Consider the following 576716-nt stretch of genomic DNA (forward strand, 5'->3'; position numbering starts at 1 on the left):
ATGCTTTTGGCCTTGAACTTGGCCAATAGCAATGTTTTAGGAGGTTGGATTCTCTGGAGGGATAGAGATTTCTTCTATTTAAGCAAGAGATGTTCAGAGCATTGCATTTTAAACTATTAATGTGAACTATGGTATCATCTGTAATTAGAAGATGAGGAAGTCACAGACAATTAGTGTTTTGTTATAAAGTTGTGGTGAAGTATGATGAACACTCCTGGTGTGAGATGCGGTGTGCAGTGGGGGAACTGGAGGGAGACGGCCCTGGCATGCTGGCTGCTGGTTGTCAACTTGGCACTACTGTCCTCCTCTTCTAAGGCCTCCTCTGAATCACAGAGAAGCCAAGGACTATATCCCAGAGTCCCCGTGTAGTTGTGGGCAACAGTTTTCTGAGGTGTAGAGGGTTGGAGGGATTTGGAGTCTGAGCAAGGAAGAAATATGACCACAAGGCAGCAGCAGCATGCACAAGCTCTGTTTGGGCAACATGTTGATAGGTTTGCAATCCAGTTCACCTGGCTCCAAAGCCCACACACTTAACCACTAGATGACATGGTCTCACTGGATTCCAGGCAGATGGGCTTAAAGTCAGATAGCTATTATGGGAGGAGAAATCAGCCTATTCACTGCAGGATCTTAATCGGGGATAACTGTGTGTGTGTGTGTGTGTGTGTGTGTGCAGTTCTGCTGATAAAGGGTTGAGAGCAGAAGGAGAAAGGAGAAGGCAAAGGGGTGCTTGGAGAACGAGCTAGATGGGTCTTGGCCAAACTAGGATTTGAGGAGACGCTGTTACCCTGCCTGGGGCAACAACAAGCTAGAGGAAGAGAAAATGAGCTCCTTCACAGAGGACTAGACTTGAAGCTCATGGGCTATCCAGGTGCGGTTGCCTTGGAACCAGTTAGATATTTGGCTTCCTAGTTCAGGAGAGAGGTCTGGGCTTGCCATTTAGATTTGAGAGTCATCAGCAGAGGTGGTGGTTGGTGTGAGGGGAGGCAGCTTAGGATGGAGGAGTCAGAAAACTGAACTAAGAAGCTTGACTGAAGTCGAAGAGGTCTAAGTAGCATCAGCAGGGAGGCGGCTATGAAGAGAAGGGAGGTGAGCACTCCATGAAGGAGGGATGGATTGCCTGGGTCAAATATTCCAGAAAGCTCAAGCTTTTTGACTGTATCTCTATCTTGAACCTTTTCCCTGAACTCCAGGCTCACACATCCAGGTGTACAACAGCATCTCAGCTTTACCTGTCCGCAAGCAAGCTTGTGGTCTTCCCTCCTGTTGTCTTCTGCATCTCAGTAATCCTTCCAGTTCTTCAGGCCTTAAACCCTGAAGTCACCTTGGCCTGTTCTCTTCCATTTCTAGATCCAATCCATCATCAAATATTGTGAGCTCGGTGTTTATATATCCAGAATCTGACCACTTCTTGCCACCCCCATAGCTACCAGCTTGGTCCAAGCACGTTCATCTCTCCCTGGGTTATTGCACCAGCCTCCTGACTCATCTCCCCGCTCCCACCCTTGCCTCCTATTGCTGTGTCCCAACATGGCAGACAGATGGTTATTGAAAAAATGTAAATCTAAACACGTGGGGCTTCTCTGGCTCAAACTCTTCACTGGTCATCAATTTCATTCAGAGGAAGACCCTTAGTGCTACGGGGACAGCCAAGGGCTACAGGCTTGGTGAGGTGGGCCAGTCTCTTTGTGTCTTGGCTGCTTAGGGACTTGTTTAAAATCTCAGTATTTGTGCCATTGCCCTTCCCCACCTAGGCCTTTGCAAAAAATAATTTAACAATCTCAAGTACAGGTCACCCGACCAAGAGGAGATTTATTGCTTTCAACCGAGAAGACACTTATTTCAGCAGGAACTTGATAAGTGTCAGAGGAGACAAGTCCCAGCTTGTAGTGTCTTCTGTGGACAGTCGGGGTGTCCCTTTCTATGTCTGTGCACTCATCAGAGGCCGTCCTGTAGCTCCCGAGTGCCACCAAGAGATAGCACTTCCCTCAGAGGCTGGTGCCTAAGAGAAGGTGTCCCAAGGGTCCCCAAGTTGGACCTGTGAAGCTGGGTGACCTCAGCAGCTTCTTTGTTGGGGTTGGTTTGGTCATTTCTGCAGGACAGTAAGCTGTCACTCAAAAGGACCCCTGGTCAGTTGTTCACTGGGTGCTTCAGGCGTGTAACACCACTGTCCCTCCAGTTGCTAAGGATCTCTGTCCTCTGGGGATGGCAGAGGTGGCTACTGGTAGGACTTCAGGTGTTAGGGAAGGACTGAGGTTGGCTGCCGCCATTTGGAATAACCACGGGTTTCACAAATGGGTGTGGGAGGGAAGGAGGGAAGACAATAAGAGATGTTTTCTAAGGAACAGCATTTCCCTATTTTTCTTCTATTGCTGAAATGCTCTCTTGGATTGGGAACCAGGACCACTTTCCCGGTTATACAGGAAGCATGAGTGGGCCATAGCGGTCCTTTGGAGTGGCAGATGCCCCGTGTGTGTGTGTGTGTGTGTGTGTGTGTGTGTTGGGGGATGCAGTGATGCTAATCCTTTGAAACAGGCCTTGCAGAACTCCTCAGTGTGCGCTGGGGCCCTTGAGGGGTATAGTGAGAGTTTAGAATGGATTGCTTTACCAGGTTCTTTCTAAAAATCCTCTGTGCAAAAAGAGACAAATCCTTAATGCAACAGCTTGTGGATTTTCAGTTCTTTGGACAATAACGGGAATATGGGATATATTGTAATGAGTTGAAAATTTTATCATCCTTATAGCTGGGATCAGCATTCTCCCCTTGAAGGGAACTGACTGTGTTCGGGAAAATACCTTCTTAGGTACCTTGCAGTTGAAGGTGAGATATTGGCTGGAGCTGAAGTGAATGAATTAAAAATGACTTATCAGGCCTGGCTCCTGGCCTCCTCTCTGACCTCATCTCACATCACACTCACTCTCCCTAACTCCACTCTAGTTACAGGCCACGTACGGCTCCACCACAGGGCCTTAGAAGCTGCTGTTTGCCCTGTCTAGAGGGCTCTTCAATCTGATGTCTGCTGCTTCACTTCCTTTAAGTTTTGGCTTAAATGTCACTTTATCTGGAGATCTTCCCAGCCAACCTCAAGAAAATAACACAGCCCTAGTAGCCAGGAAGTAGCCATGGAGAAGAGTAGGTGCTCAGTGATTGTTTGTTGAATGAGTGAAGAAAAGCTTAAGCTCCTTGGCATGAAAAAATAAGAGGATTTAATTTCGCTCTTGAAAGGAAGGGGGAGAGAGGAGTGAGGGGGGCAGAGAAGGGAGAGGGTGGAACAAGCAGGATGATGAAGTAAGGTTGGGGATGATGGGAAATGAACTTGGAGGGATGGTTGAATGACACTTTAAGAAGAGAGACACCTCGGGGGCTGCCCGGTGGCGCAGCGGTTAAGTTCGCGCGTTCCACTCCGGCAGCCCAAGGTTCACTGCTTTGGATCCCGGGTGCGGACATGGCACCGCTTGGCAAGCCATGCTGTGACAGCCGTCCCACATATAAAGTAGAGGAGGATGGGCACGGATGTTAGCTCAGGGCCAGTCTTCCTCAGCAAAAAGAGGAGGATAGGCAGCAGATGTTAGCTCAGGGCTAATCTTGCTCAAAAAAAAAAAAAAAAAAAAAAGAAGAAGAGAGACACCTACCACTTAATTTGAAGGTATTTTTTTACTTCACTGTTAACCACTCCTCCAGCTCCTCTCCCTGAATTTTCAGTAAAGCCTACTGTATGCAGGAATGCTTTGTGCAAGTTGTGTGTATGTGTGGGTGTGGGAGTATGAGTGTGTGTGTATATGAATTGAGAAGGGACTGAATTTTGTGTTGGGTCCCAGCAGAGTGGAGCAGAGATGGGATGGGAAGAAGCGGAAACTGGAAGCAGCGTTATGATGAGGGACCCGGGGGTTGGCAGGCATCATGGGGCTTCCAAGGGGATTCGAGCCAATCTCGCTGAGGCATATGGGACAGGGAGGACCAAGTGACCTCCTGGTTAAAGAGGGGTCTTGTCGAGAGTGAGTGAAGGAATAGAGGTCACAGTGCCCATATGGAGTCAAAAGGGGATACGATAAGGAATCAGTTTCTCTGCGTCTGGCTCAAATCCTACATCTGGTTGCTGAATCTTGGCCAAATGGTTCCTCCAATTTGGCCTTCAGTTTTCTCATATGTAAAATCAAGACTTTGGGCCACACATGATCTTTAAGCTCTTTTCAGCTTTAACGCTATATTTTTAGGTAGAGTTAAAAAAATTTTTTTTTATTAATTTTTATGAGCTTTGGTTTCCTGGAAACATCTCACCCTGAGAGTTGTTATAAAGATCAGTTGAAATCATATCTGGAAATGGACTTTTCAAAGTGTAAAGCACTCTGACAACGTTAGTTCTCATTACCATTATCATTACAATAATGTCAAGATAAGGGAAGTATATTGTGAAAAGATGATGTTTGAAATGATCGCTTGCAAATGGAAACTGATTGCGTTTGAGTCACGCTGTCTGTTTTATAAAAGGTAAAGACAGGTGCACAGAGCTGACTCAGTGTTTGAATGCTCACCCAAAGAATGGCCATATTGTCTTCTCAGGGCGGGGGGCGGGGGACAGGACAATGGCTGGAAGTGTGTGGCTGATACACAATTAATAATTCAAACAGGCACAGAGTGTTATTCTGCAGGGCACCTTGCCCCCTGGTAACTCATCAATAAAATATTGGGTTCAGTTGTTTGGATCCGACAGCTATCCCGAGAGCAACATTCTCACTTGGAAATGCTGGTTGGCACAGGAGCCAGAGTGTCAGAAAAGCCCGGGGTCTGGAATAGAAATGTCAGGGAAGGAAATGAGTTTCCAACACCCCTTCTTGAACTGTGTCCAAACGGGCAGCCTTGAAATCTGGGTCAGCAGTGTCATTGTAGCCCAGGGAAAATTCTACCCATAGGGGGAGCTCCATGCACAGAATCTAGCCAGCCTCCATCCGGGGAGCGGTCCAGACCCCCTGACTCGGGGTTGAACCTCCAAGGGCCAGTGAAGTCTTGCCCAGCCCTTTAAGTAGACCAACGTGCTTTACTTTTGCTTCATTATCATTTTTTCATTATTAAAGGAACACACACAAATTAAAGAAAATTTTGCAAATATAGATAAGTAAACAAGATTTAAAGACAAAGAAAATTGCAAATGTCCACTATTTCGATAAAATCGCTGTGTTTAATAATAACAACAAGCAACGTTGGAGCGCAGCAGAGGGCCAGCTGCTCAGTGATCGGACGCTGTTGCCTTCATCTTCCAGCGGCCTTGAGAGGTGTTGTGGGTTGACAATCTTGTGTCTACACTCCAAATTCCAGAATGCTCTAAAAGCTGAAGTTTGTTTTATATCTAATTTGGGGGTAAACTATGACCCCAGATGTGCCCTATTTATAGAGTTGAGTTGTGCTACTTTCGTGTGAATATTCATATATTGTTACAACATTATTAACGAGTTTAATTATTGAGCACTGCTTCAGACTCCTTTGGGGATGTTCCCCCGTATATGGTATTCTTAACATATTTCTCAAATCGGAAAACTTCAGAATTCCACACCACCATGGCTTCTTTTATTATCCCCATGTGGCCGGTGAAGAATCTGAGGTGCACAGTGTATGCCACTTGCCCAACATCAAACAGCAGATAAGGGGTAGAGACAGCATTCAAACTGCCTTGAGAAGCTGCCCTCTTAACTCTCAGCCCAAGGTTTCCAAACCTTTTCCATATCACAACACACAAGGAATGATGACAGTTGTTTGACCCCACTGGGGGAAGAGGGTGAGGCTGATTGGGACCAGGGCCGGCGGTCCCAGGCTGTCCCGTGGCTGCTGTTCCAGAGTTCTTAGGTTGTACAGCCATTTACACAGCCTGCAGCCTGCTGGAGGGGGTTCTGCTCAGACTTTCAACTTTCATTTAGTAAATACTATTCACCCATCCCAGGGCTAGGCAGTGGTGCTGAAGGCAGGACTCTCCAACCAGACCACCTGGGTTTGAATCCCAGAGCCACTCTTTGCTGTAAGTAAGACCTTACCAGGGCGAGCTGCTCAAGCTCTCTGTGCCTCAGTTCCCTTATCTGTAAAATGGAGATGAAGACATAGTCCTAACTTCCAATTGGGAGCGGCTACACTCACATGGTCCCTGAGGAAGGAAGGAAGCAGTAGAGGTGGTGTGGGGGGTTTCTGAACTCGAGATGTTTCTCCTGACTTGATGGGATGGCAGATTGGGAGGCAGCAACTCCTCAAACTCAGCTTGTGGACGAACGCTGTAGACACCCTTGCCTATTCTCTAAGAGGGGTGGTGCTTGTCCCATGAGAAATCGTGCGTTAACTACACCCAAGCTGATAAACCAGGGGGTGACCTGGATCAGCACCTGGAAGATGTCAACATTAAGTCAAGAGTACCGAGCCCTTGAGAAAACATTTCTATCAGGCCTAAACATCTGTAGACTAAGCCAGCCCCTTCTTTTCGTATTTCACAGCCCCTCTTCTGTGTTTCTATATAAACTGCTGGAGTTTATATTTGACATTTCTAAGATCAAATGTAAAATCTCACAAGCAGAGTTCAGAGGGGAAAAGATGAGGTTGGAACCCCTGGCTGTAATATTCTGCCAGGTTTGTTTCTGAGTTAGACCCAATTCCTAAAAATCACTTGATAATTGAAGTTCTTTGAATAAATGACCTGAAAAGACCAAAGAGTAGGTAAACAGAAAACATTTCTCTAGTTTCAGGAAGACTCGTGTCCTTCCCTGGCCCCTCCCATCTTGCAGGCCAGAGAAAAAGGGTGCATCTTAGCTCATCAATTACAGGTTAGTTTCTATCTCTTGCCCTTTTATCTTTCTTATGGAAAGACTGCAGCCCACTGGTGCCACGAAATGGGCTGGCCTAGAGAGCAGAGACTCAGTGCTTTGGGGCTTGGTGTATTGGAGCAGAGGCCAGACGCCCACTTGGTGGGGTTCTTGGTGATCCAATGGAGATTCTTGGCACCATCTTGCCCCCTTGCTCCTCTGTGTGATGGATCCTGAATGAAGCAACACCTTCCAGACTCAGGATGGGGTGACCATCACTTTCATCCATCCTACCTCGAGGCTGGACATCACTGAGTCAGAGATGGGTTCTGGGTGAAGCTTCTCAGTGGCAGTCTTACCTTCGCCCCAAAACTGGCAGCATCCACAGACCCAGGTTAGGCCCGATACCTCTTATCTTAATTTTGCCCAGTTATCCTGCCTTGGACCACATTCCACTTCTAGTCCAGGGACTTTGTCTTGAGTCCTAGCTCAGAGTTTAGGGACAATGTCTGTCCCTGGTAGCCTGTCTCCTTGTGCCTGGATCCAGCTCACCATGACTTCTCTGCTTACTGGAGTCTCTGCTGAATACTGCCTGTAGATTCCAGATGGGCCCTCGCTCTGGATTAAACCACAGCTTGGTGGCCCACATCAAGTCTCTCTGTCTTTTTGATACCGTGCTTTCACAGCCTGACTGTCTTACTGAGGCCAGCCTTTTCGTCGTGATGTTTGCTGAGTTCTCGACCCACCTGAACTCAGCTTGCCACCTCTGTCCTGGGGTTCCAAGTCTCAGCATGCACTGAGCTTTACCTTGTTTGGAGGTCCTCAGCAGGTTGGACTAGATAAACCCTGAGGCTTTCTCTGAGTCTGTGAAGATGCTAATACCCTCTGGCGTTGGTAGAGGGTTTTACGGTTTACAGAAGCTTTCACGTGATACCCTCTTCGCATTTATTGGGACTTCAGGTATATCTCTGATGTCTGCATAGTTTCCGAGAGCAAAAGGCATTCCAAACATGGCTCAAAGTTCAAGGTCCACCCAAACCTCAATTCCCTCTCTGTGCTTTGTGTTTCTCTGGAGACCATAGTTTCTCTTCTACCCCCGGGGTCTCACGTGAGGTACCTCAGGTAGGTATTTCCTTGAGAGTGTATTTACTGTAGATTCACTACCTGGAGCTAAACTTATTTTATTTATTTCTTTATTTAATTTTTGGTGGGGAAGATTGGCCCTGAGCTAACATCTGTGCCAATCTTCCTCCATTTTGTATGTGGGATGCCGCCACAGCATAGCTTGATGAGCAGTGTGTAGGTCTGTACCCGGGATCCGAACCCATGAACCCCAGGCCACTGAAGTGGAGCATGTGAACTTAACTACTATGCCACCAGGCCATCCCCTAAACTTCTTTTAAATGAGTTGCTGTTAAGAGTCAAGAATTTAGAGAATGATTGGAGTTTCATACTTCTCCTTCCATTTCTTATACCTTGCGTGTTCCTCCAACACGGAACTTACCAGAATAGCTTAGTGTCTGCAGACATGGGTTGTGGGCTTAGATAGATGTCGATTCTACAGAAGAGGCAATAGTTCCTATTACATTTCTTTCCCTCTTAGTAGTGGACACAGGAAGAATCTATTCCCTAATTTCCCCTGCAGTGAGGTGGGGCCAGGGACTGAGTTCGGGCTGATGATGGAACAACAATGCATGTGACTTCCAGGCCTGGGGCCCAAGACCTCAGTGATCCTCCTTCCTGTCCCTCTCTTCTCTTCAGCTGGATGGATATGGAAGACCATGCAGAGGGCTCCAAGTCCTAAGTGGAAGGAGGCTAAGTCTCAAAATCATTGCCTGGAAGGCCCGCTGCCACACATCCAATACTACGTGAATGGGAGAGAAATCTCTTACTGTGTTTTTAGCCACCAAGAGTGAGTTGTTTGTTATAGCAGTCAGCTTTTATTGACCAGTGCAGTTCTGATCCTAGTTCCACAACTAACTGTACGATCTTGGGAAAATCCTTTAATTTTCTGAACTTTCTCCTCTGCATGAAACTCCCCTGGTAGTCTTTTTGGTCATGAGAGAAGAGCCTAGAATGCAGTCTTCCCAGGACACCTTGTACCTGCCTATAACAGCTTACCCACCCAGTGACTTTCTAACTGTTCCTCCATCAGATCAAGTGGGCTTGATCCCCCTCCAGGGCTTTTGCACCTGCCGTTCCTTCTGGTTGAGCCACTTTTCTCCCAGGTCCTCTGGGTTGCCTCTTCCTCATCATTTAAGGCTAATCTTTGACACTATGTCCTCAAAGAAGCCTTCCCTGATGACTCCAGTTAGATCAGCATCCTTGACCTCCAATCCCTTATCGCAAGTGTCCTACTTAATTTTCTTTAATGCATCTACCCCTGTCTGAAAGTAGATTGTTTATGTCTTGGTTTATAGGAATATTATCTATTATCCCCACCCCGAAGGTTGGCTCTGTGAGGGGAAGACTTTTGCCAGGATTACTCTGGAGCCTAGGAAAGCCCCGGCACATTGCAGGTGCTCCACACACACTGGTTGAATGAATGTACAAGGATTGTGAGTATTACATGAGGCCATTATGTAAAGAGTTTGATGTTGGGCCTGGCATATGGCAAGCGCTCAGTAAATGTCAGTTGTTATTGATTATTCCATTGTATTGAGTCTCTGTTTACGTGTCCCTCTTTCACACTCAGTTGTGAGCCTCTCAAGGGCAGGGACTAGGTCTTATTTATCTTTGCTTCCCAATGAACCTTGTACCTAAGAGATGATCAATAAATGTTTGTGACCGAAGAGAAACTCAAATCGTGTCTAAATCTCGTCTTCAATCTAGTGCATCCAAAGACCAATGAAACCAACCTTGTTCTAAAAAAAATTAAACCTTTTTATTAGTATATTTATTTTATATATAAAAGAAATACAAAAAAAGAAACACAAAGAAAATGCTTTTATGGCAAATCGGACTTGTCGGTGCCTTCGGCTTGGGTTCCAGGCTCTGGCCCACTGGGTGTCAACAAAGTCCGCCGGTTGTAATGGCCCTTGATGATGCCCGTGTTGTTGTTCTCGTTGAGTAGCTGCTTCTGCCTTTGCCTGTTGAGGGACTGGACGAGGCCCAGGACGACCGCGGCCAAGGAGTACTGCCCGGGCATTCTTCTCGGGGGCAAGATGAACGGGTTGGGCTGGACTCTTCCCAGGAGAAAGTACGTTTTGATCTTTCCCTCCTGTTCGCTGATACCTTTCACGTAGATCTCCCCTCGGTAGTCAAAGGCAAAGCCCTGGTCCTTCAGGATGAGATAGGTCTCCTCTGGGACTTGGATCCTGCCGCTGACCCCCGTGCTGTCCATTCGACTTGCCAGGTTCACGGTTTTGCCCCAAATGTCATACTGAGGTTTCTTAGCGCCAATTACACCAGCTACCACTGAGCCGTGGCTGATGCCTGTGAGTGAAACCAAAGGAGCAAGAGATGAGAGAAGAGGGACTCACTGAGGCGGCTGCCCCCCTGCCTGGGATAGTGATCATGAAGGGGGTGATCTCTGTGGATAAGTTGCAGGGTCCAGATCCAGCTTCTGTCACTTATTAGATGTGTGACCTGGGTCAGTAACTTAACCTATGCAGACCTTACTTTTCCCATCTGTGAAGCGGAAATAATAAAAGAAGCATGAAATGAGAATGTAAGTAAAGCCTTTGGCATGGTACCTGTGAGTGCTTGAGAGAAAATTATTCTTCTTCTCACATGGATGCTGACTTAGCCCATGGGATGGACAGAGCAGTGGATCAGGAGTCAGGGCCCTGGGATCCTCTCCTGCCTCTGCTGTTATGGTGCTCTGCGAGCTTGGCAAGACTTTTTCCTTCTCTGTTTTAGTCCAGGTCTTGAGCATCATTCCCTCGGTCCATGGTGGCTGCCTCCTAACGGGCCTCCCTGTCTCCCCATTTCTCCTTCTGCAGACCATCCTCCAGGCTGCTGCTGGAGCAGGAGGGCCTTTCTGAAACGCACATCTGGTCAACCCACTTCAACACCTGCCACAGCTCCTTTTGCCTATGGGATACAGCCCATCCTGCCTAGAATCACCATCGAGGGCTCCTCCGATCGGGCTCTCGCCTAACTTACCGGCCTCATTCATCACCACATTCTCCCTTACCTCTGAGCTGGGTCCATACTGACCTGCCAGAGTTCCCCTAACCTGTCAGTCATTTCCCACCTTTATGCCTTCCTCCCTGCCTTTCTCCCTGCTTGGTCTGTTATTTCCTCCCAATGCCACAGTTTATTTGGCAAATGCTTTTTAAGATAGTTTTAATGCCTCTTCCTTTAGGAAGCATAGACGTCTCTTCTAGGAATGACAGCATTTCACTAAACATGATAGTGGGCCTGGATGTCTCCTAATAGACTAAGAACTTCTCATTCATTCTACAAACATTGACTAAACACTGGCTGTGCAGCAGGCACTGTTCCAGGCAGTGGGGATACGAGGGGAAAGGAAACAGACAGAGCTCCGGCCCTCATGGGGCTTACCTTCTACTGTGGAGAGATAGAAAATACTAGAAAATGCAATATAATATCAGTGAATAATAAGGCTATAAAGGAAAATCAATCAGGTTAAAGGGAGAGAGAAATATGGGAGGGGAGCATTCTGGAGTAGGGCGGTGAGGAAGGGCCTTTCGGAGCAGAGATCTGAAAAAAGTGATGATATGAGCCACGCAGATACCTGGGTTAGATCATTCTAGGGAGAGAGCAGAGCAAGACACACACACACACACACAGACACACACACACACACACACACATACATATCCGAGATATAATTGACTGTGAAATTTGAGAAACGGACCTTGCAGAAAGCATGCAGTCACTTCAAGCTGCAGAACACGTTTATCGCCATTATGCCATTTGCGTCTCACGTTACTACAGTAAGGTGGGCAGGGAGGTACTGACAATGCCCGTTTACGCATAAGGAAAGTGACATTCAGAGGCTTAAATGACAAAGGCATGGAGTGGTTACAGCAGACTCAAAACCCAAATGAGATGCCCAGTGCAGCTGGGAAAATAATTTTCTAACCTCTGAACTGTGCCAGCCGTATAATATATCACACCAAGCATTGGTCCTGACCTCAGTGACGTTTCCTGAATTTACAGCAAATACCCCTTTGTTCAGGGTGAAGCTTCTCCCTTTTACTCCTGGTTCAGTCTGTGGTCAATGATTTCAGAAAGGCCACGTAGCGTCCACGAAGATGTGGGGACAAGCCCTGAGCATGCATCGCATCCATAGATCACAAACACAACATATCACCTCTTTTATTCCGGTGAACAAAGGCTACGGCACTCCTTAGATCTGACAAGTCAGAAATTGGTATTGCTCGACCCCTTTTTCTTGAAAGCTGCTAAGGGAGAACTAAATAAAGGAAAATGACATGCCCTCCAGAGGAGATCTAAAGTACAAGGACTGCAGCAGAAGTTGTCCTGTCCTGCCCTGGCAGCCGGAGGTCATTGGTCTCGGTCAGAAAAGCCTGGACCCGCTGCCAGCTAGTTACACCCTTCTCCGGGCCTGAGATTTCCCATCTATAAAATGGGAATGAGGGCTGGGCAGGGGCTTCAGCACTGTGCTTTAGGAGGCCCTCAAGGCTCAGCAGAGATGCTGAAGAAATGGGCAAGTTATGCAAATTGTAAAGGATTAGACCATTATTATTCACATTGCTGTGACTGCTGGTGTGTTGTTGCTCGCACAACGGTGTCTCTAAGCTCAAAGGAAGGGCGAGCGGTGTGGCCCAGTGAAGAGCCACTAGGCGCTCCGCCTGTCCCCGCTCAACACAGGATCTGACATCCTCAGGAGTCGAATCCTGCTTTTGCTTTAAGGCGTTTTCCAGAAGAACCGGAGAGCAATACATGGAGGGCCAGCATGGGTGACACAGAAGTCAGAAAGAAATTGATTAGCCGGCTACCTCTCTAAGCAGGGCCTTGCGTGGGCCCGATGCTGGAGAAGTAGGTTGGAAGAGAGGTAGCTATGTATTTGCTTTGTATTTTCATGCACAGGCCAGTATCCTTGCATTGCTTCCAGCCTCTTGAGTGAGAGGAAGCCAGAGAGGCCTGAGCTGACCCTGTTCCTGTCCTTGGCAAGGTCACACTAAGCCTGCTGCATTTTGCAGGAAAAAGCTTCCCTGGCTTGATGCCCTGGGCCTGGGAGGGCCTGACGGAGCAAGGCCAGCCAGCTCTGCGGGCCCCCACTTGCCACACTTCCAGCTACTACTCACCAATCCGGAGTTCAAAGTTGTTGAAGGAATGCTTGTTGATCTCCTGTATGCTTTCGGTCAGGGCGAGGGAGAAGTCAGCCAGAGCACACAGATGGCCCCACTTGTCTTCACAGTGCTGGAGTGAAGGTGAGAGCAGAATTGAGTCCACGTCGCCAACAGGAGCATTTCCGCAGCAGAAGTGGCTCTATGTCCTAACCCCGCCCACACGTCCCGCAGACAGAAATAACCAGCTGTGTGAGCCTCTGCACACTCAAGTCATGAGTGTCTCAGAAACAAGGGACAACAGGAGATTTGCTTAAATGAGTATAATATGTGTGGCTCATCCTCTTCCTTTCCCCAAACCTACACCTGTCTATTCAGGTTGATACATCACGAATTCTTGAGTGTGCTCACTGGTATGTGTGTGTGTTTGTGTGTGCGCTCCTATTCATATGTTCAGTGTTTCCAATCGAGGAACCATGTCTGCTTCCTTTGAAGTACCCAGAGTATCTGTTTAAGGGATGTTTCACATAGACAGTTGCTCACAAAACTCCCAAGGGAAGTGCAGAGTAAGCCTCTGTTCCTCTCTGAACCGCAGTTTCCTCATCTATAAAATGGAAGTAAGCATACTTGCCCTGCCTACCTCACTGGGATTGAATAAGACTGTGCATGTGAAAGAACTCTGTGCCCCTAGAGAGCAGAAGTTTGCAAACAGTTTCAGTGAAAGGCCAGAGAGCAAATATTTTAGACTTTGTGGGCCATATGACCTTGTCATGAGTACTCAACAGTGCCATTTTAGCTTGAAAGGAGCCACAGACAAAATATAAATGAATGAGTATGGCTGTGTGCCAATAAAATTTTATTTACAAAAACAGGTGGTGGGCCAGATTTGGCCTGCAGGTTGTCTTTGTGGGCCCCTGTTGTAGAGTGCCATGCACATGTAGCCAATTCCTAGTATGGGTTTCTTCCCAGGTAGTTACTCTTGGAATATTCTTGGCGTTTTAACTGGAAAGAAAGTGAAGGAAGGATGAGAAGAAGGATGAGGATTCCTTCTCTCCAGGAACTTAGACTCATCTCCATGTGGCATTAACTGAAGGCCTAGTAGGTACAAGGCTTTGAGTGGGGAACATGACGTTATCTTAGGTAATTCATCCAGTAACTCTGGAAGGTAGATGCTAGTGTTCCCACTTAACACTAGTGCCTGGCATAGAGTCAACACCCCAAAGAGCAGGAGCTGTTGCTATTATTACATACTACTTTTGGAGGAGAAAACAAAAGCAAGACTAAGAAAACAAGTGAGTATCAGGCGTTTAGCGACATCCGCAGCTAAATCATAATCAGAGTGTTTCTGGACCATGATTTTGTTCATCAAGTGAACAGGGAGCTTCAGAATGAAGCCTAGAGGTTTCCCAATCATAAGGAAGGATTGTTTCATCCAGTAGACTCTACTTACCTTGGGGGCAAATGTGCATCCCACAACTAGAATATCCTGTTCATCAGATTACCTCCCTCCCGGTCCCCAAGCTGCCTGGTGATGCTGGCCTCACCTTCTTCAGCTCCATGACAATAGTAAGGCCCCTGCCTTGGGTTGTGGCTGAGTCCAAAGAGTTCCTTTACCTGTTTTTCAGGTGACAAGCCTGACACAGCCATGTAGGTGCTGCCAATGGTCTTAATTTTTTCAATGTCTTGAAACCGGTCTTCGCCGAGCAGCTGAAACAGATCCAGGCAGTGGTGTTAGTCTTGGTGTTTATTCTTCCAGCAGGCTGGGGGGCCCCAAAACAGGCCCCTGGCTCACACTGAGGATCTCCCTCTGACTGGTTTAGCATTCTTGAGGTAGCTACTTTTCTTATCTCCCTTCCCTGTTTTATCTTCTCTCCTTAGCACTTACCCCAATTGTGCTTGTTTATTGTCATCTTTCCCACTGGAAGGTAAATTTCCTGTCGGCAGGCATTTTTGCCTGTTGTGTTTACTACTCAACACCTAGACAGAGCCTAGCACACAGTAGGGATGAATGAATGATTGAATGGAAGAATGGGTACCATCCTTGACATTTCCTTCAACCTTTCCTGCGGTTTGGATTTTAATGCTAAGAAAGAGAAACCTTTGTCTAAACTGTGGGAAGCAGAACAGTGTTCTCCCCAGTCCTCCCCAAAAGATGCCCGTGTCCTAATCCTTGGGACCTGTGAATATGTTACCTTACATAGCAAAAAGGACTCTGCAGGTTAAGTTAATGATCTTGAGATGGGGATATTTCCTGGATTATCTGGGTGGGCTCAATGTAATCACAATGGTCCTTCTAAGTAAAAGAAGGAGGCAGGAGACAAAGAAGGAGATGTGGTGACAGAAGCAGAGGTCACAGTGATGCGATTGCTGACTTTAAAGGCAGAGGAAGGGGCCACAAGCCAAGGAATGCAGGTGGCTACTAGAAGCTGGAAAAAGCAAAGAAACGGATTCTCCCTAGACCCTCCAGAAGGAACACAGCCCTGCTGACACATTGATTTAGCCTGGTGAGATCCATTTTGGACTTCTGACCTCCAAACTCTAAGATAATAAATTTCTGTTTATCAAGATATAAATATCTGTTTTCAAGCTACTAAATTTGTTATGGCAGCAGTAAGAGGCTAATACAGCAGTGACTCATGGAGCTTCTACAATGTCTGATGAACAAGGCACGTGAGTTCCCAGCATCCTGAAGCTAACAGCCCAGGTAGGGGGGTCAGATGTTAAATAAATAACCACAGAAAACACACTCTAGTTCAATTTCAGTAAAGTTTATGATGGAAACATACACGATGTGGGAATGAAGAGAATGGACCATTTTGATAAAATCTGGAGGATGTGGGAAATCTTCCCTGAGCCAGTGATTTCTAACTTCAGTTCTAGAGTGAGGAGAGGTTTTCTAGCAGTGGGTGTATGAGCTTTGTGTGTTGGGAAGCTGGCGGCATGGAAAGATTCGGAGGCGCATCCACATAGAGGGGACAGCAGGAATGAAGCCCCCAGGTTGGGGAGGATGTATGCCAGGTTCAAAGAATTAAGAAGAGGCCTGCTGTTATTTTTCCATCTTAACAAAGTCTTTGTAGACACCACTTTTCTTTCCACTTATCTCCTTCCTTTTGCTATAAAACTTCTCAAAGAGTTGTCTCTACTCACTGCCTCCGATTTCTTCTTCCCCATTCTTTTCTAAACCCACTGCAGACCAGTTTCCCCCCAGCCCCCTATGCCGTTGAGATCACTCTCGTCCAGAATGACCTCCCCATTCCTATCCACTGGCCAGTCCTCAGGCCTCACCTTACTTGGCCCATTGGCAGCATTTGACGCAGTTGACTGCGCCCAGTTGATTGTGACATCTTTTCCCCACTTGTTTCTGCTTACTTATGGCTTTACCTCCACTTCACCGACAACTCTTCACCAGCCTCCTTTGCTAGTTTCTTTTTATCTTCCTTATCTCACAATGTAGGTGGCCCCAGGGCTCAGGATCCACCTAAACTCACTCTCTTACATCTCATCATGGCTCATAGCTTTCAACGTAATCTCTTTGCTGAAGACTCTGCAATGTGTGTGTCCTCCCTTGACCTTCAGACTCGCTATACAATCGCTAAGCAACATCCCCATTACAGGTCTGATAGGCATCCCCAATCTGCCATTCCCAAAGCTACGTCCTTGGTCCTCTCTACCCACTGCTGGCTTGTTTAATGGTGTCTCCATCTTCCCAGTTGTTCTAGATAAAAACCTCATGACCCACATCTAATCTGTCAGAAGATGCTTAGTTCCACTTCAAAGGTATCCAGATTCTGACTCTGTCTCACTCCCCCCACTGCACAGGTCACACCTCCATGAAGCCAGCCCTGAGTGGAGGCACTAGGTTCCAAACTTAAACCTCTCTGGCTCCCGAGTCTAAATTTTAGACTTTTATTTGCCTATGTTGGCAGGTTTTGGGTGTAACTTCTGTTTCTCCAACTCTCTGCCTCCCTTTAAGATTGTACTCTCCTCGGGGGCTCATGCCATCCCGGCGCTGGGCAGACAGATGGGCCAGACCAAGAGGACGAGGTGGATTTTCTATACAACTTGCTACAGGCATCCTCTCAAAATTAATCAGGAGCTAACAGAACTTGGAAAATTCCAGCTGGAGAGAAACTCTTCTGGGAAACACAGGTAGGTGCGTTTGTGATTTGCTGTTTGTGTGTGTATGAGTGTGTGTTTAGACTGATTTGCGGCCGAGGTAGCCATTGTTCATTATTTTTGTGTCTTGAGCTGCCCTGGATGAGATTCCACAAGCTGCACCCAGTGCAGAAAGGGGCTGGAGCTGTCTGCACGTCCTCAGCCTGGGAGCGTGTCTGACATTTGCCCTCAGACACCAGTAAGCAGGTTTGGTCTCTTAGCAGCCCTTGGCTGTTAGTGTTTTAGCTCAGAGATCTTGGCATGCCTTCCGTTGCCTGCCTCCCTCCCTCTGCCTCCTTACGCTGCATTTTCCCAGCTTCCCGCAGGTTGGGAAGAACTCTTCCTTCCTCTCTCTTCCTTGGAACAATTTGGCCCAGGGCCGATTTCAGGCCCAGGCAGAGCTGCCTCTTCTTCAGAAGTCGATTTGGAGGCAGCAAGAAGCTTCGTTATTTCATTTAATATCCATGCAGCGAGTTTATCTACTACATAGCGAAAACCGTCTGAGGCATAACGTGCTTCCTAGTCAGCCCCCTTATTAACTCACTGGTCTGCATGGAGCACTGAGATGTGAGCTGACTCCTCAGCCTTCGCCTGGGCAGAGGCTGTGGGGCAAGGAGCTCCAGCATGGGGTTATTGCAAACCCCATCTTGGAGCCTGTGCTCCGTGCAATGTTCAGCCTTCCTCTGAGCCAAGAATGAATTTCACGTGCTCTCAGGTTCCCATGGTAATTATTACCAGCAAAAAGAGCAGCATGGCTACTAACGTGAGCTCCAGAGCATCCGGCTGGAGCTTAGCCAAGGCAGAATCCAGAGGGTCTCTCTTGACCCAAAGAAAGAAGGCATGTCTGGGTGACCCATGGACCCGAGTGGGAAAGCTGACAGTGCTTGGGGTTGGCAAGCCAGGGAATGTTCTTTTCTCCCTGTTGACTACAGCCTCTTCCTCCTTCTTCCTGCTCTGCCCCTTCTCTTCTACTTCCTCTCTTTCCTTCCTCCTTCCCCTCTCTCTCATCTTTCACCTCCTCTCCATCTCCTCCTCCTCCTTCTGGTCTAAAATCCATCCTCTTGGACCAAATCTCTCCCACCTCTCTGACTTCCCTCTGTAAACACCCATCTACACCACTAGGGGTGCTGTCTGTTTTCAGAAGACGGGGGTGTCTACAATATGGGGCACTGAGATGCAAATTTAGTTCCGATTTATTTATTGCAATTAAAAAACATGTTAGTGCGCACTTCTGGGAGAAGGAATGCTCTAGAGTTTAAAATAAAGCAAAGCCTTGTATCTCAACCTTCAGGCAGATTATTTTTAATAGTTATTTTTATCTGAAACTACGTTTGGATTGCACTAAACCATCTTCACCTTACCATTTGCCAGCTTATTATTTGCCCCCAGCAATTAATTAATTAATTGATTATATAATTCCTTTAGTAAATACTTAGTAAGCATAGTGCTAGGCCCTGGGGATGTAACAGGATATGTAAGAGTATAACTTCTATCTTCATGAGCTTTTGGCCTAGCACAGAGAGCAGGAATGAAGGTACCATTACCACAGAATCACCCTCCACTCCCCACAGCGCAAGGCCCTCTGTACGAGGCCACTTACCACCGACTCTGTGTGTAGAAGTGACTCATAGTCACCCTGTCTCTCCCTGGACTGTGAAGCCATGGCAGGCAGCAAGTGATTGTCTTATTGATCTTGACCTTCACCCCCATCCCTAGGACAACTGAAACGGCCATCACTGAGTTTACGACCTCAAAACCAGCACCATGAAATGCCAGCTAAGTGACAAACAGGGCAACACCATGATTAAAAACCAAACAGTATGTCAGACCTGGGTTCAAATCTTGGCGGTGCCACTTAGTGGTGGCAAAGCCTGGGCACTCTTGGTGTCTCTGAGCCTCAGATTTGCTTATTTATAAAACGAAGGCTAATAATTCCTATCTTGTGGGTTTGGTGTGAGGGATAAATAGCAACTAAATGTTATGTATTGAAAATGCTTTACATTTGTCGCAACTGTGCTAAACACTTCTATTAATAAGATGGGTCTCTGGCCCTGAACCGAGTGCCAGTAGGGGAGGCAGATCTGCGCACTGAAGAGCTTCACGCTCTGTGGTCGAAGGTTTTTTCGAGTATGAGTTATTCATCAAAAAAGGACAACATTTACCTGGGTAGAGGGGGATTAGAAGAGGCTTCACAAGTAGAGATGATGTTTGAACTGACTGTTAAATAAGTATTAGGTTTTCCGCTGGCTGTGGAGTCAAGGGAGAGAGGATGAGGTACGGTGAGGATGGCATAATTTCTGGGCAGAAGGAGCAGCATGTGAAATAGCCAGGTAGGCATGATGGCTTGTAAGTAGCAGGATGGTGCTGGACAGCGGGTCAGGTGGCATGCAGTGGGAGGGAAGTCTGCAGAGGGTACAGGGACAGTAAGTGCAAAGCCTCTGGTGACCTTATGAGGAGTTGGCAAAAGGGAGCCACCACTGGGTTTTAGGTTTCAAAAGGATGTGACCAACTCTTCCTGCTTTTGGTGGCTGCTGAGGGTGAGATGCAGGAGGGAGAGCAGCTGGGAGGTGACTGCAGTCTTCCAGGTGAGACATAATACAGCCTAAAGCAAGACAATGGCAGCGCAGATGGGGACAAAGGGGCAGATCGGAGAGCCATTAAGAAGGAATCCGCAGGACCCAGTAGCCAGATGGAACATGGGGATTGAGGGAGAGGACGTTGTTCAGCGCGATGTAGTAAATGCTATTGGTGTCCCACCTAGATCTCCTTTATGGGGCCGTCCTCAGGAATGCCATGAGGGCCAGCTGCTGACGATGCATTGCTGTACTCTTTTTGGAGAACGGCCCTGGGCCAACTGGAGCCCCCCCGCCTTGCTGGAAATGCCTGGGAGGTCATGCACCTCCAGCGGGGAAGCCCACAGCCAAAGGCTGACTAATACAGATGTACAGAAACCTGGCCCCCTTGCCTCAATGTGAGACCACTCCATGGGACCAATCTCCTGAGCTCCCCAGGGGGAAACAGGCTGAGGCTAGACTTCAGCTGAACCCACGTCTTGGTTTGGCTTCTTCCCTAGCATTTCCTTAATTAATCACTTACTTCTCAGCTCAGGCTTAGGCAAGTGATGGACACTGGTGTCCTACTTCAAGGTGGGCAATGAGGAAGAGAAGGCCCACTCCTGCCAAGTCTATTCATGTAAGTGAAGTCCAGCATGAGTATTTTTTCTCCCACATTATGTGTTCTTTAGACTCATGGAGCCTGGAAGAAGAAAGTACTATCTGGAGTATGTTTATACTCGTGTTTAGGTCGCTGACCATATGCTAATTGATGGCTTTATCTTTGGCACTTTGCGCAGATGGAGAAATGTCCCCATCAGTGGCCAGTCTCTGTGATGCCAGTGCCTGAGGAGCAGCGGCCTCTGGTCAAGTCCTGCTTTTGCCGTTTGTTAGTCGTGTGACATTGGGTTAAATTACCTAGCCTCTCTGAGGCTGATGTTCTTGATCCCCTAAATGGAGGAACAAAAGCATTTATTTCATGGGATAATTGTGGTAATTAAATTAGAGAATACATGTTTGTATTTATAATGCAGTCTCAAATTCTGTAAGCGCAAAAAATGGTCATTGCTATAATAACAACATAATGCTGTGACAACAATGATGCCCATTTATGATCACAAATTCCTAAGGCTTCGATTTACCTCATCAAAGTCAGCAATGATCTCATTCAGGAGGCGCAGGCATTCCACTCCTTGGTTATTCATTTCGGTCTGAGAGTAAAAGTCTGCAAACCCTGGGATGGAGGCGAACATCACCCCAACGGCATCATAGGATTGAGAATACAGCTCCTGGGTGGAAAGTCACGGAGAGACAGCCAGAAACAGTTATCAGAGGTGAGGTCCTGCAATGATGCTACCTGTGTGTACATGCATCTGCAGACATGCCCAGATGCCCACAGAGGACAGAGAATGGGGGCTCAGACACGTCAACACTGTAACCACAGCACCATCACCGTGTGGACTGGGACCGTTGAAAATTCACGGCCTCCAGCCTCAGCTGGGCCCAGAGTTCTGACTGTCCGCCATTTTGTCCTTGGTCAGCTTCCTATTCTGTTCTCCTGAGTGGCTAGTCCAAACCCTCACCACTCTCCTTAACTTCACCCTTCACTTGATTCCTCTCAGTAGATGATCTTGTCTCCTACCTCCTTGAGAAGACTGGGGCTCCTGGCAGTGACCCACCTCTGTTCCAATACTCATACACTTATCTGCGTTTTTACTTATTTTTATCTCTTTTGCTTCAACTCCAGATGATTCATTTTTCCTTCTGCTGAAGGTCAACACTTCTACCTCATCTCTTGACCTCCTTCGAACTTTTCCAGCAATTTCTTCCCATTGTGCTCCTTTTCTTGGTTGCTTTCTCCTCTCCTCCCCCTCCTCCACCCCCACCCCCTTCCCTAAGTGTCTCCATTGAGAAAAAGTACAACATGTCCTGGATCCTGAAGATGCTTGTGACTTACCAACCAGTCTCTCTTCATCTTCCTCCAAACTTCTTAAACTAGCTTTCTCCACTGCCTGTTCCCACTCTTTCAACGCTCATTCATACCTCAGGCTGAGATGAAGTGGCTCGGGAATAGGTCAGACTGCCAGCTAAAGTGGAAAAATCCCTACTCAAACATCAGTTCCTATCTTCCTGGACACCTCTGCAGATGGAGGTAGTGAGCACTCCCGAGACCATGAGTCTCCTGACCTTCTATGCTTCACCACATTTGTCTTCCCTGTGCCTGGTCTCTTCAAGGATCCCTTTTTTGGCTTATCTTTCACCTTAAATGTTGGCGATTGCCAAGGTTCTGTCCTTGACCCACCGCATCGTTCAAAATTCATATACTTACCTGGGTCATTTCTTTTGCTGTCAGCCTTTCACCAACACTCGTATGTGACAGTCTCTAAATTCCTGTCTCCACATCAGTTCTCCTTGGCCTTTACACTTCTGTGTCTCATGCTGGGTTGCCCTCATACTCCTCAAATTATAAATGCTGCACCTCAGTGCATCTTCTCTGCATCTAAGCCTGTACCTACTCCTTCACTCTCTGACTCAGTTGGTGGCACCAGTGTTGCCAGGTCATCAAAGTTAGAGACCCTCAGAGTCATCCTTGACTCTTTCTTCCCCATCAAGTCCAGATTCAATAAGCTTCCAGGTCCTGCTGGGTTTCCTTTTGTCTCCAACCCTCCTGCCATTGTGACTTATCAGGCCTTTCTCATTTTCCTGCTTGGCCACTAATGAGGACCTCCTCTTGGTTCCCTGACTCCAGTCTTGTTCCATCCAAAGGCACATTCCACATGGCAGCCGCAGCGAAAATTTTTTTTAAGGTTCCTTATCAATTCAGTTCATTTTTTTTTCTCTCCATAGCCCCAGTGCATAGGTATATATCCTAGCTGTAAGTCCATCTAGTTCTTCTATGTGAGCCACTGCCACAGCATGGCAACTGACAGACGGGTAGTGTGGTTCCATGACTGGGAAATGAACCCTGGGCCGCCAAAGTGGTGAGAGCGCCAAACTTTAACCACTAGGCCATCAGGACTGGCTCCAGAGTGAACTTTTAAAGACACAATATGACCATGCCTCTCTCATTCTTGAAACCCTCCAGTGGCCCCCCATTGCCCTCAGAGTAAAGCTCAAACATAGGAGCAAGACATATATTCCTCTATTTATGCCCTTGTCTCCACATATCTCTTCAGCCTCATTGCCTGCAATTCCCTGTGTTGGACCTTGTGTTCCAGAAACACCAAAGCATTCATACTTCTCTGTACACATTGTAGTGGATGCTGTCTGTAGGTGTCCTGCCGGCGTGAATTCTCTCACCCAAGATCCAGCTGCATGGAGTTTTCCTCTGGCCACTAGAGCGCACTCTGCCCATGTGAGCAGCAGGCTGAAAGCTCTGGGAAATTAATGCCCTTGAGGGCTGCTCTTAACCAATGACTGGTGGGAATTGGTGTATAATCCCCAGCTCCTTCATCTCTTGGGCCAGATAACTTCGAAGTATGCTTTCTACACCATTACCCTGAATTCCCAGTGGGATTAAGGTCCAGTGGCCCAGAGAGGTAACTAGTCTAATAAGGCATCATTTATTGGGTACCTTCCTTTCTCTGCCTTCTTCCTACTCTCCTGCCTACCCATGTTTCCTGGGACCACCTCCAAGCAAATTACTTGCACTCGAATCCTTGTCTCAAGGTCTGCTTCTGGAAGAAGCCAAGCAAAGACACACACAGTCTTCTGTTTCAAACTTGAATGCTTTTGTTCTTACTGTCTGTCCCTTGATGGGTCATACCCTTTCTTCCCTGCACGCAGCCTCCCCAACTAGGCTAACTCCTGTCTTCTGCCTTCACTAACCTGTTGGATACCATGTCTTCCATAAGCCCCCCTAGACTCACAGAGGTTAGGAGGCTGAGCTCAGTGCTGTGGCAGCACCCTGAGCAACCCTCTACTATGGCCCTGGCAGCCTGCATTATTGCCTTCGTGTCCATCTCTTCCTTTACATGTGGACTCTGGGATGGCAGGGACCCCATGCCATTCATCTTAGTGCATTCCAATCATCATCCAATTAGTATTTTCTGGAAGCCTGCAATATAATGCTGCCCTATACAGGGTCCAGTACAAGATGAATGCTCAAAACTATCTGTTGAGTTAATGACTTCTTGGCCTTCGTAGGAAACATTAAAGCTTACAAAGCAGTTTCGTATGAACTCAATGATTTAATCCTTGTGATAATCCTGTGACGCAGATACCATTATTATCCCCACTTTACAGATAAGGAAAATGAGACAGGCAGGAGTTAAATCATTGTTTGGGATCACACAGCTAATAGCAGAGGAGCCAGAGTTTGAGGACCCCCAGGGTCTTCCCCAGTCCGCACACCTGAATGTGCTTCCTCGGCCTTTCACGCTCTTGGTCTGAGTAAGATGGCGTCCCTGATTCATGATCAGTCAGTCTTGAGCTTTAAGTGTGGATGAATCTGAATGGATGCTTTCACTAGTCCTTGTCCAAAAGAGCACAGGCAGCTGGTGACTTGCTGGGTTGTGTTGGGTTGGTGGCAGTGGGGGGACAGATTGTAGCCGGGGACCAGAGCAAGGGCACGTGGCTTTCTAAGGCAGGACGTTCACCTTGGCCTTGAACAAAGGAGTGATACCACAGGAGGAGCCTGACTCTCTGCTTTAGGGGTCAAAGACCTACACAAACAAACCAACAGAACCACCTCCTCTAAACGGCTGTGGTTTGGAGAAGCAAATGTCGGTGTCCTCTATTACCTATTGCGTTAGTCTGCTCAGGCTGCCGTTACCGAGTGCCATAGACTGGGCGACTTAAACAACAGAAATCTATTTGCTCACAAGTCTGGAAGCTACAAGTCCAAGATCAAGGCGTCTGCAGGGTTGGTGTCTTCTGAGGCTGCTCTCCATGGCTTGGTCATCTTCTCCCTGTGTCTTCACACAGTTTTTCCTCTGTGTGTGTCTGTGTCCTAACTTCTTCCCATAAAGACACCAGTCATAGTGGCTGAGGGCCCACCCTAAGCCCTCATTTGGACTTAATCACCTCTTTAAAGATCCTACATCCAAATGCAGCCACATTCAGAGGTACTGAAGATTAGCACCTCAATGTATGAATTGTGGGGACACAATTCAGCCCGTGACACCTATATTTCTATTTTCCACTTAAAATAGAGAAGAAAGAGAAAACCCTGCCACAGACCTCTGAAACCCATTCTATAAATACTCAGTCGTCCCTCCCACTTCAGCTTACGCCTGGTGATATCAATGCCTCTGTGATATAAAATGGCTGGTCACCAGGGGTTTCTTATCAATCATTTGTCTGCTTGAGAGTTCTAATGAATCCCACCTCCTCCCACACTATTCTTAGGTTTAGTTCTCAGCCTTTGCTGACAATTGGAATATTCTGATTGCTTAAATAATAAAGATAATGCTACTAATGTCAGCTACATCTGTCAGGCATGTACTATGTGGCAGGCATGACATAGAACACTGCACACGCATCATCTCATTTAATGCTCACAACAGCCCCACGAGGTAGATACAGATGAGACGGGTTTTGTCTATGGGGAAATTCAGGCATGTGGAGGTTAAGTAATTTTCCCAAGACCTGCAGTTGCTAAGAGGTAGAGCTGGGATTCATACCAGGCAGTCAGACGCTAGAGCCCGTGCTACTGCTGCTAAGAATAATAATAATCGCACTAACCATAACCACAACAATAACAACAATGATAAACAGAATGAGGCCTAGGAATAAATGTCTTTGGAACTGCAAACTGGTTCTGGTACGTCCATCTGAACAGACGGTGGATTTGATGTTGGGGGTGCCCACGGTGCATAAACAAAGAGCTGTGACTTGAGTTCAGATGTCGACTCTGTTGCACCCCCTTGGAGGGTGAAGGGGTGAATGGGATGGGCAGAGATTCACCCTTCCTCCCTGCCAGATGCTATCTGAGGCAGAGACTGGCCAGGAGAAACTGAACCCTGGGCATTGAACTTTCGTGCACACCATGTGGCCTTTGGGTACTGAACCTGCCATGCACCAGGCTCCATCAGGTGCTTCACGTTTTCTTACCCAATTTGGTTCTCACATCAACTCAGTAAGGGCAGAATTATTTCCTCATTAATTGGATGAGGAGATGGACTCAGAGAGGTTGGGTAAGCTGCCCTGGGTCACACAGCTAGTTAGTGGCAGAGATGTAATCTGTGCTGTGCTGACTGTCCAACACCTGAGACAGCTGCCCTCCTTCGTGTCCTTTCAGCAGGTTTCATAAAGCCAGGATGAGTGAGCAGGTTTCCTGGACTCAGCAACAGACTGCTGACCCTGGTGACCCAGCCCAGCTGGCCTTATCTGCAAGAAAGTCGCTGCCCAGGGTGGTGGGCCCCATTACTAAGCCAAAAGTCCAGTGGAATAGCAGAAGCTGCTAGAACTTTCGTGTGGATGACACAGCCAGAAAAGACCTGGACAGGATGTTCCAGGGGACAAGGCTCTGTCCACTGCCCTGTGTTTGGATGGTTTGGGTCATCGCTTGTTACTGCTCCCTTGTCTCTCCCACTCACGCCCTCATGGCAAGGTGGAGGAGAAAACACAAAATTTGGGTTTGAGTTTATCAATACAGGCATACCTTGGAGACATTGCGGGTTTGGTTCCAGGTTACTACAATAAAGCAAATGTGACAATAAAGCAAGTCACATGAATTTTTGAGTCCCAGAGCATATAAAAGTTCTGTTTACATTATACTGTAGTCTATTAAGGGTGCAACAGCATCATGTCTAAAAAATCAATGTACATACCTTAATTAAAAATACCTTATTGTTAAAAATTCTAACCATCATCTGAGACTTCAGAGAGTCACAATCTTTGCTAGTGGAGGGTCCTGTAAAAAATGCAGTATCTGCGAAGCACCATAAAGAGAAGTGCAATAAAACGAGGTACGCCTGTACCTGGGGTTCAGTGGGAGCTCACTACTCACTGGATTTGTGACCTTGGGAAAATTCCTTTACTTCTCTGAGCCTCAGTTTCTTCATCTATGAAATGGGGATAATCATTATTACTTCCTATTGCTCTCATTCACGAGCATGGCTATGGCCCCGTGAAAGCTGGGGCCCAGACTCACAGATCAGATTTTCAGAGGTTTGTTATCACAGTTCAGATTTGTAGCAAGAGAAGCTAAAAATACCTCTTACAGTGACAGCATGAAAGTGGGGGTTCTTGCAGCCACAGCAGTCCTGCCTCTGCCACCCTGTCACATGTGATGCTACTGTTTTTCTCTATCTCTTTCCTACACACACACACCAAATTTTTCCACACATGCATCCATATTTACATCCATATCCCAGTTCTTCCAAATACCTACACAGTGTAAGCCTTGCCACACAGACATCACACACACACACACACGCACACACACATACACACACACACAACCTGGTCTTGCCAAAATTCCAGGGGCAGCATGATAAGGGTTGTGTGGCACAGAGGGAAGAAATCTGAGGGACCAGATTTGAGTGGCAGCTTTGCTTAAATAGAGCAAGGCCTGTTGTGGACCTCTCTGAGCCCCGGTTTCTTCATCAATAATGTGGGGTTGACAGAACTCTCCCCTGAAGACTGTGAATAGAAGGAAAAGATCATTTCCATCAATTGCCTACCCCAGTAGCTGGCACACAGTAGGTGTTCAGTAAATGGTGTTTCATCATAATGTGAAAATTCTCTAGGCAATGTAAAGACTTTCTGTGTTTAAGCCTAGTCGAGTGTGAACTGTTTAAATATTTATAAAACCCCAAATAAGCATGACAAGACATTTTATTGAAAATGTCTTCTACATCTGATTAAGTCTGAACCTGCTGTTTATTTTGCTCAGTGGGAGTTGGGCTTGGATCACAGTTGATTGCCTGGAGTCTTGGCATCTCTGGTCGGTCTCCTTCCTTTCAGAATGAAGTCAGTATGTTCTTGTTCTCACTGGTCCCAAATACCTCGTTGTCTCAGTATCCTGATCAAAAAGCAGCTTTCCTTTCATTTCTCTCGGGGTTTTCCCTCTGAGGGCTCCAGTGTTCCAGCCTTTCCTTCTGGTGGTCATGGTTGATGCACATAGATACTCTCTCTGCTTTCCTTGCTTCATCAAGAAGCTCTTGCAACAAAGAACCCGACCTTAGGGAGCCTTGAGGAAACCAAGTCTCAGCCCCATTCCAGAGAACCCCGTCTGTTGAGGAGGGTGGGTTGGTGCCTTGATCTCCATCCAAGAGAGCCTCAAGGGCCTGAGAACATCAAAAGCTGATTATCCAAGCACAGATTACTCATCCTCTTGGCTTTTCTTCCATTGGCCTTTCTATAGTGGCCTGGATGGGAAATGGACCCCATAGGTCTCTCTCAGTTCTATCCTAAGGCAAGGGTCACAAACCCAAATGTCTTTAGGGGACCAAAAGGTAACATAGTGACAAGATATAATGGATACATTGGAGATCCCATTCTATGCCTAAAGGCATCAAATCCACAAATTAAAACAAATAAGCAAACCAACCAACCAACCAACCAACCAACCAACCAACCAACCAACCATGATCCCAGTCCACTGGCTCCCTGGTCAGATTTGTCTCAGAGTCAGCCAGTTTGTGACCTTTGTTCCAAGGGATTTTCATCTCCTGTTCAGCTCAGTTTGAAAATCAGTGCCGGAAGGGTTGTCTTAGTGCAGCCTCCCAGACAACTTATGTTGCCTCTGTAGCATCCTTGTCAAGGGCTCCCCTCTCCTTAATGAATGCTTCAGCGAGGGGCCTCACCATTCCAATTCTTCCAGAAACCTTTAAGGAACATGGCCACAGGGCAGGCACACCAGGCCCCGAGGATCAGTGGTGACCAAGGTTGGTGTGGTCCCTGCCTTTGCGTTGTTTACAGTATTGTGGGGAGAAGGCAGTCTGATGGCTCCACCCTCACAAGGCTCCTCCTAATACAGAGCCCACGTTTGTCCCCTGTGGACTGTCCATGGCCCTAGGTGTGCCCTCTGGAGTCTCACAGAGTAAGGCCAGTCCTTCCCACGTGACGGCCCCTCAGGCATTTAAAGGCACCCTCCAGTTCCTTCCTGAGTTCCCTCTTTCTAGGTGATTAGAGGGTGAGTCAAAGGGTTTGATTTTTTTCATTTCTCACCTCCCACATCCACTCCATTATCAAGTCCTATTGACTCCACTTCCAAAAGGTCCATGGAATTCATCCACTGCTCTCCATCTCCACTGGCACCATCCTAGGCCTCCTCGCCAGGGCCTTACCTGGGCTATTTTCCGGTCTCCTAAGCAGCTTCTGGTCTTGTGACTCTTCTCTCCACTCTCTACCAGCAGCCAATCAGATTAGGTTATGGTTAAAACTTTCCAAAGACTCTTATTGCACTTAAAAGGGTGACCCAAACCTTACCATAGCCCATATGACCCGACGGCCAGGCCCTGGCCAGGGTTTTCCTCCACGTCGCTCACCACTCTACCCGTTATCCTTGGAGTGGATTGAATAGTGTCCCCTAAAATTCACATTTGCCTGGAACCTCAGAATGTGCCCTTATTTGGAAATAGGGTCTTTGCAGATGTAATTAAGATGAGGTCACAGCAGATTAGAATGGGCCCTAAATCTAAGAAGAGAAGAGGACACATGTCCTTATAAGGAGAGAGAAGGCCACATGAAGATGGAGGCAGAGGCCAGAGTGATGTGGCCGCAAGCCAAGGAGTGCCTGGGGCCACTAGAAGCTGGAAGAGGCAAGAAGGGCTTCTCCTCTGGGGCCTCTGGAGGGAGCACGGCTGTGTCTACACCTTGACTTCAGACTTGTGGCCTCCAGAACTGGGAAAGAATACATTCTGATGCTTTAAACAACCTAATTCATAGTACTTGGTTACAGGAGCCTTGGAGAATTAACACAGTCCTATATGCTTGTTTTCTTCCTATTCTGTGGGCACCGCGAGCTCCTTCTCCCTGGGGCCTCTGCTTACGCTGCTCCTCTCTTTCCTGAACACTCCCACCTCCTGCCCGCTCTCTTGGCATGACTCGGTCTTTCTGATAGTTCAGTCACAGCTCAGATGTGGCCGTCTCTGAGCTGTTCCCCTGCCCACACCTGCCAGTCAGCAGTCACTGACTAGCAGGTGATCTGTGCATGCGCACTGGAGCACCGATCACATAAAGTGTCCTCACATGTTTCTGTATGATAGTCATTTGTCTGCTCCCATTAGAATGTAAACTGAGTGATGGCAAGTCCTCATCTGTTTAGTTCACATGAGTGTCCCAGGACCTCATATGGTGCTAGTGTGACGCCTACTGCACAGTCTGCAACAACACAATAAGTATTGTTGGATGTTTGTTGTGACTCAGATCCCTGAGACGTTTAGCTTGCTTTGCTCAGACAAAGCTGCCCTTTCACAGCCAAAAGCTAAGGCATGTGCTTGGCCAGACACCACCCTTCCAGCCAGCCGTACACCACTCGGCATCCCCTCAGGGCTGACTCCACGTCACCACATCGGCGTTTGCTGGGACACAGTGGTGTCTTCCTGACCTGGCCCATGCCTGCTTTTGCAGCCAGGTCCCCATCACCCCCAGCTTCTTCGCTGCGCCCTGGACACACGGTGCTGCCAGCTTGCACCAACTGTCCTCTGGCCTCTGCACTTCAGCACAGCTGTTCCCTCTGCTTGGAATGCTTCTCCTCACCTTGTCTGCCAAGTACCTGGCACATGGTAGGTGCTCGATAATATTTTACTGAAGGTGGCTGAATAAATAGTTACCTCCTCATTCATCAGACCTGGTGCAATTGAGGACTCCTCCAGGAAGCCTTCTCTGATCTTTTTACGTCCTATCCTATGGAGGAGTTGATCTATTTCCTCCTAGATTCTCCATCTCATCTGTGAAATGGGATAAAATATCAGCCTTTCTGGATTGCTGTGCGAATTAAATCAGTGAATACATGTAAAGCGCCTGGACCAGAGGGGGCATTTGCTGAAATGGAAGTGCCTTCTCCTTCTTGAAGATGGCAGTTCCCCTGCCATGAAAATCAACTTTGGGGACAAGAGATGTGATGAGCTGATAGTTTCCAAGGGTTCCCACTGACTTCGTCAATACTGAGTGGAGGCTCTCAGAGCATGATTGGGTCGATTTCCAATATGCTTCCATCTGTGGCTCACTTCTTAATGGGCACGTTGTGTTTATGGACCCACCAGGTACTTCCAGCGGCCCATCAGTTGTCCACGCCTGTTCCCAGATACCACAGGGGCTAACAAATACTATGCAGTACTGAGGAGCACCGGAACCATCTCTTCTAACAATGCATTCAGTCCAATAACCAGGCAGCCCCAGTGGCTGAGTGGTACCGCCTCAGACTCTGCCCTCCTCCTCGCATGCCCTTCATTCAGGCTTCTCCGCACTCAGGGCTGCCCCCACGGGGTTCCCTTGTGTAATCGATCTGAGCCTCCAACTAATAACTTTGTGACTTTGGACAAATTACTGAACCTGTCTGAGTCTCAGTGAATTGATTTGTAAAATGAGGAAAAATGCTATACGTTAGCAGGATTAGCTGACACAATAAATTCACAGCCATGGAACAGCCGGGCCAAAGATGTTAGCTTCCTTTCCCGTTCCCCTCCCTCGATCAGAGCCCCTCCATCCCCACCCACATCTGAAGGTAAAGTTTTCTAGGCACATGACTGTCTTCTCATTCACTGCTGTGTGCAGGACAGTGCCTGAGATGTAAGAGGGGCCCGGTCACTGGGTCTCTTTGAGGTGCTCACTGCTAAGCAAAGATCAGAGAATGAAGAAAGAAAACTGGCAGCTGGACTAACTTCACGGAGTGACCCTTCAGGGATAATATAACAAGAAAAACAGTTTTAAGTAAAAGGGCATTTTTGAGCACCAACTACATGCTAGGCAATGTGTTGAGAAGCTATGCGTTAGCGCATATATATGTATACATACACATGTACCTATGTACATATACATAGATATTTTCATTATATTCTTATTGTTATTTTAAATTGTGGTAAATACACATAAAATATAATTTACCATCTTAGCCATTTTCAAGTGTGTAGTTCAGTGACACTAATTGCATTCACATTGTTGTGCAACCATCACAATCACCCATCTCCAGAACTCTTTGTCTGGCAAAACTGAAACTGTACCCATTAAGCACTGACTCCATTTTTCCCCTTCCCCCATCCCCTGGCAACCACTGTTTTACTTTCTGTCTCTACGGATCTGATACTCTAGGTACAACACAAGGGTGGAACCATATTGTATCTATCTCTTTGTGATTGGCTTATTTCACTTAGCATAAAGCATTCATGATTCATCCATGTTGTAGCATGTGTCAGAATTTCCTTTCGTTTTAATGCTGAATAATATCCCATTACATGTATATATCACATTTTGTTTATCCATTTGTCTGTCGATGGACACTTGGCTTGCTTCCATCTTTTGACTATTATAATTCACGCTGCTGTGAACAGGGGCGTACTAATATCTCTTCAAGACTCTACTTTAAATTCTTTTGGGTATATACCCAGAAGTGGAAATGTGTGTGTGTGTGTATACATACACATATGTGTACATACATACACATATATGCATAATATATGGAGAATGAAGAATGAATGAAGAATATATATACATATATAATTTTTTTAAATATGTGCACACACACAAATATAAAACTTTCAAATTCCAATTCAGTCCTCCAGTGCAGATCTTATGATGTCCATCTTATAGATGAGGTCCCTGAGGCCACGGAGGCCATGTGTAGATTCCACAGTGCTAGGTGGTTTGGGCGACCTGTACCCTGTGGTCAGCATGGTCTCCATGCTCCTGTGCTCACAGGAGGAAGTGGAATTCTCCCAGAGCTTGGGATCAATGTGCCCAACTGTACCCCACCCAGTGCCACCCCTTCTCGCCAGCCAGACAAGCCTGGGCTCACCTCATTGTCTCGGTCTTTCTCCAGGAAATGGCGGGCCACGTGACTGGGTAAGATGTTCCGGAGCATGTTCTCATTGTGTTCCCTCAGCTCCTTCATCTCATTGATCTCCTCTTTGGCCTGTACTCGCCAAAGGAAGTCCAGGCGGGCTGTGTACTCCAGCTGCAGTTCACGTGAGAGGAAGAGAAGACACAGGTAAACCCTCAGGGTTGGGCTTCAGGCACACACGTGTGGGACGCAGGGAAGGCTCCTCAGGACCCTTCACAAAAGAAACAGAGCCTCAGCTGGGCATTTTGGGAGGCGTTTTGCCTGACACCAAGAGATGAGAGGATGATTAGATTTCACAGGGTTTCCTAGCCTTCCCAGCGTTATGGCCCCTGTGATTTTGTAATTGTTTGTGTGAATATCTGATAATGCCTGTGTCTTCTACTAGATTGTGCGTGCCATGAGGTCAGGTGTCCTTTCAGCTGCTCAACATTACATCCTTACCATGTAGCACCACGCCTGGCACAGGCAGATGTTCAATCAATATTCGTTGATTCAACAAGTAAGTTACAACAATGAGGCCAGCTAACTCTAGATGGTGCTTATCATGCATCAGGTATGATTCTAACCAATACACATCTATTCACACCTTTCATTCACACAACAACCCTAGTAGGAAGGTATTATTATCAATCCTTATTTTGCAGATAAGAAAATTAAAGCAAACATGGTTAAATAACTTGACCAAAGTCACACATTAGTTAATGAGGAGGCCAGGATTTGAGCTTCACTCCAGAGTCCAACTCTAGTGTCTGAGCTCTTAATCACTACACAATAAGGAAGGAATGAATGAGCAAATGATGGAAGGATCATGGATCTAGTTGTGAGGCGAATGTGACTTAGAGTCCTGGCCCCACATTCAAACACTGTATCTTGGATAGTGACTGCATCTCAGTTCCCTCATCTCTAAAATTGGGATGAACACCAATGACCATGCAAGACTGGAATAGGAATTATTCAGAAAGTTATAGATAAGCATGTAGCTCACAGGAGGTACTCAGGCCACATTAGTTCCCTCTTGTCCTAGTTTCCTTTGCATTGAAAAATGGACAGCTTCCTTTCTAAAGAATCTCAGAAACCATATTTACCATAGCTTTGGGAATGCCATTAATTCAAAGTCTTTAACTACTGAAATGGAAAATATGCTGCACTGTTAAATACATGGTTAGATGCCCTGAATTCAAGGGCTTAAAAAAATTCAGCTAGTTTCTTTTCTTTGTCTTGTGTGACAGTCTCAGTGGATGGCAAAAGTAAAAAAGACAGAGGCATAAAGTTATTCATTCAGCAGAATTTGTAATAACAAAAGCTAGAAATAACCAAAGTGTTCACTTTGTTGGTTGAATAAACTATTGTATACAGCTATAAAAAGAAATGAAGCCTATTTCTCTATATTCTGACGGACTGGTCTCCAGGGTCAAGAAAAGTGTGTGGTACACCACCACTGATCTAAGAAAAGGAGATAGCCACTTCTCTCTCTCCATATATATATAAGTATTTATATTTATTTTAAAAATTGAAGAATAAGCCGTAAAAAATAATTACTGATCAGATGAGGAAGGGAGGGAGTAGGGTGGAGGAATAAGAATAGAATTTAGACAAAAAAAAAATTATATCTTGTTTTATAAACTTGACTTTAGAATCATGGAAACATTTTACTTAATTATAAAACTAAATAGTTTTTTTAAAAACTCTTCAAAAACAAACAAATAAACAAATGAACCTACATGTGCAATCACACGGAGAGAAACTATTCCAAATGTCTTTAACACAACAATCTGATGACTCATCTGTAGAGGGAAATACTTTGAAGATAAAAAGACCTCAGAAAGAATCTTAAAACTGTTTACAACAATCATATTGTAGGTGGTAGTGTTTGTATTATTCTTCTTAGACTATCGGACGTGAATTGTAAGATAAAGCAAATGAGTAATTGTGTTGGTGTCACTGAGAACTGGAATTTATGGAAAGGAAAAAGGAGACGCAGATAGAAGATTGATGAGGTTAAGTCAACAGCCTATGGTCTCTACTATGAAATGGAAGTATCACTTTGAACTCATAGCTTTGCCTACTGAAATCGAGGCCTAGAAACAATGAAAATCTAGTAGCAATGAGCACTCCCAGGGTCCAGATTGTGGCTTCAAAACATCAATTCCTACAAAAACGACCTCACACTCTTTGCAGAAATGGCTGAAGTTTAGGGCAGAAAATGTACAAGCTTGGAGACTACTCGGGTTGTGTCAAAAGGACCCAGAGGCCAATGTGAGTAGGCGCTCACTTGTCAAAGATGTAATAAGTTCAGCTTTAATAAGAGTAATAATTGCAAAGGGTTGAAACACAGGAAATATGTTAGAATGCATAAGTTCATAATGACATAAAAAACAAGACCTCAGGGCCAGCGCGGTGGTGCAGCGGTTAAGTTAGCATGTTCTGCTTCAGTGGCCCGGGGTTTGCCGATTCAGATCCTGGGTGTGGACATGGCACCACTTGGCAAGCCATGCTGTGGTAGGCGTCCCACATATAAAGTAGAGGAAGATGGGCACTGGTGTTAGATCAGGGCCAGTCTTCCTGAGCAAAAAGAGGAGGATTGGCAGCAGCTGTTAGCTCAGGGCTAATCTTCCTCAAAAATAACCAAAATAAAGAAGACCTCATTGGTCTCCTCTGGGTGATGCTTGGGAACAAACTTACTGGGAAACTTATAGGGAACAAATTTATAGGGAAAGAATCAGGCACTTATCCTGCCTTTGCTTTATGAGCTGTAGTTGGAGGTAACAAATAGTTGGCAAGGAGAAAATTCTCTTTAAAAACAGATTCTAGCGAATAAATTATGGACTATTGATAGGAGTGGGAATGACTTGCTATAAAATGAATGAATATAGGTTATTATTATCAATAGCTGCTAACATCGAAAAAAAAGAGAGACAAGCAGAAGTTATGGGACTCTTAATAACATATTTTTGCAGGAAAAAACTGAACCTGAATCTTATGAAGTTTCTAGACACAACTATCAAGGCAGGAAAAACACAGCACAGAGGGACATGTTAAATACCCCTAGAAGATGCAATTGACAAACTCTAGACTGAGAAACATTGTCGAAGTCCGAGAATTCTCACAAAATATTGCAAGAAAAAAACAAGATGGAGGGTGGTCCTATAGATTAAAAAACACTAAGGGACACATCAACCAGTGGCAATATGTGGACTTTATTTGGATCTTATTTGAAACAAACTTGAAAATTATAGTTATAAACTAAGAATTAAAACACTGCGTGGAGGGTTGACAATGTTAAAGAATTACCATTTTCTTTTTTAAGGCGTGTTAATAGTATTGTGATTAGGTTAAAATTCTCTATCTTTTAGATACACATTGAAGTATTTACAGATGAAATGATAGGACATCTGGAATTTGCTTCAAAATAATGAGGAAGGAGCAATGAGCGAAATGCATAGGGCCATAGATGAAAAAAGACACAATATAAGTTGATGATTGTGGAAGCTGTAAGATCATTATACTATTTTGTATACATTTGTATATGTTTGAAATTTTCCATAAGAAAAAAAAAAAATAAGTGGAGGCAGCAGGTCATACAAAAGAATACTAGTCCTGACTGTTTTACCAAGTTGCTGTGTGACCTTGGAAAAGTTGTTCGACTTCTTGTATTTTGGTTCTTCTCCTAAAAAATAAAGATAATCGCCCCATCATGTCTAATTCAAGAGACATGGATTATTATATGGATCTATTATATGGACCAAATCACATGATGCATGTAAAAGAATTCCAAAATGCCTAAAACACAGATTTACAAGGTACGACTGCAATTTAAGGCATCTATGGATAAAGTCAGAAGAAAGTTGTGCTTAATTTTTTCCTTCCGGATTCAAGAGTATCAAGTTTTTATTTGTCCAGTTGCAGGACAGTCTCTTCTTATCCACAACTATTTCCAAATTAAATGTTTTGTCTTCCCCCTTACAAGGGCGTGCTTAGTTGAAGCAAGAGGGAACTTTTTATTTCTTTTCTGTTGAAATACTCTCATCTAATTGAATTCAAGTGAGAAACATGGGGAGGGAAATCTGGAATATGGAGTTGATTTAAACAAGGATTTTCCAGCCCCAATGCAGGAGCACACTTCACATCTGGGCCAGGTGACTGCAGGTTGCTGCGTCGAAGCCAAGTCCATGAAGAGACGCTCTAGTCCACGTACACCCTTGTCTCTCGACAAAGCCAGTCTCACGAAGGCAGGCATCCATCACATATTATTTAATCTCCACGGAAGGCAAGTAGTCCTCTTCAGTTTACTAAAGATCTAGCGTACTTACTATGTGCGTGGTGCTGGATATACAAGGGTGCATGAAACTCAGTCTCTTCCTTTGATTTACTCACAGCCAAGTGGTGACAGAAGAGCACAAAAAGGAAAGAGATCATGTCAACAGTGTGGCTGGAGCAGACATGGAGAAAGCAAAGCATATAGAAGGCACGGGCACTGAGTTTTTAACAGTGAAAAATCTTCAGAATTTGCTCAAGAAATGTCAATTGATTTGGAAGTGCACTCTCTTTCTTGATTTTTACCAAACCATTAGAGAATTGGCTATCTGAGAAGAGTGCCAAGGGAACTAACCCATATTGTTCATATGTTTTGTGCCAGGCTGTAGCTCATAATGATGGCTAACCCTGGCTGAAATCTTGCCTTGGACCAGGCACTGTTCTAGGCACTTCATATGTATTGAAGAGCATTTAATCACACAGCAACTCAACAAGGGAGGTATTTTATTATGCCCATTTCACAGGTGAGGAAATGGAGGCAGAGTAAGGCGAAGTCAAGTGCCCAAGGCCTCACAAGTAGGGGCTGGCTTTGAACTCAGGGCATTTTGACTCTGAGCTGTGACTCAATTCCTACACTATATTCAGCCATTCTTACTCAGCTGGTCTGCAACTTGACAGATAACAGGTTTCCAGTTTACAGGTAAAGGAAAGGCAGCTCTGGGAGTTTGAGTGTCTCAAGTTCACTCATTCTCTCAATGACATTGCTGGGACTCAAATTCAAGACTATTTGGTTCCAAGGCTTGGGTCTTCTGAGCCACACAATCCTATTGCCTGTCTTTATCAGACTCGGAAATAAGCGAGAGGCAACATGACCTCATTGATCTCTGTCCCCGTGCGCAGGTGTGGCTTCCACTGCTATAAATGGAGCCGAATCTTCAAGGATGCAAGTGAATCATGCCCGAGGGGGGAGGCACCTGACCCCGCCCTCCCTGTCCACCATTCAGAATGTTCACCTGCCTCAGAGAAGGAGGAATTGTTTGGCATATCGCTTTCACATATGTGCAAGATGAAATTTCCCAATTATTCAGTTACATAACTGCCTCCGTCACCCTGGAGATGTGTAATTACACATGCTCCCACTGGGATGCTGTTGCGTACCAGGCATCAGTGGGCATTATTCAGCCTTTAGTAAAAATAGAGGGCCTCTGAGTCACAGAGGGAGACAAGTGGAAGCAGGTAGCAAAGCTAAGAGTGGACAGACTTCATCCCGATGAACAGTATCTGTCGGATCCTGACAGATGCTATGAATGGATGACACGGCAGTGATGCAATCCTGCATAAACCTCCTCTAACATGGAGAGGTAGCGACTCATGGTGGAAGGAGGAAGTACCCAGAAATTATGGCATTTGTAAGTCCTGTTTCTGTCTGGTTTTCCTTATTGGCTTTGTGACCTCAACTAACTTGGGTCTCTGCTCCTGCCTTGGGACCAGATGGATAATAACACTTTCCCTGTTTGTTTCAGAGGCTTGTTTTCAAAATAAAATATTAATAGCTCACAATTTTTGAGCTCTTATTCTACGTGGAAACCACTGGGATAAGTATATTATAATTGTATTTTCATAGAATACTATCACAACCCTATAGAACCTGTTATTATCATACCCATTTTACAGGGGAGAAAACTAAGACTCAGAAAGCTGTGTAAGTCACTGAAGGTCACATATCTACTAAGTGGCAGAGTTGGGGTTTGAATATTTTCTACCCTACTCTAAAGCCTATACCTGTAACTGATACAGTTATAGAATGTGATTATGTAATTTCAAAGCCTTTTGAAAGTTAAAAAGAAAAAAGAAAAAAATCAGATGTCACCTAAGCACCCAGACCCTCGTTATGCACTTACATACTCTTCCTTTATGTATATTCATAACGTGATTAGGTTATCCGCTTTCCCAGGGCAGACGGAGAAGAGAATAAATTGAGTCAGAATGTCAGAAGGGTTTTGAGGAAGAGGGCACTGACAGGGCACAGAGTCATTTCTTAAGGTGACGGAGGAGGCAGAAGCATCCTTCTTAATTTGGAATTAGGACCCTCACTCTGAACTTGCTCTCTTTTAGCCATCTCTGAGGATTTCTCGCTTGTCAGTTTCAACCTGTGTGATGGAGCGTGTGTGTGTTTTTCTGCAGGATTGCCTTGTCTGATTCTGTCTCTATAGCCCTCAAATGGGCTGTCATTTGCATGTCAGACTAAGGAGTTCTCTGTAACGAGAAGCTATCAAGACGTGGAAGACATGAACCCGGCTCTCACAGAGAACCAGACAGACCTAAAGAGAGGAATTCTGGAAATGGCTAGACTCTGACATTTGGCTTATTGTTTCACCACAAATTCAGCTGAAATTTTAAAACAAGTCAAAGTCACAATGCAGGATTGAGTGGGCATGTAGCTGGGCGATTGTGCTGGTATGTAGACAACTTCTTCTGTCTTTGTCCAGAGTAGAGAAGTGGAAAGCTTGGGTTTTGGAGACAGCACTGGGTTTGAATTCTAGGTCTCTCACTCGCTAGCTGAGTAACATGACTTTCTTCATCTGTAAAATGGGATGGATAAGAGCCACCATTCTGGGGTTGTTGTGAGGATTAAATGAGAGAGTAGAGGTGAAGTACCAGACACATAGTAGGAGCTTGGTACTTAGGAGCTCTTTCCCCCTTTTCTTCCTTGCTGAGTTTTTAAATTACTCTTTTTTTCTCCCTTGACTACATCTTACCACCCCCTTTATTACAAATAACTTAAATATGTGTCTCTGGGTTCCTGGAGTTTTGGGCTGCTTCATCCTGATTTCTCAGGGTTTGTTACCTCCCCGTTTCCATGGTGATTTCTCAGTGATATGTTTCTATTTCTGCTCTAGCCGAAAGTCTTCCTGTTTCGTTTTTCTCCTTTTCTGCTTACTTTTTTTGAAGTGCACGCAGGGTAAAGAAAGATGGACCAGGCTCCAGGGCAGGGCGGTGAAGCTGGCAGGGCCTGGCTCTCCCAGGGAATGGCAATCTCCCCAAGTGATGGACATTGTCGCATTAGCAGTCTGAGTCCACATGGAGAAGTCCTACTGATGACAGCAGGCGACACCTCTTGGGTGAAGCGTGATATGATGCTCCCAGGCAGAATAATTTCTTGCCTCTCTGACTCTTGACGTCCTTGGATGGTCTGATCCACACATAGCATGACCCCCATTGCATTATTTAGGGTCTGCTCTCCTCCAGGAGACTGGAAAACTTTGGGGCCAGGGATGGGGTTTTGGACATTGCTACCCACAGTGCCCACCCCAGATCCTGGCAGAGTAGAGGCTCCTAAGGAAGTGGCATCAATACAGTAGGCACTTTATCTACTTATGAGAACTCAACAATGAAGCACTTCCTCTGCTTACATAAGGCAGCGCGCAAAATGCTGTGCACAAGAATCTCAAATGATTTTTCTAAACAGCCCTATTTAGGGATTACTGTCTTATTTTAGAGATGAAGAAACTGAAGCTCAGAGAGATAAGTAATTTTCCCAAGGTCACAAACTGCTGAGAGGCAGTGGCAGGATTAGAACCCGGCCTCAGCCCATCCTCGAATTTGATCGTTTACCCACTACAGCACCCAACTTCTACAGTGATGACTTTATCCAGGCAATAGAATCGGGAGGGATCCCAGTTTGCCTCAGTTGGAAATTGCAAGCTCTTCTTTTTTTTTTTTTTTATAACAATGTTCTCTTTGAAAGAGAAATACCTAAAGGGTGTTAAAACCACCTTGCTTTCCAAACCCTCTTCTCCCGCTTAGTTTTTTTCAGGAGGTCTTTATTAGGAATTGAGTCATTAAGAATCATAACTTGCTGCAAGCAGGTAACAGTCATTGGCTGCAAAGAAGAGCAGAGACTGTGGGATAGTTTTATCGTAACAGGAAATGCCAGATAACCAAGGGTAGTTACAGTAAAATGTTGGATTACCTGCTGTCCGTGGTAGAACACAGCAAGGAGGAACATGGCCATCAGCAGCAGCGACGCCTCCTTGGTCCCCAGGAAATCTCTGTTGGAAGAAGACAAAGCGTCTCTATGGATGTCGTGACTTGCTTTCTATCACCTGTGCTATTCCCTCAGGTTTCTCCACCTCAGGCGATGCCCCTTATCCATGCACCAGGTGCTTGAGCCCCAAACAAAAACAAAACTAGAAGTCAGTCGTCACCACCCCAATATCCAAACCCTGTTAGCTTTTCCATCAAAATATGTCCCCAGTCCATCCACTTCTCTCCGTCTCTACCTCCGCAACTGAGTACTACCACCATGATTTCCAATAGCTTGTCCACGTTACCCTCTACCATCTGTTTACTCCACGGTCATCAGAATTTTTTTTTTTTATCACATCACTCCCTTCTTTTATTGTCTCTCGACCACAAGCACAAATATACTCAGACTCACTCAGGAGTGACTTAATCCTGATGTGGCTTAAGGACACAACGGGGCCATCACAGATGAGATGCAGTGCGTAGAGGAAGGAGTAGAGTGAGCATTAATATGGCTGCACCCGGGCAATCTCCAGCTTTCCCTTTTTGTTTCTTGATGGAGACCAGTAAGAGTAGCATGGGGCTTCAGGAAACAGGGGCATTAACCCAGCTGCCAAGACCAGCTTCTCATCTAGCTTTATGCTAAAAGACCCTCCCAGCTAATACAGGGCCAGGCCCAATCCAGCTCTCCAGGCAGAACAGGGATTTTGGGATGGAAATGTACTTTCTTTTGGGGAGGTGCTATGTATAGGGGAACCCAGGGGAGCAAGGCCTCTGTGGGCAGGAACAAGATTCAGGTTTGTGAATTCCTAGTCCCATCTGCTTTCCCTTGGAGATAAGATGCTAATAATAGGTAATACTCATTACTGTGTTTCTTTTCTATAGGCCCAGCCAAGCACATAATGATGGAGCAGCTACTGTGTACCAGGCACGTGCTGGGATGCAGAAATGAAGAGAGCACATTGTCTTTGCCCTCAAAACAATCCAGTAAAGGAAAGAATCAAATAGACAGATAATTTCATAACGCAACACGCTCCTTGATAAGGATACATCCTTGTTGCCATGGGAATACATGGGAAGAGAAAGGAACCAGGCTGGATGTTCACTGAGGACTCAAGAGCTGAGTGTTAAAAGGTGATAAGTCCTCAGGAGGAAAAGATGGGGTCGGCTGTATAGGGACAGGACAAACATCTTGCTTAGCTCGCTGGCTTAAAAGCTAGTGGCACATGAGCTTGCTTCTAGTGGTGGTGTTTTAAACAAATCCCTCGTCCACACCGTTTAGTTTGAATGGGAGATGCCCTAGGTTTAACTCCTCCTGGATATACCCGAACTCCTACTCTGATATTCTGTTCTTTGTGATATAGAGCACTTTTCTTAAGCCCAGCAATTTATCACTTAAAACACGCTTTCAAGAGCTAACATAAATACTTCTTGAGTCATCTTGAAAGCAGTGGTTGACCAAAAGTAGAGAGATGACTAGATCAAACTCAGAAGAAAAGTAACATTATTATGAAGGGTCTTTGAGGCTTTAGAACGTATTTCAGATGGAAAAAATGTGACCTGAGTGAAGACTGAAAAATTTGCATAGTAAGCCAGCTGGGCCAGGGAACATCCAAAGAAAACTGGGATTCGAATTTAAAAGGATTTTTTTTTGTACTTCCACGATTTTTTGAAGAACTTCCAAAGAGAGTCAAATGGCAGAAATCTATACAAAATTATAATACTTTGCTTGATATTGGGTGGCAGAGACTTAAAACCAAGGACATTTTGAACTAGTTTATTTGTACTAATAAAATCACTGAATTAATACTACCATCTTTGTATGCTAAGAAAAGGGCATAATTGAGTGAAAACACATGTAGAATAATGTAATTCTCAGGGCTATAACAATCTTTAGAGATCATGTTATCTGATGTGTCAGAACAATTAATATTTAATTGGAGTGTTACTCGTTACAAAAGTATTTATGCTAATTGTAGTGAATTTGGAATCTAATAAGAAAATATAAATTGTCCTTAAGTCTACCACCCAGAGAAAACAATACTTTGTTTAATACTTTGGAGCCAACTGAATGTCATTTCTTTTTCCTCCATGCAAAAATATGTTTACAGATTTAGGATCGTGTGGTTCATACTGTTTTATAACCTACTTTTTCACTTAGTATATACTATGAAAATAATTTCAAGTAATTAAATACTTTACACGTGAGTTGGCTGGGTCCATTCTATTCCGTATGGTGTATGTCATACATTATATAAAGTCCCCTGCAAGACTTTTATTTTACAGGTAGAAGACTGAAGCCCAGGGAGAAGTCACTTGCCCAAAGTCACACAGCTGATTTCTGTGAGAGCCAGGATGAGAATTCACATCACAGACAACAAGTCCAGAGCTTTAGCCATTGTGCATCTGATGCCAAATTTTTAATTTAGCTATTAGTTCCAATTTCCCCCCATGAAACCCAAAATAAACCAGCCACCTTGAATTTCTCTCTTACAGTTTTGCCATGCTAATGAGTACGTTTGCTAAGTGCTGATTTTATGCCGTCCCTTTAATAACACTTTACATACTTTGCCTGATTTAATTGTAATATCAATAATTAAGATACTATTATCCCTATTTTAGTAAAGAAGAAACTGAGGTTCAGATGTTAAATGACTTTCTCTGGTTCACAGATCTAGTGAATGGTAAAGGCCGGTTATCAGTCCAGATCTCAGGAGCTACCATGCCCTCTGATCTGCACTTACTTGCGATTGTCTGCCCCTAAGTCCTTGAAGATGGAAATAATGTCTTATTCATCTGTGAATCTGCAGGGCCTAGAAAAGCCTGTAGAAAAGGTATGACACTTAAGTTCGAAAGGAAATCGTGCTTACAGGATGGAGTACACACAGTTTAAGGGCAATGGTGGGCAAAAATCTTAGAGGTTGTTCATAGATGACACTTAGCTTACCGTGAATCGGTGTTGTAATGTGATTCCAAATGAGCTGTTTCTTTCAGTCACTCATTCACTTAACGTTTCATTCAACAAATGTTTAACTGGACACCTGCTGCCAGATACTCTACTACGTTCCAGAAATATGAACATGAGTAATGGTCCTTGCCCTCAAAAGCTCTTATTCTAATGGAATAGGAAGACATGGAAATTAATGATTGCAATGCAGAGAGAGAAGTGCAATGATAAAAAATTATGTGTATGGATTAGCAAATGAGGAATGATTAAAGAGGGCTTCACTGACGAGGTTGTCCTTGAGTTGGACCTTGAGAATGATGAGTTGGAAACAGTCAGGGAGATGGACATACCAGGCAGAAAGAAGTAAGTAAAGAACCTCACTTGGTAAACAGTACATGGTTTCCCATGGCTAGAATACAGCCTATCAATGGTGACCTGTAGAGTTGTAGGAGATAAGATTGGGAGAGTCCGCAGAGGCCAGACCAGGAAGATCTTTGAAGTCCTTGATAAACAGGTTGAACTTTTAGCTTCTCAGAGGCAATAGGGAGCCCCTTAAGTGTTTTAAGAAGGATAATGAGTTGACCAGATGGCTTTGATGGCTTTGAGAAGGACAAATTGAGAGTGGACGCTGGGAGATCAGTTAGGTGACAGCAGAGTAGAGATTACTTCTAGAATAGCAGAATTTATGGTGTGGAGGGGGTATGTCCAATAACAATTGTTAGCACTAACCAAATGCTTATTCGATGTGAGGCTCCGTGCCAGGTTTCCATCATCACATTTGATCTCTCATATTCCTACAACATAAGAACTATTATTACCCACTTTACAGATGACAAAAATGGTGCTTCGAGAGGTTAAGCCACTTTTAATTAATTACCTTAAGACCACAAAGCTGGTTGATGACAGAGCTGGGATTTGACCTGAAGTGGTTTAACTTCTAAACTTGTGCTCACAGGTGTTATGATGTGGTGCTTCCTTACAGGGGATGCTGAGCAAGATGAATCTCTAGGGACTATTTTGGGCTCAGTGTCATCCACTGAGATGGGGTTGTTATGGAGAGGACCTCATGAACAGATTGGGAGACGCCAGTCTAGAGTATCTGGTACCATCTCGATGGAGATGCAGGCAGGTTGCCCCATGCAAGGTTCTCTATACTTTCTATTACACAGGTACCTGACCCCCAGGAATAACCAGCAGAAATGTCCCTGAACCATGTGAGTTCCTAAAGTGTTGACTAAATCTTCAACAGCATGAGCAACCTGTGCCTGCCAACCAGATAAACAGTGACTATTGACCTGTTGATTTATAATCAACTGAGCAGCTGAGAGGGAAGGCTGAAAGAGCTCTTCCATTCCTTGTTAATTTAGTTCCGTTGATAGCAAAGTGTGAGTCAATACAAGACCAACCAATAACTGACCTTGAGTAAGGAAAAAGCTGAGAAAAGCACCTGAATGTCAGCAGCAATGAGTTTGGGACTATGTTTACTTTCACAATCTTGCTTAACAGTTCAACCACCAGCTTTTACTTAAGACCTCAAAATGGAGTTCAGAACTAAACCTCTTCCTAAGAAGGAAGGAGGGGATAGGAATGAACAGATACTCATCACCTACTATGTGCCATGTACAGCAGAGCCTCACACAGGCCCCGGAAAGAGTAAGATTATTCCACTTTAGTGATGAGCAAACTGAGGTCCAGAGATGGGAAGTGATTTTCTAATGCAACAGAGCCTGGATTTGCAGCCAAAGTCCTGGCTTGTTCTATTAACGTGGTGTTCCCCTTTGAATGAATAGATTTTAGATGGTTTAATTTTTATTTTTACCACAAACATGGCCTGTTTTGTTCATACATCTCTTTCCCCTCTTTTGTGCTAGTTTCTGCGTGGCCGTGGGACATCTGTTGTCACTAACCATCCACTGAATTGAAACTGTTTTGACTTTCTAAGAACCCTGGGCATATAGTGAGAGATTCTTCAGTCTGATTTAACAGAGGTGTGTGTAGTATTTACAAAGATGGACTTTGGAGCCAGAAAGACCTGAATTCGAATCCAGATGTGCTATTTATTAGCATGTGCACAGGGGTATTTGTTTAACCTCTCTGCGCCTGTGTTCTTCAGGTTGTTGCCATGAGGACTGAACAGGGAAATGTACCTAATGTGTATGATGCAATGCATAACAGACACAAATTAGCATCCAGAACTGACAAGGAACCTTTGCAAATCCAGTAAGAACAAGGCAAACGACCTAATAGAAAACCAGGCAAAGGATATGACCTGACAGTTCATCTGAAAACAAACCCAAATGGTCCATAAACAAACAAAAAGATGCCCAAACTTACTTGTGATCTGGGAACTACTAATGCAAACAAGGAAATAAAATTCACCCCCCAGTAGATTCAATAAGAATTTAAAAAGTCTAACAACGGCATAGGTGAGAATGAGGAGCAAGAAGACCACTGCTGTCAGGGAAATTGTTTTAACTGCACTGGAGAGCAATCTGGCAATATTTTAGAAAGTGGAAAATGCAGATACCCTACAACCCAGCAAGTGTGCTCTTAGATATAAACCCCAGGAGACAATCCCATTGATGGTCACTGGAGTGTTTTTTAAATGGCGAAAATAACAGCCTGAATGTCTATTAATAGGTCAAAGAGTAGATATATTTTGGTATGTTCATATTGTATAATATGTACATACAATAGCTAAAATGAATGATATCCACAGATATCAATGTAGATAGATCTAAAAAAGACAATATTGCATGACAACAAACCAATATTATAATTTATAGGTCTAGACATAGTTAAATATATATTAAAAAATGGATGGAAAGAATATAAATTAAGTGCATTAGAAGTTGTCTCTTGGGAGAAAGAGAGGAGAACAATCTTGGGGAAGGGAACTCCAACAATATCTGAAATGCTTTTTTGTTTTATAAATGTAGAAGTAAATATGACTAATTGTTAGCATTGCTTATTTCTAGGGATTGGTTCATAAATGTTCATATTATTAGCATCAGCTGTATTTTCCCAGGCTTCTTAGATTATCTTGGTCTCATCTTTCTCTCAGACTGTTGGCCACTTATTCTGGCTCAGTGAGACCTGTGTGCTTCCTACACCGGAGGCCAATCAGCCACAGGTTCAGTGTCTGGCTCTTTCCACCACTTCCAGCTCAGATGAAGCACCATATTGCAGGCGTGGAGTCTGGTTTCCCCACGGGCTGCAGAAGAGGCCAAATGATATCATCAAGAAGTCCATCCAGAGTCAACCGTGACTAAGGGAGACGGGAGAGGGAAGGAGCCAGCAGACAAATTCCTCTCCCTTCCTCTGTTCTGAGACACCTTTGCCCACCTTATGGCCCATCCAGAGGCATTTCCATTGAGTGGATCTTCCAAGGTACCAGCTCAATCTCTTCCCCACTCACGTGGCCAGCATAACATGGCATCAGTTTACATTTTCCCTTCCTTTCACTGCCCTGGAGTTGCATGAGCCCTTCAGCCTTGCCTCAGGCTCTGTTCTCTAAGAAATCTAGGCTTCAGACATTATTTTTTTGTATTTTTCTGTATTTCAAAAATAATAAAATTCAAGGATATAGTAAGTTCTCAAAGCACAGTGGTTGCTATTATTAATATCGTTACAGCCAAATTGTAAGGAGACCCTACAAGTCTTGGAGCTGTTAAAGGAATTATGCGTTATTAGGTTTGGAGGTGACCTGGGCTATTATTTAGTTACTATTTAGTCCAAACTTTAATTAGTTAGTTAAGGTGTCATTAACATAAATGATAAAACTGAAAACTAGGGATTTCACCTAGACTTGTAAACAAGAGAGTACCTGAGTTGAGAACTCTAAGTCAGTATCCAGTTAGTCTCCAAGTTTCAATAACTCTACATCCCTCACTCCCTGTGGAAAGTCGAGCACTTTCGAACATGCCACAGTGGGCACTTACTCTCCACTGTGGTTCAGGTTGTCGTAGCGCAGAAAGAGACCTGCATAGATGGTCTCGGTCAGCAGGGCGTAGATGGCGATCATGATCAGCAGCACGGCCAGCTTCAGGACAGAGTTCAGTCGGAGGAAAACCGCACAGGTCACCATGGCCAGCACCCCAGTGAAGACAAAGTACTGGAAACAGAGAATGGAGGTGGTCAGATTCAACAGGAATGTGGGAGGGTCATTCTCCTCGTCATGGACGTGGATAGGTCTCCTTATACAGATGCTTGCTGTGCATCTCCACTTGGTGGTCTCAGGCCATCCTCAAATTCAACAGATCCCCAAATGAACTCATCCTTGCCTTACCACCTCCCAAACCTCTGTTCCTTATTTTGGGGGGAGTGACTGACACCATTCTTCAAGTCAGAAACCTTGGTCTCATCCTTGTTGCCTTCCTCCTCCCCACATTCCACAGCCAGGTCCTCCTAAGCTGGAGATTCTACTTCCTTAACAGCTCTCCCATCCTTCCAGCTTTCTCTTTCCACCTTGTTTCTGTTTTAGTTCTCATCTACAGTTTCGGAATAGTTTTCTGGCAGCTCTGCCTGCTTTCAGCCCCCAATCTCCACCGAACAAACACTATCATTCTCTACCCAGTATTTGTAAAACACAGATCTGATCATGTTACTCCTTAACTTGAAGTCTTTTCATTGCTCTCCATTCCTTCAAATTATGTTCTCCTTTCTGAATAGAAAGCTCACAAGGCCATCATATATCAGGTTTCTTTCACTTTCCAAACCCTAACATGTTCCAAGCCTCACTCTCTACTTGCTGACTCCCATCACTGAGTCCCGTGTCTCTAAGCTTTGCACCCCCAGTGTCTGGTTGCTCACATCTCATCCATGTGACTAAGCCTTACTCCTGTGATGAATGTTAGCTCAGGTGTCCTCTCTTCTGAGAAGCCTTTGTGCATATCTCCAGGCTTCTGGATATTGCCTCATTCCTCCATTGCACCATTCACAGCCCAGCGTAATATCTATCACCCTGTATCAGAAGTAGCTATTCTAAAATCCAGTTTGGAAGCACTCAAAGGCTGGAATATTGGAGTGGACCCTGTGTGTCACTCCACCCAGCCAGATTTCAGCCTTCTGTAGGAAGCTTCTTAGCCTATTTCCCTTACAGAAGTATCCCAATATATCATTCTGGATGGTAAGTTTGGATTCTGACTATGTGGTGGGAAAAAAGAATAAAACTTACATTATTAAAGGCCCTTTCGGTGGCAGTACGTTGATGCTTATATACTTTTTCTCTTGTAATTTTCAAAATAAGGAATCATAATTCTCATTTTACAGATGAAGAAACTGAGGCTCATAGGTTTTAAGTAAATTGTTCAAGTTCTTGCAACTAGAAAACAGCCCCTAGGACACCTGGATACAGCCTGTCTGTGTAAATGTGACTCTAGTGGGCATACTGTGCTTGATAATTTCTAAAATCCATTCTAGCCTTGTCATGCATGACTCTTTGTAACAACCAGTTGTTTTCACTGTCTTATTACATGAAGAGACAATTTCTGTGTGGGAAGAAGAGATCAGTAAGAAATTCTAGAAATCCCTGACAAACTACTGAAGACATGTTTATTGACTTCTTAAGCCAAACTGAGCCATTAATGTAACTTTCAACAAATAGCAATATCAACAAATGTGGATAGCACCTTGACTGAGTTCCCACTGAGGGTGAAGCCCTCATGTCTTTATGGTGCACCGGGTAGACACAGAAATGAGTAAAGCCCTGCCTCTGCCCCTAATGACCTCAGTGTCTAGGCATCCTTTACTTCTGTCTCTTCCTTTCCTAATAAATCCAACTATGTCCTTGTCTCAAATGGATGATAAGCTTTCTTCAACTCTCCTTTAAGATCTCCCCTTGGCAAGATTTTTAGATAATTCATCTTGATGCCTTGATGTCATCATTTTAACAAATAGAGGAAAGATCTGAGAGGTCTTGTTTCATTGCTATCTGCATCACAATGAACTGCTGTGCATGGTTTTGTCAATGCAAATTGTGAATCACGTGTTAGATCAAAAGCTGTCAAAATGATTGTGCTTTTGAGCAAAAACTTATGAGGGCACAAGAGCTAAACTTAAAAAGTGTACAAAGGGTTTATTGAGTGCCTACTGAAACAAGGCATGGTGCTAGGGCGTTGGAATTGAACGGGGAAAAAGAGATGGCTCAGACCTAAAGGAGGCTGTGGTCTAAAACGTGAGGCAGACATGGAAACTCCAACAGGAATACACTGTGGAAAGTGCTCTGCCAGCAATTGGACCAAATGTGATGGGAGTACAGAGGCAGAAGGAACACAAATTTGGAGAAGGATTTACAGGAGAGGTGAGTTTGAACTGGACCTGAAGGATGGGTAGGATTTGACACAACAGAAAATGGAAAGGAAAGAACATTCTGGGAGAGAGAATGGCATGGACTCAAAGGTATAAAGGAACAAATCTCTTGGAGAATGAATTCCTTGAGTATATTAGAGAATCATCTAATTAATCATGAGGAGAACTAGCAACATAGGCAGCAGATAAGTTTCACTGTGCTGCCCTCCTCCTTTCTCTACCAAGACTTCTGAAAGTATAATAGCTAAATACAGTCATACATTTGCACAATGGATTGATGGTCTTTCTTTTTGTTGCCTCAACCAATTGTGTTAGTATGCTCTTGCCATCTCCGCCACCATCCTCCATTCCATTGAAATGAGTCACCCACTCACTGCCTTGCAAGGTTTAGGTAAATCTCTACTTTCACGTATAAAGTTGGACCTTACGGTGATTCTATAACCATGGGACATCAAAGGAAGGACGCCCCTGGACAAATAACGTCAGGAGCTTCTCTTCTGCCTCTTCTGTACCTTAAATGAATAGTAGGGAGGGGACCAAGAAATGGAGAAGAACAGGAAGCTACAGGAATATTATGCCTTTGTGAAAGCTTTGTGAAAATCTCTCTCTTTTCGCTGGGTCTGGACCCACCAACTGCATGTTTCCTATAACTTGGGAGGATGCTGGACCCAACACAATTACTAAATTTCTAACAATTGACAAATAGTGTCTGTGTTCCTTTAAGTCACTCCAGGATTTTAGCAGGCCCTCAGCTCCTAGAGTGTCCTCTGAATGGATTCTAAGTATAAGGGCTTCCTCAGTGTGGTAGGGCAGAGATAGGAGGCAAAGCTACATAGCAAAGACTCTCATATGTCCTGCTGAGAAGTCTGCACTCTACAGTCCACAAGGAGCCATGGTGGGTTCATAATGGATTCATTTTACTCATCTAATTACAAACAAATTGTGCTGTGGGAAAGTACAGGATAGATTGTAATTAATGAAGGAAAGTTGAAGACCTAAAGACAAGACTGGGGACCTAACCAACAGACAGCAAGAGATAAGGGGTTGGACAACCTTGTCTAGTTTTATGTGGAGGTGAGGAAGACAGTGGAGTCAGAAACGGCACTAAGATTTCCAGCATGGATTAATCTATTAACTAAGAAAAAAAACTACAGAAAAAGGATAGAGGAAAAGGAATGAATTCAGTTTTAGGCTTTTCAAGTTTCAGGCATTGAAGGAGTGATTCACTAAGGGCATCTGCTGAACAACTACAGACACCAGGCTGAGATTCAGAAGATGCATGGGGTCCAAAGGCACACATTTAACATTGTTCAGCTGAACTGACAGCTTTAGAAGAGACCACTCAAGCAGAACATGAAAGATAAAGACAGGAGATACAGAGACTAAAGTTTAGGGACTAGCATGTTTGAGGGGCTGTGGAGGAAGAGAAACGAGAACATTGCTTAGGGATGGTTGGGTGTCTGAGGGCGAGAATTAGGACACGGTAGTGAACAAATAGATAGCTCTGAAAATAAAAATCTCCAGAGACAAATATTTTCAGAGGAGTCTTTAAAAAGCAACACAGAAAATGTTTTCAGAATAGTTTAAGACTGGAAAGCAGGACATAAAATTTTATATACACTATAATGAGAACGATGCAAAGTGTGTACACAGACATGACATGGCTTTCAAGTGAATTATTTCCTTCTGCAATGCCCTTTAATCCAATTGTAACATGCAATATTAAATGAGACAATGAGTTGAATGCACTGATTTGGAATGACTCCGTGTATTCCCAAGACCTCTGTATCCCATACAGTAATGGGGTTCTCTGCTTCTTCCTAGATCTTTTGATGATGAAAAATAATAATGCCAGGATGTGTATGAGACACGTTAGATACTGGGCAAAGTTTCCAGCAATCTTTGGTAAAGGAAACAGACAAGCTGTGCCTTCTAAGGGAAAAAGAGACCCAATAACGACACATCAGTTTTGACCAGGAAAAATAGAAATGCTGCAATGGGCATGAGCACTTTGGTAGCCAAGTTAGGAAAAAGAGGCCAGAGACATTTCAGTAGCCAGGCTGAAATGTGGTTGGGAGAAGATGGACAGATACGGAAGATGTGGAGATGTGAGGAAGCCCAGGTCTGTACGTTAGAAGAACTCTAGGTGAGACGGGGGGATCAAATGGGGTGAGGATGCCCATGCCTCAGGGGTCAGTTGGTGGAAGGCAGAAGCAATAATAATAACTAAATATTTCTTGAGCACATATTCTGTGCAAGGTACTTTATGAATGACTTTATGTGCTTCCTCTTATTTCATTCTTACAAAAATTCAAAGACAGGTACTATTCTTATGCTCATTTTACAGAAGAGGGAAGTATATATAACACTTCTCTGCTTCTGAATACCCAAGGTTTTCTTCTCTCAGATAATATATTGACTTAGGAAATTACAAATAAAACAATTTCTTCTAAGTCTGTACCGAAAAATATTGGAGTCCCACGTCATGACAAAGTGTTATGGGGAGGGATATCTGACTCTGTTTGCATAAAATAAGCATTTTACAAACGAAACCATGCATTTGTTATTCTACAATTGTTGATTCAGGACCCACTAGGAACCAAGAATTTTCTAGGTTGGAAGGCACCATACTGATGTCAGGACATTGTTGTAATGTATCATAAATGGCCTCAGCAACATGCACACATTCTCCTCTTAGAAGAGGAAGAGGAGGAAGCATTTTACACAAGGATAACTTGGAGAAGGGCTTGGGCATCTACCCACACACGTCATGCAGACTGGACTGTCTGCGTCCATTTGGTTGCTGACAAAATCCCATGGCGTTATGAACTCAGAACAAGGAGAAAAGAGAGCAGACACATGATTTTCAGAAGTCACTGTTGTTCAAAGAAAGAATCCAAACTTCCTGATTCACACAAAACCTAATTCTTAGCAATGAGACGCGCATACGGCAGTGTGGTGTACACACAGGCCAAGGACAGAGGCTGCTCTCCTTCTTCCTGAGCCTTGACTCCCCACCTGGTCCACGAATAAGGGTGTCATGAACCTGGGCTCGCCATAGGTGCTGGGTAAAGGTAACCAGCCTACTTTTCAAGCTTTTCACTGTTAGGTAGGGGAAAGGGGCCTTTTTTTTATGTGTTTGGTGCTCTGGGACAATCTTACTGTGCTTTGGCTTAGTCTAAGATTGGGCTTTGTTTTCATATTAGAGGAAAAAGGGTGAATGCTCCCTAGTTCATTATAGTTACTAGTTTAGATCTGTCAAAACTGAATTTAAATTCCACATGTAGAAGTGATGTTTATATCTAGCTTGTTTTGGGGGTGGATGGACTATTTTAGATGTTTCCTAGAAGCAACTGTATCCTCAGTTAATACTTTAACCTCATAATAATTCCCAGGAAGACACATCTATGTTAGCAGGGTCCCCAAATGACGACTATCACAGTAAAACTATGAAGCAAAGCCTAATCAGTGAGCATACAAATAGCTCTTTCTTATGGAAAGGCATCACTACACAATATTTTTAAAAATATAAGAATGATGCTTATCTTGATGGTGCTTATTCGTCAATACAACACAGTCACCTTGGGGAACTATCTGCTTATCTTTTTTTTTTTTTTTAAAGATTTTATTTTTTTCCTTTTTCTCCCCAAAGCCCCCCAGTACATAGTTGTATATTCTTAGTTGTGGGTCCTTCCAGCCATGGCATGCGGGACGCCGCCCCAGCATGGCCCAATGAGCGGTGCCATGTCTGTGCCCAGGACTCGAACCGGCAAAACCCCAGGAACACGAACCTAACCACTCGGCCACGGGGCCAGCCCCTATCTGCTTATCTTGATCATTCTTTTTCAACGACTGAGCTCACATCTTTGTAGATCATCATGAGAGATCGTTTTTGAAAAACAGTCTCTCTGTATTTGATTCCTAAACAGTGATGTCCAACCAGAACACACATCTTTGGTGACTTCCAGAAATTAAATTTGTTCCCAGAGGATAGACACGTGGATTGTTTCCAATTTTTGGCTATTACATATAAAGCTGGTATGAACATTCATTCTTTTCTAATATAGAAATATACATTTTAAAATATATTCTAATATAAAAATTTTGCATTTTTTCAAACAAGAAGTTTATTAAACAACAAGATGCTTGACTAGAAAGGAAAACTATGCAGGATTCATTTCTTTTAGAGTAATTTATCCCACTTCAAGATAGATTGCCCTACATGTTTATTTCATTATCTGCTTGGACTTACTTTTGTTTTTGTAACACAAAAAAGTAAATGTTTTGAGCTTAAAAAAAAAGAAGAAGAAGAAAAGCCTTTTTAGACTTTCAGTCTTACTTTTAAAATTTTTTAGGAAGAACCAGAGCGGCATATCGTCTAGGGGTAATTACTGTATCACTGACGCAAGATCCTTCTGACTACCTAATGCCCCATGGATTAGGATGTTTTCCATTCTGGCTGGTGAGAAAAACACTCTTTGCAGCCCCGTGTGAGCACCAGGCACTAATCCTTCCAGACAGTTCTTTCCCAGCATCAGTTTCCTCACAGAGACAGAAGCCTCTGCAGCCCTGTGGGTTTCTGGCTTCTCTCTGTTAGTGCGTCTTGCAAACTATGGCCGCCTTAGTCTCCCCAGGTTCTCAGCTCTGTCTTCTCAAATCAGGGAGTCCTCTAGGTTCCACCGGGCTTCCCCCAACCCCAGCCACATTCTGAAGACTCTCTCACAGCAACCATAGAGCTCAGGCAATCCTAGGGGCCACTGCATTTGCTTCCTTTTCAGAGATCACTGTCCTTCATTGATGCCCAATGTCTTGAAAATGACTGTTTCACATATTTGTTTGTTTGTTTTTAGTTATTTCAGGCGGGCAGGTAAATCTTGGCTCTGCTACTCCAGTGGAAACAAACCTTTTTTCTTTGGCTCTCAGGGGCCCTTTAAAACTATAGCAAGCCCTGATAATATAGTTAACTATTTACTCAAATGTGCCAGAGCATATAATAAAGGGGCTTGATTCTAAAAGGAAAGTCTTCTCACTGAGCCTCCGGAGAACCATGTTCGGGTGTTTGAGATACTGATCCTGGGAGTTGGTGCATGTGATTTGCATTCATTTTACCAACCTACGTCTCCTCCCTCCCTAGACCACTTCTCAATTCATAGTTAGAATGTGGCTTTCTTCACTGTCATTTCCTGTCTCTTCACTCTTTTTTAGTAATTGGCCAGCTCCAATTCAGAACCAAATTATACTTTACACCGTCTATTACAACAGCCTCTTAGGTTTATATCACATCAGCCAGTTTCACAGCATCCTTTTGGACTGAGCATCGTTTCTCATGGGGTGAGGGAGAGAGGTCAGGTACACAGATGAGGAAAACACGGCTCAGAGAGATGAAGTGATTTGCTTGGGGACACTTGTGAGTGATGGGGGGCTGTGCAGATTAAGCCTTTTAGGTCTAAATGTCTGACTCCTTCTAGTTTAGTAGACAAATCCTTAGGTAGAGAAGCATAGCCGTTTGCATCAGGATGGCGAATGGTGGGTCAAATCAGGTTGTTGTAGTAGCTGGTGCTAGAAAGCGTCCAGATCCTCATCCTCTTAGGCCAGTGGGATTCCTGCATCTGGGGGATCTCAGGAGTTGCCAAACTATAAAGGGCCATATAGTAAACACTTTGGGCTTAATGGGCCACACCCTCTCTGTTGTAGCTACTCATCTCTGCTGTTGTGCTCTAAAAGCAGCCATAGACAATTTGTAATAAATGGGTGTGGTTGTGCCCCAAGAAAACTGTATTTACAAAACAGGTGGCAGGTGGAATTTGGCTTGTGGCCACAATTTGCCAGCCCCTTGGCAAGACGACCCTTTGGTTGTGGGAGGAAAATATTAAAACTCTGGTTCATTTACGTTATCTCAGTTTTTAATATTTCTATTTTTGAGTATGTTTCATAATGTACATGACACATTACCACAGTGGTACAGGTATGTAACTTATAGATAACCATATATTGACAGTGCAGGCTCAAACCTTTTTACTGGAAATAATAAACAAATCATGGCTGACATTTAATGAGCAGATACTTTGTGCCAGGTGTCACTCTAAACACTTTACATGGATTAATTCACTTAATCCTCACAACCACCCATGAAGAAGGTATGACTTTGACCCCTATTTTACAGATAAGAAAACTGAGGCAGAGAGATGAAGCTAGGTGATCAAAAAGCTTACCCACCACTTTCTTAGGATTGGCAAGTCCAGGAGTAGTCCTGAGTTTGGGAGCTCAGGGTTGGGGTCAAGGGCATATAGTTTTGATTTAGAGTGACATGGGGGTCTAGATGAATAGTTTGTGAAGACTACCTTCATGTCAGATGACATGTTAGAAACTCAAAATTTCTAACTCATCTAGGCAGGCACCAGGAGAACATGATATTCCTTAACTCCACAATAACCCTGTGAAGAAGGTATTATTTTCCCATGTTACAGATGAGGAAGCTGAGGTTCAGAGAAAGTAAGAACTGATCCAAGATTCCATCGCTAGAAGTGAAGAGACTCAGTTAGGGATGAAATCCAGCTTTGGTCTAGCGCTAAATACCTGATTTTTGGCCAACTTATGCCCCTTGGGACACTCCTCATGCCCTCCAAGCCATGAAGTTCCCAGGGTGCTTCAGGTTGTTGCTAAGACTCTGCACAGAGTCTCAGAGTCTACGAAACCAGAGCTCCCTTGGTCCTTGGTGAGTGGGAGGAAGTCTCAGAGCATGTGGTCTGCCCCATGCAGGCCCCAAATGAGGGCTAGTCCCGTCCAGCCCTGGACTTCCTTAAGAAGAGCCTATTCCTCCCTAGGGGCTGAGCCTGGCTTCAGAAGTGTGGGCTCAAGAATAAGCCAGATATGGTTTGAATTGCAGTACCAAATCTTCACAACTGAATTAAGATGAGAAGGACAGAAAGAAGGAAGGACGAAGAGAAGTGACGAAGAATGGAAGTCAGGCAGAATGGCACTGAGCAAGTCACTTTCTGAGCCTTAGCTTCATTATCTATAAAATGGAGATGGTCACAGCTTCTACCCTGGACATCTTGAGGATTTAATGATGTTATGCATATCAAGTAGATGCTCTATACCTGAGGTGGAGGGTGAGGCTTTCTCTCCATTTCAGAACATTTCTCAGACCAATTCTGGGGCCCAGACGAGACAACAGAGAGCCTTTCTTCCACCCAAATGTTGGAGGGGGTCTTGGAGAACAAGAGTCTAACGAGAGTCCTCAGGGTATGGGGTTGGCTGGGGTCCGCTGGAACACCACAGCTGTCCTCCCTCTTGACCCAGAACTTCTGTCTCGGTATGCAACGGTCTGGGCCGTGGCTAGTCAAGCCTAAGATTCAACTTTCCCCAGCATCTTAGGCTGACCCTCAAGGCCCAGGGCCAGACCAGTGGCTCTGTGGCCAAGAGAGGGTCAGAGTTAGGGTCAGACTTACATTATGATGGTGGGTGTCCTGTTGGGACAGCCCTGAATCCTGTGGTGCTCTGCACACTTTCTATACCACTTTGATTTAAGTTTAGTTGTGGTTTTCTGCATTTGTGACTCACCAGCTTCCTTCCTTCTCTCTCCCCTTCCTTCCTTCCTTCCTTCTTTCCATCCTTCCTTTATCAATGTAGCAAACACTGCTTGAGCGATGAGTCTGCTCTCTGCCCTATACTGGAGACAATGGCACATTCTGCTATAGAATTTGTGTGTGTGTGTGTGAGAAAGATTTGCCCTGAGCTAACATCCATTGCCAATCCTCCTCTCTCTGTTTTTTTTTTCCTTGAGGAAGATTAGCCCTGAGCTAACATCTGTGCCATTCTTCCTCCACTTTGTCTGTGAGATGCCTCCACAGCATGGCTGATGAGTGGAGTAGGTCTGCACCTGGGATCCAACCCTGCAAACCCCGGGCTGCCAAAGCGGAGCACATGGAACTTGAACCACTTGGCCACAGGGCCAGCCCCTCTGCTACAGAATTTTAAGATGAGTTAAGGGAAATGTGTAGGGAAGGGGGAGACAAAGGGAAAGAAGAAAAGAGATAGAGGAAAAAATGAAGAAGGAAGAAAAAGAGAGAGAAGAAGAAGGGAGAGAGAAACAGGGAAAGTATAGAAATGGAAAGGGAGGTAGAGAAACGAGCAGGACAGAGCAGGGAAGCGCAGAAGACGCAAGGAGAGAAGGAAAGACAGCACAGGAGAAGAAGAAGAGAGGAAGGAGGAAGAGGAAGAGGAAGGAGAAGGAAGAGAGGCCTGGAGCGTTCTCTAAGGCCCTTCAGCCAGTCCTGCTTATGTGGAGCTGGTGGAAATGTCTGGGCCCAAGTCTCACCAAAGGGAGCTCGTGAATAAATACCTCTGGGTAGGAGCAGATATCTGTAAACACAGCTGAGGAATTGAAAGTCAGGTTCTTCAAGGGTATCGACTTGTCAAAATCACACCACAGCTGCGAATTAAAAAAAAAAGAACAACAACAAAAAACAAAAAAACACAGGAACAAGAAAGTCAGTGTGAGTGCTGGAGATGGGGTAGTGAGCTATCACTGCTGGGCTTCCGCGGAAGCCCGGGGCAGCCCAGGCCCTCGACAGGGCTTGACTTCAGGATGGAAGTGCCAGCTGGGGTCTCCTCTTTTATTTTAAAGAAAGCACTGGCTCAGAAAAAGCATTTGCAAGCCAGGCAGGAAACCAGGGTAAGACTGCTCTGTTGGCCCCATCACGACGGGTCACTCATATGTGCTTTTGGGGCTCAGAAGAGAGGGCCAGATGGCAGGAGAAAAGGTCTGGGGTGCGCTCACAGCCTGTCTCCACATCAATAGCTGGGGGGATTCAAGGAATCTGAGGGCGCACACATTTTCCAGAAAGACTCTTAGCGTTGGACTGGTGGGCATTTCCGAGGCCAGAAATTGCTGCAGGAGATTTTGTGGCGCTCAGAAAAGAATAGTTACCGTTGCCTGAATGCCTCCTCTGTGCCAGACACTTTGTACAAAAAGGCCTCACAACCACCTTGTGATGTAGCTACTATTTTTATCCCCATTTTACAACTGAAAAATATGAAACTCTGAGAAGTAAAGTAACTTGTCTGGGGTCACTGAGCTGGTGAGTGGTAGAGCTGAGATTTGAATGCAGGTCTATCTGACTCCAAAGCCTCTGAACTTCCTACTGCATCACTGTGGCACAGCTGGCCCCAGAGGGAACCTTGATCTAGAGTCATGGGGTTTATTTACAAATCCTGCACCCTAGAAACATCTGATTCTTCAAGACTTGAGGTCCTGGCTACAACTTCACAGGCCGTGATCAACGATTCTATGTACTTCCATTTTCAATTGCCATAATCTATAAAATATTCACTAGATGAGGAACTTAAATTATATTATGATTTCTCTTTTCTTTATCCCATAGAGTCCCTTATTACAAGGCCAACCACAGAGCTTGAGCACTTTGAGCAGCGTAGACTCTTAAGTCATTATCGGGCCAATTTAGACGATGGATTTCAGGCAGTATAAGCCTCCAGAGCACATGCTGACCATTGTGGGAGTCCACAATTTAGCTTCCTGAGCAACTGGAGACCCTCCCTCAGGCCCAAAGGGCACAATGATGGTTTCAGACACCAGATGATGCCTCAACTAGCCTCTCTCAATGTGCCAAGTTCAAAACCTGGAATGAGATAAATCCACCCCTAAAATCTAGATCCTTAAGTCATGGATAACACAGACTATTTTTATATAAACAGAAAATGCCTATCGCTACAATGTTACCATTCTAGAAAGAAAAAGAAATCATTAAAACATGGATCACCAAATTAAAAACAATGATAAATATGGCAGTTGGAGTGTCATCTGAGTTCGATGTGTCACATCCAATATGAACTCTTAGAAAGTCATAGGCAAGATGCTCAACCTTCCTGAGATGCAGTTTCCTCATCCATTACATGGGAACAGTAATACCTACCTGTAGCACACAGTAGGTGCTCAATAAATGACAGCTATTTATTGCCATGTTCCCCACTCCCACTCCCAGAGATACGACGTAGCATATGAGAATGAGCATGAGTCATGGAGTCAGACAGACCTTATTAGCAAGTTATTTCATGTCTCTGAGCCTCAGTTTCCTCAGCCATAAAGTGGGGATAATGAGACTTACCTCACGGGGTTTATGTGAGGATTCAATATGAAAAACACGAACAGCTCCTCATTCAGTGCATGGCACATAGCAGGTAGATACTTAGTCGTAACTCTTATCTGCGATTATAATTGATTGGCCACTGACGGTACAGAAACTTAAGGGCATTTAGAGCTCCATTGGAGCAAATAACCTCCCCCATTGGGAAAAAGAAAATTTGCCACCAGTAAAATGCACAGTTCTGACCGTAGCCACATCTTTGTTCTCTGTCCCTCAGCTAGGGGCTGGACCAGGCACATGAAGATAACTGGTACCAAGGAAGGCAATGCAAGAAGCTGCAGGCTCCATAAACTCTTAATTGCTGACTTCACACTAGATACTGGAGGGTTGGTGGGTTTGGAATGCTTACAATATTTAGGATGGCTCCCAGGAAATTAATCAAGATGGATGCAAAGATGATGACATTCCGGGCCAAATAAGTCTCGTTAATCCAACAGCAAGTTTTCCGGAGGACGAGGGGCAAACACTTATAGTCCTCTGCTGTGGTGATGAGGACCAGAGCTGAGTGCAGCATAATCAGGATGGAAAACTGGATGGTCATTGGCATCACCCTGCAGGGAAACAAAGAACGTAGTGTCACATGGCATCAATCCCATGATCCCCACTAGCTGAGCAATGTTGGTAATCGTGTCCATGACCACCCTTCCCCACCTCCTGTAGCCAATAATTCCTCTAAAGCTTACTTGCTCAAGAAAAGGGCTATTAGCAGGAGACTTTTTTTTAAATTACATTCATTGCTAGAATACTCTTTCTATTGGGAAACTTTGCAATGAACATCAAATATTGGGCTTGATTTATTGCTCCTGTACAATTTTTTCACTTCTTTTATCATTCCTCTTTCTCCTTAGGCAACTGCTGCCAAGGCAACACACCACTGGAATTTATCTCAATATTCTGGCTGTGGGAGGCACCCATATGCCCTTCCCCTTCAAGGAGGGTTTTATGAAGCACTTTCCCTCTGGGTCTACTCTGATGCCAAGAACTGAAATTGGCACCTGTTCCATGCTGCTCAGTTCGGTTAGTGACTACCAAGGTTTGCATGGAGTATACGATATGCCATTTGGGACGTAGGTAAGGAGAATTCATCCTTGCCCACGGCTTCAACATCACTCCCAAGTATACATCTAGAGCTTCAAGCTCTCACTAAAGCTCTTGTGCTGGTAGCTCATGTATATAGGGCACTTCTGCTGGGTGCCAGGCTGCTTCTGGCAACTCAGTGCTCTAAAACCCCATCTCCGACTCCTTCCGCTCCTTATCAATCAACCTATCACCAGGCGTGTTGCTTCTCCTTGGGAATTCATCCCTTGCTCTCTGTTCTCTGTCCAGCTATTCATGTCCTACATGGGCATCCCTAATTTCTCTACCTCTGCTTCAGCTAGTGAATCGCTTTATGTTAAAAGGTACCTTAATGGAAGTGGTCGGAGATTTTATATCTGCTCCTTCCTCTATACAGTGAAGTTCATTCATTTAACATCTTCCATCTGCTGGTGCTCAATGAATATGCATTTAGTGAATGATGTTGGACTCACTTTCTTCTCCTAACACTACCTCTTACTCTCTTGCTGTCTAAATTTTCTTATTTATTATTAATAACACTAGTGCAAGTAATGTATTGAGCTCTGACTATGTGCTAGGTACAATTCTAGGTACTTTATATATAATATCTTATTTCCATTCCTCAGAACAAACCTAAGAGGTCTTTAGATCTCTCTTTTTTCACATGAAGATTTAAGGCTCAGAGAGATGCAACTTCCCAGGGGTCAGTGAGTTGGTAAGTGATAGAGTTAGGATTTAAAGTCCACTCTGATACTCTAATCACTTCAGTGAGTAATCTCTCCCATGTCTGTCTCCCATGTCTTTTTGCTTCCGTGGTTTCATCATGCTATTTATTCATTCAACAAGCTTTCAAAGTGGTAGGCATCAGGAGTTGACAGGACCAAAGACACATCTTCCCCATCTTCTAGGAGAGCATAATCTAGAGGGGGCGTAGGACATACAAATGATGAACTATTATATGATATGCTATGACCTATAAAGAGTTATGAAGAACCATCAGTTAGAAAATCGGAAAGGGAATCAAGAGAGGCTTCACAAAAGTGGTGACATTTGGGTTAGGTCTTGATGGTTGAAGAAAAGGCTTTTAGGGAGGGAAGACTGGGGAGCACGAGCAAAGCATCAGAAGAATGAGAGTGACCAGTGTGTTTAGAGTTTTCCAATGACCCAGGTGGTGAGGCTGTGGGACTGGAGAGCAAGGGGTCTGATGAATGCTGAGCTACAGAGCTCTGGCTGTGTGCAATGTGCAGATGTTTAAGACGTTTAATCAGGGAAGGGTGGGTCAGATCTGTGTATCTGAAAGACAAGCGTGGTGGGAGGTAGAAGATGGAGTGAAGTGGAGAGAAAGTGTTTCAAAGATTTAAATAGTTGAGGCCTGAGTTAACAAGGGAGGGAAATAGGGTAACTACTGATAATTGGGAAGTTCAGGGAAAGATGTGGTGGCATCTTAATAAATGCTTTGCACGTGTGTGTACTAGCATTAGCACAAGGGCTATTATGGCAGTGGAATATTAAATTTTATTTCATTCTTCCTGACAGCCAGGAAGGGAAGAGAAACTTGATGAAACACGTAATCTTTGTTTGGTTAGCAAGTATACCAAATTTCCCCTGAGTCTAAATTCTAAATTCCTGTTAATCTTTGAGCATCTATACTAGTGACATTGTATGACATAGAGGATGATGATTTTATAATTTAACAACCAAAATAAAAGGATTCTTTATGTGGCTGTTTCTTGTGTCAAATGCATAGCATTTTTTTTCATTAAAAATAAGATTTGGTTGGAGGAGATGGGTATAGGCTCATAATTACACAGTTTCAGTGCCCTAACTTTTGACACAGAAACAGCAAACTAAAGTATATGCTGATCATGGATTCTAAGCCCTCAGTGGCCACAATGTTTCAGAAATCCAGGTGTGGGGGCCGTCCTGGTGGCGCAGCGGTTAAGTGCACACGTTCCACTTTGGCGGCACGGGGTTCACTGGTTCGGATCCTGGGTGCAGACATGGCACCGCTTGGCAAAGCCATGCTGTGGTAGGCGTCCCACATATAAAGTAGAGGAAGATGGGCACGGATGTTAGCTCAGGGCCAGTCTTCCTCAGCAAAAAGAGGAGGATTGGCAGCAGTTAGCTCAGGGCTAATCTTCCTCAAAAAAAAGAAAAGAAAAGAAAAGAAAAGAAATCCAGGTGTGATTAGGCTGCAGGACTTATTTTATTGTGAAATGGGTGTAGGGGGCATTTGGGAGAGGGAAGTCATTAAGGACGACACTCAGGTTTTTACCATCTTAATTGGGTCAATGCAGGAAGAGAAGCTAGTAAGCAGGGGATGACGACAATGAATTTGATTTTGGGCAAGTTGAGTTTTTGGTGCTTGTGGATCATCCAGCTGGAGACATCTAGACATATAGGCAGTTAGAGGGCCAGTTGTGGAACTTTGGGTCTGGAGTGAAGAGGTGGCCGTGAAGATCTGAGAATGGAGGAACTTGCCCAAGGAGGAGAGTAAGTTAGAGGACCAAAGATGAAGCCATGGGAGAAGCTAATGGGCTGGAAGAAGAGAAGGCAGAGAAGAAAATTTAGGAAATGTGGTTAAATAAGCAGGAGAGCGGGGTGCATGGTGTCATGACAGCCAGGGCATAAGACATTTACAAGGAGGGAGTACCCCAGACTGTCAAACTCCCTCTGCATGTTCTAGCATCATGAAGATTGGAAAGTGACTCCTCCAACAGTCCAGCTGTCATTGTTGGAGGGTTTGCTTTTTTTTTTTTAATACTTGCACAGTTTTGATTTGGATCACCTTGACAAGAAATCTCTGCAGGAGTTCTAGATAAGCACAGAAGGTCTGTGCAGCAGTGGGTTCCCAGAGGGCTTCAGGCAGATGGGAAACTTCCTCCCAAACAGGCTGGCAAAACACTCCCTGAGAACACACCATTATTCCCGGGCACCCAGGGGAGGCAAAAGAAGGAGATGCAGGTGGATCGCTTTGTCAGGTGGTCTCAGGAGAGCAGGAGTCAGTTCCGAGGCTGATGCGTCTCAATGTGAGGCAGACATTGAGAATACCAATGTCTTGTTTCAAAGCATGAGGCAGAAGCAAGAGGCAAAGGCGACTTTGAAAGCTGCTCAGCAGGAGCCTCGAACTCTTCTGTGGCCACCGCTGCCATCCCGAGTGTCTTGGGACCTCCTCATGGCATACAGGGCCTTGAAAGGCTGCCCTTGGCTCTCTCTGCTGCCTCTTCTCTCTCTCTCTCTCACCTCTCCACACCCCGTGGGCAATACTCAAGCACAGGCCCTAAATGCTAGGCTACTTCAAGCCGTGCACTTTCTCACAGACTGTTGGTGCTCCCCACTCTCCGGGGGAAACATCTTATTCATCCTTCAAGGCTCAGCTTTTCTCTGGATTCTTCCATGACACCTGGTACAGGGCTGAGCACATAGAAAGTGCTCAATAAATGCTTACTGACTTATGCTTCTCATGGGGAAAGAAGACCCTGTTTCTCCTCTCACCAGCCTTCAAAGGGAAGAGGGTTCCCACCCACACTTCCAGCCTCTCTGTCTACTCGCTTGCTGTATCCTCCTTGAGGAGAAGGAAGGGCCAACCCAACTGCTCAGAGGCTACTGGGTCATTCGGTGGACCTCATTCTTCTTGGAGGGCAGGGTCACCATTTATGCAAAGTTCAGACGCTTGTCCTCTCTTCCTCCTACATCCACTGGGATGGTTGGGAAACCAGAACCTTGACCCTCGCTGTGGGAAGAGGCTTGACCATCTCTTCTCTTTGGCTCTGCCATCTCTTCCTTTAAGCAAAGAAGCTCAGGTCACCCCAGAAAGTCCCAACAGACACCTTCCCAGGTCTGCTTCCCTCATTCCTTTGGCACTGGGGTGGGGTGGGTGCCTTGTATTGGTCTTTCCCAGCATCAGAGCATTAAGACCCCACACTGGAGTTGAAAGATAGAGTGGAGGAGGCGGGCAGAGATCCAAGGGGAGCAGGATGGACACCGTGCAGTCTCTTGACTTCAGCCACATTCTGCTTTCATCATAGTTTTGCATAGGCAAAGCAAGTATTTGCTTGGGAATTTATAAAATGGATGCTTTGCTGCCCGTTTAACTATTGTGCTTTTGCGTCTACTTTTGGTGGAGTGTCAGGGTATGCTGGAGGGCTGTGTGGGAGGATTTGCACACAGAACCCAACTAAGCCCCTAACATGGCTTTAAGTGATCAACTTCCCTCTGGGTCTGCTGAAACAAAGGAAAGGGAGGTGCTCTGGACTGAATGTTTGTGTCCTCCAAAATTCGTATGTTGAATCCTAACCCCCAATGTGATGGTATTTAGAGGTGGGGCCTGTGGGAGGTAATTAAGTCATGAGGGTGGAGCCCTCATGAATGAGGCTAGTGCTTTTATGAAAGAGACCCGATGAGGCCTGCACAGTGGTGCAGCGGTTAAGTCACACGTCCGCTTTCCGCTTTCACGGCCTGGGGTTCGTCGGTTCGGATCCTGGGTGCGGACATGGCACCACTTGGCACGCCATGCTGTGGTAGGCATCCCACATATAAAGTAGAGGAAGATGGGCACGGATGTTAGCTCAGGGCCAGTCTTCCTCAGCAAAAAGAGGAGGATTGGCAGCAGTTAGCTCAGGGCTAATCTTCCTCAAAAAACAAACAAACAAACAAACAAACAAACAAACAAAAACAAGAGAGACCTGAGGGAGCTCCCTCATCCTCTCTGCCATGTGAAAACACAGTAAGAAGACGGTCGTGCATGAACCAGAAAGAGAGATCTTGCCAGAGACTGGATCTGCCAGTGCCTTGATCTTGGACTTCCAGCCTCCAGAACTGTGAGAAGTAAATTCTGTTGTTTATAAGCCACCCAGTCTATGGTATTTTTTTATAGCAGCCTGAACGGACTAAGACAGGAGGTGAAAGGCAGGCATGTGGTCCAGCAGCAAGAATAAAGTCCGTGTTTGAACCTGTAGCCCTGAAATATAACCAGTAACACAGCCTTGAGCCAGGTAACAAAAGCTTCTGAGCATCATTTTTTAATCTGCAAAACTGGGCTTTTTAAGCCCACCTCTTAAAGGTGGCTCTGAGGTTAAAGTAAGAAAGCATAGCACATAATGAGAACTCAAAGAAATGTTAGTTCTCTTTCTCAGTGAAATTCAGGAAACCAAAGGCATTTTAAAGATCTATGGAAGAGTACTAATAACGAGACAGGCTTTCTAAGCAAGGTGCTGGCACTGCGTAGAAAATCCCTCTGGAAACCTCTGCAGCAGCCCCTCAGTGTTCGTTTATTTCTGCACACATAAACATTCTAACATCGGATTGCATTTTTTATCTAATTATAGAGCTGCTCAGGCGTCCAGGCGTTCGGAATTGCTTTTGCATTGTTGGTGTACATAAGAGGCAAGGAAACCTTTCATTTCTGAAATCGAGTCTGAAAAAGAATGACAAAGGATCTGCAAACAGCTCCATCCAAATCATTTCTAGACATTAAATTCTAATTACTCTCTGCAGTGTGCCTTTAAAACAGGGTCTGGGGTGGTGTTATGATTTGATGTTTGTTGGGGAGGCAGGGGTCAGTGAACAGCCCAGAGCAGCAGCTTGTGGTGCAATAGGAAACAGAAACTCAGATCGTAACGGAAGATGACATTCCTACTACGCTTTAGAATCTGCGAAGAACCAGAGTCCAACAGTGCATTTGACCCTGGTAGCAATCTTGAAAGGGAGAGATTCTTAGCTGCTTCAACAGATGAAAATCCCATGGCTCAGAAGGGGGAAGGGAACCAGAATTAATCAAAATGGGTATGGCTCATTTAATTCTTACAGCAACCCTAGGAAGTTGGCATTGTTATTCCCATTTTACAGATGAGAAAACTGAGGCTTCAGAAAAGTCAAGTACATACACAATGCACAGAACATAATAAGATCCAGTCCCTCTTCCTTCCCTCCTTCCTTCCTTTTCTATCCTCCCTCTCTTGCTTGCTTCCTCTCTCTTTTTCCCCTTCCCTCCGTCTCTGTCTCTGTGTCTGTCTCTCGTCACCATGCATGCAGACTTAGATGCATTGTTCTATCATAACAAAAGGTACTTTCTGGCCTTTCCTCAGTTTACCCTTCTGAGAGAGGAGCATCTGCGTGCACGTGGAAATTGAGGGGAAGAGCCAGGCCAGCACTGTCTGCCTTTGCCAGGGCCCATTGATTTTTGCTTTGGGGGCTGGGAATTAGCTGTGGTCCTATGAGCCGAGATGGCCTCATCTGCTCAAAAGTCCATGACAGAAGAAACGTGGGTGAAAGGCACCTACCATCTGTTTAGTCACAAAGCATCAGTCAGAAGCAAAATGAGTTGGAGAGGGAACCAGCACATGAAAGAAAGCTCGTGCTGCATCTGGGGCAAATGGGCCGCTCAGTTCCCACGACGTGTGGACTGTCTGGTCAGGGCTCAGCTTTGAAGTTTTCTTCATTGTCAGGTTTTTCTCTGCACAGAGCAAATGAGCTTGGGGTGCTGGCTGGTGTTTCAGTTACTGGCTTCAGCTTGCACCCCAGAGTCAGAGACTCTATTTAGCCAGCTGCTGGGCAAGGGGCCAGGTCTTTTCCCCTCGAACCCAGGAAATGGGCATCAAGGCTGGCTCACCTCCCCTGGTCCTACCACCTGTGAGGGGAACCTGCCCAGGCCAGCTGGAAAGTGCTGTGCTCTCTTCCTATGGGGCAAAGTGACCCCCTCTTCTGTCCCAGTGTCAAATCCAGACCCTCAGGTCCATCCTAGGCTCCTCCTTCTCTCATCCACCACATCCAGTCAGTCCCGGCAACTGTCAACTCAGATTAAATATCTAGCAAATTCTTCTTCTCTGGTCCACTCCATTGCCACTGTCTTGTCCCTATAATTTCTCGCCTGGCATTTTGCAATTGCTTCCTAATTGGTCTTCCCAATTCCAGACCTCACCCCCTCCTATCCTTTGTCCAGTGTTATCCTTCCAAACACAAATCTGATCACATCAATTCTTCAATTAAATTGCTTTCAATAAAGTCTCCTCTGCCCACCAGTCACAATTCCTCAACCAGGCTTACAAACCCCTTACCTCCAGGAGACTCCATTTCCAGTCCTTCCCTCTCCCCTCCTTCTCAGTCCTCTCCTATGACCTGGAGAGCTCCTTCAGGAGACGGCTGAGACATCAGTGTCACCTCTTCTAGGAAGCCTGCCTCGATCCCTCTGCCTCACCTCACTCCTACACATCCTATCCCACCTTACACTTTCCCTGTCATAAGAGCCATCACACCATGTTATAGTTGTTCAGCTAAATGCCGTTGCCCCCACTGGACTGTAAGCTTTGTGATGGCAGGGACCATAACTGTATACCTCCAGTGTCCAGCACAGACAGGCACATAGTAGGTGCTCAAAGGATATTTGTGGGGAATTTCAACATCTGTGCTCCAGGAGTCCAGAGGGAGCAGGCACCAGCCATGGCCACACCCTTCTTGGCTCCCATGTCCCCACTGGCAGGAGTGAAGAGGAGAGTCCAGGAAGTTTGGGTAAATTTGGCAAGACCTTGCCAACACCTTCAGATTACCACTCTGAGACGACCCCTTTTCCCAGGACCCTAGTCCCCACATGGCTCTTGGGTAGTCGGGAGACCCATTCTCCTATGGCACTCTCTAGTACCCTGTCCTGATGTATTCATTGCCATAGCATCTATGAATCTACATGCATAGCATACACATGTCTACATATGTATCTACACACACTACATATAAGTAGCTACATGTATAGCATATACATCTAGACACATACATTTATTTTAATTATTTCTTTGTCCCTTCTGTTAGATTATAAGGCCCAGGAGGGCAGGAGTTTTTTGGGTTTTTTAAAATATTTTTTGTTCAATGATGTATTCCCAGCATCTAGAACAGGTCTGGTTCATAATAGGCATTCAATGGCTATTGATGCATGGATTTCCTAGCCTACATCCAACAGAGGTACGTAGGCCTTCCTTCTTTCTCTCTCTGTGTCATTGAAAACTTTTTAAAAATTGTTAAATGAAGCGTAAATACAGAAAACTACACAAAGGTATAGCTTAATTAGCTGTTATAAAGTGTCTTCCTTTGTAACGACCACTCAGTTCCTGAAATAGAACTTTGCAGGGCATCATTCCTAAAGCCCACCCAGGTCACTTGTCCCAGTCACGATCCTCTCTCCCACCCTCAATTACTTACTTTCCATTTCTTTATAGTTTTATCATCCATTTTCAGAAACTATAGTTTAGTCTTGTTCGTTTTTTGTTAAATTTGATTTGTCTTTAAAAAACAATCTTCAGATTCTCTTTTTGTCTCTTTATTTTCCATACAATTTATTTGCTGAAGAATATGTGCCCTTTGACCTGTAGTATTTCCACTTTTTGGATTTCACTTTTGCGTGCTCATTCAATGTCTTCTGTCCTCTGTGATTCCTGCAAGTTGGGAACTGGATTCAAAGACCTGGGCAGACTTAGGTTTGAGGCTTTGGGTAAGACTGTAGACCTGTTGTGTTCGTCCATCAGGAGATTTGGTTGTCTTTCCTTTTTGTGCTGATAGCATCCTTTGATGCTCAATGCCTAGACCCATTAATTCACTGAGAGATGGAAAATGGTGATATTTTAATTCTATAATCTTTAATATTTATTAGCTTGAGTAATTTTATGATGTTTCTACTCACCTACTAGCTGGTAATCTTGTGGTATAATTCACGCAGGAAAGATGGAGAAAAGATTTATTTCTTTCCCTTTTTCACTAGTTCCCAAGATAATCAATCGGTACTCTATCATCCACCAATCAGTTCTCTATCCAACCCACCAAAGGTTGCCAACCCTTAAAAATGTTATTACAAAGTCATAAAGTCAAAAACATTTGCTGGATTTTTTGGGACATTTTAATAATCATCCCTACTGAAGCTCAAATCATTCCATCTTTGGACAGTGGGAGCTTCTTCAATGTGGCTTCTGAGTCCTTTGGACATGATGAATAAGCTTGATGACATCCTTGCTTTTTCGTGGGACAAGATGTTCCAGGCTTATCTTGTGTATTTCCTGTTCCAGCCCTAGAATCGCACATTATCTCCAAAAATTTATTTTAATAAAAACCTTAATATGTTACTTCAAGACCACAATCTGGCCCCTAGTTATGCTCATATGTACTGGGTCGGACATTCTTTCTAGAACTTTCCATATTTGTATCTCCAATACAGAATACCATCTTCCATTTAGTTGTCACGTCTCCTTAGGCTCTTCTTGCTCTGCAAGTTTCTCCGACTTTCTCTGTTTTAAACGACCTTGACAGTTTTGAGGAGTACTGCTCAGGTGTTTTGTAGAATGTCCTTCAGTTGGGATGTGTCTGATGTTTTTCTCACAATTAGGTTATGGATTTGGGGAGGAAGACCACAGAGTTCACTAGCCATTCTCATTACATCCTACCGACGTGACTTATCTCTGTTGGTGTTACCCTTTATCAGTTGGCTGAGGTAGAGTCTGTCAGGTTTCTCTGTTGTTCCTCCCATCCATACTATACTCTTTAGCAAGAAGTCACTTTCAGCGTAGCCACATTTAAGGAGAGGGGAGTTAAGTTCCACCTCATTGAGGACAGAGTACCTACATTATTTGGAATTTTTACACATGGGAAATTTCTCTATTATTCACCATTTATTTATTCATTTAATCACTTATTTACATCAGTAAGAACCCATAGATATTTATTTTATATTTGGGGTTATAACCAAATACTATTTTATTTATTTTCTTGCTCAATTTGTCCCAGCTTTGGCTCTTGGGAGCTCTTTCAGCCAGCTCCTGTGTCCCTTTGACATATGCCTATCATCTTGTGTGTGCGTGTGATTGGATACTTCCTTATTTCCTGGCCCTACGTGCTGTTCCAGGCTCATCTTGTTTATTTCCTGCCTCAGTCTTAGAATCAGCCAGTTCTCCGGGGAGCCCTGGTTCCTCTTACTGGATTTCGGTATTAGAAACCAAGATCAGGTTTGTGCTCGTTGCTGGATGTGCTCATCACTACTGAGGTGTCACTGCTTCTGGGCCTTCTCTGCCAACAGAGCAGGGAAATATGTGCGTGTGTTCAAGTCTGTGCATATAAACATGTCTATAAATATTCCTATATCTAACTATCCGTATCTATGTTAAACTAAACAAGTTCCTACCGCTGTCTCCAATTCTGATCCATTACCACTCTAGCCTTCTCTCATTGCTTAACTTCCACCTTTACTCCAACCGTGAGAAACTGGACTCCCACCATGTGCCATCCATCCACTTAATTGTTCAATTACAGTATAAATACATAGTGGTTTCATTGTTAGCACACACCTCCATGAGAAACACCTTCATCAACTAGAGGACAGTGCTTATGAGCAGTTCTTTTTGTCTTTATCCAACAGACCCGCTTCATTTCCAAAGCTACTTAGGAAACCACCTTTTCTCCCCATCCCCTTCAGTGAGGTTGTTTGGCACTTTTAATACAGTTAGATTCTTTTATCACAGTCTGATTCCATCAAGGGATCCTTTGAACTCTAAATAACTCTAAATAATTTTTAAAAATTTGTACTCATTAAGATTCATTCTTTGTGCTGTAAGGTTCTGCAGGTTTTGACAAATGCATAGAGTCACGTACATACCATTACAGTATCATACTGAATAGTTTCGCCACCCTAAAAAATCTCTTGGGCTTCATCTATTTCACACTCCTCCTCCTAGCTCCCCACATCTCTGGCATCTGCTGAGCTGTTTGTCATCTCTGTAGTTGTGTCCTTTTCAGAATGTCATATAAATGGAATTATACAGCAGTTAAGATTCATCCCTGTCTTTGCATGACTTGATAACTCACTCTTTTTTATAGCTGAATAGCATTTCATTGTATGAATGGGCCACCATTTTTTCTTTTTTCAACTCATCTATTTTGAAGGGCATATTGGTTGCTTCCAGTTTTTGATGATTATCAATAAAGCTGCTATAAACATTCAGGTGCAGGATTTTGTGTGGACATCAGGTTTCAAATTAGTTGGGCAACTACCTAGGAGTGTGATTGCTGGATTGTAGGGTAAGGCTATGTTTAGCTTTGTAAGAAACTACTGAACCGTATTTGAAAGTGGCTGAACCATTTTGCATTCCCACCAATAGTGAATAAGAGTTTCTGTCGCTCTGCATCCTCTCTAGCAAATGGTATTGCCAGTTTTTGCGTGTTTTTTAAAGAAAATGTTAGTCATTGTAATAGTATGTAGTGGTATGTCATTGTTATTTTAATTTTCATTTTCCTAATGGAAAATTATATTGAGTATCTTTTCATATGCTTATTTAATGTCTCTAATTCTTCTTTGGTGAGGTGTCTGTTCAGATCTTTTGCCCATTTTTAAAGTTGGGTTTTCTTTCTTACTGAGTTTTAAGAGTTCTTTGCATATTTTGGATACTAGTCTTTTATTAGACATATATTTTACAGACATTTTCTTCTAGTCTGTAGCTTGTGTTTTCGTTCTCTTAACAGTGTCTTTCACAGAGCAGGAATTTTGATTTTAATGAAGTCCAACTGATCAGTTTTTTCTTTCATGGATCGTGATTTTGGTGTTATATCTAAAAACTCAAAACCAAACCCAAGATCACAAATTTCTCCTGTGTTTTCTTTTAGAAGTTTTATAGTTTTGCATTTAGGTATGTGAACAATTTTGAGTTATTTTTGTGAAACGTGTAAAGTTTGTGTGTAGGTTCTTTTTTTTTTGCACAAAGCCATCCAAGTTTTCCAGCACCGCTGATTGAAAAGAACATCATTTCTCCATCGAATTGCTTTTGCTCCTCTGTCATAAATCACTTGATTATATTTGTGTGGTTCTATTTCTGGGTTTGCTCTTCTGTTGAACTCTGTGTCTTTTCTTTCTTCAACATCACACTGTCTTGATTATTGTAGCTTTATAATAAGTCTTAAAATTGGGTAGTGTGAATATTCTAGCTTTGTTGTTCTTCTTTTTTGGTATTTTATTGGTTATGCTATATCCTTTGTTTTCTCATATAAACTTTAGCATCAGTTTGTTGATGTTTATGAAATAGCTTGTTGGGATTTTGACTGACACTGTCTTGAATCTATAGATCAGGTTGGGAAGAACTGACATCTTAAGAACATCAAGTCTAACCCATGAACATAGAATGCCTCCTTGTTTATTTACATCTTTTTGATTTATTTCATCAATGTTTTGTAGTTTTCTGCATACAGATATTGTTCATATTTTGTTAGATTTATACCTAAATATTTAGTTTTTGGTGCTATTTTAAATAATATTGTTTTTTAATTTCAAATGCCACTTTTTAGTTGCTGGTATATAGGAAGACTGATTTTTGTGTATTGACCTTGTATTCTGTCAGCTTGCTATAATTGCTCAGTAGTTCAGGAGTTTTTGGTAGATCCTTCGGGGTTTTCTGCATAGAAAGTCATGTTATTTGCAGATAAACATAGTTTTATTTCTTCGTTTCCAATCTTTATACCTTTCATTGCTTTTTGTTGTCTTATTTCACTAGCTAAGACTTCCAATATGATATTAAACAGTAGTAGTGAGATAGTGCATTCTTGTCTGGTTTCTGATATTAGGGAGAAAGTTTTTCACCACCAAGGATGGTATTAGCTGCAGGTTCTTTGTCTATTGCATTAACAGAGTTAAGGAAGTTGCCTACTATTCCTAGTTCTCACAGAGTTTTCCTTAAGTGGGCGCTGGATTTTGTCAAATACCTTTTCTGTGTCAATTGACATGATCATATAATTTTTCTTCTTTAGCTTGTTGATATGGTAGATTACATTTTTTGGTTTTAGACTGTTGAATAAACCTTGCTTACTTGGAATAAATTCTATTTGGTCATAGTGAATAATTCTTTTTATACATTATTGGATTTTATTTGATAATATTTTCTTGAGGATTTTGGTGTCTATGTTCATGAGAGATATTGGTCTGTGGTTTTCCTTTATTTCAAGTATTTACTGGATTTTGGCACTAGGGTATTAGGATAATGCTGCCTTCATAAAATCAGTTAGGAACTGTTCCCTCTGCTTCTAATTTCTGGAAGAGGTTGTGGAGTATTATTTTTTATTTAAATGTTTGGTAGAATTCACTGGTGAAACCATCTAGGTCTGGTGTTTTGGTTTTTTGGTAAGTTTTTAAATTATTGATGCCATTTCTTTAACAGATATAGGGCTATTGGTGTTAACTTTCTTCAGTGTGGTGTTGGATAGTTTGTGTCTTTCAACAAATTGGTCTATTTCGTCTCAGTTATCAAATTTGTGGACGTGGAGTTGTGTGTAGTATTCTTTTATTATCATTTTATTGTTTGTCAGAGAACGTCTTTATTTCCCCTTCAATTTTGAAGGATATAGAATTCTAGGTTAGTGTGTTTTTCTTTCCACACTTTGAATATTTCACTCCAATCTCTTCTTACCTGCATGGTTTTTGATAAGAAGTACAGTGTATTTCTTATCGTTCTTCCTCTATAGGTAAGTAAGGCACAGTTCTCCTCCCTCTGGCTTCTTTCAAGATTTTCTTTTTGTCTTTGGCTTCCTGCAGTTTGAATATGATATTCTGAAGCGTGCTATTTATTTATTTATTTATTTGTGTTTATCCTGCTTGGTGTTCTCTGATTTTCCTGGTTCTGTGGTTTGGTGACTGTTACTCATTTTGGAAAATTTTCAGCCATTATCATCAAAAATTTCCTCTTCCCAGTTCTGCTTTCATCCCTTCTGGTATTCCAATTATGCGTATGTTATACATTTTAAAATTGGCCCAGGGGCTGGCCCCAAGGCCCAGTGGTTAAGTTTGCGCACTTCGCTTTGGCGGCCCAGGGTTTCGCTGGTTTGGATCCTGGGCGCAGACATGGCACCGCTCATCAGGCCATGTTGAGACGGCGTCCCACATGCCACAACTAGAAGGACCCACAACTAAAAGTATACAGCTATCTACTGGGGGGGGATTTGGGGAGGGAAAAAAAAAAAAGATTTGCAAGTTGTTAGCTCAGGTGCCAATCTTTTAAGAAAAAAAAAATTGGCCCAGAATTCTTAGATGCTTTGACCTGTTTTTTTTTCCCCCCATTTATTTTTGTCTTTATCTTTCAGTTTGGGAAGTTTCTATTGACCTATATTCAAGCGCTCTGATTCTTTTGTTGGCCTTGCTGAGTCTATCAATGAACTCATCGAAGGCCTTCATTATTTCTTTTACAGTGTTTTTGATTTCTAGCATCTCCTTTGGATCCGTTCTTGGAGTCTCCGTGTCTCTATTTATATTGCTCATCTCTGCTTGCGTGGTGCCTACTTTTTCCATTCGAACTCTTCATATATTAAAGATAGTAATTTTAAATTCCCTTTCCGATCCTTTCAGCCATAATCCATGATTCACATCCTGGATTCTCGGTGCGGTGGGCAGGTGTGGGGGAAGGGGCTCTGTGAATCCTTTTAATCTTCTTTTTGATTTAAAAAATATTCTTCCTGTCCACCTCCTGCTTCTCTTCAGGCATTAGTTGCCGTGTTTATGTGCTCTATGTTCCCTCTTGTTAAGTCCTCGTTTCTGAAATGTGTCTTTTTAAAATTTTTATTTCCTTCCTGAGCTCTCTTGACAAGTCTAAGTTTTCTGATCCTGATTGAGGTTATTTCATGTCTTGAACCACATTAAGTGCTTCAGTTCCTTTTGAAACAGTAGGTTAAAGTTTTGATATATGTTGTAGACATGCCTTTTTTCAGTGCTTTCATTGGCTGTCAGGATATGAGTCTGCTTCTGATTCTCTTTTTTCTTATAATAGCTTAGTATGGGATTGCCACCCATACATTTTATTGATAACTTTTGTGTAAAATTAACTTTGCTGAACTTTTGGAAAGAGGTGTGGTTTGGGGTAGTTTATTTTTTTGACTTCACAGAGCTCTTTCTTCACTTGTTCTTATGTAGTGTTCAAAAACATCATGGCTAGAGTCCCTTCCCACTTTTACATACACTCTCCCTTTTCTTCTTCTCTATAGTCCTGATGGTGAGTAAATTCTGATTCCATTCGCACAGCTCCTTCCAGAGCCCTACCCCAGGAGGGAGACTTGGCTGACCCATTTCCAGAGTTCACTGGGTCTTGATAGTGTTCATAGTGTCATAGTCGCAGCTCTTCAGGCCTGACTGTAGACTTTTGTGCTCATCTGATGCTGGATTAGGCAAACCCACTCTCAGTTGCTTTTTCGGTTTGGCACATGGCACTTCCCAGTGAGTATCTGTGGTCTATATTGGAGTTCTTTTGTTCCAAGATGTAACAGATGCCTACTTGCTTCTTTCTGATCCTTCCCACACAGATGCCAATATGACACCAATCTTGGGGCTATTGAGAGATTGTCACTATCCACTGCCGTTTTGGATTTGATGGGGCTACCACATCATCTGCTTTTGTCGTAAATATAGTCCATGAGGTTTTTGGTCTTGCTGTCTAGTTGGTCAGATATGTGGGAATTCTGAGAGATTCAGAAATGCGTCACTTCTGCCACCATGTTCCCGGAATCCCCTTTCTCCTTCTAATACCCCTGATAATCTAGAAAAGCTCAAGCCCTTCCCTGAGTGTTAGTTAATTTGAACATCCTTCCTTCTCAGAATCATGCTATAACCTTCTTCGAATATCTTCAGGGCCTCTTTCTTGCCCCGAGTATCAATTCCAGATTCCTTCATGTAGCTTTGTGAACTCTGAACTTCTGCTAACTCTCTCCTTTTCAGCCATGGCTCCTACCACATCCTTGCACAAATCCTTTACTCTAGGCTGTCCCATTTACTCACTATTCTACAAACACAAGTTTTTTTACACCTCTGTGTTTTTGCCAGTGCTGTTTTATAAACTGCGCATAATCTTCCACTCTTTCTCCCTCACCCTACTCAGCTCAAAGTACCACCTTTTCTGCAAACTTTCCCTTGAACCACGCAGTCAGAATGAATCACTGATTTGAGTACAAAGCAGTTAAGTAGTTAAAAGCACTGACTCTTTCTTTAGGTTCAATTTCCAGCTCAGCCATTATAAAGACATGTGACCTTGGAGAAATCCTCATCTACAAAATGTTAATTAAAAAGATGCCTCAGTTATTGGCTATTTCTGAGGCTTTATTGAGACAATCTGTGAAAAGGATTTGGCACTTTCTTGGCATGTAATGAGTGCTCAGTAACTGGGAACCGTTATTAATGTCCCTCTGCCACTAAATTATATTAGAGAATGTGGACCTTCTCTTGAAAAGTTGTACGATTCTCAGCATCCAGCATGTTGCTGTGCCTCTATTAGACATTTAGCGAATATTCGTGGTGTCACTTTTAACCATGAGAGCGGAAAATTCATGGTAAGTTTAGGGAGAAGGGAATTTTCCCTGGAAAAGAGGCAGGGGCTATCTTACAGTGCAGGGAGGGGAGAAAGCGTGGCCACTGGAATAATCCGGAAGTAGGTTCAAATAATGGCTCTGGCACCTGTAACCCGCACAATTTAAGTTTGTGTCTAACAGTGTGTTAAAGCCCAGACTCTGGATCGAGACTTCCTGGATTTGAATCCAGGCTGTAACATTTTTTAACTGTGAGATGTTGGGCAACTTATTTCAATACTCTGAGCCTCAGTTTTCTCTTCTTTAAAATGAGGATAATAACAGTACCTACCTCATAGGGTTGCCATGAGGATTTCATGAGTTACAGTGTGTAAAGATTCGTAACAGTGACTGGTCACATAGAGGTGTTTGCAGCATTATTATTACTATTTTTTTGGTGAAGAAGATAGGCCCTGAGCTAACATCTGTTGCCAATCTTCCTCTTTTTGCTTGAGGAAGGCTTTCCCTGAGCTACCATCTGTGCCAATCTTCCTCTATTTTGTATGTGGGATGCTGCCACAGCATGGCCTGATGAGTGTTGTATAGGTCCACACCCACAATCTGAACCTGGGAACCCCGGGCCACCAAGGCAAAGCATGAGGCTTAACTGCCATGCCACTGGGCAGCCCCTGCACTATTATTAAAGTGCCAATTTCACTGACCTCGGAAGCTATGATGCTGTATCTATGAACGACAAAGAGGAAATTAACAAAGGAACAAGTAAATGGTGATAGAGGCTCTTACGCTTACTTTCTGCATTCATAGGTGCAATGTTAAATGGGAGAGAGGCCTACTTTGATTTTGGTTGCTGTTTTTATTAAGATCGGGAAAAAGAGTCTTGCCTTGGCAGGGGAATGAGATTATTATGCAGAGTAAGACAACCACAATAGACACCGACACTATCAAACATTTTGGTATGGATCCTGGATCCCATTATTTTTAATTCTGATCCCTTGAAAAGGTCACCTAACTGGCTCCAGGGGAGGGACCCTTACCTCACAGAGGCATTCCACCCGAGAACTCAGTCCTTTCATATTTACCTTGAAGAAGGAAGCAAACTTTGTATTGCCGTGATAAATAGAAGAACGATGAACGCACAGACCAAGTTTGACTTGAATACTTCATCTCTCATTTGAGAATACTGTAATTAAACAAAAAGAAGGAGAACGAATTACTTTGCAGCAGAGTTTGCCTTTCAGAAGAGTGTACTTTTGCCAGTGTTTCAAGTCGTGGGGGAAACAGCAAGGAAAGACAAGGCATTTAAATATTTTCTAAAAACTAAGAGAAATCCATATCTTAATAAACCCTTTCACAGAGCTTTATCTCCATCCCTCCCGCCAATCTTCCAGTGAGAGCCCAGGATTAAATACAATTCCCCTCCTAGTAAAAGAGAGTGAGAGGGGGACTTCACATGAGCTTGTCCACTTCTTCTCCCTCTGAACTAACATCGTTTTAACAAAACAGAGGAGCGCCCAGCCATATATGTAGCAAATCAAATTCACGTTGACTTCCTTCATGAGTAAACTTAAGTCATTTAAGGATCTTGCTCTATTTCTTGTTAGGTTTGGGGACACAGAGCAATGTTTCACCAGAGAGTCTTTCAGCCTCTTTTTTCATAAAAACTATTGAAAAATAAATTCATAGAATCGTAGAACAGAAAGCAGCCTATGAGAGCTTCAGCAGATGCTACCCTTTCCCTTCACACAAGAGGAACCAAGACTGATCAGCCAATATGCTTGATGCCCATCTGGTGTCTGCTGGAGGTGGCCCTGGGGAATGGCGGTAACTTTATTTTGATTATCCAGAGCACTCAGCGATTTCATCGTCCAGCCTCAAAAGCTTCTGGAAAGTCAGCACTGAATGTGTGCTTGCCTTTGGACTGCCTAGTTTCCTGAACCTCTTGGAGTCACCATACTGAGGAATAATCCAATTCCCTCAGAAGGAGGAAAGGATTTTTAAAACTGAAAAAGGCCTTAAAATTAGGCTAAACCAAGCCCCTCATTTTATCTTAATTCCAGAAAGCCCTAGGAACTTGTGGGAGATCACACAGCATGCAGATCAGAGGGGGAACAGAAAGCTAAGCCTGGCTTTGTGACTTTGTAATCCCTGATTTGAATTTCATAGAGTTACTTTGCAAAGGAAGCCCATAAATAGAGCTCTCACGACATCTCAGGTTCTATATGTCCCCAATACCAAGAGGTTTGGTCAGGTCAATGAAACAACAAAATCAGTCCAAGTTGCTGTTGGTATGTCACAATCGACAGTTAACGGTGATTTTTATTCTCTTGTCTACCTCTTGGTGTGGTTTGGGTTTTCGACTGAACTTACTGCTCTGGGTCATGGCTAAGATTTGGGGAATGACAACGATCTTTGGCTCCACGGGGGAAGCACAATGCTGCTCAGAGACTGCACATTCATTGCTGCTGCAGGGCCATGCTTTTTCTACTCCCAAGTATTGAGGCCTCTGTCCACCTGCTAACAACCTGCTCGGTATCTGGAGGGGAACCTGGAACTTGTCCTTGAAGAATCACTATAAGCCATCTTCTTTCCTGATAAAACTGCAGAAAATCCATGTTACTAATAGTTACAAAGAGTGCTGCCTAAGAACGGGGCAAAATCATAGCGACACGCAAATACCAGCTTGAAAATAAATGAGTTCACCACAAACCAGTTAATTTAAAGAAAGAGAAAAGTCTGAATTCCTTTTAACAACCAACAGTACAAGATCTATTCTTCGTTGGCTGACTAATTTCAAACCAGCTTGGTTATATAGATTTGATAATGAGATTTTTAAAACAACACTAACAAATTTTATCATACTTAGTCCCTCTCTTCATCTTCATCATTATCATTATCTTCCTCTTCATCATCAACTCATCATCGCTGTCATCATCACAGCATCTTGGAGCTGTAATGGACCATTACGTTCAGGAATCCTTGCCATAACATCCCTGATAATTACTCAAATGCTGGCTGAATATTGCCAGATGACTTTCTCTGCTTTGTTGGAGGAAGTGGGTTTCTTTTCTCTGAACCGGGGCACGGCATCCTACAGTTTCAAACACCCTTAACTTGAACACTCCCAGTGCCTGAGAGCTCAGTCCTTTGCAAAGGGTTCCTTTCCATTTGGGGCCCATTCTCACTGTGAAAATGTCCTTTCCTATAGATCCCAAGCCTGAGTCTCTGACTCCTTTCCTGAATGTTTCTTACTGATGACTTAAAAAAATCAGCATTTGTCCAGACTGTAGCTGTGTGTATTTTTAGGTTTTTCATTTTCTGTGGATGGCAAGCTGGGTGGAGACAAAGTAAAAGGATCTAGTTTGCTTCCAGATCTTCTACTCTGTCAGTGTTTCACTGTGAGCAAAGCCAATTTCTTTGAACTTCACTTTTCTTATCTGTCCAATGGGGGAATTAAGACAATTCATAGGTTTTACCATGGTATTCTATTTATTCATGCTAAATTTAATAACAAATTCCATTGTTATCATGTTTGAACTCCAGTGCCTAACGCAGTCACATAAAAGAAGAGCCTTATAATATTTGTGAAGTTGACGTAAGTCAAATATAAAATACTGGGCTTCAGAATGCAGTGCCTTGTTGCTTTGGAAATGCAGAGGAGAGCAGAACCGTGGAAGGAAAATCCCTCATTGGCTCAGGATGATAGGGTTCTGAGATTGAGTGGTGATTCATTTCCCTTCCTCTTGCCTGGTGGAGGTCTGAGCACTGCGGTCCACAGCTATATGAAGTTACACGGATGCTCCCCCGCCATAGTACAGACTCCTTATCTTGCCTCTGTTCTGTCCTCGCTTGGCTCCACTTATCCTTTTACATCTTAGTGGTGATCACGGACTCATCGAGAGCTAGACCACCTGGATTTGAATCCAGCTCCAATGCTTACTAGCTGTGTAACCTTGGACAAACTTACTAAACTTCCTACACCACAGTTTTCTCATCTAGAAAATGGGGATAATAATAAGAACTATCTCATAAGGGTTGCTGGGAGGAAGAAAGGAGTTAATATATGCTAAGTGCTTAGAGCACTTGGCAACCTTAGTTAAGTGTTCCCTATAATCAAGGAATTATACTTATTTTACTGCTCTACTTGTTACCTTTTTGAAGCCTGCTTTCCAATCACAGTCTTGCCTTACAGAATGCTGTCTTTCATTCCTCTGTACAAAATTGTACCTTTACTTAGTAGGGACCCCTAAAGTGTTGCTCGTTGACTGGTCCATCAGGTTCGAAAGGATTCTTTTAAAGGGAATTATGATTTTGTACGTGGTCTTTTGTCTTAGCAAAAGACCCTGCCCTTATTCCTTCCCTTGCTTCCTAAGAGATCCTCCACCAATGTGTGGAATTCTCCACAGACCTTTAGGATAGGTGGCTTTGGAAATGACCACACCCTTATAATTCACTGAGTCCTTGGTCTGCAAGATAACTTGGCAATCACAAAAATATTTCTTTCAGATGAGGAGCTTGAGACTCATGTGTGGGAAGGGTCAGTTAGGTGGTTGGTGGAAGAGTTCAGACAATGAGCCACATCTCTTGGCTCCTAGTGGAGTGTTCGATTCATTAGACCACTCTCTGGAGTGGAAATGCCTGAAGGCAGTAACTGAGCCAACTGTATATGGGATTAATACCAGTTAAATGGGCCTGCGACTTGGAACAAGTTACAGATGCTTCCTTTGAGAGCTTAGATTAGAATTTGGATGATTAGTTTCAATCTGCAGGGCTTTGGTTGACTCAGGAAATGGTCAAAATCTAGTGAAATAAATTTGAATAATAATAACTAATGCCTAGTGAAAGGCAGACACTGTGCTACATGCTTTACCTGGATGATCTCATTTAGTTACCACAACAATATTTTGAGGAAAATCCTATTTATCATATCCCCATTTTTCAGATAATGAAACTGAGGACTAGAATACTTGGGTAACTCAACCAGGCCTTCACTTCAGATTGTAAGTAGGGAATCCACAGAGTTTGATCCCACAGTGCAAGGTCTCATGGGCTTCACTATCTGCTGCTAACATGCTGTTTTCAAGGTAAGGTCACCTTCTTCATAGGATGCATGATAGCATGTCTTGGTGTATTTCAGTGATGTGGTTTACGATACAAAGAAAGGGAATGTGTTTGAAAGTTGAGTCTATGTAAATCTTGGTTAGAATGAAACTGAAGCAGGATCTGGGCAAAGGATGGACCTTAGAAACACCCTATGAATTAGTTTCATAAGCTGGCACTGCTGCACTTCCATGATTGATGAATGGGTCCTCAGCACAAAGTGATGCGAGGAAAAGAACTCTTTTTGCAAGGCCTGGATGGGTAGACCAATAACAGTGGAGAAAATAAAAGACACAATGGATTTTACCTAAATGTAACAGAATAAGAGGGACTACAATCTTCAAATGATTAAACAGTTGTTTTAAAAATGAAAATTTCCTACTTGACTTGATCAGGTGGAGACTTGGGGTCCCTTCCAAGGAGGTGGGGTATGGAGAATTTATGTTCCATTTTGTTCATGTCTGGGGATCTTGACCCTGCATTGTCTTGAAAGGTATCTTAGAAATGAAATAAGAGCCATGAGGATCTATTGGGTTCCTAGGTCTGTCACAAGGAAGCCTGGAACCCAAGTATGATTACACCAGGAAAAGCCCATTCTGGATTCTTCATCCACAAAGGTGGGATCAGGAAAGCTAGCTTGCAGAGATGGACAGAGCTTCTAATCTTCTATGTTTCTGTACCTGAGACAGACCTGGAAAATCTTCCTCAGTGTGTGGGAGGGAAATTACCCTGATCTCTTAGATTCTCCACTTTGACTATGAGATACAACGTGCTGACTAAATTATTATGTCTCCACAAGATGTAGAGGATGCTTCTAACCAAAGCAATGATCTAGTTAATAGTCCAAACTACAACCATACTCTGTCTTTTTATCCAAGTGTGTATATGAGATTACAAAATTTCATAGTTGGAGTGGATTGTATTTGTCACCTTGGTCCAACCCTCACTAATGATGATTTCACTCAGTAAAATCTCTCAGAATTGAGCCATTAACTCCTGCCTGAACATTTCCAGTGATGGGGAAAATCAACCCCTCACTTGAGAGCCCATTCCATTTTTGGATAAATCTAATTTGAAGAAAGATAATTTTCTAGCACATCTCTCATTAATATACATTAATATGTTTGTTAAATTAAAGGAGAATCTCAATCAGGACAACCTGCTCATTTTCCATGAGCGAATGAAGAAATTTAACTTCTGTTCTATTGTTAAATCCCTGCGTTATGTAGCATGACAGTGGCTGGAGCATCCTTAAATTGCATCATGTGGGTAAAAGGCATAAGTGCAATAAAAGAGCAAGGAGTAATTTTCAATAATTTCATATTTTGAAATAGACTATCTTCCCTAGCTTGGTGCCTAGTGTCTAACCAAATCATTATCGGTGTGTCTGAGGAGTGTCTCACTGGCATACTTCTTCCCAGGTAAACTGACCTTTGAATAAAGGTGGGTTTCCTCATCTTTAGTAAACTCACAAGGAATCATGCTAACATGTATCTAAGATGGACAGCTTTAGAAGAGTGAGGCTGGGAAGACACCATCCCAGAGGTGACAGAAGACCCTTAACGATAACATATTATCATTAATGATTTATGATAATAATAATATGTTATGTCTTCCTTGATAGTGGGGTTGACTGCCATACGAGAATTCCAAGCAACTTTACAAAACTTCCAACCCACCATTCTTCCAGCTCACCCTCCCCCAAAGGTCCCATCCTTGGGAGGAAAGACTATTCCTTTCTTGACTGACCCAGTCCCCCAAGCCCTGGTGAGGCCATGGGAGTGATAACTATTCCTGTGTTCCTTGCGTAAAAACCCCCGGTTACAGATGATGGTGATGTTCACAAAGGAAACATTACGATTTCATCAAGGACCGGGCTGATGACCTTTGGGTTGAAATCATCATAATTCTACCATTCTACACTACACTACTACAGGTGAAATTGGTGCTTCTGACTGGAAAATACTGGCTTTGTGGGAATGGAGCTAGCTAATTAGTCTGATAAAAAGATACAAGTGGAATGGGCCTGGATATCACTTGATTATCTAAAGGGTGGTAGAAATAGTAGTAATTTTACAAGGCGATATTAAGAATGTAAAGGAGGCTCACAAAGAAACTGTTTGAATAAGGGGTGGCTTTTTCCGTCAGCCTCTTTGAAATTTGTCCTTCCTACCTGCAGGAGGCGGCCTAAACACTCTTACTATTTGGGGCCTTCATAGAATGCTAGAAACTCAAGGGCAGCCTGAGCCTGCAACGGAATAATTCCTTTAAAAATAAGATCATGAAAATGACCAGGAAGCGTCTGATTCAGAAAAATGAGAGAGAATGCCTGAGACCATTGGGTTCCTGTTCCGTGTTCCTACCTCTCTCAATCTAAAGAAGAAATGGAATGGTTCAAGAAATTCTGAATGTTTCCCATCAAAAAAAAAAAGCATTTTTTCTTATTACCTAATTCCAGAGTCTAACATCTTAATCCATCAGAAAATTCATTTGTTGCCTAGCCTTCTTTGTTTTGCCAAAATTCCCCCTTAATTATCTTATTCCACTCATTATAATTCCAACCGGAGCTGATGGGAAGAATAAAGGAACGTTTCAAAGTTTGTGATGCATTTTCCCTGAACTATCTCTTAAGCCTCCACTTAACTTTGATTTTCTTCCTAAAGGATAGAGAAAACGGGGAGAAATTCTGAACATAGATAAGAACCAATTGTACTCAGCCAAAGGCTTATGGAAAGGTTCCTTTGTGTGACAAATCCTTGTTTTTATGTGGCTGCTGATGGAAAAAAAAAGAAAAACATTAAATGAATGTTTTGAAAATACTCAGCATAGACTTGGTTCATAGCAAGCAGTGCCTATGATAGTTATTGTTATTATTATATTAAAAATGGGAATCTGATCACTGACTTGTGTGTAAAAACGGGGGTTCACTTGCAGTTTCGTTTAAAACACCTTTGGCTTTTTCAGGAGGCTGTCTCTGGTTTCACCAGCTCTTTCAAACCACCTAGTCACATAACTAACTCCCTGCCTGTTTAAACCAACCAGCTTTCTTTTGGGGAACAGCTCAGGGGCAATTCAAAGGCTCAACAGTCCTATTCCCAGTGCTCTAAGAGAGAAGGTATCCTATGTGTTTGCCTATTCACTTATTAGGCTTTTACACGTTCATGGATGGCTGGGGTGATGGAGTTGCCCTTGTCTTAGTCTATCTTTAGCAAGGGTAGATTGCTTGTGTGTGTGCGTGTGTACATGTACCTGTTCTGTACCTGTTCGTGTGTGTGTGTGTGTGTGGGGGGGGGTGAATAGAGGATGAAGGAAATTTTAATTGTTTTAATTTTTTTTTGTCTTCAAGGTATCCGTCACATGCATAGTTATATAATCCGTTCCTCACACCACACCAGCCCTACCCGTTACATATTCCAAACTGTATGGAAGGTAGGCATTATGAAAACGATGGGATTTTGTGAGATGTGGTGGCAACAGTCTGAGTTTTGGAAAAGAGTGAGTTGGATTTGAATTCCAGCTCTGCTGCCTTCTACACGTGTGAACCTTGGGAAAGTCACTCAGACTCTCCAAGCCTGCCTCATGTATCAACCAGTAGAACTAATATCTACACAAAAGGACTGTTGTGAAAATTAAATTGAATGAGGAAACAAATATAAAATGTTCATGACAGGGCCTGATAAGGTAGTAAGTGACCAACAAATGTCAGTTTCCTTGTCACATTGCTGCCTCAGCTGCAAATTAATTGCAGCCCCTGAAGCACCTAGTATTAGCTGCATTTCATCTGCACAACCACCTTGTGAGGCGGCCACTCTCATGCCCATTTACTAGGATGGGAAGTTCAGTGACTTGCCCAGGATCACAAGCTGAAGTGTAGTCCCCCAGGGAGTGGAGGCCATGTCTTTTTGTGTTCCTACAGTGCCTCAGTATAAGCCTGGAGGAGTAACAGAGAGCAGAGCGAATGCTCTGAGCTGGGCCAGATGGACTTCCCAGGAGTCACAAGAAGTGTGGAGAGAAGGACAATTCTTGTAGGAGCATAAAGAGACCCATGCGTGAAATGATATCAAATTCCTGGCTGGCTTGTTCTCACGGGAGGAAAGGCACAGCCTTTAAGGATGATCAAATACCAGATGCCCTTAAAGAGAGAGCTGATCTTTCTCATCTTATTTGGAAGAAGGCGACAATAGAGAATTTGGAATAATCAAATCATTTTGAGAAAAAGACAACCGAATAACTCTGACATATTGGAACACACCCCACGGGGCCACTGCTTGTGCTCCAGTGACCTGGAGGCACTGATGGGAAGGCCTCTCTCAATGGGCTATAGGTATGTACTTGGTTAGTCCACACTTTTGTGTGCCTTGTAATTATGTATTTATGGTACCTTGGGTATAAGACATATTAAGATTGTCTCCTTTTACTATTTTTGATGAAGTAGTTCTTTATAGAAGCTCTAGAAGTATGAGATTTATTTTAAGTGAGGGTTTAGCCTCACCTGAATTTGGATTGGCATAGGATTAGTCAGAAGGAAAGGGAAAATGATTAAAAAATTTATTTATTCAAATACTTGTTCAACATCTATCCAATTTATCCAAACATCTATTATATAAGTATTGTGACATCTAATTTTCACAAGAACCCAACGAGGGGGCAGCTGTTATGATCATCACCATTTCAGTGAGATCAAACACCTTGTCTTGTGTCACCCAGCCAGGAGGTGGCAGGAATTGAGTTCAGGTCACATCTACTCAGTAAACAAGTCTATAGTCTTTCCTCTGTCTTTGAACAAAGACCAAACACTGGTGAGATAATGAGACTTCTGCTTGTGTGAAAGTGTCCATCTGAATGGCAGAAAGCCATCACTTGTCAGTATCCATTAATGATCTGTAGACTAATCAACTCAGACATCACCTCCAGGCCTGTCTGAGGCCATATTGACCTTGAATGTGGACCTGGGACCTCCTGATGTGACGTGATCTCTGCAGATGTGAGGTAAGCGTCTAGCTCAAGTCCTAAAGTGCAGCTAAGGACAAAGAAATGTGGCCAACAGCTCAGGACGACAGAATCCCCAGAACAGCTTCTCAAAATGTAGGTCCTTCTGCAAAAACAGAATCTTGGGGGCAGAGTGATGGGCAGGTACCTTTATTTTTACCAAGATTCTTGGGTGATCCTTAAGTTTGAAAACTGCTAGCCTAGGACAAAGAGGCTTTTTATTACTTAAATGTGTCACAATGACAAAAGGAGGCCTTTTCTCAAAGAAAAAAGTTTCAGAATTTAGCAGAAAGATATTGCCATGGAAAGAAGGAAGGAAATCTAATCATCATTGATATGATTTGATTTTAATACTTACCCCACTGAAATGCCTATAGTGAAAGTATAAATTTCCAAAATTTTGAAGTATATATTAAACATATCCGAATTTTTATTCAAGATGAGGAGGCTGTTTTACTCTGAGATGGTGACTGCTTTTGGAACACTAAGCTTAATGAAGTCACTTCAAATAAGTGTTCCTATGTTATTTAGGTCTCTCAAGGCGCTAAAGGATTTGGGTTGGCATCTCTGGCCCGGAAACATCCATAAATAACTGTAATTAATTGCCTTCCCCATCCTAAGCTTCATTCAGAGCCTTATCCTAGAAGAGAAGTGAGAAATATCTCCTTCTTGTAAGTGTCCTAGGGTTAAATTCTTCACTATATAAAGAATCCTCACAAATCAACAGGACAGAAGTGAGTACCACAATAAAAGACAGCAATTAAGACACACATGCAAATTGCATAATTAAGACAAATGTATAGATTGTGCAATTAAGACAAATGTGCAAATCACAAAAGGAGAAATATAAATACCAAAACATAAAAAATATACAATAAGACATTCAACCTCAACAATAATTTTTAAAAATTAAAACGACAGGAAGATGCTGCTTGTTTTTTATCAAGTTGGCAAGTTTCAAAAAGTATAGGCACAATATTCGAGGGCAATTTCAGCATGTACACCAAGTATTTTTAAATGTGCATTCTCTTGTAATCATCTTTAGGATTTTATCCTAAGGAACTAATTAAGCATGGATGTATGATTTAACTTTGACAACGGTCATGGCAATGCAGTTTATAATTTTTTCTTTTTTGAGGAAGATTAGCCCTCAGTTAACTACTGTCAGTTCTCCTCTTTTTGCTGAGGAAGCCTGGCCCTAAGCTAACATCCGTGCCCATCTTCCTCCACTTTATATGTGGGATGCCTACCACAGCATGGTGTGCCAAGTGGTACCATGTCTGCAGCCGGGATCCGAACTGGCGAACCCCGGGCCGCCGGGAAGCGGAACGTGTGAACTTAACCACTGTGCCACCAGGCCGGCCCCTGCAGTTTATAATTTGCAATAGTGAAAAACTAAGAAAAAAGTAAAAAATGATTAAAACATGCAACGGAATAATATGTAGTTACAAAAATTATTTTGTAACATTTAATAATGTGGAAAAAGGCTCAAGGAAAGAATGCTTAACACTATGTTACAAAGCTATATACCAAACAGTCCCATTTTAATAAAAAATTGCATAGGTAAGTATATAGAATCACACTCATGTAAGACTAGCACGACAGATGCCAAAATGTTAACAGCGTTATCCTGGGTTGTAAGATCACAAGAGATGTCATTTTCTTCTTTTTGCCTTCTCTGCTCAGTATAAACTTCCATTAGTGAAAATGCACACCTTTTTTTTTAAATAAGAAAAAAGTCATATATAAGAAAAGAAAAACAAATCCAATACGATGGACAGTATTTGATACACGTCATGTTTTCTACATCTCTTTATCATGATTATAATTTTTATTTGCCCCTGAGATCTGTAAGCTCCCTTAGGAAATATTTTAGCTCGAGGCTAAAGAAGGGTAGAGAATTCTTCTGTGAAATTTGGGAGGCACTGGAGGGGACCTCTGATGACTGGATTAGGCTCCTCTGCCCCATCCAGGGGTCTGTTCAGAAAGTCCACCTGGGCTTGCTGGGAAGCGAAGATGCTAAGTACCACTAATTCTAATCTGACTGAGTCCCAAGCCTTGGGTCACGTGATTTGTCACCCACAGGGGTGATTTTTGCAAGTGAAAAGAAGTGCTCCTAATAATTACATTTAGAAAATAGATGTAAACCAGGACTGTTTCAGGCAAACCAGGGTATATGGTCACCATGGTCACAGGGAACTGACAGACTCATGGCATCAACTGCTGAAAGATATTAGGAGCTCTCCAACTCTCTCATTTCACAGAGGAGGAAACAGAGGCACAGAGAAGGGGAAAATGTGCTGCCCAATCTTGGCTAAGCCACACGAGTCACGAGCATGCTCTTCCGAAGCTTAACTAAAAAAATTCCACTGTGTGCGTGCATGTGTGTGTGACCCACCATGAAATTGCATGGCAGAACTTTATGATCTTCTTTCCTGAAACTCCACTGCTAAGTGAGATTAAAACTGACCCATGTCTTTTGGCGCTTAGAGCTCTAAATAAATCTCCTGAGACCAGAAGGCAAGGCAGTCTCCTCCAATATTCTCCCTAACCTGAGCCTTCCTTCCCTCAGCAAGTGTTCATGGAACACCAGGAAGGAAATACAAGTCCTATTTCACATAACAGTGTTGGTAGATATGCCAATTTTTATAAGCAAATGTGACCAGGAAGTGTCTGAATGACATTTCAAAGGAGCTTTCGTATTCTTTAATTCACTAATAAAGGTGGAGTGGTGAACGGGTTCCCTTATTCCTATATCTTTATGTCTTTCAAACAGAATGACGCCTTTCCTTTCCTACGAAATTTCCAAGGGTAAGATCATTGTTTCCATTTCCATTTTTCCTTTCAGAAAACATGATTTTAGGGTCCAAACTTGCACCTAAGAAGCAGAGGAGGGCAGTGGGAAGAGCAAAGCCTTTGGAGTCACAAATACTGTGTATATTTCAACAATTCTAAGGTGCACAATTTCCCCCTGCGTTTTAGCATCCCTTTAATCATCACACTGGTGAGCAAAAGGCTTAGAAACGTTTGTTCTTCCGGGGAGGTTGCGATTGCTTCTGCTGGTCGCCAGGGGGCAATATCAACCCGGGACCACTTTAAATTAAATTCTCTGCCTGACTTTAGTGTTTTTTTAAAGACCACATTCAGAGCGTGAACTCAGGCGGCAAATCTATGCAGATTCCATTTTGGAGTTTAACTTTCTGGAGAGCTCTTTTTTCTATCTAACCGATACCAGCATACAGGCACGTGGGTTCCCTCACTCTCCTCGTCTGCTCGGTGGGTTTTTTCCTGTTCATTCTTACTCTGAGGGCGTGAACCCAGCTTACTGGGAAGGAGCGTTTCCTCTTAGACTCTCCACACTGGGTGATTTTTCTTAGTGCTGCATAGAAAATGGAGCATCTCACAGTGGATGGTACCTTACAGTCAGCGAAATATAGCAGCTAGATTTTGAGATCCACGACCTCTACTTAACCTCTAGGGGCTCAGTTTTCTCTTTCGTAAGCAGGATAGTAATGTTTCTCTGAGGATAAATTGATATACATCAACACAAGCACAGAGTGGATGCACACTGGAATCCTTGGATTGGAAGGCCTTGTTATTATTTTGGTAAGGTTCTAGGACCCTTTCCTACTTAATCTCTCTCCTAAATCCCTTCCCCGTGCCTCCCACTCCTTCCAAAGTTCAAAGAGGAGAGGATGAAGGTAGCACAGGATTGTCTTCTTCATATAAGGGCCTGAGAGTGAGCCTGGGGGGCTCCCGGGAGAGGCAGCGTCGTCAAGAGACACGGCATTGGCTTTGGGGTCACAGTGGGCTCAGATCGTAGTCCCTCTACTGACAGTTTGAGTTTGGGCAGACTATGTAATCATTTCTCTGCGTCTCTATTTCATCAAGTACAAAACGAGGCTCATAAAAACTTCTGCCTCATACCATCGTTCTTAGTCAATTTGTGCCAAAAGCTTAGAATAGTGCCTGGTATTTGGTAAATACCCAATAATTATTACTTATTATATATTCTCTGCTCAGCAGTAACACAGCCCCTAGAGAGCAGCTTGGAGCAAGAGTCTGTGAGGAATGTCTCTGTGACACCAGAGGAGTGAACGTTTTCTGATGCAGGGTGTCCTCACCCTGGGGAACCCATGCAATGCAGAGCACACACGCTAGATGGTGCAAGGCTGGACCGTCCACATGTCCATTCAGGATGCTGCCCTTCGCTTCTCTAAGAACCTCCCCTGGTCACCGAAATCAACTACGGGCACACTATGCCTCATTCCTCCCCTGCATTCATTCCTGCTTCATCACCAGGTGCCTGCAGATGAGATGCAGACACTATTAAATAAAACACATTAGAAAATCTAGTCCTCAGGGGTCAGGTTATTAGCAAAGCAAATACATCTTTAGCAAGAATGAATAAAAGGGTTTTGTATAGCTCTGGATACAGGTATTTACAAAGGCTAATTCACAAGATTCTTTGCAGGACCACCCTGCTTTTCCTAGCTCCTTCAGTGTAGCAACCAAGAAAGAAAATGCATTTAATTTGGACCTTAAGCCCTTAATTACGTTGTGAATAAGAAAAGTCCACCGGCTATTTTTAGGGGCAGTGTTGATGGAGGCAAAATGTTTCTTCTCCTTTTGTTTTGTTAGTACATTGACACAATACATTTCAAACTGTGAGCCTCAGGTGAAGATATTAATTTTGGAGTTTGCAACCTTTAGGTAGTTATCAAAGAGACTCATTGGGAACGGTGCATGTGCACAGAAGTGTGAATTCTCCAAAGCAGTATTGCCCTGGCAGCTGAGCAAACTCACAAAAAATTGCTCATTGGAGCTTTGCAGAGTATTGGAGCAAACTCCTGAAATTTGCTTGCAAATTCCCTGCTGTTCCTGCCTGAGGTTCCTGCAGACGCCAAGTGCCTCCTGTGCTCAGTCAAGGAAGCACTGTCAGCTTCCATCAGCGCCAAGGAGCAGCCCCTTTAAGTAGGGACAGCACCCACCTCCCCACAGCACCTTACAATTTAGAGCTGTGGTGGGAGAGGGGCATGGGAAAAAATCATCATCAATATGCCGATGCCATTTTTGAACGCTTAACCTAATCAAGGCGTGGCCTGGAGCCTTTCTTAATGACCTATAAGAGAGGCATGTTTATTAGCCTCATTGTACAGAGAGGACCTCACGTTCACAGAATACTTCACTTACAGAAGGTCATCTAGCAACGGAGTGGCAGACATGGAATTCAGACCCAAGTCTGAATCCACAACTCATCTTCTTTCTACTGTGCCTGCATCAGAGGGGCTCTGAGCCAGCAGAAAACTGGGGAAATGGGAGAACAGGTGTCTACAATATAAGAAAGAGTGTTTATCACTAATGCTTACATCAAGTTATTGGGCGCCCTCACGTTTTATGTTAGAAGGGTTGCAATTGATGCGAATTCACCTAAAAGCAAAGGCAAGTGCTAATGTCACCTGAGTTTATAATCGCAAAGTGGAAGGAATGCTTTTGTTCTTTTTGTCATCTTTTCCTTAAAGAGCAAAGCTGAGGCTCTCTTTTCTAACTGGCATCTCCTTTCATGGCCTTGAGTCTACTCATGATTTTCAAAGAGGAAAAGAAAAGACAGAACCAAACCAAACCAACAAACAACAAACACACCAACCAAAAACCACGGCCCCTGGGCTCTCTCTCTAGTCCCGTGAACGTTGACGACGATTTACTTCCGAAAAAGAGCCACTCTGGAGACCCAGCTCTACCTTGTGCTCCAGGCTGGAGTCTTTAAACATCAGTGAGAATGGCTTGATATGCTCTCTTCTCAATTTATCGCCACTCCGCAAGTCGATGGTATGTTCTATTCTCTTGTTAATTTCCTCAGGCCCAGACTGGACATGCAAAGCTTGTGCAAGATGGTTTGGAAGTAGATTTATTGAATTTCTTGTTAGGGCAGCCAGAGTCTAGGGGGAAAGCACATGCAAACACAATAAACCTGCTAGTCCCCTTTGGATTACAAAGAAATGCAATGTTTTTAGATCAGGTTGCATTGCAAACAGTAATAGCATTCCATGCAGTTGTATTCAGTGAAACCTACAGAAGTTGATAAGTTAGCATTTGGTTCAGAGAAACACAACCTGGCAAAATATCACATCAAGAGGGACGCTTCCCTTTCCTCTATGTAGGTGCACTGAATTCCTTTGGTTCAGGTATTTGGAGAGTTGTCAGCTTGGAAATGTTAGTCAAGACCCTTTCTCTAACCAGGCACATCCCTGGTATGAGAGAAAGAGAACTGATACAAATAACAGAAAGTAAAATATATCTGAAGAGTCCACAAAAATGATCATCTCCAACCATCTAGAGTCCACGTGTTCACGTGGTCTTTCCTTTAATGGTGGTGGAGAGACTTGGGGACCCATGGCAGACCCATGGCTTGCATTTTTTTCTAGCATTCCTCATGAACAGGCAGCCAAATGTGCCAGGATCTGCTCCTTCAACTTAATAAAGATGGTTAGATTTTCACACTTCACAAATATGTTTTTCCCCATAGACCATTATATATCTATATTTTTATATAGATATATCTGTTTAATTTCCTTTAGGCAAAAAATGCAAGCAGTTGCAGCCTCTCACCATTTCACAGGGTTAAACAGCAGGAGGTGGGGAGAGGCACAACCACCCGGGTTGGTCATTGGGTGTGGCCACATGGATGCAGAACTAGCATTGGCTTATGAAGACACACCAGGTTTGGCAGGGATGCCTCTGTTTCCTGGAGATTCAGCTGCAGGTGACAAGATCACCTGGCTGGATCTAGCCAAGTGCAACGCTCGCTCATAGCTCCACTTGAAGACAACTTCTTTGCAAAAGAGTGAGAGTTGGAGCTCAAGGGATACAGGACATCCCCTCCCCCAAGAGATTTCCTTAGGGGGGGATATAGGATGCTGTGAATCTGTAGGCTGGGCAAGTGAAAACTCCCTGCCTCTGTACGCACTCACCGCCTCTGCTTTTCTCTGCCAGCCTCCCAGCTCGGCCATGCTTAGACCACAGGTGAGCCTGAGATAAGATGATGGAGTCATCAAATGGCAGCCTGTGAGAGCTGACAGAGCACCTGGAGGCCCTCCTGCCCGAACCTTTCCTATATCCATGAGCCTCAGAGAGACGTGCTCAGGAGCCATCAGCTCATCCATAGCTGGGTCAGATCCCTTGACTCCAGAGCCGGAGTCAGGGGTTTTGACCTGATGGAGACTTGTAGCCCACTCCATAAGGATTCTTCTCATGGTACTGTTGGATTCTTCATTTTAACCTTCATGGAGATATTCAAGGTCTCTAAAGAATTCTACATTAGGGCTTCATCACTGGTAGAATTTACTGATACTCTTTTCTCCAGTCCCAGGATAAAGGCTGGAGTTGCATTTACCAACATAAGGAAGTAAAGTATATGCTTTTAGGGCACTGAAGCAGTTAATTTCAGCTCTGAGTACCAAGGAGGCTACCACAGAGAAAAAGATAGATGTTAGGGGGAGGTGCGGCAGGACCAGAGGGCTGGAGCGGAGAGAAGAAAGCAGGGACCAATGTTTCAGAAAATTGAACAGCAGGATCCATGCAGGTCCAGAGGGCTCGAGACCCTGGGATTAAATGCTATTAACAGCATCTCAGAAGGCAAAGCAGACTGGACTGTCAGCCACGCTGTGGATCTCCCATTGGCTCCTTGGGTGGAAATTCTTTCCACACAGTTTGGAAAATGACAAAATTTAGTTTTCTGTCTTGGAGAGGAGGTGGAAAAGCTGGAGATGACATGAGCTAAATATCTATGTACATTCATAGTTAGACATTTCTACCTCTCTTTGTAATTTTTATTTTCTTAAAATTTTCCTTCTTTGAACTAATTTGAGCCTATCCGCTCTACCAGTCCCTTACAACTTCAGTGGCTCTTGGACCTTCGGATTTCATAGAGAAGGGGAGTTTCAAAATATATTTTTGGGACCTATTTATATAAATTACAGCAGCAGCAGCAGCAATTACCCCAAGTACAGCTCTCTAATATGTCCATCATTTTATAAAAGAAAGGACATTTTTCTTCCAGCGAGAATGATATAATCTTAGAACAAGAGACAGTCCTTTACGTTGAATGCATTTAACTTAAGGAATAACTCATTTAATGAGCTTTGTCCTCATTTTTCTCATTTTGATGGACACTGGTGAAACGTCATCAGGGACCGACATTAGTCTGAAGGGGACCTTTGAGAAACTAGGAATAGATGTTGCTTCCTGGTTGCCTGCAACATTGACCACTTTTGTAAGGCAGAGACCAATAAAATCTCCTCCTTTCAGAGTTCCCCTACCCCTCATAAAATTCTATTGGCCATCTGTGTGGCTGCTTCAAATGAGAAGAATTTGGAAGTGCCTGTCATTCTTTCATCATTGCCACCAGGTTGTTGTTAAGAGCTGGGAAGGGGTCCTTGCATCCAAATGTCAATGATGCTGAGGTGGAGAATTCTTTTCTCATCCAAGGAATTGTTTTTATTCCTTGCAATTATATCTCTAGTATTTTATGCAGGCAGTCAATGCTCAGTGATCCCTTTTCTGATCATTTGCTTTGTCAATCGCATATAGCAATTGTATCTGCTGTTTGACCAGCAGTCTCGTGGTACCCTACACCTTTAGGACATATATGCTCTATGGAAGACCAACATCAACGCAAGAAATCAAGTAAGTTGGGATTAGGAAGGGAACATCAGCTTTCATTTAACCCGCAATGCACTGCTCAGCGTGAATGACTTTGGGGGCAGCTATAATTTGAGATTATCTGTGATGCCTCTCCTCCTCCACCAGTGTGGCCACTGAAATTTGATCACACGTTCACCTTCAGTGGGATAATGCTGCCGACACCAAAAATTCATGTGCTGATACCTTTACAGTGATTCATTTGTAAGTAGTATTGGGGAAATGCATAGCATGTCTGATTTGCCTATTTTGAATCATGCTGGAATAAGTGATTTTTAATAAAATATGGCTCTCTGTTTTTAAACTAACAAGACCAATGTGAACGAGATTGGGATCCTGTTAAAAAATAGCATAAGCTTTCAAATATGAGTCCAACCTTAAATTGACCTCCAAATTTTGAGGCTCTTCTTTCATATAAACAACTTAAGCAATTGGCTAAAGAATAGGAAAAATAAATGGATGAAATGGAAGGAAATGGGAAATGCCATGAGAATAATGAAATGTAATACATATATATATATAATTGAATACATATATTTGAATATATGTTTCCATGTGTAATTGAAATATATATTATATTTATATACAATAATAAATGTATATATTTATTTATTCCAGCAGGTGTTTTCAGAATTAGGGAGGTCAGATTGGAGTAGCAATGTCAGGAAACATCAAAGTTTGCGGGTGAGCTGGCCTCTCTTGTCTGAGTCTCTTTACAAAAAGAATTACAGCCCTGAGATTTTCCTCACTGAGACCCATGCCCTCCGTAGGCATTTCAGAAATTACTTCTTCACTCAAATGTACTTAAGACAGATCATAGTCCAGATGAGAACCAGAGGCCATTCTGAACCCTAGTTTCTGAACATAGAGTCTTGCCTGAGAGTCTTGGGGTTTTGGTAAAAATTACCATCAGAGGTTCTGGGTATCCTTTCATAAACTGCATTTGAATGGAGGGGGGCAAGCCATGAGTCCCCTTAAGCTCATCATTTGGTTTATGGTGAGAAGACTTTTCTTCGGGAATCGTCTTTTGTCAATGTACACACTGAAAACAAGCTTTTTCTGCAGGCTCTATTACTTCATGGATGGCCATAACCCTTGGTATTCTTTAATGAGTTTGTGTCAGCAAATAAATTCTTCCCCAAGAGATTTCAGGCTGAATGTGTACTCTCTAGAAACATCCAGTTTTGTTGAGTCAAAAACACATTAGGTTTTGTGGATCGCATATTCCAGTCTCAAAACACCCTGTACAGCATCCCTATGGACATACTAAATCAGCTTACATAGTTTCAGCACTGGAGTATGGGGAAGTCACCACTCTATTTCATCATTACATCCTCCTAATTAACTAGTCCCCAAAAAATGTGTCCCAAAGAACACAAGAATGAAGGGATGCATCTTTGCAGAATGGTTCTGTGGACCAATCAGTTTAGGAAATGTGAATCCATTATTAGCTTACTATCATCTTTCGTGACTACTCCCCTTGAGAAAAGGAACTTTGTCTCTTTTGTTAATTTCTTTGTCCCCAGTGCCTAAGCCAATGCCTGGCACTAAGTGGCCGCTCCATATATGTTTGCTGAATGAAAAAATTCTTATATTATCTCATCGGAGTCTCATAGTACACATTACTGAAATAAAGACATTGATAAGTTCTGCAGAAATGAGACTTGGACTCTGCATTTTCCAAACTTCTGTAACCACAAAACCCTCTTTTGCTTGAATCACCTCTACATGTTCCATGGAATGCCATTTGAGAAACAGTGCTCTAAAGTTCTTCCCTGCTTTTGTTCGCAACTTCTGCCCAGTGGACCTGTTTCTGATCTCTGAATAAGATCTCTTTATCTCCCTCCATATGGCCACCTTCAAGTGTTTGGAGTTTTCTTCCTCAGACTAACAGCTTTGATTTCCCCAATGGCTCCACAGGTGACATGGTGTCCACATATGGCACAAGGCTTTCTAGTTTGTCCATGTCCTGAGCATACTACTGCACAGAATCAGACCAAATGCAAATGGCCTCTGACCCCATGCTGGGGCCTAGACACCTGCCACAATATCACCTATTAAACAATTACTCAGTCCATTATATCTCATGCACTGGAACATGTAGCATCTAGTTTCCCTTCCTATTGCTACTTTATAAACTAATTCAGACGTCACCTCCTCCAGGAAGCCTATTCTAAGCCTGCACTTATCCTTAACATAGCAGTTACTGTGATGTATTGTAATTGCCTAATAGTGTGTTTGTCTGTTCCTCTAGGCTCTGATCTCCTTAAGAGTCAGGTGCTATGTTTCATCCATAACTCATCTCTAGCATCTGGCACATTTGGTAGGTTCTTAATAAGTATGTGTGGCAGGAATGAATGAATGGATGGGTGAAAGGTTCTTTAGAGCATTCTTTCCAATCTCTTCTTACTAAAAGCCCCTTTATTTTTTCCTTTTCTCTCCCAAATGGAGTCCCAAATGGACTCCAAATTTGAAAAGATTATGTTTCCCAAACTGTGCTTATTAAATAAAAGTAGTTTATTTTCCTACTATTCAATCAAATGCCTATTTTTTGATCAGCAGGAGATAAAAGGCCTTACTATGATAGTTGAATAAAATTCCAGCCAAGAGCAAGAGCCTTGAAAGGCAGGCTTATGATGCTCATCAATATGATATTTTATCCAGGTTTCTGGAAGCCAGAGAAGGCTTCTCTCATTACTACCTCCCAGTACTGGCCAGTAAGCCACCAGAGATCACAGATGGAAAAGCGCTAACCTGAAGACCTTTCTGGAACCAATGCCTAGGCTACTGTCAGCTGGAGAATCTCCCATGAGCCAGCTTGAAGCAGAAAGTTGAAGTCATCAGTGAAAGGGCTTCACCGTTTGGCTCTTCTGGGAGATGGACGTGGCAGGTTTGAGATCAGCTGTAGGTGGTTGTGATCAGGGTCTCACAGTGAGGACCAGCTCATTGCTGATTTGGGAAAGACCTGGAGAGGATGCCAAGTCTAGCAGGCTTGGGGCCTCTTTATGGGGCCTTAGCCTCTTGTGTTGAGACATCCTATCCTTTACAAAGACTCAGCTGGTTTCCAGTCTCAGGCTGGAGTCTGCACTCAGAAGCAGGTAAGGCCAAAGGCTTCCTCAGCCAACTCCTGGACCACCCTTCCATTGCCTTTATGGCAACATTTTCCGGGTGCCTAACTTGGAGGCCTCTGTGGCTCCATTTCAAAATGGCCACCTGTAGGGTGTGGGTTGTGGAAAAGGCAGAGATTTTATTCTTCAGTTTCTATTCCACTTCCTGTGTCCTTTCATTACAAGCAGATGTGAGAAGAAATTGCCAGGAACAAGCACTAAGCCTGAATGAGAGCACCCGGTGTACACATTAGAGTTACTTTTTCTCTACTATTTGTTAAAACTACCATCCAACCCCTAGAAGAGAAGACTCCTACTCGTTTTTTTAAATAGTTATTTTGTGTGCTTTTTAAGAAAGCTCACGTCATAGGAAAGCTTTGAGCTGATCTAGTCTACCACGGTTTGCATCAGGGACTCAGGGAGAATATTTACTGTGCCTGAAAGAGACACAACTATTTTGTTCTCAAATCTAGGGCTGGGGGAGTAGAGATTTTCTTGGATGTAAGATGTCATGCTTTTCTGTAAGAAGGCTCTAAGTGGCATTTGGGTAAACAATGATTGGGGACCCTTAGGAAAATATCCACGTGGGGCTTCCCAGAGCCTGCCATGTAACAACTTGTCCTTCTTAGAGGAATGGAGGTGCTAGCAAATTGGACACTTCTCCCTCAGCAAGATATGTTAGTCAAGATTGTCGTGACTTTTCTTGTCTACACTTGAGAGAAAATGAAATATCACATTCAAATTCCATGTGTGATGGTTTCTTAGTTAGAATTCCTACTTAGTTTCTCTCTCTTTTTTTTTTCCTTTGGATATTTATGTCACCATAATCTGTTTTCCAAGCAAAGCAAAAGAAGGTGTAATGAGATCTTCCTGTGGAAGGAGGGCTATGGGCTACTGCTCCGGGAAGAGGTTTAAGTAATTTTCATAATAAGCTCATAGATCCTGCTCCAAGAAATGCAATAACCAGGGTCAGAGTGTCCACTCTGTTTGCTGAAATAACAGTCCAGACCTTTCCAGCCAGCCTGCTTCAGGACGCCAGCAGCCCTCGGTAGCCTGGTTCCCAATCCTCAATCATGAGCAAATAATGCCAGTCTGTGGCCCAGGCTATTAGGAAAATCATTGCTTCCCACCTTTAGGCAGAACTGGAAGTTTGAAAATATTGTGTGAATGTTACATTTGATAGGGCATAAAGGATGAGTGAATTCCTTTGATTGGCCTTTGTCACTTTGTGTCCCGAAATTTCAATCCATTTATGATTAAGAGAATAAAACAATGACAGGGGAGATACCCCTCGTTCTGGCAGATTCCACAATAAGAATTTACTAGTTTGCTACTCTTTTGAACCCCGCAACCTTATTCTTGACCTTTTGACTAATATTGATAAGTGGGATCAGTAAGACAGTTTATTTATTTTGGGATTTAGGACCCAGACATGGCAGGCTCTCTTCCCAGAGTCATTTGCCTGACATTAAATGCCTTGCTGCTGGCTTCGGTTCATCCTACTGGCTTGTGGTTTGGGACACACAGTGGTTTTGGTTATCTATGGATGAGGTGTGGGCAACCAGTCAGCGTGGCTGAACTTCCAGGCCAATCAGAATTCCAGGTGACTAGGCAGAACTCTCAGGAAAGGAGACTCAGAGCCCACAGAGGCAATTCCAGATTTCATCCCCAAGCCCTGGTCCAAAGACCTCAGAGCCAGGTTACCCCAGGACAAGTGGTGTCTGACACTGGTTCTATCTGCCTGAGAAGCTTGCCTGGCTCTGTTTGACTGATCCTCTATTAGCGAATTGAGGATTCCTCACTCTGATATTATCCTTTGAGTTCCTCAGAAAGATGCTAATCTCAGTTCGGGGGAATGTGATTGTGCCTGAGTCATGACACACTTGCACCATTTTTAATCAAAAAGAGTTGTTAAACTTTTGCAGAATTGGCTGAAACAGAAGTTGGCACATCTTTAGATGTGGCCACTTTGAAGCCACATGACTTGAGACAAGCTGCCAACTGTTAGCTTTTAAAATATCACATCCCTAGTAATGTGTGGAACAGATATGCAAACCCCAGCACTGACTTCATCTCAGGGTTCGGGGTGGAGTGAGCGACAGGGATGGGCTGAGCCCAGGGAGGGAGGCAGGATTCCTGTTTTGGACGTGACTCATGAGTTGGGGAGAGAGAAGCTGAAACATTAATGGTTTGTTTAAGGGACCACAGTATAGGTGTGAATCAAAGTACTTGTAGCCCTGAAATGACTGGGTGAAAATGTCATAGGCTGTGGCTGGAGAGGTGACCACTATCTCATTGACCGAATGACCTTGGGTTGACAGCCTCGATCATTTCAGTTCAGGAAATGAATAAACAAACATATACCAGGACATAAGCTGCTCAGATTTTCTGTGAACCTCAAAGACGTAGATATTTCAGAAAGGTCAATGCCATGGGTAAAATGAAACACACATGTGTCTGCATGTTTATATGTGCATGTGTTTTCTTGGAAATTTGGAGAAAATTGAAATAAAACAATTAGTTAAACTTTTATCTTTTTAAAGACTTTTTGTAGTAATTATTTTCATTTAGGAATATGAAATAAATATGATACTGTGAGTTGCTGACAAATTGCTCACGTTTGGTGTTTTAAGTCTCTAGATCTGAGTTTTTTACAGATTCCTATTGTACAATTTACCAATTCAATTTAGTTATTGATGCTTTCCTTAATTTGGTTCCAACGGAGCTACAAACTACCGCCCTTCAAGAATCCAACCTTTCTTACTTTTCACTGGTTATGGCAGGACGAACCTGGGAAAAGATGACACTACTCAGGTTAGAGTCAAACTGTTATGTCTTGGGGACTTTGTGGCTTCTATTTCCTCATACCCTAACTTTTCTACTGCACACTTTTCTTTTTTGAGGAAGATTAGCCCTGAGCTAATATCCACCGCCAATCCTCTTCTTTTTGCTGAGGAAGATTGGCCCTGAGCTAACATCCATGCCCATCTTCCTCTATTTTATATGTGGGACACTTGCCACAGCATGGCTTGATAAGTGGTGCGTAGGTCCAGGCCCAGGATCCGAACCAGTGAACCCTAGGCAGATGAAGCAGAGTGTGTCAACTTAACGGCTACGTCACCGGGCTGGCACCTCTACTGCACACTTTTCTATTGGAAATGTCTAAATAATTTAGGTTTTCTGGGCCATGATTATCCCTGATGTTTGTTTCTGAGTTTATCACTTAAGAGTAGTCCTGTTCAAGCTCAAGTATCCCCAAGACATGGAATCCTGAGTGGGTGCTACCACATATGATGTATACAAAGCCCTTATCGTCTCATGGTGTGAAGAGATCTTTTACGGGACTAAAGGTGACATAAAAGTGAGAGAATGGGAAAGACACAACAGAGTCTAATGGTTTATAACTTGGAATTCACAGTAGTTTGAGGATCCTTGCAATGTGAGAGGACCTTTCAAAAAGTTCCATCAATATCCAAGGAATTACCACTGTAGTTCCTTTTTAACCCTTGGTGAAGCAAAAGGAAGTAATACACAAACAGCCAAGATGAGGCTGTTTAGGCCAACAAAAATGTCAAGCGTCTTTGCTCTAGGCTGGAATTAAATCACGTTAGGGTGATAACTCTCATTTCCTTGTGCAGAGGGGTAGCAATGATGGATCACGACATATGTGACAAATCACTTTAAAAAATGGGAATACAAATTCATTCACACCAAATGCAATTTTATTTGGAAAGAAAAACCTTCATACACATGAATTGCCCTGGGTCAAAACAATAAAAGGCATCCTCGATAGAGAAAAGATGGGAAAATTCTGAAGGAGCTCAATAAAGAAATTTTACAATGAAGAATCTTAGCAAAATTTGCACCAAGATTAATCAAACTTAAATCACAATTCTAGTTTTTCAAATTGAGGAAATAAAGAAGTCAGAAAAAAATCTAGATTTTTGCTTTCTCTTCCTACCTATCTTCACATATTTAAAATACCATACATTAGTTGGTTCCAGTTCCTCAGGCCACAATTTTATGGCTTCCCCAAACAACTAGTCAATCCCTGGTGAAAGGAGAGTTCAACTAGTTTGTTTAGAAAAGTTTCAGCCAGTTGTTGGCTGTGGAGTAACCACAGGCTGCATCTTACACACTTGCCAACTTAAATGCGCATTTCCAGATCTGCAGTTTCTATATGAGCCACAAACTCACCTCTCTGCCTCTATCTCTTCCACCTTATTCTACCCCTGGAACTTCAGAGAAAGAAAGAATGATTAGTCAAAATTAATGGATCAAGTTGCCTGTTTAATCCACTCAGCATTCCCTGGAAGGCTTCCCATCCACTTGCCTTTCTGAAGAGAGTGAAAAACCAGACCCCCCTAATGATTTGTCCTGGCTGACCTCAGTGGCTATCTTCTGAGTCAGGGCTAAGGACAGCCCGGGGCGGGGGGGGGGGGGGGGGGGGGGGGTTCGTTGTAAGAAAAGCCTTCTTACCAGAAGAGTACAGACTGACTTCAGGGAAATGTCCAAAGGCCTCCATGTTCTCTACTCCTGCAGATGTCCCATCCAATGAACATCAAAGCTTAATCTGATGTTAAAATGGTTAAAAATAAATTACCTACTGAGAAAAATTTGCCTGTGATTTCCTGCATACTGAGACTGAAGATGGACAATGAGATACTCGGCAGCTTATCACAGAGCAGTAAGTTCTGAAAGCACACTTTCCTCTTTAAGACCAACATCCAGTATTTCAGGCCTTTTTAGGGGTAGGAATTTCAGGTCAGAGTTCTCTGTGGGGAAAGAGAAGCCTGTGCTTTGTTCTTGAGCAGCAGAATCCCAGGCCTAGATGGTGGCCTTGCTGTTCCCCTCCTTGTGGGGTCTTAGTGCCTCATTCTTGGTGAACCTCTGCTTGGCTGTGGATCTCAGCTTAACAGTCACTTCCTTGGGAAGGTCTTCTCTGATTATCTTGGACCAACCTCTACTACACTGTCCTGCTTTACTGACAGCAACGTTCATACTGGGCCAGTTGACCTTTTAGTAATACCACTGGGCTGTGAGCTCCTGGACAGCTTGAACCTTCTTCATCTCTCTATCCCCAGGACCCAGCACAGTGCCTGGCAAATTGTAGTTGCTCAACAAGTAGTTGAATAACAAATGACTGAATGAATGAGGGAACAAATGAACATCTTGGGGGGACTGACTGGCCCAAGTTGAACGATAGAAGGAAAATGAATTTGAATTGAGAGAGTTCTTTTTCTTGTGGGCATTTGAATGCATGAAAAGGGGGCCTGCCACGTAGTTTGCATACTGCCTTTTAGGGGCAGAAACAGAAGGAAAGAAAACAAACCCTAGGGATCAATATTACTCAACTGGAAACTTAGTAGTCATGTTGAAAACAGGATCCCGAAAAAAAGCAAGGTATTTGTAATGATGTTGGCTGTTAATATCCATGTAATCAAAACTCAGTTATCCAGAATGCTGAGGGAAAGGGTAAATTTCATTCCCTAGTTAGGTGAGATTTTACCTCAAACACTATTTTTTGCTTTAACTCTTGTTTCTGAGTTTGATATTGATGTTTTAAGACAGTTCACTAGGATAGCTGTAAACAGCGGGAGCTCCCATTGATTCCTGGCTAATTATTTGTTCTCTGGGCTTTGGGTGGTAGGATCTGGAAGTGTAGGTAACTCACCAGTGTAGCCACATACTCCCAACCTGCTGAGAGTCTGAGGTGGAGAAATTGAATGGGGCCGTGTCAGAACCGAAAAGAAGTGTCAGGATTGTCCCGTACAGTCCAGCCATTGAACACATGAGAACACTGAGGCGTGGAGGGGAGAAGCGGTTGCCCAAGGCCTTGCAGTAGTAAGTGGAGAAATCAGGGCTATCATTCAGTTCCCTTGAGTTTCCTTTCAGGCCCTTTCCACTATCAAATGTGCAAATTTTGGGTCCTGCAGAGATTTGCCCCAGGATCACAAGACTCCCAGGCTACAGGACTAACCAGTCTACAGTGAGGAGGCTGGGACCCTCAACATCAGGTCAACAACATGAGGGTTTTGATCAGCAAGGTGATCAGATGAGGATTCTGTCTCTTCTTCCAATGGATACAGACAAGAAGATCTACGAAAAGGCCTAGTTGGGATTGATGAAGATACAGGAACCTAAATATATTCTTGTATCCTGCTTTCCAGCCCAGCCAGCCCCACTCCCTCCACGTTTGCTCTTCTTCTGGTGTCAACATTCTCCAGTCCAAGTGGGGCTACATCAAATCGTTGTTTTATCACTCAGTAGATGCGAGAGACTCTCCAGCTTAGACTTTTCCATGCCAACAATTATCACAAGGACACTCAGAGAGTCAGATGCTACCTGGGATGATAGGCTAGCTGGAGGAAAATCTGGTCATTTCCTGGAGCTTTCACAGAAAATTTCTAAATATCCCTGGTGAGCAAGTGACCCAACTTCAGAGGGTGAATACACACACACACACGTACACATACACACCTTTTTATGACTGACTGACCTGGAAGCAAGGTAAAAATCCAGCATATACCTTAAGGCCACAAAGGGAAGGCCTGATGGAAAGTATGTGGTTTTTAGAGTCAGAAATAACTGAGTTCTAATTCCAGCTCTGTTATTTACTGGATACATGACCTTCAGGGATTAATCAATCTTTACGAATCACAATTTTCTCATTTGTAAAGCAGGCACATCACACTTACCCTGTAAGGCTGATGTGAGAATTAAATGGAAAGAATGTGAGCAATGCTCCCAACATGGTACCTGGCCCCAACTCTCTACCTCTATTAGCATTAGTGGCTTATGGATATTTATATTCCTGGCAATGAAACATATTTGCTTTCCATTCATTGTGTGGAATATAGAAATTCCATCTACGTTTTTCAATCCTCATGGTACACATATTGACTTCTTGATAACAGTAATGACCAAAGTCAGTCTATTGTGTAAAAACAATTAATATATACAATGGAAGTCCCATATGTGACTATCTCTAGGTCATTCTTTAAAAGGCCCAGAGGAGGAGTAGAAAAATGCCTGGATTCTGGTGCTATGATGAATGTGAAAGGCTTAGATGGGTTGATAGTGAGAATTTTACAATATCTGAGGGACAGACCCCAGGCTCCAAAAAGGAGCTTGGCTTCTAAAAGAGTGGCTCCACCTCTCTTGGCATATCGCTTATCATAAAAATCAAGTTAAAATGATGAATATCCTTACACAATACATTTTATAGTGACATCAAAGCTTCACCCTTTGGTATCCTCCTGTAAACGCTAAGTCTAAGATGCAGTCTGTCTGCTAAGTCCCTTCTTGCCCCCTCCAATCCGTTCTCTGCAAGGTAGCCAAAGTGATCTCTTAAAAATCTAAAGCAGATCATGTCACTGACCTGCTTAGAACCTTTCTATCACTTCTCTTAGAATGAAACCTCAAATCAATCAGGCTTGCGGGATCAAGCTCCCGTCTCCTCTGGCTTCATCTGCACCCACTTCTCCCTGCTCACTATGCTATAGCCACTTGGGCCTTTTTGCTCTTCTTTAACACACCAACCTTTGTCCCACCCCAGGATCTTTACACTAGCTGTCTCCTCTGTCTACAGTGCTCTTCTCCTGGTTATTTGCATGTAGGGTCCTTTCAGTACTCAAAATGAATCTTCAGCGGCCCCTCACAACCCAATATGCAGTAATTTTATCTGCCCCTAGTCATATATCTGTATTTCCTTCATAGCACTTACGTGTTTTGGTTAATTGTCTGACTTCCCCATTCCTTTAAAATGTAAACTCCTGGAGAACAGGGACCAAGTCTCTCTTCTTGTTACTACACCCCATCTTCTAGAATACTGAGGGCCTGTTAAATAATTTAATCCACAAGAGCTCAAGAGCACAATTAGATTTTAGTTATAGCCTGCAACTAGAAGGGAAAAATAGGATCTTTAATATAAGGACCCTTTTCTTAAGTCTTCATTTTCATCCTAAATCTTGTCTTTATTCTGAAAGATTCAATGACCATGTTGAATACTCATCCAACGCCCTAGCCTTGACATTTCTGCACATCCTCCCCCACGTCAAAATTTTCACTTTTGGTCTACTTCACCTACCTACTTTTACTTTGGTAACCTTAAATTTCAATAGTCCACCTGCGATCGTAAACTTTCTGCTTTCTAGTTTTCTTACTTTTGTTCCACTCAGAAGCTCCGAGCATAGGAAGCCTCACTGGTAACTGAGCCAGGGTTCAGGACGCCAAGACGTCAAATCAATGGGCAGAACCCCTTGCATGTGTCAGGAGTCAGGGAGGCAAAGGATGAGCGCTTAGGGTGCCCAAGAGCAACTGGGGCGCTAGAACCCAGACTGGGTCAAACCAGCAATTTGAACCCAAATGGACACAAATATAATGGCAGGGAAGATGCACGACACCAAAACTAAAGGAGTATCTGCTGGCACAGACAGGGACTGGAAAATTCACATAAGGGGCCAGAAATAACTCTTAGTGATTCCTCTTGCTCCTCCAAATCATTGACAGACTCCTGAGATAGATAGGGAGGAGAGGACAGGGGTGGAGTTGGGGTTCTTCTTGGAAACCCAGAGCTCTCTCTTATCAACTGTGACAATCTGGCATCTGACTTCACCACCTTCTCAAACCTGTCTCTTGCCAATGATGTTCTTCAATTCAATTCCAATAGGCAATTTTTCAGCTTCATGTTGCTGGGCCTCTTGGCTATGTTAGACTTTGCTGATCTTTCTCCAATGTTCTGCTCTCTAGGCTTCCATGACACCACATTCCCTAATTCTCTCCTGCCCACTTTGCTTCCTCTCTGTTTCTATCATGGGATCCTTGTTCTCTTGCACCTCCATCTGGTGATCCTCAAGGTCTGTCCTGTGCCTTCTTCTTGTTTTATTTTCCATAGTCCCTACAGTGACTGCTTTCACTCTCGTGGTTCAATTAGCACTCAAATTCTGATGACTGCCAGATTCACCTCCCTTGCACACGTCTTTTATGCCTGAGCTTCAAGAGTGTGTGTTCGACAGCCTTCTGCATCTCTCTCCCTGGATCTTGCCCAGGCACCCTAAGCTTAACTTGCCCCAAACTGAATTCCTAGTCTTTCCCACTCAATCTCCTCCTTTCCAGTGTTGCTTGTGGGCAATTTTGCCATCCATCCAGTCACCCAAGCAAAAAACCCAAAAGTCAAACTTAACCGGTTCCTCTCCCTTACCACCCACATCTATCATTTCATTCATTCATTTTAAGCAAGCCCTATTATTTACCAGGTATTGTCCTAATTGTGGGCTAAACCGTGGTAAGTAAAACAGATATAATTCCTATCTTTACGAAGCATATAAACTACTGGCTGACTTTACCTCTAAAGTGTTTCTTTCCTCTGTTCTGCTCTTTTATTACTAGCGGTGGTCAGCTAGTCATGTAAGGTTGCTCAACTAATCTTTATTGAGGGAATGAATACATGAGAATGTAAATATCTGAATATCTGTGGTCTATATATATAGCACAGATTTTGGCACAGCATTCAGATGTCATTAAAAATATTTCTAAGCACATATTATGAATCAATAGAAGCCAAAAACATCTGGCCAATTTAGCTGGAAAACCCCCAGTGAAGCATGAGTATGTTCTGTCTGTGTTATGCAAACACTCAGATGGTCTGGGCTTTCTGTGGAACTGACTGGGTGTTTTGGCAGAGTGCAGGTTTTTCCAGACCAGCCCAGATCCTTCCAGGTACACATTATGTCTCTGAATTGCACATATGGCTCACTAACTTCTAGAGTTAAGCATAAGTGCAAACTCTGAGTGCTTGTGACCATTTTAATTGACTCAGTCATTTCCAAAATGTTATTAGTGCCACCTATTTATGAATACCAAGGCACATTCACTGGCTCTGAAATCTGAAGACATCAAAACGAATTGAGATCATTCATGGTGAAGATGACACAGATGGGTTGTATCCAGGCAAAACTCAGGCATCGTGAGAAATATACGGTATGGTTAAACACCGAGAATAATTATCTTTAACTAATAGTGACATCTTTTATAATAATTATTTGATGACATTAGCAGATATCTTTAGATAATCAGGAAAGAAATATTTCAACTATTCCTATACAGCTTTACCAGATCAATCAATCATGGAATAAAACCAAGCATCCCCACTTCTCTCTTATTGGTTCTCAATTATTAGTAGCAAGGTTAGGTACAACTGAGGCTAGAACAATTAGGTCCTATCCCAATTTCCACAACCAGCTTAAATGGAAAGAATTATTCTAAAGCAAAGAACAAAAATAAAAAGAAAACCAAAAAAACCAAGAGAGAGAACTTTATGCAGAGTTATTGAGGTATTTAGGGTGAGGTATGCATCTCCTTTTCTCTAAATAACCAGCATTCAGGCTCAAGCTAACAATAGGCAAAGGAAGCGGAGAAGGTACTGTCAGCTGGGCATGCACCCACTCCAGAAAGTATGTAAGACTGTTATTTTATATAATAGCAAATTGTATCATGCACACCAGATCAGGGATGGAAAGAAGTAGGCACTGAAATCAGTGATGACTTGTGTGGGCATAATAATTTGGGGGAAAATGAAACACTCCCAAAAGAATAGTGAAGACCTAACGATGGAGTCTTGCAAGGCATGCGGGCTGGGTTCAACGTGCATCTTTTCCCGGTGGAATCGGGTCCACGCATTGTTCCATAGCTCCTTCACACAGAACTGGAAGGAATCTGAGGTTGACCTGGCCTCAGAGTGCCCCGTCAATCTTTCCAGTGCAGAAGAATCTCAGCATTTTTAACCTTTTCCATTTTAAATGTCTTTAAGCAGACAGATTTTTCTTACCTACACGTTAATGAGAAAAGTCCAGGTCCATGGATTAAAACAATTAACCCACATGTGTCTTTACATGTCTCCCGACACTATTGGTTTGGTTCATTTGCTTCATAGTACTCTCAGCTGTTGTTCAGCTCAGGAGCATTTCAGAAACTGTCTACAAGTCTTATATATTGGCATTTTTTTTTGCTTCTTCAAAGAAGTATGGTGGAGTCACACCATTTAACTTAAGTGAATTCAACTATATGTGCTTGGCCCAAATGGTTAAAGGGAAAATCCATATTGGAGCAGGTGGTTTTGCCTACGCTCTGAGTGACCATTCTGGGCAGGGGAGCATCTCTGAATCCACTTTAGTTCTCTCCCTTGATCAGCCTCAGTTCTATAGTGCCTCTTGGAATCTGAGCATCTCATTGGGTGTAGTGTGATTCTGGTACTTGAAGAAACAATTTTTAAAAATAAGGTGACTTACACCTTATGTATTGACTTTGTTGCCCTATTTCACATATAAGATGCAAATCCACACCATATAAGAGTGGGGTCCTGTGGGTGGCTTTGAAATTGCACACTACTCCCGAATGTCCTTACCCTCACCCTGGGTATCACTTCGTGCTGCTTTTATATCCCCAAATCAACAGTGCCCTCCTGATTTTAAATTTCAGAGGGCAACTCAGAACTAGCCTGCCAGCTAACTAAAAAACGGCATTCTCATGGATGTGGTCTACTTCTATTGTTAGTTTAATAACATCAGGTTTATATTTTCCAGCATGAGTAATATCTTCTGGTAAAATTACAATTCCGCTTCACATGACATTTATTTTTAGCGAGGTCAAAAAAAAGGGCGGGGAGAGGGCGTTGAGAACCTCTGGTACTTCTGACATTTCCTGAAATTGCACACATAGGTTAATTCTGTCCTGAGGAGACATGTTTGATCACTTGCAATTATGGTGCTCAGCAGAGAAAAGGTTAAAGATGAATCGGTTTTCCCTGAGGCATCAGGGTTGGAGGTGCACTGGAGCATGCATTCGCGGCTAACCAGAAGAAGGAAGCCAGGACTTACGTTCTGTTTCCCCACTATGTTATCGAAGGGCAGTTCGGGGCTCCAAGATCCTTCCGTGAACGTCGCCCCACTGTTTCTCCTGTCTGAGGAGCTCACAGACTCCTTGACAATGTCTTCGGGCAAGGACAGCAGACTCTCTTCAGGCTGCTTAATTAAATAGGTCTCTATATTATGCTTCCTCAAGAATTCGTTCCTCTCTTTCCCGTGACCCTCTTCCACGTTATAGTCACCGTTGAGACAGTCCAGCGTGGCTTTGGAAATGTGAATCCTCCTGTGTGCACAAAGCATAGATTATCATGCATTCCTGACGTAGCCAGCAAAGGCCATTGCTGTGTTTTGTCCTGTGCAAAGCCAACATCAGGGCCGCACGTGGGTACACCTAGGACATGTTCTCAAGGACAATATTTATCCCTTTGAAAAAGCAGAAAGAATAAAAGAAAACAGAAGTACAAGCATAAATCAATGAACAGGGTATCACTGACTTCACCCCAAGGGACACTGCAGCCTCTGAGAAAATACAGCCCTACTGAGCCACACTTACGCACTTTTTTTGTTTTTTCTTATTACCGTCAGCCTGATTCCAGCAACCTTTAAGAATCAGTGATTTTTCAGTGGTGTTGACTGTATTGAAAAAACAAGTTCCTTAAATGTTTCTGAAACAAATGGCAAATCTTTTCCAAAGCACCATGCAACAAAAGTTCTCTTAGTGTCTTGAATTCCTATCATTTCAATTGCTATATATTTGTTCCTTGTTTCTTCAACTTGTCTGTAATCTTCTTAGAACAACAGCAGGTCTTCTAAGTCCACAGGGCTACAGGGAGGGTCCTTTGGAGAAACCACTGTAAAATGCAATTTCCCCTGAAATGTGTATAATGCAAGAAGCAGAGAACAGAGCTGTGGACATGTGCAGGCTGGCAGTTGGCTGGGCTCGCTCACAAGGTAAGTGACTCATTTCCACACAATCATCAGCCACTGTAGCCCATGATTCAAAATTTTTTTTTTTTTTGTAGCAAAACAACAGATGAAATCAAAAGCCTTAAGGATCAGACTTGAACCATTGAACCATGGAAATTGCACATGATAAATTATCCTGCGGAAGAGGTTTTCTGTGCTCATAACTGTCTAATACAATCAGACTACTTATTGTGCTGCATCGTGGTCTGCATAGACTAGTGTGGTAGTTACGAGCATGAACTCTGACCAGATTGCCTGGATTGAAACTCTAGCTCTATCACTTGCTAGCTGACAGATCATTGGCAAGTCCATTTTCTCATTCCCGTAAAAATGGGAAAAATAATAGTACTCATCTCTTAGGGATGTTGTGAACATTATAAGAGTCGATTAGTATAAATAAGTCAAAATAGCACATGGTACATACTATAAAAGCAAATGCTTAAATTATTCTTATTTTCAAGGTTCAATAAACTTTTCCAGGCCACTAGTACCTTTGGTGATTGTATACCTACTGGTCCTTGCCAGCAAAATTTGGAGAGCTGAGTTTTCAAGGAAGGGGCAGGTCAATAAGTCTTAACCCTGGCTACCCTTGAGACTTGCTTTGAGAATTTAAAATAGATTCTGCTTTACATGAACTGGCACGGGGTCTGGGCACCAGTATTAAATGTTCGTCTGCTGGTTCCAATGTGAAGTCAAGTCTGAAAACCAATGCTGTGCAAGGCTGGGTCCTGAACACTTGAGTGTCATCCCATCATCCTCATTTCCTATGTGAATTTCACTAGACTTTTGGGACCAATATTAGTATGATGTTTTTAATTTCTTATCTCCTCCCAAATAATTGCTTATTTGATCTATAACTCTGAATATGCACATGGGAAACCCACTGTCACAACGTGAGCAAATGACGAAGGTTGAGCAACAAGAGGGCTTTGTTTTGGCTTACCCCGGGATTCCTCCAGATTCAAGTTTGTTTGCAATGTCCACATCCCAAGACCAGACATCAAACTGCCACTTCCGTAGTCCCAAAACGCCACATAGCACTGAGCCTGAGTGAATTCCGATCCTCATGTCAACATCATGCTTTGTCCTTGACCGTACATACCTGTTGACATAGGTGAATGGAGAGACATGTGCATAAGGCCTGAGTGGGCACCCTTGGCCCTGGTAGCAACCCTGGTCTTGGCCACTCCATAATTTCAACTTCTGCCCATTCAACTGCCACCTCTTGCATGAAGCCTTCTTGGATTACCTGATGACTGGAGGGATTCTCTTCCTCCTCTGAAGTCCCTTAGCCTTCTACCTGAACTTTCAAGGGTCCTTATCACCTTGCTCTGCAAACCCACTCATCCTATCCTCTCTCTCAGGGAATGGCATCAGTGTCTTTCTCTACCCACCAGTTCATAAACCTGGGATAGATTATAGATTCTGCACTTCATCTCACATTCCATTTCTAACCTAAATATTTTAATTTTTATGATGTTTCCTTACCTCCATTCCTCCCACCAACATTCTGGTTCAGGCCACCATCATGCTTTGGTCTTGGGTCCAGGCCTCAGCCTGACCTCCTTTCGGCCCACGTTCTACACAGCTATCACAAACACCAATATGACCTTGTCACTCCATCATTCCCTTGCTTAAAACTCTTTCCTGGCCTCTTAACTCCTTGCAGCAGTGGTCTCCAGGGTAAAGTGCTCACATTGCAGCACTGAGCTGGGTCATCCATTGGGATGCAGGAAGAGAATGTTAGAACTTCCATTCATAGCTTTTGTTTATTATCTTTACCAAAATTTGACATATGGTTGACCTCAGCGATCTTTCAGTGTCCATGTCCAACGGTCCTCTGACTGTAAGCAGGGAGGAGGCATCTTGAGAAAAGAGGAGGAATTCCACCATTGAGGGTTTCCTCTAAGCACACACATCCCTTCTTCACTTTCAGAGTATTTCAAACAACTTTAGTCTATGACTGAAATAATGTCATTTATGTAGAGAGAAATTCAAATGGCAGAATACAATACTTAAATATAGAATCACTAGAAAAATCTTCATTGACTCATAGAAATTCAATGGTTATTGACTTCAAAATGCCTAAAAGAGTTGTCAGACTTAAAGATGATTTATCACTTATCTTTGACAAAAAGGCAAGTGCTCCAAAATAGTTCACTTTTTTGTGATAATGGGCTGCCATTAATATTCCCTCTATCAAATATTTGGAAAAAGACAAACTTTTTAAATTTGTTTATCCAAGCTAAAGATGATGGTTTAAGAAGAAATGAGAGAGTAACAGCTTTTTACAAAAAATTCATTGTCTGAAGAGAGAAGTTTGAAAATGGGAGTTTGAAATGATTTTACCTCTTTGGGAACCTGGTTGTCAAACATAAATTACATCATCTATCAAAATTCTTAGAGCTGTACATTTACTAAGTTGTTTAAAAATCTTCCAAATGAAGAGTTCTGGTGGGGTGTGAACCCATTTGTTAAAAGTACAAAAAAATCTATTGCCCTCTACTGAGCTTGTAAAGATAACTCATAGACATCAGAGAAGAAGAAAATTTACGACAAGAGTTACACAGGACTTTGGAATAAATGACTTAGAAAACACAGTCAAGAGGGCAAGGCTCCCCAGAATCTGCCTGTCTTGATCAGATACATATTCAGTTAGCTCTGATAGCCATTAGAGTCAGGTATAGAAATAAACTGAATTTGGAACCTGACTTTAGCAATACTCTATCACTAACTATCAAGATTTTTTAAAAAAGAATCAGTTATGTTCAAACCCACTGTTTTTGCTAAAAAATGGTAAAAGCGGAAAGATTTTTGTACTGTCATTAAATTAAAAATATTTAAAAGCATTATTTATTTCATCATTATTCTTTAAAATCCACATTTCATGTAGGTTTTATAGCATATGTTTTTAAATGTATGAATATAATTGATAGACTAGAAAATGAATACAATTTATAAATTATAATAATTATTGAAATCTGTTTTGATAAAGATGGGGGATCAAAGCATTCAGAAACCACTGGCCTATGTAATAAAATGGAAAATTCCTAGTCTGGCACTCAAAGTCCTTCATGATCTGTCCTGTGCCTCATTGTGTCTTATTTTTCATGCAGACGTTAGACTCCAGGCATCCAAACTACAGGTCACTGCCTGAACCCTGTGCTCCTTCTCCCACTGTGGGCCCATGATGCTCCATCAGTCTGGAACGTCCATTCCCTCATTCAGTTGAAGTCTGGATTATGTGCCCTTCCCTGTGTTCCAATTTCATCCCACGCAGACAATAATGGGGTGTTGTATTGTAATCATCTGTCTCCTCTATTGGACTCTTAACTAATTGAGGGTAGGGACTTTGCAGGTTCATTGTCATATGTCTCTCTTAACCCTATACTGCGTCTGGAACTTGGCCAATGCTCAGTAAGTGTTTATTGAATGGAAGGATGGATGGATGGATGAATGGGTGGGTGTCCGTACTCACTATTCATGTTCCCACTTATCTAAGCTCTTTGATAAAGAGTATAAGCTCCTTGAAAGCAATATTCCTGTCTGAACAATCCTTGCATCTCTCACAGCCTGGAGCATCATGCCTCACATATAGTTGGGTTTAAAAACATGACTCCCCTTTTTTTGAAAAAATAAATGAATGAATGATTCCATGTACAAAACTGGATCTTTGTATTCTCTGTTCCGAAAATGTTGTAAGATAATACAAAGTTATTTAAACAAGAAAGTAAAGTTGAGGTGGGTTGAGAATGTAGAAACAATGAAACAAATTAGATATTAGGAAGACAGTCACAGACATAAGAAAGAATGCTGGTAGCTAAAGGGTGAGATAATTCTTGTTTCTAGTGATGATTCTAGCTTCTGGGCCATTATTTTAATGTTAACTTTTAAGTTAAAAACTACATAGTACCCTTCATCCACTGATGATGAAACCACTAGAGTCCATTTGAAAAAATTTAACAAAGCAAGAGGAGAAACAGCATCCAGCACTTGAGAGGAACATTTCAGTTTCTGATGCACTTTCCCAGTGAGTTTCTGTGAGGCAGGTTATTGAGAGAGGTCATCTGTGCTGTCCACCCACTATGTCTTGTACTGCGATATTTCAGCACATGGTAGGACAGCACTTTCTTATATATTTCATGTTATTTTTGGCCAATAAAATGTGAGCGGAAGTGATATGGGTCATTTCTGGGAAGAACCTTTTAGAGCCTGACCAACCACACTCCTCTTTTTTTCCCTCCCTTCTGTGTCTACCATTAATCAAGGATGCTGGGTGATGGAGCCTTCTTAATCAGGGTTATTGAATAAGGATGAGGTATAGTGGTACCCTGCCACTCTTCAATTCTCCCAGAATGGACAGGAGATGTGAGTGTAAAATAAATCTTTGCTGTTTTGGGGGGATGTTTGCTACTTCAGCATAACCAGGATTATACTGACTATACAATCATCTGTCCCAATCCACATTCTTCTCATTACATGAGCATCACTATAGTGTAGGGGTTAATATGGAACCTAGCACCCTACTACCTGAGTTTACATTTTGCTCTGCCACTTACAAGCTGCGTGACTTCAGGCAAGTTACTTAACTTCTATCTATAAAATGGGAGTAATAATATCAGTGTCAGGATTAAGTGAATAAACACGTGTAGAGAATTGAGAATAGCGGCCAGTGCATACTGAGTACTACTTGGCTGCTAATCATATACGAAGGAGCTGCAGCCAGGAAAGCAAAAGGATTTTCTTTTGGCTACATAGCTGGTAAGCAGGATTCTAGGACTGAACTTGGGCTGTTGTGTTTTTAAACCTCACGTTCTTTGCAACACAGCTACTGTACGTGGCTTGTGATCCTGGGCAAATAGCTTAATCTGACCCTGAGTTTCAACAGCTATGAAATAAAGCTCTAGCTGATTGCTTCACTTACAGAGCCTTTGTGAGTCCCAAAGGAGATAATGGATGTTAAAGTGCCTTGCCAACTAATTGTGAGGGACTGCTAACAGCACACCGTGCTAACGCCATTAGGTAATTAACATCATACAGGGAATGCACTGGAACATCTTAATGAAAAGACATTTAGGCTTTTTATTTTCTTCTATAAACAAAAATCATAATAAGAAGACAAAATATCTTTATTGTACTATTTTTTTCTTTCTTTTTGTTATGTCTAGGATTTGAGTCAAAAATAGGAATGAAAATATGTAAAAGTCACGGATAATTTACAGACATTGGTCCTCTTTGGAAAGGCTACCCATTGGTTGTGTAGAACCACAAACACAACCTGTGTTTCAAGATCAGTTCTTGAGGGGAGGACCTCTGAGCATCCATGAAGCTAAAATGAAGGGAATTCTACACTGAGTTAGAAGTCCTGCTCAATTCTTCCAAAGCAGAGCCCCAGGGATGCTTTGCTGGGCTTCATCAGCCACGAACAAAAAGAAAATGACTATATCACCTGCATTATAAACATTTTCTCTTTCTTCTCCACCGACTCTGAGCTTCTTGAGGGCAAGGGTACCATCTTTCATTTCCACATGCCCAGCACTTAATACAGTGATTAGCACACAGGTATAGTCAGTGTGCAAAAGCATTTACCGAATTAATGGACAAAGCTCAAAGGCTTTCTTGCTTTATAGCCCTATGTTGTCCCAAGATGCTTCCAACAGTCCCAGAGGAACCACAGAGGTAGGTGCCTTTGGACCTTGCCAGTTGGAGAGCGGGGCAACCCTAAACCTCTTCCTCCTTCAAACAAAGCAGCTTTGCTCTCATCTGTTTTTCATGGTAGGTTTCCATCAAAAATTTCTTTTAAATAAAGAATCCACTTAATTATTATTATCTTCTGCAGCTCTATATCAAGCTAGGGACCAATAATGCAACAATTAGCCAGCAAAAGATTGAAGGTGTTATTTCTTTTAATTGAAGTATTAAAGAGGAGTGCTTGGTAGATGGTACAAGATGAGGAACTCTAGAATTTTTCTTCCAATTTAAATACTTTAAATGGTTCTTTCCTAGGCAATTAATCAATCTATAGAAGGCAGTGGAGGAATGACAGGAAGCATAATCTAGTAGCTGTCATTGATCTGTAGATTAGACTTTCTACTGCTGAATAAATGGATAGATAAAGAGATAAAATTCAGCAGAGTAGCAGTTTGGTACTGTGGGATGAAAGACTTCCAACTCCTTAGCTTTGGGCAGAGACTGAAGTTCCAATGCTGGATCCACCACTTGCTGGCTGTTGGGAGCTGGAGCAAATGACGTATATTCCCCTTTCCCCTCTGTAAAATGGGTTCCATATCAGCTTCTCAATGCAAATCACTCTTAACACTACCAAGCGGCACAGAGTCTGCGTTAAAGCAGGCTGGATGTGAAGCTGGGTTTCTCCACTTACAGGCTGTAGGCCTCGGGCTAGTTGCATTAGTCTACGATTCCAGTTTTCTCAGGTGCAGTGGGAAAGAAAACTAGCCCTTTGCAGAGTTGTTAGGATGGTTTACAAAATCATGTATATAAAACACTTAACTTGGTGCAATTTGAACACTCAAAATAGTAGCTACTACTAATTTTTGTTAGTAATAACAACTTATAATTACATGATAATTACACAAGTTAAATCAGAACTCCCCCCCCCCAAAATTATGAATTGATCACTTTACCTTTTCCTGCTAAAACTATGCCTGCATTAGCTCTATTCATATCAAAATAGCTTCAACCAACCCATGTAATATACCACCTGGGGAGTCCTAGGCATAAATTGGTTCAAAAAGAATGAATGTAGCAAGAACTGAGTGATTGGTCCTTGACTACCTGGAAGAAACAGTGTCCTTGAACATTCTAGAAGAAAGGAAAAGCAAGGACAGCGTTAGTTATGGAAGTCAACTATGGTCATCATGTAGGTGTGCTGTGCAGGTGTCAGATCTTATCTTTCCAAGAACCCTGTGTATCATCACTAGCACTAATTTACAAATGAGGAAACTGAGTCCCAAGAAGTCCCTGTCTTTAGGTCACACAGCTACAGGTAGAACGGCGGAATTTCACCCCAGGTGTGTGAGCCTAAATCCAGTGGTCCACTTCGACTACTTTACACAGCTTCTTTTTCAGGCGTCACATGGACACCGGGGTCTGATCTGGTTTGGCCCAATAGGTGGATGACACAGTCTCTACCACTTAATTCAAAAGTCAGCAGACTTAGAGTGCTGCTTTGTAGATTCCAGACTTCAGTGAGGCTACCTCAGGAGTCACTCACTGGAGGGGTGGAGGCTGCCAGCACTGTTGCCATGGAGCCTGACGTGGCCTTCAACCATGATCCATTCTACAGTGTCTACTGGACTCTAGCATTAGATTGTCTTAAAACACTGGGCCCATCTCCTGCTTAAGAAGTTTGAAAGCTACCATATCTTATCCTAGCATGGAAGCTGCAATTTCACGAAGTGCTTCACTTTGATGCCCACAGTGATTCTGAGAGGTAGATAGCCATAAGCATTACGAATTTCCATTTCCCAGATGAGGCAGCTGAGGCTCCAAGAGAATGAACACACATCTATTACATTTTCTGTGTCCGGTCTTTTATCTTCATGATCTCATTTCACTTTCCTAACCACCCTGTATGCTATATATACAGCTCATTTATTCATTCACTCAGCAATTGTCTCTTGAAGACCTCTGCAGATATAAGCAGTGAACTAAACAGATAAATCAGAAAAATCAGTTCCTGGGGGCTGGCCCCATGGCCAAGTGGTTAAGTTCGCGCACTCCACTTAGGTGGCCCAGGGTTTGGATCCTGGGCACGGACATGGCACTGCTCACTAGGCCATGTTGAGGCAGCATCCCACATGCCACAACTAGAAGGACCCACAACTAAAATATACAACTAGGTACTGGGGGTATTTGGGGAGAAAAAAGCAGGAAAAAAAAAGAAGATGATTGGCAACAGTTGTTAGCTAGGTGCCAATCTTTAAAAAATAAAAAAAAAAGGAAAAAGAAAATCAGTTCCTGTATTCATGGAGCTTACATTAGGATGGCTTACCCGCATTTTACAGCCAAGGTAGCTGAAGTGGGGAGGGGTTAAGTCGCTCACTCAAGGTCAGTAAGTAATGGGCCCCAAGGGGCACTCATGGATGCCAGACTCCAAACTGAGTGATCTTTGGCTACTTTGCTGCTGCTTGCACTCCCCTCAGCATTAAACTCCAGCTTTTGGGGGTGGAAAGGTAATAGGAAGACCTAATGTAGCATTCCTTTTCAAAAACAGTGTGGACCTAATGAGAGAAAGTGAGAGAAATGATCCAGCCCCTCATTTTCCATCACAGAGCTTTATGTCCTTCTCTCTTTCTGTAAAAATAGGTTTTTAAAAAATTGAAGTTGCCTTAAATAATGTGTGTGTGTGTGTGTACTCTATAAATGCAATCTTATTTAAACTCACAAGCATTTTCTTCTGCCGTTGACTATTAATGCAAACCATCATTCTCAATCATCATCCATTTTCCTATTTGGTAGTATGCCAAAATTTATCTATTTCCCTGTTTTTGGATGTTCACGGAGTCAAATGAACATGGGTCAGGGTCTTTGCTCTGTCACTTACAAGCTGTGTGTCATTGGTCAAAAGTTATTATCCTATCAGAGCTTCAGCCTCCTCCTCTGAAAATTGGGAAAAGTCAACAGTAGTTTCCTCACAGGGTTTTTGACAGTATTGGGTGAGATAAGTAGAAAGATTATTTAGTATAGTGTCTTGTATATGGTGAACATTTCATCAATATTAGCTGTATCAACTATTATTACTAGATATATTCAATCTTTACCATTATCAACAATTTTGCAAGAAAAAAAACTCCTTGTCCATCGACTGATGACTACTCTAATTGCTGCATCTTTAAGAGCAGTGTGTGGCCTTAAGGATGCTGAAGTTAATGACATTTCAGAACAAGGTGAGAAAGGAGGTTTTGGGGGAGAGAAACAGTGAGAGAGACAGAAAGAAAGAAAGGAAGCAAGGGAAGTAGAGAGGGAGAGAAAGAAGGAGAGAAAGAAAGAGCAAAAAGGAAGAACGAGAGAGAGAGAGAGAAGAGAGGAAGAGATGCCAAGAGGCATGCAGGGGGCTTGGGCATTCTAGCCTCAAGTGAGGGAGGCAAAATAACTCCTGTTTTTCATGCCTGGTCCTGCCACGTTGCTTGGCAGAGCCCCCCTGCCACAAGGATTAAGACCTTTGCTCTAATTAACCGTTGGGGACAAGCCAGGTCCTGCTTGGCATTCTGGTGTCATTCTATGACTTTGTAGCAACTGCACTGAAAAGACCAGGCTCTGCAATTTTCATTAAGATTCATCAAGGAAGAATTTTGTAGACCATTAATAAAAATATTGCCTATAACAGAGCCCACCATCAATGCTGGTGTCTTCTAGCTCTCGAGCCTCCCCAAAAGAGACCCAGGGCATGTGAAGAGGAGCCACCTGGAGCCACTTTTCAATCTATTTAATGGTACCATTATCTAAGCCTATTTTAATTAATTTAATTTTATGAATAGACATGCATGAGATGGTGCTAAATGCTTCATTAGAAATAAAGTTACATTCAATCATTTTTCTTGCCATACATCTAGCTAATATCATGTTTCTAAAATCAAGTATTCTTGATGAAATGAACTTACTATGAGGCTTGATTAAGGCTCATTATCTTGTTATTCTCAGATGTTTACTGACTTTTCTCCTGTCTCAATATCGGTCCTGCTAACTTATTAGGGACATATGTGAGATCTCCTAAGCAATACGTTGATCCTTTGGGTATTAAGAGTAGGTTTCAGGTATCAGAAGCAATTGCAGAAATCTGAGGATGGGATGCGGGATACCATAGGGGTTAAGGCCAATAGCTTTGGAGTCAGATGGTTCCAAGAGGGGTGCTCTTCTTCTGCCAGACTAGTTGCGTGATTTTGTACAATTGCCCAAACTCTGTAAGCTCCAGTTTCCTCGTTGGTAAAGTAGGAGCCTACTTCCAGAGCTTCAACAGGTCAGGATGTGCCCACACCGCTGTATGGGTTGTTTTTGGCTGACATCTGTTCTCACTGGCTGCCCCGGGCTATTCTGATTAGTTGCTGCTACAATCATACTAGTTGTTCATTATTTTGCCCACCACCCCTGCCTGCCTCCAAGGATTGTACGACGACTTAAAGAGATAATGTATGTAAAACACTATTTCAGTGCTTGGCATATAGAAAGTGTTCAATGAACCCAGCCATTGTCATTATTTTACTCAAATAGAACAGAAGCCATAAGGAAAGGAATAGGTTTCCGTAACTTAACTGAGCCAAATTTTCAAGTGTCAAAACTCAGCCCTAACTGCAACATTTACAAAAATATTTCTATGGTCATAATATGCCCGCTGTCTATTTGGATTTTCAAAAGGACACGCTGAGGTTGGATTTTATGATCCTCATTTCACAGAAGAGGCCATGCAGGCTCCGAGAAGTTAATCACCCTCGTCCAGAGCCGTACACCCAACAACGGGAAGAAGCAGGGACCAGATTCGGTGAGTTGACTACAGCTCAAGGGCTCCCTTTGTTCACTCAGCACGTTCCCCATTAGTCACCTTATGGTACGATAGTCTCTCTTTCAGGGAACATCGCCATGATCACAGCCAGCAACAAACTCTATCTTTGATAATGTGGAGTCCTGTCCACAGTTCTTGGAGCATTGTCAACTGATAACTAAGTTTATGGTACCCATATAAGTGTTTGGTTTGATTTAAATTTCTATGTCACACATTGTCTCTCGGGGGACTCTCAGGGTCTCAGCTTTGGGGTGTTATCACTCTTTCCTTTCTATTTCATAGCTGCTGCTCTGTTTCAAGTCCTGACTTCTCTCCCCTGGATTGTTACAAAAATATTTCCCAACCTTGTGCCTCTGCTTCCTCTCATGCAGAGTCAACTGGAGAGAGCGTTACCCATCTCCACAGTTACCTGCCTCATGGCCACATCAGAACATGACACTTTCCTACGATAAGTGTCAGTGACTTCCCATCGCCTGAGGGATGAAGCCCCAGGATGTCTTACAAGGTCACCAACTATCCCTGCACTAAAACTCCAGCGTCTGAATTTAGAATAGTAGTGATCATCAAGGCCTGCTTCAGGGCTTAACACACACATACATAGACTTGCACAAATATACACACGCACACACATATATACATACACACGTATACAAACACACATTTATGCATATACATCCACACATCTACACACACACCACACATATACACACATACACATGAACACAATATATACACACCTACACACATTATGTACACACTCGTACACATGCAGCATCTGTCATTCTTAACACCTAGGATGGCACACTTTTCATGCCTTTGTTTCTAGGGAAAAAACATTGATTCTTGGTCAAAAGGACCACCCTGTAGATACCCCAGGAAAAGACAATAGACAGGAAAAATTGTTTCCCTTATGCTGTATTTCTGCTGATGCTTGATAATCGCTCACTTGTGAAACCTGCTGAGGTTCTAACTAGCAGCAGTCCCAGCCTTTTCCTCATTTCGGCACCCTGCCTCCACCGTCTGGGCTGCAGGAGAACCTCCATCACATATTTGGACTGATCGGTGAACAGGAACCATGGTCATTTTGAGTGTTGGTTTGCCATCTGTGGAAGAATTATAAATCTCACCCAAACAAGGAAACTTGGAGCTGCTGGGACCCAGAGAGCCAAGATCCAGATGCCGTCTCACCGTCAGCATCAGAGCACCAGGCTCTCACTGCCTTTCTGCACTCTGGGGACTGCTGTTGGGATTCCAACTCTGAGGAAGTGCCAGAAGGAGGGACGAGGAGAGACCCTGACAAGCTGGGAACAATACCTCAAACAGGCATCCATCTCTGATGACAAATATACAGGACCGCCATCTGGTCTGGGGACACCAGTCAACAAATGGTTTATTGATATTGACATTATGTTACAACACGTGCAACATAATGCTATGAATTGTTCTGGACTTTACGGCTTCTGTGGAGTTTTCTGGTTGGAACAAGAGCCTTTGAGGCTGAATGAAAAACTGGATCTCGTGTTAGCCATAGTTGGTTAAGAGGATTAATTTTTTGATAGGACTGTGTAACTGGGATTTTCTTCCACACACATTCAGGTGCAAATATTGTCTGCCAGTCATTCCTCAGGGTGCAATACTTGACGGTAAAAGTGAAAACTCTAGAAGTGGGAGCCAACGGCAACCGATGCTCGCGTAATTCCAGAGCTCTTGTTTATCCCTCTGCATCACACTGTGCTGTTAACTAGAACAATTAATGCTGGACCTCAAGTCACCTACATTATAATCAAGGAGTTGTTCGAGTATTAATAGACTCTGACTCATGCAGTTGAAAAAAATATCCTACTGAATTGTCTTATTTTAAAGGAGTAAAAGCAGCCCTTAATAAACTAATGAAAGACAGCCCTTGAGTCATTTCAGCCTATCCAAATCTCAGTTCTCACTCTCCCTCCAGAACTTCAGAAAGGGGACCTTCAATTGGCTCAGATGGTCAGGATGGATAAGGTCCTCTCCTGAGAGACAAATGATGGTGCTGTAAGGATCTTAAAGCATTTTGATAATCAATGTTCATTTCTTCTGCAATGCCATCTCGGCAGCACATCTTTTGCACAAGCTTAAGATACAAACTCCTATGGAATATCTGTGGTTGAATGGATAAAGAAGATGTGAGATAATGGGATTTTATTCAGCCTTTAAAAAGAAGGGAATACTGCCATTTGTGACATGGATGAAACTGGAGGGCATTATGCTAGGTGAAATAAGCCAGGCAGAGAAAGACTAATGCCCTATGGTATGACTTATATGTGGAATCAAAAAAAGAAGTCATACTCATAGAAACAGAGAGTAGGAAGGTGGTTGCAAGGGATAGAGGGGTGGGGAAATGGGGAGATGTTGGTCAAAGGGCACAAACTTTTAGTTATAAGATGAATAAGTTCTGAAGATCTAAGTAAGGTACAGCATGATGACTATAGTTAATAATACTGTATTGTGTACTTGAAAGTTACTAAGAGAGTAGATCTTAAGTGTTCTCTCAAAAAAAAAAAAAATAACTATTTGAAGTAATGGATACATTAACTAACTTGATTGTGGTAATCACTTCACAATGTTTATACATTTCAAATCATCACGTTGAACACTTTGAATATATATGATGTTATTTGCCAATTATATCTCGATAAAAGAATTAAAGTTAGAAAATAAATGTTAAAAAATGGCTATGGGAAGTTTTCCTACTTAAACTTGATTTTTACATGGTTGATAAATCACAGATTTTCAGAACTGGCAGAGACTTCAGAGCTGGTCTGGTCCAAATGTCTCATTTCATAGACAACAACTACAAATGATCTTCCTAATGGACACCCACGGGCAAGAGAAGGACTCCTGGGTGACCCGTTCTTCACAGTATTTCCAGGGCTTAGCACAGTGCCTGAAATATGGGAGAGCTCGACAAATTATTTGTTGACTGATCTACTGATTGACTGACAGACTAATGTTCACACAGCTGTTGACATGAGTTGTAGAGCTGGTATAAGATACCAGGTCCTCTGGGTGTCGATCCTATTGCCACCCTTGACACCAGTCAAGATGTTATCACAATTTCTCCTGGTTTGCAGGACAAAACTCAAGTGTCCAAATTAACAGCTAAGGAGCTTCAGCAGCCTTTTCTATCTACTGAAGGCTGACCAAGAGGGACCTCTGGATTGGAACTCTTGGGCTCCTCTCTCCCCAGTCCTTAGAGGAAGGAACTTCTGCATCTCTGTAAAAGAGGGGGCAGCAGCAGTGGGGACATTTACAGTCTCTTTTCCCCCTGCCTACTTGGTCTTAGGGGTGGTGAAGGGTTAGATTCTCATCCTATGCCTCATAGCAAAGCATCACGCCACCTTGATTGGGCCCAGGTCATGGGCTGGTTCCAAAGGTGGGACCCTGAGGGTCTGCCAAGGTACCAGGAGTGAGGTATCAGGCTCAGTATTGAAATGAGCAGTTTCACATCAACTGAGTGTGATCATTTTTAGGGAAAGGGCTTCTGTGTCCTCTTCTTAATTAGGGGTCTACACCACCTTTCCTGATGTCAACAGACATCTGCCTGAAACTAGAATGAAGTCAGGGATCTGTCAGCAAGTAGAAAGAGTCCAGCACACTGTGTTGGCCATGAGGCAGGAACTAGAAAGGGAGGCTCCAATTGCTTAGATCCTTCCTGCCCTTTCCAGGCTTGGTCTTGAGAACTAGCAGGGGAGCTGAGCCTGCAGTGCAGGGTGTGTCTGAAGGTGGCAAGTTCAGGGGTTGTTGTCCTTGCTGATCTTTAATCCACACTGACACGCTCAAGGATCACACACACGCCTGCTAGACCATACAACCTAGGTTCAAGTTCACAGGGAGCGTCTCCTGGTCTGTTTCTGGCAAGACTCTTCTTCCCATAAAAGATGAAGGCATGAGCCATGTATCCTCTCTTTACTGTCTTTGCTGTGGTTGTGGGAGGATGCAATGCTTGGAAGCTCTGCAACCATTTTGGAACCCTGAGGGGAGCTCTGACAACACTGAGTTTCTGTTCCAAAGCCATAAAGATTCTAGTTTCAAAGTCCTTGACCTCAATAAATCCTCCCACCTTGATTAAGCCTCTATTTGTCAGATACACTGACCAAAGCCAAAAGCACTTGTCACACACCCATGAAGCCAACCCTGGTTGTGGCCCTTAATGATTTCCTGTTGGCCTTAGGATAAAGTGCAACCCCCTAACATGGCTGAGAAGGTCCTGCAGGCCATGGCCGCTCCCAGCCTATGGTCTATCTGTCACCACCCTTTTCATCCCAGGCTCTACCAGCTGCCACTGCAGCACATCCCGAGTTCTGCACACGTCCATCCTGTCTTCCAAGCTCTCCACCCACCTCAAGGATCTGGCTAATGTCTACTCACCTTTCAGGAAACAGCTTAGATAGCTCTACTCTGGAGAACACTCCCCAGCACCACGGATTGAATTAGCTCTTCCTCCGCTACTGACCCAAGCATCCCAGATTTGGTTCTTCACAGAGCTTTGGTACCATACTGAAATTGTCGATGCATCCATCTCTCCCCCTGCACTGTAACCTCCCTGGAGGCGGACACTACACTCCCCTCGTTCCTTGCTGTATCCCCACAAGGACATTTGTAATACAAATTTGTTACACAGATAATTAAAAGTGAGGTACAACTAGAACATGATGAAGCTGGCAGGTGCATCAGTTCTTACAGGAGAATTAATGGGCAAGCAGTTTTTTGTGAAATAAGTCAAAGGGCTTCACCTTTCAACATACATATGATTTACTGCAAAGGATAGACGGGTGGTTTGTCTTTCCCATCATGCCTATTGAAGGCCGGGTGTTATGGAGGAGATCCCAAATTACCTGATGGTTTTGATCATGCTGAGGCCCATTTCCACGCAGCAGTGGGCGTGGTCCTGGCGGGGCTCAGGAAGTCCGGAAACACAGTAGTAGCAGTCTCCCAGGATTTTGATGCGAAGGCAGTGATGCTCCTGGAAGGAACAGGGCAGGAGAAGAAAGGATGGAGTCAATGGACAGGTAATTGCTTCAGAAAGGCTTAGGAACAAGGGGAGTGGGGCCAAGTGGTCTGCACCTTGGGGTCAGGAGCACCTACCTTCGAAATGCGCTTCTATTCTCTCCCTAGGAAATTAGTGGGGTACCTTAAACAGGGGTTTGAATGGCTCAGAGGTGGAGCAGAGTCATAGAAAAACACTGGATTTTGAGCACAACAGATACATTTCCCGGGTCTGTCATGCACTAGCTTTCTGATCTGAATCCCCATCATGTGAACAGGCCTGGCGAAGAGTAGGCATTCAACACACAGGTTCAGTGTTCCCCTATGAATCCTGCCCTCAACAATGTCTTTCTTCTCAGGACGTGTCCCTGAATTAACAGTTTTTAACAGCCTTTAGCTCAACAATAAGCACTTAAAAGAACAAATCACTTAGGGACATCAACTATTTCAACTTTATTTTAAGGCCCTTCCCAACTAGGGTATTGGCACCTCAAAAGGAGGGGCTATGTCTTACACAAACTTTTATTCATTTATTAATTCATGGACTTGTTCACTGACAGAAAAACACATCAATTGGGCATCTATCATAAGGCAAGCATTATCCCTGACACAAGGATGATTAATAATAACCCCTATGATACACCATATATTAAACAGAGTAACCCTCACAACAACCTTATGAGGTGGGTACAGTTTTTATCCTCATTTCATAGGTGAGAAGTAGGGCACAGTTGCTTGTTTGGTGGACTTAGAATCATGAGGACACAATTCTTACAAAGTTTCAAAGAGCAACAAGCACCAAGAAAATGGTGCATACTTTTGTATTGGACGGGAAGAGGCTAGATGTTGCAGGTTTTAGACGACAGAAAACTTGAGGCAGTAGAGCATAGGGGCTAAGGGCACTGGCCAAGGAGTCACACTGCACAGGATGAAACATCTTCTTTTTTTTTGTTTTGAGGAAGATTAGCCCTGAGCTAACATCTGCTGCCAATCCTCCTCTTTTTGCTGAGGAAGACTGGCCCTGAGCTAACATTCGTGCCCATCTTCCTTTACTTTATATGTGGGACGCCTACCACAGCATGGCTTGCCAAGCAGTGCCATGTCCACACCTGGGATCTGAACTGGTGAACCCCGGGCCACCAAAGCAGAATGTGCACACTTAACCGCTGAGCCACCCGGTCGGCTCCAGGATCAAACATCTTTACTGAGTGTCTTTAGCTAAGTTACTTAACCTCTGAGCCTCAGTTGCCTCATCTGTAAGATTGGGATAAAAACAGGATCTCATTGTGTGATTGTGAGGATGAAATAAAATGATGCATGTGAAGGCTTGGTACAGGGTCCAGCAGATGGAGCACCGAATCAGTGTTGCCTGTCTCTGTGATAACGAGTTGGACTCCCATCTAAGATCTTTTGCATCTCTATCTGTGATCATGTGCAGAGGACTTTCTCTTCTGGTTTTCTTGGATAAGTGGGTGGTACTGAATGACCTCTGAGGAGCCTTCTAGATCTGAAGCCCTAGGAGCCTATGGGTCTATGACTTTGTGGGTCAGGGGCTCTCCTCGGGAGGGTCCAGGGGCGGGAGAAGGGGAGCTGCAGATGGAAAGGGGCCCACTGAGATTCCAGCAACGCAGTAAATGCCCTTGTATTGCCAAGCTGTAAAAAACTGTCCTGCTTTCCTAATCTCATCAAAAGTTGGGCCATTATATTTGGGTAAAAAGTGATTGAAATCACTTTCCCAATGAAAAATAAATAGACAGGGAAAAGAGAATCAGAGCTGGCTGTGGTGCTTCCAAGGCTGGATCAGATCTCCAGCGCCTTGCCAGTGTTCCCAAAGGGGCACAGATGCAATCTTCAGAACCTCACAGCATGCATAGCTGTCCAAGGGTCATTTTTAGGAGTTTCAGGTTCCTGTCTGTTGGCTGCTTCAGTGCAGCTAATTTTGTAAGAGAGCTGCTGATGAGATCTGATCAATAAGGAGAGCTCAAGATCTCCAGCTGTTTATTCTCAGACCTCTAGAGTGTCATGGCCAAAATGAAACTTAGAGAGGACTTGGCTCACTGGTCTGGCAGTTTCCAGATTTGTGGAGTCCACAGGACAGCCATTAAAAAAACCCCAGAGAGCCTGAGAAACTGCTATAGGGTTCATTTTTGTATTATGCCAAGGAAATACGAAAAATCCATCAACAAACAAAAATAACAACCCAGCCACCATCGACTAGCCCCATCACGTTATAACACAAAGGGCATTCTTAACACCAAAAAGCAAAAAGACGTATTCCTAGAATAAAGGAAAGTTCTTTGAACTAATAAAATTAGCATTATTAAAACTCACTACATTGCTGATATATGTATATATTTTCATCTCACGACCAAAGTTAAAACTTTCCAATATTTGCTTGTGAAGGAGCATTAGGAACCACTGATGGAACCCCTTATTCTTATTTTGCAGGGAGGCTGGGAGGCAGGGGTTGGTAATTTCCATCAGCCACACTGCATCCGCACATGGTCCTTCTCTCAGGGCAGAGCCTGCTGTGAGTGACTCAGGCTGATGGCAGTCTGGTGCATCAGGGAGACCTGCCCCCCAGTTGGCAACGGGAGGGAGAAGGGAAAGGGGGAGAGTGGAAAATGCCTTGGTCTAAGAACCCTACAGCTCCATTCTGGTCAAATTTACCAGCTGTTTGATCCTGGATAAGTCACTCAAGCCACTGATATACGGGTTTCAATTCTCCGTATGTGACACGTATCAAAATAACCCATCCTGTCCTTAACACATAGCAAAGTAAGCATGGCCATCAATTAGCAATGACAATGACAACCTGGAAAGAGCCGTCTCTTGCTTCTTTCCTCCTTTGAGTTTCACAACAACAGTGAGCACAGCAGGGTAGGTAGGATTTACATCTGTTTTTAAACATGGAAATTTTGGGATGAGAAATAGGAGAAATATAAAAAATTTCCTGTACCACAGATGAGCTGGCTAAAAGTAATGATCTGAATCATGTGTGATATTCACCAACCCCTAATCAGTGATTTTTTCCGTGAAAGCAGAGATGAAAGCATTTTGGAAAAATTTAAGTAGGGAAAGGAAGTAATATTTATTAAGCACATGTGCCAGGCGATGTGGCAGATGCATTACATTTGTCTTGCTTAGTCCTCAAGACCACATTCGGAGTCCTGTCTCATTTCACAGACAGCTTAAGGAAGTGAATTCCACGCAGCAAGTTAGCAGGCAGAAGTGGAATTCACATCCACATCTGTCTGACTCTGGAACTCCAAGCTCTTTCTCTACAAAACTGCAGAAATTATGGCAAAGTCCAGAATGGGAGATCTCCTGACAAAGATACATTTTGGAAGGAGCTTGTGTAAAATGGTTTATTACCCTTCTGGAGCAGACATACAACATTGTGGTGAAGATGTTCATGTCCACCATCCATTTTTCTTGCAAAAAAAAAAGTGAAATTGTCAGCCTCTTTGAAAAACTGTGGGCCCAAAATAAATGGTATGTATATCTACATATATAATATGTATCATATATGAGAAATATAAATATATATGAAATATAAAGAAATATAAATATATGTGTCTATGAAAGATGTCTTATCTGTCGAGTTCTGTCAGTTTCCAGACACATTTTTTATCAATTCTTGTGAGCTGTCAGATGACTTGACAGTAATATCCGAGCAACCTCTTTTTACCAGAAACTGCTTTGAAAAGTTCTTATTAAGAAAGCACGTTGTTTTGAAAAAAAAAATATATAGAAAAAGGAGAAGAAAGCAGAGTGAGGGCCTTCATGCAAATTTTGAATGGTCTGAGTTGGTCTTAACATGATACTTTTCCTGCCATCTTGATGGCCTTGCTGCTATGAAAATCCAGAGAATTTATGAAACCATAGATGTAGATCGTAGATAAAAATTAGGAGATATATGCATCAAGCAATCAAACATGGTTCTTCAGTTGGGGAGGGGCAGGATTATAGGGATGTATACTTCCTGTATTCTTTACATCTTTGATGTTTGAATTTTACAGAAAGAACAACTATTGCTCTAGTAATCAGGAAAAAAATCAATAAAATATGAGAGAGACTCTCAGAATGAAAATATTAGTGCCATTAATGTCCTTTAAAAAGGGTTATAATAGAAATCATGACAATTTTTTTTTAAGGAAGATTAGCCCTGAGCTAACATCTGCTAACAATCCTCCTCTTTTTGCTGAGGAAGACTGGCCCTGAGCTAACATCCGTGCCCATCTTCCTCTACTTTATATGTAGGACGCCTACCACAGCATGGCGTGCCAAGCAGTGCCTAGGTCCATGCCTGGGATCCAAACCAGCGAACATCGGGCCACCACGCAGAATGTGCAAACTTAACTGCTGTGCCACCAGGCTGGCCCCAAAATCATGACAATTTTTATATTGGCTTACCTAATTGTAATTACACAAGTAACACATGAGTATATTGTCCTAGCAAAAATGAAACTGTAGATAAGTCCCCTCGGACAGCCCTCCCTAGAGACACACTATACCCCGGAAATCTGGTCTCCCTTCCCTCCTCATGGCTGCTGTGCATTCACATATACACTTATATGTTTACATATACTTACTATTTTTCATGCTCTTTAGCCATAAATCTATTATACTATGTCTGTAGGTCTGAGACATGCTTTTTTCATGCAACAACATGTCTTGAAATTCTTTCTATGTCAATATACGAATAGCTCTCATTCTTTTTAATCTGTTGATTAGCTTTCCATCGTGTTGGATTTGTTCTTTACAACAATAATTTAGGTGGCTTACAGTTTTGTCAGCAATTTAGAAAAAGGTTTAAGATGTATTGACGTCAATTGCATAACAGTAAATATGTTGTTTTACAATTTTAAAGCCTCATAATAGTTATTTCTTCTTTCCTAATTTGGATGGGGGAGGGGTAGATAGGGACTACTTTATTTAAAAAAAAGATCAAAGACCGAAAGTTACTAAAAGTTGGCTAAGGGCACTATGAAGGGTCAATAACACTCAGCTCTGAGCAGCCTGAACCACAGGGCACTGTGGAATTCTATCACACTAACAGGAACTCTAACAGAAGGCTTTGAAGTTTTCCTGCATTTTAATAATGCAGTGAATAACCGGGTAAGCGCATGCCATTGACACGGGAAGTGAGTTCTCTCCAATGTGCAACATAATGAAACTCTAAAGCAAAGCATCATGGCAAGGCAGGCAGAGATCATCAGAAAGCCACAGAATTTTGATGCTAAAAGATGATACAAGGGGCCAGTCCAACTCCCTTTTACACAGAAGCAGAGTCTGTGACTCGATTAAGTGGCTTGGCTAGGGTGGGGAACAAAAAACACTGAAAGTAAGTTTCCTCATTCCAAGATGAGTAGAATTGTTTTCACTGGCAGAGTTTCTCAAAATTTTCCAGAGAGGTCCCCTAGAGTGGTAAATACTCATGCACTCAGGGTCGGGGTGGGGTGGGGTAGGAAAGCAGGGTAGACCAGGAATTACTGAGTGCTAATGGGTACTGAGTACTTAGTCTGAGTCAGCTTCTGTGTTAAGAGATATTTCACATGTTTTATTTCATTTATCCTTCAATACAATTCACATAGGAAACTGAGACTCAACAGAATGAATTTACACAAGTACATTCAAGTCCAGCCCATACTCGAAATCCCATGCATCTAACCCTTCAAGCTGTCCTGCATGGGCAGCAACACATCTCTGACATCTTGTATTCGATCCCTTAAAATGCCTGTGGCATTGCTTAGTGCTCAAGAGCAAGCACCTGCCTCAGTTGGCCTGAGTCACAGATGCACAACCTAGCGGTGGTTCTGAGCAGGTTACTTTACTCCTCTGAGCCTCCGTCCCTCATTCCATAAAATGGAAACAACAAAGAACCCTGCTTGGTAGGTTTGTTGTGAGAAGTAAATTAGGTCACTGTAAGTCAGGGAAAACACCAGCACAGCGCGTAACACACACCAGGCAGTTTATGAATGTCTACTATTCTTATCAAAATTATAATAATTTTACTCCATCTATCTGTGCTTAATTTGATATTCATTTTTTTCTTTAAAATCTTTCAATAAGACTCATACCCCAGAAGATGGACTATAGCTTCTTGCACCCACTGGGATCGATGGCCCATGTACCCCCATCTTGCTCCTCTCCCCAACCATGTATACCATAACCAGGGTGAAAACCCTGGGATACAGGACAAAGTCCACATTCCTTAAAATGTCACCCCATGGCCCCCAAGATTTGTTTCTGTTTTCCTTTCAAGCTCATTTCTCGCTACAGTCTCCATGCCCTTCATGCTCTAGCAATCTTGACTGCTTAGAGCTCCCCAAACGAGCAGCACATTTTCACACTTCCCTGCTTTTGCACCATAGCTCAACTTAAAAGATGCTTCGTTGTCTAATCTGATACCGGGAAGGCGCCTGCTCTTCCTCAAGACCCAGCTTGCATACAGCCTCTTCTCCAGGTGCCGCCAGATCACCACCACCACCCCAAGCACTGACTGCTCCTTCCTTTGTCCACCAGGACTTCTGTGCCTATTATTGCTGGCACCACATTGTCTTGCAACTATTACGGATTTGTCTTTCTCCCTTACCGGACTCTGAGCTTCCCAAGGGCAGGGATTGGTTTTGTCTTGCCAGAGTCTTGCATACAACCTGGCACATAGTATGTACTCGATAAATGTTGGTTGAACAACGTGGATTAAATTTTACTTAGCGACCTTTTCCCCGGATCAGTGGGGATTACTGTGACAATAGAACTTGACCGTGATCACACCTGTCAGTTCTCATTACAGGACCATCTTTGTTCATCTTAGCATCTTTGAGTAGAAGTATTCAGAACATAATATGAAGTAGAACAACCATGTGTAACTGGCACCAACATTGGTGCAACAATAAAAAGAGACAGTATACATTCTTCCCTGCCTCCAAACTCCAAATTCACAACAGCCTGTGAAGTTGACACTAAGATACACTCTTTACAAAGTAGGAAAGTAAGTCACGGCTATTTGAACCCAGAGACCCCTCTAAGATGCAGTGTGACAATGATATTCCTCTTTAACTTGAGCGGCTATAGGACTAGGAATCTGTTTTGATAACAAATGGCCATCTCCTTTGACCTGTTCTCCTTTTTCAGCTCTGATCAAGTCAGCTGAAAAATAAAGGTAGCATCTTGTTGGCTAAAAACAAAGCTCTTAAGTTAGGTCAAACAAAATGGTAGTGGGACGGTCTAGTAGATTACTGATTCTTGCGAATAGGCTAATTCATTCCAGATGGCTGGGGTTGGCTGGGAAACTACAGGCAGCCATCACTGCATGAACCAACACTGAGGCTACAGCTGGATGGCACCTGGCCACACGCAGGGGGAAATAATGATGGGGGAGTAGAAAGCAGATAAAAAGGACTTCAGTTTAATTGTCACTCAACCAGCTGTCTCTCAATTGGGAAAATTAATCTGACAAATCTCCCATCCGAGACCTGTAAATAACTAACACTGGTCCCCAAAATGTTCGAGGGTCAGAGATCCATGCCCAGGGACAGGATGCAGAATGATAATGACATTGGTGATGAAGCCTGCGTCCTTCTCTTTCCTAATTCCACATGCAGTCCCTCACTCCCTCGAAAGACTAGGAGGGAATTAAATTCAACTTACATGGGCTAGTCGATCAAATCTGGCAAAGAGCTCGTTGAGCATCCTGACCAGCTCCTGAGCGGACAAGGTCGTGGAGAGGTTGGTAAATCCTTTAACATCTGCAAAAAGAATACTAGACAACAGGAAAGGGATGGGGTGGGGAGAAAGAACATTAATATTTTAATCCCATCCTGCGAGACACATCAACACCGTCCAAATAAATCCACCGTGGTCTGAGATTTTAACTTTCCCTGCCATGGGAGTCATGAGGAATGTCTCAGTGTTTACCAAACATCTCAGCAGAGAGAGTGTACCCGGGAGTTCCAGAAGGAGAAGGGGACAACGGAAAGCCCTTCCTCCTGTGCAGGGCTGTGGAGTGAGGGCAACACAAACAACCCAAAAGGGAGTTTGTCACTAGGAACAGATTAATTTGTTGTGGAAGGCAAAATGAAGCATTATGGATTATCTCTATTTTCACAATGAAAAGCAATGCAGACGCAGTGAACACAGAGGAAAACAGACATGGGGAAAAAGAACACAAAACCTCATTATCTCCAGCTCAGTGGCCGGTACTCTACCCAAAATTGCAGGCAAATAGATTGAGGCACTTTTCAAAAGTTATGAGAATAGGTAGAAAAGCTGGGAAACCTCAGGTAGAATAGTTAATTACCTAAAAATCTCACATTTCCTAAATATTTCAGTTAGCTGAGGTCTTATTCCACGCCTATGTCTTGGCATAAGGGAAGAGGCAGTCCCCAAAAGCCTTTTAGAAGCCAGGCACTCTATGAACACTGTCTTAGTTAATCCACCCAGTTGGCCCCTGAGGCTCAGGGACGCAAGGACACTCGCCCAACATTCCACTGGTAGCATGCAGTAGAGTTGAGATTGTCCACCCAGATGAACTGTGCTGTGGGGCACTGCTCCACCCCACCTTACCATACCATCTCAGGGGCCTCTGCAAGAGCAAGGGCACCTCTGAAAGGAAGGATGGAACCCCAAAAAGGCTACCATATTTTTTTGATTTTCATCTTTTATCATCTCTGAAACTGATAGCATCTTAGCAGTGTGTCCGACTTTTTGGTTATTCCTCTTAGTGTTGTATAAAATAAAAGTGAGTCTTACAATCGGTATAACTTAGTTTTATTGAAATAGATTATTTGGCCAGAAGACATTGCAGAATGTGTGTTGGCTTACATGGGTCACCCCTGGTCTTCAGCGGTACTTAAATTGGCCTCTGTTATAAACTGCTTTAAGAATCTGATATAGGTTCTGAATTCTTTCACTTAAAAAATGCACAAGTATTCAAAATTTTGCACCTTATTTCAAGGAATTTCTACCTTCCCCAAAGCCCATTCATGGACTCATTAGGAAACTTTTGACTTCAGTTTAAAAATTATTGCTTTAATTAATTAATGTATTAGTTCTTTCAGCAAATATTTATGTATCTACTATGTGCCTAGCTACGCACGGTGCTAGGCTGTTGGACTGAATGATAAAGAAGGTGCAGTGCCTGTCCTCAAGATGCTCATCCTCTGGGGAATGGAATTGGGCAGAAAAGGAGAGAGACAGAAACTACACAGGAGATGACTGCTGTGATGGAAGGATATACAAGGTGATGACCAGTCATAAGGGGATCAGGAGTTTCCTAGCAAAGCAAAGTCTCAGGTGAGTCTTGAAGGACCTATGGGGTTGGATGGGTAAAGTGAGTAGAAGGATGGGTATTCTGAGCAGAGGAATCAGTACATACTAGGGTCTAGTGGAAGAGTGGCAAATGTACCAAGGTTCTGCAAGAATTCAAGGGCAGGTAGTCAAAGGGTAGCATTGAGCAAGGGGATCGGGAAGACAAGAGAAGAGAGAGAGAGAGAGATGAGGTCAGAAGTGTGGCCAGGGGAACAAAAAAGAAGGGGTCGGTAAGCCAGGTTGATGAATATAGACTCTTTCCTGAAAGATATGGGAAGTTGGTGAAGAGTTTTAAGCATAGGCATGATGTCTTTAGATTTTTAATGCATAAAGCTTCCTCTGGCAAAGTCACTACTACATGCATAGGATTTGAGTCTAGACAGATCAGGGTTCAAATCCCAGCTCACCACTTAAGAATACTATGACCTTGGGCAACTTCCTGAACTTCTCCAAGCCTTTGTTGTGTAAACTGGAGATAACTGTAGTAACAGCCTCACTGGTGGGTAGTGAGTCTTTAGCAAAGTGCCTAGCATATTAATAAGAGTTCCATAAGTGTGTTAACTCTTGTCATTATTATTTTACAAAAATGTTCTATAATTGAGTGGTTGCATTTGAGAGAGAGGGGGAGGGAAAGAGGGAGAAAGAAACATAGAAAGAGAGAGAGAGAGAGAGGAGAGAAGCTAACTGAGGTGGAAGAGAATATGACCACATGATTATTTGTTTCTTGCAGCTAAAAGCATTCCTAACAGTTGACACAGGCCAGAAACAATAGTATCAGGAACACTTACAGAGTATTTACTGTGGACTTGATACTGTTCTAAGAGTTCTGCATGTATTAACTCATTTATTCCTCATAACAATCTACAAGGTAGGAAATATTATCTCTATTTTACCGATAGGAAACTGAGGCCTGAGTAACTTTCCCACAGTCATGAAAAGCTAGGATACGCACCAGGCAACCTGGCTCTGGAATCTATACTTGTTATCACTAGTGTGCTACCTTTGAAGTAAGGACAGTGATCACCATGGCAGGCAGAGAGTGGAAGGGTCCATAGATCATCTAGTCCAATCCACTCACCTTACAGATCCATTCACCCAAAACTATTACTATCTACTTGTCTATGTTAAGAATGGTTCATTCATTTATTTATTCAATAGCTAATTAACTGAATGCTTACTATGTGCCAGGCACTAGAGATTCAGTGGTGAGGAGACAGTATGTCACAGCCCTAGGGGCATGCAGCCTATTGAAAGAAGAAACAGATTCCCTGAGATCAAAGGTCATAAGAGCTCAAGATGTGCTCAGTGCTCCAATCTCACCACATTTCTGTGGTCTTCTGACCACACGGGACTTTATGCAACCGTGTGTGTACATGATGTCCCTGCTCCCCGGCATAGCTTTCTTTCCTGTTGCTACCTGTTACAATCCTATGTGTCCTTGAAGACCCCACGCATTTGCTGAGACTCTACTTTTATGGGGACTTCCCCAACCACAGCCTACACTGGCCTCCTGCCCGGCCTGTGCTCCCCGCTGTCAGGGCACTTACTACTCAATACACAATCACACGAGACTAAGTGTGCTCCATCTACTAGCTAAAGAACAGGAAGAAAGTCACCTCTCTGTCCCAATGGCCCAGCACACGGTGGGCCTCATGTCACGTTTCCTGAGCTGAATCAACAGAAATCTTCAGAATTCAGTCCTCCTTCCTCAGACGGTGGTCAGGGCCACCACGTGCATGACCTGGAAGCTGGTTAGAAACGCAGAATCTCAGGCCCCACCCCAGACACTCTAGATTAGAATCTGATTCAACAAGAGCCCCAGGTGATTCTTGTGCACGTTCAAGATGGAGACGCACTGGTTTAAGTCATAGTGATGCAGTCAGGGTTTGCGGAATAAAAGAGCAGAAGCAGAAACCAGGATCCTGGTTCTGACTCTGTTGCTCATTCGGCTATCCCCAGCTGCTGGGCTTGAGGTTGGGTCTTTTGATTCTAGGTATAAACTTGTAACCTTCCAAGATTACAAGTTTAACAAGATTACAAGTGTAACTGGAGAGGCCATATTAATTTCCAACTCTAACTGGGTTATATGAGTTGTTTATTTGGCTAAAAATAAGTGATGTTACCTAACAGTCACTCTGCAAACAGAGTCCTCAAGGAGGTTTTAGCAGAGTTCACTGGAGTCGTAGAACCTGGGCCCTGTGTAGACTCTTCTTCCTAACTTGTGTTCTTGGGAAACTTATTGAACCTCTCTGAGCTTGCATCTTCTTGATGATAAAGAAGAGATCATTAAAGCTACTTGCAGGGTTACTGTAAGCAGATAATTTATAAATCACAGCATAGTCCTCGATAAATGGAGGGTATATTACTCCTTGTGGACACTTTCGGGAATCAGAGAATGTTTAATGGATGGCCACATAGACAAGACTGAAAGCCAACAAGCTCTCTAGTCTCATTCAGTTGCATCTTGCTTGTATGTGAAACTCTAGTCCACAGGGCGAATGTGGATTTCAAATGTGGACAGGGCCAGCTGGAAATAAACAGCCAATCGAGGAAGCGGGTGGACTGAGCAATGCCAGCAAATGTGCCAATGCACATGGCATGGAGCTGAGCAAGAGGAAAGAGGGAAGGGAGCTCTGGTAGAGAAGCTAACTGTCCACCAAATCCATGCCTTCCTGTCCCTAGCAGAGTCTGCTGAGCCAGGGTCTCTGGGCCCCTCTGTATCTAGGTGGGACCATAGGATCAGGCGTCATCAATGGACTCTGAGCAGATGAGAGACACACATCATTTCTGGGCTGAGATGGTAAAGAAGCCGCTGTGCATTTAATACCCTTTCCCCTCCAAGAGCTGAATGCCAAGAACTTTGAGGCCCAAGGAGTGGTACCGCCATAAAATGCAGGGGCCTTTGTCCCTGAATCACCCACTGACCAGGAATATTAGCAGCAGGCAGTTGTGTGAATAAATTATATCGAGTTTAAATCATTACAGTTGGGAGGTTATTTGTTAGAGCAGACAGCATAACTGTAACCCAAGCAAGAAGTGTCTTCAATATAGAGGAGAAAATAGGAAAGAGGAATAGAATTGGGCAGATGGACTTGGAAGCCCAAATGGCTTCCCGTAAAAAGGTGAGTGGCCAGGTGGATCTCTAATTCAGTGAATCTGGTGGAGTCTCAGATGTTTATAGCTGAAATCAACTTGAGAGTCCAAATGTTTTGTCCATTTCAAACAGCTCAGCGTTTGAATCAGGAAACCAAGACTCAGAAAAATGAAATGCGGCCAAAGTCTTGCAGGGGGTGTGGCTCATAGAAAATGTTCTGGGACGAGAACTCTGATCCGCTGGCTCCCAGCCTACCAGGAAACACTAACGCCCCCGAGGATGGAGCCTCTCACCACACCCTCTACTGCCAGGAGGCGATGAACTGTGTGAAATATAATTAAGAGTTAGGCATTTAGAGCAGATTGTTTTTAGGGTAGGGGCACAAAACAACAGAAAAGCAAGAGAGAAGGAAGAATGAACCAGGGGGGTAGCCATGAAGAGGGCGACAGGATTGGAAACGATTTCAAAAATGCTCCCTATACTGCAGTGGGTGTGCTACGGGGGCCAGAGAAGCTGGCGAAGCAGCCGGCCTGGCTTTGCTCTCAGACACGGGCTAAGGATCATCCTCCTCTGCTTTTTTCATCTCTGTTCTTATTTTAGCACCCAGCATCCCTGCAGTGGGCTGCAGAGGCCCCCGCCCCTCGTTGAGCTCATCTTTCTTGTAACAGCGGGAGCTGTGGGCATCTCGCCACAGCCACCTCTGTGAACAGCTGGGGAGAGGCCCCGGTGCAGCAGTGGGTGTCTCTGTAGATTCTTCTCCCATTAGAAACAGCTCTTTCGCTGCAAGCTGAGGATGCTGAGAAAGGCAGGGGGGCAAACGCAATTTTAATTTAGTGTGGTGTGAACATCTGGAAAAGGGTTTGGACCCTAAGAACTTGGTGTAATGATCTAAAATAAATGGGCAGGTGGAGAGGAGCAGAAGTGACTTTAGTTATTCCCCACTAAGGGAAGCACTGAAAATTGATTAGTGCAGAAAGAAAGCCAAACCTGTTGTTTATTGAATTTAAGGTTCCCAAGTATGTTGGTGAGGGTGGGCAGGCTTGTTTATTTTTTCCCTTTTTCTCTTTATTATCGGTAGTTTTTTCCTCTCTTTCTCCATGGTGACAGGCACTTTCACAATATATCATATATACATTTTCTTGTTTTTATAATATATAATACATATGCAAATAGACATATATATGTATATATATATTCACACATGCAATACATATTTATCAATGGTCTGCCTTCACTTGTCCCTGATCCCTCTGCCCAGGATTCCTGTCTTTGTCTTTTCCACCTGCTTGACTCAATTTAAATAAAGCAAATAAGAATCATCTCTTCTAGGAAGGTTTCTCTACCCCTTCCTCCCGCTACCCAGGTTTTCCTCTTTTTACTATCTCTTAGCACTCTTTGCTTACTTTAATAATAGAACACTGTACTATAATTATAGGTACTGCCCTCCACCTGTTGTTCTAGAATTGGTACTGATGAGATCAATTCCTGGATCTGGCGTGTACCTTTCGTGGAGTTGCTGCCTGACAAATGGCTGCTTTGCAAACTCAAGCATCTAACGTGGTGTAGCTCAATTCTTGGACAAGACCCCGAGAATGATGTATACTGATATACCTGCTAAAAAAGACTGTGTCAGAATCACACTCTCTGCTGGACTTGATTTCAAATGAGCATGCTGGCAAGCCAGGTGCAGAACACCCAGGGATGCTTGTAAGAGGGAAAGTTGCTCTTCCCTCCCATCAAAGTTATGGAGAAAGGAACTAGGAGGGTTTATTGGTCTTTCTAGAGCTGTTCAATGTATAGGCTTTTCCCCTACGTCTGGGAAATTTCCATTCTATGATATTTTGTGGGAGGGAGATACAGTTCTACTGTACAAGCTGAAAATGTCAGATATTTGCTTTATAGTCACTTCTGGAGAGTGACTGCACTCAGCCAGTCAGACACATCTGCCCCAGGCTTTAACTTGAAGTGTGAAGAGGCTGGGGGAGGCGGGGGAAGGGGGAGAGCAAAGGCAGCCACACCTGGATCCTGGGGGCTGCAGAGGAAGTGAAGAGGAATTGCAGAGGTTGCAGCTGTGTTGGGGATATGGTTGTTATCACAAGCAATGGATTCTTCAGAAGCAGCATCCTCACTAGCCTAGTGTTCTACTGTGATTTTGGCTATGCTTCTGGCTCATTCCAACCCATTTCTAAGCCTGCCTCTCCATCCTTCCCCAATGACTCTGTGAGGCACAACATAGCCTTTCAATGCATTTCTTTATAATCGGCCAGGGTTGGGTTTTTTTTCACTTGTAATTAGGAACATATCTGAAACAATCTACAATGTGCCTAATGCCCTACTACATGCTTACCCCTGTCCTATGCTTTGTATATATCTTCACTCACTGCAAGGCAGCCATTAAAATGCCCATTTTACAGAACAGGATTTTGAGATTCAGGTACGTAAATTGCCCAAAATGACACTCAAGAAAGAGGCACAATTGGATGCTAAAGTTGATCTGCCTCACTAAGGAGCCCACCCTCTGATATTCAGTACACATCATATTGTCTAGTGCAATGCTGGGCATGCAGAGGGCACTGTTGGATGGATGGATGGATAAGTGGATGGATGGATGGATGGATGGATAGATGAGTAGATGGATGGATGAGTGGATAGATGGATGGATGAGTGGGTGGATGGATGAGTGGATGGATGGGTGGATAGATGACTGGATGAGTGGATGAATGCATGGATGAGTGGAGGAGTGGATGGATGGCTGGATGGATGAATGGGTGGGTGGATGGATGAGTGGATGAATGGGGGGGTGGATGGGTAAGTGGATGAATGGATGAATGGATGGATGGATGGATGGATGGGTGGATGGGTGGGCAGATGGATGAGTAGATGGGTGGGTAGATGAATGGGTAGATGGATGGCCAAAAATATGTTTGCAAAGGGAAAAGAAGCTGTAGTCCTTTTTTGTATTGTTTTAAAGACACTTATGAGGAATCTAAAGAGGAGACATATGTGATCAACCCTGAGGCCTCCAGATCGCATTCTGGAAGTATTTTCCCAATCATAGTGTAAAAGGCTTTTGCTTTTCCCACTCAAAATGTACAGGCAGGCAAGCCTACTGCAAGGGAGCCAGGCAGTAAGTCAACTAGCAAATATAATTGCACTTCTCTGACATTCTTCTTGAGCCTCAACTTAGAAATGTAGAACTCTCTAATGAATAATCACTAGTTAATGAATTAATCAACCACATGAGGAAAGGTGCTGACATTCAGGCAGACAGAAGTCAGGGCAGTGAGATGAGAGCAGCTGAGTGCACACGGATCATGTGGAGAACCGGGGTGGGGATGTTGTGGTTTTCACCTGACGTTCTCGTAGCGATGGATGTAGATCCGATGGAACTGGTGCTGCAGGTGCTCGTCTTCCACATTGGTCATGTCGTTGATCATTTCCAGGACGACAAACCGGGGGAGCACAGATAGCACCAGCCGCTCCTGGAACAAAGCAATGAAGAGAGACAGTCTTGTTAGGCTGCCCACTGAGACTCAGTTGGGTGTGTGGGCAGTGTAGAAGTCATGGGATTCATGGCTGAACTTCTTGACGAATTGCTAATTTCATACCATTCTATGGACATGACAAATACATACTGAGTGCCTGTTATTTTCCAGACACCCTCCTGGGTGTTGGGTACACAGTGGTGAACCAAATAGATGGGGGTCCTACTATTATGCTTGAGCTTACTTTCTAAAAGGGCATACAGACATGAAATATTACACATTTGCAAAATGTGACAAGCGCCATGCAAGAGCAGGTCATAATCAGAGGGTATGATGGTTGATGACCTGATTCTAATCAGCGATTAGGAATGACCTTTCTGAGGAACTATATTTAAACTGATACCTGAAAGTCTGGAATAAGCCAACCCCGTGTAGTGCAAGAAGAGAACTCTGGGAAGAGGAAGCAGCAAGTGCAAATATCCTGAGGCAAAAAAGAGCACTGGTGTGGCTGGAGGGTGGAGAAAGAGGGTGTGGTGACAAGCGATGAGGTTGGAGATGTAGATAGATTTTGCAAGCCTGCATGAGATGTCAGCATTTAATTCCAGTTTCAACTGGAAGCCACTATGGGGTACTAAGTAGAAGGGCGACACAAACTGATTTCCATTTTAAAAGACGCCCCTGGCAAATGAATTGTGGGGAGGAGGCCAAGAGTAGAGGCAGAGAGACCAGTTGGGGAAGCTCCTGCAGTGGTCCAGGTGAGACGTGATGGTGGGATAAGGATCCATGGGATTGGCAATCAACTGAGATGCTAGGAGAGAAAGAGGGTATGACCATGGTGATGGCTGGGTTTTGAGTTTAGTTGATGGGGAGGGTGTGCTCCATTTATTGAAACAGGGGACTTGTGAGAGAAACCAGTAACCAGAAACCAGGAGGCATGAACTCTTTATCAAGAGGAGAGGAAACGAGACACATGCAGCCTGAAAGTAGGGACTTAACAGCTGACGGAAGAATATTCTTCCATTGTCATCAACGCGGTAGATAAAAACAAAATAACTGGTTAACTAGCAAGTGAACTAAATCCTAGAAAAACCTTCTGTTGTGGAAACTAGGCAAGAATCTGGCTTCTTTGCTATATAATTATCTATAGTGCGGAATTGAGTTTGAGGCAGGTGGATTCTAATCATCATAGTTTCCCGTATCCTCACGGTTATTTACGGATCTTAAACATTTTCACCTTCTATTCTTTCCTTTATTCCTTGCACAACCCTGAAAATAAGCAGGTGCAAATAATTATCTTTATTTAATGAACAGACTGAGTCTAAGAGGGATTAAATTACTTGCACGACCTGAATGGTTACCAAGTGGCCAGGATGCAATCCTTTACCACCTAAAATTCCTTGAGGGGATTCTTGGTGAGATGGGAAAAGCCCTGGGTTTTGAGTGAGACAGGAGTTGGGATGCCGTCTCCATCACGCAACAGCAGTGTTTCATTAGGAGAGCTACAGCATCTCTCGGTGCCTGAGCTCCCTAATTTGGCAAAGAGCAATAATATCGTCTACTTCACAGGGTTGCTGTGAGAAGTCAATAAAATAAAATATGTGAAGTGTTAATCCCCTCCCCCTCCTCTCTCTTCTACTCAACCCTGTGCTCATGCAAAGGGCTTTATTAATGAAGCACCCAATGAGCTTCCTATGAGGAGGCTTTCTCCTCTCTGGAAAGCTGTCTCATCGTGGGACTGAGAGGCTTGCTTGTTGCAAATGCTCCCATCATGTCCACGTCCACTTCGTGTTCATTTGTGCTATTTGTCAACTTCCCAGTTACTTGTGGCCCTGTTCATGCAATTGCTGCTGGATGGGAGCAGGTGCTAATCACAGTTTCGAGGGGTACGCTGAGCCTGAAAATAGTAGGTGCTAATGGAATATTTCCTAAACAAATGTGTGAGCAGGGAGAAGGCAGACTGTGTCCAGCTCATGGCTGCATCCCCTGCGGCAGCCAGCTCAGTTCCTGGGACAGGATGATTATTTGTTAAATAGATTCTTTAAGTGGCAATGTACATTCAACCTTCAAGTACAACATCAAGGCTTTTATGGGCGACTTTTTAAACACAATTTTAATAGCAAAATTCTCCAGCGCCCAAGCTTGCCAGCCTGCAGCCCGTCGTGCTCCTGGCAACTGCCCCAGCTCCTGCCTTTGGAAAGCATTTTCTGTGAGACGATGGGAGTTTGCCCAGAGTCTGCTTATAAAAGGCCATTTTCAAGACTTTTGTTTCCTTCAGATGTGTTCACTGCTTAAGAAACATCATTCAAATCCCCTGAAAACACAATCTGAAAGAAAATGGGCAAGTTTGCCCCTTAATCCAATTCCCAGCTCCTGCTGAGGCACAATGTATGATTCTCCAGCTTTGGAGGTCAGAAGGACAAGAATCTCTCCTGGAGCCAGACTGTGGCCTTTGTGCTCACATTCTGCATATCTTTTTCGCCCTGGGTTTTTTCCATTTGCATGAGAAGAGGCCTGGGTTGATTCAAAGTGCATCCATGACTCCTGCTGGATTTCCCTCTCATCTCACACAGTGTGCTCTTCACATAATGTGCTCTATTCATGTCATCGAAATGGCTTCCTGGGCATCAACGGCTAAGGTATACCCTGAGGGGAAGTCAAGGTGAAAACAGTCAGGGATTCGGGATCTTTATTTTATGCAAATGTTTGTAGTGGGGAATACAAAGAGAGCAGGGCAGCTCCCTGACACAGGTGGCAGCCCTTCTGGGCCTACAGGCAGCCCAGCCGTGCTTCTGAATGGCTTCAGGAAGAACTCGTGGCTCTCAGGTTCCTGCAAACTGAGGGTCCTCTCATTAACCTCCCTCTCCTGCAGACAAAGCGGTGTTAACTGCAGCGAAGGTCCAGGCAGAGAGACTCATGCTGGGCTTACGGATAAGATCTTATTTTCAGTGATCACTCACTATGAAGTATGCCAAAAGTTTGGCATCTAGTATCTAATTGAAACCTCACATTAATCATAGGAAGTAGTAAGTTACTATTTTCACCCCATTTTATGCATGAGGGTACTAAGATTCAAAGAGTTTAGGTGAAACTGGGCTGCCAAAAATGATGTACTTGGTAAGTGCACAGTCAAGACTCAAGCCCATGTTGTGTTTTTCTCTGGAAGTTGGATCATAATTCATCCATTTATTCATTTATTTACCATGTCAAGGAATAGTGCTATGTGACAGGTGCACGGCTGGACATGGAGAATCAGCAGAAAACAAAAGCAGACCTGTACGTGCCTTTGTAGAGCGAATGTGCTAGAGGAAATAAACGGACCACGGTGGAGATTTGGGGGAGCTGGTGGCTGCTTTAGCTGGATCATCAATGAAGGACTCCTCAAGGTGACTTAAGCCGGGATCTGAAGGGCAGAAGGAACCAGTCCTGTGGAAAGCTAGAGAAGGTGCTGCAGTCACAGGGGAAGAGCAAGCACTGAGGCTATGGTATACGGCCTCTCACATGGAACTCATTCATTCATTCACTCACCCAACAGCTTTTTACTGAGATTCTACTATAGGCAAGTATGTTAGACGCTATGAATGCAGGGGTGAATAAGGCAGATGTGATCCTGGATTTCATGGGGGCTTACAGGCTTAGTCTCAGAGACGACAGGCAAAAGAAGTGATAGTCAGGGTATCAGAGGTCCAGCAAAGGTGGCTGGCAGGAGCTTGACAAGCGCTAGTAAGTCAGGAGCAGACTCTAGCTAGAAATGTGGGCAGGCAACCCAGGGACTCAGGGCAGGCTGCTCTATAAGAAGCAGATGAGGTCCTGGGAGGCTTGCTAGAGGTGGCAAGAAAAAGAAGGAGAAGCTGGGCTTCCACGTAATTTACCACCAAGACTCAGAGCAAGACAGAGACCAAGTGGACAGAACTTGGATCTGGAGAGACGAAACATTGGGTGTTTCATCTCAGGAATAAGGTGTGCTCTCAACTCTAGTACAGGGGCTCCCCACCCCAACTCAGTAACTCAGATGAGTTATGCATTCCCTTGATCATGCTAACCTGTGCCTGAGATGCCTTCTCTAACTGGTCTGCTGAAGCGATACCACCTCCGTGAAGCTCCCCCTGAATCCTACTACGCCGTGTAGACCTGCCTCCTTCTGCCCCGATTGGAACTTGCACCGACCTCTGAACCAGCACGTGGACCAACTCAGTACAGTAGAAGCTCTTCTGGCTGACTTCCACTTAATCAACTCTCTGGCCTGCCTCATTGGATTAACCCACGCTTTCCACTCCCTCCCTCACACCCATCAGCTGAAGGTGCCCAGCTGGTAGGGAGCCGTCTAAATGCCCACAGTGTCTACTCCCTCTACAGCTGCATGCTGACCAGGAGTAACTGGGCTTGTTTCCAAATTAAATACAAATTTTAAATAAGTAGGAACGAGAGATGCTATTTGTATGAAAATGGAATCGAACACTTTGGAAAGAATTACTAAGACTGAAGAAGGAAAGCATTGCTACCAAATTAGATGTTGCCAAAAGACTTGTAAAAATTTGTGGGAAAAATAATGAAGATCCAGAAGTCACTCTGGTAATTTTGCACAGACTTTTAAATTCTTGCTCCACATGAAGGAACTAGAAGTCTTGGCTGATGCACTATGAGCTATGATTTCTGTAAGAAACAAGAGACCTACACCAAAAGAAATGTCTTGGACTTTTTCCAAAAGACCAGAGAATGAATTTATTATTTAATGTTTAAGCCAAAAATGAAATATTTAAGTATAATTTTTTATATTTCCTGATTTTAATCTACTTTTTCAATTAATCAAGTAACCATTCATCCTCATTTTTTTCAGCTAAAGGGATTTTGCAAAATTTTTCAATTGTTTGGGGGTCTGTCACCGTCCCTAAACTGTGAAGTATTTAAGTGCCAAGAGAATGTTTTCTCCACCTCCAGAACCCAACACAGGCTTAGTAAGGAAGCAGGGGGAGTCAGATTATCTGGATTCCTTTGGTGACAAAGAGACAGATACCCACCTTGAGATAGCTTAAGCAAATTCAGGCTTTGTCATCAGTATAGTGGGTGTCTCACGGAATCTATGGACTTTGGAAACAAAAGGACCCAGTGACCCATAATGACTCTTTCACCTAAACCTGGATTTCTGATTCTCCTGCAGGTTGACTTCATCCTCTCTTAGCCACCGAGAGCTCTGCATCCTTACAGCTTGTATCTTTGGCCATTGTGAGAAGATTCTTGCTCAGTTCAAGACTCAACATGTTTGCCTAAGGATTCTGCCTAAGGTGCATGGTCAGGAGTGCAGAGTCATGATAAAGAGCTTGGTCATTACTCGGGTGATTAATAAGCGAGGATGAAGGAAGTTCCAGAAAAATGCGGGACGTGGTGGCAAAAAAACGAATGTGCACAATGCAGTGGCCAATGCATGTTTGTGGAAGGAACAGATAAATAAAAATAAATACGTGTGCCTGAACTAGGGTCTGGCTCTGACAGGAGGGTCGGAGAGCAGGGAATCTGAAGGGAAGGTAAATGATGGGCGGGCAGAGTGGTGTGGCAGTCATACACACGGCCATGGAGCGAGGCCTGGGTTTGAACCCTGACTCTGCCCCTCCTTGACTCTTTGACTTAACCTCCCTCCGGTACCACAGCTTCCCCCTCTGTAAACAGAGATGATAACGACAGCAGCTACTTCACAGGGTTGCTGTGGGGTTAAATGAGATCATATTCGTGAAAGAATTAGATAGCGTCTAGCACACCGTAACCGCAGCCCAAATGCTTGTTAAATTCACCGGCAAGCATGCCCTATTTTAAGCCTTGTTTTAGGACTCTAATTGTAACTTGGTGCTGAAGCTGAAAGCTTTTAGTGGAAGGGAACTTACACAGGAATATGGGGAAAACGAACCGATAGAATATGTGAAAAAGGAACTGTGGTGCGCCGTGAAAAGCCTCTAGTCACACTTTTAATAATTAAAACATTTTTGAAAAACTTTGTTATCAAAATCTTCACTCTGGCATTTGAGTTTATGTCTTAAAGGGCTTTTATGGAATTATCACGCAGAACTGTTACCATTTCTGAAAGCTAAGTGTGAGCACAGCCATGCGGAAACTGTTTAATTGGCTCCTAAAGGCCTGTTCTGTAGGTGCACTTCAGGCTCATTCAGCCAGAGAGTGAACGTCTGCATAACATCCATGTCTACCTGAGGGTGGTCTAAGACCCCAGGAGCTTCGGTTCTGCTTGGAAATGCAGACTAAAGGGTTTTGGAGTCAGGCAAGCTTGAGTTGAATCCTGGCTGAACTCCACAACTGACTTGTACTGAGACGGTGAAAACTTACATGACTGACCCCTTTGAGCCTCAGTTTCTTCATCCACAAAATGGGAATAGTCATACCTGCCTCCTAGGATTGTTGTTTACACTCAATGACAAAGCCCCTTTTACAGATCTGGTACACAGTAGGTGCTTATTCAACAGCAGTAGCCATCAGATGTGTTTTAATTCATTCCAGTGGCCAACTCATAGCCCATGGCCTACATTACTCCATAGTCTATAGTCCATGATGTGGAGTGCAATTTAAAGGACGAATCACAAAATTCAGGTTTCAGGGGGGCTTTTTTCTTCTTTTCGTGTTTTCAGGCAGTCCAGATTTTCTCAGATCCCTTCATTTAGTAGTTCCCAGATACATAAAATTGGAAACCCTGAGACAAAGCTCTTTCCTTGTTCTTTCATTTGCCCCATCATTGCTGAATGCCCTCTGTGCCAGGAGACCCCAGTGCACAAGGCCAGCCAAGGCCACACCTTCCTAGACCATGGCTCAGATCCTATAACTTACCTGTGTGACTTTAGACAGGTCATTAACCCCTCCAAGCCTCATTTTCCTCATTTGCAAAATGAGAACAGTGGCTCCCTTATGGGATTATTGTCAGGGCTCAGTGAGACATTTTTTTTTTGTTTTTTTGAGGAAGATTAGCCCTGAGCTAACATCTGCTGCCAATCCTCCTCTTTTTGCTGAGGAAGACTGGCCCTGAGCTAACATCCGTGCCCATCTTCCTCTACTTTATACGTGGGACGCCTACCACAGCATGGCTTGCCAAGTGGTGCCATGTTCGCACCTGGGATCCGAACCGGCAGCCCAGCCTGCCGAAGTGGAACGTGCGCACTTAACTGCTGCACCACCGGCCGCCCTGAGACATATTTTTTTAACTTGCTGAGCAGGAGTGCTATCCCATGGGAGTAGGGGGCAGAGGACGGATGAAGTGGGGGGTGATCCATACCAGGTATAGGCAATAAGGGGTCCTTTGTCTATAGAGAATTTAAAACAATAATAAAAGGACTAAAAGTTGTTCTTCTTTTTATGATCACCATTCATTGGCAGTTTTAAGCAATGTTGGTGATAAAATATACCTTTCCACTCCCCAAGTAACTGCTTCTACACAACCTGGCATATAGTACACCCCTCCCCTCTGTTATTAGCGCTTCAAATGGTCCATGATATGGCAATGCATGCATCTGCCATCAGCCTTACCCTAGCCAAGGCTCAGCACACCCATGGGGACCTTTACTTGAGGACCCAGTCTCATGTATCAACAACTCTAACATTATGAAATAAAAAGGAAGCCACTTTTTTCGGTAATAAAGTGATAAACCAAAGCAATATGACACTCAAGCAAGATGCTGAGCTTTCCTGAAAGGCATTTAGTCAAATGTGAGGAATAAAGATCACATTTGCTGAGCCCAGAAAACATTAGGCATGAAATCTGCTGCTAAGCATTAGCCCCTCTTGAAAAAGCTTTCTTTTAAGCACTTCTTATGGCTTGAGGATTTCAAAATCTTTTTAGAGAGGGCTAAAAGGGTCTTTCACACAAAGTTTGCTACTTTTCTCAGACACAGAAAACACTACTAAGTATTGTGCCATTTTCAATAGAAAGACATTGATAAATAGGTCAGAAATCACGACTGGAGGAATTGAATTTGAATCTTTTTTTGGCATGCCTTCTTAATTGTCTGATCTTGAGTGAGCTACTTAGCATCTCTGAATCTGCATTTTCTTAGGTGTGAAATGCAGGCACTAAATCTTGCCCTGCCTACTTCATAGAGAGGCTTTATTGAAGGTGAAACACTCCAGGTGGATAGTATGGTGTCTTCAAAAGACAGGAGTTTGCCAGACAGAATCAGGGAAGAACATTCAGGCACGGGCAAAGAATGCAGAGAATGGAGAGCAGAAGGCAAGCCTGGAGATGAGGCTACCATGGTTGAAGGTTCTCTGTGAAGGGAGATCAGTCAGAACTGAGACTTGAGAATTCCACTGGAAACAGTCTGGAATGGACCTTGATTGCTAGGACAAGGAGTTTGGTCTTTAGCCCATAGGGAAACAGAGAGCCAGTAAGTGATTTTTAAAGTGAGGGATCAGGAAGGAAGGGGGTTGACAAGGACTATAAGGCTGGGGGACAGACAGAAAGTAGGTGACTAGTGAGATTGTTGTCAACTCTCCAGCAAGGTAAGTAGATCTGAATGTGGGCCAGCGCAGTGGGCAGAGAGAAGGATCAGATTAGAGAGACAAGTGGAAGGTGCTGTTATTGTATATGGGCTGGAAAATTTTCCAAAAATTTTTGAAATACGACAAGGGATGAAACAATATAAAACAGATGAAAAATGCATAGATACATATGTAGGGGAGGAAGACATTTCCTCTACCCTCTCTGGGTTCTTCTGGCTGGAGAATGAGTTAAATTCACATGAGACAGAATAGCAGGAGAAAATTAAACAAAGCTTTATAACGTGTATACATGGGAGAGGCTCAGGCAAGCTGAGCAACTCGCCAAAATGGCTGAAGCCCCCACCTTAAATATCATATCCAGCTAAAGACAAAGGAGGATGTTAGGGGTGGGGGGAGTCAGTTACAGGAGGTTACAAGACAAGCACAATAAACAAATGCAGATTTAAGCCCTTGCCTTCCCCACTGATTAAAAGTTTCTAGAGATAAGGTCATCACCCCTTCTTCCTGGAAGAGAGGGAGATATCTTTACAGATGGAGATTTCCTTTACAATGTAAATGTCTCTTACAAAGGGTAAGTAAATTCTACTTTTCAGTTGCTTTCCTGTCTGCAAAGTAACCAGCCCCAAATAATCATCATGCCAAAGAGACGTATCTTGGGGTGGTCAATTCCAGGCCCCACACATATATAACTATCTATCTATCTATCTATCTATCTCCACCTCCATTTCCATCTCTGTCTGGGTGTATTCCTTCTACTTATCCTATGTACCATTCAAAGCTCCTTTGCCACAAGGAGCTTTCCCTGAGAAGTCCAGATCCCACAGCTCTCTACTTTCTCTCAATTCCTTGAGTGAGGCCATACTACTAACTTAGTACTCTGATTCTGTATTATTTTCTCCTTACTGGTAATCATAGACTTCTAGGACTTGAACTAGAGGCTTTTAAGTCCAAATTTTTAGAAGTTCATAAATAAGAGCATGAAGACCTAATATGGTTTTTAGTATTGCTGTGATCATTGTAACTCTCATCGTATTAACTGCACTTGCAGCATCAACGATTGTGCTGTGTGCAGGCCTGTATCACGTTGACCAGAACTATCCAACTGTGTGCCTGGCCACAGCCATGTGCTGCAAACTGGTGACAGGTGTGAGGAGACTCAGGGCTGTCAGAGCCCCCAGGAAAGTCACCTCTGGCCATGACCAGCATCTTCAGGTAGCCCTACTGTAAATATTAACATTTCTCCTGCGAGAATGATGTGAACAGACATAGAAACCACTACTTCTTATGCATCATCTCCAACCCTCACAACAGGGAGCAGGTGAGGAAGTCAAGGCTCAGAGAGGTTTAGGGACTTGCCCAAGGTCACACAACAAGTGAGAGACAGGGCCAGGGTTTTAATAGGGTCATTCTCTCCTGGAAGCTATGTTTTAGCTAAGGGTGTTCAAGCTTGTGGGAGGCAGGACTGAGGCCCGCCCTTAGATCTCTTGATCCAGTGTCTTTCCCTTTAATTTTTGTATCCTAACATCTTCTTGTGGATTTGTTTTATGTTCTTCATTAAATTAACATGATAGGACCCTTTCTGCAGGGACAGTGACATCTTTGTGAGGTGTTAAGTAATCTCCAGCTCAGTGAGGCACACCCTTTTGATCCAATCTTCCTAAAACCTCCCAGCCTTCCAGGACCAGCTCAGACGCCTTCTTTCTGGAAGACACTGCCTTGGTTCCACCATCGGGAGTTCACCAACTTGGGTGTGAAGCCCTTGGGGGGTTTAAACAGGGAAGTATTTCTTCTTTTTCAGATTGCTCTCACTTCTGGTTGGAGAATGAATTGTAGGAAAGCAAGAATGGAAACAGGTGACCAGTTAGGATATTGTGATTATTCAGTAAGGGATGACCATAGCTTGGAGAGTGGTGGTGATGAAGACAGGCTGGGTGGATTTTAAATCTATTTAAGATTTGGTGTGACAGGTTGGACGTGAGGGATGAAGGAAAGAAAGACAGTCTAGATAACTTATGTGAAAGGCTTGGTATATAGAAAAGATTCAATAACAATTATCTATTGAAGTTATTATTAATATGCTCCTTAAAAGCAAAGTCTAGTGAATCTTACACATCTTTAGGCTTAGCACAAGTCTAGTATACAGTAGGAGCCCAATAAATGCTTACTGAATATCTCTTGCTTATTACTGTGCTGCCAGGTGGGCCATTGCCATGTTAATTATTGCATGTTAGTAATAAACAGCTGGTTACAGAGTTAGCTATGTTCTTTGTATTTGATACTCTCGTTTGGATTGTTTAGAAGTGAAAACACTTCTCCCAGTTAGGAAAGTGCTGCTGAGAGGGCACCTCTAACAGGGTCACATGTGGATTAAATAGAGACCGGACATGATATTAACACACATCCTCAGAGACCCCATGTAATCTATATATTACCAAAGAATTTCTAGCTCCGCCTTTTTTCATTCCAATCTCTCTATGATCATAATTCTGAAATGGGATTCCTTTTAAGATTATTCATCCATTTACTCAAGTAATCATTCATCAAATATTTTTTCAAGCTTGTCCTCAAAATGTTATAATTTACTGAAGAAAAGGTTGCTGTCCTTCCTGAGCTTCAGGCAAGTGAAGAAAGATCTCAGGATCATAAATGCAGTGATGGACGGAAGGTCAGGGGCAGGGTAAGTCCAATTAGGACATCTAGACCTGGTCAGGGAAGGCTTCCTGGAAGAGGTGGTACTTGAGCTGAGTTTTGCTTTCAAGTAAAGGAAATCCTATGAGTGAAGCCATGGAGATATAACAGAGATGATCTACTCACAGAGCTTTAAATGGTTGGAAGTGGAGAGCTGGGCAAGGGCCAGGTCACAAAGGTGCTTGTGTACTAAGCTGAGGAATAGCAGCTTCATCTTAAAGGTATGGGGAGCCACCGAAGGAGCTCTTCCTTATTTGCATTGAAGTTTAATTTACGTAGAGGAAAACGTACATATCGTAGATGTACAGTTCCATGAATTTTCACAAACTGAACACACTCTAACATACAGAACCCAGAACTAGAAGCAGAACATGACAGCACCCCAAAAGCCTCTTGTGTCCCCATCCGGTCACTACTCCTTCAAGGAACAGGGAATACATGATTTCACTAATAAAGCAAATGCCTAAGAAAGAAGAGCAATTATATTGAAAAAACATAATTTTGTCCACTACCACTACCACCAACTCTTACTGATCATTACTATGTATCAAGATCTGTACATGAACCATCTCCTTTAGTCCTCACAACAACTCATGAGGTAGATACATTTATTATCATTGTTTCACATGTGGAAACAGAGCCACAGAGAGGTTAGATAGTCGTGCCAAGGGCACAGAATGAGTAAGTGGCAGCACCCGGATGCAAACTCAAGCGTTTAGATCCATTACTGGGTGAGTTCTATGCATTAGTCTCTGTGCCACGGAGCCTGATTTGGGGTTCATCCTTTTCTTGGGTGCAATGGATTACCTGGAGCTGACACTGATGGCACAGTTGTTTCCACAACTTTGTGTAATCCATTGCTGAATATCACCTACTACTCACTCATGCATCTGATAAACTGTTATTAAGCAAACACGTACTGAAGAATGAATGGGTGGCAGACATCGTACTCTGCACCGGGCAGAGCCGGGGATACGCTTTGCTTCTGCCTTCCCTGTGATTGCAGTCTCATTGACTGAGAGACCAAAACCGACTTCCCTTACTGCTTCTCTCACTCTGCATCCAGGAATGGCTCACTTGTGGGCTCTCACGTTCCTTGGCTTTTCAGCGGCCACTGAAACTGCCCATCTACTGCTCTTCCTGGCAACTCTTTCTGTTTCCGGTCTTTACACCCTACTCTTCTGGTTTTGTTGTTGTTGGGCTGGTTTTGGTTTTTAAATTGTTTTTTTCACTTTTTTAGCACCTTTGCTATTCTTCCTCCTCAGTTCACCCCTTTAAATGTTGGGGAACTCCAGAGTTTAGGACTGCAGCTTCTTCCTTCCCTTGTTTACACTGCCTGCCGAGATTAACCTATCTAGGTAAATGGCTTTATATTTACCATATGCTTGTTGATCCACTCTAGAGATTATATTTCAACCTTAACCGCTCTGCTGGACCCTAAGCTCATCTATCCAACTGCCTACTTGACAACTCCACTTGGATGAATAATAGTAATCTAGATTAACAAGACCCAGGTACCTGCTTTGGCATCATTTCCCATCACTAACCCCATTGGACACCATCCTCTAGGCACATGAATCCTTCTCCGTGAACAGGGCAAGCTTGTTCCCACCGTACGGCCTTTGCGTTGGGTCTTCCTTTTGCCTGGAGCTGTCCTTCCCCCAGTTCCTTTCTTCGTGTGCCTCTTTCAATCAGGCCTCGGTTCATCAATGCCCCAATGTGGAGTAGCACTCCAGATTCTCTTTGCCACCTCATCAGTTTTCATAATCATAGCATCCATCACTATGAACTTTTTCATGCTTATTCATTACTTCATTTCCTTATTTTTTTATCTCCTCTCATCTCGCCATAAGTCCATGAAAGCAGGTATCTCATCTTTCATACCCAGTGGCAACCTTAGTATCTTAAATCAGTGCCTGGCACATAGTAGATGCTCCACTAATACCAGCTCAATTACTCTATGAATGACTCATATTGCATCTTTAAGAGATACTCAAGCTGAGGGATGGTGGAAGGATCATAGGAAGGTGAGAAGGAAGCAGATAGATGGGCTTAGAAAAGATTGAGAAGGGCCGGCCCGGTGGCACAGCAGTTAAGTTCGCACGTTCCAGCTCTGCGGCCCGGGGTTCACCGGTTCGGATCCTGGGTGTGGACGTGGCACTGCTTGGTAAGCCATGCTGTGGTAGGCGTCCCACATATAAAGTGGAGGAAGATAGGGCCAGTCTTCCTCAGTGAAAAGAGGAGGATTGGCAGCAGTTAGCGCACGGCTAATCTTTCTCAAAAAAATAAAAAAATAAATAAAAAGAAAAGATTGAGAAGATACAGTCTACAGTGAGAGACTGTCAAACCTGGGTACCCTCATGGCGTACTCTCAAGAGTCTGGGGTACCTGAGAGTAAACATTCAAGAATAGTTGATCTATATGCTAACTGTGTATTAAACGGCATATTCCATTAGAAATCCCTTTCTTCAACATTTCAGGAAAACCGAGATTTCAGTGCATATAGGTCAATACAGATAATTATGTGTCCACAGTTTCTTATTGTGTCTCATCATGTGTTTTGCTAAACTTTTGTGTTCCATTTGTCACAGAGCTAGAATCAATTTGCAACACACACACAAGCACGCACGCTAAAAGATCCAAACAGACTTTGATTCAGTTGCTTTGTCAGGACTTGCAAGGTAATAATTACGAAACCAGAAATAAGGCAACATTAAAAATAACATTAAAAAGGCCCAAAACATCTATTTTGGAATGGCTTCCTGAGCCTGAAAATGACATTTCTTAAATTATCAATGGAACCAAAATACTTTGATGTTCTCTTAAGGATCAGTTCATGTTTATAAACCTGTTTTGTAGTCATAGGGTGAAAATGCTATATTAATTTAAAATGAAAAATGTTTCTCTGGTGGGCATTTAGGAAACAAGAGGAATGAGGCCCAACATGCTTCCTACCCTGGTCTTCATGCTGATTGTGAAGTGGGAGAGATTTTGCTCTGAAGTAAGACAGATTAGGTTTGAACCCATTTTCTTGCTTGAGCATCAATTTCTTTTCTCTTTTCTTTTTCTGAGGAAGATTAGGCCTTGAGCTAACATCTGCTGCCAATCCTCCTCTTTTTTGCTGAGGAAGACTGGCCCTGAGCTAACATCCATGCCCATCTTCCTCTACTTTATATGTGAGCTGCCTGCCACATCATGGCGTGCCAAGAGGTGCGTAGGTCTGCACCTGGGATCTGAATCGGTGAACCCGGGGCTGCTGAAGCGGAACGTGCAAACTTAACCACTATGCCACCGGGTCAGCCCCCTGAGCATCAATTTCTTTTTCTGTAAAATGGGAATGACAACCAGCCTTCCATGGTGTTGTGAGGGTCTCAAGTGAAAACGACAACTAGAGTCGCTGACATATAGTGGGGGCTTAATAAATGCTAATTGCATTTCTCTCTCCTTCTCTTCCCCTCATTTCTGTCTTTCTACACTTTAAACTCCTAAAATGAACCAGAAAAGAAGGTTTATATTAGATAATGTAAATAAGTAAATAATAGTAAAAATAATAGTAAATAATAATAGTAAATAACAAAAAATTGTTACTTTATTTCTTAATTATTATTTACTAAAAGCAGCAAATAATAAAAAATAATAGTAAGGTAATAGTAAATAAACAAATACATAATATAAGATTAGAGCATCCACTTTCATCATGTGCCTTTTTTGATAAGCCACAGCTGTCTATAATAATAGCATTTTACCACTTCCTGTGAGCCTGTAGGTGAGAAAAAGATGAGAAGGGTGGTTTTTCCAGTATCCTGTACAGCTTCCAGGAAGGGAATCATGGGCAACCCAAACCTACTAAATGTGACAGATTGTGTGCAAATAAGTGCACAATAATTCCCCTGGGGTAGTACCTTCCCACCTTATTCTTGGCTTGGTTAAGTCACTTGCTTTTGGCCAACGGAGCAACAGCAAGTGTAGCAGAAGCAGAGGTTTCAAATGCGCTTGTACATTGGGGCTTACATTATCTCTTGCAATGCTTGCAACCCTGAGACCACCATGTGAATGTGCTTGCAGGATGAGAGGCCATGTGGTAGAGAATGGAATGCCCTGGTCCACAGTCTGCCAAATTGCCCGATGTGTGAGAAAGGCTGTCCCACACCATCCAGAAGCCGTCAGTCTTACGAGCTGACTGGAGACAAGTGAGAGAGTCCAGCAGAGACAGGTGAGCTGATCAGACCAACCTGCAGAACTGTGAGCCCAATAAATGGTGGTTGTTTGAAGTCACTACATTTTGGGGTCATTATAAAGCAAAAGGTAACTGATACTCCAAATTAACAGATTCGGAAAGACAAGGTGGTTGATTGGGATATATGACTAGGAAAGCGGACTGACATTTACTGAGCACTTATCGTGTGTGACAGTTGTCACACAGTTTATTTTATTTGATCCTCAAAGCTAAAGAATGGAGCAAAGAAGCCTATTTAATAGTTAAGAAAAATAAATCCAGAGAGATATTACACATTGTCTGAGGACATACCACAAAGTGGGTATTATTATTTTATAGATGAGTATATTTGCTCAAAAGGGAAGAAATTTCCTCAAGAGATCTAACAAGGGTAAGTGGCAGAAGCAGATTTGGAAGCTCAGTGAGTTTGGCACGACAGCCAGTGCTCTTCTGAATACTCTTGCTGGTGCACGTACGCCACATGCTCCCAAAGCTGGCCCTCTGTCTGTAAATAGAGCCAGGACCTGTCCATGCAAGCGCCATCCACTTTTCTAGCTCATCGTCCTTTGATGGCTTTTCCACCTCCCCTGTCTCCTGTGCTTCATAGTCAAGAGCAGTGGCTGTGGTCTTGGAGGAAGAACGGATGCCCGCTCCTGGGATGCTTCCTCGTGGGGTCCTGGATCCTAAAGAATCAGAATTACTCAAAGTCAAAGACTCCAGCCAGAGGGACCAGACAGTGCTGCGACTCAGCTGGAATGGCACAAAAGGAGTGTGGCGGGCACCGTGGACTGCCACTCAGCACCCTTTCCCACCACGTCTGGAGCAGTATTTTAGAAACTGGAACTTGTGACAGACTTGTGGGCCTGAAATCAAATTCAGTGACTCATCTACAGCACTGAAAAATGAGCTAAATAAAAACAGAAAGTATCAGAATCCAATGACTACAAAGATAAGTATAGCTTCAGAGATATTTTCTTTGTTTTATGTATGCGCTTTTGTGTACTAGATCATCAAGTAAAATGAACTTACTGAGAGTTAGACTTGAAAAAGGAAAAAGGCCACGAGCATCCCTTTCTGAATAAAAGAGGCTGGAAACCGATGACTGCGTTTCCCCAAGTCCTGCCACTCTGGATGTGATTTGGGTTTTGCCAATCAGACGCGCTCCCGCAGGATTTAGACTGTGGAGGTTGATGGAGGCTGCTTTTCAGCGACTTCTGCTTTTCGTTGCTGGCAATCACAGTTACGGTAATATTGTGTTTTTAAGTAGCAACCTTTCGGTTTCTAGTCACAAGTTGTGTGGCTGCCTAGAAGATGGCCGTTGCCCGGGTTTTGCCTGGGTGGATCCAGAAGGCGGCACAGTTCTGGAGCTGACCGCTGTCATGGTGGCGGTTTCCTGACCCCTGCCCTTCACAGGGAATAAGAAGCTGGTCCACAAGGTCAGAAGAGGAACACTGATGTCCCAAGGAGGATTTAACCCACCTCCAAGGCCTATGGACAAGACAAGCCCCCTTGTGTGATGGTGGCTGGATGAGGGGAGCAGGAAGGCATTTTATAATTTCATCGACACTCAGAAATCCTTTCTGAAATTCATCAGGCCCTCAGAAATTATGCACACCCTGGAGGTCCTCCTGACAACGTATTTGCAAATGTCACACTACACATCTATTGACTATTCCATCACACACCAAAAGAACATGCATATTTGGCTCTATTTGACTATTCAGTTCAATTCCCTTCAATAAACAGCAGTTGTGCCTGCAGCGTGCCAGGCTCTGAGCACGTTCCTGAGTGCTGAGTGAGACTCTGGCCCTGAGGAACACAGCCTGCGCGGAATGCACATACAGGAACATCCCAATGGCTCAGCTCAATGAGGTCTGTCGCAGAAGCAAGAGCCCAGCACTCTGGGGATACCAGGAGTGACATGGGGGTGTGGACGGGGTCCTGGTGGTACCTGTCCCTCAGTCATGCCACAAGCATTTATTTCAAATAGTCTTCCAACGATTCAATGAGGTAGATTTGATTATTCCAATTTAACAGATAAGAAAGCTGAGGCAAATCAAGTTACATCCTTTGCTCAAGTTTGTACAGCTAATAAACACGGTGCAAAGGTGGGATTCAAAACCAGGTCTGTCTGACTCCACTGTCTACGTAGCAATTAAGCTGCCTGTAAACACAGTAGAGATTTTCTCGGAAATACATTTTCCAGTGAAATTCTAACATTGCAAAAATCAGAAGTCACAGATAGACTTGCCTCTGGGCAATTTTCAGCTGCATTGCCCTCAATTCTGATAAATTCCTTTCATACCACAGTAACTTCAAATCTGTTATACTCATATGCTAGTGTTGGTGATGAGAAAGAGCAGCAATGTTATAAAAGCTATCAACTATTGCTTCGATATGCTAAAAAGGCATACATCTTTTGAACAACTGCAAATCCTGGTATGGAAAAAACCTCCGCATTGTAAAACTTGGGGTGGGGTGCCCCCTAGAATAGTTGGACAGATGTGGCAGGAATTTTCAGACTGGCATCCATGTCTGAGGACAGGTAACCACTTGGGTATTTACAAGATGAAGGCTTCAGCCTGAAGGGGTGGTGGGAGAGAGAACGTTCTGTCCACTCCAAGGAGGCAGGGACAGAGGCCAGACCAGATTTTGTAGGTTCTGACACTTAAATAAGTTGGAGGGATTGTCTTCAAGAAATACATCGCAAATCCTCGCTGCAAACTTGCTAGGGCCCCTCTGAGGGCTTCGGAAGTGCCTTGTAAGCGAGGGGCCCTGAAGCTTAAACTTTGTTAGCTTCGCCATATGCCTGCTTCTGAGCAGGCAAACTCTTTCATTATTGTGAATGTCGGAAGATACCAACGCTTTGGAGCTCCACCCAACCTGTGGCTGCATGTGGACAGACAAAACAAATTATTGCCTATTCCCAGTATTAATATGCAACTGTTTCCATAGATACCTGATTACAACTATGCCACAAGATGTGTTTCAGAAGGTGTTTGAACACTGTCTCTGACACAGTGAATTCTTAGTTTCTAATTCAATTGTTATTATTCCGGTGTCTTTTTTTAATTAATTCACAAATGCCTTTAGGCACTCCTCCACTGAAATTTTAAAAACACTGAATTTATGCTTTATCTTGATATGGAGCAGAGCTTTTCACATTTATTCAAGAACATCATATTTTAATACCAATTGGAGTAGCTCTAATTTGGAGGCTGAAAGACTGATTAAAATTCAAATAAGGAGCCCGTTGCTTGCAGCATTATGTATATCCTCCTCAAATACAGCATTTTAAAAAATAATAGCTTAACATCTGCAGTGTGCTTATGGTTAAAAATTACCTTCGTGTCTACTAGCCCATTTAATGGTCAAAAGAATCCTGGGAGGTGGGAGTCAGTAAAATGATTTTGCAGGTGAAGAAACTGAGGCTCAGAGAAGTAATCTGTTCAAGGCCAACCTATGTATTGAAAGCAGGACACCAAGCTACACATCCTGATTTTACTGCCTCTCAGCGAAGCATGACTGTCAAGGCCAGAGCTCCAAAGAAGAAACTGAGTCAGAGGCTTGAGGGCATGACGGAGGCAGGGTGGCTGGTGGCCCGGTAGCTGCTACATTTCCACAAATTGCCTGGAGAAATTGCTCAGATCAGATGCGGGCATGTGGTCTCCACAACCTCCTCCAACCCTGTAAAACCAACCAGCTAATGAGCTGGATCATCAGTTTTTACTCTGGTGTTTAATTACCAGCTTATGTCAATTTTCCGCTTGTGAGAAAAACAATTATCAAACACCTCTCATTTACATTTGAAAAGCAGAAAGTGCCATGATCAGTAGACTTACCTGGAAAATACATGCAACACTCATTCATGCATTACTTCTCCCTTTCATTCTTTCAATTGACAAACACAATCTACCTCTTACAACATAAGGTGTAATCCAATTGCCTTTGATTTTACCATCTTTTCACACTCCAAACATCTCAATTTGTTTCTCCCTGTACTTATTTAAAATCAATTCAGTCTCCGGTAGTCTGAGGATTTTGTTTTTTATGGGATGTATTAGTTCATGATTAAAGCAAATGCTTAACAAAGAATAGAAATTATATTGACAACCCCACTACCAACAACAGATCTCACTGGGCACTTACTAAGCGTCAGGCTCTGCGCGTGAATCATTTCATTTGGTCCTCACCACAGCTCATGAGGTAGATATGTTTATTACTGATATTTCACAGACGTGGAAACTGAAGCAGAGAGAGGTTACATAGTTGTCCCAAGGGCACAGAGCAAATAAGTGGCAGCACCTGGATGGGAGTCCAGGCATCTGGATCCTTACTGAGTGAGTTCTAGGCACTAGCTCTGTGCTCTGGAGACTGATTTGGGGTTCCTCCTTCCCTGGATGCAATGGATCACCTGGGGCTGAGTCTCATGGCACAATCTATTCACATCTTTGCATAATCTATTGTGGAACATCATCCACGACTCGCTCATGCGTCTTATAAATTGCTATTTAGCAAACAAACATATATTGAGGAATGAGTTAGTGCCAGGCATCATGCTCTGCAGTGGGCAGAGCGGGGAATAAGCTTCGCTTCTGCCTTTCCCATGCACGCAGCCTAGTTGACTGAGAGGCTGGAGCTGACTGCAATAAAATATTAACAGCATTACGAAAGAAGTCGGCACAGGGCACCACCTGTCTCTTACGTGTTCCAAAGACATTTCAGGATAATAGATGTGAAAAAGGGAATGCTTTGAGCTGCTGGAGAGTTAGGAGGTATAAAGATGAAATATTTACATCCCAGTGATTAACAGACACAAGAGGTGGCTCCCATAGGGCTGAAACGCAGACTCTTGGCCAATGGGAAGGAAGAAAGAGGAGTTGATGGAATAGACAGTTCAAGAGGAGCACTCCCTGTGGGATATGAAAACCTCTGCAAAATCCACATCCAACTGACTAAGGAGGGAAGGGAAATGATTCTTCAGTAGTTGTCAATAATACTGTCATATTTGGGGAAGGGATCTCATGGGAAATTCCCCTTAATCCAATCATTATTTTATTCATTGGAAATAATGTTGAATGTCTAATATCAGGTTAGATATTATGTGGGAAAAACATGAGTCCTCAATTGATCAAGAAATTTACAATCATGTGGAGAGATATGAGACATGTTTCATAGAGCTATAAGATAAGGTGGAAAGTGCCAAGCTTACCAAACTCCAGTCTATTCTGAAAAATTCTATCTAAAATATCTCATTTAATTTTTATTTCTGGCACCTAACTTGGGGTTTGGTCTACATTCCATAACGTACTAACATGATTGGATAGCAATATTACATTTGCTACTATTATGAAAGCTCTGAAGAGGGCTCTGAGAAAAAGTCAATTAATGTGGAATTTTGATTAGATAATGATGAGTTAGCTGAGATCTAAATAATGAAGGAAAATCAACCAAGTGTACTGGATAACCCCTGGATCAAGCTGTGCCTGAAGCCTGTTAGGAATGGAACTCAGGCAAGTCTAAAGCTGGACTGGAGGAGGAGTGCACACCTTAGCATATGACCTTCTGGGGTTGTTATCAATTTCTTGCAATTAATGGGCAGGCAGGTACAAAGCTGGAAGCTTTAGAATAGTTGTGAGGAGTCAAGAGGGCATTAAAAACCCCATGTGAGAAAAGCAAAGGGAACTTCTCGAAAACCCTACACCACCCTTGGTCTGGCCAGGCTCCATCATCGGCAGTAGGAGCCTTCTTGGAGGTTTCATTGGATGCTGGCACTTCCCTGGACCACTGGATCTCTTTCTCTGAGTAGCCTCCCTGTATCTTATTTCTACTTAAGAGAACTCATCTGATTTCTCCACATCTCTCTGCGTAGTCCCATCAATCAAATCATGGTCCTGTTGTGACAACTGTGCACCTACCCCTACACATTCAGTAACATGAGGCAAGATGTTATCTTTATTGCCAAGACCAATACGAGTTGGGTTTCCCATCATTTGAGACTACAAGAGGTCTCCAGTGAGGAAGAGAGGGCCAGGGTCCTCCCGAGGGAGGGGCAGATTGTGAGCAGCATGGTATGTCCAGGAGACTTCATTAATCCACACAGCATAATAGTTAGTATATGGGCTGTGGAGCCAGACTGTCTAGGTCTGAGTACCAGCTCCGCAACTTACTAGCTATTACGTAACCTCTCTGTTTATGGGTTTCCTCACCTATAAAATGGAGGTAAAAATACCACCCACCTTGTGGGGTTACTCTGAGGATTAAATAAAGTAATATAGGTAAAAGGCATAGTATCTAGCACATAGTAAGTGCTTTATAAGGACTAGTCTTTGCTAATTCTATCCAGGTAAAGTTTAAGGTGGAGAGAGAGAGAGGTAAGAAATGGATCGTGTTGCATTGTAAAGGCAATGGGGAGTTGTGTTAGGTTCCTAGGAGTACTATAACAAATTACCACAAAATTCAGTGACTGAAAAGAACAGACATTTACTCTCTCACAGGTCTGGACGTCAGGAGACTGAGATTAAGGCATAGGCACTTTGGTTCCTTCTGGGTGCCCTCAGGGAGAAACCTTCTCATGCCACTCTCCCAGCTCCTGGTGGCTGCGGGCAGTCCTGGGGGTTCCTCAGCTGGCAGATGCATCACTCCAGGCTCTGCCTCCATCTTCACACGGCCCTTGCCCTGGGTGTTTCTCCTTTCTGCCTCTACGTTTCTGTGTGTTCTCTCGTCTTCTCGCAAGGACACGAGTCACAATGAATCCAGTATGAATTCATTTTAACTTGATTACATGTGCAAGGACTTTCCTTCCAAATAAGGTCACATTCTGAGGTTCGAGTGGGCATGAATTTTGAGGGGACACTATTCAACCTCATACAGAAGTCATGGAGGTGACCTGAGCAGGTTTCCGTTTTAGAAGGATCGCTCTGGTTGTGGTGTGAGGAACAAAATGCAAGGAGTTAGGGGCTGTTGCAGTGATCCAGGAAAGAAAAGGAGCAGAGAGTAGGGGTAGAAAGGTGGAGAAAAATATGAGAGATGGGCGGAAAGGAGAACCAACTGCTCATGATTATGACTGGATCTCAGAGAGGAAGGAGAAGAGGAGCTAGCGTGGGCTTGGAGAGCTGATGGCCGGTGATACTAGTCACTAAGAAAGGAAATACTGGAGAGACAAAAGTTTTGGAGAAGGAAAGATCTATGCTTGTTGAGTGAATGGAGGTTGAAACGGTGATTATTTCACCCTATGCCAAATTTCTTCTTGTCTTGAAAGCATAGTTCTCAGTCTATCTCAACTTCGTAGACTCTGACTGCAAATCAAGAGGAGTTTCATTATTTTAAAAGATCAATTTGGACTTTGATTTTCATAGGTAACTGACAACATGACGTTGCATTCCAGTAGACCTCAACTGAGTCAATAACTTATCCCACTGATGGAGGCTCCCAATATGCTAAATATTCATGGCTAGCTGGCCCTGTCTAGTCCACATCCTATGTCTGCCTCATCAGTTATGTTGTATCTTTACCAAGAAGTAGTATTGTTTGTTTCCAGATTTATTTATGTCAGTTGCATTTGCTATTGCTATAACCAAATTTAATTGAGTATGGTATAAACAACAAAAGATGAACGTGAAAAGAAAGCAAGCTTCTGTTTCTGTGAAAAGTTGAATGCTTTGGAAATACTTGGTTTCCTTCTAAAAAAATTGCTTTCAAATTAGGTGTGGGCAAGACATTTGCAAAAGATTAGTGATAAATAGAAATTGCAAGCAATAGCATATATTGGAGTATATGAGGAAGCCATTTGGTGTAAACCTAATTTGGCCTTTGTTTTTCCAAAAGGGCCTGACTGTGGCCATTGAGCACGCATTGTATATCTGCTTTAAACATTTCCTACGGCAAGAACAAATGCCCTTAAGATAAAGGTGCAACTTCCCCCGACATTGGCATTTCTTTAGGGATAAGCATCTTTCCTTAGGCTAGGAACTGATTGCTGTGCTCACCTTTGACCACCCAGCTCTCCTGTGACCACCCAGCTCGAGACAACAGACCTGCCATCCTGCTGTGTCCACCGAGACAGCAACCTACCTGCTGTGTCCATCAATCACTGTGCTGACAAAGCAGTCTCATGACTATTGTAAAAGGGACATTTCAGTCATATGTGAAACATCCTCTTTGGGGGTATATAACCACTCTGTACACCCCACTTCGTTGGTGCCCTTTCTTCCTTCAGGAAGAAAGGCCCCAGCCCATGGTCCTCACATTTTAGCTCAGAATAAATTCACCCCAAATTTTCATTTATAGATTGGTTATGGATTGTTTTTGTCGACATTAGAAACAAAGAAACAGAAAATTCTAGAATGGTTCTGTACTCGGATTGCTCTAAAAGTATTTTTAAATTATTTGTTCTCTTTTATGTTCGATCCATTTTGAGTGGGCTTATGCAAAATAGAAGATATAGAATTCTCATCAATGGACCCATAGTCAAATCCAGGTGAAATAAGCTATTTTAGGCATGGATCATTTTTTTAAAATACGTATTTTATTTCCCTCCTGCTTTAATCTACTATGGCTTTTGGAATGTTCCTTTAACGATATCTAGGCAATGAAGCATGCCTTCCCTTCAGTATTTCATAGTTGGGTTGTGGTTAGGTTTCCAGTTCAAATTTCTTAGTCAAAATCCCCTGGACAGATTTATGACATAAAAGGGCCCCACGTGGCTCTTGGGCTGCTCCTCAGCTCCTCCAGGCTGGATCAAAGGTGTTGAGGGCAGTGATGGTGATTGATTTCTTCTGTCTGAACTGCCTCTGGAAATGTTAATTGTATGCAAATGAGTGCAGGGTGCTGGCCTCTCTTGGAATCAGGGGGAGTATTTAAAATTAGCACTGCCCAGGGATGCCAAATATGAATAAGAACACAAATAGCAAGAAGAAAAGTTGTACTAATTAGAATGAGAGTACGTTCTGCTGCAAAACTCAGGGTGTGGTCCAGGCAGTCCAATAGTTCACGGACCAACTATGATGCCCAGCTCTCATCTATACTGCTTGATTTCCTCACAACAACCTTGGGATACAGGGATTATCATTTTTGACAGACGAAGGATCCAAAGTGCAGAGAGTTTAAGTGGTGTACCCAAGATCACCCAGATATGGAGTTAGTACTAGCCATCAAATCCAGGTTGTTCTTCAAAGCTCCCACTCCTTCTGCCACGCCAAACGGTGCACGTAATGTGAAGGGAAGATTGCAAAGAAGCAGACAGCAAGATGGAATGCAAGGGTAGGTGGTCTACCCTTTGAGTGAAGTCAGCTGCTACAGGAAGGTGAAAGGCCATTAATCTTGGGCCTGTGCTCACTTCTCCAAAATCTAACCAGCAACTAGAGGGAGTCGTGGTGCTAACTGTGATACTAGGCACAGTGTGAAAAACCTGTGTTAACTAAGAATTTCTAAGTGCCAAGGAAAAAGAAATAGCTCATGACTGCAAACAGTAGAAGCAGCTTCCTAAAGAGGGGACATTTGAGCATCAGTTTGGGGCGTTGGTGAGATTTTCACAGAAATAGCCCTAACATTTGTAGAGTTCTTTACAGTTGAAGTAACACTTTTTCAGACATTATGTTATTTGCCTCTCAGAACACCTCCGTGGGTTAGGGCAGGAATTATAATTTCTAATTGAGAAATGAGGAAACTCATGCACAAGGTGATCTGACAACTTGTGGCAAACTGAAATGGAACACACCTTTGGGCAGCACTGTCCAGTAGAAACATGTGAGCCACACATGGGATTAAAAAATTCCTAGTGCACCCTAAAAAAGTAAAAAGAAACGGCCGAAATTCATGTCAATAGTATATTCTATTTAACCAGACATAACCATGTGTAATCAACATGGAACCAAAACATAAAAAGTTATTAATGAGATAATTTGCAATCCTTTTTTTTTCTGGGTATGGTCTTCAAAATCTGGTGTGTATTTTAGACTCAGAGCATATCTCAATTTAGACCAGGCACATTTCAGGTGCTCAATATTCACATGTGGCTAGTGGCTACCATATTGGACAGAGCAGAGTTTTTTGACTCCTAGTCTTTCTGCTCTACTAAATTGCCTCACAGACACAGATGGAGAGAGATGGGAGTTGGGCATCTCATGCAAAGGGAGCAATAGGAGCAAGTAATTCAGGGTCCTGGCAGGAGACAATTGGTACTTCAAGAGGGGTAAAGGAAGAGAATCTAATGAAGAGTTAAGGAACCCAACAATGGATGGGAAAGCACCCCAGGGCCAGGAAGAGTGGAGTTGCAAACACTCCTGGAACCTGGCAAATCCTGTAGCTATAAGAGAGTGCTGGCTCATAGGAGCTGTCACCTTTGGTAGAAAAATGCAGCACCTGTCATCCCATAGCCCAGCAGGATAGATGATGAGGAGATAAATCCATTGACCTCTTTGCCCTCCCATCTTCTAGTCTACATCCAGTGCCTCCCATTGGTCAAACCCAACCAGAAGTTAGAGGGTATTGAGCCTGTTGATGCGTCCATAAAGATAAGTCTCCTGGGGTACAAAGAAAGGCAGAGAAGGTTAGAGTTTGGATCTAGAGGGCAAGCAGGGAACAACTAGCAAAAAATCAAAGGCATAGAAGTGTGGGGCATGTCTGTTGGAGTACAAGAATGGAGGTAACAAGTGATGATTGAAAAGTTGGGCTGGAGCCAAGTAGTGGATGGGCTGTAATACTGGCCAAATGAGATTTGTTTGTGTTTTACAGGCAATAGCAATGGATGGGGGGCTGTATTGTGAGGTCTTATATCAAACTTGGGTACTAAGAAGATGATTCTGATAGACATTACACTCTATGCTGGGGTTCTGAGATGTGACTTAGCTACATGCCTCACCTCTCAAATGACCAAGTTGAGAAGTAGATATGGGAAGCAGAGAAGAATCAAGACAGACACTTTATTACCAGCAAAGGGATGGGGCCTGTGGCTGCAAAATGAGTGAACATGGGGTTCCCATGCCTTCTTTTTGTGTCAGCTACAGCTCTCCACCTAGAGTACAGCAGCTGGGCCACTGTGGGGCTCACTGCATCAGTGGCCTCCCCATGGGGAGGAGAGAAGCCTGCATGGGTGGACTCCCTGTAGGGAGGAGAGGATCCACATTCTTATCCCACAAAAAGGCTTTGGCAATGAATACATTACATAGGAATCCTACTTTCTGTAAGATGGAGAGAGGCAAGAATAGACGGGAGAAAACAGTGGCTCATGCTCCATACATTCCCATGAGGTCCGATATGTCTCTAGAGGCTCCTATTTCATAGATCATAAAGAAAATGGGAAAAAGAAAAATACAGTTTCTTTTTCAAGAAGAATTTTATGGTGGAGTGACTCTGGCTGGCTAGACCAGTTCACACTACTTAGAAACCGGTTAGTGCCAGTTAGAAATCTTTTTCGTGGGAGAATTTAAACAGTATTAGAAAAGGAAATACAGGGACAGTTAGTACACATATGGTGGAGACGGCATTAACAGGAATTGGCACCTCAGTCGATTGGATGGATCAGGTACAAGGATGAGTCATATAGAGAGGAAGTACATTTTTAGAGGATGAGAGGATCATGAACAAGCTGAGCCAGTGATATCTGTGGGACATGCAGATGAAGCTGTCTGGCAGGATGTTGATGATGGACATCTGAAGCTCAGCAAAGAACATGGCGTTAGAACGCTGCCATAGGAAAGATCCAGAAGTGATGGTTGAAGTCACAATAAATCACCAAAAGACAGACAAGAGATAAAAATGGCTATTTAAATTTAAATTAATCAAAACTAAAAAATCAATTCCTTAGTCACACTAGCCATATTTCCTGTGCTGTTCAACTGTCACACGTGGTTAGTGGTTTTTGGATAGCACAGATACAGAATATTTCCATCATCATAGGAAACTCAATGTGACAACACAATTGTGGAGCATTATATATTCAGGGAGGATGGTGATTAGAATAATATTTTACTTTTTCTCCCAAATGCTTGAAAGAAAAGAAAGTGAAATATGAAAAGAAATGAAATGGAGCTATGAAAAAAATGGAACATAGAGGCAGAGATACTTACAGGATGATCAAGAAAATGCCTTTAATTAAAATTTATTTTTAAAATTTTGCTTAGGTAGAACCCTACCTAGGCTGAAGTCATTGACATAAAAGAATAATGGAAGGTAAAGTTGCACTGGTGAATTGAGGAAGTTAAAGCTGTTACCTGTCAAGGAGATAGTAGATTCCTGGTGTTGGAGAATAAAGATCCCGAAATCATTTCACAAGATGAGAATATTTACCAAATCTATTTATTCACAAATATTTTTGAATGAAACAATATTTGAAAACACAATTACAACATTCATTATAGGTTGACTGTCTCTGCTTTTCTTCCCGGGTTGGGTTTCTACCCTTCCAGCTCCACAGCTGTTGTGAAGAACACCAATGAAACATAGATTGAATCTTCACAGAGTCTATGGCATCGAAGCAAAAATAAAGCAAGAGCATAGCAGAATGTAGAAAGAGATTAATTCCATAAAGAAATACACAAATGAAACACTCATGGTGGTCACAGCAGGGGGAACAGAGAGGGTCTTTGTGCAGGAGGTGACCTTTGAGCTGAGCTTTGAAGAGTGGATAAAGTTTAGGGATGAAAGGAATGTTATACCGGGCAGCGAAAAAGCATAAAACAAAGACATGAGTGTATAAGGTAATAAGAATGTTTAGAAATGGATAATATTCCAGTATAAACTAGAGAACAGTTAACATGAAATATATTAATAACAGATAAGGATGACCATCATGGATTGTATGTGGGTGGTCTTGAATGTAAGAGATGGAGAATAGCAGAAAAATGGCTTGATGGTAGAAAGCTCAAGAGGTTTTTGGAGGATAAAGAGAAGAGTCATCAAGTTGCAGCAGAAAAAACAAATATTCTGAGACTCTGCCACTTTCAGGTCAACCTTGATTCTTCCTTGAATGAATGAATGACAAGGCTCTGCCTTACGTAATACTTAAGAGCTATCTGTAGCTTTAAAAACGATTCCCGAGATGCTATAGGGCACTGACATAAATCAAATCAACCAACTCAGAACTCAGTAGGAAAACCAACTTTGACACCCAATCTATTGTCCGAACTACTAACTTACAGCAATACTGTCTAACAAAGATGTTTAAGTTAAACGGAATTGCTTTAATACCGCTAAAACATCTGCTGCATTTAATAATAATCTTCCTGCTGCCGCAACATATGGCATCATCAGAAACGAAATCCCAGTGTCCCCAGAGCTTCTGAGACACCTCGAAATGCCATGATTACCATAAGTAGGTTTAGGCAATTTGCAAAGCTGAAAGAAAAACAATTAATTCATTTTAATATTCAAAATAAATATGGGCCATGTGGATCATTTGGGAAGAGAAGTGGGATTACAAAAACCACCATAATTAGAATTTAACTCCCCAAAGAGAGATGTTCTAAGATGTGGCTTCCAGATGGAAAATTCCCCTAGCAGGTCTGCATAAGACACGCACTCAGCCTGCCCCAATCCCTCCTGAACTGGATAAGAGTCCTCCTCCCACCAAGTTTTTAATGGAGGTCACAAGGAGCACAAGTCTTGCCACTTTTACGCAAGAGAATTATTACAGCATGACCCTCATGTAGGTAGACGTGAAGCCAAGAGCCAAAGTTTGAATTCAATATAACTCAGTTACATAAACATTAATCAGAAGAGCTCATATTCCAGCCATTGTGCTAGAAAAACCCCCGAGAATCAGATGAATTAGACAGAGTAGCTGCTTTTAATAGTCCTTACTGGCCATGGAAAGAGAGCAATGCAGACTAGTAAATGTCATAAATTCTGACAGGTTCTATAAGAGAGTTAACTTTAAGGCATGCTGGAAGCACAAGAAAAGCATTTCAGCTCCACCTGGGAGGCGAAAGCAAGCCTCATGGAGGAAGGGATGCTGGAGTAGAATTTTCAGAGTAGAGACATCAAGAAGGAGCTTTCCAGGTTGAAAGAACCACATGGCATAGGGTGGTGAAACAGGAGTTCAGGAAGCTGACAGCCATTTGGTGTGATGTGAGTGATAAGGGGTGGAGAAAAATCCAGAGAGAGGACAGGGGCTAGATCCTGGAGGGCCTGTTGGGCCATGTGGGGGGTTCTGGATGCTACGTTGGAGGGAATAGCGCCACTGAAGGCTTTTCCTGCTGAAGAGTGACATCAATGTTATTATCATCATGGCGTCCTCTCTAATATGACTTGAGAACATCCTTGGCCTTGGGCTAAGAACTGTTCACCCTTAATCCTCACCACAATTCTTGGAGGAAGGTAGAATCATTATATTCATATTACACCCACAAAATCAGGGTCTCTAGAGGGGAGTAATTTGCCTAAGTTCCCACAGCTAGGAAGTGCAGGAAGTAGGAGGGGAATCCAGATTTTTCCAGACATTGAAGATTTTGCTTTTAACCCCTACAACCAACGTACCGGTTCTGAACCAGACCAGGCTTTTGGGATGGAGAACAGATTGGAGAAAGAGAAGTTGGGGACCAAGAGAACAAATAGGAGATGGTTGGAATGATCTATGCTATTCGAATTGGTGATAAAATTGTTAAAAGAAAAAAAAAAAAAACAGGGGCAGGCCCTATGGTATAGTGGTTGAATTCAGCAAACTCCACTTTGGCAGCCTGGGTTCACAGGTTTAGATCCTGGGTGTGAACCCACACCACTAGTCAGCCATGCTGTGCTGACAACCACATATAAGGTGGAGGAAGATGGGCACAGATGTTAGCTCAGAGTTAATCTTCCTCAGCAAAAAAAAAAAAAAAAAAAGGGCAAAGTCCTCGCCTCCCTGAAGGAAAGGGCCAATATATGCTCAGCTTCTTGAAGCCAATTATCTAAATTAAAAATGTTAATATTTGGGCCCATTCAGTAGTTTCTGCCTGGCATTGTGCCAGTTACCATGGGAAGGAAAGGAGATGTTGTAAGGTAGACAGCCATCTTCAAGGAGCTTTGTTAAAAAACTAGTTTAGAAGACATGCAGGGTTTTGACATTTTCTAGTCTCTCCCGCCTGCTTGCTTTTAACTTAAGAACCAAGCATGCAACCTCAATTTATCCAAGGAAAAGCATGTTTTCCAGGACCTCCAGCATCTCATCATGCTAGGGGACCCCCAAGTAAGCAGCAGCATAGCTGAAGTGCCACTCATTCTCTATCTGCAGCTTGGCAATTTTTCTTTGGAAAAAAGCTTAGTTACCACTATTGACTATTAAGAATCTCAGCCATTTCATAACCAAACATTCCATGCTGGCTTTCAGGCACTGCTAGGTGGGCTGTGTAGAAGAATGAGCCTTGGGTCACCCTGAAGGGGCTCACAGTTTACCCTAACAAACAGGCATGTAATGATTGACATCCAGCATGGCATGCCGTGATAGAGACCTGCAATGGACTTTCTTCACTGAACAATGCCTGGTCCATACTTAAACTTCAATAAATATAAATAAGTGTTTTTCATAGAATTGAAAAGTGCAGTGGTATGCCATCGAAGAAAGTACATAACTTTGCTGGGGGCTATCAACCTTGTTGTCTTTCATATGTATCTTATTGTCAGTCTCTTTGCTAATTCTTTATTTATTGGAAGAGAGGGAAGAAAGTTCTATGCATCCACCAGGTCCAAGCCAGAGTAGAGACTGAGTCTTATTTGTCTCTGCGACTCCACCATGAGTAGAAAGATGAATAATAACTGAGTTATCATGGGAGGGCTCATAATTGCTCCAAGAAACCATGTTCTCCCTTCCTTCAGCATGGTTGCATGTGTCGTCTGATCTTTAGGGGTACTCTTGACTGAGCTAAATTCTATTCACGTGTCAACTCAGGCATCAGTTCTTTGAGGAAGGCTTCTATCAGCCTCCAGTTTAGGTTTGACGCAAATACTATTACCTTAGATGTCTGTGAGGTTGTCCATCTCTTTCCGTATCTGGTAAACTCTGTAAGACCAGGAACCTATTGCTAATCGTCATTAGACTCCCAACGTCCAGTAAAGCTCATGGCACATACTAGACCCTCAATAAATAAATTAATTCATGGTTGAACAAATTAAGTCATTTACATGTTTCCTTTGTATTCCACCGTGAAATAAAGCCAATGCTTGAAAAAAATCCCACAAAACTTGAACATTTCTGTAGAGTAAGACTTCTTGGTTCTGTAATTATAATTGCAAAAATAAAATGCCATTTGTCTTTGGCATAACTTCCCAAGGAAAAAGGATCTGCAGTCACTTAGGCACGTACAGTGTTTCCTTCACATGGTATAGAATTTCTAACAGTTATGGTATTATAACCTGCTCTGATAAGATGCAAATGGGGATGGATTTACGTGTGTTAATGACACACGATATTTTAAAAGATATGGAGCCTAATGCTGAGTTCTGATGGTTGTACACCTGAGGAGAACCACTATCCTGATTTCCCTCCATGGGAGTAACTTTCATTCGGGGTTTAAACCAAGACAAGCCAATCTATAATATGTTCTCCAATGAGTCCTCCTGGGAGGGACCTGTGTTGGCTGATTCACATAAATCATTATGCACAACCATGCTAATAGAAACTCTTCAATGAGCTGCAAGAATACTACATACTATATTTCTAACCATTCTTTCTTCCGGAAGGGTATTATTATCCCCATGCTACAGATGAAGAAACTAAGACTCAGAGCTTGCTCAAACCCACTAAGAGAGTAAGTAACTACGGAAAGATTTCAAATCCTCGGCCATCTCGTTTGAAAGCCTCTGCCTTCTCTGCCCATCTATCACTGAGGAAGTCCTCAGGGATAACGGAAACCTGAAGCAGAGATCAAATGTCAATGGAAAGTAACTTTAGCATTGAATGACACAGAGCCGGCTATCTTAGATACAACCACTGGGGCAAGGCAGGTGGTCAATATACCAGAAATACTTTATCATAACTGTGAACACAGGACTATAACAAACCGACAGAGTATTTTACTTAATCCTCAGAACAAAAAATCTTCCACCAAAAGATAATGTTTTCTTGTATTTCATCCATGAAAGTAATGAGGCTGACTTATAATTTTGTACTGCTTTATATACATTATCTTATTTGAAGCAAACACAATGCTAAAAAGAGATGTATTTCCCCATGTATGAATGAGGAACTGAGGATTGAGAGTTAAAGCGCTGAGGTGACCCAACTAGGAGGTAAGACAGCTGTGGTATGAACTCCAGTGAACTCCTCACTACATTTGAGTTGTCACCTGTTCTCACCTCTGAATCTTATTATTTTATTCCTCCTTCCAGCAACTTAAAAAAAAAAAAATTAGAGAGGATGGAGAAAGGTCCCTCCACCCTGTTAGATTCTTACATCACAGTGACTTCAAGACACTCAACTTGAAGGTGGGAAAAGAAGTAAGTCTTATGGGCAGGAAAAGGCAATCATTTTCAGTGTCGCTAATATTTCACAAACGTTAAATAAAAGACAGCTTCCCACACAGCTCACCCACAATTGCAGTTCTGGTTGTGACAGGGCATCAAAAGCAGTTGAATAAATTATTAATATGGCAGCATTCTCTGAAGTGGCATAGATCCCATGGAAAGACTGACGTGTCCGTCTGGCAACTGCTCTGCTTTGCAGAGGAACACGATATATCGTCCTGCGAGATACTTATGTTTACTGTACAAGGTGATTTCTTTCTTAAAGTTGTTTTTCTAAATTATTTTATAGGGATATTCAGGGCAGCTAAAATAAATCTATTATGAGGTTCCATAGTCATTTTAGACCTTAACTTAGAAATCTCCTAAATCTGAATCCCGCGAATTCCATGTGGGATCTGGAAATTCAGTAGTTTCCTCTGTGCCCCTGGGACTAACATATGGCACTGGGGGTTGAGTTTTGGCAAGTTGCCCCCTACCCATCTGCCTTATCCGTTATCACACAGACCTGGCTTTGCTCACTTTAAAGATCTATGTTTTGCTGATGATTTGATGAAATTAAAATGAGGAAAATACTGTTTTTTTGCAGCTACTTTCTTTATAATTTCTCAAATCATTATTGCATAAATCATGCATGTATCCAGAGACAAAACTTAAAAAAAAAAGAGCCTAGTATGGTAAAACTAATATATCTACTGAGCATAGAATTCTCAAGAGTATATAAACATTTTGAACATGAAATGTGTTGATTCTATAATCAATTTGCAACACATGCCTGTGATTCCTCTTTGAAAATTGCTTTCAAAGCAAAAGATGCATGAACGTTTAATATAGGAATCGTTTTAACAGCAGCAAATCTTTATTCTTTGAAAGCTAATTTTATTTTGAGGAAACATACAATTTGAGGCCAAAGCTATTTTTCAAATCCTTATAACATTCACCCAATCAGGATGTCTAAGAACTCCTCTATTTTAACCTCTTTGAACTGGAACTCACCGCCCCATCCCCGACCACACTTGCCTTCGTTCGTACTGCAGCCCTATCCGGGAATTTGTATCATGTCCTTTAAACTGATTGTGTTCAATCATCTCTTCTAATAGGATGAGCAATTAGGAACTACACATGTGCAAGATTCTTTTCTGGGCTTACTATAATTTGAATTGTTACATAACGAAAAATTTCACTGGAATTAACAATTTACAGTTTCAAAAAAGGAGAGCCAAAGATGAGAACGTTAATGGTTTGTAGGAATCATGGCCTTATTCACTAACATAGATGTCAGTGAAAGGTGTCAGAAAATCATTTTGTGACTAGAATCATTTTATTCTTTTCAGGGAACAATTAATTGAGTGTGGAGAATAAGACCAACCCACTTTGACCTGTAAGTCCAACATTACTATTTTAGACTCTGGAATCCCATAACACAAACTTTGAGAGAACGCTTGCAAGTCAGGATGTGTTTGGGGAGAAAAAAGGCTCCATGTTATTCAGAGACTGGCTAGGTGACAACCGGGACACACGGCGTTTCCAATCGGTACCTGTCTTTGGTTTTCCGTTTCCAGGCGCAGCCTGGCCTCCACACACCTCCGTGTCTCCAGGAAGGCTTGGCGCTGGGCCCGGTCTGACAGGTAACTGATAAAGATTCCAGCTGTGTTCATACACATGAATAACACTGCCTGGGCCACAACCTAAAACAGAATTGCAAACATAGCCTGATCAGGTGGTTAAAACAAGAGCTGTTTGGAGGCAAAGAGAAAAAAAAAAAATTCTAAGGTAAATCTGAAGGTGGTCATCCAAATGTTGAGTAGCAGGTTAATAGGACTGTGCCCGTCATTCAGATTGTGGGTCCAACACCATCCCCTCAGAGAGGCCCCCCTTGCCCACTCTATCCAATCTAAAGCTTCTCGCTCCTCCTGTTTGGATTTGAACCTGGATTGCAAACCCGAAGGAAAATAGGGGGGCTCTTCTCTCTTCCTCACTCTACCTCACTTGCCCGCTTCACTGGCTGAAATTTTTGGCCTTTTAAAGGACTGGAGAATCAGTTGAGAAGAAGGCAAAGAGACTAATAAGAAACAGGAAAGGTACTAGTTGAATGGTACTATTATATTTTGACTTTAGTGTTCTCAGGTCTCCTTGGGCAGCACCCAAGTCCTGCTGTGTCTAACTCAAGGAAAAGCTATCACCTCTGTTTACTGCTTTTCATCTCCTCTGCTGTTACCCAGCTCCTAGGCAGCAAACTCTCCTGACTGACTCTTAAATTAGGCTTGTACTTTCACATTTGTCCCCTCCCAAACCTTCTCCAGTGAAGAAAAGAAGGCAGATTCTCGACGGAGTCAACATTTGAAAGAAAGGAACAGCAGAGAGTGAAATTTCTAATTTTTAGAGCTTTAGCCTGAGTGCAGGTCATAGTGGGTATAGTGTGGGGTAACGAAAACTCCAAAAGAAAACCCAGGAGCCCTGAAGAGGCAAAGATCAGAGTTCAGGACAACCATAGCTGCTGGAAAGTAACAGGAGAAGCCCCAGAGAAGAGGACTAGTGAGGGGGAACCTTAAATTCTTGTATAAACTCTTCCCTGAGCCACACATGCACGGGGCAGACAGCAGAGGCTTGAGCTAATGAACAAAAAACTGAACTGAGATTTGAACTGCGTCCCAAAAGACAAAGATTGTCATTTGATTGCCACCAAGTTAGTCATTTGCTAAAACAAAACAAAAATCACCATTTCCAGAGGAACATAGGAGAATCCAGGGTCTTAACTACACAGCATTCATAATGTCCTGAACACAGTACAAAATTATGTGACATAGGAATAAACATGAAAATGTGACCAATTCTCAAGAGAAAAGATCATCAACAGAGACTTATTCTGATCTGAAGTGCATGTTGGAATTAGCAGACGAAATAACAGTGGCTCTTACAACTTTGCTCAGTGATATAAAGGGAAATATGCTAATATGAATGAAAATATCGGAAATCTCAGCAGAGAAATGGAAACCACGCCCATGAAGCGAAAATTCTAGAACACAAACAAAAATCCTAGAAAAAACACAATGTCTGAAATTAAGATATTCCCTGGATGATATCAACAGCGGAATGTTGATGACAGAAGAAAGAGTCAATAAACTTGAAAATGCATCAACAGACTAAAGATAAGCTTGAAAGCAATCAGAGAAAAACGTTCTATACACAAGACATACTCTCTAGTTATTATAATGATTTTCAGGTAAGATAAAAAGGAATACATTCCTAACATATACTGATATAAAAATATTGAAAGTCAAAACAAAATGAAGTTGATTTTGATGTATAAATACTATATTAAAGAGAATTTAAGGAAAAAGCATTACTAGAGATAAATAGGGTCACTATAGAATGATACAAGATTTAATTCACCAGAAAGTACATAAAAATTATGAACTTGGACACATTTACCAGCATGGCCTCAAAACAAACAATGCAAAGTATCACTATGGAATTATTTACAAATCTACCATCATAGCGGTATATTTTAACACAATTTTCAGCAGTTAATAGATCAAGCAGATTAAAAAAGTCAGCAAAACTAGAGACAATTTGAATAGCTAATACATTTAACAACTTTGAAATGGAACATGATATCCAACATTTAGATGATACAATTTCTTTTTGGCACATTTTGAATATCCGTAAAACATGATTTGATGACAGGATCTAAAGCTAGTCTCAGAAAATTTCATGGAACTAGTATCATGTAACCATAGTCAACAACTACAATGAAATCAAGGTACAAAGCAATATAAAAAGATAACTGAAAAGCAACATGTGTTTGGGAATTAAAATATTTCTAGATAACTCATGGAACTAAGAATACACTATAATGGAAAAAATATGTAGCTGAAGAATAATAAAAATACTGCTGAACAAAACTTAATAGTCCTCACAGAAGAATATATAGTCATAAATGCTCCATTAAAAAAAAAGAAAATAGGTTGAAAAATGAATATACTAGCCATTCAAATTAAGGATTTAGCAAAAAACCCCCACAAAACCTAAAAAACAGGTTAAATCTATGGTATGCAGAAGAAAAAAATAAAATAGGAGCAAAAATTAATGAAATAAAAAAGAAATATATAATAAAGAGAATCAACAAAGTCAAAAGTTTGTTTTCTGAAGAGACCAATAAAATAGTAACATACTACAAGCTTAATAAAGGAAAAAGAGAAGTGGGACAAACAAGCAATATTAAGAATAGGAAATGGGACAGTTAAAAATATTGTGGAAATTGACAGATAATAAGAATATATCACGAAGTTTAACTCTAATGAAAACCTCAGATGGAATTGATGTATTTCTCAAAATACAACTTTACCGAAACTGATTCAAGAAGAAAGAGGAGAAATTAAAGAAATCGAATCATAATTGCAAATCCTTCCACAAGGAAAGCAACGGGCCCAGATGGCTTCTTTGGATCATTCTATAAAAAATTGTGGAAGAAATAATTTAAATCTTTCATAATCTCTTCTAGAAAATAGAAAAATAGAGAATAGTCTTCAATTCAGTTAATATAACCTTGATGCCAAACCCAAGATAGTTGGTATATGAAGGTAAATAACAGGTGAATCTCACTCATGAATATGGAGGGGAATTCCTACACAGAATGTCAGCAAATTGAAAGCATTAATGCACAGAAAAGATCATTCAACTTGACTACATTGACTTTATCCAAGGAATCCAAGGATGGTTTAACACCAAACCAACTAATGTAATTCACCATATTTACTGCTATTAACAACATACAATCATCCCATTGAGACGAAACTTCATGATGAAATTCAATATCCTTTCATTAAAAAAAAAAACCCTGAGATTAGAAGTAAACTTTCTAAGTCACTATGTGGGATATCTATGGAAACAAACAAAAAAATACCTAAAGCAAACATCCTACTCAATGGTAAAAGGTTAAAAGCATTTGTTTAAAGCTGAGATGCCAGTTATCTCCAGATGCAGTCAACATCGTTCTCAAGTTCTAGCTATTTCAATAAAACAAAAACAAAGTAAAAGTGATAAAGTTTGGAAAAAAAGAAATATATTTTCATTGTTTGCAGATGATTATCCATGTGGGAAATCCACAAGACTCTACAGAAAAATTACTAAGATTAATAAGAATTTACCAGAGATGCTGGATTTAAATCAAAATAAAATGTCAATTGCATTTCTACCCAACCATAACAAACAGATAGAAATGAATTTAAGGGAGAAAATGATGGAATTTCATTTAAAATAATCAAATAAGACCTACATAGATGGAGCATTATATACCATGCAATGGATAGGAAAGAATTGTTAAAGATCTCAGATCTCAGTAAGTATTTTTACCCTCAGTGGAATTCTAGATGATTCTAAAATTTATATGGAAGGGCAAAGGGTCAAGATATTCTTAAAGAAGAACAAAATGGAGAGACTCGCGGTACCAGGCATTGAGACTTGTCATAACCCTGCAGTAATCAGGACATCATGGCATTTATATGGGGATACACAAATTGACCAGTGGATGGGAATAGAAAGCGCAGAAACATAAATGCACAAACTTGACAACTGGGCATCACAGGTCTAAGGAGAAAAGAGAGATTTTTTTAACAAGGGGTGTTGGGACAATTTGTTGTCCATTTGGAAAATAAGATAAAAGTAAATCTCAGCCTACACAGAAATACATTACATAGAAACACATTACAGGTGGATTCAAGTCTTAAACATGAAAGGCAAAAATATAAAATTTTAGAAGGCAATATAGGAGAATATTTTTATTACCTTGATAGATTTTTAAAAATAAAACACAAGGAATAAAAACTATGAAGAATAGATTAATACATTTGATTAAGTTAAAATTAAGGATTTCTATTCATTAAAAGACAATATAAGTAAAACTGGAAACTATTCACAAAATAAGAAAAGATATTTGCAACACTTATAACCAGCAAAGAATTAATTTTCAGCTCATATGAAGAACTTGCATAAATCTGTAAGAAAAATGCAATCTTATAGAAAACAAGGGCAAAAGATAAACAGATATTTCAAAGACAAGAAAATACTAATATGAAATTAAGTACAACATTTTTGGAACTGTAAGTTAAATTTCACATCTACCAGGCTGGCTCTGAAAAAAAAAATAGTGGAGCATCATCAAATTGGCAAGGATGCTGGTGGGAATGTGAATTATTGTAGCTACTTGGACTTTATATATTAATGTTTAATTTGCACATCCCTGGAACTTCACTTTACCACTCCACATCCAGAGCCATCTTAGCATGTGTGGCCCAAGAGATATGCCCCCAAATCATCAGAACAGCATTTTCCATAAGGGTTTGAAATTGGAAATAATCTGAATGTCCACCATTAGTTGAATGGATAAATATTTTAGGATGTATTAAAACAATTAAATATGACTCAGCAGTGAAAATAAAAGAACCATTACTGTATGCATCAAAATGAATAATAGAAAATAATAGTGTAAAAAAGTATGATTCCAATGACATAAAGTTTAAAAACTAACCAATACATTGTTTATAGACATGTGAAATAGCGTATAATGTCATTTTTTACCCATCAAATTGGCAATGATCAAAAATTTGACAACATATTACTCTGGCTAGGTTGTGGGGTAAACAGTCATTTTCATACCTAGTTTGTTGAATATATGAATTTGGCAGTATCTATCAAGATGAGAATGTTCATACTCATCAGTTGAGTAACCCCACTTTTATGGAGTAGTGTGTCCTGTAAATGTGACAATCCAGGTACAAAGATCAAAGGATATCATAGCATTGTTTGCACATAATTGGAACAAACCTAAATGGCCATAAACAGAGGATTGGCTAAATTATAAAGCCATACAATTAAATAGTATGTAGATAAAAATAACTAATATGGAACATTCCAGTATATACTGTTAAGTGGGAAAATAAAGGGCTAACATTTGCTATCATTTTTACATACATGGACTCTTTCAGTAAGGTACTGGATAATTCTAGAGACAGAAACTGAAGCCTGAGTTTATAATATCTAGCTTTTATATTTCGTATGTGTGCATGTGGTATCTACTCCAGTACACAGATTTTTAAATAGACAGATTGATAGATTCATTGTTAAAAAAGAGAAAAACGCACACTCCTCATGATGACAATAAAGCCAGTTTGCTTGTCTTCATGTTCATTTCCTACCATTTCTCCCCTTATTCATTTTGTTCTAACTAATCTGGTTTACTTTCTTTTCCTCCAATAGGCTTGTCACACCTCTGGGTCATTGCTAATGCTGTTCCCTCTGCCTGGGACATGCTTCCCCATATTTCTTGCCTTGCTGATTCCTATTATCTTTCTATTTTTGGCCTTATTATAGTTTTCTCAGTGAGATGCTCCCTGATCACTGTATCAAATTAGGATTTCCCCGGTATTCTTTATTCCTGCATGCCGTGCACTTATCACAAATTGTAATGATATATGTATTTGTTTACTGGGTTGTCTGATGCCTGCCTTGCACAACGGATTACCACTTCCGATAATACAGAGATGGTATCTGTTTTAGCCATTGATTGACACCTAGTGCCTAGCATAGTGGAGACAAGTGCTCAGCACAGTGCCTGTTAACTGCTCAGCAACTAATAAATGCTAGATATTTACTGAGTGAATAAATGAATGGATAAATAGCTTTCCTAGGTACCTCTAATCATCATTTTTACAAGACGTGATGGAACAATGATCTTACTCCCAATGGCAATGATGATGTGAAACACCAAAGGATCTCCTTGACAACAATAATAAAAAATGTGTGAGAGCTGGAAAACATCTGAAGCACACAACTTTAAAGGAAGCATTTCTGGTAAAGGGATGCTAACTATTGTCAACTACGTAAATACTACCCAAATTGCTTTACAGCTTTAATATTATTGCAGTCAAAAGCCCAACTGGAATTTTCGATGATTCAAAAGCGTATTTGAAAGAACACATGAGTTAGAACAACCAAGGAAATTTTTACAAAAAGGATTAGAGGGGGCCCTGTCCAGCCAGAAGGTAATATGTCAATTTAATACATAATTAAAATTCTGTGGCAGTAGAGAAAACCTCAGCTGAAATATTAATGGAGTAAAAGTGACTATATCATCCAGAAATTGACAATGGAAAACATAACGGGTTGTATCATGATACATATAGTTCAACAATTCAGTGAAAAGAACAATTGTCAGTGAAAGGATAATTGGTCAACTATTGGGGAAAAATGGTTGATAGTAACCTCATACAAATGCCAATATTAAAGAGTAAAACATGGAAAATGAGACTGCAAAAAAGGGGAAAGAAAATAGAAGGGAATATTGCTCCAATCTAAGCAGAAAAGTATGAACAAAGTCTCAAGTTAAAGATTTTTTTTTTTAATGAAAACAATTGGATACGCTGCTGATGTGTAGGTACTTTACTGCAACATTTCTGGAAAGCAAATTGGGGATATGTTGCAAAATTTTCCTCACTTCTTTTGACCCAGTGACCCAACTTATAGTTTTCTATCTAAAGGAAATAATCAGATACAGGACGAGAAATTTCTGCTCAGGGATGTTCATTGCAGCTTTATTTACAAAAAGAAAACAATAAATGGAGGGGCCAGCCCTGTGGCCAAGTGGTTAAATTTCTGCACACTCCATTTAGGTGGCCCGGGTTCGCAGGTTCGGATCCCGGGCGTGGACCTACTCCACTCATCAGCCATGCTGTGGAGACATCCCACTACAAAGTAGAGGAAGACTGGCACAGTTGTTAGCTCAGGGCTAATCTTCCTCAAGCGAAAAAAAAAAAAGAGGAGGATTGGCAACGGATGTTAGCTCAGGGCAAATCTTCCTCACAAAAAATAAAAGTAAAGATAGAATAAAATAAATAAATGGAAGTTGCATATTTTTTAAAATTTTTTTTTTAAGATTTTATTTTTTCCTTTTTCTCCCCAAAGCCCCCCAGTACATAGTTGTATATTCTTCGTTGTGGGTCCTTCTAGTTGTGGCATGTAGGACGCGGTTTGATGAGCAGTGCCATGTCCGCGCCCAGGATTTGAACCAACGAAACACTGGGCTGCCTGCAGCGGAGCGCGCGAACTTAACCACTTGGCCACGGGGCCAGCCCCGGAAGTTGTATATTTTTAATGGTGGGGGATGGCTGAATAAATTGTACTGTGCATATACAAGGGAATATTAAATTGCATGACAAATATTTAATGACATGAGCAAATCTGTATGATACGTTAAGTAAAATGTAATATTTAAAACTGTATTGAAACACAAACCTATAAATTCAGTGATCTTAATGCTTAATATAAAAGGAAATATATATGTGTATACATATATAAAATGAAATATATATATATATGCACATGTATATGTGAATGCATGTGTGTGTGTGTGTCTGTGTGTTGAAATAGAAGGAATATGTTACTCAGATAAACTCACTTGTGAAGTTCTAACAAGGCAGTAAAAAAACAAATAAGGAGTCAAGATCTAGACGATGAATACCCAAACAGGTGAGCCTCGCATTTAGGGCTTCTTTCTTCCTGTGGGCATCTGCAGATTGCATAGGAGGCAGCTAAGAGTTTGAGAAGCAGAGTAGAGTTGTCAGGACTCCTGGAGCCAGGGGAACGAAAGCTGAGGACCAGCAACGGTGGAGATGCTGGAGGAGAACAGAGTCCAGAAGCAACCGCTCATACTCAGACTAGATCCTTGGTCAGTAAATGACTTCACAAATATCTTTACTGCTGCATCTTAGTATCCAATAAGTATCTAAAAATGCCTACATTGTTCAATGAGTTATTGCTTTTTTGGGAACTAAATTTTATGAAGGAAATACTATTCCACTGTGGTAGCTGCAGATCTGTGGTTCCAAGAAGGGGGCGGTATATATTGCTATGACCGTCTCGGACTGGTTGTGTTATGTAAGCCCTCCAACCTAGAGCTCCATCTAGATTCTTGTAAGCCCGTCTATAAGCCACCTCTGCCCCAGGGCCGACACGCTGAGCGTGAGATGTTGTTGATCAAGTCTTTATTTTGCTACCCTTATATATCTGTAAACTGCCATGGATAAGATTTCCTAACCCCTCACGCCTATGAATTAATTTATCTATTCAAAATTATTTATGGAGCAAGTTGTGTGTGTCAGGGACAGTTTTATGAACTGGCAGGAGGCAAGCTAGAGCGCTCTTAGAAAAATCCCATTGAAAAGAGATCGTGGCTTAGACCAGGGTGGCAATTGTGCAGATGAGGAGATCAGGCCAGACCCTGAATATATTTCAAAGGAAGAGACAAGATTTGAGATGGATTTTGTGTGGACTATGAAAAAGAGAGAGGAGACAAGAGTGACCTCCAGAAAATTAATCACTGTGACTGAGTGACTCCAGAAAATTAATCACTCGCAAGAATCACCCAGGGAATTAAAAAGATGCAGATACCCTTGGCCCGACTCAGACCTACTGAAGAAAGATATCCCGGGATGTGGCCCTGGGAATCTTAATTTTTAGAAACTTCCCAAGGTGATCTGCGGCAGTGGGTCCATCAGCTGCCATAAGAAAATCACTGCTTCATGCAAATGGCCTGAAGCTCACAGAACATCACATTTTGACATCCTTTTTATAGGTCCATCAGCCTTACTAAATTCTGAGGTCCCAGAGGGCAGAGATCGAGTCCATTGAATCTCATGTCTTCACACAGGGCCTGGCATCCCAGTGCTCAACAAACACTCGTCAAACCTAACTAACCTGACACAGTCACATGAGTGAACTCCAATTACCCACCTCTTTGGTCCAGTTTGGTCATCACTGGGAAGAGGGAAGTTGTCACTGTGATATGGGAAGCCGGCCGCAAATTCATCCAGAATAGGATGAGTCCCTCCTCCACTTCCTCCTCCTCCTTCCCCAGGTCTGGGGGTTGGGAGTGTTCTCTATGCGGGCTGGCCTGCCTCCTTTCTCCCTGGGGCGGGGCCACAGTGTGGGCACTGCTGTTTGAGCCCAGGGAGTTCAGAGCTGGAAGAACTCAGAGTCCCCTCCCCCATTTGATAGAGGCCTTGCAGTTTTGTCATTGCAGAAAGATCCACAGTTGTTCATTGCCAAGTGGCCAGACTCGAGGGGGGGGGATCAGCTCTCTGAGGACCTCCCTCCTCTCCCCTTCCATCCACACTCAAAGTGTGTCCCTCAGAACGTGCACTACATTCTCTCTGCAGCTCGCTTTGCACAGGGCACATCACCACAGTCTGCAGCCGCAGCCGCTGAAGGCTAGAAAAGGCCTGCCTGACTAGCAACAGGGGGAAGACTCTCCTTCCATTTATTTCTGGGTCTCCAGAAGCATCCAAGTGCTATTGTGTTCGTGGAAAGACCAGCTCTGGGAAAGCGATTATTTGATCTGTCCCTGGAGATAGTTTCATTTTTAAAATTTAGAAAGGAAATAATGGGGGCCGGCCCAGTGGTATAGTGGTTAAGTATACATGGTCTGCTTCAGCGGCTGAGGGTTCGCTGGTTTGGATCCCAGGTGAGGACATGGCACCGCTTGGCAAGCCATGCTGTGGCAGGCGTCCCACATATAAAGTAGAGGAAGATGGGCACAGATGTTAGCTCAGGGCTGGTCTTCCTCAGCAAAAAAAAAAAAAAAAAAAAAAAAAAAAGAAAATGAAAAAAGAAAGGAAATAATGGAAAGAGGTGTTGTACTTCAATAATGATTGATTTGCATTTGGATAATTTCCAATATTTTAATGGAAACCAGGAATTTGAAAAGTAATACCACTAAGCTTCATTTATATAAAATGTTGAAAACTAATTTTTTAAGGATTTGCATCCTCATTTGTCTTTAGGACCAATGTTTCATCATAAATTTTGGAGGATGCACAAACTAAAATTGGGAGATCAAATAACAGCAAGCATAACTCACATTTTTGAGTTCATGTTAAGTGCAGGGTATCGTACTAAGTGATTTTCATACATGTTCTTCTATGCTCTCACTGGAGAAGGAGCTATAATTATGTCCATATGAGAAAGCTGAAGGGCAGAGAGGTTAAGTAACTTGCCTAAGATCAAAGAGTCCTCACAGTGGTAGGGCAGGGTTTTGAATGCAGGAAGTCTGACTTTGCAGGATCCAAGCAAAAGCTGACCAGCGCCTGAAGGAGACCTTCAGTATTCAGAGGAAATGGAGCCCAGTTAGGGACAGGGTTATAATTTAGTCAATAAACACTGGCCAATGCATGAGGCAGGCTGAATGTTTTGCCAGCACGTAATGAGTGTATGCAAAAGATGTAAGTAAAGGCCTCATATCTGCAGGTGAATGAACAGGGCTGCAGAGGGTCTGGCATCATGCTCTGATAGAAAGCTAGCATTAACTGAACACTTAGTTCATACCAGGCATAGTTCTAAGCGCCTGGCATGTATTCATGGATTTAGTCCTCACAATAGCCCAGTGAGCTGGGTACTACTAAGACGGGCACCGTATAGATGAGGGGGCTGCAGCTCGCAGTCTAACCTTTTGCTCCAGGTGACAAATGGAGCCGGTGGTGGAGTCCGGGGTTGAACCCTGGTCATTGGAGCCAGAGCCTGAATGTAGAAAAACTGTGCTCCAACCTCCCTCCTGAGCCCTCTGCTGGACTAGCACAGTGAGGTTCGCTCAAGCAACCAGTGCAGATTCGGCACATGCACGACAGCCAGTGGGATCTGGCCATTTATATGGCTCAGTTCTGGAGCTCGGTACAGGGGAAGGAGCCTTGTGGTAGCTGTGTGTGCTGCCCAGCAGGCTTGTTCTAGTACAATCCAGAAGAAAGGGCTGACTTTGAAGTGGTTCCAGGCAATAAAAGAGAGTCACCTAAGGCAGGGAAAAGGCCTTTGAATGCATCCTAAAAATAGTTACTTAAATAATTCAGATATTCATGGAGCATTTGACTGAACCAGGCCCCGTGCTAGCCAGGGGCCTGCCTTCTTATCTCCTCTCCTCACAAAGATGTTCTCGGGCACATCATACTACCTCTGTCTAAAAATGTTAAAGCCAGAGCCCTGAGAGTCATTGCTCAAAGCCGAACAGCCGGGGAAATTCTGGAACCATAATTAACACCAGAGCCTGTGCTCTTGGCAAGCTGTGGCGTGTTTTCACAAGTCATTCTTACACTTGGAGAAAAGTGCTCGTGTTTAGGCCTCTCTGCTTTTGGCCTGAGGCCTGTCCTCTTGGGGTCCACACTTGAGCATCAGTGGCTGCACACTGGGCAGAGGAAGGGGCCACAGAAGGACAGGAGCGTGAACAAAGGGGAGAATGAGGAAAATAAAATAGGGAGGTTGTGATAGTGGCCACAACCCCCAGGGCATCTCCAGGCTCTGCAGGGGTCGGGGGGAGGGGTCCTGCCAAAGTGTGTGGGGCAGCCACTCACCAAAGGCCTTTGCACCTCCCTGGTGCTGGAGCTTCTGTGAACACAGCCTGGGTTTGCATCCTTCAAACTAGGCGGATGACCTTAGGCAAGTCACTTTTTGTCCTTTGAGCACGAACTTTCTCATCTGAACAACAGGAATAAACCTTTGCCTCATAGAAGTAATGTACGTATACATATATCTATATATTTATATAGTATATATGTGTATATATATATATATGAATGTGCCAGCAAGTAACAGATATCCAATAAATGTTATCTATGCATTTAAATATGACGCCATCTTTTTTTCCAAGTTCTAGACTATGGCATAATATATATATATTTTTTTAATTTCTGAATAAATGATGTATTATGGATTTTCTTCCTCCAGGCTAGGAAGTATCCCAGAGGACCATGAAGTATTAAAATCCTTTGTATCTATGTTACTTTACAGAGAATGTCTATGTCCGTTATTTACTATGCAGGGAAGATAGTGGACATCACAGCTGGCCTCCATCCCACCTCCACCATCCACCCCAGGGTGACCTAGGCAAGTCAACCCTCTCACTAAGGGGGCGGGTACTAAATAGTGTGGTTGGCTGTCCTAGGGCGAGCTTAGCAGTCTAGCCCAGTGGTTAGGATCTGGGCTCCCAATAATGCCATTTACTTGTTATGTGAACTTGGCCCAGTTAATTAATTTTTCTGACCCTTGAATTTCCTCACCTGTTAAACAGAAATACTTTCTTTAAAATCTTGTTGGGTAATTGACGAAAGCAATTAGCAAAAGGCCTGTAACACAATCATTGCTCACTGTGTATTGAGCGTGGTTGTGGTGACGGTCATTATTATCGCTTTTGCTGTCTCTTTTGTCACAAGAGTGACTCTCTGAGGGTCTGAGCAGGTAAGCAACGTGGTCAGGGTTGTGTTTTAAAAAGATCACTGCGATAGAGCATGAGGACTAGTTATCACCCAGGTTCAACTCACTCTTCAAGGATTCAGTGAAGAATGGGATGAAAGCGGGATTAAGAGGATCCACAGGACTCGTGGAGCCAACTGGAGGGACAGGAAGTACCGCCAACATCCTCCGCCAGAGTCGTGGGCTCTCCCCACAGCTGCTGGCCCTGTGACCACGCTTCCTGCCTGCCCTTTATAAATAGTACACGCTGAACTGGAAAGAGAAATTATAAATAGTACGAAATGAAGTTTAAAAGAATAACAGAGCAAGAAAGTCACACACTTAAGGGAACATTTAAGAAAAAGGTAAAAAAAGAGGCATCTGAATTTAGCTGGCCTACAATAAAAAGTAAAACCGAATGACGAAAAACCTCCATAAAAACCCAAGTTCAATGACTGATATCCTGAGAACTTACAAAGTAATGAGGGGAAAATGCAGGCTTTTCAGAAGATAACATAAAGAGTGAATTCTGAAAAACAGAATGAAAAGAATGAAAGGAGGGACATAAGATCTTTAAAAAATGGATTTAAAGACCTATGACATAAAGGAGGAAGAAAAAATGTTAAAGGCTAAAAATAGGAAGGATTGGAGGTGAGAAAAAGAAAAGAAGTGATTAAACCCTTTAAAAATAGACATGGCGAAAAGCGATGAAGGTTTTTTTTTTTTAAATATGAGAAACATAACAGGTGGTAGCCCAAATTTTAAAGATCAACTATGCTAATGCAAACCAGTTTAACATATTAACATATCTGTAATGTCTATTCCACTTTATTTGGAAGGATGGGCAAAACAAGTGGCCATAATTGGTCCAAGAATGCTTTCCAGCTGGAGGTAACTGGACCACTTAGAATTTCCTGCCAACCAACCTCTGTGCCAGGGGGCTTGAGGATAACTTCTGCTGCACACCCCGATTGTGGACTGGACACTACACTTCAGCCTTTGCATGTGCTACTGTGTGGACAATCCAACAGTAACCCTGCTTGGTCTTATTAGTTCCATGTCACAGAAAGGAAAAGTGAGACTCAGAGAAGTTAAGTACTTACCTAAGGTCACACAGCTCTAAGTGGTAGTAGGGTGACCAACAGGCCTAGTTTGCCTGGGACGCAGAACTTTGTTGTAAAACCTGGACAGTCCTGGGAAAACCAGGAGCAGGTTTCGGCCACGCTCTCCCCCCGGAGTCCACAGACTATAGGCCAGACGAATCAGCCCAGGGCCTGTTTTTGTCGAGCTGGTAAGCTAAGAATGGTTTTGCATTTTTTTTAAAGAATTGTGGAAGAAGGAGGAGAAGAGGAGGTGGAGAAAGAGAAGGAGGAGGAGAAGGAAGAATTAACCACATGGTTGGCAAAGCCTAAAATATTTTCTTATTGACTCTCTGGCTCTTTGCAGAAAAAGCTTGCTGTCCTCTGCTGCCCCCATTATTCTGGGGTAAATGCAGAGAAAGAAAGTGGGTCCTTTTGGTCTTCCTGGTTGCCTTGGGGGACCAGTATGTGTGCGAGTGTATGTATGTGTGTGAGTGTGAGTAGGGTGGGAGGTGAAGGGGGCAGGGGAAGGGAATATAGGTCACATGTGATATCAGCTCACAAACCTGCTAAGGATTGAAAACTGGTGAAAAACGGGGAATTCACCAGAACACATGATTTCTGGTTCCTAGCGCAGTGTTCTTTCTCATGAAGCAGGAGGAAGCAGGAAGATGGGGGTGTCCCGGGAGCCGGGTGAAGACAGCATTAGAGAGAGAGTCGTCCACTGGGTCCAGGGCTGCTCAGAGGTCAGCTGGACAAGGACGGAGAACTGACCATCATGTTCAGCAACGTCGCGGTCACACAAACCTTATAAAGAGCCACTTTAGCAGAGTGGCTGGATCTAAGTCCTCCAAAGCCTATTTGGAAAGGGTTTATGGGAGAATGGGAGAAAAGGAAGTAGAGATGGAGATCCTACACATGGAGCCTAGATTTTGAGGAGTTTTGTTATAAGTGGTCACTAAGAAATGGGTAATTGCTGGGATGGAGTAGGTGATCAAAGATAATTTAAAAAAAATCTTTTTCTTTTAAATTTAATTTAAGATGGTAAAAATCACAGTATATTGTAGTGGTTTTACACCCATGGGAATGTTCTAGTAAAGAAGGAAAATTCTCTGATGGAAGCAGGGGGGAAAGTTGCAGGGGTGAAGTCCTTAAGCAGGTGGGAGAGGAAGATCCAGTTTAGTGGACCAGTGGAGGACCGAGGCTTAGATCAATAAAGAGAAGGCAAAACAGGTAGGTACAGGGCAGAGCTTTTGGAGCAAGTCTCGTCCTTATAGCATAGAGACAGGCTGTCAGTGACTTGGCTCCTGACAACCTCTCAGGTTCATCTTTCATTGTTCTGTCCCTTGCAGTGTCACACGTGTCCCCAACCTCCACCTCCCATGCCCTTTGGTTGAAACCATACCATTCTCCTGGACTGCTCTCTCTAAAGCATCCTTGCTGTCTGTCTGGTAATCATCTACTCAACTCATGGAGGTCAAGACTCAGCCTGGTCCCCTCCCCATGTAGAAACAACCACTCCTTTTTTTCGCTGCTTTCTTGGACTGTACCCCATGTAGCTATCTATCACTGCCCTTATATGTTGGTGATGGGTCTCGTCCATTGTCAACTCTATCCCCAGGGCTTCCTACAGAACCTGCATAAATTATCCTGCTTCTCATTCATCCATAGAGTCAGAAAATATTTACTGAGTGTCTCCTATAGGTCTGGCAGCATGCTAGGGTTCTGTGGAGGTGGACAGAACAAACACAAGTCCTGCCCTCATGGAACTTACAGACTGATAACACTGCAGGCCTTTGGATGTATCTGTTGAATGAATCAATGATCTAGGCCAGCGAGAGACTAAAGGGATGTGTGAGAGACTTAGGGGAGGCCTCAGCTAACGCAGACTCTCATTGACACTCAAGGGAGGAAGAAAAGTGTATGTTCTTGGCTGTTCCCTCTCAAGTGGCCGGGAAGGTTCTGTGGTTTAGGATTTTAGAGTTTGGGAGTCAGAATTTAACACTCAACCTCTGGGTCTTCCTGGTTTTTCATAGAAGTGCCTATCCATTGCCTATTCTATATGTGCCAGGGGCTATCGCTGCTCCAGGGATAAAGAACAAGTGTCTTCCTCCAGAAGCTCATATTCTTGTGAACTCACTATTTCTTCATATGCAAAAGAAAAAGGAAACCCTATGACCTGGGGTTATCACAGGGAGAATATAAAACAATACATGCAAGTCACTATTAAAATGATTGGAACTTAGCAGTCAGTAAGTGTTGATTCTTAATGGGGGATCCTAAAGATTAAAGGAGGCAACCACTGCATAAAAAGCACTAGCATTTGCCTGATGCATAGTAAATACCCCAAAATGGTGGCCCCTAGTACTGATGTCCTCACATGGGCTGCCTGCAGAATAAGGCAGTGGGCAGACACTATGGAAGAGCATTTGAGATTTGACTCTCTCTCTGTGTCTGTCTGTCTGTCTCTCTCCCTGTGCATGTGTGTGTGTGTGTGTCTCCTAACTCTTATTTCTCCCCTCTGTGCTCTCTGGCTTCTAGTCACACAGGGTAACTTGGAGTTATCTGGACCAATTTGCTGGTTATTCTCCTTTTGCCCCTAAAGAGCTGCCTTTCTGTGGCCACTCTGTGCTCTGAAACATTGATATCTCTGGACCGCATCAGGTCTCCTTGTCCTCAGCTTTCACTTGGGTTCTGGCACGGCTAGTTCAAGCAGGAGACAGGAAGATTGGGAGAGAGAGATCGGGGTGATCATTTGCCCTGTTGTGGTTTGGGCAATGACTGTGTTCCTCTACAGTGAAACAGTTCTCCCACTTTCTGCTAACATCACCCCTCTCCTTGTCCCTTCAGGCCCCTAGGGGTGGAAACTGCCTCCTCTGTGCTTCACCAAGCCCTCTGCTTCCCTTAACCTTGCCCCAACCTTTACTTGAGCTCAGTTCACTTACCCTTTGAGTATTTATCTGTTTCTTGCTGGGACCCTTAATGATACATGAATCAGCCCTCTTACATCTCCAGGCCTTTGCACATTTGGCTCTCTTTTCTTAAAATGTCTCCCTGCCCCCACTTCCAACACCCCCTCCCCCACACAGAGCTGCAGCTACTTCCCAGTGTATTTTTCAAGATTCAGCGGAAGCATCTTTTCCTGGGGACTCCTCCCTGACCATCCCCTGTCTCTCAGGCAGTCCCCCATTCCTGTTCCCTGGCAGCAGACTCGGTCTGTACACTGCCTCGTAACTCCTGTCAGTTGCTGGGTCTTGCCTGTGTGATCCTTGAGGGCAGTGGCTACTGTTGACCATTGCTGTACCCCGGACCTAACACATAGCTGTCATTCAGTAAGTGTTTGTTGACAGGACACTCTCACAGTTGTCTGTAGGGCCAGCTGGGAGATCTGGCAGGAGAGTCACTGAAGAGGCTGGGGTGACCTTTGTGTGCCTGCAGCTGTAAGAAAGGGGATCCCTCAAGGGAGAATCAGACGCCCTTATCAAGAAACTGATTTCATGGGCAGTGGGGCTGTTTCAAATTTATTTACTCTGGCAAGGGTGAGAGTTTCCTCCACAACCTGCTTTTATTAATAAAAGACCTGCTACCTAAAAGCATCTAAGTAAATATGGAAGGATTCCAGACCTCAGTTTTTTCATCTGCCTATGAAACATGAAGTCTTGGAACATTCGTGTGTTCACATTGTTACAAGTCCTCGTGGCTTAGTGAACAGACTTCCTGGGCCATTGAAAATGGCGGCCAACATTGAAAAAGGGAAGGAGCCTCAGAAAACACAAAAAACAACAATTGGTTCTTTTGCCAATCCTGTGTAGACCTCCATGAGAAATGTCAGAACTGATGTTTTCCAAAAGACCTGCGATAATTTCCCTGGAAAGGCATGGGTGAGTGCCAAGGGCAGACGGCAACCTCTCTCTGGAGGTGTTTTGTTCAAATAGAAGATTTCAGTTTCCTGATGACACTGATTTTAAAACCATTCATCACTCTCCTTTACAACATGGATATAAGATTTCCTGGTTATTAGACCAAAGTAGAAAGGAAAAAGGTATCATATCCAATACTGATAATAGCTAAAATGAAGAGAAGCCATATTAGGCAGATGGTAGGCACAAGATAATGAGTGAGTGCACAAACAGTAGAAAACATAGGAAATATTTCATGCGGAAGTATTATCTTTATTGAATTGATTGTCTGACTAAACTCTTTCAGAAAATAACAAGTATTACTGAATTAATTTGTCATGAATATTAATGACTCCAGGAGGAAATCAGAGGCCTGTCTACACTGTGTCAGGATCACAGCCATGGTTTTTCTCATCCAAAACCTGCAAGTACACCATCTCCCAGCCTCTCAACAGCATTACTGAGGTGAAGAAGGCAGGTGCTACCCTTAGAGCAGCAATTCTAAAATGGGGGAGATTTTGCCCATGACGGGACGTCTGGCAATGTCTGGAGACAGTTTTGGTTGTCACATCTGGAGGGAGGAACTTCTGGCATTTAATGATGGAGGCTAGTGATGCTGCTAAACATCCCACACCACTCAGGACAGGCTCCCTCCCTCAACAAAGAATTACCCTGCTCCAAACATCAGCAGTGCCGAGGTTGAGAAACCCTCTCCTAGAATTTAGCAGTCACCAGCACTTAGTATATGCTCAGTAAATTATTGCTAGATAAATGACAGGTGTGCAGCTTCATTTACAAAAGTTGCTTTGATTGCAGAATATGGCAATTCTCTTTCAAGTATCTCCAAATTTCTACCCCTGTTATATGGATTTCTTTTCTCTGTGTAAATGACTTTGAGGCTATCCATTGACCTTTACGCTAGGGGTTCAAAGATAGTCAGGACTGATGATATCCCTGCCCTCAAAGGGCTTGGTCTGGTGGGGAGGAGATGTACAATTACCACCAGTGTGGTGAATGGTAGAACAGAGACACACCGAGAGGCATCGATGTTTATCATGCAAACAGTGAACATTGAGAGCATCTTCTGTGTCACAGGCTCTGTTCCAAACATTGTTCCTGTATCAACTCATTTAATTTGCAGGATCAGCCAATGAAGTGGGTGCTATTATTATTATTAAGGTGACCACATAACTTATTATTTAAGTAGAACAGTTTTGACAGTGAAAGGGGCCACTCAATAATTCTACTAGGACCAGAGGCATGTACCTCAACTGTCTCGGGAAAACAAGGATGCATGGTTACTCTGATCCCCACTTTATAGGCGAAGAAACTGAGGCAAAGACAGGTTAAATACCCTGTGCCAGCTCACCCCTCTTTAAGTGGAAAAGCCAGGCTTGGAATCCAGCCTGTCAGGCTTCAGAGCCTACTGTTTTAAGCACTAACAACACAATGCTGTAAAGATAGTGCATTACAGTAGAGCCTAACAGAGGGTAGGGGGTCCAGGAGGCTCCCCGGAGGAGATATTCAAACTGAAGCTTGAGTAATGAGTAGGAGTTAGACAAGTAAAGAATAGAGAAAGGATTTTGAAGGATCAGTAAGAGGAAAGGCATGGTGGCAAGAAAAAGCAGCGAACATCTAGGGAGCTGAAAAATGCCCAGCATTGCTGGAAAGTAGGGTGATAAGGTTGGAGTGACCAGATATGGGAGTGGAAGAAAGGAAAGGACCAGGAAAGTAAGGCATTTACTCGTGCTAAGTAGTTCACATGACAGTGTCTTTATCTTCTTAAATCCTGGCCCCAATACTGAAAAGTAGGAAATTCACCATTTTATAAGAATAGAAAAACAGGGTCTTTGCTCCCCTAACTTGCCTCTAAATCATATATTCGACAGTGGAGTTGGGAGTATGTCTGATTCCAGAATTCATTCAGCATCACTGTATCCAATCCTTAGCTACAAATATTTGGACCTCTTTATTTTAGGACTCACAAACACTTCCTTGAACATTCCAGCTAGAGATGGCATCACCAAAGAATTCTTATTAGCATTAATGTTAATGAAGTTTGTTTTAAGAGGAAATGCTTCTTCTAGGGGATTTGGCACATCTGTCAACTCAATTGTCACTTAAAAAACCAAGAGCTGAGACCAGAGAAGCTTTATCAAATGTGCATAGGGTATTGGAGGAAGGAATGACCCTGAGTTCTACAGGGTGTCAAATTATAATACAGGGGAGTTGTCTCATATGTGCATTTAGTTTACATATATTTTAATTACAAGTTGGGGGCGAGAAAGAGGAAGAGAGAAAGAAAGGAGAAGGGGAAGAGAAGAGCAGAGGAGAAAAGAGGAAAGGAGAGGAGAGGAGAGAAGAAGAGAAGACAAGAGATGAGAAGAGAAAAGAGAAGAGAAGGGAATGCAGGCAAGGGAAGAGAAAGAGAAAGAAAGCCCTCTAAATGGTTTGAGCGATGCTGTCTGCCCATGAGCACTCCAGACCTGGAGCGAGAAGATAAGGATCTACAGTCTGTTTCAGGCCTGTGGCCTCCAGGAGTGTACTCGCCTTACTAGACTGGGTGTCCCACTAGGTTTACTTACATCTATTTCATAGATCATGGTCCCTAAACACTAGCTGATGGCTAAATCTGGAGCTCGACCGTGCTGGGGGAAAACCTGGCTGTGTTGGATCATTGAGAGATGATACACGTATTTATTGACTTTTTTTGGGCATTTAAGGGGTTTTTTTAAAGCATGATTTTTGACTCAGTTGTTAGCTTTAAAATCGAAGCGTAAGTCGCGATTGCAGCATAGGGTAGATTTCACCCAAGTAGCAACAGAAGATGGAGAAGTGAACCCAAGAAGCTGATGTTGGAAAAGCCACAATCTTGATGCACACAACCCCTGGCAGTGCAGTTAGCAATGGCAGGTGCAGAATAAATGTTTCCTAAATGAAAAAATGAATTCAAAACCCGTGAGTCGCCAGCGGCCAGCAAAGAATCAGGTGTACTTTCTGAGAAGGCTCCTCACATGGACACAGCAGCATTTTGCAACACTGCCTTGGAAATAAAAGTCTATAAATATTCACAGGCAGGCAAATTAGATATGTTTGGAAGAGCAAAGTGGACACTGATTCAATTCTCTTCCCTCTTTATTTAGGGCCTGTCAGGCATTGCATCTAAAGTGCTTTATGGATGGGGCTAGAAGGAGACAGAGGGCCTGCTGGGACCTGTGAGACTCAAGTGAATTGTTCCCCTGTTGGATGAAATCTTCCAGTTAGGTCACTGGCAGGTCACTGGTGAAACTGTCACCTTCACCACGTTCTCTGTTCCTGACGCACAGGGTATAGAAGAGCGAGGGATCTGTTATAGCTACCCTTAAGAGTGCTTCTTCTTCCAGGGTTAGCTTTAAAAATCTAAAAATGGAGGTGACAGTCTGAGCTTGGGGTAGTTTTGCTACAGCTTTGGGGACAGATGTGTGTAGGAGAGTCTTGCTTGAAGAGAATACTATAGGTTCCTCCAGTAGAGTCATGGCGGACCAAGGGTCCTCTTTTATGGCAGAAGGAGTGTGGGAATAGGAAGAAGACTGAAGGATCCAGTGGTTGCCTCACTTACCCCACTCTCAGAAGCTGATGCGATGATAGAAAGAGGGAGTACCCTGGTGCCATCTTGCAGTCAATACCTTCCAAAGACGGAGTGCCACCCTCCAGGATGCAGTCGACACTAACTCAAAGGCTACTGTATGGTTCTATGCCCTGGTAGGTAGAATGCAAGAGTCCGGGAAACAAAGCATAGAAGTGAGAGTGGGCCTTCTTTCCATCACTTCTGGTGACCCACTTGGGATGCCTGTGATTACAGAGCCTGAGACCCTGGTTCTGTAGCTTTAGAGTTCCAGCTTTCCACAGGCTGAATACTTCTACCAGGTAACACAGCAAGAGTCCTGTTGCACTATAAAGAATGGCATGTTGGGTTCCTCATGCCAAATAACCAGCAGACAAGAAGAGTCACCATCCAGGCAAGGGTTATACCCTGGTCTGAGAAAGGCATGGGGACCAGAGGCTCAGATCCCCGAGGGACTAGAATCTGGATCATGCCATCTTGTAAACCACCAAGACCAGAAGAGGTGTTAGCTGAGGGTGAGAGGAAACTAGAACAAAGAGAAGAGGAGGAGGACGATGTATATCGTTTGGGGCCCCAGACAAGCTGCAGCAGGGACTATAATTTATCCCATTATCTTTCCTCTTCTAAACTTTCCCAAAGAAGAGAGGCCCACTAAGATTACAGAGAATGGCTCTCAGAACCGGTGTGAAGAAGTAGATCGAGTGGCACAAGGGGTGGACTGTGCTGGATCCTGTGATGAGCACTATGTGTCCCTCAGGAATGAAGGATGTATTCTCCTAGGACTGCTGCTGACAGACAGCCCTTGATGTCATCTTTCTCTGGCATCACCTCAGCTGAAAAGGGCCTTCTCACCCAAGGTCACGCCCCAAGACTGATCGACATGGAGGTATAAATTCTCTAACTCCAACTCAGATACCTCAGAAAGATCATCCTAGCTTCAGAATTCCCTATGGGATTGACTGAGGTCTCGGCAGAAACTGCATCACAGCTCAACTTGTCCCTTTGCCTATTTCTGCTTCAGTCTTTTCCCTCTCATGGGTGCTGATCCCAACAGCAGCCTCTACTAAACTTCCTACACACAAATCTCCCTCTCAGAGTCTCCTTCTTAGAGGATGGAACCTCTAACAACCAGAAAGCATTCATTATCCTTACTAATATAGTCAGCCTCCTGCAATATTTGTTGAATGAATGAATTTGTTGAGTGAATGATTTAATTAGTGAATTTAATTTAGTTTGTACCATCCAGACCATTAGGTGGATGATGATGATGATTGTCTCATAGGTAGCTTCCTCCTTTCCTCATTCATTTTATAAATATTTATCAAGCCCCAAGCAGGATCTACACACTGTTTCAGATTCCAGTGGCAAGTAAGACAACTGAGGTCCTTCCCTAGGGGGCATCCCATAGGGACCTTAATTTAGATCAAGAAGTTCATGGAAAATATCTCTGGGGATGAAATATTTAAATGAAATCTGCAGAATGAGGAGGAGTTGGCTAAGAAAAGAGGCAGGCAACAATTATCCCAGACAGAGGCAAATCAGAGAGAGTGGCCCTACAGTGTGTGGGGTCTGGGAAGGGGCAAGAGGAGAGGGCCCCTTGTTTAAGCTCTCATCTTGTTTCAGCCTGATGTTCTTGGGGTGAGCCACTTCTAGACCATAGTGATAACTACGTACAGAATTTCACATAAAATGGTTTTTCCACCCTTATCTCTCTACCCTGAGACTCTCTCCCCTCGGTGATTTTAACAATTCAGAACTACCTTTTCCTTCCCGGCCTCCTCCACCATCTCCTCCTCCTTCTCGCTACATAAGCAGATGGCGGTGTCAAGGAGGTGGTGGCAGCAGTTCCTAAGGAAGTTTTTGGTGTGAGTATGAAGGATGTGTCGAGTAATGTGATGGTTACTATGGCAATTTTATTGGGTAATTGGGTCTGAAGAAACATTTTGATTCATCATTAGTTACTGAGTTAAAAATAGCACCTTACCAAGAGCTTGTTTTCTCTTAAAATGCATCTGTTGTTCAGAGTTGATAAAGTACAGTAGGTACCAAAAATTGGAGCATTTTCCCAAGTCACCTAAGTCTTGATCCCGACTCCTCCACAGAAGACCATATCATCTTCTGCTTTACTTTACCAAAAAAAAAGTGTGTTTATTGTTACAAAAGAATATTGCGTTGACCTAAGAGAGAGCAAAAAAACAGTTCGTCAGGTCTAAATTGAGTAGCCCAATTCATAAAGAAGTTGACTTTATATGGAACTTTATAAAGTTTCTCAACTGTACTATTTTACAGGGTGTCAGGAGTGGGGGGAGTCTCCCAGGGTCCTTTGCTCTGAGGAGTATAGACAATAGAGTGTTTTAAAAATGACTATCTAGAGACAAGCATCGGTCAACATCTGTGGTAGGGAATAACATTACCAAACAAATCAATGAGTTTAGTCTACCCTTGCTTTTTCAAGTTTACTCATTTAATGTTTGAATCAAATAAAATATTCTTCCAAAATTTAAGTCCTTGATGGTTATGAGCAAGTGCAATGTGTTTTGGTCTACAATGCTGAGTTACACACCTCGTGACACATTAGGTAGTAAAAATATAATGGAAGCCAGGAACACAAAATGTCTCCAGCCCACGGCAATTCACACATAACACCATCGTGTTCACAATTTTTTTTCATAAAGATGCTTATTCTAGATTTGAATCCTAATTCTGCCACTGAACACAGCTAAACCTATTTCACCAATTTAAAAAAGTGGGACAATTAAGCTTCCAGTATTGCCACAGGATAAAAGAGGTCATGTATGGAAAAGCCTCCCACGGTGCCTGCTAACCTAGTGGGGCCAAAATCTGCTTCTGGGATGTGAATCCGAGCTCTGCTTTTTGCTAGTTATGGGAAGATGGGGCATTTACTTAATCTCTCTGAGGCTCGGGCTTCTTATATGTTAAATGGGGATAATAACTACCTACTTCATAAGTGGCTGCGATTGAGAGAGATAGTTCTGTAGAGCCCCAGGCATACGATGGGCGTTCAAATACACGCTAGCTGTTACTATCAATAGTAACTTCTTTCCCTGTCTCATCTAGACTGTATGTTCCTTTAATGAGGGATTCTGTGGCATATTTAATTCTTTTGGACTCCATAGCTATTGTGACAACGTCATTTCTTTTGCATACTGGGACACTTTTGAGAGTGAAAGGAGACAGACAGAAATCTGGAGTGTCCTGGGCACACTAGGATGTGTGGGCATCCTACCTGTGGCACGTGGGGTTAGGCATAGGCCAATTACATGAATCTCCCAACTATATCCCTGGGCTATTGCTTAATGAGAAGCGGTCACTTTAACTCAGCTTGTGCAGGCACCGCTCTAGGCTCTGGGGATATGTCAGTCAACAAAACAGACTAAATCCTTCCCGTACTCTGTGGGGGCTCAGACAATAAACAAAGAAATACAAAATTATAGCATTTCCTGTGCATCCGTGAACAGCGCTACGGAGAAGAATAAAGCTGACTGAGAGCAGGAAGCAATGAGAGGAGAAGGCAGCTCCTACTTTATATGGAGTCAGGCAAGGTCTCTCTGACTAGGTTATATCTGAGCAGAGACGCAAAAATGGTGGGCAAACTATGTTGGTATCCGCAAGAATAACGTGGAGCAAATATTCCATTATCAACAAACATTCCTAGCAATTGCCTTGATAAATGTCAAAGGTAAAAATAAAGGATGAGAGATAAGATACAAACTACTCAATTTTACAGAGACTTTAAAAACTCATTTCAGATGCGTCTACTGTCTTCCCTATAATTTTGGCTATTTGATCTTCAAACAATTCATGACATATAGCTTGAACCAGCTGCTACCATTATGAAAATAATAGTTAAATTTATTGTTTCTCTTGAAGATCTTGTGTTTTACAAAAAATATTTTATTCCTTACAATAACAGGTCAGTATGGGGGTGATGACACCCACTTTCTACGTGAAAAACATAAGGCTCAGAGAGGAAAAAAAGCTTGTCTGTGCGCATGGCGAGGTACTGGGGCCGGGCCTGAAATGCAGATCCAAGTCTGCTGATTTCAGATGTCGGGCCTCTTTCCTGAAGACTCTGCTTTTAATCCTAACACCCAGATAAGAAGCCTGCATTCGTCTGAGAACGAGAACAAACATCAAGGCACAGTCATCGATGGAAATCATCCATTCCTTCATTCATCATTCAACAAATATTTCCTGAGTGCCTGCTCTACGCCAGGCACTGTTCTCCACCCCGGGGATACATTAGTGAAAAATGGACGCAATTTTCTAACTGTGTGTCTGCATCGCTGGCAAAGGCAAATAATATAACTAAGTAAACTGTTTGCAGGGGTAGAAGGTAACAAGTGATTTTTACAAAGCAGAGCAATGGAAAGTGGAGGGGAACAAGGGACGTGGGGTGGGGCAGGGTGCCTGTGGGAGGGACGTTGCAAATCTAACTAAGAAGGTCGGGGCAGACACTCTCCCTGAGAAGATAGCTTTCCTGCCAAAACTCGCAGGAGGAGAGCGAGTGATCATGCGGTTCTCTGGGTACAGGACATTCCAGACAGAGGGAATGGCCAGCGGTAAGGCCAGGAGGGGTCTGCGCAAAGAATTTCTAGGAGAAAGTGAGCTGGAGCAGACCAAGCAAGGCACAGAATAGGAGGAGAGAGCAGAAGAAGGGGGAAGAGCAGGGGCGTCTCTTGTGGACCACTTGAGGGACACCGGCTTGACCCAGCATGAAATGCGTAGTTAGGTTAGGTTTGGAGAAGGGGAGGGGCTGACTGGCTGATATTTTCAGCTCAGGAGTTATCCCCGGAAAAGGCCATTGGCCCATCTGCTAGAGCCGACTGAATGTAAAATGGCATGTAGGCTGCCTCCTGAACTACCCCTAAAGTTTCTTTAGCTCTAAGAGTCGCTCTTCCACCGCCATCCAGGATATTGCAGAAAGGACTTCTGCTTTGATCAGAAGGGACCTTTGGTGGCCTTGAGCATCCCCTCAAACTTGGAATGGCCATGATTCTGAAGGCAAAGCAGGCAGAAATCTGAGCTAGATGACGGGAGGCACCCAGAAAGGGATTTCTTGCTCCCACCTGGAGTCCTTCGGTGGACAATTGCCTCAGCTTTTTAATTTAAGAACAGGAACAATGTTTGCATAACTGCTCTTTACAGTATGGGATAGAAACGCTGTGAAGCCAGGAAGCAGCAGGTGCTGGGTGTTCTAGAAAAGCCGCCTCCTCTCCTGGAGTCTTGGAGTCTGTGGGGGCAGCCGCCAGCAGTCGCCGCTCTCAGTCCCACGAGGGGCAGGTGCTGGACAAATTAGCCATCACAGCCTGTCAACAGTTACTTTCCTTTGCCCCTCAGAGTTTCAGAAATGGTGACAGAGAAGTGTGCCATGTTAGAGACAAAAAGTCCCACTAGGAGATGAGCAGCCCAGGATTACAGCCTCCCCGGTGTTTGGATGTTAAGAAACCTTTAGGCTCGGGGCTGGCCCTGTGGCCGAGTGGTTAAGTTTGCGCTCTCTGCTGCAGGCAGCCCAGTGTTTCGTTGGTTCGAATCCTGGGCGTGGACATGGCACTGCTCATCAAACCACACTGAGGCAGCATCCCACATACCACAACTAGAAGGACCCACAACGAAGAATATACAACTATGTACCGGGGGGCTTTGGGGAGAAAAAGGAAAAAATAAAAAATCTTTAAAAAAAAAAAAAAAAGAAAAGAAACCTTTAGGCTCAAGCTTCTTCGTCTGGTAAGAGCAGCACGGCTAGTAATTTCCCCCCATCACTAAGTTATTATACCATCTGGTACTTTAAATATCATAAAACTCAAAAACATAAATTGCATTACAAGTGCCAAGTATATTTTTTTGGTATGACTGCTCCGAGTGGATCATTTGAGGTTAGTGTTGGTTCAAGAGAAAGAAGTGGGCTTTGAAATACATGTTCTCCCTCAATATTTAATCAAAATAGTAATTCAGCAGAATCCCAATACTGTCTCCTTTACCTATTATTATTTCTTAAAGGTCAAAGAGAACACTCAAAGAAAGAGGCGGTTCTTTCACATTTTCCTTTCAGTAAAATACACCATCTTGGAGAAATGATGTTTGTATTAAACACATTCTTTCAGTTTTGAGTTAACTGATTTGGAAATATTAGTTAAAAATATCAAAGTCATCTTTTGGCCTGAGCCTGCTGCCAACTTTTTCACTTTGGCTCTACTCTCCCCAATCGCTTTGTTCATTCATTCAATAATTACTTATGGAGCACCAGTTATGTGCTAGGCATAGTTCTAAGGGCAGGAGAGAGGGCAGTAACTTAGAGAAACAAAGTCTCTGTCCTCACGAAGCTCCCACTGCAAGCTGTGTGATCACAGGTAACACTTCTGGGCTAGGCACTGATCTAAGACTTTACCTTCTTCATCTTTGTTAGAGCGCACACCTCCCTTATGAGATCCATACTATAACTACACCCATTTTAGAGATAAGGGAACTGAGGCTCATGGAGGTTAAGTAACTTGCCAGGTCCTAAGCTAATGAGCAGTGGCATAAAGATCCAAACCCAAGACTCTGGCTCCAGAGCATCTGTTCTCATTCATCTTGCCCAAACATCACCTTCTGTTTGAGAGGAAATCTGGAATGTACATTTCCTGAAGATTAGATATAGTGAAGGGCATGAGCGTGGCCATCTCATCTTCTAGCAGTAGAGGTCTAACCTTATAATCATGCCATTTTGTTGGTATCTCTAACTCTTACCCTTGAATTCCCAGTTCACCTGCCACCTCCATGGTGAAGTCTTTCTTGGTGTCCCTAGCCAGAATTAATGACACTTCTCTCTGGCTCAAAATACTACGGAAATGTCAGGGACTCTTGTGGGGATGATTGAAAAGGAGGAAAAAGAAGATGATGGTGGTGAGGAAAATGATGGTAATGTTTATATTAATGAAAATGATTATCCAAGGTGTCTCAGGTAGTACTGGCCTTTTGCAACACACAAGTATTGCAGTTGCCTATATCATGTCAACAACAAAAATTATTTTCTACAAGTGGGGTTGTCACATAAAGCAAAGAGTTACTTGGGATGGAGTGAGTTCCCTGTCGCTGGAGTATTCAAGCAGAATTAGGATAAAAATTGATAAGAAATTTATAAATTAAACATATTAACCTATATCTTATTTTCATATATTATTCATTACTTTTCCCAAACCAATTCCCAAAATTGAGAAGACAAAAGAATGACAGTATGACTAAAAAATCCTCCTCAGTAATCTATGTATCTATCTACCTACCTATCTATGTATCTATCCAATCCAATGTTAGTGCCAACTTCCTCTTCATAAGGCCAAGAGGTCCTGTTTCTTTATTCAATAACTCAGCCTTATGGAGACCCAACATAAGAAATAAACAATAAGATAACAGTAATTATGTTTAATAAAATTGTTGTTTGCCTTTTAATGATACCATCTGTTTAAAGCCTGAGGAAGCCATGAGTATTTTTACCAGAACATAGACTATTAAAGAAAAACACCACCCTGGCATGATGATTTTGTGTAGGATCGCTGGAGTTACGATCTGGCAGAGTCATTAGGTCATCTTCTCTTGGTACAATTCCTGTTCAGCTGCTGGTGCTGAAAATACCTTATATGCAATTTTTAGCCTTACCCAGGATTTGAACCAGAAGGCCAGAAGTCTGGTCGAACCACTGACCTGAAGCCTGGTCCAACCCAGGGTTATCTCCCCTTCTCGGATTATGGAAAAGTCTGTCATCAGACATCCTCTAGAGAAGCGAGAACTACCAACTGGCCCTGAACACCAGTCCTGGGTATTCCCCTTCATTCATTCATTCGTTCTTAAATAAATATTTATCAAACATAGGATGCTGAGAATATTCTGGTGAGCAAGGAAACCTAACCCATTCCCTTTTTTCATCACACTTACTATCTGGTAGGAAAGACCAACGTGGAACAAATACTCTGACAACACACACACACACACACACATAGTTAAACGTGTTTTCTAAGTAAAGTATGGGGGAATTTGAAAATGCGATTAAGTTGTGACCTAAGAGAGAACAGAGGAAGCTTCCCTGAGAAAGGTTCCTTGAGCTGAGAATAAGGGAAGAGCATCTCAGGCAAAAGAGGATCTGAAACTCAGACAGTTCAGAGGCAGAAAAAGGCCTGGGTCTTTTGAGGAACTGGATGAAGATCCTTGTGACTTGAGGAATAAGAGGAGGGTAAAGAATGGCACTATCTGAGGGACACAGAGGCCAGATCTAAAGGTGAGTGCCAGGAGGGTGTTCCACCTTTGTCTTAAGAGCAGTGGGAGGCTGCTGACATTTACTGAAGGATTCTAAGCCAGCATCGTAAGAGAAGCTCTACCCTGGTGACACTGTGGACAGTAGACTGGAAAGGGTTAAAGTGGATGCAGGGAAGGTGCTGAGATTCAGCTGGGAGCAGTGTCTCCTGCACTAAAGTGGAAGGAGCAGAGGTGAAAGTGGATAGACTTGGGCATATTTGCAAGGCGAACTTGTCAGAAACTTGCAACCGATTGGCCATGGGGACTGAGAGAGGGAGAAGAGACAGGGATGCCTTTGGGCTTTCTGGGTTGGACCACTGCAAGGATGGAAGAGAGATGTCTGGATTCACTGAGATGGAGAGCCAAGAAGAGGACATTTTTAGTGGAAGTGTTGGATGTAAGCATCTAACATTCCTTTCTGAGATTTAGGAGGTTTCTCAGACTTCTCTCCTTTTTCTTGTTTTCTTTTTTTTTTTTTTTTTGAAGAAGAAGATTAGCCCTCAGCTAACATCCGTGGCCATCATCCTCTGCTTTATATGTGGGACACCTGCCACAGCATGGCTTGGCAAGCAGTGCATATGTCCACACCCGGGATTCGAACCGGTGAACCCCGGGCTGCCGAAGAGGAATGTGCGAACTTAACCGCTGCACCACCAGGCGGGACCTGACTTCTCTCTTTTTTAGAGTCTGGTTGTTCTATATCTAACCAACTATTTATAGTGTCATCACAGAGTCATAAGCTTCACATTAGAAGGGATCTTAAAATTCATTTAGTTCAACCCCTTCCCCTTTGCCTCAAATCCCCGACAATGGGCATCTGGCTTCTGCTGAGTACCTCCAGGGATGACTTTTAATTTCACAAGGCCTGGTGCAATTTCAAAGAGTTATAAATAGGAAAGCATCCGTTTCTTCCCTTGGGAAATAGTCCCACAAGTCTTCTTCAGCCATAATTATTGCCTGGCATTTATTCTAGTGCTATAAATTATATATCAGATGACACAACATCTGATCTGGGTCTTTCTGTTCCCCAAGTCTCAAGTATGGAGCAAAAAAAAATTTCACAAAATGAAAATGGCTCTGTCTTAGATGATCAGATCACCAAGTACAAGATAGAAGAGTTGCAATGTTATTTCAAAGACTAGATAATGTTAGTTTTTTGGGCGATATACTGTGACTATATTTTGCGTCCAGTATTGATTAGAAATTGCATTTGGATGTTGGTAACGGAGAACTAAGATAACAGTTGATTAAATAAATTTGGAGTCTATTTTATGTCACATAGAAAAAAAATCTAGGGATGAGCAGTCGAGGGCTGGTTTGGGGACCTCATAATATTATCAGTGTCCTAGGATTCTTATTTCTTTGTGACCTACCATCCTATCATGTGACTTCCATCCTCAAGGCTCATGGTCTGAGATGGCTGGTAGAGGTACCATTACATCTGATTACTAGGCAGAAAGATGGTAAAAGGGGGTGGGGTGTTCAAAAACAGGCAGAGCTCTCAGACGAATCAGGCATCTTTTCAAAACTTTCCAAAACCTGCCAGTAATGAATCCCACTTATATCTTATTGGCTACCCCAGCTACAAAGAAGGTGCACATGTACACACACACACACACATACACACACACACACACACTATATATATATATATAAAATATATATGTTGGCACATTACCTTCCAAGGTAAAATTTTCATTCTATATGCAAGAAAGAAAAGACAATGCGTATTGGTAGCCAACTAGTCTGTGTGCAGAAACCTGCCCCAGGCAGACAGGCATGTCCTCAAATAGCTTATCATTTTAAAGCGTATGAAACAATTTAGGGTAACTCAGAATCCTGCGGGCCACTAGGTCTAGATTACTCTCAAGTATAAAAACAGGAAAGAAAGACTTATTTTTGCTCAGAGGGATCTGGGTAAAAATAAGACCTTGGTCTGCACATTTTAATAAATTATGTAACGATTCTTTTCCTCTTCCTTCTAACGTGTCCTCTAAACTGGTCTTGAGGAAAGATGGGAGACTGTGAAGTCATTGGACCTTTAAACTTTTCTAAATCTCAGTTTCTTCCCTTCTCTTAGTTCTACTTTGGGTCTGCACAGCATGCACAGAAGGCCGGGGAAAGGAGCATCTTGTTCCTCAAATCCTTATAGCATCAAGATATGAAACCCAGTGCAGCTCTCTGTAGAGCCCTTACAGAAGGCTGCCCGGGTATCGACAGATAAGCTTTTCTCTCCTGCCTTCTTGCTCTGTAATTTAAATGACTCGAGGATAGGAAACATGTCTTATTTGACTTTGCATTCCTCAAGTTCAGCATATTGTAGACAGTTGATAAATGAAAGGAACATGCATTATTAAATGTGAATATGTATAAATATGCATTATTAAATGTGAATATATATTTACTTAAATGGCGGCCCGCCACATGCAGGGTGGTGGTTGTGGGAAGAACTCATGTGCGTTTGTAGGCAAGCAGACCTGAGTTCAAACCCTGGCCATGTACAATCTGGATGACTGCAGCCAGATTAACCTCTGATCCTCAATTTCTTCATTTTGAAATGGAGGTTATAACTCTCCTGTGCAGGCACTCCATTAGGAGTGGATAGGATGTGTGTAAACTGTGTAACACTGGCACCAACAAGGCATTGCCAAATGTGAGTGTACTGCTACTTGGTTCTCCCTTTAGGAACATCTAAGTTAAGCTCTCAAAGCCCAAAGACCCGGATGGGGTCTTTTACAGGAGTGGTTCTCAAACGGGGTTCAGTGGAAGCTTGGCGGCACCCTGGTGGATGCAGGAGTAGAAGAATTGTCAGTGCAGCACGGGGAGATGTCGAGAGTGTCTCCCTCCACCCTTCCAGCACTGCAGGACCACTTTCACTCCTTTTATATTTTAGTGCTTAGTCTAGTTTGAAAAAGGAGTTGCTGCCATTCTAAAATCTTCTTTGCTTATCTTATTTGTTGGAGGGAACTTGATATTTATGCTACAATGACTTTCCCTACTAATTTTCTTGACAATGGATTAGTTTTGCCATCATCAATGGTTGTTTAATATTGAGATAGGTTCACAGTTTGAATTATATCCATGTTCACAAGATTGGCCTAAAAAATTAAAGTTTATTAACTAGATTTTAAAATGCTCTTTTCAGCCTTTTTCATACCCAAATTGCCTCCAACCAACGTCTCTTTTGCCCAATATCAAATGAAAATTTGTTTCAACCTTCCATAAAATTAGGAAGGGCTTTATATAAGGAAAGACTTCAATGTGGCGATCTATAAGAAGAGAAATCAGCATTAGGTGCTAACTGGTTTCTCTTCCTTACAAGAATGTTCTAAATACATGGCAAAGGAGTGGTTCCTAATGTGGTTTTGTACATGAAAGGGACACTGAATAATGCGCAGCTTGAAATTTAGTAGACATCCTCGCCTCCCGAGGCGCAGTTTTTGCTTCTAGCGTGCAATGATTGCTATTGCCAGAAATGGTGGGGCCCTCCCATTTCACCCACCATTCGGACCATCAACCTGAGGAATGCTGTCCCGTGTTGGCAGAGTTGCACCCCAACCGTAGAGCAAGGCAGACTGCTACCGTGTGACCACATCAGACTCATCTGTGTTCCAGAAATAACAATACTGCTACCCAGGGCTTGTTGACTGTCGTTTATCCTTTCAAAACTCTTCCATATTCATAACTCGTTTCATATTTATGAACGCTGACGTCTGGACAGCAGGTATCTCATTTTCACCTTGTGACGGATGAAGTGACTAACGTACAGCAGGATTACGTGAGTTCCTCAAGGCCACGGTGTCTGTTTCCCTGGGGCCGCTGACAAAGAAGAGGGACCATAGAAGCCAGACTCCCAGTTGGGGATGTTCGGGCTGCATAAATGCCCAGTTCAATCACTTTAGACATAAAATGGCTTGTTGGTCGCAGCTGACACGCACATTCCGAAAAAGCCAGATAGGCAATTCTGGCAAGCACCAGAAAGTCACTAATCAAATATTGAAAAGAAACAACTGTCTGTCAATTAAGTATCTCAGTCACTATTCCCTTTGAAACAAATCGAATGACTACAATGACACACAATTTTACAACTCGTGGTGTCAATGTAATTAAACCACTAGGAGGAATTAAATATTAAACACCTTATAATAAGTCATTCTCTCAGTATTTGCTGAATCATTACTCATATATCTTTTTTTTAATATTTTTTAATTTTTTTCCTTTTTCTCCCCAAAGCCCCCCAGTACATAGTTGTATATTCTTCATTGTGGGTCCTTCTAGTTGTGGCATGTGGGACGCCGCCTCAGCGTGGTTTGATGAGCAGTGCCATGTCCACGCCCAGGATTTGAACCAACGAAACACCGGGCCGCCTGCAGCGGAGAGCGTGAACTTAACCTCTCGCCCACGGGGCCAGCCCCTACTCATATTTCTCTTCCTAAGAAAATGAGAGGTCACAGACCTCAGCAAGCCATGTTTTCCATAAGAATTGTCATCATTTGATCTTAGGAGCGAAATTAACCAGGAAAGCATACAATCCCCCATTCACATTCATTCTAACTTACGGGAATAAAAATTTTAGAGCTGTGAGGAACCTCAAAAAATCATTTCACAGTGATAGAATTTTAGAGCGGTGAGGAATTCATTTAGAGACCAAGACAGGTTGAGTGATGTGTGCAAAGTTGCGCTGCACTGGATGTGAAATCTGAGGTCAGTCTTTTGATGGCTATTAGGGTGCGATTTTCAATACAATGTGCTGGCCCCCTGGCTCCAAAGACCAATAACATCACCATAAAGTTAACATCAACATAAGCACTGCTACCATTTGGAATACTAATTTCATTTTTCTTCTTCTTTATTTCTTTTAACTCATTGCCTCTGAAACTAGCAGAGTTAATTGAGATTAAGTGGCCTTAAACAACCATCAAATCGAGGGGCTGCTTTGAAATGAGACAGATCTAGTCTAGAATCCCTTATGAGCCGCATGACCAAAGGGAGGTGATGTAATGCTCTGAGCTCAGCGTCGTCAGCTATAAAAAGGGAAGCAGCAATACCGATGCTAAGATGATTGTTTAGGCATATACTCAACAAGCCTGCCTTGTGATGTGCCAGTGTCTATTCCAGAGATATACAAAACGACAGAGCCTGTCCTCAAGGAGCGCCTGCTTTAGGAATAGAAGCAAATAAGGGCGCCATCATTCTGATAGTACCTGCCAACCCCTATTCCTCCTTCAGGTCTCCATTAAGAATAATTTCCTCATCTTAGTTCAAGTTGGCTTCTTCCTTTTAAACAGAAACCAGGGCCAGGACCAGAGGGAGGCAAGCTAGGTGCCTAGGGTGCACTGTTTCAGGAAGCACCGCCTCTCAGGGTCCTACGAGGGCAGAGTGGGCACCTGAGAGTGGACGCCTCTTTAAACTTTGCGCCCTGGATGCCTCACTAGCCTCAACCTTGTCACAGCCTGGCACAAAACCATGTCATTTGGCTTAAAAGCACTTAACACAGTTTGAAGTTATTCAAGTAGTTAGGTCATTATTTGATTGATGGCTATCTCTTGCTCTAGATTATAATCCCTTTAATAACAGCATCCTGGAAGTTTTTGCTCACCACAGTATCCCTACTGTGCACCCCTCAAACAGTGGTATTCCATAAATATTTATTGTCTGGAGAACTAAATGAAAGAATGAATTAAAGAATGATGGAGGGATGAAAAAGGAATTACCAGAGCCCCGAGGACAGGGACCTAAACCCACCTGATGGAGTAAGCATTGCAGAGAAGGTGGGGTCTGTGCTGAATTCTAAAGCCTTGCTCCTTGACTTATGGTCTGCAAACTGGCACATCCATCACCTGGGCACCTGTTAGAAATGCAGAATCTTGGGTCCCTGTGAAATCCAAAGGTTTTCCCAAGACCTGGACGTGCTTCTTACATACATTAAAGTTTTCCAGCATTGGGTTTAGCCAAGTGAAACCTGGGAAAGAACAACTCAGAGCTCAAGACTTCAGAAAAAGGATGATAGTTCTGGAAATTAAGTTATAATGAAAAAATAGAGAGTATTGAGTGATTCTATGTACCAGACTGGATCTAAATATTCCATGAGTATTATTTCATCTCTTCAACAACATTCTGGGCTGATATTACTATTCTTATTTTACAGCTGAAGAAATTGTCGTAGAAACACAACCTTGACTCAGGTACAATCCGTGCCTTTACGGAGCTCACAGCCCAGCTGGCCAGACAGACATGGAGACCAACAGCAGTGCAACCTGAGGCAAGAAGGATGGGCAGGTAAAGGGTAATGCAGTCAGAAGAGAAGGAACATCTAACTTGGTCTGGGGTGTTGGGGAACCATTCATAATCCTGTATTCTTTTTCCAGTACTCAGAAAATCCTTTCAAGTATGAAGATACTTGTGTCTGAAGAAGCCAAAGCCATTTGGCTAAAGTCACTGGGGAAAATTCTCGTCAAAAATAGGACAAGAACTTGTGGTTTCCATGTTTTTAAGGATATGCACTTACATAGTTTTAAAATATCTCTAATTGTCCATTGGCACAGTTTATAGTTCCTCTCTGACTAAAATGGCCTGGGCAGGGCCCCAAGAGCTGCATATCATGTCGTCATGCGCTTGGTAAAAGACAAAGGCTGTATCTCTCTCATAGATAGAGAATGGGCAGCTCGATTCATCAGACACTGTCTGGGGCCATGAACCCATTCTCAAATGAGCTGCCCACCACCAATAGGGTTAGGGTTAGGGTTAGGGTTAGGGTCAAGTAATGGGGGAAGTTTGACTTTTAATTTGGAAGAAAACAACTTTGCTCTTATTGATTCTGATTTTGTTTCTTGAACAAACCGACAGTAGAAAAATTAAGTGGGATAATGATTCACAAAACTGAAAACAGCAGACATACTCCTAACCTTTTTGGACTTTATGAAGGCTATTTTAGTTAACTGTATTGGGTTCCTGTATCTAAAATCAGCTTTATCTTGTTTTTAGGCAGTCTACAGATAAACGGGTCCAGTTAGGATATATACTGGACTTTATGTGATGGGTTTTAAGCTGTGGGAAATGGCAGACTAAATAATTATTCAATTATGATGCTCAGCAAAGTCAAGCAGTTTTGTTCAATGTCCTCTTCTTAGGAGGGAGGCAGCCCAGTTCAGATGGCCAGGAGTCAGGCAGGAAGGTGGGAGTACTCTTGCCCATAGCTGCACCTATGTGAAGCCAGAGGTTGAATATCCACTGGAGACTCGAAGGGGGCACCACTGTGGTGGCCAAAGAAGCAATTTTGGGGTATACCACAAAGGAAAGAAAGCCTTAGCAATGTGTTGGTGCCGGGATTCAGAACCACAGTGCTGAAGAAACAAAAAGGGAGCCAATGAGAAGGTGACACTGCATTGGTAATTGGACTTTATGTTGTGTGGATGGGTCCCATCCATTTAATATTTTCAGGAATGGACAAACACCTATGGAAATTTAGGCCCATAATTAGGTTTTCCTTTTCCTTTCTTTCTTTCTTTCTTTCTTTCTTTCTTTCTTTCTTTCTTTCTTTCTTTCTTTCAGACTTAAATGATCTGGTCAATTACTTTAACTTTTCTTCATATTATCTACTATAACTTCTTTAACACGTCTCTGGCAAAAACTCAGCTTGGGGCTTTCTGCCCAAAGCACTCCATGGGATAACTTTTGGTGTGCTTTTACTGATTTCTCTTCACCTCACTGGTTTCTCGTTCCCTGTTGATGACTGTGTGATTGTGCGTGTGTACGGAACGTGGTCACGAGAGAGGAGGTGGCAGTGTAATATGCATTCATTCCATTCATTTAAAGGTATGGTATGCAGAACCACCCATGTGCCAGGTGCCATGCTAGGTGCTAGGGACACAAAGATAAGTGGGACACAGTCCTTGACCTCAAGGGGCTTGCGGCCTGGTGGGCATATGGGAATGTTATGACATTGCTTTGATAGAGGAAAACATTGCTCTGACAAGAGGAAATACCTCCAACATGAGGCAGATGCTTCCCCAAGCCACGTCTTCTGGTCACCAGGCTTGGAATGAATTCAGTCTGTAATAAGGTGATGCTTAAGTAACTGACCTTTTAGCCTTTCCCCAGGGCCCCTTTACACTCTTCACTAGGAAGGAAGATCCATACCCATCTACAATTTCTTCCAGAGTCTGACCTTTCCTTTCATGCAACTCCTAAAAGAAATCCACTGCAGCTTTGATTTTTCCTGCCTTCTAGATCTGCAGTAAAAACAGTCTAAGTATCAGTTCCTTTAGAGCAACAACCTTGACTGCTTAGTACACAGCTGTGTCCCAGAACCTAGAACCCAACAGGCAGTCAACAAACATTTGTTCAACAATTTACCTACTTGGTCTCATTCTCCTGGTCTTCCTAAGGCAATCCTAATTCTTTTCAGAGGCAGTAAAATCTAATCTATTTTCGCCATCCTCTCTTGCTGATGGAGTGGCCATGTATCAGAACTCTGGCCCCCAAAATATAAGCAGACAGCATTGGGCAGGGATCCTAGAGCTCCTAAGAGGGCAGCCAACTCAGTTGGCAAATGCCCTTCGGCCAACTTGGCCTCTTGTCCTACGATCTTTGCCCTCTCCTTCCTGCCGGCAAAGCAGGCATGATGGCTTGGAGATGTAACTAATGGCTTTCAACTGACCTTGAGGAAAAGACATCCCTGTATGGAATCTCCTTTAGGCCATCCCTGATGGACTGCTGTACAGTTTTCTCTTGAAGAATCCCCATGACAGGGAGCTCTTCACTTTAAAAAGCAGCCCCCTCGGGCAGGTCTGTTTATTACAACACTTCAGCTTTAGGTGAACCAAAATCTCTCATGCCATAGCCACCATTCACTGGTCTTTATTCTGTCCCAGAAGAAACACATAAAATAACTGGCCTCTCTTCAACATGACAGCACCCCAAACACTTGAGGATGCCCACCGGCTCTTCTCTACATCCCTTCAATCCCCAGATTTCCTTTTTTTGGTCCTGTTCCGTTAAATTTTTTCTGCTGCATTTCCTCTTTCCATGTTCTGAGTTAAAGAAATACACATATTTTGATTACGCATTCCCTAATCTTAGTCCTCTCCATTTTATAAGCAATCATGTGTATTCAGCATGTAATCACAAAAGAAGAAAAGATTCTGAAATAGTTTACTCCAGGCAACGAGCAAACCAGCTGACACAGGACAAGGATGTTTTGTTTACAAAAGGATTCAACAAAATATTTCTTGTTTTATGGAAAAATTGTATATTGGTATACACTTTATATGGAGACGACAATTTTAACAACTTACTCATTAAAAAATATTAATGTGATTTAATTTTATATCTATCTCACGTCTTCACCATGAATAATTTTACTGTTTCCTGAGTTAGGAAAATTTCGTGCTTCAAAGATATTTTGCAATCAGTAACACCTGAGTTTAGGCATATAAATCAGGACATGGGGTGGAAGGAGTGAAAAAACTCCAGTAACTAATGAACATGCAAGGTATCGCACATATAAAATACATGATCCAGCTAAATGAAATTCAAATATCCTATCACAGACATGCCAGATCATTCCAACAGAGATATCAAAGAGACCAGGAATTGCAGGTTTATCTGACAACACAATGAGTTATAATCCCAGTTCTTTGCTTGAGACAGTGGTCATATCGTTGCATTCACTGGTAGAATGGCTTTTATTCCTACCAGGATGGGGCCCAGCCTCCCTCGGAATGTCTGGCACCTCAGTGGTTAATTAATCTACTCTGCCTTTTTCCTTTACGCCACAGGGCTGACTGTGAAAAATCTTGCAGTGAGAAAAGCTGGGTTCCTAAGTACTGCTTAAGTGACCAGACTTCTTAAAATAGTCCTTCATAAACAAAACTCACATGATATAATTTGAGTGTGTAAATCCAATTACATTTCCTGGGGAAGCACAGGGCAGATTATACTGGCTTCCACTGCTCTGTTGTGGCTGGCTGGGTAAAGTAGTGTTCGTCTACTCAAGCCTCAATGCTGGGGAAGAAATTATTTACAGAACTCATTCTCTTGCTAACTGAGGTTCAGACCTATGTATCACAGAAATTTGCCACCCTTCAGTCTCTGTTACCTTGAATTCCAGCCCAGAGAAAACAAACCCATGTTCAAAAGCAATACACCAAATGAACGGATAGAGTGTTCAGCTGCATATTCTGGACCTGTTGGTCTCTCAGAGAATCAATATTGTGCCCATTTGTTGGTGAGAGGAAAGGTTTGAGATGAATGTCACAAGTGTCTCCTATGTTCTGAAAATAAACACATGCAGGATCAACTCAAATAGAGACACTGTGAAATGAATAAATTAGCATCCTAAGAAATATTTAGACAGCAGTGAAATGTCACATCAGCATGATTGTAGTAGTGTCCTTTGATTACAAGTTGCCAGCAGCACTGAATTTGGGACGCACTTTTTTTTAATCTTTCCTTTTTATGCTTGGTTTCACTTATTTTTGATGAGTTCTTAAAATTCCATCAATCATCAAGGTGTAAATATGACTAATGCATCTGTCTTACTTAGGATGACACTGCAGCAGCTGCTCCAGAATCCTCTCAGTCTTCCCAATCCTAATCGAATTCTGCTGTGACCCACTGATGCCAGTCAGGTGACGTTACCGGATACGAAGGAAAACAAATTCATAATTCAGTCTTGCAAAGTACACACCACACAATCATTTTACAACTCTCTCTGAATACACAGACGCGAAACCTATTTGCAACTCCAGGGCAAAGGCGTCCACAGACCAGAGCTGCAGGAATTTAATTGGTCATTTCAGAAGTCATTAAAAACCTACTCTCCATCACACACACACAGAAAAGGAAAGGAAATAAGGAAAAGACAGAACCAAAAGGGAGAGTTTCTGGGTAATTTTCACAAGGAAGAGAGAATAATATTTCCATTTCCTGGTATTCTCGAGAGGAAGTTCTTGGGAATGCTGACGCTCAAATCTGTTTTTGAAAGCCATTTTTTCAGACATGCTGAGATGTTGCAGTTAGTTTTTTTTAAGCCTAGATGAATTTGCGAAACAAAACTATGCAGAAATGGAGGTATTTGGGGTTAACAAATGCACACCATAACTAGGGAGGTGCATTAAATAGGACCCAGTTACACTCATTTAATGAATATTTGTGTTTTTTGAAAATGAGTCAGCTACTGAAATGGGATCCTCTAAATTACCTGCCATTTGCTGTGCATTGAGTAGTCATAAGATTCCCTTTATTTGATTTGAGTTAGCCGACTTAGACAAAGAACATATAATATACACTTAGGTTTAAATTTTACGACTGGGAGGAGAGAGGTTGGTAGTTCCGTTATACTCACTTTATCCTGGCTGTGAAGTGAGATCTTCACTGAAACGATCAGAAATGCATTTTCAAGTACATGGCGAAGCCTGCTTCTCTCCTGACCCCCACCTGCTCATATCATAAACCACTATCTCACCGAGTACAAACAATGCATTTCCAAACAATGCATTTCCCCCCCAAAGGGTTTTTTAAAGGCCAAATGTTAAGCTACAAGTCCCTCGTTATTAGTCAAGTTTAATGACCATGATTTAATTAGCATTTTTCTAGCTCTAGTCTCCACTGTTTGATGGGATGTGTGTAAGATAGGAAAAAAATGCTGCCCGAGAAATTCAGCTCTGACAGCGTGACCTTGACCACCAACGAACCTGGATGTACATTGCTGGCTGCCTTTGCTCCTAGAGCTATCTTGGAGAAATCACCTCTGCTCTGACACTTCTGCTTATCTACCTCACCAACAGGTACAGAAGACTAATTGGCCACAAGCTTTAATATTTTAGAATCCCCAAGAGGAAAGCACAATGCAGCAATCTTTCTGGTTAAATATTGCTACCTCTCAGTTTTCCAATAACTTAATGATTTTCACCATCTTATCATTAATGAGCCGAAGCAGGAGAACAAGATGAGTTTCAAATGTTAGGTAGCTCATATAATTGTCACCAGCAATTAAAATAGAGTAAAATGTTAACTACCGCAACAGTACTTAGAATTTATCTACCCCGTGAAAGAACCTAGGAAATAGAACCTTATCATTAATATTTTATTGATATAGACAGTGTCATTTTGGAATGAATTTTCAGATGGGTAAATTGAACTGGCAGGAGAAACAATGGTTTAAGATGTGGAAAAAAATCTGTCTTAGAATCTGGACAAGGGCATTCATATTACTGGTTTGAATCAAATACATGAAGCTGATTAAACTTGAAATGGGTGGTCCCAAGGGAGGGAAAGGAGCAGGCCTAGTGTTACCTATAGCTGAGCTTTGTCTGGGTGAAAATAAAACTGAGCTTTGATCCTTCTGAAGTTCCCTCAGTATTTCCAATGCCACTTTAGACCTAGAAAACATATGGGTGACGACATCTGCCCCGGACGATAATCTCTTTGTTTGGGTGGGAAATCCACATGACTTTAGCATAACTGTTCACTGAGTGGAGAAAACATAGACCATCTCTTTGCTGATGGCAAGAACCTCCTGGGTGGCCCTTTGTAGGCTCCATGTTGTATCCACAGTGGAAAGCACGTGATGATCTAAATGAACACAGGACTCTGTTTCTTCATGTAGGACATCTGCGGAGATTTGCAGCTTGGTTGTAACCCTGTCAAGCCACAGATATAATTTCCTTCGGGAGGGAATGAGGAGAAGCAGATTCTCATAGCTTGGATACAGGGAAGGCAATCACTGGCTCATTTGTTACTTTTGAAAATGGCCTCTTCAGTGAAGGGAAACAGCTGCCATAGTGTGTTGACTGTACACTTATTCTAGCTTCCTGCTCCTTGAAAACACTCAGTTAAATGTGAGCCGTCCTCTTAATGGGAACCAAGATTAACGTAGAGAAAGACGATATCCCTGTGCTTATGGCCTTCAGTTGACAAATTTGTATCCAACTGAGCAAGACGATGAGCTAGCTACAGGGAGTCTATTCCCAGCAATTCAGCCATTTTTCTCTCGTTAAATGTTAATTCACATGCTATATAGGATATTACTCTCTTGAGTAGTGAAATAGGTACTCCTCGCTCTTGAGCCATTTCAAAGGTTTATGTGTTGAGAAGGAAAACTCCTAAAAAGTTTCCGAAGAATGTCTGGCATTGGAGCAAGGATTGGAACCCTGCTCTCACCTCTTGTGAGGCTCATCAGCTTTGGGATGTCCCTTTAAAACTTCTAAGAATCTGGCCTTTGTTCTCTAAAATGACAGGGAAGGGTGATATGATCTCTTTGTCCTCAGTGCGTGTGATAACTCATATAAAGGCACCTAGTTACATGTAAGATATTGTATACATGTAAAGGATTACTATTGTGCTTTGATTTTCCCAAAAGTGTTTGTGTGTAAAAGACTCCCTTACATACATTTGACTTGTGTGTGTGAGTGTGTGTGTGTGTGTGTAGAAAGCTTTCACCAACGCAATGTCAGGGGACTTGGATATTTTATAATATTGCCTATGTGATGAATAGTCTTGTGCATTCAGTGACTGTTGAATGCCTACTACGTGCCTGGCATTCTTCTGTGTGCTGAGGATAAAGCAGTAAACATCGCAGACAACGTCTCTGCTCTCATGCGGTGTTTACCTTCTTGTGAGGGTGTGGGGGTGGGGAAAGAAACACAGTAAATATAAACAAAGCAGATAATTTCAGACAGTGTATGTGCTCTGGAGAAAATAAGACACGTCATGTACTACAGAGCGGCCTTTGAACTGAGTCTGGAATAATAAGAATGCGTCAGCCATGTGAAGACGGGAAAAATTGTTCTAGGCAGGAGGTGTAAAGCCTAAGAAGTGGCAAAGAGCATGGGGTATGTGAAAGACAGGAAAATGGATAGTGTATTTGGAGCCTGAGGAGGAGAAGGAAATAGAATTAGAGAGAGACGCAGCAACCAGCTCTAGAGGATCAAGTAAGCCATGGCAAGGAGCTAGGATTTTATTCTAGTTGCTATGTGATGTTGTTAACAGATTTTAAGCATGCCTTATATGTATATTACCAAACAGGGAAAACTAAATAGTACCTATTCAAAAATCACAGATTTTTTAAAAAGTAATTGATTATACTTTATCCATCTGCAGTATCTAGGAAAGACGCTTGAACCTCTAGAGGGCGCCAAAGGAAAAGTTTTGTAGTCAAAGCCATAAGGGTTCTTTCAGCACCCAAAGTGAGGGGAGAGCGCTCTGGCGGTTGTTCAGCCTGGTCAAAGGTGACTCAACTTATGAAAGTAGTTCATCAACAATTGCGACTCAAACAGAAAGTTGAATGAGCTTGGTTTGCATGTACCCGGATCTTGGTTTTCACTGAAGGACTGTTTATGATGGGGTGGGAGTAGAAAGACATTTGGGGGTTATTTTTAATCTTCTCCCATCTGGTAGTATTTGAGTAGAGTATAAAACAAATAGGGAGCCAAAATTTACTTTCTGGATTCATTTGGCAAGAAAAGTGTCTCTATACTTAGAACTTTGAACATATTCATCATTTGTCACTTAGGATGTGTTATTCTAAATACTATTCCAAACGTACTGGATGGAGTCTTTCAGTAATGTGTACCAAGAAAGGCTACTTCATGAAAAGCAGTGGGTTATAATAAATGGAATTTTCTGCAAATGTTCAGATGGCTACAATATATTGTGAAAACAACTCATAGTGAAAAAAGAGAAGGGAAAAGGAGGAGGAGAAGGAAAAAGGAGAGGACGAAAAGGGGAAAAGGGAAGAGGAGCAAGAGGGTGAAGAAGAGATCTGCTGATGTCTAGCTACATGGTAAAGAAAATGCAAAAAAGAACGAGACAGCTTGGAAGAAAGTGAGAGAGTCAGACGATATGGGGGTTCAGATCCACGTGTAAAAAGGATTGAGAAACACTATGAAAATATAATTTTATATAATCCCAAATTGAGACTTTATCACATGTGGGTATTACAAGTTCATGGCGATTTTGAGAAAACATTCATTATTGTCTTTAACCAAGAAAAGCTCAGCTGGTCAGCTCTTACTCACAGAGGCTCTCCTCTCCTCATTTCATGCCTGATGATCACAGCCATGTACTTTCTATGCTCTTTGCTCTACCCAGGGAGACTTCAAAGAGCACTGTAAAAGCAGCCAACCAGATAAGTAACCTGCGCAAATGGATATAGAGCCATCAGAGGAGAGAGCATCCCAAATAGACTAGAAGCTCAGAGGGTCAGTGATGGATAAAGCATTCTGACAGTGCTGGCGCTCTAAAGATCATGAGCAATTTTCGTAGGTGTTGTTCCAGTTTATTCTAAGAACCATGTATTCAAACCTGACCACAGGGAAGAGGAGTTTTTAAGCTGGCCATAGGGCAAAAGTGGCACAGAGGCTGAGGCTGGAACAAGAACACGCAAAGCCGGCCCTGTCCAAGAACCTCTCCTCAGTCTTTACGAAAACACTTCAGCTGACATATTTCCCTCACTTGTATCGAGAAGCCCCCAAAGTGACTCTCCTGTTACCTACCAGACATTTGGCAAAGAAAGTGCCAGACCATTCATTATCTTTTGGTTCTAATGAATTTAAACAATAGAGTCACTGTCTACCTTCTCATTCACAGACAATGGGAACTTTGTTCACATGAACACATCCATATTTAATGGGGAAAGATAGAAAAAAAGGGGAGAGAGGAGAAAAGGACCTAAACAGTCAGGTTCCACCCATGTATTTCAAACCATCTACATCAAAATACCTTTTTTCAATTAAGCAAAACTTGCATTCTTTGCCAATGACACTGGCTCCCCTCCAGCCCCAATTCCTGAGGTTGATTTATTCAAAGCACTGGGGCTGGATCCTATGATAAGAGAAGATATTATCTTAGATCCCCAAGGCAATGAAGACCTCCCAAATTAAACATGTGTCACAGGGCTGTCTGAAGGATTGGAGGAGATAACATGCCGGGTACCCAGCACTGATGATCAGTACGTGTTTAGCAAATGTTGATTTCTTTGAGAATTGAGGATTTGTGGCACAAGATACCCAGAAACCCAACTCTGAATCCCAGAGTCCCTTACGACATTCTGCTGTGACTCTTATGAGTAAAGCTGTTAAGGAATGGGTCACCTTCTAAATCGGGGTGCTTCTCCTCCGCTTTTGTCTCCTGTTCTGGAGACTGCAGACCCTGGGGGATGTGTGAGGAGCAGAAAGACTGCTTCTTAGCTGATGTCAGAGAGCAAATACTCACAGAATCAGAGTAGACGGGTAGAGTTGGTAGAAACTTTAGAGGTCATTTAGTTCCAATTCCTCTAAGAAGAGAGAAATAACATCCGCTAACACTCAGGACCTCCTGGACGCAAGGCAGTATGCCAGGCTGGGGGAGGGGACTCAAAGCGAGCGAGGCAATCTTGCCTCTGAAAGCTATTTCTGAATAACCCGGGGGAGTCAGGGGGAAGAGCGAGGCAGGCAGCAGTTACCTGGTTGATGGAAATGACCGCCAGCCGGGGGATGACCACTTGGAGGATGACCTGCAGCAGCGAGGTGCCCAGGCCGGCCAGGATGGCCCAGGTGAGGGGCAGTGGCAGCATGCTGTAGGTGGCGAAGAGTGTAAAGAGCACGTAGCCGATGCCATCACCCAGGAGCCCGTAGCCCAGGCCTGCTGCCAGGATCTGGGTGGTCATGGCCACCCAGGTGACCACGCCGCTGTATTGCAGGTACGTGTGCGAGGTGGTGTCCTTCCTGACCACCACCAGGGCGCAAATCACGACCTCGATGCCAGTGAAGAAACCCAGCAGGATACCCTTGAGCGGGTCCATGGGGGCTGAGGCCAGGCTCAAGTGGAGAACCAAGAGGGTGAGTTTGGTGAGCACGTCCAGCACGTTCATCACCACCTCAGATTTGCGTCTCTGGCCCAGGAAATAGCGCTGGTAGAGGCGCTCCAGATCCCGGGACTTGAAGGAGTTGCGCAGGGTAGGAAAAATGACCCCTCGGTAGCTATAGCCCCCACTGAGGAAGAAATCCGAGTTGCTCGGGGCGCAGTCGAGGTGCAGGAAGCCCAGGTCGCCCCCGCCCCCGCTGCCGCTGCCGCTCCCGCTCCCGCTGCGTTCCGGGAAGACTTTGGTGCCGCCGCTGCTGTGCGCTCTCTCCCCGGGGCCCAGCGAGTAGAGGGGCAGCGCGGAGTCGCTGGACAGCTGCGACGCATGGTGATTGGGGCCGCCGCCTGTAGGGTCCGAGGCTTTGCCGGAGCCTCCGCTTCCGCCGCCGCCGCCGCTGCCCCGGTGCCCGTGAATGAAGCGCTGCTCGGTGATGTGCCTCACCGCCGTCTGCCACAGCAGCCGCTGCGGCCGAGAGGCGCTCCCGCCGTCGCCGGCCGGGGGCGTCGGGTGGATGGTGTAGAGTTCCTCGCTGCCGCTAAGGCAGCGCACATCGGAGAGCTCCATGGCGCCGGGCCGCAGGGAGGGAGGCGCAGAACCGCAGGGAGGCAGCGAGGCAGCTGGGCAGGAGGTTCCAAAAGACCCAAAGGCGGCCCGGTAGGAGCTTGGAGGCGAGCCCTTCTATCTCCGGCCGCGGGGTTGCAGGAGCCCTTGGCAGGAGGCCCCCGCACGTCAGGTCATAGTGCTCCCCGGCGCAAAGGGCGACTGGAAGATCGCCGCAGACCCCTGCGTCCTTGCGCGCCTCTCTCCCGCCAACCAGCGTAGCTTGGGTGCCAGGCAGCGGAGGCTATTTGTCCGCAGAAGCCGCGGCGCTCCGAGCCACGCAGCCCCCTTCCCAGGCTCGGGCTTCTTGGCTGGTTCTCGGTTCAGCGTCTTGGCGCAGCCTTTGCTCTCCAAGAGGCGCCCAGGCGCCTGGGCGCCGTGCTTCTGCTGCGCGCCGGGCGGGTCCTGGCTGCGGCACTGGGCTCGGGACGCCCACGACTCGGCGGCTGCAGGGGGGCTGGCCGAGGGTGACCGGCGGCGGCGAAGGGTGCGAAGTTAGCAGCTATGGCTATAACAGAGCCTTTCGGAGAACTCCATTGCCCCGGGATGGGGAGCCGGGGCGGAGCTGGGGGCGGGGGCAATGAAGTGGGGGGGGGGGGGGGAAGAGGGGGACCGCGAGGTGAGGTGGCAGGGTGCCCCGCGGGAGGATTGGAGAGCTGGTAGCCTCGGCGCTAACAAGTCACCAGCCAGTTAATTTGGAGGAGGAGGTGCGCTGAGGCTTCCTCCTCGGCTCACTTCTGGCTGTCTCCACTTCCTGAGCGAGGACGGACAGACACGCATCCCTCGGGGAAGCGGGAGGGCCTCAGGGTCCCAGTTGCGGCTATAAGACGAGGTCAACTCTTCCAGCTGTGCTTCCGAGGGGTCGCAGCACACAGTTCTCGCTCCCTTCACCTCGCTCTTTAGAGTCCCTTTGGCCTGGAGCTGGGAGGAGCGGGAGGCAGGGACAGGAAAAAGTGGGGAGGGTTCCTAAGCCAACAGCTGGGAGAACGAAGAGAAGTCACCGGTGCGGATCCCTGAGGCTAAGACCTGAAGCCTGTGAGGGCGGCGGGTGTAGGGTTTGGGTGAGAAGGGAGGCCCGAGACCGCAGGAAAGTCGACTGAGAGGTCTCCGGATCCAGGGAAGTGCCGTGTGCCACCCTGGCGCTCTGAAGCGCGCCGCGGGCACCAGGCGACAGAGAGGAATTTGGAGACCTGTCAGATCGGTCAGACACCCGCGGCGACTTAAGCCCGCCCTCACGCCAAGCCACGCCCCCGGAACGGGAGCTGGGGTGGGTATGGCGGGGACCTGGCACCCAGATCCGGCCAGGGAGCCCCAGGTCTTGAAGGCGGCAGAATGCGCAGCCCCGCGTGGGAGAGGACGATTAGGGGCGGGGGCGGGCGCCCCCGGCCTGCCCGGCGCGAAGCTCCAGCGCTCCAGCTGGCCGCGCGGGCCGGTTCCTCCGCTGTTCTTTTTTAGGAACTGGCTCTGGTCCTCGGCAGGTGCGGAGCCAGGATTCGTAGGCCGCTTTGCCCACGGGCTCCAAGAGCTCAGCGCGACGACATAGAGGGTCTCCTTTCCGCCCTTCCCACCGGGGCGTCTTTTGGCAAAGCCAACTTTGGGGCTAAAAGCAAAATCCCCCAAGAAACCGCAATTGTAGGGGCAGGCAGCTGCCTGCGGGAGTCTCTTTACAACGCCAATCCGAAGGGATGGAGGGCGCGAGGCATTAAATCGGAGCGCCCCCTGAGTGCGTCGCACACCAAGTTTCTCGGTGTTTACAGAAGGAGTCGAGGAGGAGGACGTGGGGAAGGCATTTCCAGCCTCCCGCTCGAGCTCGGGTTTCCCGCCCGCCAGGATCCGCCAAACGGAGGTGGACAAAGCCCCCGGCGGCGCTCGGTGCCGACCGAGGCACAGCGCGGTGGGTGCATAGCGTCCGCGCTCACGCCGGGCCAAGCGGGTGCCCCGGGTGCCGGGTCCGCAAGGCGAGCGCGGCCGCCACAGTTTGGAGCCCGGGTGCAGGTGGCGGAGCCGCGGTGGCTGCCACCTCCGCCACCGCGACTGCGGCTGTAGCCGGTGGAGCCCCGGCCCCGAGCACAGTCAGCTGATGGCCAATGACGTCAGGCCCTGGGCGCTTTCGCGGCTCCCGGTGGCGTCCCAGGAAAGCCGGAAGGACCACCGAGCCGCCCCCTCTGCCCCTCTGGAGCGAGCGATTTCCCCTTCTCTCCAATAGAGCAACTCCCCTCCCTCTGCCTGCCCTGAGCAAAAATAGCTTTCAGTACCCCCTCCCGAGCCACATACACCATCTCCAGGGTTATTTGTGTCCGCTGTGTCCCAGAAACACGGCATTTAATTCTTTCCCTTTTAATTCTTTCTTTTCCACACACACACACACACACGCACGGGTTTCACTTTACACCCAGAACTGGTCAGCTGTTTTGCGCAGAGAATCCCAGAAGAAGGAAAAAGCTCTAACATTTTTCCAGATCCCTTAACAGTAGATTTCTGAGATGTGATACTCATCCTGGAAAAGAGTCCTTTAATCCCAGTCCTTTAGGGTTGTATCCTGCCATCCTTCAAGAAAGGGAACAAAATTAAATGCTCAGTTTTCAACAGAAAGAAGGTCGAGTTTATTTTTATCCCAGTTTGTAGATGAACCAATTTGTTAACTGTAAAGATCTCCCAGGGCAGCAGGCCTATCCCGTGGAGCTGAAAGTTAAGAGCAAAGCACCCCTCAGTCCCCCCAAATTCAGTTTTGCAGTTATCCAGACCTTAATGAAATAGCCCAAGGAATTACATCCCTGAGAAAGAAATGCTGCTACTTCTCCCTTCCTGAGTTCCTTGGACTCATCTGTCTCGCCAGCTCTCTTGAAACTTCCGGGTGGGTAAATAAGTATCTTGACTTGAGGGAGCCCAGAGAGGGGCAGAGCGCTGGGTGGGGGAGGGAGATGGGCTCCTGCATACCCCAAGTCAGGATGTGTGGGGAGCCGTGTCCTCTCCCTGTGGGCATAGCCCCAAGTCATCTGTGCTAATGACCATATTAGTAAACTTGGCAGTGAAAGCCACCTCTTTATTTTCTCAATTCTTTCTCCTTGGGAGCCTGAGAACTGAGCCTGAATAAATGAGGGGTTGAATGCAGATGGAACTTTCCTATGAAAATCTTCCTCCTGGACATATCCCAGGATGATTTATTCAGCAGCAAAAGGAGGCGTGCCAAAGAGGGGGAGATTGGACCCAATCAGATAAAATGACTCAGGCTGATGAATGAGCATAGCATGCTACAGAAAGAAACTCAAAGAATTCCATGAACTTAGAGGTTGAAACTAATGCTTCAAGAGAGAAAATATTGCATCTGGTCAACTGAGCCCTCTGAACTTTCCTTTGCTGAAGAGATGTTAGGACAGGTTGTTTTAAAATAAGAGCATGGATGATACAATTAGATTTAAATATTACTCTTTTTGTTGGGATGACACAGTGCTATTCAGCCCCCAAAACATTCTGTTTTTGAATGACAGCGTTGGCTCAGCGCAAATATTGAGAGGCTTTTTGGAATAGGCAAACCATCAGATGATTATCACTTGAAACAGGAAAAGTCAACACACTGCTTTGAGGCTATGGGAGCTCTCATCATGCTTTCCTTTATTCCACATGTTTATTATGGCTAGATCTCCACTATGTTCCAGGGACAGTATTCTGACAACTCAATGTCTTTTTGGACTCAGTCTTCTCTTGGAATTTCCCCCATTTCCCCTCCCCATTTCCCTCCCTCAAAACACTACTCACCTCATCCTTCAAAGCCTGAGCAGCGTTGTTTCTGCACGAAGCCTTTCCTGATATACCCAGTGGGAATTAATGGCATTCTTCTCTGTTATCCAACAGTCCGTTCTGGTACTTCTAGTATGGCTCTTAGTACAGGAACTGGCTATACCCCATTTGCATACCCATTTGTCTCTCACCTCTCCTCGGGAACCAGTGAGCTCCTTAAAAGGGAGAACTGATTTTTCTTGGGCCCATATCCCCCAGTTTCTAACAACTATAGGGGACATAGAGACAAGATTAGCAACAATTTATCGAGGACTTCTCCTTTAAGATCTTTACAAATATCTGGTTTAAATATCCTAGCAATTCTCTGATTTTTCTCTACTTCTTATTATTCCTGTTTTCCTTACTAGGATACTGAGGCTCCACATGGCTAAGCAACTTGCCCAGGATCTCATGGTTAATAAATAGCAAAATGCCAGCAGTTAAATTTGGATCATATAAATCTAGCATCCACAAGCTTAATAAAAATGCTGTCACAGGCAGTCAACAAATGGTGACCTAATTTAAATAGGGATGATAGAAATGAAAATGTTAAATATATTTTCTCTTTTGAAATCCAGATTAAATAAGAGACTTTTCTGAGGTATTTAGACTAAGAATCTGAGAGGAAGACTCCAAATGGCAGGTGAAGTTAGCAGAACTAATTCTTGTCTGGATAGAGGGTCTGTTAGTTTTCCCTCGGTTCGAGTCATATACACTATTTCTAGTTTGTGAAAAAGCAGATTTTCACATATTGGATTTAACCAAAATAATTGATTTGGCCCACTCTGGTTCATTTGGATGGTGGCAGTAGTGGGGAAACATCCTCTTGCCCTGTTGGAAATTAACATGTTTGTTTTGTGGATGTTACGTACCATTGGACACATTTACAGTAGATATGTTTTTAAAAGAGGAAATTTGTTTCCCTCCAATGCATCTTTGACTTCCTAGGGTTAACTATAATAACATATGAATTTAAATTTTATAAAAGTTGTGCCCTTTGAAAAATGCTCATAGAAACCCTGACACTCGCCGTAGACATATAAAATATTCACATGTAAAAGAAAAGATGGACTCAGTTCAGGAAGGGGACCTGAAACCAGAGAGATCCTGTTTCCAAAGGGAAGGAGGGTGTTTGTGACAAGGCAGCTTCCAAAGCTGGAAATCCTTAAAGGAAAAGTACATGATATATGCTAAGAGGTTCATCTTAAATGTTCTCACCACACACACAGATAAAGAAAAAACAAAGAAAATGGTAACTCTATACGGTGATGGTTACGTTAATTACTTGATTGTGGTGATTACCTCACATCCTATGTGTATCGAAACATCAAATTGCCCCTAACCTGTGCACCTTAAGTATATACAGTTTTTACTTTCAATTGTACCTCAATAAAGCTAGGGGTAAAAAGGACATGCTCGCCACGCCTGGAAGCCCTGCTCTTAGGAAATATCAAAGGCATTAACTGCTTTGACAGAACTCCAGGGAAAGTCAATGCCTAAAGTAAGTAGGGCTCATCAATGAAAACAGTTAATGAATTAGAAACTTTGCCCTTACGTTTCATCTGGAATCCAGGGCAATGTACAATAGAAAAAACAAAATGTCTGTTTTACTCCTACCTTATATTTTGGTTGCCTTGTAAAATGCAAGAGGGAATAAATAAAACTTTGTATACATTTTGGCCCTTCACAGGAGCTAGTTTAAATTAGATTCTGGCCCCTGGAAGAAGAGAGGGAGAAAACAATTCTGAGACAATGTATTTCTATGCAGAATCACCAGTTAGGCAAGTGGGAGAAAGAAATCTTCAAGGGAGATAGACTTAATTTTTTCTTCTTCTTAAAAGATGATTCCTTTACCGCTGGTTTAACTAGAGTATGAGCTTATTATGACATCACCTACTAAGCCTTATCACACACACACACAAAGCTCATCGGAGAAATGATTAAGAAGCTAACTAAAAGAGGTAGTAAAGAAAGAAAAATGAGGGTTTCCAACTAGTTCATCTATGTAACCAAACCTTCTTTTGGCCACGGTTTAAGATTGCTTTTTAATTTGATGCACATATGAAATCTTGGGGCAAAATGATCAGACTCAGTGGGGGAAAAAAAGAAGACCATTTTTCTCTATTCTCTCTTTTTTTTTTTTTTTTTAAAGTCTACCCAATTGCTGTTTCAATACCATAAAACTTCTTATTTTTTAAAATATTTCAGCCTACTACTGTTTCCTCCATGGAGATCTTTCAGATCTATGTGAATATTTAGGCTAAAAATTTGTAGATAAAATTATAATGTAAATGTATTTGTGTGCATTTATATAGTTTCATATATGAATCTCAGTCCATTAATTGAGTGTGAAAGAAACGTATTTCTTTGCCTTTCAAAAATCAAAGTATTTCTGTTTTTGCCCAGATGGTAAGATATTTAACTCACTCCTTCCAGGGGCTTTTGTCCTTACCCTCCTAATCGCAGGAAGATAGTGTAATTCCAGGCTCTAATGCAGTGCCCCAGTGTGAAGGAGAGAAGGAAGGCGTGCAACCATGCATATGCATGCTCTCTGGTCATTGGCTATCCATTCACAAAGGTCGCCACTCCAAGTCCACCATGCCAGGTCACCACTGAGGCAGGCAGTCTTTGCTCCTATTCACACGGTCCCTATGGGACCAGCAGCATTCTGCATTGCTTCCTTTCAGCACATGGACAGGAGGGTCTCCATAGGTCTGCCTATGGTCCCATGTGCTTGACAAGACACATTGCCCTTCCTCTTTAGGGTGCTGCCCCTCTCCAGGGCACTACAGGGAAGCCATTATTTAGGACACAATAACTCTTTCTCGCTCTGTGTTTCTGTCTGTCTCTCCATCTCTGTCTCTCTCTGTCTCTCCATCTCTCTCTCTTTCTCTCCTTCTGCGCCAACATGGGAGTGTCTCCTTTAGTCTTGTGAGAACCCTGCTTTATTTTTCCTCTAAGCCCATCTGATTCTTCCTGTGCCCTCCCATTCCTCTTTGTACTTTGTGACTCCTTACACCTCTAAAACCTTTAAGTTCTCTTTGGGGATTATGTCTTGTAAAAACAAAAGATGGAAAGATTACTTTTGCTTTTGGTTCCGCCTTTCTCAAAATGATTTATAGAAAGCTTGAACGAAGGAAAGGAAAAAGGGAGTACGCAAAAGCCAATCCCATTAAAATCTCAAAATACGGCCAACATATACAAAACGTAGGAGATGCCCACTCTTCCCAAGCAGTGTTTTTTGCACTATGGGTTCCAACCACATCGTGGGTTGTGAAATCAACTGGGTGGGTCACAATTAGCATTTAAAGAATAAATTAATAAAAGAGAGTAAAACAGAATCCTAAGGATAATTACATTTTGCTTCTCTATGCAAAGGCATTCTTTAACATCTGAATTCTTCCTCTCTGAAGAAAATTTGGTAAAATTTCAGAAAAATACCATGTCAAACTCCTGATACTACATTTTCTGAAATTCACAAATCATAAGGTCCAATTTAACATATTTCTTACCATCTAACTTGATATTTGAACTCTCATTATCCAATCAAGAATCAATTAGATCTAGATAGCATGAGCTACACACACACACACACACACACACACACACACACAATGTACCGGGCACAATTTAAAGTGGGTTCCTTAATGTGATTGCAGTAAAAATAAAAACTGCTTGGAAGTGAGTAGTCTGTTTCTGAGTTCTGGCTATGCAAAGTGTTGGCTCTGTGACCTTGATCAAGTTACTTAACACTTTTGAACTTTCATAATATGGGGGAAAATAACAACTTTGCCAGCTTTTGAGAAGAATAAAGGTAATTCATAGAAAGCACCTGGTATGGTGGATCACACATAGCAAATGCCCCATCTACTCGATAAACAAGTCCTGTTAACTACTGACGAAATTGATCCCAACTTTCTTCTATGTCCTCCACCCCCACTGCTGTTTTCTTATTTCTGGCTCCCGTCCTCTCTCACCTTGATGATTTCAATAGACTGAGCATGTCTCTCTAGCTGTAGCCTGCCTCCTTTCTCCAGCTGCTGTGATCCTTCTAAATTAAGAATGTGATCGTGTCACTCTTTTTTTATTATGAGAATAAAACCCCATAAAATAAAATTCATTCTCTTAGCAGTTTACAAGTTCACCGTACAATATTGTCAACCATATGCACATTGTTGTGCAACGTATCCCCTGAACCCCCTCCCCATCCTACGTGACTGCAGCTCTGTATCTACCAAAGAACCACTTCCCATCTCCTCATCCCCCAAGCCAGTCATGTCACTCTCTTGCTTAAAACATTGCAGTGACTCTGCTTTGCCCTCATGTGCCTTAAAGTTGCAGACAAATATCTCCAGGACTGGCTATTGCTTCTCTCTGCAGCCCCTCTCTTACTGCTGTCCATCCTGCTCTCAGTCTTTTAGCCACACTCAACTTCTTTCCATTTCCCAAATGCATTTTTCTTCCTCTTCTCTCTGAATCTAGGGATTTGCCATTCCCTTAGCCTGGAGGCTCTTCCTACCCATCCTTCTGCTCTTAGCGTGAATGTCACTTTCTCCAAGGAGCTTTCCCTGGCCTTCTATGTCTGCGTTAGATGCTTCTTTAAGTTAGAGATGCATTTGACCACAATAATAGGAAAATCCAAATAAGAGTAGTTCAAAGAAATAGAAGTTAGTTTTTCTTACACAACAAGAAGTGTGGATGTAGGAATTTTCTGGTTTGATTCAGGAAGTCTATTGTGTCAGAGGCTTTGTGCTCGTGACTCTAGAATTCCTTTGGCCTTTTGTCATGGTCACAAGATACTTACAGCATCTTTAAGCATCCATCCTCTTATACCACATAGAAAGGTAAAAGCTGAGATAGGAGCACAGCTCAGAGTTTCTCCTGAGTACCTCCTTCTTATCAGAAGTAAAAAAAAAAGTCTTTCCAGAATCCCCTAGAAGACTTCCACATATATCTCCTTGACCAGATCTGTATCCCATGGTTATCCCTAAGTCAGGACCTGGGGCCATCTTCCTAGTAATCGAGGGATCTGATACAAAGAAGCATGTGAGGGATAGATCTTGGATAGGCAATAGAGATGGTCTCATAGCCCCAACGAGCTCTTTGCTTAGCAAACTATACATCTCCACCTCAGCCCTATCCAATCACCTCCTCTTCGCCCATCTATGGCAACTATGTTCCAAGATGATTACTGGGTACTACCTCAGTAACCCTCCACCTCCTGGTGTTCAGACCCTTGCATAGTTCCCTCCAACGTTGTATTAGAATTAGTCTAATTCTAACATGTGACCAATAGAGTATAGCCAAAATGGTGGTATGTCACTTCTAAGGCTGTTAAAGTCATCATGGATTCTGTGTTGCCTTCTCTTGGACTGTCCACTCTTGGGAGAGCCAGGCACCATGTTATGAGGACACTCAGGCAGCTCTGTAGAGAAGCCCATGTGGTGATGAGCTAAGGCCTCCCATCAACAGCCAGAAAGGAACTGATGCCTCTTTCCAGCAGCCATTTGAGTGCACCATCTTGGAAGTGAATTTTCCTGCCCTGACCAAGTCTTCAGATGGTGCAGCTCCAGCTGAGAGCTTGACTACAACCTCACGAGGGACCTTGAGGCAGAATCACCCAGTTCAGTTGCTCTGGAATTTGTGACCCACATAAACTGTGAGATAATAAATGTTTATTGTTTTAAGCCCTTGAGTTTTGGGGTTATTTGTTATGCAGCAATAGAAAATTGATACACTGTCTGACTGGCCCAGTAAACTGTTAGTCTCTTAAAAACAAAGTCATAAAAACAACAACAACAAGAATCTTCAGTTGCACACTAGTCATAATAGCAGAAAAGTAGTTCTTGATTTTTAATTCATAAGATACAGGAAGGAGAAGTCTTGTGTGGTCCTAGTGATAATTTTTATTTAATGAAGTCATGAGTGATTTGGGGTAGCGAGCACCATGTAAATGAGATAATATCACTCCTTTGTTTAAAATTGTTCACTAGCTTCCTGTTGTACTTGGGAATATTTCACACTTCTTACAATTAATTTATTAATTAATTCACTGGTGGACAAATGGATGTATACTGTGGAGATACCAGAAGATGTTTGTCCCAGGCTTTGAGAAACAAATGGGCACCAAAGCTCAATTATTAGCTAAGAAGAAAAGGTCCTTCACCCGCACCTGGTGTTCCCTCTGTCTAAGGGGCTATTCTGGATCATTGCGTGCCTCCCTCATTCTGGTCTCACTCAGAAGGCATCTCCCCAGAGGAGTGATCCTTGCTCATCCCACTTAAGTTACCTGCTCCCAGAATTTTCCGACCAAAAACATTTGTTTACTCCTGTATAGGACATCTTACCATCTGAAATCATTGTATTTGGTTGGCTGTTTGCTTGTTTTCTGCTATCTTTGGCTAGATGTAAGCTCTTTGAGGGCGAGGACCGTTCTGGCTTATTTGCCACCCTCTCCCCAGTGCTAGGCAGACAGGAGAAGCTTAGCCACAGCCTTTGAATGAGTAAGTCAATAATGACTCAGGTTTTTTTTTTGAGGGAGATTAGCCCTGAGCTAACATCTGCCGCCAATCCTCCTCTTTTTGCTGAGGAAGACTGGCCCTGAGCTAGCATCTGTGCCCATCTTCGTCTACTTTATATGTGGGACGCCTGCCACAGCATGGCTTGCCAAGCAGTGCGTAGGTCTGCACCTGGCATCCAAATCAGCAAACCCTGGGCCGCCAAAGTGGCATGTGCGAACTTAACCGCTGTACCACGGGGCCAGCCCTGAGAATGAGCCAGTTTTGTTAACTCGCTGGCTAGTGATTCTGACATAGGCAAACCATAGAAGCAGAGTTAACCAGACTAGGAAAAAATCTATACTTTTCATGAGCTGGAACAGGACGAACCTCAAAATAGGGACAAGAGAGCGTATAGCACTGGGAATGTTTCACTGAGTTCATATTAGGACAGTTCCTCATCAAGTGATCGTTCCCAAGGAAAATGAGCCCAGCTGTTTACAGCACTTACTAGCTATCAGGCTTTGTGTTACTTTGTAAGAACCTCAGGAAGGTGATTCGAATGCATTGGCACGGATCCAGAATAACTCCCCAACTCAGATTTGGATTGTAGAAGAGTTAGGACTCTAAATTCTTTCCATAGGCCAGGAAGATATTGATTAGAAATATTTTTAGCTACTAGTTACAGTATGCCTGTATCAGTCTGCTTGGACCGCCATAACAAAATCCCGCAGACTGGGTGGCTTAATAATGGACGTCTATTTCTCACAGTTCCATAGCCTGGGGATTCCAAGATCAAGGTGCTTGTAGATGGCTGCCATCTTGCTGTGTGATCTCTCTCTCTCTCTCTTCTTATTTTTGTAAAGCCACTAATTCCATCGTGAGGGCCCCTCCCTCATGACCTCATCTAACCCTAGCAACCTCCTAAACGCCCCACCACCAAATACTAACACACTGGGGATTAAGGCTTTAATATGTGAATTTGGGGGACACACAATTCAATCCATAGCAATACTTGAACAACTGGATTAAGAAGATAGTGGTTTCTTTTTCTTGAAGTTGGTGGTTGCAAGGCTTGAGTAAGAATCTCAAAGATGTTTGTGTGGAAATTCTCCTGAACCTCATGGCTATAACATGGCTACTATAGGTCCATTCATCACATCTGCATTCAAAACTGGAAGAAAAGGATGAAGGCAGAGCTATGCCTGCCAGCCTCCTCCATCTATCCTTTTTTTGTAAGAAAAGCAAGAACTTTCCCCCAAACTGCTATTCTTTAGCAGACTCTACTTAGATGTCATTGGCCAGGAGGGACAACATGACCATGTAAACTGCAAGGGAGGGCGGGGAAGTGAGAAACAGGATTGATATGACTGGTTCATCCCTCCAGACTCCACCATAGTGATAAGAGAAAACTTCTTGCTGCCATGGTTCAGGCAGAGAGAAACTGATTCTCAGATAACAGCTGAAGTAGATTGCAAAAAATAAACAAAAAAATCCAAACAAACGAGCAAACAAAAAACTCTTGAGATTTACTTGTAGTTTAGTCAAGATTGTATGTCACTGAGAACTGATTTAAAGTTCTCAAGTATTTAAACTTTCCAAGTATCACAGTTAGTCACTTCTGTTTCTCTGCAGTGACAATACAAGATATGAAACATAAGATATGGAGCAGGAGAGGCTCGTCCTTGCTTCTCTCCCGGCCTCCCCAATCTCCTGTTTCATTGTGTATTCCTCACCAGCCAGGTTGATGAGAGAAAGACGGTCTTATTGCAATAACAAGCAACACACACCTTCATCCAATTTGCCACTTCAAGTGCTATTCTTGTCTTTTGCAAATTTGCCAGCTTTGCCAGACATCCAGCGATAGCTCATGGCTCCTGTGCTTGTGATGACTTCAGATGGTAAAGGGAGAGGAGAGAAAAACAGAAAGCCTGGAAAAAGAGGAAAGGAGGGAGGATAGAAAGAAAGGAGGAAAGAAAGAAAAGAGGAAGGAAGAAAGGAAGGGAAGGAGGGAGGAAAGGTGGCAAAGGTTTTGAAAACAACCATATAGAAGAGGAAGAGGAAGGAAGATTGAGAAGGGCAAGAGGGAGAGAAGGAAGGAGGGTAACCTGCACATCCTCAGTGTGAACCCGGCGCTTCCACATACTTTATTGTATTGAACCTGCACAATGATCTGCGAGGTAGACACCGTTACCCCTGCAGTACAGGTGAGGAAACCGAGGCCTCATCAAGCTCACAGAGCTGTTCGTGTGGATGATTCAGGAATGGGACCCATTATCAGCGGAGGCTTTAAGGTTCATGTGCTTGCCACTAAGTCACAGGAAAAAGACACCAGGAGCTATGATGGAAAACGAGTGGGGACTCGGAGAAGTCAGGCAAAGCCAGGAAAGAACAGGGAGCGTTAAGACTAGTAGCTGAGTTACAATCAAAGCGGACATCTGGTGCTCTTTCGTCTTCGTTAAAGCTCTGGTTACTCTTTAACGACTGTGCACACTATTAATCAGATTAATTAATTAGACTTGAGTGTACTCCTTACAAACCCCAGAGGGTTGCCAATAAATAGTGTCTAGACATTGTGGCTATGGAACATGGAAGGAGGTCATCACAAATAAAGCTTCATTCTTTGGCTTCAGTTCCTGGTGAGGCTGATGGCTCCCAGGCAGGATTTGCTTATGAGTTCTCCATGTACCCAGAACCCAGGACCCCACCCAGCTATCTGAGATGGCTTGGACTGGAGTGGTGGCTCCGGGCAGGGATCCCAACAAAGGAGGCCCATTTGTCCTGGGCCCCCAAATTGACAAAGGACCACAAATCTACCCTTTGACATTATATCTCCACGAGGTTGTCTACAAAATCTTCTGTTGACATCATCTGGTAAGATCTAGAAAGTGCCTGAATAAAAGCTGGAAGAATGAGGGTGAGAAGATTGGAAGAACATCCAGAGTACAATAGTGAACACTATTTTAAGAGATGAAATGATGCACTGCTCTAAGGCTCTTGATGGTACGGAAGATGATATTTTCTGGAAAATATGAGTATTGATGACTTTGAGTGGGAAAGTTATTGAGAAAAGTACCACTTTGAAAGTTTCAGGAATATATTTCCTAGTTTATGTCACTTGTATTTTCTTTTTACATACAGCCAAGTGTGGTATCTGTTAAAATCTATATTTAGCTATGTTTCAAAATGCTCTTTCAATAAGTATAAAATTGAAGTTCTAAGTGGTAAAAAGCATTGCTTTATAGCTTAATTAGCAGCATTTTTTTTTCTTAGTGATGCATAAAATAATGGAATGTCTTACAATTAATGGTGTCTTACGTTCTAAGAAATACAGTATGTTGGGGAGAGAATTAAGCCACTGACTTACAGCAGGAAGGGATCTTGGAGACACACTCTTACATTTTACAGGTGAGGTAACTGAGGTGCAGAGAGCTTCAAGGGGTTTCCCACCTGGACCGGGATCCACGTCTACTCATTACAGGGCTGGTAATCCATCTGAGTGGGTGGAACACCGTCCAGAAGTTGGATCTGGCTTCAAATCCTGACTTCCTTTTGGCAGCTCTGTGACCTTGGCTGCATAACTTAACTTCCCTGCTCTTCAACGTTCTTATCTGCAAACTGGGAATAATAATACAATAATATATATCCCAAAAGATATCTAAGAGGTGCAAATGAGACACTGTGAAGTCCTTGTCACAGGTAGGCGTTCATTCCGTAACAGGTCAGAGTGCTATTATGGAGCTACCAGCAATTTCTTGTCCAACTTCATTTTGGGGGGAAAGCTAATCTCTCTCTCCCTTCCCCCATCCCCTTCTTCCTCCCTTCCTCTCTCTCTCTCTCTTTCTCCCTCCCTTCCCTTCTTTTTCCTTCTTTTCTTCCTTTCTTCCTTCCCTCAACCCTTCCTCTCTCCCTCTCCCATTTCCTTCCTCTCTGCCTCTATCCCTCTGTTTCTTTCTCTCTCTTTTGTTAAGAAAAAATATTTGAGAAGTACTCCTCTGTCCACAAAGATAAATCAAATGCTTACCTATTCTGGAGTGGGGCATTCAGGAGGATCACGTGGTCCTCTGCAATAATGCCAGGTTAAATCTTTGCGGGATGGTTCTGGTCTGGCTTTGGAAGGAAATTATTTTCTCTGGGAAAAAAGGAGTTTGAAGACCAAGATTTGATGAAGGGAAGTTTGATCCAAGGAACACTGCCACAGAGTTGAGACAGAAGGGGCCATGGATTCAAGAGGTGCCAGGACTCACCCATTCGTCCATTCAACAAGTCATGAGCTTCTGCTCTGTGTCAGCCTGTGGGGTAGGATTTAGTTTCAAAGCTTTCTTTTAACTCTCTTGTATTATAAGATTTTCAGCGGAGTTTTTTAACCCTCACAGTTTTAATGGTTCTTTGGAGAAATTAAGGAAGAGGTATATGTCTATATTTGGGGAGAAAGATAACAACTGGAGAAAAAGCTAGTTACAGGATGGCAGGAAGTGACTTGTAGGGAGTGCCACCCCCACTGGAGCTGACTAAGGTGACAAAGAATTCCAGCATGGGTTGGAGGGTAGTCACGCAAGTCTTCCCAGAGCAGGTGACACCTGGAAAGATCAAACAGATTCAGCCAAGTGGACAAGGTGGTGATGGGCTTCCAGGCAGAGGTGACAACGTAATCAAGGTCACAGTGGGACCGAGCTGCCCAGTGAACAGAACCTGAGCTTCAGTGGGTGGCAGAGGTCAAGGCTGAGGAGGTGAGACAGAATGCAGAGTCCAATTCAGGAAGAACATTGACGCCATGATAACACGCCTGTATATTAACATCTGATCACTTATCCTACGGTGTGTTCTGCACACCATCTGGGGTGCTTGTTAAAAAGGCAAGATCCAGAGTGTCACTCTAGACCTACAGAATCTGAATCTGTGGGGCCTGGGGCAGGAAGGTGTAACTTTTACTAAGCTTTAGATCAGGAGTTGGCAAAGCTTTTCTGTAAAGGCCAAGACAGTAAATATTCTAGGTTTTGCAGGCCCTATGGTCTCTGTCACACCTACACAACTCTGCAGTTGTAGCATGAAATAAGCTGTAGAAAGTATGTAAATTGTCGATGAATGGATGTGGCTATGTCTCAATAAAACTTCATTTCCAAAACCCACTGGCTGTAGTTACTGACCTCAGCTTTAGAGGAATTTTATGCACTCTAAAATTTAAGGACTGAAGAACATTGCTGTGGGCTGGTTATTTTTCTTCTCTCCTTTATCCCCTCTACTGTAATAACTGTCTTTTTACACCCTAAGTTTCTCATAGCTCCTCATATCCTTCTGTCTTAGTCAGTTTGGTCTCCTTTAACAAAACACCACAGACTCGGTGGTTTAAACAACACATTTGTTTCTCACAGCTCTGGAGGTTGGGAAGTCCAAGATCAGGGTGCTGGCATGGATGGATCCTGGCTTGCAAATGACCACTTTCTTGCTATGTCCTCACGTGGCAGTGAGAGAGGTTATGTCTCTCTCTGCTCTTCTTAGAAGAGTGCTAATCCCATTTATAACAGCTCCACTCTCATGATCTAATCACATCCCAATGGTTTCCCCTACAAATACCGTCATACTGGGGATTAGGGCTTCAGCATATGAATATTACGGGACACAAACATTTAGTCCATGCCACCTTCCCATACAGATATCCATGAATTTTATTAGCTATGGTTCTTTTGGTTTCAAACTACAGAAAAAGTCTCTGGATAGTTTAAGCCAATCAAAGTGGGATTTCATGGTTGGAAACTGAGGGAGTCACTGAGTCAAAGGAAAAGATGAACAGTGATACTTGGAAAGGATAAAAACCAAGGCATCTTTGAGGACTTCAGCAGCAGGAGTCACTGATCTTCTCTCCACATTGTAGTCATTGACATAACTCAGTTCCAAGGCCCCACAGTCTCTGGAAACTTCCTTTCAGGTTTCTCATTCCAAGAAGAGAGAAATGATTGGCTGACAGCCTAATCAGGTGCTTCTACTTCAAGAGTACCATCTTGGTCACGTAGGCACGATCCCGTAGAACCCCATGTGGCTACTGGGATATGGCCAGTGGCTCACGTGAATTCGTGTTTACTGCATACGTTGAGCGTTTGTTGAGTATCTACTGTATGCTAAGGAACACTGAGATCAATGCAACATGGTTCCTGTGTTCAATGGTTTATAGTAGTATTGGGGAGTTCCTTTTTACATTTTACTATCTTTTAATAAACCCATTCCCATTTAATGCACTCACTCATTTTGACTCTTGTCGCTATCGTCCTCTTTTACTGATGTATAGTTTTAGAATTAAGACCTCCAGCTCTGGAATTTGACTTGGGTTCAACTTGGCTTCATTGTGGCCCTGGGCACATTACTTAACTTCTCTTCTCTGTGCTTCAGCTTCCTTATCTGCAAAATAGGAAAATAATACTAGTTAATAGATGGTGTGTGTGTAAGAGTAAGAATTAAGATAATGCAAGCACGTAGACGCCCAGTGCATGTAAGCTGTTGCTGCTATTGTTATTATGGCCCTGATGCTATTGATTGCTAGACTTGCAAAACCAAGTTTCAGAAAAACAAAGTGGCTTGCCCAATATCACTAACTATCTTCTGGTGGGATTAGATTTTATGTTAGGTGGAGGTGAAGAAACTCCTACATATAAGTGACGCTGAATCCTAACTCTAAGGCAATATAATTGGCCAGAGAACAGAACACCAGGCAAACCACTCCATCCTCAACACCTGGTGGTTGGCACTGACGACTACAAGACTTTAAGCTCTGACCACATTTCAGAAATAGTTGTTGAATGTTGTGTGTGTGCCCCTGTGTACACGTGTGTTGCATGTGTGCATGTGTGTATGAGTGTGTGAGTGCATGAGCAGGCCTTTTTTCCCCATCCCAGTTAGCTCTTGAAATATATTTGAAGGAGCTGTTCTCACAGAAATTCTAGTCAAATTGGAAACTGAGCACTTTATGAGAAATCAGAAAACAGCCTTTGAGAATCCTCTTGCTAAATCCTTTCAGACGTGCAAGGTAGGAGAGTCCCCTTCTCTCTGGGGTGATGCCTGAGGAATCAGGTGTCAAGAAGGAGACTCAGTCTTCTTGAGTCCTGGGAACTGTAATGAGCAGATGCCTTTGCCACCCTGGGTTGAACATGTCACATGAGTGAGGCAGAATTCTTATTTGTGTTAAGCCACGGAGATTTGGGGGTGTTTGTTATTATGGAATAACCTGGCCTATCTTGACTAACACTGGAAATTTGAACTTTTCAGTGGGAGCCGGTTATGTCCAGATTTTCAGCATCGAGGAGACCCCAGCTGACATGGGGATTACCCAGTAAACACTCATTGAGCACCTATTTGTTCCAGGTTATGTAGGAATCTGGTGTGCAAATACGGTGTTGTTTCTCTTCTCAAGGAGTTTGCAGTAGAGAGGGTGAGACAAACCAGTAAATTAGTGACTACAGGTCAGTGGTGCTTAGTGTGTTGTTGGACTATGAAGGAGGGACAAGAAGTATTTCTTGAACCAAGTCTTGATAAGCAAGTAAAAGTGAGTTAAGACAAGAAGGAGGTGGCGGGTATTTCAAATAGGGGGAACAGCTATGCGAGGCATAGACAAATGGAAAATGCTGGCACATTTAGGGAACTTCGAGGATGCATTGTATTTGGGTCAAGGGTGGATGAGGGGAAATAGGCTGGAGTGAAGCTAGAGAGGTAGCTAGACCCAAGGTGGAGACCACCTGCGCTGCTATGTTAGGGAGTTTGAATATCATTTGGCATACCATGGTGCTTGTTCTGAAAGGCCTCGCTCTTTGTAATCCTCACAGCAATCTTGTGAGCCAAACATTTTCACCTCTAATATATATAGGTATAAACTAGGGTTCAAAGAGGGCAACTGAGATTTTCTTTGATCTTTCACTCTCAGAATCTTTTATTTATTTATTTATTTAATTGACACATAATTGACCAATAACATTGTGTATGTTTAAGGTGTACAATGTGTTGATTTGATACGTTTGTATGTTGCAATATGATTACCACCCGGGTGTTGCTAACACCTCCATCACGTCACGTAATTATCATTCCTTTTTTGTGGTGAGAAAATTAAGATCTAGTCTCTTAGCAACTTTGAAGTGTATAATACAGTACTGTTGACTATAATCACCATGCTGTGCATGACAAACTTGTAGTTAGAAGAGGAATAAGTTCTGGAGATCAAATAAGATGTTTTGATTCCACACAACTAGGAAGCAACCAGTTGAGACTTGAGTTGTGTTCTCTGAACTCTTCAACTTCTCATCTCGCTTTCTCCTTTGCCAAGGACACTATGGCCTCAATGACCTAAATTTCTCTTTCAACTCTCCAAGTTCTTTCAGGCGTTAGGGTTTTTGTGCTTGTCCTGCCTCTGGCTGGTCTCTGGTTCCCTAGATCTTTCATTGACTGTGTTTATTTTGCCATATAATCTCCCGTAAAATGTTGTCTATTGAGAACCACCTTATCTGAAGGGCCTCCTCATCACAATTTTCCCCATTCCCCTTGCTGCCAATTGTATTATATCTTTTCTTCCTAACACTTATTACTATCTGAAAGTTTTCTTTCTCACATACTTACATGTTTTTCCCTGTCTTTTCCCTTCAGAATATAAGCTCCTTGAAAACTGGACTGTTGTTTATTTTCCCTACCACCACATCCCTTGTGCTGAGCGTAGGTAGATGACTCATGGTAGATGCCTAAACAGTGTACCTGGAAGGAATGAATGGCCCAGTGAATGACTGTTTCAAGGGCACAGCCTTGGAAGAAAGCACTGTGCACTATGCAGAGGGTTTACGGTGAAGCTGCCATGAACCAAGAAAAAGATTTTCTGGTGATTTTACCCATAATGGGAGCTCCCCAATTGCTATATGTCCCCCAGATTTAGTGTTGAGAAGCTCAAGCAAAGAAGCTCTTTCTCAAAAACAAAAGCAAAACAAGTGAACAACAAAAAGTGTCCCAAATAAATCAAGGAGGTTATGTGTTTAGCAAGAATCCTTTGAATTCATCAGACATCTACTGAGCACTGAATATGTTTCAAACATCCCTGAGCATGCAAAGATAAACAACGTCCCTGCTCACGATACTTAAAACTGGCATCTTTTTATGCCATTATTTTATTTTCTTGACTTCCAATGATAATCTGAATGATATTTTATATCTAGGAAAACACATGGTTTCTGAGTAAAATAGTCCTAATTGATTAAGCAATGTGAGGAAATAAACCAAAGATAAAATTCTAGATTTTGGAGTTACGTGGCCTCATGAATAATTTCCGCTCTTTTCTTTGGTTTATAGATGGAAAACTGAATCACAAATTTTAAGTGACGTGTCTAAGGCCACGTGTAAGGTAATTGAGGGATTTAGTTCTTCTGATCCTATTTTAAAGTTTTTCCTGTGCCGAAAATTAAGAATTAAACAAAAAGGAAATAGAGGAAGTTTATTCCCTTCAAAGAAATATGTAATTACTTTTAAGAGACATGACTGATGGGGTTTGTAATGAATCATGATTTCCACTCCATGATTGCTCAACCAAACAAAAACCACCAGTTGAATGATGTTGAACTCTATTACCTGACAAGAGCTGTGGAATATGAATGAGCTTTATTTCTGCTAATCCATTTCTGAGATGTTACTTGGACGCAATTGCACTTTTAGTCATTATTTTCAACCTACGTATATAATGCTCTGTTGACTCACATCCACCTTTAGATTTAAAAGCTCCGTTTTGTCCTCATTAATGAAAATGACCACATTGCTGAGATGGGCTCAGAAGGTAGAGTTGCATCCCTCTGAATAACAGATAAGATCACTTATGGCGGCATCAGAGCCTGTTCATTTGAGTCCAGTTATCATCCATTCAGGAATGCTAGCACATCTGATGCACTGATACTCGATTTACAAGTCTGTCATATAAAACTCTTGCCCTCCTCATGCCATGGTGGAAGAGGTTCCTTTAACTAGAGTTTTCCAGAACATGGTTTGAATAGAGTGGATTACTGGGGCACCTTTGTCACACTGATCGCTACGGGTGCCAGAATCCCGTGATCATTGGCTTAAAAGACTCATGGAGCTTTTGGGTGAAGAGTAAACGTTGAAGACTGAAGTCAAGTGGGGCCCTGCAGGCGGTGACTGGAATAAGCAGCGTCTGGTTCTTGTGTTCTCCTGTTAAATGTGAAGCTTGGCCAGAGGATCCTTTGCCACAGAGCACTTTTCTGCCCTTTGTGGACCAGATGTCTGTAGAGTAGAAGGAAAAGTTCATGTTCCAGTTGCCCTAGAAACAGAGCCTGCAGCCCAGGTGGTAGGAGGGGTGGAAAAACCGAGAGGCAGCTTCTGCAAGGTCTGGAAGCCTCGACTCTGGGGGCCAGCCCCAACTCTCTGTTTTCACAATTTGGGATACTACTGTTCAATTTGCTGTTGATGTGTTCTTTTAGTGATAGCTCTTTTATGCTCTTTTAGTCTAAACTAGCTGTAGGGGATAGTAGCCTTAACAGTGCATGTATTTCTCAAATGAGAGCGTCTGCATTGTTGTGAAATACTCTATATGAAAATGTTTGATTGCATCTGAAATTCATTCACATTATCGCGAGAAATTTCCTCGATATTTTCATCAGTGAAAGAAGGCAAAGATCTCTTGGAGTCTGTCAATTTAATTACAGCTGTTGCAAATTTTGAGTCATTATAAAATGGTTTTACATTTTATTATCACCTGCTCGTACAAAGACAGTTTTTAGTTGTGGCGACTATTAGAACTTTGAAGAGAATTTCATTAAAAAGTATCAATCGGAAACTGTGTGTGACCCATTGAAGCATAAAACCCACTATAAAATAAAAGTTATCATCAAGAAGCAAGTTCAAGTTGCCTCTTAGAATTTTGATGGGATTTTATTTGGATGTTTCACACAGGTTTAATATTTAATATCCTCCACAATACTTTGTATTTTATCTTTTCTTATCATAATTATATTTTATAACAAAATTTAATGAATTTTTCTCTACTGCCAGCATTACTGCACTAAATAATAACGTTGTATTTCCTATTGAAGTGAAAATAGCCTACACTACACTGCATTGCACTGCATTCAATGGTCATTTACCATTTTGAATTGTGGTAATAATAATGATCCTTGTTAAAAGTGATTTACAGTTTATTTGAAAAGAAAACTCTCACAGGCTTACACAACAACCTGATGAATAAGGCAGATTGTTTTCTGTCTTTGTAAAGATGAAGACAGGAAGCAATGAGATTAAGAGTCTATTCATCCAAACTCTGAATGGCCCATCCCTTTTGCCTCCGGTCCTGTGCTTGGCAGACTCAGGCCAAGTTCCTCAAGAAGAGATGACTCCATCCAAACCAGAAAATTGAGATGATGTTGGTCATTATTAATATGCTTACAATTTATTTATTTGTTTATTTGGTGAGGAAGATTGGCCCTGAGACAACATCTGTTGCCAATCTCCCTCCTTTACATTCGTGCCCATCTTCCTCTATTTTATATGTGGGATGCCACCACAGCATGGCTTGATAAGCACTGTGTAGGTCCGTGCCTGAGATCCAAACCCATGAACCCCAGGCCACAGGGGAAGAACACACAAACTTAACCCCTATGCCACTGGGCTGGGCCTATATTTATTTTTTAAAAATTCACAGTCTCAGAAATCCATGCAAGCATTCATCTTAATATGTTACTAAACATTACAGGAGAGGGAATGAAAGAATAGTCCTTCCATTTGCAGATGGTGCTTCGCTCTTGTACTGTAGAACACCTGGTTGATAGGAGAAAGTGCTTCACTAGGTCTCAGAAAAGGGTATAAAACGGCACATGATCTGGGAATGTGTGAGGTGATGTACCCAGAAAAAAAAAATTCAAGCCATGCCTAACCCAGTTTTCAGGACACATGAGGCTAGGTGTAAAACTAGGCTTGTTAAAACATTCAGCTACAATACTTCTCTCGCTCTGTCTCATCTTTCGTTGTAAGATCTCTTGTCATATTCAACCATCTCTCAAAATCTTTCTGTGTTTTCTTTCAATTCCACTGTCATTTTCTCAGTCCAAGCTGGAATAGCTCCTTAATTGGTCTCCCTTCATCTTTCTTCTCTTTTGCTGACTCTCTTCTTCTCCACTGTCAGTATGACCTTTTGGCAATACTAATCTGGTTAACAATTTGACACATAGCAAATCTTCTAATCCCTCTGTTAGCTTCCTATTGCTTTTATGGCTAAAATTGCTTGATCTTTTCAGTCATTGGTCATTTCCTGACTTTGGCTCCCATCGTTCCTATAGAAGCAAAGCCCGACTATTGCCTCCATCACTATGTCCTACTGCTGCCTCCTCTGGGGACAAGAGCCAGGCATCAGCATGGCCTTCAATGAGCCCTCAGTGGTGAGGACCATGGTAACAACAGAGCCTGGGTCTAACCCCACCAGACCCAAGAGCATTCAACTTCTCAATAGGCTGGCGGGAGGAGTCAGGTAACATAGCCCTGCACTGTGGTGGAGTTGATGCCCCACGGGGCTAACCTGGGCCCGTGAGAGAGGAGGCAGGAAGGAGCTGGCAGATAAGTTGCTTGCCCTTCTTCTTTCTGGGGCAGTGAAACATGGCAGCCCCATTCAGCTTTTCCAGGGGCATCGTCCATGACCATCAACCCTCTCCCTTGGACCAATTTAGCAATGCCCGCCTTGTATTTGTTTTCCCTGTTTCTCTCTCTCGTGTGCCTAGGATTACGCTCCCATTAAATGTTCGCAGTTAAGATTTGCTTCATACTGTTTTCTAGGAAACCCAGGCTTAGACAATTTCCCTTATTGTTTTAAATATCATTTTCTTTCCTAGGGACCCCAATCTAAGCAATCAGAAAATATTGGACCGCATTCATGCATTTATTAGCTAAATATTTATTGAGGTCATGCTAGGGGACAGGCTTTGTTTTGGGTCTCTTAGGTATAGATGTGTAGAGAAAGTTGTTCCTGAGCTTCAGAGGTCACTTTTAAGGTGGGAGAAGCAATGCAGTTATGTAAACAAGCTATCAGGAGATTGTTGTAAGTGTTCAACAAGGAAATAACCATCAACTTCGCCTAGCACTGTCTGGAGGGGTTTCTCAGAGGATGCTGACATATGAGGTGAGTTTGAAAGGATGAGGAGGGATTTTTCCAGCAGACAAGATGGGTCAGAGAGGGAGAAAGGTGAGAGAAGGCTTTCCAGGCAAAGGGAGGAAGAGGCACAGATCTGCAGAGGTGTGGAAGGTCATGGGACATCTGGGGAGACTGCCAAGAGTTTATTTGGATGGAATGAAACTGGAGAGGACTTTGGCCTCAGAGCTGCAAAGGAACATTGACTTTACGTGGTGGTCTGGCAACCATATTTCTGAGGAACACAGTGGAGAAGGTCCAGTGAATCATCAGAATAAAATGAAGAAGATAACTGAGGGACCTGGTATCAACTAATTGTTTATTCCCTGATTCGTTTTGTAGATGGATTTCAGGCAATCTGAGCCACCTAAGTTCAGAGATATGAAGAACGAGAGTGATATAATCACAAAACATGGCATTTTTCGATGAGGCAGGACATTTAGAGAGGCTGCTTGTCCTTAGAAACTGAGAGTTAAGTGGCAAATCTAGCAGAGTGGATACTTGAAGCAGATCTATTTCTGATAACTCCTTCCTTTATGGGGTGGAATTATTTTCAGTAATAACCATGAAATGGGATGAATCACTTTCCTGTGTGAGCTAAAGTTTGTGCTTGCAAATAAAAATGTTACACCTTGCATTTTACATTCTGTTTCAGTGTTTAGAATTTTAAATAGAAATAAACACTCCAAGTGGTCACATTGAATGACAGAATTGAAGCAACCCTAACTCTTTTCTTCTTCTTTGCCATCACTGTGCCATAACTGTTCATTTCTCACCTGTTGGCTAAATATAGGACTATGTACTATCACAGGGACTGGGGAGATGAACTATGCTTGCACCTGAAGCGAGCTCTAATGATTCCAAATCGTTTTAAGCTTCCTCTCAAAATTGCTGTGTGTAGCTGGGTGTGCCTGTGTCAGGGGAGTTCTTGGAATCAACTTCCATTCTGTTAATGGACAATAAACGTGTCAATTTGAAGCTTATCTACACATAAGTAAAACTCAACAGTAATAACAGCAATTATTTTGATCTTGGAACAGCAAATATTTTGAGGGAATGTGTATTTTCTCACTGACATTGTTCAGAATTGCCAGTGAATGGTGAAAATAAAAGCAGACTGATATTTAGCTAGGCATATTATTATTTTAAAATTCTTTAAGACAATGCACTTCCCAGGTGTCTCTGCCCAGGGCAGGCTGTTCCACCCTCCTGCTCTGGGTGCCCCTCGAACTTCTGGAGCTAAAGGAACTGGTCCCAGTCCTGGTTCCTTCATTCCTAGCTTGTGTGATTTTTGGAAAGTTCGTGAACCTTCCAATGCCTCAGTTTCCCCACCTGAAACATGCAGATATGTTAGGAACCACCTCAAAGAACTGTTATGAAGTTGCATGAGTTAGTATGTAAAGTGCTTAGAGGAGTGTCTGGAGCACAGGAAGCTCTTAACCTACGTTCACTTTCGGCTCATCTAGCTCCAGAGATAAAGTGAGACCCTGGCTGGAAAAAGGAGCAAAATACATGAGTCTACACAGGACTGAAACCCAAGTCTGCCAGATTTTAACTCAATTCTCTGATTCCTAACTACTGGTTAATATGATTAAAATGAACGGCTGAGCAACAAGACCCAAAGACTTAGAACTTCAAAATATGAGAAGAGTTGTTTTGGGGAAATTGGTGTATGCAGTTGTCACATCCTAGTTTTCCAATGCTGGACAAGGTATAACCTCTCTGTCTCAGTTTGGCACGAGGTATAATTATAAGGAAAATGAGATGATGTATCTATAGCAGCCACATGCTGTGTGCACCTGCTTGCTGATCAAAAATCTATGCTTTTCTTGCTATTGTTGTTATACGAATGCTAATAAAAATACAAAGTGAGCCACAAACGCACTCAACATGTGTAACTTTAAATTTACAGTAAGCATATTTCAAAAAGTAAAAAGAAAGAGTTAAAATCAATTTTGATAATTTAATAATGTATTTTATTTAACCCAATATAGCCAAATATTATTATTTCAACATCTGATCAATATAAAAATTAGTAACAGGGTTTTTACATTTCTTTTTTCTTACTTAGTCTTTGGACTCCAGTGCATATGGTACCCTAGAGCATATCTCAATTTGAGCTAGTTACATTTCAAATGCTTAATAGGTACACATGACTAACGGCTACTATATTAAACGGCACAGGTATAAATAGTTACACTAAAAGCAGCATAGATCGAGGATATAAAGAGCTATCAAAAGTTTTTGATGATGCCATTTGCCATATTTATATTTTGGGTAGGCAAGAGCAGTCAGGGATGTCTGAGGGGTATCTTGAACCTTGAAGTATTTCGTATACTATAAAGATATGTGTGTGTGTATGTAATATTCCAAGGATGTAACAAAGAGTTTCGTAAATGTCCACTTAGAGTTTAATGCAAGGGAGCAAAATCAGAAACATACTTTCTCCTAATGAGTAATTAAGCTTACATTGGTCGTATTTTGAGACATATATCTACTGAGGCTGATTGCACTGCCCTTTCTATCTTGCCTACCAGGAAGCTCATAGCTAAGTTGAGCATTCTACTAATGGCTATCTCCAGCCAAAGTTTTTTCTACTTGCCCCACTCTTGGCTCTTTTTTTGTCCTAAATAATTTTGCTTATTTTTTCATTGTTATTTATTTATTATTATATACTGAAAATAATTTGAAGAGAATAAATACTATATAAAGGAAAGAATGAATACAGCATCCTAAAAAGCATCCCTTGGCACCTGCTTCAGAAATGCTATTGGGTTGAATGAATTACAACCATAGGTGAGTTTAGTACTCTTATAGGACTAATTAAGCTTCAAACTCTAGATTCAGAGACTGTCAGAGCCTGGAAGGCCCGAGAGATTATTTAGCCTGACTCTCTCGAGTCCCAGAGAAGTTAAACAACCTTCTTAAAGGCTTCAAGATGGTTAACAGCACAGTTGGCCTTTAGACTGGACTTCTTCCCAGCATATGAACTTCCTCTACGTGCATTTCAATAAGATTCTGATAAGCTATTCTTCAAAGAATCAGTTCGTCTTGGTGAGTGAGCAGAGGCATTTTGACAGGGGCAATTTAACTCTTGACATTTGCTGGTGTGTTGGACATGAGGTAATGCTACAGATCTATCTATTATTTGCTGAGGGCAACGTGTGCTGGACCTAACTGATCTAGCCTGTGAGGGAGTTGAGGCTCTCCATCCTTGATAATGGAACCATAATTCATGTAAGAGGACACTCCACTGGGAGTTTGGCTTATGGATATGCATTTTCATCAACTATACTTGATAGTCACACAACATGGTAATTGCTGAAATTATTTAGCAGAATTTGGCATTGGTTTAGGATAAAAAGCAGATATTCTCATATACTTACCTCAAGCCTTTTGGAGAGTAGTTTGCTAATGTATATCGAAAGCCTTAAAAATATACATGTTCGTTGGACCAAAAATATAGCTTCTAGGCATTTATACTAAGTCAACTTAGAGCCTCTGTGTACACATTTCCATTACACAAAGCACATTCTTGTCACATTTCTGATTATTCTCAGGACTTGAGGAATAAGGTAGAGCCAATTATGCCCATTTTATAGATTACAAAACCAACTGTGGAGCAAGTTCAGGTGACTAGTTTGTAGTCACACAGCCAATACACAGCAGAACTTGTACTGAAACTCAAATCTGTCCCCAAACTTAGTACTTTGAACACTAAGGAGAGCGTTCTACAGTTTCTTCCATTTCTAATATATTATATGGTAGAATTTTCAGATAAGATATAGGACATCCAGTTAAATTTGAATATCATATCAATAATGAATGATTTTTAGTTTAACTATGTTACCAAACATTGTGAATGTCCATTGTAATATTTGGTCCACACTTATACTAAAATTCTAATGGTTTATCTGACATTCAAATTGAACTGAGTGTCTTGTATTTTTATTTGCCAAATCTGACAGCCTATTCTGTGGGTGTCAGGTCCCAGGCCTGAAGGTCATTAAAAGAATGACGAGGATTGTGCAAAGTATAAAGCCATTCAGCCACAGTCTTTTTTTTTTCTTTTTTAAGATTTTTAGAAATTTTTCTTTTTCTCCCCAAAGCCCCCCTGGTACATAGTTGTGTATTTTTAGTCGTGGGCCCTTCTAGTTGTGGCATGTGAGACGCCACCTCACTGTGGCCTGATGAGCGGTGCCATGTCCGCACCCAGAATTCGAACCAGCGAAACCTGTGCCGCCAAAGCGGAGCGCGTGAACTTAACCACTTGGCCACAGGACCAGCCCCCAGCCTCAGTCTTGAAGCAACAGAAGACAACACAAGTTGTCTAAGGTTGGAGAGACTGCAAGTGTGGATCACTCACCAAAGACAGAATCTTCAGCCAGACAGACAGAGTAACTATTAATATCCTATTTTGTGTAGTCACGCAAAATAAATTCCAATCTCTCCAGGAGGGGAGATTTAAATTTTTTAAAAGGTAGGCATCGGGCCAAATGAGGATATAAGAGAATCTATTTTTTTAATATGAAATATTCTGAGGGAAAAACAGAGTTAAACACTCGATGAAGAGAAAACATGTTTATGGTGGTGAGGAGGCATGAACGACCCTAATAGATCACAGTGTATTCATCTATTGGACATATAATGGAAAGGGAGAGGTGGAGGATAAAGGGCAAGTTGAATGTGGATCAATCACTATAGTAATTTTTATAGAAATAAACACAATGCAGATAGATAGAGTCTGGTCAGGTTTCCTCAAAACATATTTGATGTATATTCAGGAGGTTTATTGGGAGGACACAGTGAGGAAGTAAGGGAAGCTGAACTGAGCAGAGGGCAAAGCTAAATTGCAAAGCAGTTAGCAGAGAGAACTCAGCCAAAAGCATAAGGGGCTCCGGGACCACTGTGACGCTTCGGGGTTGTCCCAATTTGAAGCTTGCTATGCTCAGATTCACCTGATTTGCATGTTAAATTTAACCCATCTGAGACAAGCTTCTCTAGGACCCTGGATGATGTCTTTTCTTGGGGAAACTTATGAGGAAATGTTTACAGGATGACCTACAACCCCTACTTTCGCAGCTGATCTTCGGGCTGTAACTGAATCACACAATTTTCCTTGTCCATTTAGTTTCTTTTCACTTATAGTTGGCACCTATGCTGGTCTAGATGTCTCACCTGATCAGTGACAAGACCTTCATCTCTGTGGAGTCTGAGCCCTTGGTCACCATGCTCTTTTCAGATTGTGGCTTTAGTACTTGGCCACTTACTGTCAAGACTGGACAGGGAAGTATCAAGTGATGCTCTGTGGACCACTTGGGTATCAAACTCAGTCTTTCCTGTGCTTGGTGTATAACAGCAGGGGGTCTGTCACAGATAATCAGGGTCAATTACTCCTGCCAGGATAGTGAGTCCATCCTTGTATGCTGGTGTCTCGGCAAAAGAAGTCTGAAGTGACCAGATGGCAGTCATAACCTAAAGTTCAGTGAGATGTTTACAGTGTCTGCTGGTATGGAATGTGGTTGTGAGGCATGACTTGGACAAAGAAAGTGACTAATCTGTAGAGTGGGCTCCCACGTGTATGACCAGCTCTCAACTGTAGTGATCCAGGAAGCAGGTACACTTCAACTCCATCTGAGCCAGCGTAGAGATGTTTGGAGGGAAGCACATGATGACATCTGTACATTTCTTACTCTTCTATTTTGGATCAAGAACTTGTCCAGCAACTTAACAATATGAAAGTTGGTTTCAATCTTTGAGAATGAGTGACATGAATAGATAAGAGACTCAGGACTTCAGCCAAAGAAGCTAAGATTCAGGGCAGTTTCCAACTCTAGCATAGGAATGGAAATACAATCAGGAAGCCATGGTAGATATGAACTGGGTGAGAGTGGTGGGCAGTTTGGAGAAAGGCATAGCATGAGAAGATCCCCAATGCTGCAGTGGAATGGACTGAACGTTCGTGTCCCCCCCCGAAAATTCATACGTCAAAATTCTAACCCTCAGTGTGATGGTCTTACGATATGGAGTCTTTCGTAGGTAATTAGGTCATGAGGGTGGACCCCTCATGAACGGGATTGGTACCCTTATAAAAGAGACACCAAAGAGCTGCCTCACTCTTTTCCACCATGTGAGAATGCAACAAGAAGGCAGCCATCTGCAACCCAGAAGAGGGTTCTCATCAGAACCTGACCATGCTGGCATCCTGATCTTGAACTTCCAACCTCTAAAAGCATGAGAAATAAATGTCTGTGGTTCACATACCATGGTCCTAGTCTGTGGTACTGTGTTATAGCAGCCTGAACTAAGACATCCAGGAAGAGCAAAGCCTGTGAAGTCAAACGGGTGAGCTGTGCCATCACCCAACACTCTGGCTTTCTCAGAAACTCAATTTCGTCTGTCAAAAGGGCTGTAGTTATATCTCATATGTCATCATGCTTGTTTACCCGACAATGAGGTTTAGAGATAGTGCAGGTAAAATATATATCCTAGCATCTGGGCCGTTCCTGCCTAATAATACCTGTCCACTGTCCATTTCACTTGAGTTAGGCGGGCAGCCTTTGGGACAAGCACTTTAGAATAAACAAAGACTATCCAGGAAGTTAGAGGAGACAAGAAAAAGAGCAAAGGGAGAACAAGACCTCCCTCAGTTCTCAGTTTTATTTGATCTTTAAATATGTTTGACATAAAAATGGCAGATTAAAAGAGGCTGGATCTCAGACCACAGTTAGGAAACATGCAGATTGCAGTGAAATCATGAGCAATTTGTAACGGAGCTGCTGCTGATGCGATGATGCTTGGGGAGCAAACATGAGGCCTATTAGTGAAAGCATGACCGTGAAGCAAAGAAGAGCATTGGACTTTACTGAAATTCAAGTTCAATGTGATATAATAGTTTGCTTTTTATGTCTATTCATTTAAAATGAGGAAAGTTTGGAATCAGCTATCAACATTTATCCTTCGAACCAAAACAATCAATTTTTAGAATAAAAGACCAAAGAACCAACCTGCTATTTCAGCTCACTTAATTTTTATAACAAACCTAATGAGAAAAGAGTAGTTCCCTTCTTTTCAAAGGGGGAAAAAACTGAGACTTAGGTGGGAGAAGTACAATTTCCAACATGACATGGCCAGGGTGGAGCAGAACTGGAATTTGCTCTTCCAAAGGCAGTGTTATTTCCACTTTTGGACTCCTTTATTCTATGCCCATGCGTTCCCTCTGTGATGATTCATTTTTATAAAGTACTTAAGAAATGAATATTTTCACAGCAATTCTTGGAATATTTCTAATGTTTACTTGGGCAAAACCATTAATGTGCGTGCAATAATGCGAACTGAAAAACCAACCCACAAGGTCACAGATTGAATGACAATCTGCCAGTCAACAACTATGGGTTGAGTGTCCACCATGTTGAACTTGTGTTCCATGGAAAACTTTTAGGTCCCCATGTCATGTTTTAAGAGCTGTCACTCTTAAATAGGAAAGCTGACAAGTTCTATTTCCCACATAAGCTCCTCTTAAACTGTTTCCCAAATTACTCTCACAATTCTTTTTGTGAATGATTCCTAATTTAAATTAGGTGCTCATTTTCATTGGCAATTCCATTGTGCAGTCACCACTATTCCTCAACATTTCTGTATTATGCTCATTCTTATTCCAGCCTTCTTAATTTTTCCCTATTATTTACTCTTCTGATGATTCTTAAGAGTGGCACCAAATACATTCAAGCAAAAATAAATATACACAGCTGTTGGGAGAAGCCTCTGGTGATAGCCTCTTGCCTTCTTTACCTCTGAAATTTACAATTTTAAAAATGTTTCCTATGTGTCAGGAGCTGGTAAAACAAGGATGAACCTCAGGTTTCTGCCTTCCAGAGGCTCATAGTCTAAATACCGCGGTGGTCAAGACGTACAGCAAACATCCACAATGTAATGTGACAAGTGCTGTAGTCAAAGTGAGCTCCAAATATTGATGGAACACTCAGTGCTGAATTGATTCTGCCAGGGAGAGTCAGGAAATACATTCCTGAGAAAGTGATATTGGATCAGAGTCTTGAAGGTGAGGTCAGACTTTTCATTATAGAGAAGTTGAGGGAGGAGAACTCTCCAGGGCATCCTGTGCTTGGGGATTTCCAGGCAACTTGGGCTTGGTCAGAGTAGCTGGTACCCGTGTCCCCTGGGGAGAAGCAGAAGATGGTATTGCGAGCTGTAGAATACAGGGCCAGTCTAGAGAGCTAGTCTGGAATCCCATATTCAAGGGGCATCATATAAGATGAACCTTAAGGTGGATGGACCATAGGATGTGAGGTTTGGCAGTGGCAGATGATGAGGCTGGGAGATAAGTTCAAGGTCATGGAGGGCCTTATATGACATGCCCAAGAGTTTGTCTTTCCTCCCTTATGCAATGGGACAGCCTAGTGGCTCTTTTCAGGGAATAGATCCATTCGATTGATTGTGGAGGATAAATTGGAGAAAAGAAGTCAACAGGAAAAAAAAACAGTTAAGCAGCTGTTTTAGTAATCTAGGGGAAAGATGATGAGTGTCTGAACACGGGCTGTGACGAAAGAAAGAAGCCAGGGTCCCTGCTTTCTCAGGGCTTGCTGTCTATTTTGTGGGGATGCAAAACATTATGGTCAAATCAGTAACAATAACTTAAATTTGCACAATGCTCTAAAACAGAAAACAGCTGTAACATCATACCAAATATTTATTGAGAGCGTACACTATGGCAGGTACCTTGGGCGAATTTGACTTTGTCCTCCCAACAGACTTGCGAAGGGGATAGGGCACCTATGATTCTTATTCTGCAGAGGAAGAACCAGTCCCGAGAATCTAATGAATACTCAGTTCCATGCTGCCAGGGAGGGGCAGAGTCTGTGCTTGAGCTGGACTTTCACACTTCTTCTAGGGTGGCTTGCTTTTTCCAGAATACGGGGGTTAACTCTACACATGGCAAATATGTTAAATGTGTGATGTATAAGCAGCACATACTGAATGATTTCAGAGGCAGGAGAAAGAAGCACAGGGAAGAGCCATGAGGGATGTGTTTTTGGTGAAGGTGGCCCTTGGCCTGAGCCTTGAAAGCTGCAGGCTGAGGCCGGACTCCAAGAAGCAATGGAGCGAGGGCAGGGCATGCCCCAGGGGTAAGGAAGCATAGGTATTCATTTCCCCCTATAATTCCTGGGAGGATATAACTCTGATTTGAACTAATTAGTCAAATATTTATTTCACCCTCGCTCTTTTAGGAGCTACCCTAGGGGCAGGAGATGCTCACATGCATGAGGCCACAGTCTGTCTTTGAGAAGGAGGCCATCTGTTAGAGTTGACAGGGTGTGGGCTCAGGAGCCACTGCACCTGGGTTTGAATTCTGACACCAACACTTAGGAACTGGGTGGCTCAGGGAGTGTCACTGAACCTCCCTGATCCTCAGCTTCCCCATTTGTACAGCTGAGTTAGTAGTATGCAAATTGCGGGGTTGCTATGAAGATCACGGTTAGTATATTAATGTGCTTTGTACTGTTCAAAGTACAGAGCATGCGCTAAATGGATGGTAGTTATTATTATTATTATTATTAGTATTTGGGATTTCTCAGTCTAGTAAGGGAGTGTGGAGCAGAATGACAAAGTGTGAACCAACCTCCAGAGATCAGGCGGTGGAAAAACAAGAGTCTTGATTGCATGGGGAGTCTGCGGAAGCATCTCGAAGCACACAACGGTGGTCGGCGTGGATCTTGGCAGTCACCTCACACAACCCACCCTCCACTTTACACCTGAGGACATGAGTCACTTTTCACATTCATTAATGTTCTGGTCCTTCCAACTGTTGACAAGAGAAAATATCGCTGTCTAGTAGAAAAAAACCATACAGACCTAGGCGTTGGGAAGTCAAATGTCAGATAACTGTCGAAAGGAGGCAGAGAAAAGGGCAATTTGGGATGCATCAGCCAGATTTCTCAGAGATTACGGAGGACTGACTTATGGCAAGGTCGGACAACCTAAAGGGAGAGAAATACTAGCTCTTATGTAACCTGTGAGATGACTTCAGGGGAGGGGACAAAAGGAGCAAATGGGATTCTGGGGCAGCCTGATCCAGACTCCAGGTTCCTCTTGGCTCTGTGTTTTCTCTGCAGATGTCCCTCTGAGGATGTGGCCCCCTCTAGGAAGACAAACTGAACTAGTGCACCACTTTGTGACCAGATGCTCCGCATGCCATGGAAGAAATGGATGGCCTGCCCCCGAAATCATACACAGAGCACTGTGGGCCGAAAAACCAGTTTAAAAAGGTGTTTTCTTCTCTGGGTTCTTTTTTAAAAGGACTCCAAGATTTAGGGCAAAGGAAGTTCCTGAGGAGGCCACAGATATCCATTTCACGTTGTCATCTAAGATCCTGCTTCTCAGGTATAGAATGGGCTTCTCTACCTTTGTTCACACTCCCTGATTATACTCTGTGCTTGTGGAGGCCCCAGTGGGGACCACACAGGGCACACAAATGGCTAGAAGTTCAAAATCAAAATGATTTTATCTGCCTTGAGCCTGACCGTTGCACAGTGGATCCTGTGTGTTCTTGGGAAGTGAGCCCACCCTGGCTGTTGCAAAGGGGTTGGAGGCAGAGCATTTGTTTCATGAAATTGGGGACAATGTAAAGTTAGAAAGCTCTGGATGGAGTGGGTGCTTCACTGTGTCATGGCCATGGATCCAACCCGGTTCCTGGAGTCCCCACGGCCACGTGTGACAGCTCTCTCACTCTGTAACTGGTGATTAAACATTCTTGTCCTTTTCAAAGGAAACATTACTTTATTGCTAGAGTGAGAAATAGACTTTCGTTTTCTGAAGTCTCTGAGATTTTGGAGGTTTTCTCATGGCAGCACCATCCAGATGCTGCCCTGGAACACGGGAGGCTGTACTCCAACGCCAAAGTCCTCTTCCGGGATGCCTTACGGTAGCTCCCGGTGATATCAGACACATTTTGACCCTTGCTGCTCCTTTCTAAGATGCAGCTTTCTCTGTTTGGATGCCCTGTCCCAGGATGGAGATTGTTGTGAACCTGCAAAAACACAAGTGCAGTCATTATGGTTCTTTGCTTTTTCCAATATACTGTTTCCATTGTTTAAAGTATTCTTTAGCACAGTTTATGACCATCAGTGGCTCTCATTCCCTCCTTTGGGATGATAGAAGGACCTTAGAATTCTTTAACTCTTCCAATGATCTATCTTTAATCTTAGATGTTTCTTTTGAGGCTACTAGTTTCCCCTAGTTTTTATATTCCTAAATTGATCAAAATCATTGTTTTCTACTTAATTTATACTGTTTAGGTTTATCCACAAGTTTATCCTTACTTATTTATTTTGTTTTATTTTTTTTTAAACTGACTTCTGGTCACTCTTTTTTTTCGGTGAGGAAGATTGGCCTTGAGCTAACATCTGTTGCCAATCTTCCTCTTCTTTTCCCTTCTCAAGGCCCCAGTACGTAGCTGTGTATCCTAGTTATAAGTCCTTCTAGTTCTTCGACGTGGAACGCTGCCACAGCATGGCTGGATGAACGGTATGTAGGTCCACATCCAGGATCCCAACCAGCGAACCCCGGGCCACCAAAGTGGAGCGTGCGCACTTAAACCACTATGCTACCGGCTAGCCCTGTATCCTTTTTTAAATTCATCCTTCTCCTTTGCTGCCTGTATCTTCCTTCTGGGCTTAGGTTCCTTTTCAAGAATTGCATCCTTTAGTATTTTTTCAGTGGGGGAGTCTCTTAGGGGTCACCTCTCACAAATTTTGTCTTATAACTTCTTTATTACATTCTCGTTCTTGAAAGAATGTTTAAGTGGGTGTAGAATTCTAGGCTGACAGTTATTTCCCCTCAAAATGATGATGATAAAATTTTATTGTTATTGGTTTCTAATGTTGTTGTTAGAGATGCTATTGCTGGTCTGACATATATTCTTTCTTAGCTAATCTCTTTTGTTTTCCATGATGCTTCCAAGACCTCCTCTTTATCTTTAGTTTCCTGTATTTTTCACTAAGATGCCTAGATTTGGATTTGCTTTTGTTTATCCTATACATAATACCTTGTTGTTCTTAATATGAATATTTATGCTTTTCTGCAGTTCTGGAAAATTCTCAGACATTAACCTATCTTGCCTCTCTCCATTTTACCTGTTCTCCCCTTGTGGAAATACCAATAGATACATGGTGGCACCTCAAAATCTATCCTGCTCCCATATCTTTTGTTCTCTCGGCTGCAATATGGGTATTTTCCTCAGACATGTTTTATTACCCGCTGCTCTCTAAAGAATTAGTTGTATTTAATTTGCTCTTTAACTCGTCCATTGAGTTTTCAACTTCAATGACTGTTTTATCGTTTATGGAAGTTTTATGGGTCTGTTCTTTCTTTCACAGTATTCTTTTCTTATTTTTCCAATTTCTTCTTTTATGTCTACAATCATTCAACACATTTATTTTATAGTCTCAATTTTATGTTTCTGTTATTTGAAATGTTTGGCCTTCTAAACCAATTTATTTTGTCTTCTGTCATTGCTCATAGTTTGTTTGCCTGTTAAATGGAGATGAAGTTTAGCAAAGGGTTAAGAATCCACTCTGAGGCCAGAATACCTGGGTTTGAATATCAACTTTGCTGTTTGTTGGCTCGGTGATCTTGAACCAGCTACATAAACTCTTTATGCCTGACTTTCTTGAAATGTAAAATGAGAGTATTAATAGAACCTATCTTATTGAGATACTGTGTATTAATGTCATATTTAAAATAGTTAGAAAGAGATTGGCACATAAGACTTGCTTGAAAACATTGGCTCTATTATCATTACTATCATCGTCATCTATCTGGTTTGTGAACTCATCTTCGGTGGGGCTTTGACTTTCTGAACAAATCCTGGTGTGTTAAGGCATTCTGACATGATGGTTTTCCATTTATTTCTCTCAGGAAGATCTCAAGAAGATCTTCCGTCTGGATTCATGTTATATTTTAACTTATATGGCTTTGTGTCGGCGAAGCACAGGGCAAAATAAATTGAACCCCCAAACCTGAAGGTCTGCAGGCTCATATTAGGATTTGAGGAGGCCCAATAAATAGTCACAGTAAATCAGAATGGGAAATATAATAGAAAGGCTTATCATCCAGTCACAAACACAGCAAGCCCCTATAAAACTTACAGTATGCACAAACCAAGGGAAATGCATACTTTCTGTGGCTTGGCAGATCGCAAAAGGTAAAGGAGAGAGGAAAATGCTGAAGTAAAACATGCCCAACTTATTTCATGAACTGCTAGTTAGATAAGACACTCTTCCTCTCCTGGAAAGTGAGGGATCAGGAAAGGACCATAGAGTGACACTAAAAGATGCCCCTCCACGTGGAAACATGAAGCCAAGGGAGAGAAGTTTCCTCTACACTATCGTGTACCCAACCTGGCAACAGTCCATCAAAAACTCAAGCGGATTCCAGGACAGTTTGTGGTGTGTGTTGTATTGTGCAGTGAGTGGCTGTCTAGGCTAATGATTTTTACAAGTCCACATTTTATATAGAATGTAGTCTTTCAAAGGACTCTGCTTTGCGGGGGTCTCAGTTTCAACTCTTCACCTTTTGCAGCGAAAGCCCTGGAATCTAAAACTGGATGTCAAACCCCAGTTGAAGGTTTCTTAGTTCAGCAACCCCACTTCTTTACTTGCTTGAAAGCTCAGCTACACATTTAATGGAATATTAGTGTTATTTTCACTAGTGTTTTAAGGCATTTTGAAGCAGGGTCGTTTAGATAATCTATGCTTTGGATATTTTTGGTTTTCATAACAGGGGTAGGGAATGCTACTGGCACCTCCTGGGTAGACCCCAGACATGTTGCTAAGCATCCTATGATATACAGAACAACCATTTACAATAAAGAATTGGGGCTTGCCCCATGGCCGAGTGGTTGAGTTCACGTGCTTGGCTTCAGTGGCCCAGGGTTTTACTGGTTAGGATTCTGGGCATGGACATGGCACCACTCGTCAGGCCATGCTGAGGTGGTGTCCCACATAGAACAGCCAGAAGGACCTACAACTAGAATATACAACTATATACTGGGGGGCTTTGGAGAGAAGAAGAAGAGGAAGAAGAAAAGAAGATTGGCAACAGATGTTAGCTCAGGTGCCAATCTTTAAAAAAAAAAAGGAATTATCTGGTCTCAAATGTCAACAGTGCAAAGGTCGAGAAACTTGCAGGCTAAATAAAGTATGCAAGCTTTCATTACTTTTAACTTTATATGCATTTTATTTTACATGTCCTTGTATTTTGGTAAATGGTACATATCCGTATTGTTTAAAACTAATCTGTCACTCTCTGTTCTTTAGTGAGTGAGTTTAGTTAGCTTATATTTATTGCAGTTATTATTATAATTGGACCTACATCTACCATCTTAACTTATTGTTGTACTCTGCTACTTTAATCCTATATTACCTTCAAAGACTTGATATCTGTATCAGGGGCCATAAATTCTTCTTCACATCTTTGTGGATAATGGAAAGGATTGAATGGTGAGAAGGTATTAATTGCAAATTAAATATTTTGGGGGAGGAGAACCCTCCCTTTGGCCCTATTTATAAAATGAGGTGTTTAGATTAGACAATTTTCAAGTTCTAATTATGAATTAGATACTGAAATTTTTTGTGGCAGAGACATTCCAGCTGCTCACTGAATGTTGACATGCCTCCTCCCTCACGCACACAAACTTTTACACATTCTTGCAGATAAACAGGACCATATGGCTCCCTTTGGTCAATGGAATATAAGAGTCACTTCTGAACTGAAACATTTAAGATCGAATATTTGATCCTCCATCTCTTTTTCTTCCATGAATAACAACCGAGGTTTGTTTTAAGATGATAGAGACTTCATCAGTCTGAGTCTGTAGTGACTCTATTGATCAGAGACCCTATGTAACAACTCATGTCAATGAAAATAAACTATTTTTGATTCAAGCTGCTGAGATTTTGGAATTTGTTTGTTATTGCAGCACAGTCTATGTTATACCTTCTCAGTGTGACAGCTAGGTGACAGGAGGTTTGACCCAGTATTTGTAAGAGAATAGAATGGTAGATACAGACAGAGGATGGTAAAATTATTCTCCACCTACTTTGTGTTCCTATATCATTTAATTCTTACCTCCATATAACTGTGTTCGGTTGAATTGTAGTGTACATTTTAATATCGTGCTCATCTCCACTGGACTGTGAGATTTGTACTCAGGGTTTTATGACAGGATGATGCCTTGTCCATCCTAATATCCACACACCTAATAGATGCTAAGCATAGAGTAGGTTCATGAATGTTGAGCAAAATAGTGAACATGTAAATATACGAAAGCAACTGACACAGGACCCTACACACAACTGGATGTTCAGCAAGTGCTTGGTTGAATGAATGAATTAATATCAGAACATGTAGAAGAATGAATGAGGCCATTGTACACCATGAAAGAGGGATGGAAGATACAAAAGTCATAAATGAGACCCTAAGACTGGAAATGGGAGGGGCTCCCAGACAATTTCTATGTACTTAATGACATTTGTGATGCATCCAATAGTGTTAAATTTGCTTGGATATAGTAAGAAAGGCATCAGAAAACCACCTGCAACTCATGGTAGTATTGCCCTTGGCGGTGGTTGGGGAGGGGTAAGAGTTGCCAGACTCATGGAGTGGGGATGCTTAACTTGCTGAGGGTCCAGGGCAAGTGGAAGCATATGCTAGGAAAGAAGCTGTTACAAAACTCTTTCTAAGTCTAGAGCTTAAGGAAAGCTGTCCAACTCAGATGGGGAAGACTAGGGTAGGGAAGGAGGATAATGATTCCGGAGCCTGAACTCACCTGATCAGGTGTCCCAGCTCTGGCTCATTGTCTGGGAGCTGGCTGTGCTTCAGGACCTAGGGTAGCAGAGGACTGAGTTTGGTTGCTGCTTTTGGGCTCAACTTTGAGGCAGCCTTTGTGTGGCAACCAGGAGCACTCCCCATGTGGCTGCAGGTATCCCATTTCCCCAGCTTCCCAAGTGAGTCAAGGATGTCACTGGTTTCTATGCATCTGCTCTGAGATTGCTGCTAGAAATGACTCCCTCCAACAGTTGAATCATTTTTATGTTGGACTTGCTTGGTTGTAGGATGGAGTCGGGTAGTTGGTGTGCTCAAGTCTTGCACTCTGGGGGCAGATAGGGGCATTTTATTTGACTCCTGAACTGGGAAGGATGTGGGCTAGGGAAATGCACTCTGGCTACAATAAAACAGGACCTCACATTTATTGGACCTTTCCTAGATGCTTAGGTGCTCTGCTAAGGATTTTTTTTTCATAAAAGCAAGACTCCTGAATTTAAATCCAGGCATGGAACTTTGTGAAAATTATTTAACTTTTTCAGGTCTCAGCTTCCCCATCTTGGAAATGGGGATAACAATTCTACTGCCTCATAGAGCTGCGGTTCGTTTAATGAATTAATGCAAATAAATGGCTTAGGACAACACGAAATGGTTAGTCCTCAGTCAATGGTATTGATTTTTATTGCTGCCATTTAATCCTCACCACAGTTCAGTGGGTATCGTCGTTATTCTCACTTTCCCCATTCAGAAACTGAGGCTAAGTTCATGAAGCTGGCAAGTGATGCAGCTAGGATAGCAATCTACATCTGACTCTGGACTACACCTGGACTCTGAGCCAATACTTAGTTAAACAGTATCCCCTTCAAACTCATGGAACCCCAGTGGAGTCAACCAAAATGTCCAAGACGAATAAAGAAAATGTGATCTATACATACAATGGAATACATTACAGCCTTAAAAAAAGAAGAAAATTCTGCAATATGCAACAACATGGATTAACCTTGAGGACATCACGCTAAGTGAAATAAAGTCAGCCACAGAAAGACAAATACTGCATGATTCCATTTATAAGAGGTATTTAAAATAGTCAAATTCATAGAATTAAAGAGCAGAACTCTGGTTGTCAGGGACTGGAGGGGGAGGAAATGGGTAGTTACTAATCAATGGGTGTAAAATTTCAGTTGAGCAGGATGAATGAGCTCTAGAGATCTGCTGTGAAACATTGCACCAACAGTCAACAATAATGTATTGCACACTTAAAATTTTATTAAGAGGGTAGACCTTACATTAAGTGTTCTTACTACAATAAAATAAAATTTAAAAATTTCTTGGACTGGAATGGGACCTTATTTGGAAATAAGTTCTCTGCAGATGTTATAGCTAACTTAAGATGAGATCATACTGGATTAAGGTGGACTCTAAATTCAGTATGACTTGTATGTCTTTATAAGAAGAACAGAGACACAGAGAGAAACACTGGGAGAAGGCCGTGTAAAGATGGATGCAGATATTGGAGTGATGCATTGAAAAACCAGAGAATGCCAAAGATTATTGGCAACCACAAGAAGCTAGGAAGGATTCTTCCCCAGAGTCTTCAGAGGGAGTGCAACCTTAGTTCTGGACTTTTGGCCTCCAGAACTGGGAGAAATTAAATGTCTATTGTCTTAAGTCACTCCGCTTGTGTACCTGTGCTACTGCTGCCCGAGGAAACTGACACAGCCTCTACACTCCCTGCTTGACTGCTTACTGTGGGCCAACCCCACCATTGGGTGGGGCTTCTGTTTTGGGGGACAGAGGGTGTGGAATTCTCTGTGAAGCCTTTCCTGTGCCTGACTGGCAAGGTTATTTTTAATTTTAGCTTGTGAAGCCCATAATGAGGGATTTTCTCACTTTTCAGTAGGAGTCAGACTTTACACCCCAGCAGGCAGGTTCTTAAAATGGAAGAATTGTAGAAAGGGCTTGTGAAGATGTCTAGAAAGTAAAAGAAGCCTTTATCCCAATGGTTATGGGCTCCAGACAAAATCCATCATCATCGTCATCATCATCATCGTCATTATCATCAAAATAATTCCAAACATTATTATGCCAAGCACTGTGCTCAGCACACTAAGAGAATTATAACATTTAATCCTCATTATACATTCTAAAGTAGACACTATTACCCCTGTTTTATGGATAAGAACACTGCAGCTCGGAGTATAAGTAGTGCATTCCACTAGGATGAAGTGCACCTGTGCCATGGCTCTCATCTCATGCCCTCAAATGTCAGCACTGATGGACGGGAGCTTCAAGGGAAGCTTCTGTGAAAGAAAAATGGCTGGAAAGGCAAAACCTCATCTGCATCTAATAGTCTCCATGACATCAGCGAGGATGAAAAGCATTCCATCCACCTGCGTTTTGCACACTTCAAGTGGCTGGAACTCAGTAAACTCAAATTGCTGTTTTCAGCTTGAAAAGCTACAAAAGAAAAGTGAAGAAAAAGAGAAGACAAGATTTTGAGGTGAGTTTGGAATTGGAGGCCAGTAACACTATTTGTATATTCCTCTAAGAATATAATTTATTAGTTTGGCACACTCTGCTCTGGCAGCCCAGGTTAGTTCCGAGGGGCAGAACCACATCACTTGTCTGTCAGTAGCCATGCTGTGGTGGCGGCTCACATAGAATTTGAAGAATTTACTGTAATACACAAGTTTGTACTGTAGCTTTGGGGGAGAAATGGAGAAAAAAGGAGGAAGATTAGCAATAGATGTTAGCTTAGGGTGAATCTTCCCGTTTGAAAAAAATTGTTGAAACAATGTCAGAGAGTGTTGCTGTGGCTCAATGTAGGCAAAATTTTTCATAGATTGAGAATTAACAAAGCACAAAACTTTAAGACTAGGGGAAAAATTACAGTTTCGTGAGTACCTTCTAAATGCCCAACCCTACTTTATGTATGTTTTCACATTGATTCTTTCTACAACTTGCAAGGCAGTCATCAAATGCCCCTATTTTATAGATGTGAAAAATGGATAAGGAAATCTGACTTAAAATGGAGTCTGGAAGCCGTGAAGGGAGAGCTCTCATGCAGGTACCATGCATCTCAATTTGCACAAACCAGCAGGAAGAGGGAAGATTTCCATGTGCCTCAGTAACACAAAACTGTTGGCCATTTGCAGCCAATGAGAAACTGCCACAACCCTGAACTCTCACTTTCTTTCAACAAACTTTTGTTCCAAACAATCCTCTCCAATTTTCTCTTAAAAATTAATCAAAGCTCACTGTCTCTTTGTCTCCCCAGATGTGCTTAAGGTTCACCATAGTTTGCTTGTCCTGACTTGTAATTCCTCTGCTTTCCCCAAATAAACTCAACTTTGTTTTTCTAATTTGTCAACTATTTTGTTTAAGGTTGACACATAATAAAAGTGGAGCTTGGAGATACTACGTGTCCTGTCTGAGGTCCCAAAATGCTCATCTCTCTGACTCTGAAGGGTACTTATCATTAATGTTCCAAAATGTTCCAGAAACTATTTTAAAGATTTAACAAAGATTGACTCATTGAATCCTCACAGCAACCCTGTTATTATCTTCATTTTAAAATGGAGGCTTTCAGATGGGTTAAGTCATTGTCCCAGGCCACTATGGGGCAGAATCAGCATTTGAACCCAGGTGGCCTGGTTCCTGGTCTCTGTCGACCTCTTCTGCTCTCAAACAAGCAGCAGGCAGTGAAAGCAGTAGTACAGCAATTATAGCAGTGATAGTAATAAAAAATAATGTGTGACTAGGTTAAGAAACTCTAGTCAGAATTTCTCTTAGATGTCTGTGAAGAGCTTGAGAGTATGGGGATGGGGAGAGAGAGATAAATGAATTAGATCAGGAGGAGTGAGATGAGGAGCAGAGGTGGGAGAGGGAGAGAGGGTCTGGGAGGAGGGAGAGAGGATCTGGGAGGAGGCAGGAGTTTGTGGGCTCTATTACAGCTCAACAATGTTGGGTAGAATTTGAGAAAGGGTCTGAGCAGACTTAGCATGGGGCAGAAGCAGCTGGAGGAAGCTGGAGCCCAAGGTGCAGAGTTGGTCAGGAGAATGTAATCATCTAGGCATTAGAACATCTTTGAGAGAGGCTCAGAGTTGGAGAGGCCATGGCATTGGGCTCAGGGCAGCTAAAGGCAATTTCACCAGGTTTTCAAGGTGCAGAAAAGTCCATTGGCTCACTTCCTGTGTTGGAAATTTTATTCAGATCCAAATCAACCAATACATCTAGTATTTTTGATATAGTTTTTCATTAACTTTGTTTTCTCTGTGATAATATTATTTCCTTGACCGTGCGCTGCTTTCTTTTAGCCAAGGATTTGGGGGTTCGTTTTCTTGAATCCTGGCTTTATTATAAGTAGAGGTACGCATCTAACAACATCACATCTTTTAATGTAGTTCTCCTTTTTACTACACTTAGAAAATTACGTTGATTTTATTTTGATTTTTAAAATTATGTTTATGAATAGGTTATATTATAAATGAACTTTATTGCAGAATAGTAAAAGTCATTATATTTATTTATAATAAGATGGAAGTGGAGAATCTGATAAGGCTGAGAACTACTCTACTAGACATATTTCTATCCTCCATGTTCCCATGGCTGTGACTGACATACAGCAGGAGCTCAGTAAGTGTTGGGGACTGGATGAATGGGTAGACAACTTACCTGCCTTCAACATTAGTGTAAGGAGTTCGGTGGGCACTGCTGTGTGGTTTTTGAATGATATCTTTTTAAGTAGAGATGATAAGCTCTACACCGTGGACTTCTGAGATTCAGGACAATTTATATGAGTCTAGTCCCTGAGAATAAGGCAAATTCTACACTGAGAGCATTCCTCTTGCAGCTGGCCTTTTTTGGGAGATGAAACCGTTTCTTGTTGGCTCAGCACAAATTTCCTAAGAAAAGGATTGCAGCTTGATATTAATGAGCTCAAGAATGGAGCACTGAAAAAAAAGAAAAAAGGAAACAAGCAAAGAGTTCCCAGTATTCTTCGGAATATGTTGTTCTCAGGAACCATTGATACGCCCGATTCTTGGAGTTCTTGCCTGTGTGTTTCTTTAGTTTCTTCTTCTGTTCTGCTCTGAAAATGGTTTCTCTTCCTATGTTATCCATCAGTCCTTGCCAACCAGCCCACGTTCCTCTTTTGCTGTGACAGTTCTTTCCTGTTGTGTCCCTGAGCTTGTGTGTCTCCCAAAGGTTTGCACTAGCTGGAAGATGGGCAATAAATGCTTGCAGGTAAGTCATTGACCTGGAAAGAATCTTAGGACCCCAAACATTTCATTTTATTGAAGAAGAACTAGAGAGCGTCACAGAGGTGTGATGACTGCCATCACGTTGTGCAGCTGGTTAGTGGCAATGCTGGGCCAGAAATTCTTGACTCAAGGTCCTTAGTTAATATATAAAACTTTGTGCTTGAGAGGGAGTTGGATACAAAATAAAATATACTTTTAAACTAAATTATAAGGATGTGGCTTCTTTGATTAATAAAATTTTAGAATATATATTATACATACACACATAATGCATATGTAATTATATAATTTTATTTGAGATAATATATGCCATTGGAATGCACTATTGTAATATAGAGGGAATTTGCAAAAATTATACATATTTAAGTATGAAAAAGGAAAAGTAAAAATGAAAAGAATGGAAAGAAGGAAAGGAGAACTCAACGTGCTGAATAATTTACATACCGACAGCAAGTTTCTTTGAATGGAACATACAAATGTATGTAAATTGGCCTGCCTATTTAAGAAAAAGATATGCAAATATATGTCCATGGAAATCTGCTACCCTTCATGTTGAAGCAGAATAACAAGATGCTTATTTTCACTCAAATTATTTTTCTTCTTTCCAGAATGTCCCCTCAGGAAACTGTAGGGCAAATTCTTGCATATCTAGCATTTTAGATATCCATGCATCCATCTTATATGTACTCCAAGCCAGGCATTACAGGATGGTGGAGTTACAAAGGTGAATAAGCCACAGAAGGTACTAGTCTCCAGGGAGCTCAAAGTCTAACAGAGGACAGAACATGTACATGGGTTCTCACGATGCAGCGTTGGGATACGTGTGCACTTGCTGGAATGCAACCACTCAATGTGCAAATGCACTCATTGAGATACATGTCATTAAACTCACTTGTAATAAAATGCAAGTGGTGGGTCTGATAGGGTTGGGAGCTACTCTATTGATACATCTCATGTCCCTGATACTCTCCTGACTGTCAGGGCCCGACTTTGTCAACTCTCCCACTTTGTCTTTGAGTTCCCTTCTCTTATTGCCTCTAGTCCTTCTTTTCTAAGTCCCCATCTTGGGCTCAACACCTTCAAGTGTCTCCTGATTGTCTTCAATCCTAGCCAAGTTGTTAAGAGGGAGGCAAGCTCTGTGCAGCCCTTTCTAGATGCATTCCTCTATGATTCTACATTAAACAACACAAACTGGGTCACAGGGATAAAACGAAAATGACAAATGGAGGATAAAAAGGGAAATGATTTCTCTTGAAGGATTGGCTTTCAAAAAGCATGGGCATAGGAAGGGCAGACTAAATTTGAAATCTCATTTAGTCCATCCGGTGATCAGGGGTAGGTCACAACCACTTTGGAACAAACCAGAGGGAATACTACCTACATGAAGCGTTGTGAGGAGGAATGAAATGAAACCAATAAGTAAATTCATATTTCCATCCCAGAATCTTCCCTCAAACTCCAGGCTCGTATAAATAACTGACTCTTGACATCTCTACCTGTACCTCTAAGATTAATCTCAAAACATGTCCTCAACTGAATTTCTGATCTTCTCCCCGATCTGTTCCACATGCGTCACTACCTGTATCAGTTGATGACCACTCCATTCTTCTCGCTGCTCAGGTCAAAAACTCTGGAGTCACCTTTGAGTCCTTTCTTTCTTTCACACCTCACATTTTGTATATGAGAAAACCTTGCTGTATCTACCTTTGAAATACAATCAGAATCTAACAGTTCTTACTGACTCCCCTGCTACCATCATAGCCCCAACCACCAGAGTGTCTGACTTCAGTTATTGCAATAGCCTAAAGACAATGTGATTCTTGAAAATCTTAAGTCAGATCATGTCAATTCTCAAAATACTACAATGGCTCTCCATTTTCAATCAGAGTAGAAGCCAAAAGCTTTACAATGATCTACGAGGCCCTTCGTGAAATGGCCCTCATTGCCTCTCTGACCTTATCCCTCTACCCTCTCCCTTGCCCTTGCTCTCTCTGATCTAGCCACACTGGCTCTTGAATATCCCAGACATATTGCCACTGGGGCGACTTCGCACTACCTGTTCCCTCTGTCTGGCAACCTCTTTTCCATGTAGTCTCATGGCTCATTCTTCCTCCTTTTTCAAGTCTCTGCTCAGATGTCACCTTCTCAATAAGACCTAATGTGACCATAGAATTTACTACCACAATTCCCTCCCAGTGCTCTCTGCCCCCTCACCCTGCTTTATTTGTGCTTTTTAGGTAAGAAACACCTGCCTCTTTCTAACAAGCTAGAAAGTGTACTGACTTATTATGTTTATTGTTAGCTGTGTATGCCCCTCCCCTCCATAACTGAAGCTCCTCTGAGGGCAGGGATCTTTATCTGTTTTGCACATTCATGTGCCTAAATCTGTGTCCAGAAGCATTGTAGGAGCTTCACAAATATTTGGCAACTGAGAGCAAGTGCTCAGTTGTAGTTAGTTTTCTCTTCTCTGTCTCGACTTCAAATGAAAAGCGACATCCAGTTATAAGATAAATAAGCACTGGGATGTAATGTACAACTTGATGACTATAGTTGACGCTGCTGTATGATACACAGGAAAGTTAAGAGAGTAGATACTAGGAGTTCTCACCACAAGGAGAAACTTTTTTTCTTTTCTTTCTATTGTATCTATGAGATGATGGATGTAACTAAACCAGTTTGAGGTAATCATTTCACAACATGTAAATTAAATCATCATGCAGTACACCTTAAACTTAGACAGTGATGTATGTCAATTATTTATCAATAAAACTGGCAGAAAAATGAAAACTACAGAATGTTTGTTAGGGCCAAAAAAGGAAATGGCCACCAGCCATCTTTCCTGCCTGCTCTTGCTGTGACAGGACCCCATTCAGTCTGGGAGATTTATCAATGCTCCTAAGGTGGCAGTTTCCACCTGGAGAGGCAGTCATTGTTTTTGGTGTGGGTTCATCTCCCTTTGGGACAAATGCCATGTTTCCTTCTCCTCCTCATGCCGGATGCCACGTCCCACTGCATCTCATGAACAGAGGTATTGTGCTCCTCACCAGGAAAATGCTGATCCTCTTCTGTTTCCTCTTTTCAGTGGCAGACGCTGTGTCATTCAGCCCCCGGGTTTCACAGTTTTTCTTTGTTGAAGGGGTTTTTCTTTGCATATGTGTGAGAAAAGTTTCTTCCTTCCTGGTCACATCCATTGTGGCTTCTCAGTCTATTCTGGGCTGTCTCTTCCATGCCTTACTCCTCGTGACAGTAGGTCTTGGAAAGGACTGAATAGATGATGGATTATTAATAACATCACATTGCCCAAATTACGTACGTCATCTTGCAGTTTACAAAGCACCTTCTTAGTTGTTGACTTAGTCATTCTCACAAAATGATTGGTCCTGCTTGTGAAGGTTGAAGGTAAATGGCATTTAGAATGAGACAGCCCTGCATTCAAATCAGAGCTTGTCCAGTTGTGACTTGTGTGATCTTGGATGCCCCTTCTGGCCTCTCTGAGCCTGATTTTGATCAAGGATAATCACAGAGGGATCATAAATTGTATCATACAAACCTAGAGGCTTTGAACTTGGAAGTGAGCACTTTTAACAATTGTGTGAGGATACAAACACCTGCTGCCTCTGTTCTGCACCTGTCAGATACATGATCGCCCTTGTTAATGCTAATACTTCTATCACTTAGAATACTAATGCTAATACTAATACAATAACAATTACCATTGATAATAATAATCCTAATGATGAATACTTATATCACCAAGTGATTGTGAAGATTAACAAATAGATGCTAAAAGTACTTACCTACTGTTAAATGTTATGTAAATATTCATTGTTTAATCAAAACCTGGGCAGAGAGACCAGGTAGATCACTCCTGAATAGATAGCACCTGAGAATAGAGGCGCTGGTGGTTTGTTTCAGAGTTACATAGCTGGTAATGGCGGAGCAGAATGTCTGACTCTTGGTTTAAAATGGATGCTTCTGTTTCCCCTTTTTTGCCACATTCAAAGGCATGCTCTGTTATCCACCTGGAGGTTAGCCATGCCTGTTTGCTCAGTGATGAGCTCCATAAGGCAGGGCCTGTGTCTTGTTCAGCCTTTGAGAGCACCTGGCACTGTGCACATGTTCAATGGATGTAACAATGACTGATGAACACATTGTTGGGGAGCAAATTTCTAAAGGGATGGTATGCACGACAGGTACTTTCTTTTCCCCGGGAAAGCAGGTAGAAGGAAAGACTCAGAATGTGGATAGAATCAGGGTGAGACATTCTGCATAAGCTTAAAGTGTCAGAAGCCCAGAATAGTGGCCTTAACTTTATCTAGTCTTTTTATACTTGCATTGCCAGCTTTTAGCACAGTGCTTGAACTTAGCAGCTTTGACAAATGCTGTTGAATGAATCAATGCCCGCAATTGCAGTGTATTTGAAATGAAGAGGAACATGGGGTTTTACCAGATAACAATCAAGTGGTTATTAACTTTTGGCCAAGAGAACCAAACACCTGGAAAAGTCATGGGCAGATGGTAGCAGACGACACCAGCTTTGGATGTGCTCCCTCATGTGCTGTGGATCTCAGGTTTGACAGATGGTCTCATGCACTGCTGATCTCCCCCAGCAGGAGATACTGGTTGCTTGTCATTTTGCACTGGGTTGACCTGAACCTTCTCAAAAGTATAACACAGCCCTCTCCAAATCATGCACTAACGGCTGGGTATACCAGGGTTCTAAGTCATGTGCATTCCACTAAACTATCTTGCCTTCAGCTGTTCATCTATTCTAATTTAGCTTTCCATACAATTTCAATTAAAGAGACCTCTAGAAAGTATTGTCCACTGAACATACAGAATTATTCCCTGAGCAAAGTGACTTACTCGTATAAAGTAAGACTAGACCATCATTTCCCAAGTTAATATCCCACAGAACACTAATCCAGCAAGATGTTCTGTGACAAAGGGTCCCATGCACAATAGCACGAGAACACGTGATATACTCCTTTTCCCCAATGAAGGACTCTCAATTCACCTTACAGACTCTGAAAGTCCTTCCACAAAGAAATGTGTTTAACTCTGTGAAACATAGCATTCTCTGCGTTTATTTTATTCCCAAACCCCTCTTTCCCACCTAGTAACATCTTGTAGTTCCAGTGTCTAGTATGACACACACGGGGAAATGCTGGGCTGGGAAAATTCCCAATGTTCTTTTCAACTCTGAAATTCCACTGATGTATTTCAAGAGAACAGCCAGTGCCCTATCCGGAGAACCGTGAGTAAGAGCTGTTGCTTCCTAACTGATATTTGGGGGATTATTATTATTATTATTATTTTTTACAACTGAGCTTAGGGTGCTGGCATGGATTATTTAGAAAATGTGAACCACTCTCATCAAGAGCAGTGGGCTCTGAGAAGCTGTCTGAGTCATCACTCGTGTCATTGATGTGAGGCCTGTGTCTGCTCATCCTGAGGGAGATGTTCACGAAGAGGAATTCTATCAGAGGGGAGGCCCTAGAGACATGAGGTTCCCCCCTCCAGGTGACTCAGCAGAGGAGATTGGGGAGCTATTTAGTACTTTTCAGTGGCTGGTTTGGGGTGGGAGGAAAGATTGTTTGTCGTCTTGCCTGCAAGCCTCTGAGATCCTCAGACAGTAACAATTGGCACCTTTTAGGAAAGAGATTTTAAATAACTCAGAGCAGGCAGTCTGTGTTCTAGGGGGATGTGTCTTCTCTCTGTATTTCTCCCTTTGTTAGGTCATCCTAATCAGCCTTATTATTATTTTTTTAAATTACCCCTGTCAGGTATTCCTGTGGGGGTTTCTGGGTGACACAGACCAGGAAAAGCTGAAGACAACTCCAGTTCTGGATCTTCCACTAGGCAATACTGTCCCTTAACTTGCAGCTCCTTAAACAGTGTGCCAGGGACACAGATCCCAGCCAGACTTGTGTACCAGGGTCTCGTCTTCACCACAAGTGGGCCTCCGTTGAGAGGACTCTGAGATTGCATTCAAAGCTATTTTGTGGAAAGAAGATGGTGGAGAGAATCTGACCACAGTGAAAGCACAGGACACAGGCACACCTGGTTCCCACCTGGGCCCTGTAACCTACCGATTGGGGCTTTGAGCAAGGTTCGAGGCCTTTGGAGATTCAGCTAAGGTCTTGCTTTCATGGAATATATATTTCTCAAGGGGCGAGGTGGACAATGAACAAGCGAACAAGCAAATGAATACGAGAATTTCAAATAGTTACAAATATTGCGAAGAACGAAATATAAAGAAGTAGGAGAAAATAAGTAGGGCCGGAGTGGGTGGCTAAGGGGTGATCAGAGAAGGCCTCTTGAAGAGGTGGCATTTGAATGAAAAGCTGAATGACAGGGAGGCGATCCCATGGAAAGATGCAGGGCAGTGCCCTCCAGGCAGAGGGAACCATAACCACAGCCCTCACTTGGACATGAGCGTGGCAGGTTCAAGAACAGAATGCCCAGTGTGGCTAGAATTTATGGAGTACGTGAGTGGTAGGATTTTTGTTGTTGTTCTATGCACAGTCTGTAGCCATTGAGAATTTTAAGCAAAGTTATCATACAATGTGATTTATCCTTTAAAACACTAGCTCAGGCTGCTTGGAGATAGATGTCAGGGGGAGGCGGGGAGAAGAGCAGAAGCAGTGAGACAAGGTTGATAGAGTCGTCCAGGCTGGAGAAGGGTGTCCTAGACTTGTGATCGTAAAGATATTAGAACCCTATATTGGCTATGTAGTGTTTGCCACACACGGTGTCAATAAATGCTTTGTTGTTGATGCTGTCCAGTCAATTTTGACTCCCACCGCCCTTGTGGACAGCAGAGCAAAACCCTGCCTGGTCTTTGTGCACCATCCTCGCATCTTTCGATGCTGTACCAGACAATTCTTTGCTACTATTTACATGGTTTCCATGGCCAGCTTTTTCAGAAGTGGGTGGCCAGGTCCTTCTTCCTAGTCTGTCTTAGTCTGGAAGCTCCATTGAAATGTGTACACCATGGGTGACCCTGTTGGTATTTGAAATACCGGTGACATAGCTTTCAGCATCACAGCAACACACAGCCGCCACAGTGTGACAACGACAGACGGGTAGTGAGGTTCCATGACTGGGAAATGAACCTGGGCCACAGCAGTGAGAGTGCCAAGTCCTAATCACCAGTACACCAGGGCTGGCCAATACATACTATCTAGCTATTATTAAAATTATTATGTGATAGCTCTTTACTTCCGTGTCCCACAGAGTCCCAAGTTGCTTTCACACCCCTTGGGTTAAAAAGGGGTACAATGTTGCCATACTTCTGGAAGGCAACTCTTTCCTAGGTCCAGGGGGCTGCCAGCAACCAGCCAAAGGGGTCAGAGATGTTATCAGAGGGAAGGATGGGTCACTGGAAACCCCAGTGGTCTACCTGGTCACTCATCACACCCACAGGCTTAGCCTAGGAGAAAAGCAGTGCTCGAAAGAACACTCAGGAACTATCAGGCCTGGAGAAACTATGTGGGACATGTTCTCTTACAGGCTGTTATTGTCCCTGTTGGGGATGTGTATAATTGCCTATAAATAAACACCTTCCAGGGCTGCTCCCATACAATAAATCACTTTAATCCCCACTAAATCTTTCATCCTTTTGCATTTTTAATAAAAGCTTCTATTTTTAAAACCCTTCTTTTATCTAGCTCAAAATCACATGGGCAGAACTACCTTCAGCTGTGTTTCCCTCTTGATTTATCTGCAATTGATGGGGTCTAAGGCTCCCCTCAGTAATAGACTGTGTTCTCCCACCATCTCCTTTACTGTCCATCCATGGTAAACGTGTACCTTTACTTGTGTCCTTTTCCATCTCTTTCTCTCTTTATCAACCTACAGGAAAAGATGAGGAAAAAAGAATAGATTATTCTAACCGATGGGACATTGGTCGTTGCTTGTTTCCTCCAAGAACATTTTAGCAACGAGTCAACCACCAGAAGACATTTCCTGCAGGGATAGTGGATGGGTCCCAAATATGTGTAGTTATTTGAATATTTCTATTGAAATATCAGAAGTCTATTTTCTTGTAGTCTTTATCACATGCATTCTCTCTCCATGTTTTCCTGCAGTTCTGATTAGGAGCTACGACGTGCCAAGTATTATACTATTTAATCCACACAGGATTTGAAGTGGGTTTATTTATTGTTTTGTTACTATGTTTACACAAGATAGAGAAGTAGGGAGGTGTAATGGAAAGAACAACGGATTTGAAGACAGGAAACCTCAACTTCAGTTTTGGTTCTGTTTCCACAAACTGCATGACCTTGGGGCAACTCATGTTAATTTTCTGGGTTTCATTTTTTCTTGTTTGAGATGCCAAGTTTGCTCTCTAACTCTCCACCTGATGCTGACGTTGTAGGACACGAGGCTTTAACAGCTGACTTATTCGAAGGCTGATAATAAATAGCCTGAACTTCTATGCTCCATTGAAAACGCGTACCTGTGGAATTCTGCCTTTCATTTTATTAAAAAAAACCCAATTCACAGCTTTTTAGAGAGAAACAAACAGAAGGTCACTTAACCTTCTGTCCAAACCAACTAGATCAGGCAACTGGATTAGATAATTTGGGAAAGGCCAGAGAGAAAATTATAGGCGTTTATGGATTACCTCAGAGAAAGGGATCCAAAATAGAGGGCTGGCCACTCTTTGGAGAGGGGAATGGATGAGAGCAGGAGTTAGTAAGTGTCTACCTCCCTCCAGGGAAACCAAGATTTTCCCAACCCAACTCAGTGGGGGCAGCAGGGACGAGGAGAGAGCAGAAGCTGGCGTCCTAGAGGCATTCTGAAAGATGAGCTAATATGGCTGAATACCAGCTCTAGAATCCTGACTTCCCTCACTATGGTCCTGAACCGACCCCCACTGACATTCTGTGATCCCCACTGACTAAAGGGGCACAGGGAGATGTGGGCCATGGTAATCAAAACACAGAGACACCCTTTGGACTTGTTGACGGGGTATGTCTGGCAACCTGGCCATTGCCAGCCTGTTCCTCGTATTTGCCATCATCTTTAATCCTCTCCACAGCTCTGTGGAGTAGGCACCTCTAGACTACTTTGACTTATGAAAGGGTGCTCAGAGTGGCTTGGATTTTGCCCAGCTTCACCTGGCCGGGACTTGGTTTGAACCCGTGTCTTCCCAAATCCAAGTCTGCATTCTTTCCATGAACTGTGCAGCATCTGGTGTTGGAAGTCCTCTCCCCTTATGACGCTTCCATGCCTTTCACCTGGAAATGATTTTCCTTCTTTATCAGGATCCCAAGGATCCTTCTAGAAGCCCCCAATGAGCATTTGTGTCTTTATTGAGAATATAAAGATCTACAGGCCTTAATTCTAGTCAGATGAAGAGGGAGAATTTAGTAGTAATAAAAAAAGGAGAAAACATGGAAAAATGTCTTAATGTTTCTGCCTGTGGTCCAGTTGGATTTCTGAGGCTTCAAAACTACAATTGTCTCCCTTTTGCTTCTAGAATAAAATACAAATCCCTCCCTAGGCCCTACAAGGCCCTGCATCATCTGGCTTCTGGCAAAGTCTGTATCATCAATATTGACTCTTCTTGGCCTTACCAGTCCTTCCCCAGCCACATAACCATTGTTCTGTGCCTCAGATGGGATGTGCTTGCTTCCACATCAGGGCTTTTACACTGGCTCTCTCCTCCACCTGGGACTCTCTCTCTCCACCCTCCATCTTCTTACTACCCTCCCCTTGCCCAAAATCTTAACGTGGTAGCGACCACTCCTTCATTTATGTGTTGTGGAAATTAATAAAAGAAATCTTAACTAAATTGGAGTCAGGAAGACCTGTAGGGGGAGTGCTCAAACATAGTCGATTACATGAAACAGGAAGAGACATACACTTGCTTCTTCGACAGGAAGTAAAACCAGTTTATTACGGAAGGAAGATTTCCCTCCCAACCTGGCAGCAGCCCTGTCAATGAGAAACAATGCAGCTCAGCCAATGAGAAGCTGTTGCTGCCCTGACCACTTACTTTCCCCCAATGAACTTTCTTAGAACAGCCCCTCCCTGCTCCTTTTTCTCTATAAAAGCAAGCTCCCCTCATTTGTTTTCTGCATTTGTCTATGGTTCACCATGGCACGCACATCCTGAATTACAATTCTTTTGGCTATTCCCAAATGAACTCATTCTGAGGGTAAAATAATAGGCAAATTTGCTTATTAAGTTGACAGTGTCAACTCACTGTCATCACCAACTTGAACACCTCAAAGAAAGTAGTCACTCTTAATCTTAACACACCCAGTTGGGTTTTTTTTCTTTCAAAACACTTATTGGCAACTGAAATTATCTTCCTATCTTATTTATTTCTCATGCCATTCATGGAAAAAAACATGGTAGATATCATCACTTCTTTTTACAAGTGAGAATATTTCAGGTTCAGAGAACTTATGTGATTTGCCTAATGTCAAGATGAGCCTCAAACCAAGTCCAGTACATCCACAGTTCTTTCTGTTACACTGTACTGCCTGCCCTGGGGAAATTATACTCTTTGGGTGCTTTCGTAAGTTATCTTCTATTCCTGTTATGATTGTATATTTTTGCCTTGCTCTCCACATCATAAATTTCTTAGAGGTAGTTACCTAGGGTAGATACGTCATTTGTTGCATCTTCAAATATTTCAATATAGAGACATGAAGTCATTGCTGAGTGTGTGAGGGAACCAGTAAGTGTCTCTATGGTTAAATATCCTATTCACACCTCTATTCGCATCCCCTTGGATATTGTGACAGGCAGGGATTATTCACCTCTGCATCTCTGGGACCTACTACAAAGTTAGTCACAGAGTAAATGTTCAGCAGGTGTTTATGGGATGAAGATATAGTGCCCAAAGTGTTGTCTTTATTATAAGAGACATTTCCCAAATTACATCTAAAATCATTTCCAGTCTAGAAAAGCTTTTAAACCCAAGACATATGCCAGTAGGTTCTCCCAAATTTAAGGCTGAGATGATGCCCCATAGGGAAAATTTTAACTGGTGCTGCCTTTGGGCTGAAAGCTGCCTGCTTCTTGGCAGTAATTATGGGTGAACGTTGCCTCTGCATTTTCGTTTCATGGCAGGATGGTCCCATGGACAGAGAGGTGTATGCCTCCAGACAAGATAAAAAGAGGCCCCAAAAGTCCCTCTGCAGGGTAAGGTGAAAATGTATGCAGTGTTATGGTCACACTGAGGAGTTGTAACACTAGATGGTAATCAAACATAAGGGAGAAGGTGACCAATTCATGCCAGGTAATTTTGGGGAACATTCCAGAATTGAAGAGGATTTATGCAAAACCTCTTTCTTCCTTTGAGCGACCAGGGATGGCTCGAATGGCAAAGCGTCTACTTAGCCGAATACATGGGAGAGTTTTGCTGATTTCCAGAGAGGTGTATAAAGACGCATATGGAGGATTCTATTGTAGCAGAATGCTGGAGGACGCACGGATTGAGAATGAGAAGAGGGGACATGTGGGTCAACGATTTTTAAGGGCAGATTTTAAAATGTGGTGTCTGATTCCAGAAGCTTTCATTGTGCTTTGCTAAACTGGAATTGAAGAAGCAGAGGGAAGCTTAACATAAGTAATGTGCCTGTGCAATTGGGGAAAGCTTACGGGTCGGCTTCCACATGGCTAAGAAATTTCGCTGGGTCTAATTCCTAATTTGAAGTGTTCCCAGCTAAAATGTGCCAAAGATAAAAGATAATGAGAAACAATAATCTTCACAGGCTCCCCTTGCCACATGTACTATGTATTCCTTTTTTGACTTAGAGGAGTTGAGAGACCACAGAGTTTGGGAGTATAGAATTTATTTAGATATATTTTAAATCTCTTAGTGTGAATCAAAGAATGTCGGAGCTGGGAAGAAACTTACAACTTACAGAGCACTCCCACTTTTATTTTTTATGGAGACAGGAAGTAGAGCCCGGATCTGGGCTGAGCAATGCTGTAGCCTGAATTGAGATATGCTAAAAATGTAAAATACAAACCAGATTTCAAACAATTAGTAAGAAAAAATTTCTCATTAATAATTATTAATTGATAGTTAAGTAATAGGACTTGGGATATAGTAAGTTAAATAGAATATATTTAAAATTAATTTGACCTCTGTCTTTTTATTTTTTAAATGTTGTTACTAAAAATTTTAAGTTCCATGTGTGGCTTGCATTATATTTCAGACAGGGCTGGCTCAGAAGAAAAAAGCAACTTGCCTGGAGCCATGGAACCAATGGAAGCTGAGACTGGAAACCAGGTATTCTGACTCAGGCTCTCCCCTGCCTCTCCTCCTCCTTCCTCCCCTCCCTTTTCTTGGTCCTCCTCATACAGTTGGTCCGTAACAAATTCTTACCGTGGGGTTATGCAGGGTCTCGCCTGATTCTCCATTCACGTGTTCTTCCCCTCAGCTCTCCTCTACCCTGGCCTCAAAAGTGTTCACAGCAGCCACTTTTATAAGATGGAGTGACCCTGTCCCTGGGAGAAACAGCAAAATCTACCTGTAGTTCAGGGCACACTTGGGACACGCAGCAGCTTAATAACTTGGGGTTCCTTCAACCTGCATTTTAAAAGTATTTGTTCAATATTTATTTAGTGAGATTAAAGATAAACCACAACTGTATTATTGACATTATTTTAAACTTGCTTTTTGTTCTTTATGATATAAAAGTCAACAGGAAAGAAAATTATGTCCTATTTGAAATGACACTTTATTCTATAGTTTTCTAAAGATCATAATTAAACTTTTAACTGATTTAGCATTCCAAGGAAAATGAAATACAACAAACAAATGTTCTGAAATCAAATGGGGAAGAAAGTTTACATTATAAAGTCCTTTCAAAACAGTAAGAAATCTAAGACACAGCACTTCAAAAGGTATTAAAATAATTTTATTAATTTCAAATATGTGGAATTACCTCAATACTTAAAAAAACTTTATTGCAATATAATTCACATATCATACAATCCACTCAAAGTGTTCAATTGTTTTTAGCATATTCACAGATATGTGCAACCATCACTACAGTCAATTTGGTAACATTTTCGTCACCTCAAAAAGAGATTCCATACCCTTAGCTCTCCTCTCCCTGCTCCCTATGCCTCCCACAGCCCTAAGCAACTTCCTGACTGTGAGTTTCTCTATTTTGGACTTTTGTATGAATAGAATCAGTGTGGTATTTCCCAGTTTTCGTATTACTCAAGACTGGATATTGGTCACTCATTGCTAGTGACAGAAGTTACATACAAATGGATTCTACTGCAATAGCAGTACCCCATGCATTAGCAGCTCTCGGTATTTCAGCTATAATAGCTCCAAGTAACTGTCATCTGGCTAGTGACAGCGTTGGTGTTGCTGTCTTCAGTTGCACAATTTAATTGTCAGTGCCATGCTGCAAAATTTCTAAGCAGAGATAAAGAAGAACGCATCACTAAGAAGCATTCTTTTATTTCCACTCTAGAACACTATTTTATGGGCGAAAGTGGAACAAATCTAATTTTCTCCAATTCTATACGTTCTGGATGAGCACTTGAGTTAACTGGCATCTGTTCTGATGTATTTCAGTCCTGTTTTAGTGCCCTTGGAGATTAATGCTCCACTGACTGCCTCCTACTTCCAGCTCTGTTTGTGCTTAGCTTTTTCTTTCTATTAACTTGACTATCCTCCTGTTGAACTTTATACTCCCGCAAAACCCAATTTCTTGTTATTTCTCAAGATACCTTTCTCTTTTATGCCTCATGGCAGTGAAAGTCATTAAGAAGTTTTAATCAATAGGATGACATACTCAGATTTGAATGTTTGAATGATCACTCTAGCCACTAATGGAGGATCATTTGGAAGAGCATAAGACCAGTCTGACACTGGGAGATAAATTCAGTGGGCCAGTGCATTAACCCATGAGATAAGAGATGGTGGCCTGAGCAAAGATAGCAGCAGTAGAGTGGAGAGTGGATATTTAAGAGTAGAAATTGATAGTTGTTGGTGATTGAACACATGAAAGAGATTAAAGCATCAACGGTGATATCCAGGTGATGGTATAAGACATCTTCCTTCACTAAGACAGAAGATACAGGAGGAGAAACACATCTAGAGTAGAAAATGGTTCATTTGTTTAGTCTGAGTTTAACGGGCTTGAGCTGCATCTAAGAGAGATTGAGTTGGCCATTGTATATATATGTCATAACTTGGTCAGATACAGGCTTGTCAATATTTAGTGTATTGATGGTTGCAATCACCCAGTGTATTTATGGTTCCAATTGTCAAGCATATTAATGGTTCACATATGTGGGAAACATATATGGGACAGAGGTGTAAGAGTTGAGCAGAATAAGAGGAAATCATGAAAGAGGCAGAGATGAGTTAGCCAGAAACTTGGAGAAATCACTGGAAGGATGTGGTGTCGTTCGTGAAAATTAAGGTAAGGAGTGAAAGTGCCCATTGACTTTATGGCAAGGAGGTCGTTGGTGACCTTGGTTAGGGCAGTGTAAGTGAAGTGTGGGCTAGATGTTAGATTTCAGTGGATTGAGGAATTTCAGTGAGGTGAGAAAGTGATGACAGCAAATTTAAGTAAGTTGGCTATATAGGTTGGTAGCTTAAGGATGATATGGAGTAAAATGAAATTATTTGTGACTTGAAAAACTGCCCATAGCATCATATACTGGCCTCTGTCATTGAACTTATCACATTGTATTTGAGTCTATATCTGCGGTATTTGACCTTGAACTTCTTAAAGACAGGGACTCTATTTTGTCCATCTTAGAATCCCCAGTCCCCTTACACACCATGAGTGGACAATATTTCGTTGTTGTTGTTAAAGGCTGCTTAATAATAGAATGAGTAAAAGGGTAATGTCTAGCAGTATTCTTATGCCAGGATATACTGTTTGGTTCTTGGCACTGCACTTAAAAGGAGAAGCTATCAAATGTCAAAGATTGCCCAAGATTTTCAATCCTGGGATCTGATGTCTCTCTAGCAGGAGCAACATGTTTTCATTTCAGTATGCTCAGTGCCCAGCACAATGCCCAATACATAGTAGGTACTCTATAAAGGCTTCTCACTTTGAATAACAGTGAGGGGACTGAATGGATGATGGATGGAGAGTATATGCTTAGCCTGAGTTAGACCTGGTGAAGAGAAGATTCAGGGGATCACAATCACTTTCCTCAAATATTGGAGGACCTGTCACGTACAGTAAAGATTAGACGTCTTTTCTATGACCCCAAGGAATAGGAGTAGAATAAAGGGAGGAAGTCAGCAAAATATGAGTCAGCAAATGAATTTAGTTATTATTGCTCATGTCTGGGTATTCTGTTGATGGACCACCAATGTTCAGACGCATAATTCAAAAATGAGTATATGTTGAGTCCATAAAACTTATTTTTCTTGACTTCATTTCAACAAAATAATTCCTTATGCTTTTATAATAAAAAATTTTCATGTTAATCGTATTCTATTGACAAAAATGCTCTATAAGATTAAAATATAAAATAGAGTTCTATTCAAAGGATGCAAAATTAGAATATATTTCCATAAACTGTAAGCTAAAATGCAAACTAAACTAAAAACCATGATTTATTTCACTGGCCTTGCATTTCTGAATATTTCTTTTCCCATTGTTTTTGAGTGTCACATACAATGCTGTATTGACCATGCACATTGATATTTCTTCATGAACTTAATGATTTCTTTTGAGATCAAAATACATTTGGGGAGGTTCATGTATATTACCATATCACCTCCCCCAAAACATGTACCTTCTCATCAATATTCTGTAAGAGTGGCCACCCACCCCCCCGCCATTGCTGTGATGATTGTCTTTAAAAACAAGCCTAAAGTGGTTACCGTCTTAAAGAGGAAGCACTCCCTGAGTAAGTTAGAGCCATGTTAATCCTAAGTAGTGTGAGACTTAGGAGAAACGCTTTGATTTTTCCCATAACTTCATCTGATCTCTATTGAACTTGGAAAAGAACGCCACCACTCCCGTTCTTATTCCCACAGTCAAAACTTCCTGTCAAGACTCATCCCCTCCTCATTGAGTGAGTGAGGCTTGATCTCCACCATCAAGTGATGATAGCATGCTGTCTTGGCTAAAATGATTTTGTTCCCTCATTCTGAGCTTCCTGGAACCCACACCCATTTGGACACTGCAATAAACGTTTGATCAGTTTAAAAGAAAAGGTAAAATAATCCCTAAATGTATAAACTATGCCAGCAAATTCTCAGAACTGGCTTCAGTGTGCCTATTTTTAAAAATCAGGTTTTGTACCCAGTTCTTTGATGTTATTTTCCAAATTCTTTTTGCTCTGATCAAAATCAATGTTGAGAGAGGTCCTTGGCAGATCTCTAGGATGCTTCCAGGAGGCCTTTGCCTGGTAATATATAGAGAGGAAGGCGAAAGAAAAGTGTGCTTAGGATCTGAGGGTTGGAAGGAAACTGAATGTCACCTGGTCCAATCTCTCTTCCAATCTTGCACCTGAGGACAAAAGTCTATGTTCTATTCCCTCTGACAAAGTTCAGCAATAATACTTGTATTTATCCCATGCAGTTCCAAGCATACATTATCATATTACATATCATATACGAGATAACATACATTATCTCATGTGTTCTCACATAATGACGTGAAAAATTGGGCCTATTATCATTCCCATGTTACAAATGAGGAAAAGGAGACAGGGAGATTAATTATCTTGCTGACTGACATCCATGCAGCCACTAAGTGGCAGAGCCCAGATGCAAATTCAAGGAGCTTGATTCCAGAGCCCACATCCCTTACACTTCGCCATTTGCCCCAGTGGTGGAAAGTAGCGGTGCTTTGAGTCAGCTAGGTGGACTCAAGTTTGATCCCAGTTCAGGGTCTCCCTCCTCGATCTGCTCTCCTTGCTGTGCTATGTTCTAGGATTTACTGATGGACAGTGTGGAGCAGAGAGGAGAGGATGTGCTCTCGCTGCGTCCCAGTCTTGACTCTTCTACTTACTCACCATGCTGCTTTGGGCAGATTTCTCTACCTCTCTGAAGCCTCATTTTCCTTATCTGTGCAGTGGGGATCACAATAATCGCAGCATTACTTTGTTGTGAATTTGCAGGGAGGACGTAGAAAAGTGCCTAAGAAATAGATGGCCAGCAAGTTTTATTCTTCTTCTTGTTTTTTTTTGTCGTAAGAGACAGTACCTCAAATATCCCAGGGCTCAGTTTGGTCCAATTTTCTCTTTGCTAAACACTCTTAACTCCATTACCTTTAATAATGATGATAATAAATGCCTATCATTTATGTCAGCTTTACATAAATCATCCTTGTCCGTTACCACATATAGTTCTCACTGCAATTCTGTGACAGTAGCAGTGATGTTATTGTCATCTCCAATTTGTGGAGGAGAGAATGGAGGCTCAGGAAGATCAGGGGACCTGTCTAAAGTTGTAGCAACTCCACATGATTGAATTCACGTCTTGAAAACAGGTCATCGGACACCAGCAGAAGAACTCATTCCACCAGAGCTTTCTTCCTTCCACTTCTCACATGACGTGTTTTCCACATTTTCCCTTACTGTGCTGAATTCTTTATTCTGGGTTCCAGTTGTTATCAATAACTTCTTGAAGGTGGCTAGAACTGAGTGCAGCATTTCGGATGTGGCTTGCCCAGTACCGCACACTTTAGTCTGTTCACTCCATGATGCCTGGAAGAATGGGTTTTAGTCTAAGCTCTTCTTGGATGTGTTGCGTGACATTGGTCAAATTGCTTTCTCTCTTGCGTCCTTGCTTTCCTCATTTGAAAAAGAGAAGATTTCACAATGCCTTCTACATTGTTGACTTTCAATAAATCTTGCTTTAATGAATGAAATGAGTGAATAAATTAATGAATAAATTAGATGGCTTCTTAACTCCTTATACCTCTAAACTTTAAAAGCAGATATTCAATAATTATTACAGCCCCATCTATATGATTACTTAATCTCTTTAGAAACACTCTAAATGGAACTGATTCTGTTTAGAGGCAAATCTCCTTCTTCCTTTGCTTCATGTTTTCATGTATAAAGTGCTCCATCATGCTCACCTTTTGGCCTCTTTCTTCATCTCCACCCTCGGGGAAAAAAGAGCGATTTAATGGATTGCCGAATTACTCAGTTCGTAGTCCACCCTAGTTCTTTTGGACGTATTTCTGCCTGTCAAGAGGAAGTATCTGGGGTTCCAGCCTGGTGGCATAGTGGTTAAGTTCACGTGCTCCATTTCTGTGGCCTGGGGTTTGCGGGTTTGTATCTCAAATGTGGACCTACACGCTGCTCATCAGGCCATGACATGGTGACGTCTCCCATACAAAATAGGGGAAGATTGACACAGATGTTAGCTCAGGGCCAATCTTCCTCACTAAAAAAAAAGAAAGAAAAAGAAAAAAAAAGAGGGAGCATTTGGTCCACTCTCTCCATACTGCACCAATTTGAGTGGGGCAGGCTTCACAGGCCAAAGAGGGAAAACAGTATTTTGGGATAAGTTCCGTTTGGAGTGTTAGCAAGCCCTTCCACTATGCTTGAAAGCCATGTCAGTAAATATAACTTTCCCAGTAGTAAAGCTGACATCTTGATCTCTGTCTTTCCAATTCTGGGTCCACATCTCATTTGGCTCCATAAGTAGAAAAGAGTAAAGTGTTACTCAATGACTAAAAAAATCTTGCCATTTGGTGATCTTAAAGCACAGATAAGAAATGATATTTAGGGGCAAAATAAAAGGTGTTGAGATAGAGGATTTGTCGGCCAGAGGTATAGCTTTGGGCCCAAAGCTCTGGATCATGGTGCCCATGTGGGATTTTGTCTAGTTCGCGTTGACTTGTGTTGTACTATGTGGTGGTTTTGGTTTTATAGTCGTGCAATTGACCTTCTGGGAGCTTTTTCCACCAATGAGTGGCTATTGTTATATGAGCAAGGATGGACTTTAGAATATGCTGGCCACTTAGATCTTCATGTTGGGCTGCTGTAACTTGACCTGGAGACACACAGGTAGGACTTGCACTAGCATTTCAGGTGAGGCTAAAGCAGATAGTAGAACCTTTTGGTTGTGATGAATGGCACATAATTTCTGCTTTTCCTGGCGTCCTTGCCTAAGAGTCAAGTCTGTAAGCGGCCACTTTAAACTGCGAAGGCAGTTATGTTCTACGTGTACTGCAGGACCCTAATGTGTAACACTTTTACTTTAAAATGTTATTGCCAGGCCTGGGTCAGCAGCATTAAACTTTCTGCCCCAAGATCTCTCTGTTGCACCAAGGAACAAAGGAGGAACTCGGAGGTCCTAGTCTCTCATGGACCTGGGCTTGTCTATGGGTTCTTGAGAGTTACTCTCTACTGTGTGGTCTCAAGTTGGCACAGGATTTGTTCATTTTGAGGTTCTGTCTATGCTTTAGTTTCTCAAGACTGACACTGTGGCTTCACTCACAGAATGGTGTAGATTTTATCAGTAAACAGGTAAAATAAAAGGAGATCCTCATTGTAAAGGAGAATAAGCTATTCTCTTGGAGGGCATTATTAAAAATCCAGAGGTTAGGAGGGCAATTAAAAGGACTGCATGTGCTTGGACTATTTTGCTAGGCATCATTTTATTTAGGAAACCAAGGAGGAAATAGAATTTCTTGACTAGTATGCTATAGTCTCGCTATCTCGACAAGAATAATGGAGGAATGAAAATCAAGCACAGGAAGATGGTGTTAAAGCAGAACGATATCTCCTTAGGAAGAATGTTGACATCTTAGAGGAACAATCAGGCAGATATGGAAGGGAAATGAGAAGTTAGGGCTATGATAAGCAGATATAAAAGGTAAAAGTAGCTGCGTCTAGGGTAATAGCTCTAAAAGAGGGCATTAGAAAAGGAGGCATTTTAGTTGTTATTAGATTAGAAAATGTGACAGGCGTACAAAGAAATATAACAGAGGAAAGAGGCAAGATCTCAGAAAGCAGACTGGAATGAAGGGGCCAGGAGGCTGGGAATGACTGAGAGCGACCATACAAAGGATTCACACCAGGAAACATCCCCTGAAGACAAGGAGAGACATGTAGGTGATTCAGAAAATTTGGACAGACAAGAGATGAATAGAATATACTCAAAAGAACTTCTGGATAGGGGCTGGCCCCGTGGCCGAGTGGTTAAGTTCGTGCGCTCCGCTGCAGGCGGCCCAGTGTTTCGTTGGTTCGAATCCTGGGCGCGGACATGGCACTGCTCATCAGACCACGCTGGGGCGGCGTCCCACGTGCCACGACTAGAAGGACCCACAACGAAGAACACACAACTATGTACAGGGGGGCTTTGGGGAGAAAAAGGAAAAAATAAAATCTTTAAAAAAAAAAAAAAAAGAACTTCTGGATAACTTTCATGGTGACATAGATATTACAGGTGGGCTTACAACTATTGTCTAAGCCATTAGGAAACATGGTTGGGGGGCCAGTCCTGGTGGCCTGGTGGTTAAGTTTGGCACGCTCCACTTTGGTGGTCCAGGTTTGCTTCTCGAGCGCGGCCCTACACCACTTGTCTGTCAGTGACCATGCTGTGATGGCAGCTCATATACAAAATAGAGGAAGATTGGCTACACATGTTAGGTCAGGGTGACTCTTCCTCAGCAAAGAGAGGAAGATTGGCAACAGATGTTAGCTCAGGGCAAAGCTTCCTCAGAAAAAAAAGCAACAACAAAAAACCCCCAAACAAACAAAAAACAAAACAAACCAAACTAACAGAAAAGAAAACATGCTTGGTATATTTCTGGATTTAGGATTCTAAGGATTCTAAAGGTAACTTTCTACATTTAAGTGATTAGATTAATCGCATGATAATATAGATAAGCTTCTTTATGATTAACTCAATGTTAACTGATGAGTAACGTGAATTATATCTCCAGAGTCCCTTTTGCCATGTAATGCAACATAATCACCAGTGTGATATCATATTCATAGTCCCAGGGATTAAGGTGGGATATCTTGGGGACTATTTTTGGATTCTACTTACCATGGTACATATTAAAGGGAATCTAGGCAGAATAATGATAGATTAAGTTCAGCCTGGGCTAGATAGAGTCTGATGGGAGACGATCTCCTGGGTGGGATGATTCAGCTCAGGAAATGATCGTGGACAAGATTTGTTGTGTTAGAGGCTTTTGGCAGACCCAGAAAGTATTAATTTCAAATCTCTCATTGTGGGAAACCATATGAGATAAAATTTAAAGGATGGTGTTGGATAAATAAATATCTTGGCCAGAAAGCAGAGAAAAAAATTCAAAGGAAAGAAGGAAGGGATTCAATTCCAGCAAATGGTAGAACTCCTCCATTTGTTAGAGAAGGAAAGGTCAAGCTGCAAAGCAGTTTAAATAGTTAGAAGCTCAATTGAGCATTCCTGTGAGACTTAGCAGAACAACAAAGAGAAAAGAAACACTGGAGGCATAATTTACAACAGCATAAAAGGATGTAGCAGAAAGAAACGCTACTGAAGACCAGGATCATTTAAAGTAAGCAAAGACAATGTCTTGAGGGGCTCATGGCAGAGGTAGTGGTCCTTACTAGGTCCTTGGAACTAGCATTTCTGAAGCATCAACAGCAACCTTGGTTCTGGAATATGCTGAGGGTGATTATGTAACTGAAACAAATGTTTGGGTGAGGAGAAATCTGGGAGGCAGATTTCTTAAGACCTAAGGAATTCCGTAGCAAGAAGCAACAACTACCATCTAAGAAATGAAAATGCTTGCTCACAAAGATAATGTAGAGGTTGTGATGTCGACGTCATCTGGGGTACCAAGAACATTGAGTTCAGCATGATCGAGGGTATTAAGAGCATCTTAAGGGATTTGAATTTAGAGGGGCTTCCACCAGTGGCTATTTCTATACTTTGGTGGAAGGCAGGAGTTTCATAAATGCGGCCCTTTGCAAAGGGAGATAGTGTAGATTGGTGGAATTTTTGCCACACCCTAGATATGGAAAATATGCCATTAACATTTGATGCAAGATTTCTCCTAAATGAATTTCAGCTCAAGGTTATAGACTGGGCCGCTTAAATAGACTGACCCACATCCTAGTGACCCCGCTGCTCATACTTCTGAGTCTCTGCTATCCTCTGTGGCAATTAAGTACTGGGATAAAATTTTACCCGGATTAAGTGATTTAAGGACTGGAGATTTATGATTTCTAAATTTTGAAGGTGTGTTGTAAGTCCCAAAATAATATGTTCAGAATTCTTTGAATTCTTTAAAAGGAGGAGCTCATGAGAGATTCGGGATTCAAATTTTACAGGTTTTGTATTTGATAGAAATACACTCATTACAGTAAGAGAGCCCAGGTTGTAGAAGCTAAGGGATCCTTACCTTCCCCCAGGATCCTCCTAGGAGAGATGGTGAAGAATAAGAAGTTGAGAGGTAATTCAATTTATTTGGGTTTTACTTAAAAATTTTTGGACTATGAACTTTATCTTAAAATGTCAAATACTTTGTTTTAGGAATTAATTCCTTTGGACTTCAACATGCAAGGGCATTTGCTCTTTGAACATTGATTTCTTACTGTAGAAATGGAGACTCATTTAGGTTATTTGATCTCATTGTAGAACCTCTGATAAGCTCGCATAGACAATGTGACTGGACAAGATTTGATAAAATAGGGTATAAAGTTTCAGTTTTAGGTACAGCTGGGCCTCGGTGTTAATTTAACTAATATCTATCTGTTTGACACGTTTTGGGGCTGTCTGACCCACACTGGAGGAAGAATATTGACAGCTTATCAGTAGGATACTCTTAGGTATGATGGTTAGTATTGAAGGAGTGCCTTCCTGAAGACGGAAGCAAGAATTACTTGAGAGATTGCTCATCTTCCCTCACAAAGGGTTGGCTATCCCCTGGGAGATCCTGGGTTGGTGATTATGCTCCATGAGTTAAGATTTTAAAAAATCTCGAAATGTTAGAGAGGGGAGCCTTGTTCCTCCTGGCTTCCCATTTTCTACGAAAGGACCCCCATTAGAATAATATCCTGGTCTCTTGCCCCACCTCTTAACACTCCTCATCTCCACCCCAACCAGAAGAAGGCCAACCTATCTGACTGGTGAGTTTGGGTAAAGGAACTTGGCCTGAATAGTTTATTTTACTCTGACTTTCCTTTTGGGATCTACCTGTCTCTAAAGGCTTCTGACCTTCTCTTTCTGTCAAGTAGTTACCTTAATAGAGCAGATACCACTTCCGGCGAGGAAAGCCTGCAATTTTAGGAGCTAAATTCATTTCAGAGGAATGCTACTAAGCCTATTTGACTACTCATCATCAACTGTAGCTTTAATCCATGAAGCAGCTAACATGGCTATCTTCTGGTCTCACGTGCTTTTAAGTTCAATGCATCAACTGAAACCCAAGGAGTATAAAAGCACTAAGCGAGGAATAGAGCTAGGTGATAAATCTAGCCCTGCCACGGACATGCTGAGGGATGCGGGAAAGATCACATCTATTCCTTGAGCCTGAGTTGTCTCAGATGTACAGTGAGGAGGTAGGACAAGGTAGGAGAAGATAGTCTCTAAGGTTCCTTCTAGCTTTGATATACTGTTGTGTTAATGGGAGAAAACGGAGGGGAGGGAGTTCACATTGACAGTCTAAGTTGCATCCTGATCAATTGCCTTTGAACATCATAGTTATTATCCATGTGTTATTGATGGATTTGGGGAATTGGGTTCCCAAATAATGGTTCCATATATGGGGCTCACTAGTCACCGCTATTAGGATCAACCTAGCTCTAATTGGCGACGTTAAAAATAGAACCGAGCCTTTTTTGGTCTCCCTGCCCTCTCATGCTTGGATACTTCTGATAATTAAGACTGTGATAACGTAGACTTTTTTATTTTCAGAGCAGGAATGAAAATACTGCCAAAGACTCCAAGTGAGTTTTGTTTGAATTTGGCTGGATTTAAGAAGTATGTCTGCAAGTTTAAATTATCTCTTTCTCTTAAGCATTATTTTAGGGCTGATCCTCTTGCCTCCAATCTTCACGATTTTGTGTTTTTCTCTCTGGCTCTCTGTTTCAGCCACACTCTCTCTTAGAGTTGCTCCTTGTCTCTCACTTTAGTCCCATTTATATTTCCAATTGCTGTAGCACCTGGGGACCTTGACAATCAGCTTTTTATTTTAGCATGAAGCAGAGCGATAGAAGCAGATGAAAGTTCAGTGCTAAATAAATCTTGGGACTCTGTATGTGGTTTTGAAATATTTTGGAAAGTTGGAAGTTAGGGAAAAAAGCCAGAATTTTGAGGATTTTCTTTGCATGCAATTTTTCTATGGAATGCACTCCCTCTACCTAGACATAGAACTTCAGTGTTTTTTCTTTTTTTTTTTGAGGAAGATTAGACCTGAGCTAACAACTATCGCCAATCCTCCTCTTTTTGCTGAGGAAGACTGGCCCTGAGCTAACATCTGTGCCCATCTTCCTCTATTTTATATGTGGAATCCCTGCCTTAGCATGGCTTGATAAGTGGTGTGTATGTCTGTGCCCCTCGACCTGAACTGGTGAACCCCTGGCTGCCAAAGCTGAGCATGCAAACTTAACCACCACACCACCTGGCAGGCCCCAAACCTCAGGTTCTTTGCATATTCTCTTCCCTCCCTTTGGAACCTCCTCCTTTACTTACCCCCCTTCCCCTCCCCTCTCTCCACTGAACACTCTTCCTGCCTTCTTTGCCTGTCTAAAGCCCATCCTTCATCAAGTTCCAGCCAAAGCATCACTTCTTCAGGAGGCTCTCCTGGACGTCTCAGTCTGGTCTGCTTCCACAGCTCCCTATGATGCTACACTCGCCATCACGCGTTTCACGTCTGTTCACCACTCTGGATTGTAAGGCCTCTAGAGGCTGGAACTGTGCCTGTCCTGTTCACCGCTATATCCCGAGTTCTAACACGGTACTCAGGACAAAGTAGAGGATGGACTCTTACTTTATAACTTAGTGAACAAACTCATGAAGGAAGGTGTTTGTTGAAGACACATTCCCTGTTCTGGATGTTTCTTTCCATATGAAGGAAGGAAGAGACACCATTTTTTACTCCTACTCATGGGAGGAAGGGCGGCCTGGGAAAGAAAGGACGTGCATAGGCAGCTCAGCCTCCCTCCTGGGAGCCCCCTGTCCACAACACACACGTGAATTACTGCTCTGCTCCTTCTCTGCTCTGCATTTCAGAAGGTACGCCAGATACAGGGAGACCCGTGACTGGGATTCAGAAGTAGGAAGCCCTTTCTTGCCATCCGCTTTAACTACTTCCTCAATTTGGTCTTTTTCAGTAATAAGGCTGCTTTTTATCTCTGTCTATCTTACTCTTTGTCTATGTTTTAACTGGTTCAGAACATGAGCTGAAAGGAGAAGTGGTTGTTTATTAGACCTCTCTAATTCCAACAGAAGACGTGAGATTTTTGTTTCCTAAAAAGAGCATGGAGTTTTAAAAAGTTAGAAGCAGGGCTGTAGTTAATGTGGGACCATTGAAAAATATTGTGCAAGGAACTGCCATGATCAATTTCAGCAAGGTGGCAAACATTTGTTGAGAGTCTGCTTAGTTCAAAGGCCTGCTCTTGACACAGTGGGGGACACAGAGATGAATAAGAGCTATTCCAGGCCTGTTGAGAGCTCACAGTCTATCAGCAAAGACAGACACATACATAAATAACTCTAATTCAAAAGAAGACTGTGATAAGTGCTATCATAGGGGAGTAAACAACAAACTATAGAGTTTAGGGGAGGCAGAAACTAACTTAAAATGAAGATATTAGGAGCCCTCGTAGGAGAAAGAGGAATTGGACCTGGGCTTTGAAGAAATGTGTTTAACCTAGGGTCTAGACTGGGGACGGGGGTGGGGCGCGTGGATCAGAGGGACCCTTGGATCCTAATCCCTGGTACAGATCAAGGGAAGGCTTTGGAATGTGGTCAGTAAGGGGTCATACCCAGATTAAAGGTGCTAGAGCGAGATGTATTCTCTAGAAAAGCTTGATCTGTTAAAGATAAGCAGGTTGCATGTGGTGAGTTGGTGGGCAAACTGCAATAACCTGGGTTGAAGAGGTTTTTGCCTTTCAAAGTTCTCTGAGGCTGTTCCATAATCACGTCTCACTTTCTCATCCTTCTACCTAGTGTAGGGTAGAGTATTTTAATGGTAGCCCCAGATATCTTCCAGAGGCTAGATTTTTCTCTGAATAATTGATCTAAGTGGGAAGTAGTCCACCTACAAGCAGATGTTTTTTGTGTGCTCCGTTGTATTGAGATGGGGAAGGTGTATTTCCCTGGTTCACCATCATCCGGGACCCCTCTCACAGGTACCAAGGTATAAGAGAGAGACCAAGCATGGTATCTATAAGTGATCAGAATCAGCCCCAACCCACAAGATTCAGGCCTCCAGCACACACTTTGTCCTGAATTGCCTAACTTATCTTATCCATCATTTTTTACCTACCCAGGATCTAGTCTCTTCTCCTTCTAACAGTGCCCTGATTTTTCTGGTGGTAATTTCTTCTCTCTGGCCACAGTGATTAATTCAGGGCCTAAGCCATTTCATTGAGAACCAGTCTTGAAACTTGGTGCAACTATTGTGAAAGAGGCACTCGTCTCTGGGGTTGCTAAGCTGGTAGGATGAATGCTCACACAAGGAAAAAACCTGCCTAGGAAAACACAGTGGATAGCAGACCCAAGCTATGGAGAAAGATGTCAAAAGACATTATCTGTACACTTATATTCAACCAAACATGAAGCCAAATATATCCACGGATTTTTAAGTGACGTGAACTAATTCTTTCCTTTAATGGCTCGGGTTGGTTTGAGTTAAGCCTCCACCAATTGTAACTGAAAGAGTACCAATTAACTCACCCAGATGGTGAACCACATCTGAAATGTCTCTTTCATGTCCTTTCATCTTATTATGTACTACTCTTTCTTCATTTTATGATCTCACTTTTGCTTTTAGATTTGATGCCAGGATGTCCCTAATAGGCTACTTTCTGGACTTCCTTTCCAGACAGACAGCAACCCTGGGTGCTACCTTACTCTAGGTCCTAAGAACAAGAATGAGGGCTGGAAGAGAAGTTGTGTTGGCCCTCAGGCTTCTGAGTATAGAGTCAAGGTACCACTGACAACCAGCATCCGGGCTCTAAGTGGAATCATAACAAACCGACAGACCTGCAGAAGCATCAGACTCAAGGCCTTAAGTAGCCCAGGCACTGGGATACGAGCCAGAGAGAGAAAGGCAATTAATCCAGGATAAGGAGTCTGAGGATGGAGCCTGAGGGGTGGGGTCTGTTTAGTGAACATAAAATAAAGTGACTCAGTGGAACATTTTTGGGGGATTTCTCAGGGATTAGCCTGGAGCAGTAACTAGGAGTCAGTTTGTGTCGGGCTTTGAAAGCCAGACTGAGGAGTTCAGAATTTAGAGTAAAAGAAGTGGAACTTCATGACTACAATTCTGGAGGCAATGTGCATGGGACCAGTAACAAGGAAAGCCATTAGAAGGCTCCCATTCTGATACAAGATGACTTTGGCTTCAAGCCTGGGTGACTGGGAGAGGGTTGGCGTCATACCTGAGGATAAGGGGCTCCACGCGGGAAGCTGGTTTTGCGGGGCAAAGGAAGGAGATTTTGAGTTTGATTTTAGATGTGTGGAATTTCATGTGCCAGTGGGTGAGGATAATGTGGAACACATCGACTTGAAGATCCAGAGAGAGAACTGAGCTAACAATTTAGAGTTACAGTCATTCTCTTGAAAAGACAAAGCGAGGCCACGAGTGCGACTGACTTTTCTTAGGGAAAATTGCCAAGAAAATCTGCCTCTTGGTTTTTTTCTCTGCTTTATGGAAGGAGACTGGTAATCCATCTAGTAGACAGCACATAAACTTCAAAAATATATGGTGATTTAGGAGGAAACAGAGGAGCCTAGAATAGGATCTAATTGGCTGCCCAGAATGATTCCCTTTTGGGAAGGTATTCAGAGCTTTGTTCCAGCTCATTGTGACAGGAAGCTGCTCTCCTCCAAAAGACCACACACAAACTTGGGCTTTAGAAACAATTGGGAAAAATAATAAAAAAGGCAACTACCACACAGAAAACATCATTCATGTTTTTATCTTTTATTTGCAACTTCGTGGCAGAAAGCCTTACTGCAAGAAATCATGGCTGACAGATTATATCGGGTTTGTAAGGAATGCGTGGATCACTTACTGATGTCAAGCAAAGAAATGTTGTTGTAACGAGGCAGAAAAAATGACTGCCAGCGATTATTTATCACTAACCTTTCCCTCTGCTTTGTCCCTGTATTCCATTGGTTATTAATCCCTGACTATATTTCCTCTCTGACGTCTCTTAGAGTAGTTTATCAACCCATATTTATTATGAACCTACTATGTGCCAAACTATACCAGGCAACTGAGAGAGAGAGAACAAGAAATGGTTTCTACCTTCAAGTTGCCCAGAGGTAAATAAGAGAACAGAGAAAACACAACTCGCTTGCTGGGGTCTACAGTAAACCAATGTTCTGCTAAAGGTAATGATGGAGAGACACTTTCAATCTCGGTTGACAGAAAAGATTTCTCCCAGGAAGTGATATTTCACATGTGATTTGTGATATGACATAATATAGGAGTAGGAATTTTCCAGTCAAAGAAACTTGAGAGAAGGGCTTTCTGGGAAGAAGAATACCATTGAACCATATTATCTTGTTAACCCAGTCAGCCTACCAAAACTTATTAAAGTCCTAGACATGGTATGAGGCATTAGGGTTACAGAATAAATGAAATGTACACAAAACAGCGAGTGTTATTTTTAGAATCTATTTTCTATGCCCCGAGATATTGGTATTACACATTTCTCTTTGTCTCTCTTGGATCTCGGTTTCTTTTGACACTTTAAAAAAATATGGATTATTCTAGGTTCTACAATGCTAAAACTGAGCCCTTTTAAACACGAGCAGACTATATCACAATGAAGTCATTGTTTTGTAGGGTGCTTTATTCATATATTTGAAAGCTCAATGTTTTCTGTCTAGGGAATTAATGGTCTCTTTTTCCCAGGCAGCTGGGACAAGCTGAGATGGTTGTTGTAACTTTGGATACCCAGAGCAATTAGACGTCCTCCTGCTCAGCTGCCTGAAGAGATGTTCTGATTTCAGTGCTGTCACATATAATCCTGGGTTGGTCGAGATGAATGGGTGTTTGAAATGACAACATGAGCCCTCTGCCCCATGTGGAGGATGTAAAAATAGACCCATTGCTGCAGGGAGTGCAACGAAAGTCACCTTTTTGTTTCTTAGCGTTTCACTTTTCTTTTTCTAACTCCCTTCCTCCCACTCTGTGAGCCTTCAATATAGGCAAATAAAGTCATGTCTGGGAAACAGACATGTTCTGTGCTGTCTGGGGGCATGTACCATCATTGCTGTGGCTCAGTTCATCATCTTCAGGCCAAGCGAGTCTGGGCAAGGAGTCGTCAGGAGGAAGCGCAGAATTCATCTCGTCAATCTCTTGCTTCTACAATGGTTGGACTGAATTTTAGAGTAGATTGATTAGATATTGTGGCATTGTGTGGACACAAGTCCCATGTGACTCTGCAGCCATCTGGGGGAAGGTAAGCACCTCTGGTCCTTCAGTTGTGAATCTCATGGTATCTTCCTAGCACAGCGATGGGTACAGATGTGTCTTCTGAACCTGATCACCCTCTTGTTGGTTTCTTTTTTCTCCCATTCCAAGAGGCTTCATTTCTCTAAACCCAACCTCTAATCAGTTTTCAGGCTCTATTGATTCTTTATCCCCTCTCTCCTGTCCAACCCTGGTTTCTCCTTCCCACTCCCTCTACCACACTCAGTCATTTGATACCTCATATCAAGATCATGATGCTCTCACACAATCTATACTTCCCTTGGCCTCCATGGTTTCCTGTCAACAGGGTTTGTATCTTTTCCTATTAAAAATAGTCCATGGCTCCCCATAAAGGCCTAATCTTCAGGAGGGGGTTTAGAACTTTTCACATTCTTTCCTCTCACTGCTCTGCCTCCCTCTATCAACCCAGAGCTTTTGATTCCACACGCGATAATTGTTTCTTCTATACCGAGGAGGGACTGCCCTCTTTGTCCAAAACCATTTGCCTGGTTGCCTCTGTCCTGTCTTTATGGTGCCCTTGAAACCAGCCCCAAGGAACTACCAGACTGAGTGCCCTTGGTATTAAGAAGATATTTACTCCTCATCAATCTGGCAAAGTCTAGCCGGCTTCATGTGTCACATATCATAGTCCTAAGCCTTCTAATACGACATTGATGCCACTGGCATTTCCCTGGATCCAGATGCAGTTTCCTGACACTTAGAGGAACAAATTAGCTTGAAACTGGAAAGGGCGACAGAAGTTTCAGTGACAACTACTTTGAGAGGCAAGAGAAAGTTAACTCTATTTGGAATCAGGACTCTATGCCAGGAGCAAATCACACCTACAACCCACTTTCCACCTCCGAGGACTCCTGATTCAAATGGTTATTCAGAAGGAACCCGGCTTCAATAAAAAGCAAGAGCAATTGTTAAGAGGAAAATAAATGGGGAAAGATTTCATGAAAAGATACCATGGCATCTAAAAGATCCTTGCCTAATTACTTATTGAGCAATAATTATTTGTGAGATGCCTGATATATATTATCTAATTAAATGTTGACCCTATGGAGTACATAATTTTGTGTCCTTATGTAGATAAGGAAACTAAGGCTCAGAACATAACCACATCCATTCAGATTATGAATAAAGACACTGGGATTAAAAAAGATTTATGTAATTCCCATATTAGTATTATTCCAATGGTACCTCTCAGACCACCAATGACAGTCCTATCCCATCATTTATTCAAAAACTATAACAAATAGTTATTGAACACGTCTAATGTCACCAGACTATGTGTTAGGAGTTGACCATTCAATGGTGAAAAAGACATGTTTTTAGGCATCAAGAATGTTAAGGTTATCACAATGTAATAGGAGGCACAAAGGGATAGGCAGGCAATTAGAACACAGAATGGAAATTATTATGACAAGAGAAACACAGAGCATGTCACCTACAAGTGATGCTTTTGGGAAGAAATGGTGTTGAAGGTGATACTTGAAGGATGAGTAAAAATAAGTGAAACAGGGGCTGGCCCCGTGGCCGAGTGGTTAAGTTCGCGCGCTCCGCTGCAGGCGGCCCAGTGTTTCGTTGGTTCGAATCCTGGGCGCGGACATGGCACTGCTCATCAGACCACGCTGAGGCAGCGTCCCACATGCCACAACTAGAAGGACCCACAACGAAGAATATACAACTATGTACCGGGGGGCTTTGGGGAGAAAAAGGAAAAAATAAAAAAAATAAAATCTTTAAAAAAAAAAAAAATAAGTGAAACAAAGGACAAGTAAAGAAGATCCTAAGGAGAAAAAACATGTGCAAAAGCACGTATCCAAGAGAGTGCATCCAAATGGAGCACAAGGAATTGACTGTAGTTGGAGTGGGGGAAGCAAGGAAGAAGTGAGACAGTGTTTGGGGGTAGGGCAGTGATGGAGGCTGAGGTTATGCTCTGGAAGCCATGTTGAGGAGTTTGTCCCTTATCCTGAGGGTCGTGGAGAGATTTCAAAGGCTTTGATATCAGGAAATGACATGATTAGAAAGATGACTCTGAAATTAAAAGGAGGCCAGGTTGAAATGTACAGACCAGTAAGAAGACTGTGCTAGGCAACCAGAAAAATGTTAATACAATCTGGAGTTGAGTGGTTGTCCTGGAGGGAAGTGGAAAGATCTGAAAGTTTTAGGAGGTAGATTTGATGACTGTTGACTCAGAGTCACCTGAGAGAGTAGCCAGGGAGGTTGCAGCCTTTCTCCTCTTGTGAAGCTTCTGGACCAGATCTCTAGATCTTGGAGGCAGGAAGTGAGGAGACTGTATTCCATGAGACCCTCAGAACTAATTCCAACCTGCCCCATTTTCCTGTGTACCTCAGCACTTGTGGAAGTCCAAGCCTTTCTTTTCAACCATTACACCTTGAACTCTTCTCCCCTTGTTAGTTGGTATAATATTTTATTTTCCCCCATTCCTTCCCACCGCAGTTCTCCGAACCATTCCATTGCACCTGTTCATGATCATTACATTCTTTATCTTTGTCTTGAAATAGCCATGAAAAAGCCATTTCCCACTTCCTTAATTTTCCTGAAAACTTGTTGGTAACAGTCTTTCTTTCTACCTTAAGTCTTATCATCTTTTCAACTTCAATCTCCATCTAAACCTCAGGCCTTTTAGTTCTATGCTTTCCTTATCTTGAGGGACATTTTTGATCTCTTCATCCCAGTCACTAAGTTTTAATGGTCTTATGCTTGCTTTTGTCATTTTTGGACAGTGTATTTTACAAATTACACGTTCAAGTGTTCCAATTTCCAACCAACCAGAACTTTGCTCTCCCAAATCTCTCCATCAAACCACCCCACTGAAACCTTGTCTTTAACCCCATCCTCTCCAAACCTCTAACTACGAACCATCTCCTCTGAACTGCCCTTCTTTTCCACCTCAGATTTTTATGGTCTACTATTTTATTTAGTCACCCCTGTGCAAGAGCCTCCCCTTTCTTACCACCCCTCCTCCCACTACCCCGTTTCTCATTATACCTACCCAGAAAAATACTCCAGATGACCCCATCCATCTATCTTCTCCATGTGTGCACTCATGATGAGCATGACTGGAGTAAATCACACTGCCCAAATTTTAGTGCCGTTAGGAATTTATGACCACTGATGACATAACACATAACACTTGCCAACATTCTTACTGAGTTTCTTTAGTAAGTGCACTATTCCCCTTCCTGAGGACTAGTTTCCTAACTTCTATACTTTCCTTAATTCTAAACTCTGCACTCACCTCCTTCTACAGGGTGTCACTTGATATTTCATTGAGTAAATAAGAGACACCAAAGGAGCGTACCCTCATTCCAACCATCGTATCTACATCTGTCTGTACTTATTTCCTACTTCCTTCCTGCTTAAATGGAGGATGTGTTTCTCCTCTCACCAAATGCCAATTCCCTTCTATGTGCAATCCCCTTCTGTGTGTGTGTGTGTGTGTGTGTGTGTGTGTGTGTGTAAAATCTCCAGCTTAAGCCTATTTTATGACAAGCAGACTAACATACTCAAATGCCCACTTAATATATTCGCTTGGATGTCTCAGGCATTTCAAACCCAATAAATGCAAACCTGAAATCTTCCGCTCTCTAAATGTGCTTGTCTCCAGTCTTCCCCATCGCGATAAACAGTTCCAGTATTCTCTGAGTTGTTTGCCCTAGAAACCTGGAAGTCATTCCTTTTCTTACCCCCATTTCCTATTTATTAACTGATTCTGTTGCTTCTACTTTCAAGGATGATATTTAATCCATTGATTTCTTTCCGCTTCTGCTACAATCAACCTAATCGAAGTGCCAATGTTCTCTGGATCTGGACTACTATAAAGCTTGTTAACACAGTCTATATATTTAATAAAACCTCAACTCCTTCCTTGGTCTAAATGCCCTGCATTATTTGGCCTTTACACATCCAGTTAACCTCAAATTCAACCATCCAGTCATTTCTTCTCTGAGTGTCAACCACGCTGCTTTATTTTGGTTTCTTAGTCAAACTAGGCTCTACTCTACCTCAGGCCATTTGCGCTTGCTATTTTCTCTGTCAGAAATTTCTCCACTCTTCGCCTGGGCTATTCTGTTCATCTTCTATTTGTCAGCTAAAATATCACTTCCTTAGTGACTTCCTAGTCTACTAATCAAAATAGATCTCCCTTATTGTTCTTTCTTTTGAATTTTTTTTCTTGATAGGACATAGCTGCCTTCCTTTTCTTAAAAAATTTTTTTGAGGGGGTTTGGGAATTTAGTAATTGTTTACCGTTTATTCCTCACTAGAATTCAATTTCTGCATCGTCAGGGATCATGGCTGTTTTCCTTACCATCTCCCCTGGCATCTAGCACTGTTCCTGAAGCACAGTGTGTGTTGAATAGATATTTGTTGAACAGATGGATTTGAAGTTGAAGTTGGAAGCATCTAGAAGGATGCTTAAGTTTCTTACTCAGACAACTAGGAGGAATGAATGTTTCCTCTACCAGGTGGGAGATCACAGATCACAGGATGATGGGGAGATGAATGTGGTGGGAGGGAGTCTGATAGTTGCGTTTTGGACATTATCTGTGTGAAGGACCTGTGGATCCTCAGGTGTAAATGTCAAGGAGGTGGTTAATATTTATTGCCCTAGAACTTGGGATAGACATCTGGACTCGAGGCAAAGATGTGAGAGTCTGCCATATGAATGGTAATTGAAGCTCTAGTTAATTCCACCTAGAACTTTTCGTTCCAGTGCCAGTTAATATGCTGCCATCCTTCGCTCACACTAGCTTTTTGACTATAGCCCCGTGGTCCTTGAGTTAAGAGAGCTGCCCTCCAGTAGAGAGCACCACTTGTCTGCATTATAGAAGGACTGTTTGGAACATATCAAATGGCTCCTGGACAGGATCTTGGTTAAAAACAATAATGAAAATCCCTCACCAAGATTTGGGTTAAATGGCTATAAAAGAGAGTGGCTGCTTTAGGGGAACTAGTATTTACTGAGCCCCTACTGTGTACCAGGCTCTTGAACTACTTTATTTCATTTAGTCTTTGCAGATGTAGGGTTTTTACATCTGTTTACCGACTGTAGCGTGACCTTCTTCTGTCCAGGAAGATCATAAAATTCCTTTTGAAGGTTTAAATGCAACAACATAGAACCAAGTACCTCATACTCAGTATGTTCTCAAGAAAAACTAGCTCACCGCCTTCTACACTGCAGCCCTTTCAACAAGCAGGGGTTTTAAGATTACAGTTGCCCATAGGCCTTGTCCTGCAGGGATTTCCCAGCAGATGAACTTGGGCTTCCTATGGAAAAGTACAAGAACAGTAGAAAGGTGTAGGTGCACGTATGTGTGTATCCCTGTAACAGACAGGCACGTGGGCTGCACTTCACCTATCTAGTGAGAACGTGAGCCCAGCTTTCAGAAATAAACACCCATGGATGCAACGTGACTGGCATCAAATGGATACTGTCCATTCAATACGCTATAGTGTGTGCTATAATAGAAGTATCTGCAGGGAGAATTCATCTCTGAGAGCTGAGCTGGATGCTAATAGAATCAGCACAAATACGAGGAAACTTGGGGTAGAGACATAAGCAAAATTTCTCATGCACACTTTAGTGTAGAACACTGCACACACGCCCACACACCCTATGTAATAGGTATGTACCCATCTGCCAATCGACCTGTCTCACACCGGCCCTCCGAGTACATTACGTGTTCCTCCACATCCCGCTGGGAGAAGGGTTTGGTTTGTAGGTTGCTGCTGCATTTTTCAACTTTACTAGTACTTGCCGTAAGACTCTTCTTTCAAATATTTGCATTCAGAAGTTAAAAATAAATCCAGTGGGAACACATGTTGTTTTTAATTTTCTGAGATCCCTTAGGCAGTGGTTGGAGTTGGGGGTGGGGGGAAGGCAACAGCCCTTTATTTTGCTTTCTAAGCTTGACTTCTACTTACCTGCTTCAGAGAAACTGCAAAACATTTGGGGATGCTTCCCTTAATGTTTGGTCTCCCCCTGGCTCTTTCCTCTGTCTGACCAGAATGGCAAAAGTATAGAATGTTAGAAGTTCAGAACTTGAGGGGAACTTGGAGATGTTCTTGTATAATTGCTTATTTTAAAGAAAAGGAAGCCAGAGTCCAGAAAGGGAAAGTGACCTTCCCAAGGTCACATCACTATCAAGTGGCAGAGCCTGAAATGATCCAGGTCTCTTATTCCCATTGAGGATTGTTTAGGGAATGCAATGAATGCCTTTACTTATGCTGCTGCCCTGCTTGGTGTGAAACCCAAGAGTCTCATACCTCGACCCCCTCTCCCCGACCCCCAGGGATCATAGGAATCCTCAAACCAGCTCAGCCACAGGAGGATCCGTGAGGTCCCGGGCTTTACTGATCCTGCCTGACCAAGCCACTTGCCCTCTTTCTGCCTTCACTTCTTTGAAACAAAAGATAGTAGTGTTTTCCTGCCTTCCATTCTTTATAGAGACAACCTGTGGACAGAACTTCGTGGAAGGAAGGCTTTTATAGTGCTAGAGTTTAGTTCACAACTGGGTGATCCTGACATGCTTGTTAATGAATGTACGTAACTGATAACGGGGGCGTATATAACCTGAAGTAGTCCTGACCCAATCTTCCACTGCTCTTCCGGGCACACTAGCTTTCTTCTTGTTTCTTAAACACACCAAGCACACTCTAGACTCCAGGCCTTTGCAGTTGCTACTGCTTTTTGCTGGGATCCCCTCCTCCCTGGAATCTGCAGGGTTTGCTCCATCAATTCCTTCAAGTTTCTGCCCAAATGTCAGCTTGTCAGTGAGTCTTTCTGTGGGGAATCTATTCTAAATAGCCACCCCTCCCCGAGAACTCCCTATTTATAGTCCTCTGCTTATTGTTATATTGGCACTTATTACAGCATATTATACTTGTTTTTTTGGGATATTGTCTGTCTTCCCCTCAAAGGCTGTAGTCTCCATAAGGGCATAGGTTTTCCTCTGTCCTAGTCTTTGTTACATTAGTAGTACCTACAAAAGTGCCTAGAACCTACGACACTCGATAAATAGTTATTCAGTGTGTGAATGAATGAACACCATGTTTCTTCTATTAGACTGTGCTGTCTTTCAGTGTCCTCAGTTCCTCTGGTCTCAGGGATCCTTCTCTGCTAAGAAGGCTCCTGCTTGGTCAGTATTCATATCTGCTGACACCACTTAATATTTTATGGGATTCCCTTATCAGGTTGCTCAAATGGTGGGAATGAGAACCTACCTTGTCTCTCATTTACTTCTCACTTGGGATTCAAAAGAAGATTGAATTGGATGTCAGGAAGCCTGAGTTTCAGCACCATACAGCTCTCCAATCATGTGAATCCCTCTACTCTTTGGGCCTTGATTTATTTACCTGGAAACTGTGCCCTCTGGCTTTAACTACTCTTAGATGGAGGAACATTAGCATCAGGAGGGCTTCACATCCGGGTACAAGGCCCTGTCTTGGGGAAGTTGGAGCTCTAACAAAGAGGAGCAGCAGAGGGTCTCAGGCACAGGAAATAAAGTGGGGGTCCCAGTTATTCAGCGTCAGACATGGGGTGAGGACTTGGTTAAGAGAATAGAAGGTGAGGCCCAGGGACTGAATCACAAGGTCAGAGTAAGGCCAAGGATAGTTTGAGTTCCCTTATTAGCTCTTAAATTCTCCAAAGTGAGAGGATCAATAAAGGAGGCAGGGACAGTGTCAAGGTACTGAGAGCCCTAGGTTAGTGCATGGTGGCATGGGGGTAATGGAAGGGTATGGCCCTTCATTTAGTCATTCGGGCTGTTGGGCTGAGGACTTCCTCTAACCTCGTGGGCCCCATGAGGAAGCATTTTCCTGAACATTTCTAGACAACTGCCCACTCTTTGCTCATCCAACAGGGAGGAGGGAAGAGTAATCTGAATGGTGGGCTTGGATGAAGACCTGGGCACAAATGAGCCAGCCCCTTCATCCTGCTTTCTTATAAGGATCATGCTGTAACTTCAACCTGGGGAGGCCTGTGGCTTTCTGCTTCTGCCTGTGAAAGAGTAAATAAACCTGCCTAATCTTGGGGTTCAGCCTTAGCGGGCCCAGTTATCCAAATATATAAGCTGAATTCTCCAATATCAGCTTCTTGTCAACAATCAAGATAATGTTTTGGCCTCCGTGAGCCTTATTCTTTTGTCTTACATTTCATTTGGCTTAGAACTTGGGTGGGAACGAGGAATGCTGTTTACTGGATCCCTTCAACTCCCATATCATCAATGTACTAGTCAGTCAACAACACCTACTGAATACCTACTATGCACCTGGCACTGTGGCAGTAGGGAAAGTGGGTAGAAAACTATTTGTGGAACACGTGCTAGTGTAGCAGATATATTCTAGATACATTACACATCTTCTTACTTAAACCACACAGTGGATGCAGGATTATTATTTCCATTACAGATGAGAAACTGGCTCAAAAATGTAAAACAACAACAAAAACTTGTCCCTGGTAAGCATAGGTAGTATATGCTGGAGCCAGAATATATACTTTGCTATGTCTAATGCCAAAAGTTATATCACTTGTGGTTTCTGCTCTCCAACTCACAGCCTACCAGTGGGAACCGTTAAATGGGTCCCAAATTACAACATCTTCCAGATTGTGGCCCCTGTTAGTTAGGGACAAGCTGCAATGGAGAAAAAGGAAGGACTGTACTCAGAGTGAGGGCCGTAGGGTTATAAAAGACTTTCCTGCAGGGTGATAATTGAATTGATCTTTGCAATTTCAGTATGAATCAGGTAACCCTGGATTGTTATTGTTATCACTTACTATCTGCTTGATGTTAAGCAAGTTATGTAACCACTCTGAGTTTCAGTTCCCTCATTTGTAACATAGAGATAGTAACTGTAGCCCCACGGGTTTGTAGGGTGGATTAACTGATGTAACATTTATAAAGCTACCAGCACACTCCTTGGCCCGGGGTAAATGTTCTTCAACATTGGCGTTCTCCTTATTCACCCTCTGAATCTCAGCACTCAAGTAAGGAGCATTGCGTGGTCAAGAAATTAGTCTTTGCTGGAGGGAAGCGACTCTGTTGGACATGTTTCTGGGCACAAGGTGCTTTGAAAATGATTTTCACAGGTGACTTCCAGAAATTTAGACTTGATATAATTTCACAATGGGACCACTAAGGTCTGAAATCAAAAAGTCTGAACGTCTGCTTTATCTGATGCTCACACTCCTTCTAAAGGGGAGATGGAATCCAGATGTTCAAGAAACTTTTATTGCTTATGTTGCAGTTTATATAACTCTGATGAGACTGTTATGGTCCAAATGTCCCTATGCTTACCCCAGGAAAGCAGAAGGTAATTATCATTTCTGTGAGTACTTGGAGCGCTTTGAAACATTTTTCATCACCAAAATATAAAAGGGAGGTAATTTTCATTTTATTTGTTTAGTTCTTGATTGTTTCTTCCTCTCTTTTTATGGGATCAAAAAAGAGAGTGTTGCATACCACATTTGGTTTGGGATTAAAACTAAACCGTGTCCTCAAATCGTCTTACAAAGACTGTGGTTGCACCGTTTCCTGGACGGGTTGGTACAGTGGTCAGGTCTTGCAAAAAAAAAAAAAAGTAAGTTTAATGTAAAAATTGACTAGTGAGATCTTTTTTTTTTCTTTTTCTCTTACTTCTGAGCAGACGAGAATTCAAAGAATAAAATACAGCAATCTGGAGAAGTCCAACGTGGATTTTAAGTCTCCCTCTCTGCTCACATCCCCAAGTTCATGGAGGGCAGGAATCTAAGCATTGTTGGAACTGCTTAGGTGCCAAGAACTATGCTCTCGCTTTTGGCATGGACGACTCTTCGATCTCGCCTATGGTGAGAAGAATGAGCGGCCTATATCTGGAGCACCTGGTTGTGTGTTAAAATGAACCGTGGTCCAACGCCAGGCGGACTCTGCATCAGCAGCACTGGCGATGCAGCCTGGGAATGCCCTCCCCCCTTTAAAATAAGCTCCTCCACTTATTATTCACACGAAAGTTTGGAAAACACTGGCGCAAAATCTGTGCTAAAGCATAGAAGAGAAGACAACTGTTGGTTTGCTCAACAACTGGACTAGAAATTAATTTGGCTCAGCTTGGAAAAGAACCCCCGCCCCCAAGTTAGCAAAAATAAAAAGTAAAGACATGTTTTGTAAAAAGCCTGTTCATCTTGAAATCTCCCTCCTTTGTCTGCTGCTTTTCATCTGTGTGTTGTCCTCTCTCTTTCGGGATTACAAAATGTTCCAAATGGTTGTGGTGATTTTGAGCACGTTCCCTGAGGATCGTATCTCTCCCCAGCTCTAAGGAGAATAGGTCAGAAGTAAGTTCCGGATGCAGGGGCTTACCATGCAAGGACACAGCTCTCTGTAACTCCGGCCTTGGCCCCTTTTCTATAGAACACCTTCTTCCCACCCAGCTTGTTTTAGACATATTTACCCACAAAACCTTCTTCCATGCTCCCAGCTGGAAATAATCTCTCCCTCTCCTGGGCTGTCAAGCTCTTTATCAAGCACGCTTCATTATTCCTGTCTGCCTTGCAATGACTTAAATCAAATGAAATGTCATTTGTGTAATGCTCTCCAAAGCATTTTCACATGCACGACCTCGTTAATCTTCATGATGTACCCTCGTTGGCCATGGAACTCTCCTTGGTTTAAGAAAATGTGCTGAGGCCCCAGAGGTTAAGTGACTTCCCCAAGATTAGTCAACTTGTTAGGGCTACAGGCAGATCATCTTTCCATTATGCTGTTTCTCATATAAGTTGTAGAGTTTTATGCCTCCTTCAACGAACTACAAATTTTTTTTAAGTTAAGCATCTATATGTGCCAGAAACGTACCAGATACTATAGGAAATAAGGGAGTCAGCAAAGCTTCTTCTGTTAAGAAATTTACAGTCTTAGTAGAAAGTAAATCAGGTTCACAAATAACTTTCACTCATGCTATGTTTTGGGTGTTTGGGTCCCCTGCTTAATTCATATGTTGAAATCCTAATGCCCAGTGTGATGGTGTTAGAAGGTGGGACCTTTCAGAAGGGGTTAAATCACAGAGGCCAGATCAATGCCCTTATAAAAGAGGTTCAAGAGAGCTCCCTTTTCCTTTCCACCATGCAAGGATACAATGAGAAGTCTGCAACTTGGAAGAGAGCCCCTGTCTGACTGTCCTGGCACCCTGATCTTGGACTTCCAGCCTCCAGAACCGTGAGAAATACATTTCTATTGTTTATGAGCCAATGTTTCGTTATAGCAGTCCAAACAGCTAAAACAGCCCTATCTTGCAGTTATGTATTCTTTTTTCCCTCACATATTTTTAAGCATCCACATGTTAGATACTACACCAAGAATTTCACATACTTTAAAAAAAGTCATAGTGCAGCAAAGTAACAGTCATCAATAATCTAAGCGCCAAAGAGAGATTGACCCTGGGTGTGCCAGAGAGTCTGTGTGACCTTGGAGTTAAGAGCTTGTTCTCTGGAGACAGACTTCCTGGGTTTGTTTCTTGTCTCTACCGCTTAATACCTCTGTGACCTTGGGCAAGAACTTACATGTGTTACTCCTTGAAGACTAAATGAGTGTGTAAAGAACTTAAAACAGATCCTGACACAGACAAGTGCTCAATAAATGTTACTAATAATAATACTAAAGTAATTGGGAGGCGTGCCCTGTGGCATAGCGTTAAGTTCTTGTGCTCCGCTTTGGCAGCCCGGGGTTCGGATCCTGGGTGTGGACCTAGGCACCGCCGTCAAGCCATGCTGTGGCAGGCATCCCACATATAAAGTAGAGACAGATAGGCATGGATGTTAGCTCAGGGCCAATTTTCCAGAGCAAAAAGAGGAGGATTGGTGGCTGATGTCAGCTCAGAGCTAATCTTCCTCAAAACAAAACAACAACAACAACAACAATAATAATAAAATAATTGGATGTTACAATTATTATTTAAGTTGAAGTCTTTAGCCAAATTTGGGGAGGTATTAGCCATTATCTCTTAAAAGGGTTTTATTCACCACACTCTTTCTCTTTTCCTTCTGGAGATCTGATGACATAGTTGTCAGGATTTTTGGTATTGTTTCACCAGTCCTAAGGCTCTATTTCTTTTTCAATCATTTTCCATCTTTGTTGTTCAAACTAGATGATTTTTATTGGTCTACCATCAAGTTCATTGACTTTTTCCTCTGTCATCTTCATTCCGCTCCTGAGCCCATCTAGTGAATAGTGTTATTTTAGTAAATGTATATTTAGTTCTAAATTTTCCATTTGGTCCTTTGTTATAACTTCTATTTATTTGATGAGATGTTCTTTCTTTTATTTCTACAGTGTTTACCCTTATTTTTCAAAGCATGGTTAAAGTAACAGCTTTAAAATCTTGTCTAGTAATTCTGACATCTGTGTCATCTCAGGGTCAACATCTCTTGATTCTCCTTTTTACATGAAAAGCACTGAAGTTTCTGCATTCTTCATGTTTATAATTTTGGATTATATCTTGGACATTTTGAATATTATAAGGGTCTGAGTCTTATTTAAATCCTATAGAAAGTATTTTTTGTTTGTTTTAGAAAGCAACTGACCCAGTTTAAGGTTGCAAGCTCCTGCCAGTCTTGGCTCTGGGCTGTGGTTCCAATGTAGGTTCAGTTTTCAAAGCCTTTGAAGGACCATTTAGATCTGTCCCATGTGTGCACCATCCAGGGGCCAGTGTAGAACCTGAGTGGGGATTTATCCCATAGTTCAGTTCTCAACACCTTACGTGTATACTTTAGAGCCAGGGTCCATGAATATACAGCTTGGAGATAAGCCCAAGAGTGCATACACAACTTTATGGGACCACTTTCTTTCCTTTTTGTGGTTTCCCTGACACATTCTGGCTCCCAGCATCTACCCCACACACTTCACTTCACCCCACCCCCACCTTGGTTTTCTGTCTAGGAAACTAGGATTTTAGGTTCTCTGCTCTGCCATGTGCTTCCTGAGACTGAGTCTGATCTGCATCAGAGGCCAAATAGTGAGGGGATAGAAAGTGATAAAAAGCAACAGGTGTCCCTCCCTCGCATTCTCTTGGTACTACAGTTCCCTGGTCAGTGAGATTTCTCCTCCGTTGGCAGTGTAGGTGGCTGCCTGGCACTGCTGCCATTTCCACCATTACTACCACGGGATTGCTTGGAGATTGGGGTGGGAGAGAAGGAAAACCAAAATGAAATCCAAAACAGGGGATTTCTACCATACTCTCTGACCCACTCCTTTCCTGCTCCTCGGACCAGAAGGTTTAAAAAAAAAAAAATCTTTTTATGGGTTAAATTACGTTCTTCTGCATTCATATACTAAAGTCTTAATATTACCCTCACAACTCAGAATGTGACTTTATTTGGAAAGACGATCATTGCAGATGTAATTAGTTCAGTTAAGATGAGGTCATACTGGAGTAGGGTTGTACCCTAATCCAATGTAATTGGTATCCTTTTATAAGGGAAATTTGGACATAGGTGCATGTAAAGGGAAGACAATATGAAAAGACAAAGAGAACAGAGAGCCACCTACAAACTAAAGAGAGAGATTTGAAAGAGATCCTTTCCTCACAACCCTCATAAGGAAGCAACTCTGCGGACACCTTGATTTTGGACTTCCAGCCTCTGGAACTGTGAGAAAATCAATTTCTGTTTTTTTAAGGTACCCAGTGTGGTACTTTGTTATGGCAGCCCTAGCTAACCAAGACAGAACTCTCTTGGCCCTCACCTAGTGTACACTTATCAGTTTTAGGCTGTCTTTGAGTCCAGGCTGAGAATTATTTGAGGAGGAAAAAGAGGAAAGTCCTCACGAGTTTGGTGTTATTTCCAGTTCTGGTCTCTTTCCCCAATCTGCCTGCTACCATTTATCTTTTATGTTCGTCAGGTAGCTACTCTGTGCCTTCTGTCCAGGGTTTTTCATTGCATTTAGTAGGAGAGACAGAGTGGAGTGTGCTTACTCAGTCTTGACTAGAACTAAAACTGTTTTGGGATGTGTTGCTTCTCTCTCCTTGCTTAGATTTTATAGGGCTGATTTAAGGAAAAGGATCTTAGGTTCTTCCATCACCTTGTCAAGAAATGAAAACAGGAAGCTCTCAATCTCCTTTCCTTCTGAGACTAATTTCCTCCAGGCTCAGATTAGAGATGTTAACATCTTTTTGGTTGCAATTTAAATTTCTAAGTTCATTCTGCTCATTATCTCTCAAGGCTGAGGCCTTTTGGACTTCAGGGCAATAAAAATGAATTATCTCTCTTCACCTTTAACAATAAAGAAATGGGCACCCGGTGGCAAGGCATTCTTAGGAAGTCTGTTCCTGATTCATCCATGTTTTATTCACTTCAATTTTATAGACATTTATTGATCTTACATATTTTTAAAAATTTTATAAATGGCACTAAAAGAATGAATCAGACATGGTTTACTCCCTCGAAGAATTCAGGCAAACTACCTCTCAGAGACTTGATACCCTCCATTTACAGAATAGGAAAATTATACTTACCATACAGATGTTGTGTGGATATTTTGAAAAGAAAAGAAAAGAAAAGAAAAAAGCATTTTGTAAACATAAAGTGTCATGCCAATGAAAGGTAATAATATTTTATTTGCCCTAAATGCGCCCTCTTTCCAGCTTTAAAGACGAGCCAAAATAGGATTCTGGGTTTTGCTGAATAAAGCTGTGTTTACTCCCTCCAAATCCCTTCATATTTTGTTCCCACCTCTTCTCAACCTAATATTTCAAGGCAAAACAATCCTGATATTTTTAGTCTGGAACCCTACAGCAGCTTCTGCTGGCCCTTGCCCTTTTTGGAAACATTCCAACCGTCATTAAGTCTTTCTGAAAGAACAAGTACCAGAACTGCACACAGTATTCTGCCAACAGACACCCTGGGTCTTGTAAAATGGGAGAATACGGTATATTCAGATTTAAGAGAAAAATGTTAGGTATAAAAGTACATGGCTCCTTGAGTTGATCTATAACTTGCCTTGGCTCTTGAAAGTACCCTCAGTCTCTAATATCTTTACTCTCCCTTCTTCTCTACCTGTTGAAATAGGACTCATTTATTTAACAAGTAAATTTTGAGCCCGTACTCTGTGACTATGGCAATAAACAAGATAGAAAAGGCTCATGTTTTCAAGGGGTTTGCATTCTATTGGGAGAGAGTGGAAAGAAGGTGGAAGGAAGGAAGGAAGGATGGAAGGAAGGAAGGAAGGAGATATCAGATAATGATAAATGTTGGAAAGAGAATTACAATAGTGTGAGATAGTAGAGAATAATGGGGTATCAGGAGAAGCGTCTCTGAGACTCATGAAGGTCAAGAGCAAGAGCATCCCAAGCAGAGAAAATAGCTATTTCTTTTTTTTTCATTTTTTATTGCAGCAGCCTTGGTTTATAACACTATATAAATTTCAGGTGTACGTCGTAATATATTTCAAATTCTGTGTAGATTACATCATGTTCACCACCCAAAGACTAATTACCATCCATCACCACACACATGTGCCTAATCAGCCCTTTCACCCTCCTCCCTCCCCCCTTCCCTTCTGGTAACCACTAATCCAATCTCTGTTGCTATGTGTTTGTTTGTTGTTGTTTTTACCTTCTACTTCTGAGTGAGATCATAGGGTATTTGACTTTCTCCCTCTGACTTATTTCACTTAGCATAATACCCTCAAGGTCCATGCATGTTGTTGCAAAATGGCTGGATTTCATTGTTTCTTATGGCTGAGAAGTATTCCATTGTGTATAAATACCACATCTTCTTTATCCGATCGTCCCTTGATGGGCACCTATGTTGCTTCCAAGTCTTGGCTATTGTGAATAATGCTGCGATGAACCTAAGGGTGCATGTATCTTTATGCATTTGTGTTTTCAAGTTCTTTGGATAAATACCGAGCAGCGGCATAGCTGGATCATATGGTAGATCTATTCTTAATTTTCTGAGGAAACTCCATACTGTTGTCCATAGTGGCTGCAGCAGTTTGCACTCCCACCAGCAGTATATGAGAGTTTCCTTCTCTCCACATCCCCTCCAACACTTATTGTTTCCTGTCTTGTTAATTATAGCCGAAAATAGCTATTTCAAAGGCCCTTTGGTAATGTTGGCACAACTGAGGAATAGACAATGGGTCAGGGGCTGGAATGGAGATGACGGGGGGAGGGGGGAGGCAATGGCAGGTGGGGGTGGGAGGTTGGTACAAGATGAGGTCATAAAGATGATCACAAACCAGATTACATAAGTCTCTGCAAGTCAGTGCAAAGATGAATCTGGATTTTATTCTAAGTGTGATGGAAGCCATCAATGGTTTTTAAGCAGGGAAGTAACAAGTTCTGATTTACTTTTTAAGATGTTCACTCTGTCAACTATGTGAAAACTGCATTGTACTTCTCCTTCAGGACTCATTTCAAATGTTTCTTTGGTCAAATGTTCTTCCTTCAAATCCCTGGGCAAAATCAATCCGTGCTTCATCTTGGGCTTGAATGCAGATGTACCATTAAATATAGTCATTTGAACTTTGATGATTAATCTGGTTTAACTGAACCTGAATGTTTCCCTTCTGTAAATCTAATGATGGTATACTGATAAACAGGTACATAGAAAAGGCTGTGGCACTTAGTAAATTCTGGTGTACCACAAGGCCTTAGCACTTGAACCTGAAATTTAGCATTTATTTTATCTTAAATTCTAGTTGGTCATTTGTATGTTTGATTCATCCCAATGACTGACTCGCTTTAGGGCAGAGATTTATTATATTGGACCCCCTTCACCTAGCAGAGCTATAGGAACATCTCGAAATGCAGAGATTGCTCTGTGTTCACCAAAGTTCACCTCTTTCTCATCCCATGTAAACAGCTGGATGGAATTTCCCAGCCTCCAATGAGATATGACCATGTGACCAAGTTCTAGCCAACTGGATGGAACTGGAAGTGATATACACGATTTCCAACCCTGGCCCTTGAAAACTTCCCGTGGGTGATTCTTCTGTTCCCTTTCTTGTTTGCTGGCAGAGAGTGAAGAATTATGAGGCCCCGGAAGAGGGTGAATAGAAAGAAGCCTGGGACCCTGAATTACTGTCAAGACTGCCCAATGGGTTGTTGCACTAGAGAAAAATAAGTCTTATTTTGATAAGCTGTTAAGATGTCACTGTTTATCTCATACACCGCTAGTATTACCCTGACGAGTATAACATACCATCATATGTGAAGAATTTGTGTTTATTTTCACATATTTTATGTCCTTTACCCTTTCTGTTAAGAAGGATGCAAGACACTCTGATTTTCCCCAATTTGTAGAGGAAGACTCTGGGAAAGGTTGCAATTTTCCCTGATTGTTAAGGCAAGAACCAAGCCTTGAGCTCTTCATTCTGCTTTAGGAGAAACAGAAAAAATCTAAAAAGAGAGTGGAGAGTGGATTAGATAGGAGTAAAGAAAAATTATTAGAGACAAGTAAAGAGATCGTCACAGTAGTTGGATGGCAAGAGATGAGATTCTAAATAAGTAAAAGAGGAGGATGGCGACAAGAAGATGGGATGGAAGTCACAGAGCTCTTTGCTTTATACCACAATCTCTGCTGCATTGTCACCTACTCATTAAAGTCCCCATTTTATCATGTCGGGAAACTAATTGACATTCTAAAATGGATAGAGTATACCAGAATTGAAGGTGAATGGGACTCATTTTGAATGGGTTGTGGTTCCGGAAAAATGAGTGAAATATAGGCATTACTATTATTATTCTTTTAAAAAGTGTAAGTTGTGTCACACAGAGCAAAATTTGATTCACCTGTGTTATCTTTTGGCATAATTCAAGACTCAACATATGAAGAAAATAAATGCTTTGAGATCTTCTACTCCTGACTTTCAGGTTTCAGATGGCAACTGGCTACGACACGACTTTCAAATTCTTATTTCTAGCCGAGACTTCCTCCTAAAGCCTACAACCATATATTCATTTGCCAAAGTCTAAGAGTCTTGTTAAACTTCTCCCTCTATTTCTCAATTTAATCTGTCTCCAGTCCCTATAGAATTTACCTCTTAAATGTCTCTTAAATATGATTTCTCACTTTAATTTTAAAATGGATTCTGGCTAACTGTTCTTGATGTAGTTTCTCTCCAACTTATTACTAAAAATATCTGTGAAAATACATTTTTTTTAAAAAAGATAAAACTTGTCAACAGCATCAGGTTTTAAAACTGTTAAAAATTACTAGAGTCCAAATCATTTTTAACAAGTTACCAGAGATTAAAAAAATTAAAAAAATAATTTTTAACAAATTCCTATGGAGCCAGTGGAAACACATCAAATTTACCATTCTGAAAAAACAGTAGGAAATTCTGTGGTTTCAGTCTGTGACGCTGAAATATCAAGCTGAAACCATTAGGAATCGGAGCTGGTATCTTTTTTTTCATTTGGGGCATTCTGTTAAAAGTAATCACCATGGGGGCTGGCCCGGTGGCGCAGCGGTTAAGTTCGCACGTTCCGCTTCTCGGCGGCCCGGGGTTCGCTGGTTCAGATCCCGGGTGCGGACATGGCACTGCTTGGCAGCCATGCTGTGGTAGGCGTCCCACTTATAAACTAGAGGAAGATGGGCACGGATGTTAGCTCAGAGCCAGGCTTCCTCAGCAAAAAGAGGAGGACTGGCAGTAGTTAGCTGAGGGCTAATCTTCCTCCAAAAAAAAAAAAAAAAAGTAGTCAACATGAAGCTTCCACTCCTGCCCTTTCCATTTTATTCTTCTTATTCTACGGTTAGCTCTGTCTAGTATATGTGGAACATATCACACTTGTGTTTGTTCAATATCTGATTCTTAAGGAAATTATGGCCTCCAGGAGGGCAGAGGTTATGTCTATTGTGTTCATTATGGTGTTTTTAATGCCTAGCAGAGAGCCCAGGAGGTAGTATGTGCTCAACGTTGCTTTGTTCTTGGACTGCAACCATTCCCTTGCTGACAAAAAAAAAAAACTATGGTTAAAAAAAAAGACAGTTGGCAGTCCTACACTGCGTTTGGAAGGTGGAGAGCTTCATGTAAAAAACTCATAGATTGGGAAAGAAAAAGATTATTTAGGAGATTAGTTTGTGATTTTTTTCCCCCACTGTAGTCCATTGATTCAAAGAACAATGAACGAGACAGCGGGCATAGGAAAAACTTTAACCTTTGTCGAGCAGACCTGCAGATGGCTTTAGAGCTGCGTATCTCCATTTCTTCTTTGAGAAGGCTATTTAGCCATCATCCAAATGAACAGTGCCTGGAAACTAAGGCTGGCAAACATTTGGCGTATAGATATACAGTACAGGAACACAGTGCAGATAAATTTCATCACATTTGAAAATGAATAAAGTGGAAAATAAACATGAAGCCTACTGCAGAACAAGTGAAAAGAAATATCCTGAACATCCAGGAGAACTTCACACCTATGAATTTTTTTTTACAAGAATTGGAGGAAAATGTTAGAAAACTAAATGTTTTGATAGAATGCAAGAAGTAATGACCTTTATGAAACGGGCAGAAAGCCTTAAGCAGAGAACCAGTTGAGGCACAAAGATGGCAGGCTGAGAAGACACGAGAACTAAGAGAGATAAACAAGGACTGCAAAGGAACTAACCATTCAATAGCAGAATTAAAATCCCTATGGGAAGTAGGTAAGGCACAAATTGACACAAAATTCATGATGTGGAGGGCAAACTTGAGCAGCTCTACAAAAATGCAAAGGAAAGATGATTATTTCAAGAGAAAAAGATGACAGCTATAGAGGAGAAAATATATAGACAACAATAATATATGCCTATCTAATGTTAATTTTAATAGTAAATGTTTCAGATTTTAAACTCATCGTACCATGAAGCTGATTTTATTAATATGATCTCTATGAAAAACCATCCTGGATAATTTCTCAAGGAAATTAAGATCATGTAAGGACATGTCTTAAAATAGGTAAGCCATTTGAAGGAATATTTCAATATAAGTATCAATAACATATAGAAAATTTGTGAAAGCATAAATAATTAATAAAGCTAACTTAGTGCTTAGTAATTATTACTAAAAATGAAATAAATACCAAGCATTAAAGTCTGTCATTATAGAAACTGGCAGAAAATCCAAGAAATCACAAATTCCCCCAATAGAACATGGGAATTAAGATAATTATATGGCCTTGAGATGAGTGACAATGTGTATTTATGATGAATTTACATACTTATACGTATTGATAAAAAATTTTGCCTTTATCCTAAAAATAAAAACTTGATCAGGAGTTCTTTTGTTTAATTATCTATTACAAAAATATTTGTTGATAACCTATTATTTGCTAGACATCGTGCTGTGTTCCAGGTACTGTAATGGTGAGCAAAACAGTCGTTTATCCTGCCATCACTGAGAGTTTAGATCAATGTAGATGACAATAATCAACTAGACAATCACAAAACAGCCCGGTAAATGCTGTGATGGGGGTAGAAGGGTCTGTTGGGCCCCAGACAAGAGGTACCTCATCCGATTCTGTGATCCTGGGAGATGAGGGGGTCAATCCAAGCCAGGCTTATTGCCAGTATTAAGGCCAGAGGGAGAGAGGTCCTGGAGAGTTGGAGTAACTATAAATTCTTTGTGTTTGACTCTTAGGATCAAGGAAGGAGAATGACAAGAGGTGTGGAGAGAAATAAGCTTGAAGAGATAGACCACTTTAAGATGTTTGATAGGATCCCAAGAGTATCTTGGGCTTTTTCAAACAGAGTTGAACGCAAACTCGAGAGTTTCTTTGTACTTAGAGCTTTGTTACTCGTAGTAGTACATAGGGCTTGTTAAAGGAAATGTACCTCTCTAAACCCCTTCTATGTGTCAGGTACTTTACATATTACTTTACATATATTATTTCATTGAATTTCTCCAGGAATTTTATGAGGTAGTCATGATTATCCTTATTTTAATAGGATGGAATCTGTGGCAAAGAGAAATAAATTAACCTGCCCTAGGTGAAGCAGGAAGTGGCAACACTGGAATTCAAATATAACTATGTCTACTGGACTGGATGATGATGAGAAGGATGACGAAGATGATTAAGAACATCACCATCATCATCATTCTAATAGCAACAAATACTCACTGAGTGCCAGGCACCAGGCTTTTAGCACATTACATTCATTTATTTTTTCAACCATACTAGGATTGTCTTTGTTTTATAGATGAGGAAATTGAGGCTTAGAGAGGTTTGGTAAATTCTGGGAATAATTAAGATCCCTCAGTCAAACTGTGCTTGTCTTTTCAATCTCAACGTCCAGTGGTACTCAGGCTCGTTCCACTGTGTGGGCTGCCTCGCTTTGCCCGTACCATTTTTGTCTCATTAACTTTTACATCTATTTTAAAATATAACTCAGGCATCACCTGCTTCAGAGAGTCTTCATGATCCCTCCCACTCTCCACCTCCACGTGATTACATGCCACTACTCTGGATCCCATTTACAGTCTGAGCATATCTTCATCCCTGCCTCCACACTTGACTTGATCATTATCTATGTTTCTACCACTCCCACTCTTCTATGAACTCATTGAGGAGAAAGATGTGCACTGTCCCTCTTTGGGTCCCAACTATTTTTCACGTTATTTGAGACATTCTGGCTTTTCTAAGATCTAACAACTGGCTGAGAGCTGAGTGGAGCAATTGAAAACAAAGCAGGACTGAAGACCACGTTATACTTAAACTTATAAAAGTTCATTTGTGGTAGAAGTGAATTCTGAGTCCAGGTTAACTTATGCTCCTTTGTAGGGAAACTGTTTTGTTTTCTCTTCCCTAAATGTTGAAGGAAATTTTTCCCCCCTTTATATGTGGAAAATAGGAAGAATTACAACAGACTGTGTTAAGGGATTAGGGTCATTTCATTACTATTGCCTGCAGTGTACTTCTCATTTGCAAGCTTCAGATTTTTCTTTAGGTTAGAGAAGTTCTTCATCATTATCGTTATTGAAATTATTTGCTTTCTTTTGTCTTTCATGTCATTTTTGTTCTATTGTGAATTTCACCTTGGCTTCATTTCTGAATATGAATTTGGGCACAATTTGTGGACTTGTTTTCTCTTTTGGTCCAAAGTAATGTTTACTAATTCCATTGCTTCTTCTTTTTTTCTTTTTTAAGGAAGATTAACCTGAGCTAACATTCGTGCCCATCTTCCTCTACTTATATGTGAGATGCCTGCCACACCATGGCTTGATAAGTTGTGCGTAGGTTGCCGCTCAGGATAGGAACCAGCGAACCCCGGGCCCCCAAAGCAAAGTGTGCGATCTTAACCCCTAAGCCACCAGGCAGGCCCTCCATTGTTCTTTTTAAGATGGCAAATGTGCTTTTCATTTCTCTTTAGTCTTTCCTGATATGAAATTATTTCCTTTTTATGACTGCAAGCTCTAGTTTTAAAGTTTCTAAGTCTTCCTGACTCTTGATGAGAAAATTAATTTAAGGATGTGAAATTTTTCTCCTACTTATCCATTTTCAGAATCTTTTGAACTATAGTATTTTTCTTCATATCCCTGGTTTTTCTTCATTTCCTGTCCTTCCACTGAGGTCTTTGTATTTTCCATGAATGGGATGAGAGCGAGTTTCTCTGAGAGATTGCGTGGGTCCCTGTTTGCAACTCTGAAGCATCTTGTTCCTTGACATGTGGCAAATTACTGGTCATGTTGACACTGTCTTCAATCCAGTCTTGTTTTTAGTTTATGTTGTAGCAAGTGCTCAATGTTTTTGGCATGTGGACATCACCCTTTATGAAATTCTAGTAAAAATAAAGGCTCTCTTACTTTGTCTTATTAGTCATTGTACAGTAATTCTGAAAGTCTCCCATATCCTGTTTACATAGAAAAATTTCTATTAATTTTATAATCAAATAAAATAGCTCAATAAAGAAATGCTAATTAACTTATTTATAATTTTCTCCATTCTTTCAATTTTGCAAAGAATATATGTTGTTTGTATAATCAGAAAAAAATTACTAAAAAGTATAATATTCATTTATATTATTGATAGGGTATCCGTTTTCAGGTGATCACCTCAGATATGTAAAGAAATGATTCAATCAATACATGTGTAACATTGTGTAAGTTTAAGGTGTAAAATGTGCTAATTTGATACATCTATGTATTGCAAAGTGATTACCTCAATTATATCTCAATAAAGCTGGGGAAAAAAAGATTCAATTAATAGGAATCATATACTTGCATTATCAGGAATGTGACCCAGGGAACAGTGGGACGCCTAGGGTCTCTTACTTCTGCTGAAGCCATGTCCCCCTTCACCAGAAACTGCTGAATCTACCTGTTACTTGTCCTTCCAAAGGTCCATGCTGATTTCTTTCTCTATTTAATTGTAATTCTTTTTCTACAGAAGCCAGCAGTGTGTTCATTAGAGCAAGGCTGTCGGACATTTTTTAATATTTCCTGAGCTGTATTCGGAAGTACTACAACCCTGTTACTGCCCCATGGCCTTGGAGCAGATGCAAGTTCTCCGGCTCTCTTTTCCTTCCAGACAAATTATATTCTGAGATCCCTCTTGGTCCTGCATGCAAATAGTTCCCTACCAAGTCTCCTCTGTAGTCCTTGAGCTGTCTTAAGGCACGCCTGAATGTGAATTTCAGAGTTAATATACTCTGGGCTGCCAAGTTGGAGCTCCACTGCACATATGACTGTGCTTGAATTCGATTGATGGAACTTATTGTGAGCATGTCTATTGTTTTGCACATTCCTGATTCTTGGAAAGCCTGAAGGACAACATATTGTAGCAGTATTGCACTGTGACTCAAAGAGGACTCTGGGTAACTTTGGAAAAAAGTAATACTTAGCTGTCTTGCTTCCATGCAATGTAGTGTCTCTATGGGAGCCTGCCATCCCTACATGTACACCCTTCATCCACTAACTTCATCAGGACTCAAATGAGCTCAGTTTTGAGGCAGTCTTAGCTACGTGAGCCTTTTTTTAAAAAGGGAAAAATCAGTCTGGAGGCTTTGAGATTATAAATAGCGTTGATTTATGATTTACGAAAGAGAGTTAATCTATATAATATTAATACTAGCAATGGTACTAGTATTGATCCCAACATCAGCTCTCAGGTGTTGAATATCTATGTTCTAGGCTCTTTCCTGCGAGATTTACCCACAGCATCACATTTAACCTTTACCGCATCTTCATGAATTGGTAATAGAGGTCCTCACTTAAGAGAAATCTAAATAATCGGAGAGGTTAAATGACTTGCTACAGGTTACACAACTCAAAAGTACTCTGTTTCTCTCTAAATCCTGTTGCTTTTATTCACTCTACCATCAATATAACGCTGGCAAATGTGTTCTCAGATATTGGTGAAGTTGTGCTTACATCATCACTAAGTCTGAATTCTGGATTATTTATTCGTTGGCAGTGGACTCTAAGCTCTGACTGCAAGTATGGGATAAAAAAACCAGTTCTTATGTATGAGGGAAACAAAATAGGCTGAGGATTGGAAAGTAGAATACTAAACAGAAAACTGAGGCAGAAGTCTGATTGAATGAATGGAGAAATTAATTCAAGGGATGAGAAATTCTTCAGTTCAGATACCAAATGAGTGAATGTCCAGAGCTCAACCCGGCACATGAACAATGAACTTGAGGCAGTCTGTTGATGCGTCTGAATCTACAGTCAAAGCGCGGCCTTGTTAGGATAGCTCAGGAGGTGGTCACTGGAGGGTCCTGCAGAAGTCGCCACACTTTAACACATCTCTTCTCTCCCGGGTCTACAAAGCAGCTCAGTGAAGAACCTTAGCAGTCTAATGGTCAGCTCACCTCTCAAAGATCTGTAGAGTCAGTTCATACCCATAACAGCTAATTGCCCTTATTAACTCTTCATCCTTGATCTAGAACTTCTAGAGGAAGCTGCCTCCCTTCAATTTCACCAGGACAGATTTAGTTCTGAAGATTCTCACATCTCTTGGCTTCAATAAAGGAAGAAACACTTTCCGGAATGTCGTAATTATCCTTTCCAGCGGAAACCAGACCAAGTGGAATAAAGTGAAAACGGGCACAGCAAACAAACTTTTCTCATCTTCTAGGGACATAGGACTGGCTCAGAAATACTTCTAGTTTATAATCTCAGTTGAGAGTTCTTTCAGTTAAGTGAAATGTAGATGAACCATTAGACCTCTCCTGGGCAACCCCAAGGGGAAGACTAAGTCCACGGGATACAAGTTTCTGGGGTACCAACTTTGCTCAATCTAAGGAAAACCCTACAGCAGTTGGATCTGTTCAGAGGTGGAATGATCTATATCAGGAGAGGATCCATACATCAAGAAAGGACATGTTGCTAATCACCATCTAACACAGGCCAGATGAGCATTTCATAGGTATGTTGGAGATGGAGCTCCAATATCACCTAGGAGATTGGATTAGAGATTTCAAAGTTCCTGTATCAGTTAACGATTTCTGTGTAACAAACCACTTCAAAACTCAATGGCTTAGAGCAATAAATATATATTATTGTTCACATTGTCTGTGGGACAGCTGAATGGTTCTTTCAGCCTTGATTTTCAGTCTTGGGGCTCCCTCCTGTGTCTACACTCAGCTGATTTGGGTGAGGTGGCTTTGCTGATCTCGGCAGGGCATTTCCATATATTTAGGAGGGGTTGGCTGTAGTCTGGCCGAGAATGGCATTGGCTGGGACAAATAGGTGCTCTTCTATGATGTCTCTCGTATTCCAGCAGGCTAGCTAGGACTTGTTCATATAGTGATAGCAGGAATCCAAGAGGAAAAGAAGCTCCTGGCCTCTTGAGGTCTCTTCTGAAACTGACATTTCTACTGCATATCATTGACCAAAATAAGTCACAAGAGCAGTCAAGATTCAAGGAGTGGGGAAATAAACTCTGCCTCCTCAATGAGAAGAACTGTAACCTCTTACTGCAAAGGGTGTAGATACTGGAAGAATAAAACATGTTGGCCATTTTTTTTCTAATTGACCACACTCCTCCTTCCATCCCACAGAGTCTATGATTCCAGTAGGCTGTGGGCTTATCTTATTAACTTGAAAAAGCATGCTGTGACTTTATTGTTTCTTCTATGAATACATAACCTGTTTTATACCTAAAGGATTTATGGTTCCTTATAGTGATAACCTGTAAAGATGAGCTATGTTTCCTTGAATAATTTATAAAGATAGCTGGAATTTTGTCCTTTCTTTTACAGAATTCTTAAGGCAATAGTCAAAACAAAAAGAGTAACAACCACCACCACAACAACCCAGTGACATTAGTATTTGCACCATTATATTCAGAGCTTATACGTACATGATTAAATGTGACCTGTGCAACTAATTTTTGAGGCAGGCAGGGCACCATTTAACAGAGGGGAAAATGGGGCTCAAAGAGCTTAAGAACTTACCCAAGATCATCCACTTAAATGTCCCCAAGATCAGCATCTTGGATTCTTTTTCACATTTCTTAGGTCTTTTCCTGGGAAGATGTTAGCTGTTAAAGAGGGACATCTCCTGCCTCATACCATAAGGAATCCATTTTAAAGTATTAAGAAATATTCAATGCAATCCCAGTCAGAATCCCAACGACATTCTTCATGGAAATAGAACAAAGAATCCTAAAATTCATAAGGGGTAACCAAAGACCCCAAATTGCTAAAGCAATCCTGAGAAAAAAGAACAAAGCTGGAGGCATCACAATCCCTGACTTCAAAATGTACTTTGTAAAGCCATAGTAATCAAAACAGCATGGTACTGGTCCAAAAACAGGCGCACAGATCAATGGAACAGAATTGAAAGCCTGGAAATAAATCCTCACATCTGTGGACAGCTGATCTTAGACAAAGGTGCTAAGAACATACAATGGAGAAAAGATAGTCTCTTCAATAAATGGTGTTAGGAAATCTGGACAACTACTTGCAAAAGAATGAAGGTAGACCGTTATCTCATGCTATACACAAAAATAAGCTCAAAATAGATCAAAGACTTGAAGATAAGTCCTGAAACCATAAAACTCCTGGAAGATAATATAGATAGTACAATCTTTGACATCCAACTTAAAAGGATCTTTTCGAATACCATGTCTTCTCAGACAAGGGAAACAAAAGAAAACAAGTGGGACTTCATTCGACTAAAGAGCTTCTGCAAGGCAAAAGAAACTAGGATGAATACAAAAAGACAACCCACCAATTGGGAGAAAATATTTGCAAATCATGTATCCAACAAGGGGTTAATCTCCATAATAAATAAGGAACTCACACAACTGAACAACAAAAAAACAAATAGCCCTATCAAAAAATGGGCAGAGGACATGAACAGACATTTTTCCAAAGAAGGTATACAGATGGCCAATAAACACATGAAAAGGAAAAAAAAAGTTCAACATCACTAATCACGAGGGAAATGCAAATCAAAATGACACTAAGATACAACCTTACACCTGTTAAAATGGCTATAATTGCTAAGACTAAAACTGACAAATGTTGGAGAGGGTGTGGAGAGAAGGAACCCTCATGCACTGCTTGCGGGAATGCAGACTGGTGCAGCCACTGTGGAAAACACTATAGAGATTCCTCAAAAAGCTGAAAATAGAAATACCATATGACCCAGCTATCCTACTACGGGGCATCTACCCAAACAACTTGAAATCAACAATCCAAAGTAACACATGCACCCCTATGTTCATTGCAGCACTATTCACAATAGCCAAGACATGGAAACAATCCAAGTGCCCATTGACTGGTGATTGGATAAAGAAGATCTGGTATATATATACAATGGAATACTACTCAGCCAGAAAAAAGGCAAAATCATCCCATTTGCAACCACATGGATGGACCTGGAGGGAATTATGCTAAGTGAAATAGGCCAGACTGAGAAAGACAAACGCCATATGACTCACTCACATGTGGAATACAAACAAACACATGGACAAGGAAAATGGTTCAGTGGTTACCAGGGGAAGGGGGGTGGGGGGGATAGGCATAGGGAATGAAGAAGGGGAGCACTTATATGGTGACAGACAAGAAATAATGTACAACTGAAATTTCACAATGATGTAAACTATTATGAAAAAAAGTTAAAATTAAAAAAACTGTTAAATAGTTAAAAAAAAAGATTAACAAATAAAGTTGATCTTACATCCTGAAGTTTATGTTCCTCTCCACGGTAAGTAATCTATTCGTGGAGCTAGGAGGATGAAGTTCTCACAAACTAGATCATAATATTAGTTCTGCATTCTGCCTTCTTCGCCTCATATGTTTTATTTAACACTTTTCAATAATACCTAATCTTCATTGAGTACCCACTCTGGGCCTTACACAATTCTAGACCCTTTACATGTATTATCTGATATTTCATAATAATTCCATGAAGTAGATATTGTAAGATTGTGAAAAATAAGGCTGAGGTGTTAAATGACTTATAAGGTAACACAGTTCATTAAGGGTCAACTCAGAATTTGGACATAACTTTGACTCCAAATCCCATATTCTTTCTACTGCATACAAACTTTCCTTATCATCTTATTTCTTGGAATAGATCATAAAATCCTGCATCCTCATGGCATTTTGATATTCCTGTCGTAATTGTAACTTCGTTTCTTCATTACAGTAAGTTTGGCGATAGCTGATAGCCAAGGTAAGAATTTCTCTCTCTACACTTAGAGACACTGGGGAGCAGACCGGACTTTTTGATGGTAGAGCTGGGAATTAAAATCAGATCTCTCTTGAATTCTGAGATGGGTTCCTCTTCAAAGATCTTTCAAAGTCATCAGATATTAGGATCTCTGCTTTCTCTGTGTTTGTTCACTTTGAGGTTGTAGTCCCCACTTCTTTATTGTTTATTGGGGAAAAAGAGAACACAGTTGTATTGTACTTTCTAATTTGATGATATCTATCTCTTCTCTGTGCTTGACTTTAGGTTAGTCCTTTCACGTAGGTCCAGAGGGTGTTTTCGGTGGAATAATATGCATGCTTCTCCACCTTCCTGAAAGAAGACCAGAGAAAATAGTTAAAACCTGTTCCCCTAAGGAGTATTGTCTGGGGGAATGGGAAAACAGAAATATTAATGAATTTTTGTTGGATATTTACTCTTCTCCTCCAAAGGTCTTACTGATGGAGCATAAAACACAGTGTGGTAGATAAACGAGAAGCAAAATATCAATTTTCGTGAATCTGGGCAAGTATTTGATAAAAATTAAACTATATTAGAGAATTTCTCCAACTATAAATCAAGACTTTATACACCTAGGCATGCCTGGAAAGAGAAAAGAGAGAGAGAGAGAACAGAGAGACAACTAGGCCAACAGAGTGTTTTAAATACGTATATTAAAGTAGGTACACGGATGAGGGCTGCATCCTGCCTCATCCTTCCAGTCACAGGTGGAAATGACGGCATACAAGAAGATGCTTAGAATGTCCTTTATCAAAGTGGTCCCCAAACTTTAGCATCTGTAGAATTTTTGATAACTCAGATTTCTGGGTCCTATCCCAGAATTTCTCATTTAATAGATCTGGTCTGGGGCTAAGAATTTGCCTTTCTAACTTTCTAAAAAATCCCAGGTGATGTTGGTGGTTCTGATCTAGAGACCACACTTTGAGGACCGCTGCTCTAGGAGGGAGACCTGTCACGACACTAGGAATAAAATAATAGTAACAACAGCAGCTGATGTTTACAAAACCCTTGCCACGTGCCAGGTGCTGTTCTAGAGCTTTACACGAAATACTTCATTTAATCCTCCCAACAATCCATGAGTAGAGACACCAATTTTATCCCCAGTTTGTAGATGAATAAAATTACATGCCCAAGGTCACACAGGTAGTGAGTGTAGCAGCTGAGATCTGAACCCAAGCACAGTGACTCCAGAGACTAGTTCACTATGCTTAAGCTCTCCGAGCCTCAGTTAGTGGATCTGTAAAATGAAGCTCAGGATTCCTAGGTGAGCTCACAGGAATCTCCTCCATTTCCCTTTCACCTCCAGCTCTACCATTTACTAATATTGACTCTCAGTGTGTACCTGAGAACACACTGCTATTTATAAAGCTGTGGAACTCAATTACTATAACAACTATTGTGATTTGCATACCAGGCATCTTTAGAATCTTGATAAAGAGTGTGGACCAAAGTGTTCTGATGCAAAAGTAGGAAAAACTTTGCCATTTCATGGATGATTACTATTTGCAGGCTCTTTATTAAGAACTTATTTCATTTAAACTTTGCCACAGCTCTATGAGGTTTGCTGTTGTTTTTGTATCCATTTTTCAAATAAGTAAATTGAGGTTTTGAGAAGTTGAATTGTTAGTCAAGATCAGTTAATAAATCTGTGATTGAGTCAGAAATGAACCAGGCCAGACTCTCAAACTTGACTTTGTTAGCAGCACTCTCTGAGTTCGTTTTTCTCAATTCACACAAATTAAAGTCAAAATTTCTTTTCTTTCTTTCTTTTTTTTTAACTTAAAATGTTCTGCTATGTTTGGTAATTTCTACCTTTTGTCTATATCAGGGCTGTGTGTGGCAAATCCAAGGAGAAACAGGTCTTATTGTTTAATATCAGGGAAGTTTCTTAATTGATTTGTTATTCTGGGCACTGCCACCAAGTGTACAACAAGGTCACACTTTATCCAGTTCATGTTTCTGTCTACAATGCCTCAGGGGTTTCTTCAACCGTGGACTTTATAAAGTCTGACTTTGTCATCCACTTTCTGGGCTGAAGCCTCAATATATCTTCCTATTTGGTTTATGTAAGCAAATATTTGCCCCATATACTAAAGTTCCACAGGAGCCTCTGATGTAAAGGTAAGAGTTACTCTTCCTCACGGAATTAGCAGAAACTCTGAGCAGGGGATTCATCTCTCAGGATGGTCACCTTGACACCTTCCAGGTGCACTCATTTGGTTCTTGTGTTTCACGCTCTCCCTGCCCTTGCTGGTCTATTCTGGAATGCCACTTTTTCAGGATACACATAGCCTTTGTGTCCACTTGCCACTTGGGCAATCTCACGTTTACTTTGCTTTGTCATCGGAGAGTTACTTCCTCCGGGAACTTTAGCAAATGCTTGACTCTTGGGTTGCAGCTGAACTGAGAAATGCATCCTGCTTTCTAGGTAGAATTCGTGCTGGACTTGCCCCTCCGTAATCTTAGCACTTGACCCCTTCTTTCTATCTACTGCTTTCTTTCCTGTGAACTGTGTGAAGGGAGAGGGTGTAACTTGGAGTAGGCAATATAACTCCCAAATTTGGGCCCAAATTCTTTCATTGGGAATTGAAAATGGATTCAACGCAATTTAACAAGTGTTTATTGAGGGCTTCTCATTAGCAAGTCTGGAGCTTCCCAAAGTGCAGGGCTTGTATTCAAAATTATTTTAGGTAGAAGAAGGACACTTTTCAATGGCTATGTTTTTATTGTTTTTTAAAATAATTCTATTCAAATTTTTTTTTCTGTAAAAATATAAGTAGCATATCCAAACTTGATTTTACAGATATTAGTACTTAGGACCAGGTAAACGCCATCTTGTGATGATTATGCAGACTACCAGCACCACCAGGCTACCCAGTTAAGGGGGACACTGCAACATGGAGAAGTAGGTTTACCTATAAGAGCAGTTTGGGAAATGCTGACCTGTCTATATGGATGTCGAGATACACTTCATGGGACACGGGTAAGCCTTCCTCTTCTGTCGCTCATCATGGTTTGTGGGGCTCCCCTATTTACCCATTTCGTGCTCACTCAGATTGCCTGGATCCAAGTCTAGGTTTTATCAGTTTACTTGCTGTGTGATCTAGGACCTTAGTCTAAAGTAAGAGGACTTATATCCCTGAGCCTCAGTCTCTTCATAAATAACCTGAGGGACTTAGAATAACACCCGCCTCTCAAGGTTCTTGTAAAGATTAAATGAGATGGCAATATGTTACACTGAAAACTATAAGACATTGGTGAAGGAAATTGAAGAAGATATAAGGAATTAGAAAGCTATTCCATTTTAATGGACTTGAAGAATTAGTACTGTTAAAATGTCCCTGCTACCCAAAGCAGTCTACAGATTCAATGCAATCTCTATCAAAATTCCAATGACATTTTTTTACAGAAATAGAAATAACAATCCTAAAATTTGTGTGCAACCATAAAAGTCTCTGAATAGCCAAAGCAATCTGGAAACAGAAGAACAAAGCTGGAAGTACCACGCTTCCTGATTTCAAACTATATTACAAAGCTATAGTAATTGAAACAGTATGGTATTACATAAAAACAGACACATAGATCAGTGGAACAAAATAGACAGACTGGAAATAAACCCGTGCATATACAGTCAATTTTCAATAAAGGAGCCAAGAATATACAACTGGGAAAAGATATATTTTTCAATAAATGCTGTTGGGAAAACTAGATAGCCACATGCAAAAAATGAAACTGGACCACTATCTTACACTATACATAAAAATCAACTCAAAATGGATTAAAGACTTGAATGTAAGATCTGAAACCAAAAAACTCCTAGAAGAAAATGTAGGGCGTAAGTTCCTTGACATCGGTCTTGGCAATAACTTTTTGGTTTGGACACCAAAAGCAAAGGCAACAAAAGAAAAATTAGTGGGACTACATCAAACTAAAAAGCTTCTGCTCAACAAAGGAAACTATCAACAAAATAAAAAGGCAACCTATGGAATGGGAGAAAATACATATGCAAACTATGTGTCTGATAAGGGGTTAATATGCAAAAATTGCAGGGAACTCATACAACTTAAACAACCAAATAATTAAGTTAAAAATGGGCAAAGGACCTGAATAAACATTGTTCCAAAGAAGATATACAAATGACCGACAGGTACGTGAATAGTTGCTAAACATCACTAATCATCAGGGAAATGCAAATCAAAATCACAATGAGATATCACCTCCAACTTGTTAGGGTGTCTATTATCAAAAAGACAAGAGGTAACAAACGCTAGTGAGCATCTGGAGAAAATGCAACCCTTGTACGTTTTTGATGGAATGTAAACTGGTTTAGCCATTATGGAAATTGTATAGAGGTTCCTCAGAAAAGTAAAAACAGAACTATCATATGATCCAGAAAGCCCATTTCTGGGCATTTATTTAAAGGAAACAAAACCGTTATCTCAAAGAGATATCTGCACTCCCATGTCCATTGCAGTACTGTTCACCATAGTTAAGCTATGGAAATGGTCTAAGTGTCCATCAATGGATGAATGGATGAAGAAAATGTGGTATACCTATATATACAATGGAATATTATTTAGTTTTAAAAGAGAAGGAAATCCTGTCATTTGCAATAACATCGACAAACCTGGAGGGCATTATGCTAAGTGAAATTAGCCAGAGAAGGAAAAATACTGCATGGTATCATTTACATGTGGAGTCTTAAAAAACGTCAAACTCATGGAAACAAAGTAGAAATGTGGTTATCAGGGACTGGGGGTTGGGGAAAATAGGGAGAGGCTGATAAAACGATATGAACTTTTACCCTTGTAAAAGGTGAAAGATGAATAAAGTTGGAGAAACTAATATATAACGTGGTGACTACAGCAATACTATTGCATTGTATAATTGAAATTTGCTAAGAAAGTAGAACTTGAATGTTCTCACCAAAAAACGAAAAAGGGGCTAGCCCAGTGGCACAGCGGTTAAGTTTGGACACTCCATTTCTACAGCCGGGGTTTGCGGGTTCGGATCCTGCCAGTTCAGATCCCGAGCACGGACCTACACGCCGCTTATCAAGCCATGCTGTGGCAGGTGTCCCACATATAAAGTAAAGGAAGATGGGCACAGATGTTAGCTCAGGGCCAATCTTGCTCAGCAAAAAGAGAAGGATTGGCCACAGATGTTAGTGCAGGGCTAATCTTCCTCAAAGAAACAAAAAACAAGGTAAATACGTGAGATGGTGGATATGTTAATTAACGAGATGGGGAGAACCCTTTCACAGTGTATACATATATCAAATCATCACATTGTACAAGTTAAATATCTTACAATTTTATTTGTCAATTATACCTCAATAAAGCTGGCCGAAAAATGAGACAATGCATTTATTTAGCCTAGTGCCTGGCATGTTTTAAGGGCTTAATTAATGCTAATATTATCTTCACAGGGCAAAATGCATAAGAAGTTATTTTACGTTTAATAAACCAAAATATCAGGATGTTTTGAGAGTGGACACTGACTTCTAAATGTTCTTCTAACTGAACCAGTGGGTCAGCTGAGGCTGAGGGAGCTTAAGTCAGGTATTTGTGGTCCTAGGGAGGCGCCCAGAGCCTGGGATCCATCCGTCCTCTTCTACAGTACTCGTTCTCTTCAGAATCAAAGTGGTCTGATTGTTCTTACTGATAAACTGGTTCCTGTTCAATTAATCAAACATTGTATGCTCCAACCCAGAGGCTCTTTTAAAAAAAAATGTGATTGTAACAGTCCCAAGAACCACAACGGGCTTAGTCAAAGGTGGAACCCTGAAGGTGACTACATCCTTGTTCTCCACACCGCAGAGGGGAGTGAACAAATGCCTTTCAAGAAAGAAAAGGAACAAGGGACGTTTCCTCCTCTCCTCCTAAGGTAATAAAAAATAATAAAAGAACCTTTTATAACTGTCACAATGCTGCTTTTTATCAAGGCCACCAACTTCACAATACATTACCTTATTTATTGTTTCCTCTTTTCTGGCCTGAGTCGGGGGTCCTGTTGGCATATCCTGTAATGCCCTCAGAGTGTGTGTATTTGTTTCTTTACATATAATTGGACCAGTTGTTGCCGTTACATTATTCCCAAGGGTTTTTTGCGGTCAGTTTTAAAACTGGGAAAATTTATTTTCACTCTGTACACAGTTTGAAACCTGTCTCTGCTCAAGGCTTTGCTTTCTCAGATGTTTGTGGCAGTGTTTGCACAAGGTCCCAAAGTCTGTGAAAGAGAAGGTAAGTGACACTTAGCTATGGAACCAGGATGCAATAAAAGATGTGGGTGATGAGGAGCACAGGGTTTCTAAAATGGATCAAAGCAGGATCCTTATCATTCATATAATTCAGATAGCCATGCTGTCTATAGGCTAAGTCACATGAAATGGGAAAACTTGACAGCCCCAGGCTCCTTGACTGCAAATGGTGGTAGAGATAACACACAATGCAGTCCTTGCCTTTGATTTTTTCAGATGAGGAAAATAAAGTTCAGATCAAAAAAGGGACTTGTCTGAGTTCACCTACTTTGTACTTAGATAAGTTCATCAACGCCAATATTCTTTCAGTAACATCTGACCACTACTTATTAGCATAGCAAACTTGAGCAAGTAGCTAAAGCTCTCTAAATCTACATTTTCTCACCTACAAAATGAGACAATAGCACCGACCTTAAAGAGTTGCTGTGTGTGGTTATATGACCTTCCTTAGATAATGCATATCATGCAATGCCTACCATAGAGTGGTTGTCTAAAAATTGTAATTGAACCAAGGTGTACTACTTGTAATTCATTTATTATTATTTAATCATTTATATCTATCAATATAGACTCACAGATATTTATTTTATACTTGGCTTACAATCTGATTCTACTTTGTAGTGTATATACTATACATATACATATATAATATTTATTTATTTTCTTTCTTAGGATTATTCCAGCCTTGGCCATTGAAAGTATGTCCACTTGGCTCCTGTGTTCCTTTGTGACCCCTCCCCACGATTGTGCTGTTTTTTGTTTTATTTTTAAGCAATTTCTTACTTTCTGGCACTATAAGACACTCTGGACTCATCTTGTGTATTTCCTGCCCCAGACGTAGAATCAGTCATTCCTCCAAGGAGACCTGGCTCCTTCTGTTGGAGAATGGTGGGAGAAATCAAAATCCACATGCCAGGTGTGGTGTTGCTACTGGAGTGTCATTGCTTCTAGGCCCTCTCAAGTGACGGAATAAGTAAGTATATGTGTGTATTCTAACTCGTGCATATACACGTATCTATATTCCTATATGTAACCATCTGTATATACACACACATATATATATAAAATTAAATGTGAGTTAATACTGATGTCTCCAATTCTAATCCATTCTTATGGATCATTCTACCCTCCTCCCCTTGCTCACCGATAAATTCTCACTCCAACAGTGTCAAATCTGGCTCCCACTATCCACCATCTATTTATATTAAGTAAACGTTCAATTCTGGTACACATGTATAAAAGTATCAGAATTGTTAGGCCAAGCCCCTTGGGATACAACTTTATAATAGAATACATTGTTAAATGGTTGCTTTTTAAATTGAATTTTCTGATTGCTCACTGTTACTATGTAGAATTATAATTAATTTTATATTTGTCCGTTATCCTTCACACTTGTTAAACCCGCTTATTAGTTTTAGCGTATGTTTTTATAGGTTTTATTCAGTTTTATACAAAGATTGTCATGTGCTTTGTGAATAAAGACACTATTACTTCTTCCTTGGCAATCTAGTTGCTGTTTTGTTTTCATGCTTTTTTTGCCACGACTAAAGTATCTAGAATAATGTTGAATACAAGTTGTTAGAGCGAACATCTTTGCCTTGTTCCTCCTATTTGGGAGAAAGTGTTGTATCTTTCATCTTTATTAATGACATTAGCTGTTGGCTTCCCACAGAGGCTTATCAATTGAGGAAGTTTTTTCCCCTTTGCAGTTTGCTGAGAGTTTTTTTAAAAATCAGGAATGGATGTAACGTTTTGTCAGATGATTTTTATGTACCTATTAAGATGATTATATGACTTTTTGTTTATTTTGTTAAGATTCTGCCTAATGTTTGCTGATTTTTGACTGTTAAACCAACCTTGCATTCCTGGAATAAACTCTCCTTAGTCATGATATATTATAATTTTACGTATTTTTGCTCAAATTTTGTTATGAATTTTTACACTGACATTTATGAGGAATATTGTTCTGGTCTTTTTTTGTAGTGTCTTTGTCTGGTTTAGGTTTCAGGGAATGTAGCCCTATAGAATTAGTTATGAGGTATTTCTTCTTCAGTTTTTTGGAAGAATTTGTGTTGAATGGGTTTTAACTACAAAGTTAAATTTATTAATAAACATAGGGCTATTCGGGCCACAATGTGAGCTTTGGTAGTTTGTGCCTTTCAAAGAATTGTCAATTTCATCTAAATTGCATTTTTGTCACAAAGTTGTTCATAATATTCTTTTTTATAGTGTCCACAGTCATATTGATACACAAAAGGCTATATGAATTTTATAAAACTTAATTTTAAATTAATTTTTGCACATAAGTTTAGATGATATTGAAACCTTAGTACTTGTGGATTGTTCATATATTAGTTCAGACATTCTTACTGTAATCTTTCTTTTTTTTTTTGAGGAAGATTAACCCTGAGCTAACATCTGCCACCAATCCTCCTCTTTTTGCTGAGGAAGACTGGCCCTGAGCTAACGTCTGTGCCCATCTTCCTCTACTTTGTATGTGGAACGCCTGCCACAGCGTGGCTTGATAAGTGGTGTGTAGGTCTACACCTGGAATCCGAACTGGCAAACCCCGGGCTGCTGAAGCAGAATGTGCGAACTTAACTGCTGCTCCACTGAGCTGGCCCCTAATCTTTCTTATCATAGACAATTCTCTATTAAATCTAGAAGGCTGCTAGGTGAACTTTTCATAGCAAACATACTGCGTTTCTCCCGTGAAACAATGTAGTTGCTTAAACAAACAAATGTGTGTATATTAATAATCATGTCAAGATCTCTAAACCCTCCAGATTACGGAATAGTAAGTTAACAAGAATTGCTTTTTCCTCATAATATTCTCTTATTAACTTTTAAGAATATCTGAAGAATCTGCACTGATTTCATTCCTGTCACTCTGATATTGGTCATTTGTTTCTTCTTCTGGCTGGATAAGTCTGGCTAGATGTTTATCAAGTTTATTGATTTTGTCAAATTGACATTTGGTTTTGTTACTTTTTTCAATTGATTTCTGTACTCTATTTCATTGACTCTGTATTCTATTCCCACAAATTCTGTTATGTTTTTACTTTCAGTAGTTCAAAGTAATTATCTAACTTCCAGTTTGATTATTTCATTCATCCATCCTTAGAAGTAGTTTTTTTACTTTCCAAATACCTAGAAATGTGAAGATTTTCCAGATCTTGCTCTGTTATTGATTTAGTTCCAGGATTCCAGATAGCATACTTTGTGTGATTTCAAATTCTGTTATTTATTGAGACTTGTTTTATGGTCTATGTTGATAAATATTCCATATGTATTTGAAAAAAATGTGAATTCTGCAGTTTTGGGGTAGAGTTTTCCAAACTGTCAATGAGGTCAAGTTGGTTGACCGTGTTTTGTAAGTCTTCTGCATACTGAGTGATTTTCTATTTGACCTATCAATTATTGAGAATGGGGTATTGAAATATTCATCTATAATTGTGGATTTGTCTATTTCTTCTTATAATTCTATGCATTTTGTACATCATGTATTTTGTTAAGTGGCTAAAGACTTAGGATCATTAGGTCCTCTTGATGACTTGACCAATTTTCATTATGAAAGAAGATTCTTTCTGCTTGATAATATTCCTTACTCTGAAATATACATTGTCTGATATTGATATAGCTACTCCAAACTATTGATTAGTATTTGCGTGGTATATCTTTTCCATCCTTTTTAATTTAACCTTGGTGTGTGTTTATATTTGGACTATGTTTATTGTGGGCGGAAAATAGCTAGGTCTTGTGACCTTTCTATCCAATTTATCAATCTCTGATTTTAATTGGGGTCTTTATATCATTTATACTCAATGCAATTATTGATGTTTAGGTTAAAAGATAGCATCTTATTTTTTTGCCCCCCTTTTTTTTTTCACTGCATTCATTTGGTTACTTGAATTTTTTTATGATTCCAAATTATCTCCTCCATGTTTCCACACTTCTGACCTGTGTAAGCTTCAATAGCATACTGCTTATATGGTTTTAATTCTTCATGTGATAACTGCTTGGTAGACTGCATGTGACCAGCCCTTCTTACTTAGAGGTAGTCTCACCAATTACCTTCCATAAGGATAATAGATTCTCTCACCCTCCCTCTTCTTCCTCACGACTCCTCTGAAGAATGCTTGGATAACATCTTCCTTCTTTTTTACCTCTATTTTCTAAACATTCCTCAGTGTATTTCCATTGACTCATTTTATAGTTAGTGAGAATTCCTATACATAATAAGATGACAACAATAATATAATTCCTCATAGATTAAACTTTTTTTTCACAAATCTTACTACATTTAATTCTCACTGTGTCCATTTGAGGGAAATTGAGGCACAGAGAGGCTATGGAACTTGCCCCTGGTCACATAGCAGTAATCATTGTACGCAGGTCTTGGATTCAGATCTTTAAGCTTTACTGTAGCACTTGGCTTGGATTGGCATGCCACAACTCACCTTTTGCATCCCACTGCTCTATCTCCTGGAAGACCAAGCATACCCTACAATCTTCATGGAATTAGAGAGAAAATCCTGCAATGTCACTGTCATCATCAACAGGGACACAATTGGAAGTAGATGTTGATGACAAATCTATCTCCTTTTCTGAGAATGAGCAGACTGGCAGTGGTAAGGCTTCATGAAGCATCTCAGGCTAAAATTTATAGAGAACAATCCAGAAACTCTAAGGCCAACCTTAACTTTGAAGTTGGGGAGGCTCTGGTCAGAGTTTCACTAAACCACTTGGACTCCCTGGGGCAACCCAATGGAATAAATGGAAAAAATCACAGTGGGTTAAATTTTAGACTACAGATCAGAAAGGTTGATAAATGGGATGCTGGGAAACTTAACACACAGGTTGCAAGCACTTTCTACTCTTTATTGTTGGATTTATATTATTTCTTCACATAAACGCCTTGGACAATTTCCAGGAACAGATGCTAATTTAATCAAAATTGTAAATGAAGCAAAGGAGTTTTACTCTTTGAAAGCATAATGGCACCAAGATTTTCAGTGTATTCTTTGCACATTTTCTGAGTAGATGACTCAGGTTAGAACCTGCCAATGGAATTTTCTTCACACGGAAACATAAATAATGAGGAACAAGTGTTCCTGATGTAAATAATAATTGATACTTCTTGATTTTATTGCAATAACCAAATAATAGTTTATTATTTTATTTAATATGTTGCAAAGAGTTAGTAATTATCATGGAAAAAAAGAGTCTAAAATATTTATAGTCCAAAAGTAAACCATAAGATAAATTGAGACAGTCTATATACATGCAATTAAAGTACAGAATGAGAAGACATAGGAGCAGAAAAAATAATTTATATTAAAATCAGAAGGATAAATTACAACAAAAAATTACAGATTGATATCCCTTATTAACATAAACATAAATATTCTTAACAATTTTTTGGCAAATCTAATCCAAGAATATTTAAAAAGGATAATGCACCATGACTGAGTAGGATTTATCTCAGGAATGTACGGCTGGTTTAACATTTGCAAATCTATGTAATTCACCATATTAATAGACAAAAGAAAAAAGATCATAGGTCCTCTTGATAGATGCATAAAAAGTATTTGATAAAATTGGGGCACACATGTAAAAAAAGAAAAGATTATTGCACCGTACTTCTCACCATGTACAAAAGGGGTAAATCCATATGGTGTGGGTCATATACCTAAATGAAAGGGCTAAGATTATTAAAATTCTACGGTATCATATAGGACAATATATTAGTAACTTGAATGTAGCAAAAATATCTTATAAAGGACACAAAAATCATGAGCTATTAAAAATTGGTATATTAAACTTCCCACCAAAATGAAAAACTGTTCTTCAAAGACACTGTTAGAAAAGTGAGAGGACAAGTTACAGATTTGGAAGAAAGGATGAATAACAAGAGGGAATGAGGAAATTTTGAGTGTGATGAATATATTCATTTTGTTAATTATGGTTTTATGGGTGTATATATATGACAAAACTCATCTAATTATATACTCTAAATATGTTCGCTTTAGTCTATGTCAAGTATAATTCCATCACATTGTAAAAATGAAGTGCCAGTGAAATTCAAAAAAAGAGAGTGAAATAAGTATCTTTTCATAAGGTTAAAGTTGAAAGAATTCATTGTCAGTTGACCTGTACTATAAGCAGTATGACAGTATGTTGCTCAGGCTGAGAAAAATTGATATCATATAGGAATTCAGATCTACAGGAAAGAACGTTAAGATCACCTGAAATAACACATATCTGGGTAAATATAAAAGACTTGTTCATTCTTATGTTTTCGGAAAAGATAACTAACTTTTAAAAGCAAAAATAATTGCAATGTAGAGTGAGGTTTATAACAAAAGAAAAGATGTAACAACAATGGTACAAGAATGAGAGAGGTGGGAAAATGAATTATAGTATTTTAGGTGATTGCATTTGTGAAATGGGTAGTGCAAATGGCAAGTGTGAAGTAGGGTTTGTGAAGGATCTGTGGTGTAATGTGTGGTGGTATTATACTGACTCAATAGATTATTTCTCGAGATATAATTGACATATGACATTAGTTTCAGGTGTACAACATAATGACTCGATATTTGTATATATTGCAAAACGATCACCACAATAAGTGTAGTTAATATCCATCACCACACATAGCTACAAATATTTTTGACTCAATAGATTTTGATAATTTAAGAATGCATAATTTTAACCTCAGGGAAACTACAAAAAATAAGTCTAGCTGAAAATTTAAAAGACAAAATAGAATGGAACACTAAAAAAAAAAAAGCAGCAAAGAAGGAAGCGAAAAATGAAACCCAAGGGAAAAATAAAACAAAAGAACATAGACAAACTCAATCATATTCGTAAGTACATTAAATTATGGATAAATACTCCAATCAAAAGTGAAAGATTGTTAAACTAGATAAAAACTCAAGAACAATTATATGCTGTCTAAAAGAGATGTACTTTATATAAAAGATACAGATTAGGTGAAAATAAAAGGATGACAAAGATATATCATGCAAATACTGTTTAGGAGAATACTGAGTTGGCTATATTAATATCGGAGAAAATATATTTCAAAATGAAGAGTATTACATTTCATAATGATGAAAGGAAGAATACATCAGAAATAGCAATTCTATCTATATATGGACTTAGTAACAGAAATTCAAAATTCATATGCAAAAATTGACATATGAGGAGAAATAAAGTCTACTGTCATAATGGGAGATTTTAATATCCTTCTCTCATTTTTGACAACATAAGTATATAAAAATACAAGTAAGCCTATAGAAGACGTGAACAACAATGTCAATAAACTTGGCTTAATTGACATTAGCAGAACATAAACCCAAAAGCTGAAGAATGTGCAACTTTTCAAATGCACATGGAATGGTCACTAAGCCAGGTCAGATCATGGGTCATAACAAAAGCCTAATTAATTTTAGAGTTTGAAATCTTCCAGAGTGTATTCTCTGACGTCAACAGTATGAAATTAGATAGCCACTAGATATTCTGAAAAGAATCCCCAAATTTATATTAATAGACAACATACACATAATTAATCCATGGGTCAAGGAAGAACTCACAGGAGAAATGAGAAAATAGTTATTGCAAACTGAATGATAATAAAAGCAAAACGTATCAAAATTTATGGTAAAAACAGCCAAAACAGCGGTTAGAGGAAAACGTTTGAATTTAAATGCTTGTATTAAAATAGTAGAAAGGTTTAAAACTCAATGACTTTTTCTTGATTGTGCCAATGTCGGTATCCTGGCTGTGACAGAGTGCCCTCAAATTTCAAGATGTTATCATAGGGAGAAAAGGGGGAAAGAGTACAAGCGATTCTTCTGTACTATTTCTTAGAACTTTATATGAGTCTACAATGATCCCATAATAAAAAGTTTAATTTTAAAAAGGCAAAGATCTAGGGTAGGATTTGGCAAGCTACGGACCAAGGGCCTAATCCTATCCACTTTTCAGTAGCCCACAAGCTAAAAATGTTTTTTACATTTCTCAGGGGTGTTTAAAAAATAAGAACATGGGACAGAGACCATATGTGTCCCTCAAGGCCTAAAATGATTTCTAACTGGCGTTTGCAGAAAAAGTTTGCCAACCTTTGATTTGGGCAGTTTCTGTTCCACTTTGGAAGTGTGAACTTCCTATCACCTGAGCCTCCTCTAATTAAAAATAAAAACTGAACAAAATACAAGGACAGTTATTTGATGACTCTTAAAGGTAAACAAAAGTGGGCAAATTATGGAGGAGAGTCAAAAGTTAGAGAAGTGACCCACTGTGGAATGTGTTTTCGAGGGTATTTTTGTCTTTGCTGAAAAAATGAGTCCCTGCTATAAATTGTACGGCAACAGTAGCTAAAACTCAGGTAGAAACACTTGCCAGGTTAGGTAAGACTTACCTGGTTAGGAACAAGATTTCTTTCTGTAGAAAAGAGCCGGGGAAAGCAGAGGTAAGGTGGAAGAATTACAAACAGAAAACAGGAAAAGTAAATCACTGTTTTTACCGAGGGTTAGCAGGTTTTTTATAGTAGTTATTTCTTGAATAAATACTTCTCAATTTCATGTATGCCTTTGATCAATTTCCAGAGTCCTGGAATGGTTGTTTTGGTCACTTTTGTACAGTATTACTGTTGATTTTTGGAGATGGGATTTGCTAAGCCCCTTACTCAGACACTCCGAAAGTAATGTCAACTTTTAACAGTAAAGAGAAAAAAAAAACTTCTTGGAGAGAAATTAAAATAAAAACACCCCTACTTGCCACCAAAATTGAAGAGGAGATACTAAAGATAGCATTAACAAATTACTATGTTGGGTTGTTTTTGAAGGAGAAAAAACATTAGACAATCTTGAAACAAGAACACAGGGAAAATGAGTGCCTGAAAGAATGCCGTTATATAACCTGAAGAAAGGAGAAAACCCATCAAGTCGAGCTTTTAGTGAATAATTTTAGAGTCCAAGCGATGAAAGTAATTGACATAAAGGAAATGCATCATTGGACATCAGCACATTGATTTTTGTGATTCCCCTGAATTCTTTCAGATCTGTTGACTGCTTTTGTGCACCATCAGTTCCTGATTAAAAAGGGACAAATGATTCAAGAGAAAATTGCACATCTAAAAAGTATGTCTATTACTTTTGTCTATTTTCATCATGTTCATTTCACTTTGGCACTTTGGTCATAAATGGTGGAAATGTAACAATAAAATTGTGTGCAATGAAAAATTACCCTTAGCATGAATTGATTATGAAATGCGAATTTATGTGGAAAAATTGAAGGAACTGTAGTTCTTTAGTTTTGAACAGAGATTTGGGGAAAAGTCTTAGAGTTGGAGAGATACACTTATTCTTTCATTCATCCAACAAATGTTTGTTAAGCTCTTACCAAAAGGCATGACTTCCGGGGATAGAGCAGAGGATAAAAGAGACAGAACTCTCTGCCTTCCTGGATTTGATATTGTAGTAGGGAGAGGGAGTAAATTATATAATGTGCTAGAGGGTTTCAGTTTTATGGCTAAACGTTAAGTAGGATATGGGGAGGGGAGAATGATGAGGAGTGCTTCAATGGTAGACCTCACTGAGTGATAACATTTGAACCAAGACTGAAGAGAAGAGAAAGTATGCCATATGAGCATCTAAGGAAAGGACATTCCAAGGAAAAGAAAGGGCTGGTGCAGAGGAGGAAGATTATTTGGCCTGTTATGTAACAATAAGGTGAGTATGGCAGGAGTGGAGTGAACAAGAGGAAGAGTAGAGGAGACAAGTAGAGGAATAACAGAAGGTCAGATTATGTAGGGTTTTGCAAGCTATCTCAAGGACCTTGGTTTTCTGTATGTAAAATGGGGAGCTATTGGACAGAGAAGTAACTCAGTCTATTATTGATTCAGAAAGCTGATTAAGAGATCTATGTGTTGTTAGGAAAAAGTCTGGGACTTTGATCAGACTGAGCAATGAGTTGATATCACTTGTATGCCATTCTGTTTGTCTTTTGTTCGCTCAGATTTTATGGCTAATGTTAAATCCACAGGATCAAATCTCAGCTTGTTAGCATGACCTTCAAGGCTCATCTCCATGTGGTCCCTGCCACCGCTTTCCAGTCTAATCACTCCTGCCCCTGCTCCCTCATCACCCCATCTCACCACCCATGCTCTTCTGCCTACCTAGAGTGCCCTCAGCTGTCTCTGGAATTCATATTGCTTCTGGTTAGCATAACCGTTACATTTTATTGCAATTAGTCATATTCCTGTATCTCTTGACTGTGTCAATGTCAGTCACAAGCAACAATGCTCAGTCCATAAGAGGGACTCTATATGAGTGCATTTGGTTGGCTATGATAGGAACAAATCTAACCACTTGATTCAAGTTAAGGGGATATTTACATTTATGCTAAGCCTAATTTCAAAATGAAATAAGGCAGTTCACAATCAAAAATCTGTATTTCAAAGGATTCATAGTAATGAGAAACTTGGAGAAACTTTACTGAGAGGTCAGTGAGGTACTAGGGAAGAAACAGGAATTGCAAAAACTGAAGCTAAACATATCTTTTCTTCAATATTCTTATTGGTACTTGATATTATTTTATGCATTTTTTTGTATTTTTTTATCCCCCACCAGGATAAAATCTCCATTAGAAGAGAGACTTTTTCTTTGGCACTGTCATGCTCACATTTCTGAAAACAAGCTTTCGATATTTAATAAGTATTTGTTAAATGAATGAATGATCACTGTAAGTGAACACTAAGCTTAGATATGAGCATCATTTTCATCATGCAGAATTTTTTTTCCCAATAAAATGAACTCCATCTAACTTTTCAAGAAAGGTGAGTTTTTGATTGATCATTAATCCCTTGGAGGAATTTATTTCACTTCATTTCAAAAGTCTTACCTAGGACACATTGGTGAATATAACAATCAGCGTCTTAAGAAACTAATATATGAAAATTCAGAAGCGTTTTCTAGACAATTATTCCTTAATTGATCCAACATTAAAAGTTAGTATAATGGCTATTATTAATATAAAGTATATATTAACTTTTAATTCTGCAGAAAACTAAAGCAACATAGCTCATAAGTAGGTTTCTGGTAATATAACTTGAGAAAAAAATATAGTCTATAGCCATGTAATAGTGGGTAAGACATTGAACCTTTAGTTTTCTTTCTCGGGAAGGATAAATATTGACCTAATAGTCACTGGTGTCCTTTCCTTATTTGGCGTCTTTGATTAATATTTTTAGACTATATATTGGAGCCAATTTCCTGGGTAACAGTTAATTTTCTGGCCCCATATGCCCAGGTTTTTGCATTTTTGCTACTAACCTTTGAAGCTTTAACCAAAAGTGACATATAGAATATAGCACTATATAATTTATATATATATATACACACACACACACATATGTATGTACACACACATACACACATATATACAATTGTCCTTTCCTTGATTCATCCTAGAATTATCTGTTGGTCTGGCGATATATCTCCACGCAGGAGAAGGGTGTTCTCTTGATTCTGCAATTGGAGTAGAATTTTATTATTTTTACCCATCAAAATACCATTCTTTTGAGAGCAATATCCTCATTACTTTGGGAGAACAACCACTCCTTTTTTGGTCCACATGCATAGGCGAATAATGTTGACTTGACCTTCCCCATACCCTACCCTGCAGAGTCCGGGTGTGTAGGCTATGCTGTCAATGCACTCAACCCCCCAGCCACAGAGACAGGCTCCAAGTCAGGCCACTCACTGTCACCAAAGCTCAGTTCTCTGACTTGTGTCGCCATGCTCAGGGAAGCGAATGATGTCTTCTGCTGCAACAGATGCTACAGCGATGATAACCTGAAGCCACTGAAGTCACCAGGCAGAACCCATTAATGTGTTCCACCCAGAGGAACCAGTGCAAAATAGTGGAGCCTTGTGACATCATTTGGACCCTGAAACAGGACTCAGCTAAAGCTAGATCTACCCCTGGACATTTTAGCTTACATGAGCAGCCACTCCCCTTCTTATTTAGTTTGAATCAGGTTTTCTGCCCCAGCAACTGAAAGAGTCTTAACCGATGCAGACACTCACCAGCTTCACTACCAGAGGCCCATCAGGTGATCTGCCCATATCCCTTTTCAGTTTCTCCCTCTATCAAATTGGAATATTAATTCTTGCCTCAATGTGCTAAAAGTTGTAGAAAAGTATTTCAGTAGACAACCAACTGATGTATAAATTAAAGGTGATGCCTACTGCTTCTTGTCAATGTAAATTCTCTTGAATATTTAATTTTGCTGACTGTTTATTTGCTATGTTTGCTATGCTTGTTTGTCTGGAATACATATCTATAAAACCTATCATTTATTTGTCTTCAGTTATATGCCAGAGACTTCTAGGGCTAGGGATACACAAACAAAAGACATGGTCACTTTCATCAGCTTCCTCTCTACTATGAGGAAGAGGAGAGGAAGCAGAAATGACTATTACGTCAGGTAGACAGTGTTGAGTACCCCTTGGTAAGTGTGGATAACTTTTGGCAATGTATGTAAGAAGAGATAATTGGTTCTGGTTTAGCTGGGGGATAGATTCGAAAGTGAAGAAAGATTCATTAGGGGAGAAAATACCAATTGGAAGAACAGCTTATGTATGCCGTACTCATCATTCCACGTCTCTATTATTTACTGTCTCCTTTAATTACAAGTGTAGGGATGGCTATTTACAGATGAGGAAATTGAAGCGACGAGAATTTGAATGATGTTATATAGCTAATTCGTGACTGAATCAGGATTCAAACCCATGTCTAAGCCAAGAATTTATGCTCCTTGTGACTTTGCCTTGATGGCTAAGGAGGAGGTGGGAATTCAGAGGAGGAGAAAAGGCAGCCTAGGGGAAACGATCATGAGAAAGTCCGTGTACTCCAGGGGTCCTTAATCAGCACTGGTGCAATTTGGGCAGCCTCTGCACCACCAGTACCCAGCCCTGGACAGGTGAACTACAGACAAGGTAACAGAGAGATGTGAATGATTCTGTTATTTACTGAAGATCTGAGACTCTTTACGGTACAAGCACATTTGTAATTTACAGGGTACTTAGAGCTCTAGCGAAGTGTGTGAGTAATGCTGATGCTCTGAAGAAGCCAGAGTGGAAAAATGCACATCGTTTCCATTTTATCTTGAGGTTACTATCTGGATTGCCATTTAAATGCTTTTGTAATCCAAAATGCAAACAGTTTATACCTGAAGACCTCCAATCTGGTTTTTATATCTGAAGCTTACTTTTCCCATTGCAAGGAGACCAAAGAGAAGCATACAAGGTTTAGAAATGCAACTGTCATATAAAAGCCAACCTTAGAGTTGCATACCCATTTATAGTCATCTATTTCCTCAATACAATCAATTTATAGAGCACCTTCTAGGTCCTTTACACTGTATTAAGGGCTATGGTTTTAGGAACAAGAATTATATGACTGCAGAGTCAGGATTAACACGCATAAGGAGAAGTGAGTTAATAGGTTAAGGTCCATTATATGTCAAGCACTGTGCTGAATTTACAAACATTATATCTGTGGATGCTCCCAGCTATCCTCTGAGATAAGGTTTTTAGCCCATCTCACAGACAAGGCTCAGAGGGATAAGTAATCCATGCTAAATTACAATTTTTAAAGAAAGGCTATCATGTTCTGAGTGCTTTACATGTGCCAGGGGCTCTTCTAAGCACTTACAGAGTGTAATATAACCCTGAGGACACTGATAGAATCCCCTCCTTGCAGGTGGGGACCCAGGCTGTGAAGTCAAGGACTACCCAGGATCACACAGGGAGACGGTGGTGAGACCACACTGGAGAACTCCACAGTGTCATGCGGGTTGCTCAATGCTATTTGTCCCAACACTTCCACTTTTAATAAATATTTTGCAAGGCCTCCTTGCAAAATCATGAAACAGAATTCATAGATAATATAACCTAGTTACAAAATGATTTCAAGAAAAGCCAACAGAAAGAACTGAACATAGCATAGAGAAGAAATAAAATTAATTTCTAGTAAAATAAAATCTGCAGTATAATAGAATAAAACATTATTGCATTATAAACATTTTATTATGTACATAACTATTTATTGTTATTTATTTAATCATGTATAATTGCTGATACATGAACACTCTAGAGGATTTAACAAACTGTCAGATTTTGCCAGTATCACTGGCTCACCAGGACTGTGACAGCTACAAACATGGACCCTGAGTGTTAAATTGGCAACTCAAACATCACAAAGTTATTAACGTCAGTGATTTTTTCCAATGGGTAACAACCCTTGGTAGCATTCTAAAAATAACAAATTAAAATCTTTTGTCACTTTACATGGTAGTTGCATTCCTGGACAATTACCTTTATTTTAAAACCATGAAAAGCATACTCTGTGTGTGTGTAATAATTATAAACAATTTATTAATGGCTATACAGCAGGACCTTTGAAAATCATATGAGATGTAAAATAATGCTTTGCATGAAGGAGTGTCCCTGACAACACAGAACGTCTAGCATCCTCAGCTCCCAATATTGGTCACTATGCCCAATTCTTGAGACAAACAAAAATGCACCCTATAAATTTCCAAAATGCGCTTTGAAGAGTTGTATTGCTGCCCCTGAGAACCACTGCCACCAGGTTCTCAAGCATTGCATCTCACTCCCCTAGGAATGTCAAATGAGAGCGGGCAAGAGCTGGAAGGGATCTAAGAGCAGGCAGACTGCCCCTTCCTTGAGCCGGTATTTCCCAAGTTTCAGTCATTTCTGCATCACCTTCAGGATGTTTGCTATATGTACAAAATACTATCATTTAATATTTTCCCTTTAACAGACTCACTTTTTTCTACAAAGATTTCTCTTGAAAAACACACATCAATTACCATCTTAAATGGAAAATAAGAATCACTTAGCATAAATGAAATGCAAACTTAAAAATAAGTTAATGAATAAAGCAAACACAAAACAACAAAGAGAAGACGGCATTATTAAACTCCAGCTAGATTCTGTTGCCAGCCAGAGCGTCGCAGCTGGATGTCTATTCTCTTTTGGCTAATCATCACAATAAGCCTAAATGTGTCCCCTCAGAACTTTAGCTCTCCTGTTCTTGGTCTGGTTTCAAGAAGAACAGAGGAAAAATCTATTCCCTTCACTTCATGATGACTCAGCTGCCATTACTCTCCTCGCCAGGATAAACAAGGTGCTTCTTTTTTCTTACAAAGAAAACGCATTATTCTTTTTGGGAGCATATCACTCCCTTTTATCGGGACTTACTCTTTTTTATAAAGAGAAAATATTGTGAAGTATCTGTTACTCAGTATTATTCTAGACATTAAAAATGTATTTTTTTCTGATCTTTTTTACAATACTCCAAAGAATACCTCAACACTCTCCTTTCACAGATGAGGAAATTGAGACATAATGCATTTGCATTTAACTAATTTGCCCGAAGTCTCAAAGCTGGTTAGTGGCAAAGCCAGGATTCCAACTCAGGGCTAATTACAAAGCTCAGAGAACTCGCACCATTTCTTGTGTTAATTGGCCATGGAATGAAAAGCTATAATGAGATTTGCCTGACTATACGAAGATCAAGATTTAAGGTGATTTAAACTCCTGACCAGCTAAATAGAAATGGGTCAGCTTTAACCTAGTGGTGTGCTAATATAATCGAAAGAGTTTTATTTTAAGCCTCATCCCATTACTTAAGAAGGTAACTGAGAAGACCTACGTCAACTCAACATGATGGCTTGATTGTGTCTCAATTCCTCTAAAATATCCCATGAGTGCTGCCTCAAAAGGGAGCTGGAGTCTAGAAGTGAATGAAAACAAATGTTCGATGGTCTGGAAGTTGGTGCGATTCCTAGATGAAGCCCCTAAGACAGTGATTGGATGCTCGTGGGGGCTGCATGAAGACGGTGATGGTTAAATTATGTGTCAGCTGGGCCACGAGGTGCCAATAGATCTGATTGAACATTATTTCTTAGTGTGTCTGTGAGTATGTTTCTGGAAGAGCTTAGCATTTGAATTGGTGAACTGAGTAAAGCAGACGGCCCGCCCCAGTGCGGGTGGGCAACATTCGACTCACTGAGGGACTGAATAGAACAAAAAAGTGGAGGAAGACTGAATTCACCCCCTCTCTACCTCACACCTTGAGCTGGACATCAATCTTCTCCTGACCTGGACACTCCTGGTTCTAAAGCCTTCACACTCCAAGTGGAATCTACACCACCAGCTCTCCAGCTATCACCACTGGCTTTCCTGGGTCTCTAGCTTGTAGACAGTAGATCATGAGATTTCTCAGTCTCCATAATTGTGAGAACCAATAGCTTATAATAAATAAATCTGTATCTATATCTGTATCATTTTTTCCTATTGGTTCTCTTTCTCTGAAGAACCCTCATTAATACAAGACAGATGTTAAAATCATGGAATACAGACGCTGCAGGTGCTTTAGCATCGTTCATTCTCTCCTGTCATTCTCTACTGCACATGCCAGTCACCCAGAAATTAAAATGAGCTTTTTCCCTCTCACTCTAACCAGGCCCTGCACACTGCCTTAGAACAATTTTATTTCAAATCTCCATTTTTCTTTTCAAACCTCTGACCCTCCAAACCTTTCCTTCTCAATCTTGGTATATCCCCTTGCTTCCTACTTCCCTGAGAAAATACAAGTGACAACTCGTACATTTTACCTGTATCTGCATCTGGGTTTTTCTCATTCCCTTCTAAACATCAGACAATTAGTTTTTTGCTATCTAAAGCTCACCTGCTCTGTATGTTGTGGATTTTATCCCCCTCTCATGTGCCATGCTTCAATGATTTAGCCCCACCATCCTCATTTGTCCTCAACTTCTTCATCTCTACTGGCTCCTTCCCCTCGTCATTTATACACGCCAAATTTCCTCTTCTCTCTGCATCCTCTCTCCTTTCCCTGGGTCACTCCATCAGACACGTGGCTTTAATTCCCATCTATTTACTAACCACACCTAAGTCTTTATTTCAAGGCCAGACCCTTCATAACTCCAGACCTATATGCGTAATTGCCAGGAGTATATCTCTAATTGAGTGTCCCACAGGTGTCTCATCTGTCTTGCTCCTCTCAGTGTTGCTCATCCTGACACGGCTGTCTGCCATTGCCTGAGGCAGGACCTAAAGGCAACCTCAACTACTTCCCCCACTTCTGCTCCACCATCTGCAAACAGTCGGTTATCAAGCTGCAGTGACTCCTAGTGTCTCTCAAATGGCCCCCATCTTGACTTCTCCACTACATTACTTTAGCTGCAGACCATGATCTCTCCTTGTACCTGGATGACTGCAACAGGTCTCTCATGAGCTCCCTTCAGCTAGCCTCACCTCCTCCGTTCTATTCTCCATACTGCCACCAGAGTGACCAGTAGAGAAAACCAGTCTGAGAATACTATTGTCTGTCTACAAACTCCAGGATAAAATAGCAATTAGTAAGTATGGCGCATGACTTCTTTCACGCTTAGCTTTATCTGTCTCTGTCTTCTCCTGTGTCTCCTCATGAAAACAGAATCTCCAACCTTCCTCCCAGCTGAGGCCTATGTCTCTCAGCTTCTCAGGAGCTTACACTGTTGACCAGCCCTTCTCTCTTATCTAGTCAATGTGTACTTCTCTACCAGACACAATGCTTAGGTTTTCAAAAATGCATAAATCTTTTCCATTATAAGAAAGAAAGAAATTACTGAAGAAGTAACACAAATTGCTGTCGGTACTCTGTGCTTCAGGAATACTGGTCTGTTTTTTGTATCTCAAATGTGTCATCATCTTTATCATTCCTCTGCATCTTTGCTTATGCTCCTGCCTATAAATATTGCTTTCTACTGCTACACTATTTCTCTTCACCCTTGTATAGTACCCAGAAGGAAGGGAGAGGAAGGAAGTCAATGGAATTATGAAAATTTGGAAGAAAAGAAAATGCACAGATATTAAGAGCTTATATGGTCAAGGAATGAAGTAAAGTGCAATGGTTCTGAAAGAATTGATTTGCTTTCTGTGCAAAAGTCATTCAGGAACCCTACATGCCTGTGTTCAGGCTATGTACCTGGGTAACGTATATGCGCTCTAGCACATTCCTTAAGAAATATGTTTTCAAAATATTTCTTGTGGCAAAAAGTCTTATCCTGCATTTCAGATATGCCCAGGGATTTTGAGAAGACAAGGAAAATAGTGGTGATAATGCTAATGGCAACAATGACAACAACATTTATGAAGTACTTACTATTTGTCAAACACTTTGCTTAGTGATTTGTGCCTCATTTAATCCTCACAATACCCTCTGAGATGGCCTAGCATTGTCATTCTTGTTAACGTTCAATGACTTGTCTAAGGTCACATAGCTAATGAATGAAAGAACAGGATTCATCCGAAGGCAGTCAGACCCCAAAACTGGTACTCATGATAAGTACGCTGTACAGCAGCTTCTAAAAGATGAGATGGAAGTGAAAGGAAAAATATATAACTATACATATAACATATTATATATTACATAATATGTAATATTTTATAGTTTTGGTATTATATGTTTATATACAATATAAATATTATATATCAATATCAGCTAATAATATTGAGTGTTAACCAACATTTACTAAGCATTGACCATGAGATGGGTACTATGATAAGCATTTAACATATGTCATCTCACTTAATTTTGACACATTAAGTGTCATCATACTATTATTATACATGATGAAATGTAAGCAGACCTATATTGAACAGATTTTTGTTTCTTTGCTTTTGTCTGAGATCTTTCGGGCATGACAGAGCTTGTGTTTGAACCCTGGGGTGCCTAGCATCAAAGACAATGCTTAACCATAATGCAATACAGAATATGTCACCCATTAATATGCTATGAATCAAAATCCCAGAGAGGAGATTTTATGTACTATGTAGAGTGAGTCAAGGGATCCAATTCATGGTGTCCCTTAAGGTTGAACCAAATTTTTAGGTAGAGATGCATGGTATGGGTTTGCTTTGATGTGATGGGGGAGCATTCCCCACAATGCCCTAGGCTGGTCCCTGAAGCACTTGAAGAAGAACTGTCACGGAGGTAGTATCTTGCAGCAGCTAAGAGCTTGGGCTCTGGAACCAGAGCTAGAGTTGAATCTCAGCTGAATCACGATTATGTGACCTAGCATTAGTTGTTTTATTTCTTTGTATGTCAGTGTTTTTAGCCTTAAAAATAGAGATAAAAATAATCCCTATATGCCAGGATTATTCTGTAGATTGATTATAACAATGCAAGAAAATATCCAGCAAATGTCTGGAATATATTAAAGTGCTTACTAATCATTAGTTAGTATTGCTTCACAATGAAGCATGAGATTAGCCTTCACAGTGCTAGTCTCTAAGACTAGAATTCCTCTTGTCTTGTCATCATCAGGTCCTTTGTTTCAAAAAAAGAAAGCATTTTCTTCTTCATAAACATTACCATGTGTCTTTCCATTCAGTCATTTCAGTGTGCCAGGCATTCCTAAAGGGACTAAGAATGAATAAGAGTGTATAATTTATGTCCTCGCATGATTCCCAGAATAGTGGAGGTAAGAAGCCACATATACAAGTAAGCACACAACAGTATGAAAATTGCTGTAGTGCAGGTGTTCCACACGACAATTTCTTACTCATCCATCAAATGGGTGTGTGGTTATCACCTCCTATCTGAAGTCACTGATTCACCCATGAAAAAACATTTTCCATCCTCATCTGTCACTGTTACCACATTTACACTCTGCAACCACAATATTTTGAAATTTTCAATATTAAATAAAGTGATATTTGAAGACTGAGACTTAGTGTTTTTTGTTTGTTTTTACTCATTTTAGAACTTTAAGGTTTTGGACAGTGCCTAGAAGATGTTGAATGGTGGATGGATGGAGAGAGTGAGGAAAGGAAGGAGGTAGAGAAGAATGAGTGGAAGGAGGGAGGGATGGATGGATGGAGGGATAGAAGGAGGGAGGAATGGAGCGAGGGAAGGAGAGATGGAGAGATGGATACATAAATGACTCCAAGGGGAGAAAGACAGAAATTCAGGTTGAGAGTGTCAACACAAATAATCCATAACCAATCTATAGATCAAAATTGGGGTGAATTTATTATGAGACAGATCGAAGGACCATATATCCCGGGACCTTCCTTCCCTATGGAAGGAAGGGTACCAAAGAAGTGGGGTGTACAGAGTGGTTATATACCATCTTGGACCAAAGAGCCTACATCACATATGATAGGAATATCCCTTTTACAACAATCATGAGATTGCCTAGCCGGCACAGCACAACTATTCACATAGCAGGTAGCAGGTCTGTTGTCTGGATAGACATAGTATGTAGCAGGTCTATTGTCTTGAGATGGGTGGTCACTCAGTGGTCATGGTATGGGCACAGCAATCAATTCCTAGTCTATAGGGAGATGCTTTTCTTTAAGGAAATGCCAATGCGGGGTAAGTTGCATCTTTATCTTACGGGCATTTGTTCTTGTCTTTGGGACATAGCAAATGCTTAAAGCAGATATACAACCCATGCTCTGTGGCTATGTCAGACCCTTTTGGGAAAACAAGGTCAAGCTGAATTAGTTTTACACCCAATGGCTTCCTCATATACTCCAATATATGCTATTGCTTGCCATTTGTTTATCAAGAGTCAGACAGAGAAGGAAGACTTCACAGTGTAGGGGGTGTTAGAGTTATAACTAAATGATGAGTGAGATTTCAGCACAAACACAGAAGTCTGTATATGGTGGTGCGAGGCTGGTGGAGGTAACGGCATTCTAGACAGAGGGAAAAGTATAGGAAAAGCACAGAGGTATGGAATTTAATGATGTATTAACTGAGTAGATCCTGTGAAATAAGAATTGGGATTGGAAACTGGAGGAGAAGGGCAGAGGGATAGAGATAAAATAGGTTTCAGACCTTCAAGGGAAATTGAAATCACTTCAATACTCATTCAGGCTGAAACTACTTTTAGAATTTCCAAGAAGAACAATTGAAAACACGAATCTATCTCCTAACAATGCTTAGCCTCTGGGATTCTTCCTGCCTTTATTCCGTTGAATGAGACAGACGTGCCCTTACATTACATTTGTAAAGCACTCACAAAAATGATCTCATTTGATCTTCATAAAAACCCTGTAAGCTAAGCACTATTATCTTCATTCAGCAGCAAGCAAACAGGCACAGAAAGAGTAAGGCAGGCAAGTCTTGATTCTCTCACCTTGCCTTTCTCTGACCCTCCCAGCTGGGGCAAGTTCTGGGGATCTTCACATGCAGATAAAGTCCCCTTCTGGTGCCCAAGTCAACTGCAAAAAGAGGCAGAAAGTAAAGGGGGTATGTAATATATGTTGAAAATCTACTCTGATACTTGCCACGACTATTGTCATATAATTCCCATCACCACTCCTGGAGGTAAGTATACTTGTGTCTACTTTGTAAAAAGGACACTGAAACTCGGAGGGGTTAATAAATTTGTTCAAGTCGGCCCAGTTGCCAAATGGAACAGTCAGATTTGAACCTCAGTCTATGACTTCCAACATATACTCCCTTTTGACCACATCAGACTGCCATAATGTTAAAGAGTGTGGGCTCAGAGCTCAAACTGCCCTGTTCGAACGCTGATTGGCCTTATGACCTTGAGACTGGCTTTATGACCTTGAGAACCTTTGCTTCAGGTTCTTACCTCTAACATGGAGATAATATCTGTGCTTACCTCTAGGAGTTGCTCTGCAGGTGAACTGTAACAATACATGTAAAGCGCTTCAACAGTTCCTAGAACAAAATCAGCGCTAGGTAAGCGCTGTCTATATTTATCAAGCATCTTACGGATCTTAGAATTAATTCCATTTCCCCAGCCTATCCCTGATCTGATCCAGCAATGTTAGCTTCTCTGGTGCTGGGGCACAGTTGTCAATTAGACTTGACACCATAATCTCTGGAATGAGTCCCTCTGGGAGTCCACCTGGTTCCCAGTCTGATTTCCCTACAACTTTCATTGCGTCAGCCCAATCCTAAAGCCGGAATTTACCCCCTAGAACTTCCTTGCTTGCCTTCCAGTTCCCCTAAACTCCAACTCACTGGATTGAAATTCTAGAAACACAACTGGCTTTTGCCAGAACCCTTCCACAGAATGACAACCTAATGTCACGTCCCTAGCATGCTGGCCAGTGTTCCTCTGTCTGAGTCCATATCCTCGGAACAATAAGTCCTATAAGCATTTACATGCCCTGTGTAGCATTTACATCACTGAAGAATGACTCTGGTACCTCCTGGCTTGTTCCTCCTTTCTGCTGGAATTGTATATTGAGCACTTATTTTACTGTCAGGGGCTCTGTGAGGTCATAGAGAAACAACTCTAATCAACCAAGCGTAGTTTCTGTCCTCAGAGAGAGTAACCAGATTTTAAGCAATCAATTATACAAATAATTATCTAATTATAGTTGAGAAATTTCTTGAAGGAGAAATAGAGAATGCTTTGAACAAATATGCCAGGAAGATTCCCACCTAGTTTAAAGATTTAGGGAAAGCTTCTTGAGGAGGTGAAATATAAGTGGTCTCAGACTCCCAAGGATGCAGGCTTTCTGGTTGCTACTTTCTTTATTCAGATGCCACTATGTGATTTGGAAGGAATGAAGGAAAGAGTCGTCATCCCTAACAGTTTCTCAGAGCTGTGATAGACTTTTCAATTTACATATGAGTGATAATTATAACACGATTTTTAAAAACCCTCTTTATTAAGTACATGTCAGGTACTTTGTTAAAGACATTGCATTAATCTTGTTTTCTCAGCCTGATAAAAATCACATATCAGGCACTTTTCTAGGCTCTGGAGAAACAAAGGCTTTGAGGTACAATTTCTGCCTTCAAAAAATTCACAGTGGAATGGTCCTCACCACAAATCTGAATTGTGGGTCAGTCTGAGTGAGCTAGGTTATGGAGCTGCAATGTACAAGTTTTCTATTGTTGTGTAACAACCAACCACACACTGAGCAGCTTAAAGCTCACCCATTTATTAGCTCACGCTTTTGTAGGTCAGAAATCTGTGGAAGTCTCAGTTCTCTGTTTAGGGTCTCAAAGACTTCACCCAAGCTGTCAGCCAGGTGGGGCTCTTGTCCAGGGTCTCTGGGGCAGAATTCGCTTCCAAGTTCATTCAAGTTGTGGGCAGAAGCCAATTCCTTGCTGGCTATTGGCTTGGGGTCACTCTCCGCAGCTAGAGGCTCTTCTCAGGTCTTTCCACGTGGCCCCCTCTATCTCAGCAGCAGAGAATCTCCACCTCAACAAATCTCTCTCATACCTGCAATCTCTCTGACTTCTTCTGCTGCTAGGCAAAGAAAACTCTCCACTTTTAAAGGACTCATGTGGTTAGATGGAACTTACTCAAATAATCTCCCTATCAATCACTTATTAACCTTAATTACATCTGCAAAATCCTTTTTGCTGTATAAGTAATCATCATCATGGGAGTAACACCAGGGCACAAAGGTTATGGGGACCATCTAGAATTCTTTCTACCACATGTAATAAATGGCTCCACAGTTCCAGTGACTGGCAACAATAAAGGCTATTTCTCACTTATGAACAAGTCCATCATGGGTGGGCTCCAGCCCTGTTCTTCAATGCCTTCACTCTAGGAAACAGACTGAAGGAGCAGCCGCCATCTGGAGCATCACAGTTGCACAGCAATGGGAGTGAGAACAAGCTGGTGGAGTGCAGGCCAGTCCTTAACTCTCCTGCCCAGAAGGCAGACACATATCTTCTGATCACATTCCATTGAGCAAAGTAAGTTACATGGCCAGACTACCTTCAAGGGGCCAAGGAAGTGTAATCCTCCCATCGGCCTGGAAAAAAGGAGACCTAGAAATATTTGGGAGGCAGAACTAACAAGTAACACAGCTCCTCCTTTGAACTCCAAATATTTGGTTCACTTTCCTTCTAGTAAACAAAATACACTCCCCCATCATCTCCTCCAAATGAGAAACCCAGAAGTCCCTTTCAGTTGTACGTCAAATCAAACTTCAGAGTTTGGGGATGTGTGGGAGTCTCCACATGAAGGATTAAGAATGATGCTCTTTGTGGTAGGTCTAATGGTCACCTCAGTGTTGTTGCCACAGAAGGAAACAGTCTTCAAAAAGTTAAGTCACTTGATCTAAGTCAAACAACCAATAAGTGGTAGAGCTGGGATTGAAATCCAGGTCTCTCTCTTCACAACAGACTTGTTACTTTATTCCCAACTGGCAGAGTAACAGGCAAGGTGGGGGATGCTACTTGCCATCTAAGATCAGTAGTCCAGTTGGAGATTCAAGTGCAAAACAGAAAGTCACCCCCATTGTGGTCAGGCTACAGTAGAAGATGGCAGAATGATTTGAGAGTGAGGGGACACTGTACCCGTCGTGCAGATGCAGGGTAGGAGAGGGTGGTTGGGCAAACTCTTGAATAATTAGGAGTTTTCCCAGGAGGCAAGAGAAGAGAGGGGGTCGCAGTTAGCAGGGTGTCTGTCTTCATGTGTGAAGGGATACAGTTTGAAATGGGTTTCGACTGGTAATAAGTCTCATAGGGCTGTGTATGCTCTGGTGAGGAATTTGAACGTCATCCTGCAGCTGACACGGAAGGATGAACGACACGGAAGGTTAACAGTCTACGTTAACCCAGGTCTTCCGAGAAGCAGAGGCCAAAATGCAATTCCACATGGAAGGATTTAAGTAGGAGAAATACCTGTGAAAGAAAATGGGGAGGCAGCCAGGGCAGGCAAGGGGTGTCTGACACCCAGAGAAGGAAACAGGGAGAGAAGGCGGAGGAGAAGCAGCCTGGAGTTCTAAAGTCAACTCAACATGACCCAAAGTGATAACAATCGTATAGCCATATTTAAAGATAGGTAACTACTAGAAAAAATATAAAGAAAGCTAAAATAATTAAAAGTGCCTATCTGTGTGGAGCTGGATGGGGGTGAAAAGTGTGGAGCAAAGAGCTCTTGCTCACTGTTCTCAACCGTGTGTGTGTGTGTGTGTGTGTGTGTGTGTATTTAAACATCACACATTTAAACATCATGCATTACTTTAATAAAAATTAAATACGTATATGTGTGTGTATAGTTAAAAACTGTGTTGTCTAATCTGTATAGAAGAGGATACTATTCCTAATGTGGCTTTAGGGTGTCTTCCATGTGAGGCAGTCTCTGCACAAGATACTTGGCCATTTTTTCTTGGATCGTATCCCCTTTTCCTAGAGCTTCCTGGGGCTTTATGAGCTATATAAAAGCCTGTGTTCAATGTAACCTTTCCAGCTGTGCCTATTAACCACTTTTTGATGAATCTTTGCCCATTTCAGCCTTTGTGCACAGTTTGGGGAAGAAAATAAGGTGCCTGAGATGGCTTTCAAAAGGAGGTATAAGAAACCTGTAGTAAAATTGGCACTGGGAGAGAGAAGGTGGATCTTGAAAACGTGTGCCGAAGCAGATGAGCTGGTGTCTGCAGAGAGATAAATAAGGGACTCTCCAGGAGAAAGGCCGTGGAAACTGCTCTTAAGGAGCAAAAAGTGGTCAAGTACAAAGGGAGTGGAAATAGCTTGTTTGAGAAAACAATGACCAGAGCAGGTGAGTAAGTGAGAGCCCAGAGAAGTAGTGGTCTCCCAAGAGAAAATTATTACCAGATGTGCCACATACACTCGAACTTTGCTGTCACATTCATGTGTGTGTATGTATGAGCATGCAATTACACACTAATACACACACCCCTCCTATACACACATTGTCTGCTTGTGTGTCTACTTTTGCAACTCCTCGTGACCCTGAAATGAAGACCAGAGTTCTGCCTAGCTTTAGAAGGCTCTCCCATCCATCCATCCCAGTCCTCAGACCAAAGCATTAGAGCCTCATTGTCCATCTTCCATTTTTAATTCAAGAAAATCCACTTTCCCCTCTCAGTTTAGATGTCACTGCTCCCCATGGCCCTAAAAGATGAGCTCCGTGCAGGTTGTCTTTCCCTGTAAGAGCACTTTTTTACACTGCATTAAAATGAAAATGTATTTTGCCTTTACCCTTAGGGCTTTGAGGGCAAGGCAGGAGCTGTGTCTAAGGTCCCATTTACCCTTGGCACCAAACGCAGGGCCTGGCACTTAGTAGGTTCCTAGTTCCCATTTCTTCAATGAGTAATTAGACTTCACGTGAGTAGGGATGGAGCTCAGCTGGGTGCCAAATGGACAAGATCCAGCCTTCCCTCATGATCTTCCTTCAGGGCTTTTCTTCTTCTTGGAACTCATGTCACATTCTCATTTCTAGATTTATTTCCTTTTTATTCTGCTTATCAGAGAAAACAGAAACAAAGACCAGGGAAGGAGACTGGCATCTTTTAACGTGCCCATGGTCTACGTCTTATGATTCCTCCCAAAAAGTTTGCCTTCTTCCTTCTTTATTCTGGCTTGCACAAGCTTCCTGTTTTGTGAGAAACAAGAAAGACAAGAAAACTAGATGTGTTAATCATATTTTCCAGGAGATTCACTGGGCATTTGCAACACAGTTTTTCATTAAGTTCCCAGTAATTCGCAGGTTAGGTATTTTTATTCCTGTTTTAAAGTTGAGGAAATGAAAGGACAGATGGATGCACTTCTCCCCAGGCACACAGCTAGAAAGTGGCAGAGCTGGGGTAGAGCTCGTTCCCGGTTGATTTTTCATACACTTTGTGCCCTTTCATGGTTCTTTCCTTGCCTCGGTCAAGAGTATACATATTATGCTGTCAGTAGCTAAATCAGTAGATCAGAGGACTGGGGAAAATAAATATATGTGAATAATCCTTAGGTGACTGGTTTAATTAGATATGTGCATTGTGGGTGCAGAACTTTGATGTCAGGCAAGCTGAGGTTCAAATTCCAGCCCTGCCACCTAAGCTGAGGGAGGAAGGAGTTAACTCCGTTGGATATCAGCTTTCTCCTAGGGTAGCTGCAAGTTCTGAACGAGATGAAATATACAAAACACTTGCATTTTGTCTGTGGCCTTCTATGCACATCATCTAAAAGTGCTACTATCTTGATAAGTAAGCATGTCAAGTGCAGAAGTGTGTTGTGTGTCATTGATAGCAAACACCAGAGAATATGATTCTTGCTCTCTTTCCTCCACTTCCCACCATGTAACGATACATACATCCATTATAAATTCCCCAAATCTCTATCTAACAATCTGATTGGGTTAGCTTTATAATTCTTACATTCTTGGTATTTCTAAAATTCTGATTTTTTTCAAAATTACACTTTGGAAAAAGAAGTCACTCTGTTCTTATTCTACATCTTCTCTCTAAGTGGCTTTAATCTTTTTTCACTCATAAGATCTAGAATTTAAGGGAGTGTTGCTATGGAGAAAATAATGGTATTGTAGGGGAGGAAGACATTTCCTCCACCCTCTCTGGGTTCTTCTGGCCAGAGAACGAATTAAATTCACGTGAGACAGAATAACAGGAGAAAATTAAACAAAGCTTTATCTAACATCTGAGGACCATGGCCTGGGGCCTTTCTTCCCAAAGGACGAAAGGGCACCGAAGAAGTGAGGTGCACAGATTGGTTATATACCCCCAAACAGGATGTTTCACATAGGATTGAAATGTCCCTTTTACAATAGTCGTGAGACTGCTCTGTCAGCACAGTGATTGATGGAAACAGCGGATAGGTCTGCTGTCTTGGTGAACACAGCAGGGTGGCAGGTCTGTTGTCTCGAGCTGGGTGGTCACAGGTGAGCTGGGTGGTCAAGGTGTGTGCAGCAATCAGTTCCTAGCCTAAGGAAAGATGCTTATCCTTAAGGAAATGCCAATGTGGGGGGAAGTTGCACCTTTATCTTAAGACCATTTGTTATTGTCATAGGAAATGTTTAAAGCAGAAATACAATGCATGCTCAATGGCCACAGTCAGGCCCTTTTGGACAAAAGCAAAGTCAGGCCGAACCAGGCTTATACCAAATGGCCTCCTCATGTACTCCAATATATCCTATTGCTTGCCATTTCCACCTGTCAATGTATACATGGGAGAGGCTCAGGCAAGCTGAGCAACTCGCCAAAATGGCTGAAACCACCACATTAAATATCATATCCAGCCAAAGACAAAGGAGGATGTTGGGGGTGGGGGGAGTCAGTTACAGGAGGTTACCAGACAAGCACAATAAACAAATGCAGATTTAAGTCCTTGCCTTCCCCATTGATTAAGAGTTTCTAGAGATAAGATCATCTCCCCTTCTTTCTGGTACAGAGGGAGATGTCTTTACAGGTGGAGATCTCCTTCACAATGTAAATGTTTCTTAACAAAGGGCAAGCAAGTTCCACTCCTCAGAGCCTCCCTCCCCATCCCAGTTTATCAAAGCAACCAGCCCCAAATAATCCCCACGCCAAAGACATATTTTGGGGTGGCCAATGCCAGTCCCCCACAGTATCATTAATAATAGAAATGCTTTGAGGTAACACACATGGATGGGGCATTGACTTTAAGAGTTCCAAGTTGCTAGAAGTATTTGCAATTTCAGAAAACAGAGCTATGGTCTTACAGGGCAATTTGCCTGTTGAAATGGATCATACACAAGAGTGGGAGTAGAGTGGGGGGAAAGTGCATAAGCTTTGGAGTCAGATATACCAGTTTTCAAATCCTGGGAGCATCACTTATCCTTGTGACATTGAGAAAGCCTCAGAAGCCCTCTCTGTCTCAGATTTCTTACCATAAAGAGGGATTTCAATTCCTACTTTGCAACGTGGTTACGAGCCTTAAATGTGAGTTAAATATCCAGAATCTCTCGTGTTGATGGTGCTTACAAATAATAACTATTTCTTTTATTATTTAAAGCCATAGTGCCCCATATTCAAACCCAGCTCCACTACTTGTTAGCTATGTGATCAAGTTGCTTTTTGAACCTGAGTACCCTCTAAGTAAAATGGAGATAATATCTACATTATGGGTCTGTCATGAATATCAAATGCACTAACTTACTTAACAGTGTCTGGTGTGGGGTAATAACTCAACAAATGTCTCTCTTTCCTCCCTCTTTCTCTTCCTTTTCCCATTCCTTCTTACCCAGTGATAACTATCAGTATGCCCAACATTGTCCTTTTGCACAAGGATGCCTAGCTGCAATAATGCAGCTCTCTCCTATTTCCTAGTTTCCAGAATCAAGTCAACTGGAGCCTGCCTATCTCCTTCATGTTCAGGAGCAAAGGTCATGAAGCCAATAAAGGAAACAGATGACAATCCACTGGTTCTCTCTTGTCATGCTCCTCTCTCTGGGGAGAAACCTCATGGTTTAGGGCCCGGCTTCCTCTGTCCCCACTGCATGTTCATGGAGTTTGGGGCTGGCTGCCATCTGTTGGATGTGCTTGTTTTGCCCATACATGCACAGTAGCCAAACATGGCAGTAGTCCTGTCCCTCAATGGGCCTTGCCAACCTTGAACCTACTTTAATACCACGCCCAATTCATCAGAGAGAAATGCTGCTGAATGTGATGGTCTAAGATTATATTCTTCTGCTTCACACATTTATACAAACATTAGTTTTTGTGTGCCTACCATGATGCAGGCATTGTACTTATGCATTGGAATTACACCAAAAGTGGGCATGATTCCTAACTTACATTTGAGGGGTGGTGGGGGACAATGTAAATAAATAAATAAATAAATAAATAAAGTAAAATCATCATGAAATGTATTGCCCCTATTTTGATTTACGTCTTCTAAATAGCATGGGATTAAACAGATCTGGTTTTAAGTATTAAATACTGTATTTGCTGTGTCATTGGTGGCGATTTACTTAACCTTTCTGAACCTCAATGACCTTGTCTCTAAAATGGTACTACTGTAGAGCCAGCCCTGATGATCTAGTGGTTAAAGTTCAGCGCTCACACTGCTTGAGTGGACCGGATTTGTTTCCTGGCCACAGAACCATACCACCTGTCTGTCAGTTGCCATGCTGTGGCAGTGGCTCACATAGAACTAAGATGACTCACAACTAGGATATACACCCATGCACTATGGCTTTTGGGAGGAGGGAAAAAAAAGAGGAAGATTGGCAACAGATATTAGCTTAGGGCGAATCTTTCCCTGCAAAAAAAAAAAAAAAAAAAGGTACTACTGTAACACACCAATAAGAATTGCTGTTAGGTTTAAACAAAATGCAGTGTGCAAGTGCCTAATATGTGTCTGATACATTCTTTTAATACCTTAGGAATCAAAGAGGACTGATTTTGAATATACACACACACATGCACACCCACACCTACATACACATGCATTTTTACCCCCACTATACCACTAACTCATTCCCCATGTACTCCCCATTCCCATTCTTCCATGTATCTTTGCTCTTAGCATCCCTTATTCCACTTAATAGTTGCATAACTTTGCATGAGTCACTTAACTTTTCTGAGCTTTGGTTACTCCACATGTAAAATGATGATAGTAATACTTCACAAGGCTGCAATAAGGATTAAGTAACTAATACGTGCAAAGTACCTGCCTCATAACGGAAGCTTAATAAATGCTTATTTTCTTCCTTTCTTATTCTTTCAGCCTAGGAAATGTGCGCTGCAACATTTATGGAAAATAAATCAACAGAAATCCTCCAATAGTATAAAAGAGCACTCAGACTATTTCATGGAGAGGATGCAAATCTCTTTGTGCAATAATCTTCTAAATCCAAGCTCAACTACCTCTCTCCCAGGCCCGAAGCTGCACAGATGATCACTTTAATATTTCATGATACCATTTGAAATAATTGTGTTAGTAGGATGCGTGCAAGTTTATTGTCACATGCTGAGGGCAGGGAACTCTCAGGAGAAGGACCGAGCTCGCCAAAATTCCCTCCAGCATGAAAATATTATGGTGGACTTCATGGTGAAGGAGCCGTTATCGACATCTGAGTAAGTTTATAAAGTACTAATTTGGCAAAGAAAAATGAGGCAAACAGGCATTAGAGTAATACTACAATCTTCTAAGTACAGCTAATTACAAATTAATAATTTTAATATTAATTAAATGAATAGATTCTTTTTTTTACCACTAACATAGTTAATAGTTCACATTTATTCTAAAAATAATAAGAACTTTATCAGATTCAGTCAATTCTGTGGAATTTCCTGTAATTGACAATGTGGATTCAGATTTAAAATTTACTGATGTGTTCAATGGAGGGGAATTGGTTAGCTGATAGGATATTCATTCACCATTCAATTATTGAGTTATTTCCGCTGGTTTGCTGGTATATGTTTAACAACCAGATCTTTTATTTTGGTGGGGGAGCCCAGATTTTTAGCATTTAGCAATTTCTGTTGTGAAAATACTCCTGCCATGCCCAATTTCAAGCTAATTGTTTGTAACAACTGAACTTGCAAAATTCCTGACTTGGTTCCAGCACACCACTGGTTTTAGGTGAAGAGCTGGGATAGATTCTGGGGAGATAGATGTGTGGAAAGCACTAAATTCATACCAAATTTAACAAACTTCACTACCCTGTCCAGAAGAATGCAAAACACTCCACTTGCAAAAGGAAAAACCTAGATTTGTTTCCTAATATTTTCCCTAAATAACAGTAAGATTTCTGGAAAAAAATGCACAATGTTAACATTTTCAAGTATTGCAAAAATAATGTTGAGATGATTAAATGAGAATATATTGCATGAAACTGTAGCCCACGTGATAGAGTATGAAATGATTCAATAGCACTACCCCTAAGGTACTGTAGCAGTAAGATATGTAATGCTGGGACACAGGAAGCAGCATTTCATGGACAACGGGGGAAGCCTCAAGCAGGGAGCAGCTCTTCCTACCAAAAGAAGAAATCCACTCACCTGTCTCCACAACCACAGATTTAGAGAGGAAAAAAAACCCCGAGAGGCCACACATTCAGAATGAAGCATTTGGATTAGAGATGATAATAGCAACAATATAATTAATAGCAGTTCATAATTATCTGGTGTTTATGACATATATGCAAATTGTTTTGCTTCAATTACTTCATGTAATCCTCAGACAATCCATGTAAAGGGCACTTAAAAGTTCCAGAAAAAAGCTATTTTCTATTTTGATCCATTTTCTAGATACAGTGAATTCCCAATAAGGAAATGAAACTCAATTTTAACAATGATTTTCAGAAGCCAAAGCTTTGGCTTGTAGGAGAAGGATGGCCCCATGCCTAACTTCTGAATTTCAGCGTTTCTCCAAATAATTGGAGTGCATTAACACCTTAGAAACAATTTCTCACAGTGTTTTCCACTTCATTTCTAAAACATCAGTTGGTTAGTACAAAATCTGTAACTTCCTAATTTCTCCCTGTTGACTCAGTGCTGAATGCTGAGGCTCTGATAGAGGAAGTGGATGCCCAAAATATCTGGCAAAACTAAGCGTTGCTAGCGTCTATAGTGTGGTGACTTAAGGCATTGATATTTTCCATATTTTAAACCAAATTTCATTTAATTAGCATCTTAATTTGTCCAGTCCCTCCCTTAGCCGAACCATCCTCCACACAGCTCCCAGATTTAAAGTCCGGCTCTTATCTTGTCACCTCATCCTTAAAAAGGTTAACTTCTCTGCTCTATGGAATAAATTAGAAAAGTCATTAAGCAAAAATAATCGCCCACATTCGGACTCTTTCCAACTTTGTTTTTCACAATACACACACATGCGCACATACATGTATGCATCCAAATACGCATACATGCATTTTTGCCCCACCATACTACTCAACTCATTCTTCATTTACTCCCACTCCTGTTCTACTAGATTTCTTCGTTCATTGCATTCTTTATTCCAGGAATCCCCTTCCAGCTCATATTGACATATATTTACACACACACACACACACACATCTTATCCATTAATTAAGATCCAACCCGAAAGCTACCTCTCCCAAGAAGCCTTTCTAGAATCTCTCTCCACCACATACACAGGTACTATAATTCTCTCTTCCTTCTCCCTTCCTATATCAACATTTTATCTATGGTTACAATCTAGAGCACAGATTACTTATCGTTTGTATTAAGCGGTTATTTATAGTATGCGGCTGATATCTAATCTGAGTATTCTTCAGGAAAATATTCCACGTGCAGTTCAACCTTGCATTCACAGCGTACCTTACAGAATTCTTGGGGAATGCATATACGTACACGCACACACACACATATGCATGTATATAATTATTGAGTACAACCTCCCACCAAGGTGTCAGCTAGCCATTTTCTTTATTCACATTTTCTATCCCTCCTCAAGTCAAGGATTTTCTTTTGGAATTCTGCAAGGAATTTTTGCTGACTTTTATTTTTTGAAATCGCAACTGATGCCTTGTGTAAAACTGAAAGTGACAACACAGCATTAACAGTGCGGTAATGAATGGAGTGTGAAAGGGCTACAAGCTCAGAGAAGCTGGAGGACACCCAGCCCGCTTTTGCTGGGGGAGCAGGGGGCAGTGAGGAAGCCCCGTAGGGACGTAGAGTTTACCTAGGTCCTTAAAGGTTGAAGGTGCCGGGCGGTGAGCATGTAGAGGGTCAGGGAAAGCAGGCTGCAGAAGCAAGGGGCACCCCAAGAAGAGGAAGGAGGTGAACTAAAGGCACAAAAGGTGGGAGGTACAGAGACTAATTAAGAAGTGTTTACAGAGTTAGTTGCACAAAGTGATAGAGGCTGTGGCTTTCATACGCTTATGACAATGATGATTTCCTATTCCTGTAACCCATTTATTACTGAGTCACAGCTAACCAGGGGAAGTGAGCTGCATGTCACCAAACATCATTCTGTTGGGGCGTGAGTCTCCAACCCTCTCTGACTTACTTACCCTGTACCAAGAGTGAGGGCTGGCATTGAGTTAGTGCTGTAATATGCATGAGCTAAGCAGTTTGCTTAAATCTTTAGAACGAGAATAACAATTACCAGCCTTATTAGATCTTTTCTGTGCATCTAGCAGCAGTGGACTATGTTCTCTCATTTACTTCTTGCACAAATTCAATGAAGTAAATAGAATTATTATCTTCATTTTCCAGATAAAGAAACTGATTATCAGAGGATTTAAGTAACCTGCCCCAAAAGACACAGACTGTAAGCGGCAGAGCTGAGATTCAGCCTCCTGTCTGTCTGATTCCACTAGATAGCTGCCTTGTAGTTTTCCCTTGTAGTTATTGTAATTTGTGATTAAGTAATACTGGCAACATTTTGCAAATCTATTTTATATAATTTTATTTTTTATTTTCCCTTTGTCTTGCAAGATTGATGTACCGGGCAATAGGATTCCCAGCCTCCTTATGGAGGTAACTTGGCCCATAAAGTTGAGGTCTGGCAGGCTGAACAGTGGACAGGCAGGGAGAAGACGTGTCTTTGAGTCATAGCTTTGCCATTTACTTCTACGTGGTATGGGAACATCACTGAAGGTGAACTTCTCTTTCCTCTCCTTTCCCAACTTCTCCTATCCTCGAGTCTTCATCTCGTCCAGTAAATAAGACTAAGCAGCATTAACAACACAAGATGACACCAACTGGGCATGTGCCAAGTTCCAGGCCGCACCAGATGTGCTTTGCATCAACGATCTCATTTAATTCTGCTAACAACCCTACTATGTTGATGCAGTCAATGCTGGCCTCCATTGTATGGAAGGGAAAATCAAGATTCAAAGGAACATTGAAATGAGCCTGAGCCTCACAGTTACTGAGTTAATGAGCCAGGCCATTTGCCTCCTCAAACTGTAAACTTCACACTAAGCTAACTCAAGGGAAGGTCGTAAAGGTCAAATAAAAGGAAAAAAAGTTGAAGGGAGTTTCAAGATCTAAAATATTCTGTAAAAGTTTAAGTACTCAATCAATGTTTGTCCCATGGCCGAATGAGTGGATTCTAACCACTGAAGATAGCTGGGTAGAGGTGAAGTCAGGTACAAGAACTAGAATCTGGATCCCTGGCTTGCAGGCTCTGGAACCAAACGCTTACAGACTGGGATATTGGCTCAGCCCTCTGCTACCTGTGTCACTCCAGTCAGTCACTTAAATGTACTGAGTCTCAGCTTTCTCAAGGTGTCTCAGGAGCTATGACATTTCTCTCACTGGTAGAAGGCGAGATTAAATGAAAGAAGAGGCAGAGTGCCTGATACCGGAGCATGGTACATGAGTTTACGTTTTTCTGTGCCCTATTGCACCATGAAAATATTTGAATATGCTCTCAAATTTCAGCTCCAAAGACGAACTTAGAAATAAACCCAAAGTAGAGGAAATAATCACATGAGGGGTCAGGAAAGGGAGATGAAATGGTTCATGACACGTGGCAGAAGTCAAAGGGGACAGATTTTTAGTCTAAGAAGTTAAAAGGGACTATAAATCTGCACTAATAAGAAAATATTTCATGCTGGGTTTCCCAGGAAATAAATGTTACATGATTTTAATTAGTATTTATTAGTGGCTGTGATTAGGGGACCCTCATTATGGGGCCTGGCCTTTTAACCATCAGTCTGAGTTATAAAATAGCATAATTTAGTTAGGAAAATTGAGATGAATAGTGACCTTTGAAAAGGGAAGTTTCCTAAAGCATGTATTTTTCCTACAATAATACGTGTTTTCTTTCACTCACCTTCAATCATACCCTTGTTATAGTTACTTAACAAGTGTTGCATTAGTCAGGATAAGTTAGATTTTGCTGCAGTGAAAAATAAACCTGTGGTGTAGTGGTTAAGTTCAGCATGCTCCGCTTCAGCACACAGGATCACAGGTTCCAGTCCTGCGTGCAGACCTACACCACTCATCAAGCAATGGTGTGGTAGCAATCCACATACAAAATAGAGGAAGACTGGCACAGGTGTTAGCTCAGAGCCAGTCCTCCTCAAGCAAAACGAGGAAGACTGGCAACAGATGTTAGCTCAGGGCCAATCTTCCTCACCAAATAAATAAATTAATTAATTAAATAAACCTTGAAATATCAGTGGTATAAGTAGACATGTGTTTACTTCCTGTATACATTCATATTCATTGCAAATTGGTGGGGGAGGATTCTACTCCATAAAGCCACTCAAAGACCCAAGCTGATGGAGATTCCACTATCTCAACAGTTGTCTTGACAATTCGCTATGGCAGGGGAAGAGAAAAACTGGAGAATTGCTCGGTATTTCACACTGGCTCAACCTGGAAGAAATACGTATTGCTTCTGCTCACATTTTGTTGGGAAGGAATAGCCACATGGCCTTACCTAGCTGCAAGGACTGAGAAGCCTAGTATTTCTTTGGTCAAGGAATGAGGAATATGAAACAGGATTTGGTAAAAACATAGCATTCTCCATGTGCCAGTTAAGAATTGTATGCACGTCAATGATTTAAACCATGATTACATTTTCTCCTTTATAGTTTATAAGTTTTGCATCTTATGAGACAAAGTGATTCCCTGGTGCTTAATATGGTGCCTGTTGCAAAGATATCTTGGTGCTCAGGATAGAGCTGTTGAATTCTAGCGCTGAATATGTGTGTCTTTCATCCACTCTGTCAACGAACATGAACAGACCTCCATCTATGAGCCTAGTAACAGAGCTAAGCGTGGAGGAAGGGCACTAAAAACAAGAAAAAGAGCTTGTGATATAGTGAGGCTGTACTTACATGTGCTTAACTTGATAACTAACAAGTCAAGCTCACTGGGGTTGCCAAAGGGACATCCAGGTGGAGATGTTCATTAAACATGTAGGGCTATTAGGCAAGACACTAAAAATATCAAGGACCGGGTTATATACTTAGAAGTAACCTCCAAAGAGGTTAAACATTTAAATTGCATAGTATTATTCAAGACTGCATGTTGGTTCATAAACTGGTAAGGAGAGACCAAAGAAAGAGGCAGACCCCTTTGGATTGGTAGGTTGCAGGTTTAACAAGAAAGGAACTTACATATGAGGCTTATCTTGGGTGGCTGCAAGACGAGTAGATCTCTGCACCTGCTTGCCAGCATCTTAAAAGTTTATATAGAGGCCTTAACAGGGTTCAGTTGCATACATCATCCAGATGTTCTCAACACCTTACTCTCTCAAGGCTACGTCCTTGAAAATGACTCCTACTGTGGGAACAGTGGGCAGAATGTACATTTCAATAGGGGAGAGGGGAGGAACCTTCAGTTGCCTGGGTCCAGCTTGCAGCTCAACCAGCGGTCACATCCTCTCGATGACCTCCTCCAACACTGCATGATATTGTAGAAAGACTGTATTGGAAGAGAAGACAAGGAAAAGGACTAGCACTGGTTGAATGTACACTGAGTACCAGGCCCCGTGTCAGGCACAGTCCAGACATTCTATTGCTGAATCCTCCCATCGGCTCTGATTGTGTTAATATCCTCATTTCACAAACAGAGAAACTGAGGGACAGAGAGCTAAGACACAGAGCCAAAATCACAGTGAATCAGTCAGGAATCCCATATTCAAACTTAGGTCTTAACACCTCTGCAGAGTCTAGCCCTGATTTCTGTGCCCATCACTGCCTAACGGGGATGAGGTTTGATAGCGAGTTCGTGTCTCTGGAGAAATTCAAGCAGAGGCCAAAGGATCTTATCAGGGATAAAGTAGAGCTGGGGCAGCAGTGGATTGGGTTTGCATTAGATAATCTTCGAAGGGCCTTCAGTATCTGGGATTTAGGGTCTGTGAGATTGAGTCTCAGAGACTCCTACCTTCAGAGGTGGAAGAACGAGAAGTGTCTGTGATAAAGAAGCCACCTGCCCCAGTGAGGCCTGTCTTGGACCCCACTGCTGCTCTGCCTGCTCTTGGCTGCCGGCAGCTCTTGAACCTGGTAAGAGCCCAGAGAAAGTGGCCCCAGAGGAACATAATTGCTGAACCTTTCGGATTTGGAGCTCTAAATGTCCACTGACCCTCTAGTTTTCTTGTTAAATCTGTTCAAGCAGAAATCTATTGACAGGTGTAATTAAGGTCATCTCAAGAGCGAATAAACAGTTGTTTATCTCAGAGTCACTTGCTCCATAGTTTCCCTAGACGTGTGCCAAGCCGGAGCCCTCCTCCAGCCCCAGAAGCTACACGAAGCAGTCAGCAGATTAGAAGGGGATGCCAGGTGCTCCTGGGGCCATAATTTGTCACCCTGGACTCAACGAAGCTTGTGAAGTTAGGGCTCAGGACTGTTCAGAAAGGGGCAAACACTCTCTGCCTGTGCTGTTCCCTGTCTACCAACTGTAGTGATTTCGGGGGAAAATAAAACACTGATGGAAGGGTCAGGAGACCCCATCTCAGCCACCAGCTGGCCAAGTGACCTTAACTAAGTCACTTCCTCTATCCAGGTCTCAGTCTCTTCATTTGTCATACATCAGATAGGTTCTTAAGTTGGGGGCTTACTAATCCTTTTCATGTCCTATGTTGTCTGGGGGGCTGAGGTGATGGTCCAGGGCTCTGTTTTCTTACATGTGGGAAGGACAGTAACTGGTGTGGAAGGTATCATGGTGCAGTAAATTCAGTATCTGGGGGACAAAGATGTGGTTTCCAGCTCTGTCACTTCCTAGCTGCATTGCCTTGGGAAAGTTCTCTCTGAGAATCTGGTCCATTATAGAAAAAAGGAATAGAGTTGTCTACACCACTGCATTATGGTGAGGATTAAATTGTAAATATAGTGTTTAGCCCAGTGTTTGGACAGACACATGACATATAATATGCACCCCCCTTCTCCTTCTCCTTAAAACACCAGGAAGCAAGATGGCGCCTCAGCATCCCCAGCAGTGGACCTCGTGGATCAAGAGCTCATTCTGACAGGGAAACTGTCCAGGTACAAAGGTTGTTTAGAACAACGGTTGAAAGGGAGAAGTGATTTTGAACACAGCCCTGTGAACATCATTCAAATTTTCCTCTGTCCCAATCGACTCTTATTCTTACTCTCTCCCACCAGACTCATGGAAAGACAGCTCTCATAGAGATAGGAAAAAAGAAAATTGTAGTGCTAAAGTCTTGGTCTCTGAGGTAGTTGTGAAGGCTTCCTAAATGAACTAGATTTGACATGACTTTAAAGTGTGGGAAAATGGAAATGAATGAACCTACTTCAGAAGGCACAAGTCAGCCATGTAGCCTTGTCACCGAGGATACTTGAGCAGATGAAGAATTTCCCCTATCGTGACCTAGTGCAGAGGTTTCTGGGGACCCTGCCAGGAGGCCGTTAGGAGTGCAGGACATAGTTCTGCAGAAACCTGTTAATCACTCATCCTGAGCCGGAGGCAGCAGAGAGAAAGGATGACAAATGCATATGGCAGTCAGGAGGACTGCCATTTGGGACTACATGTGATATAATCCAGGTGGACTTGACTTTCAAATTCTTTCATGTGAGATTTTGAGAGTGGATGGGGCTTAGCAATTTAACTGTTGAGGACTAGAAATTTATTTTTTTGTTGGTATTATTATTATTTTGTTACAACCTCATTGTATACCTCCTTCCATTTCCAATGCCAGCAAGCCACCGTAGCCTGGGGAATACTGAGTACTTATGAAGTGTCAAACATTCTCCTAGTACTTCATTTGTATTAACTCAAATCACAAGATGGTTAGAAATTGACATTTGAGCAAAGATTAAATGAAAATGAGGGAATGAGCCATGTGGATATTAGAAGAGAGGACCACACCGAGAGGGTAGTCAGTGCAAAGGCCCTGGGGTCAGGTGGACCTAGGAATATTTGAGGAGTCAGCAGCCTAAGCAAGAAGGAGAAAAGCAAGATATGAGGCTGGAATGTGTTGGGTTTCATGAATAAGTAAAGCCAAGCATCATTTTGAGTTCTGCTCCTCAAAAATGACTGAATCTTCCTTCAGGTAGAATGAAAGGTGTTTTGTTCTTTTCTAGTCCAGTCAACATGTCTTGTAGTGATATCGTTAATTGAATTTAGTCTTCTCTGTCCCAACATGACAACTACAGAATCCAAAAGAACAGAGAGATATTTATAGAAACACAGAAAAAGAAAGTAAGAAATCGTAATGTAAACATGGATCACATAATTAGCGGTGGCCTCCTTTGTAGTGATTCTTACCATCATTGTTGTCACAATATTAGTAAACACCCAATATTAGTAAATACGGAAACTGGCTTAAACAAAAGAACAGTTTATTACAAACGGCCTTGGGATTGCATGAGACAGGAATGCACCTGCACCTTAGGAGAAATCAGAAGCAGAGACTTCAATAGTGATATGATCTTTGGTCAAGTATCTTTGTTTCTCTTTCTGAATCTGATTTGTCTACTTTTCTCTCTCTTTTTGAGTGAGGTGCCCTCCACTCTCATCTCTGCTCCGGTTCTCAGGTTCACCATGTGCGATAAGTGGCAAATGACAGCTCCCAAACTTCTCATATATTTCCCAAGATTACTGTTTCTAGCAAAAATCCCTGCTTTCCAAGTCGAAAAATCCCAGGGAAGGGACTCATTGGCCCAGCCCCTGGGTCAATCAAATGTGTCCAGAGGGTGTGGTCACATACAGGCGCTGCTCCTGTTGCAGGCAAACAAATTAAATGGGAGGGGAGGTCATCTCAAAAGAACCAGCAGAGTAGAGATGTCCACATAAGAAGGCAGCTTGCTGAGTAGAAAATAATAGTTGCCCACTATCATCATCATATTTATTATTTTTATTTATCATCATTACATTTATGACAAATTTACTAGTGTTTATAAATTTCTAGATTCTTAAAAGGAGTAAACTGGAGGGACATTATCCCATCATTAATTCTGTACAACCTGGTACAGAACTATCGCTAGCTCTTTCCAAGAGGTTGATGAATGCGCTTCTCCAAACAAGACTTCGTCACTTCCCCATGGTCTGTCCACCTTCTCTGCAATGAAGACAGGAAACTCTACCTTTTCTCCATTTCTGCCATTTAATGTGGATTCCTCTGGTGTCATTCTTAAAGACAGTAAGGAGCAGTTGGTCACCTTCTTCAGCATAATAATGTTTGATATATCTGAAAACCGCTATTAAGTCAATCCATTTGCCTCTCTTCAAACTAAATAAGCCCAATTGTTTCAGCCCTGCCTCTGAACCACACCACTGTGGTCGCCGTCCTCTTGACTGTTCTAGTTTCTCTTCTTCAGATTGTGGGGTTCTGCCTTGGCCAACGGCCATTAGCATTTCAGTGCTTTGTCAAGGACAGGTCATCCTTGGAATATTGTAGTCAGGAGAGGCAGAGGCTGCACAAGGAGTCACATTCTGATGTGGGTGAGCTGCGTGGCCAAAAGCCCCCTTGTGATTTCCTTAGTCACTCTTAGTGGGATGCCAATGCGTCCTGTGTAGAGTTACACAGACATGGATTCAAATCCTGGCTCTATCACTATTGATCATGAGCAAGTGACTCAATTCTCTGCCTCACTTTCTTCATCTGTAGTGCAGAGATAAGTATACTAATAGTATTTAGAAGATTAAATGGGATGATTGATGTAAAGTGCTGACTAAGGTGCCAGATACATGAGTTGCCCCATAAATCTTAGTTTCTTTCCTTTTCTCCTTGTCTGAATGGTGAAACCAGCAGGCAATAGCAGCCAGATTCATAAACAGGAAGAAAAGTCGAGTTCTGCTTCCAGCTCTGCAAGTACTTATGGGACCTTGGGGAAGTCTTTATTTCCCATTGTATGGCACCCATCTCTAAACAGAGCTGGAACTAGAGATGACCTTGATTCCCAGGGTTGCTGACAATTCTTAAAATACAAAATTTTAAGACTACCAGTTTCCTTATATTGTTTGGCAGTTTTTAAAGAGGTACTTATCACAAATGTATTTGCCATGAAAACAACACTGAACGTATTAGAATACTTTTAATTCACAGAGTAATATTTTCTGCACCTTTAATTGTATTAAACATCTCCACCGAAGCAATCCCATGCTCTTAAGAGATTTGATTGTTTCTTGTGCCCTACTGAGGGGCAGAGCCAGAGAGTGAGTTAAGAATGGAAAAACTCAGAAGCCCAAGGTAGTTGTGACCAGTTCTGGAGAAGAGAGATCAGAGTTGAGCCCCATAGTGACCAGAACTAATGAGGGAAGGTCTTAGAGCCAAGATCCAGAAGCTCAGGCAAGGGCAGTGCCAGACAGGCAGAGAGCATAGGGGTCAAAGGCATGAGTTTGAGAGTCAGACACACCTGACTTGCAATCCTGTCTGTGCCACTACTTATAAAATGAAGATAATAACACTTATCTGGGAAAGCTGTTGACAGCATTAAATGAGATAATGTATGCAGAGTATCTAATATATGGTAAGTGCTCAGTCAACTGTGGCTTGTGTTATTAACAGACTCTACAGCAGGAGCTTGGTTAGACTCTACTAAGGGGCCCAGAGAAATATGCTGGATGCCCCTTTCCTCCTCCAGATGATGTGGACTTATCCTTGATACGTAGTCCTTTCTTTTGTGGAAGTTCCTGAGCCCAATAAACCAGGAGATAGCTGACATTGTCCAGATAAGAAAAAATAGATGAAAAAAAAGCTTTACAACTTTTCCCTTTTAGAAGGAATTTTATTAGATGTTTATTTTGCCAGCACAGTTGGTTCTTGGCTGATATATACAGCACTCTAAATTAATATTATTAAACAAGCTTGCTTTCTTCAAGCCTAGGCCAAAGAATGTAAGGGGGAGAGAGTCCCCAAGTTTGGGGTGAAGATTTTATTATAGACAATCTGTGAAGGAGAAAAAGCACATTAAGATAATCAAACACTTATGAGATCAGCATATCTAATTACATCCAAATTAAAAGCTTCCATAAGTGACCAAAGTACGAAATACAACTAAAATGATAAGATAAATGACGGGCTCAAGAAATTATATCCAATAAAAAGTTGGGACTCTTCTCACTGACAATTTAAGTAAAGAAAACAAAATGTCAAGAGCCTAATCGGATACACAAGCAAAAAACATAAACAGATGGGTCTCAGCTAGAAAATACACAGAAAAAAACTACTGTTGTAAATAATCATGAGATAAATGACATAAAAGAGTACAGTGCTTGATTCACCTATTAATTATCACCTGGCCCAAATACTTAGACACGATGGTAACGACAGGGGGGTGAGTGAAATAATCCCATACGCTGTAGGCAGCATTTTAAATCATTACAATTGTTTGGAAAAGGCTTTTGGCAATTTGTCTCAGGGGACACTTCTGCGACATTGACCTAAAGAAGTAGTCCAAATTATGGAAAACATCTATGCACAAAAATATCCAATTCTAGTAGTGAAAAGTTAGAGGCAACACAAAGGCTCAAATAATATACAAACTATGGCAAATTCATTTAACGAGACATTTTATATCCATTAAAAACTGGATACGGAATCTATAATAAGTTGGTAAGCTGATGCCATCATGGTGTCAAGGGAAAAGTAAGATACAAAATAGTTTGTAAAACTTGGACATACATAAAAAATGAGAAATAAATGTACTAAAAGTAATCATTATTATTGATGTGGTAGAATCTTCTACCCGAAAACAACTTTCCACATCCCCGTAGTTACTGTCAAGGCCTCCACGATATCTTACTCTTTGGCAAATTTTCCTTTCTCCTATTACTTGACTTCTCATCAATCTTTGACAGAGCTGAGCATCAAGTCCTTTTTGAACTTGATACTACATTTCCTGATGTTCCTCTTGCCCTCCTGACTACTCTTTCTCAAATTTCTTGGTACCTCTTCTTCTTTTCCTTGTCTTCTAAATATTGGGGTGCTCCAGGCATTGGTTGCTGGATCTTATTGTCTTTTCTCTTTGCCCTTTCTCCCCAAATTAGTTCATCCAGTATCACAGCTTTAGGTATCATTTATATGGTGACTATTCCAAAATTTCTATTTGCATTCCGGTCCTGACCTCTCACTGAACTCCAGGTTCACTTGTTTGCCATCTCCACTTGCATATTTAGTGTGCATCTCAAACACAGTATGATCAAACCAAAACATTGATTCTCCCTTTCCCTTGCCCCAACATGTTCAATCCCAGCCATTCCACGTCAGAGAATGGCATCACTATCAACCTAGTTGCTCAAGTTAAAGACCTAAGAGTATCTTTCACTCCTTATGTCTGATCCATCAGCATCTCTTGTCGGCTGTACCTTTTGAATCAGTATAATTCTCTTCATCTCTATGTCCATCACCTTAACCCCTACCATTGTAATTTTTCTCCAGAACCACTGCTGTAGCATTTAAATGTTCTTCCTGCTTCTACTTTTTCCCCATACCTCCCACGGTTAATCTTCACAAGCAGCCAATGTGATCTTTTAAAACATAAATCAGATCATATCACTCCCATTTAAGATTCTCCAATGACCTTTCACTGGCCTTGGGATAGAAGCCAAAGTTTAAGACAAAGATGTCTTTGTCTCTGTCTGAACTCATCTCTCACCCATCTTCCCCTTGAAATCACATTGCTTCAGACTCCCTAACTTCTCGCAGGCTGAGCTCATTCAAACCTCAGAGTCTTTGCATGTTATTCTCCCACCTGAGGCACTTTACTGCTAAATATGGATGATATCAAACTTAATACAGTTGATATCAAACTTCCTGTCATCTAGATTTCAGCTTAAAGATCACCTCTTCGACAATGCCTCCCCAGTTCTTTCTTTCTCTCACCAGATCAACCTGCTCATTATTGTTCCATTTACAGCTCATCCTACGCAGTTATAGATTTATTTGTTGAGTTTCTTACTGTCTTTTTGAGCGTGTGCAGAAGATTGGCCCTCAGCTAACATCTGTTGCCAATCTTACTGTTTTTACTTGAGGAAGATCAGCCCAGAGCTAACATCTGTGCCGATCTTCTTCTATTTAGTATGTGGATCACTACCACAACATGGCTTGATGAGTGGTGTAGGTCTGTGCCTGGGGTTCTGAACCCGTGAACCCAGGCCCCCAAAGCAGAGCATGCCAAACTTAACCACTACGCCACTGGGCCAGCTCCCACTTACTGTCTTTCTACATCCTTCAAAAATGTGAGCTGCATGGATTGGGGACCTTATCTCTTTCATCATTACTATATTCTCAACATCTAGACCAGTGCCTGATACATAGTAGGATAGGTGCTTGATGAACATATGTTGCATAATTATGGGATTATACCCCCAAACTTTCAGGTTTTCTTCTGTCAATTTTAGAGTTATAAGGAAACTTCTACGTATAAGAAAAAAAATGTGTAAGAGCATGCCAATATATTTTAAAATTTTAGTAAAGAAGGCATTGCTATTAGGTTATTTAGTTGTTCCCTACTTTTCTGTCTCTAAATTATTTAACTTCTCCAAAACTCCGTTTACCAATCTGTAAATTAGGGCTAATAATTACACTGGATTTGCCTTCTTGGGTGATTTGTTATTAGCAGTCAAATGAGATTAATGCACAGGAAAGTGCTTATTGAGTTGTTAAATGCTTCAAAAACAGCTAGAGTTATTTGCTTTTATTATCCTGTTTGCTCTTTTCCAGCCTCCATTCTGCCACAGGGTGAACAAATCAGGGAAATTCCCAAGGGTCCTCAGTCTGAGCTGAGGCAGGAGAGGGCAGTGAGGAGATTGGTTACAATTATAAAATCAAATGTTATTCAGTCTTCAAATGGCTAATCTCCTTTATCTGCAAGCATCTTTTCCTTGATTTGAGTGAAAATCCCATGCATGAGAAAACTGTCTGATTTGAGCCCTGGATGCATTATCTACCTTACTTTCTATTCTTTCTCTTTGTTCCTGGATTTATTTCACCATATCTGCATTCAGAAAACTAGCAACTTATACCAGCAGCCTTTATAACCACCCAGAGAGATGTCAATTGGTTGCACCACCAGAGTAGACATTTGACAATAGAACAATGAATCCAAATGGCTGTAGGCCAAATTACCACTGCAGCTTCCCATGGTTCCTTAGAGGGGTTTCTGCGCAGGCCCAGAAAGGAAAGAAGCTTAGAGAAAACAAGACTGCAGCCTGCCATGAAAGGCAGAGCCCAGAGTCTTGAGTTTGAGACTGAGTTTGAGTTCTGTGTCTTTCCAGCTGTGTGAACTTGGGGAATGACAGTAGAGGCGCAGAGTGATTATAAGATGTAATTGGAATAATATCTGTGCAAATTCTTTCTAAACTATAGTATGCTAGGTAAATGTAAAGCATTATCAGAAGCAATCACTCTAATCTATTAAATTGGCCTGTGGGCTGTCAAAGGAAATAAATTCAAAGGAGTAGGACAAATTCTCCTCCCGACTCTCTGCTGGACTGTGAAAATTTGGGAAACTCACATCTCTCTGGGCCAAATTCAGTAACTTCATTTATAAATACGAAGAGTGGGGCCCCTTCGTCCCTAAGTTTCCCTCCTATTCTTAGGTCATTTTTTCTAAAGATACTGTGGCAGAAATGCCAGTCTGGTGCGTCTTCTCCCAGTAGGTGGGGCTATTGAGCATCAAATTTTCTCAGAGGAGACGTTTTATTTTTTTAATGAAAATTTTTTTAATTTTTAAAATTTTTTGATTTTTGCTACCTGTGAACCATTTCCCAGACTAGATCCACTAGATTTGAAACTATAAGAAATATGAAAATTGAAACACATAAAAATGCTTATAATTCATGAAAATAATACAAATTTATTAATCAGAGTTTTCTTACTTTTTGAAAGTCTTGTAAATTTGTGTGGCTCTAAGGACGTATACTGAAACTCGATTATAATCTCTGCTAGGGAAAGAAAAAGAGAAGTTCTTTTTTCCTCTATTGATGATGTTTTATATTTATTTAAAAATAGGCAATATTCATAGTCTCCACCAGGATTTTCCAAGGCCCTCATGCAGGTGGATGAAATGAGATGATAATTAGGAAATAATGGAGATTGACACTTAAAAAGCACTTCCTATGTTTTATGGTGCATATTTTATCTAAGGCTACTGTAGCAATTAGTAGTGTTAAATATTCTCATCTCTATTTTATTAGATGAAAAAATGAGGCTGAAAGAGGTTGAGAGATTTGCCACTAAGAAAAAGTAAATGAAAACTTGTATTTAAGTCCACTCTGGCTAGCTTCATACAGCACGTGCAGACTTCAGAGCTGTCGCCCTGGGGCTCACATGGAGTAATATGGATTTGGGACAAGGGAGTATTCTCAACTCTGTCTCAATGGTATATTTTGAAGTTTCTCTGTTTTCCCAAAGATGAGAAAGGTTTGGAGAAGGTATAGGCAGAACTAAATCAAGGTTTATTGTCCACTTTTATAGGAAACATTCACCAGAAGAAAGACGAGGCAGGCATTGGAAAGTCTACTTTCCGCCATTTTGCTCATCAGCTATATCATCCCAACCCCAGGAAGAACAGGGCCCAAGAAAGAGTGGATTTGCTCAGGGTTGAGACAAAGATAAAAACCCCAAGGGAACCAAGGCATGGCAGGTACGCACGTTAGAGCAAAAGCAGGGGATCAGTTGCTCAGGACCAGTGAGCACGCAGGTACCAAGGCTAACTCCAGGCAAGTTGGATACCATGTTTATGAAAGAAAGTCTCATTCTCAAGTGTGATTTTCCAGTGGTTATGTGCCTGGCTCTGGTATGACACAGCCCTGGTTTCAAATTCTGTCTCAAGATGGTCTAAATGTACTGCCTCAGGGCAAGATGCTACAAACATACTGAATCTTAGTTTCATTGTCTGCAAAATGGGAACGATAACAGGACTCAACTCAAAGGGCTATTTTGATTCAAGGAGATAATATGTACAAGCTTTGTACAACGCCTTGCACATACAAAGCCCATACTAAATATTATTTTTTTGCATGTAACCTGGTGGTGACAGGTAGCTAATGAGGACCCCAAACCAGTCAAGATTGATTTGTGTACTATCATTCGATGCATCCCATTCTCAGCCGGGAAGGACAGGGACTAACACTTATTTTCTCTCATTTCTTACTCCTCATTCTCCCACATCTCCTCCACCATCCCCCTTGTTCACTCTTTTTTTTCTTTTTTGAGGAAGATTAGCCCCGAGCTAACATCTTCTGCCAATCCTCCTCTTTTTGCTGAAGAAGACTGGCCCTGAGCTAACATCCATGCCCATCTTCCTCTACTTTATATGTGGGACACCTGCCACAGCATGGCTTGCCAAGTGGTGCCATGTCCGCACCCGGGATCCAATCCGGCGAATCCCGGGCTGCTGATGCAGAACGTGCGCATTTAACCGCTGCTCCACCAGGCCAGCCCCTATCGCTGACTCTTTTTTAAATCCTTAAAGAAAATATTTCTTCCTCTTGCAACTTACTAACCTAAAATTCTCAAAGAAGTCTGAGGATTTCCTCCTCAGACTCTAGAATTCCGCCTGCTTCCTTCTTACTTTATGTATTTTAACACTGGGCAGTGTATTTCTGGTATTGATCTTTTCTCCAGAGGCAATTACTGTCCTCCTGTCACCTTTTCCTTCACTATACTTGAGGAGGGTCAAGGCTGCCTCAGGGAGTGAAGCCCAAGGCGTCCTGCCCTACATACCCATCTATATCATCCTCTGGGAAGCATAGGACGTCCTGACCTGATCCAATCTGATTAGTATCCTAAGTTATAGGACCACCCGATAACCAGACCCCACCTGCACTGATACCATTTTAATGACTTTTTTGCATAATTTTTCCTTTGTCTTGTAAAGAAACTCACATACCTATGCCTTATAAATTTAGCCCTACCCTCAACTCATTGCAGCTCTTTACTCCCCATGGGTCCTGTCCCCATGCTACTCCATGCTATTCTCTGAATAAAGGAGCACTACTACCAGACCTTGAGAGTCCAAGAAATCTTTTTTTTTTGACTCCTTGGCTAGCTGAGCCCCCATCATACTTTTCTTTGCATTCGTTCTGTTCATCAGAGCCCATCCATAGCCTACCCAGACACTGAGGAATTTACATAACATTGTTTTTCTATAGCACGCGTAGGGGAGGAAAAATAGTTTTCCCTCTACCCTTCTAGGTTCTTGGCAGAGACTCCTCTGTAATAAAAGACCAATTAACAGGAGAATAACACACAGAAGTTTAATACAATGTATACCTCCTGTATACCTTCAAGTTATAGGGGAGCAGAATTTGCTACCCCCAAATGTGTCTCTTTGGTTTATTTTTAAGAATAAAAGACTCAGCAAGAAACTTTGACCTTCCCTCTAACTTCCTAAAAGATTTAAGACTGAAGACCTGTACCAGGAAGGAGCTGTCACCACAGATAACTGTAACATGAACTAGGTGTGTAGACAGGGAGGAACCTAGCAAGGCCCCTTTGATCAAAGGCCTCTCCGTGTCCCATGGTTTCTGCAAGGCAGGGCAAACATTTGTTGACCAAACATTTGCTTTCCCATCTCCATGTGAATTGCCTTCCTTCGCTTTGAAGTCCCAAGCACTACTCCCAACATATTTTTCTTTAGCTGAAGATGGTATTTAAGGTGGTGGCTTCCACTGTTTCGGCAAGTTACTCAGTTTTCCTGGGTCTCTCCCATGTATACCTGTTATGAAACTTTGGTTTTCTCCTGTTATGCTGTCTCCTGTCAATTTAATTCTTAGATCAGGCAGAAGAACCTAGAAGGGTAGAAGAATATTTCTTCCTCTCCTACAAAGTGGAAAGTATAAATATCACCTTCCTAATCCTCAGAAATCCCTCTGATGCTCACGGTAGGACAGCTGCTACTACTTAAGGTCTGAGCACTTTTTGCTCAGAGAGCCTGAAAGAGCTGGGCAGAGGCCTTCCCACACATGAGACCCCACATCACACAGGGGGGTGTTGAAAGGGTCCCCTGACACAAGTGCTCTCCCCCTGGCCCAAGCTAAAATTCTCCCATCAGCTACTTCTTCATGTTAGAGTATGAAAATACGAAGGGAGTGAACAGAGAAGGAATTAATAGCTCTTAGGTCCCTGGTTTGCCCCAGGTGTTGCAAATTCATTACTTCATTTAATCCTTATAATGATGGTATGAACTATTACTATTCCCGTTTTGCAGGTAAAGAACATGAACAATGTCTTTTGTGCCATAGCCAATGTTCTCTGCATTGCGTTTGTCTTCATCTAGGTTCCCCCCCACCAAACAGAGTCTGAAACAACAACTTGTGTGCAGGTACCTTATGTGGGAGGTGATCACAGGGAGCAAGGAGGAGAATCAAAGAGAATGAGAGAAGGAAGAAGGAATAGCAAGTGTAACGATGCATTATAGGATTGTCACTCCCAAAGGCAACTCAGGATCTCTTCTGAAAGGTCATTCTGAGGAGCTTATAAATGCTTCTCAAAATTTCCTACCTGAGCAACAAGGAGAATAATTTTCTTCCCCAGGAGCCCAGTCCCCATTGGTTGAGGTCTTCACTGGAGAGTGTCGAATCCCCCACCCTTCAGATCTGCACAAGCTTGCCTCAGATTAGACCCCAATGATGTCCCATACCACACAGTGTCTTGAAAGCCCTGGATTAATAGTGAAAGATGTAGGGGAGGAAAAATTTTCCCTTCTTCCTTTCTAGATTCTTTGGTTGACCTAATAAATTAAATTGACATAAGACAGATTAACAGCAGAAAATCAAATTTAATTGCATAGGTACTGAAGCTCATAGAAATATGAGACTCTAAGAAATGACCAAAGCAGGCAGCTTTTATACCTTTTAGATGAAGAAACAATAAATTTGTGAAGAATTTACAAGGCAAAGACTTTTGGGATTGGAGTGGTAAAGATTAGTCAGGAAGTAACAAGATTTATTTATACACCCTTCTTGACCCTGAATTTCCTATTTCTGGTGATAAAAATGCCTCTCTACCTCCTGGTACAGGAAGGCACATACTTTCACATGGGAGATTTATTTCCTGCTTTCAGGGGACAAAGGAAGGTCAGGGTGTCCTTTTTGCACTGACTGTTTCTTAAGTAACTTTAATTCAAAATAATCAACATGCTGAAGTGGCATCTTTTGGGGCAGGCTGCCCTGAGCACCATCCAAGGCATAGGGCTCATGCTTGAGGTGAGATGCTATGAGCAGAAAGTGAGTCAAAGTCAGCGCAGGATAATTTGATATAGGCATTGCTGGAATTGGAGGTGAAGACAAGATGAGGGGAGACAGAGCACAAGAGGTATCTGAAAGAACATCCCCATCCTGCCATGTTAACCCTCTCATGTTATTGCCAGTTGGTGGAAGAAGGATGTGGGTGGATATGACATTACATACCTATCCATCATTAAAAATTTAGCCAGAATGAATCTCACAGTCAGTATTAAGTTGTTGCAAGCAGTGCAGCTGAATAGAAAGAGTATGAGTTCTAGATTTTGATCCTGTGTTCTAGATAGTGTGACTGTAAATAGATGATTTAACCTTTAGGACTTTGAAAACTTGAGAAAAGAGCTAAATGAAATCATATTCTAAAAGTAAATGTTATAAGCTTTACTGTTGGCATTTATGACTGCTAATAGCAATACTGGTAAGAAGTATCAGTGACCTACCTCCAGTGCGTTGGCCATTTTTGCCCAGGATGGAAATTTCAGATGGCAATAGTACAGCACCTCATGCTTCCAGTTGGAGGTGGGAAGAGTAGGAAATGGGTGAACGAAGAGTGAATAAGCAAACACAAGATGGACAAAACTATCCTCCAGTTTCCATTTTGTTTCTGGTCAACCTGTACCCCAGTAATCCCTGCCTCCCAGGTCAATGAAGGTCCAAAAGGTGGTGCTATCCGCTGCCAACCATTGTAGCTTTGGCACAGGAGGGAGAGGCTCCATCTCTCCTCTGCTAAGACTGCTCACCCTGTGGGGACAGCCCCGTGGCTGAGTGGTTAAGTTTGCGCGCTCTGCTTTGGCGGCCCAGTTTCGGCTGATTTGGCTCCTGGGCATGGACATGCACTGCTCATCAGGCCATGCAGAGGCGGCATCCCACATAGCACCACCAGAGGCACTCACAACTAGAATATACAACTATATACTGGGGGGCTTTGGGGAGAAGAAGAAGAAGAAGAAGAAAAGAAGATTGGCAATAGAAGTTAGCTCACGTGCCAATCTTTATAAAAATAAAACAAACCTAGAGCACTTTATTAAAAAAAAATAAGACTGTTCACCCCTGATTTAGGCAAGATAGTTGGGAAAGTTCAGAGGAAGTACTATCTCTATCCCCATTGCATTTTTAGCAATGCATTGTGATGCAAATGCAAGTAATTGCAAAGTATAAATTAACAGCAAATCAATGCATGCCCAAGAAAATCTACTGCATTTTAAAACACCATTATTTTTGAAGGTTTTGTTTTTGAAACATAAGACTGACTGCCTCTACATTTTCAATCTTTTTTAGGACACTTATCCAGCTAGACTCCTTTGGGGCTATGAAATTCCCACATACTTACCCAGGCTCTATCTCCTCAGTTTATTTTAAAAAAACATCCCAAAGAAATGCTGTTTAGTATCTTCATGCTGGCCATGGGGCCTAGCCCAGTGAGCTCTTCTAGGAGTGAGCATTCAGCAGGCTGTATTTTGGCTGTGACAGAGAGTGGAGGTGGTCATAAATATAATTTGGCTCTCTGGAATTGAGAAATAACACCTCAAGTTCTAAGATTGAATTATAGGAGAGCACCTAGTCTTCAGTAAATCCACTGTGTTGGGCAAATAACTGTCACCCTTACTTTAAGCTAATTGCTTCTGAAGGCCTGAATAGGTGTCCCCATTACTGTCATGGTTGAGGTATTGTCGCTGACTTAAATGGGAGCTCACTGCCTGAAGAAGAGACAGGTGGCCAAGAACTCCTTTTATTCCTTGATAATGCAAAAAATTTGGCAGAAAGTGAGACAAGAAGAGACTATTTCAATATCTGCTTATGGTTTGGCACTTAAATGGTTACACTTAAATGGTTATGGCAGAGAAGATGAAATGTCAGCATACGGAATTGTTCTTGGCGCTATATTAACAGAATGGGCTGACTAAAACAGGAGGAAGAAACCTCAAGTTTCAGGGGCTGCTATAGACTGAATATTTGTGTTCCCCAAGAAATTCATACGTTGAAAGCTAGTCACCATTGTGATAGTACTGGGAGGTGTGGCCTTTGTGAGGTGATTACATCATGAGTGTGAAGCCTTCGCCAATGGGTAAGTGTCCTTACAAAGGGGCCCCAGAGGGCTGCTTCCTCCTTCTGCCATGTGAGCACACAGGGAAAAGATGGCCGTCAAGAACCAGGAAGCTGGCTGTCACTAGATGCCGAATCTGCATGCATATTGATCTTGGACTTCCCCGCCTCCAGAACCGTGACAAAAAGTTGTTTCTTGTTTATAAGCTGCTCAGTCTGTGGTATTCTGTTATAGGAGCCCAAATTAACTAAGATGGGTATAACAGAATAAACTTTTTTTCTCATTCACACGAAGTCTAGTGTGAGTGAGGTGGCTATCTGCCATCTTCCAGCTCTACCATCTATTACAGTGGGTCTTCAAGGGCAACATGGCAGCCTGTGGGAGAAGGAGGAGGCATAAGACTCTTCACCTTCTTGGACAGAAAGTGACAATTGTAGTCCACTGACCAGAACTAGTCACATGGCTCTAACTATAGTGCACGGTCTGGGAAGTGAAGGAGAGTACGTAGAGTATTTGATTATTGTGGTTTCTGCCCCACCATCTCATCCCTTCTTTATGTGCAGACATGTTCCCAAGGGGATATGGTCCATCGTCATGGAACATAAATAAGATTCTGCACCCAATCACAATGTACAGGGTTTTGTTTTTCCTGTTGGGTTGCAAACTGGCTCCCATGCATAGAGGGCAAGGAGACTAAAGAAAGAGACAGGCCACTCCAGATTGGTCAGTGCTAGGTTTAATAAGCAAGGGAGCTTACATACGAGACTTGTCTTGGGTGGCCACAAGATGGGTAGATCTCGGCACCTGCCTGCCATAATCTTAAGAGTTTATATAGAGGCCTTAACTGGGTTCAGTCATGTATACTGTCCAGATGGTCTCAACAACACATTGCTTTCTCAAGACTGGAACAACAGGAAGAACATACATTCCAAGGGCAGGGGAGGGGGTGAGAAGCCTCTGATTTCCTAGGTCCATCTCAAGGGACAACTGGCAGTCACGTGCTCTCAATGACCTCCTCCAACATTTCCCCATACCGATAAGCAATTCTCAGACACCAGCTGGAAGTCTAACAATTTAACTCAATTCTGATACTAACCACCTAGAGATAGCACCAGATCCCACAGGTTAAGGGCTCAGTGCTAAAAGACTGACCCCCTCGACTTCAGATGCCAACAGCAAGTCCACACTGCCATTTGTGCTTCTGATCAACTGGCTATAGATCCAAGGTTGCAATGATTCTCTCCCTGGGTTAGATTCATTTGCTAGAGCGGCTCGCAGAACTCAGAGAAATATTTTGCTTACTAGATTTCCAGCTTATTATAAGAGGATATAATTTGGGAATAGCAAGATGGAAGAGGTGCATAGTGCAAGGTATGTGGGAAGGGTGAGGAGCTTCCATGCCCGCTCGGAACACCTCACTCTCCCAGCACCTCCACGTGTTCACCAACCCAGATGCTCTCCAAACCCATCCTTTTGGGTGTTTATGTTGGCTTCATTATATAGGCATGAGTGATAAATCATTGGCCGTTGGCTATTGAATTCAATCATCAGCCCCTCTCCCTACCCTAGAGGTCCAGAGGTCTGGGGGTGAACTGAAAGTTCTAACCTTCTAATCACACGGTTGGCTCCACTGGCCACCAGCCCCTCTCCTTAGGGGCTTTTCAAATGTCACCTTATTAACATAACTAAAGACACCTTCATCACTCTGATCACCAGGAAATTCCAAGGGTTTTGGGAGCTCTGTGCCAGAAATGGGGCCAAGATCAAACATATATTTCTTATTATAAATCACCATATCACAATGATATTTCTCTGCTTCATCATCATCAGTACCCTCATCAACCTCAGTTCCTTCATTCCTGAGAAATGAGGACAGTGATGTTTACCTCACAAGGATTGAATGAGGTAACATTTGAAAAGCACTTAATGTAGAGTCTGGCGCAAAATAGGTGTTCAGTGCATGTCATTGCCAGTGCTAGACCCTTGATAGGGAAGTCAGTTGAGGTACTTCCATTGCACATGATTAAACATACAGTATAGACTTGAGAAGATTGTAAAATATAGTCATTTATTTTGTGTTTAGGTCATATACTCTAAAGCAAGGTTGGTGCAGATTCCAATGTGGCCATTTGATGTTCAGTTCACCTCTTTATTCCTGAAGAGAACAGTAGCCATTGCCTGTTTGCCTGAGATCTGTGGCTCTCAACCTTTAGATGATTCCAGTGTGAAGCCAGGGTTGAGAACCACTACAACTCCTTGCTTCCTATTCTTCCCACCCCTGCCCTCTTCCTCTGATTCTGGATATCACCTGAATATGACACAAATACATGTTAAATATCCTGACTTTTCTCCTAGTCATCTCTACGCATCACCACCCTCATTATCATAATTCCATGATTACCACTCCTATCATTGTCATTATCATCTTCATCATCAATAATAACATTGTTTTTCACGGGATAGTTTTTCTGTAAATAACAGGTCTCTGTTTTCATTAACACCACTACAATATTAGGTTCCCCTTCATACATTCATAAAGCATTTTGCAGGCAAGGATTTTTATTCCCATTTTACAATGAAGAGACTAAGACTCAGAAAAGTGCTGTGAATTATTCAGACTCACACAGCTGTAAGGGGAAGAGCAAGGGCTTGACTTCAGGTTCTCTGACACCAAGCCCTGTGGTCTTTCAGTTAGGTCACAAGTTCCCTAAGTTTGGAGATCCCTGGCTTTAAAAAAAAAAAAAATAGCAGTGGTTTGTGAAGGTTGATTAGTATCAGAAGAGCTACTAAGGCATTTTCTACAGGCAAATCAGCTGGCAGCCTCTTAAGGGTTGAACCCGTTTTTTCAATTGCCTTAATAGTCAGCTAACAATTAGATTTTTAAATAGTTTCTAGAAGCATTAAAGGAGCAAAGTAATCGGGCTGACCATTTGTGTGCAGCTTATTTTGTTCATTAAGTGTGGCCTGTGTGAAATGAATTTGCTTATCTGCAAATAACTTCATACCCCAGCTCCCCAGATCCAGCCAATCTTTAGAGCTGAGCAAAGCAGAGTTTCCAGAGCCACACTGATTACATGTTTCCCCAAGGCATCCTGGATACCCAGACGAAGTCCCCAAAATAGATGCTCAGATGGATCCCAGTCTGATTTGCTTCCTTCTCCCAAGAGAAGGTTAGTCTAGCAGGATTCTAAATTGATGAAGTTTCTCCAGAGGTCAGCACAAATTAGAGATACCAGCTTCTACTCTACTTGTAGCTACTTAACCCTGACTACCTTAAATTGTGCTATCATATAAATTAGTTTAGAGAGAATTAAAAATCAAGAGGCAATGCTTTATTAGAGTAACCTAAATAAACTAAATCCTATGGCAGATAAAAATAACAGTAAATTGTGTAGATACTCTACCCCAGAGGAAAGGAAGCATAACTCCTCATTCCCCCTTGAGTGTGAGATAGTGAATTCCTTCCAGCAAGTGCGGTATGGAAAGTGGGAAAAAAATAAGTGTACAGCGGAGAATCTGACAAACACTGTTTCAACCAAGTGATCATGGTCAATGTCAACAGTATTCCATCGTATTGATAATACATACCTTTGATATTATGTGATGAAAATGACATTTTACTTCTGTGATCTTCCTTCTCAAACTTATAGCCTCAGTCTAATCACACACACACAAAAAACAGGAAAATTCCAATAGAGAGGCACCCTACAAAATATCTGACCAGAACTCCTCAAAATCATCAAGGTCATCAAAAACAAGGAAAGTGGGAGAAAATGTCACAGCCAAGAGGAGCCCTGGGAGACACGACAACTAAATGTAACATGGATCTTGGGTGGGGATTCTAGAGCAGAAAATTGGGATTAGGTTAAACACCAAGACAATCTGAATAAACCTTGGGCATTATGATTGATGACGATGATGATGGTGGTGGTGTTGATGGAATTATGAAGATGAAGGTGGTGATGTCAGGGAGGTGGCTAGCACCAAAGTGGGAGGAATTAAGTTGTGCTCATGTGGAATTCAGATGATATCCAGAATCAGAGCCTGTAGCTCCAGCCTCATCCCCCACACCCTGTGACCCCACACATCTGAACTACTGATTACTTGCATCTTACAAAATATGACTAGTATAATCAGGCTTCTGTGCCTTTTCTCCTGCCCTTCCTTCTCTGTGGAAAACTGATCTCACCCCTTTCATCACCTGACAACAACAACACCCGCTTTTCATAATTCAGTTCAAGGCTCACTTCCTTATAATACTCTTCCTGAGAATTCTTTTCTTTCCTGTGTAAAATTGGTTTCTGCCAACTATACACCCTTGCTGTAGTCTCTATAGACAGCTACCACAGTACCTGGAGCCTTTTGTCACACTTGATCACTTATGCATCTGCCTCCCTATCTAGGCTGAGAGTTTTGTAGGCTGGAGATGTATCTTGTTTGTATTTGTGCTCCTGTATCAATCATGATGTCTGCCACATAGCAAGATCTCTAGGCATTTGTTGAATGAGTGGGTAAGTTAATGAGTGGACATTTAGGACTCCATCTTTGGTAACCAAACAGGGTCTGGGTAATATCCTCTGGCCTTTTTTTTTTTTTTTTAGGAAGATTAACCCTCAACTAACTACTGCCAATCCTCCTCTTTTTGCTGAGGAAGACTGGCCCTGAGCTAACATCCGTGCCCATCTTCCTCTACTTTATACGTGGAATGCCTACCACAGTATGGCTTTTGCCAAGCAATGCCATGTCCACACCTGGGATCCGAACCTGTGAACCCCAGGCCGCCGAGAAGCAGAATGTGCGAACTTAACCACTGCGCCACTGGGCTGGCCCCTCCTCTGGCGTTTTCATCTGCCCTTGAGTTACTGAAGAAATTTGTGAGGTCTCCCTGATTTACATTGCTTTACTTTATCCACTTATCAGAACACAGTGTTCTCAAGGGCAGGGTCCACATATAAGAGGTTCTTAAAGTGTGGTTCTCAGACCAGCAGCATCAGCGTTACCAGGGAACTTGTTAGAAATACAAGTCCTCAGGCCCCAGGTGAACCTACTGAGTCAGAAACTGGATGTGAGGCCCAGCAGTCTGTGCTTTTATAAGTCCTCTAGGTGACTCTGATGCGCTCTGATGCACACATAGCTATATATCTTTCATTCACTGCTTATGGCCAGCATTAAGAACTGTAAAGTGGAAACAATTGGTAATCTTCTCGAAGCCTTCTAGCTACTCACTGCGGATTCCTCTCACACCTCTGCAGAGACTGCCCTAAACCATTGCCATACTCTTCAAGTAGCTAATTCCTCTCTATACTCTCTCCCTCCCAGCAGAAGGCCTGATCATTTACCAACCTGAGAAGATAGAGGTTATCTGAACGACCTCCTGTTTCTCTCCTGTTCATTCCAATAGTTCTCAGTTTCAACACCAGATAAAATTTAAACTCCTAAGCACTGCTGACCAGACCTTTCATGACATATTCATGGTGTCTCCATCCTCCTCGCTTACCATGTGTCTAATTATACAATATGCCCCAGCCATGCACAAAGCCTGATAGTCTCCTTGTATAAAGACCATAAACATCATCTCACGGAAAACATCTACTCTTCCCCAGCTCCACCTTAGTGTATATACACACACAGACACACACACACACAGCTTCTTGGCTCATAGTTGGAGTTCAGAATATGTTTGTTGAATCAAGAAATACAGGAGATGCAAGTTAGAGCTCTTGATTGCAAAGAAAAGAAACCAATTTTACCTAACTAAAGCTAAGAAGGAATTTCTTGGAAAAAAATTGGACCTCACATACTCGAAGGAAAAGTTGGTTCATCAAATCTTGGAAAGGACAGCTATAGATAGAGACCAATCTGCAGGTGTTGGGAGCGGCAACCACAGGGCAGTGTCTGAGGGAAAACAATGTTAGTCAGCAACTCCAACCATTCCTGTCATTTTGTCATTACTCCAGATTTAAATTTGTGGGAGAGGGTTTAAACTGGCTGAATGTGGTTCACATATAACATCCAAGCCATAAGAGGCATCCTAGTATGGATTTCTCCAATAGCAGATCTAGAGTCAAAGACTTGGGTGCTTGCAGTTTATTTGGGAGGTGATGCCAGGAACTAACTAAACCTGTGAGAAAATAGGGACAGTGAGACAGGGAAAGGAGAAAAGATCTTCTGGTAAACCACATAGAACAACTTCTGAATCATCCCTTTGGAGGGTGGGAAGCTGAAAGGTCTATTCACAGACTGCCAAGCCCCATTGTTTAAGATTTTCCCAAGTGCGCTACTATCCCATACTTCTGGATTGCTCTGGTTTGCAAACAACTGAGCTCCCATAGTGGAGAACCTTAAGGGTCATGGAGATGTGGGGCAGGGGCATCAATAGAATCTGCTACAAGAAGTTCGCATCCCTCCTTCTCACTAAGATGCAGGAATTAACCAGGACTAGGTCTCCAGAGGAAAACCAAGATGGTGCTACCAGGAGAAGAGGGGATGGACTCTGGGCAGACAAGATTATCAGATACAAGCCTCAGGGACGGTGATCAATGGATAAGAGAGGTTCAGAAAAAAGTGCTTAGGGAGGCCCATAGAATGGAAGATTTTATCCAATAAGGGAAAGTCATGGAAAAATTCATGAAGAAGATGGTTTTTGTTCGCCAAATGCACTCTCCTGACCCAAGATAGCAAAGTCTGCCTTCCTTGTCTTCCTTTTCAAGCATCTGATGTAGCTACCAGTTATACTAGATTACTATAACCACTGCATAATTCAAAGATAATTTATGTGAATTTAACAAATCATTAGTGCCGTGTGTTTGCTTAGATCTTCTTGATGCTATTTTTGGATGAATAATTGCTAATTTAATTCTTGCTAAGAGAATAACATTACACTCAAATTCCTGTGTGGAAAAAAAAAGGTGCTAATGACTAGACAGACTTAGGTTTCCATGGCAACATATTGCTCTCAATGATCAAGTGGAATATTAAAAGAGTGGTTCATTAGGTGGCACAGATTTATTTTTAATATATTACATATGTGATAGATACATCAGTAATATGATCGATGAATTAGGATCTCTGATATACCCTCTAGAACAGTGAGAGAATTTTTTTTAAAAGTCATTTCTCTTTGTAAAGAATTACTTACAAAGTTGTAGCTATATCATTTTTTATCTGTTGATATTCCTTTACCTCTATGTAGCTGAATATACATATCAGTCATGGATATCTGCCTTGTACCTTGAAAACCAGCAAAACCCTGAGAAAAAGAGAGCAATGCTCTGAGAGCATATGAATATTTGTCATTGACATATTCTCTGGCCTAACGTTCAGAAGTCTCTGGGATCCGGTCTCACTAGTCTATTTCTTATATCCGAATAGGGTTATTCAAGTCTCTTTGAGAATATTCTTTGGTTTTCATTCTCCAAGCCTTTAATTAAGCTAAACCCTCTTCCTGGAAGGTTCTTCCATTCCTACTTTGCTTGTTGGGTCTACCCATTCTTCAAGGGCCAGTTGAAATATTCCATTCTCTGTCCTCTCATATCTTCTTCAGAGACCTGACGAGAAATAAGTGACTCTCTTTCCGAATTACACAAACCTTCTTTTGTACTTCTATGGCCTTATTAGGTTGATCTATTGGTTGCTGTGTTAATCAATGTTAAAGATGCTTCCCAAACATATGATCTCATAGTTTGAGTCTTTCCTCCCACCTATAATGAATAGCATTGAAGTCAGACAGACCTGTTGTGAATCCTATTTTCTCCTCCACTCACTGCCTATGTGCCTTTGAGAAAGAGACACAACCTTCCTAAGCCTCAATTTTCTCATCTATAAAATGGGATTAATGGTAGTTCCTATTTCATAGAGTTGTAAAGATAAAATGAAATGCTAATTGATGATGATGATGATGAAGACAATGGAGAGGATGACATAACTAGGCTGGGTTAGGAGTGCTTGAGTATCTAAACAAAATTTAGATTGTATAAACAGTGAATACGGTAGGGGCCCATGTGGCTCAAAAGAGCGGTAAAGAGTACATTAATGTCCTGCGAGAATGCATGCGTTGCTTGAAATCCATTGAGCAAAAAGATAAATAAAGCGGTGTTGAAAATCCTGTAACGATGCCCAGTCTATCAAAATCAAGTTGTTTCCTAGCTTAGAATATCAGCATGACCTGAATCCTGCTGGCATCTCTAGAAATTCCTTTCTATCATTTTCTGAGATTTCGCAGTACTCTTACAGCTCCATATTCTTCCATATACAGTTTCCTTTTCCTGGAAGGCTTTTCTTTGTCTTCTTCGCCATTCTATCAACTAATTTCCCCTCAAGATTTAGCTCAGGGATTGTGATTCACCTCCTCTGGCAAGGTTTCTCTGATTCGCCCTCCTCCAAGCCTTGGCGAAAAGTGCGTTTTTGTTCCTGCAGCTCCCTGAGCATATCTGTCATTACTTTCTTTCTGGATTTTAATTGATACAAGTTACTTAACTTTCATGCAAACAAGTTAGAATTTCTTCTCTATTTAATAGGCTCAGTATTTTTAGCACAGTGTCTGGCAAATATTATGAACTCAATAACAAACAAATACATAAGAATATAGTAGTCATTAGTGTTATTTGATGGATGTGGCATATTAGATTATTGTTCAGCAAATATTCACTCTCACCCCCCTCACCTTCAGGAGAGAAATGTATTTCCTTGCCCCAGTAATAGTAGGTTTGGCAATATGACTTACTTTGGATGTTGGTGGGCATGGCACAAGCAAAGACTGGAAATGTGCTTATGTGGTCTGGCTCTTATCTTGCATTCCTGTCTTCTGCCGTGAGAAAAACATGGCTTAGGTAATCATTAGTCCCAAGGAGTAAGATAAATCTATAGAGCAGATCTGTACCTAATCAATAACTTGAATCCAACTGCCATCAAACCCCACTTAGATCAGCCAACTCTCAACTGACCTATAGACACACGAACACGTAATAAACTCTTATTGTTGCATTTCACTGAGTTTTGGGTTGTTTGATTAGGCTGCATTATTGTGGATATAGTGAACTGAGATGAAAAATGGTAGCTAAATGTGTAGCACTGCCATAAGCAAAATCTAAACTATGTGAAATTGGCTTTGGAACTGAGTAGCAGAAAAGGAGGCTGGAAAAATGTTAACTTATATTGTGTAGGGGAAACCATTAAGTAAAATAGTCACTTGTGGTAACAGGAAGACATGAAAATGTACCTAATTTATTTTTGCACTAGGCAAATAAATTTCAGAGAAAAATGTTGTCTGTGAACTGGCTCTTGCTAGCTATATTTTATCAGGCACTACAAGAAAGAGATGATTTCTTAAAAGTATAAGCTAGACTACAAACATAATTTAAAAGGAAAATAGATGGGTTAGGAATTGCATGGTTAGAAATTAAAATGGTTTCCCAACAAAGTACAGCCTTAGAACAGAGGGTTCTGCCATCGTGTCATGGTCTACAAAGACCACATCAATGACATTGCTGTAATATGTTTTGTCAAGCCTTCTGAAGGAATTAATGTGGTGTTCACATCTTTTTTAGCTGGATAAAGGGGCTCCTAGAAAGCTTAAAAGCATGGTCCAGAGTATCTTGATGTTGCAGATACCTGCAACTGAGGAGAGAGGGTGAGAGGAGAAAAAGGAGGAGAAGGAGAAAGAGGAGGAGAAAAGTTTCAAGAAGAGTCGTGGAAGACACTTTTGGCACAGGAAATTTCCTGGAATTGAACAGACAGAAAATTCACAAAGGTTTTGAGAAAGCTGTATTGGAAAACACACACACACACACACACACTGGACTAAAGGAGACAGAGATTGTTAAAGATGTAAAAATACCTCCACTCCCCCAATTTCTACAGTGAGGAAGCAGGCTGAGAAATCTGCTCAGATACCAAAGGGTGTATCCTTGCACATCTTCTTAAGAAGTCACCAAGGAGGAGGACCTCCCACAAAGCAGGACCATGAGCAGTGTAAACAGTCGACTGAGAAGCCACTTCCAGAAAGCAGAATGAGGACCTAATCAGATAACAGTTTTTACAAGGTACTATTTGGCCGGTGAGATTTCAGAATTACTAAAAGCCATATGCTACCACGTACCTCTTATTCTCTCCCTGTTCAAAGGTGTTTATCCTGTACACATTCCAACACGGTGTGTTGGGTATGAGGATGGCAAATGACTTGTCTTTTTGTTCGTTAGTCACTGTATCAAGAGGAGCTCGTGTTGGACTTAATGTAGAATACACAATTCTGGACTTCAATACTGATGTCTTGACTGGATAGAGTTTTGCAGATCTTAGGTTTGGGTCAATGTATTTTGTAGGTGGGAGAGGTGTGAATAGTAATGGTTTTAGTAGATGACATACTACCCTACCCAGACCTCCTTATGCAGGACCAAAGTACTCATTTCCCCTCCTGTCCAGACTATTGCCTGCTGATGGCTCACAGCTGAGGCTCTTCCAAGGAGTTACCATCAGCCTGGGGAAGCTGCCTCACCAAATATACACTCTCTCCCCTGAGACAGCCCACATTGTTTCAGTCAGGGACAACTCTGAAGGGCTATCCAGATGCAGTCTCTGTTGAACTGCAGCACAATTTATCTTCTGTCTAACTCTACTTCCTTTATTTTCACAGGCATTATTCCTGAGAGAACTGCCAATAAACCTCCCCTAAGAAAACATCTGTCTCATAGTCAGTGGCCAAGAAATACAACCAAATAAAGTTGGAGTGAAGCGTGGTCTAAGAAAGTAGAATCTAAAATGGGAGTTGAGACTCGGATCACTCCTTGTCTGCCTAACAATGAGGACCCAATCAGTAGTGGTAGATGGAGTGTGGATATCTCCTAGCATGCTGCAGCAGTGCAATTTTTAAAACGTTTGCAAATGCTGTACTGGGGTAGGATAGCAGTGGGAAGGAATACACTGGCAAGTTCAATATCTCGGGCATTTGAAAAGTTCAGTGAAAGTAGTACAACTTGAGTGGAAAGAGAAATAAGCTAAAGTATGTGTATACGTACCACACACTCACTGGCAGTGGTGAATGGCTGGTTCACCAAGTTTCTAAATGGAGAAAGATTGAACGATCAGGGATAGGAGGCCAAAGGAAGCAACAGATGGATAGACCTATGAGAGTTGGCACAAATGGGAAAAGTCTTTTCTCACATGTTGATGCACACCAGAAAGCATCCATCATGTAAGAAGTACTAAACAACCAAGTAGAGAGAAAAATCGGCTAGTTGAAATCAACCAGCACAATGGATGCATGAATGACAATGACAGGATGGCAGAAGTGGAGTCTGTGCTTGGGCCCAATAGCATAGCTGCCTTTTGCCGTAGCTCATTTATCTACTATTGCTGCCGCATATCTAACCTGCCAGTAATGGATACCAATGCTGAGATACCATATGACACCATTGCTCAAGGTGACCAATCAACTACTTGGTGACAAGTACATTACATTAGACCTCTTTTTCCCTGGAAAGAGAAGTGAGTAATTTTGACTTTACACATATTCTGAGGATGGGTTTGTGTTTTCTTCCTTAAGGACCTCGGTCACCACCATTTTCCAAGGACTCACAAAATATTTGATCCACTGGCATGAGAGACTGCATAACATCACCTTGGACTAAAGAACCCCCTTTAGAACAAAGAAAGTGGACAGTGGGCACATGCTCCACTCATCCTCTTACATGCTGCACACAACCCAAAGCTGTTGGCCTGATAGAGTGATAGCATAGCTGAGATGCTATTCTGGAGATAATACCGCCCTGTGATGAAGGGTACCATTCTCCAAGAAGCAGTGCAAACTCTGAATCAACAACAATTATATAGTACTTTGTCTCCAAAAGGTGGAATACATATATTTATAAATCAGGTCAAACAGGAGTGGCCCAGCACTTTGGCCAGCATTGGACACTTTGGGAATTAGTGCTTCCAATCTGGCAATTCTAGGCTCTGCAAGATCAGAGATCCTCATTCTCATTGAGTGAATGAATCAACCAAGGGGTACAATAAGAGTTCCATTAGACTTTAAGCAGTGGCTGCTACTTAGTAACTACACACTCCTATGCCAAGAGAACATCAAGCAAAGAGAGACCATTCTGGCAGAAGAAATTGACCCTAAACACCAGGAGAAGGCAGTGGTCTTGCTAGACAACGGTGGTAGGGAGACATACATTTGTCACCCAGCTGACTCATAGGTCTGTCTCTTGTCCAACTTTGACTAAAAATAGAGAAGTATAGCAGCCATGGTTTGAGAAGGATGGAATGGCTGTGAGTTGAAACCCCTCATGGATGAAGATCTGGGTTACTATAGTAGGTAAGCCATTTGGACTAGCAGAACCACTATCTGAGGGTACAGAGAATCCAGAAGAGTAGTAGAGGAAGGCACTGAAAAATGGCACTTGCTGCTCTTAGACCAGCTGTGGCAGTGGGAGCTATAGTATATCCTATTAACTTTGTTCTGTAAGTTTCCCCAGAAAGAGAGATGAATGAAAATTCTCAAGAACCTATTCCCATACGAGTGAACTTACTGGAAGCAAATGGATGTGTGTGGTGTGAGGGATGGGTTGGATTGGGTGTTGTTCTGAGCTGCCCAGAGTTCCCCAATCGGGACTGAGATACCATTCCTGTAACTTCTTGGAATCTTTCCTACTTATAACCCACAGCTGAGCCCCTTCCCAGGAATTTCCCTTAGCCTAAGGAAGTTGCCTCACCCAAGTGTGCAGCTTCAATCCAAATGGTGGGTCAATTCAGTGGTACAAAAGTCTAGCCTCCATGTCTCAATTTGGGGCCATCTGAGCCTTAGAGCTCCTCATACTATGGACCGAGGGCTTTTTTGTAACTTCATTTCAGTTTATCTTCTCTTTCTATCCAATCCTGCATCCCACCTCTCTAATCAGAACTGTTCCTGAGATTGCTCCCAACAAGCTATTTACATGCAAATCCATATATCAGACACTTTCCCCATAGAAACAAGAGGGCAACAGTTGGAGATTATATATTTTTCAACAAATAATCACACCTTCCCTATTACTTTCTCAGAAAGAGTGGACACCCTTACCCCATTGATAGTGGATTTGGCCAAGTGACTTGCTTTGGCCAATGGGACATTAGTGAGCATGATATACGCAAAGTATTAAAATGTGCTTATGTGTTTGGGCCTTGCCTCTTTTCTATGATTTGTAAATCCAGGAGAATTGGTGGCATACGGAATAGACTGAGACCCAAGCTGGAACTTGGAACCAAAACTAGCTAAGCCTAGCTTAGATTAACCAAAGCTCTGATGACCCACGGGTACAAGAGCAAGAAATAATAAGAGCAAGATAATAACTATCGTACTCCACTGAATGTTGTGATGATTTGTTAAACAACATTATTTCATATATACCTGACTAATACACTCAATGTTTCCAATTTTCTTCCATATTGGGCACACATTATGATAGTTCCTGGTGCCACCAGGTTGGGCGGAACAATAAGAGGATTTTGCACCATTTTACTCTAGTTCACGCAATGGAGACTCTTCTTGATTTTTTTTAATAGAGACTACTGTAAATATTTCAATTGCTTTTCAATTCTTTTGGATGCCAAACTTGTGTTTATTTTTAATGGAACATCATTCAGAAGTGCAAGGACCACAAAGCGTCTCAGTTTTATTGGGGTTCTATTTGCATCAGATCCAATTCAGACCAAGAAACTCCATTAAGTTGTTTTTGTGAGCAAGTCATAGTGCTAGGGTCTGGTAGAGATAAATAAAATGTGAATCTTGTCAGCTAGCTTAAGTCCTTTGAGGAAAACCAACCATAAACAGACAATTATAGTCTACGTAATGGTGGAGGAAAACACAGAAGACTGGGAGCAGAGAGGATGGATGCACAATCGAGACTATGCGTGGGTGGGGTGAGTGTGGGTGTTGCTAGAGAAATGCCTATTACAGTGCATCTTTGCTATGGAAAGGGAGACATAATTCAGAGAGGGGTTGGGGAGGTTGGAAGGAGAGTTATGGAGTTAACTTGCTATCAGAGAGTACTTAAGCCAAAGAGAAGGTTTAGTTCATTATCTGCTTATTCCAGCGGAGGAAATTTGGGCAAGTCGCTCATCGGAAGTGATGCCACAACCCAGTAATAAAGAGGAGTCAGCTGGGCAGGTTCATGAGATTATATAGCACAGCGCATATTAAGAAGCTTGACTCTAAAACCTCCCGTGGAACTGTGCTTTTCCCCTATGTGCTAAGGGACAGTCTGTGAGTGCTGTGGAGTATGTGAGTGAATGGATTTGTTCTCTGTGACACTTTCTGAGGTACCTCTTTTAAAATAACTCAACTATGCTTTTCAGCTCTATGTAATGTGAAACCAGACTCTCTTATCTATCATTTAAGGATCACAATTCTTTTGTTGTTTGTGTGCTTCTTGAAGACTAGTCAAAAGTTTTATTCATCACGTACCTCCAGAGCTCTGTGGACACTGGCATATAGTGGAGGAAATGGAGATAACGTACCAACCTGTGAAGTGGAGATTTTCTTCACCACTATTCCTATTGTATGAGTGAGGAAAAGAAGACTCAGAGAGGTCAGGCTCCTTAGGTACAGTGTAAGTTTTGGTATTTGGGTTCAAATCCTGGGGTCCCATATTGTAACGCCCATGTATTTTCCATGATGTTACTTTGTTTCAATATGCTTTTTGAATTTGGCCAAATAAATCATAGCTCTTTTAATATCTTCATTTTTAATCAATTGGACCTGTTAGTCCACTTCTTAGCTGTCTGATACAAAAAATAACTTACGTAATGAATGATGATGCAGAATCTATAATTATGACATGCAATAACTCCATTACATACTAGGTTTAAAAAAATTATAGACATGTATGCGGGTATGTTAAGCATGGCTGCATTTTGGTAAAATCTGTTGTGTGCGTGCATGTGCGTGCCTGTCTGTTTGCCTGAATTCCCAAAGGTATATACATAAATGTTAGCAATGCTTATCTTTGAATGGCAGGCTCACAAGTAACTTTTACCATTCTTTTTGTTTGTCTGTTCTGAATTGTTTATTTTTTTTAAGAAACAGATAAAACCATAAAGTTATTTCCATTTTAGAAAGAAAAATCTCTCGTACACAGCTGGTCCTTTGTGAGTTGGGATTTCCATGTTACAGGAAAAACCTGGGGATTAGGTAAAACTAGCTAAGCTGCTTGAAGTGAAGCAAATACTGAGTGAGGTTCCCACAATCCCCAGCTCTAGTAGATGGATGTTCCTGTCCACCTGCGTCTAGATGTGATTTCTGATTGACCCTGGTTTCTGCTACAACAGTCTGCTTTGTGTGTATAGCCTCCTAGAGTTTATAAGGTCCTTTTCTCTGATCTTTTCTTTCACCTCAAATACTCTCCATATAAGGAACAAGGCCAGCTTATTTTTTCCATATTTAGGTCAAGCAAGGGAGATTTAGAGAGGTTAAGTGACTTGCCAAGTCACATACTGAGTTGAGTGATGGAGTGGTAGGGAGCATTGAGACAGTCAATGAAGGTTATGTATCTTCTTAATTACTGTCTTTGCAATTTGCTTTATTTTCTCCAGCTTCCTCTAGCAGAATGAGACACTTCTTCCTCTAACAAATATTGCCCATATCTCTCACCCTAACAAAGCATTTGTTTACGTATATCTTCTTGAGGGGAGGCAGCATTTCAATTCCATAGTGCTTATCTCAATATCTGGCATGCATCAAGTTCACAACAACAGTTTATTGAACGAATATGTGTCCTGAATCCTGGAGGCCCATAGTGCAAAAACAATTATGGAAAAGAAATAAAGAAAGAATAGGAGCTTTTCATTAAGATTATGGGGCCCCAGGAGGTGGAGTATGAAGGTTGGACTCTGGAACTTCTTATAATTTCTAAATTATAGCAATTCCTACCTCTATCCTGATGCTCTGGAACTGGCTCATATCAGTTCACAAGAACTGATTGCTAAAATTTTGAAGAATTTTGTGAGCCCTTTAAGCTTACATTAGCAGCTTAAAGATGATGTGAGTATTTACTCCATGGAAATTGGCAAAGACTACCAATCAGGATTTATTTTCTTTTTAGTTCCTGGGCTGAAGGCTTCAGTATTGCACTTGTCTGCTCCTGCTGTAAATGTGCTTCCCACACTGCCCTCTTCCTCCTGCCCAACCTTCCGTTGTAACAGACTTTGAGTTCATCAAGTCTATGCAAGACAGAAAACTGACACACAGGGCATATTAGGGGAGACTAGGGGCAAGTGACTTGTTCTTACTTTACTTGGTGACTTAAGGCAGAGAGAGGATTTGAACTGTCTTTCAACTCCTGTGACAAAGCTTTTCCTTCAACACGGCCGTATCAGGAGGGCTTAGATTTTCCTGATATTGAGGCGAATTCCTTCGCTGGCCTGAGTGGGTGTCACCCTCTGGAGAGCAGTCTTAACAGAAGTGCCTGCTTCCACCTTGAGCTCTGCCAGATTGCTGGGGTACCACAAAATAGCCGACTGCTCTGAGGAATACGAAGAAGATGACAATGATGGTGCTGATGGCGGTGCTTATTATGTGCCTGGTCCTGTGCTAAGCACGAGCATCTACAGTGTAATTTAATCCTCGTGGCAATCATGCTATAACAGTAATAGTTAGCATCTGTTAAGCAAGTATTTTGTGTGCTAGTCCTGTGCTAGGTTCTAAGGATAAGGAGGTGAGTTAAACAATCTCTGACCAGGAGAGCCCACAGTCTAGGAGAGGAGATGACAGGTGAGCAGATAGTCACAGCATATTACAGTCCACACAACCTATACCTCAGCAACAACAACAACAATGATAACAATAATAAATGGTTACTCAGTGTGTACTATGTGTCAGACGCTGTTCTAAGCATCTTGCATGTAGTATCTCATTTAATCCCCCCCCATGGGTAAGCTACCATTATTATCCCCATTTTAGAGACAAGGAAACTGAGGTACAGAAAGACCAAGACTAAAGAAAGACAGAAAAGCCAAGGCTGCGTCTTTCACCACCATACTCTGCTACCAATAAAACAGAAATTCCTGTTTGGTAAATGAAGAAACTGAGATACAAAGAGATAAATTACATATGCAATGATAATGATAGAGATGGGATTTAATCCAGGACTATCTGGCTTCAGAGCACCGGGTTCTCTTAATAGTATGGATCAAAGAGCTGATGATGGTAACAGGGAAAATCGTGTCACCTCTCTGGCAATAAGGTTCCTCGTGCAGACAGGGTCTCAGAGAAAATGAGCTGGATATCACTAATTTCCTTCTATGGACAGAAGGTCAAGTTGCACAGTTGGAAGTCGTAAAACCGGTTGAGTCAGAGACGGCAGTAGAACTCCAGCCTCTCTTCACCTCCTCGGACCCTCTTCTGATGCTTCCCCATTGACTGTCCTCTCAGGAGGACACATAGCACAGCCACTTGGGTCACTGGTCTGCTTGATATGGTTTCTTGGCCACAAACTGGCTAAGACTTAAGAGTCCTAAGTTAGGGGCTATGATTTCCAGTCATTCACTGCTTGATCTGAGGCCTGCCCCCGCCCTCCTTTCCTCGAGGTAAAATGGTATGCATTGGAGAATAGACAGAAGGACCCCTACAGTGACTTTCAGGGCTCATATTATAGTCTAAGTTTATCTGGGTAACTAGAGTTTGCTGAGAAAGAGTCACACTGTACAGCTTTGGATGGGAAAGAGCTTTATGACGGGAGATTTGGGGGAATTAAGCAATCAGCTGATTATCACTGAGCAGGCTGTGAATGGAATAATACTGGCAGATCCTCAGAGACACTGTAATTAAACCAGAAGCAGACTAAAGTTCTTCTAAGAGAGATGTCAGCAAAAAGCAGTGGATGTGCCTGTGGCTCTGAGACACCTGCTCAAAGGTTTATAGGTAAGAGAAACAGGCCAGAGCCTAGGAGATGGAAAACTACTATAGGGCAATTAGTGTGAAAGAAAAATCGTGGCTCAGGGCCATATCAATGCAATGAAGTGATGCTGGAGAACACTCAAATCGGGTGGAGACTTTCCTTCATCAGGAATTAATCAGTTATGAGGAACAAAAGAGACTTAGAGGGAAACCTTCATGGTCTTTGCTGAACCTCATCCCAGTAATGGTAACAGAACTCCAGGGTTTGGAGGTGTTGAATCTTTCAATTTATAATAGACTGGAACTACCGCTTTACAACCTTGCCATCACCTGTTGGAGGCAGAGGTGGAGGTGATGGTGGTGGAGAATGACTCTAATACATCAAGTAAGACCTGCAGCATCATTTGAGGTCCTGGATCTAGCTGTTCCTAAAGCCATACTTGCTCTTACAAGGGTTTGTCAATACTCTAACTTCTTTTATGCCTTAAGCCTTTGGGGTTAGTTGCCTTTCATTTGCAGCCAGAAAAGTCCTGGTGGTTCATATAAACGCATGATTTTATGTAAGTATGTATCCATACATGTGTACACTGAAAAAGCCTAGAAAAAAAGGCACCCCATAGTACCGAGCACTGTATTGCCTACATCTCGATTTCTAAATACCGTTATCCAATAAAAAGCCAGACATCCTTGGAGAAATGGCTGATTCCAGGTCTGAGACAGGGAAAGTACAGGTAAGCCTGGGATAATTTGTAGCAGGAAGCAAGAAAGATCTCGAAGACCAGTGGACCATATCCAGAGAACATAGGAACAGAGGGAAGAGGGTCCTACTGGCCAGTTTTTGGAAGTTTAAACATCAAACAGAATAATGACTATAATTGATTGAAGTCATTAAATTTTTAAAAATCCGTAAATCTATAATGATGAGGAAGAGAGGAAAACAAAAGAGAAAAAAAACTCTTCTATACAGTAGAATATACACTTGAATAAGTAGAAGGAACTGCAGAATTAGAAAAAACAAGAGTCATTTTTATTGATTTAGGCACTGATCACCAATGGAAGCAAAAATCATAAAACAAAAAACTTGGGGGGAAACCGGAAATTCCATGATGCCAAAAGACTTCTGCCGCCAGCAATCCTACAGGTAACTTCCTAATAGTGGAAGGAAACATGTACCATCTTAAATGTTGACCACCATCTTAACCAAATGATGAAACTTTGATTCACTAACAGCAGGAAAACCCAACATTGTCTTTTTCTTTTTGTGATATAGTATGGCCTTGCCGAAAGCATTTAACTTGAATTTAATCAAGCCTTTTAGAATCAATGCTTAATTTATAGAAAGTGTGGGAGGCAGGAAAAAGAAAAAAAATCTCAAAATGTTTAATCACGCCAGGAGGAAACCATTAGATAAATACAGATGTAGAATATTCTACAAGACCACAAGCCTGAACTCTTACAGAAGTCAATGTTAGTTGGGAAAAGAATAAAAAAAGTTAAGGTTGATAGGTTTGTTTTAGATAAAAGAGATTGGAGGAATGTAATAATTAAAGACAATGCACAAAACTTTGAAAGGATATTGATTAAAACAAATAAAAAATGTATAGAAAGATTCTGAGGACAATTGAGGAACTATGAATAGGACCCGTCTATTAGATGAAATTATGAAATAATAGTTTATTTATGTGGTAGAGGCATTGTGGCTTTGTAGAAGAATGTCTTATTCTTAGCAGAGGCAAGCTGAAGTGTTCCAAGAAGAAAGGTCATGATATCTGCAGCTTACTTTCATATGGATCAGGAAAACATATATTAATATATTTGTTTACATATAGATGAATATAGAGAAAGAAAGCAACCATGACAACATCTTAACAATTATTGACAATTGTTGGGAGATACACGCGTTCATTGTGCTAGTCCAGGGGTCAGCAAACTTTTTCTGTAAAATGTAAATGCTACCTTTACAGGTAATACCGTTTACAAAAAATCATGAAGACAGGAAATAATAGACATTTTCTGCTTTGTGGACCATAAGGTCTCTGCCTCAGCTCCTCAGTGCTGCCCTTATAGTGCCAGAGCAGCCACAGACAACACACAGAGGAACGGCATGGCGGGATTTGGCCCTCAGGCAGTTTACCAATCCTTGAGCTACTCTTCTAACTTTGTATGTGGTTGTAAATTCTCATCATATGAAGTGAGGGGAAAAAAGGGAGTCCTGATGCCCATGATCGTCATCGTGCTCATCAAGGTTGAAGTACACAATACACTCAATGGAATAGCGATGGACAAGAGTTGGAAGGAGGATGCCCTTGGTCCCTGTGAAGGGCCTCGAGCCGTGTGTGTGGGCAATGGAGAGCCGGTGAAAACATTCTTTACTCCCCTTTCCACTGCTTGTTGTCAGAGTTTGAGCTCCAAATCATCATAAGCTCTTACGTTTGATCCTTTCTGTTTTTCCTTGGCTTCTTTATATGTTATCGTCGTTTCTGGTTTGCCTCCAAATGCTTCTTACATATATTTAATAAGACTCAAAAATGTCTAGACTTACTCAAGTCTGCCTTTATTGATTTCCCCAGTTAGTGACTGTGTAGAGTAGAAGGAAAGGCTGTGATTGTAAGATGACTTCATTCCTAAAGACCTTATCTCAACGTTCCCTCCCTTAGCAAGACTTATCTACACTGACAGCTGAGGACTCTGGGACTTCCTCCTTCCTGATATAAACCATGGAGAGCCATGCAGCTGTTAAGGGAGTTCATTGGTTTGGAAAAGAGAGCACTCAAAGTTCTCAGGTAAATGGATAGGACGTGCTAAAATGCTAACCCTTCAGGGTCAATCAGCTCTTAGCTAACACTCATCCAAGTCAGCACTGTAGAGAGAGCTTGGGGTTCTTCTGTCTAGTAAAGCTGCTATTTTCAAAGATCTCTATGCACTTCTGCTTCACAGATCCCCCACCTGTGCTCTCTCTGGATTGGGGACAGTCTTGTCAGACAAAAAGCCTGTTGAAAAGTCTCAGCCTTGTCTAGGAATGAGGCTGAAGATAGGTTATTTGCAGATAAAGTCATGGTTCTGTCTCAAGGGGTTCACTTTTGGGATAGATGGCATTTCCGACAACATGGCTTTCACTGACATAATTGGCCCTGGACTGGGAATCAGGAGACCGGCGTTCTACTCATGGCTAAGCATCTTAGCACTCATTGACCTTGGTGGGTCAGCCCTCTTCCCTGAGCCAAGACTATTTTAGTAAGATCTGGTGGGTAGACCTGATGACTCTCAGTTCACACCTTCAATCTAATACAAGTCTATTCACTTGTCTAATTTTTGGTTTCGTTTGTTTTCTAGTCATGAAGCTAATTTTATATATCTCAAATAAGAATCTATTCCAGAGGAAGGCTCTAACTGTTAGTGCAACTGTGCAGTTTAACAGATGACGAAAATAGTGACTAAAGAACACACACACATACACACACACACACCCCTGAAGGCTTTGGTGCTAATCCCTTCTGAGAATAAGTATATCAGAATTAAGGAGGCATTTTATTAAATTGCTATTCCATTTCCATGCTCCACAGAGTAAAAAGAAAGAAGGAAAACTGAGATGATTTCTTATTTAATCTGTGGCACACCTGTCAAAATTCTTACCCTGATGTATAATGCACACATTTTATTTCAGTTGATCCTTGTGTGTTGTTTTTGTTGCTCTTTTGTTTGTCTTTCCTGATGAAATTTAAGTTGAACAAAGGTGGGGAATCTCTCAAATACCATTGTATCTCCAGTCCCGGCCAGTTTACAGTGCATGTGCTCAATAAATATCTGTTTAATCAAATTAAATGGAATTGAATCAACTTCTTCCATTGAAGAATGGTTCTTAGTTTTTGCCATTTGCAAATAAAGAAAGTGAGAATCAATGGAATCAGGTGTCTTACCTGGAGTGGAAAGAGATGCCATTGGGATTTGAAGCTAGATGTCCCGGATTCTAGTCTACTTTCATTCCGCTAAACTGTTTTCTCTTATTAGGTTATTTTCTAGCACACCGAGCTAGTGAACTTGAGAGATTTCAGACAGCACACAGAAAACCCCTGACTGACCTCCCACCACGCCCACCAAGAAGCCCATTTCAAACACTAGCTGACACCAACCATTCCATCACAGTGTAAGAATTTCATCCTATGAGTGTAAGGCTTTGATTGTCTTAATGCTGATAACTTTGGGCGAACTCACAAGTAAATTATCAGACATTTATCCTTTTATTTAAATGAAACATCTTATTCCAGCAGCACATGCTGCTTTTCTTTTAAGAATTTGAATACCAATCATTATGGAGAAACAGATAAGTGAATGAAAATCCGGAATAAGGGGAAATTAAGAAATGTAAAACAATCTGACAGTTCTTACAGCAATAGCACTTTCATTTTCCCTCTCAGCACCCTTATCCTGGTGTCACTGGTATCCAAGTCATTAGCTGGTAGAGCTTAGCACCTCACTGGGGGTGTGCATGATTTCACTCTTCAAGGCAGAAAAGTCGTCAAGAGCTACGGAAATAAACCTCTGATGGGAACAAGAGGATCGATATTTGGGGAATTGGGGATCTGCCCAGCAAGTCACCCTGTTTTTGACCATGGATACGAGATCATTGGAGACACCTATACAAATCCTTATGTGAAATCAAATTATTTAGAACAAAAGTGAACACGTTTTTCAGAGGAAAACATTTATGTGAAGATATACATCTCATCAGGCTCATTTGATTCTTTAAAATTGTTCCTGTTAAGTGAATGGGAATGAGAAATCCTCTATAACTGTATAATCATAAAATTCTACAACTCGATGATTCAGTTTCATACAGGGTATAATAGTACTAAAAATATGGGAAACTTTTTGTTTTTGAAGCGTTGCTCCCAAATAAACTGGATTCACTATGTGGGGTGGAGAGTTTAGCATTCCTAGGGGAGTTGAGTCATAAACTAGGCCATTATTTGGCAAATATAGAGGTCTACCCTGCAAAACATTCAGCCGTTCGCAAAGTGTGGTGCACAGTTCATATACTTGAGAATCACCTGGGATGTTTGTTAAAAAGTAATAATTAAAATCTCTGGTGATACAGTTCAGGAATGCGCCTTTTAAATAATTTAATAGGGAAATTCTGATGTAATCTAAAACCTGAGAACTTAGTGAGGAGAATTGGATGAGATGATAATTCAGTCCCATTTTAGGCCACATTTCCCCTTCTTCCTTTAGGTTTTTTTCTTAAAAGAATTCTGTTTATTTGAAAGAAGTAAGGATGAGGTATTACTTCAACAAGGGCTCCTGAGTTATAAGCAACAGAAACAAACTCTGTTAAAAAAATTATCACAGGATTAAAGAGAAAAGAGTGCAAAATCCAGCCTTTGGAAGCATGTGGCCCGCAGTCACCCTTGTGAATCTGAGAGGCAGGTGCTGTCTCTAGAGAGCATTGCTTCTGGGATAACTCAGTGCCAGTTAATTTCAGATTCCCAGATTAAGATTCAAAACTTTAAGAGAAAGATCATTCAAATTGGAAACGAAGAGATAAAACTATATGTATATATCTCCAAAAGAATTGAGTGCAGGCACTCAAACAGATATTTGTCCACCAAAGCTCAGAGCACCATTATTCACAAAAGCCAAAGGTGGAAAAACCCAGGTGACTATCAACAAATGAATGGATAAACAAATTGTGGTATATACATACCAGGGAATATTACTCATCCATAAAAAGGAACGAAATTTCGATATAGGCTACAACATGGATGAACCTTGGAAACATTACACCAAGTGAAATAAGCCAGACACAAAAGATGAAATACTGTATGACTCCACTTATACAAGGTACTTAGAATAGAAATTCATAGAGATGGAAAGTAGAATAGAGGTTACCAGTGGCTGGGAGGAGTGAGGAATGCGGAGTTAATTGTTTAATGAGTCTGCAGTTTCAGTTTGGGTATAGACAGTGGTGACGGTTACACAACATTGTAAATGTACTTAATACCACTAAACTACACTCACAAGACACAAATACTACATTCACAAATGGTTATGGGGCCGGCCTCATGGCTGAGTGGTTAAGTTCACGTGCTCCACTGCAGTGGCCCAGGGTTTTACTGGTTCCGATCCTGGGTACGGACACGGCACTGCTCATCAGGCCATGTTGAGACGGCATCCCACATGCCACAACTAGAAGGACCCACAACTAAAATATACGACTGACAAATAGAAATGGCAAGCAATACGATATATTGGAGAATATGAGGAAGCCATTTGGTGTAAACCTAATTTGACCTGACCATGTTTTTCCAAAAGGGCCTGACCGTGACCGTTGAGCATGCATTGTATATCTGCTTTAGATATTCCCTATGGCAAGAGCAAAGGCCCTTGAGATAAAGGTGCAACTTCCCTCCCCCTTTCAACATTGGCATTTCCTTAAAGATTAAGCATCTTTCTTTAGGCTAGGAACTGATTGCTGCTGCGCTCACCTGTGACCACCCAGCTTGAGACAATAGACTTGCCTCCTGCTACGCCCTCTGGAATAGCAGACCCACTACCTGCTGTGTCCATCAATCGCTGGGCCGACAGGGCAATCTCGTGACTATTGTGAAAGGGACATTTCAATCATATGTGAAACGTCCTGTTTGGGGGTATATAACCACTCTGTATACTTCACTTCTTTGGTGCCCTTTCTTCCTTCAGGAAGAAAGGCCCCGGGCCATGGTCCTCAGATTTTAGCTCAGAATAAACTCACCCAAATTTTCATTTATAGATTGGTTATGGATTATTTTCGTCGACATATCTATGTCCTGGGGGTATGTGGGGAGAAAAAGCAGAAAACAAAAAAGAAGATTGGCAACAGTTGCTAGCTCAGGTGCCAATCTTAAAAAAAAAAAAAGGTTAAAATGATAAATATTATGTTATCCATATTTTACAACAATAAGAAAAAGGAAGGGGGGAATACCCTAGGAGAGAGAAAGCTGTTATTAGCATAGCCTTGGATCCTATGCCCACTCCTTGACTGGGGCTGGGGTTGCAGAGTGGGGGATATGGTTAGAAGAGCAAAGTAGAACTGGATCTGGGTCGTTGACCACACCCTGAACATCACAATGGGGAGGGGTTGTTTCCCTAAAGAAGAGTCAGGAGGAAGTGGAGGAAGCTGGAGCAAATGCTCTTCACTGCAGAGGCATCTAAAGGGCGATTAATTCTCTGTATCCACAAACTATTACTCTCTCAAGTTCTCATCTGCATAACAAAAGAATGATTCCGCTGGCTCTGGCAAATGTAATTTGTCTCTGCAGCTCTGAAGATTTCATTCATTCTTGGCAATTTAATGCACGCCTCGATTAAGCCACTTAAGAGTCAAAGATTTCTTATAGAAGGGATCCAAAAGTGCTGCCCCAAAAAGGGGTGATTTATGAATAATTATACTGGCATTTGTTTCTTTGAAACATAATATCCAGTACACTTCAGGTCCCACAATGCCTGTAACATCTTTATAGTTCACCCAACTCACTCGTTTGTGTTATCCATCTGGTTCACATACATATTTAAATTGAAATCCTGGAAGTATGGGTGAGTTGGCAGGCACAGGTGTCCGCTGCTATCTGAAAGTAGAGCATCTCTATGAAACTTTCCTAAGTTGAAATGGTTTAAAGCAAAGAAGAAATTACCATTCATTTATATGGGAATAATTCTGAGCGTTCCTAGATCCAAAACATAACCTACCAAATCATATCAAATGACACATGAAACCTAAAATAACACTAACATATTTTAAAAACAGGAATGACATGATAAACACACAGCCTATCTAAAGTAGAAATAATGTATGTACAGTGATGTTTCACTCACCAGAGTCAGGAAGACAGCAGGCACGCGGGAAGGCTGAGAGGTGGTGGTGGTGATGATGGGGTGTTAGGCTGGGTCATCAGAGGTTTGGAGTGACGAAAGTTACAGGAGTCTAGGGTGTAGGAGAGAGAGGAAGAGGGTCATCTGTTAACATCACCTCGTTGTCTGAATCCATCAGGGCAGGCAGATCACTAACCTCTGCACCTTATTTGTCTGCCTGCCTCCATGTCAAAGGTTGAGGTTTGTTGCCTGCTGTGGCTGATGTGGCTGATGTGGAAGGCAGGAAATACTACAGTATGCTCCACTGCCCAGCCTCTATAACGGCTCTCTGCAAAACAAATGCTGAAGGCTATTTTCACTTTTTGCCTTTTTTCGTAAAAGTGAAAATCCTCTTTGGATCTCTTTCTGTCGGCAGAAACAGGCACTAATGAAGGTCTTTCCTAAAAGCGACGTGGCCTAGAGCAAACTTTCAGACAGTGGAAGAAACCAGGATGTGTGAGAAAGACTATGTTGGCTTAATCAACTTTGATTCCAAGAGAAGAGTAAGCTGACTATCTCAGCTCCAGATACTGGATGGAATGGAAGATAACTGGAGGGAGGCCTGTACCTCAAAGCACAGGAGGAAGGAGAGAAGCAGAAAGAAGCATGGCCAGGGCCAGCCCGAGCCCTGACTCTCTGCCTGTAACACTTTCTAGATCTTCTCTGAGCTTCTTCTCTCACTTGTTTTTCTTCATAACGCTTATTACTACTTGATATATTATATATTTATTTGTTTGCTGTGTGTTTCCTCACCCAGAATGTGCCCAGAATGGGGGAAGGAGCTTAGTTTCGTTCACGGCTCCACTAAAAGCACCTAATAGAGCGTGGGCACAAGGTAGGCAGACTCTAAATATATGGTGAAAGAAGAAATGCAAATTCATCTTCTTAAAGATCAACTTGCTTAAACTTCCTCCAGCGCCTCCCTCTCCCACGAAATCAAAAATAAGTCTGAATAAGAGGGTTTTGTACAGCACGATCTACGGCCTTCTAGCTTAGCAAATAAGCAGATGCTACAATAAAAAAAAGTTTGCTCATTTGCCTGTCTTCCCACTGGATTCTCCACTCTTCAAACATAGGGACTGGGCAAACCGTTCAGTGAGCGTTTATGCACCGAATGAAGTAAAACATGATTTGGGAAGTGAACTTTAACCAAGTTTGAACACTAACAAATGAACTTAAAGTAGAATGTGATGTTTTTCTTCCCTTCCTGTCAGTCAGATTCAAGAAAGTACATTGGTTCTGATTTGTTGTCCTAGTTATTTAAGCTTCTTGCTTCTAGCAGAGAATATCTAGATTAAAAGATAAAGGTTGAGATAAAGGTGGATTGTAGAATGCTAAAAATACCCATTATTGTCTTTTGAACAGTACCAGTATAGTAGGATCTAAATTAATCCTGGATTACTAATAGTTTATGATCAATCTTATGAGAGATAAAACAAAGGCTATATTAAAATTTTTGATCTTTATAAACTAGCTCCCAAGGTTCAAGAATTTATGAATTAAAAAGATCCTAGTGCATTTAATAAAACTATAATTTGAGAAAGTTAATTTTTTCCTAATTTCACAAGAACTTATGAATTTAGAAGTTAGAAAATACGGAGAATAAATATATGTATTCATATATCTGTACATATCACCAAATACTTATGTGCGTATATATGAATATTTTGTATATTATTTACTTTTACATATGGCATTTCCCACATTTCATTAAATATTCTTTAAAATTGCAATAGCTATATTTCAACATTTCAATCATTCATTTATTCAATCCTTTATTGTACGACATATATATATTGATGGACTGCAAAAACTGGCCACAAATCTCCACGCTTCTCTGTATTCCTGCAATGCAACTTTGAAACTTCTCGTATAAAAAGGTGAAGTCTGTTTTCCCATAGGTCTCTATGACTTGGCTTTGACGAATAGAATGTGGTGGAAGGGAGTGTATTGGCTCTGAACCTACACACCCAGAGACCTTGCCAACTTCCTCCCCGCTTCTTGGAGCTCTGAGAGATCTGGGCTAACTTTCTGGTGATGATTGCATAGGAACACATGAGAAACATGGGCCCCAGTGCCCAGCTTGCCCAGCTGACAATCAACTAACATACAGAAACAGAGCTGCCCAGTTACTGTCAGTTGACTACAGATGAATGAGCAAGCCCAGCCAAACCGAGAAGAAACAACCAGCTTGACCCATGACTGATGTTTTGTAATCATCACTTATTTATTTAAATGACTTACATTTGTTCCATTCTTATTTTTCTAACAGGAGTAGGACTATTTTTTATTATTGTGGTAAAACATACAGACTGTAAAATTTTACCATTTTAACTGTAAAATTCAATAGTGTTAGGTATATTCACAATGTTGTGCAATGTTCAAGATTATTGCCAGAATTTTCCATCATCCCAATCAGAAACTATACCCATAAGTAATAACTCCTGATTCTATCCTCCTCCTAGCTTTGGTAGTCTCTTTTCTACTTTCTGTTTCTATGAACTTGCTTATTCTAGACACCTCGAGTAAGTGTAGACATACAATATTTGGCCTTTTGGTCTGACTTATTTCACTAAGCAGAGTGTTTTCAAGATTCATCCACGTTATAGCACGTATTGGAACTTCATTCCTTTTTTTAGCTGAATAATATTTGAAGGTATGTGTTTACCACTTATCTATTCACTTTTTGATGGACACTTGGGTTGTTTCTGCCTTTTGACTATTATGAATAGTGCTGCTATGAATACTGGGGTACAAGTATCTGGTTTATGCCTATATTCAATTCTTTTGAGTATATACTTAAAAGCGAAATTGCTAAGTCAAATGATAATTCTATGTTTAACATCTTGAGGGACTACCAAACTGTTTCTATAGTGGCTACACAATTTGACATTCTCACTAGCAATTCGCAAGGGTTCCAATTTCTCTACATCCTTGCCAACACTTGTTATTTTCTGTTGCTTTGATAATAGCCATCCGGTGAGTGTGAAGTCATACCTCATTACAGTCTTCATTTGCAATTTCCTAATGACACATGACGTTGACCATCTTTTCATGTACTTATTGGCCACCAGTGTATCTTCTTTGGAGAAGTGTCTATTCAAGTCTTTTGCCCACTTTTTAATTTGGTCGCTTATCTTTTTGTTATCGAGTTGTGGGAGTTCTTTATATACTCTAGATATTAGTCTCTTATCAGATATAAGATTTACAAATATTTTCTCCCACTCTGTCAGTTGTCTTTTCACTGTCTTGAAAGTGTCCTTTGATGCTCAAAAGTTTTTCTTTTTTTAATCTTGATGAAATCCAATTTATTTATTTTTTAACTGGCTGTGGTTTGGTGTCATATTTAAGAAATCATTGCCAAGTCTAAGGTCATGAACATTTTTTCCTGTATTTTCTTCCAGGAGTATTATAGTTTTAGCTTTGAATTATAGTTTAGCTTTGAATAGTTCCAGACTATTTTCTCAAATTGTGCATTCCATGTTGTGTGTGGTTATTGAAGTTTCTGTTCCATTTTCTCTGTAATAAGCCAGTGACCTGAAAATATTTCCTTAAATGTCTGGCTCTAAAAAGGGAGAGAAAACAGGAAGGGGTCCTATCTCTTCTGATAGATGCTGCTGGGAATTGCTGCTTCTGTTAAGAGGGCCAAAACCAAAGCAAGTATCTGCACAGGTCCCTCAGGTACTCCCAGACCAACCTAAACACACAGCTATAAATTTTTGGAGGGCAAGGTCCCGCTGCCTGCCACTCCAAAGTATAAGATGCTATGCCGACAACTGATGAATGAGAGATGGTAGTTGGTTCCACTATGCTACTCACTCATAAAAGATCATCAACCTCTCCCTTCACCAAGCGATGTCCTAGTCATGATGTCAGATCAGGTTCCAGAGTTCCAATATAGTTAATTCCAATCACTCTTTTCAGCTCAATGGTTGATTTGGTGGAAGGACCAAGTCCTCTGTTGCATGGCAGCCATTATTACTTTGCCATTCGGTGACACCATTTCCCACTCATTTTTTAAGTTAAACATTTATTTTGGGAAAATAATTGATTCACATGCAGTTGAAAGAAATAATACAAAGAAATTCTATGTATCCTTAACCTACCTTGCCTTTTCAAAAACTTTCCCTTTGTGCCTATCAGGCTGGTATTTTTTTCCCACCAAGATCATCTAGAATATTCACAAACTCATATGCACTTTTTGAAGCTCTGCCTTCGCCTCACATCCTAACTCAAGTTCCAACTGTAATAAAATAGTTTTCACTCTCAGTACTGATTTTTTTTAAAAAAAAACTATCTACACTGATGTCTGTCAGCTTTACAAAATAATAACACATATATGTACACACCTCCCACTAACTAATGACCCCAAAGAGTGCCAACCATTCACTACTAGTACCAATGTCGAATTTTGCACATAGCAGGCTCTCAACATATACTATGTAAATCAAATTTATTACCAAATCATGATCACAGTTCCTGAATACCAGATACGCTGACATTTCCTTTTAAACTAGAGTGCATTTGTCTCCGTAATAGAGGTTACGTGCTTCTAACCTCTGTAAACACTGTGCATAGCACTGGGCCATGCAATAAACATTTATTAAATAAACATTTATTATGGAATGTCTTGGAATGTCTTAGAACATTCCATAATTTAAATTAGTGTTCTGATTAAAAGAAAAAAAACCTGAAAAATGGAGGAAAATGAAAGAAAGTGAAAGAAAGAAAGAAGTCACAAAAAATTAAGACTCCTAGCGCTATCCAGCAAGCAAATATCTAGCATTTGCAGACGTTTTTTGCAGCAAAGATAGAGAAAGCTACCGTATAGTAAGTTTTGAAAAAAGGCTAACAAAAAAACCAGGTATGCTGGGATTGCACCTGAACAGAAAATGATGGCGAGAAATCATTGAAATAACCCACTGATCCTCTTGTACTGCTCCTTATCTGATCATCTGAGGTCGCAGGAACCAAGGACAACAAAGGAAATTAGGTCTTCCATAGTTCTCATTAAATGCTCGAGGAGTCTGGCTACTGCTGAGCTGAGCACTCCAAGGGCTTTGGAAAAGGGAAGTGTGGTTACTTATTTCACCACCTTCATTGTGCTGGAGGAAATAAGAAATAGCTCTAAGACGAATAATAATAGAAACTCATCCAAAGCCGCTGAACCCAGTGGCACTTCCTAAAGGCAGTATAAATAATTAAGCATCTCTACAGGCAAGTCACTAGGAATAAAGGAAAAAGCTGTAAAGTGCCCCGTTACCATTTCAACTCAGTTCTACCCATATTTCTTAAAGGGAAAGGGCACGTTAGTTATAAAATCTTGGAGTTAGAAAGAACATTTGTTTGTTCCTTGATTTTATTCAATTATTATTGAGCGTTATCATCATATTATTGCTCTATCATCATAGACCAGTCGTTATGTAGCTTGCTAAAAGCTTTGATACCATCTCCTCCTACTTTTTCATTCTTTGGATAAAGAACCATCCAAACTCTGAACCCAGAAGTGAAGTGCTCTGCACAAGATGACACTTGGTTTGTCTAAACCTAGGACCACAACCTAGTTTTCCAGCTCCCCAGTGAATATGTTTTAATTGTGCTCCACTTTAACTTTTAACAATGTGGCTTGTGAATTACCCTGATGAATGATTTTATTTTCTTGACCATATTATGCACAAAAAATAATAAATAAACACATTTCAATATTAAAATTGTTAAAGTGGATTCTCCAGGGTGTGCCTTCTGAGAACGCATGTGGCCTCATTGTCTATTTGAAACATATACTTTCTTTGGCCTCTAGGTCCCACTCTCTTTGGATTCACCTCTTGTCTGATGACTGTTCCTTCTCTGTTATCTTTGCTTTGTCTTCTCCATCTTTCTGACCTCCAGACGCTGGATGCCACAGAACTCAGCCCTCTGACTTCTTGGCCATCTCTACACACACCCTAAATTAACCCATCCTATATTGCAGCTTTAAACAACATTGATGTTCTGATGATTCCCAAACTTATAACCTGTATGAGTCAGGATTCTCCCGAGAAACAAAACCAATAGGAGATAGATAGATAGGTAGACAGATAGATAGATAGATAAAGAGATTTATTACTGTAGCCCCCCTTATCCACAGAGGATACAGTCCAAGACACCCCAGTGGATGAACAAAACTGCAGATAGTACCAAACCCTACAGTACACATACCCATGATAAAGTTTAATTTATAAATTAGGCACAGTAAGAGATTAACAACAATAACTAATAATAAAATAGAACAATTATAGCAATATCCTGTAACAAAAGTTATGTGAATGTGGTCTCTCTCCCTCAAAATATCTTATTATACTGTACTCACCCTTCTTGTGATGATGTGAGATGATATAATGCCTATGTGATGAGATGAAGTGAGGTAAATGATGTAGGCATTGTGACACAGCTTTAGGCTATTATTGACCTTCTGACAATATGTCAGAAGGAGGATTGTCGTTGTCGAGCCAAGGCGAGGTTGATGGTTGGATGTCAGGAGCAGATGATGTTGATGGTTGAGGATCCAGCAAAGAATGATTCACATCAGACAGGACAGGAGATTGCATCACAGTACTCAGAATGGTGCACAATTTAAAACTTATATGTTATTTATTTCTGTAATTTTTCACTTAATATTTTTGAACTGTGGTTGATATGAGTAACTGAAACCATGGAAAGCAAAACTGTGGATAAGGGGGGACTACTGTATAAGGATTTGGCTCACACAATGATAAGGACTGAGTAGTCACATGATCTGCTGTCTGCAAGCTGGAGACTCAGGAAGGCCAGTGGTATAATTCCAGTCCAGTTCCAAAGGTCTGGGGACTGGAGAGCTGATGGTGTAAGTCCTAGTCTGAGGGCGAGGGAAGACCAAGACTGATGTCCCAGCTCAGGTAGTCAAGCACAGAGAGTGAATTCTCCCTTCTCCGTCTTTTTGTACTGTTTAGGATCTCAATGGATCAGATGATGCCCACTCACATTGAGCAAGACAATTTGCTTCACTTAGTGTACTGATTCAAATGCTAATCTCCTCTGGAAACACCCTCACAGACACACCAAGCAATAATGTTTAGTCAAATATCCGAGCACCCCATGACGCCGTCAAGCTGACACGTAAAACTAACCATCATATACACTTTGCTCTGAGTTTTCCCCTTAATTCTACACTTAAACTATGTGATTTCCCTACTGTGAAGTCCAACTAGCATCATAACCTTAACATGTTTAAAACAAACTCTGTGCCTGCACCACCATTTCCAAATCTGTTCCTCCTGTGACTCCCTATCTCAAGAAAAAGAAACTCTTTTCTGTTTGCTCAGAAACACTTTGAGTAATTGATTCCTCTTATCTCCATATTCTCCACATTCAGTTCATCAGCAAACTTTCTTAGCTTTAACTTTGAAATATACACAGAATCCAACCGTTTCTCTCAACCTCTACCACTGTCACTCTGATCCAGGCTACCATGATGTTTCACCTGAATTATTACAACGGTCTCCTAATTGGTTTTCCTGCATCTCCTTCTGCCTCACTCCAGTCTACCCTCCACACAGCAAACTAAATAACTCCTCTGCTCAAAATGCTCCAAAGGCTACTCACCACGCTCAGACTAGTAACCCAAGCCCTGACTGTAGCTTAAGTGATCCATTGCTACCTGGACCTCTGCTGTTTTTCAGGTCACATCCCCATGCTCCTTCCAACCGTTCATTCTGATGCAGCTGTCTGTTATGGCCCCTTGCTGTTCCTCACACATGCTCAGCATGCCCTGTCCCAGGGTATTTGCATTAGCTGTTCCCTTTGTCTGGAATGCTTTTTCACTAGACATCTCTGTCCTTCCTCTTTACTTTATAGAGCTCTCTGCTAACACTAGTGTGTCATCCCTCTGGCCCCTTCCTCTACTTTATTTTTATTTTTGATGCTTATCATCTGACACATGCTTTCGTTTTTGTCTTCTCTTTTCAGAACTTAAGTACCATGAAGGCAGGAACTCTGCTTTATTAAGGTTGTGGCACTAGAGGCAAGGTGATGGTGGAAGGTAAAAAGGAAAACATTACATTCCTTGGGGAAAAAAGGTGACCTTGAATGAAGGAAAAATCAATCCTAGATTCTAGGGAAAGAGAGTAATACTCAATATTCAAATGAATGCAATTATTCCTATGAGGCAGCAGATGAAATAAACCAGGAAAGCAGCTCAGAATGGAGGCAGTAATGCCAGTTTGGACTGAATCTAGGAGTGGAAACTGGACAGGGTCTGCTTTGGTTGGGTAGTGAGAGGAGGAAGCGTCGGTAAACTGGAGGAGGAAGGCTGTCCATACCCCCGAGTCTGTCTGTTCAAGACTCAGTTCTGTTCCAATCAGCTTATTCTAAAGGGCTTTAAATTAGCGTTTCAAATACTCCAACATGACAGGATGTCTGATTACTTGATGCAAATTGTTTTATGCTCCTTATACAAGACATAAATATGGTTATCTTAATAGATGTTGGAAAAACATTTGGGAGATTCAACGACTATTCCTAATGAAACAAAAATGTATATAATTATTTAAGAATAAAAGGGCATGTTCTTGGTTTTATAAAAATATTATTTAATCATCTTATCAAAAATAAGGAAAAAAGCAAGGACAACTGCATTGCCACTTTTGGTAAATATTTCCATGGGAATTTTCTTTCAAAGATATGAAATCAACATAGAGGTTTATATATTTTAAAGCATGATAGATACAAAATTATTATTATTATTTATAGGCAATGAGGTAAGGAAACTCAGGAGTGATCTGAAAAGTATTAGAATGAATAAAAACATTCATACAGAATGGCAGTGGCTTCATACAGAATAAAACCCTAGTCATTTTTCTATACTACAGCTATAACCAGACAGAAAATTTTATAAATAAAACCCCATTCTCATAACACTAACATTTTTTAAAGAAATACATAGTAATATATTTCACAGAAAATGTTCAGGGCTTATATGCAGAAATTTTCAACAAGAAAGTATAGCTTCAGTAAATGTAATAAAAAAACTATATTGTTGAAAAGAAAGACTGACTATTGATACAATGTCAGATCTTTCCAAGTTAATATACCCATTGTTGCATTTTCCATTATGAGTCTGTAATTTCCCTATAATAAACTTGTGCACTTTTATAAAGAGACAAACATATTTAAATATTGGAATTATTGAAGATGTCTGAAAGATTAGGCAACAATTAATCATGTGTCCCATGACTTGATAGAATGGACAGTTACAGAAAAATGAGTCAGGGAAACATTGTGTGATAAAAATATCAGGGTAAATAAGGACTGAATTTTAATAACTGTACTTTGAACAAAAAGGTCTTCCTTACATAACACATTTTGCTTTGGAAACATAATTTGTGACCATTGATGAATGAAAAGGTTTAAATTTCATATACGTATTAGTCATCTTTGCTACAGTAATAAACAGTCCACAATCTCAGTGACTTATAATGAGGAGCCTTGACTTCTCGCTCAGATTCTATGTCAGCAGCTATGGGGTGGCTTCTATTGCTCTTCTTGATTATCCTCTCATTTTGGGGCCCAGATTGAACGAGCAGGTCCTCTTGAGAATACCCTTATCCTGGAGAAGGGAAACAAATCTAGTGGGAAATTACACTACCTTCAGGTGGGACTAACAAAGCTTCCATCCTTTGTCCAAAGCAGATCACAAGGCCAACCTCAACACCAGGGGGTCAGAGAGAAATTCAGTAGTCCCCCCTTATCTGTGGGGGATACATTTCAAGACCCCCAGTGGATGCCTGAAACATTGGATAGTAGTGAACGCTATACATACTATGTTCTTTCCTACACGTACGTACTGATGATAAAGTTTAACTTATAAATTAGGAACAGTGAGAGATTAACAACTGCTAATAATAAAACAGAACAGTTATAATAATATACTGTAATAAAGTCACCACAGATCTTAGCAACCTCAGTAAACAATTTTTTTTCTTTCCTTATTAAGTCAAGAACTTCCAACTTTTCACTTAAAGGAAGCACTTTGTGGCTTCCCTTTGGTATGTCAGACTGGCCAGCAACACTACTCTTGTGCTCTGGGAGACATTATTAAGTAAAATAAGGGTTACTTGAACACAAGCACTGTGATACCGCACAATTGATCTGATAACCAAGACTAACGGGCAGGTAGAGCTTACAGCATGGATATGCTGGATAAAGGGATGATTTATGACGTGGGTGGGACCGAGCCGGTCTACTGAGATTTCATCACGCTACTCAGGACGGCGTGCAATTTAAAACTTTTGAATTGTTTACCTCTGGAATTTTCCGTTTAATATTTTTGGGCCGTGGTTGACCACAGGTAACTGACACTGCGGAAAGTGGAACTGTGGATAAGGGGCGTGCTACCGTACTCCTTCCTTGGTGAGGGTGGACGCTGCAAGTCCCATGGCAACGAGAGCAGATCTATAATCGTTCTCCAAGGAAGTGGGGTGAGGTAGGAAAATGTGGGGCAATAACGTAACCTCAGTAAGTATTTACTGTCTGAGTTATAGAATTCCAAAGAGGTCAGTTTCTAGGCTGGTAGACAAGCTTCTCTCTCCCTCAGGCCTCCCCTCGATCTCTGTCCATCATCTTTTGGTCAAAGAACAATTTGCCCTGAAAACAGTTTCTTTACTGAGTTATGCTACGGTTGTTGTTGTTTTTTTTTAACTGAACCCTGAAACATTTATTAATAAGTCGATCTATTATATTCAACATGTATTTATTGAGGGCACAACATGTGCTGGGCATGATGGTAAGAGCAAGCTGTTTTTCATCTTCTGCTCATTTAAAGCCACTCAACTAGAATATAAAAGCAGTCACACATACATGGATGATTGCAGAGATAATCACGGATCATAGTGGATTCCTTAGTGCCACAGAAATGCATTTTTCTCCTAAAAGATAACTAGCTAGAGGAAAAGTAATGTAGAGTGGATAAAAGGGAAGGAAGCAGCAATATTACATAAGAGGAACGTCATATTTCCAGATGAGCATACATTATTGACCCTGATTTATTTTAAGTATCTGAGGAAATTGTAAGCATCCTATTTAAGTATCTCAAAGGAAATCGAGATGAACACTGTTGAAATGTTGAGCTATCCATTGAATCCTTAGGAGAATAGAATTGGCAAAGCTAAGCAATGTGCCTTTAAAAAGATGAATCTTGGATGACTTCAGGGTTCATGTCCTGGGTAACCGCCCAAGCAATTCTTCTAGAAACTGGCTATATGACCTTGGGTGTGTCTCTTTCCCTCTTTGGGCTCAGTTTCCACATTTGTAAGATTAGAAAGTTGAATGATCATTAAGATTTCTTCCAACTCCTCTGTTCTTTACTTCTAAATATTTTCCTTATGTGTTTACAAAATCTCTTTCAGCCTCCAGTGGCTTCTGTCGTTCAACCTGCCAGTTTCTCTGGCACTGAGTCCAGACGCCTGCATCACTGTGGCCAATGTGCCATTGGTATCAGCTGAGCGCTGACCTCTTCCAGCACTGTTGGTGGCACTGTGACATATCATTCATCTTGGCCACAGGAAATAATGAGCCGAGAGTGTTTTCATAATCAGACCCATTCAAAAGCAATTAAATCCAAGTTAAATGATAAGGTTTTGTATTACTTCTGTCAGGGTGGAGGGGGTGTCGGGGAACATAGCATGTTCAGTTGCATAAAGAATGAATAATTGGAAGGGAGATGCTAACTGGTAAGATAATATTTAGTCTACCCGAGTTTGGAGAAAAGTGGCAGTGAGTCAGCGTAAACAAACTGAAGAGTGCAGTTGTCACAAGCTTGACTCAGCTACACCTTTGGGGGAAATCTCAGGCTGCAGACAATGAAGGGACATCATACCACCAGCTGTGAAAGGTCTCCTGAAATGTGTGAAACTGCCTGTCATGGGAGGCCAGCTCCCTGCTGATGGGTTCAAGTGGCTGCCTTCTTTGCCTGCATTATGCGTCTCCCAGTCCTTGAGAGCAGACCCTGAAGAGCTCCAGGCAAATTTAAAGGTTTCTTCAGGATTCTCCCTAAGGACTCTGTCCCAGGCCTTTTCATGAAGTACATGAAGCCCAAGGATACCGAGAGCATGGTGACCAGAACTTGGAGCTCTGAGATCAGCCAGCCTGGCCTCACAGTCTTCTCTACTATCTAGATGTGTGAGCGAGATGAGCAGCACTTCACCATCCCGTGTCTCTGTTTCCTGAACCATAAAATCAAGGGGATAATGATACAGGTTACCTGTCCTTTATCTGATCATCTTCAGACCAGAAATGTTTCTAGTTGCAAATCCTTTTTGGAAGTTTGAAGGCTAATGTGATACATACAGAATAGCTTGTGTAACATTGCAAGTAGAGAGGCGTATCTGTAATAAAAAGCACCCTGTAATCAAAAGCATTAATATTTCCACAGTAAAAACACCATTATCCGCAATAGGTGACATAAAGATAAGCTATAACTGGTTTCACATCACTTCAGGCTAGGTTTTTATGCCAAAAGAATTAGCAGCAAGCTTATATACATTTTTGTCTTTTCTTTTTTTTATGAGGAAGATTGGCCCTGAGCTAACATCCAGGCCCATTTTCCTCTATTTTCTGTGGGATGCTGATGCAGCAAGCCTTAACAGTTGGTGCTAGGTCCATGCTTAGGATCTGAACCTGCGAACCCTGGGCCACCCAAGCGGAGTGCACAAACAACTACTACACCGCCAGGCTGGCCCCCTCAAGCTTATATTTTTAAAAGATTTCTTTTTCTGAACTTATAGAATACAAATTGCAGAGAACGCATTGTAGACCTCTAATTTCTGCTTCATAAGGGGATACAAGGTTTAAATGAGAAAAATGTAAACCTCTTATACAAAGTCTATCTCACAGTAAATGCTTTATTGAAATAGCTCTTATTACTGTTGTTGTTTCATTATTATTATTACAGCCATGGGGCTCTGAGGACTGACTTAACTTGTTCCAGGTCACAGAGCTTGTAGGGGGCCAACCAGAATTCACACCCACATCTCCTGGACTCCAAAGCTCCTCCTCTTCTCCCTCTCCCACCCTACTGTCCCTGGGCCAACTGCCCCATCAGGGAGTCAAGTTCAAGTTCAAACCAGTGCCGCGAGGATTTAGGTTTTCTTGTTTTGGAGAAGAAAAGAAGTCTGAATCTATAAAGTGAGGGAATACTTTTAAGCCAAATATTTTTATGGATTAATTTAATTAAAAACCCTGGATATACATAAAAATTAATCACATTCCTATGTACTAACGATGAACATGTAGAAACAAACACAATATCAATTACAAGTGCCCCAAAGAAAATTAAAGGCTTAGTTTAAACTTAACAGAACACGTGCAGGGTCTCTAGACCGAAAATTACAAAATGCTGATGAAAGATATCAAAGAAGACTTCAATAAACAAAGAGACATCCTGTGTTCATGGATTGGAAAACTATACATAGGAAAGCTGTCAGTTTATCTGCAGGTGGAATGTAATTGGAGAATTGTAGACAAAGACATATTCACTTTAAAAATCGCATGGAAAGGCACAGGTCTTAGAACATCTTAAGCAATCTTGACAAAGAAGAATGAAGTGGGAAGAATCGCTCTATCTAATATTAAGGCCTCCTATAGTAGCTACAGTATTCAAGACTGTGTGGTTTGGGCAAAGGATCAATTGACAGACACATAGGCCAATAGAAGAGAATTGAGAACCCAGAAACAGACAACTAATTTTTGACAAAGTTGCAAAAGCAATTCATTGAAGGAAATAGCCTTTTCAACAAAGGATGCTGGAGCAATTGTGCGTTCATAACCAACAAACAAAAATTTAACCTAAACCTCCCACTTTAAACAAAAACGAACTCAAAATCTGCCACAGAATTAAATGCAAAAAACAAAATTACAAAACTTTTAGAAAAAAACATGGGAGGAAACGTTGGTATCTATGACTAAGCAAAGAGTTTTTGGACGTGACGTCAAAAGTATGACCCATAAAAATAAAGATGGATAAAATATCCCTCATCAAAATTAAAAAATCTTGCTCAGCAAGAACCCGTATGATGAGAAAGAACGTAAAACCTGCAATCTGGGAAAAATATTTGCAAATCACATAACCAACCAGACTGGGGACTAGAATTTACAAAGCATTCTCAAAACTCAACAGTGAAGAAAAACAAACATTCAAGTTGAAAAATGGATAGATGATATAAAAAGACATTTCACTGCAGAGGATATACAGATGGCAGATAAGCACATTAAAAGACATTCAACATCATTAGTCATTGAGAAAATGCAAATTAAAACACAATGAGATATCACTACATACCTATTAGAATGGATAAAGTAAAAACTGGTGACAACACCAAATGATGCTGAGGACATGGCAAAACTGGATCCTTCATACATTGCTGGTGGGAATGTGAAGTGGCACAGCCACTCTGGAAAACACTCTTGCAGTTTCTTATAAAACTAAACATGCCATTACCATACAACCCAAAAACTGAGCTCTCAGGCATTTGTCCCAGAGAAATGAAAACTTATGATCACACAAAAATCTGTACATGGATGCTTTATTTTATTGATTGATTGATTTATTGTTTGGTGAGGAAGATTGGCTCTGAGGTAACATCTGTGCCAGTCTTCCTCTGTTTTGCATATGGGACGCTGACACAGCATGGTTTGATGAGTGTGTGTAGGTCTGCACCTGGGATCTGAACCCACGAACCCTGGGCCGCTGAAGCACGGCGTGCAAACTAAACCACTACACTAAGGGGCTGGCCCTGGGGATGCTTTATTTTTAATAGTTAAAAATTGGAAACAACCCAGATGTCCTTTAGTGGGTGAATGGTTAAACAAATGGCGATACAGCCATACAATGGAATACCACTCAGCAATAAAAAGAAGAGAAAGTTAATGCAACAACTGGGATGAATTCTAGGAGCTTATGCTGAGCGGAGAAAAGTCAATCCCAAAAGTTCACAAACTCTGTGATTCCACTTATATAACATTCTTAAAATGAAAAAATATAGAGATGGGGAGCATATTAGTGTTCACCAGAGGTCAGGGGTGAGGGAGGTAGAGAGGGAGGTGACAGTGGCCATGAAAGGGCAGCACAAAGATCCCCGTGGCGATGGGACTGCTCTGGAGAGTGGCCGTCCAGATGTCAGTATCTCAGTGGTGATACTGTACTGTAGTTTGGCAAGATGTGTTATTTCTCACACTGCATGGGAATCTACAATAATCTCAGAATTAAAAATTTAATTAAAAAATACTGCCTACTGCATATTAGAACTTCTTCCACATAGTTGGCTTTAAAATTGCATACTCTTTAAATTTTCTTATCAATTTACTTTTCTTTTTTAATTAGACTTTTCTGTTGTAATTATAAATTCAAACAAGTAATAAAATAGAGCAGAAGAAAGGATTTAAAACAAAGCCTTTCTCTCACGTTTCAGCAGTCACCTCATTCACTTCTTGTGTATCTTTCCAGAATAACACACACACATTTACGTACATACATCATGTACATATACAGGATCATGCACATCTGCATCTCACGTTTAATGGCTGCCTGGTCAGCCCAAATTATATTTGTTGAGGCCCTAACACCTAATGTGACTGTATTGGGAGATGGGGCCTTTAAGGAGGTAATTAAGGTTAAGTAAACTCAAGGGTTGGGGGTCTAATCTGATAGAATTGTTGTCCTAAGAAGAGGAAGAGACACCAGAGGGATTGTTTGACAGATTCAGAGACATTAAGGAACTTGCTCACACTCACACAGCTGGGAAGCATTGAAGATAAAATTTGGGAGCTGGCCCACTGGAGTAGTGGTTAAGTTTGCACACACTGCTTCAGGGGCCTGGAGTTCAAGGTTTTGGATCCTGGGCACAGACTTATACACCGCTTGACAAGCTATTCTGTGGCAGTGTCCCACATAGAAAATAGAGGAATATTGGGACAGATGTTTGCTCAGGGCCAATCTTCCTTACCAAAAATAAATTAAAAAATGAGTAAAATTTGAACCCAGGGATGAATCAAGAATAATAAACAATATTTATTTATTATAATAATCAAGCCTATTAATAATCACTGAGGATTTTAGCCGTGCTGTGGCTCTTACTAATTGTGCAAAGTCAGTAGTTGCATGAGATGAAAATAAAAATTCCTACCTCTTAAGGACACTGTGGGGGTTTTTTGGTGAGGAAAATTGGCCCTGAGCTAACATCTGTTGCCAATCTTCCTCTTTTTGCTTGAGGAATATTGTCGCTGAGCTAACATCTGTGCTAATCTTCCTCCACTTTGCATGTGTGGCACCCTCACAGCATCACTCCATGAGTGGTGCTAGGTCCACACCTGGGATCCCAACATGTGAACCTTGAGCCCCGAAGCAGAGCACATGAACTTAACCACTACAGCCACTGGGCCAGCCCCTACATTGTGATTTTAAATGAGACAATGCAGTTAAAGGGACTGCATACATTTTCATATCGTCTATGAAAGTTAGGAAGTGAAACTATTTTATCTAGAACTGAATGTTTGAGAGCAATGTTTAATAAAATCTTCAATAGGCTGAAACCAAACTAATCAGTTTCCTTAATTAGCAGGATAACGTGCTTCTAATTTGCAGAGAAAGAGGAAAATCACAAGAAAATGAGCTGACATCTAGTGCTTATTAAAAAAAAGACTAAGAAAAGTACCCTGGGGCAACATTATTCCGATTGCATCCAAAATATCTTTTTATTTCTTCCTGACCTTGATAAAGTGAATTATCATTTACAATCCACAGGGCCAAAATGTTAAAAAAATATGTGTGCTGGGGCGCGGGTTTAGAGAGGGGGGTGGCTGTTGGCATCAAGGCATCCAGCTAAGACCACTTACTGTGTGTAGTTTTGGGGGTAGGGGTCGGGAAGGAGGGACACGGTAAGATGAGAAAGCAAATAAAGAAGAGCGAAAAGCCTTGCAAGTTGCCTTGGTGAACACTGACGTCTGTTTTCCAGGTGCCACGCACTCAGTGTTGCCATTTGTAAATTCATTTAATCCCTCAAAACAATTCCAGGAGGTAGGCACTATTGTTATCCGCATTTCACAGATAAGAAAGGGAGGCACAGAAAAGTTAGGCAACTTGCCTAAGACCACGCAGCTAGAACATGCTAAGATCCGGACTTGAACTCAGGCTATCTGGCTCCGGGGGGCCACAATCCACACATTTTGCATTCTTCACATTCTTACTGAGCATATACTCTGACTTGGTGATAAAACTTAGATGAGAACAAATACTGATTTGTCATCTACTATCTATTTTCCTAATTCCTAATACCTCCTCTTACTTCCTAATACTCCCATATTTCCTAATTTTTCTCCCAATTAACTGTTGATTTAGGACCACAGACAAAAATAACCCTCTTACTCCCATCCCCATTTGGGGAATTACTTTGATGTTATGAGATTTACTATATTTCCCAAAGTCACACAGCTTATAAGTGACAAAGAATTTGATCTCAGGTTTTTATGACTTTATTCTACTCCCTGGGAATATGAAACCAAATATTCCAGTTACATAAGAAACAGAAGGAATATTTTGCCCTTGCTGTGATGTAGGACTAATTGTGACTTTTGAATGATATACTTTGTGTCAGTTTCAGGTCTCTGAGAAATATACACCCAAATGGAATTAGATGTGTAAGAGATGTACTGAGGGAAATGCCCATGAAGGAAAAAGGGACAAGAGAGCAGGAATAGCCAGGAGGACCCTTCAGAGATGTAGGTGTGATACCTGTAAAAGGGGAGAGGGAAATAAGGATGATTGGATAGGAGTGGCTTCAAACTCCAGGGCAGTTCTGAGAGTCTTGGCTGGGCCAATGGAAAGATTTCTAGCAAAGACTGATCATTAGAGGAGTCCTGTGCTGGGCAGAATGCCTGAACTCTAGTAATCCCATCATGCTGAGTCATTGCCCGGGAACTGGGAGCAGCTCAGGCAGTGCATGGTCTTGATGGGAAGACGATGGCAGCAGATTTGAAGATGCAACAGCAGAAGGCTGTCACCCCGTTACATTTCTCATGGCAAGTTCTCTTGAAGGGAGATCTGAATGGCACACCCAATGGCCGCGCAGGCTCCTTTTGTACAGGTGCACACAAGAAGATGATGCACAGAGATGATTTATTCCCTGGAATATTTACCAGTGGACTGTGGATGTGACTTTCCTTCATATTAGATTCCAGGCTTGAAACAGGTAAGAAGAGGACACAGATGTAGAAGACGGAGGCAAGGGAGAGTCGCAGCCTGATTTCTGTGGCTTTGCCTTTGATGGAGTCCAAGTTACCTGACAACACATCCGGGAGTGGGGACAGGGTAGGAAAAGACACAAAGCGGTACTGTTTACACCAAAGCAGGCTGAGTTCTAGGAAGGGCAGCACCTCGGCCAGTGACTGAGGAGCTGTTCTATCTCCTCAGAGCTGGAGTGCAGAGAAGGAGCATCAGAAACGTGACCTTAGAAATCTACCTGTCATCTCTGCACTATTCTGTTACCAGTTGGTGCTTAACCAGGTTCTCTTAGTGAGTGCTGGCCTCCCAGGCTGCACCGAGGAGAAACAAGGTTGTGTACTTTAAGAGGGGGAGCCATGACCTTCTGGAGGCCTGCAAGGCAGAAGAACCAGAGAGGAAGAGAGAAGAACCCAGGAACATGTGGCTGCTTATATAACTCTTCCTTTTTATTCGTTCATTTAGAAAAACATTCTTTTTTGACTCACTTCATGTTCTAATTAGTGCGTGAGGCTCTGAAGATACAATGGGCAAGAAATAAATATTCCCTATTCTCCAGGAGCTTATAGTGTAGTCGAGGGAAAGTTGGGTCTTCTAATACCATGGAGGGTTCCATGACTTATCTTAGCGAAGGAGATGGTGTTCCTCTGGAGTCCTTCTTTCAGGAAAGGCAGGGTGGGGGAGGAGGAGAAGCAGCAGGTTTGTCAGATTTACCTTTATTTTCCTGCAGCGTGTGTGAAATGTGACAGAGAATCCGTCTCCAAACATCTCAATCCAGAATATATCCTTCTGCCCTTGGAAAGGAAGAACCACCCAGATAAGGGAAATTTAATTCTGGGATTCCTGACACAGGTACAGAATTCTGATTCTCTGTCTTTCTAGGTCTCTGTTTCTCTCAGGTTTTTTTATTTCCTGACTCATTGTAAAACTGGTATTGCACCTGAAAACGGAAGGCCTAGAATTGGATCCCAGGTCCTGCCCTCTAGAAAGCTGTTTTACTGTGAAGCATCAGACACACCGTAAACAGTTTCAACTATATGAAGAGATATTTTGCAATGATTGGTCTTGGCAACGTCCCATGGCCCTAGACCCAGAAAAACCCTCCCTCCCATCACACCCCCTCCCAGGGTCCTGGACATTGAGGACTACACTCAGCAAGGGCAGTGGATGGGCATTCTCAACAGAGGGGGTATTATATGACAGAACCAAAAAGGTAAAGAACACAGAACATTCAAGAAAGTGTAAGACAAGAGTCAAGGGAGTAAGAAATGAGGTTTGAAAGGCAGCCAGGAAGATGAAAAGGGAACAGATCACTCTATGTGCTGCAAGAGTTTGTCCTTATCCCTAAGCTACGAAAGCCACTGAGAGTCTCTCAGCTAGTCCAAGAGTGAATGATCAGATCTGTGTTTTGGAAACATCTCTCCAGTGGCAAGAAGGAAAGATTTGTAAGAGACAAGCTTGGAAGTGAGGAAATGAGTTAAGAAGTTATTGCAGACAATGGAAGCCTGAAGCGGGCCCTTGGTGATCAGAATGGAAAGTGCTTAGGAGGAGAGCCAGGAGATGGAAGTTAAAGGGTTCCTCGATGGATAAAACATGAGGAGTTAAGGTGCTTATTTGAGGACAAAGCCTACATTTCTTAAAGTCTCTTGGAAAGCTTCTTATACCACACAAAATTTAGACTTCTGTGTCTTAAAATATTAAGACAAATTAAAATAACCAAAATTTATCCTATGCTCACTATAGGTCAAACACCATTCTCACATGTGTTACATGTGCTCATGTATTCCTATAAGCAATTACAGCTGTGATGAACACATAAAAAGAGGCAGAAAGTAGAATGAGCATTTATAGCAAAGATATATAATGTAATTTCAGGGATCTTTGATGTGGAGGTAGGATGGTCATCTTTACTTAACCATCCCTTACTGGGCTTCCATTACTAGTGGAATCTCGTGGAGACAAGGACTCTCAAGAATGAAGCAATACGCTCTTCCCCTTACCAAGGCCCACCCCATTCTGGGTTGAGATGTTAAGCCACGTGAAGAGTGTTCCTGGGCCTTTGTTTGGTGTCAAGTGAGCAAGGGTATTTCCATGTAGTGAAGATAGCAGAAGAAAACGGGTCAGTGAGGGTCCAATTTGCCACAACAAGAACCGGCAGACACTGAGAGGAGCTTGTGGAAGGCTGCTGGATACAGCGAATTGACTCAGGAGATCTGGGTTCTAAGCCCACCACAGGTACATTTCTTGAGTATCTGCTGTATGCTGGAAACTGCTAAGAGCTTTACATGATCTCACAATAAACCTTCAAGGTAAAGAATAAATGTTCCATCTTTACAGGTAAAGAAACTCAGGCCAAGAGATTAAATGACTTTCCCAATATTGCAGTGGGAGTTAGCGGAGGCCAGAGTTCACTTCCATGCCTGCTTCCGAACTTTATGCACTTTCCAATAAACCACGCTGGCTTTACAAATCATTCAATAAAGAATCAATTTAGCAAACATTGATTGAGGAGTCTCAGTGTGCCAGGCACTGTTTGAGTTTCTGGGACTTTATTGATAAATAAATCACACTCTTGCTCTAGATGAGCAAATAGAACAGAAAGATGCACAGACATAAGCAGAATTTCAATGCAAAGGAGTAGCAAAATGGAGGGTGATGAGGAGGGTACTTTGGAAACATGAACTTAAGCTGGGCTTCAAGACAGATTTCTTGGAGAATATCAAGCTGTAGCTGACCCTAGGAGGATCAATGAGATTTGGTGAGAAAACGAAGGTGGATGAGGCAGGAAGTGAGTGCCAGGAGATGAGATGAAACTTGAAAAAGAGCCTAAGGCCAGGTCATGGAGAGGCTGTGTGAGTGTTCAAGGTCATGGGGAGCCTGGAATACTTTGTACACTTGGGATTCATCTTTGGCAATAAGCCTCTCTGGATGGGTATTGGGGGGCCCAGAATATGCCATTGTGGCATAAAAATTGTTTTGAGCAGAAAGCATTTGAGTTCCTGAAATCCCTTATCTTCCTAAAAGCACCTTGCCTGAAGAAGTCAATTGTCATCAATCCCCTCCCCAGAGTGGGCAGAGAAGATCAACTCTTATCCTTAGATAGGTGGAGTCTGCACACCAAACTTAAACAGACCATCTCAAAACTATCTCCCATTTATTCTTCTATGAGCCTATTTGTTTTTCCAAAAGGCCATTTGTTTTCTCCAAAGTGCCCTTTTTCCCCATCCCTTTCCTTTATGGAGATATTATAGAAGCCCCAAATTCTAACTGCCCCTTTGAGTCGCATTTTTCTGTGAACTTCTCTGTATGTGTGTGATTAAAGTGTAAGAGCATTTCTCTCTCCCCTACATCCACTCACTCTCTTTTGGATAGGCCTACCCCAATTCATTCTAAAAAATCACCTCTTCTCACACTCCCAATCCACATGCTTTAGTTGGTGTTGATTTCACTTTAATGGTGGGCATGTGACTCTGGTCTGGCTAATCAGAGCACTACCCACTCTGGACCACAGTAATTTCAGGGATGGACACAGGGATGGACACAGGAGCCATTCAAAGTTCACGAGATGCCATTCAAAGACCACAAGATTTTTACCAAGTCTGCTTAGTGAGATGCATGCTTTTTCTACTGGGTTATAGGAGGATATAGGCTTGATGTTGAAGGCAGCCTTCTTGTCACCATGTGGAGCCTGAAAAAGAAGGCAACACATATGGGAGCAGGGCCAAGAGAGACAGGTACCAATGTTCAGTGCCTGGATCAAGTCATGCCTGAGAACCCTTCAGGACATTTACTCAACTAATATGTTTCAGCTTTTTCTTAAGCTCAAGTTGAAGTTGGAATTTCTTTCATACGGGGGAACAAAAAAAGAAAGGACAGTAAAAGCATCTTCAAGCATCTTCATCTACAGTAGCCATTTGCAATACTCTAGGCCAGAGGAAATCACGAAATTTTGAATTAGATTGTATCTTGCCATATCACTTCTCTCTGAGCCTCAACTTCTTTATCTGTAAAATGGACTTGGTTTGATCACTTTTAAGGGGTCTCCATGTCTAACATTGCGTGCAGTGCTGACTTTAGTGCTGATGGCTTTGTTGCAGTCACGTGGACTGAAAATGCCTCCTCACCACCCAGTTGCACTTCCCACAGTTTTCTTGGTTTGTCCTTGAGCAGAAAACTTCAAATTTAGCTGAGATCCGGTAGGACATTCATAGCTAAAGGGAAACTTTAACTGGCTCCCCAGTTATCCCCTTTTCTGTAGAAATTCATGAGAACTTCATGAGAACCCAGAGTTGGCTATACATCCTCTTCCCTTCACAATAAAGAAGATTGTTCCATGAAAAATTCATTAGTGCTTCGGGTCTCAAGTGCTCAGTTCTTCCGCCCCAAAAGGTTCATAACTCCCCATGAAGAGACAGTGAATTTAATCTTCACGGAAGAGTGCGTCTGAATCCTCAATCTTGCCCAGACAGGAGGTAAGATACGCGTTTGCTCCTTTGCAACATGCTGCATAGCATTACCTGTGTCTCTCCCTTTGGTTGAAGCGATAAGAACATGGGAAGGTTATTAACAGCTGGTGCAAAATGTGGATTCGTTTGAATTATATGGCAACATCCACAGAATGGAATTGAAAGTCTTGTGCTTATGTTTTCATGCACAGCAGTAATCGGTGGGTTATAGCCCCAGTGCATTTGGAAGCAAGAAAATAATTCTCTCCTTTTATGATACAGACTTGATGGAAACCCTCCCCATACTTGCTTAATGAAGCCATGCCTCATACTCTTCAGACCACACATTCCATTTGATTCAATGCCTCAAGCATTATTGAGCTCTGTGTTAGAGGCTGGGAATATAAACATAAAAAAGACGTGATTCCTGTCCTCATGAAGCTCAATATTTGATAGTGGAGAGAAGCAACTAAACACAGATTTAGAGTCCAGCGTGGCAAGTGCAATGAAATGGGCCCGTGAAAGTACAGGGATTGCACAGAGGAAGGATTGATGGTCTGTGCAGCAGGAGGAACTGGAAGAAGCAACATCTGGGATGCATTTAGAGAAAGGAAGTGGAACAGGTGAATACAGCAAGGCTATGATTGTGCTTCAGGGAGAGAGAACAGCAAGTGCAAAGATACAGAGGCATGAAACAGGTTGGTGTTTCGCTGATGATAACTGGTTCACTGCGGCTGCAGAGTAAAGTGCCAAGAGGGGGGCCATGATAGGAGAGGATGCTAAGACTCAATTTGGGCAGGAGGAGGAATGGGAGAGGACCCTGACGCAAGAGTCCAGACTAAGACAAGAACTATGGCAGTTATAGTAGGAATAGAAACTCGGGGGACTGGGGACATTTTAGGATGTAGGACAGGGTGACCAATTAGTCTGTGGGGGGTGGAGGTGATAGAGTGGGTGGAGTCAAGAATGCATCGTAGGTCTGTCCTTGTTAACTGAGTGTGTTCTTGCACATTCACGGGTGCTCCCGCTTTCCTTGAGCGCAGGTTTTCATCGGCTTTTGGCTCCGCAGCAAAGTTAGCACAGAGCTTCTTTCCCTGCGGAACTGACCCATAGTTTGAGGAACTAAGTTTAATTTTTAGATAAAGTATTCAGAAACCCTCTTAACCTCACCCCTAAACCGAGTTTTCGGATCTTATTAATGTAGGTCAATTTTCATCTCTACCTGCCTGACTCCTGTATCTACATCTTATTTTATTTGGAACTTGGATGAGAAAGAGAGGACTAGTGTTCATAAGCCCCTTCAAACACCAAAACGTGCGTTCAATTTTCCTTTTCAACCGCACTCAACTTTCTCCTCATTAATTTACGTGAAGAGGGAACGCGTTACTCAACTAACAGAAGGAGCGCTTCGGTGCTGTTCTGTTTCTTGCTCTGTCACAGGCTCCCTCGAAGACACTCCCCTTTCTATGACAGCTCACCCTCCAGGGCTCTGACTTGGCAGAGATCATGACCTCACACAATGCCTCTGAGTTTGTAGACCTTACTCGTAATGAACCACTTGGCTGGGGTTTTCTATCCCTCAGCCAACCATACCATAGATGTCTATTTTGAGGGATTCTAATGGGCCTTTTCTCAATTTTACACAATTAATAAGGTTTGGCCATATAGTGGGAATCACAGTGAAAAAATTAAAATTATCCCATTATTGTCTAAAAGAGTTAAAATTACTTTCCAACTGATTGGAATGACTTTCTGGGGCTTTCCAGGAGTATCTAGTTAATTATGTCTTAAAACCAATGATAGATCTACTAAGCTTAATGATCGCTCAATACTTCTTAAAACAACTTTAAAAAAAATGACTTCCCAATGGTGCCAAAATAACGCAGCTCTAGACAATTCTGGCAAATGATGCAGAGATCCCTGCCAATACAATTCTATTAATTTAGACTTCTCTTGCTATTTCTTATTCTATGTACTTAAACTATGAAATTCAGAAATTTTATTATTACAAGTTGATTTTTACCCAGTGCCCAAGGGTGGGGGATTAAGTGAATATTTATGGAGTTTCTAATATGTACCTTATTTTTGGTTTGAAATACATTACCTCATTAAATTCCCTTATTCTTCATTTAAGGTAAGGAAACCAAGGCTCTGAGAGGTTAGGTGAGTTGCCTGAAGTAACACAGCAAAAATGTCATAAAATTGAAATCAGAATTTCAAAACCTATGTTCTTTCCAAGTAATAAAATACTGACCCCAATGAAATTTTTTCAGTTTAAAATGTGAAATGGGCCCAATATAGCAATGAGTTTGAATTCTCATGATGTCTTCATTGCCACCTCTGTGCTTCCTGAAGTTAGATGTGGACAAATTTATTAATGGACGGCTTTTTACAGAAGAAATCCACATATTGAAGAAATTTGAAAAGATCCAAATAACATTCAGTTTGAAGTACGGGATAAAAAAACCCCATTCCATAACTAAGAAAATAGCACCATTTTAGACAATTCAGAAAATATACTTCTTCTATATCCAAAAATAGGAATAATCCTCTTATGATAATGAATCAGTTTATGAAGCCTGTGGTACACCTGTAAAATATGCACACTATTTTATCTGTGTCTGCTCAGGGAAAGAGAACTTAATCATTGCGTTTAAGCCAATAATGATTATGAAACTATGTAGCATTGTCCTAGTTCAACAATAATAATAATTTCCTTGAATATATATGTGGCTCTTCATTTAACAAAGTGCTTTCATTAATGGAAATCTACTTGATTTATTTGCTCCTCAAACAGTGCTATCAGGAATGAATATCCCAATTTTAGCAGTCACGAAATTGAGACTTCCGTAGGTCAAATGCTGTTTTCGGGCCACCCAGCAGGTAAATGGTGATACTGGGCATGGCGGCCATGACTTTGACCCCTAGACTTTCCCCACTGTCATGTGCTGCTTCCAGAAAATTAGCTCTCTCCAACTTGTTGGATTCTTTAGAGAGCATTTGGGCTCTGTTAGATTATTTGAGAGTCCTAGAATGCCGAAGCTTTCTGCAGATGCCTGATAAATAGCACCCCTATTCTCTATACAGGTTCTAGACAAATTGATAGGAGAAAAACAAACACCTGGCTGATAGAGCACCAAACTCTCCCCTTCATTACTATAAAGGCAGAACTGGAGTACGTAGCTTGGAGTGAGCGCCTAATGGGCCTGCTGCCTAAACTTGAGGATTAAGCTAATTTATGCATGGGGTTATAGGCAGCTCTGGATGGTGGCAGACGTCCACGGGCTGAGAAGAGCCTGTCCCTGGAGGAGGAGCAGCAGATATGGTGTCAGACAGTTTAGTTGCAAGAAGGGAGGGTCTGAGCTGATCACGTCTGCTTTATGCTTCCCAAATTTACCCATTCCTCTGTCTCCTCTGAGGAAGAAACAGTAAAATGGAGAAGTGTATTTCAGTCATTGGAGATCCTACAAGAAACATCAGGCTTGGGGAGAAACAAAAAAAGCTTGACACTCCTGAATGTTATTTGTTCATTGATTCATTCATCCCGTATTTATGCATTGCTTCCTCTGTGCCAAGCACTGTCAACACAGAGGCAAACAATTTCATGGAAGTCTTTGTCTTCATGGAGATTAATTTCCAGTCAAGATTAGGATGACTATTATCAAAAGAACAAAAGATAACAAGGGTTGGAGATGACGTAGATAAATTGTAACTCTTGAACACTGTTGGTGAGAATGAAAAATGGTGCCACAAGTCTGGAAAACAGTGTAGAGATTCCTCAAAAAATTAAGAATAGAACTACCATATGATCCAATAACTCCACTGCTGGGTACATATCCAGAGGAAGTGAAATCAGTATCTTGAAGAGGTATCTGCACTCCCATGTTCATAGCAGCATTATTCACAATAACCAAAATATGGAAACAACCTAAATATCCGTTGATGGATGAATAGATAAAGAAAACGTGGTGTACACAATGGAATATTATTTAGCCTTAAAAAAGAAGGAAATCCTGCTGTATGAAACATCATGGATGAACCTGGAGGACATTATACTAAGTAGAATAAGTCAGCCACAGGACAAATATTACATGATCCCACTTATATGAGGTATCTAAAGTAGTCAAAATCATAGAAGCAAAGAGTAATTTGGTGGTTACCAGGGGCTTGGAGGAAGGGGGAATGGAGAGTTGTTTAGAGGGTATAAAATTTCAGTTATGCAAGATGAATAAGTTCTAGAGATCTCCTGTACAACATAGTGCCTATAGTTAACCATGCTGTCTTGTACACAATACAAAAATGTAAGAGAGTATATCTCAAGTTAAATACTCTTACCACACAGAAAAAGGAGGCAAGAGTAAAATTTGGAGGGGATGGATATGCTTATGGTTACATGAGTATATGCATATCTTCACACCCATCAAATTGCATACGTTAAATATGGGCAGTTTTTTGTGTATCAATTTCACCTCAATGAAGCTGTAGAAATAATATAAACATAATTTTTTAAATTGAAGTAACATTGGCTTATAAATTATATAAATTTCAGGTGTACATCGTTATATTTCAACTTCTGTATATACCACATTGTGTTCACCACCAAAAGTGTAATTTTCATTTGTCACTGTATAAATTGTCTTTGTTTACCCCTTTCACTCTCCCCTCACCCCCTTGCCTTCTGGTAACCATGAGAAAGTATTTTTTATTGACAAAAATCAAAGCATCTGACAATACGAAGAGTTGTTAAGGATGGAAGGAAATGGGAATTCTTAACCTCAGATAATGAGAATGTAAATTGGTACAATCTCCTGGAAGAGTAATTGACAGTGTCTTCTAAAATTGTAGATCTGCACATACCCTAGGACCAAGCAATTCTACTTCCGGGAATTTGTTCTAGAAAAGTCTAGCCCATGTCTACGAGAACAGATATGCAACACTGGTCAGGGCAGTATCTTTTGAAATGATGCAAAGCAGAAAGTTATGTCACTTTCTGTCAATAGGAGACTAGATAAGTAATACATGTATATGTATATACATACACAGAAACAGAGAGACACTATCTAGTAGGTGCAACAAATGAACTTAGTTAGATACAGGTTTCAACAAAGATAAATCTTAAAAACAAAACTTTGAAAAAGCAAGCTGTGAAAGGATACATATAGTATGTTATTATGTAAAAGTTTTAAGAACACAAAATAATAGCATCCGTTATAGATTCAGATAGACAGATAAATAGATATGCATCATTTTAAAACCTGGACGGGATGATTCAAACCAATTTAAAGATAGTGGGTTCTCTGAGGAAGGAGGGATGGAAATGGAATGGGAAAACATTCAATCATGTCTGTAACATTTTATTTCTTTAAGGAAAAATAAATGTAAATATGTCAAAAAATAATATAAACAATGTAAACAAGAGAACAGCCAACTGGATGATTTCTCCAAATAATAAAGGCTACAGAATAAATGATCAGGTGCTATGAAAGAGAGCGACTGGGGAAGTGTCTACGTCATCTTTCACTTGTCCCTCAATGTCAGGTGCACAGGTAGCAGCGGGACTGGCCTGGCGTGGCTGCATGCCCTTGTGTCAGTCACTTAGATTCTCCCAGCCTCGATTTTGCCTGATCTTAGCCACCTCTCTCCACAACATCCTGCGTTAGCTTCATCCTGGTCCCCAGGAACAAAAGATTGTTAAACATACAGATTGCCAGCATCCCTTCCGCTATATCCCCCAACAGGAGTGTCTGAGACCCTGGTCCCCAGAATCTGCATTCTTGACAAGTCCCAGATAACACAGGTGATTCTTGGATTGCATGTGCTACAAAGTTGCCCCAGGACCCATTTGGGCACCAAGCCTCTCTGACTAAAAGTCTCACCTTTTCATAGTTTTGATATTTGTTGAAATCCTGCCTCTGCAACTGTGTAGCTTCAGGCGTGTTGCTCCAATTTTCTTTGCTCCTGTTTTCACATCTGTAAAATGAGTAAAAATAGTTCTTATCTCTCAAGATTGGTTTATCTATTAAAAGAGATGAAAAGTGCATACTATTAAAAGAGATCCATGAAAGTGCATAGCTGAGTGACTGGAGTCTAGCAGGTGCTTATAAACCTATGACAAGTCAAATAAATGAATGAACACATCTATGGCACATTTTCAAAACCTAGTTCAGTTTCATTCCTTGTTGCATTTAGGGAGCCTTCTTTTCTTTCCACGCCTGGATTTATTCCTTAGTAACAGCCTAACACTCCTAAACCTCAAGGACCAGTGGCCTGGTTTTCTTAATCCTGTCCTTCTTCCCAGGCCAGGGTCCTCATTCTGACCTCACACTCGTCGCCAGCTCTGTTATCTTCTTTCAGAATCCCCTCCCCCAGCACTATCAAAGAGTCACTATACAATCTCCCACTTGGTCAGTGTTGGCATTGTTTTTAGGGGAATATCATCTTAGGAGAACCTATGCCCATTTTCACGATTTATATGCTGCAGTTTAGAAAATTCTATGTTCATCACTTTATTCACTATGAGGCTCAATGCTCTGCACACAGTCTTTGTTTGGCTCAGAAATATGACATTAGCACTCATGGCCAATGCCAACTCCCAGGGGCATCTGTCTTTACTCTGTGTCCATGCTTGTGCATGGCTAAGGTCTCTGATCTGTGAGAGAATGTACAGCAGAAAATATTTGCTTAGTCTGTCATGAAAATGGGTTGGAAAGTGAAAAAAGAAAATTGTGGCTGGTGCCACAAAAAATGAAAAGATTAGGAAATGCTTCAAAAAAGGAGAGAGAGACAGAAAAAGAGAGAGGGAGGGAGTTTTCTAGAAGAAAAAACAACGTAGTGCCCTTACCAAGAATGTTTAGTCATCTAGGTCATGATCTTTTTGCTTATTAACTGTGCCTTGTATGCTTCATCTTTATTACTTATTACTATTATTTATTAGTCACCATCTATTTGTTAGGGGATGGACGATTTACAGTGGTTCAGGGAATAGACTCCAAGGAGAGAAAGTGGGTCAACTACAGGATGACCTTGGGCAAGCTACTTATCCTGTATCCGTGTCAGTTCTCCCATCTGTAAAATGGGAGCAATATTAAATGTGGCACAGAGTTTTTGATGTTTAAAGGAGGAGATGCACATGAAGCACTGAGGAGAGTGACTTGTTTGGGGTGAGCGTTCAATATGTGTTCACTACATTAAAATCACCTGCTTTTCAATTCTCCGATGCTGGGCTACGCCCACTTCTTGGGACCTCCCTGAGAGAGGAGGCAGTAACCTATCTCCTGCCCCAGATGATGCAGGATTTGATTCTCAGTTCTTTAGGTGTCTGATTACATGTCATGTATCAGAAGCACCTTCTGGAGTTCCAGTCTAAAAGAGCATCCTTCACCTCCTCCGGCCCCTTTGCCCCTTACCTTCATTTATTTCTCTCCATAGCACTTATCACTACTTGTCACATTGTATATTTATTTTTTTAACTGTACCCCTCTTTTCTCACCCACTCACAAAATTATAAGTCTTTTGAGAGCAGGATTTTGTTTTGTTCACTGCCCTAGTCCCAGGGCCTGACTCAGAGTAGGCGCTCAAAGAATATTCAGGGAATGAAGGAAAGGATAATCTGTACATTATGAAAACACGCAAAAACAGTTCAAAACTCTTAGTCGTAGGGATGCTTAATGGTAAAGTAAAATTGAAAGCAACTTGGGAAGGGGGATAAAGAACTCTGATTTTCCTGCCTACACTCAATATCTGATATTTTGAATAGCTTTGATGGTCGTCCATTTTGTAGTCCCACCTTATTGTTTTAGAAAACAGCTGTTACTTCCCATATGCCAGAGAGAAGAATCATCTCCACACACATGCAAATTTAAGTAACCTCGAGGGGCAAAGGAGCTTCTCCATTAAGCGCTTAGCTGCCAACATCAGATTAGCAGGTTTTCATTCTGGTTGAACTGTTTACCAACTTTGGGACCTCGACTCTGGTGTCCTCATCTGAATAAAATAATGACAATGAATACTTACTTCATAGGTGTTTTTGTAAAGATAAGGAGATAATGTAAAAAGCATCCAGCACAACGTCTGGCAGGTGCTCAGCACTCAGTTAATGTTAACTGATATTAATATTATCTTTAAAACACAGTCACACATCCTGGTCATGATGTAACTGTGAAAGGCCATGAATAAGCCAAGGCTGCTACACCAAAGGGCCACTTGGACTATTCTTCCTGTCCATCAATTCGAAGATACATATCTCTTTCCAACTGTAACATCTCTGGATTAGAATGGATTTCAAAATTACTAACAGCCAGGCAATGGTCATGACTTAGATCTTACAACCTCTTAATGTGCATCAAAACTTACAGAAGGGGTGCCAACAGCTTGGAAGCAAATTCCAGAAACAACAGTGGAGCATCTTTGGAGAAATGCTGCAATTCCAACATAGTAGTTAAAGAGATGAGATTGTGCCAAGAAGAAAACAATTTGTTTCCAATGTCTTGGGTCCCAATGTGATTTTGAAAAATCAGATAGTGTGAAGAAACTTTAGGAGAAACTTAACCAGTGTATTTTACTTCTGTCCTTTGTTTTTATGCACACGAATGATGTTGGATAAAAACCTATTTCTTTAAAATATAAAAAACCGTCTTTCAATAAATGCAAAATAAAAATTTCAAGTGGTAAGAAAACATTGTAGTGTCATTTAATTGACATCTTTTTTCTTTATTGGACATAAATAATTGATGGTGCAAGCTACAATTGATGGCATTTTAGATTTTTTAGAATTCATTGTGTAGGTTGACAGGGAAAGCTGCAGGAATTATATTGGAGAATATATTACATTGTAACACTTCAAAAATTTAGAGACAATTTAGCCTTCAGAGAACCTGACTCCTATGATAGGATGGATGTAATGTCACTGGTCAGATCTCCAAATATTACTCCAACATAATGCATTTATCTCGATGTTATTCCAGGACCCTTAACCTCAGAGTTGCGGGAGGGATGGGTTTTGAAACTAATAACAAATACGTGTTTTTGAATGAGTTGTCAAGTTAAGTGAATAACAGCTCAAATAGAAATAATGTAAATCATGGTTTATCTTTAATCTGGACACCTTCTAACTCAATAATAAATCATGGCTCCTTACGTAGCCAGCATACTCTAATTGTCTTTTTTTAAAAAGGATCTCATGATTCACCTCTCTCAACTTATCCAACCCTATTCTTGGACCTTCTCAATTATATATCTTCTCTAGGGTAACCCCATAATTTATCACCAAACCTGGTATATATTTAAGAATGAAATGGGAGGCTGTTAAAACTGGGGAGCTATTAAAAATTAAAAAGAATGAAATGGGGAGCTATTAAAGCTATTAAAAAATGTATTCATTGCCAAGGCAATAAGTGTAAACGGGGACTGTGCGAGGCAAACAGCACATACCTTCACCTGTATTTATTTGTTCCAGTCTGAACAATTTCTTCAGTGTGCTACACAAACATCATACCTCAGTCTCCTCTGGTTCCTTTCTTAGGCTATGCTTCCTCCCTTTCTTACTAGGGGTAGATTTCCCACTTCATATTTTTGGATATTCAAACTAAGACAATTTGACCCCAAAATGGGAGTTCCCCTGATCACTCTTTCTCAGTAGGACTCTCCCATGCAACATTATCTGATCTACGTCTGGGGGTGGGGATAGGTAGCTGGGTGAGGGGGAGTGAAGTGTCTTTTTTCTCTGGCTTCATCCCAGGGTATTAATTTTTATGTCATTTATTTCCCACAGAAACTTTGTAAGGTAGTTTTCTCATCCCGTTTCAGGGATTCGGTCACCAGCATTCACACTATTCATCAGTGGCTGGACTGGGGTTCGACCAATGGAATGTCTGACTCCAAAGTCAAGTATCTTTCCAATATTGCCTCTTCTGCAATAAAGTGTTTTTAAGTTGTTTTATTTCACTATGATTTGTCTCTATAACTAGATGGTAAACATTTGAGGTAAAATCACTTTATAAAAATTCCCCACAATATTTACCCTAATGGTGAATACACAGTAGGCAGATATATAATTTACATCATTGTGAATTTAAGTATAATTCAAAGTACTATTATAGCAATTTCCACAGTTCATCTAGATTAGAAACAAGATTAAAAACAAACAAATATAGTAATTACTTCCATAGGGTCATCCCTTGGGTGTAAGATCATTTCTCATACATAAAATGCCTTTATTTACATGATTCTATTTGATTTTCACAATTAGGTAGGTACTATTATCTCCACCTCACAGATAAAGAAACTGAGGATCAGAGAGGTTAACTGGTATAATGAGACACAATAGAACAATGGAAAACACAAATTTTCAAACAGAAATAATATTCATTAAATACTACTTTGGACACTGCTATTCTCTAAAGCTCTGAAATGTAGAATCATGTAAAATGGCATTTTGAAGGAAAAATGTCAACTGCTATAAAAATAGGATTTAAAGTTTAGCTGTGATTTATATATAACCCTGGAGCTTTTTCATCAAACTTTTCTCTGAAAGAGCTCAGTTGCATGTTTTAACAAGCCAATTTCTACTATAAAATAAGTACAAACAGATTTTGTTTATCAAGCACTTGTTAATAAATCCATGGTAATGATTTGTTGCTTTTGAGACAATATATTATTAGAAAGTAAAAATAACTTTTAACGGAGTCCTAATGCTAAGGAAGCCCACAGAAGGACGTATTTTATCAAAATTTCACCCTGGAATATCAATCAAATACAGAAATAACATGGAGTTATAAGTAATGAACAACATCTTATCATTATTACGAGGCACTTGTGTCTACACTTTGGAAAAATAGCCATAAAGTGTCATTAAAAAAAGAAAAATAAGAATATAAATAAATGTGGAAAGGTTACATTTCCAGTTCTACATGTAAGGAGCTTGGAAGTTACCACTTTGTCCTAAAAAATAAAAAGCTAAACAGACTGAAAAAAATCGATGACACTTCTAGGATCCTCAAGACAGGAGAGGACACAAGGCAAACCACTGCCCTCAAGATTAGAGAGGTCCTAGGAGAATAGAGTGGATAATAGCTTACCAGAGCAGAGACTCACAGGCAGAAACTGTATCTACACAACACCTGCAGCTGACATCATAGTTAATGGTGAGAAACTTGAATCTTTCCCACTAAGATCTGTACAAGGCAAGGATACCCATTCTTACCACTCCTTTTCAACATCATACTGGAAGTCCCTGATAATACAATAAGGCAAGAAAAGAAAATAGAAAGTATATAGATTGGGAAGAAAGACCCAAAACTGTTTTTCTTCACAGATGACATGATCATTTATGTAGAAAACTCAAAAGAATCAACAGAAAAACTCCTGGAATGAATAAGCAATTATAGCAAAGTTGCAGAATACAACGTTAGTATACAAACTCAATTGCTTTCCTATATACTGGCAATAAACAAGTAGAATTAAAAATTTGAAAAAAAGACCATTTATATTAGCACCCCCCAAAATGGAATACTCAGGTATAAATTTAACAAAATATGTGAAAGATATATAGGAGAAAAACTACAATACTCTGATGTAAGAAATAAAAAATAAATTCATGGAGAGATATACCATGTTTATGAGTAGAGAGACTCAATATTATCAAGATGTTAGTTCTTCCCAACTTGAGCTACAGATTCAGGGCGATCTCAATCAATCAAAGCCACAATGAGTTATTTTGCGGATATAGACAACCTGATTATAAAGTTTTTATGGAAGGGCAAAAGACCCAGATTATCTAATACAATATTGAAGGAGAAGAACAAAGCTGGAAGACTGACACTATCTGACTTCAAAGTTACTGTAAAGCTATAGTAATCAAGACAACATGGTATTGGTGAAAGAATAGACACATAGATTGGAAGACAAGTTCTTAAAAAACGAAACATACTCTTAGCATGCCATCCAACAATTGCACTCCTAGGTATTTACCCAAAGAATCCAAAAAACTATGCCCATAAAAATACCTGCACAAAGATGTTTGTAGTGGCTTTATTCATAATTGCCAAAACTTGGAATCACCGAAGATGTCCTTCAGTAAGTGAATGGATAAATAGTCTTTCATACATCTAAACAATGGAATATTATTCAGTGCGAAAAAGAAATTAGATATCAAGTGATGAAAAAACGTGGAGGAAACTTACATGCGTATAACTGAGTGAAAGAAGCCTATCTGAAAAGCCTACATACTGTAGGATTCCAACTACATGACATTTTCGAAAAGGCAAAACTATGGAGACAGGAAAAAGATCAGCGGTTGCCAGGGGTTAGGAGGGAGGGATGAATCGTCACAACACTGAGGATTTTTAGGGCAGTGAAAATACTCTGTATGATACTATAACGATGGATACATGTCCAAACGCATAGAATGTATGACACTCAGGGTGAACCCTAATGTAGGCTATAGACATTGGTGGATTATGATGCGTCAATGCAGGTTCATCAACGTAGGTTCACAGCAGTTAAAAAAATGTACCACTGTGGTGGGGAATGTTGATCACGGGGAAGTCTATGAATATGTGGGGGTAGGGGCTATATGGGAAACCTCTGTACTTTCCTCTCAATTTTGCTGTGAACCTAAAACTGCTCTAGAAAAATAGCATCTTTTAAAAATTTAGAGAAAAGAGTTTTGAGAAGAACCAAAGAACGACACCACAGAGACCCAAGTTAATGGCATGTCGATACCAACCATCTGGAATGGGTCAGAGTCTGTAATATGTAGTCTCCTGTAAATAAACAATGGGAGTACCTGGTAGCTGAGAGGGAGCACTGAAAGGAGTAACTGAATCACAGGCAGCGGAAAGTGACTATTGTGTCTGGGGTCCTAAAGTCCTCATAGTCATGACCTTTGCTGTGTGCTGGTGATTTCTTTCCCAGCTCTCTTTTGACCTTGCCTCAGCCATGGCCAAGATCTTTCTTCCTAGATTGCAGTTGCCAACAGAAATCAGGATGCTGTTATGGCAGAATACCAGGTGCCATCCAGATGGGGGAAATATGATTCCTAACACCTGCAGCCTATGCTTGATCAAGAAGCAGTTCCCTCAGGCATGTCCTTGATCTTTCCCAGGGCTACTCCTATACTCTATAGTCCCTTAGTCCACAGTATGTTAAATGTGAGGCCAATCTCCTATTGTCAATAAACCCAATTGGCATTCACCACTGCCATACCCATGTCTGATCTTACCAAGAAACAACCTCTTTCCAATGTCTACTTGGAAGAAAAAGCAAGCACTGCCAACTCCAGAGATTTGGGAGATTTCCTTGGGTTAACTCCTGAGCAGCTCTTGGTCTATGTTGACCTGGAACCACCTCCACCTCGCCTTCATGCATACTCTGATACCGTGCGTGTGAATGTTGGGGTTACTCTGATGCGCTCTGGGAAGGCCCTAGGGGAAGTCTGGAGTCTGCTGAAGTGCACCATAAATTTCCACCGTTAATCACTTGAAGAAAGTCAGGTTCTTAAAAAGGGTAAACCTATAACTCAGAAGACAAACCCTAGTGATATGAGAAATGAGATTTCCCTGTTTTCTCTGTATTTCAATCTCTTGTGTCTAGAACAAAGAGGGTGAATTCTGAGTGTGTGATCCTGGATAAAGATACTAAGCCAGTGTTCTTCCCCTGACAGCAGGCTGGGAGCAAGGAAATGATCGTACCCAAGAGTATTCGAGAGTCAATTTCTCTGGGAAACCTAATGAACCAGCTTCACATGATTTTCTGTTTATTGTCTTACTATTATCTGCTGAAATATGAGGAACATTTTGCCTGCTTGCTAGAATTTTGTCTCAGCTAAGCTTCAAAGCATAATATTGAAGGATAAAGCCAATAATGAGCATGAAAATGACCCTTTCTCTCCCTTACTACTCTTTAATTCCAGAGACAAAATAGTCTTGACAGCAATAATCAGTAAGAGATCACCACAGGAGCTACAAGGGGAACAGGTGCCTCGTCCCACTGGAGAAATTTCTTTTAGCAAGAATCCTGAAGGATCTGGCTTTTCTTTTCCTTGAGGTAGATTCAATTTTCTTGTCACTTGATTACTCTGAACTTAATTAATTGACTGAATTACAAAAATATTTTGAAGGACTGAAGCTTATTGATGGCTCTTTATTGTTTTGGTGAAGATCTAAAATGCATCTCAGTCTTTGTGGAATCATAAGGACTGCTAAAACAGACAAAAAAATAAAGTTTTTATTTAGGTCTCAATCCTAACAATGTCAATAAAAGGTTTCCAAATAAAGCAAGAATTTCTATTTGCTCATGCTGGGTTTTTTTTCTTTTTTTCATACTTACGTAAGTTTTCTATAATTGAAACTATTGCACAGATACAATTTTGCATTCTTGTTTTTGACATTAAGAGTCTTCATTTTGGTACCTTGTTTCTATACATATTATTTTGAGTCTGACTATTAATCCCTCCAATTTACAATATACAGACCCAGATTAACAATATAAATAATATTTGCCTTCAGCTCATTTGTTTTGTTCTTGCATGCATTGTTAACTCCCAGAAAGTAGGATCCAAACAGTATCTGAAAGCCATTTCCAAGAATGACTTTTGATTTGTTCATAAGGAAAATGATGTTCAGAAAAATGGAATGACGATCAAAGCCACACGGCATCCTAGTGTTGAAAAGAGAACAAAAGCCAACTCGTCTAGAAACCTTAGGTCTAGGAACCTGAGGCTGGCGAGAGAAAAGATACAGTGTTACGTAAAACGACTTTCCCCTTGGTTTCAGGAGAAAAAGAAAACATGCTTTACTCTTCAGACTCCCCAGGAAGAGGCAGACTAGCATTGCCCAGGGTGGCACGGCATGGCATACACAGCACAATACACAGAATGATCTCAACAGACTCATTTGAACAGTTACACTTTTATTTTAACGGACATTAGAAAAATATTACCAATACTTCAAACATACATGATTTTAGGGATATTTTTGCTCAACATAAGACTAATATTTAAAAGCAGATTTCAAGTTAACTTAAAGAAAAATATCAACCATTGCCCTATGGGTACACTGATGTGGAAGAGATAAAAATGGTGGCATGTGAATGACTTGAGATTAGAAACGTTGGTAATAAAGGAGTTACGAAATGAGAACTGAGTTACTGTTCTATTGCTGATTAGCTGCACTGACTTGGCTGGTTAGTCACCGTATGCCTCAGTTTTGTTATCAATATCAATATGACATGAGGAATTGTGTTAGGTGATCTCTAAGCTCCTCTGTACCATTACGATGTTGGAGAAAAAATGCAAATATAAACTTTGAGTCTTTTGTTCTTTGAAAAGCAATGATCTGAATGTGGTCTATGTTATCATGTTCTGTCAATCAGAATGTTGGATTAAGTAAATCCTCCCTTTTTCCCCCCAGTTAACTTCTGACCTGCTAGATATCACAGAATCTACAATTTCACAGTTCTCATGTCCTTACATTGATAATATTTCCAGGCTTTTACCACACTTTCAAGCATGGCACATCCTATAATAAAATTAATGAAAATAAAACAGCTAGAGAAAAAAAGACATGTTACACCCAGGGGAACATTGTTAACAAATTCACTGACTTATCAGAAACAACGCCAACCAGAAGATGATGGGAGTGACTGATAGTTTTAAAGTGCTAACATAAAAATAAAAATAAAAATGTCATCCTAGAATTCCATATCCTGATAAAAATTCTTCAAAATTAAGGCTAAATAAAGATATTTACAGACAAATGCTTCAAGAATTTGTCACCAACAGACCCTCACTGCAAGAAATATTAGAGGATATTCTTCAAGCTGAAGAAAAACGGAATTAGATGAAAAATCAAACCTACCAAAGGCATTATGAGTTGGAAATGGTAAATATGTGGGTAAAAATAAATGGGGAAGGAATTGATTGTTACTTACTTAGCAAAAACTTTTATATTCTACATTCATTTTTAATGATGATAACATCAGATCTGGCTATTTTTTCAGTGAAGAAGTTGCATGTGAAGTTCATAACCTACTGCTTGCCATCGAATTGGGAGTATTACATATTTGCAACGCTCTCTGCTAATTCATTCTTTAACAATGAGATCTGTTGGAAATATTTTTCTGAGTATGAGGAAGAAGATGGGAGACCTCAAGGTATATCCAGCTATTGAGCTCTTTACTTTGTTCTCATATAATTTCCCCTGCACTTCAGAAAGGTATGCATCACAACACTACGATCGAGAAAAAGTAACTAGGCTCAGAGAGGTTAAGCAATGTGTCAGAGGTATATAGCTAATTTGTTTCTCATTTGGTTCTTGGATCTCAGATCCATATAACTCTAAACTCTTAATTGGTTTATATAGAGACTCCATATTTAAAATGTTCTAAAAGTCCATGGCAGAAAGAGCACTCAAAGGGTAAATAGCATCCCCTGAGTGAGAGACCACACTCCTCTGGTTCTCAGTTTTTCCATCTATAATGTGTGGAGAAGGGGGCTAGGATCAAATGGTACCTATTTTTCCTCCCGTCTCTATAATCTGTTATTCTAAGGCCAAAGGACTTCCCAGTGGTACCAGCATTCACCTGGTTGTCTACACCAGAAACTTGAGCATCAACCTGGACTTATACCTAAGTGTCTACCCACAATCAGTCTGATTCTGTTACCAACACATTTCTAAGATTCATCCATTGTTCTCTATTCCCATTACCTTTGCCCTAGCCCAGGGTACCGGCATTACAATAGCTTCTTAATTAGTCTCCTTACATTCAGTCCATGAAGTGGGTATGTTGACATGTTTTTTAGTCCTTTACAAAACTATGAAATGTTTCAAACATGTAGAAAATTCAGAAAATAATAGAAAACATATGTAACTATATTCAGAGTGAACAAATGTGAATTTTGTCATTGGCTTCAGATAGCTTTTCAAGAAACAGAATATAATTTTTATTGAAGTCTCAATTTGTATATCTCACAGTTTTGATTTCCTTTCCTCCCCTCACCGAAGTACAGCTCTCCAAGCTATTCTTTCCAATTTTGGAACCAGGAAAAGATCCAATTGTTGTGGAGCCTAAAAGTTATGCAATCTGGGGGGGGAGAATTTTTTAAAGAAAAATAATACAAAATTAAGAATTCAAAGTTAGGCACCAAAGTTTATATTTATTTAGAAAGTGAAACTTAAAACAATTGAAAAAATTTAAACTGACAAATGTTACATAAATGACAAAATGCAGAAAAATAACATAATATTTTATCGACTCACCTCTATAATACTTTTTCCTTACAGTTTTGGCTGCATATACTTTGATTGACACTTCAAATTGAAATGCTTTTGTAAATACCATTTTCTATGGAGAGAACAGAGAGAGAATTAAACATTTTTTTCACCATACTTGATTAAAACTTGTTTCTTTGTTATTCATACTTAAGAATGATTTCTTTAACGTTTATGTTGTCATAGTAATGTCTTGTAAACTTGGGGGATTGTTGTCCAATTTGGGGAAAACTTGATTAAGTTTCTTTCATATATGAGTCGTAATATTTCAGGGTGAAGCAAGTATTTTTGTGTAGTGACTAGTTTTAAGCTGATGACACTGATTAATCTACTACCCATGGCTTCTGGTTCTTGATGCCTTGAGAAACATTCCTATTCACATATGACCTCTGGCTCTACACGTCTATGTCCCGATGCCAGCTGAGTTAGCATGGAGGGTGGTAGGAGTGCTCCTGGAAGCCATCCTTACATGGCAATACGTATACAGGGAAGTGACTGAACCACAAAAACATATTTCTCTAAACCCAGACTAAATACATTTCCAATTTAATTTTGCCTTAGTGGATCCTAAAATTTCTCATGGCCATTCTCAAGTCAGTGGCTCCAGAGGAAATGTGATGAAAGGAAAAGAGGAGTGGAAAGAGATAATGGTCTTAACTGGGTACAGTTAAAATATCTGAATTTTGCAAAATTTACAAAAGCATATGACCATAAGAATAGCCTGCTAGAGTTCCTCCCAGGATTTCGAAAGGGGCCCATAACGGAGAAGACCGAAGGTGAAGTTTCCATTAGAGTCATAGCAAATCCACCCCTGAAGACCACATATACCATGCTATGTCTGTAGACTCCTCCAGTCTATCATGGTGCCTTTGTGCAAACTGGTAAAAAGGTGCTCCTCTAGGTGGACACACCTCCAAATGCGGATAGCTTTATGAGCGACAGCATCTTCAAGTAAATAACATGGTGTTGCATCCTCCAGGCAGATGAAGCTCTGAGACTGAGACGGGACAAGGCTTGGCAAGCAGGATGGGGGCTAGATTTTGTCCGCTGATCACTTCTTCAGCCTGCTGCCCAACATGGGCACAATCCTACGTGCTGGCCCTGTCTGCACACCTGTCAGCAGGCTGTAGTATGTTCTCATGTGATTTAAACTTTTATTTAAATGGAATCACGTTGACATATCATTCTGAAGTTGTCTTTCTCATACGTTTTCAAGAAATACTCATGATGATTTGAATAGATACATGGATAGATACAATTCAGTTATTTTGCTTACTATACTGCATTCTATTGTTTGAATATTTTAAATTATATTTATCCCTCCCTACACAACTTAACTTTAAAGCTATGTTCACTTTTTTTCTCTCACAAATAAAGCAGCAATGGACATATTGGATATATTTCCTTGTGTTCATTAAAGTTTCTGATCTATTTCATTGAAGTCAGATTGCTGGGTTGTATCATTTGGTGCATATTCAACTTTACTAGATATTGCCAAATTATTCTCCAACATATTTGAAACTATTTATCCCGCCAGTAGTATGAGTTCCTGACTCCCTGCATTTTAAAAAACAATTGTTTTTGTAGATTTAAACTTTTGCCAACTTGAAGAGGAGTGAAATTGTATCTAATTTTATTGCAAGTTATGTTTTCTGTGAATACAAGAAAGGTTGAGAAGATTAATTATCACTTTTCTAGTTTCTTCTGTTGTAAACTGGATGTTTATATACTTTTTCCATTTTTCTACTGAGTTGTTTAACTTAAAAAATAATTGGCAAGTTTTAAAAAATATTTTATGAATTCTGATTTTTTGTGTGTATGTGGGTCGTAAATAATTTTTTCCACTCTATTGATTGCTTTTCAATTTTGTTTATAGTGAATTTTTCACACAGAACATTTTAATTTTAATGTAGTTATATTTTAGTCATTTTATTTATAATTTTCACATTTAGAATTTTTCTTAAGAATTCATTTCTTATCCTTGATTAGTAAAGTTTATTCTATCTTAGTTATCTAAAATAGATTGTTCTATTTTATCTAAATTTTTAAGCATTTTAATTGCAGCCTTTAATCCATCAAATATTTTTTTCTCTGTAGTATGAGACAGGAATCTATTTATATTTGTTTTCACATAAAAATAACCAGATTTTCGGGGCTGGCCCTAGTGGCACAGTGGTTAAGTTTGCACATTTTGCTTCAGTGGCCTGGGCTTCGCTGGTTCAGATCCCAGGTGCGGACATGGCACTGCTTATCAAACCATGCTGTGGCAGCATCTCATATATAAAGTAGGGGAAAATGGGCACAGATGTTAGCTCAGGGCCAGTTTTCCTCAGCAAAAAGAGGAGGATTGGTGGTGGATGTTAGCATTAGCTCAGGGATAATCTGCCTAAAAAAACAAAAAAGTAAGCAGCTTTTCCCCACGTCATTTATTGAACTGCTCATTTTTCATCTCTGACCTGCAATGCCAAGCCTGCCACATGCCAAGTTTCCTTGTGTGAGTGGGTTGTTTCTGAGTTCTTCATTCTGCCCCATATGTCAGTTTGTTTATTCCTATAACATACTGAACTCTTTTAATTTCAACTTCTTCAAAATGCCTTGATATCAGATTAAATAGTTCCCTCATCCTTCTTTTCTCTTTCTCCAATGCAAAATTGCTCGGCTATTTTTGGCTCTTAACTTCTATGCACATTTTAGAATCAGCTATTTACTTTACACACACATCAAATCTATAGTGATTTTTTTTTTTAAAGATTGGCACCTGAGCTAACAACTGTTACCAATCTTTTTTTTTTTCCTGCTTTATCTCCCCAAACCCCCCGGGCACATAGTTGTATATTTCAGTTGTAGGTCCTTCTAGTTGTAGCATGTGGGACACCGCTTCACTGTGACCTGATGAGCGGTGCCATGTCTCCACCCAGGATCCGAACCAGCGAAACCCTGGGCCGCTGCAGCAGAGCGCCAGAACTTACATACTTGGCCGGCCCCCTATGGTGATTTTTTTTTGATATTTCATTATGTTTATTGATTGCTTTGGGATAAAATGATATATTTATGATAGTTTATTCTTCCTATCTATAAACACAGTCTGTACCTCTATTAATTTAGGTCCTTGGACCAAAGTAGTGTTAGAAGCATTTGGGGACAGTCAGATTGAATTAGTCCAGGAGTGGAGCCATTAGTCTATAAGTGGAAACATTTTGGAGTCAGAATGACTCTTAAGTGATATCTGGGCACTGACTCAGCTTTCTGTGCCTGCGTATTAGACTGGGACCTAGAGAGTCGTTCGTGTTTGTAACCACTGAACACAAATGCAGGGATTGTTAATATAGGTTATAATTCTAGCACTCACATATGGTGTGAAACTAAGTGTAAAAATGCAAAGGGGTACCAGGTTTTCCTTCCTCCTCAGGTTAGCAGGACTTTCTCCACATGGAGAGAGCCACCTGTGCTGTGGGTCCTTTGTGTCACCCAGAGCCAAGGGGAAAGCTGAATTCGCGTAACTCGATGGGACCACCTCAACTCCACTAAGTTCTGAATCCTGGCTCCATAAAATTAGAGCTTACATCAGAAACATGTGTCATCAACTTCCACTATTGCATTGATGGTCTGCAGTTTCACTGAAATGAATTGTTTTTTAAAAAAAATCTTTCTCAAGACTTGAACTCTCTCCATCTAAAGACTCGTGTGTGGGAAGTTCTAAAGCATTATGTCTTCGAACGTCATTGCTGCCCCATTCTTTGATTTCTTTGGCCTAGAACTCCTTTTAGATATATTTGGATCTCCTCAATCTGTTCTTCATAATGTCTCTATATCTTTCTTGTAGTTTTCCTTTCTTTACAGCTCTGAGCTACATTCTGCAGGATGCCCTGAGGTTGCTATCTGAAGAACTGTGAAGAGTCTGAGATTTTACACTGTTTGCAATCAAGTTGGCTTGTCAAGTTTTATGTACACACTGGCAGGAAAACAGAAGACCTCTGCGTCAGAGACAAAGGAAGTTTGTTACTCACAGCAAAAGCAACAGCCAGAATCACATTGTAATTTTGGATTGACAAGCCCCAACTCCCTTACGGCGTCTGGGGAGGAACGAGCAATACCTGCATATGCAGCGGGGCTGTGTTACAGGAGGGAAATCTTGATTTGAAGAGACTGATCTTATATAGAGGCTGCTGGCCAAAATGCCCTTCTTCACCTCTAGAGAGAGACATGATTTTTAGCACCTTTGCAGGAAAGCAAATATCTCTGGGGAGGGAAGGAACTATCTCCAGGTTTAATGTTCTGGAATATCTCCAGGGAGAGATCTCTCCAGAAGGAGCCACTGTCTTTATCTTTACTTAGCCAAAATGTCAATAATCTTTCTCTAGAGGTGAGTTTCTGTTTCCGTCTTTGCGGGGCTGCCTGCTTGTATAAGCTTTCCTGAAAAGATAGTCCTGGAACACAAGGGCTGTTAATGTCTGGATGTGTCGAGATGTGATTAAATTCGTGGAGAATTCTCTCCCAACACAGATTATCTTAACTAGGTAAATTCTCTCTTGAGATCTTCTATTTTTTTAACTGCATATTAAAGATTTAATTTGTCTATATAATTCTCATTTCAAAAATTTCATTTGTTTCTTTCAAATCTACTCTTGAATTAAAATTATTTTTTAAAAAACTGTTGAAATATTTTAATTTTAAAATCCTTTTCAAAATGTTCTTGCTTTGTTAATTTTTCTTTTGGTTGAGTGGGGTCCCTTAGTCTTTTTTTTTTTTTTCGTGAGAAAGATTGGCCCCTCAGCCAACACCTGTGCCAATCTTCCTCTATTTTTTGTATGTACAACACCGCTGCAGCGTGGCTTGATGAGCAGGCTCTAGGTCTGCCCTGGGATCTGAACCTGGCAATCCTCAGCCGCCAAAGCAGATCCCAGAACTTAACCACTAGGCCACCGGGCAGGCCCCTGAGTCCCTTATTCTTACTCTTAGAGGTTTTATTCCCTCTTCTATGTTTTCTTGTCTTGGTTTGTCTTGGTGAGAGGATGGTGCTCTGAGTTATGGTCTCCTGTTTATATCTGACAGCTGTCTCAGGGTTCTCCAGCTGGAAATCAGTTATTCCACTAAAAGCTTTGTCTTTGCATTCATACACCAAACAGAGTAAAGTATATTTAGACCACTCATTTGGACCTACAGATCCAGCTAAATATTCTACTTTCTACTGGTTCTTCAGTGCTTAGCGTATAGAAACTAAAATGTAGTGGGCACTCCTTATGAGCAAGGTACTGTGCTAAGTACTTTACATAAGATATGTCATACTTTATCCTTGCTGTAACCTTGAGATACATATAATTATGAATCCCATTTTATGAATGGGATAGTGAGGCTTGCAAAGGTTAAATTATTTCTCCATAATCACAGAGCTAAGATTCGAAGCCCTAACTCTTTGTGGCCTCAGAAACCCTACTCTTAACCTCATTACTAAGTATCCCTTGAAGAGAACATACCGAATACGTGCTAAGTGAATGATCTAGTAAAAATTCCTAAGTTGAAGCTGCCAGTATCCCTTTTCCCCACAACCTCCCAAATCCTAGCCCAAGGTCAGTGTCAGGATGCCCACAATCCCATCAACTCAACCATGACAACTGTGATGATATAAAACCCCAGAATAGTCATAACTACTGCTGCCCTCCCAGAAAGACTTGAAGGCGTTTCGTAGTCTTCCCACCGGCATGTAATATGGTATTAAAAGATTGTGCTGAGGAGCTCTACAGAGGCCGGTGCGCTCAGAGTCTTAACAGCTGCCAGCCCGCCAACATGTGCAGCCTTTTTTTGTCTGAGTGATATGTGGCACTTTTGAAGAGATCTGGGCTTTCAGGAAATGGCAGGCCTTGAGTGAGTAGAAACATGAAATAGACCCTAGTTTGAGAACCATTATCAAGCGGGTAAGATGTGACAGAAGGACTATCCATAAAAGGCAGCCGGGTGTCCGGCTCTGCCAGTGCTATGCAGGAGCATCATAGCCGTGAAATTAAATTCAGTCCTTTGTGGATTTATGGCGACTGCCTTTTAAATTAGGAATCAGGCTGTAGCATTCTAATTCTCCCACTTAGAGTGCGGGAGATGGGGTTGTGTGATAGGGGATTGGTCCTTTGTCAGAGTCACAGGTGACCAGATAAGAGAATGTTCTGGCTCCAGACATTGTCAGGATAGATAAAAGCATTTCCGACTGTCTAAGACCTATGAATAAATAACCCTCTTGAAATGTACTTTATTAGATTTTTTAAAATTACAGAAGTTTCATACCTTTGTGGTCAGAAAAGATGCATGGTATTATTTCAATCTTCTTTAATTTATTGAGACTTGTTTTGTGGCCTAATGTGATCACTCCTGGAGAATGTTCCATGGGCATTTGAAAAGAATGTGTATTCTGTGGTTTTTGGATGGAATGTTCTGTATATACCTACTAAGTCCATTTTGTCTAATGTGTCCTTTAAGGACAGTGTTTCCTTATTGATCTTCTGTTTGGATGATCTATCCATTGGTGTAAGTGGAGTGTTAAAGTCCCCTACTATTATTGTGTTACTGTCTATTTCTCCTCTTATGTCTGTTAATAATTGCTTTATCTATTTAGATGCTCCTATGTTGGGTGCGTAGATATTTACAAGTGTTATATTTTCTTGTTGGATTGTTCCCTTTATCACTATGTAGTGCCCATCTTTGTCTCGTATTACAGTTTTTGATTTAAAGTCTATTTTGTCTGATATAAGTATTGCTACCCTCGCTTTCTTTTCTTTGCCATTTGCGTGGAATACCTTTTTCCATCCTTTCACTTTCAGTTTGAGTGTCTTTAGATCTGAAGTGTGTCTCTTGTATGCAGCATATACATGGGTCTTGTTTTTTTATCCAGTTGGCCACCCTGTGACATTTGATTGGAGCATTTAGACCATTGACGTTTAAAGTAGCTATTGATAAATATGTATTTATTGCCATTTTGTTACTTATTTTTTTTCTGGGTGTTTTAGTGGTTCTTCTCTGTTCCTGTCTTTTTCTCTTGCTCTCTTCCCTTGTGATTTGATGGCTATCTTTAGTAATATGTTTGATTTCTTTTCTCTTACTTTTTTGCTTGCTTATTATAGATTTATGATTTGTGATTACCATGAGGATCCTATTTAATATTCTACATATGTCACAGTCTATATCGAGTTGCTAGACTCTTTAGCTTGATCTCTTTCTAGAAGCTCTATTTTTTCACTCCCCTCCTCCCACGTTTTATGTTTTTCAAATCGTATATAGTCTCTTGTTTAGTGTGTGTCTATCCATTACCCTCTCATCATTGAAATAGGTGATTTTAGTACATTTGTCTTTTAACCTTCATAGTATCTTCACAGGTGGTTGATCTACTACCTTTACTATATTTTTACCTTTACAAGTGATTTTATTGCCTGTTTTTTTGTTGTTGTTGTTGTTGTTTTTGATGATAATTTTTTTTTTCATCTCTATTTGTGGTCATTACTTTCCCACTTAAATAAGTCCCTTCAGCATTTCTTGTAGAACTACTTTCTTGTTGATAAACTCCTTTAATTTTTGCTTGTCTGGGAAGCTCTTTCTCTCTCCTTCCATTCTGAATGACAACCTTGATGGATAGAGTATTCTTGGCTGTAGGTTTTTTCCTTTTAGCACTTTAAATACATCGTGCCATTCTCTTCTTGCCTGTAGGGTCTTGGCTGAGAAGTCCACTAATAGCCTGATGGGCTTCCCTTTATATGTCACTTGTGGCCTTTCTCTTGCTGCTTTTAGGATTCTCTCTTTATCTTTAATTTTGGACATTTTAATTATAATATGTCTTGGTGTGGGCCTCTTTGGGCTTATCTTGTTTGGAGCTCTCTGTGCTTCCTGAACTTGGATGTCTGTTTCCTGCCTCAGATTAGGAAAATTTTCATCTATTATTTCTTCACATAAATTTTCTGCCCCTTTGTCTCTCTCTTCTCCTTCTGGGACACCTATAATCTGAATGTTAGAACACTTGATATTGTCCCAGAGTTCCCTTAGACTGTTCTCATTCTAATTCTTTTTTCTGTTCTGCTTGGGTGATTTCCTCTAGTCTTTCATCTAGCTCGCTGATCCGTTCTTCTGCTTCCTCTACTCTGCTATTGAGTCCCTCTAGTGAATTTCTCATTTCCAGTATTGTATTCTTCCTTTCTGATTTTTTTTAATATCTTCCAGTTCTTTGCTGATGTGCTCACTGTGTTCATCCAGTTTTCTCCCCATATCTGTTAGCATCCTCATGATATTTTGTTGGAACTCTTTGTCGACTAGGTAGCTTGTTTCTGTTTCATTTAATCCTTTTTCTGGGGTTTTGTCCTGTTCCCTTGCTTGGAAAGTATTCCTTTGTGCCCTCATTATGCTTCTTTCTCTGTGCTTATTTCTACGTATTAGGTGAGTCAGCTATGTCTCCTGATCTTGGAGAAGTGGCCTTATGAGGCCCAGCTGTGTGCTTCCCTCTCGTCACCAGTCCAGAAGATCCAGGAGTGACCCCTTTGTGGGTTACTTGTGACCTTCTGCTGTGGCAGGGCTGCTCCCCCTGCAGGTAGCCAGGGAGTCTAGTCTTTCCTTCCCTGGCCAGCTGTTTGTAAATCCAGTTTGGGGAGCCTCAGCACTGTTGGCTACAAAGTCTATCTGCACACTCCTATTGTAGTTTTCCTCTTAATTGGGTTGGTACCCAGTGTATCTGGTTGCTAGGTTACAGTTGTGATAGGCCTCAGGCCTACAAGACTGTTGTCAGCTCTCTTAGGAGTTCAGCTGAGTGGGGCTGGCATAGACATGGGAGCACTCACTTGTTTCAGGCTTTGGAAGGTGGGGCTGATCCTTTTTATGGCTATTTGTGAAGCACAGGTCTTCTGCTGCTGATAAGCCTAACTCCCCATAGGACCATACACACTGTCAACACAGTCCTGGTCCATGAGCACTTCTCGACACCCTGGAGCATACCCCAACACTGCACTGCAGAGGCCCCCACCTCTCCACCAATGCCCCCCACAGTTCACTTGGTCCTCAGACAGGCCCTGCTCCACAGAGGCAGACACCCTTGCCTGTCTGTAGAGGATCAAGGCACCCAGACAATGCAGGCTGAAAAGTAGCCTGAGGGCTTACTATTAGGTAGGGCCAGTCCCTAGGATAGGTTGCCTGCCCTGGCTGAACTGGATAAATCTGTGCTCTAGTAGGCGTGGCAGACCCCTGGGCTAACAGGCCCAGGGATGAACCTCAGTGACGTCCACCGGGGTCTGTGTCAGCATGCCTGGACCAGTTCAGAACAATGGCCGCCACCAATGTCTCAGTCTCTAGAGAGGTCCCTCCTCTCACCAAGATGCCACCAGAACCCACCAGGTGAGTCTCATTTTACTAAAGGACTGTTAGCCTTCTCTCTGGTGATTTGAGGTTGCTGCAATGAGTGAGTTTGTGCGTGGGCCCTTTAAGACCCAGGTCTTTTCAGCTTTCAGCCGATAGCTTTTCTGGGGGTATCCAGCTGCAGTTAATAGCCAGCAAAGCCAGACAGTAAGACCCCCGTCTCAGTTGGGCTGAGTCTGAAGGATGCTTATAGCAGTATCGGCCCCTGCTCCGGACCTTACTCTTCCAGGGAGGGCTGTGTACCTTAGGGTGGCTCCCGCCTGACCAGCTGAGAAGCTCCACTGCTCCCAAACATGGCTTTTTTCCTCTCCAGAAGGAATTTCTGCCTCTTCTGCCTTAGTCAGGACTGTCCCTTGTTGTGGGGGTTCTTTTTATCCAGTTTTCAATTTTCTCTCCTGGGTAATTTTTCTGAAACTCCTTGTTACCTGGTTGTGTTTGTGGGAGGAGATGAGTTCAGAGTCTGCTTATGCCATCTGGCACCACATCCAGAGTAGATTTTAAATGTTTTCACCGGGCGCGCACACACACACACACACACACACACACACACACACACACGGTAATTATGTGATAACATGGAGATGTTAACTAACCCTATGTTGAGAATCATATTGTAATATATAAATGTATCAAATCTACATGTTGTGTATATTAAACTTACACAATGTTGTATGTCAATTATATCAAAAAAAGTTGGAAAAAAATACAAAAATATGATCTCAGTCTTGCTGTCGGATACATTTTGTAGAAGGCATACATTGCCAGAAGGCATCTTACAGCACCTGTTAGTCTGCAGCTTTGGAAAAAGATTCACCAAGGTGAAACAGAGAGTCAAGGATGGAATTCTGTTTCCTACCAACACCTTGCTATAGAACTGAGACCTTCCACTCTTGCCTCAAAATGTTAGTCACACTCACCAACCCAATGAAAATAGGAATGTCGCTGGTTTGTTCCCCAGCTCTACCAGAGGATACACTCTATTTGTTACACTATTTGTGGAGAATTCCTTTCCCTAGGCCGATTTTGAAACAGGCTGAAATATTTCAATATCTATTTGAATTGAAATGGTTATTGCCTTCCTTTCTAAGCCACATGGTTGAAAAGAAAATCAATATAGATTGTATTTGGGGTTAATAAGAATTTAGTCCTACAGTAATTTCGAGTGTATTGCTTTTTATTCGTTCAGTGTTTTCCCAATCTATGAAGCATTGTTCTATTATAATCAAATCAACATAAAACGTCAGAAGAATCTTTCAGAAGTAAACAACGTGGTTTGTAGAGTGTTCTATTCTAAGAAATTTCCACTATTTGAATCACATCACTCAAAAGACTTTCATGGCTTTCACAGTCTACGAAATCATACCTAGACTCCATAATATAGCTTTTAAATTAGAAGATGAATGGATATCAAGTAGACTGGAGAAAGCCTGGATGAATCATAGTGTAAAATGGAAGGGGTGTTAAAATCAAAGCGAAAGCACATTCTAGGGATAATCCAGAATGGTGCAAAGACTTAGGTTCCACAAATCTGGGACCCTTTAAAAATATAGTCTACATTTCAAAGAGGTCTAATTCTAGCCCTCAAATCCCATAATCAATGGAGTATAATTACATCTCCTCATGGGAGACTAGTTTATTTCCCCCTCCACAAAAGCCAAGGCAAAAATAATAAAATTTTCTTATTCTCTCTTTTATTTGAGTGTTTATTTTTTAGTCTTTTTTGTGAGGGTATCATATTTCAAGGGTTCTGGTTTTTTGTGGGGGCAGGGGACTCAAATCCATGTCTTCCGTTGCATTGATCTAAATTTTGTCTCCTGCCCCTATGCATTTCTTTAAAAGCAAAGCTTTGGGCCACTGTGAGTCAGCAAATGCCCCCAGGGTAGCCCCTGACTTGGCTAATTGCTCATTTCTTTGAATATGTGTTTTCAGCATGTTTTGGCCTGTGAATATTTTCCTTACTTTTTGTTCTCTCACACATTCATTTAAAAGGATTACAAAACACATTGTTTTACATGTTGTCTTAGCTTGGATTCTCAGAAAAATAGACTGGAAACAAGAGCTTGTGTTTAGGTCATTTATTTTAGGTAATGACCTCAGGGGATGACAGTGGAGTGACTAGAACAAAAACAAAGACAAGAAAGCCAATTTCACTGTGTGTTATGGACGCTGGGTACTATTCTGGGCATCTGGGGTTCAGTCCCACTGGGGACCTTTGAGGAACTAGATAGAATGCACCTCAGATATGTCCCTCAAAGCACAGGGGAGGGGTGTATTTACTCAGCAACTTCAGGCCCATAACCTCAGGAGAGGTTAACTCTGGAATTTTTTGGTGCGTGCACATGTGGGAATGGCCAAGAAGATATGTATCGGGTGTTCCACACAGCTGAGGGAGAGGTCAAGATATACCCGTATAGAAGGGGTTGCCATAACAATACCCAGAGCAACAATGTGTGACCAGAAGACATGAGAGGCCATACAAGATGTTCATGAGTGTTTTGTTGGGGAGGGCAAATTGGAGACTCAGTAGATCCTATTGTCAGAAACCTAACTTACTCTCCTCACTTGGGACTCTTGCAAGCTCAGCCTATGAAAGACGAACCTGTGCCACTGTGCGCAACACTCCTCACTGAGGTTGACTTGCTATGTCTCTGACCTGCTTTATTTTGGCCCTTTGCCTTACCCTCCTCCAACTTATCCTAGGAGGAAAAAAATGAGAGCAAATAGGAGAATCTCATTGCAGTCTTACTACTGTTACTAAAACCAAAATAGGAAAACTAACAACCAAGATGTCAGGATGCAGACAAAGAGTAGTTGCTGGAAGTTATGAGACAAGGAAACTAACTGGTATGTACTATGGTCTGAATGTTTGTGTCCCCCTAAAATTCACAAGTTGGAATCCTAATGCCCAAGATGATAATCCTTTGGAAGGTGATTAGATCATGAGGGTAGAGCCCTCACGAATAGTTTTAGTGCATTTATAAAAGAGACCCAGAGAGCTCCCTAGCTCCTTCTGATGAGGATTTTTAGGCTGCTTAATTTTAAAACGGTTTATGATGAGGATTTTTAAGCTGGTTAGTTTTAAAACTACAGATGAGATTCAGGCTCCAAGGAGTGGAATTTGCTTGTCCCTTTGTTGGGAAAGATTTACATTTCTAAGGAAAACCTCTATCTGTGAAGATGCTTCCCTCTCTGTGCCAGGAAGAAGGGGGATGGTCTTATCTCTAGAAATTCTTAATCAATGCCAGAGGCCAGAACTTAAGTTATTTACTGTCTGGCAACCTCATGTAACTGACCGCCCCCCCGCCCCCCCCAAATCCTCCTTTGTCTTTAGCTGAGGATAAAATTCAAGTGGTGACTTCTGCTATTTACTCAATCCGACTTGATTCTTATCTAAAAGTTTTTGGGACCACCAAATGGCCGGACCCTACGGGCACTGATACCATTTTAACTTTTTACATATTCTTTGTCTTGTAAAGAGATAACTTACATACCTATGCCTTAAATTTAGCTCTAACCCTCAACTTGGGGCAGCAGAAGCTCTGGCTGCCCATGGGTCCTGTCCCCATGCTATTCTATTCTCTAAATAAAAGAGCACTACTGCCAGATCTTAAGAGTCTAAGAAATCTTTCTTTTGACTCCTCGGCTCACCGACCCCGAATCATTTCTGCTATCTGAGGACACAGCAAGGAGTCTGTGACCGGGAGAGGGCCCTCACTTTATCATGCTGGTGCCCTCATCTGGGACTTTAGCCTCTGGAACTGTGAGAAATGAATTTCTCTTGCTTATAAGCCACCTAGTCTGCGGTATTTTGTTATAGCAGCCCAAATGGACTGAGACAGTATGACTAAACAAAGTCAGGATGGAGAAATCTGAAGGAACTAAAAGCCATGGGATGTCTTTAGGATAGGTAGAGGTGCAAGCTCCTCAGATCAGCACTACCCACTGAAGGGCACTGAGGTGGTCACTTCACAATACAAGAGTTTAGTGGGTATGAAAGCGCTTGAGAAGAAGAGCCATGTGTTTGTTCTGCTGTATCTCAAAACATTTAATCTGTATTAAATACCTAATAAATATCTAGTAAATTAAAAGATGACTGTCGCTATCATGTTACTCAGGCACTAAATATTTGAAAAATGTCATGTGCTGACTTGAGTAATATAGTGGAGAAGGTGCAGAGTAGATATAGGGTGACGGGCCTGACTTCTCATCCTTCCCTCTCCTTTTCTGTTGCATCATGCTGGGCCACTCAATTAAGCCATCCTGAGCTCCTTATGGATTCTGCATCGGGAAAATGGCGGTAGTGGTGAACCATATGTGTGCAGGAGAATGTGCATGTCAATTCAGCCCGCCTGCTCCTTGTTCTTTGAACAATCTCCTTGTTCTGTGAACCAGCCAAACTTAGCCACAAGCGGGCAGAAGCTGAAAGGGATGTAGATTCTCAATACTTACTTGTGGAATTGATGAAAGAAACAATGAGTGATTTTTGAAGTTCTTTGGGGCAGGAGCAATCATATTTCTATTCCCAACCCCTGGACTAGAAACACAGAGAGGGCAGGTACCTCATCTGTTTCAATCACTATTCTATGCCCCACCCAATGCCTAGAAACTTACAAAAGAAGCTCAACAGACCTTTTTTGAATGAATGTGATGAATGAATGAATAAATGTTTGTTGGTTTGTGGAATGGATAATTATATAATGCATGAATGTGTAAAATGTACTACTTTCCAGAGAAATGCTTCTATACCAAAGAGGAAATATTCACTAAACCCAATTATTTTCCTTAGTGGTGATTCCACAGCATGTGTGAGCCCCAAATTACACTTGAAATGTGCATTTTATATTCTTTCCTTTATGCCATAGATAATGGCTGCATCAATTCAGAAGCACTAGGAAAGGAAACGATTGCCCTTTAGCAATTTAGTTCCCAAATAATGGCTTTGAGTGGAAGTGAAACAAGACTCAGAGGGCCTGTTCACATGAGAATGGGCACCGGTCTTTCAGAGCATCTTCTGGTACAGTTCTTCCCATTCATTCCACTTGAATAAGGTCAGGAATCTTTCTTAATGCATTGTCAACATGTAATTTCTCTGGAATACTTCCCTTTGGCTTCTCTAGAATAGTAAGTTTTTCATTCATGATATGTGGAAGAGTATTCTCCAATTCTCTCAGTATGAATCTTTAAAAGTGTGTGCACGGTGGACAGATCCATGTTCATGTGAACAGCGGAGCAATCAGTGGTTCATAAGCCATGCAACCAGGGTTTAATCGCTGGATCTGCCCCTAACTCACTGGGGATGTGGACCTCTGTTTTCTCATCTGTAACTGCACTAAGGTTCAGTCCTGAAGGCATTTACTGAGCAGTTAACAAGGGCTAGGCCTTGGGAATATAGAGATAAGGTGGATCTGATTCCCACCCTCGAAGTGCTGCTAGATCAATGGGGAGATGGATATGCAAGCAGAACACTTTCTAAAATGTGTGTTAGGTACTAGAGAATGAAAGGGAAGCATTGGAAGAAAATAGCTACATTTTGACAAGATGATAAAACACATCTTATTAAAGCGTGATGACTGGAAACTAGGAGCTGGTGAGGGGTAAGGTTAAGGTGGTTCTGAAGGAGAAAATGTTTAGAAACTTGCATGAGGTTTCATTCGAGCAAATAGAGAAGTATTTCCACCAACCTGAGGGTTACAAAGAAGATTTTCTGGAAAATCCTCTTGAGCTGGAAGTTAGACATGAGTAGGGTTTTGACAGGTAGGGTAAAGGATAAAGGGAGAAGGGCTGAGTTTATGACTGGAAGGTTCTGAGGAGCAGTGTCATGGCAGACCAATGCAATAAGAAGGTAACTTTATCTTCATTATGTGGTTGTTAGGAATGTGGACTTGGAACTCAGATCATTCAGATTTAAATCTTGACTTCCCACTTATGAGATGTGCAACCTTGGACAGATTGGTTAATAATAGCAACTAATAATAGTATCTGTTTTAGTGTCCTTGTAAAGAGTGAACAAAGTCACACAGTAAACCGCCTAAAACAATGTATTGTGCCTTTAAGTACTTACTAAATGATCACTATCATCATCATCATTATAAACTCAGTGGCATCTCTCTCCCTTCAGTTTGAGATCAAGGGAGATTCTGAAATCAACTGGTGTGAGCTACAAGGAAGACAGATGGATCTAAATATTTTCTTGCCATTAAGAGATCAGAACAACCCTGGCTAGTTAGGAAATTGTCCATTGCTAAGGAGGAGATACATTTCTCCCTCAAAATGATGAAATCAATGCCTGAGAAAAAATATCTATAATTAGGAAAAAAGTTTATGTCACAAATTTGATCAGGTTGCTTCTCCTTATAACAACCCTGGTATTTATTGTGAATTGGCTCCTGTTATGGTGATAGGAAGATGGCTAAGCTGGAAAAACAGCGAGAAGGATCTTGCAGTGAGAACTTAGTCTTAGCTTATGTCAACTGTTGTCCATCTTTGACTCTTTGATGTGGGCTTGAAGCATAGCACAGCATATTTCCATGATGCTGGGGGACATCATTCAGATAAAATATCCCAAGGATGGGTGTGGGAGATGGTCTCTGCATTCTCTCTGTTCTTGACTCTTAAAGAGAGGTCCATGGGCTAGCAGCATCAGCATCACAGGAAGCTTGTTAGAAATACAGAACCTCAGGAACCATCTCTAAGCGTCTGAATCAGAATCTGAGTTTCTACAAGCTCCTCTGATGAATGGATTGCACATTCCAGTTTAAGAAGCTCTGTTCTATGTCGGGTTTGGATTCCAGCTATGACTAGCTAATGAGGAAATAATCCACGCTTGGTAACCAATTAATGTTTTGCTGAAGGAATTTTGGGTCAAATGGGCAAAAAAGGCACTGGAATGTTTGCCCTACACTTTTAAAATAAGGCTTGAATGGAACCTAAAAATAACAACTTTTCACTAAGGTCAAACTCTTAAGAGTAGCAAAGTCAGGACTCAAATCAAGGTCTTTTGAGTTTAGGTTCATGATTCTTTTCCGTGTGACACTCAGGAGACATGAATTCTAGCTCTATTTGCATTTCTTACTAGCTGGCTGACCTCAAACGTATCATTTCCTTTCTGATTTTCAGTTTTCCAACCTGTACAATTATTGACCGGGTGTCCTCTGATGACCTCCCAACAGTGTTTACTCTCTGTATCTGATTACTCCTTGATTTTCTCATGTTTAGCAAAGTGACCACAGTATACTCACAAATGAAATTTACCCTGATACCAGTTTCCAAATCAGCATGACCAACATATCTGCCTAATTATTTTGGTCATTTCTTTTCCATTCATGTAGAAAAATGTCCCTTAGAGAATGACTTCTCATTAATTCATGGCTTTGCTTGGCTGTCAAATTAATTGCAGCTATTTTCATTGCTGATCAGAAGGGCACATAAGCTTTGGATACAGTCTGATGCTGATAAAAGTTATTATCTGTTTGGAAATCTGCCTGCCTTTCCCATCCTGCCTGCTGTCGAATTTTAATAGCATGGAATCAGGCCCCTAATAAGAATTGCAATGACAACCCACATTTTATAGTGCTTTAGACTTTCCAAAGCACTTTCAAGAGAATTAGACACATGCATTATCCCATCGATCCTCCACAGCAGGTAGGGAAAAGAAGAACTCAGGATGGTTTGCATGCAAGTCCAGATTAGCTTCTCTGATTGAAAAATTGACGCCCATTTTCACCCTGTAGAGAGCAGAGATTTAGAGTCAAATATGGCTATTATGTACCACAGGTCTTCAATACTTTGACCAGGCGTTGTCTCATTTACTCCTCAACACCATGCTCGGAGGTGCTTATTGTATTCCCTGTTTTTCAGGGGAAGAAACAAGTACACCTAGGTGTGGTACCTTAAGCAAGGTCATCTGCTAGAAATATGAGGATTCAGGATGCAGACCCCAGACTGCTGACTTCCAGCCAGCGTCTTCCCTCATTCCCATGGAAACAAAAATGCAGAGTTCTGTTCTTGTCTGAATGTCTAAGGGAGGAGATGTTAATCGACAGGACTTCACAAGCCCTTCTGACACCTGGCTGGTTAAAACCGGAAGAATCACACTATTAGCAGATCTCCTTGGAGCAACGCTTTCAAGAGCACGTTTACTGATATTTTTGTTTGTCAAAATAACATCGTACACTTGATATCATTAAACCCATTTTACAGATGGGGAAACAGGAGAATACTGATTTTACCCTGGTCTGCTTACCAGTTAAACGGAAGAACCAGAAATTTAACCAAAAGTCTGTGCTTTTAACATGTAACCACCGCCCTGCAGTTACGTTTATCTTGCCAACCTGCTTGCTGAGTCTTTATTACCCAGGACTCCAGTAGATCACTCTTACTTTTTCATTCATGTTTCAAATATTTATGAAGTCATACCCAATAAGATTGTCATTATAAAAAAAAAAACAAACAGAAAACAAATGCTGGTGAGGATGTGCAGAAATTGGAATCCTTGTGCATTTCTAATGGGAATATTAGAGGACACAGCCACTGTGGAAGATGCTATGATGCTTCCTCAAAAACTTAAACATAGAATTACCAGATGACCCAGGAGTTCCACTCCCAGGTATATACTCAAAAGAATTGAAAACAGAGACCCAAACAAATATTTGCACACTGATGTTCATAGCAGCATTTTTCACAATAGCCAAAAGATGGAGACAACCCAAATATCCATCAGTGGATGAGGGAATAAACAAAATATGCTGAGTACATACAATGGAATATCACTCCACTTTAAAAAGGAATGAAATCCTGATATTTGCTACCACGTGATTGAATCTTAAAGACATTAGACTAAGTGAAATAAGCCAGTCACAAAAGGACAAATACTGTATGATTCCATTTATATGAGGTACCTAGAATAGTCAAATTCATAGAGACACAAACAGTGGTCACTGTTCTACTCACCAGGTTACCAGAGGCTAGGGAAAGGAGGCAAAGAGAGGTATTGGTTACTGGGGACAGAGTTTCAGTTTTGGATGACGGAAAAGTTCTTGAAATGGAGGGTGGTGATGGCTGCACCACAATGTGAATGTACTTAATGCCACTGGATTGCACACTTAAAAATGGTTGAAATGATCAATTTTATGTTACATATATTTAAGCACAATTTTAAAAGGTAATATTAAAAAATAGTATTTATGAAGCATATTTACTTGTATCGACAGTTAGTGATACAGTGCTGAAGAAGATAAGGCCCACTATTTCAAGAAGCCAACTGTCTATCTGAGGAAGCAGATGGATAAGCAACCAACAATAGCACAGAATCCCAACAGCTCTAATTGGAGGTTTTCTGAATCAATGAATCCTTCTGAATATTGACAAATCTCTGTTAAAATATCCAAAATGTTTTAAAGATGCTGTAACAACCTGTGATAGAAACCTTCTAAACCATTACCCATTTCCCTGGCTAATTGCACCCAGGAAGCTAAGTATTTATTCATTATTCATCTGTTTATTCTACTTTTTCATTTCAATGGGTACTATAAACAGTAATTCTGGTGAAATCTGCCAAGTGTGGGGGGCGGCCACAAAGCTAAAGTGGTTGATATAGTTAGGCAAGGGGCAGTCAGAGAAGGCAACTCAAAGGAAGTAACAACAGCATGGAATCTTGGAAACTGAGTATGGTTTTACCGGCTGTATGGTGGAAGAAAGGGATCTGGGACAGCGGGAAGAGTGAGCTAAGGCCTGGAGGCCAAAACTGCAGGTTGTCTACTTGACTTAGAAGAGTGAATGGTAGTCTGTCTAGAGATGAGACTGGACAGGGCTGCAGGGAGCAAATCATGAAGGACTTTGTATGCCAGTTTGAAATACACACCATTGACAATAGGGAGTAACTGAGGAGTTTTAGGTAAAAAAAAAAAAGTACTCGGTGACAGTTCCATCACAGAGAGATCCGTTTGGCAGCTTTGAGGGAGATAGACTGGAGTCATGAGGTGTTGGAAAGAGATATGACAGGTAGGAAATTAGTACAATAATCCAGGCAAAAGATCGTATGGATGCGATCCAAGATGGTAGCAGGGGAAATGGAGAGGAAGGTATTAACAAAGAAAATGATAAGGAGGTGTAATTGATAGAACTTGGTCATAAATTAAATGAGGAAAGGAGTGAGGAAAAATGGGTTTCTTGCAAAGCATCACTCATCTTTATGCATATCAATAAATTATGTTAGCTGTATTTTGGAGACATCTTTGGAGATTGTGGGTTAGATGATCAGTACTTTTCGGTTAGAAATTTGTCTGTCTTTTCCCTATTATCAATCATCATTCAGTTTTAACTTCCAGTAGGTTATTTCCTTCTAATCTGCAGTCTGTTATAACCTAGAAAAAAAATGAGGTGAGTGAGACTATTACACAGGTAGCCTTAGTATGTAACGCTGGAAGGAGGCCATTGTTGAAGAACGTACCTTGTTCACTTCTGCATCTCCCAGAAGAGTGTTTGGGAGCACCTCGAAAAACGTTTGTCACATAAATGAATGAATGAATGAAATATGGGAAACAGTATTATATAAATAGGGGCTGTTCTGAGGGCTTGAGAGAGGTTTAGTGCTTCTTGCATGAAAAGTGTTCAGGTATGACATAAGAGGAGAAAACTGGAAGATACCCAGGGTCTGATAGAAGTTGAGTAGTATATGTTTATGAAAATAGGTAGTGACTACTTATTGTAGTAGATTCCAACCAAGGCCTTATTTCTAATGTACATATGTGAGCATGCTGTGTGCGTTATTAACCTGGACAAAGATCACTGACCATTTTGAGTTTGTTTGAAGGTACTGGTCCAGTGATACCCTGGTTGAGGTTCTCCATAAGCTCTGGAAGGTCCAGCATCAGCCCATTTGAGGCAGCAGGAGTTTAAAGCAGCATGAGTCCGTGTCGCTAATGTCAGGACAAAGCACAGGGCTAGTCCATCCTTCCCAATTTGCCCGCCTCTTCCAGAGGCAAACAACCACCAAAGGACCTGAGGGTGCTGAGAAGATGGAGGGACGATAGAGTTACAGAAGGCTGCCACACGCAAGAATGCCCACTGCGAAGCTTTGAGAAGGATCAGACACATTCTTTTGCCATTCTCAGGGAAAGAAACATAAAAGAGAACATTATAAAGAGTGTTCAAAAAGGAATCCTAGACTGAATCCCATCTCTAGTAGGAAAAATGAATAACTGAATAAAAATAGCGCCAGCACAAAATGAAGGAGATGGTAAAATTGGCAGGTAGGCTGGGCTGAGTTTTGGTTCATCAAATTGCTCTAGGGGATTGTTCTTGCCAACCTGAAACCTAGACTCTCAGGCAGGTGGAGTAGCAGGCTCCCTGTGTACAGTTGTTCTTCCCCTGGGCTTTTTGTGTGCTACTGTCCAGCTGCAAACTCTTCAAAGACTCTTCAGTCCTCACGGGCTGAAGTCCAAACTCCTTGGCTGCCATCTGAGTTCCTCCATGTGAGGTTCTTGTCTCCCGTTCACCCTCGCGTCCTTGTACTTTAGGCTCCAACCAAGCTAGCATGGTGAGGTTCTCCAAAGGAGTCAGGGTAGTTGTTTCCTCAAAGACTCTTCTTTTTCTAAAGTAGCAGCCCCTTCTCTCCCTAACCCTTACATTTGAATACACAAACCCACTGTTCAGAGTTATTAGACATTCCTGTATCACCTATCCATAGCATTGACCCTAACTACAGTTGCCTACATTTTGCTTGCTCTGTTTTGCTTTGTACCTTAGACTTCACAAGGGTGAGGGCCTTTCCTTTTAACTCTTTGAATCCAGCACAAAAAAGAATGCCTGAGACTTAGACAGCATCAAATAAAATGAGCCATGTATTGATATTTTCAGGGGCTAACTTTCGTAATTTAGAACCTATTTCAACTCTTTCAAATATCCTCCTCAACCAGTTGACTCAAATACTTATTAACCCAGAGCACTTAGAAAAGTCTGATGAGTGTGTGAGTCAAAAGGAAAACATAGAAATGGCGCCAATCACATAGTGCTGTTCTAGCCCTGGACGGAGGGTTGGAGATTGTTATGAGCTGAGCTGTATCTCTCTCTCCCAGATTCATATACTGAAGTCCTAACCTCCTAGTACCTTAGAAGGAATGGCATTTGGAGATAGGGTCTTTCATGAAGTAATTAAGTTAAAATGAGGTTATTAGGACGGGGCTTAATCCACTATGACTGGCACCCTTGTAAGAAGAGGAAATTAGGACACAGACAATTACAGAGGGAAGACCACGTGAAGACGCAGGGAGAAGATGGCCATCTACAAGGCAAGGAGAGTGGTATCAGAAGAAACCAACCCTGCTGACACCTTGATCTTGGACTTCCAGCCTCTGGAACTGAGAGAAAATAAATTTCAATTATTTAGTCACCTGGTCTATGACACTTTGTTATGGCAGCCCTAGTCTAACACAGAGATGTTGAGATGTCTGCACAGCTCCCTGGGATGGATCTGGCCCACTGCAGACTCAGGGCAATGGCGCGTCCTGGGGCATAGCATTTCTATGTGATACCCCATCTTTACTATCCAGGAGGAGTAGGGTTCAGTCTCAAGGACTCACCTTGTCTGTGACCAGGGATCAGTTCTTTCCACTGGCCATCCTTCCTATAAGGGCAGATCCTTTATGGCTCTGCTTCTCACTCATCTTTCTTCATCATCTTGGTTACATCAGGAGTGATATCTATCTCTCTTTGGCTCATTTCCTCATATATTCACACAGAGGAAATGAGACTACTTTATTTTGCCTTGGCAATTAATACCTGACGTGACCTAGAGTGACAAACTTAATAAATCAAAGTTCTCCTGTCCATGAGTCTTGTTGATTATTGCAAGGATGTATGTTACTCAGGAAACAACTTATATAAAAATATATACACGCTGTGAATATTGAATGGCAAGATAGACTTGCTCTGTTTTTACTTTTTCTGAAAAAGAAAAAAAAACCACTAGCAGAAGAGGTCGAAACTAGCTTCCTTGTTTTCATCCCAACTTTCAAGGGTTGACAATCACAATTAATAGTAAGAATGATAATATCTACAGTGTAATTACTTTCGTTGTAGAAATGATGAAAGGAGAGTTTCAGGACCTTACAGTCAGTCACACAAACAGTAAATGGCAGAGTTAGCATTTGAGCTTGGGTGTCTCTGATCCCCAAAACTCAAGCATGTGCTAAGATATGCTATTCTGCCTTGAAAAGGGAAGACAGTTGTGGGAACCGCATTTCAGGCTCACCTCTGAAGACTGCATTTTACTTGATGCTAGAACAGGCGTTGAATAGTCACCCTATAGTCAGCCATGTGTGTATGGTTACAAGGTAGACTTGTACCTTTCAGAACAATGCTGAGGCACACCTGGAAGAGTTTGTTCCCACTGTTGCTGACAACAGCAATTCATACACCAAGCAAGGATTCCACTAAATGACATTTAGACTTCTAGAGCTCTTTCTAACTTTCATAGCCTTTGACTTTGGGACCAAGATGGAATTGGGAGTTCTCACTCCTGAGAAAGCCCTCAGACACGATTTCTGCTAAAGCTCTTACTTTGTAGAGGAAACGAGGGTCAGGAGAGGGAACCGGTCTGTCTGATGGTCTGTGGATAATTAGTGGCTGAGATAAGATAAGAGCCAAGCATGCATCCATCGTCTTTCCTCTCAGAGCCTCTCACTCACCAAGAGAGTGGGCAGGCCGATCCCAGGGTCTCTCTTCTGCGGCTGCTGAGGGTGAAGTTCCCCAGAGCTGATCTCCCTGAGCCAAGGTGACATGAACATTTACACGAAGGGCAGGAGCACAGAGCTTAGCTAGTTTCCTCGTGACGTTCAACCTCAGTGATCTTTTAGAAGGAGTGGAATCATTGACTTCTGTACTTCCTCAGCTTTGATGGAAAATAATGAAGAGCTAGAGAAGGCAAGAAGCCATATTTTAACTTTTGGTCACTTATTTTGAGTGCTGAAAAGTGTCGCTTAAGTCAGCCTTGAAAATCAGTTTCCCACTGTCTTTCCATTCTGGTTCGTAAACTCACTGCTTCAGTTTCGGGGTGCAGGGGAGCTCAATCATCAGCAGTTGATCAAGCATTGCACTTGGAGCCAGAATGTGGAGAAATAAGGACATTAATGTTTTTAGGGAGCTCGCTCGTACTGTGTGCCTGCAAGCCCTGTGCTGAATGTTGGAGTGTTGGAGCCAAGAGCTCTGCCCTTATAGGGGCTACAATCAAGCATGGGCGAGAAAAAGACATAAACCCAAAACGAAAAAGATGAATATAAAATCACCAAGGCACTACAGGCTGCAATGAAAGTTGCCTAGTGTGATAAACGCCTGCAAGAGAGTTGATTTAGTCAAGGGGCCAAAGGCTTCTTCATGGCATTAAAAATTAAACTGAGATAATCTCAACAAAATCCCCTTGAAGTTTGTTTTAAACTCTTATAAAGTCCCTTTTTAAACATAAGAAAACTGAGGCTCAGTGAAATGAAATGAATTTCTGAGGCCCCGACAGTAAGCTCAGAGCTTGTAGTCAAAGCCAGGGCTGTCTAATTCTACACTGCATCCTCCCCACCACACCATAGTGGATACCCTAGGACCGCTTTTGCCCAGGCTTCTAGTCCCTGCTCTGTCATCCCTGGGTGCATTTGTATTCCCTGACACAACCAGAATTTGCAGGAAAAACATGAACTATAGAGTCTGGTGGACTTGGGTTCAAATTCTATTTCTTTTACCTGCTGTGTTACCTCGAACAAGTCATTGTAACTTTGCAGACCTCCTTTTCCTCAATAATAAAGAGGAAATATTGATGTGTACATCACTGGGTTGTTTCCAAGATTAGAAAGAAAACATACAAGATGCTCCATAAAACAATAATAATAACACAAAAAACAACAAACAAAAAGCCATCATTTGTTGAGCACCTACCATGTGCTAGACACATGAATGATCACATTTATTCCTTACAGTGATCCTAGGAGAGAGGCACAATTATTATCCTCATTTTGAAGAAGATAAAACTGTAGCTCCACATAATAAGTTGCCCAAAGTCATAAAGCCAAGAAATGGCAGAACTAGATTAAAAACTCAGGTAGCCTGGCTCCAGACCACTTAGCCTGAACTACCACGTTGTACCACTGTCCTAGTTACTGTCTATGACACGTAAAGGGGACTTGGGAAGTTGGGCTGGGTGCTCCTTCCAGCATAAACTTTCTGATCAGCTTTCCTTGTGGAGAGTTTGAAGGCTTCACACACATGCACTCTCTCACACACACACGCGCGCACACACACACACACACACACACGACAAATTTTCCTTTCTGGGGCTCCTGAGGCTGGCCTTTTCAGTCCTGTTTCAAGGTGTCCTAGGAAGGCTGCTCTCATCCTCACCGCCGTCTGCTTGGTTCCCCCAGCTGCAGAAGTGTAGACAGAGATGAGTTTATTTTGGGGAGTATGTCTTTTCGGAGCTGAAACCAAGGCAGGCTGCTGTCCTGATCCTCTGAAAAATCACTTCCACCAGATCTGAGAATGGCCGACTCATTTTGCTTTCAAATCTCAGTTCAAAAGAATGAGTTGGGAGAAGGAGCAAGGAAGAGGCATGGAGAGGGGAAAGGGGCATATGAACCTGGCCACTATGTGACAGTTTTGCATAAGATAACAACTACATACATGCAGGAAAGTCCTACTTATTTAGTGACATTTCAGATTCCCCAGGGCGCCCCACTGTTTCGTGCTCTGCATCTTTACATTTGCTGAACCCTTTGTCTTAAAAAGGGCTCCCCAAATCTCTTGTCCACCTGGAGATCTCCTACATCAAGGTTATATGTCCCTCCTCCCCCCCTTGAAGACTTCGCTGACTGCCTTCTTCCCAGGCCAGTTAATTTTTAGGTCAATAGAGATTCTAAACTCAGAAGGGCGTCCGCTCATAACTCAACTTTACTAATTAGTAGCTTTTCGAAAGCTACCAAAACTTTCTGAGATTCAGTAATCCCTCTCGTTGAAAGAAGCATTGCAATATAATGTCTCATAACTTTGTTACGAAGATTAATACAAGATGATGATGTAAGAAGATAATGCAAGTGACAAAACCGTGTCTGATACTGATGGGTTCCCTGTAAGTATTTTTTAATGAATGAATAAAGGAAAGAGATTAGCATAGAGTCTGCACATAAGTGCTTAACAGAGGTTATCCATTATTAGTGCATTATCTATTCCCTCGCTTCACTATGATGAACATCCAGAAGGCAGGGGCCTCTTAGTGTCATCCTTGTATCTGTATAGATTAGCGTGGTACCTGGCATGTGGAAGACCCTCAATAGCTATTTAATACAACATATATATATATATCAGCTCCCACTTCACAAATCATTTTTCAAACATTTGGTTTGATTATCACGTACACTTGAAGTGGTAGACATTGTTGTCATCACTTTACATGTGAAAAACTGAAGCTTAGAGAATAAAAATACTTCCTTTAATTCAAAGTTCTCCAGAGGAGAACTTGGGCCCAGCCCTCTGACTACGCAGAGTACTGCCTGCTTTTCCAGAGCTAGAAATAACCCAGCTTGGGGTGGCAGAGTCTTCCACATCTCGTCTAACTGTCCTTGCTTTACGTATGATGTCCAAGAAGGGACCTGCCCAAGGTCACGTGGCCACTTTGCAGATAATTACATTTTGTGAATGCTCCAATAGCTCGGGGAGGAGAGGCAAGTTTATTTTGATAAATAAATCAAATAGTTGTTACTCACCAGAGTAAATGGGTTGTGTTCAGAAATGCTAAATATTTATGGTCGACAAGGAAAAATTGAATTCGTTTATGTCTCTTTTGACAAATTGGTTACCTCACGTAGAATAATTACTGCTTTTACTCATAGTACTCGAGTTCTACTCTGCACATTACTGAGTCATAGCTTGATTTCTGGTTCGTAACCTGCTATTTGTGGAAGGAAATAAAAGACTTAGGTTTTGGATTTGAACCAATCTTTTTTTCCTTTGAACTTTGAATGCATATCATTGGAGATGTTAACACCTCCAATGTAATTTCAAGTAACAGAAAACAGATTCATTGAAAAGATCGGGTGTCTGGTTGTGTGTTTATCCTCTCTAATGGCATCCCCATTCAGTGACATGTTTCAGAAAGGCTTGCCTCTATTTGGATGGGAGACCTCTGTGTCTTTTCAAAAACTCTTGCTCACAAGTCAGAAACGCTGTGCGGGCGTCATTTGTTACCTTGTGTAATATAGCCTATCCTGACTGATGCACCATCTTTCTAGTCCCCTTCTCTAGCACAGTTACTGGAACCCTGTAGTTGTTCAATACACTTCTGATCCTCCTCCCCAAGCAGGGAGAGCCTTGTGGGTGGACAAGTACATGGCAGAGGTGGAGTATTGGCAGGCCTGGGGCAGGATCCTAACTTCACCACTCTGCAATCAGCCTGAATTTCTTTAACTATAAAAGCCACTTCGTTTATATACTTTGGAGAATCAAATTAGTCAATATACAAAAGTACTTAACATAACACCTAGTATGACCATCATTCAGTCCCAAGGCCCAATGGTATTTTGATGGAGATAGAAACTGCAGTCTTCTGATGTGGCCAGGAAGGAGAAAGGACTGGTAGATTCAGGTGCCACACAATATAACATACATCTTAAATTGTGAGTTGTGCAAAGTCTTACTCCACAATGTGGACCAAAGGGCATTACCACCATTTACAATGTTATCATTCTATATGGCAAATATGTACTGGGTACATGGAAGGGTACAAGGAAATATCATGGGCAGAATGTATTCAAAGAAAAACACATAAAACAAAACTGACGAGTCAAAGGAGAAGAAATGGATTTCTAAGACAAAAACAATCCAAGAAGAGGCAGAGCTTGTGTTTGGCCTTAATGGATAGAGAAGACAGGTAAGTGGAGATAGTAATGATGCCAAGTTCATGGACCATGGTGAAAGAGAGGCCAAGGCTAAGAAGAGAAACCACAGGGGAGATGTCTATGGGCAGCACAGGGAGTCAGGAGTAGAGAGGTGGTCAGATGGAGAGTTGTGGAGACTCCTGAAAGCGGCCCGAGTGGTTCAGTCTTTATTCCTAGAGACAATTAGGCCATTATGCTTGCTTTATTTATGGTACAAGTCTCAAATGAATCTTTGTCCATTTATATTCAAAATAAAACCATATATTTTGATTATTTGGATCCAAATATCACCACTTATTTATTTTTATTATTTATCATAGAGACATTTAAAACAGAGGAGAACAACATGTATAACACTTCATTTATCTTACATTGTGAGGATATAAGACATCCCACATAAATTAACACTACAGGAAACTGAAGTTTACCATTGTTTTATTTTCATAAACTTTCTTCTAATATTATGTAACCTGGACTAATATTAATTTTTAAATATTTTTTTCTGCTGTATCAAAACCAAGAGATTTTTTCTTTTTTCAGTATTATTTAGCTCCCATGTGAATTTCATTCAAGGGATATTTATGAATTCTCTACCATGTAGAAAGAACCATTCCTACCCTCAGGGGTTGCTTTTGGAGCCTGTTCTAGAAGAAGAGAGAGGCTTGCATGCAAACAGATTTTCATTTTGAAGCCTCATCATCTACATTTATTTTTGTGATGCTATATTAGTGTCAATCTTCCTCCCTATGCTACTAGCCCTGTGAGCCAGGCGCCACGTCTGTTTCAGTTGTTGGTCACCACCGCATCCCCAGCGCTTAGCCAAGCACCGGGCACACAGTCGATCCTCAGTAAACATCCTGAATGCATAAATTAACTAGATAGTACATTTTAAATTCTTCACCTGATGCAAATTATCTTTTTTCTATGAACCACATTTGTATTTACTGTAGTCCAGGAGTAAAAAACACAGTCTTGGAGCCAGAATGCCTAGGACTGAATCCTGGCTTTGTCAAATCCTGGGTCTTGGGAAAGTTATTTAACTTCTTTGTATCTGTTTCCTTATCTGTAAAGTAAAGTAATAATAGTGCTTCCTACATTAATTTCTTATGTGTATTAAATGAATTACTGTTTGCAGAGCATTTACTATATAGTAAGTACCACATATAAATTAAAGTATTTGCCAAGGAAGATCGGATTGGGTTAGATAATCATTCTTGTCCATTTTGGGGCAGGCAGTTAATGGCGACACTTTTCCCCACTGGTTTGATGATCTGTGGGTCTAATCTGGGGCCATATGATGCAGAATATTGCAACTTGTGTGAAAAGACTTCTTGAAAAATGGTCTTTAAGGAGGAACCACACAAGGGAGCTGTGAGTGGCACAGTGACCATGCCTAGCAAGAATTATCCTAAGAAAATGGAAACTAAGAGAAGTTAAATAAATCACTCACACACACGCGTGCACACACACACACACACACACACACACACACACACACACAGTGGCAGAGTCAGGATTTGAACTGAGGTCTCCTGTCTGCTCTTTGCAGGACATCCAGCCACACACATTTATTAAACAACTATTACGCTCATTACTAATATAACGCTCATATTCTAGATAATAAAACAGAACATTAGTGAATTATTGAACAGAACACTTGCACAGGCTCAACAAGAAATTTGTGAAGATGAGGCCTCTTCTATCTCACCAATTTTTGGTCTTCATTTTCAGGAAAACAATTACCACAAACAACCTTGTTTCTTCTGATTCCCATAGTTTTTATGGCCCCAAATTACCTAGACTGCATCAAGACCATAACCGTATTTCACAGCTAAGTGGATCTTCCACTCAAAATTTATTGAAGTTTATGGCAAGAGTTTGGAGGTTGTAAAAGTCTAGCGATAAAATATGCCGAAACTTGAAGCTTGAGTGAAAATTGCTGAAATTAATATTGTTAGGGTTATGATTCGTCTCCCAGATTTTCCATATGCTTTATGACCACCAAACAGAGTTTCTATGTTGTTGTTGTTGTTGTTGTTTTTATACTGAGCGGTAATGATGGATGCATCTGGCATTGTTAATGAGTTCTGTATATGTCTGGCCTTGAACATGATGAAAGATAATCCTGGAACATCATATTTTCCATTGATGTAACATTCAACTTTTTATTATAGATTACTGTTTCCATTTATCTGATTGTTGTGTTTGAACTAATTTATTCATTAATTCAACAAACTTTTGTTGGGCATATAATATATGCCAGATATTGTTCTAGGCATTGGGAACATAAAGATGAATGAGAAACATTCCCTTAATGAATAGAAAACAGAGCCTAGGAGAAGAAGCACTAAAAAAAATTGCTCCTTAGAGTCTAAGACTATGTTCTCTACTGTGTGGTATATATGCTGTAAGTATACAGTATAAACCGTAATTGCACTGACATTTTGTGTGTTCCCTTAAAAGGTTCAAGGCTTTAATTTTTCCCCAAAGGTAGAAGAGAAATTCATCACTAGGAGATTGAAACATTTTGAATTTATACAGGTATGAATCTGATTCCAAAACTGAGTCCACTAAAATGTAAATTTCATAAGTGTAGACTTTTGGTGGGTTCCATTTGTTCACAGGTGCTTAAAATATATTGCCTGACTCATAATAGATGTGCCGTAAATGTTTGTTGAATGCAGGAACTCACTCTGTGATATTGGCTTAGTCGTTTAACTTCACTGGCAGAGAAAGTCTGTATTCTCGCTCTCTCCACCTGGGCTATTGGATGATGCCGGAAAAAATGATACAGCGCCACAGCCTGGTGACTCTAGACATTCATTGTGTGTGGTCTCCCCTGTTCTGTTGGCATTACCCCTCAACCAGTCTGCTTCCCTAGTTCAGTCCTCTCATCTGTTGTCCACGACACCAAACTTTCCACACTCCCTGTGGTTGCACACTCTCCCTCATTTGCATATGGAAGATAGCAAGTCTTTTCTCCCGTCTAAGGGTGATCCCACCACCTGTGCACCATGGCCCATTCTCTCCCAAACCATCTGCCAGGAACGCACGCCAGTATCCCCTCTTCCCTTTATAACCTGGCTCCTCCCAATAGCGTTTAATGTCTTAAAATCTGCTCCCTTTGTTAAACAAACAAGGATAAAAAGGAGGAGTGGGAATTCAGCCTCCAGTAACTTCTCATTTCCCTTCTACTAATTCTTTATCCCAGTCTCTGTATGATTACACTTGAAAAACTTGCCTACATTCATGGGTCCCCTCTTCTTGACCTCATGCTTCCAAACACTCTTCAACCTGGCCTCCCCATTCATTCTCCCCTGAAAGCCCTTAGCTAGGTCACTTGTAGTCTCTGATGGCTAGGGACAATAAATAAATTTCAGTCCTCAGCTTACCTGCCCTTTCTGAAGGTTGGCTCCTCTCTTCCTACTTGGAAAGGTCTTTTCCCTAGTTATAACTTTGTCCCTTCTTTGTACATCACTAGTTGGTCTTACCCAGTTGGCTTTGCTGGCTGTTATTCCAGTGTCCATCCCTTGTCTATAGAGTATCCTTGGGCTTCTGTCTCAGGTCCTCTCATTTTCTCAATCTAGGTCCTTCATATGCAATGTCATCTACAGTCATGGCTTTATTAAATGACTTATTTCTGTATCCCAAAACTCTCTTATGAGTTTCAGGCCAATCTAGCAAACATTTCAGAGGCTGCCTCCACTTGAAAGACCTACAGTCCCCTAAAATAAACATGTAAAATTTGTTGTTGTTACTATGACTTATTCCCTCAGTGGTTGGGGCCCTTTTGGCCTCAGGTTATCTTCAAATAATTTGGAGACCAGCCAGCAGAATCCTAACAGAAGTTTCTTGGCACATACTACCCAGCATGTAAAGGGGGTTAAGCAACATCCTGGTCCAAGGCAATCTAGAAAAAGGTGACTGTGCACAGATTTTATGAGCCAAATTTCCATAATCTCCACTTAATTTCATTTCTCTCACAAAACAGCTTGATAACCATATGGAGGAGATGTGTCAGTAGTGATCTAAAATTTCATTTATGGCTGTATAGTATATATACCCTTGTGAATAATCTAGTATATTTAGCTAATCTCCATTTTAAAAATGTATGTAATTTCCCAAAGCTCCAATTTTAAAAAGTGTTATAGCAATAACATCTTTGCTACACTTAGACAAATTTTTCTTGGAATACATTTCTAGGAATGTGAGAGTTGTTTCATAGGGTACATACAGTTCTTAAGGCCCTTGTGTGTGTTACCAAGGTGTCCCTCAGAAATATTTCATCAGCCCATGTTCCTTTCAATAGAGCATGAGAGGGACCGTTCCCCCACCAGCACGCTAACACTCGATATTATTGGATTTTTTTTGAAACAGATCATAATCTATCACCTACTTGTCCTAGCGAGCTATCTTCAATTTGCTAGTCCTCCTTACAATATCAGCTGTCAGTAACTAATCAGGGTATTTTAACTGTGCTGTGTTTACTGCAGAGTAGAGCAGAATGATATTCCCCTTGTTCTAAATCCATTTCCCCTTAAAAAAACATTTTATTACAAAGGTGGGTTTTAGCAGCACTGTCAAATGGTTTATTATGCAAGAACTGAGCTCACTACTATACCTTTTCATGTCAACTTTCTCAACCCAAAGCATTGCATTCAAGTTAAACAAATCAACTCCAAAAGCCAGAATTAGAGAGACCCTACTTCCTAAGTAGTTAAAATGAGTATCTTCAGTGCAGTTCAAACAACTTGAAAAATTAGCTGGGATGAAACATCCAAAAGGGAACTTCAGATGGAAAACAATTAGCTTTGCTTCTCCAGCAGGCAAAAGAATATTGTGGCTTTAATTTTTCTTTTGATTCTATTTAATTCCCTTTCATGGGCAATTATCCTATTAAACTGGCTCTTTTGTTTTGGCATAAGTAATTAAACCCTCAGAACTCAAGATTGCCTCCTTCAATAGCAAAATTTAGCCGTGTAAATTTTTTCCAGGATTTTGTAGGCTGCAGAGCTCTTGTAAAAGTGTCTGTGCTCCAGGCTTTTCCTGAGACTAGGCTCCCAGAAACATTGGGAAGCAAACTCTAAGGCTTTATGTTAGGAGAGTAGGGAACTGTACACATGCTACTATTGCCAGTTGCGGGTTTTTGCCAGAAGCCCAGATAAGAAAATGGTGTCCTCATTCTACAACTCAAATTCAGTTCCACCAACATTTATTGAGCACTTACTACATGACCAGAACTGAGGACTTAGAGAATCAGTCCTCATCCTAAAAATAACATAGTTGGGGTAATGCACACAATAGCACGGAGAGAAAAAGCTCAGTGGTCTTTGGAATCAGACAGATCTGAGTTCAAATCGTGGATCTGGTACTGTCTGACTGTGCAGCCTTGAAAAAGTCACTTGATGTTCAGAGTCTCAGCTTCTTGATCTAAATTCTAGACAAAGAAATGAGAATCATAAGGCCTGAGATAGGTGGAACCACTAGTTAAGAGTATGGTAGATACCATAGGGTTATGATATGTCACTGGGATATCTATCAGTAGCAGTAATACAGAAAATCTCATCACAGTACAGAATGCGCATTTCAAAATTTGAGTTTCATGCATGGTTGTGTTTTGAGGAGGTTAAAGAAAGGAGCAAGACAGACCCGTGCAACCAGCTGGTCAAGAGCTCTGCATGGCCTTCCGTGCTCTCCAGATTCTTTGTTTTCACTGCAGTTTGGTGCCTCCATGATGTCATTACCTACATCAGGTTGACTGTTGATGGGAACAATTGTGGCCAACTGGGACTTGTAAGACAGCCACAGCTATTCTAAGATTCTCCTGGCAGTCCGGAGTCCATTGCATTGACCCAATCTAGAGAGACATGAAGCGAGGGGCTATTTGGGGTATGAAGATCTCCCTCATCCTCCCCTGCTTGTCCTTGCCTGGCTTTAGTCTCACTTCCCCATTTCCTCCCTCCCCCATGGAAAAGGAGAATTGAGTTCACCCTGTTTAATGGTGGATGGGCCAGGACAGTAGGTATTCCCATTGTAGCTGAATAATTTGTGTTACTGTGGATAACATTACTAAGGGTGTTGGGAGCTGATGTTGCTGTATTTATAGTAGATGGATCATTCTGGGACGTCTTGCACAGAAGATATATTTACATTTATATCTATCTATAATACATGCACACATATATACGAGATATTCTATCAGGTAGGGAGAGTAGCCTTCAGTCAGGAACCAGGGCCCTGGGAGCAGCACCTCAAATAGCAGCTGGAGTGATATCCTTGGGGAAGACACTGGCCAGAACCAGAAGGGAGACCTCAAACCACTTTGGGGAACCAGGTCCTTTCCAGTATGGAGTTGGACTGCTCATGTGAAGACAGAGGATTCTTTCAAATTAAGGTACACAATCAGAGTCCCCAGTGTTAACAATTTCATATTATTATACACCAATGTTACCACAATAAGAAAACAAAAAGAATTTGATGATTGGGCCTCAGAGATCTACAAATCCATATACAGCAACACAAAAAGCAGTTTTTCTGGGGAAAGAGTTCACTACTTGTAGGATATTCTCAAAGGACTTCATTGCCCACAACAGGTAAAACTAAATGCTTTAACTAGAGGATGTTCTTCACGCATTAAAGTAGAAACTGATTGGCACAGAGTCAGATTCAATGAAATATTTTGAAATTTCACAGTGCACCAAGTGAGCTTGTAAGATACTACGGGCTGCAAACAAGCTGGGGGAATTTAAAGAACTGCTGGAAGGCACTCAGAATCTTTTAAGAGGTGCAATTACTTGACCTAATTACTAAAACAGGGCCTCTGTGACTCTCAAAGCATTTGCGACTGCCCATCTCACTGGATCCATCACCTTACCCACTCAGAACAAAATGACTGTTAAATGAGTGAAAGGCTGTGTGAGTGATGACAGAGCATAATTAATAGGGTGTTAGAATGGAAAAGCAGCTTTTAAACGTTAAAACGTGCAGCCTATTGCCAGCTGCCTCTCCATCTCCATTGACAAGCATCACTCAGCCTATTGACTCTGAGTTTGCTTATTTTGCAAATAGGTCACTATAGATTAAAGATGGTGAAGTAAGTGAGGACGTTGCCCCAGAGAAGCACACTGAAATAGTGAGATGCGAAAATTCCGAAGACAGAAAGAAACAAATAATACTCTTTCAAACAAAAACTCAAAAAGAATATTGTTCTGAACCATTTAATGTAGAAGCAGAGATTGCCATAGACTTCAATAGATCTTCAGAAATTAGTTATAAAATTGTATTGTAAAATTTTTGATAATATGCATCTTTTTAAAAATAAGGGTGTTGGCTCTTCTATTTGGAACTCTGTGTCTCCTTGTGCCTGTCTTTTAACCTCTCCAGGTATGACTGCTTTCTTCATGGTTAATTTCAAATCTATCAAGTGATATCTTGTGAGAGGGAGGGTAGAAATTTTCTGTACTGCTTAAGAAGTAAGAGATAGGATGAGAGTCATCAGAAAGTAGATTGTACTTAAATATAAGAAAGTAGCTTTTACTAGTTAGTGCTAACTTGTGGGAAACAAGCTACTTTCTGAAGTAGTGAACTCGTAGTTTGTAAAGGTGTTCAAACAAGGAATGAGCACCCATCAGGGATGTTGTAAAGTGATTTGTGCATTGAGTTCAAATTTAAAGTCGCAAAACAGATCCAGATTCTATGATCGAAGAAGTTTGCTCAAACAAGTACAGGTGAATTTCTGTACCAAGCCCTTGTAAAATTCCATGTTTGGTTTTAATATCTATGCACTCCTTCTGGTGGGTGATTCTTGTCGGCTGAGAAGGGTGGTAGGAAGGAGGAGGAATGGTTTTGAAGGTCGTCCATAGGATGTCCAGTTCGTATTGAAGAGTTCAACGGCAAGGAGGTTTCTATTTCTGTCCATCCCCTGGTAAGTCTCAGGGTCCAGTAGAGATGGGTTGGGATATAACATGGTAAGACTCTACTCAAAATCTCATAGAAGTAAGTGTGCTGAGGACTATTCAGATCCAAGATTCTAGCAGATGAGAAACACAAAACACAGAAACAAAAAAGAAAATTACCCATGGCTTAGAATTTACCGAGAACTCTAAACAGGAATAATAGAGAACCAGAAAACATCTCCATCTTAGTTAGAATGTAAGAATCAGAGCTTGGGCTAAGTGGAGCCTGCCAGTCTGGGATGAATCAGCCTCTGAGAGCCTCAGAGCTGGTGGAATAGGTCCACCAGGGTGGGCGGTTCTGAAAGCACACAAAGGGAGAGCTCTCTGTTGGAAATTTCTGATTTCCAAGAAAATTTCTGCAACTTTTCAGGAAATCCATTTGTCCTTCCCATAAACCGCAGCATGTTAGCAACTCATGGAAAATGACATCTCCTCCTTTTTGATCTTTGTATTCCTAGATTGACTCCCTCTTGCCCCAGTAGAATAATGTTTAATGCATCTATTAGGCTGCCGTGCTTGTCACTCTTGGAATATTCCATGCACATTTGATCATCAACAACTTTACAGATAGTCTCCCCTCTCCCTGGAGCACCAGCTGCATTCCACTATCGCCACCAGAGGCAAAAATATAATCCGGATGATCCACTCCCAAAGTCATTTTCCTTTCTGAAATAATAACTTCTCACTCTGCCCTGTAATTACAGGTCAATCTCTGCTCTCACTCATTCACTAGAAGTTTCAAAAGGGCAGACGCCTGGTTTATTCATCGCTGTATCTATTCCAGTGCCTGGAATAATGTCTGCCACATAGTAATCGACAAGTAAATAATGTTGACGAAATGAAGGAGGCCAAGAGCAAAGTGCCTTTCTGAAAGGTGTATGTCATTCTTTCCTGTTGACTCCCAGTTCTACTACCCTATCTGTGCAGATGTCATCCTCTGAGAAAGGAGAGGCAGAGAAAGCCACTTCCCTTACTGGTGGCCTAGAGAATTCTGGCACAAACCAGGCACCAGAAATGTGAACTTCTGCCTCTTCCTCCAGGCAACGACGCTAACTGATGGGCAGAAGAAATGAGACAATGCACTTTCAGAAGTACAAGATTAATTAACTTCACTAGTCTTAACTGGAATTAGTGCAAGGAGCCACAGATTGGAATTTCTCCAGAAGTTCTCAAACACACTTGGATTTATATATTTCTGCCAAAAAAAAAAAATCCTTCCTCTTCCATTGTTACGTTTTTTCACACCATGTGGGTTCCTGCCCAGATTAGATGTGGGTGTGGGCATCTCATTGTATTACAAGATCATATTGGAGGACTGGGACCTAAGATCCTAGTCTAGTTGTTTCATTTTGCACCTGCAAAGTCTTCCTTTCCTAGCTGACTTTCTCCCAAATATTTCCAAATTATAATTTTTATGTAATTAAAATTCTACATATATTCAGATATCACTTTATTTTCTATCATATAGATACCAAATGATGTTATACTGATTTATCTAATTCTTTCTCATGTATTTTGGGTTTTTCTCTTTTTGTGTGTGCAAGGCAAATCAGTGAAGTCAACATTTTTCTAAAACACTATTTGAATTTGACCATTCTAATATATTTGTCAATTTTACTTCTGCTCATTTTACTCCCCAAAGGTTCACAAATGTTAGTGCATGATAAAATTCTCACTAGACCATACAAAAGGAGAATAACATGGACAATGATGTGTGGGTATGTGAGTATGTGTGCTCTCGTTGCCATCAATTTGTCAATCATCTTTTCTGTATTGGAGATTATCTTTCCTGCATTTTTAGCTTTGGTCCTAAATTGCCCTTCCTTTTATGTAATGTAAATTTGGCTCTTGTAGATGGGAATGTTTTTAAAAATATTATTACTTGGAAAAAACAAAATCTGGCAATTGTATATCAACCGTTCTTGTTAGTTTGTTTAAATTGTGTTGATTTAGAAATTCCAAATTGGAAACCCCTGATTAGCAATACTACTATTTCATTTCAAGAACTGTAGAACCATTGAATCATCGAGCTGAGGAAATACTGTTAGCCATCTGATAGTACTATCAAGCCATTAACAGAGAGGGAACTGAGGTCCAGAGATGGGGAGCTCCACGCTCAGCGTTAGAAGGTAACAAAAATTATGCAGAGTGAGGCCTCGAACCTAGCTATCCTGGGTCAGTCACTCCTCCCTGCTGTCCCACCACAACTCCTCATATTTTTAAAATGACAAGAAGGTTATCTTGGCAGGAAACCCACAGTGGAGTCATTCTGTCTTGTTTCTTCATGTTTAGAACTGCATTTTCCAGAAATCTCGGCGGCTTTGTCTTCAATATTTCTAGGGTGAGAAAGATTGCAAGTGTCTGGCACAGAGGCACATTTTTCCTTGGAACTGAATGCATAATTGAGGATTTCACACTTCAGCCTTATTCAATCTTAATCTTCAGTGAACTTTGTAAAATACTGTTTGGATCGGGATGGGGTCTCATATTGTTATATGACTTCCCAACCATAATTGGACTCCTTGCGCACTACAGGAGTTCTAATTGCAAATGCAGAGCAATTTCCAACTCAGCCACTCATGTTGTCCATGTTGAAAGCCTTAAAGGAGGGGAAAAAAAGAGTCATTTCATTTCTAGGTGAATTTCAGAAGCTAACATAATGCCGTCATTTTTTCCTCCCATAATTTCTAGAAGGCCTGAGCAACCCATTCAATTTTCAATTATTCCCCTTCTAAAGGTTTCAGGGATAACATATTATAGACAAATTTAGTAGGACTGCCACAGAGACTTAAAAAGTTGGATTGGATTTCTGAAGAAAAGATGAGATGGCATACAACTACAAATCGCGATACTGTCATGATATTCTCTTAGCTGGAGGTTCCACTGGTTTTAAGTGTTTGCTTCATGTCATGGTCAATTGAGAGGTTTTCTCATGGTGTCTTAATATTTAAATTTAATCTGCTCAACCATGCAGACAACAGAGCTGGCAGTCTCATCACATGAATCCAGTACTGCTTTGCCATTGCTTACTTGGTTTTCTTGAACAAGCCACTTTGTTTTTCTGCACCTCTGTACCTTTAGGCATTGGAAACGAGGATTAAAAATCCTGGTAGAGGGGAAGGGGAGTAGGGGCGGCAAAAGGGATAAAGGGGCACATTTGTATGGTGATGGATGGCAACTAGACTTTCAGTGGTAAACACAACGTAGTCTATACAGAAGTTGAAACATAATGATGTGCACCTGAAATTTACATAATTTATAAACCACTGTTACTTCAATAAAACAAAACAAAACAAAAATCCTGGCCTAACTCACAGGGTTCTGTGTTGATAAAATGATATTAGATACAGGAAGATGCTTTGTAAATTAAAGCCCTGCTCACTACGTGCCTGGTGCTTAAATCCTTAATGTGTTCTAACTCCTTTATTCCTCACAATAATTCAGTAAAATTGGGACCATTGTCATCCCAAGTTTACAAATGATGAAGTTGAAAATAGCAAAGGAAAGTAGCTTGCCCCAAATTACCCAGCTGATAAGTGGTGAAGCTTGGTTGTGAACCCAGGCAGACTGGGCCCAGAGCCAGTCATCTTAGCTGTTACGTTATATGGCACCCAATGCTGACATCAGTGATCAAAAGAGAGGAAGGGCTGCCTAAATAGGAATGACACTTTAGACATACAGGGAAGAGTAAGTGTGTTGTTATGGCTTGACGTGTGTCCCCCAAAATTCTTATGTTGATGTCCTAACCACCAGGACCTCAGAATGTGACCTTATTTGGAAATAAGGTCATTGCAGATGTAATTGGTCAAGACAAGGTTAGAGTGGAGTAGTGTGTGCCCCTAATCCAATATGACTGGTATCCTTATAAAAAGGGGAAGTTTGGAGGTAGATCCGTGCACAGAGAGAACGCCATGTGAAGATTGGAGTTATGAGGTCATAAGCCAAGAAACTACCAGAAGCTAGGAGAGATACCTAGAACAAATCCTTCATTAGAAACCTCAGAGAGAACACAGCCCTGCAGACACCTTGATCTTGGACTTCTAGTCTCCAGAACTGTTAAACAATCAATCTCTGTTGTTTAGGTCACTCAGTTTGTGGTACTTTCTTATGGTAGCCCTAGAAAACTAATGCGCATGTGCATATGGTTTATGAAAATCAACTCTGTGTGATTTATTTATTCATCCTTTGAAAATCCATAGAGGGAGGGACCCTTGTAGAGTGTGCATGGGTCTGATAGCTGTTCAAGCCAAGGTGAGTGGAGAGGAGGCCATCAACATCTGATGACAGTGACTCTGTGCCCTTCTTGGACCATTTTTGAAAGCACAGCCTTGTGTCACCCATGGAAGTCACAATGAGGACACTCAGCATTAGCCTAGGGAAAGCTAAGAGGGCCAAAGCTTTTAGTTCTGTTCTCAATCACTGAAAAGGAAACACACTCTTCCCTTGACACAAATGCTTGACTTTCCTCCTACGTCTGAGGCCACCACCTCTGGGTAACCCCTGCAGCCGCCATATTCAGGCTCATCTCTGTAATGTTGGGTTTCTCGGGTTCAGTCCCAGGACAAGTGAATTCCCACTTAGTGCACCTTCCCAGTGACTTTATCCTCTCCTGTGGCTTGAATGGCCGCCTGTGATGCTACTCCTGTACACAATAGTGGTTAAAAATCTTCAGTGTATTATTGGCCAGCTATGTGACCTTAAGGGTAAATTTCTTGACTCCTCTTCGCCTCAGTTTCCTCATTTGTAAAATATAAGAGTAGTGCACTCTTTATAAATTTGTTGGGATGTTTAAATGAGGTATTGCTTGTATAATACATAATGTAGAAGGGAGAACATTCATGAACTCATGGAGTTTTAAATCTGGGAGTACATAAACAAACATATAAATAATACCTATGCAAATATGAGTTAAAAAATACGAAAAGAAATAAAGCAAGGGAAAGAGAATGTCAGGTGGGGGAAGTATCACCTAGGGTGCTCATGGAGGGTCTTGCTGATAAGGATCCAGGTAAGAAAATCCCTTGGCATTGGAGACACATTCCCCCATGGGCTGCAGTGTGGCTAGAGAAGGGCCAGAGAAGGGCCTTTGAAACTGTGAGTTCCAGTATACAGGTAGTTTTTTAAATGCAACAAAATTGATTGCTCAGCACCTATTAAACATGCACTGTTTTAACCTGGTTGTCTAAAAAACAGCAGAGCTGGGTATAGCTTCCTGACAAGATGCTTGCTCTTCTCCCAAAATAAATTCAGAGTGTATGAGACTACCGTTGGTTGGAATAGTCTTGCCTTGAGGGACGGGAGAGATGGGGAGAGAATTTTTCAGACTGTTCGCTCCTGTCTCTTACTAACCAACTTTTATCCCAGAGGAGTTGGTGCCCTTGCACTTCCTGATTATCAGCTGTCCCCTTTGGTAGCTGCTGGGAAAGCCCAAAGAGTCACCCTCTGCTTGAAGCTTATTTGGGTCCTGCCTTGGACCCAGAGATCCCAGGCTGTAGCAGGTGGTGGGCCAGGTCAGCTCATGAGATGAGGCTAATGCTGTGCTGGCTGCTTGGAACCCAGGAGTCTGAGAGCTAGAAGCATATTCAGAGCCTGAGGCCACAGAGGTGCAAGAAGTGCAACAAGTGGTCAAAGGCCCTGGAGACAGGTGACGCCAGAGGATCTGTGTCGGTGCATAAATAAGAGCTGTCTGATACACTTAGTCTTCCACGGTGGGTCCCTATGGCAGAGGACCCTAATCTAATTTTGCACTTCAAGGAAAATTGCCCTGAGGAAGTGATGTTTAAGGATGAAGAGGTGTTAACTAAGTGGAGAAGGAAGTAGAATCTTTCAGAGAGAGGGGAAAGTTGTGCCAACATCCTGCAGCAACAGAGGGCCCGGCTTAGGCAAGGAATTGAGTTGATTCTGCCCGGCTGGAGTGAAGAGAATCACAGAGAAAATGGTGTAAGGTGAGTGGAGAGACGGGCCAGAGTCAGATCTACAGACCCTTGTAGAGATGTTATAGACTTGAGACTTTAGCCAAAGGCCAAGGGGTTGATTAAGTGATATATATTTTAAAATCCTGATTTCTACATTTCCTGGTTGTCAAGCAAGAAGGAATCTTACTTGGGATGTCCAAGCTCTGGACGGTAGGTGCCGGCGAGGAGCTGGTCCTTCTGGAAATGCAGCTCCCATTCTCCACAGCTTGCCAACCCCCTTCAACGTCTAAGAGACAATGGTCAGCCTTTTTAAGCTCTTTCCTCAAAGCTTTTCTCATTCCTTTGCAAACTACACCCCACTCTCCCTCACCTGGCCCAAAGAAGTATAGCAAAAGTGGCTATCCTTCATTTCTCCTGTTTTGGTTTCTGGCATCGTGTGTCACTTCTCTTTTTTATTGCTTGTCCAATTTTGCTGAAAAGTCTATTTTAATAATCTTGAAAGGTCTAGCTCTTGGGTTAGTTGATCACCTCTTATGTTTGCTTTATAGTTTCTGCTCCTCATTTTAATATTCCCTTTGTTGTATTTTCTTTGGTCTTATTTTGCCGCTGTTGTTGGTTTTCATTTTAACTTCTTTGTACAATGCTTAGCTTACTGATATTCAATCTCTTTTATTTTCCAATATATACATTTAGCCTATACATTTTCGTCTATACTCTAGCTAATCCCACAAATTTTGATATTTAATTCTTTCATTCATGTATTTCTAATTACTTATAAATATTTGTGTTTTCTAGTAGAGTATGTTTTAGGCACCCAAATATTTTTTCCAAGTGCTTTTTCGTTTTTTGTCTGTTTCCAAATGTAGCTTTCTGTTCTTTTCTGGCAACATTCATTACGGGTAGAGAATGTTGCCCAGAAGATACTGTTTCTTTGGTATTTGTTGAGGCTTTGTGGCCAATTCCTTTTTATTTTATTTTTTTATAAATCATTCATCATTTTCAAAAGCAGCTGCTGAATCCAAAATCATACAATTGATTTTGTCTGCATTGTGCCTGTCTCATTTTTTTAGATGACAAACAAATATTCTCAGCTCGAGCATGGAAATCTGACATGGTCTTACCCAATTTGCCCATTTTTGCAGCTTTCAAGATTTGTTTTTTCACTCCATCTGAAGACTGCAGGTTGACAAGTTTAAAAAACTGTTAATTGGTTTATTATGAGCACCAGCCTTTGGGTATCTCATTTGCATGTTTCTGTGCATTTTTGAAAGTGTTCAGGTCTTTATTTGCAAAATTAAATGTAATCTTGGCCATAGGTTTTGTCCCCTCCCATCCCCATATACTTAATTGGATGAGGTTTCAAAGAGAAAAATAAAAATATAAAATATTTTGTGAAAAATAAGTTATCAGGAAAGGGTCACTTTGTTATTGGTGGGGAGTTGCGGGGTTGCGGGGGGGGTGGTGATTAGTTAAAGTAGTCACTGTGTGAGTAATGCCAGAAGTTCCAGGTGCATTCTGAGCTGGCCTCTGAAAATGGCCTGTTATACTTCTGTATACTGGAGAGTGGAGATTACTAGTCAGTTTACAACACAGCTGCAGAAGAGACATCATCTTAAAGGCTTTCAGAAAATAGCCCAACCTTTGACAAAGAGAATAGTGCTCTGAATGAGTCAGAGAAACCACGTCAAAAAAAATTAGGTCCAATGACAAAAATGTGGACATTTTTGTCCACTTTTAGGCACTGTTCTAGATACTAGGAAGGGTGCAGTGAACCAAAGCAAATAGCCAAATTTGTCATGTGGGAATATGTGCAAAGATGAAAAATAAAGAGGATAAAGGGACAGTGATTGATGGGGAGGGGGGCTGTTATTTTAAATAGGTTGGTCAGGAAAGTCCTCATTATAAAGAAAACATTTGCACAGAGGTCTGAACAAAATTGGAAAACCCCAACATGCCAGGAGATTCCAGAAAGTTAAATGCAAATGCATGAAAACTCTGGGCATTGAGTGTCTTGTTCCCTATCTACTGCCAGCTTATGGGGCAAGGCTGTACCCATGCTAGTAGGCCCAGGATGGGGTAGCAGAAATCTGGCCACTAATGGCCTTCTAGCATTTCCTTCCCTCGCACATGCTGGTGGCACTTTCCTTGTCCCACTTTCTCAATATTAGGACTGAGGTACTTTCATTTGTACAGATTACTTTTGCAACATCTAAAAATACTCCTGCAAATGCAGCACTCATTCTGCTTCTCATTACCGCTCTCTTGATCATTTCTTACTTGCTTATGCTAAGGCTAAAATTACCTTTCATCCTTGTCTCAGTTCAGGCTGCTATAACAAAATGCCACACGCTGGGTGGATTATAAACAACAGAAATTTATTGCTCACAGCTCTGGAGGCTGGAAGTCCAAGATGAAGGCACTGGTAGAATTAGTATCTGGTGAGGGTCCACTTCCAGGTTGGCCACCTTCTTGTCTTCTTGCTGTGTCTACACGTGCTGGAAGGTTCGAGGGAGCTCTCCGAGGTCTCTTTTATAAGGGCACTAATCTCACTCATGAGGGCTCCACCATCATGGTCTAATCACTCCTGAAGTCCTCATCTCATTGGGGATTAGGTTTCAACATAAGAATTTTTGGGGGATGCAAACATCCAGTCTATAGCAATCATATTTCTCTGAGAGCTTCTGACTCACTTTCTTAGTCAGAGCAGCTGCAAGCCTTATACAGAAGCAAAATTTTATCATAAAATATTATATGAAGGGACTGGGAGTGGAGAGTCTTTTCTAATACTAGGGAGACTGAGAATACAGGAAAATAATGTTCTTCATTCCAATTTGAGGGCAAGGACTCTTTCTCACTTGTCTCCATGCCTCTGAGAGCACCCAGCATGGTGCCTGGCATCTCCCTGGTGCTGAAGAAAGACTTTGAGCTACATTTCACAACGGACCTGTGATTCCTAGCAATCAATTAGACCAGAGGAGTTCATTTATCAACTTGTCATAATCCAACGTATAAATCCAGACCAAAACTGTTATCCAACAAACAATATGTCTCCTTGAATTCCCAATTAGGCTGCCAATATTCTCATGGACTAGCCTAAATTGGTGCTGCACATGAGAATTGGTTAACAGTTGCCAACTGAGATGCCCAATGACCTGGATTGGCAGGTCAAGTCACTGATGTAAAATGTTGACACCGAATTACCTAAAACAAGCTCGCCTTTAAACGCAAGCCTTCGCTCATCAATATCTAAGAAGACAGGCGAGGTCTAAGAAGTTGTTATCTCGATTATATTGGGGGCCAATTCCTTTTCCTGCTCCCAATCAGAAAAGGGAAAGATTCCTCATCCTTTTGAGGCTTCAGGTGTCCTCTGGAGTCAAACAGGGTTTTTACATTATGCAACGTGCTGGGACAGCTGTCAGAGCTGTCATCTACTCCCACAGGTGGCCTAGGCCTCAAGTCTTTGTCCCCTCTCTCTGTCTTACCTCCCGAAAGCTTGTACATCTGCCTGCACCCAGAGGTGTCTCAGGTGGGCCCGGGCGTACTGCAAACACCTGAAAGTAGGCTCGAAGGCTCACTTTACCTTGTAATGGTTTCTTTACGGAAGGCTGTAGACAACCTCTAGTCCCTAAGGTTGATGTAAGAATTCCGTATAAGAATGCTACCATTCTACTCTATATTTCTATGAGTGTTGACTGTTCCAACTACTTTATAGAAGTGGAATCATGCAGTATTCATTCTTCTGTGACTGGCTTATTTCACTTAGCATAACGCACCGCAGGTTCATCCATGTTGTTGCATATGGCAGGATTTTCCTTAATTTTCAAGGCTGAATAATATACATACACACACACACACACACATATTTACATCTCTTTATCCATTGATAAGTCAAGAGGGGAAAATGGGGAGATGCTAATCAATGGGCATAAAACTTCAATTATGCAACATAAATACGTTTAGAGATTTCTTTTTTTATTTCTTTTTTTTTGAGGAAGATTAGCCCTAAGCTAAGATCTGCTGCCAATCTTCCTCTTTTTTGCTGAGGAAGACTGGTCCTGAGCTAACATCCGTGCCCATCTTCCTCCACTTTATATGTGGGACGCCTACCACAGCATGGTGTGCCAAGCAGTGCCATGTCCGCACCTGGGATCCGAACCGGCAAACCCTGGGCCACTGAAGCAGAACATGTGCACTTAACCGCTGTGCCACCGGGCTGGCCACTAGAGATTTCTTAAACAAGATACAAAATGCAGGAATAAGAAAGGAATTGAGGCATTTGCCTATATTAAAAATTAAAATTTATGTCCATAAAAATATATCAACCAAAACCAAAATAAATAGAAAATTGATAGCCCAGGAGGGTGAGTGTGAGACAGTGACTGACTTTAGATACGCAGTAATTAATAAAATCCTTGATTTCTGCCACTCACTTGCCATCAATTCGCCCACAGCTCTTGATTATTGTTTGATTCTTTGTGTAGAAATGAGAACCCTCTAACCTATACAAAAACTAGAATCTCGACCGTTATATCTAAGGCGTTCTCTGTCACTCCTCCCTCAAGATAACCACTCTCTTGACTTCTGTATACATTTCTTACTTTCGTTTTTTTTTCCTTTGAGGAAGATTAGCCCTGAGCTAACATTTGCTGCCAATCCTCCTCTTTTTGCTGAGGAAGCCTGGCCCTGAGCTAACATCCATGCCCATCTTCCTCTACTTTATATGTGGGACGCCTACCACAGCATGGCTTGCCAAGTGGTGCCATGTCCGCACCTGGGATCCGAACCAGCAAACCCTGCGCCTCAGAAGCAGAAGGTGTGCACTTAACGCTGCGCCACTGGGCTGGCCTCTCTATGTACATTTCTTACATGGCTTTCTATTTTACATGGCTTAATCTCATCCATATGTATTCCTAAAGAATATATATTTAAACAGATTTTAGAAAAAGGAAGTCATGGTATATGTAATATTTGGGACTTTTTTCCTCAATTATTATATTACTAAGAATCAGCCATGTTGATGTGTGTTACCATAGTTAATTAATTTAGACTGCTATATACTATTCCACTGTGTGACTGTAACACAGTTTATTCCGCTTCTCTACTAATGACTTGTGTTTAGGTTGTTTTGAGTTTTTGCTATTACAATGTTGCTGCTATAAACATTTGTGTATATTATTGCTGAAATAAACAAATAATATTTTTCTTGGATTTATACTTGGGAATGGAACTGATGCTTTGTAGGACTTTGAATGTCTACTTTGACAAAAGTGTCAAGTTGTTTTCCAATTTACTCTCTCACTAGTCACAAGGATTCATGTATTCTTCAATATTTGGTGTTATTAGATTTTTAAATAATTTTTTCCAATCAAATAAATGTAAAGTGTATCTATGGAATGTATTTTCATAATCGTTAAGTGAGAATGAATATTTTCTTGTATACTTATTGGGTGTTAGTTCCTCCTCTTTGAAATTCCAGCTTATATTTTGTGCCTTTTTTTTTTTTTCTTGCTGAGGAAGATTAGTCCTGAGTTAACATCTGTACCAGTCTTCTTACACTATACATGTGAGTTGCTGCCACAGCATGCCAGATAAGTGGTGTAGGTCCACACCCAGGATCCGAACCCGTGAACTCAGGCCGCCAGAGCAGAGTGTGCCAAACTTAACCACTATACCATGGGGTTGGCCCCATATTTTATGCCACTTTTGTGTTCAGTAATTTGTTTTTGTTATTGTAGTTATTTTGTAGGCGCCCTTCATTAGTGTATGTCTCATCTATATCTCCTCCATGTTTGCAACTTCCCTCTTCACCTTTAAAGTTCTTTTGATAATGACAACTTAATTTTATTATAATCAAATCTGTCACTCTTTCCTTTTCTAGTTAGTGCTTTTTTGAGTCTCATGTTAAAAACTCTTGCTATCTCAGGGTCAGAAAAAGAATGACTTGAATTTTCTAAGAATTTCGAAGTTTTGTTCTTATAATTTAATTTTCTGATCCATGTAGAGCTGCTTTTGATATATGATATGAGGTAGCTCTCTCACCATTTTCATTCTTTCTACAATGGGTAACCATTTTTCCAGTTTCATTAGTTGAATGCTCTCTCCTTATGCATCAACATGACATGATACCTCTGACATGTACTCGCATCCCCAGGAACATGGATCTACTGCTGGCATCTCCATGATATTCCGTTTGTCCATTTTATTTATCCATGTACCAATTCCACTTGATATTAATTACTAAAATTTCCCAATAAATTCTGATACCTGGTAGATCAATTTTTCTCTCCCTGCTCTTCTTTTTGAGAAGTGTCTTGCTTGTCTTCCTCCTATACTCTTTCATATACATTTTAGAGTTAGCTTGTAAAGATTACTACTGAGATTTTGCATTGACTCTCTAGTTCAATTTGGCAGAAGTTTGTCTTTACAATGTTATGTTTTCTTCTTATTTATAGGTGTAATATGTATATCTTTAATTATTCAGGTCTTCTTCAACATGTCTTAAAGCTTTATAAGTTTTCCTATAGAGATTTTGCAAGTGTTTTATTAGCTTTCTTCTGAAGTCCTTAATATTCTCTAGGATTTCTCTAAATTGTGACTACTTTAAATTTTGTTTCTAGTAATTTTAAACTTTGTATATTATATCCAGCTGCATTACCAAATTTTCTTATTATTTTTAACAATTTGTCTGTAGACTATTTTGAATCTTTGATATGGCTGATAGTATAATCCGTAATAATCATGAACTTCCAATGCAACGTTGGATAGAAGAGATGTTCATCAGTATCTTTGTCTTGTTTCTGAATTTAGTTTTTCCAATGTTTTGCTATTTAGAATGGCACATGCTGGAGATTTTTAACAATTATTCTTATCATGTTAAGAACACTTTTTAAATTACTAATTTAAGAGATTTTATTCTGAATTTGTTTAATTTTATCAAATGCTTTTTTACATCTTTTGAAATGATCTTCTATTCCTGATTAAAAGATAAGATATTTGTAACATAAACAACCAACAAAGAATTTGTATGCACAAAATATCATGATCTTCTAGAAACCAAGAAGAAAGAGACAAAAAAAATGGACAAATGTTTTTGTGGCAGATACTGCTGTTCAGATAATCAACAGCTTTTCCTCTATCTTTTCTTACTGAAGTACTTTGATTTTGTACTTGGGACCAATTTTCTCAGCTTAATATTCAGTTCCCTTGTTTCATTCAAAATTTGTGGCATATGACATAGTTTTGGCCATCAAAATATAAACACAGATATCCTGGGGGTTTCTGAGAAAGTTTTATTTTCCTAAACCAAGAGCTTCTCTGATTACCTGAGACCATGATGCTATACTGGAGATGCTGCAGCCATGTTGTGACCATGAGATGGGAAGCCTATCAGGCTAAGGTGGCAAGAGCTCACCAGTAGAAGCAGCATGGACCACTGATGGCGTCCTGGGTATGTTTCATCAGTCCTGACCTGCCCCGCTTCATACTCTTCTTATACGAAAAAAAAAAAAAGCTTATTTAGGTTTTTGTTACTTTTACTGAAAGCATTCCTTACCAGTGAAAATGAAAATTGGCAACCTATAGAAATCATAAATAGCCTATAAATATATGTAAAACGAAAGCTTTACTTCACAACGTCACTGGTAATCAGGAGAATAAAAATTAAAACTACAAAACAGTACTTATATGACCAGACCAAGATCTGGCAGAGACGTGAAACAAAAGGAACTCATATCCACAGCTTGGCTCGTGGATATATAAATTACTACGGCTCATTTGAGGAACACTTTGGCAAAATCCAGTAATTTACATATCTATTCAAGAGAAAAAGAGCCTGGAAATATTCTAAATGTCCACCAGTAGAAGACTGCATATAAATTACTATAAATTCATTTAGAAGACCATGATGTAGGAGTGAAAATGATTGAGCCAAGTTCTACATTTCCATATGGAAGAACCTCACGTAGAATCAGTAGCAAGAAAAGTAAATTGCAGAATGCATTTAGCATGATACAGTTTATATGGTTTAAGAGTAGTAAAAACAAAGCAGTAGTAAATTATGAAGAAATCTAAGAGAGAGATTAACACAGACTTCAAGATAGTTATTACCTCTGTTGTGGGAAGGAGAAGGATGCAACTGATGTGATAAATATAGGATGCTCACCTATAATGAAAAATTGTTTTTTCATTTGTTTGGTTGTTTGTTTTTTGCTGAGGAAGATTGACCTTGAGCTCACATGTGTTGCCAATCTTCCTCTGTTTTATATGTGGGTCACCACCACAGCATGGCTGCCAATGAGTGGTGTAAGTTTATGCCCAAGAACCGAACCCAGGCCACTGAAGCAGAGCACACCAAATTTAACCAGTAGGCCATGGGACCAGCCCAATGAAAAGATTTTAGTATTTAAAGTGGATGGTAGATTCATGGATGTTCACTTTATTATTCTTTATACCTCCTTGTATATCTTCTTAAATCATTTTATATCTTCTTGCATGTCAAACAATTTTTAATACTTTAATTAAAAATAAAATAATACTTAAATATTCTTTAAAAAAACAAGGAGACCTAAAGCGTGTCTGCATACACGCACTTGTGTTCCTGCTCACGTATTAACACCAACAGTTGGACTGTGCTTTCATTTCATTTTATTCTTCACAGTTTTTTGGAAAATCATCTGTATCACTATTGGACAGATGAGCAAACTTAGGCTTAAGGCAGATAAGTGACCTTCCAAAGTCATATGTTGGTAAGATGGTCTTTCTCCAGTCAAGGGTCTCTCCCTTGGTCCCATGGTCAGTAACCACATACCACCACAACTCCCAAGTCACTCGGTGCACACATTAATAGCCTAGAGTCAGGAATCCAGTTATTAGTGTCTCCTTTGGCATTCGTAGGACATTGATGATGGATTCAGTCTAAATAATGGGTAGTTTCTGGTGAGAATGGTGGAAAGCACTTCTGGGCTTTGAAAGATTGGCCATCTGGTATTTGTCCCTTGCTGGGTTTGAGAGCTGCCTGCTGGGCATTCATTGTATCCAGGCTGTGCTGTCATTAAAACTACTGTAGCCATTCATTACATGAGCTCTGAAGTCAATCCCTGGAAAACAAGAGTTAATTAGTCACAGCTGGTACCATTGGACAAATGCGTATGGATCAAAAAGACTTCTCGACACTTCTCCTAGGCCCCTATGAGCAGCTTTTGAAAATAACCTCTCCCCTCCAAACAGAGTTTCTTTTGAGCTTTAAAAGAGAGATTTATTCATTTGCTCATTTTTTATACATTTATCCTCATATCCATTTGTTCAATGCATATTTACAGAGTGTCTCTTTGCTCCTAGAACTGGATGGAGCCCAGAGTATGCCTGGTGAATAAAAGAAGTGTTCTTCACCCTGATAGAGCTTACAGGACAGGGAGGATGTAAATAAACAAGTATAAGTATATATCCTTATATTAACGCAAATGGGGAGAAAGAAGTGGAAGGAGAGAAGAACCAGGAGGATGTAGTTAGATGAAGTCCTTCCAGGAGTCAGTCTTTGAGTAAAGCAGGAAAGTCAAGCCTGAGGGAAGAACTTGGGAGTCCCTGAGATACTTCAGATTTCCTGGGGACAGGCTCTGTTTCGAGTTCATCTTCGTCTCCCTAGAAATTGCCACTTACTATCAGACCGTTGAGGTCACTTGGAGAACACGCTTGTTACTACTGCAGCACCAAGCATAAGCTTTACCAGACCTGAGAATCCAACTCCACTGATGCCTCAGGGGACCTCAGGCTCAGGACCTTCTGCTCTCCTCAGACACTCACCTGTAATTCAGAGCAGCACTTCTCTACCTATATTCTGTTACAAACCACACGGCAGAAGGCATTCTCTGACGTAACAGACTCCGGAGTACATGTAGACGCAAAGCATGCATCGGCATTAACCCCAACTTTTTCTGACCCATTCAAGAAAACGTATCAGGAGGCAAATGAGTGAGGGCAGCTTTACTACTGAATTAATCTTGAATCCACTTTACTTTAAAAACTCAAAAGTGTATCATTCATCTATTCTGTTCCATTGTTAATGACAAACTACCTGTAGAATACATGACAATTGATGGTGGCACACCAGGTTTTTCTTTCTCTCTTTCTCTCTCTCTCTTTTTTTTTTTTGCTGAGGAAGATTCACCCTGAGCTAACATCTGTTGCCAATTTTCCTCTTTTTGCTGAGAAATATTCACCCTGAGCTAATATCTGTTACCAATCTTCCTCTATTTTGTATGTGAGCTGCTGTCACAGCATGGTCACTGATAGACAAATGGTGTAGTTCCACCCCTAGGAACTGAAACCTGGTCACCGAAGCAGAGCATGCCAAACTTAACCACTAGGCCACTGGGGCTGGCCCCACACCAGGCTTTTTAATACTACAGTTAAGATCTCTGCTCTACAGAGCTCCAGGTCTTACTCCTACTTACCTGAATCAGCCTCAGGCTCTATCCCCTCATGTGTTATTTTCTTAAACCCAGTACCTCATTAAAGAGTTCGTCAAAGTCCTCAGTTCCACAGGACTGTCCTCATCCCATCCACACATGTCTGATTAATGGCTTCAGGTGCACCTTCTTCAATGCACTCCTTATTTAAAACCAATGCTCTTATACCATCTTGCCTACCCTCCATCCCTTAATTAGGGATCCCTAGTGTTGAGGTATATAAAGGACCTCCATTGCAATCCCACAGTAAGAGTTAGGGTCGTCATGGACCTCTTAATACAACATTTATTCAACAAATATGTATCGAGAATATACTATCATCCTCCCCCTCGTCATCAATTTCACATGTAAGTTTCCTAGGAGGCACTATAGCATCAGCATGGGATATAATAGATACAGTCCCTACCTTCATGTGGCTTACAATCTAGAGAAGATTTAAAAAATGGATAAGATTTCAAAACTTCATTATAGAAGATGTGTTTCTTGTGAAGAAATAGATGTCTTAAGCAAAGTACAAAATGTAAGAAATAGCAAGACAAGCTCTGAGAAAAGGAGGTAATCCATACATTGGAATTCATCCAAAGGTTTGGGCGGCGATGGGGCTCACCTTGTTTGTCGTTTCTCACCTGTAGAGAATTCCTCATGATTTCCAGCTGTTCTCCTAGTTTAAATCTTTGTCCTCTGACGCTTCAAACCTGTGCAGCTTCAGTCTTTTTGGCACCTGAGCTGTTCAGAGTTGGGGAATGCACTCAATTAAAACAAACCCCAGCAAACTCACGGGTGAGACCCCATATAGCTCTATCTTTCTACGTTAGGTTCCTCCTTGGGTTTTGTCTGCATTTTATGTTGGTTCCTTGGGGTCTGCTCCATACAATCATAATTTAACTGACATGCAGTGATTTAGCAGAATTTAGAGTCAGATTTTGGTTCTTATTCCTTCTGTTTTTCTCTCTCTGCAAGAATTCTTCCCTTAAATTTTCAACTGCTTTTTATAGCCCTAAAATTTTCTCTCTGACAACTTTAACCAATAAGGCTGTGTTTCTGAAGCTGTGATCAAAGTGGCTGAACAGTTCTCTCATGCCAGAAAGCTACAAGCTCACAGTATTTACCGATTCCATTTGCATTTTTCAAAAGTTAAACTCTCCATAGACTATGGAGGTTTTGGATTCTGTCTGGTGTTATTAACTAGTTTTTTAATAAAAATCTTATGCAGTTTTTATAAACATCAAACGTGGAAAGACTCATGCCACCACTTTAGTACTCTGCCATTAATTTAAGAGGTTTTTCTTTTAGTTATCACTTTAAAAACAAATGCATTTATTTAGATTTTATTTTTCCTAAGTCGTGCAAGACATGTATACCAGACTGGGAAAACAGTGAGTAAAATAGACATTAATCCTGTCCCCATAAATATGACACCTTAATGGAGAAGACAGAATATAAGTAGGCAAGCCAACTTGTGACAAAATATAAAGTAATTATAAGTGCTATGAACAAAGGTAAAGCAAATAAAGGAATAGAGAGTGATGAGGATGTTATTTTAGATATGACATTAAGGAAAGATCTCCTTATAGAGGTGACATTTAAGTAGAGATGCTAAATATTATAGCATATGTAGTCTTAAATATATATTAATTATCTTTAGGAATGATAGCTATAGGTGAAACGTACTTACCACTCTGAGAAACTGGTTTTGATAAAGTAAAATGCATCCATTTATTTATTCATGAATAATTACGACTGAGTACCTGCTGTTTGCTAAGTACCGTCCTAAGTGATAAAAGTAGACAAATTCCTTGCTCTCATGGGACTTATATTCTAGTAGAAAGAAACAAAAAGTGAAGTCCATAAGCGATTTATATATAGTGTTATGTCATTATAAGCACTATAGAGAAAAGTAAATTAGAAATGATGTATGGAGTGCCGGTAGATGGAAGAATCAATTTTAAATGAGGAATCATGAAAGACTTTGCTGAGAATAAACACCCAAGGTGGATATATTTTGCAAGAGTGTTCTGTGCCAAAGGAATAGGAACTGCAAAGTTCCCAAGATAGAAAATGCCTATAGTGTTGGAAGAATAGCAAAGAGTCCAGTGTGGCTAGTCAGAGCGAGTAAAAGGCAGAGGGCAAAAGGAGAGGATGGAGAAACAAGAAGGGGCCAAAATCTCATAGACAGTTGTAAGGTCTTTCACACTAATTGAAATAGGGAACCATTAGAGAGTTTTGAGCAAAGGAGTAACATCTGAAAACTTTTGTGTCATATATCTTATCCAGCAAGAGTTTTTGATGTGTATCAGGTCCTCCACTACAGATAGATATAAAATTCCTGCCTTGTGTTTAACAGGATCCCTTTGGCTGCTGTGTGGAGAACAGATTGTTTGGGCAAGACTTTGGGAATCTGCAAACTACGTCAATAACCCAGGAGATACTATTATAGTGTCTTAGACCAGAGTGGTAACAATGGAGATGGTGAAAGGAGTTGAAATTTTGGAAATCCAGAATGCCCATAGTCTTTTAAAGGTAGAGTAAATGGTATTTTGTGTTATAATTATTTTTACTGAAATGTGCACAGGAACTTTATATAATATTGTAGTCTTACAATCATCGTATTATTTTGTATGTACTTCTTGGCACTTTCATCTCTCCTACTCTATTCTGAGTTCCTTGAGAATGGAGAATAGGTTATTTTCTCTCTGTAGTTCCAGTATTTTGTAGCCTACAGCACTCCAGTATTGATCTGAACTTGTCTCACTAAACTTTTCCCCATCGATTCTTCTCCAGCCCTTGAGAGCTACACAGAGCAAGCCTGATTTCTCTTCCACATAGGAGTCCTTCACATAATTGAAGCCATCTCTTCCTCGCCATTCTGCACACACATAAAATACCTGGGGTGAATGGAGGTGAGCGTCTAATAGATTTGAGGACTTTAATGGAATTGGATTGAGTTTTGAGGGCCATTTTCCAGCCACACTAAGGAGACCACAATATATTTTATTCCTTGCCTATTGCCCAATAAAGATAAACATTTCAGAAGACCGGGTTAAGAAGGAATAAAAGTGACAAAAGGAAAACTAAAGGAAGACAATTGTCCTATTCGATAAGCCTGATTCTACTTCCCACTCAGTGCTCCATTTCTCCTGTGAATAAACAGGCAGCTTTAATATTCTTCAAGGAAGATTCCTGCTCAGCAGCAGCACCAGGTCTGGGGGCTCTGCATCACACCCACTGAAAGTGAGTGGGAGCTGGAAGAAGCTTCTATCAGAACCACCACGATATGGACACAGGCTGACTTCCTTTCTTCCTCCCCTGCTCTCTCCTCACTTCCTCAAGCAGAAGATGATGCTCCCAGGATTAACAACGACAACAACTTTATTATACAGCCCTGATCTCTAAAGCTCTTTGTAGCTTATGAAACACTTTCACATGAATTAACTCACTGAATACACGCAGCAGATTTGCAAGATAGATTTTATTATCTCCATTCAATTTGTTGAAGACACAAAGACTGTAAAAGGTTATAAGGAGTTATTTTGAATTGTTTTCTGACTCTGGGGTGTGTAGTGAAAGGGAAAAGTTGAGTACTGCACGCAGATTCTGGAAGAGCGAGAAAGGCTTTAGTTCAGAAAAATCAGGGCCAGGACTCAGTCAGAATAAAATAATATTGAAAAGAAAAGAAAAGAAAAGTGGGAGATAATTATTTCCTATCAGAGGTCTGGTCCTTGCCGGTGATCATCCTAAATTCAAATCTGCAAACCTATATTGACTAGGACCCGGTTATGGGCATGTGTCTTCTGCATTAGGGGCTTTCCATTGTTCTTATTTGAAGTTTAATGTTAATTGTATTAATTTCAATAGGTAACATATTATAAACCTCACTATTCTTCCCAGTCTTTTTTCTCTGGTCATCCATTCCTCCCTTTCTGAGGCAGTCAACATTACAGTATGTCTCTTCGATACCTTTCCAGAAGTTTGAGTATGCTATGCATATGCAAGCATAGGATATATAAATAAAATAGAATTTAATAATTGTTAGGATTTTATGATAATTCCATAAAGCAGTGTAAATATACAACTAAATCACTTGCTTCAAGCCCTGATCAGCTATCTTCTAAATGTGGCCACCCAAACCTGCTTCTTTAATATGTAAAATTGCAACCTCCCCCTCTACATTCCCAATCCCCTGTACTCTACACTTCTCTTTGTTTTTCCATAATATTTACCACTCTCTAACATACTAAATATAGAAATAGAGATTCTCTTGATTACTCATTGTCTATTATCTCCAAAAGGTAAAATCTTAAGGTCAAGGTTATTGTCTGTTCTGTTGACTGATGTATTCCAAGCACTTAGAACAATATCTGGCACATGCTGGGAAGTCAGTTTTTTGTTAAACTGAATTGAAAGATGATTATTATCTATAACATGCTAGACACTGTGGCAACTGATGGTGACAATAAGAAGATGAAGAAGTGCAGAAGGTTGTAGGCACTGAAGGAGGACACTGAAGATGGAGTTTTGACTGGAAAATGTTTACTAAAAATCAACACCTATCAAAGGAAGGTGGATCAAGCAGAAGTGAGCAGAGGGAGAAGGCGCAGAGCAAACAGATCCAGCAAAACCTCAGCCAACCAGGCAGGGTACTCCAGAGCAAATTTTGCCCATCAGACTTATTCCACATCAAACCAAACTGGCCAAGACATCTACCCTGCTTTGCTCAGTCTCTAGATGCATTCTACGCTGGGCAGCAAGTCCTTCCTTGAAGGAAGATCTTGGAAGTACATCTCCTTATCGACCACAGGAAGGCATAATCATAGTCCTCAAATAGACACAACTCACAATAATCCATTTTTTTTTACTTCTTGACTATTCTTTGGCAATCATTCATTCAATTAATATTTATTGAGACACCACCTTGTGGCAGGTACTGTGTCAGGCACCAGGGATACAAAGGTAAACCATGATGACAAATCTAGACACCGCCCTAACTGCCATGTAGCTTGAAGTTTGTGGTAGATGGGGGAGAATCATAAATGTATGCATGCAATTATGGTGCAGTGTGATATGGAAGGAAGAGTTGGCCTGATTTCTATAAAAGCACAACGGAAGGCCACCTAGTCCATATGTAGCAGAGGTCACATACTCCTACTGCTCAAAGTGTGATTCATGGACCAGCAGCATCATTGTCACCTGGGAGCTTGTTAGAAACACAGAGTATTGACCTTACTCAGACCTACTGCATCAGAACCTGTACTGTAACAAGATCCCCAGGTCATTTGTATGCACTTTAAATTTTAAGATGCATTGACATGTGGCATTTAAGCTAAACTCTAAAGATAAGTCAGTTAGCCAAGCAAAGTTGAGGAGGGAGAGGAAGAGAAGGATGCTAGAGCATAAAAGAACAGAGTTATAGGCAGGGGAGCTGAGATAAGGAAGGTCAAGATGAATTCAAATAATTTAGTCTGGCTGGAACACAGACCTGAGGAATGAAGTGAGAGAAGGCAGAGAAGTGGATGGAGCAGATCACAAAGGGCCTGATTGTATTAAGACGTTTGGAATTTATCCTGAACGCAAAGGGAAGTCATTGTAAAGGTTTAGGAGAAGAATAGAGTGATAAGTTTTGCATTGTAGATTTAGAATGTCTTAGACTGAAAACATTGGAGAAGAGATAGGGGCCTGGGAAGCTATTACAGTGACCAGGGAGCAATGAAAGTGGCCAGAACAAGGATCAAGGCAGTGATGCTCTCAATGCAAATGCACCTGCTCATTTATCAGCTTCAACTCCTAATTCAGTTTTCATCTGCTTGCTCATCTTAGGTGACATTAACCTTTTGCTCTCAGTGGGTTTTTGTGCAGTTCTAAGAAAGTAACTGTAGAAGTAACAACAGCAACCTTGTGTAGACTTAAAATAAAAACAATAATAATAAAGGTCCTCGTCTCATCCATGGTTTAGTTTCATTCAATTGCAGCGGCCCATGAAAGCAGACAGCATTGTTTGTCCAGGCATTACCCGATAGGTCCAAGCTATAGCCCTTTTCTTCTGGGAATTCACAGTGTCCATAGAGATAGAAAAGCCAAACACACAGTCAAAACACAGTCAACTACAAGAAAAGGAGAGATTTACATTTCATTTAGAACTTGTCTTCATTGAATGAGAAATAATAATAAAAATATCAACACTAATAAACTTCAATTTTTAATCACTTGCTACGTATCAGGCTTAATGTTTTATATGCGTCATCTCATTTAATCCACACCTCAATCCTGATTGGTAAGAACTGTGAATATCTCTACTTTTCAGATGAGGAAACAAGGATTCAGAGAGTTAGATCAATTGGTCAATTGTCCAAGGTCACAAAGTGAATAAACAACAAAGCCGGGATCTAAACATTTGACAACCTAACTCCAGAAATGAGACCCTTCCACACACGGCTAACCTAAGGACCAAGGGAAAAGGCAGCGTCTTCAGAACCTGAGATGTGGAACCAGCCAGGGGCTGCAGACGAAAGATCAACTCAGGCCTCTCCAAAAATAAAACTAGTCCAATTATACCACTGTGAATTTGCATCTTACTTTCAAGTAGGACGGATAATGTGGAGACCTTTCATCAAACCAAGACCCAAGAGCCACCAAATGTATTAGCTTAAGCTAGTCTACCATGAGATCATAAACAACATCCAAATTTCAATGGATTAAAGTAACAGAAATGTATTTCTTTCTCATGAAAAATTCCCTGCAGATCTAGGAAAATTTCCAGGGCACTTCAGGCCTACAAAGACCCCAGCATCCTGTGGCTACATCCCATGGAAATTAAGCCATCCTTGATTGCCAAGGCAGAGGACAAGACTACTGGAAACTTCTCACCAGCAATTACATACTTTGGCCTCAAATAATATATCTCCCTTCTGATCACTTCTTATCCCATTGGTTAAAGCTAGTTACATGGCCTGGCCTAACTACAAGTGGGTGGAGAAGTGTAACCCTCCCATGGAAGGAGAGGAGAACAAAATATGAGTGAATACTAGAAACTTCTACCATGCCAAGCCTTAGAGGGTTGCTAATACAATTTAAGCTTGCCATTTAAATGTGCCCCTACTGATTGTAAAATCATTTTCAAGAGCTGACATTCATTGAATATTTTAGCCTTTTAAGGCCTCTCATATACATCATCTCTTTGAACATTCTCTACATCCCTGTGAGACAGATAATATCTACTATATACTATGCCTTCTTCACTAACCTAGGAGCTCCTTTAAGGCAGAAACCGTGTCTTATCTTTCTTGGACCTCCTTCTAGCACAGCCTCTAGCTCTTATTAGGTGTTCATTAACTATTAAGGGAATCTGGGTCATTTGTAGCATAAGAAACAGGGACTCATAACAGCTAAGTGACTTATCCAGGCTCATAAAATCAGTAGGTGCATAAACTAGAATTTGCACTCGTCACCTAACTCCAATTTCTCTATATTCACTGTCTCTATGGCACTGCTGAGGGGAGATTTTTGGCCACATCTTAATTGAAATGTATGCTGCCCTTCACTGGGGCCAAGATTAAAGCATCCATCAAGAATTCAGACCCGCCTGAGATGTGGGAGGCCTGGCCACTCAGGCATGATAATGATTGCCACGTTTAGCTCGGCAGCTGGAAGCAAAGACACGGAGCAGGACTCTGAGGGTGCTTGGCCCCTTGCAGTCATGCATTGATGGATGACACCTGCTGAGAGGCAGCAGATGTGCTGAGAGACGGAGGCCACTGGCTTCATCTGTCAATTGCCCAGCACTGCTGGGTAGCTAGCCTCCTCTGACGTTGTTTGTGCATTTGTTACTCCTAAGGAGCAATTTTATCTAAACATAACAACTCAGCAACTCAGCTTCAGAACAGAACAGAAGCTTCAGCTTAATTACCTATTTAACACAGTGACTCTTTCTTAGGAAAACTAACAATGAAAGCAGGATGACTGGCGTTAAAGGTACAAGAAAATGAATCTTCTATTAATTTGGGCAAACCAAAGCAATTTCTTCAGTGACTAGGGGTAGCAGGGTCATTTTCTGAAGGCTCAAATTTACTATTTTCTTTGAAAAATTTCCAAATCTCTCAACGAAAGAAATTCTAAGCTCTTGGGACTAAGCTAAGATAAATTTGTTCTGGATCTACGAATTATCTTATGCTAATTCATCTCGCTGTCAGAACTAGACATGGATGGCATGCTATAGCCTAATAGATTAAATTCTGGTTTCTAATCTCAGACTGCATCGCAGAAAGCAAACTGTATCAAGTACTTTTCAGTTTGGTTGCACAACATAGAAAAGCCCAAAATAATGTAAGTTTAAACAAAAAAGTCTCTCTCTCACATAAAAGAAGTCCAGAGGTGGCAGACCAGGGCCACTGGCACCACTGCAAGATCCTGACAAAACTCTCCACCTCACTCTTCTCCAAAACTCACATCTCTGCCCTCACTGTTAACCTGGAGACAATCAAAATGAATCTCATTATGCCCTTTGTAGTTCTTTATATCAGCCCCACAAGAAGACAAGACTACCAGGACATCTTCCATCTCTGGACTCCTCAAGTCTATGCAACCGTTTCCATCCCCTTTTGGGATCCATCTTTTCTCTCTCCTTTATCCCAGAAACCCTTCCGTTAGCCCACTGGAGCTTATGGTCTGTCATCAACAAAATTCTCCCAGACTCCTCCTCACTATTCTGAAGGTTTCCTTTACCTTCCTGCTCTACAGAAATGTCTCTCCCCTGAAAACACTTTTGCCTCTAATACCATTAACTATGCAATTTTTTCTCCCTTGCACTTCTTGGCCTAGTGTCCTCTTTGAATCCCAATGACACTTTCAGATCATTCTCCTTTCTTCCTCCCTAGCCCTCCCATTTTTAATCCTCACCATCAGAGTATTTGGTTCAGATATCTCTGTGACAGTCACTTGCAGACATAGAAGCCATTCCTCCACATCCTCATGAGCAATTGGAATGATCAGCTTTTTAATTTTACCTATTAGAATGGGTGTGTTGTGTTCTTATTGTCATTTTAATCTGCATTTCCCTGTTGACTATTGATGTTGAGTATCTTTTCATTTGTTTTTTTACTACTCATATACCTTTTTGTTGAAGTGCCTGTTCAAATCTTCTGCCAAATTTTCAAATGTAATTCTTTAATTTTTATAGAGTTGAAAGATATTTTACGTATCCCGGACAAAATTCTTCTGTTAGAGCTATATATTGTAAGTACTTTCCCTATTCTATCCTCATTATTTTCTCTCTTTTTAAAAACATTTTTATTGAGGCATAATGACATAAAATTTTTGGACATAATTAAAGTATACAGTTTTACATTTTGACATATGTATATACTCATGAAATTATCATCACAATCAAGCTAATGAATATATCTACCAACCCCAAAACTTCCTCATATACTTTTATAACCACTCCCTTTCACTCCTTCCCACTTCCCAGCCACCTACTGTCTCACCCCACACAAAAACTAAGTTGCTTTCCTTTGTTATAGATTAGTTTGCATTTTCCAGAGTTTTATATGAACTGAATCAAACAATGAGCTATCTTTTTTGTCTGGTTTCTTTCACTCAGCATAATTATTTTGAGATCCATTCTCATTATAGCATCAGCATGGATATATCAATAGTCTGTTACTTTTTATTGCTTTTTATACCATTGTATATATTCATGAGAGATCCTGGCTCATAGATTTCTTTGTCTATAGCATCTTTGTCTGGTTTGGTATCAGGTTACTACTGGTCTCAGAGAATGAACTGGGAATCATTCCCTTCTCTTCAGTTTTCTAGAAGAGTTTGTAGAGACCTGATATTGCTTCTTTCTCAAGTGTATGTAGAAATCACCACTGAGGCCATCTGGGCCTTGAATTTTCTTTGTGTGAAGTTGTGTTTTTGCTTTTGTTTGTTTGTTGTCTGTTAATGAAAACCGAATTTCTTTATAAAAATTGATAAGAATTTAGTTTTGCTTAGTAATAGGGCATGCTTTTTTAATGAAACATTTCATTTTAAGATAATTGTAGATTTGCATACAGTTGAAGGAGTAATATAGAAATCCTGTGTCCTGTTTATCCAGTTTCTCCAATGGCAACATCTTGTAAAACAGTAATAAAACCAGGATAGTGACATTGATAGAGTGAAGGGACAGAACATTTCTGCCTGGAAGTCCAGGTTCCCCGTGTGGTCTCCACTGACACCTCGGATGGATGAGGGCCTCACTACTACCCAGTGGAAACTGAAGTGTCAGCTACTTACCCCGCATTCTCTGATGTCGCCCCAGCCCAGAAATGGAGCACCTCATTACCGTCCGATGAGGGAAGAAGTCTAGGCCCCTCCCTTTGCTGTCTGACAATGTTCGGTTTTGCTAGGGCCACCTAGCCCTTACTTCTTACAACTGTATGCAGGTTGTATTCAGGTTATCTGTTTCTTCTTGAGTGAGCTTTGGTAGAGTGTGTCTTTCAAGGAATTTTTAAAAATTTCATCTAAGGTGTCAAAATCATTGGCATAATACTGCTCATCATATTCTTTTATTGTCTTTTTAGTATCTGTAGGATTTGTAGCAATATCACCTCTCTCATTCCTGATGAAGGTAAGTTGTATCTTCTCTCTTTTTTTCTGATAAATATATCTAGAAATTTATCAGTTTTATTGATCTTGTCAAAAGAAACAGCTTAGAGTGACTTTTTCTGCTGTTTCTTTGAATTTTATTTCATTGAGTTCCATTCTGTTTCTTAGTATTTCCTTTCTCTTCTGCTGCATTTAATTTGCTATATACCTTTTCTAGTTTCTTAAAGCGTAAGCAGAGTTCATCGACTTAAGGTAGAGAAATAGTACTAGAAATTTCTAAGTGCTACTTTAGCAGATCTCACAAATCTGATATGTTGTGTTTTCATTTTTATTAAGTTCAAAAAATACTTCTAATTTCTCTTATTTTTTTCTCTGATCCATTGGCTGTTTAGAAGTTTATTCTTTGGTTTTCAAATATTTTGGATTTTTTTCCCCAGAGATCTTTCTATTACCGGTTTCATTTTCTCCCAGTAATATTGAGATATAATTTGCATATAATGTCATATCACTTTAAGGAGTACAACATAATGATTTGATATATGTATATTGCAAATTAATTATCATAATAAGATTACTTAATATCTATCACCTCATATAGTTACATTTTTTTCCCTTGTGATGAGAACTTTGTTATTGATTTCTAATTTAATTCCGTTGTGTTCAGAGAACATTCTTAGTATAAACTGAATTCTTTTAAATCCACTGAGACTTGTTTTGTGGTACAGAATAGGGTCTATCTCAATGAATGCTCCATGCGCACTAGGAAAGAGTGTGCACTCTGCTGTTGTCGGACGGCGTGCTCTATAAACGTAAGTTAAGTCTAGTCTGTTGACAGAGATGGACAGTTTTCTATATTTTTACTGATTTTCTATCTAATTGCTCTCTGAATTATTGTGAGAGGAGTATTGAAATCACTGACTATGATTATGGATGTATCTATTTTTTCTTTCAATTGTGTTAGGCTTTTTTCTTCCTGTATTTAGAAACTTTGCTATTAGGTTCACAAATATTTAGAGTTGCTATTTCCTCTTGATGAATTGAGTCCCTTATTATTATGAAATGACCTTTTTTTTTTAAATCTCTGACAGTATTCTTTCTTTTGAGATCTACTCTGGCTTATGATGATATAATCTCCACAGATTGCTTTTAACTAGTATTAGTGTGGTGTATACTTTTTTATTTACCTATAACCTGCGTGTGTCTTTGTGTGTAAAGTATGCTTCCAGTGGACAGATGAAGCTTCCATTTTCTTTTTCATCCAATATCAAAACCTCTGCATTTTAATTTCTGTGTTAAGATCATTGCCTTTATTAGATGATCAATTTGTTTACTAATTATCTCTTCTGATCTCTATTCAATTTTTCCTCTTTTTCCGCATTTGTTAATTAAATATTTTTGTGACCCATTTTCTTCCTTTCTTTGTCTGACTAGCTCTTTGTATTGTTATTTTACTGATGGCATCAGCTTTTTGGCACCCATATTTAACTTACCACAGCCCACCTTCAGGTGGTGTGATGGCACTTCGCATATTGTACAAGAACTTTGCAATAGCGGACTTGCCTTCCCAACTTTTGGGCTATTGTTTTCATAGTTTTTATTTTTACATATACTATAAATCTCACACTACATTGTTATTACTTTATTTTAGCAATCAGTTACTTTTTAAAGAGCTTTTAAAAACTTGAAGAAAATCTTCTGTTTATTTATTTATTTATTATTTAGCCATGTAGTTATCTTTTTTTGGTGGTCTTCATCCCATTGTGAAGATCCATATTTCCATCTGGCATTACTTCTCTCTACCAGAAGAACTTTGTTTTACATTTCTTATAGGTTTTCTGGTAATGATAATACTTGAAGAATGTTCTTGCTGTGTATAGATTTCTGTGTTGACTGTTTTTTTTCTACCACTGCTTTGAAAATGTTGCTCTACAATCTTCGTGTAATGTTCCCAAATATAAACCTGCCATCAACCTTATTATTGCACTTTTTTATCTAGTGTCTTTTTCGTCATCCATTTTTAAAATTTTATTTTATCATTGATTAAAAGCAGTTTAATTATAATGTCTCTTGATGCAGTTTGTTTCATTTTTCTTGTACCTGAGTTTTACTGAGCGCTTGAATCTGTGGGTTTAGAATTTTAATCAAATTTAAGAAATTTTGACCATTATTTCTTCAAATATTTTTTCTACAATAGCTCCCCTAAGAGATTCCAATTAAATATATATTAAAGCTTGTAAATATTCCCTCCAACTCACTAATATTCTGTTTATTAATTAGAATTCTCTTTCTCTCTGTGTTTCATTTTGGATAGTTTTTATTGTTGTATCTTCAATTTCACTAATATATCCTTCTGCAATATTTAACCACATTTATTATACTTTTCATTTCAAACATTGAAATTTTCATCACCATAAGTTCAATTTGTTTTTTTAATATCTTTTATGACTCTAGTATCTTTTTCTATAAATGAAATACAGTTATAGTAACTGTTTTGATGTCCCTGTTTGTTATTTTTACTATTTGTGCCAGTTCTGGGTTAGTTTCAAATGATTTATTTTTCTGCTGACCTGGGTCATACTTTCTGCTTTTTTGCGTAAGTCATGATTTTTTCTCGGATGCCAGACGTGAATTTTACCTTTTTAATGCTGGGTATATTTTAATTGAGCTTTGTTCTGGTACACACTTAAGTCTCTTGCAATAGTTTAACCCTTTCAATGTTTCTTTGAAATTTGTGAGGTGGTATCAGAGCACTGCTGTGTCTCCTACCAGTTATTCCCGCCACTGATGAAGACCCTGCTATGTAACGGCGGGAAATCCCTCCAGGCTTAATGGTGGGGAAAGGCACTATTCCCATCTTATTCCCAAGTGCGAGTATTGGGCTCTTATCTCCAGTCCTTCCAGGTAGTTCTTTCTTTGATCTTGGACAGTTTCCTCACACGCATCACAGATCACTAGTATGTTGCAAACTGAGTAGGACCCTCTGCAAATCTTCAGAGTTCTCTCTCTCTGCAATTCTTGCTGCTTATTCTCTTCTGTGAACTCCACTGTATATATGCATATGTAAATACACATATACACTCCCTAAGTATAGCATATATTTATTTACATATAACATGTATTATATATATACACACTCACATACATCTACATTTATACATACATATTTTTATACATTTTGCATATTTTTATACATTTTGTCTATTTTTTGGTTGTCTCAGGCTGGAGAGTAAATCCATCTTCTAGTTTACTTAGAACTGGCACATAATTTTGAACAGCAGTGTCGAGAGCAGCCACTCTTGCCTTTTTCTGGTTTAGGGGACAAAGATTAAATATGATGTTAGTTGTAGGTTTTTCATAGATGCCTCTTAGGTTAGAGAAGATGACACTTTGTGAATTGCTGGTCTAAAGTTCATAACATGCGTCTTTAAATTATTGCTGTCTAACATCACATGATACTCTACTCCTTCATGTACAATGTAAGAACCTATGTTCTATGCTTCCATTTACACCCTCCTATCCTTTGCGCTGTTTACTTCTACATGTTTGATAAATCCCACAACATATTATTACTTTTTATTTGTACATTAAATGTGTTTTAATGAATGCCTTTTTATATGCCTATGTACTGAGCATTTCCAGCACTCCTTAATCTTTGTGCATGACAGTTTTCTTCTATTGTCTTTTCCTTCAGCCTGAAGAATTGTGGAATCATTTTTTCATTTCTCTCTTTGTTAAACAACCCAGATCTAATGCATCAGGGTATTCTTTTTCTTTTTCTTCTAAATATATATAGAACCCTAGCTCGTCCCATATTTTCCAACACAAACACCCTGATTTAACCCACTGTATTCTTTTATCTAAATTATTACAACAGTCTCCAAAGTGGCCTCTCTGCTTGCACTGTCACCTCCCTGCTCTCCAGCCTCAACACAGAGCTGTAGCCATTCTCTTAAAATATAAGCTTGTTCAGGTCATCCCTATGTTCAAAACTCTACAATGGTTTCTATTCCATTCAGACTAAATTCCAGTGGCCAACAATGCCCTGCACGTACCACTCCCCATCATCTCTCAGCCCACATTTTCTACTTCTCTCTCCCCATCACTTTACTCTAGCTAAAATGTAAGTGTGCAAAATAGTTGGGCCTTTTGGAAAAAATTTGGCAGTTTCTCATAAAATTAAATATACATGGGCCATACAACTTCATTCCACTCTGGGGTACTTAAACAGGAGAAGTGAAAATTTTGTTTACACAAAAACTTTTATGTCAGTGTTTGTAAAGGCTTTGTGGTTAATAGCCAAAAGTTGGAAGCACTCAAATGGCCTTCAGCAGGTGAATGGATAAACAAACTGTGGTACATCCATATGATGGAACACTATTTGCCAAGTAGAAGGAAAGAACAACATACAACAGCATGGCAGATTCTTTTTTCTCTTTTTAAATATGTGGTTTTTTATTTAAAGACTGCACCTGAGCTAACATCTGTTGCCAATCTTCTTTTTCTTTCTTTTTCTTCTTCTTCTTCTTCCCAAAGCCCCCCAGTACATAGTTGTATACCTTAGTTGCAGGTCCTTCTAGTTGTGCTATGTGGGGCGCCACCTCAGCGTGGCCTGACAAGTGGTGCCATGTCCGCACCCAGGATCTGAACCGGCAAAACCCTGGGCCGCCAAAACGGAGTGCGCGAACTTAAGCACTCGGCCTTGGGGACAGCCCCAACACAGAGGATTCTTAAACGCATTATGCTAAGTGAAAGAAACCAGACTCAAAAGTCTACAGACTGTGTGCTCCATTTATATGACCACAGGGTTAGAGTGGAGGAGTTGACTGCAGAGCAGTGCAGGGGAGCCTTTTGGAGGTGATGGACATGTTTTATATCTTTATATGTTGATGTCAGTGGTGCTACAAGACCACATGTGTTTCTCAGAACTTGCCTAACACTAAAACAAGGAAATTTTACTGCATGAAAATTATACCTTAGTTTAAAAATGGGGTAAAGGCTTGTTCAAATATCATCCCCTAAGATTTTTGTAGAATAAATCATAGAAATATGAATATATATAATTACAGCCTTTGAACTAGTGGAGAACTCAACTCTGTGTGGATTTAGCAATGCCTAGGTTGCAGACACTAGCATTAACCCATTCTAACCATCATAATACAATGAGGATGCATTGTTAATTAACACTAGAATCACATAGCCATTATATTTCTATGATTTTTGTTGTGTAGAGTGCACATATGTTTGTGTAAAAAATTCTAAGAATGCTTCTGCCCCAGAAATACATATTGTTATGTAAATATTCCCCTAGTGTTTTATAAAATCTTAAATTGTGGACCTTTTCAAGTATTGTAAAGGTTAATGAGATATCTGAATCAGCTGGACTGAACTTGTGCTTTTCTTCACCTCCTGTCTTCCAGAGTGATCCAAGTCAGCCAATAGCAGTTCTGATAAAATGAGGACTGCATGATGCTTTTTAAATTTTTACTTTTTTTACTTTTTAATTTTTTTGGTGAGGAATATTGGCCCTGAGCTAACATCCGTGACAATCTTCCTCTATTTTGTTTGTGGGATGCTACCACAGCATGGCCTGATGAGCGATGAGGAAGTTTGCGGCTGGGATCTGAACCGGTAAATCCTGAGCCACCTCAGCAGAGCTCGTGAACTTAACCACTACACCACTAGGCTAGCCCCTACACAGTGCTTATTCTTGTAAGGGAATTGAGAACTTTGAAAAAGAAAATAAGGTGCAGCCTGAAGCTGTCTTCCTTTTATCCATTCTATAATGACTAAAGCTAGCTCTGTCTTATCTTCTAAGAGATATGATTTTTTTCCATCATCTTTTCTCTCAGAGGAGCATCAGGACCATTTCAGTCTGTGTATATATTATACATAAACACTCAGCCTTGAAAAATATTCTTTCCATGAAACCGTTTTCTCTAGAGGGTTGCTTATCTATCTGGGATCCTGTTGTGAGTGGGGCTACCTGCTCTAGGTGTCCCTCTGCATAAAAATGGGGAGGAATCCTTCAGTTGAAGATGCCATAGGCCAGCAAAGGCTTTGTTGAAAATGACTGAGGTCACAATGAGAAAATAAATATGTTGTATTAATCAATTATAGTAATCCCTAAAGGTACACTTCATATCTGGTTGGGAATGGAGAAAATGGACAATTGATAAAGAGCAGGCTTCGGGGCCAGATTTCTTGAATCTTTGAACTTTCACTTACAAGTTGTGTAACTCTGGGCAAATGACCTAACCCCTGCATACCTTGATTTCCTCATTTCTCAAATAGCAATCATTATAATAACTACCTCTTTTGCTTGTTGGGATTTAGAACATTAAAGCATCATAGAACAGGGTTCGGCACAGAATAATTACTCAAAAATTACTCACTATGAAAAAGAGTGAAGAGCATATGATTTGGGTGAGGCTGATCTGGAATCCACGTAGACCTACCCCTGCTAAGCTGGGTGACACTGAGCAGTTTATGAAATCCTCTGTCCTTTAGTTTCTTCCTGATAACTGAGTATATCACTCGCTTACCTAAAGAAAGTATCATGAAGATTAAACTTGATTGTGCATTTAACGTGCTCAGTGAAGAGTTCAAGAAATTCAACTAGCTATTATTACTACCACTAGTGTGAACATTATTGGTTGAATTTCAGATTCTTCTGTATTGTGCCCTTAACAAGTGCTATTCAGTAGCATGTAAAGAAGGATATAAACTTTTAGAGGTGTCTTAAGTACTCGTGTTGAACAGTTATCAAAGGTCTGAGAATAAAAATCACTATCTGGCCAAGGCCAAAGCCAGAGGCTAATATTGACAACTCATCTTGTGGGATGCAAAATTATATCTGGAACTTAATTTAAAAAGTAAATGTTATTGTTGTTATTATTACATTACTATTATATTATAGCATTGTTAAAATTTAGTAATCTTTAAAAATTGTGATATTTTTATTTGTCAGGTAATGAATAATAATTTTCCTGCGCTGTCAGATGTCAGATTAGTTCTTATGTCCCTATGCTCTACTTTATGAGACTGAATTAATTATTACTTTCTTTTAGGATCAGTTGTGGTACAAAATTTTCCCTTTGTTTGCTATCTCTGAAAATATAGGCTAAATCTTATCTCCAAGTTTTTAAGCTTAACTTCTGCACTGATTTTAAATGATTTAACTATATGCTCGTGTCCTCTTCAAGTCATGAACTTAAAGATTTAGTTGACTGTAGTGAAAAACTTTATTGAATAAACTTTCAGTGTAAAGCTTTGTGCACTCATTCAAGAAGACACTGACTTGGTCCAGGTTCCCCAGAAAACAGAGCCTGTGGCAAATTTCACGTACAAATGCTTTCTTGGGAGATGCAATTCAGAGCAGTGAGATTGAGGGAAAACGAAGTGAGCAGAGAAGAAGGTGGAAAGCAATTACAAGTGGGTGCATCTATGAGCTAGTCACAGCTCAATAAAAATACATATCAATTACTTGGTCATACAGGATACCTCCAATCAGGATAATAGAAACTCTTCTAAATGGTCCTTGTCAGGGAGGAAGAGCGAGAAGTTCATTCAGAGATTCTCTCCCATCGCTTGTCTATCATTTATCAATGGTCATGCCAAGGGTATTAACTCCTCTGCATTTCCATATGTGGAATATGTATGACTTTTAGCAAGGAAAAATAACTACCTTCTCCAGGGTGGAAGGGATCAAACATAATCACTTGCCATCAGTTGGCTGGCTGGTCTCCATGAGGAATGATCCCCTAATTAATGCTCAGTGTCAGTCTCTGTTGCTGGCAATACAGGAATCAGGCTTGATGGGGAGGAGCCCACTCTGTGGGACCCATATGATTCCCGTAGTGTTGAGGAAGAAAGTGAGTATACACAGTTGCTCTTGCTGTGCAAAGTCTGTCTGCCTTCAACTCTTGCTCTTAGTTGGTGTAGAGGAGAAAAAGTGTGTGTCTGATCAGTAGCTGCATATAAAGTGCCAGAGACTATGTGGTGTGTCTCTGTTCAAAACAGTACTTCCAACACAGCCACTACATTAAAGACTTCTACCTGATTCATTTATGATAAACCATTGATGTTGGCCATGACAGATCAGACCTTGATGAAGGTGAATTGCATAAGAATATGGGGAGACCACAATCTGATGAATCTTTTAAGTCTTTGATGGCAGCGCTATCTTAATTTGGGTTTCACCAGAAGGAGAACCTGAGACAAGGACTTGGGATCAGGTACTTTATTTGGGAAGTGAGCTCAGGAATTAATAGTGAGGTAGTGGAGCAAGTGAGAGTGAGAGAAGGAAAAGCCAATAAATTTTGTGATATTGATCTACTGAGGGATATTGGAGATCAATCTTTCTTGGAACTGACTAACAAACTCTGTAGAATATATTTCAGGATTTCCCCCCCAAAGACTGTGAGATCCTAGGCTAACCAACACATATGCTTATTGGTTGACGATTACCTCTAGGGGTGCTAACTCCTTCTGTCCCCTGCTTCTAGGCTTCATCTGCCCAGGGAACGAACATGGGCATTCCTTTAAGTGGAATACTATCAGAGTAGACAGAAGCTCTCCATCACAGCTAAAGCTGAAGGTAAAAGTTTGGCTAAGGGGATGTGATATCCATAGGTGTTAATCTCTCTACATCATCCATTTAGGAATTAGATATTACTTCTGACTTGCTATTTTGGTGTATGTGTGTAGGGGCAATTTCAAGGGTTCCATTTGGCTGTTCCTATCACAACGTCATTATTCTATAAGTTAGGAACCAAAGTGATGGTACTGACTGCTGCTGTGTATATATGTACATACTCCCAATTATTCATTTTGGCAGCAGGTCAACAAGCACAGGATGATGAGTGAACATATATATAGTATAAACATGTGGACCTATTGTATCCATTTCGAAGAAGATAATAGCCAAGATAATTTACCACTTAGAGTGCATAAGTCCTACTCTAACTAGAGGACTAAAATGGCCTTTTAGTTTTCCTGATATCAGGATCAGTTTAGACTCTGTATCTAATTGTCATCAAAAAGTCTGATTGTTCACTTCCCTACTGCATAGTTACTCTGGCATGTGGCACAGATTTTTCTGGGGAAGGATTGGAAGAATACTCACTAAGTGCGTGCTTGGTGGCACCACAGGATCCTTTCTCAAGAGGACCTGGCTTCCCTCTCGATCAATGGGCTATAAGAGCATGAACTGAGTTAGGTCTGGAACCTGGATGAGGTACTGTGATTTTTCCATTTTGGTGGCAGATGTCAGCGTTTTGCTCATCAGATCTAATTTCTTCTGGTTTTTAGAAATCAAGCAATATCCTATTAGGTACTCGTCTCCCTCCCTTCAGGAATATTATGACATTTTAGCCACAGTCATAGATTCCTGTGAGTCAATACATCATTATTGCTGCTCCAACCTTGATTCCCGTTATATCTACCTCGCTTATGATGGTTGAGTCTTAAAACCTGGCCTCTGCTAATCCAGAATCCTATCATCTCTAAATATCAGGGGATTCAATTCCATGACCTGTAGAAGAGAGTCACTACTGTGGATCTCAGAGATGCTAACAGCCTCCTCACCAGTTCATTCCTTACTGTCCTAATAGGAGAGGGGTCCTCTGGCCTTCCAGGGAACCTGGTGAAGTGATGACTTCTCAGATTGCATAATAAATCTATTCTATCATTCTTACCTCTGAAAACTTTTAGAATCTTTCTCCAATAGCACAAGAAGGAAGTTCTGGAATCTCTACTTTGATTACTGCTTGTTAGTCCAGGCTTTGGAACCATCCACAATCCTACTAGGGATAGTTTGAGATGTCCTTCTCAGAACACTCAATCCAAAACAACAGCTTAGTTCCCACATGCCGATGGACTATTGCTTATCCAGTATTATATTCCATGCTCTTGGGTCTAGTACCCTCAACATTCATTCTCACACACTCTCTCTTTTACTTCTGGTATCTACTAACTATGTTCTGCAATTCTTTTGAGGTGTAAGCTATTTATTCCTAGAGAAAGGACTGTAATTTCCCTGTTGGTCTGTGCCAAAACTCAGTTCTGATTGCTGTCTTGAAGGCAATAGAGGGTAGTTGCGTTGGGTGCTGAAAATAACAAGCGTTATCTTGCAACACACAGCCCTGTGGTTACAAAAGATAAAATTGTCTTTAAAAGTGCCACGATGGCCTTCTGATTCTCATAGCAGGCATTATATTGGTAATTAACTATGTTAAACCTGTCCTTTTCTGCTTGCAAGGCCTCTAATATTGGCAAAAGGAACTACCACACGGTACAATTCTTTAATTACCATTTTCTCTCTATGGATTAATACAGCACCTATTTGATCCTGCAATGGTTGGACCTCATCCTGTGCCTCATCACACTATCTATGGATGGAAATTTTAATAATCGTGATGCCATTACATGCCAGGGGTTATTAACACTACATGTACCTGCAACAATGGGGTGCCCGTTGCTTGTAGACAGAGAGTCAATCTTAGTCCAAATCTCAACCTTTAGGTCTGGTTTCCAGAACAACTCTTGGAACCAACTGTCTTATCCCAGTTTCCCTAGAAAACAGCCTGGTTCAAAGCTTCAATGTTGACGATTTATTGGGAGTTGTAATTTCAACTAAACAAGAGCAGGGAAAAAGGAGATAAAAAAGGGAAGAGGGGAAAAATTCAAGTTGGTGAATTAGGAAGCCATCTACGTCTCCCCAAAGAGACACAGCCAGTGGCTCTGTCATGTGAAGAATATCTAGTTAGGCTCTCGGGGGAGGAATAGAATACTTGACCTGTTGGTGGTCTCCCATCTTCTCTCTTGCATTGGTCAAACGTCACTGAATGAGATGACTCCACTAAACTTTCTGCATTTCATCACCTGACCCTTCTTGGTAGCTGCTCAGAGTGCCGCATCTCATGCTCTGTGGGCACAGCATTTCACCCAGACCAGGGGGTAGGAGGATCCAGAGTGTCCAGGGTCAGATCCAAAGGACGTCAGTGCTGTAGCTACTCTGGTTCCAACAACGACGTGTGTGGTGACGGCCATGCAGGAGCCTGGTGCTCATCCTGGGAGTGAAGCAGATCTAAGCTTATTCCCCCTTGCTTGTATTTTTATTCCTAATGCTTTTTCATGCAGTTGTTTTTTCATACAATCACATGAGTTTGGAGATGGAAGAAATAAAGCAGAGATTCAGTCATGCAGCCTTCTAAACGCTAAATCTGATGTTGAAGGGCACGTTTTGGCTGAATAACAAGGACAAGGATGACCTTAGGCAAATCCTTGGTTATGACTGATGTCTAATAGAATTCCTGTTCCAACAAGTGTCCTCTTACTTAAAGCATTTCTTATTTGAGTGACAGACATTTGGGACTGCTATTTGGTTTTTGCTGTCTTATAGAAATTTGATCACACGATCTGGACACTAACTATTAAGATAGGTCCGAATTTTTTAGTAGCTAAACAAGAGTTGGCAGAGGAATCTCTTGCTGTTGCATAGAGAACTAATTGTTAAAAAAAAAAAAAAAGAGAGAGATAAATTTAAAAGGAGTAAGGCTTTATGGCATAATATTTTATGTTCTGAATAATTAAATATGGCCCTCATGTCTGTCTATCTATCTATCTTTCTTTCTTTATACGTATTTATCCTCATACACACACACATATATACATGTGTACAGTTTTTCTTTTGGTTAACCTTTCATTTTCAAGGTCAAATACTCTTCTGGTGAAAGGGGGAATTTGATTAAGTTGCTTAAGGCATCTGAAAGGAGCCACAGCTTTAGAATATAGGCAGTCAGACATTGTTCATAAAAAGAGTGCCTTAGGGATTAGCATCTATTATTCAGTATTTTTGTGACACACACAGAAAAACAACCTGCCACCATGAAGGCACTCTGAAAAGCACAGTAGATCAAAGCGACACACAGTATTCATTTTTTGACAAGCAGCTAGAGTTTGGAAAGCACGTTGGGGTACATATTAACATCTGGATTGAAAAAGGACTCTGTGACTGCATTCTAAGTGCTTGACAAAAGCACAGTGAGGGAAAATATTATAATTATTAATATAAATCAACCACCATTCAGTTAACATTTAATATATTCAGGCACTAGGTTAAAGACTACAAATACATTATCTCCTTTGATCTTTCACAACATCCTTAAGTGTAGGTATCATTGTTTTACCAAAGAAACTGAATCCCAGGGAGTTTTAAAAATTAACCCAATGGAGATAGTATCTGAATTCAGATCTGTGTCCTTAGCTAGTGTTCTTAAGCTACTACGCTGTATGGCTCCTCAGTAGCACTTATGATGTTTCTCCAATGTGCTAGATACTTTATATTCATGATCTCAGGAATCTTCTCAGCAACGTTGTGCTCAGTGATGAGAACACTGGGGCTCAGTACAGCAAAGAGGCTTTTCTAAAGCCACAGAGCTAGTAAGCAATAGAGGCCAATACAGTCTCAATCCAAATACCCAATTTTTCCCACTACCCCACATTGTTGTCTGAGTTCCCAAGCAAGGCAGCTAGTTCAGCCTTGTGAATTCTGCCCATGGCTTCTTTCCATTCCATAGTTCATTTGATACAGAAAAACACATGTGCATGAGTGATTATGACGAGGTAAATATTAGCTAATAGTCCCAATAACGACTCACAATCATTTAAAGACACCACACTTTTTCTCCAACCCTAAAAGCTGTCAATACTATCCCCAGTTTACCTGCAAGGAAAATTCTTAATCTCTGAACCATTTCTGAATTCAAATGTAATAGTAAAAAGTCAAGCTGTTATTTTATCTTGGAACATAAACTCTAATCCTTAAAAAAAAAAAAAAAAAAAAACAAAGCTGGCTATCTGAAGATCCGAAAGCAGCAGTGCAGAAGGCAAGCTGTTCTTTCCTGATTCCTTGCAAGCATTTGTCCCCAAATTTTAGCCCTCAGCAAAGTGAAGACTGAGAGGATGGGGATAAGACAAATAGAATTACCGTTTGTGCTTGAATAGTTTGACACAGTAGAGAAGACATCAAGGCATTGAACTAGGCTGCCAAGAGAACTAACACAGATTTTTATTTTTTAATGATACCACCTAATGCTGGGGATAATGTGGTGAAATGAGCTCTTTGATCCATTATTGGTGGGTGTAACACTGGTAATGCCTTTTTGGAAATCAATTTGGAAGCACATAGTGCCTTCAAATTGTTTTTTATCTGTTAGCACGGAAATTTGTCTCAGAAATCCCTCTTAAGGAACTAATTCCAAATAGCAACAGCAGGATGTGTCAAAATACTGTGCAGTTGTCACAGGGTGTCAGTGTTGTGCTTGATGGACAGATGCTAACAGACAAGAACCAAAAGCTACAGATACTTTTAATATAGGTGAAAGATACAAATATGACAAAAATACCCTGCAGAGCACAGGTGCAGCAACAATCAAATTCCAGGAGGTTGTTCCTCTGGTCCTGCCAAGGAACCCACAAAGTCGCTTACCCACAAACTGTGGGTGAGGTCAGGGTTGAACTCTTTGAAACAATCACTTTGTCATCCTTCCAAGGCCTGGACAGAGGGTAGGGAGTATTTCTGATTTCTACCAGCCACCCTGGAGACTCTGGCTACAAGACTTTCTGCTCCCCAGGAGAAGATGACTGGCAACACTCCAGCATGTGGGTGATGTTTGTAGCAAAAGTGAGTGAATCAAATGTTTATTTCCCTCAAAATATCTATTGCAGCTAATTTATAAACCTAAATAGATGCTACAATGTGGAATGGATAGTTAAGGGTGAAAGAGATGAAATCGCTAATATTGATCATTTTTAAGCTACAGAAATGGTGGTGTTGTGTAGGGTAAGCTAATAAATAATGGCACCCGCACTCAACAGAACAGTATATAACTGCTAAAAATGATGCATATGGAGATTTTCTAGGCAACAGGAAACGTGCTTTTGTTATCATATTAAGTTAAAAAGTAGGCTGAAATTTTACAAATAAAACATGGGCTCAAGCATGTAAGTAAGGATGCAAAGGAATAACCCTGAAAAGAAAGGCACCTTGTCAGCCCTCTTCTTTCCCTTCCTTTCTCTCTTCACATCCTCAAAAACAAAAACAGGACAAATAAACAAAGTGGAAAGTACTGAACTGAGAACTAGCCCACTTGGCTTTTCGTTTCAGCTCTGTCATCAACTATCTGGAGCTATCTGGAGGAAGATCCTTTCAGACTTGTCCATGCTTGTGCTCAATGCTCCAACCATTAAATAAGGAGAAGGATGACACTTTAGGACCCCAGAGCAATATGATTTCACTAAAAAAAGTTAACACAATTTGAACACAAGATTCTCTATTTTGGTAAACTATGACTTTGTTAGGCACAGAAACACAAAAGCAGGGCTTATTAAACTTTACAGAATCCATGGAAAATATAGACTGGTGCACTATTATCCTCCCAACTCAATTTTCTAAACTATGCAGGTTTATCAGCCTATTTTCTTACTCAATTAAAATAAATGTTCTTTAATTGTCATTTGAAATTGCTTAGTTTAATGGGATTCTTGATTCTCAGTGAGGTAAAAAGCTAGTGGATTTTCTTGATGTCAAGATATCAAGAGTTTTTTTTGTTTTTTGTTTTGGCATGGAAACTTTACTTTTAACTACTTTTCTCCTTATTTTCTTGAGATTTTGGTGCGACCAACCGAATTGAAGATAATTGGATATACTCTAAACAGAGTTCAATGTTTCTATCAGAAAAAGGTCACCCAAAATATGTCACGCACTTTAAAATAAACATGTTAGAGTTTTAAAATGAAGATTTTGTTTAAATTGCAAAACATAACAGAAACAGAAAGGCTTTGTTTAGGTATGGCCATTTCAAATGTTCAATTTGAAGCATATTTTAAAATGTAATTTCTCTTTGACATGCTCAAATACCATGAAAATTTGTGTTACCTTCCTTTTGAGTCTGTATTCCAAAGATGGAGTGGAAATCAACCAATTTATACTTTCCAGCTATCTTGCCTACAGTGAAAGATATAAAATCAAACTACATCAATCCTGAAATACAATGATGACATTCACCACCATCAAAATCAATTCTCTCACATTTTTTTTTAAAGATTGGCAAGTGAGCTAGCATCTGTTGCCAATCTTTTTCTTTCTTCTTCTTCCCAAAACCCCCCAGTACATAGTTATATATTCCAGTTGTAGGTCCTTCTGGTTGTGCTATGTGGGACACCTCTTCAGCATGGCTTGATGAGCCATGTGAGGTCTCTGCCCAGGATCCGAACCAGTGAAACCCTGGGCCACTGAAGTGGAGTGTGCTAACTTAATCACTGGGCCATGGGACCGGCCAAAATTCTCTCACATGTTAAAGAAAATTTAAAATCAGTATATACAGTCTTAAGGAATTTATCACTTTGCCCAAAATTTAAGTGACATTTTCAATATAGTGAACGCTGGGCTGGACACTGGGTATTCAACAGAGAACTCATAATCTATTAGGTAAAATAGGTTTTAATAAAATGATTGCAAAAATGATCATCACAAAGTGTATGCATGATGTTGCAGTAATCTCCTCTGGTCCAGAGGAGGAGCAGGGCTATCTGGAACATTTCCCTGAAGATGTAGCTTTTGAGAAAGAACAGAGGAATTAGTGGAAAGAACTTTAATCTTGTTCTCTCCCACAAGGACTATGAGAGTCATAGAATTTTGGCGTTGGAAAGAAATTTAAAGTTCAATCAGTCTAACATTCTGATCTGACCCTTGAGGCAGAATAGCATAATGAGTACTTTAGTCAAAGCGGCAGATTTTTATACCCAGTCTCTCCTACTTAACCACCATGCAACAATGGTGGTCAATGGGACAATTCCTTAACTTTGCTGGGCCTATTCTAGTTCTCTATTGCAGTCTAACAAACCTTCTTGGCTTGCCTGAAACTGTCGAGGTTTTAGCCCTGAAAGTCCCATGTCCTGCAAAAACTTTCAATCCCAGGCAAGAGGAACAGTTGGTCACCCACCAACAAATCACCTCAAAACTTAGTGGTTACAAATATCAATTTACTATTACCTCTCACATTTCTGTGGGCTGTCTGTGATTCGTTGGGTGGTTCTTGCTTGGAGTCTCTCATTTAGTCGTGAGTAAATGGTAGTTGTAACTTATTTGCACAATATGGCTTGTGGTTGGTTATAAGGTTGCTGTGAAGTTTACTGAGTTAATAGGTATAAAGAGCTTAGCACAGTGCTTGAAACATGCAACGTACCAAACAACTTGAGCTGGTGGTAATGGTAGAATGAAAGAAGGAGAAGAGGGGAAATGAAAGCTGTAGGCAAGGGGGGAGTAAATCAGAGTTTCAGTGTCTACTCAGGCAGCTGTTATTCTAGAGGCTTTACATACATAATCTTAGCTATTACTTCGTTTATCTCCATAGAATAGACACTATAATTATCCCCATTTTACGGCAGAGGAAGCTGAGGCTCTGAAGTTGCAGTTACCTTCTCGAGGCTCACAGCAGTGAAGCTGAAATGTAAACCCAGATTTGTGTTTGCAAAGCCTATGCTCCTTCTGCCTTTGTAACTGCTTTGCAGAAAACCAAGAAATAGGCACTCAAAATCTCTTTATACAAATTTAATTTCCAGTCAAGATGATATAATGAGGATGAGAATTACTCTTCTGCATGAAAAGCAACCAAAAACATGGACAAAAATGAAAAGTATTTAAAGAACAGTTTTTAAGATATCTAACACAAGGAAAGTGATCCCTGAGAGAAGACATATAAGAGGTTAGCCCTACGGTTGCCCTGGTTAACATCTGCAGAGAGTTTCCAGTTCACAGAAAGATGGGGAGAACCCAGAGCCATGCAGACTTGCTGGGTTGAGGGGGCACAGCTGAGAGTCAGGGGAGATGAAGGAGGAGGCTTGAATTTTCAGGAGAGGGTACAAGAAAGGAGAGAGGCTGATCAGAGAGAAAACTCCAGAAATCTACAGAGGATGCCCCTCAACTATCCAGCTAGGTAGTGATCAGTACATGTATGTGAAGAAATTATTGGAGGCCAGGAAAGGAACCACCTGAAAGTATTAAAGATAACAGTGCCTATTGCTCACACAGGACTGGGAATAGTGCATGGGCCCACCAGCTAGCCTGGAAAATCTCGTGACTTAGGGGCATTGGATGGAGTACTCAGAAGGCTCTTGCCTGAGTGGTGGGGGATAACTAGAATTAGACTAACTGCTCTGATCCCACCTAGCAAATCTTAAAAACAAGAGATAAAAGAATTGAGCTGTTTCCAATATCTTCACTGTCTCCTAGAACCAAGTTTGAGAATATTTACAGGAGTATAAAAATGTGCTGTGTCCAACAGGGTAAAATTCAGAATTCCAGGGCTTTAATAAAATATTACCAACCATGCAAAACAAGGAAGGAAAATATAACCCATAATGAAGAGAAAAAGCACTCAATGTAAATTGGCCCAGAACTGGCACAGATGTTATAATTAGCGCAGAAGAACATGAAAACCGTTATTATAACTATATTCCATGTATTCAGAAAGTTAAGTAGAGAAAGGCAAGATATTTTTTAAAATTCCAAATTGAACTTCTAGAGGGAAAATTTCAATGAGTAAGAAGAAAATACATTGGGAGGGACCAATAACACATTAGACATTACAGAGGAAAAGATTAGTGAACTTAAAGAGGTGGCCATGGACACTATTTAAAAGTCTAACACAGAAGGAAAAAGAAAGATAAATGAACAGAGCATCTCTGAGCAGTGGGACAACTTCAAGCATCCTAACAGACATGCAATTTGAATCCCTGAAGGAAAGAGGAAAGGAGACAGGAAAAAAAGAATACTTTACCAGACAGTGGTTGAAATTTTTCCAAATTCTATCAAGACTCTAAACCCACAGATCCAAGAGTCTAAATGAACCCTAAGCACAAGAAACATGAAGAAAATTATGCTTCAATTATGCCTCAATAAAGTTTTTTTAAAGGTTTTTGTCAGAATATCTTCCATGGGACTCACCAGAAACAACTCAAACCTCTGCTTCTGAAGATTTACAAGGTAGTGCTTACATTAATCATCTTTGAGGAGATGTTAATTGTAATTATTACCCTCAATCTCTGCAGAACCGCCAGGAACAGATTGTGGCAACAATTCTATCTCCATGTTGTGCAGAAAATGCCAGAAATAAAGATCCTTGGTTCTCTCCAGTCACTTTGGTTTCTCCGGAAAACCCACTGATTAAGATCCTTTGGCCAGGGTGGCAAGAGCGTGTGAGAAAGAAGCCAGTGGACCAAACCCTTTCAGGTTTCAGATTATCCTTGATGACAGTCACAGAGTCAAAATACCTTTGCAGATATCTGCTCATCTCTTTGTATCCCTGAATAAAATCTCTGAATGATGTGCTCTTCCCATCCTTGTATTGGCCCCATATGTCAGTCATCTTCAGTCTTAATCCTTCCCTTTTGCAGAATCAATGAAAGCTCATCAGTAAACATGTCAATAACAATGCTCACCTGACTATATTTCAACTTACATCATTTTTAGTTTCTTATGATAACCTTATGGATTCTTGAGGATGACTAATAATATTTATAAGCATTTTCTGTGCTCTAGGTACCGTTCTAAGTACCTTACATAACTTATATTATCTCATTTAAAACCCTTACGAGAACCTGATAAGGAAAGTACAGTCGATTCTCATTATTCATGGTAGTTATGTTCTATAAAGTTGCTTCTCATTATTCACAGTGGAGTTAGTGAATTATATTCACTGAATTAGTGAATACTGAACTGCTGCTGCTAGGAAAAATACAGGATTAGGTTCCTGTGAGCCTTTGGTTACCAAATCTTTATCAACAGATCAATACTTAACCTTGTTTTATGAGTGTTTCTGTTTGAAGATACCTTATTTAGTATATATTGTTGATTCATTAACATGGAACTTACCATCAACAGCACTGTAACCCATAACCGAATGAAGTTTATCTACAACACTCAATGTCTCCAGAAGGTACCTCACAGCACAATAGCTAGCACTTCAGCACTACACTTGAGAGTCATTGTAAACTGTGAAATCACCAAGAAAAAGCACAAAAAAGTCAAAAGTGTGGCATTAAATAGACCATGAAAAGGACATTCGTTTCAAGTATGAAAGCTGAAACAAGAAGACAGAGCCTTGCCTTGTTCAGTCTCAGCTGGGAATGTGCACATCAGGTGTCTTAAAGTTTTCACTACTCTGCACATGTCCATGAGTGATGATGAAAGCACCGAGAGTATGGATTTTGAGGTTAGAATTCAATTTTGATGAGTAGGTGAGTTTGCGAATGTGGGATCTGGGAATAGTGAGGATCGATTGTAGCATTAGCTCACTGCCCATCTTTTACAGGGAAAAAAAACAAAGAGAAGTTAACTAATTTTCTCAAGGTTATATTGCTCATAAATAACAGAGTCAGGATTCAAACTCTCAAATTCTGACTCCAGAGCTAAGTTTTTAACCACTGTGTAGTCTCCCATGACACAGTACTTTTGATTGAATGCTATTCATATCAATCAGCAATAATGAGATATAACAAAGAAACGTAAAATCTCAGCGGCTTACAACAACAGACATTGATTTTCCTTGCTGCTAGATCTGTGGGTTGGCTGGGACTCTGCTGCTCTCATTTAGGCTTAGCTGAGTTTGCAGCAGGCTGCAGTCTGGGTTCAGGTCTGCTTCATTCTCCATTCTTCAATCAGTGGCTACCCAGAGCATGCTCTTATCACAAATAGCAGCAACACAATAGGCCAAAGTGTTTAACACAGTGTGTTTAATACAAACACATGTGGGCCTGGCTCATGACAAGTCCATTAACATTCAAAGCAAATCACATGGCCAAGCCCGACATCTATGGTTTCACCTACGCTAATATAAGATACTGCAAGGTCACATGGCACAGGCTGCAGATGCATAGCTAGAAAGAAAGGAGTAAAGAATGAAAACACTGATCCACTCTTTGACAATGTCTTAGATCAGATTAAAAAGCATTGTGCTTTTCCCAGGGCCCTCACTTTCCTTTTTTTCTTTAAAGATTGGCACCTGGGCTAACAACTGTTAACAATCTTTTTTTTTTTTTTTCTGCTTTATCTCCCCAAACCCTCCCTGTACATAGTTGTATATCTTAGATGTGGGTCCTTCTAGTTGTGGGGTGTGGGACGCCACCTCAACGTGGCCTGACGAGCAGTGCCATGTCCGTGCCCAGGATCTGAACCCTGGGCCGCTGCAGCGGAGCGCGCAAACTTAACCACTCGGCCACGGAGCCGGACCCTCTCGCTTTCCTTTTCAGGAGACAGAGGAAGTGTTCACCCTAAACCTCTTGCCTGAAGCTGAAGAACCACACTCACTCTCCTGATTCATTTTGGTCCTGCACTGGGATGAGGCACCTCTTGCCCTGAGGATGATCTAGGTGGTGGTATCTTGAAGTTCAATGAAAAAGCCAATGACCCTGCAAATATGGTATCAACTGTACAGGACTGAACAGAATTGGAATATCTAAGTATGTGCCAACAAGAATAACAGGCTGTCCACATGAGAGTAACAACACAAAAGTGAGAAGTAATATCCCAAGAAATTTGTGAGCTGATCATCCCCAGGCTGCAGTGGTTGTTTAGAAGATTCCAGGGGCACAGGTTGCTGGGTTCCCAGAAGCTTAAGAAATTGACGAAAAGCTGAGCACTCAGGGACCCAGCCCTTTGGCCTCTGCCAGCCATTTCCCCTTCCTTCCAGTCCTCTCCTGGCTTTCAGCAGCCATCTTTATTAGTCCCTTTGCCACCACCTGTCTCTTACCCAACTACTGCTGTCTGGCGTTCCTAATCCTGAATTCCACCCACTCCATTGCTTTGGATACACCATTCATATTTTCCTTTGTGATCTGATGCCTTCTAGGCTGGATTTGAGGCTTCTTTTCTCCCATAAGACTTGTTTTGCCTTCCCCTCTTGGTGAGTTGAGGAAAATTCATTTCTGTAGCCTTTTATAAATTTTAAATCCATCCTTGTATGGGCCAGCTAACTCTTGGTTTCTTTTATTTGATTGGCGTTTCTGATTTACCTTGCAACTGGCACCAGGCTAGAGAGGGCAAGCTCTGAGATGCACGGCTTACATCCCTACCCTTACTCTTAAGATCTCATCAAATGACTCCTCTGGAGCACTCTGATTAAGTGAAAATCCACTAGATGAGAAGTTTGGAGACCTGTGATCTTGTTCATGCTTTGGCATTAACTCATTTAATGACTTTGAGAAGATTACTTCATTTCTCTGCTTATCTGCAAATGGGCTGGTGGAACCCAATCAGCTCTTCTTAATATTCTTTGGTTGCTGAACACATTTTTAAAAATAAAATCTAAGAAGGAAAGTATAAAATGATAAAAGCTGAGCTGGTCTAATTTAATAACGGGTGCTGGCTGGGGGGCAGGAGGCTGTGACGGGGAGAGTCTGCCCGAGTTCCAGCCTCTTCAGACTCTCCCTCTCCTGCCTGTGGTCTCTGAGGCACCTCCTCAAGATGCAGCATGCTCCATGGAGTGCAATTTGAAACCAGCAGAGAAGACAATGTCTTATGTCTATTTTGGGTCTAAAGTCATTTGAGGTTTGTTTTCTCGTAAATAATGTACTAAATCCCAATTCTTGAAAAATCAAATAAAAATTCTAGATATCATTTATTTTTATTTCAGTCCACCGACACAGAACAATTAAATGACTCATTGGCTGGGTTTTAGCAATCGCTATGACACTCAACTGCTGATGGGACTTTGGTCAAGTCACTCATGCTCTGTGTTTTCATCTGTAAGATGAGGGTCTCTAAGGCCCCTTATACATTCCTCATTCTGGAATTCAAGTCTTTCTAATCAATCCTTCCCATCTATTAGCAGCTCATTTGATAATACACTTATGAAAGGACAATTTTCTGGGACAAATTACATTATAATGAGTATGCGGGAAGTGTGTGCCCTCGCAGCCAGAACACATACAAGCCTGTTTGCAAATATGCACACTTCACATTCATCTTTATGAGGCTCCATTTGTCTTTTGGCATTTCTGATGAGTAAATCAACTCCAAACCAATTTGCAAGAGGTGAAATATGTTATCATGAAATACTTGTTTTCTCTCCCATCGATTGTAGTCACAAAGTCTCTTTTTCTCCCTCCTTCTCTCTCTTTTGGTCTGTTGTTTCTGAATAGTTACCAGGAGTTGCAACTCAGAGATAACACAGATTCCAAACCCAGGGAGATGGAAGGTTGATGCAGGTCAACCAAGTCAGAAGGAAAAGGAATCAATGGGGAGAAAACACAGGCGAAGGGCAAGAAAGAGAATGACCGACAGAAATTGAATTCTCCTTCTTTTTCCCCTTCATCGAACTTTCAAGCCAAAAATATCCTCAGTGCCAGCTCCAGATGGAGAGAGAATGATCTGTTTGCCATCTGCAGAGACAAAACAGCACAGGGAAGCTGCAGTTTAAAGGCAAAAGTCATCAGGGATAGAGTTAAATAACGTATGTCAGAATTAAGGGATTTGGTACAAAACCCTTTGCTGAGACTCTGGGGTGCCTCTCTGTGGGTGTGTGGTTCAGAGAGTAAAAGCTAAATCCTTTGACAATCAGAAAATAAATGTGGGGGGCACTTAGGGGCAGTAAATAAAAGTCTTTAAGTGAAAATCACACATTACTGAGAAGGAGGCAGAGGGGAATCAACGACACTTGCCCTGAAGCATTTGGAGATTTTTACCAGGCTAAACATAGACATCTTCCACTGAAGCCTAAAAGTCTCCATTCAGAGGACGCATTTGTTGCATAATTAAAGACGATCAGGTCCAATTCCGAAAGCAAGCTGAGAAAAACTCAGCTGAGCAACTGTTATTCTTGAGGTTCTGTAGTCAGGGTCATCCTCCAGGAGGATGGAATGAGAAACAAATGACACTCAGTGATACCACATTGCCATCATCCCCATTCCACAAGCCGTGTCCTTAGGAAAGGACATGGACATTGCAGTCAGAAAGACCTGACTTTTATCTCTTTGCCACTATTCATTGTCTGGGTTGCCTTGGGCAAGTTTCTTAACCTACCTGGTCTCAGGCATCCTCGTCTATAAGAGGACGATTGTAAAAACATGTTGAGAGGGCTTACACGTGTCAGGTACCATTGTAAGTGCTTCCCATACATGAGCTCATTTAACTCTTACAAGAGTCCTAGGAAAACAGTATTGTTATTAGTCTTACTTTACAAATGAGGAAATCGAGTCACAGAGAGATTGAGTAACTCACTCAAGATCACACAAGTAATAAGCAGAGGAGTGGTGACCTCTGGAAGTAGGACTCTAGAATCCTTAACCACAGCACATGGCAGTTCTGATCCTATAAGGGATGTTGGAAAACACTCAACACAGTGGTTCTTATTAGAAGCTCAACAAATATTGGCATGTTAATTTTCTTCCTAATCAATCAGGTCTTTATTTAATAAGCATTTATAAAGATGCTACTATGTGCCTGAAATCATGCCAGAGAATGAGTCAACGTTTTTGTTCTGTATTAACTGACTTGATTTTCATAATTCTCAGCACTGCTGATACCATTTGGGCTTTTGTCCTTGCAGTTCCCTTTGCTGGAAATGGTTCCTCCCCAGATATCCATGTGGTTCACTTCTATGCCATTCAGGTCCTCAGAGGCCTTCCCTATACATCATACCTGAAACAGCAAACTTCATCACTCCCTCTCCCCTTACCTTGCTTTATTTTCCTTCAGAACACATAAAAACACCTGTATTATTCTCTCTCTTTCTCTATGGTCTGTCATTCTCAGAATAAGGGGAGCTTCATTAGAGCAGGAATTTCACCTATCTTGCTAACCTCTGTTCTGTATCTCCAGCCCCCGGCAGACATGTATTTGTTGGCTGAATGAATAAATTGTCTCCACTTTACAGCTGCATAAATTAAGACATAGAGAAATTCGTGAAATGCCCTAAAGTTCAAAGGTAGAAAGTGATAGAGCTGGGATCCAATGGCAGGCAGACCCACTGGAGCCAGTGTTCTTAGCCATCATGCCACCTTAGAGGATGCAAAATACATAACCCAGCTCCTGCTCTCAAGGAGTGCACAATACAATGGTGGACAGTCTCATACACAAGGACTCTCATTCATTATTCATCTGTCCATTTGTCTAATATGCATTGAGCACCTGCCAGTTACCAGTTGCCTTGAACGTCATCATGGGGACACAGAACCATGTATGACAGTCTCTACGCTCAATGAACTTATGATTTAACAGAGCAAATAGGATATAAACAGTTTGGAAAAATAGAACAAGTGGAAAGAGTAAACATTAACTGAAGGCAAAAATTGTATGGTGTGAAATGAATAAAAAAGAGAACTTATTTGGAAAAAAGCTGGAGGTCATGGAAGTGTCCTTGGAGAAGGCAATATTTTATTTAGGCTCTAATATGAAAAGAAGTGTCATTCTGTGCGAAGAGGGTAGAGAGAAAGAGAGGGAAAAGTAGAAAGAAAGGAACTGAAGGGTGAAAAGAAGAACAGTAATCTTTTTAAAATTCCACAGAAGGAAAAGAGGCATCAAAAAAGTGGGTTGAGGCAAGATCTTGAAGGGTCTTGATTACCATGCTGCAGAGTTTGGAATTTATTCCGTAAGTCATGTAGAGTTTAGGGAGGTCTTTACTGAAGGAAGTGCTATCTTTTAGGGAGACAACTGGCAGAATACTGAGGGTGAATGAGAGAGGTGAGAAAGGTAAGAACAGGAGACAGTTACAATTACGTAGGAAACTGAGGATGAAAACTTGAACTAGGGAGGAGGCAACAAGGAAAGGATGAGGAGGAAGTTGCATCAGAGTTAAGAGGTCCAGCTCCCTTGCCTTGGTTTTCCAGGTTGAGGGAGAGGAATGATTCCAAGTGTTTGCAGTTTGAAAACTGGCTCTATGAGATGGTAACTCCTTTAAGTGAAAGTGGAAAACATAGAAGGAAATCAGGACTTATCAATGAGCAAGGAAGGGAGGGGTCTGGACTGAGAGTTGGAGGACACGGTGACTAATCCACAGAGGAGGGACCAGAGCTGGGTCAGGAAAGCCAAGGCAAAGTGGGCAGCAGCACAGCCCACTGCTCACTAACTGAATTCTTAGTTGATTCCTCCGGCCTCCCAACCTCTCTCACATCACGACACGTGCAGCAAATGATAATGTTCATATGGCATGCTGGGTAAGTAGAGGAAGCTGGTTGTGCTTCTCCATGTGGCAGACACCACAACCCAAAGTTCTGCCCCTGCATGTTTGACTGCCTGTGAAGGATTCATGGCACAAGCTTGGGCCACAGGACATCCATTGGGAAGCACTGTCATACAGGATATAGAGTAAGGGAGTTTCATTTGTAAATAAGCAGATAGTTCTTAATTTGTACGGGATACCCTGCTCCCTTTGCATAGACCCTCCATGTGGCTTTAGTTTTCCTATCAGCATGTGGACTGCTACATGGTACTTCTAGGGGAGGAGAAATAGTGCACGAAAAATGCCAGACTACTATGCTACTCAGGAAGCTGAGAATCACTAAAAAGCCTGCCTGCTTCTGGAAGCTGCGTGACTGCAGTGGTCCCAGAGACCCCATGTCAAACCCCCATCATGGACTTGAGGGCCTAAGAGTCTCTAGGAGTAAAAAGTAAAAGAAATAAGAAAAAAAATAAAATTAGCAAACTGACGACTGCCAATTATTCTTAATCAAATCTCACCAAGCCCTAGATGGCCCTTCATGAAAGATAAGTTATGTGTATTTCAACAAAGGATAAAAATATGTGACATTTGAAACATTTTGGCAGGAACTTTCTCTCTCTCTAAAATTCATATTTATTTCCTGTATGATGGGCAAAAAGGACTATCTCATTAATTGTGCTCCTGTAGCCTAAGGAATTATATCTTCTGAGGCTGCTCAAACCCACTGCTAAATTCCCCACAGAGAACATTCTCACACATCGTCAATAAAAATCTAAAAATACGTTTACCCTAGGACCTGGTAATTGTACCTTAGGATACCTATTCTAGAGAAATAAGCACAAGAAGAACATAGGTCACAAACATGTGTTTGGCCATCACTTCAGCTCAACCCCTCTGCCGGAAGGAGATAATGAAAGGGATCAGAATACCTGCCCCTTTTAAAGCTATGGGTTTCACGTGAACCTCAGTCCGAGTGAACTCTGTCAGCTTGAGATCCACAACCAAATGAGAGTATGAAAAACAGAACAAAAAAAGGCCCACCTTTGGTGGAAAGCTCAAAGCAATGCAGATAATTCCTGAATGTTGCTTAGCATTGTCTTGGATATAAACAGGAAATATGGGGACAGTATTGATCTCGCTTAACGTCCTGAATAAAAGAAAAGCCTAGCTGAGAAAGGGGAGCCAGCCTTAAGTTTTGGAAACTTCTAGATCACATGAGGAGGTCACTGCACTTCTCTCAATTTCAGCATCTTCACTAGAAAAATAACAAGACTGGACTAACTCACTGGTTTTCCAGTGGTTTCTCACTGCTGCTCCTAGGGACTGCCTTGGTGGAGATTATGGGGGATGCCTGGAGGTGGGGCCAGCAGGACAGAGAGGCTAAGGTGGCCTGTCCCAACTTCAGCAGAGCAGCTCCACTTTCCTTTCTCTTGTATCGTGCCCCTCCCAGGAAGATTTCATTTCAATAAAAGGACCAGCTGCTTTAAATATCTTTGGAAGCTATCATACTCAACGGTAGCTACGGGTCTTGCTAATTGTCAGCAGCAGTGGCATCCAATTTTAGGTTCTTCCTCTAGAAATCTGAACCAAGCTCAACTTGTCAAAGTGTTCTAAATATCATAACTGAAATGAAGTTCTTTAAGGTTTCCACATAAAATTACCAAATTACTCTGAAATTCAGCCTCTCATTTTTTCATGGGGTTCCTACCAACCGTCTGTTTTGGTAAACATAATAGGTCCAATATGTAGCCTAAGGAATTATATCTTCTGAGGCTGTTCAAACCCACTGCTAAATTCCCCACAGAGAACATTCTCACACATCGTCGATAAAAATCTAAAAATATGTTTACCCTAGGACCTGGTAATTGTACCTTAGGATACCTATTCTAGAGAAATAAGCACAAGAAGAACATAGGGCTACTTCAGGTAGCGTTGTTTATACTGCGGAGAAGTTGGAAACAACTGAAATGTAGGTACATACGATGGAATAGAGGTTCAAAAAAGTGAACTATGTCTACGTGTAACGGCATGAAAAGATCTCCAAAGAGTACTTTTAAATTAAAAGAAAGCGGCAGAATGTTACATGCATTACAAAGCATATATGCGAATTGAAAAATTTTACTGCGTGTTTTCTATGGTTTTGTATGTATCGTATAGAAAAGACTGGAAGCCTTCACCTAAACTTAACATAACACTATCCATCAAGGAGTTTGTGCGGGTTTGGGGTGGAGCAGCATTTGGGAGAAGACTGGGTGTAGAAATCGAGGTCAACTGGGGCTTCAAGCTTTAACAAAAGTGCTCTAGATGTTTCTGAAAAGGGTCCATACAATCTGCACATCTATTACTTGCGTAGTTTAAAAAGTAATAATATGCATAGAAAAAAATGACTAGAAGTCAACAAGCCAAATGTGAGTGCTAGTTTATTCCAGCTGGTGAGAATATATATTAGTGTTCCCCTTATCCTTTTCTATATATTTTAAATTTCATAGCCCAGTATCCAAGCCTATATGCATAAAAACTAAATATTCATTAAGGCAGGGCTTGTGGTATGCGGCGCTTGCTTTCAATCAGTTCAGCTCTACTGATCATTTTCCAGTAATGTGCTCTGGAATCATTTGGCCACCAGCAACATCTGCATTAGTGGCAAATCACAAACGAATGTGACAAGATTGTGAAACAGGCATGTGTGAACAAGGGGCTGGACTGGGTGGGCCTGAGAATCTCTGTGGACATACAGGATCCCTCTCTCACAAAGGGGGAGCAAAAGAAAAAGGGGCAGGGGCAAAATAATAAACAATTAAATTTTCTCCCCTCTGGCCATGTTGAAGAGCAACCCAGGAAGCAGGACACGGAGACCAGAATTGACTGATGAGAAGAAGATATTTTGACCCATATTGAGTGCAAGAGGGAATTGCAGGTCATGTTAAAGATTTTGTGCATTCAGGGGAAGCATGGGATGCTGGGAAGCTGTGCACAAAAGCAACGCAGGTCAACTGTCTTAGGACCACATGGGAGAAGGAATAAAGCACCAATGTGCAGACTGAAGTCACCCCAAAATTCTCAGGGTCTCCAGAGTACCTAAAGCTGTCTATATGGCTAGTTCTTAATAGGATATCCCAGAGTATTTTCTGCTTGTTAAATTCCTTAAAATAGCTTTGTGTCAAGAGGGCTTATCCTCAATTTCAGGGATTTGCAGGAGGTGTGAGAAGGAGAGACTATGGTACCTGACAGATTCCCTTGAAGGTGATGACCAGAGGGACTTTGTGCAAATCTGTAGTGAGTGTGACAGGATGATTCGAGCTATACTTTGGTGCAAAATCAGCCCCTCTTCTGGACAGCTTCTAGGATGGCACTTATCACATTGTGTTAGAATTGCTGGAACTTATCACATTGGTTATAATTGACAAGCTCGCCTACTGAGCTGTGAACTCCACGAAGTCCAGAAAATGATATTATTCATAAGTGTTTCCACAGTACCTGGTATAGTGGTTGACACATAGAATATTTATAATATGGCTTTCACTGATGAATGAGTTATGGCATTCTTAATTGGAGTTGTATGTTTACATCATCCAAAATCCATTCTCCCACAAAGCTATATGGCTTTTCACAAGCCTTATTTTCTCTTATCTATGTGTTTGCAAAATGAAGATAAGGTGTCAATCATTTTTTGACGTGAGTCTTTTTAGCTGACATATCATAGGCAGACCCATATTCTGAACCTGAGCTGTTGTTGGGTATCATTGGCTGGCCGGATGGCAAAAAGTTAACTGTCTATAGCTCAAAGAAGAACTTTCTTCTGGTTGGATTTTTTAAATCTGTTTTCAGATAAAATATTCTAAAGAAAGCTTAAAAAGAGCATCCTTCCTGCTTCTGGTCCCTGAGTTAGCAAATGAGTGAACCAAATATTTCAGCCTACAGGAAGCATAAAGAAAAATTCACCAAGTCAGAGTGGGGACTCTGTGCAAATCCAGCTGATAACAAAGAGAAAAACTAGCACAAAGCCAATGGGATAGGAGAGGAGAAAAGACTTGGTTTTCTGGGGAGTGGTGGGAGAGATGAGAGACACTGAAACAAAGAGAGAGAGCTCAGACTCTCAAAGAAACACATAAATAGAAAAGATCCAGCCCATTCGCTATTTATTTAGCAGCTGCTATCCCAGGCACTGTGTTAGCCACATAGATAGAAACATACGTACATGCATACTTACGTATGTACATAAAAAGATGTGGTCCTTGCTTTGGAGGCACACACAAATGACTGCCAAAGGATGAAAATGAGGGGGCCATGATAAATGCCACAATGGGGGAAATTAGAGTGAGTCCTGGAAAGTTGAGAAACTCAGAGGTCCTGTGTTCTGAGCAGAGAGAAAAAAATGTTTAAAGCCACAAATGCATGAAAATGTGTGACACGTTTAGGGGTAGCCACGTAAGCTGAGAAGAAGGTGGGCAGGGGGAGCAACAGGAACCGAAACTGGGGCCACATGTTGACACCCTTTGAATTCCACAGTAAGAGCTTTAAATATTTATCTGAGGACAAGAGGGGGCAGTCAAAGTTGTTCGTCAAATAATCCTGTCTGTGTTTTAGAAGGAAGAAAAGATTTTGAGGTGTAGAAATGGACTTACAGGGGAAGAGACAGAAACACACATATTTCCTTTGTAACAGTACAGTTTGATTAGTGACAAAATCAACTTGATCAGTGTCCTAATCCCAAACACGTAAATATCCGGTACGCATACTCTCATGAATTACAAATTCTGTTGTACTTGACTCTTATTCCCTGGATGACTGGAGATAAAGAGTCAGATGCTGGCAATTTGGTGTCCAGGTAGAGTTCCTGCTGGACTGACTTCTGGGCGGCAGACAGAGGAAGACAGTGACTCAGCCAGATAACAAACTACTGTCCAAACTTAAAAATCAGGACCTGGCCCTCAGATATCAGCTGCCAGCCTGTCTAGCTGCCCTCAGGGGCAGCCATGTGGCAATGTTTTAATAGATTGCCACAACTGACTGACCCAGTGTGAGAAGATCTTTGGTTTGTTTCGATTTTTCTGGAGGAGACAGACTTACAGGCAACTATCTGGCACATAGAAATACTTAATAAGTATTAGCATTTAATAGAGTTATTCTCATTATTATTTGAAAATTGTGACCACATATTTATTTTTGTATCCCAGAACCTAGCTTATCACCTGATACCTACTTGGCACTTGACTTTTTGCTACCCAAAGCTTCTGACTGAATCAGATTCCAAGGAAGGCCTTAGTTTCTTCAAGCGTAAGATGGAGATACCTATACATCACATGATATTCATATTGCTTCACGTGATATTGTGAGCAAGACACATGGCAATTTAAAAATAAAGCCCCTGGGGCGGGCCTGGTGGTGTAGTGGTTAAGTTCGTGCACTCTGCCTTGGCAGCCTGGAGTTTGCAGGTTCGGATCCTGGGCACAGACCTAAATGTCACTCATCAAGCTGTGTTGTAGCTGCATCCCACATACAAAACAGAGGAAGGTTGGCACAGATGTTAACTCAGGGCCAATCTTCCTTGCCAAAAACTAAACAAATAAATAAAAATAAAGACTCAATTCAGTCTTTATGAATGAGGCATGCCTCCAGAGACAGTACTGGCTGCTCCTGAGCATTTAGATATTTTGTGGTCTTCTAAAAATTAGCATGATTAACCGCATCAGGAATACGTCTCCAGAGCCAGCATCAGCACCAGCCCCACTGGGCATGTTATGTCCATTTATTGGTAAAGAAACTGAGTCTCAAGATCAAAAAGCTGGTAAGGAGCAGGACCAGGACTGGAGAACCCAGATTTCTAAACTCCAAGTTGCATGCTTTCATCTTCTCCACTCAAACATGACATCTACGAAGAAGTAAAAAAAAAAAAAAAAATCCTATGTATTTCCCAAATGTGCCCAGCTAAGTAAAATAAGAGGAATGTCTTTAGAATATAAAATTTCAAGATATTGCTTTTTTTTGGCTTTTTATGTTCCCTTTACATATATTATGAGACTCCTTGGTTGACACATCTGAGCTGAGAGCAGACCCCATCCACAGAAAAGTAATTTGCCTGTGAAAATAGATTTCAGTGTTTTCTCATAAAACTTCAATATTATCTTATGTTTGTGCAGCAAAATGGAAACTGATTTCTAAAAGATAGTGTGTCTCAGACTTACAAGAAATCTTCAAATAATATCGAGACAATGACCACAACTCACCAACTCTCCCGCTACCACCCTAGTTGTAGCCACCAGGATCTCTTTCCTGGATGACTATAGTGGGTGCCTCATTGGGCATCTGCTGTCCTCTTACACCCAAAGAACCTAATCTCTGCTAATATCATGGTGAGCTTTTACAAATGTGAATCAGTGATTTCCCATCCACACTCCTGACCACAACCTGTAAAGCCCTACATGCTCTGGACACTGGCTACGTTCATCCTCTTCCCAGTGCTCACCTGGGCCCAGGCGTATTGACCTTCTTCTGTTCGTTGAACGAGCCAAGCCCATCTCTTCCTTTCAGACTTGGCATGTGATCTTCCTTCACTCTGGAAAGCTCTCCCCTAGATCTTCAAAAGTCTCACCCTTGTCATTCAGATTATGCTCAAATGTTATTTCTCCAGAAGTGCCTTCCCTTTCTTGCTCTTCTCCCAATCATCTCACATACATTAGTCCCTGACGTCTATCCTAACACCCTGGGAATCAGTCAGGGTAGGCCAGGTTATGCTGCAGAAAAAACAACCTTCGAAACCTGGTAGCTTATCATATCGTAGGTTTAGGCCTTCCTCCCTCTTACATCCATCACAGGTTAACTGTGGGCTCTGCTTCATGTTTCCCATTCCAGGAACCAGGCTGGCAGATCACCCACCATTTAACATTCCTGGTAACTGTGGCAGGGAGACAAGAACATGGAAAATCAAGCGCTGGCTTAAAGCTTCCACCCAGAAGCAACGCCTGTCATTTCTGTTCACAGTTAATTGATCAAAGTGAGTCATATGGGCAAAGATAATGTCAAGAGGGCAGGAAGGTGTCGTTCTAACATACCTCCTGAGGGAGGACTAGAAGTACTTGGTAAGCAGCACTAAAAACTACCACCATCTGCTTCATTCTTCTTAATAGCAATTATTATTATCTGAAATTATGTTTATTCATTTTGAATGTGGTTGTTATCTGATTCTCTACTAGAGCCCAAGTGTCAGGTAGGCAAGGACTCAGTCTTTCAAATTCATTGCTGTATCCTTAGTATCTCGACTAGTACCTGAAACAGACCGGATGCTCAATACGTATTTGTTAATTAGTAAAGTGCTATTGAAAATAACAAGAAGGCTCCCATTGAAAAGTTTGGGCCTGCGGATATGGAAAAGAGTAGATGACCTCTTGGGAACCTTTGCAGAACTGTGATTTAACAAAGTCTTTATCCATTTATTTATTAAACTTATTCATGCATTCACTCAATTCTCGGTAAACATAACCCAGTATCTGTAATGTGACAGGCACTGTGCTTAGTGTTGTGAATGGCATGATGAATAAGACATGGATTCTGACCTCAAGGCACTAACAGTCTAGTTAGGGAGACAGACAAGTAAACAAATAAATGCAACACAAAGTGATCAACACCAAAGGAGAAACAACAGATTTTCTTTGAATTATTGAAGAGGTGCTTTGCCCAGTCCTCCCACCCCCTGCACTATATAATAAAGGAACAGATTTAGACCAACTAAATTAGTCCGTCAATCTGGATATTTCTCTCAGGGTTGCAAATCTAACAATTTCATCCGAATCTTCCATCAGGAGAAAATTGCTAAATTTTCCAGACATGAGCTCATAAACAGTGTCTCATTGGGGGGAAGTGGAGCAGGCGACAGAGAGAATGGGGAAGTGAACAAATTCTCTTGTATTGAGTAAAGCAGAGATTTTTTTTAAAATCCAACATCTGCAGCTTATCACTGGCTAAAAATAAGTGCTGCTTTTCATTATGCCCAGATGTTCTTCCTTACTGGAACCACTACATAGGAAATACAGTATGGGCAAGGCGTAGAATGGAGGCAATCCGTGAGAAAGACAGCTTGCCTCTAGAGTAAGCAAGTCTTCACTGGAGCCCCAGACCATTCAAGCTGGGAGGGAGAACAGAGCTTATACATAATCCTACTTTTTATTCTCATGAACATGGACTTGAAGACCCAGAAAAGGTTCAGAGGTGCAGGAAAAGAAGCCACATAGTGAAAGAAACAATTTATTCTTTTTGTTTTCTCAGGCTAAATAAGCTGTAATTTTTTCTCTTTTCTTTTAATCAGGAGCAGTCATTTTTCCCCTCCAGGTTTTGAAACAAGCATCCTCAGCTGTAAGAGCAGCAAGTCAATGATGCATGTTTCATTTTATAGATATATTGCCAGCACTTGTTAAGGGGACATGTATACAGAGCCCAGTCCTGGGCATTGCTGTTGGCAAAAAAATATTGTCAAGTGAAGTAAGACAGAATCAGGAAACAGAAAACAAAGTGATTCTTGTCATCTTTATTAGTCAGGGCCTAATAAAGATCCTAAGGGCTGAATAGATTACTGGGTTCACCCTATTTCTATATAAATAATTTTTAAAAATTACTAACCTATAGAATGTAAGAAATGTAAGAAAGACAAAATATTTTTTTTATTTTTGTGCCAATTATTTAAATTTTTGTGACAAATCAAATATCTAATTTTTAAAATCATTATATCAGGTGGTCATGAAAATGTGCCCCTCAGATCTCCTGTTACAGGGAGCAAAGGCAGCTAAGGATCCCAGTTGTTGTCCCCACTGTATCCATATTAATTAATTAGTATGGCTCCTGTATCTGTATTAAGGCTAAGTTTACCCAGTGACAGAGCATAACAGAAATACTAACACAGGCTCACTGGGGCTCCCAGTGGGTGACTTTGGTTTGAGAACTCACATCCACTTGGCTGAACGTCTCCTGGAACTGCACTGCTGTCTGAGACCCTTTTTACCCTTTCCTTCCCCCTCTCCTTCAAAGATGCCAGACCTGCATGGCAGTCTGAAACTTCTCCCACATTCTCCACCTCTTTCTTCTTTAATTTTCACAGATGCTTCCCCTCTTGTGTATCTCATCACATCTGCTTTGCAAAGGACTCAAATTAAAACACGCGTATGTATGTGTGTGTGTGCTCTAGTTTCACTGCTGCCCTGAGCACTTATTTTTGTTTGCCCACTGGGTAACCCAGACGTAGAAAAAACAGGAAGTAAAGATAATTGCCTTTAATCATACCTAACTCTGAATCCTGGATGCATGAGCTTGAGTGTAATTTAATCTCTATAGTTAGCTCAGAAAAAAATGGAATTTAGTTATTTAAAAAACCTCTATAGCTTTTGCCTTCTTGTCTGTAAGGATATTCATCTGTGTGGATGCTGATAACATAAGCTACAAGAATTGTCACACTTAAATAAGCACATTACCTTATTTGACAGCATTTGTAAATTGTAAACTCTAAGAGTTTTCTATAAATTTTTTATGCTATTAGGCTAAGGACAAAAACTTAAAAATGAAGTGGCTTTGGAATTGTTGAAGGTGCAGCCTGGTTTCTCCTTCCTGCTTATAGTAAAATGTGAGAGGAAAGAGATAACTGAAGAAGAAGCTGTTAATCAAAAACGAACCAGCGCTTGATAATTTGGGAGGCTCCCTGCCTATCTACATTGCAAAGAATGATAAAATTAGAAAATTCACTGTTGGAAAAACATGCTCTGGAGACATGACCAGCAGTGTGGCTAGACTACCTTTTACTGAAAAGAATATGTGTGTGACTGGTGAATCCAATCAATCATCTCAGCAGAAATCAGGAATAGAGATGAAAAATAGGACTAGGGGTGATTCAAAAAGGATCTGTGGAGAATCCGCTTGTCTTCTAATGGTGTGAATCTGGATGACATACACAGGCGACGCATAAGGTTTTTGAGAATGTTACACGAGCCTGGATGCAAAGGGACAGAGATTAGACAAATGTAAAAAGGTTATCAGACTCCAAAAATTCTATAGGCAGGAAACGGACACTGATTTTGATCACTTTGCAGTGAAACCCAGCAGTAGGTAAGCCCAAGTAGACATAAAGATTTTAATCAGCTTTGCAGTCCCTTCTCTTCGTTATAAAATAGCAGACAACCAGATACTTAAGGACAATCTCCAACATATATGAAAGGTCAAAATAATCAAACGAAAAGGAAACTGGAGGAAACTGAAATAATACTCAATAATAGCCAAACTAGGAAAAAGTAAACTACCCCCCGAAAGCACTAAATAACCCCACTAGAATTAGTACCCTGAGAGAGCTAAAAGATGATGTTGCTTTCATGAAATAAAAAACTGGATGTAAGAAAAAAGAAACAATCAGAAAATTTTTAAAAGCACTTGAAATACAAAATCCAATAGTTGAAATTAAAATATCATTTAAAAAGTAGGGAAATAAGATTGAGAACTCTCCCAGAAAACAAGCTAAGAGATAAGAAATTGGAAGTACATGAAAATCAGAGGATCATTCCATGAGGTACAATATCCAATGAATATGACTTTAAAAAGACAAAAGAGCGAGACACAGTGACCAGAGAAAACAGGAAAGAGGAAATTAACAACGGTAACAAAAAAATACAATATAATTTTCCAGTATTGAAAACACAAGTCTCTGGTATATTACGTGTCTAGCACTGAATGGGAAAAAGGGAGCACACATCAACCAAGTCTTTAAGGAATTTCAGATAAAGAGAAGATGCTTAAATTTCCCAACGAAAATGGAAAGTCACATATAAAGGGTCACAAATTCCTAAAGCAGCCATTTTCTTGACAATAACACTGAGAGTTAGGAGACAGAATAGCAATGTTTTTAATATTTTTAATAAAATAATTTCAATCGAGAATTCTCTACCCAGTCAACCTATCAAATCAAATGTGAAAGGAGCAAAAAGAATTTTCTAACATGCAAAGATATAAAAATTTATTTACTCTAACCTGTCCTGAGGAAGGTATTAGGAAAATAATCAGCAATCTAAGGAAGTACACAAAGAAAGAAGAAGGCATTTAATTTTGGCTCTAGGAGACGCAACATCAGAAGCTGATGTAGGGAGGTCCAATGATGATGATCCAGAGAAACTGATGGATGACAGGTAGGCAGCAGGGTAACTAGGCCAGATGGGAATGATGGCTTAGAGACTGTTCTGAGGGAAAGAGGGGCCTAATGTTTTAGCCTGTGAAAAATATTAATAGGTGTGTAGAAGACGTGACGGAGCGTTAGCCTCCAGATGAAAGAAAGGTTGTCAAGAGAGGAGATATAATCATATGGCACTGCTCAGTTCAGCAAAGAATATTTGTGTAGTCATTATCATGTAAATTCAGTTATTAATTTAACAAAGACTCGTGATATAGATACTGGGATGTATTGGGGAGAGGAAATAAGAAGTTGTAGAAAAGCTTAGTTTTCCTGTATCATTGCAGACAGTAAAGAACTTTTCTAAAAGAAAAATAATAATCGTGAAATATCAGTATATTATTTAGAAGTATGTGGGTAAATATTAAGGAACGAATCTAGAATTGTTGAAGTTGCAGACTTGGAGACAAATCAAGGTTGACAGGGTAGCAGGAAGATTTCGGGACTATTTGTCTATTTAAACCATGGACATGTATGATCTCTTGAAATTATAAATTAATTAAAACAAAATACCTTGCCCAAATATAAAGTTATCTCCCCTTAATATGTACATAAGAGGCCACACCACAAGCACATGTTTTAAGATCCGGCATCTTTGAAACTAAAGCTAAGTGTAGGTATTTTCAGTAAAACCCATTGAGTGACATTGAATTCTACCTTTAAGTGACTGGTTTTGTGTGGACATATGCATGTATGTGTAATATTTGACAAATCAAGCTGAAATACCATTAGATCCCTCATAACCTTCAAGGAAAAGCAAAATTCCTTAGGAAATCTCCTGGTACAGCATAATCAACCAACATTTTGCAGGCGAAGGATAAACTTTTATTGCTATTGATCCCAGCTATGAAAATCATAAACATCAATATGGTGGATTCACTTCTCTCTCAGACTTGACACAATAGCAGAATAATTCTGTTATTTAAATCAAAATGTAATCATAACTGTGTACTCGGCAAAGCAAACTCAATAAAAAACAAAAATGGTTTAGCAGTAAATAAATTGCAAGAGAAAAATGCCAGGTAGCATTTCCCATCCTTAACTTTTCTCTACAAACATTAACTCTTACTTTTGAAAATTCAACCTATTATGGAAATAATTATATTCATTTATCTGGAGAATTTTTAAATTTTCATATTCCTGAGAAAACTTAGTTTTTGCCTTTTTTTCCCTACTCATGGGATAGAAATACTTGTCTACTTTATGTATTTATTAACAAAAACTAATGAGCATTAAAAATTTAAAACTAGTTCTTTTTTGTGAACAGATCTGGGCTCTTGATAAAGGAGTATAAATTGATTTATTTATTCAATAAACATTTATGAAGTATCTCCTATGTGTTAGGCATGGCCCTAGGCACTGGGGGCACATCTGTTTATTATGGATGCCCAGCTGTTAGTGTCCAAAGTCTTCTGCAAAATGTCCCTTGGTATGGCTTGTCAGTCCTTGAATTTTGCTAATTTTACAAATATGGGTTAACTGGAATAATAATTCAGGGTTTATCTATAACATAGCATGAGCAAAGCCTATAGAATGGGACCTGTCTCTACACTGCAATAAATAGTGAAAACACCAGTGTGTGTGTGCACCCTGGGTCAGGCTTGGTGATACGCAATTTACATTACTGCATTTAATCCCAACAATGACCTTCTGAGATAGCTTCTATGACAGTCATTATACAGACACAGAACTGAGGTTATGAAGTTTAACCCTCTTTGTAAGCCCAGGATTTAAATTTTTCCATTCCTTTATCCAAATTTGGTTCACTTCCACTTATCTTTCAAGTCTCATTTCATTTCTCATTTCCTCGGGTATCTCTTCACTCTCTAAAAATTCATTATCACAGCATACACCACTTTTATGACAGTTACCGTTTTGTCTCACTAGCTGTCTATGCTTTTCTGAGGGCAAGAACCGTAAACATTCTGTTCACCCCTGTAATTCTTGTGCCTGGCACGTGGGATTGAACAACAAATGTTGAATGAACAGAGAAATGTGCAAATGGACTCAGATCTTGGCAACTCCAAACTGATGCTTCGACCAAACCAGCAAACTCACTTCACTACCCTTCTACTTTGAGTGATGATTTCACACTGTGTGGACTGTTGGCTTGAGAGGTGAATGGAAGTGTGTTAATGTTCCCGTGTGTGTGTGTTGCTGTGCAGGTGTGTGTGTGTATGTAGATGATTCTGGCCAAATCTTTCCAGTTTAGTGTCACAGAGGTGAAATTATTGTGGAAGCCAAAAAGAAACAATTTTCCCCCCTAAATGGATTTGGCTTTACTCTAACAGTGTAATGAAAATATCTGAGCTGTCTTTGTAATCATTTAGCACAATGACAACAGCAAATAATATTTATTTGTAGTTATACTGAAAACATATGTCTACAAACCTGCCCACCCCCCTCCGTTTTACTCCTTCTGTCTCCCTTCTTTTTTCCCTACTCTTTCTGTTTTTTGTTTGTTATCTACCTCTAAGACTAAGGAGTTGTGTGACTTTGGCGAAGGTCACCTCCCTGAGGTGTCTTCATCTTTTAAAAGGGGATAATGCCATCCAGCCCTGAGGTAAGGATTAAATAACCGAATGTATGCCAAGTCCCCAGCTTGTGGTCTCTGAGTCGTCTTCCCCATCAATCATCCAATGTTGATTGAGAATTCATATACACCAGGTGTAGTTCTAGGATCTGGTTTCCTGAAGATGAATGTAAGGTATAGATATTGTCCCTGAGGAATAGCAAATAACCCCAGAAGAGACATATGGTATTTTTTCGTTTAGTTTTTTTATTTTTGTTTTCCTTTTCTTTTCTTTGGACTTGTCTGGAGAACTACAATCATACAGCAATTCTGATTATAGATAAGTAGGGATCTCTAAAAGGGAGATCTAGCTTTTAACATCAAGATGTTTCCTTAGCCAAATTCTCTTCTCTGTGCAGAATGGCATGAAGTCCTTTTCTCCGAGATACAGAGAAGATACTCCTCTATTGCCAAGAGGGGTCCTTGTTCATGGCAGCAGGAGGAAGCAAAATGGAGATGCCCCATGAAACTGTGATGATGAAAACTCTTCTATGGCTCCTCAGTGCTGTCAGAGGCCGAGACCAGGGTTCACCCAAGAGGAGCACTACAAACAGACTAAGTGGTATTCCTGCTGTGTTTCTCAAACACACCGATTGATTCCACTGTGTACCACAGCATGACAAAGATAGGTTAAGTGGATGGATGTCCTAAAAAAAGACATAGTGACTTGAACTCAAAGACTAGACTGTGGATTTCTTGACTCAAATTGTGAAATTTTTGCATATGAATGCAGTGGGACAAGTTACTTTTTTCCCTCGGGGAGCTGATTCTGTCCCTGAAGACAGAGAAGAAACAGGTATCTTCCAGTCAGCCAATTGAGGTTGAAAATCTTAAGTTAGCTACTTCCTAGCCAAGAGAATAAAGCTAACTCCTTAGGCTATTAAGGCTGTGGTTTTCTTTCCACTTAGTAGTGTCATTAATAATATAGGTTCCAACATCAGACTGGATGAGTTTGAAATCCTAACTCTGCCAGTTATTAACTAGGTAAATATGGCAAGCTATTTAATATTTCTATGTCTGATGTTCTTTATCTTTAAAAATGAGAGTATTAATAGTGTTTAAGTCATAGAATCATGAGGATTAAATAAGTTGATTCATGTAGAGTCACTAGGAAAGTGCCTTGCACATTGTAAACACCCGATAACATGAGCTGTTAATATTGCCAGTAAAATGGAAATGGAAATACAATTTCACACTACTGTCACTAGGACCCAATAAAATTGTGCATGCAAAATTCCTCTTTCAACTTCAAAGTACTAAGTGAATATAAAGCATTGTCACTTCCCTTATTGTTATCTTTACACATCTAAGTAGTTAGAGTATCTCAACAGCTATTATTTCATTATCGCTATCTCCTATAAAATGAGTGGGTTGGTCCCACCATTTCTAATTTCCATTTTAGTTTTGACATTCTCTCATATTCCAGTAGTCAAACAGCAGCTGATTTAAAGAGCACATTTTAAGCATACTCTGAGGTATGGCCTATGATTTCCTATTTGGCTTTAAAAAAAGTCTACTCAACCTAATTACCACTGCTGTTTTGGGGGAGAAACACGTCAAGGTTTAATTAGCTGGTACCATCAGAAAAAGTAGCATTTATGATATGCTGAGAAAATTAGCAGGGCAATAAATAATTCATTTCATCAGTTAGTTATCTTTTATTTCATTTGATTCAGTAAGTTTTGGCTGAACAATCTCTATGTTTATCATGCCTTGACCAAACAGAGGTACCAGAGAGAGAGGGCAATCAACATGGTATGGAAAAAGTAACTACCCTATCTTAATACTACACATGTAAGAAGTCTTTTTAGTCCATTTCTCAATACTCACTTTTGTCCTTTTAATTTCCTTAAGGCTTGTTTTTTGTTCCCCTTTGCAATGCTTTCCAGTGGTATTCCAATATTAAACCTGTGAGAATTAACAAAAGGTTTATAAGGACAGGATGTTCCCTCTTTCTCTATAGTTACAGAAAGACAAAAGACACTACACTAGTTCTGGAAAAGCGGTGGTTTTAAATATTTACAACACATGTTTTACACTCAGTCCATTGTGAAGAGTAATATGAAAGTACCAAATCCTGTTGTTTCTTTCTGCTATTAAAAATGTCCTCAGCAATGCAGCATTGGCATAGGGACAGACAGACCGGTAAATGAACAGAATAGATTTCAGATGTAGACCTATACATATAATGTCAATTGATTGTTGGCAGATTTTCTATGGTAATTCTTTGGAGAGAAGATAGTCAATTTAAAAATGGTGCTAGAATGACTGGATATCCATTTGTAAAAACAAACTGAAACTTGATCCTTACCTCATACCATGTGCAAAAACTAATTCAAAATAGATCCATAGACCTAAATGTAAGAGCTACCACTACACGAGTTCTAGAAGAAAACATAGGAGAAAATCTTTCTAACCCCGGATTACGAAAAAATTTCTTAGGACAGAAAAATAACGGACCATCAAAAAACAATTTGATAAATTGAACTTCATAAAAATCAAGTACTTTTGCTCTTCAAAAGAAACTGGTAAGATAGTGAAAAGATCAGTGGCTGACTGGATAAGCATACTTGGCAAAGATATTTCTGGTAAAGGACTTATACCCAGGATATACAAACATCTCTCAAAACTCAACAATAAGGGGCTGGCCCCGTGGCCGAGTGGTTGGGTTTGCGCGCTCCGCTGCAGGCGGCCCAGTGTTTCATTGGTTCGAATCCTGGGCGTGGACATGGCACTGCTCATCAAGCCACGCTGAGGCAGCGTCCCACTTGCCGCAACTGGAAGGACCCACAGCGAAGAATATACAACTATGTACTGGGGGGCTTTGGGGAGAAAAAGGAAAAAATAAAAACTTAAAAAAAAAAAACTCAACAATAAGAAAACAAATGAACTAATAAAGATATGTGGGTGGCAAATAAGCACATGAAAAGATGGTCAACATCGTTCATCTTTAGAGAGAAGCAAATCAAAACTACAATGAGATACTACTACACACCTGCTAGAACGGCTAGAATTTAAAACAATAACAACAATATTAAGTGGTGGTGAGAATGTGCTCATCTGGAGCTTTCATATATTGCTAGTGGAAGTACAAATGGTGCGGACACCTTGGGAAACAGGTTGGCAATTTCCTATCAAGTTAAGCATACACTTATCATACAATCCCATGACTAGCTATCTCCAAAAAAAGGAAACATGTTCACACATAGCTTTTTACTTAAATTCTTTATTCAAAATAGTCAGAAACTGGAAACAACATAAATGGCTATCAAGTGATGAATAGATGAATAAAGTGTACTATATCATAAAGTGGAGTACTACTCAGCAACAAAAGGTAGCAAACCACTAGTACACTCAGCAATATGAGTTAACCCTAAAAGTACTATGGTAAGTGAAAGTAGCGAAACACAAAATATTATATGTTGTATAATTCCATTTATATGAACTCCTAGAAAAGCTGAAACTCTCTTGACAGAAAACAGATCAGCGTTTGCCAGGGGTCAAGGGTTAGGAAAGGGAACTGCTTTCAAAGGAGCGTGAAAATTTTGGAAGTGATAGAAATATTCTATATCATGATTGTTGTGGTGGTTACTTTCACATATACATTTGTCAAAACTTACCTATGAGAACATTTTAAACTGGTGAATTTTATTGTATGTAAATTATTCCTCAATAAGCCAACTAACAATTTAAAAATCAGTCTCTGTAAGGGTCACTTGTACAAATGATTTCTATATAATTTGAAGCTTCATAAAGTTTGTGATTTCCCACAAAATATAGCCTAGAGCCCATAAAAGCCTGAAATTTCCATTGGCTGTCTTAACACCTTCAGTAAGTAATCATATTTAAATTGGAATATTATGTTTTCTGAAAAGAATAAGTACTTGGGGATTATTTTGTTAAACCAGAGGTAGAGTTAAGCAATTTCCTTCTCCTTTCTCTGGATCTCAGGCGCGTAGTCTTGGACGAATCATAATCCCTGGTTCGTGGCACCCTCTCATTATTTGTCCATGTATTGCCTGCTTTTATTTAGATATATATGTGTCCATCTGTTTTACCATGGGCCCACCATGGATACAGAAACTAGCACCCTGATTATAACTTACATCTACTCATTTGGTCCTCTCCCGTTCCAAAGGCCTGCCTCAACCTATCCAATGTGAAGACCACTATCTTAAATCTTGTATTTATCACTCCCTTGCTTTTGAAAGAAGAATCATTTTATTGCATTTATTTGCATTTCCAAAAATGTTGTCTTTGTGTGATTCATGAAAAGAACATTACGGTGTTTGCCATTTTTACAGCTTATTTTGTACTCAATATTATACTACTAAATATAATACACTTTTATGCATTATTGTACTGCCGGGAATTCTTCATATTGTGTACATGTGTAGTTGGTTCAGATTTCATAATATTTCATTATGTTATTGTAGCAAAATGGCCATAAAGAGCACATCCACTTCACCATTCTTATAAATAGCTCCTGAATAAATGCACGAGTTCCTCTTAGATCTGTACCTGGAGGGAAACGACTCGACCCTAGAATATGTGAATGTTTGTAGCTTACAAAATAATGTCAACTCTTTTTCAAAATGGATGCAGCAATTGATGTTCTTGCCAGCAGTTAATGAGATATCTGGTCACTGTACATCCTCTCTAACACTTGGTATTATCAGACTTCTTTACTTTTGCATTTAGAATAAGTATTAAATATTATCATCTTGTGGTCTTGATTTCAAAAATACTGTAAATTATTGAAGAGACTTTTTTTTGCAGATGATATGGTCATCCATATTGAAACCACACAAAAATTTATATAAACAAATTATTAAAATAGTAACAGAGTTAAGCAAGGTGACTGGGTTTTGAGATCAATATACAGACGTCAATTTCATATCCAGCAGAAACAAAACAAATAACTCAAAACTTGAATTTTGAAAAGTCATCTGCTATAGTTGGTATAAAATGCGCTTGGAATCAAACCCAGAGAGTCTTACTCCAAAGAGCGCTTTGTGAGAGTCCCTCTCTCATCTACAATTGATTATCCATCAAAATAACAAAGTGAAGATATCTTCAGAGAAACAAAAATTGAGGGAATGGACCATTCACAGATTCTTACTGAACAAATCAACAAGTATCAGATACGTACACTAATAAGAAGGAAGTAACGAACTTAGGGCGAAGCAATAGGACGTAAGATTCACTATGTAGCAAAAAACAAAACAAAACAAAAAACCAACAACCAAAATATTGGTTAACTATATTGAATTGCAGTACATAATAGTAGACTTCATCACAGGGCACAACTGAAATAATAGACAACTATCTCGGGGAAGATGAGGAGGAGCTTGGAGTCAAGCATCCTCAAATCCTCATAAGACTGGATGGAGACTAGAGCTATTATTTAAATTTTAGCTTTACTAAGTCAAAAATATATGTTAAAATTTAAGGATAATTAATGAAAGTACATATAGCTACCAAATGAATAGAGGAGGTAAAGAAAATAGATATTCCAAATGAAGACAAGAAAGGAGAAAAATTGAATTCAGAAATATCATGTGTATCTCACAGGCCTCAGAGTCTGTGGGACATTCCTGTCTTTGGGCCTTCAGACACTATTTCAGCTTGCAGACCCCCTGGATCCTGCTGTCTAAGTCAACAAGCTGCAGCTGGAGTGGCTGGCTCCCGTCGCCACTCCCACAACACGGGTGTGAGTGTGGGATCTGGCTTCTCCACGAGCTGCCAAAGGAGTTGGATAACACAACTCAGAAGTGAAGGGGGAATCAGCTTCCTTTTGTGTGAACACTGACAAGTGGAGGAGAGGAGACAGGAGGGAGCCTGTAGACAAATTCCATTCTAAGTACTGTTTTTTCCAAATGGGCTGTATAAAGATATCTTGTGACTCTGCAGTTGCACTTGCTAAGCTCCTGACTCTCCTTGTGCAGCTCATCAGGATGATGCAGGAGCCAGTGTGGGAATGCATCACCTTCCATGGCTTCTCCTGATTTCCTTCATTCTCACTGCCTTGGGATTGCACCACTCCAATAAAGCATTGTTACTTATTCCTTGTCTCAGGCTCTGTTTGCTGGAGGACCTGAGCTATGGTAAATAGAAAACTCAGAATACAATGGTTTAATTATGCCTGTATAGCAATAACCATAATAAAAATAAAAGGACTTGACACTCTAATTAGAAGACAGAGATTCTCAAGAAGGATTAAAAAATAATCCAGATATATGCCATTTTAAAAGACACATCTAAAACATGAAAAATATGAAAGAGCTAGAAATAGATGTAACAAACAAATGCAAACCACAGTAAAGCCATTATAGTAAAATTCATATTAGATAAATTGGACTTAAGGCAAAAGTTATTATTGAGATTAATAGGACTCATTAAAAAATGACCAGGAAGATGAAACAATCCTGAAATTGTTTATCTTGAACAATATATCCTCAGATTATTCATAACAACTTGTTGAATGGAATTCCTACTGTTGCTCCAGAGTAAGCACCCAGGACCCAAAGTTGTCAACTAAAAGTCATTAGGATTCTATACTCTAAAAAAAATATGAAACAGTTAGAAGCCAGACACATCATTTGGGACTTAGTAAGAATTAACCCAGCTGACTCAACCACCCACAAGCATTACCGCGCTTTAACTCCAGAATTTATAAATCAAAGGATGGAAAAGAGAATCACCAGAATTGTAAGTTATCAGTCCTTAGCAGGTGCTATGGTTTGTTTTAGTTTCCTTTTCCTCTAAAGTAAGAGAACGGAGTTCTTTCTATAAGTCAAGAAAGGGATGGTGAGTCCAAATACTCAGAGAAATTGTGGGGGTTTACACAAAAATGGAATGTAGCAACTTATTTCTAGCAGCACAACTGCTATGTCGTAAGATTGGTGAAGTATTCTCCATATCTATTTTAGCAATGGGAAAAGAATTATAGACAGACATCAGGGAAGAGAGAGGGGCTGGTAGTGAGGCAGCATGCATCACCCCCATTGACCTAGCAAGAACGTGTTCATTTCTCATAGTTCAGGTAGACACTAATAAGTAGCCAGGCCTTAGATCTCTTTCCAGTATATAAGTTCTCTACTTGGAGAGAGTATTCTTGTACCTCTAGGCTGTGGCTTATGTTATTGAGGCAGGAGATATGGAATATTGGGAGCAGTTAGATCAAAGAATTCACGCATGGCTCCATTAAAGAACAGATTTGTATACTTGCCCCAAAGAGGTCATTTATAGATATCCAGTATCAGAGTACAATAAGCATTGAAGCATTGAAATGTCACAACTGATTAGTAAGCTAGACTTTTTTCCCCAAACCCCTAATTCTTGTGTAATACCTAAGAAGCTAAATCCAAGAAGATGGAGAAGAGTAGGTAAAAGCAAGTGACTTCCCTTCCTCACTCCGGATGATTTCACCACTTAACAAAACCTAGCCTGCACTCAGGAAAGGTGGGAAAGGAGCATAATCTTAGATACGATATTGAAGATTTTAATTGCTTTAGCCTAGGCTATATGTTAAATAATGAAAAATGCCAGAATTATGGAATCTTTCCAAGATGATGTTAAGAGATGAGATAAGCCAGCACATATTTGTGCTTCAAAGAGTTCAAAGTATAGTAAACTGGTTATATGCATACATCAAAAGCTGAAAGGGATATAAAAAGAAATGTCTAGATTCCCAATAATAGCGAGAAATTATAATATAATTCTGTCATAATGATAAAGAAAATACAGAATTGGAAAGTCTTCTTGCTCTGGCTATGTGAAGAGGTCAGCAAATCCTTGCCACAGAAATCATGTATAAGACTGGACAAAATTGTCAAAAACATGATTTTAGAGTTATGGAAATTGACCATAGGCACACAACAAATGGAGAAGTTTTTATGTACTCTTGAAAACTTTCCCTAGGCTTTTGGGCAAGAATAGCAAGGGTCTGTGGCTTTCTTCCAGGGTCCATTCTCATCTCATCCCAGCTTCCCAAGAACGGCAACTTTGCCAGCACAGAGCTGGCCTCGAAAACCAGAAGCTTTGATGCCAGAAGGGGCAGACATAACACGGGGCGGGGAGTGAAAACCCACAGGTTGGTCAATTTGTCAACCCAAAGTGACTAGCTTAGAAGAAACAAATGGGAAAAAATCTATATATTTGGTAACTTGAGTTGTAATTCCAGTTGGGGTAAATGGTGGACCAGCCAAAAATCTAATGGAAGAGCTAGAAAAGAAAGAACTATAGAAAGATAGATAAGCTCTACACATGTTCCTTGCTGAGTAGAAAATATCATGCAATGCATGGGAAACCTGAGAGAGCCCAGTGGAAAGGGGCTCCTGAGGATTTGAGAAGTGGCTGACCTTTGAATGTGTACCCCAAATCACAAACAAATCTGTCAGAGGAAGTTAGAAGCCTTAGAGGTCCATGATATTTGGGCACAAACTCTGTCCAAAGCACTGGATGACCATTAAGCAATGCAGACACAGGACGACCCCTAGAAAGTCGGAATAAAAAGCGAAATTTAAAACCTGAGCAGACTCATCAGCAACCATACACTGTGGGGGATAGAGACTGTGCACTGTAAGTCCAGGCAGGACACTAAAAACACAAAACAAAGTGAGGAAAAGAAACATCTCAGAAAAATAAATCAGAATCCAGAGTTGCTATGATATATTGCCTAAAATATCCAGTTTTTAACAACAATAACAAAAAAATAAGAGACCGGCAAAGAACACAAAAATTTGAGTACTCCTATGGAAAAACAGCAATAAATAGAAACAGACTCTGAGTGGGGCCAGATACATTTAGCAGATAAATACCTCAAAGCAGGCAGTATATACATGTTCAAAGAATTAAAGGAAATTTTGTTGACATTATTAAAGAAAATATAATGGCAATGACTGCACAAGTAAAGAATCTCAATAGAAACTTTTAAAAAGAACTAAATAAAATTTTTAGAATTAAAAAGTGCAAAAATATTATTTAAAAAAATCATTAAGTGGGCTAAACAGCAGAATCGAGATGGCCGACAAAAAGAATCAGTGAATTCAAAAGAGGATCAGAAAGAAAATAAAAAGATTAAAGAAAATGAAAAGAGCATCAGAGACCTTTGGCATAAAATGGGGGGGAACTGAGCTATTTTTTAGCAAAGTTTCTATATTTTACCAAAATTAAGTCAGTAATGTAATAGGAGTACAGAAAGAAAGGAGAGAGGAAAAGGGGCAGAAATTTACTTGAAGAAATAATTGCCGAAAACTTCCCAAATTTGATAAAAATAATTAATCAACAGATGCAAGAAGCTTAATTAATTCCTAGTAGGATAAACACAGAAAAAACCATATCTAGGTGCAATATAGTTAAACTAATGAAAGATAAAAATAAACAGAAAATCTTGAATACAGCAGCAGTCAGTCAAGAACACTACATTCAGTGAGACTGTCCTTCATAAGTGAAAATAAAATAAAGACACTCCCAGATAAACAAAAATGAATTTGTTTCTGGCAGGCAAGTCCTATAAGAAATACTAAAGGAAGTCCTTCAGGCTGAAAGGAAATGACACCAGCCAGTAATTCAAAGTCATAGGAAGTCATGAAAAGCACCAGAAATGGTAAACCTGTGGTGAGTACAAAGGACTGTAGACACACACACACACACGCACATAGAATACTCATCTCTCAATTTCTTAAAAAAGCACAGAAATGTTTAGAGCAATAGTTATACTACTGAATTTGAATTATTGGGTTCATATAATATATAGGTTTTATAAACATGAAAATATAGTACAAAGACGGGGGGAAGGAATAGAGCCATTTTGTAACAAGGTTTCTATTTTTATCAAAATTAAGTCAGTATTAACCTGAAGTAGAATGCATATTATAGACCCTAGTGTACAGGAAATTAGCTATTTCCCTAACGGCTAATTATGTTGAACATCTTTTCATGTGCTTATTTGCCGTCTATATAGCTTTGATAAATTTCTGTTCCTAGCTTTTGTCCATTTTCTAATTGGACTGTTTGTTTTTTAACACTCAGTTTAGAAGTTAGTTATGTATTCTAGATTCTAGCCCTCTGTCTGGTCTGTAGCTTGCACTTATTTTCTCCCAGTCTGCTGCTTTGTCTTTTCATTCTCCTCATGTGGGCTTTCACAGACGTTTTTAATTTTAATGCAATCCAATTTATCAGTTTTTCCTTCTATGAACCATGCTTTTTGTGTTAAGAACACATTGCCCAGCCCTTAATCTTGAAGATTTTCTATTTTTTCCTAAAATCTTTATAGTTTTATGTTTTGTGGTTAAGTCTATGATTCATTTTGAGTTAATTTTTATAAAAGTGTGAGGCTGAAGTTAAGGTTCATTTTTTTGCATGTGGATATCCATATATATCTGAAATGGCTTTAATGCCATTTTTGGAAATGTTGTCTTTGCTCCATTAAATTACTTTTACATATTTGTCAAAAATAAGTTGAGCATATTTGTGTGAGTCTTCTTCTGGGTTCTTTATTCTGTTCCGTTGATTAATATGTTTATTCCTCCACTGATGTCACACTGTCTTGATTATCGTAGCTATACTACAAGCCTTAATATCAGATAGAGTAATTCCTCTCACTTTATTATTCTTTGTCAAGATGATTTTAGTTATTCTAGATCCTGTATTTTTCCATACAATTTTTAGAATAAGTTTATCCTTGTCTACAAAAAACTTTGCTGGGTTTTGATAGGAGCTACATTAAACCTACAGATCGATTTGGGAAGAATTAACAAGCTTACACCGTTGAGTTTTGTATTTCATGAGCATGGTGTGTATCTCCACTTATTTGGGTCTTCTTTCATCAGCATTTTGTAATTTTCAACATACAATTCTGCACATGTTTGTTAAGTTTATACCTAAGCACTTAATTTTCTCGGGAGCTTGAAAATGGTATTACGTTTTAATTTCAGTTTCTGCATGTTCATTGTTGGTAAATAAACATGTGATTAATTTTTGCGTGTTGATCTTGTGTCCTATGACATTGTTTATATCACTTATTGTTTCTAGCAGTTTTTTGTAGATTCCTTGGATTTTCTATATAATCAAGTATTTAATCTGCAAATAGAAATCATTGTATTTCTTCCTTGTCAAACTTTATGCTTTTCTTTTGGTCTTATTGCAGTGGCTAGAACACCAGTACTATGTTGAATAAGAGTGGTGAGAGTAGACATCCTTGTCTTTCAACATAAAGCATGTTAACTGTAGGTTTTTTTGTAGATGCTCTTTACCAAGATAAGGCAATACTACTATTCCTAACTTGCTAAGAGTTTTAATCATGAATGTGTGTTGAATTTTGTCAAACGCTTTTTCTATATTACTTGATATGAATCATATGATTGTTCTCATTTAGGTTGGTAATATGGTGGATTGCATTGGTTGGTTTTCAAATATTTAACCAGCCTTGTATACTTAGAATAAATCTCATTTGCTTACGGTATCTAACTTCTGTATACATTTTAAAATTCAGTTTGCTGATATTTTATTGAGAATTTTTTTGTCTAGGTTCATGAGAAATACTGGTTTGTAGTGTTCTTTGTACTGTCTAGTCCTAGTTTTGATATCGAGATAATATTGACTTTATAAAATGAGTTAGAAAGTGTTCTCTCCTTTTCTGTTTTCTGAAGAGAGATTGTGTAAATTTTGTTTTGATTCTTATTTGAATATATGGTTGAATTCTCCAGTGAAGTCATCTGGGCCCAGAGATTTCATTTCCAGGAGGTTTTTAATTACAAATTCAACGTATTTGATGGACATAAGGCTGTTCAGATCTTCTATTTCATTTTGATGAAACTTTGGTAGTTTGTGGTTTTTGCAGATTGGCTTTATGCCTTCTGAGTTGTTGATTTATGAGTGTCAAATTGTTCATGATGTATCCTTATTACTTTTTTAATGGCAGTGGTACCATAGTGATATGCTCTATTTCATTCCTGATATTGGTGATTTGTGTCTTCTCTCTTGTCATTTTTCTCAATTTTAGCAGGAGTTTATCAATTTTATTAATCATTTTTTAAGAACTAGCTTTTTTAATTCAATTTCCCTATTGTTTCCTATTTATAATTTTTGATTTATGTTTTTATCTTTATTGTTTCCTTCCTTCTGCTTTCTTTGAATTTATTTTTCTCTTCCCTTTCCAGTTGCTTGAGCTAGAAACCTAGGTTATTGATTTGAGCTCTTTCCTTGTTTCTAATGTAAGCTTTTAGTGTTATAAATTTTCCTTTCATTATGACTATCACTGTGTCTTATAAATTTCAACATGCCACATTTTTGTTTTAATTTGGTGCTTTATAATTTTTTATTTGAGAGTTTCTCTTTGACCCATGTATTATTTAGAAGTGTGTTAAGTTCCACATGTTTAAAGGTTTTTCCTGTTGTCTTTGTGTCATTGATTGTTAGTTTGATTCCGTCATTGCCAGTGAACACATTCAGCAAAGATTTCAGTTATTTCAAATTTGTTGAAGTTTGTTTTATGGCATCTCACATTCTTCAGGCTGCGCTTACCAACCACATTCTTTGTGAACTCATTTTACCTCAGGACTCTTTCTACTCTCTCTCAGAAGGACTCCTGACCAGACACCATGCTTCCACCACCCAACATTCTTCTCTTCACTTAGGTCAGAATGGTCTTCCCAAATTACAGATTTTATCATTCCTTCTCAAAATCATTCTGTGACTCCTCCATGCCCACAAGACCAAGCATCAACATGGCCCCAAACATCCTTAAAGAAAGACTATGATGATGTAAATGAAAAATTGTTTTAAACGTGTCAGATCAGTGACACCTCTTCTCAGTCTAATCATTAATGACAATTTGCTAAGTGGCACATGCTTTTGAAGGCTAGCCAGTCAGCGACATCCTCACAATTTGTTCATCAGCCAGTCCACAGTGGACTCACACTAGGATACAGCCTCTGAAAGCCAGCCAGTAAGTAACAGTCTTGCCTGAATAATAGTGTTTCTGAGACTGCCAAACCACTCCATATCCATAACTAATATATTTCCCCAAAACAATTCCTGACCCAAACACACTGTATAAGACCAGCAGTCAACTTTGCTTGAAGAGCTGTGCCTGACCAGCCTTGCCCTTCCTTACTTAAATAATTTATTTTTTGCTTCAGATGTTGGTTGGGTGGTCTCGCCCTTCTACAGGCCCTCTGTGATCTGCCTCTGCCTTCCTTGCTAGCCTCCTCCCCTGCCACTCCCTATTTTTCACTTTATCATCCAGCTATAATGAACCATCAGCAGTGTTTCAAATATTTTATGTTCTTTCACACTCCTACAACTTTGCTCCAGCTGTCTCCTCTGCTGAGAACACCTTCCTGCAATTTTCTGCCTGGGTGATTTCCACACATATTGTAGAGATTAGCCCAAGCATATTAACATTCTAGATCATCTTCCCCGACTGTCCACATCCACAGATTTGAACTTTCCCATTTGTGATGTTCCTCCAGACCTCGAACACATCTCTAAACAATAGCATATGTCAGCATATTTGTAGGTTTTTTTTTCTGTATACCTTATTAGACTGTGAAACTCCCTCTGGCAAAGACAAATGTCTCTGTTTGGTTTTGAACCACCAGCACCTATCAAAGTACTATATGAGTGCACTGATGGAATTCTACAACAGCCTATTTGTTAAGTCAATAAGCAAATTATTGACTACCACAATATTCTAGAAAATGCACTATGAAAAGAAATTCAATAGCAATGACTGGTCAAGATTTTCTACAAAGGATGGATGGTCTTCAGGAATGAGCCAATCTGGTTGCAAGGGGAAATAGGGAACTTGTCCTGAGGTGTAGAAAGTTCATGGCTTATATTTAGATTGCGTTATTACAAGAATGTCTTAAATTTCTTGAGGAGGGAAAGAGGTTATGATGCAGACTATGCAAAGGGATTTATCACCATTCCACACACACCCAAGATACCTCCGGTCACTGCCAATGGTGAAGATGATGGCAGCAAATGAAAGCTTAGAACCAAAGAGGAAGCTTCAGTAGTCATAAGTTCTGCTTCTGCCTCCAGTGAGGTGAGTTTTGAATCAAGACTCAATTTGGAATAGAGGAGAGACTGCCCCTTGCTGTGTTCTTGGGATGCCAGATGACTGGATTATCCATAACAACTGGCCTGAGTCCTCCTTTCAGCCTGGCTTTGCTTGAATAGCTGTCAGTGCAGTGGAGGGAGATGTTCTTCTCTGCTTACACATCGCTGAAGATCGCCTGCTTATTTCCCAGCTTCTAAGCTTGGAGCTTAGTTTGGAATGAAAGCAAGAACACAGCCAAAGGACAATGCCACCTTTCAGCTGTTGAAGCAAGAGTCAGCATTGCCAATCCTCATCCATCCAGAAGGCAGCTTATTTTTTTGATATTATACAATAGAATAAACTCTGTTTCTTTCTTTTCTTTCTTTCTTCCTTTGTCTACTGTCTGTATTTCTTGTTTTCTGGCTGTTTTTAAAAATACTTTTCAAGAAACAATGTCATAGATCTGGTTAAATAAATGAATCTACATCCCCATCCCAAGTGACTCAGTTCTTGGAAACAACAAGTCTATATTTCCCCTTGAATAGAGGAAGGGTTGGAGATGGCAGATCCTTCTGCTTGTTGGAGAGAAAGTGGATTTAAATATATATATATATATATATATATATATATATATATATATATATATATATACACACACACACATATATGACTATAGATAGATACATACATACGCAGTGATAATTGCTCTAAAAGAATCGAGATGTGAGCGGTTGAGGGGTTACAGATTAAGAAGTAACTGATTCTTCCAAAAAGGAAGTTGGCACTTGAGTTTAGCATTGAGGGATAGTCAGGAGAATGCTAGGACACTGGGAGAAGAATTTCCCAGTAGAGGAAGAAACGCATAGAAAGGTGGGATAAGTTGAGTAATTTGTGATTCTTTCCATAGGTCTAGAGACTGGGGTATGTAGTGAGCAGTAGTGAGACATAAGATTAGAGAGGTATGCAAACCTTAGATCAAGGTTCACCTTGTATCTCATTTTAAGGCATACTATGGAGACCTCTAAAGGTCATAAGCTAAAGAGAACCCTGGTCAGAATTGACTTTTAGAAGACTTCTCTGGCTCCCCAAATCATCATGCACTTTTAGCAGACTCTCCTATTACATCCCAGAGAATATCCCCCTCCCTTTAAAAAAATAGTAATTGCTACTCTCCAGCACTTCAAACAATCTTGTCCAGCCCCGTCTTCCCCTTACCTCCTGCTTAAGTCTGTTTGTCCTGTCTTGGAGTCTCAGGTTTCTGTCCTCTTAACTGGTTAACTCTCCTTCATCTCTCCTTTCAGATTAATGCTGTTATTAGACTGACTAATTGTCCACATTTGACTTAGGTTTTCAGTATTGTGTCAGATCTCCCTAAGTTCCAAGCCCTGCAACCTGTGGCCCTGTCCCACCCCATCTCAGGGCTACATACAGGGCAATAAGCTTGTCCAAGAAATACGAATAGACATCAGCAGTGTGATCGACTGAACCAGGGTAAGACTGAAGGCAAGCAGAGCAACTTCCATATTCGAGTAACTGTATTCAACTATTTTCTCTATTTCCTAGAAAAACATTCAAAGTCAATATTATTATCATCATTTCCACTTTATATAATGAAGAAACTGAGAAAGGTTAACTTTCTAGAGATCAACAGAATTAACTAAGAAAGGTTAAATAACTTGTCCAAGTGTACACAGTAAGTAAATGTATACCTGGGATTCGAAAAATGATCTAGTCAGTGGATTCTCAGCTACAATGCTGCACTTGGAGGAGATTTTAGTAAAGGTTTAGGGAAGAGGGGGCTGCACAAGACTAAGCTAATGGGTGTGAGAATGGAGAGAAGGAGCTTTGAGATCATTTTTGGTAGAATATGTTGGAGCTGGGTGTCCTGCCTCCTGACGGTGGGGCCATTTCAGGGAATAGTTACAGGGAAGAGATACCCCTGGATCCCAGCAGGATTATAGACACAACAGGAGAGGCAAGCTCATCTATGACTCAAGAGCAGCTGGCAGCAAGCTGTCCAGTGAAGATAAGAGGCATATTGTGGGAGATTCAGAAAACTGCTGGACCTCGCTTCAGCACTACCCGTTTTCCTCCAACAAGCAGAAGGATCTTTCTAAAGCATGACAATGATCATGTTGTGACTCTGTTTAGAAATTTTCAGTGTCATCAACAAGGGTCTTGAGACCTACTGCAAACTTCTGAGTATGGCCTAGACTCTGTTTCCCAAATTTTAATGTGCATATGACTCACTTGGGGATACTGTTACTTAGAATGTAGTAGTGACTCAGTTACTGGTCACTACTCAGGACTAGGCTCCAGGAGATAGAAAAAAATGAGACAGTTCAGTACAGGATTCTAGTCCTAATGATGAAAGTTGCTGTTCAGAACCACTCTAAGTAACCCAGGATTAGGAGTTGGATGGAACCCCATTCTTTGTCATGAGCCAGCATGGAATAGAGGAGGAGTTTAGAGAGAGAGGCATGACTTAGGAATCATTATGATGCATGATCCTCATGGAGAATCTTGATGCTGTCTGGCTTGGAGGATAATGTCATAATAATCTCCCCAGATCAGGAATCTGAAAGGATTGGGACATGTCCCATCTCTGTCCAGATTGGTACTGGATCTTTTAGGGTTGCATCTTTATAGGAAATGGCATTGGAGGACCTGCTAAGAGGGTCTGAAAGAACTTATGCAGAGGGATTGAGATTGAGCAGACAAAGCACGAGGATTAACAGAAGTCTCCTGGAAGAATTTTCTAACTAATAAAAATGCCCCAGAAAGGAATGGGATGCCTAGGGAGAAAAACCACTTGCCTAAAAATATAAATAAATTCTACTCGGGGTGAAAATATTTAGTTAGAGGGCTTCAATCTTCAGAATTCAAATGGAGACAAAGAAGGAGAAAGATAGAAGAGGTTTATACCACATAATTTACCCGTGCTTAGCACAGTATCTGGCACAAGGGAGGTGCTCAGTGAATATTTCTTGAGTGAAATGTACTGACAGAAATTCTGGGAGATAGTAGATCCCCTTTATTTCTAATGTTAAGTAATCATTTAAGTGAAGGAAAATCCTGGAATTCTCTCTGGAAAAAAACCAACTACTCTGTCCTATTCAGAATTAAGTAATTCTTATTTTTGCAATGTGTATTGCTTTCTTCAGCTATCATCCCATTTGACTTTCATAACAAATCTAGAAAGTAGATTGACTTGGCATAGGCCTAATTTTAGGTTTTAATAAGTTTATTGTTTTTTTCTAAATTCGCACAGCCAATGAGAGGAATAAATATCATTTGAACACAAGGATCCTAAGTCCAAGACCAGCGTTGTCCCTCTCCATCGTGTCACTCTTTGTTTCTTTTAACTGGAAACAGTTTGTAGCCAGAATGCACTATTTCAGCACACTAGAATAAATGCCATGGCCCATATTGAAAGATGTCCTATGATACAGCTTTATGAAATTCATTACTGTATCTACTATAGAGATGAGAGATGTGGCTGAAGATATTGTCCATTAGGTTTCACTGCACATTTCTGTCTGAGTCAGTTACATTTTTCTGAGCATTTTGCCTGTTTTAGCCACAGGAGCTTATCAGAATTGTTTTCTTGTACTGCTGCTAGAAATCTCAGAACCTTGTATGGGTTTCTTCTTCACTCTTGCAGTAATAAATATCAGACATTTAGGAGGCCAAGTTGTTATTAACCTCATTCCTGCTTTATATTGTATTTGTGCTCTTTTAACTCTTCTTTCTCACCCACACTTAATTTAATTTCACCTACTTTCACCTTATGGTATTTTATTATTTATTTATTTTTGCAGATTTATTTTTTTAATTTTTTCCAAGTAATTTTATTAGGATTTTAATGGTATATAATATTGTGTAATTTTGTGTTATTATCAATTATTATTTTATAATTATTTATGATTATTATTTATAATTATATATTTTATTATATAAATAATTATATATAATTATTATTTATAATTATAATTATTACTTATAATTATAATTATATTTATAATTATTTTATAATTATAACATTATTATCAATTCCTGGATACACTTCATCATGCTCACCCCCAGTAGTCTGATTTTTATCCATCACCATACTTCTGGTATTTTATAGAATCTTATAACCTACCCAAATACTTTCAGTAACAAGGCAAATTATAAATAAACAAATGCATCTTTTATAAACATTTATTCTGAATCTTAGATGCTCATCAAGCGCTTGATGACCAGGTGAATTCATGGCTCCTAATCATTCTATAAAGTGTTTACCTGAAAGGGCTTGATCCCCGGGATTGGAGAATCCTGTTTGCTAACATCCAGTTCTCTGCTTTTTGGTTTTGGGGTTTTTTTTGAGGAAGATTAGCCCTGAACTAACTACTGCCAATCCTCCTCTTTTTGCTGTGGAAGACTGGCCCTGAGCTAACATCCATGCCCATCTTCCTCTACTTTATACATGGGGCACCTGCCACAATGTGGCTTGACAAGCAGTGTGTAGGTCTGCACCCAGGATCCAAACCGGCGAACCCCAGGCCACCAAAGCAGAACGTGCAAACTTAATCACTGCACCACCTGGCCGGCCCCTCCAAGTCTCTGTTTTATATGTGCAGAAAATATATGGAATATTTCAACAAATTTCACTGACACATAGAGGCTCTTTTCAGAACATCAATTTCTAAAAGGCTTTTGAATAATTATTGACAAAAATAAGTCGTTTCTGTTAAAGGAACAGTTTTAAGGTCTAACATTGCGGCAAATGTTAACTACCCTCTTCATATGGGATCAAATATCTAACTACCTTTAATCCTTCAGAACCAACAGTGACAACGTGCTCATTAACTGAGTTATCAGCCACATGCTTCAACTGCTAGAATTAAAATGGTGCCAATTTAGTGATGGCTTGCAAATTTGTCCTTGGCAAGATTTAACTTGAGTCAGATCTCTTCATCTGTGTATTCAGATTCCTGAGTGGAAGTCGTCATTGGAGGGAATTAGATTTCATCATGATATATTTGGATGAATATGTGACATTAATTAGCAGAGTCCGTCTGCAACCTGAAGTCCTGTTATATGTTGAAACATCATACCTGGTACTTCAGGAATCTCACTGTTGAGAAGTTCTTTTATTCTGTAATAAAAGAATTCAGAATTCTTTTATTCTGAATCCAATGTAATATCCTTCATTGGATTCAGTTTGCATTCACTAATTGTTTCTTCATTCATTAATTCAACAAATTTATATAGAATATCATGGATAAGATATTGTGCTAAGCTCTTTTTTAATTCAGAAAAGTTAGAAGATAGTCCCTTCCTTTAGGGAAAGCTAGCTCAATAAACATATGATTTCAGTACATTTATAAAACAATAACTCTAGAAGAGGTGTGAGGAAATCATTATGGGAGGAAAGATGAGAAATTATTGATTCCAATTTATATAATCAAAAAAGAATTCCTGAAAGAGGTGACATAGATAGTGAATGCTGAAAAGACATCTAGAACTTCTATAGCGTAAGAAGAAAGAAGAGTGAGGCAATATCATGAACAAAGACAGGGAGGTGGGAGCTGTGTTTGTGGAACGGCAAAGGAGATAATCACAATTAGTACTATCATTCCACTACTACTACCATTACGACTACTACTACCATTACTATCAATACTAATACCAAGATTATTACTACTACTCCTACTATTAGATACCACTTATGGAGAGACAGGAACCATCTCCTTTATGACCACCACTACGACTACTACCAGAACTTGATACCATTTAATGAGAGCCAGGAACTGTGCTCTTCACAATTATTTGGATCTGCATAGAACTTTCTATTGCCGAAGTAAGCATACTGCCTCAAAATCTCATGAGTAGGCCTGGCAAAATCTGTCTATCCAGGGGCCCCTTCCAATCTTGTGTGAATCGCGTGCCTATGAGTAAATCTCCAGATCAAGTGGCATTAATTTTTCTGGCCTCTTCCTCACAAAGATTACAGCCTCTTACATTTTGGCTTATGAATTCAAGTAATCTTAGTCCAAATTGGGATACCCTTAAGTGTTGGTATCAAGGGATAAATCATCTAGGATAGACAGGAACAAATGAAGAAACAAAAGGAAGCATTTTCTGGTCATTTCTACATAGCCAAAAGTGAAGTGGAGATGATAAACTGCCATCCAGAGCAGAGGGAACCAATAAACACCATTCACGCCCCACTGGCCTTCTTTGCTCTCCTCCTGCAGAATCACAGTTCTTCTCAAGGATATTTTTAGGCAGACAAAAACAAAGCTACCTTAAGTTCCAGAGGTGAGAAAGAGACAGAGAGTGGAAGCACAGTAAACCTAACATGGGACTCACCATTCTGGTGTTCTCGACTGAAGTCTTTTCCTCTTTTCCTATTTGACAAAAGAGGAAGAGGAAGGAAGTTAGATGAACTTGGCATCATTCTAGGTTGAGAACATGGTGGTCTCCAGCAGAGCTCAAGTCTCCTCTTTGCCCTCTCATTCCCTTACTTCACTCACAAGGAGTAGGTGGATGGGTCCAATGCAAAGGAGACATAGTGCCTTGGTGATAAAAGAGTGGTGATACTGTCTCTTGAAATGATCTCACCTTCATGTATCAGTTGAAGTAAGTAGAGTTGGGGGCTGTTCTTGCTGGAATCTGCTCTTCTTGGAAAATACTCAGGGTAGAAGAGTAGACCAAGGCTGAACTCTGGGAAAAAGTCTTGTTTTCTTTGATTCCTCTTTCCCTATTATTAGTGAAGGTATTCAATGTGGGCCTAAGAGAAAGGAATGAGGGAGCTGCTTGGCCTTTGTCTCTGGTCTGAAAAAAAGAGCCCTCATGGGATCCGGCACAGTTTACTACTTGAGGTCAATGCTTTTTTTGAGTAAAACCCTTATGATAAAAAGAATAGATCTTGCCTAGTCTCACCTTCAGGATGCACGTCCTCCTCAAGAGCCAATAGGAGAATGGGATTTGAGGATTTTAGAGATCCAGAATTCTGGCCAAATTCCAATTCATTATCAATGTGGCTTTCTGGAAGTAGCTCAGAGCAATACGTACACCACTAGATACAGTACAAGACAGAGAACTGCAGGTCCTTGATGCAGGTCACAGGCCAATCTTGAAGGAGAAAAATGAGACAATCTCATGACCTGATCTGTCTATCAGAAAAACCTAAATAATGATGGAAAATTCATCAACCACAGATGCAGTCATTACGCAACTCCATCAACGGTCTCAGAGGACCAAATTATTTTTTTAATTAGCTGAGGAAATTCTAGTCACATCATCAAAGTGGACATAGAACATGGTAGAAAGGGAGTGAATCAACTCATCAGAAAACTGTCCAGTCTGTAGGGGCCACTTGTGGCTTTTCAGCAGTAACTCTGTAAACTTTCATTTAGAACCAATTGTTTAGAGGTTAATAGCGAACACTGATGACTAACCCATCTGAGTAGCTTAGTGACAAGCCCAGTTACTCAAGAGGGAGAGTTAATAGCTCTCTGGACAGTTCTGACTGAAAGGTTAATGCATTCAGCATCTAACTTTGAAGTTACAGACATGTAACCATAATTGTCTCATTTTTAAATCATAGAGCATCACCATAATACGTGGAATACACTTGAAGATTCACTTGGGAAATATTACTAGAGCTAAAATAAACCAAAAGAAAAAAATCACTAAAGGAGACAAGTAGCATGATAGACGAGATAGAATGTGAAGTCAGAATAAGACGTCCCCAGCTGAGAATCCAACTTTACCACACGCTTCCTGTGGAACCTTGGTCGAGTCACTTAACCTCCTCTGTGCCTTGATTTCATCATCTGTATGCTTGGTTATAATAATCATCTTTTCATGTTGTTGGTTGCAAAAATGACTACAATTTTCATCCCTTCCTGTATTCACACTTTTTTTGCAATGTGACTTGCAACATCTCCTACTAAGAAGTGAAATCTATCTCTCTGCCTTTGGACCCAGAGTGGCCTTAAGGCTGGCTTTGGCCAGTAGAATGCAGGGAAGGACACTTTGTGTCAGTTCTGAGCCCAAACCTTAAGAGGCCCTCATACTACTTCTTACTTTCTAGGAACTCTGATGCCACCATGGAAATGAACCTGGGTTACCCTGCTGGTTGATGAGAGGCAAGTGTCCCTGTCATCCAACCAGCCACCAGCCAGTAATCTGGCAGATACATGAGTGAGTCCATATGTTTTGGTTATCTATTGCTGCAAATAACCCTAAAACTCAGTGACATAAAAACAAATTTATTTATCTCTCACAGGTCTGTGTGTTGATTGGGTTCAGCTGAGCTCTTCTGCTCCTCATGTTGTTGACTGGGACTTGAGTCATTTGGGAACTCTGCTGGACTGGAACACCGTAAATGGCTTGTTCATATGTCTGGATGTCAGATGCCATAGTCGGGAAGACTGAGATGTTGGAACAGAAAAGTCTCTCTCTCCTTCCCACCCCACCCCTCCCCTCGCCTCTGTCTTTTCTCCTCTCCTTGCTGCTGCTGCTT

At 41.2% G+C, this 576716-nt stretch overlaps 1 protein-coding gene and 2 long non-coding RNA genes across 7 annotated transcripts; 2 read left to right on the top strand and 1 right to left on the bottom strand.

Annotated features, from left to right (window-relative positions):
- Positions 1–9636: 9636 nt before the first annotated feature.
- On the bottom strand, positions 9637–227311 carry ADCY8 (adenylate cyclase 8). 4 transcript variants are annotated; one of them, XM_001916500.6, is made up of 18 exons: positions 224277–226447; positions 178232–178381; positions 143736–143866; positions 135632–135743; positions 127825–127952; positions 113375–113533; positions 111478–111748; positions 93536–93733; positions 78788–78888; positions 60709–60910; positions 58538–58627; positions 47826–47998; positions 40885–40963; positions 32613–32771; positions 20851–20997; positions 14616–14708; positions 13020–13134; positions 9637–10212 (listed from the first exon to the last, which is right to left on the bottom strand). In XM_001916500.6, exons 1-18 carry the CDS (start codon positions 225237–225239, stop codon positions 9725–9727), a joined length of 3759 nt encoding a protein of 1252 aa, XP_001916535.1. In that variant the 5' UTR covers positions 225240–226447; the 3' UTR covers positions 9637–9724. The 4 variants fall into 4 exon arrangements, with proteins under 4 accessions (XP_001916535.1, XP_023504746.1, XP_023504747.1 ...); XM_023648978.2 differs by lacking the exon at positions 58538–58627 and having other exon boundaries at positions 224277–227311; XM_023648979.2 differs by lacking the exon at positions 93536–93733 and having other exon boundaries at positions 224277–226431.
- LOC111775036 (uncharacterized) lies at positions 224377–309548 on the top strand. 2 transcript variants are annotated; one of them, XR_011421439.1, is made up of 4 exons: positions 224384–224513; positions 258821–259088; positions 281980–282053; positions 309046–309548. It is a non-coding gene; the product is annotated as an uncharacterized lncRNA (long non-coding RNA). The 2 variants fall into 2 exon arrangements; XR_011421440.1 differs by lacking the exon at positions 258821–259088 and having other exon boundaries at positions 224377–224513.
- A 24232-nt stretch (positions 309549–333780) lies between these two features.
- On the top strand, positions 333781–339615 carry LOC138915465 (uncharacterized). The gene is made up of 3 exons (XR_011421441.1): positions 333781–333899; positions 335108–335245; positions 336668–339615. It is a non-coding gene; the product is annotated as an uncharacterized lncRNA (long non-coding RNA).
- Positions 339616–576716: the final 237101 nt, after the last annotated feature.

Source organism: Equus caballus, chromosome 9 (genome assembly GCF_041296265.1).
Source record: "Equus caballus isolate H_3958 breed thoroughbred chromosome 9, TB-T2T, whole genome shotgun sequence".
Taxonomy (NCBI): domain Eukaryota; kingdom Metazoa; phylum Chordata; class Mammalia; order Perissodactyla; family Equidae; genus Equus; species Equus caballus.

Excerpts from the sequence above, each read along its gene's own strand:
- ADCY8 (XM_001916500.6), bottom strand. The coding sequence starts at position 225,239 with ATGGAGCTCTCCGATGTGCGCTGCCTTAGCGGCAGCGAGGAACTCTAC. Across the intron at positions 78,889-93,535 it reads ACTCCAGCCTGGAGCACAAG|TATTCTCAAATGAGAGATGA; the intron begins GTAGAGCTGGGT and ends GTTTAATTACAG. Across the intron at positions 58,628-60,708 it reads TGGGAGCCATCCTAAATATT|CTGTGGTGTGATTTTGACAA; the intron begins GTAAGCATTCCA and ends TTTAATTCGCAG.